Here is a 552,294-nt window from a genome sequence, read left to right on the forward strand (position 1 = left end):
ATATATCCAAGTCTGTTAAAAAATACTAACAGACACTTCCCAGAATGTTGGGGAAAAAATATACCCAATTAACTAAAAATGGTAGAAATAGAGAGGAAAGACATTTCTGTTGTCATACTCACCTGTTAAAAAGCAAAATACTGTGCTAGTTATAAACTATGTTTTTCTGATAACAACTAATAGATTTGAACAAACTTTTCACTAAGGACAAATGTGAAATATGCATTAGTGTTGGAGGAAAAAATACTTTTTTTTTGCTCTTCAATATTGAAGAAATGGAAACATTAAAAATAATTATTGCAATAAGTCTAAAATCACTAACTGAGCTCTGATTTAATTATAACTGACCTCACATTGATCATATGAATGAAACATTTTTTAAAAGACAATGTGTATCCTATTTCATTTTCAGATTTTTCATCCATTCACAATTTATCGTTGTGTATGGTATAAGCGAATGATCAAGTGTGAGACAGGAATCTATCAAAGTCCTAGAGAAGAACATAGGTAATAATTTCTTTGACATTGACTAAAACAACTTCTTTCAAGATATGTCTCCAAAGACAAGGGAAACAAAAGCGAAAAATGAACTTTTGGGACTACATCACAATCAAAAGCTTCTGCACAGCAAAGGAAACAGTCAGCAAAACAAAGAGGCAGCCCAAAGGCTGGGAGAAGATACTTGCAAATGACACTACAGATAAAGGGCTGATATTCAAGATCTTCAAAGAACTTCCCAAGCTCAACATCCAAAAAAACAAATAATCAAGTCGAATAATGGGCAGAAGACGTGAACAGACACTTCTGCAGAGAGGACGTACAAATGGCGAACAAACACTTGAAAAAATGTTCATCATCACTAGCCATCAGGGATATTAAAATTAAAAGCATATTGAGATACCACCTTACACCAGTTAGAATGGCCAAAATCAACAAGACAGTAAACATCAAGTCTTGGAGAGGATGTGGAGAAAGGAGAACCCTCTTACACTGTTGGTAGGAATTCAAGTTTGTGAAACTACTTTGGAAAACAGTGTGGAGGTTCCTCAAAAAATTAAAAATAGAGCTACCCTATGACCCTGCAATTGCACTACTAGGTATTTACCCCAAAGACAAATATGAAGTGAAAAGAAGGGCTATATGCACCCCAATGTTCATAGCAGCAATGTCCACAATAACGAGAATGTAGGAAGAGCTGAGATACCCTTCAGCAGATGAATAGTCAATGAAGATGTGGTCCATATACACAATGGAAAATTATTTAGCCATCAGAAAGGATGAATACCCAACTTTTACATCAACTTGGTTAGGATGGGAGGCGATTAGGCTAAGTGAAATAAGACAAGCAGGGAAAGTCAATGATCATATGGTTTCACTTATTTGTGGGACATAAGGAACAGCATGGAGGACATTAGATGGGAAAAATGAAGTGGGAGAAATTGAAGTGGAAGACGAACCATGAGAGACTGTGGAGTCCAGGAAACAAACAGAAAGTCTTAGAAGGGAAGGGAATGGGGAAATGGGTGAGCCTGTTGATGGGTATTAAGGAGGATATGGATTGCATAAATTACTGTGTGTTATATGCAAACAATGAATCATGGAATATACATCAAAAACTAATGATGTACTGTATGGTGATTAACAACATAATTTTAAAAAAAGATCATGTGTTTTCTCCTTTTTCTACTGGTTTGATATGAAAAAAATTTCCATTTATAATTCAGAAAATTAAGTGTGTCTAGGAGAAAAATGTGTAACATATAATTGTAGGTATACTACAATAGAAGGAAATAAAATTCATATATTTTTTTATAAAATACAGTATTGAAAAAACACAAATTTTTATAATAATTAATTTCCTGTGAGAAGGATGTAGCCATAAAATACATATTACCAAAATAAAGTTCACTGTAATAAGAAAATCAAAAACCCAAAGTGCACTGTGATAAAAAGATCAAAGGGCACAACTCCTTCTCCTCCATTAAATTATCTATTTTATGACCATTGTATTTAATGAAAATTTACCTCCAGAAACTTAAACAAGTTCTTACAGTGACGACCACATTCTAGGCCATAAGATATACCTTTAAAAATGTAAATCACACACACACACACACACACACACACACACACACAAATACAATGCCTGTTCTCAAAAACCATGGAATTAAAATTGAAACCAATAACAGAAGAATGTAAATCATGAATATTTAAATATGGAACAGCATACTGCTAAATAATGCATAGTTCAATGAAAAAATCTCGGGACAAATTTTAAAACATTTCAACTAAATGAAAATGAAAATACAACTTATCAAAATTTGTGGCATGAAGTAAAAGTACCGCTTAAAAGAAAATTTATAGCACTGAATGCGTATATTAGAAAAGAGGAAAAGTTAAAGTTAATAATCTAAATTCCCTGGGCTCCTGAGTGGCTCGTTAAGCATCTTCACTCAGCTCAGTTTATAACCCCAGGTCATGGGATCAAGCCCGCATCAGAGTCCCTGCTCAGTGAGAAGCCTACTTTCCATCTCCTACTCCCCCTGCTGTGTTCCCTCTCTCACTGTGTCTCTCTATCAAATAAATGTTTTTTTTCATTTTATTTTATTAATTTATTTTATTCTATTTTAGTGTATGTTTTCCTGTGTTCCAAAATTCATTGTTTATGCACCACACCCAGTGCTCCATGCAATACATACCCTCCATAGTACCCACTACCAGGCTCACCCAACATCCCATTTCCCCTCCAAAACCTTCAGTTTGTTTCTCAGAGTCCACAGTTTCTCATGGTTCATTTCTCCCTCCCATATCCCCCAACTCACTTCTCCTTTCCATCTCCCAGTGTCTTCCATGTTATTCCTTATGCTCCACAAGTAGGTCAATCCATATGAAAATTGACTCACTCTGCTTAAGTCATTTCACTCAGTTGCCCCCAATGAGATACAGAAGTGTATAATCCTAGACCTCAGGCTGATTTCATGGGTTTTCAGAGTGTTCTGGTAGATAATTAGCTCACTTTAGGAGACCAGATAAAACAGGGTCTCCAACTTTTCTGCCATCTTGCACCCCTCCTAAAATCTTTAAAAATAATAATGATCTAAATTGCCAACTTAGGAAACTAGAAAAAGAAGAGCATATTAATTCAAAAGTAAGTAGAAGAACAGAAATAATAAAAATTAAAAAATGAAATTGAAATTGAAATTAATAGAAAAAAATCAACAAAACAAATACTATATTCATTTTTTTAAGTTGTCATTTTCTTGGCTTCAAGGTTAGCCTCAGAACACAAAAGAATACAAAAGAAGAAGCATTAAATAAAGAAGAATATAGGAAAGTATAAATTTAAATTATATCTTTTCCTACAAATGTTTTGTTGTGACAAATAATATATAAATTTATTTTCTATGTTATGAAAAAATACATTTGGATTCAACCAGATTAAATTCATTTTTAGGATTTTGTTAGTCACTTTGAGCAATGGGGAGGAGGTGCATGCTATTTGTTTGGAAATAAAATGTGTTCTATTATTACAGCATCAACACTCAAGTAAATGATGACAAGCCTAAGTAAATTGTTTGAAACGTCATGAGCCTTTCTTTCTTTTTCAAGACCACTAATAGCAAATTTAAGAAAAACAGTCAAAACAAGATAAATCTGTGAAGGCAAATAGCTAACTAAAAGTCAAGTAACATAGGCAAAACAGTAATCAAAACATAAATAAAAGTGATCAGAAATCAATACAATCATTTAACCACTGGAGATGTGCAATGTTATATAACTCTATACATCTTTGTAATATAAAAAAAAATACTGATTGAAATAAAATTAAACACTTGAAATATTTTTTATATTTCAGGTCACATTATGAAGTTACCTTCCTCTTAAGGAAAAAAAGAAATCTACATTTAAAATATTTTCCACACGAGGGGTGCCTGGGTGGCTCAGTGGGTTAAAGCCTCTGCCTTCGGCTCAAGTCATGATCCCAGGGTCCTGGGATCAAGCCCTGCATTGATCTCTCTGCTCAGCGGGGATCCTGCCTCCCTTCCTCTCTCTCTGCCTGATTCTCTGCCTACTTGTGATCTCTCTCTGTTAAATAAATAAATAAAATATTAAAAAATTTTTTCCACACAAAATTATTTCAAGGAATAAATGTACTTTAAAATGATAACAATATATTCAGTGAGTTATTTTTGCAAGTTGTTGAAGTAAAGTAAAATATCTGGTATTGTGAAATGAAAATAGTTTCCAGTGGAGGAGAAAAAAAGAGAGTCCTCATTAAGGCTTTTTATAAAATAGTGTTGTCCTTTTTTTATTATTTTATCTTGTCCTCAGAAAAGTGAAATGAACAGTTTTTCTAGAGTAACAGGTGTCTAATGTACAATGTACACAGTGAAAGAGCCAGAGATTTTTTATCTCTGAAGGCCATGCTCATAGCATTAAAGCATGAATAACTTTGGATCCTAGCCTATCTTATATTTTAAGCAGTACATAATACATTCATGCACAATGTTGGCATGAATAAACTTCTTTGCACTATCTGGGACTTACCTGGGTGAAGTCCCAGAGTTCATCAGGTCATTTATATTTACAAAGATACTAGCTTGATTGTGAGACTGTACATGTGGGAATCACATGTTATAATAGAGATCAGTTTCCATCAAGTTTCTTTGTCAACTAAAGCATGTTTCATCTCTTTCTGAACTGTGGAGATTAGACATGTAGGAGGAAGGTTACAGTTTTTGACTTAAGAATGTATGCAAAAGATAACTATTATTTCATATCCAGAATAGTCTAAGGCTTCCTACCCACCTCCATAAGTTCTAAGGCAATCTTTATTTAGACAAGTCTGTAAATGTCCAAATACCAGCTATAATTTTCAATGTAAAGGCTCATTCATCCTAAGTAGGAGATGACTATATATGTGTTTGTGGCATCTTCAAAAGATTTCTCATGGAGGGAGGGAGACAAGATGATGGAGAAGCAGGAGGTGCTCTTTCAACCTGTCCCCTAAAGTGAGCTGATTATCTACCAAAGAGCTCTGTTCACCCATGAAATCAGCATGAGATTAAAATTATATACTTCTAGATGTCTATGGGGGTAGAAGACACCAGTGGACAGGTAAAGCAGAGTGGGAACATCGGACTGATATCGGAAGATAAACAAAAGGGGGAGGGAATCACCAGAAGCAACCCAATGGAAAGTAATACTCCAATATGAGAGTGCACTGTGATTGGGGACCAGTGTTATCTTGGAGTCTGGTTGAAAGTGCTCAAAAAGAGCAAAAGATCTTAAGGGGAAATTGGTGAAATTGGGCAGTTAGGGACAGGGATTTAAGCCCAGGGACCCAGGATGGCCACCCCTGTGCTGAACCAGAGAGTGCAGTGAAGAAACCAGGTCTTGGTCCCTGAACAGCCAGCACACCTGAGTCTATGTTGGCGGCATGCATGAGGGAGTCTGGTGTGGACACCAGCCAGCACTCTCTTGAACCACAGCCTTTTGCATTCTGCAGATGTGCTGCATGACTGGGGTCTGAATCACGCTCCACAACCACCCTTGAGAGAGGTCTGTGCAGGCGCTAGATGGTGCTCTCTAGGGCAGGGAGATTCTGAACACTCCCAGCCCAGGCCCACATTAAAATCTCAGTGTGCTTTATCTGATATGTCGTTTGCAAATATCTTCTCCCATTCTGTCAGTTGTCTTTTGATTTTGTTAACTGTTTCCTTTGCTGTGCAAAAGCTTTTGATCTTGATGAAATCCCAATAGTTCATTTTTTCCCTTGCTTCTCTTGCCTTTTGCGTTGTTCCTAGGAAGATGTAAGTGGGTAGGAGAAGAATAAATGAAACAAGATGGGATTGGGAGGGAGACAAACCATAAGTGACTCTTAATCTCACAAAACAAACTGAGGGTTGCTGGAGGGGGAGGGGGTTTGGGAAAAGGGGGTGGGATTATGGACACTGGGGAGGGTATGTGCTTTGGTGAGTGCTGTGAAGTGTGTAAACCTGGTGATTCACAGACCTGTACCCCTGGGGATAAAAATATATGTTTATAAAAAATAAAAAATTAATTAAAAAAAAAATCTCAGTGTTCTATCTCTGGCTGGGAACTCTCTGGCGGTCTGGACCTGCTCAAACAGCCATGGCAGAAACAGCCACTGGAAACCAGCTCTGGACTAGTATTTCTCTTGTTATTGGGCACTAGTGGGAGATCCCGTGACCTCAGAGACCATGACCGGGGACATGCTCTGCCAGCAGCAGAGGGGGAGTTTATGTACTCTGGCGCACCCAGAGGGTAACAGACTGAGGCTTCTCTCTGAAATGGAGGTCTGGGTGCAGTTTGCTTTCCTCTAAACCTCCAAAGAACAGTCAAAAAGCTGCCAAGGGGAGAAAAAACAAACAACAACAACAAAGACCTCCAGGAACAAAAGCCTGAAAAACCTGTTTCCTCAGAGCCCAGCCCCTTGATGGGTGTATGAGGAACCATGAGTCTCTAGCAAGACTGCCTAAAAAAACACACAGCAGGCCCCTCCCCCAGAAAACCAGCCAAAAAACAAACAAACAAACAAGAGGACAACCACTACTACTTTAAAGATGCAACTTTTATTTTTTATTTTTAATTCATTCCCACTATTCCAGTTCTTTTCATTTTTTATATAAGTTTTAACCTATTTACCATCAATATAAGATGTTCAGTTTATCAAATTCCATAATAACCTTTTAACCTGAACTTTTTTGATACATACACCTGTGCTTTTCTTTTGCTTTTCTATTTTTTTATTTTTTATCTTATTATTATTTTTTAAATATTCATATAGAGATAAGCTTCAAGGCAATCCCCTTTCCCCAATCAATGCTATCCCTATATGTAAACCAGTTTTTTTTGTAAGCTTTTTTTTAAAGATTTTGTTTATCTTATTTGAAAGAGAGAGAGAGATCACAAGTAGGCAGAGAGGCAGGCAGAGACAGAGGGGGGAAGCAGGCTCCCTGCTGAGCATAGAGCCCCATGTGGGGCTCAATCCCAGGACACTGAGATCATGACCTGAGCCAAAGACAGCAGCCTAATCCACTGAGCCAACCAGCTGCCCCTGTAAACCAGTTTTAATCCCCCTTTATCTCAGGAAAGTTGAGTCATTTAACAAAGATAACAAGATACATCCAGGAAGAATCAAAATAAACTTCTTCTCCCACACTGAGTATTTATAACCACCCTCTCATCTCTTTCTTCTGTTAGTGTTTCTGTGTATTTGTTTTTGTTCTGGTAGTATATAAATCTTATACTTGGGGTTCATATTGGCTGGGTTTTTTTTTTTTTTTTTTTCCCCTTGTCATTGACTTTTGTCAGTCTTTTTCTTTTTCCATTTTTGTTTGTATACTTTATAAATCTTACCTTTGGGTCCTATTTGGGCTGGGTCTTCTCTTTTTTCTTTTCTTTTCTTTTTTTTTTTTTTTCCTGTCTCTCTCTTTCTCTCTTTTTTCTTTTCTTTTTTTTTTTTTTTCTCTTTGGTGAGGACTCTCCATTGCTCAGAAGCTTTCCAGAGTGCATCTTGCCTGCACCATGGTTGATACATTCAGCTACACATACCTTCAGCCATCTCTTACCAAAATGAATAGGAGGAATGCCCAATAGAGGAAAAATTCAGAGACTGGGCCCTCTCCATCAGAGCTATTGGATATGGACACTATGTCAGAAAGGGAATTCAGAATAACAATTAGCCAGGCAATAGCTAGGTTAGAGAAAGGCTTTAATGACAAAATGGAATTGATTAGGGAAGAAGTGAAGGCCACCAGGGATGATGTTAACAATGCTCTCAATGAGTTCCAATCTAATCTAAATTCTCTAACAGCTAGGGTAACTGAGGCAGAAGATAGGATTAGTGATCTGGAGGAAAAACTGATATAGAAAAAGGATCGGAGGAAGCCTGTAACAGCCTGAAGCTGTTTCAAAAGATAGAAACCGAAGGAAAACTTGCAGCTTATTTTTATAAAGCCAGCATTATCCTGATCTCCAAACCAGACAAAAACTCCATCAAAAAGGAGAATTTCACACCAATATCCCTGACAAATATGGTTGCCAAGATTCTCAACAAGATCCTAGCTAATCGGATCCAACAGTACATTAAAAAAAATTATCCACCATAACCAGGTGGGATTCATCCCTAGGTTGTAAGGGTGGTTCAACATTTTCAAATCCATCAATGTGATAGAACAAATCAATAAAAAGAGAGAGAAGAACCACATGGTCCTTTCAATTGATGCAGAAAAAGCATTTGACAAAAACCAGCATCCATCCTTGATTAAAACGCTTCAAAGTATAGGTATAGAGGGAAAATTCCTCAACTTCATAAAATCTATCTATGAAAAACCACAGTAAATATCATCCTCAATGGGAAACAGCTGAAAGCCTTCCCTTTGAAATCAGGAACATGACAAGGATACCCACTCTTACCACTCTTGTTCAACATAGTATGAGGAAGTGGTGATGCAGCATGGGGGCTTAAGTGGGTAGGATAAGAATAAATGAAACAAGATGGGATTGGGAGGGAGACAAACCATAAGCGACTCTTAATCTCACAAAACAAACTGAGGGTTGCTGGGGGGGGGGGGGTTGGGAGAAGGGGGTGGGATTATGGACATTGGGGAGGGTATGTGCTTTGGTGAGTGCTGTGAAGTGTGTAAACCTGGTGATTCACAGACCTGTACCCCTAGGGATAAAAATATATGTTTATAAAAAATAAAAAATTAAAAAAAAAAAAAAGAAGTCCTAGCAACAGCAATCAGACAACAAAAAGAAATAAAAGGTAATCAAATTGGGAAAGAAGAAGTCAAACTCTCTCTCTTCACACAGGACATGGTATTTTATGTGGAAAACACAAAGACTCCACCCCCAAACTACTAGAACTCATACAGCAATTCAGTAATGTGGCAGAATACAAAATCAATGTACAGAAATCAGTTGCTTTCTTATGCACCAACAATGAAAATATAGAAAGGGAACTTAGAGAATTGATTCCATTTACTATAGCACCAAGAACCATAAGATACCTGGGAATAAAACTAACCAAAGAGGTAAAGGACTTGTACTCAAGGAACTACAGAACATTCATGAGAGAAATTGAAGAAGATGCAAAAAGATGGAAGACCATTCCATGCTCATGGATCAGAAGAAGAAATATTGTTAAAATGCCTATACTGCCTACAGCTATACTTTCAATCTCATTCAGATCAAAATTCAACTGGCATTTTTCAAAGAGCTGGAGCAAACAATCCTAAAATTTGTATGGAATCAGGAGAGAACCCGAATTGCTAAGGAAATGTTGAAAAAGAAAAACAAAACTGAGGGCATCACATTGCCTGATTTCAAGCTTTACTACAAAGCTGTGATCACCAAGATAGCATGGTCCTGGCATAGAAACAGACACATAGACCAGTGGAACAGAGTAAAGAGCCCAGATATGGACCCTCAACTCTGTAGTCAAATATTCTTCGACAAATCAGGAAAAAATATACAGTGCAAAAAAGAGAGTCTCTTCAATAAATGGTGCTGGGAAAATTGGACAGCTATGTGTAGAAGAATGAAACTCAACCATTCTCTTACACTATACGCAAATATAAACTCAAAATAGATAATAGACCTCAATGTGAGGCAGGAATCCATCAGAATCATAGAGGATAACATAGGCAGTAACCTCTTTAACATCAGTCACAGGAATTTCTTTCAAGATATGTCTTCAAAGGCAAAGGAAACAAAAGCAAAAATGAATTTTTTTTTTTACTTCATCATGATCAAAAGCTTCTGCACAGCAAAGGAAACAGTCAGCAAAACAAAGAGGCAAGCCACAGAATGGGAGAAGATATTCACAAATGACAATACAAACAAAGGGCTGATCTCCAGGGTCTATAAAGAACTCCTTAAACTTAACACACACAAACCAGATATTCATGTCAAAAATGGGCAGAAGATATGAAAGGACACTTCTCCAAAGAAGACATACAAATGGCTAACAGACACATGAAAAAATGTTCATCATCACTAGCCATCAGGGAAATTAAAATCAAAACCACACTGAGATACCACCTTACACCAGTTAGAATGACCAAAATTAACAAGACAGTTAACAATGTGTGTTGGAGAGGATGTGGAGAAAGGGACACCCTCTTACACTGTTGGTGGGAATGCAAGTTTGTGCAGCCACTTTGGAAAACAGTGTGGATATTCCTCAAGAAATTAAAAATAGAGCTACCCTATGACCCTGCAATTGCACTACTGGGTATCAACCCCAAAGATAAAGATGTAGTGAAAAGAAGGGCCACCTGTACCCCAGTGTTCAAAGCAGCAATGGGCCACAGTCACCAAACTGTGCAAAAAACCAAGATGCCCTTCAATGGTTGAATGGATAAGGAAGATGTGGTCCATATACACTATGGAGTATTATGCCTCCATCAGGAAGGATTAATACCCAACTTCTGTATCAACATGGATGGGATTAGAAGAGATTATGCTGAGTGAAATAAGTCAAGCAGAGAGAGTCAATTATCATATGGTTTCACTTATTTGTGGAGCATAAGAAGTAACACGGAGGACACGGGGAGATGGAGAGAAGGGAGTTGGGGGAAATTGGAGGGGGAGATGAACCATGAAAGACTATGGACTCTGAAAAATAATCTGAGGGTTTTGGAGAGAGGGAATTAGAGGTTGGGTGAGGCTGGTGGTGGGTGTTATGGAAGGCACATATTGCATGGAACACTGGCTGGGTGTTACATAAGCAATGAATTCTGAAGCAATGAAAAGAAATTTAAAATAATGAATAAAAAAATTCAAACAATGCAAAAGTAAGTGAAGGAATCTGGCCAACTAGTTGATATTGTGTTGTTATTAAAGAAAAAAGGGGGGGGCGCCTGGGTGGCTCAGTGGGTTAAGGCTGCTGCCTTCAGCTCGGGTCATGATCTTGGCGTCCTGGGATCGAGCCCAACATTGGGCTTCCTGCTCAGCAGGGAGCCTGCTTCCTCCTCTCTCTGCCTGCCTCTGTGCCTACTTGTGATCTCTGCCTGTCAGATAAATAAATAAAATCTTTAAAGAAAAAACAAAAGATTTTTCATGGACAGGTGTTCCTGTCTTGCTGACTCTATTTATTTATCCTTTCTCTTTACCCCTAATCATTACCTAAATCTTGCTTATGGAAGTTTCACTAAAATAAACATTTAGCTAAACAATTAAATATAGTCAAACCATCCATTGCTGCTTCCAAGGTAACTCAAGGGCTTGAAAAATATTACATCTCCTTCATATGTGCTAAATTCAGAAAACAGAGGGTAGATTTTATTTTTTTAATTTCATAAGATACTGTTAAAAAACACAAACATTTTTGGGCATTAAATTTTTGTGTCCTTTTTTTAAGGAATTTTGTTTATTGTGTTATGTTAGCCACCATACAGTACATCATTAATTTTTGATGTAGTATTCCATGATTCGTTGTTTGCATGTAATACCAAGCATTCCATGTAATCCATGCCCTCCTTAATACCCATCAATGAGCTCACCCATTCTCCCATTCCCTTCCCTTCTAAGACTCTCCATTTGTTTCCTGGACTCCACAGTCAGTCTCTCATGGTTCATCTCCCACTTCGATTTCTCCCATTTCATTTTTCCCATCTAATGTTGTTCCTTATGTCCCACAAATAAGTGAAACCATATGATCATTGACTTTCCCTGCTTGTCTTATTTCACTTAGCCTAATCGCCTCCCATCCTAACCAAGTTGATGCAAAAGTTGGGTATTCATCCTTTCTGATGGCTAAATAATTTTCCATTGTGTATATGGACCACATCTTCATTGACTATTCATCTGCTGAAGGGTATCTCAGCTCTTCCTACATTCTCGTTATTGTGGACATTGCTGCTATGAACATTGGGGTGCATATAGCCCTTCTTTTCACTTCATATTTGTCTTTGGGGTAAATACCTAGTAGTGCAATTGCAGGGTCATAGGGTAGCTCTATTTTTAATTTTTTGAGGAACCTCCACACTGTTTTCCAAAGTAGTTTCACAAACTTGAATTCCTACCAACAGTGTAAGAGGGTTCTCCTTTCTCCACATCCTCTCCAAGACTTGATGTTTACTGTCTTGTTGATTTTGGCCATTCTAACTGGTGTAAGGTGGTATCTCAATATGCTTTTAATTTTAATATCCCTGATGGCTAGTGATGATGAACATTTTTTCAAGTGTTTGTTCGCCATTTGTACGTCCTCTCTGCAGAAGTGTCTGTTCACATCTTCTGCCCATTATTCGACTTGATTATTTGTTTTTTTGGATGTTGAGCTTGGGAAGTTCTTTGAAGATCTTGAATATCAGCCCTTTATCTGTAGTGTCATTTGCAAGTATCTTTTCCCAGTCTGTGGGTTGCTTCTTTGTTTTGTTGACTGTTTCCTTTGCTGTGCAGAAGCTTTTGATTGTGATGTAGTCCCAAAAGTTCATTTTTTGCTTTTGTTTCCCTAGTCTTTAGAGATGTGTCTTGAAAGAAGTTGCTATGGCCAATGTCAAAAATTGGGGGATTTTGATGAATTCCTATCTCACATTGAGTTCTTTCATCCATTTAGAGTTTATCTTTGTTTATGGTGTAAGCGAATGGTCCAGTTTCATTCTTCTAAATATAGCTGTCCAACTTTCCCAGCACTATTTATTGAAGAGACTGTCTTTATTCCATTGGATACTTTTTCTGGTTTTGCTGAAGATTAGTTGAACATAGAGTTGAGAGTCCATATCTGTGCTGTCTATTCTGTGCCATTGGTCTATAATTCTGTTTTTGTTCCACCATGCTGTCTTGGTGAGCACAGCTTTGTAATACAGCTTGAAATCAGGCAATGTGATGCCCCAGATTTGTTTTTCTTTTTCATCATTTCCTTGGCAATTCAGGGTCTTTTCTCGTTCCATACTAATTTTAAGATTGTTTGTTCCAGCATTTTGAAAAATTCTATTGGTGTTTTGACTGGGATGACATTGAAAGTATAGATATCTCTGGGCAGCATAGTCATTTTAACGATGTTTAGTCTTCTGATCCATGAGATTGGAATGTTTTTCCATCATTTTTTGTCTTCTTCAATTTCTTTTGTGAGTGTTTTGCAGTTCCTAGAGTATAGATCGTTTACCTCTTTGGTTAGGTTTATTCTAAGGTATCTTATAGTCTTTGGTGCTATTGTAAATGGCATTGATTCTTTGATTTCTCTTTCTACAGTTTCAGAGTTAGTGTATAAGAAAGCAACTGACTTCTGTACATTGATTTTGTATCCTGCCACATTATTGAATTGCTGTATGGGTTCTAAATAGTTTGGGAGTGCACACTTTTGGGTTTTCCATATAGAATATCTTGTCATCTGCGAAGAGAGAGTTTGACTTCTTCTTTACCAATTTAATTATATTTTATTTCTTTTTGTTGTCTGATTGTTGTTGCTAGGACTTCTAGTACTATGGTGAATAAGAGTTGGCATTGTTGTCATGTTCCTGGTCTCAATGGGAAGGCTGTCAGCTTTTCCTCACTGAGAGTGGTATTCACTGTTGTTTTTCATAGATAGATTTTATAAAGTTGAATAATGTTGCCTCTATCTCTATACTCTGAATAGTTTTATTCAGAAAAGGATGCTGTATTTTGTCAAATCTTTTTTCTGCATTAATTGCAAGGACCATGTGGTTCTTGTCACACACACACACACACACACACACACACACACACACACATATATATATATATATATATATACACACACACACACATACATATATATACACATGAATATGAATATACATATATATATGTATATTAATTCTATCACATTGATGGATTTGCGAATGCTGAACCACCCTTGCATCCCATGGATAAATCCCATCTGGTCATGATGGATAATCCTTTTAATGTACTATTGGATCCTATTAGCTAGGACCTTGTTGAGAATTTTGGCATCTTTATTCCTCAGGGATATCGGTCTAAAATTCTCCTTTTTGATGGAATCTTTGCCTGCTTTTGGTATCAAGGTAATGCTGGCCTCATAGAAAGAGTTTGGAAGTTTTCCTTCTGTTACTATCTTTTGAAACAGCTTCAGGAGAATAGGTATTATTTCTTCTTTGAATGTTTAGTAGAATTCCCCAGGGATCCATCTTTGACTCATGCTTTTTGAAAGCTTCAATCTTGTTACTAGTTATTGGTCTATTTAGGTTGCTGATTTCTTCCTGTTTCAGTCACTGCTTCAATCTTGTTACTAGTTATTGGTCTATTTAGGTTGCTGATTTCTTCCTGTTTCAGTCTTGGAAGTTTATAGGTTTCCAGGAATGCATCTATATCTTCTGGTTGCTTAACTTAATGGCATATAATTGTTGATAATAATTTCTGATGATTGTATCTATTTCCTTGGTGTTACTCATGATCTCCCCATTTCATTCATAATTTTATTAATTTGGGTCCTTTTCCTCTCTCTCTCTCTTTTTTGATAAGTATGGCCAGTGGTTTATTGATCTTATTAATTCTTTCAAAGAACCAACCTCTAGTTTCATTAATGTGTTCTACTGTATTTCTAATTTCTAATTCAATGATCTCTGCTCTAATCTTAATTACTTCCCTTCTTGAGCATGTGGTAAATTTAGTTTGTTGTTGATTCTCCAGATCTTTAAGGTGTAAAGATATCTTGTGCATTCAGGATTTTTGTTGTTGTTGTTGTTGTTGAGGCTTGAATGACTATGTATTTTCCCCTTAGAACCGCCTTTGCCATATCCCATAGGTTTTGGATTGATGTGTTTTCATTCTCATTGGTTTCAATGAATTGTTTAAGCTCTTCTATGATTTCTAATTGACCCATTCTTTTTTTTTTTTTTAAAGATTTTATTTATTTGACAGAGAGAGATCACAAGTAGGCAGAGAGGCAGGCAGAGAGAGAGAGAGAGAGGAGGAAGCAGGCTCCCTGCTGAGCAGAGAGCCCGATGCGGGACTCAATCCCAGGACTCTGAGATCATGACCTGAGCCGAAGGCAGCAGCTTAACCCACTGAGCCACCCAGGCACCCTAATTGACCCATTCTTAAGCAGGATGATCTTTAGCTTCCAAGTGTTTGAATTTCTTCAAACTTTTTCTTGTGATTGTGTTCCAATTTCACAGCATTGTGGTCTGAGAATATGCACAGAATAATATCAGTCCTTTGGTATTTGGTTGAGACCTGATTTATGAGCCAGTGTGTGGTCTATTCTGGAGAAAGTTCCATCCATGCTCAAAAAGAATGAATATTCTACTGTTTTAGGGTGGAATGTTCTCTATATATCTATGAGGTCCATTTGATCCATTGTGTCATTCAAGACTCTTATTTCTTCATTGATTTTCTGCTTAGTTGATCTGTTTATTGCTGAGACTGGAATGTTAAAGTCTCATATAATTAACTATTATTATCAATATGTCTCTTTATTTTGGCTAACAGTTGGCTTATGTAGTTGGCTCCTCCCATGTTAGTGGAGCATGAAGTTATGCACCATGTTGGTGCATAGATATTTTTAATTGCTGGATCTTCTTGGTGGATAGACCCTTTGAAAATGATATAGTGTCCTTCTGTATCTCTAACTACAGACTTTAGCTTAAAATCTAATTTGTCTGGTATGAGAATTGCTACTCCATCTTTCTTTTGAGGTCCATTGGCATGAAAGTTAGTTCTCCAACCCTTCAATTTCACTCTAGATGTATATTTAGATTCAAAATGAGTCTCTTATAGATGGCATATGGATGGGTCCTGTCCTATCTAATCTGCATCCCTGTGCTGTTTTATATGAGCATTTAGACCATTCACATTGAGAGTGATTATTGACAGATAATAATTTATTGTCATTATGTTGCCTGTAAAGTCCTTGTTCCTATGAATTGTTTCTGTATATCTCTTTTCTGTATCACTCTTGGTGTCCCCCTTAATATTTTTTGGAAGACTGACTTAGTGGTCCCATATTCTTTCAGTCTTTGCCAGTGCTGGAATCTTTCTATCTCTCCATCTATTCTGTATGACAGCCTTGAAAGATACAGAATTCTTGGCTGCATGGTCTTTTCACTTAGTGCCCTGAATATGTCTTGCTACCCTTTTCTGGCTTGCCAGGTCTCTGTGGACAGGTAGGACATTACTCTGATATTCCTCGCTCTCTGTGTAAGGAATCTCTTCCCCCCAACTGCCCTTAAAGTTGTTTCCTTGGTTTTAAGATTAGTGAGTTTTACTATTACATGCCTGCAGGTTGACCTGCCCTCATTGATTTTTTTTGGGACAATGTCCTCTCTGCCTCTAAGTTACCATTACTTGTTTTATTTCCCAGATTAAGGAATTGTTCAGCTACTATTCGGTCAAACATATCTTCTAGTCCTCTCTTTCTCTCTCTCCACTCCCTCAGGGAGCCTAGAAATTCCAACATTGGAAAGTTTCATGGCATCATTTATTTCTCTAATTCTGTTTTCTTGGATTTTAAGCTGTTTGATCCAGGCCTCCTCCTGCTCCTTCTTTATCAGTTTGTCTTCAAGATCACTAATTAATTCATCTGCCTCATTTAGCCTAATTGTTATAGTATCTAGATTAGATTGTATCTCATTGACAGCATTTTTAAGTTCTGCCAGATCTGCTCTCATTTCTTCCCTTAACGAATCTATGTTGCCATTATGGTTTTCTCCAGTTTGATAATTGTCTTCATAACTGCTACCCTAAAGTCTATTTCTAACATCTTGCTTAGATGCTACCCATTAGATCTGCTGGAGAGGCCATTGTCTCTGGGTCTTTTCTTTGTTGGGAATTCCTCCTCCTTGTCATTCTGTTGAGTTGTGTTTGAGGAGATGTATAGCTGAAAATATCAACCACTATCCAGGCAAGGTGTGAACCCTGGGAGTTTCAGAGCAATCAGAAGTCACCATCAAAAAGAAAGAAGAAGAAGAAGATGAAGAAGAAGAAGAAGAAGAAGAAGAAGAAGAGGAGGAGCCCAGCCAAAATGAGCCCCAAGAGTAAGATTTATAAAGTACAAAACCAAAAGCAAATAAAAAGACTGATAATAGAAAAGAAAAAAAAAGAAGAAGAAAAGAAAAGAAAAAATAAAAGGGAGGGGGAGGACAAGAAGGTAGTTATAATCCCTCAATGTGGGTGAGGAAACATATTTCAGTTCTTCCTAGGTGTATCTTGTTATCTATGTTAGAGAACTCAATTTTCCAGAGATACAGGGAAATTAAAACTGGCATATATATATTTGAATAGAAAAAAAAACTACATTGAAGCTTATATCTATTTTTCTATCTATCTAGGTAGATAGATAAAGAAAACAAGTATATGTATGAAAAAGTTCAGATTAAGAAGTTGTTATGAAATGTTGTACTAAATATCTTGTTGAAATGGTAAGTAAAAAAAAAAAAAGAAGAAGAAGAAGAATCATGAGAAAGAATTAAAAAAAGTAAATGAGAGAGAGAGAAAACTTGTATCTAAGAAATATGCAGGCTGTGAGGCAATACCAGGAGCTTAATATACTGCTCTCCCCTGGCGTTGGGGTTTTACAGTTTTATGGAGACCCTGTGGTTGTTGTTCTTTTATTATTTCAGTTTGTCCTCAGGGGGAGGGGCCTGTTACATTGTTTTTCAGTCAATCCTGCTTGGGTGGAGTTGCTCTGCCCCTTTTCAAGGGGCTGGGATCCAAGGAAAGCAGCTTTGGGGGCTTTTGTTCTCTGGAGGCTTTTTGTGCCTTTTCAGAGGGTCACAGCAAAGGAAATTGTTTGCACTCAGACCTCTGCCTCAGAGACAAGCCACAGTCTGCTCCTCTCTGAGTGGTCCAGAACACACAGACTCCCCCTCTGCACACTCTGTTGAATACTGCAGCCTCCAACAGGCAGTGTACACCCCCAGCAACTGTCTTAGTGGTTAGTCGAGGCCTCTGCTTTTCTTTGTACCCCCATGCCACCAAAACTGCAAGCAATATTGGTCCAGGTAAGCCCAGTCCTGGTGACTGCCATTCCCAGGACCACTGACTCATGTCCACACTGGGTCCTCTGAGCCCCAGCAGCAGTGGAGAAAGCTGTGGTGGTGTTGCAGTGGCTGTAGTGTTGGCGGCAGCCACCAGCTGCAGGGACTGGTGACTCAAGTCCACGCTGGGTCCTCTCAGGCATGGACAGGCAGTGACTCTGGTTGGTCCCAGAACCATGGGCTTACATCCATGCCTTTGGCCATCTGGTCCCAACAATTGTCCCTTGAGTCTCTCAAGTTCTGTTTGAATACGTTATCAGGGCCTTCCTTTCTCCCAGCCACCAGTCTCCAAGCTATTGCTGGTTCCCAAACACAAGGCACTTTTGCATTGGGGTATTACTTTCCAGTGGTTAGCTTCTGGTGGCTCCCTCCCACTTCTGTTTATCCTCCAATACCGGTTTGGACATTCCCAGTCTGCTTTACCTCTCCATTGATGTTTTCTGCCCCCGTAGAGATCCAGAAGTGTATAATCTTACATCTCAGGCTGGTTTCATGGGTGTTCAGATTGCTCCTGTAAATATCCAGCTCAGTTCAGGGAACCGGGTCTCCTACTCCTCTGCCATCTTGCCCCTTCCCCTATATTTTGTGTTTCAAATCTGTGGGGAACTGAAAGCTATTCAGGATGTGGTGTTAGAAAAAAGAGGCTAATCCTCTGGAGAAAAAAAAAAATGTTGCATTTTTACTTCACTCCCTACTCTAAAAGAAGTTTCAAATGAATAAAAATTTTAACATAATAAAAAAGAAACACAAAGTAATAGAAAACAAATTCTCTTATTCTCTACTTTTAAAAATTCCAAAAATAAGTGGAAAATGCATCTAAGTATATTTCAAAACTCAGAAGTTATAATGAGAAGTGATAATAAATACATAAAAATATAACTGACCTTCTTTGTTCAAAACATCCTATACAAAAAAGATTAAAAGACAAATTGACTAGTAGGCTCTCTCTTTGCTTAGAGGACCCCCTTTCAATATTTCCTGTAGAGCTGGTTTGGTGTTTGCAAATTGTGAAGTGTGTAAACCTGGTGATTCACAGACCTGTACCCCTGGGGATAAAAATATATGTTTATAAAAAATAAAAAATTAAAAAAAAATTAAACCAGTAAAAAACAAAAAAAAAGACAAATTGACAACATTTTGGCAATTCATATCAAAATTTAGTGTCTGAAGTTAACAAAATTTCCTACAAATCAATAAGAGAACAATGACCCAATAAAAGAATGGGAAAAGACATGAACTGACATCACCACCCTCCCCCCAAAAAATGGCTCTTAAGAAATAACATGCTCAAAATCACTCATCCTAAGAGGTATGAACATTAAAGTTGCCAGATCCTGTTTTGCCCCCGGGCAATAAAATAATTGGATCACACTGTGATGGAAAGTGTTCCGGAAATAGTCCTTCTCATATGTGCAGTTGGGTAGGAAACTGGTAACAGTTTGGGGAACAGCAGTCTGGATTATGTATTAAAATTAAAACTTGAATGTTTGTTGACCTAGCAATCACACCCACAGGTTTGTGTGTGTGTGTGTTTTAATATATGTATAATTGCATACATTCAAATGATATATATTCACTGCAGTTTTGGCTATAGTAGCATAAAATTTGAACTACAATTTTGTTATTTTAGAACTAGTTAAGTAACTTATTATGTTCACATAAAAAAGAATATTGTACAACCATTTAAAAGAAAAGCAGAGTCTTTCATGATTTGTCTTCCTCTCTGCTTCCGTTTTCCCTCCCTTCCCCTGTGGTCCTCTGCGATATTCCTTATGTTCCACAAATGAGTGAAACCATGGTAATTGACTTTCTCTGCTTTCCTTATTTCACTTAGCATAATGCCCTCCAGTTCCATCCATGTCGATGCAAATGGTGGCTATTCATCCTTTCTGATGGTTGCATAATATCCCATTGCATATATGAAACACATCTTCTTTACCCATTCATCTGTAGAAGGACATCTGGGCTCTTCCACATTTTGGCTATTGTGGACATTGCTGCTATGAACATTGGTGTGTGTGTGTGTGTGTGCCCCTTCTTTTCACTACATCTGTATCTGTGGGGTAAATACCTAGTAGTGCAATTCCTGGGTCATAGGATAGCACTATTTTTAACATCTTGAGGAATCTCCATACTGTTTTCCAGGAAACAAGTTGAGGGTTACAGAAGGGAGGGCGGTGGGGGATGAGATAACCCAGTGATGGGTATTAAGGAGGGCACATGTTGTGATGAACAAGGGGGGATTATACATGACTAACAAATCATTGGAATATTACATCAAAAACTAATGATGTAATATATGTTGACTAACTGTACATCATAAAATATTTTTTTAAAATAAAACTGCAAAAAAAAAAATAAAGGTACATAGTATGACAGGACCTCCAATGGAAAAAAAGCAAGGAGTAAAATAGTTTGTATGATATGCACCATACATATATGTTATCATTACTAAATTTGGGGGGAGAGGGTACTAGATCTGCTGAAAGCCTCCCCACCCCCACGACTCACACACATACACCAGGCTTTATTTCTAGAGTCTTGTCCTCCATACCACTACTAAACTTCATGAGGTATTCACTTTGGTAATCTGCTTGGTATAGAAGAAATAATCAGAATCAGAAGCTCTGTATGCAGATCTCAACTTTGATATTTATAGAGCATGTAATTCTGGATGGGTACCATAACCTTTCTTAGTCTTAGTTTACCTCAAGTATAAAGCAAAGTAAAATTTTATTTTCATGAAAGATAGTGTGTCACGACAAATCATGGGCTGTGGGGCCACAGACTTAAGACTAAGTTTTTGTCTGTTATTTCTTGGCTTGGTGTCCTCAGCACTGACGCTCAGAAGGGTTAAATGATTTGGTCAGAGACAGAAGATTGTTACAGGTAGAAAAGACCAGATCTGTTGACTGATTAATTTTAATAATCTATTCACATCAGAGTACATTTTCAAACAGAATTTCCTTGTTAGCAATACAAAAAGATACATAAATTCTCTTAAGTTGTTCTTGATTGGCATAAACTTTGTAGCTTTTATTATATAATTTTTAAAATTATTAAATACCTTGGAGCTTTACAGTGTGTTGACTTCAAATTTCTTATTAACCTAGTAGTGTAATTCCTGGGTCATAGAGTAGAACTATCTTTAACATCTTGAGGAATCTTGATGCCTTAAAGCAGTAAAAGCTGAAACATGGCATCATGCATTTTTATAATACATCTTTTCCTTCCCCTTTAAATGAAAGTACCATTTAACAAAATAATTTGGAAATAAAAATGTAGGGGGATCTGGGTGGCACAGTCAGTTAAGCATCTGCCTTCGGCAAAGGTCAGATCTCAGGGTCCTAGGATCGATCTCCACATCAGGCTCTCTGCTCAGAGAGGTGTTGGCTTCTCATTCTCCCTCTTCCCCTGCTTATGCTCTATCTTGCTCGCTTGCTCTCAACCAAATAAGTAAAATCTTTAAAAAAGAAAAGAAAAGAAAAGAAAATATATAGTATTTAATTTTGTCTTGGATTCTTGTGGGAGAGTATATTTAGAGGTAAGCTTCAGAACAGGAAAAAATAAATGGCACAACATGGACTGGAAACTAGTAATTTGAATATGTGTGCACATGTGTATATTAGTTTTGGTTAAGAGCCTATGTTCTTTTCTATGCATTTAATTTCAACATGTTTTTGGAATATTTAAAATAACTTTAATATTTACTTTCCTCAAATTAAAACAGTACAGCAAATACTGTATAATAAACATAATCTTTAGGAATGACTGTGTCTGAGAATATCAGCAATTCACAGTCCCTTTGGCTAAGACACTCTATGTGAATTCATACAAATGACTTCTTGAAGAGTTCACATTTTTAATATCAATGTAATGCATCCACTATTAAATCCAAGTTCAAGACTACCAAATTTTGTTGCTTAAATTTTCCCTTTTGGTTATAACATTTGTTCCTATTCCCCTCACAATTAATAAGTTTATCAGAGTGATCTTGTGCTTCATTCTTATTATCCAAAAGATATGTTTTCACATACATAAATAATGGTCAGAAATCAAAGTTAGGTTATGGAAGGTCATCTAAACAAATAGAAGAAACTAAAGACAATAGATGGCAGGATCCTATGACCATAATTACTAAACACAAAATGAAAAAAAGTTTGAAAGCCTTATTGATACACATAAAAACATAATTCAATACAATTGTTGGAGATTAGAGTAGCAAAAAAAAGTCTTAGAAAATATATTTGTAGTGAACTATATAGAAGGATTTTTTTTTTTTTTTTTTTAGATAAAAGGTGATTTCAGTAAGACTCTGAAATGAAATAAACATCACTCCAGGATAGTCAAGAGACATTTACTTATAAAAAAAGCAAACAAATACATGCCTTACTTCCAAACTTTATCCAGAATTTAAAAACTTATATTTGAAAACCTTTCAAGATACACTGAGCATTTCTGGTCACTGAGTTAGATAGAATATGTCCTTAGGCACTGAACCTATGCAACAATTGGTAATAAAGCATAGATCAAGAATATCTATGTCATGGATAAAATATGTTTCATTCTTATTTTTATTCAATATGCAAATATAAATAAAGCCACAAATTACAGTTTTGTTAGCAGTGTATTCTGATTTTGGTATAGGCTTGCTGGTCAAAGATCTGAATTTGAAGATACTTAATAGTACTATCTACCCTCTAGTACCTATTCAATTCACACCTAGAATAAACTTGTCTTTAATATCTTAAATGCTTGTGGAGTATAGGAATTACATAATTTTAAGAAATAACAGAGCAGTATACTTAGCATTCTGTAATACTGACAAAACTCCTAAATTTCTTCAAATGAAAGATAAAATTTACTCTGATTGAGAGTTATAAAAATGTTCTGTATAGCATACTTTAGTTCCTTTGCCAAAATTGCAGGGACTGTCATATGTTTTCCAATACTAGAATAACGTCAGGTTAGTCACTGGATGTTATGTCTTTCAGTATTATGTCTTCAAAGGTAAACTTCAGCTCAGTACTGAAAGAAGGGCAAGTAGAATGGGTACATTTTACTGTATGTAAATTATACTCTAAATGAAATTGAATTTTAAAAGTTTATTGGTGATGTAACATGGGGGCTTAAGTGGGTAGAGGAAGAATCAATGAAACAAGATGGAATTGGGAGGGAGACAAACCATAAGTGACTCTTAATCTCACAAAACAAACTGAGGGTTGCTGGGGGGAGGGGGGTTGGAAGAAGGGGGTGGGGTTATGGACATTGGGGAAGGTATGTGCTTTGGTGAGTGCTGTGAAGTGTGTAAACCTGGTGATTCACAGACCTGTACCCTTGGGGATAAAAATATATGTTTATAAAAAAAAATAAAATTAAAAAAAATTTTAAAAAGCTTATTGAAACTACAGAAACACTGTGAATAAGAAACTAAGGTTCACCCATATTTGGTGGCCAAAGTCATCAGCTCCTCAGATTCAACTATGATGACTTTTAGCAGTATGTTCTCATCAAGCTCATCCAAAACTAATTCTGTTTCAGAGTTTACCAAGCTTGTGTTTTCACAAAATTGTCTGTGCAACTGTTAAACGTAGAGATTCCATGCCCCCGCCCAAACCCAAGACCTACTAAATCTCTATGTTTAACATCTGTACCATGTGATTCTTAAAATGAGCATATTTGAACAACAGGGCTTTAGTTTCCCCAGCCTCTCTTCCCAGTCATTTTGCTACTTAGGTTTCCATGTGAAATTCTTCCCGCTCAAATTTCTATTATCCTTTGAATTGTCCAAAGTTTTATGGACTTCTGCTTTCTATTATTCTTTGAACTGTCCAAAGTTTTATGGACCTCTGCTTTCTAGAACTCCAAATATGGCAGCATGCTTTGATGACATCCTAATCCAGGATTCAAAAGAAAAAAAAGTACAAGAAAAGACTACAGATCTTCTAATTTGGTTCAGTATATCAGGCAATGGAGTGTAAGAAAATAAAAATATGGCATTCATACTTCCAATGTCACCTTCCTAGGTAGGCATAACATAACAATAACACTAATATTCTTACCTTCCAATTTATGGTGCACTTTGCTTATAAACAAAGAAAACGTTTCAAGTATTTTGAAAGTGATTAAATATCTTTGAAACAAAACAAAGAAAGGCCACTACCAAATAAACAGCGCTATGTAATTTCATTACCTATTGGGAAAAGCAAATTTACTAATTTAAAAAAGTAATTTTAGGATCCCAAGGAGTTACTGATTTCTGAATTCAAAGGAATGCATTGTAATACCTACTTGTTTTTGTTATTAGCACTTAGGTTAAATGTACAGTGAATATAGCTTTCATTGAATAAAGTGACCTCAGCAATCTAACTAATTATTTTGTTTTCTTCATGAATTCCAAATTATTGAATCTTTTCAGTAATTGAAAGTTGTCAAACTGAGTACAATGATGACAAATACCAAAAACTTCTGATACCCAGAATAGACATTACAGAGAAACAGTCTCTTGACTTGTTATAGCAAGGCTTATTTATGTTTTACTAAAACAGAGGTCCTTAAAGAAGCCACAGAGGAGTCATTTGGAATACTGATCAAAAATAGACTCCTGGACCCCGCCCCAGAAGTAATCGTTATAAATCTTAAAAGCAGTGGCCCAAGAATCTGCATTTCAACTAGATTCTTAGGCAATTCATATGCTGAAACCATTTGGGGAATCATTAGGTTTTGTGACCCTAAACCTGATCGATATAGGTTTCTTTCACATTCACTGAGTTACAGAAACAGTATCATGGCTCAGAAGCACAGATAAGTCTGTATGACAGTGTTATGTTGACTATCTATAAAAGGATTTCTCCCAAAGTAAATAAATAATAAGAAAATTATTAGAAAAACCTTCCACAGAACCAACTAACATTGATTTTTAGCTACTCTTTTAGAGAATTTACTAAGGCCACAATCTGAAAGAAGCAATGCGTTTTCTTTAAATGCTACAACTGCTAAAGCACAGTCACTTGTTTGAGTCAATTGCTAAAGTGTGTGTGTGTTTCCTCCTTCCTTCCCTCCAACCATCCTCAGAAGAAGTTTTTTCAAGAGTATTTCCTGGCTGGCAAAAATGGGTTGGTAGTAAATGTAAGAACGGTGGTTTAAATTTTAAAATTCTAATATTGTAACAAATACTGCCACAAATAGAGAAGAAACTAGGAAAGAGAACAAAAAATTCAGAAGTAACAATACATTGTTTTGTTGAAATCTTTTTATTATTTCTGTTTATACATAATGTTTCCTGCTTACCATCCTTTTTTCTCTTTCTCCTCTTTTCCTGACTCCTGACTTTTTATCCCAGCCTACACACTTTCCTCATTTTTATAGTTCCTAATCTATATGTAACATGATCACTTGATTTTCAGGTGAACAGTTTATCAAGTTTTTACAGTATGTGCTTGGAATATTTTGGAGGACAAGATATGACAAAAAATTGACCCCATTTAATAACAAGTCACATTGTAACAGCATGTTTTAAATTGATCCTTGCCCAGTACATAAATCTTGTGATAATCGCTCATAAAAATGATTAGATAACACACACAATTATAAGTCAGCTTCTCCCCACATGCACACAGGGCACATGCATTAATTAAACCAAAAAGATCTGGAAAATAAAATACATTGGATATATAAATCTACACATCAAACTTACCAAAGGAAAGATAAATATTATATTCGTTTCATTTATTGAATTTTTTCTGGTCTTTAAAAAAAAAAAAAAACTTTTGAGAATGGCTGATAATCAGCACTGGTTTAGGTAGAAATTGATGCCCTATGAAGCCATTTACTGAAGAGCACCTTGATAGCCTTGAAAGAGTCAATGCCTCTCATAAAGAGAGGTTACAAGGAGGCACAGAGAAGGTCTAACAGAATATTTATGCAGTGTCATTTTAAAATAGGCTAAATAACTTATAGCTATGGCTCCTTTTCTTTCACATTTTGAAAACAAAATACTTTTAAAACTGAATAATCATTTTAGCAATGTGAATCCTTCAGAGATAGCAACAACAACAAAAAAACCTTGAAGAGATGCAATTAAAATTATGACAAAGCACTAATTAAAAATTGAGCACATGTTCCAATATGAATGCTCCTACATATCTGAGATACAGTTCTGGAAAAATTTTCATATTGAACCTGCCATAGCTTAGACAACATCATTTGATGAAATTACATAGACCTTTCATTATCATGCTTATTTTATTTATTTTTAAATCTTGGATAATAGCTTTTAGCTCCATGTTTAATTCACGTTATTAACATTATAAAATCACTCTCCCATTGACAATGGTTTTAGTCTCCAGTTTTTTTTTTCTTTTTCCAGCATAACAGTATTACTTGTTTTTGCACCACACCCAGTGCTTCATGCAATCCGTGCCCTCTCTAATACCCACCACCTGGTTCCCCCAACCTCCCAACCCCTGCCACTTCAGACCCCTCAGATTGTTTTTCAGAGTCCATAGTCTCTCATGGTTCACCTCCCCTTCCAATTTCCCCCAACTCCCTTCTCCTCTTTAATTCCCCTTGCCCTCCATGCTATTTGTTATGCTCCACAAATAAGTGAAACCATATGATAACTGACTCTCTCTGCTTGACTTATATTTTAGAAGTTTCCCTTCAGTCTCAGAAAATATATACACATGTATATTATAAGTGGTAGGTATGTATGTGTGTGTGTAACAGGTTACAGATATATTGCAAGCAGATAAAGTAATCATATAGGTATGTGAAAAATGTAGTAGGCATATACGTATGTAAATAAGTATGTAGTTGAGATGTGGTTTGTACATGTGCAGATGTGTCAGCGGGGATTATATTAGATTATAATACTCAGATTATAATACTAAAATACGAATTATACTCCATATCTTAGTGTAATATAGGTTCTCAATAAGGACATAATGAGTGAACCATGTTTCAAAATTTAGCATTAAACTTCAATGGTAAAATCTTATATTTTCTTGAAAATAAATTATTTGAGTTCAACAAAGTTGGTATTTCAGCCATTTTAAATATAAACTTTTCCTTTGAATCCTATTCTAAGGCTTTACTATTTTCTTGGCATGAATTTTTGCATTTTTTATACTCTACACTGAAAATTTACTAGTGCTTAACAGCTCCTTGCAAATTTTACTCTCCATTGATTAAAATAGATATCTTCCTGTCATATATTATTATCTTAATATTAGGTTCAATATATTTACCTTTAGCTCCAGTTTAAAACAATGTGATGTGGACTCTGAGAAACAAACTGAGGGTTTGGAGGGGAGAGGGGTCGGGGTTTGGGTGAGCCTGATGGTGGGTATTAAGGAGGGCATGTATTGCATGGAGCATTGGGTGTGATGCATAAATAATGAATCTTGGAACACTGAAAAAATAAAATAAAGTTTAAATTAAAAGAAAAGAAATATGTGCATTAAAATATAAAATAAAGCCTAAATGTATTTTCAATCCACTGCACAATAAGGACCATCTACTACCTATTATATAATCTAAGTTATAATACATCATAATAGGACTTTCCTTGCTTCTAACTTCAAGGCAATCTACCATGAACAATCATACTTCAGACTGTCCTTTAAACGTTCTTTTTCACAGGATGTTATAAACAGACCATATGCAAAATTCTCACCCAGGTAAGTTTTTTAATTTTAGTGTGTGCAATGCCAAAATGATATAGAATGATAAATTTTGGGGCACCTGGGTAGTTCAGTTGGTTAAGTAAGCTTAACCAAGCTTGATTTCCAGCTCAGATCATGATCTCAGGTTTGTGGGATCAAGCCCAGTGTAGGCTTCGTGTTGGGCATGCAGGCTGTTTAAGACTCACTCTCTGCCCCTCCCCTGTCCCCACTTGCATTCCCTCTTTCTCATACTCCAAAAAAAAAAAAAAAGAAAAGAAAAAGTTATTTGTTTATTTGAAAAATAAAAAATAAAAACCATGCTCCCAGATATTGCTCTAGGAACTAAAAATAACAAATAAGACATATATGATCATCCATGTTCTAATGAAATTAGTCTATTCTATTAATAAGAATATGACATTATTTATATAATGATACAACACTTTTTTGCATATCCCATCTTGAGATAAAGGTATTTAAATTAACAAAAACATTCACAGAATTGACCTGGAATGAAATGGCTGTAAGTATATTATTAAGTATATACTAATTATACTAACTACAAAGTAAGATATAACTAAGAGATCTTCTAGCTTTATAATTTTATGTGTCAGTGATTCTACATGATCTCAAGTTTCTGCCCTCAGAACCTGTACGCCAGGCTACTGATCAATAGTGACCTCATCATTTACCCTCCTGCCATCAAACTATGATTACTATCTTTGCAAAATACCAAGGAATATTATAAATCTCTCTGAACAACTGCATTTGCACTTCCCAGTTTCACATCTCTCACTTCTACTATTTCAAACCCTCACAGTGTCTCCCTTTTAATGCTAATAAACTTCCAAGTTCCTCAATACTGTTCAACTACTGGAAAAATGGGAACTCTGGGAGAATCCCACTGATTGCCTTCTCTGTGATGCGTGTAAACATGAAACAGTGAAGTTGGCTGGAGAAATTCACCTCCCCATACTGGATCAGGTCTGACACATCACCGTTTTGCATGCTGCTTACAAACTCTAGAGTGCCCCAAGTCACAATCGCTACCACTCCCCAAAGCCATAGTCAGAAGCATGGGAGTAATTCCATCATCTCCAACTTTAACTGAGTCCTTAAGGACACCTCACTATCCTTCTATTTCTCAAATGAGCGTTCTCACTCAACCTCTACTTAAGCCTAAGAGCAACGGAAAAACATTGCATGGTATCAGAAAGGGGGAGCATTATAATCAAATTTCCATTTTAGAAAACTCTCTAAATGCACAGAAAGAAAAACTAAGAGAATGTAAAAACTGAGGCTATTGCAGTAATTCACGCAAAGGGTATTAGCTTGAATCTAGACAGCGACAGTACCCATGAATAAAATAGCCAGATCTGAAATAGGATACAAAATCCTCTGCTGTGACCTAAGACTGAAGCTAATATGGCTACAGAATTATTTTCTTTTCCCTTAAGAAAGTTACCCTCTCATGGGATGTCACGGAAATTTATTAAAAAGTAAACTAATAGTGTGCGCGCACGCGCGCACACACACACACACACACACACATCTACCTTAGAAAGTAAATAGTGCTTCTAATAAAGAAAGTCAGTCAGTCAAGGGGCATTCATCACAAGGGCAGGAATAGGTCTTGTACAATAAAATATCCTTAACAAACGCAGCCTCCTTCGGAAAATATGATTTGTGCAACACCTTGAAGGCAGTGACCTAATGAACCACATACGTATCTAAAGCGAATCCCCCAGAAAGAGGGACACGAGACCACGCAGAAGCTATGCAGGCCCAGCCTTGGGGCTGCAGAAACAACCGCAGCAGGCCAACAGCGTGGAGGGACTGTCTGCATGGCCACTCCGTTTTCAGTGCTTGGTCCCTACTGCCCGTGCCCTTGCCACAGAGGCTGCGGGGGCAGAGCTGTGGTGGGTCAGAACTAGTAGAGCCAGCACCAGCCTGCTGGGAGTGACCCCCGACCATTGACCTCCATTGACCTCCATCCGGGTACCAGGGCCGGCATTTCCCACCCCTGGGCCTGGGCTGCTTCCAGTGGCTTCAGGGCATCTCTCTCTTCAATCCGAGGAGCAGCGATGGGGTGAGTGGGTGCCAGAAGATGTGGAGAGCCGTGGCTAGCCGAGTTGGAGATGGACTTGGGATCTGGGCAGGGACCCTGTGTTGCTGATGGAGCGGAGGTGGGAAGGGGAGGCATATGATTTGGGCTCCTCAGAATGTAGTCTCGCTTGAAGAGGAAGCAGGTGCGTCCTGAGCCGATCGAGTGAGAGGAATTCAGAGGGGAAATGGGGGCCTGGTCTTGCTGTGCTTTGTAGACTGACTATTAAAGGATTTTGGCTTTATGTGGAGACAAATAGAAGTTGCTGCACTTGTGAGCAGAGAAGCCACAGAATCCAAACTTGTGCTTAATAAGGATCTCTGTTTTTTGTGAGGAGAATAAATGATAGGGTATCGATTATAGAAGTAGGGACATTTATTGAAAGAATTAAATAGCACTGATGCGTCCCGGTTGGCGCAATTGGTTAAGCCTCCTGTTCATGGTTTCAGCTCAAGTCGTGAACTCAGGGTCCAGGGATGAGACCCCCTGGGGCTCCACATTCAGCGGGGAGGCTTCTTGGGATTCTCTCGCCCTCTTCCTCTGCCCCTCTCACTCCTTCTCTCTCTCTCTCTCAAATAAACGAATAAATCTTAAATAAATAAATAAATAAAATGGAATGCTGGTGACTTGACCCAGAATAGCAGTAATGAAGGTGATAAAAAGTGGATTCTGGAACTAGATATTTCTATTTATATATCGTGTTGGCCTGTTACAAATAAAGCTGGTGTAAGTATTCATATACATGTTTCTTGTGAGCGATGTCTCTCTCTGAGAAGAATAGCCAGGAGTGCAGTTACTGAGTAGTATGGTAGTTGTATGTTTAGTTTTATAAAAACTGCACTTTTTGGAAGTAGCTGTATCATTTTACATTCCTATCAGCAATGTATAAGTAATGTCACTTTTTTTTTAAATTTTAAGCATTCTCATAAGTAATATCTCATTATGGTTTCAATTATCATATCCCAAATGATGTTGAACATGCTTGTGTTTATTTGGCATCTGTATAGACTTAACAGTGAAAGGTCTCTTCTTAAAAAAAAAAAAAAGCTCTTCTTTCTCTTGCCAATTTTCTAACTGGTTTTTTTTTTTCTTTATTGTTGATTTTTGAGACTTCTTTATACATTCTGAATACTTGTGCTTTGTTGGATGTGTCATATGCAAATATTTTCTCCCATCCTGTACCTTGTTTTTCTATCCTCTTAACAGGATCTTTTGCAGAGCAAAAGTTTTTAATGTTAATACGCAGCTCATCAGTTTTTCTTTTTATGAATGGTGCTTTAAGTGTCAAATCTAAGACCTAATTGCCTAGCCCTACATCCTGAGGCTTTCTTCTATTTTTTTCCCTAAAATACATAAATTTAAGTCTATGATTCACTTTAAGTTAACCTTTGTGTACAGTGTAAGAATCCCCCCCACCCCTTATGTATGTCCAATTGCTCCAGGACCATTTGTGAGGAAGGGTTTTTCAAAACTCATTTGGGCATATTTATGTGGTTTATAACTGTGTCCTTTATTCTAACCCACTCATCTATTCCATCAGTACCACACTTACTCAAGCTGTATAACAAGTTTTAAAGTATATATTAAATATATATCTTAAAATTGGTAGACTGATTGTTCCCACCCTAATTTTTTTTTATAAAATTAGTTCATGTTTTCTAGTTCCTTTTTATTTCCATATGAATTTTAGAATAATCTTCTGTGTATCTACAAAAAAAAAAAATCCTGATGGGGTTTTGATGGGAATTACATTAAAACTGTTATATATATAAAAAAAACTGTTATTTATCAATTTAGGGAGATTGATCTTCTTTTCCTAGATTCTTGAAATTAGACATAGATTATTGATTTGTGACTTTTACTTTTTAACATGTGCACTTACTGCTGTAATTTTCCCCCAACATTGGTTTAAGTGTGTCTCACAAATTTAATATGCTGTATTTGTATCTCATTCAGCACAATGTATTTTTTTTTTATTTCTTTTGAGACTTTTTGCTTGACCCATGGATTATTTAGAATTGTGTGTTTTAATTGCTAAGGATTTGAAGACTTTCCTCTTGTCTTTATGTTACTGATTCCTGGTTTTACTCCATCGTGGTTAAAGAATATACTCTGTATCTCTTCAGGGTATGTTTGTTTATTTGTTTGTTTGTTTTTAATTTGTTTTATTGCCCTAAATATGATCTATCTTGGCATTTATTGTGTGGAATATGAAGAGAATGTGTATTATGCTGCTGTTGGGTGGAGTGTTCTGTACATTTTAATTAGATCTTGTTGGTTGATCTTATTGAAATTTTCTGTATTTTTGCTGATTTTCTGTCTAGTTGTTCTATCAATTGTTAAGAGAAAACTATTGAAATCTCTAATTAGTTTTGGATTTGTATATTTCTTCTTTGAGTTTTATCTATTTTTGCTTCACATGTTTTGCAGCTTTGTTTTTTTTTAATTAATTAATTTATTTTCAGAAAAACAGTATTCATTATTTTTTCACCACACCCAGTGCTCCATGCAATCCGTGCCCTCTATAATACCTCCACCAGAAAGGACGAATACCCAACTTTTGTAGCAACATGGACAGGACTGGAAGAGATTATGCTGAGTGAAATAAGTCAAGCAGAGAGAACCAATTATCATATGGTTTCACTTATTTGTGGAGCATAACAAATATCATGGCAGCTTTGTTTTTTGATGTAAACTTATTTAAGATTGCTTGTCTTCTGGGCGCCTGGGTGGCTCAGTGGGTTAAGCCGCTGCCTTCGGCTCAGGTCATGATCTCAGGGTCCTGGGATCGAGTCCCGCATCGGGCTATCTGCTCAGCAGGGAGCGTGCTTCCTCCTCTCTCTCTCTGCCTGCCTCTCTGCCTACTTGTAATCTCTATCTGTCAAATAAATAAATAAAATCTTAAAAAAAAAAAAAAGATTGCTTGTCTTCTTGGTATTTGATACTTTTCTTATTATTATATAATGTCCTTCTCTGTCTCTGGTAACTGTCTTTTCTCTGAAGTTTATATAATTTAGCACTCACTTAGCCACTCCTGCTTTCCTTTGATTAATGTTTGTATGATGTATATTTTCACCCTTATACTTTCAACTTGCCTGTGTTGTCATACATAAAATTAGTATCCTGTAGACAACAAGTAGTTGAGCCATGGTTTTTAATCCAGTCTACCAATCTCTGTCTTGTAATTGCTGTATTAAGACCACTTATATCATTTATATAAAAAATAATTAATGATGATATGCTAAGACTTACATCTGCCCTTTCCCATTTATGTTCTTTTTACTTTCTTTGTTTTTAAGTGTATCTTTGTATGTTTGTTTTTTTTTTTATAATTGGTTGCTTGAGGCATCACATTAAATATGCATAATTATTATCACAGTAAACTAGGGTCATCATTTTATCTGTTCCTGTGAAATACAGAAAACTCATTTCCTTTTATATCCCTTTGTTTCTCCCATTAATAATTGTTTTTAATATCTCCTTTACATGTGTTTGGAATCACAATAGGCAGTGTTATAATTTTTGCTTTAATCATCAAATGTAAATTAGAAAACTCAGGATGAGAAGGAAAACCTGGGGCATTTACCCAGTAAGATATGATCCACTGAAATGCATATAGCTGAGTACAAAGTTACCTATGTAGCCTTAACTTTGTTACTCATTAGCATTATCTCAGACAGCTCACATTTTCTCTACTTCCTCAATTGTAAAATAATACTTTACCAAGTCTATTTTATGTATCCATTTCAGTTTTAGGGCTTTATGATTTTATGATGCAGATAAACTTATTAGTACGTTAGTTATTTGTGATAAAACACCAAGAGTCAAAGTCCATCACTAAAAGAATGATAGCCAATTATATTTACCATACTGCTTCATGTTTTACTACACCTGCACTTGACAATTCCTGAGTTCTCTGCTACAAACATTCACAACTCACATGCACAGTTGCCTCTTTTTTTTAATTTATTTTTTATTATTTTTTTGATTTTTTATTGACATATAATATATTTTTATCCCCAGGGGTACAGGTCTGTGAATCACCAGGTTTACACACTTCACAGCACTCACCAAAACACATACCCTCCCCAGTGTCCGTAAGCCCACCCCCCTTCTCCCAACCCCCCGGCCCCCCAGCAACCCTCAGTTTGTTTTGTGAGATTAAGAGTCACTTATGGTTTGTCTCCCTCCCAATCCCATCTTGTTTCATGGTGGCTTAAGGGGACACAGTTGCCTCTTTGACCTTATTATCACTTGAAACTGATCTATTCCCATGACATTAATCTCAGAATAGTCACTGCTACTCCTCTAATTCCACCATTCATTATCCCCAGTTCGACAGAGTTCACATTTTCCTTTTTCATATTGTTAAGGCCCATGATTCTAAACACAATAGAAAAATCACCTAATTACTAATGAATCCCCATAATGTTAAGTAAACAATTTCTGAGAGAAACCCTCAATTGTGTTAATCAACTCTTTTATTTGTCCACAGTCAAATGTCAGTCCACCATCAGACCTGTAAACATGGTCACATTTTTTTTAAAGATTTTATTTATTCATTTGATAGACAGAGATCACAGGTAGGCAGAGAGGCAGGCAGAGAGAGAGGGGGAAGCAGGCTCCCCGCTAAGCGGAGAACCCAATGCAGGGCTCCATCCCAGGACCCTGGGATCATGACCTGAGCTGAAAGCAGAGGCTTTAACCCACTAAGCCAGGCACCCCACATGGTCACATTTTTAATAATTAATGAAGAAAAGTCTTCTTTCTTTTCAGCTTCCACTCCTTACCATGAAACTTCTTAATAGACTGTCATTCAATGCTTGTGTTTCTTATACGTTACTATAAAGTTTTTGTTTGGGATATATGCTCACATCCCTTCCCTGAAATTTAAAACTTCAAAGGTCAAATACTCGATGCCTTATAAATACTAAATTGGAGGATACTGTCTTTCTTCACAAGGCCTTAGCATTTTCAACCACTAGGTGCTCCTCAGTTATAGGATTTCCTTTTTCTAAGAAGCATTGCATTTTTATCTCCAGAGTTCTAATTTTTTTTTTCCCCCTGATTGCACCTAACATCTCTGTGTGTGCTGGGGGTGGGAGTGGGTAATGTCATTAGGTAAGAGACTTGAATAATTATTTCTATGCTGATCACTGCCAAATTCTTAGCTCTGACCAGGTTTCTAGAACTATATATTTTAACTGCATAATTAATTTTCACACACAAATGTCCTACAGGCCTTTCAAATACAACACACCCAATCTGTAGTTCCTTTCCCTAGTTAGCTGTTTCTCCTGTAATTACTTTTCTCTGTAACCTTCCACCCACCCAGTTATTTTTTAATTTTCCCGTTCTTCACTACAAATTATTTTCCCAAAAATCCTTTAAATATACCATCTTAATATGTCAAATCCCATTCCATGTCCATTCCCATCCTGGGCGGCGGGGGGGGGGGGGGGGACAAAAACAACAAAACAAAGCAAAACACACACACACACATACAAGCAAACAAAAAGGAAAATGAACTAAAAACTAAGGTATCCTTAGAAATATGAAGATAGTCATGATTAATTGTGTTAGAGAAGTTAGGTAAGAAGAATAGGGTTCAAGGAGATATTAATAAATTGTCCAGTGCTGTGGAGAGGAAAAATAAGTTAAAGACAGTGTATTTGTACTGGTTTTGAGAATGAGGCTATTAGTCACATTTAGAGATGGGTGGCAGATTAACAAGTAAAAGCAATGAGTGTTGACTATTCTATTTGTGGCTTTTGGATCATGATCATAAGGATGAGAGAGCAGGACATGGAATTAAGACCACACCTGATAAATTCAGTTCCAAACAGTAGGAGAAAACATCTACCAAGATAGGCAAAAAGGAGGTAAACATTTATATCAATAAGAGTTAATAAATAAATTTAAAAATGAAAAATAAAATAAAATTAAAAAGAGTTAATAAATAAAAATTACTAATAGCTTCCATTTTTAGTGCTTGCTTTGTGCCAGGCCCAGTGCTTTACTTATACTTTGTCAATTAATAAGTTTTACAAAAATCCTATGTGGTAGGCTTTATTATTTATTGGAACAAAACCTTGCCTAAAGTTTCCTAAGTAGTAAAACAGAAAATAACACTGAGTTGCTTTTGTCTTCCATTATAAACAGCTTCACGTTGGAGGTAATGTACATTGTCCCGTAATAACATAACAAAAAGTTTTAAAACTCCTGACTTGAAAGTTATGATATACACAGGTAAACTACAAATGGAAAATAATTATTTATAAAGAACACTTTTTTAAAACATTTATTTATTTGTTTGTTTGTTTGTTTTAAGAGAGAGAGTGAGTTGGGGCAGTGAGAGGGGCAGAGGGCAAGAGAGAGTATTAAGCAGACTCCCCACTGAAGGCAGAACCTGACATCTGGCTTGATTTCAGGACCCTGAAATCAGGACCTGAGCCAAAACCAAAAGTCCAGTGTTAACCTACTGAGCCACCCCGGCACCCCAGAGCACTTTCTAAATGTGAAATCAGGAGTTAGGTTTTAGGAACAGAATATCCTGAATTTGACACAATGTACTTTTAGGATGCTTCAAAATGTTAGGATTAACATTTTGTCAGGGGCGGGACTAGGGGTAGGTAAATAAAAGAGACCTAATGCAAAATTTAATAAAGCATTTTTAGGTTCATGCAAGTGCAGGGTCAGCATTCAGTTTGGAGGCTGGATGCTTCCTTAGGTTTTGTGTCATATGCACTTTGCTTGCCTCACCCCAGTCTTGGCCCTGCCATTTGGTAAATTTAATAATATGCTTTTAAAATCTTACAAAATGTATTGCAGCATAGAAATTAGAAACAACAGCTAAGGCAGAAGAATGTTATATGCTCATAGACTGTAAGATTGTATTATTTCATCATCAAGCTGTATGTAGTATAATTCAATTTAAAATATTAATTAGCCAAGGTGAGAATGATTAAACAATTCAGAGTATATAGTGTATGATATAATTTATAGCCATTAAAGGTATATTTAAGGGGCGTCTGGGTGGCTCAGTGGGTTAAGCCGCTGCCTTCGGCTCAGGTCATGATCTCAGGGTCCTGGGATCGAGTCCTGCATCGGGCTCTCTGCTCAGCGGAGAGCCTGCTTCCCTCTCTCTCTCTCTGCCTGCCTCTCCATCTACTTGTGATTTCTCTCTGTCAAATAAATAAATAAAATCTTAAAAAAAAAAAAAAGATTTGAGCAACAAAGTATAGTACTGGATTATGACAAAAAGTATAAAATATATATCCTTGATTCTATACTGATATAAATAAATGTTGAATACCTTAATAAATGGTCAAGGGCAAATCTTCTGTGAAGAAGAATTTAGAACAAATTATGTAGAAACTTTATCTTAAAGGAGTGGGAATATAACTCCTTACTCCTTAACCATAAGCTGCATAGAGTGCATGATACAGAAAGGGGAAATAAAAGGTTATAGAGGAGAGACCTGACAGTAGTGGATGGTGAGAACCAGGTGATCAAAAGCAACATCAGCAATCATAAATCATGTTAGTTGTACCCTTGATATGATTAGATGAACATAGGACTTTATTTCTGTGAACTTCTTCCCAAAATTCCATTAAAAAATTACATCCCACTTAACAAATATAAGCAAATTTTACTTTCTATAATTAGTAAAAATATTAATAACAATAATTGAAATCTAAATAAGAACTTAGAGTGCATTATAGACTTTGTGTCTCTTCTCCAAATTTATATGTTGAAGCCCTAATCCCTAGTGTGTTGGTATTTAGAAATGGAGGCTTTGGGAGGTAGTTGGGTTTAGACGAGGTCATGAGTATAGTTTTTATAATGGTATTATTGTCTTTATAAGCAGGGGAAGAGAGAGATGAAGTCTTTATCTCTTCACCATGTGAGGACATGCTGAGAGGGCAGCCAGCCATCTGAGGGCTAGGAAGAGGACCTTCACTAGGAAGTAAAACTGCTTAGTACCTTGATCATAGACTTTTCAGCCTTCAGAACTCTGAGAAATAAATGCTGTTTGAGTCATTCAATATATGGTATTTTGTTATACTGTTAGCTATTTTGTTAGTTAGCAACCCAAGCTAGCTAAGACAGAATGATTATAGTGCTTCAGATATGGTTCTAAGCATTATACATATATTTTGTATTATAATAAAATGATTCATTCAATATTTACAGGGTTCTTATGAGGCAGACTTTATTATGATTCTGTTATGATCCTCTGCCTAGAGTCTTACAGAAGCTGTTGATCTGTCTTTTGAACTCAGGCATCTGATCTCAGAGTCTGTGTGCTTAACAACTCTGCAATGCTGTTTCTCGACTATTTCTATCTATAACATGTCAGAAAAAAATAATGGTAATCATACATTTGTGTGTGTGTGTGTGTGTGTGTGTGTGTATGGGTGAGAGAGAGAGAGAGCACTCTGAATCTGCTATATATCTAGGACAAAGAATAGAATGCACCTGAAAAATCATTTTGAAACTTTTGCTGGTTGGTAAAAAACAGAATTACTATTTGCCAGTAGGAACAAAAATATTCCAGTGGTCTTGCAAACTCTATCATTGCTTTATTCTCTAAATCCAAAGATGGCCATCAAAGTGCTCTTTCCAGTGAATTCATGCTACCTCCTTTAGTAGGGAAAAGCTAACTACATTATACTTCTTTTGAAGATGGAATTCAGTTCATCTATAATGGATCTTTGTTATTCACAGATTCTATATATGAGTTCACCTGTTCACTAAAATTTACTTGTAAATCCAAAAATAATTTTTGAGGCATCTTCTGGAGGTAATTGCTGGACATGTGCAACACAGCTAAAAATGTACGTATTTCCAGTTGAGGTCAAATACTGCAACACTGCCTGGGTTCAGTTCCCATTGAGAGATGACCAGAGGATGGAATAGTAGGTAGCAGTACAGTATAATGCAGGAAGCTCCAGCTCTGGTGCCAGTTGGATTGGATTTAGATCCCAACACTCACCTGTTAATGAGGCAGTCTCAAGCAATCCTTGAAGATTTCTGAACCTCGTTTTCTCTTTTGTAAAATTAAGAAATTAGAATCTACCAGAATGAGCTGTTTTTAGAATTTATTATTGTTTATATGAGATATGTGTGTGTGAAGTATGCATGTATGTACAATGCATATACATTTCTGTGTATTTCCCCTAGGAGCAAAGTTCAATATTTACTAACTCAGTGTTCTTTCAATCTTTATAGAACATAACTACTTGGAATAACAAGAAAAGACTGTAATTTTGAATGTCTTGCATGCCAGAAAGTCTGCTAAATATTAAGATGTTCATAATCTCTAATGACAGAGAGTTTATAATCAAGTGGAAAAGTTAATATTTTTAGCTTGAGATTTTTTTCTTTTAATCTGAAGTCAAAGGAGATAGAACCCAGCCCTATCTAGGACTTCTGAACCTTACATAAGGACATTCTTTTTCTGATTCATCTGACTGCTTCCTTACTAGTAAGATGAGGTGTGGAAGCAGGCTAATCAATAATTCTAATTTTATAATCAACCTATTTTTACTATTCTTAATCTAGTTGCCAAAGAAAGCCTTTAGAATGTGTCCTTCCTTTCTGTTTTATGACTTCCAAAATATCCATAGCCCATAGTTAGTGACGGTGTGCCTTGTACTTTTATTGATCTCGGGCACTAACTAAAATAACTTATTTTCTTATGACCAGGTGCCTATGATTATTATATTAGCGATGCCTCTTTCTTACTTAATATACTTGTACTTCTGTTTTTGGTATGAAATAACACAAACATCTAAGTTAATTTTCCTATTATTTTTAATCTCAGTAGATAATATTGAAATGTCAAGAGAGCCACTACAGTCTTGTTAGTGAGTTTAAGTGGCTTTTAATTAGTTTTAGTGCTAATTTTTTTAATGAATTGATACTTTATGACTACTCTACTCTTAAAATTATGTCAATTTCTACTCCCTGAAATGGAAACAAGAGCATTAAGTTCAGATAACATATTTTTGAGTAAGGTACACAGTTGCATCCCAAAAAAGATTAAGATATGATGTAAGTTTAACAGAATTAATCTATCATGAGTGCAGATAAGAAAAATTTACAAATTGAGACAGAAAGTATGGTATAAGTCAGCTCTAGTCCTTCTCTTATTCACAAAAACACTACCCAATTCTAAACTCCTGTCATTTCAGTATATCTCTTTTGAAATTATCAGTTATGTCATCCCCTTTAGGCCAAATTTTAAACACTTTTCCAATTCACTTTAGTCTAATCTCAATAGTAGAATCTCTTTTGTATTGACTAAGGAAAGCTCTTCCTGTCTAGTTCTATCCCAGAAACCTCCAAACCTTAGTCTAGTCTCTCCAAATTGGTGGAATTGGCTGAAACAAACCAATATCCCCAGCTAGTTTCAGAATCTATTCCACTGTCCATTCCCTCAACATTTGCCCATCTTCTTTGCCCAGCATCATTTCTTAAGTCTTTTTCAGTTATTCAGACTCTTCTCAGAATGATTTACTTGTCAGATAGATAGGTCCTAAAATTGAGAGACAGGCAACTATTGGAACAAGGTCCACTTAACAGTATCACTATCAACAGAAGCAACAGGTAAAGACCTTCAGGTTTCTGCTATAGAATTCTTATCTATCCATCAGGGGCCAGGAATGGCTTGAGTAAACTTAACAAAACCTGTTAGAGACATTAAACTACCTCTTGAGTATTAACTTCTCACAAGGCGTCGCTAGAGTCATGAAAATGATACTCATGAAAGTTAGGGACACCAGCCAGGTATTTACATACGATCACAGCGTTGGTCACGTGTATATCCTTTTATAGTACTTTTAGTTCAGGCTCATTACAGCACTAACATTTCTTCAAAACTTCTTTATAGCTTTTCTTATGTCTACATCCTCAACATATACTTACAAGGAAACAGAATTTTTGATAAAGTTCACGTGTCCAACCTTTCATATGACCTTGAAAAACAAACTGATTTTATAATCACACACTCTTGTATTCTTTGCAGTAGTAAAAGTGCCATACATTTTACAGCCAATGGAAGTAAATTATCCCACCAAAATGTAAATTTCCTGGGAATATTATTCAAGTCTACTTTTTTTTTTTTTTTACTTTATCCCTACCTATGTAAGTTCTGAAAGTTAAAAGTATACATTGATGAAAAGCAAGGAAGAGAAAGACAGAAACAGACTTCTTTAAAACAAACAAACAAACAAAAAAAAAAAAAAAAAAAAAAAACTTTAGGGAGAATTTGACCTGTTAAGAATAACACATACAATCTTGAACAACCTAATAACTTTTTAAAATCTCCTTTCCTGGGCCTTCTTCTCATTCCTGAGGTTTGGCTCAAGCAGAAATCATTAGCTATTGGTTAGTGGGATAATACAAAATCTGCATATTCCCTGTCAACCCCGAGCCATTCTTTTTTAATCCATTTTGTTTGCCATAATAAAATGCTATAGCTTATAAGCTATAGCAGAAAAAAAAAAATATATATATATATATGTGTGTGTGTGTGTGTGTGTGTGTGTGTGTGTGTGTATTTATTTATTTATTTATTTATTACAGCTCTGAAAGCTGGGATGTTCAGCACTAACATTTCAGCTCCCACTTTCTGCTTCATGGACCAGTCTTCTCACTGTGTCCTCACATAGAGAAAGGGACAGAGGAGTTTACTGCGGTCTCTTTTTTGAGGGCATTAATCACATTCATGAGGGCTCTGCCTTCATGACCTAATCAACTCCAAAGGCCCCAACTGCTAATACCATCATCACATTGGGCATTAGCCATTAACGTATTGAGTTTCTGGGGGACATGAACAATCAGTCTATAACACAGTCACAAAAATAAGGCCATCCCACAGGCTTAACAGCAACCCCATCAATATGAACCCTTAAAACCCAGCCTTCACAGATATACCACACTCTTAATTAGTACAAATCAAGGGGCACCTGGATGGCTCAGTCAGCTAAGCAGGTTATACATCTGACTTGAGCTCAGGTCCAGGGTCCTGGGATTGAGCCCTGCCTCCACCCCACCTCAGCCCTAACCTCCAATCCTGGTCCCAGTAGTTTGCTTCTCCCTCACTTTCTCTCTCTGCCCCTCGCCCCAGCTGGTGATCTCTCTCTCTCACACATACATAGATACATACATACATATATACATACATACATACATACATACATGCACATCTTTTTTAGAAAGAGTACAAAGCTAGAGTGAATCACTTTTATACATTTTTGGACTCTTTAGTTATGCTAGATAGCAATGGTTTATATGTTTTTATCCAGATATTTCTTAGAAATAAAAATGTGCTGATTTTTTTTTTTTACTTGTACACAAGTGATCATAGATTTTATTCATAGCAACCAAAATCTAACGACAATTCAAATACCCATCACCAGGTAAATAGATAAGAAATAAAGGTATACAATAAAATATTACTCAGCAATGAAGAAGAATGAACCACTGAACCACAGATGCATTTAACGATGTGGATGAATCTTAAAATAATCATACGAGGTGAAAAAAATTAGAGATTGGAAAACACATATTTTAAGATTCAGGAGAGGCAAAACTAATCCCTAGTAATAGAAATCAGAAACAGGGATTCTTTGGGATGCTGATTTAAAATTTCTTTTTTTATATACCCAGGCCATTATTAAGCCATTGTTAACAAATTTCCTGAATAAATATTAGGCACTTATATATAAATGGATGTTTCCACTTCAAGTGTGTGAATAACATACTAACATGTTCAATGATGAAGTACATTTGAAAAATAATTTATTATCATTTCTCCCCCTTAGAACGATCATTTAGTTGAAAAAAAAAAGAATGATATCCATTACCTTATTGTTTTAAAATTATATCTAAAATCTTCCCTTATGCAGTTGTTTTGTGATCATCTCATATGTATTTCAATCTTAAAATAAATAAAACATATGTTTTAAAAGAACTCATTATTTCATCTCACCTTTTCTAAACCATAATACTTTATAAATGGCTGGTTTTTAGAGTGATAAAAGATTGCTTTAAGAAGCCACATCATTGATGTTCTTCTGTAGTAAGGCTAAGTAATTAATGTTAATTCCTTAAAAATTTTGATTTAAAAAATTTTTATTTGAAAGTTTGGGACATTTCATATCATAAAAAGATTAATAAATGTAAACAGTTAATGTAAAGGGTTAATTGTATAAAAAATTTTTGTCAGAATTACATTTGTAATTTTCTTCCTCCAATGGGACATCAATGAACATAAATCTTAAGCAGTATATTTAGCTTTCCCATTAATCTCTGAAACCACATTTCAAATGATAGGAGAATTTTGTGAAGCTGCATACTGAATATGACCTCCTGAATATAGAACTAATTATGGTTTTTCTGAGGAAGGCAAAAACATTACTTGTTGCTGTATCACTGAAATGGGAAAAGGTCCTCAGTATATTTTGGTCTTTGTTTTTGTAGGTCCAGGCAGTATCTTTCTCTTCTGTAGTACCTAATTTTGCCATAGATTTTTCTATAAAGAGAGAATTCGTTGCTACTTAGTTTTTGTTTGGGGGGGGGCAGGTGAATGGATTGCTAACTGGGAGAGGACCTTGTGTTTTTAGTGAAGCAGGGGCTGGCTCCAGCTTCAGTTGTAGTGAGAGTAGACTGTTCCCAGGAATTTCCTTTCTGAAGGCCTCTGCACATAGGTTCAAGGATTATGCTTTGACCTCATAATCTTGATCAAAGCACCTTAATTCTTAATTACTAGAAGCATTTAGACATGTTAATATTTGTTTGGCATTTATTTAATCATTCTTTAATCAGTAAATTTGTCTCTAGGTCTTTTTACTTTCGCTGAATTAAAATTCGTCCTATTCTGAGTCTTGGTAAATCTGATCTCTCTGTTGTGTTATTTATAGCAGTTTCAGGAGGTAAGAAATTTTTATCACATTTCAAGGTCACTTTATGTGGTCAACTGAAGTTCTTACATCATTTTTTATATTTGCTATAATTGGTTTATTCTTATTAGTCAGTTGATTGCTTAGCCTTCTGTTTTCTGCCAAATATATTTACTTTACACACATAGACACACACACACACACACACACCCCTGCCAGATATCCTGTCACACTTTTTTATACTAGTTTCTTCTTTTCAGTCCCATTCTAATTAATTCATCAATATGGTTTTAACCAAAACTCTAAACCAATGTTTGCTTAGTTGTATAACAGTTTCTTACAGTGCTGATTTAAAATTTGTTTCTATACATTACTGGTAACACATGCTATTCCAATCCAATTTAAACTGCTCAAGATGTTTTCCTGTTACCAAATCATTATTTTGTGCTTTGCTAGAAAAATCTTGACTTGATAGCCTTGCTTTTATAATTCATTATTTCAATAGCTGCTGCTTGTGATGACCTGTCCAGAATATATGTATAAGAATAATGTGTACTGAACATTTCTTCCTGTGTACTGAACATGTGTACAATACTGTGTACTGAGCCATTCTTTTATTTCCATCATAATATTCCTTCTGTTTCTTCTGATGCAGTTTTTATTTTTGAAATCTTAAATTTCTCCATTACATAAGTATTCCATAAATATTGCCCAGAATCTTTCAAAGGAAGTGAGCATCATTCAATTGTTATTGTATAGTTAAATTGTTATTGTATAGTTAAACAGTAATAAGCCCAAAACCACAAATACCTTGTCTGATGTGAACTTTCCCAAGAAGACTTCATTTTAATGTGAAATAATATCTATGGTTAAACAGGAGTGCTAACTTTTCATGTCCCTAAATCACTTTGCTAATTGTGTTCTGGTGTTATTAATTCCATTTGCCAAAATAAAACTTTAAAAGGTTAAATAAATTACCATGTTTCACAAAGTTAATCTCTGTACTTCATCTTTCTTCCTTCTTGTATAACTAAGCCTGTCTGCCAAAAGAATGTGTCCTGTGAAAACAGTGGCAGGATAGATTTTCAAACAGAAAATCTTCCTTATTAAGTCATATATACCTTTATGAAAAGAATTCACCCTCATTTATCTCCAGATTTTGCTTCCTTCACCCTGCCTTCTCTCTTCCTATGAATGATTATTACAGTGATTTGAACATAGCAGTTTATTATACTTACGGCACTATTACTACAGTTACAAAGCATTATATTGTGCCATGAACTGTGCTAAGCAGCAGTGTTTAATAAATTCCTATCTGATTTCCATAAATTGATGGTTATTACTATTCTCATTTTTCAATAATGGAAATTAATGCTTTAAAAAATGTAAAATTATTTCCCCAAATAGATTTAATACCAGGCATTCTAGCCACAGAGCCCATCTCCCCCTCAACACACTCAAGTCCACAGTCTCCTGCCTCCCTTGGCCAGTGTCTAACAGGTATTACTTGTATGATGCTGTATTTGTGTCCAGTCCTTAATATCTTTGATGCACATAGTGCTTTATTTTATTTTATTTTAAATTATTTTTATTAACATATAATGTATTATTTGCCCTGGGGGTACAGGTCTGTGAATCATCAGGCTTATGCATTTCACAACACTCACCATAGCACATACTCTTCCCAATGTCCATCACCCAACAACCCTATCCCTAACCCCCTCTCCCCCCAGCAACCCTCAGTTTGTTTTGTGAGGGATTAAGAGTCTCTTATGGTCTGTCTACCTCCCGATCCCATCTTGTTTCATTTTTCCCTTCCCAGCCCTCTGCCCTGCCTCTCAAATTCCTCATATCAGAGAGATCATATGATAATTGTCTTTCTCTGATTGACTTAATTTGCTCAGCATAAATCCTCTAGTTCCATCCAAGTCATTGCAAATGGCAAGATTTCATTTCTTTTGATGGCTGCATGGTTTCCACTGTATTTATCCATTCATTTGTTGATGGATATCTAGGTTCTTTCCATTTGTTGGCTATTGTGGACATTGCTGCTATAAACATTTGGGTGCCCATGCCCCTACAGATCACTATATTTGTATCTTTAGGGTAAATACACAGTAGCGTGATTGCTGGGTCCTAGGGTAGCTCTATTTTCAACTTTTTGAGGAACCTCCATACTGTTTTCCAGAGTGGCTGTGCCAGCTTCACGTAGTGTTTTAAATGAAGCTGACCAGAAGCACAATGTACTGCTTCTGGTGCATAAGACAGAACAACAGTGCTTGTGACAAGCAGTTTTTTCAGACCATTCTCCAGTTATACTCAATCTTGTTTCATTTCCATTGGTTTGGATACCTAGCTCTTTGCTGCATTTGTCATTAGTTTCTGTTTTATGTACTTGAAATCTCTTCTAGACTTTATTTTTTATATTTTACTAGAATCAAGATTCTTACCTATATTAGATTGTGCTCTTGCCTTTGATTTCCATTGTAGCCTTGAGTGGGTTGCATTCTTCAAAATCCTATCTTCTGATTTATCCATTTGTTCCACCAGGGGAAAGGTAATTTAGATTTAAAGACTGACTCATATAAACTAAAATGACAAGGGATTAATGTATAAACCAGAATGTCATTATTTAAAGTGAAAACTGTGTTATAGAAATCAGGATAGTTACATCTGTTTCCAGTGGCTTTTCTTTCGGGGGGGGGGGGACAAGTAAAGAAAAAATTGAAAAGAGAATATTATTTTGTGAGTATAGAATCAAGGCAAGGGTAGAGCACTTAGCACTGTGCTAAGCACTGAGTAAATCAGTGGAAATACCACATTAACAAAGCAGACATGGTTTCTATCTTCAGTGAATTTATAATTTACTGATGGAGTCAGCTATTAAAGAGGTAATCTCACAAATAACTAATTACAACTGTCTTCATTACTCTGAAGAAAAACTAAGTTGGTTATGATGGCAGAACAGAAGACCTCGTTTTCTGTGGGAAGTTAGAGAAGTCTTCCTTGTGGAAGAGATTTTTTTAAGCGAGGGCTTAAAGGATTAATAGGATGGACCCAGCAAAGTAGAAGAAGCAATGGGGACATGGAACAAAGTCCTCAGATGGAAAATAATTAGGAAATTTAAAGTAATTAATATAAAGTGAATATAGCTGGAGCTTAGTGAATGAGGAAAAGAGTTGATATTAACAATAAGGATGCAGAGGTGAAGATTTGTGAGGTAGAGATCTTGTAGGGTATTCCTAAATATATTACAGATTTTGGGCTTAGGGAATTTTTTAAGGGTTTTTTTTTATAATATTTTTTTTAATTTATTATTTTTTATAAACATATATTTTTATCCCCAGGGATACAGGTCTGTGAATCACCAGGTTTACACACTTCACAGCACTCACCAAAGCACATACCCTCTCCAATGTCCATAATCCCACCCCCTTCTCCCAACCCCCCTCCCCCCAGCAACCCTCAGTTTGTTTTGTGAGATTAAGAGTCACTTATGGTTTGTCTCCCTCCCAATCCCATCTTGTTTCATTGATTCTTCTCCTACCCACTTAAGCCCCCATGTTGCATCACCACTTCCTCATATCAGGGAGATCATATGATAGTTGTCTTTCTCTGCTTGACTTATTTCGCTAAGCATGATATGCTCTAGTTCCATCCATGTTGTCGCAAATGGCAAGATTTCATTTCTTTTGATGGCTGCATAGTATTCCATTGTGTATATATACCACACTTCTTGATCCATTCATCTGTTGATGGACAACTAGGTTCTATCCATAGTTTGGCTATTGTGGACATTGGTGCTATAAACATTCGGGTGCACGTGCCCCTTTGGATCACTACGTTTGTATCTTTAGCGTAAATACCCAATAGTGCAATTGCTGGGTCATAGGGCAGTTCTATTTTCAACATTTTGAGGAACCTCCATGCTGTTTTCCAGAGTGGCTGCACCAGCTTGCATTCCCACCAACAGTGTAAGAGGGTTCCTCTTTCTCCCCATCCTCGCCAGCATCTGTCATTTCCTGACTTGTTGAATTTAGCCATTCTGACTGGTGTGAGGTGATATTTCATTGTGGTTTTGATTTGTATTTCCCTGATGCCGAGTGATATGGAGCACTTTTTCATGTGTCTGTTGGCCATCTGGATGTCTTCTTTGCAGAAATGTCTGTTCATGTCTTCTGCCCACTTCTTCATTGGATTATTTATTCCTTGGGTGTTGAGTTTGCTAAGTTCTTTATAGATTCAGGACACTAGTCCTTTATCTGATATGTCGTTTGCAAATATCTTCTCCCATTGTGTCAGTTGTCTTTTGATTTTGTTAACTGTTTCCTTTGCTGTGCAAAAGCTTTTGATCTTGATGAAATCCCAATAGTTCATTTTTGCCCTTGCTTCCCTTGCCTTTGGCGTTGTTCCTAGGAAGATGTTGCTGTGGCTGAGGTCGAAGAGGTTGCTGCCCATGTTCTCCTCAAGGATTTTGATGGATTCCTTTCGCACATTGAGGTCCTTCATCCATTTTGAGTCTATTTTCGTGTGTGGCGTAAGGAAATGGTCCAATTTCATTTTTCTGCATGTGGCTGTCCAATTTTCTCAGCACCATTTATTGAAGAGGCTGTCTTTTTTCCATTGGACATTCTTTCCTGCTTTGTCGAAGATTAGTTGACTGTAGAGTGGAGGGTCTATTTCTGGGCTCTCTATTCTGTTCCATTGATCTATGTGTCTGTTTTTGTGCCAGTACCATGCTGTCTTGATGATGACAGCTTTGTAATAGAGCTTGAAGTCCGGAATTGTGATGCCACCAACGTTGGCTTTCTTTTTCAATATTCATTTGGCTATTCGAGGTCTTTTCTGGTTCCATATAAATTTTAGGATTATTTGTTCCATTTCTTTGAAAAAGAAGGATGGTACTTTGATAGGAATTGCATTAAATGTGTAGATTGCTTTAGGTAACATAGACATTTTCACAATATTTATTCTTCCAATCCAGGAGCATGGAACATTTTTCCATTTCTTTGTGTCTTCCTCAATTTCTTTCATGAGTACTTTATAGTTTTCTGAGTATAGATTCTGTGCCTCTTTGGTTAGGTTTATTCCTAGGTATCTTATGATTTTGGGTGCAATTGTAAATGGGATTGACTCCTTAATTTCTCTTTCTTCTGTCTTGCTGTTGGTGTAGAGAAATGCAACTGATTTCTGTGCATTGATTTTATATCCTGACACTTTACTGAATTCCTGTATAAGTTCTAGCAGTTTTGGAGTGGAGTCCTTTGGGTTTTCCACATATAGTATCATATCATCTGCAAAGAGTGATAATTTGACTTCTTCTTTGCCGATTTGAATGCCTTTAATTTCCTTTTGTTGTCTGATTGCTGAGACTAGGACCTCTAGTACTATGTTGAATGGCAGTGGTGATAATGGACATCCCTGCTGTGTTCCTGACCTTAGCAGAAAAGCTTTCAGTTTTTCTCCATTGAGAATGATATTTGCGGTGGATTTTTCATAGATGGCTTTGATGATATTGAGGTATATGCCCTCTGTCCCTACACTTTGAAGAGTTTTGATCAGGAAGGGATGTTGTACTTTGTCAAATGCATTTTCAGCATCTATTGAGAGTATCATATGGTTCTTGTTCTTTCTTTTATTGATGTGTTGTATCACATTGACTGATTTGCGGATGTTGAACCAACCTTGCAGCCCTGGAATAAATCCCACTTTGTCGTGGTGAATAATCCTTTTAATGTACTGTTGAATCCTATTCGCTAGTATTTTGTTGAGTATTTTCGCATCTGTGTTCATCAAGGATATTGGGCTATAGCTCTCTTTATTGATGGGATCCTTGTCTGGTTTTGGAATCAAGGTGATGCTGGCCACATAAAATGAGTTTGGAAGTTTTCCTTCCATTTCTATTTTTTGGAACAGTTCCAGGAGAATAGGAATTAGTTCTTTTTTAAATGTTTGGTACGGGCGCCTGGGTGGCTCAGTGGGTTAAGCCGCTGCCTTCAGCTCAGGTCATGATCTCAGGGTCCTGGGATCGAGTCCTGCATCGGGCTCTCTGCTCAGCAGGGAGCCTGCTTCTCTCTCTCTCTCTCTCTCTCTGCCAGCCTCTCTACCTACCTGTGATCTCTCTCTCTCAAATAAATAAATAAAATCTTAAAAAGAAAAAAAATGTTTGGTAGAATTCTCCAGGGAAGCCATCTGGCCCTGGGCTTTTGTTTGTTTGGAGATTTTTAATGAATGTTTCAATCTCCTTACTTGTTTTGGGTCTGTTCAGGCTTTCATTTTCTTCCTGGTTCAGTTGTGGTAGTTTATATGTTTCTAGGAATGCATCCATTTCTTCCAGATTGTCAATTTTATTGGCGTAGAGTTGCTCATAGTATGTTCTTATAATAGTTTGTATTTCTTTGGTGTTAGTTGTGATCTCTCCTCTTTCATTCATGATTTTATTTATTTGGGTCCTTTCTCTTTTCTTTTGATAAGTCGGGTCAGGGGTTTATCAATTTTATTAATTCTTTCAAAGAACCAGCTCCTAGTTTCGTTGATTTGTTCTATTTTTTGTTTTCTATTTCATTGATTTCTGCTCTGATCTTTATGATTTCTCTTCTCCTGCTGGGCTTAGGGTTTCTTTCTTGTTCTTTCTCCAGCTCCTTTAGGTGTAGGGTTAGGTTGTGTACCTGAGACCTTTCTTGTTTCTTGAGAAAGGCTTGTACCGCTATATATTTTCCTCTCAGGACTGCCTTTGTTGTGTCCCACAGATTTTGAACCCTTGTATTTTCATTATCATTTGTTTCCATGATGCTTTTCAATTCTTCTTTAATTTCCCGGTTGACCCATTCATTCTTTAGAAGGATGCTATTTGGTCTCCATGTATTTGGGTTCTTTTCAAACTTCCTTTTGTGGTTGAGTTCTAGCCTTAGAACATTGTGGTCTGAAAATATGCAGGGAATGATCCCAATCTTTTGATACTGGTTGAGTCCTGATTGAGGACCAAGGATGTGATCTATTCTGGAGAATGTTCCATGTGCACTAGAGAAGAATGTGTATTCTGTTGCTTTGGGATGAAATGTTCTGAATATATCTGTGATGTCCATCTTGTCCAGTGTGTCATTTAAGGCCTTTATTTCCTTGCTGATCTTTTGCTTGGATGATCTGTCCATTTCAGTGAGGGGAGTGTTAAAGTCCCCTAGTATTATTGTATTATTGTTGATGTGTTTCTTTGATTTTGTTATTAATTGGTTTATATAGTTGGCTGCTCCCACGTTGGGGGCATAGATATTTAAAATTGTTAAATCTTCTTGTTGGACAGACCCTTTGAGTATGATATAGTGTCCTTCCTCATCTCTTATTATAGTCTTTGGCTTAAAATCTAATTGATCTGATATAAGAATTGCCACTCCTGCTTTCTTCTGATGTCCATTAGCATGGTAAATTCTTTTCCACCCCCTCACTTTAAATCTGGAGGTGTCTTCGGGATTAAAATGAGTTTCTTGGAGGCAACATATAAATGGGTTTTGCTTTTTTATCCATTCTGATACCCTGTGTCTTTTGACAGGGGCATTTAGCCCATTCACATTCAGGGTAACTATTGAGAGATATGAATTTAGTGCCATTGTATTGCCTGTAAGGTGACTGTTACTGTATATGGTCTCTGTTCCTTTCTGATCTACCACTTGTAGGCTCTCTCTTTGCTTAGAGGACCCCTTTCAATATTTCCTGTAGAGCTGGTTTGGTGTTTGCAAATTCTTTCAGTTTTTGTTTGTCCTGGAAGCTTTTAATCTCTCCTTCTATTTTCAATGATAGCCTAGCTGGATATAGTATTCTTGGCTGCATGCTTTGCTCTGAAAATATCATGCCAGCTCTTTCTGGCCTGCCAGGTCTCTGTGGATAAGTCAGCTGCCAATCTAATATTTTTACCATTGTATGTTACAGACTTCTTTTCCCAGGCTGCTTTCAGGATTTTCTCTTTGTCACTGAGACTTGTAAATTTTACTATTAGGTGACAGGGTGTGGGCCTATTCTTATTGATTTTGAGGGGCATTCTCTGAACCTCCTGAATTTTGATGCTCGTTCTCTTTGCCATATTGGGGAAATTCTCCCCAATAATTCTCTCCAGTATACCTTCTGCTCCCCTCTCTCTCTCTTCTTCTTCTGGAATCCCAATTATTCTAATGTTGTTTCGTCTTATGGTGTCACTTATCTCTTGAATTCTCCCCTCGTGGTCCAGTAGCTGTTTGTCCCTCTTTTGCTCAGCTTCTTTATTCTCTGTCATTTGGTCTTCTATATCACTAATACTTTCTTCTGCCTCATTTATCCTAGCAGTGAGAGCCTCCATTTTTTTTTTAAAGATTTTATTTTTTTATTCGACAGAGGCAGAACACAAGTAGTCAGAGAGGCAGGCAGAGAGAGAGGAGGAAGCAGGCTCCCTGCTGAGCAGAGAGCCCGATGCGGGACTCGATTCCAGGACCCTGAGATCATGAACTGAGCCGAAGGCAGCGGCTTAACCCACTGAGCCACCCAGGCGCCCGAGAGCCTCCATTTTTGATTGCACCTCATTAATAGCTTTTTTGATTTCAACTTGCTTAGATTTTAGTTCTTTTATTTCTCCAGAAAGGGCTTTTATATCTCTCGAGAGGGTTTCTCTAATATCTTCCATGCCTTTTTTGAGCCCGGTAGAACCTTGAGAATTGTCATTCTGAACTCTAGATCTGACATATTACCAATGTCTGTATTGATTAGGTCCCTAGCCTTCAGTACTGCCTCTTGTTCTTTTTTTTTTTTTTGCGTTGAATTTTTCCGTCTTGTCATTTTGTCCAGATAAGAGTATATGAAGGAACAAGTAAAATACTAAAAGGGTGACAATAACCCCAGGAAAATATGCTTTAATGAAATTAAAAGAGATCCCAAATCGTAAGGGGGGAGAAAGGGTATAAAAAGAGGTTCAAAAAGGAATAAAGATAAAAAAAGAAAGAAAAAAAAAAAGAAAAGAATTTAAAGAAAAAGAAAACAAATAAGAAAAATATAAAAAAGAAAATATATATATATTAGATTAACTAGTTAAAAAACGTTAAAAAAGAAAAAGATAAAAGTTAAAAAAAAAATTTTACCAGAAGGAGAGAAAAAAAAACAAAAAATGAAAAAGAAAAAAAATTAAATTAACTGCAAGACTAAAAAAAATCACAGGGAAAAAGCCATGAGTTTTGTGCTTTGCTTTCTCCTCCTCTGGAATTCTGCTGCTCTCCTTGGTATTGAAACCACACTCCTTGGTAGGTGAACTTCGTCTCGGCTGGATTTCTTGTTGATCTTCTGGGGGAGGGGCCTGTTATAGTGATTCTCAAGTGTCTTTGCCCCAGGCGGAATTACACCGCCTTTACCAGGGGGCCAGGGTGAGTAATCCACTTGGGTTTGCTTTCAGGAGCTTTTGTTCCCTGTGCGCTTTCCGTAGAGTTCTGGAGGACGGGAATACAAATGGCGGCCTCCTGGTCTCTGGCCTGGAGGAGCCGATAGCCCAGGGCCCCACTCCTCAGTGTGCCCTCAGAGAACAGCGCCCAGTTACTCCCGTCTGCCTGACCTCCGGCCGGGCTCAGAGCTCACCTAGCCTGCGACCGGTTCAAGGTAACACCGAGCTGCGAGCTTACTGTCGGCTCTGTCTCTGTAGCCGGCTTTCCTGTTCCAATACCCGCAAGGTCTGCGACACTCAGACACCCCCGATCCTTCTGTGACCCTGCGGGACCTGAGGCCACGCTGACCCCGCATGGGCTTCGCCCCGGTGTAGCCTCTGGAGTGATGTCCCTCAGCGGAACAGACTTTTAAAAGTCCTGATTTTGTGCGGCGTTGCTCCGCTGCTTGCCGGGAGCCGGCCCCGCCCCCCGGGGTCTATCTTCCTGTCGCTTTGGATTCACGTCTCCGCCGGTCCTACCTTTCAGAAAGTGGTTGTTTTTCTGTTTCCAGAATTGCTGTTCTTCTCTTCCATCTGCGGATGTATTTTCAGGTGTTTGCAATCTTTAGATAAGCTATGTAGCTGATCTCCAGCTAGCTGAAGTAGTCTCAGCCTGCTACTTCTCCGCCATCTTCTTAAGGGTTTTTAAGCAGGAAAGAAACTGATTAGAATTGCTTTTAAAATTATTAATTTTGCTGCTGTCATAAAGGCGTTTAATGGGTTTAGTATCAAAAGTGAATATGGTTAGAATAACTATTGGTATAGTTCAGGAATAAATTATAATGGCTTAACAAATAGTTTCTTAGAGATGGAGAGAAGTAATTCCAGAAATATTTGGGATATAAAATCAATAAGCTCTCTTATTCCTGTCATGGATTCCTGATACTATACTTAAATCATTCTGACCAAATCTGATTATATAAGAAACTCCTCAACAGAGATATCTGTATAAGATGTTCTGCAGACGGCTAATATTTTCCGTTATGAACTTCATGAAGTATTATGCTTACGATTTTTATTTTAAAGGCCTCTAAGTTCTTAAGAGCAGAATATTGCTGACTTTGCAGATTTATTGAAGAAGTCAGTATTTTTTTATTGAAATTATTAGAGTATGTGCAGAGTTGGGAGAGCTGTGATAGCAACCTGGAAGACTCTGGAAAAAACTGCCAACTGTACAATCACCGTAATCTCAGCCAGTGTCTCATAGCAGCATGAGTAGTAGGTCTTTTCCTACATGGAAACAGTGATTATTAATCAGTGCAGAGATAAAGATGGAAGTACCACCAAATTCAAGGAGCTGGAGTCTATTTTCATAAAATGTGGTTAGATGAATATTTTAAACCATGATGATATGAGATTCTTTTTTCTTGCAAAAGAAGTGCGTAATGATTTCAGATGCAGTTGTTTGAACAAGTCAGCGTTTTTCCAAATCAAGAATGCTTTTTTAAAAATTGCAATAGTTTGAATAATTATAACTATGCCATTAAGGGATTCAGCAGCTAAGGACTTTTAAGTGTAGAATTGTGGTTAATCTTTTCCTTCAAATAATTTACAGACTTTGCTGTTCTATAAACTTAATAGTTGATTTAAGCTAATAGAGACTGAAACTGAAATGAGCTGTGAACAGAGAGCTAAAACTATGCTCTTTGGCTTTCCAAGAAGGTTTTGTTTGAGGCTGACTTGGAAAGGACATCAGATTAGATACCACATGACTGACTAACAGTAATCTTAACTTCTTCTTCATTGCTGTTGTCTGTTCTGTCTATATCAATAGTTTTTAATACCTTAAAATAACCTCACATGTGTAAGTCACATCTCCCAAAAGTAGTCTGTCATTTCCTTGAGATCATACAGTTTTGTATTTATGATAGCTTGCCTTCAAGCAGTGGATGCACAACAACTCTATGCAAAATACAGTACCAAAAGTTCTTGTCAATATTTCACCAGCTTTTCAACAAGTAACTTTGCATCATTCCTAGGACATACCTAAAAGTCACAATTTAAAAATCATTTAAGAGACATCATGTTACATTGTTCATTCATAAATTCCTGCCCCTCTGTTGCCCGTGTTACAGCGGGTTTAAATTTTAAAGTGATAGAATTCAATTCTTCACAAAAATGTGGGTGGGGAGGGTTACTGGAACAGAAACAGGACTATATAACTGAGAAGAATTAAGCACTAGTATAATAAACAACAGTGTTAAAGTCATTCAAAAATAAGCCTTAAAAATTTTTCTTTTACTTTAAGGAGGAAGCCTGTAGAAACTTACCAGAGAACTTTTGAAGATATTTTTAAATGGCACATACATTATTGAAGGCTCTTCTCCTATCTCAATTCTAACAATATTTAAATTATGAAAACAGTTTATTCTCCACTCAGCACTGTGGTGTCTATGTCTACATTTCAAAAGCAAAGCAAAAAATTGAGACTGTTACTTCAAAGAATACCAGAACAATTAATAACTCTGTGGATAAAAAGGAAGTGAGAATGTTTTTAAACATGTACTTTCTCATCCTTCATATACCTATGCGAGATCAATCTCTATTGGCCTTTCATCTATCCCCAAGGGCTATAGTTAAAGGACAAAATCTACTAATGAGAAACATGGCCTGCATTCTACCATGTTAGTTCTGAGTGAAAACATCATAATTTTCGTAATAGCTTTCCCTTGTTTGTGAATGCTTTAAGGCCTATATATGATTTTCTAATACTTAAAATGCACATACATCCAGAAATAAAATACAAGCATATATAATAAACAAAAGATATGCATGAGGCCCCATAGAAGAGAGTAAAATATAGGACCATAAACAAGCAAGTGAAGTCAGTTTCAGTATTTTCTGTACTATTAACACTGAAAAATCTGAGTCTCAGAACCTACATCAATACAATAAAATAATTCTAGGTAATGTGTATAATGCCCAGTGATGCAAGCACTGGAAAAATATAACCAGTTATAAAAGATTATTCATAGATATGAAGAAGTGTGCTCATTTATTTTACTTCCTTCTACTAATTTACATGTACCCACTTCCCATCTAATGAATGGTAGAATCGCTCTAAATTTTTAATATTTTAATGTATATACAGCTAATTTCCTGTTTACGTGTACATCAGCGCATTCAGTCTGCCCATTTGTTCCTCACTGATGTTCAAAGCACATGTAGAATGAACCCACCACAAGATTAAATATAAAGTATAAAATTCATCAGAGTGGCTTAAAAATCAGAGGGCCTCATAATTGACATATAGGCTAGATACATGTTGACTCTTGTAAAATTAGGTAATTGGCAAAGTGTGGGTCATCTGGCTATTGCACAACACAAAGAAATTATTGTTTAGCACTATGAATAGATACTGTCCTTTCTCACTTGCGGATGCCTGACTTTTTTTGCTCAACCAGAATTAACTTCTGTTATGTCACTCTGGATGAAACTTATGATAGGATCTAAAATATTTTACCATCCTGCATAGGAAGTTAAGGGCAATCTCTCATGTTTGGCATGTTAGTCTCACTCTCTAACTTGAAAGGAATGGTTTAAGATGAATAGAGGTAAGGTACATCGTAATTGAACTTTTACAACCTCCTTGGACCTTTTTCAGCATTGTAATCTACTAAATACTTCTATCAAACAAACGTGACTCCTTTTGCTAAATTTTCCAGTCTCTTCCTCAAGATATCCATTCTTACTACTCTGAAGAGAACTAGTTAGGAATGGATTGAACACAGGAAATGATGTTGCTTATAGGATTTTTGGCATCAGATTTCAATATTACACCCAAAATTGAACCAGAAAGAAATTGACAATCTGAATAGACCAATATCTAGTAACGAGATTGAAGCAGTGATCAAAAATCTCCCAAAAAACAAGAGCCCAGGACCTGACGGATTCCCTGGGGAATTCTACCAAACTTTCAAAGAAGAAATAACACCTATTCTCCTGAAGCTATTTCAAAAAATTGAAGCAGAAGGAAAACTTCCAGACTCTCTGTGAAGCCAGCATTACTCTGATCCCCAAACCAGGCAAAGACCCTACAAAAAAGGAGAATTTCAGACCAATATCACTGATGAATATGGATGCTAAGATTCTTAACAAGATCCTAGCAAACAGGATCCAACAGTACATTAAAAAGATTATCAACCATGACCAGGTGGGATTCATTCCTGGGCTACAAGGATGGTTCAACATTCACAAATCAATCAATGTGACAGAACAAATTAATAAGAGAAGAACCACATGGTCCTCTCAATTGACACAGAAAAAGCATTTGACAAAATCCAGCATCTGTTCCTGATTAAAACGCTTCAAAGTATAGGGATAGAGGGAACATTCCTGAACTTCATCAAATCTATCAATGAAAGACCCACAGCAAATATCATCCTCAATGATGATATCATTGAAAAAGCTCGCAGCCTTCCCATTGAGATCAGGAACACGACAAGGATGCCCTCTCTCACCACTCTTGTTCAACATAGTATTAGAAGTCCTAGCAACAGCAATCAGACAACAAAGAGAAATAAAAGGTATCCAAATTGGTAAAGAAGAAGTCAAACTCGCTCTCTTTGCAGATGACATGATCCTTTATATGGAAAACCCAAAAGACTCCGCCCCCAAACTACTAGAACTCATACAATTCAGCAACGTAACAGGATACAAAGTCAATGTACAGAAATCAGTGGCTTTCTTATACACTAATAATGAAAATAAAGAAAGGGAAATTAGAGAATTGATTCCATTTACTATAGCACCAAGAACCATAAGATACCTGGGAATAAACCTAACCAAAGAGGTAAAGGATCTGTACTCGAGGAACTACAGAATACTCATGAAAGAAATTGAAGAAGACACAAAAAGATGGAAGACCATTCCATGCTCTTGGATTAGAAGAATAAACATTGTTAAAATGTCTATACTGCCTAGAGCAATCTATATTTTTAATGCTATTCCGATCAAAATTCCACTGGTATTCTTCAAAGAGCTGGAGCAAATAATCCTAAAATTTGTATGTAATCAGTAGAGACCCCGAATCACTAAGGAAATGTTGAAAAACAAAAATAAAACGGGGGGGGGGGCATCATGTTACCTGATTTCAAGCTTTACTACAAAGCTGTGATCACCAAGACAGCATGGTACTGGCATAAAAACAGACACATAGACCAGTGGAACAGAGTAGAGAGCCCAGATATGGACCCTCAACTCTATGGTCAAATAATCTTCGACAAAACAGGAAAAAATATATAGTGGAAAAAAGACAATCTCTTCAATAAATGGTGCTGGGAAAACTGGGCAGCTATATGTAGAAGAATGAAACTCCACCATTCTCTTACACTGTACACAAAGATAAACTCAAAATGGATAAAAGACCTCAATGTGAGACAGGAATCCATCAGAATCCTAGAGAACATAGGCAGTAATCTCTTCGATATCAGGCACAGCAACTTCTTTCAAGATTATGTTTCCAAAGGCAAAGGAAACAAAAGCGTTTGGGACTTCATCAAAATCAAAAGCTTCTGCACAGCAAAGGAAACAGTCAAAAAAAAAAAAAAAAAAAAACCAAAGAGACAACCCAAGGAATGGGAGAAGATATTTGCAAATGACAGTACAGATAAAAGGTTGATATTCAGGATCTATAAAGAACTCCTCAAACTCAACACACACAAAACAGAGAATCATATCAAAAAATGGGCAGAAGATATGAACAGACACTTCTCCAATGAAGACATACAAATGGCTATCAGATACATGAAAAAATGTTCATCATCCCTAGCCATCAGGGAGATTCAAATTAAAACAACATTGAGATATCACCTTACACCAGTTAGAATAGCCAAAATTAGCAAGACAGGAAACAACATGTGTTGGAGGGGATGTGGAGAAAGGGGAACCCTCTTACACTGTTGGTGGGAATGCAAGTTGGTGCAGTCTCTTTGGAGAACAGTGTGGAAATTCCTCAAGAAATTACAAATAGAACTCCCCTATGACCCTGCAATTGCACTCCTGGATATTTACCCCAAAGATACAGATGTCGTGAAAAGAAGGGCCATCTGTACCCCAATGTTTATAGTAGCAATGGCCACGGTCGCCAAACTGTGGAAGGAACCAAGATGCCCTTCAATGGACAAATGGATAAGAAAGATGTGGTCCATATACACTATGGAGTATTATGCCTCCATCAGAAAGGAAGAATACCCAACTTTTGTAGCAACATGGACGGGACTGGAAGATTATGCTGAGTGAAATAAGTCAAGCAAAGAGAGTCAATTATCATATGGTTTCACTTATTTGGGGAGCATAACAAATAGCATGTAGGACATGGGGAGTTAGAGAGGAGAAGGGAGTTGGGGGAAATTGGAAGGGGAGGTGAACCATGAGAGACTATGGACTCTGAAAAACAATCTGAGGGTTTTGAAGGGGCAGGGCATGGGAGGTCAGGGTACCAGGTGGTGGGTATTATAGAGGGCACGGATTGCATGGAACACTGGGTGTGGTGCAAAAATAATGAATACTGTTATGCTGAAAATAAATTAAAAAAAAAAAGAGTTCATTATTACACAGATGTAGTTTTTCCACTGATAAGTATCTTGATATTCAAAATTACCTATTCTCCCCTCTACTGGGATACATTTCAAACTGCTTGGTATGCATTTAAGCCTTTCTTACTGTGGCCCCAGTTTGCCTTATTAGTATCTTCAGCCATCCCTTCCACTAATGTCTTACATTTTAACATTCCATACCCTCTTATACCTGTGTGGCTTTGCCCAAATTTTATATTACCCTATCAACTTGGTACCTTACAGTGGAGACCTTTGCACTATAGAGTCTCTATTTAGTACCTAATCAGGGTAAAGAAGAATGTGAATGTTATCCACACATCCTTCTGAAGCCCCAAACAAGGCTTGACATTTCCAACTTACACTCTGGTTTGATAGGTCTCTGAAAAAACTCCATAGTGAAAGTGTGGATCCAAACATGAATGCTTCTCTCACTGACATCTTCATAAAAGTTTCTTCGCAACCTGAAACAATATTGAAATTCCTTCCTGATGATAATGATTGCAGTGATAATGATGATGATGGTGATGATGATGATGATGAACATCATGTAGTGGACATGATCTATTGAATACTTCCTGTGTAGTGGCCATTGATCTAAATGTTTTACATGCATTATTAATAATACTTGCATCTGAAAAAGTCTAAAATGAAACTCGTGATTTTCCTTCTAAACACGTTCTCTCCCCTCTTCTAGTCATCCTGTCTCAATACAAGTCACCACCATCCACTCAGTTCTTCAAACCAGAAACCACAGATCATTCTTAATTCTTTTCCTTTTCTTCATGACTCACACCTATTCTGTAATCCTTAGCCTGTTGTTCCTAGCTTCAGCATATGTTTCGCATCTACTCCCCTGTGTCTTCACTGTTACCAGCTAATTCAGGTCATCATTATCTTTAGGATGGAATTTGGAAAATAATAATAATAATAAAAGTGGCACTACTACATGCAACGTGATATCCTGGGTTAGATCCTGGAACAGAAAAGGGACATTAGTGAAAAAACAAAAACAAAAACTGCTGGAACCTAAATAAAGTCTGTAGTTTAGCTAATAATATTATACCAATATCGGTTTCTTAGTTTTGACATACACCATCACTATGTGAAATGTAAACATTAAGGGAGCCTGAGTGAAGGATGTACAAAAAGTCTCTTTACTATTTATCTGTGCAACTCTTCTGAACATCTAAACTGTCACAAACAAAATTAAAAAAAAAAAAATGTTTTCCTAGCTGCCATCCTGGTCTCCTTCAGTCCATTCTTCTCAGCTGCTGGAGTGATCTTTTAGTAAGATAAATGTGACCATTAAAAGAATTTAGGCATCTCAGAGAGATTGAAACACCCTGTCAAAGATTATATAGGTATTAATGGCTAAACAGGAATTCTCACCCAGCTCTGATGGGTTCGGTGTGTCTTAAGCACTGTATTACTGGGTTTTCTATGTGATGAATTCAGCACTTAACAAAAAGAAGTTGGTGTCTTCCAGCTTTGTACATATCCCATCCATGGTTTAAGATTGGTCTGATTCAAAATCCTGAGAAATCTCTGCCAATACCAACTAAACTGAGAGGCCAGAAGAGTGAGAAAAAGTCCTTTATGTTTTCAACTTCAGTACATTTTCAAAGATTTGAGATAAGGCAGGGTCCAAGATTTTAAGGTATGAGAAAAGATCTTTCTTTGAGTTTTTTTGCAGTAGTCACAACTGCCTTCACTGTAATGGCTTACAGGGATGGACATTCAAAAGGATGCACCAGTAGAACAGTCACTGGCATAGCTTCCAAATTCTGAATATGGAGCCTCATTCTTCCCTTTCTTATAATGCAATAGGTAGATCATGAAGACGTCCTTCTAACAGTTAGCGTCATCCCATATTCTACAGTATAGTGGAGAACAGAAACTATTTAAAACCTTCAACAACTTTCAAGCTATATTATCACAGCCTATTATCTTAGTATTACTACCCAAAAGAAGCTCCAGTATCTCAAGTCCTGTTTTCACAGGGGAAAGACATTCAGCAGTGAGACCTGTTATCTCTGGTTATCTATCTCTTTTGACTTAGCTTTCTATTAAACCATAGTAGCTTTAGTGGACAAAGTTGGACAAAGGGTGAGATTACAAGCTCTAGTAGTCTTTTCTTACCCAGCCATTACTTCATCTGATAACAGCAGGAGGCAGAGGAAGTCTAAATCCCTATAGCACTTATTTAACAAAGATTTGTATTTCTTGGATTTAGATTTTTATGTTTTTCATTTGTTTTAGACACTTATGTCTTTTAAGATGAGAACATAACCATATTGAAGTAATATTGACTCAGAGCAGAATATACATACCACAGTGATAGATCCTTAACTATTTAAAACAAATCTGATCATATCACAATATTGAAACTATAAACAGTCAGAAAGGTACATTTCAGTAGCAGTGCAAAAATTTTTATGTTTCCTAGATATCAGCATTTTATAAAGCTTCAATAAAACTTATAGTTTGTGAGCATTTTTAAGGCATGGGAAAGCTTTTCCTGGGGGTTATTAATCATGATATCTGCCCTCAGTCCAAGATCATGTTTCTACACAGTTGGTTATTCAGAAAAATTCAAGTTTAAATGTTTACTAACTTTTACAGTGAGTCAAGATATGAAACTCCATCCATGTCTCATGTTAATAGCTTTTATAAGTTGTGTATTAACTTTTTAAATATCATTATAGCATTTTTACTAATGGATAATAGTAATGTGATATTGGTACACATATCTATACATATATGAATATTTAACTTTACAATCCCAATACATTAAATAGTCCTGAAATTAATATTTTTATATCTTAATTTTATGTAAGTCTACTTTGTGTTTGAACAATTTATTATCTCTACATCCCTGACTCTATTGACTAGCAAGATATTCTTATGTTACATCTTCCAAGACATACTAGACTCCATGCCATTTATTTGCTTTGACAGCAGTTTGAAATTCTTCAATCCTTTTGCACAACTTCTAAAATACTTGAATTATAGTTTAAATGCATTAAAAGATGTAAATACGTTTAGAATCATTTTTTTCTGTAATGGAATTAGAGTTCAAATGCAAGTATGTTTCAAGGACAACATAAAATGTCAACAACAATATACAATTTTAACAAAAGTTAAACATCCAGGAGAGCTAAGATGTAGCACCACAGTGGCAAGGTTTAGATACCTAAAAAGGACTGAATTTTCATATCAATATCCATAGCTTTAATGAAAATACATTAAGTAGATGCTTACAGTTTATAAAAAACTTATGTCTGTATTGCCTTAAATGTTTCTTACTGGGCTAAATATGCCATCAGTTAAACTCTTATCGGTGACTTTATTGTATCCTTCAGTAAGATAGAGGAGAATATGATTATAGTAACATTTCAAAATTCAAACTTTAATAAAAACATGGATGATTTTTCTTCTCTTGTTAAAGTCTCTCATCACCTAAGTGAAATGTGGTTAACTATGCATTAAAATTTTGATCTTTCAAGAGAGAAATAATATCTTGTGTATTCATATGATCATCCATGCAACTCTTTACTGATCATCTAATTTTACCTCATGTTTGTCCATAAGATCGGAGTCTAAAATATGGGATTAGAATTAGTCATGTCCTGTCACTTGAAGTGTGAAATCTTATACATTTGGCTAGCATAGAAGAGATAAAAATATTGCTCATCTCTCTGAGGGAAGGTGGTACATCTAATACCTGTATGTATGTCTTGTTTTATTTAATACTCTTGGCTGGATTAACATTCAAATAGAATTTTCATTAAAGTGGTAGAACTCTCACTCACTTAAGCAATTACAACATAGAGAAAATCAACCAAGCCTACTAAATTATTGCTCTTATTTGTAAACATTTAAGCAGCTGAGCATAAGCTTCATTAATACTGCGTCTGCACATACTACTGGGTATGCTTCTTTTTCTGCTTTGGCCACTCATGAGCAAGATAAAACAAAATTTTGTATCTCCTCCTTTTCTGTTTTCTTCCTTGCTTCCTTCATTCTTTTCTTTCTTTCTTGTTATTTTTCCTCAGAGACATAGTCATAGTAAACATTTTCCTCAATTTAAGTTCCTTAAGGGCAGTATGTATATTATCAATACAGAAATCCAAGGAAAGTAAAAAAAAGTTACCTTTCTCATCCTGTCACATTTCTTGCCACTCTGAACTCCTCCATCTCTTTTCATCATTTCTCTCAGCTTTTGCAAGAAGTCATAGGCTATACATATTTTAAAACTCCATTCATTAAGTCAACAAATATTTACCTACTATCTAGTATTACTAATACTATTCCTATTTCTAATAGGAAGAAAGGTAGTAGTAATATGGCTATTCTAGAAACAAGATAGGATCCATAAAACTCGGAATTTTGATTGGAGCATATTCTCCATAGCTGTGCAAAAATATGGTCCTAGACAATAAAAGACCTTGAAGACAGTCTATGTTCTCAAGTGCCTACAATGTAATTGAAAAGCCAGGTTCTTGGCACTGACAGGCAAAGTGACTGAAGGACACTTAGGGTAAAATATCCCAGCACATCCAAATCAGCATAAACAGTGTGCATAAGTATTTGAGAAAATATTCAGAATATAGTTACTGTATCAACTAAAGGCTTACTGGATGAAGGAGATTTGAAACTTAATTTTGATGCAATGAGAGGTACATATTTTTAGCAAATAAAACAGTAACCCCAGTAATTGTACAAACATAGGAATTAGAAACTGCATATACTACAAGGTGCAACATATTTACTTGATTAACTAAAGATATTTGCTGAGAACAGTAATTTGCAAAGTGATGGTTGTTGAATGGGCATGTCAAAATTACATCAGAAGTTTTTTTTTTTTTTTTTGACTACACATTGTCTTCCTTCTCTCTTCATTTTGTGTTTGCAACATCTCTTTCCATTATTTTGTGATGCCCCTTGCAGTAGGAGTGAAAGCAGAGCTGTGCTTCTTGCAGTTTAACATAGGCAGAGAATAGGTTTTCAGAAAATTCTTCCAGAATCAGTATCTCTACCCTCCCCTTTTTAAGACACAATGATTTATAGAAATGCTAACTTATTTTTTTGAAATGGAGTGGGAGTAGTGAATATGTTTATCTTAGAACTAAGTAGCCATTAACATGAGATGAGAAGTGATTTATTGTCTAATTCAAGCGTGGTTCATTTAACAAATAAAACGTTAGCAGCCAGATTTTATATATTGTTCAGCATTCCATACTATCTCCTACAGCATTTTGAACCTTAAATTTAAATATTTTTAAAAATTTAATCTGTAAGAGGAACCTAGGTGGCTCAGTCAGTTGAGTGTCCAATTCTTGATTTCTGCTCAGGTCGTGATTTCAGAGTTGCAGAATCCGGTCCCTTGGGCTCTCACTCAACTGGGCAGAGAGTCTGCTGTAAATTCTCTCTCACTCTCCCTCTGCTCCCCCCATTAGCTCACACACATATGCTATCTTTCTCTCTTTCTCTCTCTAAAATAAATAAGTAAATCTTTAACATATTATATATTATGCAGTTATGCAGTAACATATTATGCAAACTGTCACTTATTTGATAAACATGTTAGTAAATAGTCCCTAAATATATTCGTGTGTGTGTGTATCCTAGCTATACCCTACATTATCTCCAGAATCACTTTAGCATTGTTTCAGCTATCAGTTATCCACATTTATAAAGAGAGAAGGGTATATGATCCAAATTAAAGAGCAATTTCAGTATCATTTATGCTAGTAAAAGAAAGTTATGTTAAAATGGCCCCAAAATATCTAAGGGATAGCAAAGACTTCTTATTTATATAGGAAGAACTACTGATTTAAAAAAAAAATGATAAAGAAGACTTAGTAATTCCCCTTACACCTTACACAGCTACCCTATGAATTAAGCTGAATGTTTTCATATGCATTGTCACCTCAGTTTATCCTTGTGATTTCTGTTGCATTAAATTTTTTTTTCATGGGTGCCTGGGTGGCTCAGTGGGTTAAGCCTTTGCCTTTGGCTCAGGTCATGATCCCAGGGTCCTGGAATCAAGTTCCGCATCAGGCTCTCTGCTTGGCAGGGAGCCTGCTTCCTCCTCTCTCTCTGCCTGCCTCTCTGCCTACTCGTGATCTCTCTCTGTCAAATAAATAAATAAAATCTTAAAAAAAAAAAAAAGAAAGAATTAGTTTTCATTACAGCTGGTTTAGTTACTTTAACATTAAGGTTTGATTCCATGTTCAATGGTTATGTTAACAGATGACAGTTGAAGTGGCTTAGAATCATGTTGAAAGATACAGTGGAAATATGAAAGATACATATCCCTACTATGGAATATAAACACTTCCAAAGATAGTGTTAGTGAAAGTTAACGTGAAAGTTAATGTGAAAGTCTTGTTTAAATATCCTCCATCAAGCCTTTATCAGATGGCCTTCAGAAAAGAAGAATATTTTAATTTTTTCCCTTTCTTTTTCATTATCTTTGTTGAGGAAGGTTTTCTGAGGGCAACATGAGTGACTCAGGGGTCTAATTATTCCACAGATGACTTACACCTGTTAGTCTTTTCTGTGCCCACCTCCCTTCTATTGCCAGCTAGACAAGTAAAGCATCTGATGAACTGTTCATTAAAAACAGAGGAACAGATTCCACTTTTGAACCCAAATTAGGTGAAGAAGAGCACAAGTAGGGAAAAAAAATCCCAATTCAATTTAATACATATAAAATGTCCAATTTAGATAGAATTTAAGATTTTCTTTTTTTTGTCCAATTACAGTATATGGTAAATAGTTTACACATTGACAGATTTTTTTTGGTTATAAAGTTAGTTACCACAGAACAACAACAACAAAAAGACATTTTAATATAAATAATTTTACCAGACTTCTTTGGGGGAAAAAAAAGCCCTAGAATTTCTGAATAGTCAGAAAGTCTATACTATAAATAAGAAAAAAACACTGAAAATGTGTGGGTTCCAGTGATAGGAAGTGGTCTTAATACAAATATTTTACATTTGTATCTTAATTTCAGTTAAACTGGTATTTTGAAAGCCATGGCAAAGAGAGTACTTTGAAAAGAAGGAAAATTAAGATTTTGAGATTTTATAGATAGGTTCCATATTTTTAAAGCATTTGCTGATTCTCTCCTGATTTCTAGAAGTGGTTCTAGTTTTACTGTTAGGTTCTGACTTTTTCACCAGGCTTATAAATGATTTCACAATGAAGAGATATGTTGAATTATTTTCTCAGCCTAGGTACAAAGATAAGTGAATTGGACATTTTGTCATTGGGTGCAAGGACTCTCATCCATTCCTGATCTTGCGTTGGCACCTAATTTGAGCTCAATAAATGTGCCGTTAGTCACAAGAGTAACTTGGTACTGAGTCAGAAACAGAAGGAGAAGCAGAGCTGTCAGGAACAGTGAAAGGAATAGGGCCAGGAAGAAGAGAACTTCTTTCTGTTCCTCCACACGATCAGATGACATCTTTGTTTCAGCATCTTTCAGGGCTAACTTTTCCTCCCCAAACTTAGGAAAGTTATTCTCTTCTTTTAAATGCTACCAAAAACGATTATATGGTCTTCTATCATCCTATAAGCCTAAAAAATGTGTCAATAGTACACAAGCCCTATATTCATATAGAATACAGTATTGGTAATGTGATACCTGTCATCATCAAGAGAACAATCTGCTAATTATTACAATTGAATTTAAATAAATTATTTAGGTTTATTTTTACTGGTGATCCTATTTTTTCATGAATATTATTTGGTTTTGATACAATTAAATACACTGCAAACTATCAATTCACTGTACTAATAAACAAGTAGATGAACTGAATATACTAATGAAACATTATGTATGCTGGTCCTTTTTGTCACTAGGTGGTAATGAGGAAAGTCTCCTTTTTACTAATGTTCATCTCTGTTTTAATGTTTAAACATATCGTAGAGGTTGGGCCAACCATAAATTTATTATAATGCCTTCTTAGAGCAAATATTATCAGAATTGAAGATTCTACCCAAACTATTCCCTCTTCACAACTGATAACTCCTGGTATATACCTGCTTTCCTGATGCGAGAAGTCATTGCCTTCAATTTAGGTGTCATAAAAGTATATTAGAAATGGTTATCTATTTTTATTATTATTACTTTTATACATTTTCAATAAAGGAAGATATTTAGAAGAAATAAATAGGATGATGAATGTCTTAAACAGGACCTTTACTTCTCTTACATTTACTTTTAAGACTTCACTTTTCTATATACCTAGATGAATTACAAAGATCCTGTCAAATTAATAAAGCTACCGAAATTATTTTCATCTATAAAATTGATTCTAGAGATAGAAAAATGAAAAAGGAACACTTGTCATGTGACTTGTGTTGCATATTTATAAGAAATCAGTTGTTTTTTTTATGGTTGAAGACTTAAATCACAGTTTGAAATGTATCCCCTATGACTTAAATAATAAAAGGAAACAAATTGAAAGATAAAAGAATTTTAAATTCAGAAATATTAATTACAGTGTTACTTTTTACATGTGAATATTTCCAAAGTGAAGACTCATATAATTTCATCCATCTTCACTTGGCCATGGCTAGACAGAAGCAAGGAAAATAAATGCATAAAACTTAATTGTTATACATGTGAGAAAAAGTGCATAATTTACATGTAAATATAATTCAGCATATATAAACTATATACATGTATATACAGTGTATATACATATATAATAGTTCTACACACACACATATACACATGATTGCCCAATTACACATGTGTTATTGCTCCTATTACTTTTAAAAGGCATATAGATATTAAACCAGACTTTTATAGGGTAAAATTAGTGATAGTTATTTATAATCTGTTCACCTGAATTTTCAGTTGAGGATTTTGAGCTAAGTATAAATTATAATTATCTATGTTCAGATTAAACTAGCTCAACTCACTTAATTCAAAATGGAGTGTTTTTTATTATCATTTCTTTTCATATTATCTTGACTTGTTACAGTCCTATGTCTCATATTTTGTAAAGCATTTCATTAATGTTTCTTTTGTCGTAGCCATTTTACAACATTAATTGGCTCAGACAACATAATTGCACAAGGATAGGACAGTATGAACAATGGATTTACACTAAATGAATCAAAATAATAAGTTGCAATAGTTAAAGAAATTCCTTATGTTTTTTATGTTCTACAATTGCACTACCAAATTTCATAGTGCTAGACACAGATTTCTCTCAGATATCAAGGCTTTAAAACTAACATTCCTAGTTGAGGGGAAAAAATAATTTTAAGCTCAGTCATTAAACTTTCCTTATAATCTCTCTCTGAACATTTTCATCCATACATATACATATATATATATATATACATACATACATATATATATGTATATATGTATACATATATACATGCATACATATACATATATATATGTATATGTATACCTATATATGTATTTAGTATTTTGTAATTGGAAGAATAATGTAGCTTTTTAAATAAAAACATAAATGCATCCACATAAATAATACTGTATATGATCAATAATACATTAAAACTGTTACTGTGTCAAACTAATATTTCACTTATAACTATTTTCCACTCACCATCTTTATAGTTAAAGAGACATTGCATTTTATTATTTTCAAATATTATTACTATAATTTGTAGTAAGTAGCAATGAATAATAACAAATTTCTGTCAGATCTGGGTCTGCTTCAGTCAACTTGGCCATCACTATGAGGTGAATTAGCGATCTTTTTCTCAAAAATAATTTTTATCACAACAAAAACATGGAACAAATCCTAATCATAGAAATTATAGTAATACCCTTGGTACTTTCTGAAAACCTATCTGGTATTATAAATTAAAGCTAACTTGAGTAATTCCAATGCACAGCTAAAATAAGTAGCCTAGCCAAAGGGGTAGAAAACTCCATGGAAGCAAAAATTTATCTCCTTGCATACAAAATTCCATTCTCGTATAAATTTATTTTCACTAAATAAAATTTATTCCTTATTCAAGAGTAAAATTACTACCTATATTTAAGACAAGACAGTTTTACTTTCTGTATTTAATAAATAAAATATAAACATAATGATCAGGTTATATTATAATTTGATATGATTTATGGACACACATTTTTCAAATGTCAAAAGCACCAGGATCATTAGGGATTGTACTTTAACTTGATTTGTATAATATGCCATGTTATGAATGTGTGCGTGGTTATTAAGGAGATGATGATAACTGTCAGAAGTATCTAGCTTTGCATTTTGGATTTTTATTATGAACATGCTTTCTACCACTCACCAGAGTATTTTATTGAGGAGGAATGGGGACACAATAAATCCCTAGTTTAGAGGGACTCTGTAGATCAGATTTTAAAACACTTAAAGGTGTTTAAAACACTGACTTTCTGTGCTTAAAAAAAAAAAAAAGACTTCACTTGTGAAGAAGGGATGGATGATTAGAAGGAATAAACAAAGTGAGATAACTAGGGAATAGCTAACTTATGGGATAGTAAAAAGAGAATAAACCGGAAAAGGAGAATGACACCTATTTAATTGTAGATCTGATCCTCTTGTGTAAGAAAAGCTACATTTCAATATTGTATGTAGAGAAATAGTGAATTAGGTTTTTCTTCATCTGAAGTAATTCCAATGTACTTTAAACAACAGAAGACAGAAAATTTAGGTACAATGTGCCAAATGTAAGACGGCCCTGAATAGTTACATTTTTTATTGATACATGTGTGTTTTTTATTTTATGCATACTCACGGTGATACCCATTTATAATTAAGAGATATATAAATATGTTCTAGACATTCATGGTTTTTTTTAAGTACAATGCCTTTATTTTTATATCAGTAACAGCTTTAGAAGCTGCAAGTTTTTTTATGAAAAAAAAAGTGATGTAAGGCATTGGTGACTTGTGGTGAATTACATTCAACATATAATTTCTACTACGGGCAGCTTGAGAAAACTAATAGAACACTGGCCTCACTGCACAATTCTGCAGCTACAGGGTCTGTCAATCTCTGGAGCTCTGCTGCCCTCTACTGGCGAAATGAGATAAGTGCCTGCCTTAAAGCTCCGGTTTCTTTGTATCAGTTTAGTTTCCTCCACAAGCAAGATACTGGCACCTTAAAAATCCAATTTTCTTTGGTTTCGCTCACATGTAAATGGATTATAACTTGGATTATTGTCAGATTAACTTTAAACATTATTTTAATATCATACAGAAAGAAAAACTCATTCAGCATCTTCTGTCTTAGTTCAAGCTGACTGGGGCCAGTTATAGTTAGATGGTTGGAAATAAAAAACAACAGTACTTAAATATAACAATGACAACTTGTACAGATAGCAGGACTCGGACAGTCAAATCGGCTCCAAGGCCTTGGAGTTTGATTGGTGTGTGTGTGCGCGTGTGTAATTTTACTACGTTTTTAAAAAAGAATAGCAATTTCACTTTCCTTTTTCTTTATGTCATTTACTGTCTTAAGGTGCATGGGTCCTTGATTCCTTTATTATCTCCTCTATATAATCTTCTACTTCTTAGAAACCTACTTCTTTATTTTCTCCCAATCACAACCTGCCTAGGAAAACTGGTGCATCGCTGGGTTTTTGAATTTGAAAGTCATAATCCAAGAGAAAAAACTCAACTACATAAATCAGATTTTTTTTAAGTCCCAGTTGTATCCTGGTATGTGATGGGGTGGTGGGTTATAAGATTTATCAACATCACAGTGCATCAAACTTGTTAATAAACTAGCTCTCTGTATAACAAGTAAAAGAAAGATTTTTTTTTTTTTTTAAATGGGAGCACGAAAGGCATGGCATAGCTGGAGTTTAAGGTTCAAGCTTGGTATCCTCTATATAATGTATTATGTTTTTCAAAAACTTTTTATTAGGAAAGCTATACCAGACGCATAATCACTATACAATGATTAAACATTACCTTTACAATTTATAATCACTGAAATTACAGAATAAATATATGCACATTTCTTTTGAATCTTTGTGTGTGAGAGAGAAAACATTAAAAGTGCTTCCTACAAAGCTGTTAGTGATATATACCCAGTTGCTTTTTTATTTTTTAATATTTTATATATATATATATATATATATATAAGAAAGTGCAGATGTTCTCCAAAAAATCTTGGCATCAGGATGAAGTGTCACAAAGAGGATGCTCATCCCTAGGTGTGCCTCCAGCTGTTAAACCACCAGGCTTCCGCTTCAGTAGGATCCAACCCAGAATATGACTTTTCCCACGGTGCTAGGAGAGAGCTGTACACTAGGGGTGAAGGGAAGATGAAGCTATGAAGAGTAGAGGAATGGATCAAACCCAAAATAATTAGATCGGGTTGAAAAGGAATAGGGAACCTGTGTTTGTGTGCGCATGCACGCACACACGTGTACATTTGTGTGTGTGTGTTCCTACACCAGAAGGAAAAGGCTGCAGGTTTAGGGACCTAACTGTGTGCAGGGATTTGTGATTAGCGTGTAGGTATGTGTGTGACAGAAAAAAGAGTGGGTGAGAACATTCGAGCAAGACCCGCCCCCTCCCTCCCCATCTTGCAGTTTCCAGGCATGCAGCAAACTGCATTGTTAATACATGTACAGAATCTGTGCCATGATGGGAAGAGGAAAGAACGCCACAAATATCAATTTGCTTTCCCCCCTCCCTGTCAAACAAAACTACAAATTAAAAAATATATATACTGAAAATAAAAAGACACATTGAGTTTTACTTAATTAGGATCAATACAACGATCCCCAATATACCTTATACATGGCACAGTCAAAGTCTCAAGTTTCAGTATAAAAAAATAATGATAACATTTGCTGGCAAAAGTCTGCGAAGGCACTTCATTGATTAATGATCTGAGTATGGCCCTTCCTCCAAATCACATCTGAGAGGGGAGAGCATACATCTGTATTTTCTAGTTATCATGCGGTTTCAGTGCTGTTCAGGGCAGGGAAGTTTGTGAGAATGGAGTTATTGGGACAAGTGTAAAGGGAGCAAGGAATTTATTTCTTTTATTTTCCTTTTCTTTTGGAAAAAAAAAAAAGCACTAATTTATTTTTCTTTTACTGTTAGAACCTATATGTTGTCTTCTCCAGGACTTCGAGGTAATCCGGCTTGGTTTGAAGTTTGGCCCTTAACTCGAGGTAATCACTTTTTTGGGTTTGGTGGTCTGTGAAGCCCTTTCCAGCCGAGAAGAGAAGGGTTTCTTTGAGCCTGGCGTCCTGCTGTAAGTCTGGGTACTGCATGCCAGGAGGGTGGACGTGCAGTTCCTTTAATTTGGGCACAGTGCCATAGAGACAATCCACGAATCCCACTGTGCAGGGGGCTGGTTGTGGCCTCTCTCGGTCTAGTAGCATACTGCTACCACCACAGCCTCCCCCAGGAGGAAACAGCACCACCCCGCCATTCTTCTCATGGTGGCGGAACCCAGCCAAGTCTCCCCCGGTTCCTGCAACTACCCCTGAAACTCCACCAACTGCTGGATGGTGAGGGTGATGGTGATTCACCGTCACTATGGTGTTGAGCTGGGAGCTGGACACTGCCAGGGCCCACTCCTTTTCTTTTTCCAGCAAGGTCCGGTAGTTGCTGTGGTTCTCCTTGGGTGTCTCAGCAAACTGCTCACTTCCTAGGAGAACCTCACCTATTCCTGGTGGTTGTGTCCCAGAACCCCCTCGTTCTGCGTTCCCTGCCTCCTGGACTGATGAAACAGCCGCCTCCTCCTCCTCTCGAGGCTTATAGATGGGGTTGTTGCACATCTGGGTAACTGGGTGGGGGATGTACTCATAAACGTGGCCCACAGGAGGAGCCTTCTCTGGGGAGGAAAGAGTGGGTCTGCCACCACCTCCACTTCCACCTCCACCACCTCCACCGTCCTCAAAAAGCCGGTGGCATTGCATCTGGATGCCAGTAAGGTCCACACCTTCTTGCCTCTTGCTTCTAAAGGGCAGCTTCTTCCGGCGCCGTCGGAGCACATAGGCAAAGAGGCCTGCAGCAACAAAGACTGCAGAAAAAAAAAGAACCAGCAGGCTGAGAATCAACACAGAAAGTGGCACAGGGCCCCCAGGGGGCGAGAACTCATAAGGTGATGCACTCGTTGGCCCCCCAGCAAGGTGAGAATCTCCAGACTGGGCTGGGGATGCTCCAGCTGGTGGGATGTGCAGCATCTCTGGGCAGAGAACTTCCAGCTCAATCGTGCGTACATCACGATGGGTGAGGTTCTCAGGGCTCCTGCAAAGCACATCACCCACTACACTGACTGAACTGATGGTTTCAATCCACTGTTTGAAGGGGACCAGATCACAGGTACAGTCCCAAGGATTCTCATTGAGGTCTATCTGGACAATGGCGTTCAAGTGTTCTAGGACACCAGCCACAGGAAGGTAGAGGAAGTAGTTCTTCCTCAGGTTAAGCCGGGCCAGGGATGTGCCTGCAAATGCATCTGTTGGCAGGGTCCTCAGCAAGTTATTGTTGAGGAATAGCAGCTTCAAGTTGGGCATGAGGCTGAAGGCTGCAGGCTGAATTTCTCGGATGACATTGAACTCAAAGTACAAGTAATGCAAACTCTGTAGGCCTCGGAACATGCCTGGTGTCAGCTTCTCGATATCGTTGCCATTGAGAAAGAGGCTCTTTAGGTTGGGCAGGTTGATGAAGGCTCCATCCTGGACATAAGAAATACGATTGTTCCCCAAATGCAAGAGATCCAGGGAGGAGAAATTCCAAAAATCAGAACGGTATATTTTCTGAATCAGATTGCTACTCAGGTAAAGTTTCTTGGCATTCAGTGGCCTTGGAAGAAGTTCAGAAATGTTATTAAATCCTCGCTCTTTGCAGTTGACAGTCAAGCCAAGGTCATTGATGTGTAAATTACATGTACACCCAGTAGGACATATAATGGGAATGGGTGGTCTGGTCTGGTAAGGAGCAATAGGAGGTTGATTTGGACCGGGGTACAAAGCTTGGGATGTGGAAGGTGGCCTTGGTGTTCGGGGCTGTTTTGTGGGCTTCGGCTGTTTATTTGAGGACTTATATTCAACAGAAGAAGCAGTAAAATGGACAGAAGACAACATTGAGGAAGGCTTAGTTGGCCATGCGTTCTCCTTGCTTGATGACAAGTGGGGAATCCCCAAACTAGCCTCCACCTCAGAGTCGGACAACAGGGGACAGAGTTCCGTCTTCCTGATTTCTCGCAGGTCCTTTCCATGGAAGTGGAAAGGGGTCTCACAGGTGATGTCTCCCACCAGGGCGGTGTAAGGAATGCGTTCCAGCCAACTCTTCAATTGCACTATCTCACATGTACAGTTCCAGGGATTTTCTTCTAGCTGGAGCTCCATCAGGCTTCTGCCAATGTGGTCTAACATTCCTCGGTAAAAAAGAACCTTTAACCTGTTTCCACGTAGGTCCAAATGGGTTAAGGAGACAGCCTTAAATAAATTGGTTGGAAGCATGGGAATGAGATTATCATTTAAAATCAGAACCCTCAATTTACTTAGGTTCCGAAATGCCCCACTCTCAATACGTTTAATGACATTGTAATCTGCCTGCAGATATTCCAGACTTTCCAAGCCAAGGAAGGTGTCATTTCTGAAGATGTCTAGTTTGTTTTCATGTAGATATAACCTCTTTAAAATCTTAAGACCATTGAAAGCTCCTGATTGAATGTCCTGCAATGCATTGTTCCCAAGGTTAATGGACACAGCGTTGTTCAAATGAAGAAAACTGTTGGTGTACAATTTCCTCATTGAATTCCTTTGCAGATACAGTTTAAAAGGTCTTGACCAGAACTCAGTAATCTGACTAATATTTGTAAATCCTTTACTGTCACAATGTATATGAAAGAGGCTTTCTTTAACTTCACAGTAGCATGGATCAAAACAGGGCTCATCTATTTCCTCTGAGTCCTCTATCAGGGGAATCGGGGTAGTCCATCCTAGAGCAATTGTGCTTAGAAGAATTATCCACAACATCCTCCCTCTGTGAAGCATCTCAGCTATGGAAGGTTTCATCATTCGTAGTTGCTTACAAAACTGCAACAGAAATAAAGATGCAGATTTTTAGCCTTTACTCATATGCACTATTCTAATTTACTCCTACATTTGGAGCTTTTTTATGAGTGAAACAAAGTTTAGCAGTTGTTGAATTGACACTCAAAATGATCTGTCAATATGCTTAATATGTCTTGTATTTAAACTTGGGTGACTGAAATATTGTGCCATGCAATGACATTTTTCTGAACCAAGACATACTTGGTAAAGGGCATATCATACGGACACAAGCAGCCTTCATTGCATCTTACGGCAATCAAAGGACTGGTATACAGTGATGTCTTTTAGATATAGGCATATTCAGTGAAATGGCAGTAATTTGGCCATTTCACCTGTTTGTCTGCTAAAACTTACATTGATATCAGAGGAGCCCATTACAGATCTGATTGGAATTCTGGTGGGAATTTTCTTTAACTATAGGTTTCTACTCATAAAAAGACATAGCATACCAAAAAGTTATTAGTTTAGAGTGTAATGAAGTCTGAACCCATTGCTCTATATCAGATGATATATGAGATGCTTGGTATCTCAGGAAAACTTAAGATTTTGCTTAAGAGATGATCACAATATACTTAATTATAGTGTATGCTCAGTATCACACTATACCTCCACCCTCTTTTTCCCAAGCACAGATTTTTAACATCTCCTTTAATTAATAATTTCTACATAGGTGTATCATTTGGCTATTTAAACCCTTTGGAAAGATTAGCCTTTCTACAAAAGGAGCCCATGCAGTTGTTAGAGTTAAAGATAATGATAGCTTAAGGATGCTGAACCTGGGAGTGTCTGTATCAAAACACTTGCAGAGCTTAGTTTGGAATGTGTGTCTGTGCCTTCAAGATCAACTGAGGAACCCTGTAAAAAGCTGGAATGGCAGGTGGCTGGTTAGAAGAGAGTTGGGTAGTTAAAGGCAAGAAAAGGGTGGAAACCTTGATTCTTACCTGCTGATAAATAATCTATCACATGACTTACATTTCAAAGAAAGACATCATTCTTTTCTAATCAGAAGAAACAAATACTGTGCACTATTGTAATAATACAGAACCTTCTTCTATGGCTCTCTTTCCTTGCTTTATATCATCAGTATATGAAAATGAATACATAAGTAAATTATATTAATGCAGTTTTATTAGATTGCCCTTTCTAAGTCACTGAAATATCAATCAAAATTGAATAATTATTTTTAATCAATAAAAATAAACCAGAATTTTTAGCGTATGCTTTCTCTCCTCACGTAAGATACATACATTAAGGAAATATTTTGCGAAGCCTCTGAAAACAATATGATATAATTTATAAGGAAAGTGAAAAGAATAAATCTTCACATTCAACTTGCATATAATGTACACAGCTGTAAGGATAAGAAGACCCATGAGAATGCAAAGAGAAATCCGCCTCGGGCATGCAATACTCAATTTTTAGAAACAATTAAATGAAAAAAAAGAGAGAGAGAGAGAGACAGAAGGCAGATGAAGCTACATTGCAGTATCAGTTAGTCTTCCCTGCCTCCCTTATAAAATATTAAAATCTACTTAAGTTCTTTCTTCATCATTTTTTAAATGTTTTTCTTGTTTCTGAGGTCCCTGAGATTTAGGTAAGAAAGGCGCCAGATGTCTTTGACTTACCTATTTTGCAGGAGATTTTTTTTTTTTTAAAGTATTGAACATTGGAAGAAAAAAAAAAAAAAAGCTTGAGTTTAAGGATTCTCTCCCTCTCCCTCCCTTCCTTTTGCTGAAGCTGAAGCAAAGGGGGATAGAGGGGGTGGGTGGGGGAGACGAAGAGAAAAAATAAAAGCAGCAAGCTTGAGACGTGCTGGGAATGCAATGGGCCTTTCAATGGGCTTCTTTAGGATGCAGAACTGCCGCTTGGCACACTCAATAGAGGAGGGAGGAGAAGGGGCTGCAGCAGGCTTCCAGCTTCGCCGCCGCTGCCGCTGCCGCTGCCGCTGCTGTGGCTGCTCTCTCTGGGTACCAGAAGCACATCATTGGGCACTGGGAGGAAGGGCGGGAGGGAGGCAAAGAGGAAGCCAGGCTCAATCCCAGTGCAGAATCTCGGACTTCTCTTGAGCTGGCTTTTTTTTTTTTTTTTTTTTTAAATGTGTGCTGTAACCCTGGATCCGGCTTTCCACGTCACGAAAATGAGCTCCAAGAAGGGAACGCGCTTAGCTTGGGGTCGGGAGCGAGCACTAGGAAGCCCTGACTGTACAGTGTGTGTGTGTGTGTGTGTGTGTGTGTGTGTGTGTGTGTGTGTGTGTGTGTGTGTGTGTTTAAGGGATGAGAAAAGAAGTGGAGGGGTCCAGATAACAAACTGTCAAAATGAGAAACAGTGAAGCAGAGGCCAACCTAAGGAAAGCATTCCTTTGGTGGGGAAGGTAGAGGATGGAGGACTGTGGACATTTTTTCTTTTCTTTTTATTATAATTATTTTTAACTCTCAAGGAAATCATCTCCTGTTTTGCTTCTCTAGTTTCCAAAGCTCCTGTCCCTAGTGCAGACTGGTTGTAAAGTAAGATTATCCTTCAGAATTATCCTTTCCATAGCATAGACACTCCTCTCCAAAGACGGGGATAAAGGGTAATTCAGATCCCCGAAGGAGAAGAGCTGGATCTAGCTGATTCTGCTTAGGAGTCCCGAGTAAGAGCTCAGGCAGCCTGAGTGACTTGGACCGAGTTTCTCCTGCATTTTGCTTCGATCTCTTTGCACCAGGAATCCTTTTGTTGTGCTGCAGCTCAAAGCCTTCGATTTCCCCTGGATTCAACAGCCATGTGTTTGCTTCCACCTTTTTAAAAACAGAGACAGGCCAACGCAGACCGCTTGGTAACAATGGCACATTTCACTTTCTTCTACCGGAAAGACCTCATGGGGATAGGGGGCAGCATTTCAGGGTTTGGATTTTTTTCCTCGACCCTCCCCAACCCCGTTTTTTTGGTCCAAATATTTCTCCGTGATATTTGGGGGAAGAGGAAGATAGGGGGTGGTGAGGGTGGGGGTGATTGAGCGAAGACGTTGCAGTGAAGAGGGGCCACCAGATCACAGTTCACAGGAACCCTCTAAGAAGGCTCGACTATAGAACTGGCGGTGCTACAGTGCTACCTACTTAGGAGGATAGGCAGCTTAGCGGGGAAACTGGAGAGAGGCAAGTGTGTAGCAAAGGAGTCTAGTTAGCGGGGACTGTATGGCATAGATTGCCCTTCGCCTCCCCCTCCCCGCACGCCACTCCACACTAATCCTGTAACCAACTCCTGGGGAAGGGAGGGACTTTCTGGTCGCTAAGAACTGGACCGAACCTCAACTGCCCAAGGACTCAAAGTTAGCGGATAGAGATGGCTTTCCCTTAAAGCACTTTTTACAAAATCAAATTTTAAAGGGGGGAAAAAAAACCCACTTATCAGTTTTGTACCAGAATGGTACATTATATATACAATATATATGTCACTCAATGGAACATAAACGTTCCGTAAGAGTCAGTCATAGAAGATTTGCATCACATTTTGCATTTTAAATGACCGCACAAGTGTCCTCCGCTCCCGAGTAGCTAAGATTAGAAACAGCAATCACAGTCTTAGTAAGCAGGAAGGCAAGCTTCTCTAACACTCTACACCCTTAATGTTCCAGACCCACCCTATTTCTCAGGTCGCAACTGAGCCGACCATCACCGATAGCCTGAACTCAGAACCTGAACAATCCCGTCTCCTTCACCAACTGCCAAGCTACCCCCTCCCCCGCCACACACACCACCTTTGGTACCCAACGTGCAAAGGCGGCGACTGTTTCACGGATCATATCGGAACCCATGATGCGATGGAATTGATGGGTAACCGGGATGCTTCTCTGAGCTTCCCGTGACGGTAAATGACCATCACTGCAATCGTCCTCTGTTCTCTTCTTAACTACATCCCCTCAAGTTCTTGATCTGATCCATGTCCTAAAGGCTATCTCACCCCTTTTCATTTATCTCAGTATAGCGTGTCTAAGTGATAGGAAGAGCTCCAAAAGTTAGGGGATGGAGGGCCCTGAAGCCCCGGTTTCGCCCGCTTCCTGCTGGGAGCGCCCGGCATCATTTGTCCACGGGGAGGACAAGAAGCCCTTTCTCCCCCACAGTGCCCCCTTCCTCTCTCCCCCACCCCTTTGCCCGATCTCCGAGCCCACTAATCTCTCCATATCTAGGATTAAATATTCCAATATGGAAGCAAAGCGATCACCCCCCCCCCCAGAACAAATAATTAAAATGCTGCATCATTCATTTTCTGAAGAGGTTTGAGCCTTCCACAGATCCCAATCTGCTGTCTCCAGGCGAAACGCACAATGGGTATGTTTAGAAATGGAAAATGATTAAAACCTCAAGCCGTTTTCCTTCTTTTACAGAACGAGTGAGCGACCCACTGGGGGAGGGGCCCTTCGCTCCGACACTTGGCCTGTTTGTTGGAGTTACTTACATTTTCCTCCCCTAGAAAAGGGGTCCAAGGGTATGTTAGTCTCCAGTACCATTCCTTCTACCATTGTCCTTAACAACTAAATGAACCGTTCAATAATGCAACAAACGCCTAGCACCTGTGAACGTACAGAAGAGCCAAACTCTGTACGCTCTACAGTGCACATCCTACCAGCGAGAAATACTGGTTTCAATTAGGCAAAGTAGGAAAGGATGGCGGCGAGTACCTATCGGTGCAGAGCGCTCTAGATCTCCGAGATCTGCTCCGAGGGGCTGCCCAGCGGGAGGTGCAAACTCTCTGGGAGGCTGAATTGTATCCAACATGCCGTAGCCTTGCAGTTTCTCTTCTTCATGCCACCAACTTTCAGTAAGGCCACCAAATCACGCTTGTAATCCTTTTAAGTGTTTCCACCTTTGAGACTTGAAGGGAAATGGTCGCTGCATACCAATGGGAAAGCCAGGCGCTCACCTAGCTTGACGCCGCCAGTGACAGAGAGCTCCGGACCACAGTTCTATATACCTTCGATGGTAGGCAGGCAGAGGTGTCCTAGGACTGGGTTCTTGGACTTAAAATCTCGGTGCTCTGGATTCACTGTCGAGCTTCGCTGTCCTGAGAGTCCTGGCTCCGTCTCTGGGTTTTTGTTTTTTGTTGTTTTTTGTTTTGTTTTGTTTTTTGGGTTTTTCTCCCTCTCTCTCTCTCTCTTCCTTGCTTCCTGAAAGGTTGTCACTCAGTGCAATCCCTGCCCAAGGCCTCCTTCGATCAGAGGAGATGGGACTAGCCCTTACCATCTCCGGGTTTCTTTGCTCTTGACCCTTTAGGCAGGTGGGAGTGGGGGTGGGTGGTGTGTAGATGAGAGAAGGGGGTGGGGAGGAGAGGGAAGGAGGCAGGAAGGGGGCGACTAGATCCCAGATCCCAGCATTGGCCAGACGGTGAAGCGGGGAGGGGGGGTGAGGGGGGCGGGGGAGGCGGGGGTAGAGAGAAAAAAAGAGGATACAAATACAACAGTATGGCTGTACACACCAAATTCGACTTGGATTTGGGAGATCTCAGGCAAAGCACGAAGGTGAAGAGATCTTGTTGGCAGAGAGTGAGCCCCCAGACAGCTCACCATTCAAGCACCCTCACTTCTCCAGCGCGAGAGGATGGGGGAGCGGGGAGGGGGACCGCGGAACGTTTCAGGCCAAGGAGACGCTCGCGGCGGCGGCATCTTTTAAGACTGACCTGCTTTAAAAGTGCCACTTTAATGGCCTAGGAAATAACTGAAATCGGATTACACGTTACTTACCAACGTCTGCACCCAAACTGGGAGGTCCAGATCGGGTTTTAGGAGGCAGTATACGAAACGCCGGGCTGGAACCCTAATGCAAATCCATCAGCTGCTGCCCCCAAATCGCGCACGCAGGCAGCGGCGCTCGGGAGCCCCCAGATCAGCCCATCGCCGGAGCCTCCGCCAGCTTGTGTCCCCTCCCCCCCCGCACCCCCAGCCCCTCCTCCGCGCCAACTGTGTAAATCAGCCGCCGCAGTCCTCTCGCCGCGCATCGCAGGCAAATCCCTGCTTAGGAAGCAAGGAAGCAAGTGATCTCTCTCTCTCCCTCTTTCTTTCTCTCTTTCTCTCGCATTCTCTCTCTCTCCTCTCAATCTCTCTCATCTCATTCTGTCGCTCATCTCATCCCCGCCTCCCCCCAACATCGGTCACAATCTGGCAGCTCTACAAAGAGAAGCCCTGTAAAATTGAGTGGCAGGAAGTCAGCGTTCTGTATCTGTGGATTGACTTTAACTTTTATTTGCAAATGAGAGGTGGCCGTTTGGAAAATTACAGGCCAGGCCCGAGGGGTTTGGGCGGGGTCATCAAATTAAGAGCATTTGAGCTGTATTGATGGGCGGTATCCCTAAACGCCTCCTAGAAGCGGTTTTCAAGTGATTTACAGTGCCCCCCCCCCCCCACACACACACCCCGCTTCATGATACATAGGTGACATTTTGGCAGTACACAGATTTCCTCATCTGTTTACACTGCCAAGAGGGAGGAAAATAAAACTAGAGTGAGGAGAGGTGTGAGGGGCATTTGCTGGAGAGATGTTGGATACCATTTCGTGACAAATTAAATGAGGACACTTGAGCAATTATTGCACCTATGTGAAAGAATTATTACAACATTATATACCTACTGGAGGCGACCATTACCCCCATTGCAGTCATACTAATGCAGTCATTTACTGCTCCATTCAATCTGCAGTGTAAACCAACGCAGTTCTTTTTAATAGATCCCTTTCATTAGCGACTGCGTTGTGGAGAGGGCAATCTTCCACTAACTTCCAAACTGAATAAGAAGTAGTCCCAGGAATCATCTTTGTATCTCTTGCCATTCCTAACTGAAGTGAATGGAATAAATTGTCCAAGGCAAGCAAAGTTGTGTAGGTAGTATAATGTAGACCTAAACTGACCTCAACCCTATTTGCAAAAGCTCTCAAAGGAGCTAACTCAACCCTTACAAAGAATACTTTTTTTATATATGAAATGTTTTGAGAAACAGGCCTGGAGCTATGATTTTAGCCTATATTTAATGGATTTTTCGGTATACTTTGTTACACCATTGTTACTCTACGTTATATACATATTACACCACAAGACTAGTGTCTGTATTACCTTCATTAAAAGAGAGAAGATGGAACTGGTCATTGTGAAAAACAGGGAACTGTGGGATTCCTTTGGATTTTGTATATAGATTAGCCAAATTCCATATGACAACTGTGTTGGTTGTGCATAAAGTGAATTTAGATTGCTTTTTAAAATAATATTTCAATTTGTTCTTCACAATAGTCTTCTTTAAGATTATTTAGATTAATAGAATATCTACAGGAATCTAGAAAGTGGTGTAACCAATATGATTTCAAAACATATGCTTTTATTTATTTTTCATTTCTTTTCTTTTTTAATTTTATTTATTTATTTGTCAGAGAGAGAAAGCAAAGGGAACAGCTGGCTCCCTGCTGAGCAAGGAGTCCAATGCAAACTCCATCCCAGGATCCTGGAATCATGACCTGAAGTGGTAGGAGATACTTAGCTGACTGAGCCACCTATGCATCCCTTATTTTTTTTTTTTAAACATCTTATTTATCTATTTTTAGAGAGAGATGGAGTGTGAGGTTGGTGAGGTGGTGGGGGAGCAGAGGGAGAGAGAGAATCTCAAGCAAAGTCTGTGCAGAGTCAGAAGCAGGGCTCCATCTCACAACCCTGAGATCATGACCCCTGCCAAAATAAAAAATCAGTTGCTTAACCTACTGAGCCACCCAGGCACCCCCCTATACTTTAAATATTGTTTTCCAGATCTGGCACACATTTCAAACCTTCCTCAGTATTTTCTCAGATAATAAATGCTTCTATGTGAAGCATAAGTGGAGATATGGATAAGGAGAGAATGTTTGTCTTGGGTTTTTCACTTACAAGTTCTCCAAATTGAGTTTAAAAAGATAAATTCAAGAAAGTTTGTGGAAAAGGTCCATCCCTATAACAAATCAGTCTGATTTAGGAGAGCCTGAGCTACATCAGTAGGCTGATGAGTCATAGAGATGTTTCTGGCCTTTTCAGGTGGTTGCTCAATTCGAGGAGAATCACTCCTGAGTACACCAGATTCTACGTGGGCAAGTGTGAAATCACACACATGCCCCTGAGCCTCAAGGCTGGAGGATATTAGAGTAACCCTGGAAGAAATCAGGCAACGTCATTCTTAAAATAGCTGAATCTCTTTAACCTTTTGGAGGTTTTTTCATTTTATTTGATTTTCAAGGTTATTTCTTGATAAGAGAACTCTGAATGTGTTAATATATTTACTCTGAGCAGATTTTGTTATAGACTGATGGTCTGGGGAGCTACAGAAGATTGAACAGCTGGGATGGGTTGCTAATGTTAAAACTGAGTACTTCCAACATAAATATTTCAGGTCAGACAAAAATGCTGTGGGGTAAGCGTGGCGAACCTTTGAGCTATTCTTTGTTATGACTTTTTAGTGCATTCCACAGAAGTATTTATGTACATACCCATAGTTTTATTTTAATCAAATAATTTATATTTCAAAAAAAAAGAGCTGTCATTAAAGAACTGTGTTCTTTATTGATGGTGCATAATGGATAAAAGGAAAACATAGAAATAACATACACAATGTAATTAAATATGTTTATATTGCTGATATATATCATATCTATCTATCTATCTATATGTATATAAATTTGGTTCCAAGGACAGCAGTATTTTTCAATTTCCTTTTAATTATTCTGTTGTTTTCAGAGATAGAGAGAGATAGTAGTATTAAAGTGAAAAAAAAGTAGACATATTTTTCTTATCTAGCATATATTTTACTCACTCTGATTTAAATAAAATAAATATATCTTTGAAAGATGTAATTCTAAATAAGGTAGTACTAGAGAGTTTGTTTTATAATGGAGCATTCATCCAAGAAAACTCTAAACTCTGCAGTAATTTTTGATTACATGCAGCATATCTAAGTCACCTATATATTGCATTCATCTGCTTTTACACAGGCATTCATGAAGCCTCTCTCTCTATTTCTCTCGTTTTTTTGTGTTTTTATTTATTTATTTTTTTTTTGGCACACACTATTCCAAATAATTTTCAGGTTGACAAACTACATGCTTGATAATTTCAAAAAGCTAATCATATCTTCATTTAGGCAACTTTTGATACCACCTTTGAAACAATTGAAAATGTAATTACTTACACAATATAATTTTGTAAATGAAAATTTTGTGTACCAAACATTAAGCTAAACAAAAACATGATAAAACAGAAATTAAGTGTTAGCATATATTGAAAGAATTCAAAAGATTGAACAATTCAGACTGAAGGTTACATACTTACATAAGTGTTTATTTGTGTATATCTTCCTATAACTCCATAGAAGAAACATGTTTGAAAGGTTTTTATTTGTAGAAGCTCATGTTTGTAGAAGTACATGTTTGTAGAAGTTCCAAAGCCATTGGTAACTATGTTTTTTCAAAAGCATCTTGTAAAACATAGTGAATCAACATATTTATAAGTGATACCTGCATTACAACTATTCAATTAGACATTGATCTTTTCCATTTTGTTTTACTAAAATATTTAGAAGCACTTTGTAAGCTTCCACCTAATGAAGACTTAGGTTATCTTTGAAGTAAACATGTATTTTAATCTCAAAGATTAAGTGAACTATTTTAGAACTCTCAGAATTTATCTAGTATGAACAAAGTTTCCAAATTTTAATTTGTAGTTTGGATTAAGCCTAGAAGTTATTGTTTCCTTTATAAGAGATTTTCTAAAATTATTTGAAATTAATAGATTGTAGATATTAAGACTAAAACTACTGAGAAAGGGGCACCTGGATGGCTCAGTAGGTTAAAGCCTCTGCCTTCGGCTCAGGTCACAGTCTCAGGGTTCTGGGATCCAGCCTCACATCGGACTCCCTGCTCAGTGGGGAGCCTGCTTCCCCTTCTCTCCCTGCCTGCCTCTCTGACGACTTGTAATCTCTATCAAATAAATAAATAAAATCTTAAAAAAAATACTGAGGAAAAAATCTTCAAAGATCAAGATAAGGGGAAATTAATAAATTTATTTGTTGAAATAAATTAAACTGTTGAATAATACATCAGAAAATGAATAGTTATTATATGTAGTGGAAAGAGGTAAATCACATAAGTTTTAGCAGTGAAGGAAATTTTTCTTTTTTAATATATGATAAAGAGAATTAGAATGATTTTATAACATCATAGAATCTCAGAATTAAGAGGAACATGAAAGGTTATCAAGTCCAACCAATTATGATATATCCAAATCCCTGTTTTACTATCCTTTGCCAAATTGTTATATAGACAATGGCTTAATATTGCCTGTGATGTGGAGCTTGGTGCATTTCAGGGCAGCTGATTTTGTTTTGGGACAAATCTAATTGGTAGAACAAATTTTAAGCAAACTTAAACAAATGTTTTATTTCCCGGTAAGTAGTCTTAGTTACTCCCTTGAGGATATGTTTAAAATTCTAAGGTAATGAACTTTCTACTTATTTGAGTTAGGTTTATATTCATGCAGAGAAACTCACCTGTTGGGTAGAAATGTAGAACTAATCTTCAAGAGATGAACAAGGGCTAGAGAAAGAGTCACTTAATTAGAAGGTAATTGAAACTATAGAATTTGTGGTAACTGCTAAAGTGACAAAATGTTAAAGGGCATGATAATGCTTAAAATATTTTAACTAGGTTTCATGTTAATCCTCTTGGAACCATATTTGATTTTCTGTATGTGTCCTCTTAGTCTACTAATTTAAAATTTACTACAGCATCATAGAGGAATAGTATCGGCATCAACTAATAAGGCCAGCAAGCCTAATTAAGTCAAAGGCCAGCAAGCCGTATAAGTCAAATCAAATTTCCTCTGGTCTTTGAATTTTTCAAAACTATTTGAGAACATGAATATGAAATAACTTTTTAAATGAGGCTGATTTCAGTATAAAGCCTGATGAAAAATTTGTTTCCACCAACTATGGGACAAGATAAAAGGCTTTATATGATTGTGTGCTGGAAACCACAGATAATGGAAATATTATGTACAACTTTGCATTTTAAGAATAGAGCAAAAGTGTTATGAAACACTGAATATATATCTGAATGTTAACAATTCTTAAAGTGACTTAAATCCAAAAAAATAAAGTTTCTCTGGATTTGGCTGCCTCCCCTGTATCACTCTGCTGAGTTACTTAGGCATTTAGCTCTTTTTAGCATTTATGTTCTATCTAAATCTCCTTTCACATTTCTATGTTGTTAATTAATGTTTAGTGGTTTCCTTATCTGTAACTTTGTCTTTTGCGTATTAAAATCGTGTGTGTGTGCGCACACGTGTGTTTTTTTACATTTAGGCATTTAAAGGCAAATATATGTTTCTATGGATGCTAATTTCTTTCCATTCATAGCCAACAAAATATTCTTCTTTAACAAATGAATGGTCTGAATTTTATTTTCTTTAACGGTAGTGTTTTTCAGAATTTTGTGAATGGGAAATGTTTATCACAAATGTTATTTTTAACAAATAGTTTAAATAAAAAGAATAAAATAATTTAATAAACCTATGTGGCACAATTAAGACACCATTCATCCACCATTTTTTTAACAATGGCAAAATTATAAAATACTGTAGAACCTACAATGTTATTAATTTACCTATTCCAAAAAATATAAATTATCTTATAGAAATGTGACCAAAAATATAAATTAAAGACAAAGAATATTTGACTATTTGGGGTTGTATTTCAATGTATTTTAATGACCTTAAAATTTTAAAGGGATAGGCTGACCTAAAACTAGTTTGTTTGTTTGTTTTTAATTTCTTGTACTCGTTAGATTTATTCATTAAAAGGGTAGTAGCAAAATGTCTCATGTTGTTAAAACAGTGAGGGAGTGTTTGCTAATTTCCCTTCCCTGCCCATTTTGGAAGACTTTATGGTTGATTTTGTAATATTTCACTGGAAATGCCATAAAAATGTAGCCAAAAAGTATTTCCACATATAAAAATTATACATACGCATGCATATCTCTGTATGTGTGCGAGTTGGGAAGATAGAAAATTAAAAATTAATGGATTCTTTATAAACTCTTTTGAATTGTTTTGTCTAAAATTGTTTTGTCTGGGGCGCCTGGGTGGCTCAGTGGGTTAAGCCGCTGCCTTCGGCTCAGGTTATGATCTCAGAGTCCTGGGATCGAGTCCTGCATAGGGCTCTCTGCTCAGCAGGGAGCCTGCTTCCTCCTCTCTGCCTGCCTCTCTGCCTGCTTGTGATCTCTCTCTGTCAAATAAATAAATAAAATCTTTAAATAAATAAATAAATACATAAATACATAAATAAATAAATAAAATTGTTTTGTCTCAGGGTGCCTGGGTGGCTCAGTGGGTTAAGCCTCTGCTTTTGGCTCAGGTCATGGTCTCAGGTCTTGGATTTAGCCCTGCATCAGGCTCTTTGTTCAGAGGGGAGCCTGCTTTCCCCTCTTTCTCTCTGCCTGTCTCTCTGCCTACTTGTGATCTCTGTCTGTCAAATAAATAAATAAAATTTTTCAAATAAATAAATAAATAAATAAATGAAATCGTTTTGTCTCTAAAAGGGGAAGCATACTTAGTTTCAAAGACTCATAGAATAACAAAATAGTTTCCATAAGATAACTTATGGATATAATTCACAAAAATTGAATTATATTTACTTAATTGATATTGGATGAGAATATTCATTAAGTTAGAGACTCTTGAAACATTTATGTCACAGAGCATCAGATAGATAATCTTTGGGAACTGACCTTTTTGTATGGGTTTAAGCCAGTGTCCTGGAAAAATAATTCTGTTCAACAATTTAACAGCCTGACATCAACTCCCCAATGTGCAAGCACTTTCTACGATTTATAAAAAAGGTAACATGTTTTTAAAATTCTACTACCTTTTAGCTCTTATGCCAAAATATATAAAAAGCCAACATCCCCAAGACTTGAATATATTTAACATTCATTAGAGTCTTTGACAATCTGGTTTAAGGAAAGGGGGGGGTGGGTTGTTTAAAAAAAAAAAAAAAAAGGAAAAGAAAAGAGTTTGCAGTGTTATCTCATGGAAATTCAAGGACTGAAACAAGTACAGCCAGACCTCATGGGGAACATAATCGGAAATTAGGCCACATTTTGTATCTCTCAGGGTCCACATGGTCTCCCTGTCACCTCCCTCACTTCCCATCTGCTCTCTACAGCAGCAAGAATGATTCTTAAAAATGTAAGGCTGGTATTATCTTTTAGTAACCCTCTAGTGGCTTCCCATCTTTCTGGGTAAAAGCTAGTGTTCTGTCTGACCCTGTGTAATCTTGCTGCTTGCTCCATAGCTGCCTTCACACCCTACGGCTTGCTTTCTTGCTCCCACTCTATAGCAACCATATCCCCCCCTCTTGCTATTTCCTTGACTCACCAAGCACACACCTATTTCAGAGCCTTTTCATCTACTGTGCACTCTGTCCAGTATACCCTTTCCACAGTTAGAGCAGGGCTGATTGGCATCTTCACTGCATAATCAAGTATGCGTCCCTGACCTTGCTACCCCAAGCAGCAGTTCCCCCGTTACTTTTAAACTTCATGGCCTGCTTTATTTTTATTCCCATGGTTTCTCTCCTAATGAAATATAATTTATATGCTTAGGCACTTTTACCGTCTATCTCGCACTACAGGAATAAGTTTCATAAGAACAAGCACTTTGTTTTATTCATTGCAGTATTCCTGGCACCTAGAACAGTGGCCCGTACATAATAGGAACTCCATACAAATGTATTAGAGGAATTGAATGAATGAATGTTCTCTCTAATCTCTACTTCTTTTTGAGTCTGCACCATTTTTTCCCCTTGTGCTAAGCTGCTTTCTCTGCACCGGCTAGCTCTCAGCTCATAATTGCTACATAGTCTTTCAGCTGCAGTATTCTCCACCAACTGGCAAGTTCTCTCTTTCACTTGAGTTCAAATTCCTGAAAATATAAATGGACAGGCTTATTTTTTTTTTTCCAGTAAGGCCACATAGACCGTAAGTTTCTGGCCAGTCTCTGGATGTATTCTTTTGGGTCAGGTATATGTTCATGGTCTAATAAGGCTGAGCCAGTTCACAGCATGGATGATTAAGTGTGAGGAGCTGTGGACAGGCAGCCAGGCAACACAAACACGTCTGGTACACAAAGCCACTGCCTCCAGATGGGCACCTGTGCTGTCCTTTGTCCCAACTCCTGCTCACGAGTCTGAGTCTGACATTACTCCTCAGTTCAGGGCATCAAACTTCTGCCTCCATGTCCTTCCTGACGCAATGACTTTGTTCTTGTTTGTTTGTTTGTTACATATCTTTGTTAGATAGAACTATGCATCTACAAAACGTCTATAATATATCCGTATCTCTTTTTTGATCCTAAAGGCAACAAAATTCCCTGGCACTCTTATTCACCCCAGGCTGTTCCATGAATGTGAACTAAAGCTTTTGAATGGTAAGCAAGAAATCCCATGTGGCTGTTAGAGATCCTATTGTGGACACACCCTAAGGTGACCCCCAGTGTGTCACATCCTTGAATAATCTCATTTTCATAGTTCAGTGTGGATGGAAGCTGTGACTTCTTTATCCACTAGAAAGTGGCAAAGTTTAAAGGATTTTGCAGATGCAATTAGAATCCCAAATCAGTGATTTTGAGTTAATTGGAAGGGAGATTATTCTGATCAGCTTGACTTAATCAGGTGAATGTCCTTAAAAGGGAGATAGTACCCTCCCTAAAATGAAGACACATTCTCTTACCTATCTTCAAGAATCCAAAGAAATGAATTCTTCCTACAACCTGGTTAAATTTGGAAACACATTCTTCCCCAACCATGTCTCCAGATAAGAACACAGACCAGTGGTTTGGGGATTCACATGCTGCTAGCTGGACTGCACCTTCTGGGCAGCCAAGCAGACTTAGCTCTTGTCTGGGCCACTGCCATTAATCTGCAGCATGGGTGGTGACAAGAGCAGGAGGGTGCCAGCAATAAAGCAGGGAATAGATGCTTGGTGAGGCCTCAGTTTCAACAGCGCTTTCTCAGCCATGGCCCCAATCAAGTTGGGGATGCCATCCCTTCACTGGTGGCTATTGAAGGGGAGCCTGGGAACAAGGTGAACCTGGCAGAGCTGTTCAAAGGCACAGAGTGCTGTTTGGAAAGCCCAGGGCCTTTAGTCCAGGCTGTTCCAAGACCCACTTGTCAGGGTTTGTGGAGCAGGCTGAGGCTCTGAGGGCCAAGGGGGTTCAGGTGGTAGTATGTCTGAGTATTGATGATGCTTTTGTGACTAAACTGTGGGAACCAGTTCGCAATTCAGGAGGCAAGGTTATCCTCTTGGCTGACTCTACTGGGACCTTTGGGAAGGAAACCGATTTGTTACTAGATGATTCATTGGTGGTGTCTTTGGAAATCGCCAGCTCAAGAGGTTCTCCATAGTGGTAGAGGATGGCATAGTGAAGTCTCTGAATGTGGAGCCAGAGGGTATGGGTCTCACCTGAAGCCTGGCTCCCAACATCATGCTGCAGCTCTGAAGCCCGGGGCCCAGACATACTACTTCCACCCTTTTCTATTTCACCTGCCCATCCCTGGATGGGGGGCCCCAGGCCAACTTCAACAGGAACCACCCAATGGGAACCTTGACCAAATTTCTGCAAGAAATATTTCTGGTTTACATTTTAAAAAAAGAAAAAAATAAATAAAAAAGGAAAGAAAGAGAGAGAGAAAAAGAAAGAAAGGAAGGAAAAAGATCACAGCCCAATTGTTACCTAGATTGTAGACTTGTGAGACTGAGCTTACCTAAGCTATGCCTGAACTGCTGACCTACAGGAAGTGTGAGATAGTAAATATGCTTTGTTTACTCCACGAAGATAGTGGTAATTTGTTAACTAGCAATAGAACGCAAACATAGATCCTTGATCCTAGTTTACAGTAACAGAAAAGTACTTAGAATCTCCATGTTATTTTAGTTCCTTAAGACTCATGTGGGATTTTTTTGCTTTCTTTGAGTTTTATATGTTAAATTGTGGGATAGAAAGAATTTACTTTACTTCCTTATTCACTTCCAAGTATACTTTTTGGGGGGATTTACTCTAAAAAAAATTTTTTTTTTCTCTTGTCTCTGTGTCTTAAGCCTGACTTTAGACCTTCTTTCAGAGGACAACATCTGGCCATCATGCTTTCCCTCCTGCCCTAGCCACATCATTTCTTTTGCATGTAGCATCAACCCCTGTCATTTTCAGCTTTTTATTCTGATGGAGTGTAGACACAGTCTCTTTGGCTGTGAAATTTACTCTATACCTCTCATTTAAAGTCTCACTTTCTTTTCTTGTTTTTGCATGCAAATAGTTATTTTATTTTTTATTAAAATCATTCTATAAATTCTGGAGAGTTTTTACTTAAAGAATGATTTTGTAAGGTCAAAACATTTATGGTGGGAAAAATTATCCCCTGATTTATCTGTTTGTTACATCTAAATGCTCATATGCCACATTTTACTTTGTAAAAGTTGGACATATCTGTGTTTGGTCAGTCAGCGTTTAATACCTTATTATTTGTAAATTCTCAAATGCTACTTATTCTGCTTGTAATCTCAAACTGTATATTTGAATATGTTGCCTTTCTAAGATGTTCTATAAACCATAACCACTGTGCAGCATATAAGTCATATAATTTAAATCAGTTAACTAATATATTTTCATATTTCGGAGTGCTAGGAGTTGAAGGTATAGAGACATAGACATAAAAAATTAAAATTCTTTTTAATCCATTCACCACATAATTTTTAGAGACTTTACAAGCTCACAAAAATTATAGTTTGAATATTTGGTACATACTATCTCTATTTAAAGAAAAATCTTAATTTTTTTAGAAAATATTTAATGGTATATGTTTGAAAAGTTAATATATTTACTTATCAAACACATGAAAATAAACAACTGAGATGAAATATTGATGGAATTTTTTTTCTATGTTTATCCTGCCAGATTCTCAAACACTGATTTGAAATTAAAGTGATTAAGAATTTTTGTTTCCCAAAAGGGCCCCTACTTAGAATATAATCAAGCTCTGGTCCACGGTTGCCTGGAAAAATAAACAATTACTATGGATGGGTCCCTTATTAAATAGTGTCAAAGTCAAATTTTAATTTTAATGGACAGATGAAATTCCAAATCTTTCTGCATGGTGGAAGATAGCAATCACGTTCATTTTGATCTGTAGGGAATAACGAAACATTCAGTAATCACATTTCTAAATGCATATCACAGTAGATAAGCCTTTAAGTGCTCTTTTCAATTAATTAATTAAGCTTATATCTCATTCAGGTATACAAATTATCCTCTTTAAGGGAAAGAAGCTTAGGGAGATATTTAGAAGGAAATTAATTCAAGGAGCTTTTGTTGAAATATTTAAGTCCTATAAACAACTTATCAAATGAACTATAACCGAAGCTATTTTTCTTGTTATCATACTCAAGTCAGTGTAACGCACTGATAAAGAACACACTACACATTTCCAGAGGTACGGTTTGTAATTCTTTAAAGTAGCAGAGCATGTTTAACACACTTGCATTGTGTTAGTTCAGAGGCATAGATTTCTCTTTCGGAATGCTGCCTTTTTATTATATATCAAAATCCCAGAAATTCCTGATAGTATCCAGTGTTAATTATTTTCCTCTGAGATGAGTCAAAAAACAAGAATAATTTGCCATCTCTTGTTATTCATCTGTCAATGAGATCACAGTTTTTACTTTATTGTGAAGTATGAAAGAAATAGAGCATTCCTCGGCAATAAAATGAGGCTTTCTTGCATCTTTGTCTTTAAAAATATATATGCATAGGAAAATGTAAATAAAACAGTGTGCTTATTTAACAAAGAATTTGCTGACATTCTTGTTCCACCTACTTGTTCTAAGTTTGCTGCAGCTGCCTCGAGGCGCCTCCAGATGGCGCCCTAGCGCCCGTTCTCTCCGCCCAGCGGCCGACCGGTTGCCTGCTGGTGGGGAGAATGAGCTTGGAGCAGCGGGGCTTAACCCAGCGAGGCTCAGAGGTGGGTTGCTGAAGGACTCGGGGAGGCAGCTGCAACAGGGCATCACTCACTGTCCAAGTATTTCCATTTCTGAGCGCAAAAGGAAGAACTTAAGCGGGCGGCAGTTGGAGTGTAAATTGCTTTGTAGTATTTAAAAGCAGCACGGATCGTGGGCAGCTGAGCTGGTACGTGCGAGAGAAACTACTGAATTGGAATTGTGCTGGGTAGGAACCCGTCTCATCATTCTTTGTGTACCAAACGTTCTGTGTCCTGAATTGTGCCTATGTGTATACACTCATTTCATTTTCACTTGGATCATGGGGGTTTGAGGTCACAATCTTTCATTTTCCAACATGATGTAATAAAAGCTTTGCAGAACCTTGTCTATTGACAGAAATATGATCAGACTAATGGTGTAAAGAAACACATGATAATAGCACCAAAAATACTTTTATGTTTCTTTGTTAGAGGAGAAAAAAAGAAGAAAGTAAACCTAAACCATTTTATTATGTGGTTTTACCAGATATGACTTTAAAAAGACAATAGAAAACAATATATGTTTAACTACAGTGGACTAGATATTAAATCACTTTTACCTACCTGTAAGTATAGACATAAACGTACCTGTAAAATATGAACGATTTTCATATCTGTGTACTAGAAAAAAATACTGGGTAGCTACGAAAATCGTAATGATGAAAAATACATATCTTGTGTGTGTACATTTTGTATGATCTAATATGCAATGTGAACATGTGTTATGTATGTGTTGACAGTAACATATATATGTCACCTACATGCAGAATTATTGCACAGTTATATAAATGCCTGTGTTGCATATGGGTGGACTTTCACATCTTCACACACAATAGTTCTATCTAGATTATTAAGTGTGAAGATCATCTATTGTTAAAAAAATATATGAATTTAAAGAATGTTTAATTCTTTGAATTGTTTCAATGTTACCTTTTAAATTCCCCAAGTTTCATTCAGTTGTGGGCTTAGTTTGTGCTTTTAAAATCTGAGGGAAGTTTGATTCTAATATTTGAACATAAAATTATGGCTATAGTGATTATGTGGAAATAGAATTCATAGATATATAAATCTAGATCCCCTGGATTTGAGGTTACTATTGCTGGAATGCACAAGAGCTCTGAAAACAAGGGAGTTCTAACTGGGAGCTTGTATTAGAAACTAGTCAGTCGACTGAGAGACCCAAAAGTTCAGAACTACATTGGAAATTACAGAGGTTGGGGCTTTACTAATAGTATTATTACTCTAAACTAATGTCAAGCTACTTATAAACTTGTATGTATTCCTTTGTGGCAGATTTATACATGAATCAGGTACTGAATTTTATGTTCTGCCATTGCACACAGCAAATATAACACAATTCGACTTAAGAAATATGAACTGAGACCTTAATGTTTAAGATAGTATGCCAAGTAAATCCTGAGATACCAAGAAAAGTTAGAAACAGTCCCTGCCCTCAAAAAGTTGCCAGTCAAATGACTAGGATGGGCATTTTTATTAACATGAGTATATAGTAAAATACAAATCAAAATAAGTGATATTAGAGAGGTGTAAGACAAAGGTTAGCATTTAAGTGGAGGGAGAAATCTGACTTAGGGATTTTGTATTACAAGGTACTCCTCTCAAGGGATGGGTGGAAAGATGAATTTTGGTGAGTGAAGATAACGTTCAGTCAGGAATTTAGTGTGTGTTGGGAGTCAGTAGGAAATAATATTATTCAGGTGTGTGTGTGTGGTGGCATGGAGGGGGCCGTATTAGAGATGGCCTTGAACATCAGGCTCAAGATTTTGGCTTTTCACCATTATGTCATACCCAGTGCCACTAACAATATAGGCACTTCTAAAAGAGATATTGAGTGTGGTACATAATAACAAGAGCCAGTATGAGGCTTTACAATAACTTTATGATCTCCTTATTGAATATCTACCATATTAAAATATAAGTTCTAAGACATGAAAATCTTTTTTTTATTTTTATATCCACAGGACCTAGAAATTTCTTGGAAAGTGTTTATCTACTGTATGAATGAATGAATGAATGGTAAAATGGGGATAAGACCAGTATTCTATATTATTTACACTTAGTTTTCCTACTACTTATCAATGATTAACATCCTCAAAATTTACCAGTTCTTTGGTTCTTGCCGATTCCCCTTATGGCTCAGGTAACGGAAAGCAAGTTCCCTAGAATAACCACTACTGATATTTAATTTTACTCTGTTTTTAACCTCTTACATGAATAGTCATCTCTTCACATTTTTAAAGGGATTACTAAGATAATTATAAACTGTGTAAGTATTCAGGGAGAATTCACCAGCTTGTTTTTGTATCTCTACAGTAGAAATATAGTGGGTATACAACACATATTAAGCAAATAAATTCAGGGAAACAGTTGATGAGTTTGAGGAATGTCTTTGCACCCTGTAGTATGTATTTACCTTCATATGTGAATGCCTCCAGTATTTGGTAGTCTGCAACTTAATACAGGTCAAACTCTCTAGAGCCTCTTTATGTTTTTGCAGTGTGCAAAATTATCACTTAGAAGATTATTAGCTCTTTGCTCCCATAATTTTAGGGGGCGCCGAAGTAGCATGTTTGGGGTCCCAGCCCCTATACACAGAGGTAGTCCTTTTCTCTATCCCTGGATAATATCTATAGCTTTTATGGGCAGTGACCAGCACATGTTAAGAAACCAGTGAAACAATGGGCGCCTGGGTGGCTCAGTGGGTTGAGCCGCTGCCTTCGGCTCAGGTCATGATCTCAGGGTTCTGGGATCGAGTCCCTCATCGGGCTCTCTGCTCAGCAGGGAGCCTGTTTCCTCTGCCTACTTGTGATCTCTCTCTGTCAAATAAATAAATAAAATCTTTAAAAAAAAAAAAGAAACCAGTGAAACAAATTTTTTTTTTGTCACTTCAAAAGATGTTCCTAAATGAAAATAAGTAGACATTTTAAAAGAACTTATAAATGCGGTTCCCTCACCCAAATTATAAGTCAACTATAGTGTCATACAAATGAAAAAGCCAAATAAACAGTGTCCTTGAACCAACAACATTAAAAAGCAAACCAATACCTGGAGGCTCCCCTTTATCCCAAGAGAGACCTTTCTTCTGTGAGGATGACTTATAGATCGTAATTTACTTTTATATGATTCATTTAAAAATGGGTAGAATTTCCCAGTTTAAAAATATGTGTTGATGGGGTTTATATGTTAAACCGGGGACGCAGGATTTGATTCACTTTGAGCTAACGAGCACAAAGTCAGGTGTTTTCTATCATCGGTGTCATTATGGCAAATCTTCACACCAGTCCTGGGCCCCATCCTGTTGGACATGCTATTAATGCTTTATTTTTAGCCTATGCGAGAGGAGATGGTAATATACAGTGAACCAGAATTTTTACTTTATTCTAAGCCTATGGCGTGGCCTGGAGACTAATGGATTAGGGGAAGCATATCTTGTTCTAATAAAGCTGGGTATTCAGTTTCAGAGAAATGTACTGCAGTCTGTACTGCAGGATTTTCCCCCTAGTGGTTGACTTAAAGCTGTTGTGTTTGTTAATAACAATTGAAATAGATTCTCCTTCATTTAGAGGAGCTAGTTTGGCAAGATTCTTTAATAAGTTTTTAAAAAACTTGTTTAAGGATAGCATGCAAGTTCCTTTAAATGATCATTTTGGAAGACACAAATACAGTGCCTTGGAAAACATACTGGGGGCTTTTTTCTTTATTCTTTGGAAGGTGAGGCTTTCAAAAATACACAAGTACAAAATATACACAGTAATGAAAATATTCTACTACTGGATTCCATATTATACTCCTTTTTCATAGCATAGAGAAAAGTTTTCTTCCTCTGATGCATGATGTCACTACTTTCTATAGTCAGTGTCACTGAGTCAGTTTAACATGATTTCTTTTGCCTTTCCAACCAAACTGTAAACTCCTTAAAGGAAAGAAACCTTTCCCATGCTTCTTTTAAATCTCCCTATTAAAGTAAACGTACTGCCAGCTACAAACACCACTAAAGTTTGGTTTTTGACAATTGAATAAAGATTAAATTCTTATTTTTTTCCCTCTCACAAATTCAAATAAGTAGATTCAGACATACAGCATTGACTTCTAAGGGGCGAAATGGAAGTCCTTCTAAAAGCTCTTTGTACTGAAAAGGACATGCCACAGCAGAAAGGGAAAGTTTCTTCTCTTTAAATCAAGTGTTTGATGAGATTTTTAAAAATAATATTTGAAATACAGAGATATTTATAAAAGCACAAACCTCGCCTTCACTCGACAAAGCTATTTACATCTGGAAAAGATACCTTCTGGCATACCTGTGTCTCTAGGGCATTGTGTAACTGCAGGTGGAATGTTCCAAAGTCAGAACTGCTGAAAGTTAGGGCAAATCAGAAGTGTCCCTAGCAGCAAGAATTAACTTTAAGGAACCTTAAGACACTGATATGCATTGAAGTTGTTCCTGGAAAAAAAAAATCATTTTTTTAATAATGAGTACATTTATGAGCACACAATAACCTGCTACCAAGATGAATAAAAATGAGAGTTTGTAGCAGCAAACTTCGATGTTAGCATGTGCTAGAGGAAATAAAGGATGTGTAGCTGTATTGTTAACAGGAGTGAAGAACGTTTCTTGTATCTCTGGACCAAAGGCTAACAGAAGAGCTTTTGGTTACTAAGATGTATTCTTCTCTGGTCTCGGGCTCATTAACGATGGGAGTAGGAGGGAGAGGGTATAAAGCGGCAGCTGCAGCTGTGGGCTCTCAGATCATTTGTCACCTGGCATGAAGTTAGTGTTGGCAGGTCCAGAGTTCCAGCACAGAACACCAGCGAGCGAATGCCAACTGATTGCTGTTCCTCACCAGCTTACTGGCTAACTCTCACTCATTCTTCCGATCTCTGCCGAAGTGTTGCTTCCTCCAGGTAGCTTTGCTTGACCCCTCCAGATACACTTAGCACCTTTTTCTCTGCCATTACAGTCTCATATTCTCATCCTTGCCACTGTACTTACCGCTTGAAGATGACCTGCCGGGTCCTTCACTAGACGGAAGGCAACAGCTGAGTCTTGTCCAATACTGCTCTGTTTCTGTGTCTGGCTTACAATAGGTTTGTGACTGTATATGTGTATTGTCTGTTGCGTGATGATTTCAAGGATACGTAGTGGCTTTGGTGTCAGTGAAAGTTGCATTTGACTCTTGGCACACATCAGATGAAAGGTAACTTAAACTCTGAGGTCTCAGTGTCCTCACCAACTGTCTGAGCCGATTATATACCTGTTCCTTAAACATGGTTGTTAAGGTTAAAAGTAATAACTGTTGTTATTATTATTACTATTGTACTATGAATATCTTCTCAGGGGTTTTCTAAAGCTCAACTGAGTTAATCTTCAAAAATAAAAATGCTTTATCAAATCAGTACTATTATCATTCTATTAAATATACAGGAAATAGAAGCACAGAAAGGTCAAGTTATTTGCCCAAGGCCACAGAGGGAAGAATAATTAAAATGGAAGACCTAGAATAGTGCCCGGGAGAAAGCAGACTTGTACTAAATGTCGGGATAGGGACACTGCAGTTTTCTTTGGGAAAGGCTGATTTCTGTGTAAGTGAGAAACTACCCCACACAGTTAAGAACAGTTTGTTCCCTGATTTTAGAGCCTTCTGCGGCAGAGACTGTATTTGTAGAATTCTCATGGAAGGCAAATATGGTCAGAGAGAGATCTAAAATGCGTATAATCTGAGAGGATCTTTTTCTTTGAACATTTTACAGTGTTGGGTGTAACAGAAATTAAAGAAACCCTTGTAAGAAACGTATTCTCATTATACTCTCAAGGCAAAAAGAAGCGGATGATAGCATTGCCTCATTTTGCTCACTTTACAGCCTGTTTTGTTTTGTTTTATTTATATATTTCATTTATATGATGTTTGCCTTTCTCATTATAAAAAGTACACACAATTTTATAGCAAATGGGTAAAATCCAAACTAACTACAAAGAAAATAACAAATGTAACATAATTATGCAAGCCAGGTAGGACTGTTATTTATACTTTGGCATATTTCCTTTCTTTCTTTGGACATAATTGCACGTATGTACGTTCATACATATGCCTCTGTATACACGTTTGATCATGGAATTATGTAATAAATATAATTTCATGTCCTATTGTGTGTCTTTTATTTTATTATGTTAATAGCAGTTTTTTAAAAAATATAATTTTTAGTGCTTGCATATTATACTGTGTGGCTATATCCTAATTTTATTTAATAATATTGCTTTTATTTAATATTCTCCTCATTTTGGGAATTCTTCTCTTATTTCCATTTTAAACAGGTTTGATATGGTCCTTTACATTACAGATCAACCTCCTGAATGATCATATTTAGATAAATGATTAACATCTAATAGTAAGGTTTGTTAAAAGGTAGGACTGTGTTCCTACTCAGAAGTAAACAGGCCAAAAGAAGCATTTTAAAATAGATTCAGTCTTAGGAAATAATAAGGAAAAAATAGAATTGCAGATGGAAATGGATTAATATCTCTTGAGTGACAATGATATGCTATGACCTACAAAGGTCAGCATTAGAATCACCATTTTTCTGTAATTAATTGGGGCTCAGAGAGGTTGAATGGCAAGATCAGGCTGCATTAGTGGCCCTCCTGGGATTCAAATGTAAGTTTCACTTCTGGGTCCTTTGTCTTTTCATCCCAACATATAGTCTACACAGTATGTTGGCAGTGCTCATAGCTCTACCTAATACTTAATTTCTTTGAGCCTCAGTATCCTCTTGTGTAAAATAGAAACAGTAATTCTCACTGCTTGGGGTTTTTGTAACAATTAATTTAAATACTATAGAGAGACTGAGATCCTAAGAAATATACCCTAGGACTCAATTTTAGATAGCTATGTCATAAAGTACAATCTCAAGCTGATAAAGCTTCGGAGTCCCTTAGGAGTTTCGGTACCGGCAGAAGGCTTGTTAGTCCAAAGTCCCAGACACAAACCTAGGAGATTCAGATTCAGAGTCTGAGGAGGGTCACTGTCTTGGCTTTTAACAAGTTCCCTTGGTGATTTTGATGATATATTAAATGGCAACCAAAGATATAGGCAACTAGAAAAAAATAGGCTGAAGGGAGGTTGAAAGGTTTAAGATGAGACATAGGAATTTGTCAGTCAGTGGATACTGGCTGAGGATAGACTGAGGCCTCCCCGGGGAGAGAGCTCGGTTGGAAACTGTCAGAATGTAAAAACACCTTGGGGCATGAAGCCTTCCTTTCCCCCAAGCCATTTGAAATATGAAATACATGAGGGGCCCTCGAATTCAAAAGCAAAAATAATACTGAGTTGACTGCAACAGAAGTGGCCGACAGTAAAGGTTTACGGACATAGCTAAAACGTGGTTTGAAGTAAGTTGAGTATGAAAGTAAATGCGCTGGAACCTTGATGCCTGTATATCATAATCACCAGTCCACTACCTAAACTAAGAAATCTCATTTGAGGTTTTGATTTAACTTTTTATAAGTGTGATATCTTAGGATTAGTTCGTACCTTCTCTGTATTTCTATTGAAATTTTCCAGCCTTTTATACAGGATAACAGTTGATTAAATTGATTTTGACTACAACTTAGGAGCCTCATTCAAAGAGAATTCTTAAGAAGTGCTTTCTGAGTTAATTACTTTTCGATTCATGTATTCATTATTTTTGTTACTTGACAGAAACATTTTGTAACTTTAAAAAAGTTCTCTATGAAAAACATATACCACTAGCACTTTAAAATGGTACCAAAGGTTTTAGGACGTGTGGGTTTTTGTTGCCATTGTTGTTTTTGTATTGTGGGTATTTAATGTGATTTTCTAAAGAAAATATTTCTAGTATTTCACACCAATGTTCTCTAAAACTATGTGTAATTTTTTTTTCTTTTTGGTCAGATCTTAGTAAGCTGCCTGAAATTAATTTCTTTGAAATTATTATTGAAGGTATTTTAAATTATTATTGAAGTTTATGAAATCCCTTGCTGTATCTTCAGCTACGGAAAAATTTTCAGTTGTGTCACCTAATTTCATCAATTTGTTACTGAGTAATAAACTTAAAGGAAGCCGGATACATGACTGATAGGAAATGTGGCATTCCTAGTTTATTGATAAGCTTTTTCTGGTTAAATATAACCTATAAGTTCTCTATAATTGTAATTTTACTTGGCCCTAAACTACAATCTTAAAATCTTAGAGGGCTAAAGCAGAGCTTGAGAAGTGATTGCTTCTGGATGAGATGAGAATCTTTACAAATTCAAAGCACTTTCAGAGAAGCCACTTCATACCTTCCCTGGTGAATCTGTTGCCGTAAGGAGTTACCTGTATCGTGAAATTCTTAGTTAAATCCTTTCCAAAATCTCTCCTGCTATATAAGCCCACATCTTCTCCCTTGATCTTAGTGAAGATGGAACATCTAATCACTGTCCTTTTAACACAGGTCATTAGATATCAGAAGGATATAATCGAAATCTTCCTCAGCAAATATTGCCGAAAGGTCACCTACGTAGATGTAAGCCTAATGATTTCCTTCTGCAGAGGTTCTGGAGTAGAATGTTGCATGCTTTACATTCAGAAAGATACAAGAACTGCTTTTCCAGGCCGCTTTGAAAGCTAGAGAATCACTTTCCTTGGTTTTGGTTTTATCTAAATTATTTCTTAGCTATCATTTCTTGAGTTTCTCCACTTGCCTTCTCATCTTCTGCTCTTGACTAGCCACACTGAGAAACAAATGGTGGCTGAATCCTAAAAAGAGCACTTTACAGTATGACTTCACAGATTCATGATTATGTATGTAAATTTCAGAGACGCCTGTCATCACTGCTTTTGAGGCATGTAGTATTCATATGCAGAGCTTTGTGCCAACATTAAGTGGGCTTATAAATAATGCAAAAGAGTAAAACTTGCCCTTGAGGCACGTGTGTAATGGTAACAATAACATTATTACCCACTTGCTGTGTATTGAATCCTGATAACAATCCCGATGGTGGTGGTGGGGGTGCGGGGAATTGGGGGAGACAGGATTGTCTGACTAAATGATTGTTGGGCAGAAAAATTTTTCTCCTATTCTTCTAAGTTCTTTGGGTGGTCCAATATTAAATTGACAAAAAACAGATTGGTTGGAGAAAACAAATTTAATTTTGTAGGCACAGAAACCCCATAAAAAATACGAGACCTGAAGGCAGTCAGGCAATTGAGGCTTATATGTCATCCTGAGCTAACAAATGGGATAGGGACTGGGGTTCCAAAGGGGAGGAGGACAATTCTTAGGGAGGTGAGAAGAGCAGGTGTTTGATAATCAGATGTTTGCCCTGGCGTACAGGTAAATCAGAGGAAAGAATGATCTCTGGTAATAGTTCTCTTTCTGGGCCAGACCCCCATCTAGATTATTTTAGGTAGTTAAGGGATAGGTAAGAGTTTTTAAGTCAGCTGGGTCTTGATTACCTTCAATTCAAAATAATCCACGTGACAAAGTATATTATTTTGGGGTGGCATATTCTGTTCTCCTTCATAATCACACTGATCGTTTCACTTGGTTCCCAAGTAATGGCTTTTTGTCTAGATAAAGGCCTGTTCTGTCTTTTGGCTTAGAAACTTAACCTGGTATCTTCATTGCTTTGATATCATTTTCAGTCATTTCACCATAGTTTTGTACCACCCAAAATTTCCATGTTTTTTTTCCCCCCCCCTCATTCTTCTCATTTTGTAACCCTCTATTCTGGTATGTTTATGAATTTTTCAATTTGGTAAGTTTAATAGGATCTCACTAATTGCCACTTTTTACACATAATCTTCTAATGTCTGTCTACCTCCCACTCAAATGGAGCTTATTATATAGATACCTCACATAAAGGAAATTAGATGCGCTACAGACTGACTTTGTCAAATTTAAACCCATTTATTAAAATTGAGTACAATTCAGGGGCATCTGAGTGGCTCAGTCGTTGTGCGTCTGCCTTTGGCTCAGGTCATGATCCCAGGGCCCTGGGATCTAGTCCCTCAGCAGGCTCCCTGCTTAGCGAGAGGCCAGCTTCTCCCTCTCCCCCTCTCCCTGCTTGTGTTCCCTCTCTCACTGTGCTTCCCTCTGTCAAACAAACAAACAAACAAACAAAAAAATAAATAAATCTTTTAAAAAATTGAGTATAATTCGGGATGCCCGTGTGGCTCAGTCGGTTAGCAGCAGCTGCCTTTGGCTCTGGCCATGATCCCCGGGGTCCTGGGATCCAAGTCCTGTGTCAGGCTCCTTGCTCAGTGGAGAGCCTGCTTCTCCCTCTCCCTCTGCCTGCCACTCCCACTGTTTGTGCTCTCTCTCTCTCTCCCTGAGGAATAAATAAATAAAATCTAAAAAAAAAAAAAAGATTGAGTACAATTCATTGCGATGAATTATCCCGACATAGGCTTATGATTTCATAAGTCAATTTCAGAGATATTTTTCATATCTACCATTACATTTTTTAGAATACATCTTTTTTAGCTTTGCTGATATATTTTCAGAGGGCTCCACCATGCCATGTTGAAATGTTTCTGAAAAATAAAAGTGGAGAGTCACCTTAGCCTTTGTTAGCATTGCAAGACTGGACAAATGACAGTGGCCAAGGATGTAATGTATTGAGTTTGAGACACATGAGAAATTTTATCCGTAAGAAAAGGATACTGTTTTTCTGTTTTAATTTACATAGCATAGAGAAGAATATGAAAAATCTAGGTTTGTATAATTATTAGAATAGACATCAGAAAATGATGCTTTACAAATTACTCTGCTATATTTTTAGCTTTCATTTACTGCTGATAAGTAAACTTCAGAGCTTGAGAAATTACTCTCTTTAATTTTGTCTAAAGCTCTACTTAAACAAATCAATTACTAATTTGCATTTTATTATAAAAAGTATTGCTGTAGAGGAGATTTCCTGTATTGCAGGTAGGGAGTGAAGTATTCCATAATTGTTGTTGTGCAATGGTTTTTTATGATCTGATAACAAGCTATATCAAAACTAATTTATTACAAATATAAACGTGAAATGCAGGAGACTAATAGAAATAAAAGAATTTCAGCCAATAAAACTCCAGGGAATATGCTTTCTTTCAAAAAACTGCAGTGATGACACAGTTATCTTAATTGATGTCTGGAGTTTTAATTTGATAAAGTAGTCTATTTACTTACAACTGAAAATGTCAGCAATGTATGCATGAAGGCTCATTTTCAGGTATTAAATTTGAATAGAATATATCAAGTTATATTGCTAAGAGCAAGAATAAGGCCCAGAAAATAGAAGGGTCTTTAACTCTCTGCCCTATTTTTGTTTTATTTTGTTTTGTTTTTATTTCTATACTACACCCTCCCCTGTCTTCTCTGCTTTCTTGCTCCATCCCACACCTGGAACATCTTGCAGTAATGAGATTCCTGAAGTAAGAACTCCAGTAAGATGAGAACACTGTAAAATAAGGCGGTGGTGGTGGGTTAGAGGAAGCAGCTGAAAGAGTTTGCTTGTATTCCAAAATACATGCATCTGCACCTGCAAGAAGACTTTTGCCATCACAGTCAACTCTTTATTATGTAGAGAGCTCTCTGCTTTGTGGAGACTTGGCTGTCACCCCAGACTTGCTTCCCTGGAACACCTAACTTTGCTCTTGGCTGTCAGCAGCATGGTCTCCTCAGGAAGGGATCAGCTTCAACGGAGGAGGAGACTGTTTGAGTGCATGTGTAGACAGTATGAATGAGTCCAAATTCCAAACGCAAAGATAAAGGGTTTGGGTATGCCCCAAAACATGCATCTTTTTCTACCTTGTTAATAAAGAGATTGGGAGATTTGTGTACTTGTAATGTATTTCAGTGCAGTGTGTACTCACATATATTTCATGAGGTCTCTGCCTTAGCTTCATATTTAACATTTACCCATCCGAATGTCCAGTCATTTCACTCTGGCTGCATGAATTTGCATGCAGTCAAATATTTGTTTTCCTTTTAGTGCCACCTCAGAAAACTGTTACATTTTTAACCTTCCCTGAAGTTTTAATACTGCATAAAAAGAAAATGCAACATACCTAATGATCCTCTCATTCATCCGGGGGAGAATGTAACGTACTGGCATTTTGGATTTCCAATCTCTGCAAGTATTTATTTGTAAAATCCAAATATTTAAAAAAATCACAAAGCAAACCATAAATAGCTGCTAATGTCTTTCTTTTGGCTACCAAAATATAAATATAATATAATAAATATAAAACAGCCATAATTACTATGATTGAGAAGAGATCATTTTACATTTCCTGTACTTGTTACATTCTCTCGAGGAATTTTGCCTCAGATTAAAGCCTCACCAGAAACAAGTTAATAGATGTTCATGTAAAGATGGCAATATAATGGACTATATTTAACAAAAACACTGCTATCTCTTTCATTTATATGTCAAAAGCATTAAAGATGTGGAATCTCAATATTTAAAAGGACATTGAAAGTATTACAATCCAGCATCCAAGGGGAGGTGGTAGTGAATGCAATGAAACTGTTGAGAGATTTCGGGGACAGATCGTTTACCATCTTTCACATCAATTCAAAGTTGGAACTTTTATTCACTGGACACTGGAGGCTTACGTGTGGTTTTTGCATGGGATAATAAGACTAAATTGTTTTTATGTTATAGAGTGGTAATCCTGGTAACAATGTGAAAGATGAGCTGGAAAAATAAATAAATAAATAAATAAATAAAATCTTGTGGGAAGAAAATGTGGCTGAGACTGAACTAAGGCAGTAGCGGTGGAAGGATGGGAAAGAGATTTAGAAGGGCATTTTTTTTTAAAGATTTTTTTTTTTTTTTTTGACAGAGAGAGACACAGCGAGAGAGAATACAAGCAGGGGGAGTGGGAGAGGGAGAAGCCAGCTTCTCGTGGAGCAAGAAGCCCAATGTAGGTCTCTATCCCAGGGCCCTGGGATCATGACCTGAGCCAAAGGCAGATGCTTAACCAACTGAGCCACTCAGGTGCCCCTAGAAAGGCATTTTAGAAGTAGACTAATAGGCAAAAGGAAGTGAGAAGTTAAAGATGAGTCCAAGATTTCTAGCTCATGTGATTGGGTAGCTAATTGTATGATTAATCATAATAGGGAATAGCAACTAAGTTATTGAGAGGAGACTTTGGACTTTAAGGGGAAAGCAGAATAGTGAAGTGGAGATAATGAATTTGGAATTGGTCAAGCTGTTTGTTACCTATTGGGTGTAAATGTGGAGCCGTAATTGTTAACTTCAGTGCTATAGACTGTACTGTAGACACTTTGGGCTGCATTATTCTTTGTTGTGGCGGGGATGCCTTGTACATAATAGAATGCCTAGCAATATCTCTGGCCTCTACCCACTGGATGCAAATAGTACCCATCTCAGTTGTGTCAACCAAAAATATCTCCAGACTCTTCCAAGTGTTTTCTGAAGGAGGGACAAATCGCCCCAGTTGAGAACCACTGATACAAAGAAGGTGGTACAATTGTGTGTCTAGAATTTAAGATATATATGAGACTTGAAGTCAGTATGTAAAATCATCAATGGTAGCGATTTAAATAATGTGCATAGATGAGATTGTGTAGAAGAACATAGATGATTATATATTTACCTCATTTTTCCATGAACAAAGACTGAAAATTCCTAAACTCATGAGGTAGATTCTGTTTTTAAATACTTTCAAATGTTTTATATTATTATTGTTGTTATATGTTGTCAAATATTGAGCCAAATTCCTTGTATTGGGACAAAATTAATCTTTTTGTAACTATAAGTGATATTGTGATACTGTGATATATAAGATTTCTCATATATACTTGGTCTTCATCTACAGTTCCTGGCTCACAGTTCCCAAAACCCTTGGACTTTCCTCAGCATAAGAGCAATGAGGCATTTTTTGCTATAATATTTGGTTTCTTGTCCTCTGCTCATGAGAAACACTTTAGAACCATGAGGTGAAATGGGTGTCTTGTTATTCATAACAAGCCCTTTCCACCACAACTGGGTTTACAATAGTGAGGTGACTTTTGGAAAGCACCTGAGAATGAGGGCTGGTTGCCGGCAGAACCAGCTGGGAACAGAATGTTGGAGCTTTGAATCCCGGGCCCTAATTCTGTGAGAGAGGAGAGGGGCTTGAGGATGACTCAATTACCAAGAGCCAGTAAGTTAAGCAATTATGCCTATGTAATGGAGACTCCATAAAATTCAAAAGGAGGAGGTTTGGAGAGCTTCTAGGTTGAGGAACCAGAACACTTACAATACTACCATGCCAGTCTCCAAGGTCCACAAAGACAGAAGGTACTTTGTTCAGAACCTCACCTTATGTATCTCTTCATCTGGATGCTGAGTCATATCCATTAATACTTTTTGTAATAAATGAGTAATGTAGTGAGTTCTATGAGCTGTTCTGGTAAATTAATGGAACCCAAGGTCAAGGTGGTAGGAACCTCTCAATTATAGCCAGTCTGTCAGAAGTGTAGTTAACAACCTGTACTTGTGATTCAGATCCTGAATTGGAGAGGGTTTTTGGAACCTTTAGTTTGTAGCTGGTTGGGTCAAAAGCACAGGTGATCTGGGCTTGTGATTGGCATCTGAAATGGTGGGTGGTCTCATAGAACTGAGCTCTTAACCTGTGGAATCTGATGCTCTCACCAGGTATATGATGTCAAAATTGAGGTGAATTGTAGAACAACCAACTGATGTCTCTAGAACTGCTTACTTGTGTGGAAGACTCCTCTACACGTTGGAATTGATACCAGAACCTAAGGGACACTAAGTCTACTGGGACAAATTATTTTTCTTAAATTCTTCTACATATTTTAATACAGTTATTGAATTAATTCCTAGAATTCACGATTATCTCCTGGCTAAAGAGCCTTTAATACTTTTTACTTTCTTTTATATGCAATATTTTGAAACTTTTTGCAACATGAGTACTCTCTATTAAATGGCAACCATTTGAATATCCTCCTTAAGCTATAGAGCATAGAACTGAACAAACTCCATGTTTGACCTGTCCAATTTTGAGAAAAACTATCAGTTTCCTGATTTTTGTCATTTTTATTAAAATATTTCAAAATTATATTAGCTCTTTTTTGTCAGCTACATTGTTTCTTTTGTTTTTATTTTGTATGCACTTTCTGATAATCAGATTTTGTATCATATACCACTGATTTTTTTTGTTTGTTTCTAACTCAAACATGAAAATTTATATCCATCTTTTCAAAAATACACTCTTTTTCCATTTAGCCCATCATTTCAACCTGTCTGATCTTTTTGGATTATGATTTCATCCTTCAACATGTTTATTGTTTCTCACAGTTTTATGCCATCTGCACAGTTGATCAGCATACCCCACAGACACAGTGATCTAAGTTATTAATAAAAATGTGAGTGGATTAAGTCCAGAGTTAATGGGATTACATAGTGCTATGGGTTTTCTTTTCAGTGCTTTTATAGCTATTTTTTACTTAAAGGTCTTTTTTTTTTTTTTTTAAAGATTTTCTTTATTTGACAGAGAGAGATATCACAAGTAGGGAGAGAGGTAGGCAGAGAGAGGGGGGAAGCAGGCTCCTTGCTGAACAGATAGCCTGATGCAGGGCTCGATCCTAGGACCCTGAGATCATGACCTGAGCAGAAGGCAGAGGCTTAACCCACTGAGCCATCCAGGTGCCCCTACTTAAAGGTCTTTTTACTTTCATGGAGTACTATAGAAATGAGACTCATGTTAATAGACATTATGTTCAATCTTTCCCAGACAAAACTTCCAAACATAATTTTTCTACAAGAAATGGTAAGGTAGATTATGTTCCATTTATAGAATGAGACGGAATATTGTTATGGGGGAAAATGATTGTATTAATTGATAAAACAATGTTAAATGATAGAGGCAGAATACAAATTTAAATACAAAATATGACATCACTATTTATAAATAGTTGTGGATATAAATGTAGACCTAGTTCTAGGTGTGGATGTAGAGAATACCGGAATCTTTTTTTTTTTTTAAAGATTTTATTTATTTGACAGAGAGAGATCACAAGTAGGCAGAGAGGCAGGCATAGAGAGAGAGAGGAGGAAGCAAGCTCCCTGCTGAGCAGAGAGCCCGATGCGGGCCTCGATCCCAGGACCCTGGGATCATGACCTGAGTGGAAGGCAGAGGCTTAACCCACTGAGCCACCCAGGCACCCAGAATACCGGAATCTTAATGATAGTTGCCTTTAAAGTGGTAATTATGATTGGTGTTTTTTTTAGTATTTTATAGTCTCAAATGTTATATGTAATGATTTTGTCACCTTTACATTCAGGAAGTAAAGATTAAAATATACTTCTATATTTTATAAGTATGAATTAACAAAAATAAAAACAGAATCTGGAAGAAAATACATTTATCTCTGACTACCAGACTTTGAGACAAAGACCTTATCTTTTTTTTTTTTTTTTTTTTTAAGATTTATTTATTTGTTAGAGAGAAAGAGTGCACACAAGCAGGGTGAGTGGCAGGCAGAGGGAGAAATGGACTTCCCGCTGAGTGAGGAGCCCAGAGTCAGGCTCAATCCCAAGACCTTGAGATCATGACCAGAGCCAAAAGCAGACACTTAATCGACTGAGACACCCAAGTGTCCCAAAGACCTTATTAGTAATAGGAGAAACTGTTTTCTTTTTTTTTTTATTTAAATTCATTTAATTAACATATAATATATTATTTGCTTCAGGGGTACACGTCTGTGATTCATCAGTCTTATATAATACCCAGTGATCATTACAACCCATACCCTCTCCAAAGTCCATCACCCAGTTGCCTCATCCAAGAGAAACATTTCTAAGGAAACCACAGGTTTTCAGTAGTCTGGAAGAGTAACAAAAGCTGGAGTTGCATCAGATTTCCCATCACCTGCACTCTGCCACTCAATAGTGGCAGAGTGTGGTTGGATGCTTTAAGAGGTGTGGTTGGATGCATTAGGAGAAGCTGTTAGATGCAGAAATTTATCTGCTTGTCTTTCTTAACAGAGTTGTTATAACGATTAAATGAGATGATAAGTGAGAAAATTTGTACAAAGTAAGGTTAAAAGTCCTATTCAAGGGTAAGTTATTGATTAAAAGACTTTCAGTTGTAGTTACTTTAATTTGAGTGAGTATCATGCATTATAAATACATAATGGGAATATTTGACTCTTCTTCAGGGTAAATTCCTTGAAGTCAGAGACCACATCCTATTAATCTACGTATCTTCTAACACCTAACACATTCATTACCTTACACCTTACACATGGATAGAGAATAAATTGCATGCTGGCAATATTTGCAAGATAGTAATGATTGTTTTTAATTAAGAGAAATGGAATAATAGTATTATTGTAAATTATCGAGTACTAACCCTGTTATTCTGCCATCTTGGTGAAGCAGATGATCCATCAGTATTATTGCTGAGTGATATATACCATTTGACTTCCTCCTCTTCACTCCCTAATTTTAGGCACTCACTGAGATTTTATGCTTGGTCCTGTTCTCTTTTTATATCTTTATCATTTTTATTGTATCCATTTATGTGCTTTAATATGTCTTCTCAGCACTGATGACTCTTCAATCAGCCTTGACTTTTTCCAGTTCTACATTTCTGACCCTTAGTCAACCATCTCTTCTGGTTATCTGCTTACCTACTCAGATTCAGCACCCACAACCTACTACTAACCTACTCAGATACCAGATCCACAGTCCTGCACTGATCATCCACATTCCAAATACACATACAATATACTCATTCCTTTAGGTGTCTTTTAAGGACACTAATCTTCCCAGTCACCTATGCTAGGATTTGTATTCTCTCTGGTCCACTTTCTCTGTTTTTTATCTTCATCATAAGCAAAAAGTTTTCAAATCTTGATGATTTCACTTTTAGTGATATCTCTAGAATCCATCTTCTTTCTTATTTAGTTCTAAAACCAAGTTCAGGTCTTTGTCATCAATTATTTGACCATCACAATACCCTCTTCTAGCTGTCAAATGAGAATAACTCTTATTTCTCCCCAGTTCAAAATCCTAGAGTTGACTATTCTTTTACCTGCTGATTTTAAATATATTATTAAAGTCCCATTAATATCATTTGAGAGGAATAGGCTTGGGGAAAATATTAATTTATTTCTTGAAGATAATCTAGGCTTTTAACCTTGTGTAGTATGTTACATATTATTATTCTGTTGTTCCACCCAAAACTGATGTTTGCCTTCCTTTTCCATATATTACCCCTTGAGTATTATACATACTGAAAGCAGGAAATGGGTGTTCACATGTGGGAACTGGGATTGAGATTTCAAATGTTAGGCACAAAATGGAAGACCCATACCCACCACGAAGAATAAAGAGCTTACTGAGCTTTAACCCTCAGGTAGTATCAGGGAATCTTTTGAATGGTGTAAAATGGCTGCAAGCCTTGGCTTCTTTGTCTATGGTTCTGCTCAGGATGGCACTAAGGAAAGCCAGTTAAGTCTGCCTTACATTTATTTTACCTTCTTACTGCCTTTCTTGACTTTCATTAAATAGAAATATTGAGTAAAGTGAGATGAGAATAGAAACATTTAATGGAATAAGGAAATCTTAAAGATAGTCTAGGAAGAGGGAAAGGATGCTCTTTTTTAGAGAAGTGTTGCTTGAAACTTCTATTCAGAGCAGTATGTTGGGTGGCTTATTGAGAAATGGTGACTCAAGGGCAGTTTGAATAGAGAAGATTTAATCTGGTCAAAATGGGGTGAAAAAAACTTAATGCCAAGTTATAAAGAAGGTTATGATACAGCAGATTAGCAGGAAATAGTTTTGCACTTGATCCAAAGACACTAATTTCAGATCACATGTCAGTCACATTTAAAGGAGAAAAAGCAGTTTGTGGATATGAAAATGGTTTTTCCATTATTAGGTATGCCCAAAGAAAATGTTGACAGAAGAATGTTTTTGTTCTTTGTAATGAAGCCTGTAGACTTTCAGATAAAATTTGGGGATAAATATTTGAATCCAAATTACTATCTTTAAAAGCCCAAAGTGCTAATACTATTAAACCATTTATGTATGCGTTTCTAATTGTTTAAAAGAAAAAAGTAGGCTGAATAATATATTAAATGTAAAAGCATATTTTCTTCTTAAATAATAAATGGAATTACCAAATACATTTTTTTAATTTGGGAGATGAGGGAGATAGATGATGCTAACCATTTGGTATCTTATTGTTGCAAATGAAAACCTATATAATAAATGTTTCTCCAAAGCAGATATTTGTGTGGTACATGATTATAAACATTCCATTTAAGAGTTGCCTTTGGGATTTTTCTAGACTTTTACCCCATTTAGTGGAAATCCCAGATTCCAGGAACTGGAGATTTGGACTATGCTATATTCTAGTGATCTAGTCTCAATTTTCTCACTGGGTTCCCATCTTACCAATTCTTTTTTAGATGCTTCCCCTTGCTTAAAACACCATTGTCTCTCAGCTACATAGTGCCTATGTGCATCCTCATTTTTAAGCTGTTACCTCCTTTTTCCTTCATTTGACTCATTCTCTAATTCTTTTCTTATCTTATGCCTCAGTAATTATAGCATCTTTAGTTCTGCCAAAACGGGCAAGTGTATCATTATGTTTAAAGTGCAAAGCAGTATGAAACCAAGAAGATCATGGGTTGTTTTTACTTTGGTACAAATTCTTCTGGTTGCATTATGGTTCTATGAAACAAAGGAAATGGCACTGAAAATGCATTAAAACTCACCTTAGATTTAAGTTAACTTTCTTAGGTTGGGGACAAAATTCACAGCTTATTGATTGGGCTTTCTGAAATGATAAAACAAAGTAAAGAAAATCCTGAAAAGAGTGACTAACAGGGACAATAAAAAAATTTTAGTTGATGAAATGAAAAGTAATAGACTAATTTTAGAAAATTAACAGATAATGAAAGCATGCATTTTAATCTTTTTTAAACTTTGCTATCTTCCTTTTGTCTTTAATCTTAGATTTTTTAATTTACTTGCTATCACATTCTGTTAAGTCTTTATAGCTCATTGCTTTATGGTCAGGTTGTTTGATGCTTTCAACTTCTACTTTTCATCTTCACTTTTCTTAATTTCATGCATTCTCTTTCCTTCCCACTCCTCTGTAGACCACTGCTCTCATGAAAGGTCAGCGCCTTGCACAGTCAGGACTGATCTTCATATGTCACTTGCATTTAAGACAGCACATTGGGTTATAAACAGTGTGAGAAAGGACCGCAGAGACCATTTAGTTGAAGCATTTATTTTACAGATGAGGAACCCCAAACCTAGAGAGACTAAGTGACCTAATCAAGGTCTCTTAACAAGTTAGTGACTGTGGCAAAGTAGAATTCCTGTACCCTAATTCCTAATTCAATGCAGTTATATGATTAAGATTACAGGAATGAGTCTTTGGTAATGCTGGGGAGAAGTTAACATTTCAATGCTTATTGTGTACCAAGTGTTTGCTGAATATTAATTGTCTTTCATAGTTGCCCTCATTTAATCCTCACAGCAATCCTATGAGGTCAGGGTGTTACTATTCCCATTTTAGAGATGGGAGATGGGTCAGATAATAAATAACTTGACTAATATGACAGAGTCATAGACTTAGAGAAACTATATAAATATTAGTAAGAAAAAAAACCATCTAGTCCTCTTGGATAAAGGCTGCTTGCGGAAGGCCAAGACACTGAGTTATTCCTTATCTGCTCAGGGATAGGAAGGAGAAAGAAAAGGATAAACAGTACTGGACTGACTGAATCCCAGTGTGTGCCTCTGTCTCTGCAGGGATCAGATGTGTGTTTTGCAGCCTGAGGATGTTTCTGTTCTCCCATACTGTCTTATTATCTTAAAAGCACCTAATTCATGCCTCTTGTACAGTGCATGTACATTTTCATTTATTTATTTTATTTTTTAAGATTTTATTTATTTATTTGACAGACAGAGATCACAAGTAGGCAGAGAGAGAAGAGAAAGCAGGCTCCCTGCAGAGCAGAGAGCCTGATGTGGGGCTCGATCCCAGGACCCTAGGATCATGATCTGAGCTGAAGGCAGAGGTTTTAACCCACTGAGCCACCAAGGCATCCCTGTATATTTTCATTTAAAATAGATATTAAGTGTCACTGTATGCTGGAGTTCATTATATAGTGGTGGACAAAACACATAATTACCAGAACATTAAGAGCAAGGGGAAAAGTCCAACCACTACTCTCCCATTTATAAAAAAAAAAAGCATTATTTTTTCTGCATTGCCACCTGATTCCCCATCATCTAGTACTACAAAGTCAACCTTTGTCACTGTAGTCCTCATCTATTACTCTTCAACAAACTTTTACTGTGTTACATACTGCCAAATCAACCCAGTATAGCAAAATGTCATATAATCATTTCAAACTTTATCCCATTCATTTATTGGTCTATTAATTCTACAAACATTCACTGAATATCTATTATAACTGAGAGAATTACCTGAATCAAGGACATAAAAGGAAAAAGGCACAATTCTTGTCTTTAAATTCCACTGACAAAGAATCATAAATAAATATATTAATTAAGGCTAATTAAGAAAATAGATTCTTAAATATTATTTTGATACTATTAGTATAAAATAGTACTACTGCCCACTTACTATATACTAAGCATTTTATATATAATTATATAATGATGTTTTTCATTGTCATGTATTTTATCATGTACCCACGACTGTGTTTTACATATGCTATTTCAGTAAGTCCTGTCAGAAAGGAATACTAGTTCCATTTTATATGAGAGGAAGCTGAGGCTCATGTAGTTAAATGATCACCTATAGTTGCATAGCAGGTAAGCAGCAGAGATGAGAACTGACAAGAGAAATCCAAAATCCTTTGTTTTTTTTCTGTTTCATCATGGCATGTCTCTGGTGTTGTTGAAGCAAATCTCAGATTTTAATTAATTTTGCTTGGAGTATTTGGGGATGATTTCAGTAGAGGTCATATGTCAACTAGGTCTGAAAGCTAGGTAAGAATTCTGGATGTAAGAATGTGTATTTCAACCCAACAAAGATATAAAGACTATAGTGTAAGATTTTATTGATCAGTAGCTTCAGGGACTTCTGTAGTATATGTTACCCAAGTATTTGGGTCTTACGTTGCTATAGCCAATGGAAATAGATCAATGGACTTGGAATTCACAAAATTTCCCTTTTTCCAAAGGGAAAAAAACATTTAAATTTACATTTTAAATTCAAGTATAGTAACATACAGTATTATATTAGTTTCAGATGTGCAATATAATGATTCCAGAATTCTATATGAGTGAAATCATGGGGTATTTGTCCTCCTCTGATTTATTTCACTTGGGATTATACCCTCTAGACCCATTCATATTGTTGCGGATGGCAAGATTTCATTCTTTTTTATGGATGGATAATATTTTATTATATATATATATATCTTCTTTATACCTTCATCTATCAATTGGCACTTGGATTGTTTCCTTAACTTGGTTATTATAAAGAATAAGTAAACACAGAAGTATGTATATCTTTTCAAATTAATGTTTTTGTTTTCTTTGGATAAACACCCACTAGTGGAGTTACTGGATCATTTGGTAGTTCTATTTTTAATTTTTTGAGGAACCTCCATACCGTTTTCCACAGAGGCTGCATAAACTTACATTCCTACCAGCAGTTCACAGAAGTTCCTTTTTTGCCCCATATCCTTGCCAGCACTTGTTATTTGTGTCTTTGATTTTAGCCATTCTGACATGTGAGAGTGATATCTCATTGTGGCTTTTATATTCATTATCTTGATGATAGTGATGGTGAACATCTTTTCATACGTCTGTTGGCCATCTGTATGTCTTCTGTGGAAAAATACCTATTCATGTCCTCTGTCCACTTTTTAATTGTATTATTTGGGTTGGTGGTGTCAAGTTGTGTGAGCTTTTTTGGTATATTTTGGACATTTCACCCCGTATCATATATGTCATTTGCAAATATCTTCTCCTATTTGGTGGGATGTCTTTTTGTTTTGTTGATGGTTTCTTTCACTGTGCAAAAGTTTTTATTTTGGTGTAATCCCAATAGTTTTTTTTTTTTTTTAATTTTGCTTTTGTCCTCCTTGCCAAAGGAGACAGATATAGAAAAATGTTTTTATGGCTGGTGTCAAAGAGATTACTGCCTGTTTTCTTCTAGAAATTTTATGGTGTCAGGTCTCACATTTAGGTCTTTAAAACATTTTGAGTTTATTTTTTGTGTACGGTGTAAGACAGTGGTTTGGTTTCATTCTTTTGCATGTAGCTGTCCCATTTTCACAATACTATTTGTTGAAGAGATGGTCTTCCCATTGTATAGTCTTTCCTCCTTTGTCATATTGACCATATTGACCATATGATGTTGTAATTGACCATATAATCATGGGTTTATTTCTGTGCTCTTCCAATCTATGTGACACATGATCTATGTGTCTATTTTGTGCCAGCACCATACTATTTTGATCACTACAGCTTTGTAGTACATATTGAAATCTGGAATTGTGATACCTTCAGTTTTGTTCTTCTTTCATCAAGGTAGCCTTAGCTACTTGGGATCTCTGGTGGTTCCATACAAGTGTTAGAATTATTTGTTCAAGCTTTGTGAAAAATGGTGTTGGCATTTTGATAGAGATTGAATTAAATCTGTAGATTGTTTTAGGTAATGCAAATATTTTAACAATATTTATTTTCCTGCTCCATGAACATGGAACATCTTTCCATTTGTTTGTGTCATCTTCTATTGCTTTCAACAATATCTTATAGCCTTCAGAGTACAGGTCTCTCATCTTCTTGGTTAAGTTTATTTCTAGGTTTTTTAATGATTTTTGGTGTAATTGTAAATGACATTGCTTTTGTAATTTCTCTTTCTATTACTTTATTATTTCTGTTTAGAAATGCAACAGATTTCTTCACATTGATTTTATATAATGTGATTTTACTTAATTCATTTGTCTGTTCTAGTATTTTCTTTTTGGTTGAGTCTTTAGGGTTTTCTATACATAGCATTATGTCATCTTCAAATAGTGATGGTTTTTATTCTTCCTTTCCTATTTGGATACCTCTTATTTCTTTTTCTTGTCTGATTGCTATGGCTAGGGATTCTAGTACCAAATTGAATACAAGTGGTGAGAGTGCACATTTTTATCTTGTTTCTGATCTCAGAGGGAAAACTCTCAGTTTTTCACCATTAAATGTGATGTTAGCTATGGGTTTTTTATATATGGCCTTTACTATATTGAGGTATGTCTGCTTTAAACGTACTTTGTTGGGAAGTAAGTTTCAAGTAAGTTTAAAGCAGACATACCTTTAAATGGATGTACTTTCTCAAAAAAATTTTTTTTTGCCTCTATTGAAATGATTATATAGTTTTTATCCTTTCTTTTGTTAAAGTGATATATGATGTTAATTGATTTGTAAATGTTGAACAGCACATACACCCCTGGAATAAATCCCACTTGATTATAGTGAATGATTTTGTTAATGTATTCTTGGACTTGGTTTGCCAATATTTTGTTGAGAATTTCTGCATCTATGTTCATCAGAAATTTTGAACTGTAGTTTTTTTTTGTGTGTGTGTGTGTGTCTTTACCTGGTTTTGATATCAGGATAATACTGGCCTCATAGACTTAATTTGAAAGCTTTCTTTACTCTTTATTTTTTTATTTTTTTGGAAGAGCTTGAGAAGGATAGATATTAATTGTCTTTTAATGCTTGGTTTAAGCTGTGAAGCAGTCTGGTTCTGGACTTTTGTTTGTTCAGTGTTGTTTTGGTTGTTGTTGTTTAAATTGCTGATTCCGTTTCATTGTTAGTAATTGATCTGTTCAAATTTGCTTTTTCTTCCTGAATTAGTTTTGGGAGGTTATATGTTTCTAGGAATTTATCTATTTCTTATAGGTTGTCCAATTTGTTGACATATAATTTTCTCATAATCTTTGTATAACTATGGTGAGGATTATTATTTCTCCTTTTCATTTCTCTCTCCCTCTGTGTCTCTCTTTTTCTCTTTCTCTTTGATGAGTTTGGCTAAATGTTAACCAGTTTTGTTGCTCTTTTAAAAGAACCAGCTTCTGGTATTATTGATCTGTTCTACTGTTATTTTAATCTTTATTTCACTCATTTCTACCTTTTATTATTTCCTTCCTTTTACTGGCTTTGACCTTTGTTTTTTCTTTTATTCCTAGCTCCTTTAGGTGTGAGATTAGGTGCTATTTGAGGTATTTGCTATTTCTGAGGTAGCCCTGTATTGCTATACTTTTACTCTTAGAATAGCTTTTGCTGCATCCAAAAGATTTTGGACCATTATATTTTCATTTTCATTTGTATCCATGTATTTTTTAATTTCTTTTTTGGTTTCTTGTTGACCCATTTATTGTTTAGTAGCATTATTTATTTAACCTCCATGTATTTGTGTTCTTTCCAGAATTTTTTCTTGTGGTTGATCTCTAGTTTCATGCCACTGTGGTCAGAAAAGATGCCTGATATGATTTTTCTAGAGAATATTCCATGTGTAATACTTAAAAAGTGCATAATTTGCTATTTTGGAATGGAATGTTCTGAATATATCTGTTAGATCCACTTGGTCCCATGTATCATTCAAATCCTCTGTTTCCCTATTGATTTTCTGTCTGGAGGATCTATCCATTGATGCAGGTGGAGTATTAAAGCCCCCTATTGTTACTCTGTTACTATCAATTTCATTCTTTATGGCTATTAATTTTTGCTCTATATATTTGAATGCTTCTATATTGGTGCCTAAATATTTATAATAGTTATATATTCTTATTGAAAAAAAATCACCATTCTGTAATATTTTTGGAAATTATCTGTGCATACATTGTTTCATAATGGAACTATAAATTTTTGGAAAACAAAGTCCAAGTTATTTATTTCTATCATGGGTTTTAGTATAATAACCTAGTAAAGATTTATTAAATAAAAAAATTGACTGGATTATAGAACTAAGAAATTGTTTGATCTGGCTATCCACCAAATAATAAAAATACTACTACTACTAATATTTTAAAAATGCTAATATGGATTCTGAGGCTGATGATTTACTCTTTTGAAATATGCTAATGAGGCCAATAGTGGGGATTTAATCTTGTCAGCTTTTTCTTTCTTTCATGGACACAGGCATTGACCCAAACCATTTTTATACTTTCAACAAGGACCCTGTGAAAGAAAGTGGATCAGTTACTGCAAATCCATCAACATTCTTAAAAGAAAATAAAATACATGCTTTCCTGGTAGGGGTTCAGAAAATGTCATCTTTGCTTTGGAAAGTCAGTATTTTTATGGTTGACCTCACAAATTATGTTACATATAAATTCAACTTTTCTTGTAACTTTCTTATTCTTTCTTGTCCTACCGTATAAGGAAATAGCTTTTAATATAAATACAAAGGGGCACCTGGGTGGTTCAGTGGGTTAAAGCCTCTGCCTTTGGCTCAGGTCATGATCCTGGGATTGAACCCTGCATTGGGCCCCACATTGGGTTCTCTGCTCAGCAGGGAGCCTGCTCCCCAACCTTCTGCCTGCCTCCTCTACCTACTTGTGGTCTCTGTCTGTCAAATAAATAAATAAAATCTTTTAAAAAGAAATAATATAAATAAGAAAACATATACCAAGGAATATTAGGAAGATTTCTTTGTTTTAAATCTTCTTACTAGCAGTAAGGCTTATCTTCTGCTTTTTACCTTGAAACACTAGACAAGGAACCTGTTATTTTATATACAGTGATTTATTTATATAGAACATGAAGAAAATTTTAATTACTATGGTCTTTGAAGTAATTTCAAGCCAAAATAAAAAAATCCAAACCTAAAAACTAGACTTGTGTTTTGGTATACTGGGGAAAGACCAGAGAGATGTACATTTTTATGCCAAAAAAATTTTGTAGTAGTATTAGAATTGAAGGACAAGGCTTAATACTAATTTTGAAAATGTCATTCAGTATAAAATCCAATTTCTAAAAGTATTTTCCATTTTAATGTAGATACAAGATATGTTTTAATAAGCACATTCTATTCCTTATAATGGCTTATAATACTAATTTTATAGAGTAGGTACTGAATAATGGGACATGCAGATTAGCTCTTTAACACTTATTATTGTGGTGTATAATTATGTAGGAATAAAGAGTATACAAAATATTCTAAAGATGTTATCAAATTTGCTAAGCTTTCTCACAGTAAAGAAAATAGATAACAAACCTGTTTAGGACAGGAATTTAAAAATATTAAGTGATTAGAAAATAATTACTGTTTATATATATAAAATCAAATACTAAATGGTGTGATAAAAATTACTTGTGGCCAAAACTGAGAGAGGGAGAGATAATGCTTATAGGAAAAATTGGCTTACTCACAGATAAGGGATGAAATGGATGATAACATATAAATGAGAAGACCTGAATTCTAAGTTCATCCTCTACTTACATGTTATGTGACGGTGAACAAATTACTTAACTTTCTTAGGCCACTAATGGAGATGACACTTATTCTGTATACTTTGCAAAATTTTGTGAAAAAAAATTATAATAGAAATAATATAAAAGAGTTATTTGCAGATAGAATATAATATTAAAATAGAAGGGAATACTTTTTCCTTTTATACTACATTGACACTTAGAATTTGCTTATAATTAAGTATAACTACTCTTTTTACATGAATTTCAGAAAAATCTATAGATTAATTTGTCACATTAACACATTGTTCCTATATTAAAAAAAGATTTAGAATTCATATTTGTTTTGTTTTCTAGTCTTATAAGGAGTTTTTTATAATTTGTCTCAATATCAATGTTATAAATTTAGAAATTTAGGGATACATTCAATCATAAAGAGAAATTTTGAAATATTTTTGAGAAGTATGTTTATTTGTGATGTTGAAAAATCATTTGAAATGGTCATTTGAATTAGTATAAATTTTGTTGACTTCAACTTAAAGTCGAAGCTCTTAGAGTCTTGTGATATTTTTATTGAATTTGTATTATTCTGATGTTTTTAAAGTAGGGGACACATGGGGATTTCAGACCTTATACAGGCAACTGAATGTTCAATTAAACACTCCACTCTTTCTTTCTTACCTCAGTTTATGTTGAGGCATAAAGAAAGAAAGAAACAAACAAACAAACAAAAATAGTGCTGCAATGTTATGGCCAAAAACTTGTGACAAACTCTTGAGAAGGATAAGGAAGAGACAAGAAAGTGATATAAGGAGAGAATTTTTGAAGACGATTCCTTTGGAAAGAATTAGGGTTATGAATTCACCTTCCTATTAAGTTTCAAAGAGAAAAAAATCCTGCTTAACCATAAGCCAAATAATAAGGATTTCAGTGAGATTTCTTTGAGAGCTTGATGTGTGTCCTTGGTAATTGTGAAGTGGGCTTAGTGGTCTGGTATTTTATGCAGGACCAAGAAATATACTAGTGTCAATGGAATAAACCATTTTGTCTTATTTTATCTATTTATTTTGTGTGGAAAGAACCTATACTTGTTTTTCATGAGTTAATGTGCCATAATGTTGTACAATGTCCTCCCAGGAAGCAGACTCTGGGACACAGATTAACTAGTTTATGAAAAATGTTTTAGTGATTACAATGGGGATCATCACTGTGGAAGGGAGGGCTAAGTGAGAAGTTGAGCTGCAAAGCTGAATGGCTCTTTAGAGTTTACCTGAGTTGGAACAAATAGGGAGGTCTTTTATATCCATGTGTTATTCAGCCTGTGGATACTAAATGCCCAAGGAAGTAAGTGTGACCACAGGTGAGATATTCCCAAAGAGGGATAATAGCTGAGATTAGCCGTCCTTCTAAGTGGGGGATTAAGTCCTTCTTTTCTCAGGGAGAATCTGGTCAGTGCATCACAGTGTCCATTACAAATCCCAAGTTCCACGTGAGGAACCCACAGAGTGAATTTCAGCCCAGAATCTTCTGCTTTCCAATGTAAAGAGACTCTGGCAGTAAGTGTAGTGGGGTGTGTCACTGGGGCACAAGCTAAAGTTGAATTTGAAGTAACCAGCTGAAGGAAGAGCACTGCCTCTGCCAAGGAAATTATATCACGATGCCTAAAAAGGGATTTTCTTAAGCAACACTGTCCATTAAAAATACAATATGAACCACATATGTAATTTTAAAATTTCTATAGCCATATTTTAGGAAATGGAAAAGAAAGAAGGGAAATTATTTTTTAACATTTAATAATTTAAATTATTTCCCATTTTCCTAATTTAAGATTTAATGTGATATTTAGTACATTTTTATTCAGCATCATAGTCAAAATGGGAAAAAAATAAGTCAATGAGATTCTTCTTTTTTAGTAGGTTCCACACCCAATGTGGTGCTTGAACTTAACAACCTAGAGATCAAGAGTTGCATACTCTACCAACTCAGCCCACCAGGCACCCCAATGAGATTCTTTACGTTCTTTTTTATACCAAGCCTCAGAAATCAGAATGTATTTTACTCTTATATTAACCACATTCCAAGTGCTCAGTAGCTTCAAATTGCACCAATACCATATTGGACAGTTCAACTCTAGAGAACCTACAGAAATACCCCTTGAAAGAAAAAATCAGTTTTAAATTTCTGCCAGACCTAGAGATTGCCAATCCATTACATGATAGTGACAATCAAATCACAATGATTTTATATCTCTTACCTCTCCCCACTCCTACCCTGAAAGTATCAGAAATATTAGCACCCCCAACATGGGAGCACCCAAATATTAAGAATTAATAACAAACATAAAGGAACTAATTGATAATAGTAGAGGACTTTAACATCCTACTTACTTCATAGATCATCTAAGCAGAAAGGCAAAAAGCAAACAATGACTTTGAATGATGCACTGAACCAGATAGACTTAACAGATATATTCAGAACATGTTATCTACAAGCAGCAGAATACACATTCTTTTCATGAGCACATGAGACATTCTCCACAATGATCACATACTAGATCATAAATCAGGCTCAACAAGAACAAAAATACTGAGATCATACTATTCATACCTTTAGACCACAACACTATGAAACTTAAAGTCAACCATAAGAAAAAATTGGAAAGACCACAAATACATAGAGATAAAGAACATCCTACTAAAGGATGAATAGGTCAATCAGGAAATTAAAAGAGAAATAAAAATACATAGAAACAAATGAAAATGGAAAGACTATGATCCAAAACCTTTGGAATGAAGCAAGGGCAGTCCTAAAGGCCTACCTCAAGAAGTAAGAACAATTTCAAATATACAGCCTAACCTTACACCTAAAGAAGCTAGAAAAAGAGCAACAAATGGAACCTAAAGGTAGCAGAAGAAGGGAAATAATGAAGATTAGAGCAGAAATAGATGATACAAAACAAACAAACAAAAAACCATAGAACAGATCAATGAAACCAGGAGTTGGTCTTTGAAAGAATTAATAAAACTGAGAAACCTCTCGCACAACTTATCAAAAAGAAAAGAAAAAGGACCCAGATAAATAAAATCATGGATGAGAGAGGAGATATCACAACCAATAACACAGAAATACAACCAGTTGTAATAGAATATTATGAAACATTATATGCCAACAAATTGGAAAACCTGAAATAGATGGATAAATTCCTAGATACATATAAGTTATGAAGACTGAAACAGGAAGAAATAGAAAACTTGAACAGGTGGATAACCAGTAAAGAAATTGAATCAGGAATCAAAAATCTCCCAACAGTGAAAAGTCTAGGGCCAGATGGCCTCCTAGGGGATTTCTACCAGACATTTAAAGAATAGTTGATACCTATTCTTAAAATGGTCCAAAAAATAGAAATGGAAGGGAAACTTCCAAACTCTTTCTATGAAACCAGCATTGCCTTGATTCCAAAGCCAGACAAAGACCTCACTAAAAAATGAGAACTAAAGGCCAATATCCCTGATGAAAATGAATGGAAAAATTCTCAACAAAGTACTAGCAAATTGAATCCAACAGTATATTTTGTTATATATATTCAAGTAAAAGGGACACCTGGGTGGTTCAGTCAGTTAAGCATCTGCTTTGGGCTCAGGTCATGTTATTACCAGGGTCCTGGGATCCAGTCCCACATCAGGCTTCTTACTCAGTGGGGAGCCTGTTTCTCCCTCTACCTGTCTTTCCCCCTGGTTGTGTACTCTCTTTGACAAATAAATGAATAAAATCTTTATATATATATATATATACACACACACATACACTTTTTTTTTCTTAGATTTTATTTATTTATTTGACAGAGAGAGATCACAAGTAGGCAGAGAGGCAGGCAGAGAGAGGGGAGGAAGCAGGCTCCCTGCTGAGCAGAGAACCTGATGCAGGACTTGATCCCAGGACCCTGAGATCATGACCCGAGCCGAAGGCAGTGGCTTAACCCACTGAGCCACCCAGGCGCCCCACACATACACTTTTCAAGTAAAAATATATTGGAAAATATTTTTAAATATACTTTATACATAAATGTGTATTGATATATTAAATATTCACCTATATATATTTGGTATTATATCTCATCAATCTACATCAACATATAAAATATATTTGGAGCACCTGGGTAGCTCAGACATTTAAGTGTTTACCTTCAGCTTAGGTCATCAACCCAGGATCCTGGGATCGAGCTCCACATCAGGCTCCCTCCCTCTCAGTAGGGAGATGCTTCTCTTTCTCTCTCTGCAGCTCCCCTTCTTTGTGCTCTTTCTCTCTCTCTGTCAAATTAAAAAAAATTAAGAAAATAAAATGAAATAAGATATGTTTGAATATATACTATAATATAAATAATACGTATTTTCTTATTTTAATGCAGAGACCAAACATTGACACTGAAAAAGCAATCCCTTATTATTCTCTCTAGTCCAGTCTATCACAAAAGTGACTCAATCAGAGAACCCACTTCCATTTTGCCTCCTTCAAATTTATTTTTTAAATTAAGAAAAGAAAATGTTTTGAAGTAGAAAACTTAAGGAGTGCCTCGGTGACTCAGTGAGTTGGGTATTTGACTAAATTTCAGCTCAGGTCATGATCTCCAGCCCTGAGATCAATCTCCACTTCAGACTCCACACTTAGCGCTGAGTGTAGAGTCTATTTAAGATTAGAGAATCTTCTAATCTTAGAGAATCCTCTCCTTCTGCCCCTCCCCCTACTTGCACATGTGTGGGCTCTCTAAATAAACAAATAAATAGATAGATAAATAAATAAATAAAGTGGAAAACTTAGATTCTTAAATACGTATTCTTAGATTCTTAATACCATGTGATTGTCCCTTAAGTTCAATGTGATTATCCCTTAAAATAAAAAATTCTTAACTTTAACAAAAAGCCATCATAACCCTGAATATTCTTATTGCCATCTATGTCTCCAGGTTTATCATGAATCAAGCTTTCCTTTTGTCCGTATATTCCAGCCATGATAATTTTCTTTAATTTCCTTAAATGTACTCCACTCCCTTTTACAATATCAGATTTTCACATGTGCTATTTCCCCATATAGTTAATATACTAGTCAATGTCTGTGTTTTCTTTTGCTTTCCAATAAGGCATTTCTTTTGTATGAAAATGTAATTTCTGAACCTATAGAACAAGCTGGATTCAATAACCAAGTGTGCTTATAATATTTTGTTATAGTTTTTTTTATTTACCAATTTGCCATAGAGATTATAATCTTCATGAGGACAGAGGCCAAAATATCTTGATAAGATATAGATCTTGTGCACTTACAATGTAAAATGTGTTTATTAAATTAATTAAGAGATAGATTTTAAGTGGTTTTATTTTTGTTTCTCCCATCATATCCGTTACAAATGCTCTCATATGATTATGTGATAATAAATGTACATATGTATTTATTTAATGTATTATTTAATATATTCATTAATTAATAATACATTGATTAAACAGTACATTAAAAGAACCAGTGATCAAGTGGGATTTATTCCTGGGTTGCAAGGGTGGTTTAATATTCACAAATCAATCAAAGTGATAAACCACATTAATAAAAGAAAGGATAAGAACCATATGATCCTCTCAGTATATGCAGAAGAAGCAGTAAACATCCATTCTTGATTAAAAACCCTCAACAAAGTAGGGATAGAGGGGACATATATCAACATCATAAAGGCCATATAATAAAATTCCACAACTAATATCATCCTCATTGGGGAAAATCTGAGAGTTTTTCCTCTAATTAGGGTCGGGAACAAGATAGGGATGGCCACTCTCACCACTGTTATTTAACATAGTACTGAAGTCTTAGCTTCAGCAGTCAACAACAAAAAGAAGTAAAAGGTATCTAAATCATCAAGGAAAAGTTTAAACTTTCACAATTTGAAGACAACATAATACTCTATATAGGAAACTTAGAGGATTCCACCAAAAATTGCTAAAATTTTACACAAATTCAGTAAAGTCACAGGATACGAAATCAACATACAGAAATCTGTTGCATTTTTATATACCAATAATGAAGCAGCAGAAAGAGAAATCAAGGAATTGATCCAATTTACAACTGCACAAGAACCCATTAGATACCTAGGAATAAACCTAACCAAAAAGGTAAAAGATCTGTACTTTAAAAACCATAAAACACTTATGAAAGAAATTGAAGATGACACAAGGAAATGGAAAAATGTTCCATGCTTATGGGTTGGAAGAATAAATATTGTTAAAATGTCTGTACCACCCAAAGCAATCTACATATTTAATGAAATCCCTATTAATAAACCACTAGTGTTTTTCACAGAGCTAACACAAACCTAAAATTTCTAAGCAACCACAAAAGACCCCAAATAGCCAAAGGAATCTTGAAGAAGAAAAGCAAAGCGGGAGGCATTACAATTCTGGACTTCAAGCTGTATTACAAAGCTGTAATCATCAAGACAGTTTGGTACTGACATAAAAGCAGACACATAGATCAGTGAAACAAAAGAGAAAACCCAGGAATGGACCCTCAACAACACAATCAACTAATCTTCAACAAAGCAAGAAAGAATACCCACTGGAAAAGAGACAGTATCTTCAACAAATGGTTTTGGGAATACTGGACAGCATCATGCAAAAGAATGAAATTGGCTACTCTCTTAGACCGTACACAAAAATAATTTCAAAATGGATGAAAGACCTATACGTGAGAAAGGAAACCATCAAAATCCTAGAGAAGAGCACAGGTAGTAACCTCTTTGACTTTGGCAGTAGCAGCTCTTACTAGAGACATCTCCACAGGCAAGGGAAACAAATAAAAATGAACTATTGGAACTTCATTGAAATAAAAAGCTTCTGCACAGCAAAGGAAGCAGTCAGCATAACTAAAAGCCAACCAATGGAATGGGAGAAGGTGTTTGCAAACTACATATCTGATAAAAGATTAGTATTCTAAATCTATAAAGAACTTATCAAACTCAACACCCCCACCCCCAAAAAAAATAGTCTAGTGAAGAAATGGGCAGAAGACTTGAATAGACATTTTTCTAAGGAAGACATAAACATGGCTAGCAGACACATGAGAAGATGCTCAACACCATCAGGGAGATATAAATCAAAACTACAATGAGATACCACCTGATGCCTGTCAGAATGGCTAAAATTAACAACACAGGAAACAACAGATGTTGGTGAGGATGCAGAGAAAGGGGACCCCTCTGAAACTGTTAGTGGGAATGCAAACTGGTACAGACACTCTGAAAAACAGTATGAAGGATCTTCAAAAAGTTAAAAATAGAACTAAATACCCTACATACCAGCAACTGGACTACTGGATATTTACTCAAAGGGTACAAAAATACTGATTCAAAGGAACATGTTGTACCCCAGTGTTTATAGCAGCTTTACCAATGACAGCCTAATTATGAAAAGAGTCCAGATGTCCACTGACTGATGAATAGATAATAAGTTGTGGTATATATGTAATGGAATATTACTTAGCCATTAAAAAGAATGAAATCTTGTCATTTGCAATGGCATGGACAGCACTAGAGAGTATTATGCCAAGCAAAATAATTCAGTCAGAGAAAGATAAATACCATGTGATTTCATTCATATGTAGAATTTAATAAACAAAACAAATAAGCATAGTGTACAAAAAAGAGAAAGGCAAACCATAAGAGAGACTTCTACTTATAGATAACAAACTGAGGGTTTCTGGAGGGTAGGTGACAGGGGAATGGGTTAAATGGATGAAGGCATTTGAGATGAGCACTATGTTGTATGTAAGTCATGAATCACTAAATTCTATACCTGAAACTAATATTACATCAAATGTTAACTAACTGAGGTTTAAATAAAAACATATACATATTTAAATAAAAACATATATATATTTCATGCTATCATATATATATGTGTGTGTGTGTATATATATATACACACATACATAGGAGCCTGCTTCTCCCTCACCCTCTGTCTGCTGCTCTGCCTGCTGGTGCTCCCTTTCTGTCAATAAAAATAAATCTTAAAAAAAAAAAAAAAAAGGTGGTCAATATGGCTGAAAGAAATGGAATGTTTAGAACATTGTGAAGTGAAACCAGAAACAGATTTTAAAATGATCAGTATTTGTTTCAACAGTTATATTGAAATATAATTGACTTTCAATCAACTACACACTTACGTAAAGTATACAATTTATTAAGTTTTAACATAAGCACATACCCATGAAACTATCACTACAATCAAAATGATAAAAATATCCATCACTCTTAAAAGTTGTCTCATGTTTCTTTGGTGTCTCTCTTTTCTACCTCTCCCTTCCTTATTGGTCCCAGGTAACTACTCTTTTGCTTTTTGTCACTTTAAATTAGTTTGTATTTTCTAGAGTTTTATATAAATGGTGTCACACACTGTTTTAGACTAGTCTTTTTCACTCAATATGACTATTTTGAAATTTTTCCATGTTGCATTTATTAACAATTTATTCCTTTTTATTGATAAGTAAGTATTCCATTATGGGGATATATCACATTTTGTTTACTCATTCACCTATTCATAGATATTTGGATTTTTTCCATTTTGGGGCTATTACAAATAAAGATGCTCTGAACATTCATATACAAGACACTGCCTTGACATATTTACTTTCTCTTGGGAAAATATCTAAGAATGGAAGGGCTCAATCATATGGAAATTGCATGTTTGACATTTTAGAAAATCACCAAACTCTTTTCTAAAGTATTTGTCCCGGGGCGCCTGGGTGGCTCAGTGGGTTAAAGCCTCTGCCTTCGGCTCAGGTCATGATCCCAGGGTCCTGGGATCGAGCCCCGCATCGGGCTCTCTGCTCAGCAGGGAGCCTGCTTCCTCCTCTCTCTCTGCCTGCCTCTCTGCCTACTTGTGATCTCTGTCTGTCAAATAAATAAATAAAATCTTAAAAAAAAAAGTATTTGTGCCAATTTACATTCCCAATGTAAATTCTAAATTTCTAAAGTATTTGTGCCAATTTACATTGCACATTAGAGTGTGCAAATTCTAGTTGCTCCACCTCTTTCATAACACCAGTTATTATTGATCTTTTTCTTTTTCTTTTTTTTTTTTATGTTCAGTTAGCCACTGAATACATCATTAGTTTTTTTTTGTTTGTTTGTTTGTTTTGTTTTTTTTTTTAAAGATTTTATTTATTTATTTGACAGAGAGAGATTACAAGTAGACAGAGAGGCAGGCAGAGAGAGAGGAGGAAGCAGGCTCCCTGCTGAGCAGAGAGCCTGATGCGGGACTCGATCCCAGGACCCTGAGATCATGACCTGAGCCAAAGGCAGCAGCTGAACCCACTGAGCCACCCAGGCGCCCCACATCATTAGTTTTTAATGTAGTATTTAATGATTCAATTTGTGTATAACATTCAGTGCTCATCACAACATGTGCCCTTCCCATTATCAGTCTTTTAAATGTTATCTATTATAGGGGCACCTTGGTGGCTCATCAGGTTAAGCATCTGACTTTGGCTTAGGTGCTGATCTCAGGGTCCTGGGATGGAGCCCCACATAGAACACTCTGTAGGACTCTGCACTTATCAGGGAGTCTCCTTGACCCTCTGTCCCTCCTCTTGCTTGTGCTCTCTCTCTCTTTCTTTCTGTGTGTCTCTCTCAAATAAATAAAATCTTAAATAAATAAGGAAATAAATTTTAAAATAAATATATAAATAAGTATATGTTATTCTAATAAGCTTATAGTAGTATCTTATTGTTTTAGCTTTCATTTCCCTAATGACAAATGTTCTTGAGCATCTTCCCATGAATGTAGCCTCTATTCATATATCTTCTTTGTCATATTGCTTTTCATCACTTTGTTAGCCATCAGCATATCTTGTCTTGGTAAGATATCTGTGCAATCTCTTGCCCATTTCTTTTTGAATTGAGTCATTTGTTTTCTTACTGGGTTTTGAGAGTTCTTTATGTTTTCTAGACACTAAACCTTTTTCAGATATATGATTTAAAAATATTGTCTCTCTCTATAGCTCATCTTTTCACTCTTTTAACAGTGTCTCTTGGAGAGCAGCCATTTTTTAATTGTGATAGAGTTCAAATTATATTTCATTTTGATATTTGATATCATTTTGATATTGATCCTGGTTTTTATATTATATCTAAGAAATCTTTGCTTAACTCAAAGTCACAATGATTTTTGTTTTTGTTTTTTTTCTAAAAATTCTACAGTCTTACTTTTATATTTAAATCATGATCCACTTTGAGTAAATATTTGTATATGGTATTAATATTAATTGAAGCTGATTTTTTCTCTCACCTCATTTGTTCCTATCTCTCAGATTATTACTGTCCTTCATTGCCTGGTGCTCAGTATCTTAAAAGCCATCATTTTATATATTTTCCCAGTTGTTTGTTTGTTTCAAGTAGGAAGGTAAATTTTTTTTTTTTTTTTTAGGAAGGTAAATTTTGATTCTATTGACTCCATGTTGGCCAGAAGCAACTGTCATGAAGTTCACTTTTAGTTAATGAACTTAAACTGCATTTTGTGACGTAGGGTGACTTTCTGTATTTAAAAGTGAGCTGAAAACTTTGAGAACCTGCAAGAATTTTTATTCAAAGATAGGAGAAGGAACATCCCACTAAAGAAATTTAATGAGGTAGTAGAAGACAAGGTAAATATGTGCCCTCAATCCTCTATGTTACGTGTAGGAGTTATGTAGTATTTAAAACTAGGTCACTTACTGTTTACATACTTTTACAAGCAGTTGATATTTGAGGTAATGATTAATTAATGTTTGAAAATAAGATGTTTCCCATCATGATTCTCATAACTGGTGGAAATCTTAAAAACCCCTCTTTTTATATCTGAGAAGTCTCAAGAATTCTTCTAGCTACTCATGCCAACACTGGGGAAGCTAGAAACATGTTCTAATATTTTAATACAATCAAAATTGACATTTACTTCTTTGAAAATATATAATGATAAAGAATATCCAATTGCTGGTTTCAAATGGCATTTCAAATTTCAATTTATTATGACTGCCTATTCTTCCTGAATTTCTCCTACTTCTCAACCCATTTATTTTCATTAGTTGAGTCTTCTTCACACTTTGTTGATTTACCCCCATATTCAAATCCAAGATTTACATCTATTTCTAAAAAGACCATTTTGAAAGAAATCCACTTTATCCGTGTCAGTCATAAGATTAACCTACTTTTATTCATTCAACTCATCAACAAATTATGAGAAAAGTGAGAGGCTAGATCCCCTTGGTTCATAGGGCCCAAGATGAATTTGATGAATATATGTTAGTGTCGGGCACTGATATCAAGGGATAGTCCACATTATTGTACTTAAAATCAACTTTCTCTCTCTCTTTTTTTTAATCATTTGACAGTCTCTGAGAAGTTTTCAGGTCAACTAGGGGTCTTTCTGGTTGACCTACATACTAAATTGAAAGAAAGTTCTGAGTTGAAATTTAGCATGCAAAGTTTTGTGCCCTGGAAAATATGTTTCTAGAGTTGTCTCACTATGTAAATTTTCTTTGGGACAAATAAGGAGATCACAGAGAGTAACTTTCAAAGTCTTGACTTCCCATGGAAGGATGAATGAGTACCTTTTGTTTAGGATTAGGATGAATATTTAGATAGGGAAGCCTTGTCATCCTATATAGAGGTGGGCACAAGTCATGCATGTGCCTTAAAGAAAACATGCCTATGTAGATTGTCATATAAATGAGGCTGGTGCTCCTCCTTGGGGGGAGATTTTAATATTATAATGAGGTAAAGGTAATTGTTGGTCATTCCAGAGATCACTTCACTGTCTGTGCAGGGCCAGTTAGGGGTTAAGCTAAACTGGTCTGAGTGGGTTGGGACACCTGGGTGGCTCAGTCAGTTAGCATCTGCCTTGGGCTCAGGTCATGACCTCGGGGTCCTGGGTTAGAGCCCCATGTCATGCTCTCTGCTCAGCGGGAAGTCTGCTTCTTCTCATTTTCCCTTTGTGCTCTCCCTACCCTCTCTCTCAAATGAACAAATGAATGGATCAAGAAGATGTGGTATATATACACAATGGAATACTATGCAGCCATCAAAAGAAATGAAATCTTGCCATTTGCGACAACATGGATGGAACTAGAGCGTATCATGCTTAGCGAAATAAGTCAAGCAGAGAAAGACAACTATCATATGATCTCCCTGATATGAGGAAGTGGTGATGCAACATGGGGGCTTAGTGGGTAGGAGAAGAATAAATGAAACAAGATGGGATTGGGAGGGAGACAAACCATAAGTGACTCTTAATCTCACAAAACAAACTGAGGGTTGCTGGGGGGAGGGGGTTTGGGAGAAGGGGGTGGGATTATGGACATTGGGGAGGGTATGTGCTTTGGTGAGTGCTGTGAAGTGTGTAAACCTGGTGATTCACAGACCTGTACCCCTGGGGATAAAAATATATGTTTATAAAAAATAAAAAATTAAAAAAAAAAGAAAAGAAAAAGAATGCAGAATCTTGGGCCCTACTTCAGACTTCTTGAATTAAAATCTGCATTGTAACAAAATCACCAGATGATTCCTGTGCACATTAAAGTGTGAGAAGCTCTAGTTTAAAAGCCATAACCTTAATCTCTGGGAAACAGATTCCTTCAGTGATATGTAAGATGTTACACTTTTCTTATGACTTTCTCCTTTTCCACTTATGTCCAGTGAATTTCTTCTGTGTTTAGAATATCATTTCATCCTTTAAGTACTACCGATTCAGGCAAAATTTCAAATTAGGTATAGTTTGTGTTTTTATTTTTTTTACTCTTGTTCCCCACCCTTTCTCCATACTAGCATGATATTTAAAATTCCCAGTCTCAGTTCATGTTACTCCTCATTACTTGCAATGGTTCAGTCACACTGGCCTCCTTTTCATAGTTAAAAAACACCAGATTTTCTTGACTCTGGACCTTTGGCTGTCCTCTTCTCTCTGCTTACAATACTCTGTCACCTGCCTCTGAATGAGTCAAATCAAGCCCTTGTCCTATCTCAGCTCTAATACCCTGCACTATCAGTGTCCTTCTATGTAAACTAGAAACTCTTTAAGTATCAACTTTATCAAATTCATAGCTGATATCTCACCTCTGATTTCCATCACCCCAAATAGTATTTGCTATGGAATTAAGTACTTTATAATATTTGCTAAATAAATAAATGAATAAATCCCAATTTCTGTATGTTCTTTTTATTCAGTCAGTAATTAACTAAACATATACTAAACACATATTATGTTTGAATCATTTTCATAAATGCTAGTTATAAAGATGAAGAAATTCAGTCTCAGCTTCCAAGACATTCATGATCTAGAGAAGAAAGATGTATAATTGACATATTATAACATGAATAGATTTTTATAGGAGAGGAGGCCATCATAGACTGAGAAACATGTACAACGGCTGGTATGAAAGAACCTGTTTTGTTGTAGAAATGATGACATTCAATGTATTTTAAGCATGGCTTTACCCACTTTGACTTATTCTAATAACAGAAGAAGAGCTCTGGTTGTAAATACAGCTTGGAAAGATAAGAAAAGGCACCAACTTACACATTACTAGAAGGACTTCCTTGGAAACATTTTAGATAATGAAACTCAAAATTGAATGGGCATATAAGTAATCTAGGAATTTTGTTAAATGGTGAGAGATTGCTCAAGCATAGTTTGTGAGATTGTTTCAGATCTTTGGAGATTCCTGGACTCTTCCACTCACCCCACCTGAATATAGATAAAACAAAATGAGCAAACAAGCAAAAAGCCATACAACCAAACAAAAAATGAATTTAAAAAGCCACTGTAAAAGAAAAAAAAATTGCCAAACAATTAAGAATATGATTTTATTCTGGCTCTTAAAAAAAGGAGAATGTTTCTCAACGAGGAGGGTCTCAAAGAAGACAACTAGGGGTTTCATAAAACAATGATGTGACTGAGGAAGGGTGGAGGTGGGTTTTACCTTAGAGTTATGTGTGGGAAGGGTGGTCTTTTGCAGTTTCTCTGAACACAAATGAGTGGGAGGATGTCTTAACCTTTTTTGTTTTCCAAGCATAGGTCTCAAGCAAAGGTCAACATTGTCACCACAATTCTATTTTCTTTGAAGGACCCACATGAGTGAAATTTAATCTAATTTTTTTTCAACTCTGTCAAAATGTATGTTACTGGTATACACATTTCAGTTAAAGCATTATTAGGAAGACAAATCAGAATACACAAATCCAGATCAAGTTGAGAATGAATCAAAACATCAACTGTAACTATGAGACTTTATACTTTAGAATATAAAATCTTGTTAAACCAAAATAAGCCTTTAATTTTTAGACTATTAGGCAGTTTAAAACAGTGAATAATTATAATAGTATGGTGAACATTTTTTGATTCAAAATTAACTCTTGCAATCCTCTGAAATCATGCATTGCCTAATTAAGGCATTATGTAAGTCTGACCCTGTGTCTGATATTGTATTTAATAGGACCAAAAGGGGGAATAGCATTTGCATATGGTTGGTGCTCCATAACTATTTGCGAATAGAGACTATAACGATTTACAATTTAACTCAAATAATATTACTAGATATTTATATTCTTTCGAGTTGCATTTAAATTAATATCTGAAATCTATTTCTTAGGGATGAGTAGGCATATGCATTTAGAAAGGACTAAATCAATGGTTCTTTTTTTTTTAAAAAAAGATTTTATTTATTTATTTGACAGAGAGAGAGATCACAAGTAGGCAGTAGGCAGAGAGGCAGGCAGAGAGAGAGAGGAGGAAGCAGGCTTCCCACTGAGCAGAGAGCCCGATGCGGGGCTCGATCCCAGGACCCTGGGATCATGACCTGAGCCGAAGGCAGAGGCTTAACCCACTGAGCCACCCAGGCGCCCCTAAATCAATGGTTCTTAACGGGGGCAATTTTGCTCTCCAGGGGACATTTGGCAATATCTGGAAACATTCTTGGTTGTTACTATACAACTTGGGAATGCTACTGGCATCTAGTGGGTAGAGACTAGAGATACTGCTAAGTATCTTGCAATATACAGAGCAGCCTCTCAAAATAAATAGTTATTTGGTCCAATATATTGATAGTTATTTGGTCCAAAGGTTGTGATCTTTTGGACTAAGTTTTATATGGATGGAATGAATATGTACTCATGAGTGTAGATACCTAGATGTGTGTATCAATGTGTGTATTTGTGATTCTCTGGAAAAATTTTCTTTACTTTCCTTCCTTTTACTGGGTAAAAAAGTTATGATATTGTTTGCCAATTATTTTCTAATGAAGTAAATATTCCCTAGTTGTAACTAGAATAGACAAAGAAATGACTTTTATTCTGCTATTAGATCCTCAGTCCCAAATAACAACAAAAAGTGATGATAGAAAAAGCTGACACAGTACAAAGTTAAATCCTAAAATTCTAGAACATTATTATGTTTGAGTCTTTGACCCTCTGTCAGTTTTGAAGGACTCAAAGAAAAGAAAAAAGTACTTTGAAAGTTATGTCTTTAAAATATTTCTCAGAAAAATTTTTTTCCCTTGGCACATTTGAGTGAGAGAGGTTTTTTTCTTCTCTTTCTTAATTTAGAGATTCATAAACATAGACATGTAACTACCTGAAGGGAACATTCCAACATAAATCGGGGGATGGGTGTGATACTAAATATCTACCATAGGAAGTGATCAAAGAAGGGAAGTCAAAGAAAATGTAGTCAGTGAAGTTGGAGGCAGCCAAAAGAAAAATTAGAATGGTTAGATTCCAATATCTGACATATTTTGGATTATAACAAGAGAGATTTCAAAAGTTGTAGTCACCCACATCAGAGCATTTGTAAAGACAAAACATGCAAAGCAAAGCTACTGGATGTTGTCAATTATCTGAGACTTAAGCAAGAACAAAGAGAAAAGATGACAATATGGGGAAATAATTGCTAGTATGTGTGCATATATACATGTATAAGTTGATTTATTTAGTCCTTTCTGAATTATAATTTATAAGACATATTGACATTTGGAATTCATAAATCATCTCTGCATCCAGGCAGTTTTTTTCTAAATTAAAATGTCCTTCCTCCACGTATTTTTTTAATTTCTGTTTTTATTTCTTTTCTTTCCCCCCCCTCCCAGCCATATTGTGCTTAACTCTTTTTACAAATATTTGGACTGTGTACAGTTACTGTAAGATTCATCCTTTCATGGGACTTCAACTTTTTGTATAACTGGTTTTAACAAAGATAAGGTTGTTAGATTGACTTAATAAATCTAATAAAATAAATCACTTTACCATCTCCCACTAAATTAATCTACTTAATTAATCTTCTTAATTCTATACCCATCTTCCCACTTAGCATTAATACCCCATCTGTAAAACCTGAGGTCTACCTAAACATAGAATTACAGACCTAGTAAGTTGATAAACGAATACAGAAATCTTTATGGGGACTGTGGAAAATTCAAGTTTGAGACCTATAAGGAATGAATATTACATTTTGTAACTCTGGCTTTAATTCTCATGTATCATGAAGGGTTGCTTCCTACTGTTGCTAAATATTCCAGTTTTTATGAAGAAGAAGGAGGAGGAGGAGTAGGAGAGGGGAAGGAGAGGAGGAAAATAAAAAGAAATTCACATTTTATTCTTTTTTTCCCCACATCATTATTTATTTATTATTTATTATTTATTTAATTTTTTTGGAGAGAGACCAAGTGAGGGAACAAATGTACTGGAGGAGTTAAGAGTAGAGGTGGAGAGAGAGAGACTCTTAAACAGACTTCATGCTCAGCCTGGACCCTGATGTGGGGCTCCATTTCAAGCCTAAGATCATGAGCTGAAATCAAGAGTCAGATGCTAAAACAACTGAGCCACTCAGGGGCCCCAAGAAATTCACATTTTAAATGAAACCCCCCAAATAAAAATCTTTTTCTCTATCTCTCTCTCCTCTTCTCTCTCCATCTCTGTCTCTGTCAGTCTGTCTCTCTCTTTTTTTTTTTTTTGTTCTTTCCTTTTTATGTTTTCTTTTTGAGTATAGTACATCATACAAATCAGGGAACACCAGTTAGAAACTTCTGGCCCAGATGGTCAACTATTCCATATTTCTCAAAAAGGGTACAAAGAATACATTAACATTATATTAGAACTCTATGAGAAATTTATTTAAATAGTTGGTACTGGGGGTTGATATGCCCCAAATAGGATTTTTATTAAAGAACCAGAATGTGGTTCTAAGAAACTGTCAAGCCAAGCAAAGAAATCTTGCATAGAGTCCCAAAATAGTATTAAAGACTGAGGCAGAGACTTGTGAGATTTTTATCTATAGAAATTGTACTTCAATTTATCAGCTATGGACTTGGGGAAGGATTTAGATAAGATATTTGAGGCAATTAGTATGTAGAAATATTGGCCCTTCATTGCTATTTTCTAAGTACTGAACTCTTTAAATTTCTAAATATATTTTTCTACTTTTTGCATGGAGATGGCAGATAAACTTACCAGTTAGTAAGCCAATTCCATAGACCTAAACTGGGCATTTATATAATAGGTTTGCTGTAGAGGTGGTGGTACAGCTTGATTATATTACTGTAATATAATTACTGTAATATAATTCTTGATACTGAACTGGAGATCATTCTAGGTCAGTGAAGGTGGGTGGTATGGGAAGGATCCAGACATCATTAATTTTTTATCTCTTTAGCGGAGTAGAGAGAACTATCTAAATGATACTGACTAGAACTCTTCATTAAGGCAGTGGTTATAAGAATCTGAAAAACCATTAATTAATTAACCATAAGGTTAATTAATCCAATCATTCATTTAACAAACATGTATTAAGAGCTTACATGTACTAAATACCTTGCTTGAGGCGAGGGGTGATATGCAAAGATGAATGAAACATTTTTTGCCCCTCAACTATATGGCATCCAATCATGGAGGTTACCCTAAATGGGTAAATAGAGTGTTTAAAATTGCTTTGCTAGAAATATGCCTTTGTAAAAGGAAAAAAGCCAACTTGAGCTGGAACTTGATTCAGTTTTAGGAGAAAAAAAAAATTACACAGGAATTATCTCTAGAGTGAACCTGAACAATGAATAGGTATTTTCAGCCAAAACAGAATGGGATATTGGAACGGATAGAGTCAACATGTGAGAACAATTTGTCCACCTTAGATCAATTGAAGACTGTCAGTCTGAACATAATCAAAGGTTGATTTTACTCATTAAAATTTAGTACAATAAACACTGTTGAGATTTTTGTTTTCATTAATGTTATCAAATAATTTATTTTAAAATTTTTGTTACACTTGTCAGAGTAGTTTTCAGACTTCAGTGTACATCATAATCATCTGGAAGGCTTGTTGAAACACAGATTTGCTGCCCCCTCCCCCAGTTTCTGATTTGATAGGCCAATAATTTGTATTTTGAACAAGTCCCAGGTAAAGCTGCTGCTCTAGGGATTCAGGGAAAACACTTTGTAAAACACTGTTTTCCTATAAAGAATAGATTTTCAGGTGATCTAGTCAGAGCTTAGGTGAAGACTTTTTTAGTAAACAATTTCATATTTCTGAACCTCTCCACTTGTAAAATAAAAAAGTTGGATTGCACAAAATCAATGACAAAGAAATACAGGCATCGCAGATAGGATAATGATGAGAATCCTTTCAAATTGAAAATATTCTTTAAAAGAGGGTGAGTGTCTATGAGAAAAGGGCAAAGAAGTCTAGCAAAATATTATACCTTTACTCTGACCCAAGCGGTTCAGGTCAATCCTAAATTTTAATACCTAGCCAGTAAAACAAAAGCCCAGCCAGACCCACTATCCTTGGATGGTAGTTTAGAGATCATAGTTCCTCCCTTTGTTATCAATCATATCCTCTCAGAACTGCCAGCTACTTTTTAGTTTCTCAAATTCAGGTCTTGCTTTTCCTGAAAGGAGCTCTCATATTTAAATGTGTTGATATGTATTTCTTCATCTTATAATATTTTCACTGAGATCTTCGTTTTCTACAGGGGTTTTCATCTCTTAGCTACTGGCTGACCCACCTTTTAATGCAATGTTTCTAAATTCTCAAGCAGTCCTAGCATTCTATGGTCCATATACAAACTTGGTAGTAGGTGAACTCAAGTGTCTTTAGACTTCAGAGCATATAATGATGGTTGGGCCAGTGGAGGGAGCTGTTTGCTTGAGAATCACTGACCTTGTTGGTATATAGCAGACAGAAGCACAAGTTTACTGCTTAGTGAAAAGCCTAGTGCTCAATATTTATTGCTCTGAGTTAGTATTTTCACTGAGTTGAACTGCTTATGTTGCTTTGAATTTGGAGAGAAAATCACATAATACAAAGGGCTGTACCCACAGAGGCCTTCGTGACTAAGTGGAAGGTGGATAGGAGCTGGACTTGAGAAGAAATGACCTGTACGATGTGATGTCATTTGCTAAGTGATGTGAACTGCTCCTTATCAAATGAGTTTGAGGGTGCTCAGTCCTAATTCAAATAAGCTACAAACTATGTTTCATAAGAAAAGTACAAAATAGTCCTGCTACCTTAGTGTATATTTATCTTTAAAGATAAAGATAAATTTTCATTGGAATGTCAGAGTTAATTACTTATTTTAATAAAATGTGTAGATTTAAATTGGTTTAATATAGTATTGGATTTTAGGACTGATAAATAAGGCTACTAATCTGAAGAAGACCAGGTGTGTGAATAAAAAAGAATATTTATCGATGGTGGGTAAAAATCAAAATGTGATGCTTCCATAGTATGATATTTACTTTTAAATTCAAAAGGTTGAGTTTTCTGTATGGGTATACCTTATTTATGCTTTTTTTAATGTGTATACCTATCATGCTTATTTATGTCAATGATATAGTTCATGATCATTGAGAATATCAGATAACTGGTAATTTTAAGTTTCCTCTTTACTGAATACTTAATGAGATTACTAGCAATTATTAATACACAGCTTAGTTTATAAGATATTCAATAGTTTCTAATTCCTCTAACTTATATAAACTTTTAACATAGTTAACTTTTCATTAAAATGACAGCTCAAAAAATGAAAAATAAAAATAGACTGGTAGTCAGGAGACCCTAGGTTCTTGAGATAGCTTCTATTCTTCTAGCAGTTGTGAATTTATAAAAATTAATCTCACTGGGCTTCAGTCTTATAATTTTAAATTATAAGGTTCAACTTCTATGCCCTTCTAGCTTCCTTAATTTTAATTTTTTCAAATGATTTTTGCTTAAAGTTAGATCACTTGGCATACCAAAGTAAATTGAAAAATAGCATATTTTAAATCACATTGGTTCATAAACACATGTATATGTGAAAAATATTCTAAATTTAATGTTATATAGTTTAAATTGCACATATTTTGATATAATTTTTGATCACTTAGTTATTGGAGGCTATTAGTTTTATTTTTATAAAAATATTTTGTTTAGTTACTAAAATTACTTTTTTCTCTTTATTTTCCTACAGTGTACTATTATAATATTTACAATCCATAAAAAAACTGAAATCCCCAAGGAAAAAATACAGTTTAGTTAGAATTTTTAAAGGTTAAAGAAAAGTCAGTGAACAGTCAGTTTAGGTTTATACAAGAGGATGTCAAAGAACTTTATGCATCACATAGTCATAAATTTCATTTTTCAGAGTGAAAGCTTTAAATGTGGTCATGATAAAAATATGGATAGAAACTGAAATATTAACCATTATCAAAGCTGATACTGGGTTTTAGAAATCCTACTAATGCCTCTAAAGTATTATTATACCTCTCTTATTTAGACTGAGAGCCTTGTGAATTGCTTTTCAGTTTAATCTAGTAGATTAAGCTTTATGAATCCTTTGGTTGAGATTTTCTATTGATAGCTGTTGTTTCTCTGTGATAAAAAAAAAAAAAATCAAGTTTAAAAGGCTTTGCAGGCAATCTGTTTGGTTTTGCAAGGCTCTCTCTCTCTCTCTCTCTTTTTTTTACCCAAAGATATTATTTATGTATTTGACAGAGAGAGACACAGCAAGAGAGGGAACACAAGCAGGTGGAGTGAGAGAGGGAGAAGCAGACTTCTCACCAAGCAGAGAGCCCGATGCGGGGCTCTAACCCAGGACCCTGGGATCTTGACCTGAGCTGAAGACAGATGCTTAAGCAACTGAGCCACCCCGGCACCCAAGCTCCCTCTCCCAAAAGAAGGGAAATACAACCTACAACTTGCCTTTCTTGCCAAGGGTGTTATTACTTAAATAATATACAAATTTGGGTTTCAGTTGCATTTCAGGCAGTCAGAGATGTTACTAAAATTTTATCTTGCATGCAGGTAAATGTGTAGGTTCTGTTTGTGTTTATAATCCTCAGGAAGCATTAACATGATTTCCATAAAGTCAGATTTATAAGAAAATAATGGAGAATTACGGTAATAGCCTTTATTCATTATCATCTTATTTTATATGAAAGACTGAAAATATAAGTTGGCTTTCACAACTTCGTTCTTCTGTGTTGTGTAGTCCCCTTTTTAAAATATGTAAATATTTTGGATTTAGGAGTAGAGCCCGCTAAATTCTTGTGTAAAGACATTTCTATATCTGTTTGCCATCTATTAATCTTATATGGTTCTTAACAATAAATTCAGAAACAATTCTTAAAACTTCACCTTAGATGCAGCATGTATCCAGTTTTATTGTGTCCTCTGATGGCCTGATATCACTAATGAGAGCCTGAATGTCATAAGGCAATGAGGATTGCCCATCAGTTGTAGAGCTTAGTCAACTGTGTAATGAAGTCTTGTGTGTTTGCTTTCTTTTGTAAAGTACTTCGTGAATCTCAGCACATTTTCAGCAGCTTAGTGATAGTGCTCATTTCATCACTTCTTCTAAATTCTCCTGCATCATTTTACTAACCGAACTTTATTATATAAACTAACCGTACTAACTGAACTTTATTTCATTTTGTATACCTACTAAGGCAGTGACAAAGTAATTGGTAGTAGTGCGGTTAACAGGCATTAAAACAGGGTAATAACTACTACAAGAAGAAGCACCAAAAATGATAAGAAATTGAAAACTCTTTACCATATAGTAGTGGAAAAACAATTACCATATTTCTGACACATTTTTAAAAGATTTTAAGACTAAAGTAAAAAAGCAAGTACATGCTTAGTATTAAAAAAATAAATAAATTTGGGTACATAAATAAAAGAATTATAGAATAAAATGTAGAAGTCTCCGTTTGATGTATCTCTCCCATTCCTGTATTTAATAGTCTAATTTGTATCCTTCCAGCTTTTTTACCATGTGGGCTCAGAGTCAGACTTAATTTGAACTAAAGAAGAAAAAAGCAAGATTTCATGTAATACATCAAAATCTAAATAAGCATCACATAAATGTATAATTACAATGTATTTTGTGATTTTCATTTTATATAAATGAGATCATACTTTTTTTTTTTTAAATCTAAAATGTTCCTTATGATAAACACAAACACACCATATTTTATTTCACCATTTTTCATTGATGGACTTTTAGTATTTTTCAGTTTTGGTTATTACCAAGTATGCCTTGACTGACATACATTGTCAATATATATATTGAAATATTTTTCTAAGATTCCCTTCAGGGACAAAGAATATGCAAATTTAAAATTGTCCCTCAAAAAATGTATTCCAATATATACTAAAATACTAGTCCCATTTCTCTAGGATTTCCATTTTTAATAAAATTGCCAATATGCCAGTTGAAATATTTATTTTAAACTTGGTTAATTATCCTAGAATTTCATATTATTTTTATTTACTTATCATCTGTGGATGATATAACGTGACAATATAATATTACATATATCAGGAATAGGTGCTAAATTTGATCAAGTACTTATTTGGAGGCAGGAGATCTTTGAGTGCCTTTTCAATTTATCTGAACTTTTTATTTTATTCAGGTGTTTTTACATTTTTGTCAAATTTGGTGCCTAAGATATAATAAGAATTTGTCTGATAATGTAAAATTCCGAGATTATTACTAAAGTTATACAGAGCTTTCTCTAACATTTAAAAATATATAGTTAGAATTATGTTCTTTCTCTATCTCTAGTGTAGTTTATAGTAGTATTTTTTAATTTTAATAAAACTAAAAAAAATTGTTCTTTCCTCCTGATATTTCTTAAAGCCCACATTTGATTTTATTGCTTGAATTTATTATTATTGTCAAATTAAGACCACTGTTCTTCATCTTTATTAATTTATTCTTTTCACTTTCTCTATGCTGTTTTTCTCCCTAGTTTTCTGAGATAAAAATTACTTCTTATCGATTTCAACCTATATTTTCATGAAAAATATTTAGGACTATCCATTGACTAGATTCATAGATTTTTGAGATGTATTATTTTTATTGTCTTTTAGTTTTAAATAGTCTCTAATTTGTGTTCTGATTTCTTCTTTAACCATTAAAAATATTCTAAAATTTTGCAAGCTTATTATTCTTTGGGTTTTTGTTTTTTGTTTTTTGTTTTTTTTTTTTGGTTAATTTTATTAACACACTAACATATATTTCTTCATTTTGAGTTGTGTTTTATTCTAGTTCAGTTACAGTCTCGGTATCATTTCTGTTTTTTTGTCTGTGGGATAGTTTGAGATTATCTTTACAGCTTAATGCATGTTCTTTTTTGGGTAAAGTTAGCATAACTGTTTGAAAAAAGATCTATATTTCCTTGTATTAAGGTATAATATATAATGCTCACACAAATTAAGCTTTTTTTTAAACACTCAAATTTTTATATAACTCTGTTTTGTTCTGAAAGTCATCTATTTATGTATTAGCTTCCAATATAGTTTAAAAATAAAATTTGATTTATGGATATTTTTTCCTTCATAAAATTATACACATTGAAAATATATTTTCAGATGTATCTTATGGCAAAAGTGAATGAATGTTACCTGTTATATATTTTTTGGTAATGTCTACCTTTCATTAAGATAAGCTAATTTTTTCTATTGAATGGTTTTACTTTGAATTTTATTTTTTTAGTATACTTGTGATTGTATTTTTTAACACTCTAATTTAAATACTTATATACAGTATCTCACCAATCACCATTCTTTATGTTTTTCAGTTCAACAAACATTAGTTCCTAATACATGTATGCACATATATACATACACAAAACATTTGAAATACAGAGGACTTTCTACCTGAAAAAGCTTACAATCTACTCTTAATATTTTGCTGAGTATTCATCACATATGTCTTCACAAAAAAATTATTTTGTTGCCACTATTTCTAACAATTGTGAATAATAATTTTAGTAAACATATTTCTAAGAATTTGCTGAAACTGTTTGAGGAATGTCTTATAACTATATTATTAGCTATTAGTCAGCAATCTTGGCTGAAAGCATTAAAAAAACAGAATGTAGGTATTGTAAAACAAAGTAAATTTACTGAAAGTGTATGGAATAGCTCAAAAAAAAAAAATAATCACCTAACAGAAAATGAGAATGGATAAAGAAAGTTAGGTATTACCTAGCCCTGTAACCAAAATTATTTCAGCAAAGTGTTTCCTACTGCCAATACATCATCAGATGCTACAGCTTGCACTACTGCTACTAGCTATACTAGACTCTGGATTTGGCCTGTGATGTCACTGCTACTTCTGTCCCTGGATACCACTGCCATCTTTTGCCACCACAGTGAAACCTCCACTCTCTGCATAAGAACATCTGAGTCTTGTACTTAGATCACTTGCTCATGCCCTAGCAATAAAGAAAGCCTGGAAGGAATTTCTTTGTCTTTATCTGGGCTTTGGGGCTTCTAGAGTTAGAGATCAGTCTTTTCCTGCAACTATAACACAGAGTTAATTATGTTGTGATATAGAAAGATAGATAGTTCATATTCAAGGTAACAAAAGGGATAATAACAAGAAAAAGACAAATATGTCCTATTGTACAGAAGAGATTAAAGGGATTGGTGAGTTAAGATCTGTTGATTTTGAGAAGTTTAAGTAGCCAACCTTGGTTCATAAAAATTTAAGTTATAAGTAACTACAGAAACCATGTAATTTAGCTGCTTTTTTTTTTTCTATAAGAAAACTGAGTCTAAGTAGTTAAGTGAATTTTCCATAGAAAAGTAGCATGTTGCTCTTTAATTTCATACATTTAGCAGATAGTTAATGAACACCTAATATGTATTAGACATAATTCCTATTGCTGGGGAGATAGTAAATAATAATGATAATGATAATAATAATAATGATAATAGTAATTACAAGAACAATAAAAATAGAAGGAGGTGAAAAATACATTTCTTGTCTTATATATTTTATATTCTGATGAGAGGAGACTAATAAAAAAAGGTAATTGGATTAGAAAGCATATTTTCAGTAAGTGATAATTTATGTAATGGAAAGTGACTGGGAAATGACTGGGAATGAAAGTCAGAAAAAGAAATCAGGTTACACTGAGGAAATGACTTTAAGATTGAAACTTGAATAAAGAGGCAGCTTGAAAATATCTGAGGTTTAGGGGCATCCCAAGTACAGGAACCATCATATTCAAAGTCCTAATGCATGAATAAACTTGGTGTGTTTGAGGTGCACAAAGAAAGCTTGTATCTTTGCAGCATAGGGGAACAAGGAGAACAGTGGCCTAAAGTGAGATTACAGAGACAAAATTGAAAATCTAGCCCACTTAGTACATTACAGGTCAAGATTGCAGATAAGCATTCAAATATTGGTATGATTATTACTTCTTTATATGTTTTTTTCGTAAAAATTTGCAATTTTCTTTTTTATCTTTTAATTCGGTATTCAAAATTTTCACATTTATGTTTTTTTGGGGTTGTTCTCTTTATTTTTCTTTTGTCACTTGATGGTACTTTTCAATTTAAAAACTTATCTTTCTTAGATTCATGGTTTTTTTTTTTATATTATTTATGTGATTATTTTCCCCCTCCATCCTATCTGTTTTTATGTTCTAGAGTACCTTATCAATGAATGTTATGGAGATTTGGATATATACATCAAATCATTTAGTAATTCTTTTTTTTTTTTTTAAGATTTTGTTTATTCATTTGTCAGAGAGAGAGAGAGCACAAGCAGAGCAAACAGCAGGCAGAAGGAGAAGCAGGCTCCCCGCTGAGCAGAGAGTCCGATGTGAGACTTGATCCCAGCATTCTGGGATCATGACTTGAGCTAAAGGTAGATGCTTAACCCTGAGCCACCCAGGCATCCCTAATTTCTGTTTTAGAATAATCCTCTTGCTTGTTCTTCCACTCCATTTATTTGATGCATAACTCTGTCCCATTTTCTCTTTAGTGTGTGTATTGTGAATCAAGTTTTGTTATTTTGTTTTGTTTTGTTTTGCATGCAGGAAGATCAATTAACCACTTTGAGCTAGCACTGGATTTAAAAAAATATCCCACTTTTCTTTTTTATTTTCTATTATAAAGTTTTATCATATTTCTTAAGTTTTATTCATTTAATATCTTATTCATTTAATGATTTCTTTATTTTATATTAAAGTTTATGTTCATGTTATACTTATTTTAATATTGAAATACAAAGTTAATCTAAAATAAAAATTCTTTTTAATATATTTACTTGTTTACTTATTTCATTTATTCACTCTAAGTGTATTTACTTATTTTCTTATTTTAATACTTTAGTCTTTTTCTTCTATTAACTTTATTTCTTTCATTGACTTTATTTCCTTGGACCTGGTTAGTTCTTACTTTTTATTTTCTTTTTCTAAATTTATTTATATTTTTATTTACTTATTTTTTAATGTTTTATTTATTTATTAGAGAGAGAGAGAGACAGCAAGAGAGGGAACACAAGTGAGGGGAGTGTGAGAGGGATAAGCAGGCTTTCTGCTGAGCAGGGAGTCCAAGGCGGGGCTCAATTTCAGGGCCCTGGGATGACAACCTGAGCCAAAAAGCAGACACTTACCCAGAGACCCCATAGTTCTTCCTTTTTATGGCTGATGGTGATGTTTGTTGTTTCTATTTTGGCAAAAACTCGTTTTAGTGTTTGTTTTTTTCCTGAAATGTTTGATGTCTCAAGATTTTACATTCCTTTTAAAGATAAGGGTTTAATTTGAACCGTATTGGTAGCTGATAGCTAGAGTATATATATATTTTTAAGCGTAATGGAAACCAAAAACTTTATTTTATTTTTTTTAAAAGATTTTATTTATTTATTTGACAGAGACCACAAGTAGGCAGAGAGGCAGGCAGAGAGAGAAGGGGGAGCAGGCTCCCTGCCGAGCATAGAGCCCAATGTGGGGCTCAATCCCAGGACCCGAGATCATGACCTGAGCTGAAGGCAGAGGCTTTAACCCATGAGCCACCCTGACTTTCAAGTATATATTCTAAAAACTATCATGAACAGGGAGAATGCCTATGGATGAACTTAGATTATGATTCCTAGAGACTTAGTTGCAGTGGTTGAGGAATGGTTAAACTACAGGTTAAGTTTAAGGGAATCTAAGTAGCTCATTTCCTATAAATAAGAGTCCACATCCCGTGGAATACTTGGGACCACTGTCCTGTATCTCTCTTCTCATTAATCACTGAAAATATTCAGCACCAGAACTTACTAATTTAACTTAGGCTTTGTAATTCAGGAAACCCTTATTCTGCTTTCTCTAAGACTTTAAAAAGCACTTCAATTGCTCATTAAAATTGATTTAATCACACGATTGAATTTTCCCCATTGATTTAATCATATGATTTAATTTTTTAAACTAGAATTTTGAGCAAGTGTAAAAGAAGAAGAAGTGCATTTTCAACATGCAACATCTCAACAATTTATTTTCCATCCTTCCTCAAGAAGTTCCTAAAACATCTGTTCTACCAAAACAATAGATGAAGCCAAAAAAGAGGAAGCCGTAAATGTGGTGCAGGGAGCAGAGTTTTACTTAAAAATATTATATGTCATTTAACTTTATAAATTAACAACTCTCACTATTTTATGTATATTAAATCACTGATCCTCAAAACACCCCTGAGAAGTAGAATTTGAACTCAGTTACAATTGACTTCAAAGTTGGTGTTTGTAAAGCCTGCAATATGCAACCTCTCTCTATGCAGTTTTGGAAGAAAATTCTCAGAATTACAGTGATGGGATGTTTGAGGCCACAGCTATACTGTGAAGATTTTGAAAGCTATATGCCTCTCTAGGTCCATTGGGAGCTAGAGGAGAAAATAATAGAATATATGCTGTTTCATCTCACAGAGTACTGAATCCACTATTTTACTTGAATTAAAGAAGGGTATAAAGAGAAAATATAGTTGAGGGACTATTACATGATGTGAGAAGATAATTTATAAAGGACCAGTGAAAACTTAAAGCATGTAAAAAATAATAATTACAAGCTCCATGAAAAAGAGACTTTGTCCAAAAAGAAAAACAAAATTTAAGTAGAGTGCACTGTCTGAAGGATGATAATATTTAACTATTCATAATGACAGCAGCAAATGTTGATTTAATGTCAGTGTGGCATGGGGCACTTGGGTGGCTCACTTGGTTAAGCATCGGACTCTAGGTTTCAGCCCAGGTTGTAATCTCAGGATGGTGGTATCCTGACCCCAATCAGGCTACATGCTCAGCCAAGTCCGTTTGTCTGTCTCCATTCCCCTGTGCATCTCCCCCCACATCCTCCTGTGCACTCTCCCTCTCACTCTCTCTCCCTGAAATAAACAGATAAATAAAATATTTTAAAAATTAATGTGGCATAATTGCATTGGGATTATAAAATAAGTGAGTATGCAAACTGAATCATTATTTATCCTAATAGAAGAACGTCAGTCTATAAAATGATAAATTTTGAGTTGGTGGAATTTGCATGTAATTTCAAAATAAATGCCATCATTTAATTTTAGGTATAGTTTATACTTAATATTTGCTACAAATATCATCTGTTTATTCAATCATTTTTCTTGTAGGAAGCTTGCTCTCATAGAGGGGCTCATTAAGATCAGCATTCCGTTCACAACAGCTCGTAGCTTATTGACCTAAAAGTCACTTTGGTTGCAAATAAAATTTTTAGCTCACATTTTCTTTCCTTGAATTCCATAAATGTATTATTCTATTGTTTTCTGGCATGTTAAATTTGAAAAATCTGATAGCAACCGCATTGTCTTTAAATCACTTGGTATTTATGTCCTTAAGGAAAAAAAAAAGTGCTTATTTTTTAGTCCATTGTCTTTACCAGTATACATCTTATTTTGGCTCTTCTGGGTCAACTTTCTCAAGTAAGTCATCTGTTATTTTAATACATTGTTTCAAGTCTTCTTTTATTTCAGAAAAATGTTTCTGAAATTTTAGTTTTTGATGTTTGTTACACACCATTGCTTTGATTTTATTTGCCTCTGTTTCTGAATATCTTTTAAGTAGTTTGTATCTATTTATTCTCTTCTTTTTGATTAAAACAATTTCTTCCTTTCCATCTCCTACTTCTTTTAAGAGGAGGTGTAAAACTTCTAATTTAGTTTCTATTTCTAAAATAGTTTCTTTTTTCTTCTAATTATTTCTTAAATTATGTAAGATCTTCTGCAATTTTGTCTCTCCAATCACATCATGTTTTTTCTTAATTCTAAAGTTTGTTTTCTATCATTTTATTAAATTTCTGTAGTTTGTTTTGAAATGCAAAGTCAGTTTTTTAAATTTTTGGATGTGTCTTATTTACTATAACTAAGTCACTCTGCTCTTATTTTTATTTCATTTATAACATATTTGCTTAGGTACAAATGAAATTAGTTTTTATTTCTATACTCTTAAGAGATACATCAAGATAGCCTTCCTAACTTCATAGCTCTAGGATTTCTGTTACTTTTATGGATGTTAAAAAATTATATAGCCATGCATTTTTGAAATCTGTTAGCTCTCTTTTTCTTTCCCAATTCTATCTGAATCTTCTCAATGTAGATTCTATATCCTTCAGTTTCTCACAATGTAGGATTTTTCTGGAAAGGACATCTGGTTAATGGGTTGCAAGGGTCCATAAGGCCCAGCCTCTTCTGCCACAGACTTTAGACAGTGTCCTTCCATTCGCCTTTGACCTGGAAGGTGCACAACCCTTACCTAGTTTTGGCTGTTGCGTACTGATTAGCTGCACAAGTTTTTAAGGAATATCATTAATTCATAGGTGATGTGAAGTGCTTAAGCTCTCAGCTCTATCCATATTCCCTTTGCCAATCCCCTGCTTCCATTCTTATAATTGCTGGTACCTTGTAGATCTCGTTTTATTTATTTATTTTTGTTTGGTTTTATGTTATGTTTGTATGATTTATAACAACCTTATTGAGGTATAATCCATTTAACATAAAATTCACATTTTAAAATGTTTATTTCAGTAGTTTTTAATGTATTCATGGAGCTGCAAATCTACAATTACGTAATATTAGAAAATTATCATCACCTCAAAAAGAAACCCATTAGCAGTCATTTCACATTCCCCGTTACTGCCAGGCCTTGGCAATCACAAATCTATCTGATCCATAGATTTGCCTATTCTGGATATTTCATAAAAATGGAATTTAAAAAAGTGTGTATGTTTGTATCTGGGTTTTTTCATTTAGCATAATATTTTCAAGGCTCATCCATATTGTACCATTTTATATTGCTGAATAATATTCTATCATGTGAATATACCACATTTTGTTTATCCATTCATCAGATGAACATTTGGGTTTTGTTTTGTTTTTTGTTTTTTAAGATTTTATTTATTTATTTGACAGAGGAGAGCACAAGCAGCGGGAGCCGCAGGCAGAAGGAGAGGGAGAAGCAGGCTCACCAGATGCAGGGCTTGAGTCCGGGATCCTGGGATCATGACCTGAGCTGAAGGCAGACGCTTAATGACTGAGCCACCCAGGTGCCCCGAACATTTGGGTGGTTTTATCCAAATCAAATTCTACGTAGAGAATTTTATTACTTCTCTATATTTATATTTTCACTGTAGCAAATTCTCAGTCACCCTATCAACTTTTATTTTACCTAAAGGAAGACTATTTAAATCTATTTAAATATGTAAACTTAGAGAAAAAATGTAAATATAAATGAAAGTAAAAATGAAAAAGTAAAATTTAAATATATTTCAAAAAGTTATAATTTAGAAACCATAGATGGTTACAAGTCTCTAGTTTGAGTGGGCTATATGGTGAAGTTGAGAGTGTTCTGTCAATAGAAATCGTCAGTTATTGGATGATAAGCTAATAGAAATATCATAAAGAGGTTTCCTCCATTGTTCTAGAAGTTACACTAAATGATCATCAAGATCACATCCAGTTCTTTGTTTCTATGACATTGTGTATACCAGAAATTATGGAAAAGTTTTAAATAATTAGTAACATTTTAAGTTGTCAGTTTTTATGTAGAATTAAATTTTTTGGTGGAGCTATCTATTCACATAAAATATGGGCATTTCTATTATCTCACAAAGTAATCATCCTTTAAGAAAATCTGAGCTCTTTTGCAAAATCTCTTACTAAAAATGACATGCCTTTGTAGTAAAATTAAGGCTAGGCAAGGCCACTCAGAATCAGTAAAACTTTGTAATTGGAACATAAAAACAAATGACAGTCCTTATAAATATACTGCTGCAGTAAAAAGATATATGAAATTCCTAATACGTATGAATATTGCAGTATGTTATAGGATTTACTTACAAAAAGAAATGAAAGTCAGCTCTGAAAGGATGAATAAGAAAGGTTTCAGTTAGGTTGCTTTGTTATAAAAACAAAAATAAAAATTACAAGATGTATTAGTTTCCTGAGGATGCCATAACAGATTACTACAAACTGAGTGGCTTAGAACAACAAACATTTATTTTCTCACAATTTTGGTGGTCATAGATCTAAATCAAGGTGTCAGCAGGGCAAGTCTTCCTCCCAGGAACCTCTAGAGGGAAATTCTGTTGTTTGCCTCTTTCAGTTTGTGGTTGCAGTATTCCAGCCCTGCCTTTACTTTCGGACGGCCCTGTGCTCTGTCCTCTTCTGTCCGAAATTTCACTGTGCCTTCCTCTTATAAGGGACATCATTGGAGGTAGGGACCATCCAGGATGATATCTTTATCTCAAAATTCTTCTTCTTCTTCTTCTTTTTTTTTTTTTTCTTCCAGAGAGAGTGCGTGTGCCTGTGTGCGACAGGGGAGGGGGGAGGTCAGAGGGAGCGGGAGAGAGAGAATCTTAAGTAGGCTTCCTGCTGAGTGTGGGGCCCAGCACTGGACTGGCTGATCTCACAGTCCTGAGATCATGTCCTGAGCCTAAATCATGAGTTGGATGTTTAAAGGACTGAGCCACAGAGGCGCCCCTCAAGATTTAATTACATCTGCAAAGACCCTTTTCCCATACAAGACAATATTCATAGGTTCCAAGAAGTAGTACATGGACATATCTTTTCATAGCTACCATTTCACCCAGTACACAAGTATTATATAATAATTATTTTCCAAGCCAGAAGAATTTTCCAACATGATCTAATAGGTTGATTGTGGGTTCAGTGGCTACCACATAAAATAACGTATTCTTTCATGGCGTACTGGACTCAGCAGTTATTAGGCACAAAGCACTCAAGTGTTAGGGAATATCATGTATGAATCAATGCAATTTCCACATTATATTGACACTATTCTCCTATTTAGGAATTGTAAATGACTAATCCATTCTATAGAAAATATACATTATAGCAGAAAGACTCTTTCAGAATAAGCCAAAACTCAAATAAAATTAGCTGAAAACTCTGATCTGGTTCTAAAACTGCAAGTTCCTGGCAGTTTTGGATTTTTTAGGAAAGCAAAATTATGTTAGCTATTGAGAAAAACTAACAATGGCATTTTTCAATTCATTTAGCTGGAATAAAGTGAGTGTTTACAGCAGGGAAAAATGATATTTTATCATATAAACTAAAAATTATGAGTATAAAATAAAACCTTATTCCTAAAGACAATATTTTTGGAACCATTTGAGTAGGCATATAAACACAGATATATTGAGAATAGTTCACTTAAATACATGTATATATTATAAATTGTATTATATACTTATATATTAGGCATATATTATATAATTGTGTATATATATATATATATATAAATCTATAGAAAACTTAATGACTCTTTAATTTTCAAAGTTCACAATGAGGTACTAAAATTTACTTTTCTAGCTTTTTTTTTTTTAACCCTTAGATGGTAATTGTCAGCTTTGGAACATGCTGAGTTGTAGTATTTACATTAATACTTTTGTTGACTCAGGCCAAAATAGAATAAGGTCTACTGTTATGTCTTTGGGGACTAAGAAGGAAATCTTTTAAAATTTTATTTCTGTCAGGTGTTATTTTATTTATTTTTATTTTTTTATTTCTGTCAGGTATTATTTTAAAGAGAATGTAAAATACCTTACAAGTTACAAATTATATTTAGAAGAGTCTCTGAAGGATTTGATTACCTTATTGAAACCCTGTTCTGATTTCAGTGAAATCATCTTGAAATACACAAATACTTTACAGAGTCTTTCTTATGTTGGAATAAAAATAAAGATATTTTGAGACATGACCATGATAGAGTGGCATTGCCTGATATTTGCATCAACAAATTGACAGTAAAAAAAATACTTTTTTCCTTAATCAGTAGCTTTTAGCATTCATAATCTCTCTTAGTTGCACAATTGTGCTAAATAATGTTCCATGATTATGAAAATGAAGACATTTCTAGCACGGTGGGACACCTGGCTGGCTGAGTTGGGAAAGCATGTGACTTTTGATCTAGGGGTTGTGAGTTCAAGCCCTACTTTGGGTATAAAGTTTACTTAAAAAAATATATATATATGTATATTTATAGAACAGAAAGATATAAACTCTGGATTCATGAAAGGATGTATGTTTTGAATGTATAGTGTAAATATTCCCTTGCAGAAGTAAAGGTGGACTTGCTTTTGAAAAAGACTGTCAGTATTTATTTTTTGTAATATCATTGTAATGACATTATTTTTAAGACTATGAACTTTCAAATGCATACTCTATATACTTCAAAGAAGGTAGGGAATATTTCCAGTATTAAAGAGTGACATACTTCTTCAGAATGCAGAGGAAATGTGAGGAGTAAAAGCATTTAGAAACAATAATTTTGAAAATCATTTTTTCAGCCAATATGAATGTGTTAGGTTTTACGTAGTGAAGTACTGTTTCCCAGGAATGTTGAGCGTCCACATTCTTGCATCCTATTGTTATCCAATTTGTAATCCTTAAGGTACTCAGAAATACTCAGAAAATTTTTTAAAAAGATTTTATTTATTTATTTGACAGAGAGAAAATACAAGTAAGCAGAGAGGCAGGCAGAGAGCGGGGGTTGGGGAGACAGGCTCCCTGCTGAGCAGAGAGCCCGATGTGGGTCTCAATCCCAGGACCCTGAGATCATGACCTGAGTCAAAGGCAGAGGCCCAACCCACTGAGCCACCCAGGCGCCCCTATTATTATTTTTTTAGTTAGGCTCCATGCCCAGTTTGGAGCCTAGCACAGGGCTTAAACTCATGACCCTGAGATCAAGACCTGAGCTGAGACCAAGAGTTGGAGACTTAACAGGACTGACCCATGCAGGTGGCCCAGAATAAACAGGTTTTTTACAGGTATTGCACTTTCTGGCTGAAAATTTTGTCAATGTTTAACAATTCATATAAATCTTAATTTGAATAATGTAAATCTAGAGGTTATATCCAGATAGTGTGATAACAATTCTTTACATGATAAGTAGGTGGACACTGAATGATAGACTTGTGAATAGTTCTACTTTTACAAAAATAATTATTTAAGTAATATTTTCATAAAATAAAACACTAAAATTTTAAAATGTCTGATATTCACTAATTATATTTCTTTTTATTTTACTAGAAAATCTTGCATATTTTTGAATAATAAATATATGAACATATTTTTATTTTTTCCATTTAATTTTAATTACATATTGCATTAAAGTATATTGAATTTTTACATACTTGGGAATAATTACATTTTTTATTTTTTTAGATCATTGTGTTAAAATCTTTATTATTATCACCAATTAGTGATTTTGCTGAAAATAAAGGCAAGAAAAATGTTTTATGAAATAGATATGTAATTATTCATGAAATAGTAACATTATATATAATATATACATATACATATTTTAGTATATGCATATACTAAAAATATTGTGCGTGAGTGTACATATGTATTTATACATCCTAACATTAGTAGCTTAGCAGCTTATCCACACAGCATCCTGACATGTGTAGTGATAACTACAGTTATTTATCTTTGCTGTGATACTAACATAATCCTCTGAAAATGATTTCTTGATGCGTATTTTTTTTTTGCTGTTGGCATTAGAAAGATATACCTGCTAAAGTAAGAGGATAGAACATATATTATTTTGCAGTTTATTTATTTACATATTAAGATGTATGAGTGTGTGCCTGCCTTTGTATTCATGTATCCTGTTGATGTCAAGGACAGACCAGATTTGTTCTTGTAGGAGATCACAGTTTAGTTGAGGAGAAAGATACACAAAACTGACATAAGCAAGTACCCATGAAGGACTCTAATGGCATGTTCCAAAATGCCAGGTAGGCCCGTCATGACAAGAAAATAAATTAAAATGACAATGTATATATGCTCATTAATGCATTTCTGACATTATAAAAATGTTTTTTGTGGGACATTTGACAAATATGGGAAGGTATAAAATTTAAAATTTTATAAACAAAAATATTCACAATGATATCTAGAGAAAACTACTATTAATATTTTAGCTATAGTTTTTAGTCTTATTTAGGTGTGATTATTTTCTATGTACAAAATTTTAAAATATTGACTAGATTTGTATGTATGAAAACAAAATTTTCACTTTAAAAAAGAGTGTACATTAAAAATATGAAAAAGCCTCTAGAATTTTGCTAGTCTTAAATAATATTTTTGGTATACTTCTTTTGTACTGTTCTTGTACATGCATGCATATTTATATGTTGATATATTTATATGTTACATAGTTATTGAAGGAACATCACTGTCTGAGATTCAGGAGCACATGAAAAGGGAACTAAATGCTAAATAACAGATATCACATCCTAGTGATTTATTTTTATTTTCAATCAAAATAAAGGCAACATAATGGATAAAATAATTCAATATGAGTTTTAATTATCAAGAAAAATCATTAATTAAGTTTGTTGGCTATTACAATTGCTTTTATGCTGCTCCAAACAAACTAATAACATGAATGAGGCAAACAAAACTTTGTTTAATAATTCACTGAGCCTAGGAGCACAACTGTGTAGTTTGGATATTATTAGCAAGTGCCTGAAGAAAGAGAAAAACATCGTTTCATGTTTTAGGCTTCTATCGGGAGAAAGTCTCCATCGGCAGCCTTGATGAAGGATGTGTGCTCAAGAGGTATTTCCTTGTACAGGGAAAAAAGCAAAAAGAAGCAACTTAAGGTAGTATTACAGGATTAAACCTTACAGTTTAGGCTGCAGAATTAATTTTTGACCCTAGGATCTAAATAGAATAAAAGTAGTGTTAATTTGTTAATATCACGATTCTTTTTTTATTTTTAAATTTTGAATTGTCACCTCCTGATTTTTTTGGAGTTAGATTCAATACATTTTTATTTTGCATTTAAGAAGACTTTTAGGGCCATTATTCTGAGCCCATATATATCTGAGAATGTCTGTTAGTTTTCTGTATGAATGGGAATTCACTTGCAGATATATAAAATTTCTGATTTTTAACATTTTCTTTAAACTCCTGTCAGATTACTTCATTGTTTTCTGCAAAGGAGGAATCTGAAGTTAACTTGTTATTTCCTTTTCTATTTATAAATTTCAAATTTATCTATCTTTATAAATCAAAAATTTACGAGGTTCTGTATGGTGTCTCTTTTTATAATGATCTTTTTTCCTTAGAATGTAGTAATAGTTTGCATCTGAATTCTCAGTTCTTTTTAATCTAAAGAGTTGTTTTTTTTTTTTTTTAAAGATTTTATTTGTTTATTTGACAGACAGAGATCACAAGTAGAGAGGCAGGCAGAGAGAGAGGAAGCAGGCTCCCTGCTGAGCAGAGAGCCCGATGCGGGACTCTATCCCAGGACCCTGGGATCATGACCCGAGCCGAAGGCAGCGGCTCAACCCACTGAGCCACCCAGGTGCCCCTAAAGAGTTGTTTTATTTGTTTGTTTGTGTGCTTTTTTTTTAGAGTTTATTTATTTGACAGATAGACATCACAAGTAGGCAGAGAGGCAGGCAGAAAGAGAGAGTTGGGGAAGCAGGCTCCCTGCTAAGCAGAAAGCCTAATGACACCGACTCTGACGGCGGTGCTCGATTCCAGGACCTTGAGATCATGACCTGAGCCAAAGGCAGAGGCTTAACCCACTGAGCCACTCAGGCACCCCTAAAGAGTTTTCATGATGAACTTAAATGCTGTAGATTCTGCTTCAGTTTATTTCATTTCCTTTTTAGAAACATCTTCCATGTTCTCTACCCCTTTTCCTTGCTCCAGGCCACAGAAGATGCAAATTTTTGTGTGATTTTCTACTTAATTTTTCAATTCCTCATAGGATCTACTTTCTTTTTCTTTGGCCATTTATGCTTGCTCTCTCATTACAGGGATTGATTTTGACTCCTTGAGACGGTTCTACTTTGTCTTTCCTGACCCAGAACGTATGTTTCATCTTATTCTCCCCTAATTCCCACTGGTATACAGTTCTGCCGGTCTGTGGTTTCACTTTCCACAGTTTCAGTATCTGAGTTCATCTCAGTATCTGAGTTCATACTCGGTTCAAAAGCAGATGATCCTCTTTCTCATGTATCATTGGAAGATCCCTAGTAGCTTAATGCCATGTCATAGTGCCCACGTCATTCACCTCACTTCATCTCATCATGTAGGATTTTATCTTCTCACATCATCACAAAAGGGTGATTACAATGCAGTATGAGATTGAGAAAGAAGGACCACATTCATAAAACTTTAATTACCGTATATTATTAAAATTGTCCCTTTTTTGTTATTATTATTGCTGCTCTCTTACTGGGTCTAATTTATAAATTAACTTCTCATAGGTATGTACTTACAGGAAAAATATAGTAGAAGGTTCAGTGCTATCTGGGGTTTCAGGCATCCCCTGGGGATCTTGGAACTTATCCCCCACAGATAAGGGGAGACTACTATTTTTAAATTAGATACTTCCCTCTCACTTTCAATTCCTAAAAGGAAATCAAACTGTTTTTACAGTAGCTTAAACATGCTTCAATATATATTCTGAAAAGATTTTAAAGAATACCAAAAATAATGATAAAATAATGAGAGCATCTTCCAACAAAATCAAGGTATCAAATATATCTTATGATTTAATTTTATTGACATTAATCAGATGTTTCCTAATGTCTTCTTCTCTGTTGTTTGTTATGTTGCATATTGTACTTAAAAAAAAAAAACGTTAGATATCATTCTGTTTATCTCCTTCATTTAGAATTACTGAGGCTAGAGAGATTAAGATACTTACCTCTATCTCTCTCAGGTAGTTAGTAGAGGATATGAAACTTCTGTCCCCCGTTCAAGGACTTCTGTCTTACAACATATTTCATCCAGGGTGAAAAATGTTTGACAGGTATATCATTTTTAAAGTCATTGCTTTCCCTTGATTTCCAATTATTTTAGCTTATCTTCTAAGAAAACCAGGTAGAGTATTCTAACAGCAAGGCAGTAGCAAATATCTGTGGTCCTCATTTAGCTGGATAGCTGTATGTCATAGGACTGGACTTTCATTGGCAAATATTTAATCATCTGTCAGTTTCTTGTTGGTGACTTTGAGCTAATCAATATCCAATCATGCATTTATGCCATCTGTATTCAGTTCAGCTCCAACCATGGACCTGATTCTATTTAGATTGGCTTTGGAATCTATTCTACTCTGCACTCCTGTTATCACTGTTGTGTATTTCTTATTACTGTAGTTTTTTTGAATTCTCCTTGTATTCCTTTCATGCTGTCTTCTTCAATGCTGATTCAAGATGGCTTTAAAAATAATAGTAATGATTGATCATACCCCATAGCAAAATCCTAGTTTCAGAGATGTAAATCACCAATTAAATTTGGGACTACATAATTGAAAAGACCCATACAGACCTTCTAAACCCAGGGCTGTAGAGACAAAATCGAACTCTGGGTATCTCTGAGATTCTTTGAGGGATACTGAGAGGTCAAAACTAATTTATTAATAGTTTTAAGGTTTTATTTCCTTCTTACTTTCAATCGTGTGAGTCTTCAGTTGGGTCTTTATAGGGGCTTACTGACCAAATGCCAAAGACGTGTTGAGCTGCCTTCTACTAAGACATAAAGAGAATTGCAAAAGTGCATAATGATGGGGTGCCTGGGTAGCTCAGTGGGTTAAAGCCTCTGCCTTCAGCTCAGGTCATGATCCCAGGGTCCTGGGATCGAGCCCCGAATCGGGCTTTCTGCTCAGAGGTGAGCCTGCTTCCCTTCTTCTTTCTCTGCCTGCCTCTCTGACGACTCGTGATCTCTGTCTGTCAAATAAATAATAAGTTTTTAAAAAATACATAATGATGTGCTTCTCAGTATTTTATGTTATATAGAGCATAATTTTGTTTTGTTCTTAGAAGTGTTTTTATATTAACATGCAATGAGTTCATTTTTGTTATTTTAAAATGAATTCATAAATATATTAATTTTTTTTGTGTGTAGAAGTTATCACCCACTTTAAGCCCTGAATTTGATTTCGGACTTTAACATTTACAAGTTGTACTATTTACAGCAAGTTAATTAACCATGCTGAGCCTTCAGACTTTAAATACAGGACTAAAATAGGATCAACTAAACATTAAATAAATGCTATTTATTATTAATAAGTAAGATTCAGGATATTTATGTTGCCTTTTTCTTTAGAAGTTGTGAAAACATTTTGTAAATGATAAAGTTTTATAAGAATATTTCAGCTGAGGGACGCGTGGGTGGCTCAGTCAGTTAAGTGTCTGCGTTTGGCACAAGTCCTGATACCAGGCTCCTGGAATCCAGTCCTTAATCAAGCTCCTTGCTCACCGGGGAGCCTGCTTCTCCTTCTGCCTGCCACTCCCCATGCTTGTGCTCTCTTTCTCCTGTCTCTCTCTGTCTGACAAATAAATAAAAACTAAAAAAAAAAAAAAAAAAATATTTTAGCTGTCATTAGCATTCAAGTCTGTAGATGCCCCAAACTCAATCCAATGACATAATTTCCAGAAATCAAAATTCCCGGTGCTATTTTAAATTGCCCACTCTTTATGTGCTTAGAAATAGTACTGCTTTATCTCATGGGTCTGCATGCTCTACATTTGGATCTAGAGTTATGAAAAACTATATGTCTATCAACATTTTAAACATAATGTTATTTTTTAAATTGAAGATCTGCTCATCACAGAAAGGTTCAAATAAGCAAAGTAATGAAATATTTGTTCTTAGCATGAAATATTTAATATAATTCTCCATACTTTCTATAAAGATTTCCCGGTTAAATGTTATTTTAAGACTTCAGATCATAAAGTCTCAATTAGGTGTGATTTTCTTTAATGACTGTAACTTCTCTGAATCTCTCTTTAAAGAGAGGGGTGTATCCTGGGGTGTCAACCTGCAGCAACTAATTGCAGTTAACAAAGTGATTAGAAGATGTGCTCTATTTAAAATCAGGAATCCTGAATACATAATTCAAGAGAATTCCTCTTAATAGAGAAGATAAAATGTAGAAAAATATTTTACACTTCCAGGGGTGAGGATCTTTTTCTTGAGGATAGCTTCTGTGTCAGAGCTACTCTGTACATATGGCAAAAGGATTTAGGTTTTAGCTAAAAAAAAAGAAATGAAATTTTAAGAATGACTAACAATTTTGTGTGTTCACAAGCTTTGAGTAAAAGGTTCAAAAAAAAAAAGGTTCATATAAAGACACTATATGCTTTTAATTTTTCACCAAATTAGAGTATATCCATTGTATTTCTCACATTGGTAAAGATAGAGGTGATCTATGCCCATTTTGTTGTTCTATTACATTTTGTACGGTGGCATGCTCTTGCCTGATGGCTGTTAGGAACAGATCAAATCTAGATGGGCAAAGGGCAAATTGGTTGACATTGGATTTAAACCCCTAATCCTATCACTAACTATGCGATGCTCTAATAAATTTAAGCTGTGGCAGCCTGAAGCACACATTATCCACAGAAATTTAAGGCAAGCAAATGTATATGAAACAAATCTGATTTTTAACTCTTCTATGGTGTGGCTATACAGAGATATAAATAAATAAAGTAACTACTTTATTTTTGCTATATCTAATCTGTGAATACTTCTCTTGAATCCTAATGTTTGAACAATGTGTGTGGGTGGTAAAGGGAGAGAGGAGTGACTATTCAAATTATTCTGTCAAGAACAATCCAATTACTTAAAGTGTTGTTCAGTGTTTGTTTATTTTGTGATAAAATTTTTCATTCTCTCAAATTATCTCCTCATCCCTTAAACCACTGTCATCCTATATGAACGTGAAGGTCTTTGTATCTTTGTAAATTAGAGGATAAAGGGACTTTGTTTTGGTCTTTGGGTTTGTGAACCTACTGGTATCCAGGGCAATGACATTTTTCTACATGTTCAGGACAAATCCTGCAGGTGAATTTGTATTCTATTTTTCTGGTTTGGGTACTGAAAATCTCTCAATCACCTCCCATTGCTGACTCACCTTCTTCTCAACACTATTGACTCCAACCACCACTATCAGACCATACATAGTTTGATAGATGCCATCTCACCACATCATGATAGATGCTATGGTGGGTTCTCTGGCCCTCAGTTTACTTCAATCCATATAAATAGTAAAATCAAATAATCTGATTAAACTGTAAAATCAAATAAATCTGATAAAACTAAAATGTAAACCTTTTCTGTCCTTGGTAACACTTTCCTCTAGATTATTTGTGAAATGCCCTGAAAAGTCACCTCCTGTCAGTGGTTGAAATAGGTAGTCAGGGGAGAAATTCCTTTTGTTGTTGCTCTTTTCAGCAAAGCATTTCTTTTTCTTTCTATAATTTTTTTCCAGGATTAAAATGGAGTGACCTTTACTTTTACTTTTTCTAAGTCATAACCCCCTTCTTTCTCAGTTGAGCTATGATTTAACAGTGGGATATAGAAGGAGAAATGTTTGAGAATGACTCTGCAAGCCTGTTTTTGGTGTATTACATTAAAACTTAAAAACTCCGGTAAATTTTCTTTTAAGATTGGCATGAAGGAGGGCACTTGATGTAATGAGCACTGAGTATTATATGCAACTGATGAATCACTAAACTTTACCTCTGAAACTAATAATACACTATATTAATTAATTGAATTTAAATAAATTTTAAGAAGATTGTATCTAGGCTTGCAAATTCGATGCGCATGTATAAATGTACTTAAAAAAAAAAACACAAACAGCAGAAAGACAAGTCTGTAATGTCTTAAGATATTCAACATCTGGATGGTGACATAATAAGTCACTGTATTTACACTATATACTTTTCTTTATTTCCCATATTTTCCATTACTTTTATGATCATAAAAATAAGTACTAAATATCCCTTTTATTCTTAGAAATACCACAAAAAGGGGTGCCTGCGTGGTTCAGTGGGTTGAGCCTCTGTCTTCGGCTCAGATCATGATCTCAGAGTCCTCCGATCGAGTCCCGCCCGTATCAGGCTGTCTGCTCAGCAGGGAGCCTGCTTCCCCCTCCTTTCTCTGCCTGCCTCTCTGCCTACTTGTGATCTCTCTCTGTGTGTCAAACAAACAAACAAACAAACAAATAAATAAATAAATAAATAAAATCTTTAAAAAGACCCACAAAAATGACTTTTCCCAGACATCATTTCCCTATCCCTGCCAGATAACATAGCATAGAAAATGAAACAAAGCAGATGAGATGTGATAGGATTATTTGGTCATAGTTGAGAACTTCTTTAGGATAAAACTAACTTAGGGACACCTGGGTGGCTCAGTTGGTTAAGCAGCTGCCTTCGGCTCAGGTCATGATCCCAGCGTCCTGGGATCGAGTCCCACATCGGCTCCTTGCTCGTCAGGGAGCCTGCTTCTCCCTCTGCCTCTGCCTGCCATTCTGTCTGCCTGTGCTCGCTCTCTCTCTCTCTGATAAATAAATAAAAAATCTTTAAAAAACATAAAAAAGGATAAAACTAACTTATAATTCATTATATATATATTTATATTTATATGTATATATATATATCTTATAATTATGATGAAATTTTAAGCAAAAAATGTGTGATTTTCTTTCTTTCCCCAACTTGATAACATCTGGTTGAAGTACATCAGTTAGCTTGCCTTATATAATAGTGAGATTGCTTATGTAAAGAAGACATAAGAAACTTATTTAAGTGTACCAAAAAAGGATAAACTTTAATCAGAACAAAGAGATTTTTCAAAAGGCAGCATCTTTCTAAAATCCCTATTTAATCTCTAAAATAAAAGGGATGGGCAAATCACCTCTGAGGTCCCTTACTACCACAGTAGTCTCTGATAGCATGAAATCCGACTCCCTAATGAAGGATAATGTTGCACTGAATTAGGCCAAAGAGATTTACTGATAGGAAATATGAGAAAACCCTATTAATCAGCAAAGGAAAGGGGCCCAGGACTGGCTTATGACTTTTTTTTTTTTCCAGAATAACAAAAACAAAGTAGACTACATTTGAGTTTAAATAATGATGTTAAAATAACATCAGCATGTGAAACCAAAATTTTCAGTATTTCTTTTTTTTTTTATGTTTTTTTTTTAAATATAATTTTTTATTTTTTATAAACATATATTTTTATCCCCAGGGGTACAGGTCTGTGAATCACCAGGTTTACATACTTCACAGCACTCACCAAAGCACATACCCTCCCCAATGTCCATAATCCCACCCCCTTCTCCCAAACCCCCTCCCCCCAGCAACCCTCAGTTTGTTTTGTGAGATTAAGAGTCACTTATGGTTTGTCTCCCTCCCAATTCTAACATTAAATTACACATTTAAATAAGATATAATTTTGATTATACTCATGGAATTATTTTTTAAATATAATTAGTGCTAGAAGCAAAATATTTTATTCTTTTATTTATTTATTTTTTTGGTATCTCTTATGGCATTCCTTAGGGTCAACCAGATGGGGCTTGATAAGTTAATTAATTGCAGTGACACTTCATTTATCAGGAAGCTCCTTTTCAGGCTGATTTACCTGTCTAAAACCCCATAAAAATTTGGAATTTTACCCCACAGCTACTTAAAATTTACATCACACACACATTAAAAAAAGCTTAAAATCAAAGTGAGATAATAAAAACATGAAAAGAGATAGCAGGCTGATAAGGAAGGGAAAGATAACTATGAAAAACACAAGAGCAGGGGCGCCTGGGTGGCTCAGTGGATTAAGCCGCTGCCTTAGGCTCAGGTCATGATCTTGGTGTCCTGGGATCGAGCCCCGCATCGGGCTCTTTGCTCAGCGGGAGCCTGCTTCTCTCTCTCTCTGCCTGACTCTCTGCCTACTTGTGATTTCTCTCTCTGTCAAATAAATAAATAAAATCTTAAAAAAAAAAAAAAAAGAAAAACACAAGAGCAAAAAAGCTTAGTGATTGAAGATCACTTAATCCAAGAGTATCATTCTTATATACCTGCTTAAGTGCTAAAAGAGGCATCCTCATGTTAACTCTCACTGCAATAGTTATGGTTCATAATTATGCTAATTATTTTTTTTAAATGGTGAAGATTATAGTATTTGTATCAAGGTTTCATCAAAGATTATTGAAGAAATAAAACTTTGGCTCTAAAAATGGATGTATTTCAATTTTCTGGGAAATATACTTTTTAAAAATGAGTTCACTTCATTATAACAAATTATAAATAAATATAATTTTTTTAAGTATCTTCTTTTTATTCTTCTTTTAGTGGAACACTATTTTCCATAGTGTCAGCTAACATTGGGTTGAAATCTTGCTTTTGTATTTTAAATTCATTATTCTTTCTTTACTTATGTTTTAAAGAGCAGAAGATATTAAGATTCTGAGACCATTCCTTTGGACAGTGTTCGTATTGTGAGCTACAAGATCATTTTTAAAACTCTGCTATTTATAACTTCTTACTAGACTCTAGCTACTATGGGTGTATAATTCAAAAGTGATTGATGTAGAAGTAATGGCTAGTTTACTGTAGTTATACATTTTATATGTATCCTAAATAAGCAAAAAATTATAATCTTTAAGCATTAAAGGGTTCTGTTTAATCCTTTTTCCCCTTTTTGTGGAGAACTATTAGGAGCCCATCTGGGGGCTGAAAAGGGGCAGGAGCGCTTTTCTAGGAAATTGCATGAAGATGAACGGTAGATCCTGAGATCATTTCTTTGTATCCTGCAGACGTTTAAAGCAGACACAGTCAACAGTAAATGATAGTTAGATAAAGGCTAGGAAACAAAGAATAGAGCTAAACATGGACAGTGAAACTAACAAATTAAGCAGTTACCGAGAAAGTAAATGGGAAAAATGTCTGAGAAATGTCCAAAATAGACACTGAAAACTGTTTGAGGGGCATTCATGGGGTAGTTGGTCTGTTTGTGCTAAATATGTATAAAAGGGCTGAGATAGGGTGAAAAGTTTCTTCTGAGACCTGTACTTCTGAGTACAGGATATATTTGAATAAAAACTTATGCAATATAAGTTTTAGAACTTTTACTTTGTGCACACTTTTGTAATATCTGTGAAAATGATTCTGATATGTAATATAGTTATATAATATAATAATCCCTGGTATTAATAATAAAAATATATTAATGATGTCTTCAAACAACTCTTTCCTGGGTATTATTACTATAAGGCAGTTTGTCACTTCAAAATTAAAAAGACAAATCCTAATTGTTGCAGTAAGGACCCATCTAATACTGGTTACATTAATTATAGGTACCATTTCTTTATAATCTAGCAAATGCAGCAATACATTTAAAAAGAGACTATTTTAATTACACAAATTACATTTTTAAAAAAATTTTTAATTTAATTTTTTTTCAGTGTTCCAAAATTCATTGTTTATGCACCACACACAATGCTCCGTGCAATACGTGTCCTCCATAATACCCTCCACCAGGTTAAACCCACCTCTTACCCCCTCCTCTCCAAAACCTTCAGTTTGTTTCTCAGAGTCTCTCATGGTTTGTCTCCCCCTCCAATATAAATTACTTTTAATCAAAGGATTGCACCCCTTCATATAGAATAATGATTCTCTTCATTTTTTAAAACATGTATAAGTTTTTATCAGTTTTTTAACTTAAATTCCCAAACTTAAATTTTATACAGACTGTCAAATTAGTATTAAATTAGCTATTGCTGGGGCCGGTTCAGAATTTTCTTCTAATATCACCATTTCCTAGGAATTAGCAATTCATAGTTCTTTTGATTTAACTATTTTTAATTCTTTGTATAACTAGACTATAAACTCTATGAAGGCAAGGGCAATGTTTAAAAATTTACCACATCACTCAGTGTTTAGTATGTAATAGATAGTCATTATATCAGTGACTAAAAGAATGAATGAATTAGTGGATTTTCCCCTTCTTTCCCAGTTATTTTGGCTGAAACATATAATCTTCCTACTCATTGTCAATTCTACTCCTGACTGTTTCCTAAAAGTTAATATAAATTCAAAAATAATGTCTGTCCATCTTTCTGTCTGTACTCCAACTTGGGGTTTCTTGTCTTTATTTCCAGTCTGATGATGGCACTTTCTGCTGCCCTTATTCTCCCATGTTAAACCTTGGCACTTGGTCCACAACCCCATCCCCTCTCTCCCATTATTTCCTCACACAACAGAGTAGATTACTCCATTAAAAAAAAAAAAATTAAACGAAGGTTAGAGACCTTTGTCACTGACTCTAAGTTGAGTAACTACTTGAAGTTGAGTAAATAGTATTGTGCAACTATGTGAGGACTGTCAGTGAGTAGCATCAGTTGAGTAGAAAACTTAATATTGTGGCTTAGACATCTCTCCCTTAAAGTTCAAAGAACGTTTCTCTGGTGAGCTTAGATACACCATAGCAGAATCTGAAATCTGAATCTGAAATGCAACCTCATTTTACCTCAGCCCAGATATCTAACTTACCCAGCAGCTTCTTGAAGAAATTGTACCAGGGACCAGAATTACTTTCCACAAAGCATTCCAGATACTGTCAAGGGAGCATTTGACATTCATCTAATAGTTGCTGAGGCTGCTTTTGAAGAAATTTTAGACTCCAGTACAAATTGATGCTAATATTTGAGTTTTGGTAATCCTTCTCCAGGTACGGATGGCTTTATGGTTATCATAAAAATTGAGGTGTGTGGAGATTGAAGCATTTTTAAATAAAATGCAAGTTAGTTTTTGTTTTTCTTTCTTTTATTTACTTTCTTCAAAGGCATAACTAACAGGCTCTAAAATAAACAAGATGAGCTACACAATTTTTTGATTAAATCTTTATGTATATTGTTGTGCTCTTTGTGTCTCTGTTGTGTCTGAACTCTACAATTTAAAGTCTAGAATCAACTAAATTCTGGAATATATTCCTATGAAGTATCTACCTGTCACGCACTCTCAACTATGGCATAGTTTTTTGTACAAGGGATTGCTAAAAAGAATAGGAATATAAGAATTTGGTGTTAATGTTGCTTACCTGATACTCATTCGTTATCCTCTGGCATGCACCCAGCCCAATTTGAAGCCTATGATTACTATGTGGACAGCCTCGGCCCCTGTTGTCACTGGCTTCCCTCTTGGCCTTCTCTTGCCTTTAGCTTTAAAACAACACATCCTAGTCACAACATGTATTCCCTCTCTTTTCCTGAGAATGAATTATTACCATACTATAAGAATAAACTACTATTTTTGAGTATTTACTGTGTAGGGCTTGCACCATACTGAGAACTTCAAAAGAATATTAGTTAATATTTATTTAATGTTCACTAATTTCTGATACTGTCCTAAGGCCTTTCTTTTACCTACATTATCACATTTAACCTTCCTAAAACTCTGTAATGCATATATTGTTAGCCCTGAATATTATGAAGGACCAGAGTATAAATAACTCGGCAAAAGTAGAGAAGCTTTAAAATAGTTGAATTTGATATTTACACTTAGGTTTCTCTGATAGCAAGAACCAGAACACTGTCTCTCAAAACTGATGGTTAGTACTACCTTCTTTATAGTGTGGCAGTTAGGCCCAGAAGCCATCCCAGGAGGCATTTTCTGATAGATAAAAGGATGTTAGCTTGGGGCCATCTGAGCACAACTTCTCTCTCCCTCAGTGAATTTCAGGTAGCCACACTTCTGTTCAGTCTTTGGCTTTCTCTAGCTCCTTATTTTTTATACTAAAGGATTTTCGACTTCAGGGTCATAACAAATTAATTACTCATCTCAAAATTACTTACAATCTCTTTCCTGATAACTAGAGTTACTTTACAATTTCCTTTATTCTTGGTTACAACATACATCTTTCATATATCAAAAATATCATACTTCTCAACTAAAAATAATAGTACAGTTCTTATTGTCTTGACAAGATTCTTTGCTGACTAAACTTTAGTCAGGCTCTTTCCTGAAGCTTCTTCTAGGTCCATCTGTGTACTTTCTTATAAAATCTAGTTTTTGCAAGACTCCTGGGAAGTCAGTTTAAGCAGAACAGCCCGCTGTCTCGCCTTCAGTGTCTGATCAGGTTCCTCATTTTCTATCATCCCCTAGGTGCTATCCAATCATCATGGCCGGTCTTCAGCAATAACCTTTTTTAGGTCAGTTTAGCCAGAATCTGCTTATCCTTGACTTTTCCTTTTAGTAATTTTCCATCAACTGACCCTCACCATATTTATAAATTCCCACTTGTCTGTGTTGTGTTCAGAATTGAGCCCAATCTCTCTCTTCCACTGTAAAAATCCCATTACAGTGATGATCCCTATAACGTATTGCAAGGGTCTTGAATAAAGTCTGCCTTACTTACCATCTCTAATAAGTGTCATTGATTTTTATTTTCCTTAACAGTGTAATTAAATCCAGTTATAGAGTATTGAGGAACATTTTGATAATGTTTTCTCACCTTCCTCCTTCTTCTTCCTCTTCATTGCCATTAATACATTAAGATACTGTCTAATTTGAACACTTCCCATTTTTTCTTTTCCCAATTTCTTAACTAACTATTCATAGAAATCTCTAGTTTAATTCTTCTTTCTCTCTGCTTTTTGAGTATATGTTAAGAATATATGTTCTATACCTATCTTAAAGTTAGTTATTTTTATTTTTTCATGAACTATCCTTTTGAAATCTTTATGAAACAATTATGTCCTGTTACATTCAATTAAAGTACTGGTTTTCTGATTTTCACTTTGGTAGTAGTTTGTACAGAGTCATTCACTTACACTTTGAAGGACTTCAGAGTAGGTGGGAAATTATGTAAATTGGAAAATGAAGTGTTTGACCAAAATTTTCACACTCTATTGCTCTTAATCTTAGCAGGAGAAAACAGAACATTGATTTATTTCAGGAAAACATATACTTGTTAAAATAGATACTAGGATAAATTTGAATAACTAATACTTATAGAAAAGAGGATGATGTTGACTCACTGCTGTTTCAGTAGATGAACAAATTTCTGTATTTCAAAAGGTAGCAATATAAATTGGCTTTTCTGTAATTTGTATTTTCTTTATTCCTGTAGACTATTCGTTTTCTTTGATTCATGACATTAATACTGAGAGAGAACAAAATTGCCACCTTAAAATATGCCATCTTGGCGTATTGATTTTTTTGAATTAAAAATGCTTAAGAAACAGCCAGTGCAAGAAAGACACTGTGACCTCCTTTGTTCCTCTGAAAGCAGAAAATAAATCTCCCATGTGAAGGTATCCTCTCTCTACCAGGAGAGTAAAAGGCTTTATCCCTCGAGATGGGAAATTCAAAGCCGAGAAGGCTGTATGAACGAGCTTTGTTAGTACTTCTTTACTACTTTACTTTGAAATTTGATTTTGTTTTTAATGTTGATAAAACTGCAGTTTCCTCAAATGAAATATTTTCTGGATCTGTTAAACAATGGCCACTTACTGTTCTCTTATAACACCAAATCCTTTACTTCTTTGTAAGCAGGTATAAACAATGTGTTATTCTGGATCTTATCTTGTTCAATCCACTCTCAAATCATACTCTTACTGGTCACTCTGCACTTAGGTGAGTGAGTTTTTTCTTTCTTTTTCTTTTTTAGCTGTCATAAGTTTTTTGTTATTGCTGCATTTATTTATTTATTTACTTACTTACTTCTTTTTGCCCCAGGGGTACAAATCTGTGAATCTTTGGTCTTACACAATTTTCACAGCACTCACCATAACACATACCCTACCCAGTGTCCATAGTTATTGCTGTTTTTAATGTGTGATTGCATTTGTACATTGGAATGGGTCCTTTGGACTTAGAAATGTACCAAGGAATGAGGAGGAATGAGCCCTAAGTAGGAGATCTTCTTAGTATGTGAGAGTCATTCGTGTCAGCTTTCTTAATTATCAGAACTCAGTGATTAATAAGAATTTAATAAATATTTGTAGAATGAGTAAAGAAGATTATCTTTCCCCTGAATGAGTTGAATGTCATGGGAGAGATGAATTGCAAGACAGGCTGAAAGCAGAGCCCCATTAGCCTTTGTTATGAACCCCTCTATCCTTCTACCTTACCTCTGTGCTGAAATTTAATCAAATAGATCTTTCTCTTTCCATTCACAGCCTTTTCGTAAGAGATGTAACAGTTTTATTTGTTGCTTTGCTTATTTTGTGTTGCCATCCCTAGTAGGGTATAATCTCTAGGTGAGCCAAGAGCCAAGATTTGAATAAATCTACCTCATTCAAATTTTCAGCTTAATGGATGTGAAAAAGAACCACTTAGTTAAAATGTATTGATGAATGACTTAGCTCCTGCATGGGTCCATTTTGATTCTGCTGGAAAAAAGGAAAGGGAACACTGGAAAATACTTTTCTTATCTGGTACATCTCTCTGATCTGCATCAAACTTGCCATAAAACCACATTGGTCATCATTTTGTATTGTGTTTTCAATGACAGTTGCTCTCAATAAATTAGATAATTGTTTTCCAAGATAGTATTTAACTAAATATGTAGTTGCTACTAGCATTTATAATGGCCACTCTGGAGCTGCTGAAAATTAGTTGCCTAAAAAACCATTTGGACCTCAGAAATTTTATTTGGGAAATTTTGCATGCAAGTCTAGATTCTTATTATACTTCCCAGCAATTTAAGTATTCCTAAACTGAAGGACCCTAACTTTTTCATCCTCGTTGAAAGTTTGAGAGGAGACTGTATGATAAAGGGACTTAGTCTGATTCTCACTGGCAAAAAAGAAGAGTATCACAGTTGAGAGAAATGATTAACTGGGGTCCATGATTAATTAGGGTTTCTATAAAGATTGGAGATTGCCTCTATTACTTGCAACATCTGCTAGTGGTATAGGGTGCCCAGCAGAAATGCAAAAATGAGAATAATGGGTGGAGAACAGCAAAGGCAAATGGAAATTTCATATTGTCCAAATGGCACTGCTTTATAAGCATCAGGTGTCTTTTGAAAGATTTCAGCCATAGAAACACACAAAAAAGCTGACACTTGTGTTTACCCCATCCTTGACTGGGCTGTAATTCAGGAGTCTTTCAGGCCAGACTTCTTCCCAGGTTTAGGGTTACTGACAGGGTTAAATTCTCATAATCCTTCCCTGGGGCTTTGTAACTGCTCTTTTCTTAGGCTGTGCCGTTTGCCATGCCATTTTTCTTTTTGGAGTCACTTCCCCTCTCTTCACTTGGCAAACTGTGCTTTTGAGTGCCATCTTAAATGCTACAGCTACTGTAGGCTGCTCCTGAATCTTGTACAGAGGTAGATACCCCGAAGCATTAAATGTATACTTCTGTCATAGTAAGCATCACTTATACTGCAACTCATCTGTTTATATGCCAGTCTTCACCACCAGCCAGAGAACTCTCATAAATTTTCACTGGCAACTACTTTATCTTTATAAAGCTGGCTTATTTGGTGATCCTCATTCAAACTTTTGTCAAATGAAGAAATTAACTTGAGAGGCCAGCCCCTCCTAAAATAAAGAGCCTAGCCATATTGGAAGGCTTCTTTGAGAAACAGTGGTCTAGAATATTCAAACCAAATTAAATAATAAAGTATTAAAGATAAAAAAAAATCTTTCAGCAATCATGGGGAATACACAATTCTAGAAATAGGAGTACAAAACAGGTTTAAAACAATTACCTACTGGTTTTAAAGTTTTTTCAGAGAATTTTAGGTAGAAACACTGAATGATACTTTTAAGACTTTACTGAATATCCTAGTAACGAGGTGGTAAGAAAAGAGATTTATGGTGTTTGTAAATCAGTGAAAAATGTGTAAAGAGCATAATGTTTACAGGGGAGAAGACAAAGGATAAGACAAAAGGGCAAGGAACTGGGGAAAGGTAAAGATCACCAGACTGGGAAGAGACAGTAACTCAAGGCTTCAGTTTCCACGGAAGTAATGGCTACTAATAGATTTTCCAGAATTAGTATCAAGATTTTCCAGAATTAGCAGAATACAAAGTAAATGTGGATTAATTGGTTAACTAGGGAGATAATATAGATCACTAAATGCAGAGGGATGACATCAGAAATCTGAGTACCAGCAATATTTTTGGAATAGTAAAAAAAAAGCTATTTCCTACACAGACCTATTTCTGTAGAGTGGATTGATAAGTTGATGACCTTATTTATTTATTTACTTATTTATTTTCATTTATTTCATACTATTTATCTGGTTGTGCCTGGGATGGCATTGTAGAGTATGCTTGTGTGTCACACTAGCAAATTAAGGCATTGTCATCATCATCATTTGAAATTTGCTTCGATCTGCCTAGACCCAACAGATCCTATTTTTCCCCCTTGAGTTACACTGGTAACGTAAACCATTTCCTGGCTGAGTCTAAAGCAAAATAACTAAAAGAATTGAAAAATTCCCAGGTTCTAAATCACATACAAGAGTTATTGGCAGATTGTGTCCAGGAGTAATTCTGAAAAGCCCATAGTTGCCAATTTTAAACTCTAATACTAAACTTTTAATACTTCAGGGTATTGATTAAGCTGTGCTTTCACGCAGTACGTCCTAGGATAAATATGTGCATTTACACATGATTTGTTATTCTAGAACATTTTGAATTTGGTTAGCAAGAATATTAACATATCATTAATTCACTTCTTAATTGAGAACTAAAAAAATTCTTAAAATAAGTTTTTCTGTTTGTGGCGATTCTACTCAGTTAATGAAATTCTAGAATATGAACTTTGAGAGGTTATTGATTAAATTGTGCATATATTTATGTGGATATGTCAGAATCCACTATTCAAAATAATTTTATTATAATAGTAATAGTTAATAGGACATATTTTCATAGTTGGACTTTTTCTTTCTTTTTTTTTTTTAGAATTCCAGAAGATTTAAAATATTCAAAATTAGTGATAAGTTTGGATTTTATTAGACATAGGCTCCATAGAGTCAGGAAGATAAATCTATAATGAAGACTTTGATGAAAACCTATATAAAATCTGAACACTATTTTTGTACGTAATATAACATGAAAGAAAACAATACAACATGAATTACTGCAGCACTACAGAGAGAAAACAAAAAGTTATATACTGAGAGTCAATATATTTTTCTTATGCAAACAGGAAATGTAACCTTGTAACTCTGCTAAAAGCAAATGTTTCCATGTGTATGCAACAATTCTGCTTCATTCTGTTGCAGTTACTTATGAGGTAACTTGTTCTTTTACATGCTTCATGGTATAATATGTATAGCAGCTAAAGCACTATAATATGATGTGACAGAAAATACACAGAAAAATCTATTCACTTATGTGTCTCTGATGCTTACTTTCAGTTGAAATCAGAACTTTGAGTTAGAAATAGAGTTGACAGTTGGAGATAATGGTAATGTTGCAGTCTCCAGGTTTCTGTACCTTTGGAACAATTTTTTTTCCCCTAATAAAATATCTGTATACTTTTTTCTCTTTAATATTAATGCACTTTGAGGAACTTGCTTTCACGTATATATTTCCTGGTAAATGACATTTCCTTTTACACAAGGTGCAATTTTTGACATAGTTGAAATGTTATGCTGTTGACTTATGAAAGTTCAATTTACCAGCTTTATAATTCTGTAATGTTAAATATGTTACTGATTAGGTCACAGAATCTGACACTGGGGCTCATAGGGTAGCCTGTGGTGCTGTGTCATTCAAGGATGTCTAAATGTATTTTTAAAGAAATGTAGTTTATTTCAGTGAATTTAATCTTAGTGCTTTTTACTTAAGAGAGATATTTTAAGGGGATTAAAACAGAAATATTTTGTATTTTTATATGAGAATTATGTTTAATGAAAGAGAAAGAATATTCGTGGCATCTTTGTTTTAACATACTAATCTTAATAACTGAAGTGATAAAGATAAGTTTTTACATTGCTATTAATCCTGGGGCACTTTCTTATCCAGCAGTGTCAACAAAAACAACAAGTAAATCCAGTGTTAATGAAGTGAAAATGATGATAACCCTATCTCAAAATAGGAACAATGTGGTAATATAGTGAGGTGTGGTGGTGGTTTCTTTAGCATATGCCTCAGGGACACATTTCTACTAAATTGTATCCCTGCTAGCCATAAGCTTGGGACTGATAAGAGCCACATACGGGCATTAGGAGAACCTTTGTTCCATTAACTCAAGTAAAGGAAAGCTCACTACTTCACGAATTCTCAATTTTCTTGACAACTACATTAGCAGAATATAGTACTGAAATGTGTCAGATGTACCTGAATCAGAGATCTCCAAAATTAACTTTAAACACCAGCAAAATCATCATCATCATTGTCATCATGATTTCAATTGAGTTCATTCAAATTTTGTGAGAAACACAAAAATATTATAAATCGTATTTTGGGGGGATGGACAAATCTGTAATCAATACTTTTAATACTTTATTGGAAGTCATTGTGTCACTTACACCCTGTTGTACTAATAGAAGTTAACATTTTTTTTTTTATGAAGGTAAAAGATCTAACAATATAAATAAGAAATGACACCTTTTACCTGAAGGTAAAAGATCTAACAATATAAATAAGAAATAACACACTGGGTGGCTCAGTGTGTTAAAGCCTCTGCCTTCAGCTCCAGTCATGATCCCAGGGTCCTGGGATCAAGGCTCGCATCTGGCTCTCTGCTCAGCGGGGAGCCTGCTTCCTCCTCTCTCTCTCTCTGTCTGCATCGCTGCCTACTTGTGATCTCTGTCTGTCAAATAAATAAATAAATAAATAAATAAAATCTTAAAAAAAAAAAAAAGAAATGACACCTTTCATTTTGAGAGAGGGAATGAATAATGCTTCTCACTCCACTACTCCACCCTAACTTATAGCTGTTAAAATTTATTTAGTAGCATCACTAGTGCATGTTCCATCTGTTATGAGACAAGCATGCTTTGAAGTCCTAGGCTTTGCATCACCTACTCTCTCATGCCTGTACCTTCATAAAACCAGATGGAGAGTAGTATTTGCTAATTTATCATTTCAATAAAAAAGTTTAAAAAGTAGTATTTGCTAATTTATCATTTCAATAAGAAAGTTATTTGTATATTTCTGTAGATAAAAAGGACAAGTTTGTGATAGACTATGGAACTGTAAAAACAAATGAGATACAATATTGTGTTGAAAATATTTACTCATAATTTCATAAATTCTATATGTTGTATCCTGCTTTAGGTCATTAGACTCTGAGGTAGATAGATGACTGACAGTCATATTAGATAAAAGCTGATCAGGTTGGCCTCAGTTTTCTAGTGAAGTAAAGACAAGTAATAAGAGAAAGACAAAAATATCATAAATCATATTTTAGGGGATGGAAAAATCTTTGATCAGTAGTTTTAAGCCTACTGAAGATGAGTTACAAGTAAAGAAGAAAATTATTTCATGTCTGGGGCCTGACAGTTCTTAGGGAGACCAATAATTCTCTAAGGGAAAGAACTTAACCAGCTTTTTCAACACTATTTTTTAATTTACCATTTATCCCAATTATAACAAACATTGGCTATTTAATGCATTTATTTATACATTATTTTAGTATTTATTGCAGGCTAATTATGTGGCTGACACTTACTTAGGTGCTTTCCGAGGTACCCAGTTTTTTCCCTCAAGAATCTTAGAATGTAGAGGGGAAAAAAAAGGACAAGAGCACAAAGAGTTATAGTAATAGCAATATGTGATAATAGCTGTATATATTACACACAAGCATATACATGCAGTAGGCATTTTAAATCTTTTAAACACATAAATATATTGTAATAATAGTTTAATATTCACAATATTTAAATGTCCTATACATTTTAACTTTGAAGTCGTGTAGCAACTCATTTTTCTCTTCTGCAAAAAGAAGTCATAAAAATAAGACCTAACTCATAGAATTATCTTGAGATTAAATAGAAGTTCATGTTACAGTACCTGTTCAATAAACATCAATTATCATTGAAGATTTCTAATAGATCAGTTTCTAATTTTTTAAATGTAGTTCTCATTCTTATGTCTTCTACAGATTTTAGTTAAAATTGTATGTAAAATTTTTGTCTCTTAATCCCACATTTCAATTCTCTTTCACCATCCGTTCAGCCATACTTTGCATATACACACCAAAAATATCCTTGTTTTCTTTATCGGCATAATAGGCAGTGAAGAGTATAAGGAAAAGAGGAAGTAATATTAGAAATGATGAAAAATAGTCCCTGTCCTCAGGAAGGCAGAATTCTGCAGTAAAAACACAATATATCCTAGAGATTAAAAAACAGGTTTCTACCAACTAGGAGAGCAGTTTTGGGTAAGTCACATCATTATGAACCTGACTTTCTTCTACTGCAAAAATAAGATGTGTGTAAAAATAAGAGGCATGTTATGATTCTAGAATCCTACAATGGATACCTGGAATGAACAAATATATTATAAAGATTTAAGGAAAATTTGCCAAACAACTGAAAGGAAGCATATTTAAATTGTAGAAGCAAATGAGTTTATGCTTAATCTTTCATAAAATTTCACATTTTAAAAGAGAAAAAATACAAGAGACTAAAATGGTCTTCTTTCCAAATATGAATGCATTCATTCTGCAGATGAATTATAATTTTGTAACAGCTCTGCTATCTCATCTACTCTGGGTTCAAAGCCATATTCTGGTTCTCTTTAGAGAACATGCTATTTTGGGATTTATCCCAGCTAATAATCAATGCAGGGCCCTGTGGCAAAAACTCAACACAGATGCATAGATGGATGCTGATCTCATGATATCCGCAGAACCACTACTTCTGGTTTAGCTACTAATAAATGAATATTTGCGTAGTTTAACACACAGGGGCTGGAAACAAGTAGGGGCGATGGCCCCAAGAGGTGTCAGGAACGATAAATGCTAAAAACCTGGAAGTGTGGTTGTTGATGGTCTGTGAGAGTGTTACAGCACAGTAAGTCCCAGAAACTGACAGCTAGATATCAAAGTAAGAAAGATTACTTCTAGATTTTTATGTAACAGGAGGGGGAAAAAAGCTTTCGCACAGGAACTATAGAAGTATATAAACAGTCTGTTATGAGAAAGTCATTTTCAAAGGCTATAGGGATTTGTGGGTTTGTGAGTGAGAACTGTTAATGCACTTTCATGATAGATTTTATATACCAGAGAAGATGACCCTAGCTGAACATTGCTCTGAAATCAAGAATTTATAAATGTATTATCTTCTTTTGTATTACCTAATTTTTCTCACTAAATAAATCTTCTTTTTAGATATTTGCTCGTAAGAGCCTGGAAGACAGAGACCCATGCTCTTTTCTTTTTTATCATTTTGCAAGCTAGGAAATGCCCAGCAGAGTAATTAGTACATGATAGGCCCACAATAATAAAGGTTTATGTTAAAAATCCCCTCAAACACATTTATACACCGTTTTTCTTTTTTCTTTTTTTTTTTTTAAGTTTTTATTTATTTATTTGACAGACAGAGATCACAAGTAGGCAGAGAGGCAGGCAGAGAGAGAGGAGGAAGCAGGCTCCCCACTGAGCAGAGAGCCCGATGCAGGACTCGATCCCAGGACCCTGAGATCATGACCTGAGCCGAAGGCAGCGGCTTAACCCACTGAGCCACCCAGGCGCCCTATACACCGTTTTTCTTACAACAATCTTGCAATGAAAATAAAACAGATATTATCCATGTTTTACATAAGAAAAAAAAAATGAAGAAATTCTACAGATTTTTAAATTACTTATTCCTCCTAAATTATAGTACTTAGATCCTGTTCTTCTCTTTTTAAACTTAAAGCTTTGGCTCTCCTATCACCTTGATTTTTCCCCATTTCAGCATGCATGGTAACTTATACTCAGAAACCCTAAATAGTTTCTTCTGTGTGACATTACTAACAAGGAGGTTAGCCAGAATGCAAGCCCGCAGCTAAGTGAAAATTATATTATCATGAGGTTGGGAGTGAGACTATATTTAAAATAAAAGTATATCCTACAGAACACATTAAATGGAAATATAGATTGTCTCTGAGAGCCTGCCCAAAGAGATGCCTGGCTTAATTTATGCCAGTTTCTTTTGGCATTAAAAAAAAAAGAAAAAAAAAAGTAATTGTAGAAGGGGAATATTAGAGAATTGGGGGAAATTAGTGTGAGGAAGACTTGACAGCCTGAGAATAAATGTTCTTTCAGTAACAATAGCAAAGACATAGTTAAAAATCAGATTACATGTACTAGACTGAGAAATAAACTAGCTTCTGAGAGACGGGAACAGGTTACTTTTTTCCTCAATAGGTATCATGTCCTCATTTGTAGAATGTATACAGCAGTGTGAAATTTCTTTTTGTACTAAGTGGAAAGGTTAGAACAGTTTTAGATATATTTAACCTTTAGTGTATTGACTCCATAGAGTTTAAATAAGTCATTTGGAAATCTTTTTTTGCTATACCTAAAATAATCTTCCAATAGTTGAGATAACCTTAATGATAGTAGACTTAACTTTATGTAACTATTTCCTCCTGGATAGTGGCTATTTCAAGCTATGTTCTCTAGGAGTGTCACTTTTCAGGCAAAGCTCCAAATACATGAATATTGCTTTGGGCCCAGAAAGTAAGCTAAAATTTCCTGGATACTCTTGAATTTAGTTATATATTTGTTTCTCTCATAAGAGAGTGAATCTCTGTAATAACTCTAAATAAGAAGTTTATTACTGAAGCATAAAGTGTGAGAAAAAAATAAACAAAACTGGATGTTATGGGATTTCATTTCTAGCTCTAATGATATGCAATATTACAAGAGATATCACAGCTTGCCTAAATCTTTACTCTTGATAAATCTTCCCTTTACTTACTGTACCCCCACTTAGGCATTCTTGCCACCTCTCTAGAATTCTGGAGCCTTTCTGTATTTCAATGTCCTTGGTTCCCTTTGTTCTGTGTTTATCAGATTTATTACGATGTTAGGAACATAAACGACAATTTAATTATGAAATTCTTATGAAAATGTTAAATCTATCTTCCCTATACAAACCTAATTGATATGTTTCCCTTCCAATGAAAGCTAGCAATTAGTAAGAGTATTGGTGGAATAATTCATACTAAGATCTTTATCGTTTTTCCTAAGTGAATGTATAATGTGTAGGTCAGTACTTGCACTTAAGCAGGGTATTTTTGCCTAAACCCCAACTAATACTGAAATTCATATATTAGCACGTATTGTGCTTTGATAGGGGGAGCTTTCACATATTAGCATACATTCTAAGCATTTTTCAGGCACAGTGTCTTGGGTAATCACCTACTCCACTCTCCCTATAAAGCCAACCCTTCCTCTAGCTCCAAGATGTCCATTAGAGAGCCCAGCTGCTGTCGGCTTACCAGGCATGCAGCCAGGTGGCTATGAGCCTGAAGGTTCCAGTGCCAGAATGTCACAGGATCCTCTCAAAGTTATTTGGTTAAGTGCAGGCTAAGATTGCCCATAATATCTGCTTTCTTCTCTCTATAGAATATGTCATAAGAATAAATGAGATAATTTAGGCATTTTGAGATACTAGGAAGACAGTGCATTCTAGTTATTCGGGTTATTATTGTTTTTAGTATTATTGGTAAATGCTACATTGAAATTGGCATGAAGGTAAGGTCTGACACTTTCCTATTACTGTATTTGAATATAAAGCTTCTGTAAAATTGGTTGCAGTTTTGCTTCAGGTTACCAAGATATGGTGGGATCTCTCATTTTATTGAATTCCAAGTTGTGAAATACCTTCCCTATCTAAGTCTGCTTGTAATGTACACAATTCACTTTGTAAATAAACAGCATTTTTCATCGTTGACATATTGTAATTTCCCATAGAAATGTAGGCTAAATTGATGAATTTATTAGAAGGTAGATAATAAGGTGATGCTCATTTATTTCCAGGGATGAATATTGCACGAATGCCTAGTTCTTTCTTTCTTTATTGTTTTCATGCTGTGTCAAACAATGAAGAAACCCCAAATACCAAAAGGGGGGAAAATAGGCAAATAGCTTGTGAATTAGAGGGAAAAAGAAAGAAAGAAAGAAAAACTTGCTACAGAAAAGACTATTACTTTAAATTCAATCTTCTCTTTTTTTATGCATGAACAGAGGGCAGATTCTTTTCTGCTTTGAGACATTCCCACATCCCTGTTTTCTCAGATTAACACTTCTACTTTCCCAATTGCCTAAATCCTACAGAGAGACACTAGTTAATGCTGCTCAACTTCAGAGCATATATGCAGGCTCTAAATAGCAGGAGGTCTGAGACAGTACTTTAGCCACATGACAGGCCAACATTTTTTCCCTTTAATCATCTCCCTCTTCATTTTCATTGGATCATTTGTATCTGACAGGGAACAGCCTGCCTCGTAGAACAGGAATGTCCTTATTTATCCCTGAACTAGACTCTACCAGAAGCAGAACTTCCTCTTCAAGCACAAGGTAGGGATTTTGTGTCACATTTGACGTTTCTGGATTGACAAAAGGTAGAAGTTTTACTCCCAGGGTGCTTGGGTGGCTCAGTTGGTTAAGCGTCAGCCTTTGGCTCAGGTCATGATCTCAGGTCCTGGGATCAAGCCCCACACAAGGCTCCCTCCTCAGGGAGAGCCTGCTTCTCCCTCTCTCTCTGCAGCTCACTCTGTTTATGCTCTCTCCCTCACTTGCTCTCTCAAATAAGTAAATAAGTGAATTTGGGGGAAAAAAAAAGAAGTTTTCCTTTCTTCCTAATTTTTTTCCCCTGTGAAGAAATGGGTTGAGTTCCTTATTTGAAATGTCAGTATGTTATAAAAGTATTGTAACCCACCAAAATGTTTTAGACAAAATTCATATAATAGAACAAAAACATAATAAAGGTCCTGATGTAATCCTTCTATAGGATAAATTTCTTTTAATTCAAATGTATATATCAAATGATACTCCCTTAAATATTAGAAACTGATATGCATTATCTTTATGAATAGTTATCATGAGAATACCATTTTCATGCCTGTATTGTAATAGCACTATCAATATAATGTATTCATATCATTACTACTGGAAATGTTAATTCAAATCTGTAATACTTTACCAGAAAATATAAAAAGGATGCCAAAATCTGTTTTAAGAAAGTGAACCTAAGACCAGAGATATTTGTAGTTTATATTTCCAAATAGTTAGCAAAAAAAAAAAGAGAGAGAGAGAGAGAGAACATTATATATTTTGTTAAAGACATGACTACTTTAACATTGTGTGGGTAATTTATTATTATAAGAAATGGAATTTATTTCCCTCTATGCTTGAGATATTTCTTGGCAGGAGATTACTCACCTAGGAAACTATCAATTCTCTCAGACTACTACACTCTCTTGTAGTACAAGGCTCCCCAGACTTTAGGACTTTTTCTTTTTCTTATAAATTACTGATTATGAATAGATGCTCATGGTAATATTTCTGAACCCAGGAAAGGGTGGTAAGGGAAGAGGAAGTAAAAGATATCTTGTATGTTCCTTTGTATTAGAAATGACTGCATTCTGAAGAGAAGGACTTTGAGGGTAATTTTTCTCCAAGACTCCTTTATAGTATTGAGGGTTGCAGTAGTTGCTGATCTGTGGTCAAAATTTATAAACTCTTATTAAAGCTTATTATCAAGGGATCTCTAATTCAGCAAATTTATTTTCTGAACAGTGGATCCATTGATATTAGAACAGAAACACATAAATAAATCCTTTTATTTGAATATTTATATTTATACAGCAATATTTTCATCTGTAACTGGACACTGACCCAAATATAGTGAAATATATATATTTTTAAGTAAGAACAGTGTTTTTAAAGAAATCTTCAATGATTATAAGGCCACTTCTATGACAATGTATACTTTTTTCCTCAAAAATCTAGGGAGAGACTTTCACATTTTTTTCTGTATGAATGATGTCCCTAGTGTATGCATTCAGTGGAACTAAACAAAGTTGTCTCTCCCACCACATGGAGCCCAGGGTTCTTGTAGATAAAAGAAAGAATGGAAAGTATGGGTAAAATACATGATTTTCACCATTGGGTGTGTGTGTGTGTGTGTGTATGTAAAAAAAATATATAATTAATTTATATACTTAGTAAGGAATTCATTGCTATAAATTAAAAAAAAAAACAAGTAGAAAACAACTAAATGCTAAATACATTCAAGAGAACAAGATGTGAAGACTTGAGTAAACAATGGTGTCCTTGAAGGAGATGATGCAAAGAAAGATATGTAGTATGAATTGGTAAGGAATATTCCAGAAAGAAAGAACATTAAGAAGGCAGTTGTATAAGAAAGAAAGACTATGTGCAGAGGGAATGGTGAAAATACTGGCTTGATTGTAGTTGTGTGTACATTAGAGAATAAGTGCTTATCCAACCTTGGACTGTATTGTTCAAGGACTTGGACTGTAAATCAGATCATGGCAAGTCCTGAAAGCAAGACAGAAAAGTTTGCACTTGATGTAGTGAGCAATGGAATGCTATTGCAGATTACTGACTCAGAACAGCAACAAGGCTTCTGGAAACCAGTGGTAAAAATAGAAACTTTTAAGAAAAAAGATTCCGGAAAGGCAACCAGATTTCATACGTTGATAGCATGGAGATATAATGTATATATATCATGTCTTAAAGGGTTTTGCCATGCTAGAAAACCAAAGAGCACCAACAGAGAATGAAAATCAAAAGTTTTCCCGCCCTCTTTGATTTGTTGACAATTGAAGGACTCCTTAATGTGCTCATAGTAAGAATGAAAGGGGATGTTGAAAGCCTGGTGCAAATGTTAAAGAGGGAATGGGAAGAACTGGGGACTAGGTTTCCAGAGACAGTGGAAACTGATGAGTTTAAACTGAAAGATTCACAGCAAATATCATCCTCAATGGGAAAAAGCTTGCAGCCTTCCTGTTGAGATCAGGAACACGACAAGGATGCCCACTCTCACCACTCTTGTTCAACATAGTATTAGAAGTTCTAGCAACAGCAATCAGACAACAAAGAGAAATAAAAGGTATCCAAATTGGCAATGAAGAAGTCAAACTCTCTCTCTTTGCAGATGACATGATTCTTTATATGGAAAACCCAAAAGACTCCACCCCCAAACTACTAGAACTCATACAGCAATTCAGCAATGTGGCAGGATACAAAATCAATGTACAGAAATCAGTGGCTTTCTTATACACTAACAATGAAAATACAGAAAGGGAAATTAGAGAATGGATTCCATTTACTATAGCACCAAGAACATAAGATACCTAGGAATAAACCTAACCAAAGAGGTAAAGGACCTGTATTCGAGGAACTGTAGAACACTCATGAAAGAAAATGAAGAAGACACAAAAAGATGGAACACCATTCCATGCTCTTGGATAGGAAGAATAAACATTGTTAAAATGTCTAAACTATCGATGGGAAGAAACCGAGTAAAAATGAGAAAATAGACTTAGGAACAATGCTCTCTGGGAGTCTGTTAAAAATAAATTTCTATTTATAATGATTACTGACTTTTTTTTAATATTCCAATGATTTATTTACATGAAGATTACTGACTTTTTAATGATAACCCAGAACACTAGAACATCTTGAATTGCTTTCTAAATCTTCAGTGATTAAGTTATGCTCAGATTGGTCTTCTTGGATATCAGTGTATACTAATCCTATAAGAATAGGTAAGCCACATATACATATATGAAAACTATGTAGCAACCAGAATATATGATTATTGAAACCCCTTTTCCTAATGAGAATGAATAATAGTTTGCTTATTATTGTTGATGCCAAATTAGCATTATAAATTTTATAATTCACCATAATTCTGAAGTTTATTTTTTAATTTTTTAAAATCTTTTTGCTATCGAAGCAATATTTGAAATTTAAACTAACTTTTAAAATTATTTTGTGATACAACACACTTGCAGGAACATCTTATTCTTTTATAATACATTTTGAAATTTAAAAAATAAAATCAGTATTTGATGGACTTTAGAAAGAAATTCAAATGTCACTGGCTTATATTTTTTCTATGTTTGAGTTCTAACTTTTATGCCATTAAGACTATGTTATTCCTAATGTGAATAATGAAATCTAATTTTTCTTTCTTTAGGAACAAGGCTAATGTAAGGCCAGGGTTAAGCTATTATCATATTTATTTCTTATGTTAAATTCATTTAAGAGGAATTTATTATTTATTAATAGAGGATGAATGCTTCTCTAAAAAATCTGATTTCTATAGGAAAAACATGATGTGTGCAAATATTTATAATATGCAAGAGTAATTTATCTTAATAATTAAGAGGCCTTTATTTAATTAGATGAACTTTGTTGTTAACCAATATAAACAGGATCTTAGTTCATGAATTGCTGATGTTCCAATTTTGCAATGATTTTTCATAATTTTTCATGATATGTTTTTGATTCTTACATAAACGAAAATTAGAAAGAAAGCAAGTTCAGAAGCAGTGAAAATGACTCTTTCAGAATGAGGACTAAACTAGCATCTATCCATTAGTGAGTGTTTTCTTTATGCCAAGCATCATGATAAGTTCTTTACAAATAGGATTTGATTTTCTAACACCTATGATATGCATATTTATATTTTATACATATGTAATATTTTAAGTTTATGTAATGTTTTACCCATTTAATTTGACAAAAAAATAACTTAGGGAAGGCATAATAAATGCTCCTAGTTCCCACAGTTACTAAATATCAGAGCCAGTCTCAAATCCAGGTATGAGTGATTTTCATAACCATGACTTTAACCACTTTTCTGTATTGCTTTTTGATATATGGTTCAGAATGAGGAAATCAGTTGCCTAAGAGGGTACTTTCAATGGTCACCTGGTATTTTCAACCAGAGAGACAACAAACCAAGCAAGAACATAAAAACTGTATTGAATCATGGAAATTTAAAGCTGGGGACACAATTTTGAGTTCATGTAATTCAGACCCTCTAATTAAGAAAACTCAGACTCAAAATGTCCAAATGGCATTACAGACAAATCACATCGAATATTTATCAGCTGTTTTTATAATCTAACTCTGTGGTAAAAGCCTAAAATGTCATGAGACCAGCCCCTTACTGCATTAAAGACATGATGGAGGAGGGGAGATTATGTCAGGAACACAAAGCTGAAGATTCCAGGATCTAGTTGCCAAGTTCTTCTCTACAGCTTTTTAAGGAAGAAAAAGAAACCTGTTTGTAAAAATAATTAGGCAAAATTTAATTTCGAATTTAGAAAATCTTTATCGAACATCTTCAACGTGCCAGACCTTATGTTAGGTACTTTCACATTTATTATTTTGGTTAACCCTTGCCATCGCATGTGGAGCTATTAACATATACAGTTACATAGGATTGATATTGATAAACCTTGTTGACAAGCATATTCATTTTATACTCAGCCACCAAGTCCACATACTCACAGTTAGAAATTATTTATTAAATCTTAATAGAAGTCTGCTGTGAATAGTAAGGCTTTGCCAAACAAAATTGCTTTAGTTAAATATGGCTTGTGTATATCTAAGTAATTCTTAAGCCGTCAGGTTGTTTATATTACTATGCAAGTTTTTATATCCCACAATGTCATGCTATAACTTCTGAGTGATGTATGGGAAGTTCAAGAATGATTTTGATTTCACATAACTTTTTCATGGTGATGTCATAACTTAATTGCCGAAAAAGAGGAGACAACTATATATGCAGATCTTTTTCAACTTAAAATGGGGTTATATCAGGATAAACCCCACGGTTAGTTGAAAATATCATAAGTCAAAAATACTTTTAATACACCTAAATCGCAGAACATCATACCTTACCTAGCCAACCTCAAACACGCTCAGACAGTTACGTTAGCCTACAGTTGGGAAAAGTTACCTTTCACAAAGCCTATTTTATTATGTAGTGTTAAATATATCACATGATTTATTGAACACTGTGCTAATTTATTGAATACAGAATGGTTGTAAGTATCTTGGTTGTTTACCCTCGTGATTGTGTGGCTGAATTGGGAGTTGGGGTCACTCCTGCTGTCTGTCCATCATCAGCAAAGAGTCTTTCTAAAATATCACTAGCCTGGGGAAAGATCACAATTCAAAATCCGAAGTATGGTTTCTACTGGAATGTGCATCTGTTTTGCGCCATAACAAAAAAGGAAAAATTATAAATCCAAACACAATTTATCAGGGACTATCTGTAGTTATTAGAAACAAAAATGTTAAATAAATGTATACATGAGTCAGAATCAAAGTTTCTAGACCATTGTTTCTTTCCCACATAGTAGTCCTCAGGCAACCTGCATCATAATTACCTGAGCTGCTACTGAATATGCAGATTCCTAGGTCCACCTCAGACCAACTGATGCAGAATATCTGAGGGTTTGACACATGAATCTGCATTTTTAACAAACCTTCTGTGTAATTTCCATGCACACTAGAGTTTAGAAGCCTTGTTCTGTATTTATTCTAACATGTTCCCATACTGCCACAGAGGGGGGTTAAAATTAGCAGCTCCTTAAGATTTTCCCTTGTTTATTTCTGCTGTAGTATCATGTGGGAGATTACATCTCATATGGACTAGGAAGGAATTTGTCTTGATAGGAAAACTTCTTATTATTGGAAGTGATTATGTTCTTTTTTCGAAAACTGTATGAATGCCTACATGTTTGTGTATGTGTATGTCAAATAAGGAGGAAAAACAGAATGCTTCCCTCACCCTCACATGAAGAAAACCTTTGTACAACACAATTATGTAAATAACTTCAAGAAGGGATGTCACATTTGTCTGCATTTGTACTCATTTTTGATTCCCCTATTTACACAATCCATCTTAGTGAATAAAGGACGTCTTGTTCTCTTATGTAATGTGGTTTTTGAATTGTAGTCATGGAAATCATCTTAAAAGGCCATCTTGTCCTTCCCTTGACCTCCAAGCCTCATATATTTGAAATTCTATTTTTAAAAGATTTCCACAATTGCAATGTTCTGAAATCCCTTGGGGACCCATTTAGTGTTGAGCAGCTTTTTCATTATCAAAAGCTCCTTTCTTTCTTCCCTTGTTTTGCTATTAAAATTCATTTTCCTCTTATGTTTTCAACAAAAATGAAAAGAGCCAGTCACCATAATCTATGGAATAACCCTTCATTGAAGACTATTAATAATGGTCTTTCAACCAGCTCTTCTTTAGCCTAAATAATGTAAAGCTTTTTAACCCTTTTTGGAATTCTCATTTTCTAGCCCTTCAATTATTTCTCTTCCTCTACCCTGAATTCTTCATCCTTCTTAAGTTCTGAAGTGTGAAACTAGACACAGTAGGATCTCACCAGTGCTGAATATAATAGGATTACCTTCCTGTTCTTATTTACTCTACTCCTATTTATGCACCCTGTAGAACTCTGAGAGGTTCCGATAAGATATAAATGGGTGTCCTGATGCTCATGGTCTTGAATAATTTCATAGCACTTTTCATAAAGATATGGATGTTATTTCCAGGAACCTGGGTAGTTTGTATCATAGGTAATTACTTTCTGCCTATCTGTAGCATTCTAAGTTTCAATTAGATGAATTATTCTTCACTTCTACCGGTAAAGCCATTATTGCAAAAACTTGTTTGAGCAGAGCAGAACAGCTCTGCATTTTAACAGAGGGAGAAAGGACCACTTTATATCCAATCTGTAAAGAAGCTAGCATTTCCTTAAAAGTATGAAGTACAGTGATACAGAGTCCTGCTTTCCCATCCTAATGTGCACTGTCCAACATGCTCTCTATATTTTTCTTTTAAATCCTTATCATGCTTCGCTGTCCTAAGTCCTGACAGGAAAATCTACCTTGAGAATAGCTTTTATTCACCAATTTCAGGGAAATCTTAAGTCAAAGATATTTAAAATAGAACATGAAATCAACATAGCTGTAAATCAGATTTACACTTCTTTCATCAGTTTATCTAAAAATGTAGAGGACTCAGACTTTTGTTTTTGCCTTTTTGTTGGTGTTGTCTAGTTCCATATTGGAAATGGTCAATTAAATTACATATTCATTGTTCCATAAAAATATATTGACTTCTTACCATGGCAGTGCATGCAGTTAGTTTATCTGTTGTCGGAAGGTCTAAAGCAATAAGCACAGTGGTTTTTTATGTACTCTTTCCCTAATTTTCTATTGAAATAGGATTTCTTTTTGCCTTTTCTTTTTTAAAAAGTTGTTTTTGGTGTCATCCCATTTTGATTTCACTCCAAGACTTTTCTTCACACAGTTCACAGTCTCTTATATATAGATGAAGACCAGAGGACCTAGCCACCCAGGTGGTGGTGTTGTTTAGAAGGATGACTTCAGGAGCACATTTTTATCATCTCATTCCTCAATTCTTCCCCTACTTGTACTTGGTTAAATTCTTTTCATTCTCAGATGGGCTTATGGGAATTTAGGGAAGTTTTACAAAGGCAGGGAATGTTTTTGAACTCTATCTTAAAACACAGATGTTATCTTTATTCCCATGCATTTAATAGAACCTACTGCCTATATGATAAAATCTACACTCTTTTGTATGCTATGTCAAAATATGCCCATTTCAATTTCTCTGTCCTCTTCCAAACTGCTATTTTCTAGCTTATGCCTGCTATTTCCATTTTGCTCTTAAATGTATCCTGATGTGAATGGATATTATATAATTATTCTTCTATTAAGATGCAGCTCAGGGTGCCCGGGTGGCTCAGTGGGTTAAGCCTCTGCCTTCAGTTCAGGTCATCATGTCAGGGTCCTGGGATCTAGGCCCGCATCCAGCTCTCTGTTCAGCAAGCGGGGAGCCTGCTTCCCTATCTCTCTCTCTGCCTGTTTGCCTACTTGTGAACTCTCTTTCTCTGTCAGATAAATAAATAAAATCTTAAAAAAAAAAAAGAATAAAGAAGTAACAAAACTGAAAAAAAGAAAGATGAAGCTCATACATTTAATACATTTAAAAAGCTTCTCTAACTTCCATTAGTCAAACTTTGTTTCCTTCTTTATGTTCCTATGGCAGTTTAAAAAAAAATGAGAGGAGTAAGAGTACACTTATCATGATGACCACTGAAAAATACTGTAGAGAATTGTTGAATCACTCTATTGTACACCTGAAACTAATACAGCACTGTATGTTAACTACACTGTAATTAAAAACTTTTTAAAAATCTTTGCTATAATATTTAATATTTTTATTAACAATTTTTGTTTAATTATCTGCTCTTTGCTTTAGAAAATGTGCCTTTTGATGCCAGGACTATTTATAATCATTCATTCGTTCAATTGTTCAATAAATATTTTATTTAGATGTACTAGAAGTCAGTCACTGTCATGTGATATAATGCTGATGAAGAAATAAGGGCTATGTTTTCATGTTGCCTTAATTCTTTTTTTTTTTTTTAATTTTTTGAGAGGAGGAGACAGCAATTGGACAAATAAATAAGTTTATTTCAGGCTGTGAAAGAAAGTAATAATATAATTAAAAAGCATTCAAATTTGGCCCTAAATTGGGGCGCCTGGGTGGCTCAGTGGGTTAAAGCCTCTGCCTTCGGCTCAGGTCATGATCCCAGGGTCTTGGGATCGAGCCCCGCATTGGGCTCTCTGCTCAGCAGGGAGCCTGCTTCCTCCTCTCTCTCTGCCTGCTGCTCTGCCTACTTGTGATCTCTGTCTGTCAAATAAATAAATAAAATATTTTAAAAAATGTCATTCATTTTAAAAAAAAAATTGGCCCTAAATTAAGGAAACTATTCAGCAAAAGCGTATCTGAGGATGTGATCATTAAGTTAGAACCAAAATAATGAGAATGGGTTAGCTATGTGAATCTCTGGGAGAAGAGAGTTTCAGACAGATGTAGAGTATGTGCTGAGGCCCAAAGAGCAGGAATGAGCTTGGTGGTTTGAAGAACTGAAAGAGGGCTATTGTGAACAAAACACGGTAAAGGTGGAAGGAAATTATCAGAAGTAACATAGGAGATGTAGTCAAAACCATACAAACTGTTCTTTATAGAAGTTCTTCAGCAAATTTATTAAGGGACTTGTAATTAGAATTGATATAAATTTAATATTTTTGTGTGAAATGAAGGCCATAGGATGAAAATAAAATAGAGTAATAGATTTAGATCTCTAACCTTTACATATTTGAATCCAATAATGGCCAAAGTACTATTATATGTACTAATATAATAATAATATATTTCTAACATCAGAGAAAATGTACAAAATACATCTGATGGTATTATACATAATATTATTATACAGACTAACCATTCATGCTTCTTTTGTGACCTAAAATAATTTGTAAAGAAGAAAATAAAAAGACTTTTTATGTTAAAGGAAGAGATGCTTTAAAGATACGGAAACAAATTGGGTAATTTGTGAATATAATTCTTTCTATAGATATATTCAAATGAATTTAACTATAATCTTTTAAAAAATAGGAACTTTATCTGTTTTTCAATCTAATATTTACTCGGTGTCTTCTACACTGATACTTAATTAAACAAAAATAGATATCCTAATTTGTATTTTAAAAGTTCACCTTTGCTTAGACAATTCAAAATGATTTTTAAAAACCTAAAAGATTGAAGTATAAGTTTTTGTTTATTAGCTTCTTTATACCAATGTTAAATAATTTCTACAATTTTTCTATAAAATGGGTTTGGATCAACTCCAAAATAATTTTTTGTGTGTGTTTTTTCTTTCTTTTTTTTTTTTTTTAAAGATTTTATTTATTTATTTAAGAGAGAGACAGTAAGAGAGAGCATGAGCGAGGAAAAGGTCAGAGGGAGAAGCAGACTCTCCATGGAGCTGGGAGCCTGATGTGGGACTCGATCCCGGAACTCCAGGATCATGACCTGAGCCGAAGGCAGTCATCCAACCAACTGAGCCACCCAGGCGTCCCGGTTTTTTCTTTTATAATAAATAATCATTGCAGGTGGCCTATCATAATTAAGAAGAAGAAAAAATCACGAAATAATTTTCTAAAGACAGAAAAATTCAAAATTACAAGTTTTTCTTCATGAGGCATGAGGCAGATGGTGGAGATCATGGTGGTTCTTGACGAGTAGGAGTAGGAACATCTCTACATTGTACTGTGGACAAGTGTCAGCCAACAAGTACATGTTTAGTGTAAAATTTGATGAACCTAACATTCTACTTTTATAGGGAAGTATTTGTGCACAAATAATCCCCATTTCAAGATTCTCTAATGATGTCTGATCCATATTAAATGCTGGGAATTCCCTGCAATATTTCATTCGACTTGTCAACCAGATTTATTCATAAATGAGAATAAATGAGCATGTCAGCGTAAGTTATTGTGGTAATTTGTGAAACTGTTAATGAGATATTTTCAGAACTCATAAAAGGGAAGAACTATGTCATTAAATTACTGCACAATAATTTTATTTTGATATAGTAAGTGAGCCGATATTTTATCAAAAATGACACCCTGATGCATCATTGGACTGAAGATGGACAATTAAATGTTTCTGTGAAAGAGGTCTGATGTTATTTAGACTTAGCTAAGACTTACAAAGGAATGTGGAATTTAAAAAAACAAAGGTGATTATTTTAAATTAATTAGTATTTTTTGAACTTTTTAGAAAGTAATTCATGAATATTAGGAAATAAATAAAAAAGAATTACCTACATTTATAAAAAACATACACAGACATTTTACAGTGTAACAAGTTATGTGGTATTCTTAAAAATAGACCCAAACATTAGCTATTTACAGGATCAAAGGATAAACAAGTCTTACTAGTGAGTCCGCAGGGACAGTTAGTTAATTGTGGGTATTAAATGTGAGCTCTGCTGTGCTGTGAGGAAAGGAGGAAAAGGACATGGACCCCAAAGAATGAAGACTAAGTGAGTTTATCTTAATTTGGACAATGTTTAAAATAAATTGTGTAAGCAGAAAAGGAAGAGTGATGATGTTGGCAGATACCACAGGACATTCTACCAGGAGAGGGAAATGTGCTATTGGAATGGAAAACATTGCCTCTTTGAGTGAAGAGGAAGCACTTATGGCTTACTAGAAGAGGGAGCACCTGTGGCTTACTAGACACTGGTATAGGCAGTGTAGGCTTTGTAAAAACAACAACAACAACAACAAACAAACAAACAGTTCATTGAGTGTGCACTGTTCAGTTCTGTAGTATCATTTCTATGGGATCCAGAGAGCCAGTATAATTTTTGTAGTGCCTTTAGGAACATTAATTAAAGACCAGATCATCAAGGATCTGCACACCTCAAAGGCAGTACACAAAATATATACAGCCTCTGAATACAAGAACCTAGTATCAAAACAGGAAAACATGCATGTAGATAGGTCTTCATGATACCTCATTATAAGTATAACTCGTAAATATTCTTCACTTCTAGCTGTGGTTTCATTTTGTTTCCCTTAATGTATCTGGCGGATGACCATCTTTCTAAAATCTCTCCTACCTGAGGCTTTTATTTAACTCAGTAAGAAATCATTACTGGCTCTCTTCCCTAAATAAAAGCAAGGTGAAACCCATAAGGCTTGAGGCAGACTAATCTTAAACCTGACGGGTATAATCATCATTGATCTCATAAGAAAATATCTGCTGGGTGCTTATCGAGCATAGGGCCTTAGGTAAGAAACTGGGAATGCACTTAGGGGTTCCCTGCCCCGTAGAGCCTATAATTTCTGTATTGAAATAGGAGAAACACATAAAAAGAAAAAAAAAGTATTGAACTGAGTGCATTAAAAAGTGCCATAATTCTTTAGGAAGGCCACAGACATAGTGGTATTTGATAGTTAAGGCATTGTGAAGAGGGATATTCAGTCGGGACATAAAGCAAAGGCAATAATAACTTTAGAATGTTTTACAGTTGTGCAAAAATGTGTATGTGTCATTTAATTTGCTTGTTATAATTACCATGACCATTATTATGTGTTCATTTTTTAAGCTACTGTACCTTAAGGAATTTTATAGTAGAATTGGGAGTCAAATTTATGCATTGTTTTATTGCTCATTCTATTTGTGATACAGTATTATTTAGTAGAGGGCTTAGATCATTGGGTAGACTTTTTCTGGGAAAGTTCATTATTAAAATCATGGAGATAGTATAATGGTAAACAGCCTGGGACCTGGTGTTCAGATCCTGGCTTTATTCCATTATATCTGTGTAACTGCTGAAAAATTCTTTCATCTATAAAAAATTCCATTTCATCTATTAGTCATGAAAATAATATTAGGTTCTCATAGTGTTTGGAGTTTTAGGACCTTCTACACACTTAAAAATCATTGTGCACCCTAAGAAAATTTTCATGTGCATTTATAGCTGTTAATATTTACCATATAAGGATTTTAAAACACTTCTGTATAAATTAAAATTGTAGTAATAAACCCATTGCAAATTAAAATAAAGAACATTTTATAGGAAAAATACTATTTTTCATCCAAAAAAATAAATAACATTTTTGTAGGAAAAATACTATTTTTCATCCAAAAATTTTTAGTGAAAAGAGTGACATTATTACACTGTCACATTTTTTTTCAAATTTTTATCATTTGCATCTATGAAATAAAGCTGCATTATCATATCTTCTGCATGCAATTTGTTGTGTTATATTGTTTTTGTAGAAGTAATATGAAGAAAAATTGGTCTTATACAAATATGTAGTTGGAAAATGGGGGAGTATTTTCAAAGCTTTTTATATAATTATGGATATTCTTCTTTAATACTATACTAAAACTGGGTAAATGATCATTTCTTAAATATTCATTAGAATGTGGAATCTGAAGCTGTATCAATGAATATTTTAAACTCTGATACATTGATGTCCTTTGATCTATGATGCAATTAAAAAAAAGATTTATATTTATTTGAGAAGTGGGGTGGGGGCAGAGGCAGAGGGAGAAACAGACTCCTTGCTGAGCAGGGAGTCCAAAGGAGGGTTCAGTCCCAGGACCCTGAGAACATGACTGAGCCAAAGGAGGATGCTTAACTGACTGAGCCACCCGGGTGCCCCGATCTCTGAAGTACTTTGAACTGATCTTGTATTGATGCATAATTTTATAGCATCATGCATTGGTTACTTAAAAACTGTTGGTTAACTTAATTATGCTGATCTTCCACATGTTGGCACATTTCATTATACAATATCAGAAAAACTACATTCATTAATGTCACCACCAGTCACATTAGAAAAGTCTTTAATTATTGGGAATATCTTAAGCTTATGACAGTGGATGCAAGCTTTTTATATTTCTTATTTTTGTTTGAAATCTTGAATTTTGTTATTAAAAATGCTAATTGTTTTCCTTGACATATAAACTCACGTTCATTTTTGAGAAAATTTCCTCCAAGAAAATCTGAATAATGTAATTTTTCAGTTGCTCTTACAAGCAAAAATGGTTTTCCATGTAAAAAATATCTAGTACTACTCTCAAATTGTAACTCAATTGAACGACTGATTTTTCTAGAGATGACCACTGTACTTTCAATCTGCAGAGGAAATGCTTATATTTTCCATTTTATCACATGGAAGAGTTAAAAAAAAGTATTCAAGGGTTGTGATTCAATAATATTAATAATTTTAATGTTTCATAGATATTTGTAGGTGAATTTTTTTTTAAAGACTTTATTTATTTGACAGACAGAGATCACAAGTAGGCAGAGAGGCAGGCAGAGGAGGTGGGAAGCAGACTCCCTGCTGAGCAGAGAGCCAGATGTGGAGCTGGATCCCAGGACCCCAAGATCACGACCTGAGCTGAAGGCAGAGGCTTTAACCCACTGAGCCACCCAGGTGCCCCTATTTGTAGGTGAATTTTTTTTTTTTTAACTCTATGGTGGTAAAAGGTACAGTGATAATAATACAGTTTGGTACTCCTATCTTAATTTGTGTTGAGACACTAGCAGTTTTCTCCACCATTGGTTTTGCACCTTCAGTGAACATCTTAACATTACAAAAGCAAACATCTAAGCAAACATCTTAACATTACAAAAAAAATTTTGACATACAAATTAACATTACATAACATTAACATTACAAATTAGTTATTGACCACAGGGACCCCTGTCTTAGGTGTCTTAGGGACTTCAGGATCCTTGATCACACTTTGATAACCACTGTATGAGGCATTCATTATTATTACTTTTAAAAAGAAAGATTTTGTACAAGGTCTGTGCAAACAATTAGTAAAATGGGCAGATTCATGTAGGAAATACAGCTGAAGAAGTAAGAAATTATAGAGTTCTGTTGTCAAAGGGATCTGTGTTAAAAAAATAGGACAAGACCTAACATTTTACTTGTTTTTTTAGGCTATAATAGGATGTACCCTTGCAGCATAGAGGAATGATTCTATCCAAAAAAAATGTACAACTGTTCAATGAATATAAGCCATATAATTAAGTAGTTTGTAGATATGAGTTTTTCACTGTTGTTCAAGTGTGTTACATTTATGTGTCTAGTTTTGTCAGACTAGATGTGAATGTCATTACAGGATATCTTCCATGGCAGCCAGTCCAAGAGAAAAGGTAATTATTTATACTTACTGAACAATTATTGATTACCATGCAAGCCATATTTATAGCCAAACTCTGTGTGTGCTTCAGTATCATAGACCCAGGAAGGGTGACTTTGTGCTTAATAGATATAATTTTGAAAGTTATATCTAGGTGTCATTTCTTTACATGCTTCTAAGAGAAGTATTGTTCTATCCCTTCTAGGTGATCTCTCACAGTTATATTTATCTGGAAAGGAAAATTCATTAAAGTAATCATATCCATTAAGTTCATTGTACTGGAACCACCATTAAAATTTAGAATTAACTTATTTATGTAGAACTTTGTATTTTACAGGAAACTTTTTAATGTATTATCCTCTCATTCAATATTCTTAAGAGTCCTTTGAAATTTACAAAAAAAAAAAAAAAAAGGAATCCTGTGAAATCTGAGGTCATTTCCTCAACTGACTGTCCTTTTTAAATGACCCCAGGCCACAGAGCTGAGCGTTGAGAAATAAGCCTCTAAACTCGATCTGATTTTTGTTTAGTCTTAAAACAAATACACCATAGTTACCTACATTTTAGATGAAAAATATATAATTTATCACACTACTCTATACAATAATAATGTTAAAACCTTCCCTAAAATATACTTTGTAATTGGACACAGTCAAACGACATTGTACTAGTACAGAAAAATGCTTGCAGCTCAGCCTCTGTTTGCCAGCAGAGGTTGCTCTTAGGTTAGTGATTACCTTGAGATTACAGTGGATATCAAGAATATTAAGCAGCTGAATGGAAGCTACATTATGATGTAATTAGGCAGAAGTTAGATTTAAATTGAATAATAACCACTTGAGTGACTCACACATGTGTTAATCCCTGCATCATCAGAAATTATGCTCTTTACAAAGATATCTCTGCAGCAGAGCAGAAAGTGACATTCTTGAAATGAAAACAGTTTATGGCTTGCCAGGAGCTAAGAGCTGCTAATTTGGAAAAGCAGAAAAAATCTGAGGCTTATCAGAATGGATTTATAAAATCATACACTTATTCTTACCATAGCATTTCTTTGGTTTGCTTAAAAAAAAGTGCAAATCAGTCCACATCTGTTTCAACCAATGTAAAAATAAAAGTAATTGCACATGTAGGAAAAACATATTTGTTATAAATATTTTTAATTAAAAAATATTTACTTGCTTGCTAATAAGCAGAATGGATAAAATGAAGCAATGTTATAAGATAGACCATTTTATTTTTTTAATAGTTTCATGGGTATGCAATGTTCATTTCCCAAAGAATGATTAAGTTTGAATTCTCTTGTAGTAATTCAGTTATATAAAATTAATTAAACCAAATACTTTTTTTTTAAAGATTTTATTTATTTATTTGACAGACAGGGATCACAAGTAGGCAGAGACACAGGCAGAGAGGAGGAAGCAGGCCCCCTGCCGAGCAGAGAGCCCAATGTGGGGCTCGATCCCAGGACCCTGAGATCATGACCTGAGCCGAAGGCAGAGGCTAACCCACTGAGCCACCCAGGCGCCCCAAACCAAATACTTTTAAAATGGTATTTTTTTTATTAATTAAATTTATTTATTTTCAGCATAACAGTATTCATTATTTTTGCACCACACCCAGTGCTCCATGCAATCTGTGCCCTCTATAATACCCACCACCTGGTACCCCAACCTCCCACCCCCCCACCACTTCATTCCCCTCAGATTATTTTTCAGAGTCCATAGTCTCTCATGGTTCACCTCCCCTTCCAATTTCCCCCAAATCCCTTCTCCTCTCCAACTCCCCATGTCCTCCATGATATTTGTTATGCTCCACAAGTAAGTGAAACCATATGATAATTGACTCTCTCTGCTTGACTTATTTCACTCAGCATAATCTCTTCCAGTCCCATCCATGTTGCTACAAAAGTTGGATATTCATCCTTTCTGATGGAGGCATAATATTAAAAGCATTTTATTTTAGAAGGTTTAGAATATCAGATAACATTATGAAATAGAGCTTTTATCTTCATTGTTAGAGATTTGAAGCTTTGGAAAAAAACTTCCTATAGTAATTTTCTTTTTTTGTAAATACGCATTTGAAACCAATAAGTATTTTAATGATTTTATTTATTTAAGAGGGAGAGAACTAGCAAAGAGGGACAGAAGGAGAGAGAATGAGAAAAGCAGACTCCCTGCTGAGCAGGAAACCTGACCAGGGACTCTGTCCCAGGACCCTGGGATCATGAACTGAGCTGAATGCAGATGCTTAACTGACTGAGCCACCCAGGTGCTCCCAAAAATAATTTTATATTAGACAGGTAATAGTAGAATTTTGCTACTAAGATATTCTATGAAAATGTGGATAAGTAAGTTATTTTCAATTTCTTCACAAAAGAGTTTTAATTCTATATTTGTTATTTTAGAATTTTATTGTTGTATTTATGTGGCTGTGATAGGGAGAAATTTTGATTATGCCATTCTCAGCACTGTTGGACCAAATGGCAGACCTGACAATAATGGACAATATCAGACATTAACTAGAAGCCATAGTCCCAGTATTGCCTTACTAGTAGAAATAGGAATAATAATACAAAATAAAAACTGGAATCAACTATATTAAACTTTATGATTATCTGCTTGTGTACCTTGCAAAAGAGGAAATATACCCTTAGAAAAGTTTGCTTATTTATTTAGTCAAGCTACCAAAACTATTGAGCTTTTTAGGTATATTGGCAAGAACAAGTTATTTTTGCCCAAAAACTGATGGCATAGTTGAGATTCACAACACTCTGTTCAACTCTAAACACTCTGTGGCCAACTCACTTTGTTGGGAAATCATGGGTCTCCAACAGGAATTTGCTTTGGTTCAAAAACATCTGACTTCTGAATCTGCACACAAATCCTATTATTGCTATTATGATCACAGCACTACTGCTTTAAACATATGTCTACTACTTTGCTATATATGTTGTTATTAAAGATATAAATAAAATGGAAATCTACTTATTTTTATGGCTCTAATAAAGAGTAATTAGTTTAGAATCTAAAATGTTTGAAAAAAGTACATCTATTTTTCTACAAGTATTAGTTCAAAACAAAAATTTTAATCCTGAAGTTTTAAATTAATTTCATGTAAATTCAGTTAACTATAGATCTGAACACAATAAATGTGATTTTTCTTTAATTCAAATTCAACTTTTTGAAAACTGTCCTTTGGTAAACTGAATGAAAGTTTTCTTCAATTTTTTTAAGTGATTTACATAACTATCTTATAACATTTCATATCCTTAATATATAAAAATATTTTTCGATAAGGCATTAATATTTTAATCTTGACATCAAAATGAATGTTTTTCCATTAGGAAAAATAATGATATAATTTATTCTCAGAGTGTCTCTGCACTCTCATTTTTCTTTAGTGAAGAAAACAATATCACAAATAATTTGAAAGAGATTTTAGATCAAAATTGGCTTTTTTGCCAAGAAAAGAAAATATACTATTTAAATTTTATTTTCCTGATGTGCCTTCAGAATACACATAAAGATATTCACATATTCAAAAATATATAATTTTAATCTAAGAGCCCAAGAAACTTTCATGTTAATAAGAGACACTTTGAATAATATACCTTGATTTCAGACATGTGACTTGTGTCTATTGAAATGAAGCATTAGTTTTGGTCACATTCAAATGCTATTAGAAATATACATGGTGTTTGGATCCATCAGAGCTGACAGTTGGTTGTGTTATCCTGGTTCATTGTGAGGTTGAGTAATATAGCGTAAACTTGAGCCTATAGCTAAACTTCTTCCATTGAATGAACAGACTTAGCTGTATGCTCTAGGATTACGTCCAGGTCTTCAGACAGCACTCAGTCCTTAAAAGCCATCTCAAAATAAAAGTGGGCTTCCGGATCGGGCTCCTCAATCTAGTCTCAAAAAAATTAAGCACTACAATCTCTTCAGTTATTCTATAAAGTATGTACATCTAAACAATATGACTAGATCAGCTTTCTACTGTCTTTTGTGCAGTATTTTATTGAACCATTCACTAGTGAGAATTTTTTTTTTTTATATAAAGGAAAGAAAGAGAAAAAAAAGAGGGAGACAGAGACAGAGGGAAAATAAGTTATTAGATTTAAAACTTAAATAGCTTGGGGAGCTTAGCACTTTCCAGATGGAGATCTGTAATACTCACAGTTCCGTTAATGTATTCTGGTACAGAAGTTAGCAAATAGATATGCAATTGATATTTGTTGAATAAACCAATAATTGAATAACGTAGAATATTGATCTTCCAAACTCTTATGGAGTGTTTCTCATATTTTTTTAAATACACAATGAATAGTGCATTTATGTGCTAATCAATTTTCTAAGCATTTTATAAAAATTAACTTATTTTATCCTCTCCAAAATTTTGTTACATAGGTAACAGTATTATTTCTCTTTTACTTGACTGGCCTTTAAGGATAATGGAAGAATTTAAATAAAAATGTATACATGAATGTAGTTTAAAAAAAACTACAACGCAAACTATTACGCAACGGAGGCAAGAATTTCCCAGCCATCTTCCGAAGAATACAGGATCCCACCCTCCGGCCAGTGACCCCCAATCCCACCCCTCTTGGCCACTGACAGCCTACCTTGCCTTAGCTTGATCACAGGACCTTCCTAGCCGAGACTGGCAGGGCCAAGAGGGAACAGTTTTTCAAAGAAGTTGGGAGAACTTCCCAAGCCAGAAGCCTGAGATTCACAACTGACCTCCCATCTTCTTGCCTGTCTACCACCAACAGAAAGCAAAAGAAGCTAACTGGGAAGGTCAAAAGACCTTGGAACAGAAGGGATGTTTGGAAAGGTGTGGGGTCTTGCCCTTCCTTAGCACTCCCTTCTTCTTATCATAAAGGAACTCCGTTCCTTTATGATAAGGAAACTGGGTTGCAGTGAGATCGGTTAACCTGCCCAAGATCAAATCTAGACAGATGATGTGCTCTTAATCATACAATTAATTCTGCTTTACATAAATGATCTTGAACTATCTGCTGTCACATTTTTATCAGAAGTCCAGCTGAGATGTGAGATTAAGTGCCTGTGTGTGTGAGTGTGGCACACACCCGAGCTGTGGTGGGAAATGGGGTGGTATTTGATGCATATGCCCCCATCCATATTTCAATACCAGTGTTCCTCACCTTTTCTCCCTCTAGCTTAACTGAAGTATACGCTGTATTTCATGGATTAGATAGTGCATAGCAGAGATAATACTTTTTTTTTAAGATTTTATTTATTTATTTAACAGAGATCACAAGTAGGCAGAGAGAGAGGAGGAAGCAGGCTCCCTGCTGAGTAGAGAGCCTGATGCAGGGGCTCAATCCAGGACCCTGAGATCAGAGATAATACTTTCTCAATAAGCATTTTACTCTCCTGGATGAGAGTAGATGTAGTTAGTAGTTGATTCCCCCATATCAGGTTCTTTCCAGATAAACATACCTCCTTTTTCTTTCTCCATTCCAATGCAAATCCATTTTCTATATTCTAAAACATATTCTTGAATCAAATCACATATTTGGATAGCATTCTGAATTATAATAACTCTGCACTACCTCCTCATATTGAAATATTGACAGATATTTTAAAAAACAATTATGTAAAAGTCAGTATTACATTTATTACAAGGAGGTTGTTGGGGATGCATTCCTACATGATTTAGCATCACCTAAAGAGAGATGTTTCAGTCGTAAGTGCCAACAAATCTATTGCTTTTCTCAAATAATTGATGTTTATATTTTGTAAATAATGCAAACTGTGAAGCAGATCATATTCTGTGTTTTGCTTTGACTACTATGGTGTGATATTTAAAATTTTCAACCTTTTTTAAAATAGCTTCATAAGGCTGATGGCCTGTACATGTCCGGTCTTGCTTTTACTTGATCTATATCTACATTTTCCCTCAGTCCTTAATTTTCAGTGATTGAATTGCAGGCATTTGAAAGGTAACCTTAATTTTTTAATGATGTAAAATAAACATATACAAAGGGTATATAAATAAATATATACAAAGGGTAAGGAAAAGAATAAATATAGTAACCAAAGCAGTCAGTCAATGTCAGCAAACTGGAACTAGAATAATGCTTTAATAGGCACATGAGGGAGTCCAAAAACAGACAATAAGCGACTGAATGTCTAAGTTAGCAGTGAGAGAGTCAGCTTCAGAATGTCTGTCAGTCTGCTCCTGAAAAACTAGAATATGGGGCAATTACTAAGACAAACATTTAGGTGTGTAATGGCACACCTAAATGTGTGAATATGGGGCAATTACTAAGACAAACATTTAGGTGTGTAATGGCACACCTAAATGTGTGAATATGGGGCAATTACTAAGACAAACATTTAGGTGTGTAATGGCACCCAGGTTTAAGAGCTAGCACATAAACTAACAGAAGGTCTAGATCGGAAACTGAGGAATTGTTGTTGATTTCTCTCTCACCTTTAACCTTTACTTTTAAGTCCATCAAGTCTAGTTGACTATGTCTGGAAAATCTTTTCATGTGATTTTTGTTATGTCCATTTCCTATGGCCCCAAACTCATCTGGAATTCTGCTATGACCTTATATTTAGTCTTTCTCTTTTGTCTTGCCTAATAGCATCTTCATATTTCAGTGAGAGTTATCTTAAAAAAAAAAAAGGCCAAATATATGTCTCTGCCATGCTGCATCCCTTTGTGTTTCCCAATTTCCATCAGGATAAAATCTGAGGGCCGATTTGACCACTTGTTTTCTACTCCCTGCCAAATCTCACAGACTCTTACTTATTTCATACCACTTTCTCTTGTTCCATATGAGTCAGCTACATTTACCTGCCTCAGATTTCTAGAATGAGTTATTTCTTTCTTGCCTTAGGGTTATAGCATGTAGTGCTTTTTGTCCTTTTCCTCCTTTTTTCTGGTCCCTCTCTCTGCACTCTCCTTCTTTCCTTTCCTTTCTGCCTCCCTGCCTGCCTTTCTTCCTTCCTTCCTTCTTTCCTTCCCTCCCCCGCTTTTTGTACTAATTCATGAAATAAGATCAGGACTCCATTCCTTGATTGGTTCAATGAATGATGCAACCTGTTGATTTTATTTTGCCATGTGCCTTTTATTTGAACTTGAAAATACAACCTCAGAAACACCAAAAGATACACAATATAAAATAAGAGATCGGGCTGTTTACAAAAAGAACCTGAGGCTGTGAACTCATTGCAGCTTGATGCAAACTCTAAATGTATAATACAGCTTGTAGGAGAGAAGATTTGGCAGAATAGAAATGAAAATCTTGGTTTAGCTTTTCATAAAATTTATTTTCAATTAAAAATTGATCTACTTAGTCTATGTGATGACTACTAAAACTGCCACTTCTGAATAGTCAAAGCAATCTTAAAAAAGAAAAACAAAGCTGGAGCCATCACAATTCCAGACTCCAAGCTGTAGTCATCAAGACAGCATGGTACTGGCATAAAAACAGATACATTGATCAATGGAATAGAATAGAAAACCCAGAAATGGACTATAATTATATGGTTAATCTTCGACAAAATAGGAAAGAATATCCAATAGGAAAAAGACAGTCTCTTCAAAAAATGGTGTTTGGAAAACTAGACAGCAACATACAAAAGAATGAAACCGGACCACTTTCTTACAAAAAAACAAAAATAAATTCAAAATGGGTGACAGACCTAAATGTGAGACAAGAAACCATCAAAATCCTGGAAGAAAACACACGTAGTAACCTCTTTGATTTTGGCCATAGCAAATTCTAACCAGATACATCTCTGGAAACAAGGAAAACAAAAGTAAAAACTATTGGAAATTCATTAAGATAAAAATCTTCTGCACAGCAAAGGGAGCAATCAATAACACTAAAAGGCAGCCTATGGGATGGAAGAAGATATTTGCAAATGGCATATCTGATAATGGATCTAAAATCTATAAAGAACTTATAGTACCCAACACCAAAAAAATGAATATCCAATTAAAAATGGACAGAAGACATGCATAGATATTTTTCCAATGGAGACATCCAAGATATCCAAGATAGCCAACAGACATATGAAAAGCTGCTCAACATCACTTATCACCAGGGAAATAAATATCAAAACCACAGTGAGAGAACTCCTGACACCTGTCAGAATGGCTAAAACCAACAGCAACAGAAACAACAGATATTGGTGAGGATGCGGAGAAAGGGGAACCCTCTTATACTGTTGGTGAGAATGGGAACTGGTATAGCCACTCTGGAAAAGAGTATGGAAGTTCCTCAAAAATTTATAAAGGTTTTTTTTTTTTTTTTGTAGATTTTATTTATTTATTTGAAAGACAGAGATCACAAGTAGTCAGAGAGGAAGGGAAGCAGGCTCCGCGCTGAGCAGAGAGCCCGATGTGGGGCTCGATCCCAAGACCCTGGGATCATGACCTGAGCCAAAGGCAGAGGCTTTAACCCACTGAGCCACTCAGGTGCCCCAAGTTCCTCAAAAATTTAAAAACAGAAATACCCTGTGACCCAGCAGTTGCCCAACTATTTACCCAAAAGATAAAAAAACTACTGATTCTAAGGAGCACATGTACCCCAAAATTTATAACAGCATTATCATCAATATCAAATTATGGAAAGAACTCAGATATTCATCAACTGATAAATGGATAAAGAAGAAGTGATATAAATATATCATATATATATAAACATATCTATATAGATATATAGATATATATCTGTATATAATGGAATATTACTCAGCCATAAGAAAGAATGAAATCTTGCCATTTGCAATGACATGGTTGGAGCTGGAGGGTATTATGTTAAATGAAACACGAGTAGGTCAAAAAAGGACAAATACTATATGATTTCACTCATATATGGTATTTAAGAAACAAAACAAATAAACATAGGTGAAAGGGAATAAAAAGAGGGAAGCAAACTGTAAGAGACTCTGGACTATAGAGAACAAACTGAGGGCTAATGGAGGGAAGGTTGGGAGGGGGGTGGGCTAAATGGGTGATGGTTACTAAGTAAGGAAATTGTATGAGCACTCAGTGTTTTGTGTAAGTGATGAATCACTAAATTTTACTCCTAAAACCAATATTACACTGTATGTTAACTATAATTTAAATAAAAAATTGAAAAAAATTAAAGATAAAATTGATACAATAAAAAATACTAAGGAAAAAATAAAAGTACCACTCTATTTATATATATATATATAAATACTTTAATTTATAATTCATAAAATAATATAGTTTATATAACATATATAAAATATAAATATATATGTATATGTATATACACACTAGATGTTTGCCATCATGGAAACAAAGTCAGCATAGATAGCATTGAAACTTGGTTTTGGTTGTTTTTTTTTTTGTTTGTTTTTTGTTTTGTTTTTTCAAAAAGAAAAATTATTTTTTTAGTTTTATTTTTTTTTTTTTGCAGTGTTCCAAGATTTATTGTTTATGTACAACACCCAGTGCTCCATGCAATATGTACCCTCCTTAATACCGACCACCAGGTTCACCCATCCCCCTACCCTCCTCTTCTCTAAAACCCTCAGATTGTTTCACAGAGCCCATGGTCTTTCATGGTTTATCTCCACCTCTGATTTGCCCAATTCACTTTTCCGATCCTTCTCCTAATGTCCTCCCTGTTATTTCTTATATTCTGCAAGTAAGTAAAACCATATGATAGTTGACTTTCTCTGCTTGATTCATCTCACTCAGCATAATCTCCTCTAGTCCCATCCATGTTGATGTAGAAGTTGGGTATTTATCCTTCTTGATGGCTTAATAATAGACCATTGCATATATGGAGCACATCTTCTTTATCCACTTGTTTATTGAAGGTCATCTCAGCTCTTTCCACAGTTTGGCAATTGTGGCCATTGCTGCTATGAATATTGGGGTACAGATGGCCCTTCTTTTCACTACATCTGTATATTTGGGGTAAATACCCTGTAGTGCAATTGCAGGGTCACAGGGTAGCTCTATTTTTAATTTCTTAAGGAATCTCCACACTGTTTTCCAAAGTGGCTGTACCAATTTGCATTCCCACCAACAGTGTAAGAGGATTCCCCTTTCTCTACATCCTTTTCAGCATTTGTTGTTTCCTGCCTTGTTAATCTTTGCCATTCTAACTGGTGTAAGGTGGTTTTGATCTGAAGTTCCCTGATGGCCAATGATGATGAACGTTTTTTCATGTATTTGTTAGCCATTTGTATGTCTTCTTTGGAGAAGTGTCTGTCCATGTCTTTTGCCCATTTTTTGACGTGATTATCTGTTTGATGTGTGTTGAGTTTGAGGAGTTCTTTACAGATCTTGGATATCGGCCCTAGGTCTCTTGTGTCATTTGCCAATATCTTCTCACATTCCATGGGTTGCCTCTTTGTTTTGTTGACCATTTCCTTTGCTGTGCAGAAGGTTTTTATCTTGATGAAGTCCCAAAAGTTCATTTCCGCTTTTGTTTCCTTTGCCTTTGGAGACGTGTCTTGAAAGAAGTTGCTGTGGCCCATGTTGAAGAGGTTGCTGCCTATGTTCTCCTCTAGGATTTTAATGGATTCAGTGTCACGTTGAGGACTTTGATCCATTTTGAGCTTATCTTTGTGTACGGGATAAGGAAATGGTCAAGTTTCATTCTTCTATATGTAGCTGTCCAATTTTCCCAACATCATTTATTGAAGAGACTGTCTTTTCTCTCACTGTATATTTTTTCCTGCTTTGTCGAAGATTATTTGGCCATAGAGTTTCAGGTTCATATCTGGGTTCTCTACTCTGTTCCATTGGTCTATGTGTCTGTTTTTGTGCCAGTACCAGGCTGTCTAGGTGATCATAGCTTTGTAAAGCTTGAAACGTGATGCCCCCAGCTGTTTTTTCTTCTTTAACATTTACTTAGTGATTCGGGGTCTTTTCTGGTTCCATACAAAGTTTAGGATTGTTTGTTCCAGCACTGAAAAATACCTCTAGTTATTTTGATCAGGATGACATTGAAAGTATAGATTGCTCTAGGCAGCGCAGACATTTTAATAATGTTTATTCCTATACATGAGCATAGAATTCTCTTCCATCTTTTTGTGTCTTCTTCAATTTCTTTCTTGATTATTCTGTAGTATAGATCCTTTACCTCTTTGGTTAGGTCTATTCCAAGATAAAAATATCTTGATAAAAAGATAAAAAAACAAACAAACATAAGATATTATGGCTTTTGGTGCTATTGCAAATGGAATCAATTCTTTAATTGCCCTTTCTACAGTTTCATTGTTAGTGTATAAGAAAGCAACTGATTTATGTGCTTTGACTTTGTATCCTGCCTTTCAATAGCATTGAAATTTGAAATACTAATTATTATTATAATATACAGTTTAAAGTTTTTACATTATTTACTATGTGCAATATTAAATCTTGAGATTTATACCAACATTTTTGAGACTGTGCTTTGGCCCTCTTCAAAGAATAAGAGGAAGGGACTGATGTCACCATTTAACTTCAGAATAAAATTATTTATGCCTTTAGTGTTGATTGGATATTTACATAATGAGATTACAAGAAAATATAAAGTAATATTTATTTAATTTTAATTATACTTACATAGTTATTTATTATTATTTATAGTTTGTTTTATATAATTGCTATAATAACATTATTATTATTTATAATTATTACTTATAGTTTGTTATTTGTTCTTGCTTTGCTACCCAGAACAGTCTAAGTAATAGGAGAGGCAAATTTTATATTGCCAATTTTATATGTGTGTGTGTGTGTGTGTGTATTCCAGTAATATAAATTTATAAATTTATAAATTTAATATTAATACATATATATGTATATACATACATATTATTGGATGTAGCATATATATATATATATATATATATATATATATATATATTAGTTATTTGGAATACCTAGAATTTGTATTATTGGAATCAGAAATGAAACCCAGTTACATGCTATTATCTTTTGTAACAATTGTTTTGGCATATATCTTTTTGCAATGAGTAACCTTCTACATAAGTTACTCGATGATTCTGAATGTAACTTATACTTCCCTTTATGATTCTGAATCCTATATCTCTCCTCTTTTCTAAAGGAAGTATCTTCATATATATATATTTCAAAATGTATTCTTTGCCACATTCTTTGAGGTTCATTGCTATAATTATTTCTTTCACTGGTAGCAGTAGTTATTTATTCTTACTCTTTTATTCCTAAATATGCTTGTATCTCTTTCTAAATTAACACTTTTCTTAGTTTCTATACTATCTTGTAACTATTATTCAATATCTACCTTCCTCATTAAATGCTAAATATCCCCCTAGATATCATCCAATAGGTCTCATGTCTCTTCCAAACAATTCAGAAGGTCTTTTCTATTCTCCTTCCTTTGTATCTCCTCTGCTTGCCTTTATGTTGAATTTTGAATGTTAGTAACAGAACCTGGAAGTAGCTATTTTTACAAATGCAGTTTACTCTTTACAACAGTACAACCTCCAAAATCAAAGAATTTCATTAAAAAGTATAAGCAAAAAAAAAAAAAAAGTATAAGCAGAATGTGGATAAAAGCTATCACTAAATTCTCCTATATCCTCTAACTGATTTGAAAATAGCACAAATTGCTGGTGTCTGGATGGCTCAGTTGGTTAAGTGACTGCCTTTGGCTCAGGTCATGATCCCAGAGTCCTGGGATCGAGTCCCTCATCAGGCTCCCAGCTCCATTGTGAGTCTGCTTTTCACTCTGATCTTCCCCCCTCTCATGTTCTCTCTCTCTCAAATAAATAAGTAAAATATTAAAAAATAAAAAGAAAAAAGAAAATAGTATAAATTATACATTGTGAGGATTGGGGAAGTCAGGGTACAAAGACTATAAGCTTTCAATGTGTAGAAGAAAAGTTGACATTTCTTATTGTTTGAAGCCTTGTTTTAATAACATTAAAAGATGTCTGAAATAAATATAGAGATTACATTGAATTTACATGGAAACTTTTTCCTCTTTCGCATTTAATATTATTATTATACCCCCTCTTTTTGATGTTAAGGTGTTTTTACCACTCTGTCCTCAGTTTCCTGCAGTTTTGATTTGAGAATAGAGTTTTTGGCAGCCTATTAACTTGTTCTTTCATTCCTTGGAGAAGGATTATATGCCTATTCCATGGAATTCATATTCCAATTTAGTTATGACCCTGACATGTGCAGAGAATCCTAGAGAATAGGTATTCCAAGGTGGTACTATAGGAAAAACAAAAAAATAACAGTTGGAAAGCTAGGATGGAAGGCTTTTTAAATTAAGTTCTAGATACAAGAAATGAGATATTCAATACCAATATTTTGAAAGATGTTGGAGATATATTACAAAAACTCAGATGAGAAGTCAAAGATAAGTATATTTTAGCATTATAAATCTATAGCCATTAATTAGGATTAAATCAACAAGAGAAGAAATGTAGAGAAAAAACAACACTTTTTCTTTGAGTTTCACATTTGGGAGGTTAGTGAGGAGAGAATGTATAATTAAGGGTCAGAAAGATAATGACTCTCTAGGTAAAAGGAATTCTAAAAACACATAGTTAAGCAAAAAGATCTTTTTCAAAAATGAAGAGTTGGTCAGTGATAACAAATACTATAATTGGATTTATGAGAATTAAAACCTACTAAACATCTGCCTTCGGCTCCAGTCATGATCTAAGGGTCCAGGGATAGAGCCCCAATTTGGGCTTTCCTCTCAGCAGCAAGTCTGCTTTCCCCCCTCCCTCTTCCTCTGTGATCTCTTTTGCATTCTCAAATAAGAAAATAAAATCTATATTTAAAAAATTAAAACCTAAAAGGGCACAATTGACTGGTTAATAGAAAAGTAACTTGAGATTTAAAGTACATGTACATATACTTGTAGGTGAATAAGCCAAATGGAGATTAAAAGGAAGAGATTATAATAAAATGAAAGTAGCTGGCACAAAACACTAAATTGAGAATTTTACACAGAAAATTTCCTATTTTTGCCTTCCAGTGCTGAGTATCTCATCAGCCCCCTCACCTGAATTTGGTCCACCCAGTACTTTTCTTTTCTTGTCTTTTTCTTGTTACATTTCAAGAGTGTATCTGAGTAGTGAATTCGGTTTGTGTAGAGCATAAAGCTCATTTTGAGGAATAATGTAAAATTGTAAAAATACAGGTGATCAGTTCAGGAGAATTTTAAGTGATGGACTCATGAATTGAGACTATTTGGCAAATGATGTGCTGTCAACAAAACAAACAATGTAGTAGTGCTTTTTTTTTTTTTTCAAAAAACTAACATGGAAATAATATATGAAAGACAAATAAGAGCAGAATCAAACTAATTAAGAGGTTTCTGCACCAGTGAAGTCAACATATCACACCAGTCCCTCATTTTTTAATGCTGGTGGCAGCAGTACTAAAAAGAGGTGAGACAGGATGAAAATATATATCCTGTGCAAGATTTTAAAGAACTTGACAACTGATGTGAGGGCAAATGAAACAATGATCTAAACATTAAGACTGGTTGACTATATTAACTAAATAAAAGACAGGTGACCAAGGTGATGAATTAGATTTTTTGTCTTGATAGGGTTTGTAGTGGAATATTCTGGTAGACCTCAGCTTGAGGGAATATACATTGGCAAGGAGGGGGCTAAGTGTATGGTAAGACAAGCATTTTATTTTTTTTTAAGATTTATTTTTATTTGAGGGGCTGGGGAGGGGCAGAAGGAGAGGGAGAGAAGCAGATGCTTTACTGAGCACAGAGCCCCATGTGGTACTCACTGGGGAGGGGCTAGATCTCAAGACCCCGAGATCATGAACCCAAAATCAAGAGTCAAATGCTCAACCAGCTGGGCCACTGAGGTGCCCCAAGTCAAGCATTTTATTTTTTAACTTTTTAAAAAGATTTTATTTATTTGAGAGAGAAAGAAAGTGCAGAAGCAGGGACAGGAGCAAAGGGAGAAGGAGAAGCAGACTCCCTACCGAGCAGGGAGTCTGATGTGGGGCTTGATCCCAGGACCCTGAGATCATGACCTGAGCCAAAGGCAGATGCTTAACTGACTAAACCACCCAGGCACACTAAGGCAAGCATTTTAAAATACAGATGTGGGGACTGAAATTCAGAAAAGAGATTTCTCTGAGACCTCTTTCTCTGAGACCAAATGATAGAGTAAGAGATAAATATGATAAAAGTAATTTGTTGAGTTTGGGAGGATATTATCTGAGGAAGTTCATGCTGGGAGTTGCTATTAAAGTATGTGTGATTTGGGGATTTAAAAAGATATGGGGATGTGCAAATTTTGGTATTGCTTTCTTGGGAATATGTTAGGGGATGAAAAGAAATGTGTGAATTAAATAATGTTTTGCAATGGTGAGTTCCCAGTAAAAGATGAATACCATGCCTTTTTTAAGGAGAATTTGGCTTCATGCATTTAAATCTTTAACCAACAATAATTCATGACCTGGAAGCAGAGAAAAGGCAATAAACTCTAGGGATGGATGTAGTAACGGAGACAAAAGTCATGATGAGTTCTAGTGAATTATAATTAGAGATCAAAGAACTGAATAAATTGGCAGGGTTGGGTGAGAGGAATTCATACTGGGAATAAAAATAAAGTTCAGTGAACCTGAAAGAAAGAAAAGGTAAATGGTTTATAATAATGGAAAGTAACCACCTAATTTGAGATTTTGAAGATAGAGAGGTGTTGTGTGATATTCTTGCCAGTGAGAGTATGATGTGGGGCTTGAAGAACATAATAGATGTCAAGGAAAGAAGTTACTAGGTAGAAGATAGATTGACAACAGGAAAAATAAGATTGAAAAGATGATAGTAGACGGAAACATGATAAAAATGATGCAGATGCTCATTTTGTTTTAGCTGTAGGAGTCACATTTCTGTGGGATTCTAGTGTTTAGTGGATGGGAAGGTTACAAAATCTCTAGAAGGATCACAACAGCTTGACCTGAATTTGAGGCCTCAGAGAGAGGCTGAGCTTTCAAAATTGCAAGCACACAAATTTGCAAGGAGTATTACAGGCTTAAATAGGATGAAGCAGACAGGATGAATGTGAAGGATTATTCTTTTTGTATTTTGGGAATTCACCTTTTCCATCTCCATCCGCTTTAGTAATATGTCTCCTAAATGATATTGGAAGATGAGTCTAAAAAAATCATTTTACATTCCTTGTTTTCTTGTTTTAAGTATGTCTGTGTGTACAGTCAAGCCAACTTGCACATATTTATTGAAAAAGGATAAATTTTTAAATTTAGAAATATAAGACATTTATATGCATGTATGTATTTATTCAATAATAATTTACCACCTAATTATTTCTTCTGCATTCATCTCCATCTACTTCTTTAAATATACTCTGAATTTTTAATTTCACTATTTTCTGTTCCCAGACATTTCTTTTGTGTAACCCTGAGCAGGATCAACCTGGTTGATCTAAATCTAAAAGGTTGAAATCATAAATGCCATTTATGAAAGGTATTTTCCTATTCTTTTCTGAATTTTTCATCCAAACACGTGTGATGTTTCCCTCTCTTGATCCCCATTAGCACATTTCAGTATTTTTTATGCTTAACATATCCTTCATTTTTTATACTTACAATTTCCTGATTTTTGTGTACATTTCTTCATTGCATACTAAATTGCAAACTTACTTATCTTGTATTCTCTGAAGTGCTTGGCATGGTATTTTATAAATAATAAGTTCTTGTATTTGTTTATTTGTTTGAAGATTTGTCATTATACTGACTATAGTTTTTCATTTGAGCTTATGTCTCCTTTTCATTTATTCAATATGTCAATCTTTCAGATTATACTATATATTCTGAATCTATTAATATAATTCACATTCTTTATATGTCTCCTAGCTCGGGGAATGAGGTTTTTAAATGCACTAAAGGTAGTCTTTTTTCTTGATGATAGTTACATTAATTCACTGATGAATTTACCTTTAAATTTGTCTACTTATGGTGATACTTGATAAAAAGAATTGCAGTAACACTGGTAGTAATTACAGTTTGCTTCCCAGAATCTGGAATACCACTCTTTTAAATTATCTAAAAGACCTTTGTGTCTCTTTCAACAAATAGAAATATTTTGTAAATCACAAACATCTAAAATTAGTTCATAGAATGTTTGAAAAGAAAAATGTGTTCTTATTAAACATTTGCAATATATTATGTACTGAAATTTTAAAAAGATAGTAAAGAGGGGTCCTGTAATAAAGTAGTTACTGGAAAATACTGCAATAAAGAGACTATTTTCACCTAAAAATGTAATTCTGGAAGAAAAATTTAGCAATAATTTATATCATTGTAATATAATCCTGAAAACAATTCCTGGACCTAAATGCCAAGAAAAATAAAAGGAAACATTAATATTTGAGATTATTAAAACAAAATAAATGCATGCATTTGATATATCACTATGTCATCTATGTCAAGTTAAACATAGAGCAATTTACTTATGTGATATTAGACTAACTTTATTTTATGTAATTTACTTTTGCATACTTTCTCAAACCTAACTAGTTTGGAGGTCTCTTTCATGGAGCCTTATATTTTGTAATTAAGAAAATATAAGGCCCCCAAAAAAGGAGATTGGTTTTGTTACCAATCTTCATTTTTCAAATGAGGAGAACTAAGCATCCCTGGGTAAGATATATTACAGGTTAAGATTTCCAGGAAGCAGACTCTGAGACAAAATTTAGGGTGCAAGTTGTATATTAGAAATGGTTCCCCAAATTGACATTTGTGAAAGAGAGAAAAAAGAAGAAAAATCAGGCAAAAAAAGAGGTTCAGCTTTGATGCAGGCCGGACAGTCTCAGCAGACCTCACAGGGATCTCTAGAGTAAAACTGACCTTGTTCAGAATTGTCCAGGTTGGGCTGAAGGTAAAATAGCTCCATGTTTATAGCCCTGCCTCCAACAGTTAATTCATGTGGCCTCCAGGAAAGGTGTGACCTTGTGAGAAGTGGGTCTGCAGCTCAAACATCCTTTAAGTGCTAACAGCTACAGACTTTCTGCCAACAGTACTTCCTATATCGGGGCAGCAAATCCCTCCTTGACAGTGTATTTGGGCAGAGCCTCTCTATGTCCATGACAAGATTACTTGACCAAGATCCCAAATTACTGGAAGAACCTAGATTAAAACTAATCATATTTATATCCAAAGCCTCTGTTCTTAACCACTATGCTACAAATACCTTGTCTTCTCTTCTCCAGGTCCTAAAACCCACCCCATAGACTGAAAGCTTTTACCCTCAGTCTAACTGTTGCTCCTATTGACAGTACCCTAGCACATCTTTCACTTTCCTTGCCTGAGCATGTCTCAGGACTGTAGAAAGTTAATTATTCATAGATTCAAGAGACCACCCAATGGGCTTCTTTGAACTTTGGGTTTAAGAGAACTGGGGTGTGTGTGTGTGTGTGTGTGTGTGTGTGTACACATATTAAATATTTATTAAGTGCCTACTATTTTCTAGCAACTTGAAAACCCTGGTTTGCAAATAGAATGAAGAAGAACAGAATGGTATTGATTCACAGAGCATTTTCATTTCATTGGTTCTTTAAACTGATCACAATTCTCTAGTTTCTAGGAAACTGAATATGTCAGACCACAGATTTTATGCTTACCCACTTCTATTCTCAGAATCATTTGTTCTCCCTGGCACCCACCCACATTGTCAGACCATACATCTGGGCTCTCTATCTCAAGTTGGGTTTCTTTCCCAGTCTTTTTCTGCCACAGTAATTGAGAGTCATTGTTTTTTTCCTGCAGTTCTGCTGGTGTGATTCATCAACTGTAGGACCTACTGCCTTTCCCACAGGACTCACAAATGTTTGTGTAAATAAAATCCTCATTGGTCATGGTGCCTTATGAGTACTGGACTTGACAAGAGTTTTGGTGTGTTCTATTCTTAGGAAACCACTCTGAGATCACAGATACATGGATATGGAGAAATGAATGTGGTAAAACATTATAATGTTATTTATAAGACAGATGGAAATATAGAAATATAAGACAGAAATATAAGACTGGTCTTTATTGTGTTGCCAATTGGTTACTTGGAAATTTTCAATTATAATTTTAGAAATTTCAAAATGAATGGTAAATATTGTAGAAGTGATGCCAGAAGAAAGTGGCCTTGCTGTCTTTCACTGATACTTTCCTTCACCTTGGTGCATCTATCATCCATGGAGCCTAGCTATTCAGCTTACAGACTTAGAACCCAAATGTGTCAATAACCCTAGAGGCATTCTCCTTTTATGAGAGTTACTCTGCTGGGTAACACACCATTTTCAAACGAGCTTCTGTTTTCTCTTCACTGCTATATATCCTTTATAAGGTGAAAGATAGAAACTTCATTTTTCCAATCTTTTTATTGGTAGGGGTGGACATGTTAAAGAGCTCTGGCCAATGTCTGCTAAGGAATGTCTAGGAAAGCTTCTCTTCCCTTTTAAAATATCAAAATATTAGGGACATCTATCCTTCATCTTAATTCTTGCTTTGAATACTAACATGATTCCTTGAGCTGAGGTTAACAATCTTGTGATCATGAGGAGTCTGGGAGTCTGGTCCTAGCATTTGCAAGCCTAAAACTAACAGCAGCAGCTGGCTATCTACACTTTTCTGGTTATGAGAAAAAAATTAACTCCTATGTTGTAAGCCACTGTTGATCTGGTATTCTGTTACCTTTCGATGAAAATTTTCTTATTATAAGCAATTGTGTATGAATTCAAAATGGTACTTTATAAATTTATAACAAGAAATACTTATCAAACCTATCAAAATACTTATTTCAACATACTGAGCTATATCCTTATAAGTAGGAAAACTGAATTAATAACTGCCTGGAAAGTATGGATTCTGAACAAATGGATTGCACTAGAAGAAAAGAATGTCTAATGACAACAGATTCAGATAACCTGGCCCACCACTGACATAGTAAGTATAGCATTGTCGTGTGAGGATTAAATGAAAGCTAATATAAAGAATTTAGAATACTTCCTAGAATGTAGTAAGGCTCAATGATTTTAGATTTATTTCATGTCTAGCTAATTTTCTTTCTTAAAACCAAATGCTTTCTCTATGTATTTTAATGTATTTGGTCAAGATAGAATCAGGTCTTGCAACCTCAGATCCTTTCTGCTTTTTAAAGATGGTTTGTACACCTTTGCTCTGACTAATTATGCATTCATATGATTAAAAATCTAATGTCTAGAGAGGAATGTTTTCTTTTTCATCACAACTATTTTTACATTTAAAATATGGACAAATATACTCACTTTTGAGAAAAAATGAAAAATTAACCACTCATACTCATAAACAGATACATTCTCTAAAAACATTTGGTTTGATCCAGTATAAACTGTGTTTCATGAAGTCAGGAGGCCGGAGCTTATATTCAGGTCATTCAGAAGTTCTTCTGAGTAGAAAAGGAACTGTGGAAACTCACTATTCAGTCTGTTGCAAAGTGCTCCCTGCCCAGCATTCTTTCCCTGCTGTCTAGTACTGCTTAGGTATTGTGAGATTATCCTCTGTCAACTCATGAGGTTTCTGAGAACTTTTAAAAATATCCCACAAAACTTTTAAATGAAATAATGAGGCCAGTTAAGAATTTTGAGGGGCCTCCAAAGGAAAAATCTCTGTGAAAGGTGTCACAAATTGAGCCAAAAGGGTTTTCAGCTGCATTGTGAAAAAACTAACAGATTACCAACCTCATGCTTCAAATTAATGAAAGCTCATTCAGGAAAATAGGTGACAATCTGCCAAGACTGCATACAGAATGGAACTGCAACCTTATTGAATGTCACAAAGATTTCACATTTAAAAATGTAAAATTTTAATTGGAGAAGACAGAATAATGCAGGTAATGGCTGATAGATAATGCTATCTGAGATTCCATTGGATATTAAAGGTGAGGTTCTTTTGTTTAATTGTAAAAATTACATTCACCTTTTTAGATAAACAGTCTATTTACTCTTCATATTAATGTTGAATGAAAATAATGACACAACTGATTTTTTTTTTGCAATACACCAGGTCTTTAAATCATTTTTAAAGCCCTTTTAAAATCCTTTAGGGGTGCCTGCGTGGCTCAGGTTAAGCATCGGGCTTTGGCTCAGGTCATGATCTCCTGGTACTGGGACTGAGCCCCATTTTGGGCTTCCTGCTCAGCAGAGAGTCTGCTTCTGGCTCTCTCATGTGCTCTCTCAAATTAATAAATACAATCTTTAAAAGAAGAAATACAATCATTTAAATTTTTGAAATCCTTTTCAGACAAGTGAATTATCCCACTGAAAAATGGAATGATTTTATAATTGTGAGGGAAATATCTCAGTATTACACATGTCTTTGTGGTAACTCCATTGTTTTAAATTTAAGGTAAGGATCCTGTTGAGTCCATATCTGAGGGCTGTTATCTTTGGTGAGAGATACTGAGCATGTATAAAGATGGTGATGATAATCATTATAGAAGTTTTTGTTGCAATAATGCAATAGCTATTGATACTTTATCACTTCTTTGATCCAGAAAATAAACAAAGTAATTAATATGTTTTTAAAAATATTAAGTAATAATTGGAGTGATTTTTTAATATGCATTGTCTAGATGAAATATTGAAGGTTAATATGGTTAAATTACTGAGTATAATTTAGGCAGTAAACTAATTTGAATTTAGATCTTGTGTTTTCCAAAATACGTTTTTTGAACATACATAACAATATACTTTATTATGTATATGTTACGAATGAGCAATTAAGTGCATGACAGGTTTTTAAAACTTTACTTTTTCATCTTAATTATAGAAATTGCAGTTAAAATTATAATGAAAAATACTGATTTCATTAGCTGATTTCATATTACTGAAACTTGAATATATGTTAGAAGTATCTTATATTTTCCAGAGTAAAGTATATTTCATCTTACAATTTCCTTCTCAGATTTTCTCTCTACTTTTTATTCATGCTCTTCAGGACCATCTAAATATCAACTAGTGTGAAGTGCTTTGAAACACTCTCTGTCATTTATCCTTCTCAACCTTGAGAAATAACTTTTTTAATCTCCATTTTATAGGGATTTATAAATACTTTTCAGAATTTAATTATCTATCTAAGTGAATACTCCACCATAACTTCCTGTAGCAGAAATGATAGAAATGTTAGAATTTAGAAGTCTGACCTTAGAGAGCATTGGGGAAGATACGGACAGATTTTCAAGTTACCATCTCTCTCTCTCTCTCCTTGTGATTCATTTGCTAAACTAATTACCACAAATTGTAGAATTTTCACCATTGTCATGTTCCATTTCCAAAACCAATATATGTATTGCTTAGGATAGGTTAGAGTATGCTGAAGAATCAAATAAAACTCAATATACCAATGGCTTAATACTTTAAATATTTATTCTCACTGAGGCTTTTTCTGTCATGGCAAGTATCTCTGGTGGTGTCTCTCCTCTAAGCATTGACTCATGGATTTAACCTGTTTCCATCTTTTAGTCATGCTCTTGAAGGAACATGGCTTCCAAGGCCACCATGGTGGAAGAGTGGACCATAAGGATTGGTGGGGTATTCTAAATGGTGAGAACAGTGTGTTTTTTATAGCTCTTCTGTGTGTATTATATCAGCAGTCACATGAGCAACATAATTGCAGGGGCGACCAGGAAATCTAGAGGAGCACTATTCTATAAGAATAGTTTCTTGTTGACTACCTGATTGAACTTCAAAATCTGACGAATTCCATGAAGAACTGAACTATTAAGATAACTGGAACAATTTTGGACCAGAAATGTCTGAGACCCATTCCATGACACTTCACTGTCAAAATACAAAATATTTGACACAATATGTCCAAGTACACAATAATTATTAATAATAATTTGTGCAGGGACACGTGGGTGGCTCAGTAGGTTAAGCATCTCCTTTGGCTCAGGTCATGTTCCTAGGGTCATTGGATTGAGTTCTGCATCGGGCTCTCTGCTCAGTGGGAAGCCTGCTTCTCCCTCTGCCTGCTGCTCCACCATGCTCTTTTTCTCTTGACAGATAAATAAATAAAATCTTTAAAAATAATAATAATCTGTGCCACTTAGCCACAATTATAAGATTAACCCATACTAAACTAGTTCTATAAAATTATCATTTTATGCTCAGAAGAGAGGGTTCAAGGAAATATATAGTAAAACAGGTATTTAGAAAGTTGGGGGAGCTGGGCTATCAGTCCAGATCTAATTGTGATCTAATCTGACACATCATGTAACTTCTCCATGTATCAATATCCTTGTGTATAAATATCCTGTGTACAAAATATTTGTACAAGGATATTGTGTACAATCCTTTATAATTTTGCATAAAATTATAAAGGTTACTGATAATGATCTCTAGATGCTCTTCTAGAGCCTAGAGTTCTATGGCTTCAGCTATTCCAGAGGATACTACAGCAATGATCACAGGCATAAACTCCAATGTCAGAATTCCTGGATTTTCATCCTGGCCTAGTATTTATTGGCACTGTGAATTAAACAAAGCTTCTATGTATTTCAGTTTTCACATCCAGAAAATGCTGCCTCACATATCTCTTCAGAGCATTAAGTGATTTAATACATGTAAATTAAAATGCTTAGAACATTATATTTAGTACATTTTAGCTATTATTTTCATCTGAGAAAACCTGTGAAAGAAAACTTGGTAATTTGTCAGAAGTCACACAACTATTTGGGAGCAAAGTTAGAATATAATCATTGATTTTAGCTCTTTCCATTTCTACTAGTCAACACTATAACTAAAAGTTCTAAATATTCCTATAAAATCATTGCTTCATAAATGGTTTCTTCTATACAAGATACTGAAAATGAAAATATAATCATTTCCATCTATAGGAAAATGCTTACAAGTTTTCCTGCAAAATGTACTTGTAATGGGAAAAAATGTTGAAAGCTTTAGCAACTTATTGAATACTTAGCAACTGCAGCAACTTATTTCAAATTATTTTAAAAATGAGATTTAAAATGTGAAATACCCATTTCTATACATGATTGCCTATTGCACAATTACAGAGACCAGATAATAAGATATTTTCTGATTGTGAACATTTCTTTGATTATTAAAAAAAAACTCAGTGTTTTAGAAATATTTATTTCACTTGGTTAACTAATTTAAGATGTTATTAGTAACATCTTGTCATATTTTAAAATAAGAATGAATACAGCATTTATTTTACAGAACTTAAAGAGGAAAACGTTTATTTAGTGACAGTTCCTTATCACATGTTCAAGTTTAATTTTCACAGCCATACTCAAGGAAGGGTATTATTATCCTCTGGTTCAGATGAGGCAACGAGGCTCACACAGCTTGTGTGTGGCAGGTCCAGGATTTATTCAATCCCAGATGTCAAATACTGAGTTTATTCTGCTGAACATCAGCATCTCACTTGCTGTCCAAAATAACTGGGGGTTCAGTTGAATTAAAAGAGACACTCTTTTTTCAGATGAATTTGAAAGAGTGTCAGGTCTGGAGTTAGAGAACCTGGCTTTAAGGCTTAGATTTTTCTGTAACTTCCTTCCAATCTGCCTGAAAATTACCAAGAATATAATGATTATTCTTCAAACAAGAGTATATCAGTAGAGGGGCTCCTGGGTGGCTCAATTGGTTAAGCAGTTGCCTTCTGCTCAGGTCATGATTCCAGGGTCCTGGGATTGAGGCCTGCATCAGGCTCCCTGCTCAGCAGAGAGTCTGCTTCTCTCTCTCCCTCTGCCTGTCTCTCTACTTACTTGTGCTCTCTATCTCTCTGTCAAATAAATAAATAAAATCTTTTTTTAAAAAGTGTATCAATAGCTATATTTGCAAATTGTAAAATGGCATGTAAGGAATATTATTACTATTATTATTATTTTAGGTAGAAATAACTTAAATATGAATTTTATCCATGCAAACATTTGACATAATAAATTTTCCTCAAGATGATCGAAGTTATGATTTAATTGTTAAATTCCATAGCTTCTTTATTATAATTAGTCTGCAATTTCTCTGTGGCATCTGACCTTTACTAACTTATTTATTTATTATTTTTTGGAGGGTGGGAAGGGATAGAGGAAGGAGGTGGAGAGATGGGATAACTGTAGGATAGACATTAAGGAGGACACAGGATGTAGTGAACACTGGGTGTGAACTAGTGAAAACTAACCTCTACCTCTGAAATAATAATGCATTATATGTTATTTAATTGGCTTTGTTTAAAAAAAATTCTCTTCTAGGTAGTCTCTGAGTATTATTCATTCCAACTCTACGGAGATTCGAAACACCCCCAGCCTCGCCGCCCTTTCCGTTCTTTCATTCATTGTCTTGGTTGGGAACCTCATGGATTCTGGTCAGATTTCCCACAGTTGGGAAATCATTTCCCCTTCTAAATGGCCCTGTACTACCCAAGTGTTCAGGCCACAAACAGCATCATTAACTTGGTTTGTCTTCTTAAAATATTAATCTTAATTTAAATGTAATTTGTCCCCCCAATACATCATAATATCTAAAAGGCCCTCTCATAAACTAGAGTCATATTTAAAAAGTAGAATCCTGTGTAGACAGACTTGGTTAGCACCTCACGCACAATTAACTAGTTGTGTGTAAACTTAAGGTATTTATTTCTTTGAAGTACAGAATCTCCGTCTTTAAATGTAATAATAAAACATGTGAGAATTAGAGAAAATATATGCAAAACACGATCCCAGTGTTGGGAACACAGGGGGTGTTCAATAAATGGTAACCAAGATCTGTCTAACACATCCCTTCCCCTCTAACCCAGTAATTTAAGCATCAATAAAACTGGGATTTTTCAGCATTTTTCAAATATGTCTAGTCCTTTACTTGTTCATGTAGTTCCTTTACCTGAAATATCTTTTTCTACCTTGGTTTCTAAATAAATTTCTCCTCATCTACTGAGATTATGTTGTGTGTGTGTGTGTGTGTCAGAGAGAAAGAGAGAGAGAGAGAGAGAGAGAGAGAATCATCCTGTGACATTTAGGCAGCATGTGTTTTCCTCTTATTGTATAGTTATTTGTCACTTGAATAAATCACTTTGGTAAGGAGGCATTCTGCCTCATCTCTCCAGCACCTGGATTACTCCTATATGCAGTTAATATTTGCTAAATAAATGCTATATAATCTTTCTAAAAATGCCTACATAGTAGAATTTTCCAAATTTAATTGTAACTTGTTTTTTCTCATAGTCTTTTTTCAAAATCTAGTTTTTTACCTCTATTTTCTGCTTTTTCAAAAATTTTTCCCTAAACCTTTTACCACATTAGAAAGTTCCTCAAAAATATTACAAGTTTAAGAGAAACTTCATTTATTTTAAAATAACAAAATAGCAGAAAAAATAGAAAATAGTTACATCAAATGTTCAATTACATCAAATGTAAAAGTTTTATGGTATAAAGAATACAGGCTTTAAAGATGATCTGCTTAGGACTTTTCTTAAATAGATCTGTGCTTCTCAGTAAACTTATGAAACCTCTTTATTTCAGTTACTTGAATGGGATTAAATACCTATGTTTGAGATAAGCATGAAGATTAAATGCAAAGTAAATATGTAAAATTACTCAACAGTAGTTGGAATAGAGTAGGCATTCAATAATTGTCAAATCTCGTCCATATCCTTACCACTTCTATTCAAATGGAAGCATTTCCTTCACATTTATACAAGTCAGATTCATATAAAATTTCAAATAAATAGGCAAAGAATAAGAAGAGCCAATTTGAAGAAAATGCATTAATAAATATAAATATATAATCATTTTCTGTAAAAACTAAAAATACAAATTGAAGTAACCTTGAGAATGCATTTTATATTCATTAAAGTAGCAATTTTTAAGCATATAACAACTAATTCTAGAATGGTTTCAGTAAACCTTGTGTACTAATTTAGTACCATTAACACTACAAATGTATATAACCCTCTCATAAAGTTCATTATACTTACATGTAATAAGACCTGTAACAATGGCATTTAGCTGGGTATATTTCTATATATATCATATATATGTATATATTCTATTCTCATTAAATAATTTAAAAGAAATTGAAGGCTATAAACACTTAAGTTGTTTATTGTGGCATTACCAAGACTGGAAAAACTTGCTGGAAGCAGCCAGAATGTTAGAATGTCTAAATGCATAATTCTGCCATGACTTAATATATAGGAATATTACTTGAGCATTAAAAGCAAAACACAAATTTTGCATAGTCCAGTGCTGTTCAAATAAAATATTGTGTGAACTACAAATGTACTTTTAAATTTTTCTAGTAGTCACCTTATAAAAGTTTAAAAAAAAAGGTAAAATTAATTTTGGTAATATATTTTATTTAACTAAAATATCCAGAATATTATTTCAATCTATAGTTAATATAAAAGCCTTATCAATTAAAGTTTTCCCATTCTTTGTTTGCCACAATTGAAGGTATGTTTGTTTGCCACTAAGTCTTTGAAATCTGTTGCAAATTTTATTTTTACAACGTATTTCAATTTGGACTAACCACTTTTCCAATCTCAATAGCCGCATGTGGCAGACTGCTACCATTTTGACAGATTGTGAGCAGATATTAAAGACAAATAGAAATATTGGTGTCTTTTTTTTTAAATTTTTTATTTTTTATAAACATATATTTTTATCCCCAGGGGTTTATTGTTAATAGCATATACACTGTTATTTCAATTCCTAAGATGAAGCTTATTTATGGTTTTGTATGCAAAAATATAAAAAAAGTTAGGAGAGTGAGATTAGGGCTCTTTTTATATAAATTTAAATATTCTCATACTTTTACAGTTTTTCTTTTAATGAGAAAATCTTGAGCCTTCAGACCAGTGCTTAATTTGCAAACTACAGATACTCTGACTATATACCTTCATAGAAAATGATGGTGAGCTTCAATTTGTAATATGTTCACATTTTAACCCCTGTTTCTGTGGAATTAATAAATCTTTCCAATTCACAGCTGTTTGGTATGCAAAATAGTCTGAACATTTTCATAGAGAGTAACAAATAAATGACCTTTCTGGATTAAGTCAGTCTGGCAGCCTACTATTTTTCACAGTTCCAACAGTCTATATTTGGTTGATCCTATGAGTTAGTGAAATAAGAAAATGTATTTAGAACCTTATTAATAAGAAAAAATAGCTAGCATTGTGCCTTACACATATTGAACACAAAATGCATACAGATTGAATTTAACTAATCTGATGTTTCTATCAATAGAATTATAGATGAATTTGTTGAAAGCTTTTTCTTGGTGGGATTTCCTTTTTCTTCATCTATTCTACTGGATGCATCCTAAGGGGAAAAAACCAGAAACATGGACAACAAAAGTCTTAGAATTTGTGTTAGACCTGGAAGTGAGCAGAGTTTTTTTATGTAGCCATTTTCTACCCAGGCATTTCTAAATGAGTGAAATACATCAAGATTTTTGCTTTCATTTTTTTACAACCTTATTAAGGTATACTTGACATGTAGGAAGATGTTCATATTTAATGTATACAACTCGATGTGTTTAGGCATAAATGTACATCTAAGAAACTATCACCACCATAAGGCCATGGACATATCCGCCCTCCCAAACTTTCCTCCTTTCCCCTTTCTTACTTTTATTGTTTGTGCCTGTATGGGTGTGTGTGTGTGTGTGTGTGTGTGTGTGTAGAATACAATGTAGCTTCTACTCTCTCTTCAACAAAAAAATACAGTATTGTCAGTTTTAGGCAAACCATATAATAGATCTCCAAAATTTATTTATCTTGAATAACTGAAACACTGTGCCTTTTGATAGTCATCTCATTTTCTCCTCCCATTGCCCCTAAGAACCAAAATCTACTCTCGGTTTCTGAGTTTGACTACTTTAGACTCTACATATAAGTGATATCATATAGCACTTGTCTTTTGGGGTGTGGTTTATTTCAATTTCATGATGTCCTACAGGTCCATCCACATTGTTGCAAATGACAGATTTCCTTCTCTTTTTTTTTTTTCAGATTTCCTTTTATAATACTAAGTGATATCCCATATAAATATATAAATTTAAATCCATGTAAATATAAACATATCTATATGTAAATCCATGTAAATATAAACATATCTATATCTCTCTATATATCAATTAAAAGATGGATTACATTTTTTTCTCTTCATTCATAAGTTGTTTCCATGCCTTGGCTTAAGTTAAGTTGTTTTGATGTCTTGGCTATTATGAATAATGCTGCAATGAACATGGGAGTGTGCTTCAAGATTCTCTTGAAGATCAAGAATCTATTCAAGATTCTGATTTTAGTTCTTTGCATAAATACTCAAAAATGAAATTGTTATATCATATTTATGTTTATAAACTTCTGTATTATTTTTCCATAATGGTTGCAATGATTTACGTTTCCTCACATCCTCACCAATACTTACCAATTTTTTTTTTAATAGTGGCTATTCCAAAAGATGTGAGGTAATATCTCATTGTAGTTTCAAATTGTATTTCTCTGGTGGTTACTAACATTGAAAATCTTTTCCTACATTTGTTGGCTATTTTCATGGTTGTTTTTTTTGTTTTTGTTTTTGTTTTTGTTTTTACATGTTTATTCAGATTCTTTACCCATTTTTCAGTCAGGTTTTTGTTTTTATTTTCCCCCAAAGATGTGTGATTTTCATATATATTAGATATTAACCTATTATAAGGTAATATGGTTTGCAAATATGTTTTCCCATTATATAGTTTGCCTTTTATTTTGTTGATAGTTTCCTTGGCTGTGCAGAAATTTTTTGGTTTGGTGTAATCCCATTTTATTTTTGCTTTTGTTGGTGGGATTTAGTGTTATAGCCAAAAAATTGCCAAGACCAATCTCAAGGAGCTGTTTCTCTATTTTCTTCTAAAAGTTTCACAGTTTCAGGTCTTACATTTAAGTCTTTAATCCACTGGAGTTGTTTTTTGTGTATGGTAGATATGGGTCCACTTTCATTCATTTGCATGTTAATGTCCAGTTTTCTCACAAAAGTTATTGAAGAGACTATACTTTCCCCTTTTGTATTTATGGATCTCCTGTGAAAATTCAATTGGCTATTTATTTGTGATTTTTTTGAGGTCTCCATTTTGTTCCATAAGTCTATGTCTATTTTTATGCCAGTACAATCCTGTTTGGATTATAATCTATTTTGTAATATAATTTGAAATCAAGAAATGTGATGTGTCTAGCTCTGTTCTTTCTCAAGATTGCTATGGCTATTCAGGGTCTTTTGAATTTTAAAACTGTTTTTCTATTTCTTTGAAAAATGCCTTTGGAATTTTGATAGGAACTGAATAATCTATAGATCCCTTTCAATAGTATGGATATTGTAGCAATATTAATATTTTCAGTCCATAAACACGAGATGTCTTTCCATTTATCTGTGTCTTCTTCAAAGTCCTTCATCAATGGTTTGTAATTTCTAATGTACAGATATCTCACTTCCTCAGTTAAATTTATTATTAAATATTTTATGCTTTTGATGCTACTGTAAATGGGATTGTCTTCTTAATTTGTTTTTTTGAAATTTGTTGTCAGTGCAAAGCAATGTGACTGATTTTTGTATGTTGATTCTGTATCCTACAAATTTGTGGAACTTGTTTATTAGTTATAACAGTTTCCTAGAGTAGTCTTTAAGATTTTCTATCTATATAAAACTATGGCATCTGTAAACTGATAATTTTGCATCTTAATTTCCAATGTAGATAACTATTTATTTTTCTTGTCTAATTACTTTGCCTAGGACTTTGAGTACTTTGAATACTTTGAGTATGCTGAAGAGGAGTGGCAAGTGTGTGTATCCTTATTCTGTTTATGATCTTAGAGGAAAATCATCTGCTTTTCCCTGTTGATTATGATGTTAGCTGTGGACTTTTAGTATATGGTTGTTACTATGTCGAGTTATATCCCTTCTATAGCAAACTTGCTGAGAGTTTTTACAAAGAACAAGTGTTGAATTTTGTCATATGTCCTGCATCTACAGAGTTAATCATAAGATTTTTAACCTTCATTCTGTTAATGCAATGTACCACATTTATTGATTTACAAATGATGAATCATCCTTGGATCTCAGGGATAAATCCCTTTTGATCAAGGTTTATGATCTTGTTACTGTGCTGATAATTTCAACTTGCCAGCATTGTTGAGGATTTTTGGATATCTATCAATAATATTATCTTGTAATATTCTTTTATTTCCTTTTCTTCTTTTCTTTTCTTCTCTTGACTGGCTTTGGTATCAGGATAATGCTGGTCTTGTAAAATGAGTTTAGGAGTGTTCTCTCCTTTCCTCCCTATTGCAAACTACCCCAGATAATGGAGGCATTCTATTTCCCTCCATGTACTGGGTGAGAAAAGACAAGATTGGTGTGTTCATGTGTGATGACACAATATAGCTTCTACCCTCTTTTAAATATTAACTACAGTATTATTAGTTATGGGCACTATGCTATATAGTAGAATTGTACCTTCTGCTCAGGGTCCTATGAGGCTGCGGAAGCCAGGCACTCACTTAGCATTCACTTTCCCCTGTGGTAGAAATAATTGGTCAAAGAGGTCTCTCTTGCCATTGATCTGTGCCACATTCAGTGAGGGGTGACAGAAATAAATTGAAACTTTTTTTTCTTATCTTCTTCCTGCATCTATTCTTGGATGTTTGCTCTAATGAAGTGTTTGAATCTCTCAAATGGACCCCTGGAGTCCCATAAACTTATTCTTTTCTATGGGTATCAGTGTTTCTGTTGAAGGTTAAATTGTCCTATTCCATTATCTTGCTGACATCACTCTGACCTTTTCTATACCTTTCATGTTATATTAATGATTATTTATATTTAAAATATTTATTTAAGCTCTAATATGATTCTTACTCTGACTACATTTTCACATAATATTATTATTTTTATTTTTTCTAAACCAGTTTCAAGCTGCTTGAGGACAGGACCATTGTTTATTATTTCTCACAATGTTAAATAACCTTCGATGTTGCTATGCCTAATAAAATCTTTAAAATGTGCAAATCTGATTCAGTTTATAAACACTAAATTAAATGTAGATAGGATTTAAAAAGATAAGCACAAAGATTAAATTTATGTTTTCTTTCTAGATAATAATGGTGTAATATAGTGAATAATTATGCATTTCATTAAAGAGGGGAAAATTGGTAAGAGTGAAATGATGGAGGTGATGCAATGGTGTGTCCTTTGAAAATGTTGATAAAATTTAACAAAAGGGGTTTTTTGTTGTTTTTTTGTTTTGTTTTAGTTTTTTTTTTTCTCTTTATACAACTCTGTGCAGAAAAATCTTTTCATCACAGCACCTAATTATCAAATGAGCTATGCCTTCAGACCAAGTCTGATCAGTTATTGATGATACTGGATCCCCTTTCCATCAACCTACTACAATGATTCGGATCTTTTCACTCTCCATTTTATTACTTTTCCTCTACTATGCTACTTTTCACCACCACTGTGTTAGGTCATTGTTCAAAAGAATGATTACCACTGAAGTTTTCTAATCTAAAGCTGATTTAAGCTGTAAATAAGAGTCTGCTACAATTTGTAAACACTCCTTGGTTCCAGAAATCCATTCTTCATTTGCAAATCCCCAAAGCTATGGCTGCACCGTCTATCATCATCTATAGTGTGCAAAGCCAGAATGTGATTACACATATTTTATAAAATGGGAACTGCTGACTACCCAACCCACTAGTTATTTCCTAGTAAAAGCATATTAGTATGATACACATATAGCACCATAATGTATACCATTATGTATCTAGTAATTAATTTCTTAATGACTTACTAAATATTTATGATCTTTTTTCTTATGACAAAATCTTCAGTTTCCCTATGAGCTATCCTAATTTAGGCAGTATTCAAATAGAATCACTTCATTATGCTTGTTTTTTCTGTTGTCTTGGGAACAATGTAATAACACTAGTAGAGTGTTTTCTTCAGAAATGAAAAAGAAAACATTCTGAAGATGTGTGAGCTGTTTAAAGTTCAAATCTGGAGGAGAATATAATCAATTGGGAGTATTATATCAGTGTACTAAGTGATAGAAAGATAGACAAATACATAGATATACAGATATGTAGATGGATATTTTTATGCTGGTGAATTTCATTATTGTGGATTTACTGGATTTCTCTTAAATTATTTTAACTGCTGAAATAAATTTTCAGATTGGAATGTATTGATTATTGTATGCTTTGCAATAGTAGCAGCATTTCAAAAGAAGTCCTTAAATGCCTGAGGCAATGAAGCTTCTATTCTAATAGATCTCTTAACATAAAGTTTTGCTTAGTGCACAACCTGGATAACTGCTGCATTTCCTTGCCTAGATCAGTATTCATGATGTTTCAGTTTTGTTCTCAGAATATCAAGTGTTATGCCTTAATATAAATGGTAATTCTTTATAGAATAAGGGGGCATAGAATATTGCAGCTGTACTTCTTCAGTGTCATATGACATCAGATCTTTGCCCCCTTTGATTGAGAACCTGATTGCAAGATCTGATTTTGGCCTGATCTGACAGTTTGGTTCTTTGGTTTTCCCCAGAATTGTGACCTATAAATTCTCAGAGGATACTGAAGCTTCCTGAAAATGCCCGCTTCTCAAGACACAGGTAATTTAAAAACATAATTTATAAACTAAAAATACCAAAATATAGGTCTCTCCCAGGGTTTGGTCCTAAGTAATCCCTTCTTTCCTGTCAACTTTACCCCTCTAGGTGATCTATCCAGTCCCATAACTTCTAATGTTATCTATAGCAAACACTCTCCAATCTTTAAATATATATATATATAATATATATATATATATAATCTCCCCTCTTATCATCAAATCTATATATATTAGTGTTTATTTGATTCCTTCACTGGGGTCTCAAAACATAATTTCCTCTCATCTTCCTGTTGTCCTCATCTTCCTCCTCCAGTCTTTCTCATATCAATAAATAGCATCACATCCACTCTGTTGATTATACTAACCTAGGAATTATCATTAATTGTCTTTCTCTCAGCTCCCATAGCATACTCATCAGCAAATCCTGTTGTTTCTTTCCAAAATACATCTCATTTACATTGCTACTGCCCTACTCCAAGATATCTTTGCTCATCTGAGCTAATGCAATAGTCTATTTAATGGTTTGTCTGGTTCTACTTTTGCTCCCTAATTAGCCATTCTCCACACAGCAGACAGTGTGATCTTTTAAAATCCATGGTACCCTTCTGCTTAAAATCCTCCAATGGCTTTTCATTGCACTTAGAATAAAATCCAAGCTCCATACAAGACTCTACATGATATGGTCACTGCCTCTCTCTCACCAGTCTTATTGCTTATCTCTCGCTCCTCCTCATTGACTTTGCTCTAACCGCACTAGGATACTCTAAGTTCCAGGAAAACGCCAACTTATTTCCACTCTTGAAGCTTTGCGTATGTTTTTCCCTTTGGAGCTCTCTGCCCTCTGAGTTTCACACTGGGCTTTCTGTTTTCATTCAGGTCTCAACCCAAATATCATCTTCTCAGAGAGATCTGAAAATCAATCTAAATAACTACCTTAGTTCCTCAGTTTCATCCACTGTTTTATTCTGTGCATAGCAGTCATCATTGACTGAATTATCTAACTTGTATATTAAATTTTTCTCCCCTATTTGGAACTGTAAACTTTCTATACTTTTATCACTCTATCTCCCATGCTTAGAAGAATAATTGCAGTATATTAGGTATGTATCCTGGGAGGGTAGGGACACATGAGAGAGAAAAGGCAAAGAAACAGAGATAGTTTATGTACAATATGATATTGAAGTGCTTGACATGTAACCCACATTCTCCCTAAATTGGTTTGGGTAAATACTGATTTATAGGATTCTTGGATGCAAGAGATTCTTTGGACAAATTAGTTTGGAAGAATTCATTAGAGACTTATAAATTTTATTTGTCTATTATTCTATAAAATTTTACAGTTAAAATCTTATTTAATCATGTCTGATCAAATGAATCCTAAAGTTAATTGGCCCTAGAAAATATTTTTCTCCCCTTTTGACATATTGACCTTTGGAATTGCTGATCTAAATCAACACTGTCCCACTTAGAAGAGAATTAAGGTAACAGTAGGGTAATATCTTCTTTTTTAAGTTGTTTGAAATAAAACCTCAATGAGAAGGAAAGATATATTTGTTTTTGAAAATTTTGTAGGAATTAAAAATGGTTACACTGAGAGAAGAGACAAAAATATACTGAAGAGAAAATTTGGTAAATAGCAGTTAAGTGAGATTAGAAATCCATAAAATAACAATAGCAAAAATTAAAAAGGAAAAAATGGATACTTTAAAATACTTTCAGATTTAGAAGAATAATATTGGAAAAAATTGAACAGAATGTAGTCAGATTTCTAAAAAGTATAAATATCAGACTTGTTCTTTATAAAGTCTATAAAAGATAGGATGACATAAACATGAATATCCTGGTTATAGTTAGGGAAAGTGATGTAAAACCAGACGTTTGAAGTTAAATCGAGAGAGATTAGGGAGATTAAATTGAGAGGAATAAGTCTGTGAAATTTATAATTAACCACAATGTGGAGGGATAGTTCTTAACAGCTGCTCTTTAAAAAATCCTGTTTTTAGCTACATAAAATTTTACCAACATGGCTGTAGTGCTTTGAACTTTCATCATATACTTATACTTTGCTTTAAAGCTTCTCAAGAGCAAATATGAAAGTTTGTCATAGATAGGAGATGTATTATAACTCCCAAATGAAAAAATAAATAAATAAAACAAAAAACAACAACAAAAAAAACAACTGTGTATTTGAATTCCCAAGCCTCTGTATACCTTGCCACAGAATCACTGTTGTATTTTTAAACCTCATTCCTGGAAACACTGCAGATGTCAGATCAATTTAGAAGCCAAAGAATACCTTTGGGAATGACATGGCAGCAACTGAAATAGTGTTTGGCCAAATTAAGAATGTATGCCAAGGATGCCAAAAATCACAGTAATCTGGCAGGTAGGGAGCTATTATTTAACTGTATGATCATTACTGGTTTCTCTACTGAAAAACTGTTGACTTTTTATGCAGTGAAATGGAGCCCATGATTTAGAGAGGGTATCTCTCTGTTTTGATGTTAGTAGTAGCTGGTTGGGGATTATACCCAATCAAAAAATGGAATTTCTCAAGGAAAGTACTTGGGGGGAGAAACTTTTAACAAATTATATTTCATTATAAATGAAGCAATATCAATTTAGAGATTTTTTGTTATAGGCTCTTAATATTCAGAATGCTATTCATATTCTACACTACTTATATATTTCTTTCTTTCTAGTATAAACAAACTGGCCTGATCTTAGTTTGTTGCAAAACATTTCAGTTTTAAATTTTTATTCAGTAAGACCACTAATAAGATTGTTATGTTTTCTTAAAGATTTTATTTATTTATTTGACAGAAAGAGATCACAAGTAGGCAGAGAGGCAGGCAGAGAGAGAGGAGGAAGCAGGCTCCCTGCTGAGCAGAAAGCAGGATGCCCGGGCTCGTTCCCAGGATCCTAAAATCACGACCTGAGCCAAAAGCAGAAGCTTAACCCCCTGAGCCACCCAGGTGCCCCAAGGTTGTTATTTTTAAATAACTTGTTCTGTATATTCATTGTTCATGGATCTCTGCTCTCTCATCTGCATCTTATGGTCATGATCTCCTGCTGTTTGGAAAGAACTTAACTTTCATAATTCCTTCCATAATTCCAATCCCAAATTGGCGAAAATTGCCCATTTGCCTTGAAATGCAGTAAGTGTTCTTAAATTTAGGAGAGTCGATGATACGTACAAATAGCTTCTTTCTCTGGACCCACATTATTGTCCTCCTAATGGATAATGCTCAATGATAAAATTATTTTAAAGAGGGAATATCTGCTATCTTCAAAATGGTGGGCTTTTTCTCTTTCCTCCTCCAAGGAAGAAAGCGATACTAAAGACTACCTCAAAATTATAAATGTATATCCTCAAAAATTCTTATTAGGAAATTAATTTCATTTCTGTAACATTCAAATGTAATCAAATAGTCTCATTAATCACATCCATATGTAGTGGAAAGAATATTAAATTTGACTTGTGTATGTGACCTGCCTCTTCCAGGGAGAGTGTATTTGGTCAAGTCACTTCTAAACGTACTTCTTTGGTTAATGACATGAGTGTAATAGTATCTAATAGTCCCTAACCTAACTATGCAATAGTGTTATTTGTAAAGAATTACAAAGAATTATTACTATTATAATCTTTGTCATCCTAATCATCACCTATTTATGTCATTATGATTAGTATCAAATTTAATGGAGTCCATGAAAGATTTCAGAACTTCCACATACACAGATATAAATCTGAACCCACCATTTATGGAACAAAAGGCAAAATTTAGAATTAATATACAACCAAATAACAAATATAAGTTTGACTATTTTTTATGTTTTCTATCCTTGATCCTGTCAAAATTTCTAAATTGTTGTCTGAACAAATAAGAGACAGAAAATATAAATTAGAAAATATAAGTGTTTAATTCAAGTAAAAGAAATTACTAAGTGCTTCTTAGCTGTTTCATGTCCAAATTGAAATCACAGAAGACACTTTGGGCAACCACAAATAAATTGATGATACTACATTTATGCACAAATTTAACCCCTCACATTATGTTCTAAGTGATGTGGTTATATCAGTTATAGAAAATGACACAGAAATTACATTTGCTAGAGTTCTTATAAAAGAATGACACAAAATAAATTATAATATAACTTGAGTTAGTTTTGATATGCAAAACTTTATGCCCTTTATGTCATGTATGCTGGACAATGATAATCTAATGGAAAATTAGATTAATTAAATAATCCAGAAATTCTTTAATTAAATACACAAATTCAAGCGTTCTTGACAGACTGAATAATCAGCACTGTTGAGGGCAAACTTCCATATCTAAGAAGAAAAACAAAGAATCCTGGCAAATAAATCTGTCTGAATCCTTTATCATTCTTTATCGGTTTAGTTTTTGCATTGTGTCTTTTCTGAGTTTTGCATTGGTTTTATGTGTTTTTGTATAACCATAAGAAATACATAACATGCTAAAATATAAATAACTGAGCTTGAATAGTCTGTAAGTAGGGTAATCATTCATTTATCCAGCCAGCCAGCCAGCCAGCCATCCACTGAGGAAACAAAGATATCTGAGTATCTATTTTTAACTGGCATTGTAAATACAAAACTAAATGTCACCACTTGGCTAGCTTAAAAATAATGATTAAAATCTGGCATGGTAAGTGCTGATACACACATGCACGTGCACACACACACACACACACACACACACGCTCAGCATACATAGTGTTGGACAAAGAAAAGTATAATTTCAAATCTGCAACATAGACAAGGAAGGCTTTACAGAGGAAAAGTCACTTGAACTAGGTTTCAAAGCCTGCCAAGGATTTTTAAGTGCTTAAGACTGAATCGTTCACTTCAGGAGAGAGAAAAAAAGGTGTGCAATGGCAGAGGAGTAGCATGCAGTTTGAGTTGAATGAGGTGGGGCCAGTTATATGATAATGACAAAGGCAGAAACTAAACCACTGAATACTTTGTAATTTCATCAAAGGAATTTGGAGTTTAGGCTGTGGCTAATATTGTACCCCTGCTGCTAAGAGATCATTTGAATAATGAAATATGATTTTCTGTTTTGAAAATTCCTGTAAGCACAGTAAGTCTAATGAATTGAAAGTGTGTAGAGGCAAAGGCATAAATTAGGAGGTCACCACATAGTTTCATAAGACATAATGAGGACCTAAATTAAGCCAATAAAGTGAAAATAAGAAAATGTGGTGAAACAGTTTGCAGACTGGTTGGAGTCGGTGCTGTAGGCTGGTGCCTTACCTCCCGGGACTCTTCCCAGCCGTCTGTCCAGCTTGCCCATGATGTCAGTAGACCTCAGCAAATGGTTCTAGCCCTTGAGCCTGCCGGAAGTGGATGAGTAGCGGCAGCATCTGTTGCAGCTCAGATACACCAGGGCGGAGGTGGACAAGCTGGGCACATTGCTGACCCAGCCTAGGTTAAGAACTGTCCCACCAGTGTTGCATGGCATATCCTTGAACTGGGTGGACTCCACACTTGGTCATGACATATCCAGAAGCACCCAGCAGAAAGGACCCCAAATGCAGGGAATGGCACCCTTTTGGGGGGTCAACATGCAAGACAATGACATCAGCAGTGCACAGTCTTCTACCATTTTGGTGGCTCTGAGCCTCCCATGGCGATAGGCCTTCACTGCTACATCTGGCTGGTTTAAGAGCAGAATTGGTCACTGAAGTGACTGATTCCCAGCAATCAATCTGGAGACCACTGTGGCAAATTCAAAGGGGCACCTTTCCACATAAATCACGACCTCGGGCCACCGGTGGCCAGCACATGTTGACAGGCTGAATGAGATGACTGTGTCCCCAAACACTGTGAGCAGCTGTCTAGGAAGTAGGGGAATGCTAGGAGACAGAAACCATCCTGGAGGTTTCCAGCTGTGATCTCAAGTTCAATGATGCATGTTCCCAGTTCCCATTTTCACAGGTGAGGCCTGAATAATAAGGTAGTGGTTTAGGGTGACTTTTCCTTCTGCCTATCCTATATAATTCTAGATGGTCACACCCTGGTTTACATTTTGATTAAATCTGAACTCCATTTTGGGAGATATTTTGGTACTAGGATGGGGTCATCAAAATGTAAAAAGAATAACAACCCAAAATTTAAAGAAGAAAAAATGGAGATAATAAACCAGGTCTATAGTAATAGAGCAGAGCATTAACTAATCTTTAAGAGAGGTTTAAAAAAAGAGAGAGAGAGATTCATTGCCTCTGCTTTTTGAGCCTGTGTCCAAAATTGTGCAAGATGGCATTTCAAGGGCATGTTTTCATGGCCGTGTCTCTCACCAAGACAGAAGCTGGCCTGTCCACTAGACACCAGTGTAGTACATCTCAGACTTGTTAGTGGGGGCAGTGTCCCACTCTGGCTCCTTTAAAGAATAGTACTGGAGAAAGCAATAAGGAGAGTCACTTTGTGGTTAAGGCCAGGCTGTCTCCCTGAGGTGCAATACTGAGTGAGAGGCTCTCAGAAATCCCAGCTGCACCTTTTAGTTAAACTGGTTACTCTTTGTCTTTGTAAGTAAATGGATCTAGAGTTGTTGAATGTTGTGTTACTTCTGCTGTTTTCTTATAGCTGAATAGAAATTAAAAAAAAAATTGTGTTCATGAAAAAAGGAAGGAATGAAGGAAGGAAAAAGAAAGGAAGGAAGGTAGAAAATGTGGAAAAATTTGGTAGGGATATAGTGATCTCTTGCATGTGAGGTCAGGCTCCTGAGAGAGAAGGAAGATCTGCCAGATGGCTCTATGATTTCAATTCTGAATAAGAAGACTGTGTAATTTTTTTTAGTCCAAATCAGAAAACTTATGAAAATGAAAGAGGGTTCTAAAATAAGCAAACCTTTGGGGCGCCTGGGTGGCTCAGTCGGTTAAGCGACTGCCTTTGGCTCAGGTCATGATCTTGGGATTGAGTACTTTATTGGGCTCCCTGCTCAGCAGGGAGCCTGCTTCTCCCTGTCCCTTTGTCCCCAGTCATGGTTTCTCTCTCGCTCACTCTGTCAAATAAATAAATAAAAATCTTTAAAAATAAATTAATTAATTAAATAAATAAACTTATAATGTATATATTAAAGCAAAACAAAACATTAAAAAATTACATAAGTACAATTATTATCTTTGGTTTACATTAATATACTTTAATCAGATTCTAAGCAGTATCTGTCTCTCAAACTATGTCACAATTGAATGTATTTTTTAATGTGTCCAGATGATTTTTTAAGTAAAATTGCTTGCAGTGTTTTTCAAAGTTGTATTTTATGGTTAATAAATTTGAAGTACTTGACTGCTTCTATTGTTAAAGTCCTATAGGCCAGAAATATTTTTAATTGAGAAAAGTCTTCTGTATTTTTCCTAAGGTACATTTAAACTCAGACTTAATTCTGCTAAATAAAAGATCTTCATTCTGTTTTTTATTGAAATACATAAAAATTTTAGCTCAAGTATTTTTACCAGCACTGTTTTTTTTTCTTTATTCAAAGTTTTTTTCTTTATTCAAATGTTTCTTTATTCAAACGTTTTTCAACAAGTATTTTCATGTAACAAAATTCACCAAATAAGATGACTCTATAAGGGGAAGAGGAGCAGGAGGGCAGAGAAGTAGGAGACTGTTTCAACCGGTTCCCTGAAGTGAGCTAAATATCTACCAGAACAATCCCCCTCGGCCTGCAGCTTTCCACTGCTTGTACCACCACTTGGGCTGGGCGCACCCCTGCCTGCCCCTGAGAGAGCCTGGTGTGGGCACCAGCCAGTTGTCTCTGAACCTGCAGCCTTCCATGACCTGCACCACTGCCGGCTCATGGACATGGACCCCAAACAGCAGTCCCAACAGCTGCTAGTATTGGGCTCCCCCAGACCAATATCGCCTTCAGTTTTAGTAGCACAGGAATGCAGAGACAAGCAGAGGGCCTCGGGTGACCACTGAGACGGTGTCTGGGAGTGCACACCACCTGTGGGAGGTTGTGGTGTTCAGCGGAATTTGCAGACGGTAAGACTGTATGTTCTGGATCATCCAGCGGGGAGCAGACTGAGGCTTCTCTCTGAGGCCAAGGACTGGGTGTGGACAATTTAATTTTTACTTTACTTTTTGCACTAACCCTCTGAAAAGCTGCAAAAAGCCACCCAAGAACAAAAACCTGCAGAGAATAAAAACCTGAAAAATCTGTTTCCACAGAGCCCACCCCCTTGCTAGTACGGAGGACAACTCAGCCCAAGCAAGACTGACAGAAAAACAATGCAGGAGGCCCCTTCCCCAGAAGACAAGCACAAACAACAACAGGACAATAACAACAGGGTTCCCATAAAACTGTAAAACCCCAACATCAGGGGAAAACAATATATTAAAACCCTGGTATTGCCCCCAAAACCTGCATATTTCATAGATACAACTTTTTTTAATTAGTTCTCATGATTCTTCTTTTATTTTTTTAACCTACTCACCATTACAACTAGATATTTAATACAACATATTACATAATAACTTTTTACAATTGATCTTAATTAATTAATTTATTTATTTATTATTTGACAGAGAAAGTGAGGAGGAGCAGAGAAGGAGAGAGAATGAGACTCCCGCTGAGCAGGGAGCCTGATGCGACACTTAATCCAAGGACCCTGGAATCATGACCTGAGCCAAAGGCATATGCTTAACCATCTGAGACACTCAGGTGCCCACATAACTTTTTAACTTGAGCTTTTTTTATACATATACCTGGGTTTGTTTTTCTTTCTTTCTTTCTTTTTTTTTTAAATATATAGATAGATAGATAGATACAAGCTTCAAGGTAATCCTTTTTCCCTATTCAATACTATGCCTATATATAAGCCAGTTTTAATTTCCCTATATCTCTGGAAAGTTGAGTCCTTTAACAAAGATAATAAGATATACCCAAGTACTGAAATAACCTTCCTCGCTCACATCAAGAGTTTATAACCACCTTCCCATTGTACTCTTCTGTCAGTGTTTCCGTGTATTTGTTTCTGGTTTTGTACTATATAAATCTTATTCCTGGGATTCATTTTGACTGGGTTTTTCTTTCTTTCCTTCTTTTTTTTCCTTTCTTGTCTTTTACTTTTGTCCATCTTTTTGTTTGTTCATTTTTGGTTTGTGTACCTTATCTTAGTTTTGGGACTCATTATGGCTATTTTTTTTTTCTTTTTTTCCCCTCTCTTTTTCTTTCTTTTTGGTGGTGACTCTTGATTGCTCCAGAACTTTCCATGGGGCACTTTGACTGGATGGTGGTTAATATATTCAGCTATCCATCCCTTCAACCACCTCTCACCAAAATGACTAGGAGGAGGAACACCCAACAGAGAAAAAATTCAGATACAGCAACCTCTGGCACAGAACTATTGGATATGGTCATAAACAATATGTTGGAAATGGAATTCAGGGTAAAACTTGTCCAGGTAATGGCTAGGTTGGAGAAGACCATTGGTGGCAAAAAAGAATCTCTAAGGTCAAAAGTGAGAGCTGGCCTGGCAGAAGTAAAAAAAAAAAAAAAAAAAAAAAGCTATTAATGAGATCCAATCTAATCAAAATACTCTATCACCTAGGGTAACTGAGGCAGAAGATCAAATTAGTGATTGAGAAGGCAAACAGATAGAAAAACAGGATAAGGAAAAGGCCTGGAACAAACAATTAGAAGCCATGGAAACAGAATTAGGGAGATAAATGATACCATGGAACATTCCGAAGTCAGAATTATTGGGATCCCTGAGGGAGAGAGAAGACTAAAAGATATAGTTGAACAAATACTGGATGAAAGTTTCCCTAATCTGGGGAATGGAACAGTGTTCATGCCCTAGAGGCAGAAAGGACACCCCCAAGATCGACTGTTTAGAAAGACATCTAGACCCTTATTGTGAAATTCAGGAATCATAATTTCAGACAAGGTGTCTCAAGGGGCAGCTAAGGAGAAGAGATTCCTTATGTACAGAGTAAGGACCATCAGAAAAATGTCAGACCTGTCCACAGAAACCTGACAAGTCAGAAAGGGTGGACAAGACATATTCAGAGCACTAAGTGAGAAGAACATGCAGCCAAGAATACTTTATCCAAACATTCAGCTCACATTTAGAATGGATGGAGAAATCAAGAGTTTCCAAGTCCAGCAAGGTTTAAAAGATTATGTGACCACCAAGCTAGCACTACAAGAAATACTAAGTGAGGTTCTATAAAAGAAGAAAGAACCCAAGAGTGACATAGAACAGGAAGTTACAGAGATAATGTATAGAATCAAGAACTTCACAGGCAACATGATTTCAATAAAAACTTATCTCTCAATAATCACTCTCAATGTGAATGACATAAATGCAACCATAAAAAGGCACAGAGTTACAGACTGGATAAAACAACAGAACCTCTTCATATGCTGTCTACAAGAGATACATTTTGAACCTAAAGATATATCCAGAGTGAAAGTGAAGGAATGAAGAAACATCTTCCATGCAAATGGACCTCAAAACAAAGCTGGGGTAGTGATTCTCATATCAGATAAATTAGATTTTAAGCTAAAGACTTTAAGCAGAGATACAGGAGAACACTACATCATCCTTAAAGGGTCTATCCACCAAGAAGATCTAACAATTGTAAATATTTATGCCTCCAATGTGGAAGCAGCAACTACATAAACCAAATGTTTTTAAAAACATTAAAAAGTTGTATTGATATGAATACATTCATTGTTGGGGATCTGAACACATCACTCTCAACAATAGATCACTTAAGCAGAAAATCAACAAAGAAATAAGAGTTTTGAATGACACATTGAACCAGAAGGACCTCATAGATATACACAGAACATTCCGCCCTAAAACAACAGAATACTCATTCTTCTCAAGTGCACATGGAACTTTCTCCAGAATAGACCACATACTGGATCACAAATCATGGCTCAACTGATACCAAAATATTGATATTATTCCCTGCACATTCTCAGACCACAATGGTTTGAAAGTGGAACTTAATCACAAGAAAAACTTTGGAAGGAATTCAAACACATGGAAGCAAAAGACCATCCTGTTCAAGAATGTTTGGATCAACCAGGAAATCAAAGAAGAACTTAAACAATCCATGGAAACCAATGAGAATGAAGACACATTGGTCCAAAACCTATGGAATACAGCAAAGGCAGTCCTAAGGAGGAAATACATAGCCATCCAAGCCTCACTCAAAAAAAACTGAAAAATCCTGAATACACCAGCTCTCTTTTCACCTTATAGAACTTGAAAATCAACAACAAATTAAACCAACTCCACACACAAGAAGGGAAATAATTAAGCTTAGAACAGAGATCAATGAGTTAGAAACTAGAGATACAGTAGAACACATCAACGAAACCAGAAGCTGATTCTTTGAAACAATCGATAAGATCGATAAACCACTGGACAAACTAATCCAAAAGAAAAGAGAGAGGATTCAGATTAATAAAATTATGAATTAAAGGGGAGAGATCACAACCTATACCAAAAAAATAGAAACAATCATCAGAAATTATTATCAACAGTTATATGCTAATCGTTAAGCAACCTAGAAGGAATGGATACATTCCTGGAAACCTATTAACTTCCAAGACTGAAACAGGAAGAAACTAACAACCTGAATAGACAAATATCTAGTAACAAGATTGAAGAAGTGATCAAAACCTCCAAAAAAACAAGAGTCCAGGATCTGATGGATTCCCTGGGGAATTCTACCAAATATTCAAAGAAGAAATAATACCTATTCTCCTGAAGCTGTTTCCAAAAAATAGAAACAGAGGGAAGACTTCCACACTCTTTCTATGAAGTCAGCATTACCTTGATCCCCAAACCAGGCAAAGAACCCACCAAAAAGGAGATTTTCAGACCAATGTCCCTGATGAATATGGGTGCCAAGATTCTCAACAAGATCCTAGCTAATAGGATCCAACAGTGCATTAAAAAGATTATCCGCGGGCGCCTGAGTGGCTCAGTGGGCTAAGCCGCTGCCTTCGGCTCAGGTCATGATCTCGGGGTCCTGGGATCGAGTCCCGCATCAGGCTCTCTGCTCAGCAGGAGTCTGCTTCCTCCTCTCTCTCTCTGCCTGCCTCTTTGCCTACTCATGATCTCTCTCTGTCAAATAAATAAATAAAAATCTTTAAATTAAAAAAAAAAAAAAGAATCTCAGGCCCTGAGTTTCCTTTGCCTTGGGATTTAAAAAAAAAAAAAAAAAAAAAGATTATCCGCCATGACCAAGTGGGATTTATCCCTGGGATGCAAATGTGGTTCAACTTTTGCAAATCAATCAATGTGATAGAACAAATCAAAAAGAGAGAGAAGAACCACATAGTCTTCTCAATTGATGCAGAAAAGGCATTTGACAAGATACAGCATTCTTTCCTAATTAAAATGCTTCAAAATATAAGGAAAGATGGAACATTCTTCAGCTTCATAAAATCGTCTATGAAAAGCCCACAGTGAATATCATTCTCAATGGGGAAAAACTGACAGCCTTCCCACTGAGATCAGGAACATGACAAGGATGTCTACTCTTGCTATTGTTGTTCAACATAGTACTAGAAGTCCTAGCAACAGCAATCAGACAACAAAAAGAAATAAAAGTTATTCAAATTGGTAAAGAAGAAGTCAAACTCTCTCTCTTCCCAGATGACATGACACTTTACATGGAAAATCCAAAAGACTCCACCCCAAACTAATAGAACTCATACAGCAATTCAGTAATGTGGCAGGATACAAAATCAATGTACAGAATCAGTTGCTTTCTTATACACTAGCAATGAAAATATAGAAAGGGAAATTAGAGAATCAATTGCATTTACTATAGTACCAAAAACCACAAGATACCTTGGAATAAACCTAACCAAAGAGGTAAAGGATCTGTACTTGAGAATAACAGAACACTCAAGAAAGAAATTGAAGACAAAAAACGATGGAAGAGAATTCCATGCTCATGGATCAGAAGAATAAACATTGTTAAAATGTCTATAACTGCCTTGAGCAATCTATACTTTTAATGACATCCTGATCAAAATTCCACTGGCATTCTTCAGAGTGCTGGAACAAAGAACCCTAAAATTTGTATGGAACCAGCAAAGACCCCAGATCACTGAGGAAATGTTCAAAAAGAAAAACAGAGCTGGGGGCATCATGTTGTTTGATTTCAAGCTTTACTACAAAGCTGTGATCACCAAGACAGCCTGGTACTGGCACAAAAACAGACACATAGACCAGTGGAACAGAGTAGATAGTCCAGATATGGACCCTCAACTCCATGGTCAAATAATCTTTGACAAAGCAGGAAAAAATATCTAGTGGAAAAAGTATCTTCAGTAAATGGTGCTGGGAAAATTGGACAGCTACATATAGAGGAATAAAACTCGACCATTCTCTTACACCATACACAAAGATAAACTCAAATGGATAAAAGACCTCAAAGTGAGGCAGGAATCTATCAAAATCCTGGAGGAGAGCATAGGCAGTAACCTCTTCAACATCAGCCATAGCAACTTCTTTCAAGACACATCTCCAAAAGCAAATAAATCAAAAGCAAAATGAACTTTTGGGACTTCATCAACATCAAAAGTTTCTGCACAGTAAAGAAACAGTTAACCAAACAAAGAGGCAACCCATGGAATAGGAGAAGATATTCTCAAAATGAAACTACAGACAAAGGGCTGATATCCAAGATCTATAAAGAACTCCTCAAACTCAACACACACAAAACAGATAATCCTATCAAAAAATGGGCAGAAGATATGAACAGACACTTCTCCAATGAAGACATGCAAATGGCTAACAGACACATGAAAAAATGTTCATCATCACTAGCCATCAGGGAGATTCAAATCAAAACCACATTGAAATAACTCCTTACACCAGTTAGAATGGCCAAAATCAACAGGGCAGGAAACAAGTGTTGGAGAGGATGTGGAGAAACGGGAACCCTCTTATACTGTTGGTGGGAATGCAAGTTGGTGCAGCTACTTTGGAAAACAGTGTGGAGATTCCTCAAAAAATTAAAAATAGAGCTACCCTATGACCTTGCAATTGCACTACTGGGTATTTACCGCAAAGATACAGATGTAGTGAAAAGAAGGGCCAATGTACCCCAGGGATCATGGCAGCAATGTCCACAATAGCCAAACTGTGGAAAGAGCCTAGATATCCTTCGACAGATGAATAGATATAGATGATATGGTCCATATGTACAATGGAATATTACTAAGCCTTCAGAAAGGATGAATACACAACTTTTACATCAACATGGATGGGACTAGAAGAGATTATGCTGAGTGAAATAAGTCAAGCAGAGAAAGTCAATTATCATATGGTTTCACTTACTTGTGGAGTATAAGGAATAACATGGAGGACATTAGGAGAAAGAAAGGAAAAGCAAATTGGGGGAAATCAGGGGGAAGGCAAAGCATGAGAGACTATGGACTCTGAGAAACAAACTGAGGGTTTTGGAAGGGAGAGGGGTGAGGAGGATGGGTGAGCCTGGTGGTGGGTATTAGGGAGACACATATTGCATGGGAACTGGGTGTGGTGCATAATCAATGACTCTTGGAACACTGAAAAAAAATAAAGATGTTAAAATTTTAAAAATTTTTAAAAAGATGTCTATAATTCTTTTCAATATCTCATCAAACTTAGTCGCTGCTATAAACAAAGGCTGTCTCAATTTCATTCCATCCTATTACAGAATATTAATTTATTCAGTTAAAAAAGAACCTTTAAAAGTTTTTCTCAGATACAAGTTATTGTGTAGCTCAAGTGTAGATTTTCAGAAATAAATTATGTACCGTTTGAGCTCTCACCACCTGATTTTTTTAGATTTTTTAAATTTCTGTGTGAAAAATTTTATTCCTTCTATTTCCAAGTATTGTTTCAATTTTCTGAGAGTGTTGAAGTTAACATTTTTAAAAAAAGATTTCCAAGAAAAGAGTGAAAGTTAACCAAAATTTAGAAAACTCTTTCACAATGCAGTTCAGTACTATTGTACTTAGATTGATTTACAAGGTTGCTTTAAAAACTGAAACATCTATATAAATTTCTTGATGGTGGGAAACAAAGAGAAAGTATCAAAACCTCCGTGTAAGTGGCTTTTGTGTATTACAGAAGTTCTGGTTTATGACTTGCATATTAGACTGGCAATATACTAAAATTGTTAGGAGATAATTATTAAGTTTGTGTGTACAAAACAAATTCCAAATATATTCTCTCTGTGTACATTTTTAATTCAGAAAGAATATTGCTTTTATTATAACTTCATGATCTACAAATATTTATATTTTATCTCTGTAAAAGCTTATCATTTTAGTCTTTAAGGTTGAAGTTTTAACTATTTTAGAATTATAATCACAATATATCTTAGATGTTTCACCATAAAATAATTAATTTCCAAAGCTTTAGAGGGACACCTGGGTGGCTCAGTTGGTTGAGCATCAGCCTTCGGCTTGGGTCATGATCCCAGGGTCCTGGGTTTGGGTCCCAGGTCAGGCTCCCTGCTTGGCAGGAAGCCTGCTGCTGCCTCTCTCACTTCCCATGCTTGTGTTCCCTCTCTCACTCTCTATGCCAAATAAAAAAATAAATCTTAAAAAAAAAAAAAAAACTTTAGAGTCCATTGATTAGATGAAAATATAACTATTATTGGAATTAAACTTACTTTCTATTTAAAATAACTTGAGAAAATTTAAACCATGTATCATTTAACCCTTTGCAAAGTTCTTCTTTGGAAAATAGAGCTAACCCATGAACAGTTGTTGCTATACTTTTTGTATATGCATAAGAAAAATTGAGTTCGAAAAAGTGAAATTAACTTAGAATAGTCATTTAATCTAAATGGAAACACATATTTCACAGCATGATATATATAAACCCACTTTCTGTATTAAATCAAGATCTACTGGCATGATTTTCTTTTTAAAATTTTAAACTAAATGCTATTGTTTCCCCCTGAAGATTTGGTTTTCCTGTGACATGTGATATCATAGCTCCACATAAAGTAGATAAAGTTACAAATATTCTGTGCAATTCACAGCAACATTTACTAATAGATTTCATACTAAATATCTATTTCTTAGATTTTAAAATTTTTGCCTCTGCTGCTAAAAGTTTATTGTAAAATGAACATTCCAGTAATCAGTGAAAAATTATTTATAAATATTCAGCATAAAATATGTTATCCTAGATATGGGTCACTGGTTCATTTACTCATCAAGGGAAGAAAGAGATAGTTTGAAGTAGGATGAGGAGTTCAACTTGGGCATGGCTAGTTGCTGATGACTGTGGTACATACAATTGGCAATAACCAGGAAATATTAGTGAATATTGCTTTGAAGTACAAGAGCATTGTGAAAGAAATACGAATTTGGAAGTTTTCAGCATATGGGTGAAACCACATGAGATGAAAGATTAAGTAAGACATTTTCAGCACTGACACTTGTTGAGCAGTTTCTGGGAGGTCTTTGGACATTGACAACAAAGGAGAGAATGTAATGTTATTAATTTATTCAAAATGACTTGTGTATGGGTTTCTTGTAGCTGCTGTAACAAATTACCACAAATTTGGTGGTTTAAAACACATGAAGTCTATTTTCTCACAGTTCTGGATGCCAGAAGTCCACAAAAAGTATTACCCGGCCTGAAGCAAGGTGTGTGCATGGACGCATTCCCTCTGGAGGCTCTGGAGGAGAATTTGTTCTTTGCGTTTTTCAGCTTCTAGGGGCTGCCAACATTCCTTGGCATATGGCCACATTATTCCCATCACTGCTTTTTTTATAATATTGTCTATCTTTCTTCCTCTATGGTAAAATATCCCTCTGTTCCCTTATAAGTTTACATGTCTTTACATTTAAAGCCCATTCAGATAATCCAGGATAATCTCCCCATCTCAAGATTTTTAATTTAATCACATCTATGAAGCCCTTTTTACCATGAGAGATAACTGCTGTTCTATGGATTAGGATGTGGATATTTTGGGGAGCAGGAGGCTAATATTAGCTTACCATAACTTGTATCTATCTGATCACCATCAGTGTTGAGTTTTTCATCCTCTCTCTATTACCACTCCTGAATTTGGAAGACTTAATACAAAAAAAAAAAAGTATTAATGTCTCATAATTTTTTATTACTTTAAATGACATTTTGGATATTTTGTATTAAATAAAATATGTTATTGAAAGAATTTTATTTAAAACATTTTTTTCAATATGACTACCAAAAAATTTAAAAGTGCATTGCAATTCTATTAACATTGCATTTCTATTAGCACTGGTATAGAATGTGTATGAGTTTCAGTCTCTTCATCTTACAGAGAAATTGCTGTTTCCTACAAATAAGTAGTTAAAATTCTTGAAAGCTGTGCACTATGTTAATTAAATGCTCAATTTTATTCTATGGATGTACTTTGCTCTATTGTAATCCATATTCATTCAAACTATTTATTGCCGCTTTTCTCCATTTCACAGCAACAAATCAAAAGGACTTCATGTGAAATTATTGACTACTCTATGCCTCTCAGCCTCAAATAACCCCTAATTCTATGCACCTGGGAGCCAAAGCAAATCATAAGGAGCCACGCACACTGCTCTGATGAAGCATCTCTGGAATGAAGTCTCACATGGTGAGTGCCAGACTGACTGGCAGTCTCTTAGAACTGAGAGGAAATAAGGTAATTTTTAAGAGTTTGTTAATTTCCTTCAAAAGACGTTGTAGTCTAAAGGGTGAAGGGGGGTGAGGAAATAAGTGGAAAATGTTTTTAATGGGGATGGATCCAAGGGGAACTTGTAGGAACAAAAGAGTCTTCCAGGAAAGAAGGTTGTGATTTGATAGGACACTGTATATGGGCCTGAGGGAAGAGGTGAAAAAGAGTGACCAGAGGAGAAAATCTAGAAGATTCTAAGCAGTGAAGTCTGGTGATAGGGAGAAGAAAGGACACTACTATTTACCAAGCTTCTACTGTTAACCAGGTACTTTCATATATGTTATACAAATACACTTATAATATTTGGTTTTGCAGGCAAAAATTTGAGGTGCGTAGACAAGAAATGATTTTCCGAAGGTCACACAACTAATAAGTATCAAGGGCAAGTTTAGGATCTGTTAATTAGTGGGTTGATATTATTTAGAGTATTAAAGCTACACTAAAAGGTGAATCTGTGAGTGTGGAAAACATGGCAAATGACTTGAGAAAATTTGGGAAATTTCAATGATAGTAATCTATGTGTGATTGAAGTGGGGAAGGAGAAGTGGTAGGCTAGGGAAGTATTTGTACCTGGAACTGTTTGTAGCAGCTGTGGAAACACATCACATCCAAAGGGCTCAGAAGAAATGGAATATTGGTTGGCCTTTTAACTAGTTTAGTTTTTAACTTGACCAGCTCGCCGGCATTACGCTATATTTGTAATAAGCATAGACCTTTGGATTTTTATATAAGTACCTATAAGAAATATAAGCATATTTAAACTTCAGCCTCCCAGAGACCTGAAAAAAACATAGTCAAAAGGCTAGTTCAAGTTTTATTTTACCTGTAAAAATGAAAGCATTGAAAGAACTACTCCAGCTCATAATGATGTGATTTAAAGGTACCATGACACCACATCAGCTTGCAGAATTAATTCCCAATCGTATACTTCCCAACTTATACTCATCTCCTTTGAAATCCTTTCATTTTCATTTCACCCAGAACCATTATAGACTTAACACCTTTTCTTCAAATATTAGCATTTCCCTCATTTCAGTGGACTCTTCCATCCTGTAGTTCTGAGATATATTATTTTATTGATGACCTTCCCTGACATACTACTGACCTCTCATCACTTAAACACCAATCTATATGTAGATATGACAGAGTATCTCCTGAAGGTGAGGGGGAGAAGATCCTACACACTACAAACATGGCTCACTATAAATTTATAAAAACCAAATAGAACTTTACTTCTTGCTACTCTTTGGCAGCCTCCTTTTATTAATGACAGTGTTTTCCCTATTCTGATTCCCCATTATCTTTCTTTACTTCTAGCTGTTGGTCTTGCATATCATTTAGCCAAAACAAGACACTTATCTTCAGCTCCCTCATTTGTATGGATCGTTGCCTTGACATATAGAGCTTTTCATTCTTCCATGAGATCTGATGAAAAGAAATCACTTTAAAGCAAATATCTTTAACTAAGCTCTATTTCAAATTCCTCTTTGTTTTCCTAAAAAATGTGTCATCATTTACTTTTCTCCTGTTATCTTTAATTTTTCCTTTTCTTTTTTTTTAAAGATATTCTTTTTTTTAAATTTTTAATTCTTTATAAACATATATTTTTATCCTCAGGGGTACAGGTCTGTGAATCACCAGCTTTACACACTTCACAGCACTCACCAAAGCACATACCCTCCCCAATGTCCATAATCCCACCCCCTTCTCCCAACCCCCCTCCTCCCAGCAACCCTCAGTTTGTTTTGTGAGATTAAGAGTCACTTATGGTTTGTCTCCCTCCCAATTCCATCTTGTTTCATTGATTCTTCTTCTACCCACTTAAGCCCCCATGTTGCATCACCACTTCCTCATATCAGGGAGATCATATGGTAGTTGTCTTTCTCTGCTTGACTTATTTCACTAAGCATGATACGCTCTAGTTCCATCCACGTTGTTGCAAATGGCAAGATTTCATTTCTTTTGATGGCTGCATAGTATTCCGTTGTGCATATATACCACATCTTCTTGATCCATTTATCTGTTGATGGACATCTAGGTTCTTTCCATAGTTTGGCTATTGTGGACATTGCTGCTATAAACATTCGGGTGCACGTGCCCCTTTGGATCACTACGTTTGTATCTTTAGGGTAAATGCACAGTAGTGCAATTGCTGGGTCATAGGGCAGTTCTATTTTCAACATTTTGAGGAACCTCCATGCTGTTTTCCAGAGTGGTTGCACCAGCTTGCATTCCCACCAACAGTGTAGGAGGGTTCCCCTTTCTCCGCATCCTCGCCAGCATCTGTCATTTCCAGACTTGTTGATTTTAGCCATTCTGACTGGTGTGAGGTGATATCTCATTGTGGTTTTGATTTGTATTTCCCTGATGCCGAGTGATATGGAGCACTTTTTCATGTGTCTGTTGGCCATCTGGATGTCTTCTTTGCAGAAATGTCTGTTCATGTCTTCTGCCCATTTCTTGATTGGATTATTTGTTCTTTGGGTGTTGAGTTTGCTAAGTTCTTTATAGATTTTGGACACTAGTCCTTTATCTGATATGTCGTTTGCAAATATCTTCTCCCATTCTGTCAGTTGTCTTTTGATTTTGTTAACTGTTTCATTTGCTGTGCAAAAGCTTTTGATCTTGATGAAATCCCAATAGTTCATTTTTGCCCTTGCTTCCCTTGCGTTTTGCGTTGTTCCTAGGAAGATGTTGCTGTGGCAGAGGTCGAAGAGGTTGCTGCCCGTGTTCTCCTCAAGGATTTTGATGGATTCCTTTCACACATTGAGGTCCTTCATCCATTTTGAGTCTATTTTCGTGTGTGTTGTAAGGAAATGGTCCAATTTTATTTTTCTGCATGTGGCTGTCCAATTTTCCCAGCACCATTTATTGAAGAGGCTGTCTTTTTTCCATTGGACATTCTTTCCTGCTTTGTCGAAAATTAGTTGACCATAGAGTTGAGGGTCTATTTCTGGGCTCTCTATTCTGTTCCATTGATCTATGTGTCTGTTTTTGTGCCAGGACCATACTGTCTTGATAATGACAGCTTTGTAATAGAGCTTGAAGTCCGGAATTGTGATGCCACCAACTTTGGCTTTCTTTTTCAATATCCCTTTGGCTATTCGAGGTCTTTTCTGGTTCCATATAAATTTTAGGATAATTTGTTCCATTTCTTTGAAAAAGATAGATGGTACTTTGATAGAAATTGCATTAAATGTGTAGATTGCTTTAGGTAGCATAGACATTTTCACAATATTTATTCTTCCAATCCAGGAGCATGGAATGTTCAGAGATTTCTAATAGGAAATTATTAAACACACTGCATTTGCTGAGAAATGGAGCTCCATAGTTGTTGATACGTAGACTGTATGGAAAAAAAGAAAAAGAGTAAAAAGAAAGGAAGGAAGGAAGGGAGAAAGAAAAGGAGGAGAGAAAGGGAGAGAGAAAAGAGAAAGAGAGGGAGAGAAAAGAGCGAAAGAAGGAAGGACAGAAGGGAGAAAGGAAGGAAAAAGAGAGAGAAAGGGAAAGAAAGAGAGAGAAAGAAAGAAAGAAAGAAAGAAAGAAAAAGAAAAGAAAAAAATAGCAATGAAAGAAAAGCAGACCTAGGGCCTTAATGTTGGAAAACAGCTTTCTATGCAGTCAGATAATTGAATTTCTGTGAGGATGTAAACTGAGTTCACAGTTTAAAATTTCCTGAGGCAGATTTAGAGAATGGAGAGGAGGAGGAAACTAAATAAAAAAATAAATAAAATAAATAAATAAATAAATAAATAAATAAGTAAAGATCTTAATAGAACAAAATTAAGTACCTAGTATTGCCTTCTATAATTTTGGGTTTTTTTTTTTAAGGAAATAGACTTGAATAAGGAAAAACAGGTATACATGTTGTTTTAAGACTAGTGAGAAGAAAAATAATAAGTCAGAGACTAACACTGTATATGTAAGCCATAAACCAAGATTTATAGATAGAACTGGAAGTATGAGACCTCACAGTTTTGCTTAAAGCCACCTCTATTCATTTGCATCCATGTACCAGGCAAATAAGAATAATGTAGTATTTCCTGTCTTTTATAACTCCATTGTTGCACAATTTTGTAGGAACTATTTCATAATTTTGATAGGAAATATAACATATTTTTGTGTTCAATAAGAAAATTAGACTTACAACATCTCTTTTGTTCATTAAAAATAATAGTAGCCAACACTTGTTGAGCTTTCACTATGCGTCAGACACTATGTTAAGTCCTAAATCATGTTTCATTTTATTTTCACAGAAATTTTATGAGATAATACAAATGTAATACACATTTTCCAGATTAGGACACAAAGGCTTAATTGATGAGGGTCATACAAGTATGAGTGGCAGAGCTAGAAACTGAACCTAGGAATCTAATCACAGAGCTATTATAAAATAAAACCCTAAATAATATTAAGTCATATAAAATCCAACTCCCAATATTAGTAATATAAAATTACTAGTTACATTAAGAATATTTGTACATACGATCACTCCAGCTTTACAATCTTTTATCCATGGATCTAATAATTGCATTTACAAAATATATCTTTGTTTACATTAGTAAGTGATATATTAGTAATAATTTGCATTTTTATTGATGACTCAGGGCTCTGACAATCATCTAAATTTTGATCATTTAAAATAATGGAAGAGATATAGTTCATTGGATTAAATCCAAATATGAAAGGTCATATCTTCTATGTAGATCTCATGAATAAATCCAGAACCCCATGACCTTTCAACAGCCTTCTTGATTGTAAATGCAGGTACTAATAAGCAATGTGAAATGAGTATCTCTGTGAAGTACATTAAGACTGAGACAGCTGCCTTCTCAGGCTTGCCTAAGTCACAATACTTGGTAATTCCAAAATATAGAGTGGTTGATTATTAAAATATAATTCTACATTTAAAAAAATTGTTTGGAGATTTTGGAAGAAAAAAGGACTATTGGAGAATAAGGAATATATTAAAGGTGAGGCAGTTTACCAGGATGATAAATTTTTAACAGAGGAGAGGGGCAGGAGATTGTACCAGGAAGTAAATTTGCATATTGCTCCAGACGAAATGCTTGAAAAGAAAGTAGATAGTGAAAAGATAGTTTTGGGGGTGCCTGGGTGGCTCCGTGGGTTAAGCCGTTTCCTTCGGCTCGGGTCATGATCTCAGGGTCCTGGGATCGAGTTCCACATCGGGCTCTCTGCTCAGCGGGGAGCCTGCTTCCTCCTCTCTCTCAAAAAAAGAAAAGATAGTTTTGTTGGTTCATTTATGTTTTACTAATTTTGATATGCCAGCTGGAGGAATATGTGTTCCCATTAACCTCTGGTCCCTTGCTGCTGTTTGTAAACCCTGCAGATGGCCTTATGGCTAAGATTGCTTCTGATCATCTGAGATTGGGGGAAAAGGGCCTTGGTAGTCCCTTTGAGGTTATTATTCAATTTCAAAAAGAAACCTTAAGAAAACCTTACTTGATTTTTTATTTCCATTTCTTTTTACTTTGGTAAAATATATAAACATAAAATTTATCATCTTAATTATTTCTAACTGTATAGTTCATTGGTATTAAATATTTTTACAATGTTGCATAACCATCACCACCATCCAGTCTATCCGCAGAACTATTTTAACTTGAAAACTGAAACTATACTCACAAAATAACTCCTCATTCCTCCTCCTTGCCCCTGGCAACCACCATGTTACTTTCTGTTTCTATGGTTCTGCCTACTTCAGAGACTTTATATAAGTTGAAATGTGTTTTCAGTGTTTACCTGTAGGTGACTGGCTTATTTCATAACCATAATGTCCTCAGGTTTCATCTATGCTGTAGCTTATTTCAGAATATCCTTTTTTTCTAATGTTAAATTCTATTTTATCATATGTATATACTATATTTTGCTTATCTGTTCATTTGTCAATGGACACTGGGGTTGCTTCCACATTTTCCCTATTATGAATAATGTTGCTATAAACATGACTACCAATATCTCTTTAAGACCCTGCTTTCAATTCTTCTGGGTAGATAACCAAAAATAGAATTACTAGGTCATGTTCATTTTTAATTTTTTGAAGAACCACCATACTGTTTTCCACAGTGGCTTTACAAATTTTACATTCTTATCAACAGTGCACAGAGGTTCCAACTTCACATCATTGTCAATACATCTTTTCTTTCTTTTCTTCTCCTTCTTCTTTTCTTTTTTTTTTCTTTTTCTTTTTTTTTTTTCCTGATAGTAGCTATCTTAATGGGTCTGAGGTGGTATCTCATTATAGTTTTGATTTGCATTTCCCTAATTATTAGTGATTTAAATATCTTTTCATATGCTTATTGGACATTTGTTGTATTTCTTCTTTGGAGAATTAGGTATGTCCTTTGTCAGTTTTTTTTTTTTTTTTAATTGGCTTGTTGGTTTTCTGTTGTTGACTTTTAGCAATTTTCTACATGTTCTGTATATTAATTTCTTATCAGATATGTAGTTTGCAAATATTTTCTCTAATTTTGTGGTTTTCATTTTTATTGTTGGTAGTGTCTTCTGTTGTGTATTTTTAATTACAGTTTTAAATAAAGTACACTTTATTTTTTTCATGTTTTGCCTATACCTTTGGTGTAAGAAACTATTACCAAATCCAATGTCATGCAGCTTTTCTCCTGTGTTTTTTTTTTCTAGGAGTTTTATAGTTTTTCACTTTATATTCATGTATTTGATCCATTTTGAGTTACTTTTTGCATATGGTATTAAATAAGGGTTGTACTTCATTCTCTTGTATGTGGCTATTTAGTTCCCCCAACACTATTTGTTGGAATAGTCTGTATTTTCCCCATTGAATGGTTTTGGCACCTTGTTAAAAATCTTTGGGCCATATATGTGAAGGTTTACTTCTGGCATTCTTTATTCTATTCCATTGCCTTTATGCTAATATCACACTGTTTTGACCACTGCAGCTTTGTTTTAAGTTTTCCTATCAGGAAGTGAGTTCTTCAAGTTTGGTTTTCATTTTCAGAATTGTTTTGGTTATTGAGTCCCTGTAGATTCCATATGAATTTTAGAATGGGTTTTTCTATTTCTTCACAAAATGTCATTGGGATTTTGATAGAAATTACATGGATCTGTAGTTTGCTTTACATGATATTGGCATTGTTAAGAACATGGAGTCTTCCAATTCATAAACCTAAGTTGTGATTCCATTTATTTATGTCTTCTTTAATTTTTTTTGCAGTGTTTTTGTACTTTTCATTTTAGAGATCTCTTATCTTCTTGCTTAAGTTAGTTTCTAAATATTTTATTCTTTTCAATGTTATTAGGAATGGAATTGTTTTCGTAATTTCCTTTTCAGATTGTTTTTTAACATATAGAAATGAAACTGATTTTTGTGTGTTGACTTTATACTCTGCTATAATATCTATATACTGCTGAACTCATTCATTAGTTCTAATAGCTTGTGTGTGTGTGTGTGTAACCTTTTGGATTTTCTACATATAAGATCATATCATCTGAGAACAAAGAACATTTTACTTCTTTCTTTTCATGTTGGATGCCTTTTGTTTTTTTTCTTATAAAATTGTTCTCTCTAGAAAGACCAGTATTATGTGGAATAGAAGTACCAAAATGGGCATCCTTGCCTTGTTGCTGATCTTTGATGAAAATCTTTCAGTGTTTCAAAATCAAGTAGGAGGTTCACTGGGTTTTTTTGTATATGGCCTCCATTATACTGAAGAAGTTTACTTCTGTTCCTAAAGTGTGGAGTGTTTTTATCATGTATTTGAATTCTGTCAAATGTTTTTTCTGCATCAAAAATTGAGATGATCATGTCATTTTTTTCTCTCCTTCTGTTAATAATATATTATATTGCTTGATTTTCATATGTTAAAACAAATTTGCATTTCAGCAATAAACCCCATTTGGCCATATTATACAATCCATGTAATGTGCTGCTGAGTTTGGTTTGCTAGTACTTACTTGAAGATTTTTTTTTTTTTAAGATTTTATTTATTTATTTATTTTTAGACAGAGAGAGAGCCACACAAGTGGGGTAAGGTACAGAAGGGAAGGATGAGGAAGGAGGAAAGAATCTCAAGCAGACTCTATGCTGAGCCTTCGTGGGACTCAGTGGCATGACCCTGAGACCCTGAGACAAAACCGAAAGTCAGACACTTAACCAGCTGAGCCACCCAGGCGCCTCTATTGAAAACTTTTAATCTGTGCTTATAAGGGTTGTTGGTCTGTAGTTTTCCTTTCTTGTGGTGTCTTTGTCTGGCTTTAGTGTCAGGCTAATGCTTACCTTATGGAATAAGTTAGGAAGTGTTCCCTCCTCTTTAATTTTCAGGAAATGTTAAAAATTGGTATTAATTTTCTAAATGTTGGTAAAGTTCATCAGTGAACTTATCACATCCTGGAGGGTTTTTTTTGTTTTGATTTTTTTTTTGTCAGGAGATTTAAATGGTCAATTCAGATTTCCTATTTATTTGTGATTTATTCTTGGTAGATTTTGTGTTTCTAGAAATTTGTCCATTTTATCTAAGTTATCCAATTTGTTGGTATACAATTGTTCATGGTACTAATATTTTTTTTTATTTCTGTAGAATTGGTAATAATGTCCCACATTCATTTCTGATATTATAATTTGAATGATTTCTTTCTTTCTCTCTCTCTCTCTTTCTCTCTCTCTTTCTCTCTCTAATCCACCTAAGAAAAATTTGGGCAATTTTTTTTGGTCTTTTCAAAAACAAACTTTTGGTTCCATTGATTCTTCACTATTGTTTTTCTATACTTTATTTTGTTTATCCTTGTTCTGATCTTTATAATTATCTTCTTGCTATTAGCTTTGTGTTTAGTTTGTCATTTCTTTTGTAGCCCTTAAGCTATAAAGGTTTGAGATCTTTCTTTTCTTATACAGTATATTTTTTATTTATTAATATCAGCTTTATTGGGGCGTAATTCACATAAAAATTGTAAGATACTTAAAGTGTACATTGTGGTGATTTGATGTATATAGTTATCAAATATTGTGTGTCCATATATTATGTATGGTGTATATATATGGCATATATATAATATACTAGTGTATATATATATATATATTATATATATATAGGAAAGATTTTCCCATTTAGTTAATGAATTTAGTTACAACCATCACTATTTATTTACTTACTTATCTATTTATTTTTGGTGAGAATATTTAAGTTCACTTTCTTACCAAATATCAATTATATAATATTGTTTAATCAATCGTAGTCACCACATTTTACATTAGAGCTTCAGACATTATTCACATTATAGATGAAAATTTTTATGCTTGTAGCAACGTCTCCCTTTCATGCAACCAGACAGAAGATAAGTAGGAAATAGAAGACTTACAACAATACATTAAACCAACTGGATCTAATAGACAAATACAGAATACTCTACTCAACAATAATAGAATACACATTCTTCTCAATGGTGCATTTTCTAGAAGAGACCATATGTTAGGCTGTAGATTAAGTATAAATAGTTTTTAAAAGGCAAATATTATAAAAAGTAACTGTGATCACACAGGATGATGTTAAAAATCAACAGTAGAATTAAAACTAGAAGTTTCACAAATTTGTGGAAATTAAAAACCTCCCACTCTTATACTATTAGTGGAGCAACAAAGAAATCAAAAGAAAAGTTAGAAATTACTTGGGGTAAGTAAAAAGGAAACAAAACATACCAAAACTTATGAAACACAGTAAAATCAATGCTAAGGGAAAAATTTACAGCTATAAACACTTACAGTTTTTGTCCTTATTTCTTGCATTACAGTCTTATCTCGTTTTCAGTTTTTTTGTTTGTTTTAGTGGTCTTATTTAGCAAAATATTAATTTTTTTCTTATTTTGTTTTGAGTATATTTTATAGCTAATCCCTGTATGGCTACCATGGAGGAATACCCTTAACATCTTAAAGTTATAATACACTAAGTTGAATTTATTTATACCAGCTTATCTTCAATAACATTCAAAACACAGATCTTATAGCTTTTCCCACAACCCTTTTATTTATTTAATTTTTTAAAGATTTTTTTTTTATTTATGTGACAGACAGAAATCACAAGTAGGCACAAAGACAGGCAGAGAGAGGAGGAAGCAGGCTCCCCACTGAGTAGAGAGCCCGATGCGGGGCTCAATCCCAGGACCCTGAAATCATGACCTAAGCTGAAGGCAGAGGCTTAACCCACTGAGCCACCCAGGCATCCCATCCCACAACCCTTTTACTTGCTGATGTCACAAAATTATATTATGTCCCTTAAATAAACTAATAATTTTAAATACATTAGTCTTTTAAGTTAATGTAGAAAATAAAACGTGTTACAAACTGAAGTTTTAGCAATAATAGTTTTTTTTTTTAAGATTTTATTTATTTATTTGTCATTTGTCAGAGAGAGAGAGAAAGCTAGAGGGAGCACAAGCAGGGGAAGTGACAGGCAGAAGGAGAAGCAGCCTCCCACTGAGCAAGGAGCCCAATGCAAGATTCAATCCCAGGGCCCTGGGATCATGACCTGAGCCAAAGGCAGATGCTTAGCCTACCCAGCCACCCTTGTGTCCCAACAACACAAGCTTTTAGTGTAATAATTGTTACTTTTCATTTTGTTTTGTTTGCATTAGTCTCTCACAATATGTATCCAAAAATGAAGTTAGAAAGCATTGTTAACAATTTTATTAGCTTTTATGATTCTAATGTATTTGTGCTTATTAATATCTTCATTTCTCCATACTACTTAAAGTTGCTGCCTAGTGTCCTTTCATTTTACCCTTCAGGGCAAGTCTGGTGATAATGAACTCCCTCAGCTTTTGTGTGTCTAGGAATATCTTAATTTCTTCTTCACTCTTGTAGGACAGTTTGCCAGGTATAGGATATTTTTGGTTTACAGTTTTTCCTATTAGCACTCAAATATAATAGCCCACTGGCTTTTTTTTTTTTTAACTTTTTATTTTTTATAAACATATATTTTTATCCCCAGGGGTACAGGTCTGTGAATCACCAGGTTTACACACTTCACAGCACTCACCAAAGCACATACCCTCCCCAATGTCCATAATCCCACCCCCTTCTCCCAAACCCCCTCCCCCCAGCAACCCTCAGTTTGTTTTGTGAGATTAAGAGAACTGACAGAATGGGAGAAGATATTTGCAAACGACATATCAGATAAAGGACTAGTGTCCAGAATCTATAAAGAACTTAGCAAACTCAACACCCAAAGAACAAATAATCCAATCAAGAAATGGGCAGAGGACATGAACAGACATTTCTGCAAAGAAGACATCCAGATAGCCAACAGACACATGAAAAAGTGCTCCATATCACTCGGCATCAGGGAAATACAAATCAAAACCACAATGAGATATCACCTCACACCAGTCAGAATGGCTAAAATCAACAAGTCAGGAAATGACAGATGCTGGCGAGGATGTGGAGAAAGGGGAACCCTCCTACACTGTTGGTGGGAATGCAAGCTGGTGCAGCCACTCTGGAAAACAGCATGGAGGTTCCTCAGAATGTTGAAAATAGAACAGCCCACTGGCTTCTTTCCTCTAAAGTTTCTCATGAGAAATCTGCTCATATTTGGGCTAACCCATATAGGATGAGTCACTTCATTCTTGTTGCCTTCAGGATTTTCTCTCCATCTTTGGAAAATTTGGTCATAATGCATCTTGATATGGGCTTGCTTTTAGTTTGTCTTAGAGCTTCTTAGCTTCTTAAATATTTTGATTCATATGTTCTATCAACTCTAAGAAGTTTTCAGCCATTATTTCTTCCAATATTTTGTGTGACCCTTTCTCTTTTCTTTTTAAGGACTCTACAACTCTGATCACATGATCATATCCCATAGGTCACTTAAGCTCTGTGTACTTTTTATCAATTATTTTTTCTTCTCTTCCTCAGACTGAATAATTTCTATACACTTTTCTTTAAGTTCACTAATTCTTTTTTCTGCTTGCCCAAATCTATCTATGAATCCATTTAAGGAATTTTTAATTTCAGTCATTTTATTGTTCAGCTCTGTAATTTCTTTTTGGCTCCTTTTTTTTTTTTTTTTTTTTTTAGCTTTTCTATGTGTTGATATTTCTACTTGTTCATATATCATTTTCTTGACTTTCTGTACATCTTACCTTATTCTTTCAACATCTTTAATATAATTGTTTCAAAGTTTTTGACTAGTAGATCTGCCATCAAGTCTTTCTCAGGGGTAGTTTCTGTTATTTATGCTTTTCCTTTGAATGAACAAGACTTTTCCATTTCTATGCATGCCATATTATTTCTTGTTGTAGAAAACAGGAATTTTAATCTAATAATGCAGTAACTCTAGAAATCTGATTCTCTTCTTTCCCCAGAATTTGCTAGGTTTGTTTGTTTGTTGTTTGTTTGTTTGTTTTATTACCATAGGCTGTGTCTGTAGTAAGAATCACCTTGAGGTGGAAACATAAAGTCTTCTAAGGTCTTTACTGACCCTGTGTCTTTCCCAGATCATGCATAATCACTTTCTAATTTTCCCCATGTATGCAGTTGCTTTTGCATATCCTAATCCTTATGTCTGACCTCCAAAAGGAGAAAACTAAAGGAGAAAAAAAATATCCACTAGCCCTTTAGGTCCCTTGGAAGTCACTTTAGCCTGAGGTGAAGGGTCTTGCAAGATGTGGGGAAGTACAAGAATGACTACATGCCTCTTTGTCTGTATCTCTGAGACTAAAAGCAAACATAACCAATATTTGTAAGACAGGTTTGTTTTATTCCCACACTAGCTTCTGCAAGCTGTGTATAGGTTGCTCCAGCAACACCCGAACAACTTCCTGCCGTGGGGCTTGGGATGGGCATCCATAGCCGCTACTGTGCAAAAAGCTGAAATTTACTGAAATTAACCAATTTGACATCTAAGCCTTTCCCTGAATGTTGCAAGCCCTCAATAGACTCTAGAGTTCCAAAATTAATTATATTAGAAAGATTCTTCTAGTGTCATTTTTGTCTAGATATGAAGAAAGATTCTTGGTGCTTGCTGCTCTCTCAACTCAGAATCCTCTTTGTTTGACATTTTAGAGTAGCTGCAGACTTAGTTCAGCTACCATAGCAAAGAGAATATTTTATATATTTAATAATAATTCAAGTATGATAATTATATGTATATTATATGTTGAGGAATATGCATCATATTAATAAATTTTTCAATCTAATTTACTTAAAAGCCATACTTCTTTTCTTAATAGTACAGGAAATTGTGCATTTTTCTAGTTAATAAAAAAAAAAAAAAGAGGGCCGCCTGGGTGGCTCAGTGGGTTAAGCTTCTGCCTTCAGCTCAGGTCATGATCTCAGGGTCCTGGGATTGAGCCCCACATCGGGCTCTCTGCTCAGCAGTGAGCCTGCTTCCCCCTCTCTCTGCCTGCCTCTCTACCTACTTGTGATCTCTCTCTCTCTGTCACATAAATAAATAAAATCTTTAAAAAAAAAAGAAAAAGGAAAAAAAAGAAAACATATGTAATGGAGGAAATGTTGGGTATGAATTTCTAGCCTAAAATTTGATATTTTTCCTATAAAATATCATCAACTAATCACTAACGTTGGATTAACATAGAGGAAGAAGCATTTAGACATTTGACAATTGTCTCTTTTAATCCAGATATTTAGTTAGATCAAGCATAATCACTTCCCTCAACGTTGTTCCTTCTGTCATTTTTCTGCTGAAACAGAATGCTGTCATTTATCCTAATGTGCTTACAAGGTTTTATCCTAAGTCAGAAGCAATGACAGTCAGCCTGTTATTATATTGACAAGTTCACAACTTGCAAAATGCAGAAGACATTTTAAAGAAACATTTATTTTTCTATGTTTTAAAGATTTACTTCTTTATTTTAGAGAGAGAGAGAGCACAGAGGGAAGGGGCAGAGGGAGAGGGAGACAGAGAGAATCTTAAGCAGACGCTGTTCTAAGCATGGGGCCGGATGTGGGGCTGAATCTCAGGACCCTGTGATCACAACCTGAGCCAAAATGAAGAGTTGGACACTCAGGCAACTGTGTCACCCAGGTGCCCTGGACCATTTATTTTTCATTCATTCGTCATCCATTGAAATCCTAACACTTATGAAGTGACTATTACATATAAGGTAGTGCTCAAAGTATCATAGATGTAGAAGAGATCAAGACATAGTATCTGCCTTCAAGAAACGTCTAGACCAGTAATAGTAAGAATTAGATTTGACTACCAAAAAAAAAAAAAAGTTTATCAAAATATCATTGGTTTTCTGTTAAGCATCATTATAAGGCACAAAAAGGATAAAAATAAAAGATTGTTAGCTTTATCTATAGAGTCAGGAAAGACTTCACAGAGGAAATGACACAATGTCTTATAAGATAGCCTCACTGGTAAATTAACAAGCAGCTGAAAAGCTACCCTTCTAAATAGAGAGACTAGAGTACAAAGGCAAAAAATCAAATCACCTAGCATGGAGAACTGAAAACCACTTGGTGTGACCAGAGTATAGGTTATGTGGGAAATCAAGGCAAATACAATGAAGGCATAGCCCAAGCAATGGCAAAGTTTATATAACAAGCTAATGTGTCTGGGTTTATTAAATGAAAGATTTTGTACATGGAAACACAATAAACATATTTGAAGAAAACAGAAAACACCAGATTATTATAGCCCTTCAAGGACTGTGAAATGCATATATGTGAGGGTTAGAGAAATGTGTCATAGAGTCAGATTATAATATTATTTACAACCTGAGGACTTGGGATGGCCATTTTTTTTCTTCCAGGTCATCTTTCAGCACTTGTCTTGTAGGTAACAGATGTCTGACCCTCCTTTGGTTATGGTTTTTTTGGATGGCTTTTTCTACTAGAGATGCTTGTTTCTAGTAAAAGAAAAAGCTCTTATTTTGGCTTTTACGAGTAGCCATACATTTAGCAATTGTTAAGACTTAGTTGTTCTTCTTTGTAAAATGAGAACATCTCAGTGTATTGAATTGGCTATTTTAAACTAGAAGTTGCTTCTCTATCTTTTTTAAACATATATTTATGGTTCATTTCTAAAAACAAAAAACAAAGTGGAATATAGCTGTCATAATATTAAAAAATCTGAATTGGAAAAAAATGTGGTCTTAAGCCTTACTTTTCCCCTTAGTAAGTCCTTTCTCCATAGGTGCTGACTTTCTTTTCCTATTCCCCAATATTTAAATGCATATGATAATGTATGGTGAGTTTTATCGGCATTCTCATTTTTATTTATGAACTAATGTTATTTATTAATTCACTACCTTTATGGGTGCTATCATGATGTCTTTTCTACCATATTTTCCCAAAGCATATTATTAAAGCAAAATGACTGCCAATATAGACTATTTCAAATCTGAGTAGTTTAGTATAAAAACATTTCTTTTTCTCTTTCTGTATTAATTTTCATGTTTACAGTGGTCTCTTTACATATATAATTGACGTTTTAAAATATTTAATAAGATAATCTACTTATTAGTGTCCCTATTTTTCATAAACTCATTCCTTCTTGCCTTTGGTTTCCAACTGTGGTCTGAGCTCATGGGTCTTCTATAATCTTGGTTCATTGTTTGGCTTTTTTCCCTGATGGGATCCATTATTTCCTGAATCCTATATCTTGATTTGATTCATTAATTGATTAGTTGATCAAAAACTCTCTTGTTGGGGCACCTGGGTGGCTTAGTGGGTTAAAGCCTCTGCCTTTGGCTCAGGTCATGATCTCAAGGTCCTGGGATGGAGCCCCACATTGGGCTCTCTGCTCAGCAGGAGCCTGCTTCCCTTCCTTTCTCTCTGCCTGCCTCTCTGCCGACTTATGATCTCTGTCAAATAAATAAATAAATAAGATCTTAAAACAACAACAACAACAAAAACAACAAAAAACCTCTCTTGTTTCTTCAGAGCATTTCTTTAAGTACACACGTTAGAAAAGGTACATAAGAGGATATTATCATGGGTCCTTATGTGGCTGATTATGTTTTATGTTTTTATTATATGTTATATCTGTTGATTTAAATTTCATTTGGCTATTGAAAATTATTTTTTCCCTCATAGCGTTGGTAGATTTTAATCATGTGGCTAGTGAAAATATGATGCGTTCTGGTGCTCACTTCTTTGTTTTGACATATTTTTCTCTCAAAGACTTTAAGCTCCTCTCATTATTTCTGGTATTTTGAATCATAATGGCATGCCTTGATGTATTATGTAAACTTTCAAACCAGATACTTATGAAGTTCTTAGACAGTTAATTCTGTTATTTCTTTGACAATGTTCTTCACTTTCCATCTTTTGTTCCTTTTCAGAACTTCATTTAGCCAGGCATTGGGCCTCCTGGATCTGTCTTCTAGGTCTCTTTTCTCTCATTTATTTTTTTTTACTATGAAATATGTAATACATAAATTGAAAAATATATCTATACAGTTTAAATCATAATAACAAATGAATATTTTTGTACCAATCTCCCAGGTTAAGAAGAAATAAAACATTGCAGGTAATTTGGGTGTTTGTGATCTTTTACTTAAGAATTATGTGCACTCTAGGTTGTAGCAGTTTGCTTCTATTTATAGTTAAAGGTTTCCTTTTTTTTTTCTTTCTTCTTTGTTTTGTTTTGTTAAGTGGATATTCTCTTGGAAAGATACTGTTTTATCCTTTGCCATGTTAACATGGTTAACTACTTTTCTAATATTAAAACAAGACAATATTCATAGGAGAAATATAACATGGTCTTTTTTTATATATTGTCCTTTGTTTTAGTAAATATTTCATATAGGATTCTTGCCTCAGTATTTATCAGTGAGATAAAGTTCCTTTCTCCTACTATGTTTATGTTTGGAAATAAATTAAGGAGTAATCCGTCTTAGCCAATTCTCTGAGAATGTTAATGTAATACTCTGAGGTAGTTTTATATTTGTCAATTTAGTTAAGCTGGAACTGTGCTTCTCAGAACTCTCTTCCCTTTCTAGTTCCATGAAAGACCAAGCCTGAGAGACATTTGTGTGGACTGTAACAAAAGATGAAGTAGCAGTTATCATTCTCTGAAAGTTGGTACAGAGTACTAGGTACCATTGTAGCTCGCACATATTTTGCTGGTTCACTTGTTCATCTCGTTGGTCTCTTAGCTCTTCCAGCTTCTGTCCTTGGTCCTCCTTCAGCTTCTTTGACTCCTGAACCAGATGTGTATGAACGAAGGGCACTAGCTCCTTCTGTAGGAAATTGAGGGTGGTGAAAGCTAGACATGGATTCTACCTTGTCCTTGTGTATTCTAGCTTGTCCTCATGGACTCCAGTTGATCCTTGTTCTTCTCTGCTTTGTTTCCAGCTGTTATCTTCCAAATTTCCACGCATGTTGATTTTTAATGATGTTAGGCCCATCAGAAGATGCAGAGGTAACAAATTTCTATAAACCTATATATAAATTTTTTAATTGACTTTATTTTTAGAAAAGTTTTAGGTTCACAGAAAAATATCTGTAGACATTTTGATGCTCTCCCATTTCCACAGACATTTTTAGGTTCTCCTGCAATTGTTTTAGAGCTGATTCCATAGTCTGCTCCATGAGCTTGCACCCTATGCAGTCATTTAATGCCCGACACTTAGAAGAGTGTTCTGCCTAATTGCTGGCATTTTGAAATTCTTAATAATTTGATCTTTCAATGAGTGTTGTGTAAATAAAGGCTGATGGGACAATAGAGCATGAGCTGGGTGCTTGGTCCTTGGTTAACATGTGAACCTGGCATTCTGAGAGGAGTTCTTGGCAGTTCATTCCCTGGACCCTGGGTTATGACTGCTGATGTCTTCTGGACCCAATAGTCTACTGGGCACAATTGCAAGAAGGATTGAGGTTGGCATTGAGAAGGCAACAAGTCACAGGGCTGGATCCAGGTGACTGTTGGGGTTCTGCACTCAGCCACAGGTGTTTCTTTTGCCCAAAGCAGAATAACTTTAAGTAGGAAATAAAAACATCACAACAGATATAAAAAGAGATTAAGGAAAACAGAATTTCTCCCCTTGCTTCTTAAATGGAGGTTCTATATTTTCATTTTGTACTGGATCTTCCAAATTATGTGGTTGGTCTTATCTAATTCCTCTAATTAATCCTTTATTCTCTCTCACCCTTGTTTGTTCTGATTAAACCCTAACTTACCTGATTAAATCTTAACTGGCATAAAGTAGAATGAGCTATTTTTTGAATGCTGATAGAACTTGTTTGTAATATATTTGGGTTTGTGTCTTCATGGTAGTAAGACATTTAGCTAATTACATTTTTAATGGTTATGATTATTCAAGATTTTTATTTCTTCTCTTTAGTATTGATATAGTATTTTTTAAGGACTTTTTAGTTTCATCAAACTTTTTAGATGTATTGGTATAAATAAACTTGTTCTTGTTCTGGAAATTTTCCTAGCTGATTAATCTTTGTAGCATCTGTGGTTTTTGTCCCCTGTGTCTTCTCTGTTTTGTTTAACTTAATCTTGCTAATGATTTGTCTGCTTAGCAGTCTTTTCAAAGAAACTTCCTATTATATGTTTACTTTCTATTTTGTTAATTTCTGTTCTTATATTATCTTTTTGTTTTTACATTCTTTGAATTTATTCTGCTGTTTTTCTAATTTCTTAAGTTGGAAAACTGTAACTTTGAGACATTTTTATAACTACTGTAAGAATATAAGAAGTAGACAACTTTAGGGGCACCTGGGTGGCTCAGTGCGTTAAGCCTCTGCCTTTGGCTCAGGTCATGATTTCAAGGTCCTGGGGTAGAGCCCCGCATCGGGTTCTCTGCTCAGCAGGGAGCCTGCTTCCCCCTCTCTCTCTGCCTGCCTCTCTGCCGACTTGTGACCTCTCTCCCTCTCTGTCAAATAAATAAATAAAATCTTAAAAAAAAAAAGAATTAGATGACTTTAAATACATTTTAAAATCCAATATATTTGAGTATATTTACATAAAATAAGATTCACCCACCTGAATTATAAAGTTTGGTATTTTTTCACAAATGTGTGCACCCATATAATCATTACTTCAATCTAGATGGACAGTATTTTCATCACCCCAGTTATTACATGCTTCTTGTACTCAGCACTTTCCCCAGCCCTAGGTAACCACTAATCTACTTTCCATTATTAGTTAATTAGTTCATTTTACTATTCCAAGTCAAAAATTTTACAAGTGTAAACATATAGAATGTATTTTGAGGGGTATAGTTGTGAAAACTTGCTCAATCATTCTAACACATGCACAAACTTGGAAATACAAAGGAATTAACATTCCACAGGATAAAAAACTAGTCTTGAACAATAGGGATAGCAGGGATAAGTAAATACTTCCCTTTGCCATTTCTGGGATAGATAAATCTTAAACACATTCTATTTGATCCCTCAGAGAATCCTCAATGGAATTGAGCCTAGGTATCTACCTCAAGGATCATCCTGGGATTGAGTTTCCCTCTTTGTCTATTTCATTATTCCTACTTCCCTACTTTTAATTCCTTGGAAATCCTTTTCCAAAGTAAACTATTTCATGCAAACCCTTATCTCAGGCTTTCCTTTTGGGTACAAATCATGCTAAGAAAATGTGTATCAATGGAATATCACACAAGTAAATGAGAAAAAAAAAATGTCCAAAACACCTAGAGAGTCTATTCACCACATAGATGTTCTGCAAATGCACTGCCAAATATTTGCAAAGAAAATATTGTGTATGATGTACCAAGTATGTCCTTTAAGTCAACTTTGTTAATTTTGCCATTCAAATTCAGATTGTCCATATCAGTGTGTCACAGCAGTATGTTAATACCCTATTTTATAAATATGTAGGAGAAATATGTATGTTAGTGGGCACAGTTATGGCAGAGCGCTGTTGTCATTTTGTCAATGAGGGATTCTAGGGATTCTAAATGTTCTTGCAATGCCCAAGAGAGTGCCCAACAATAAACAAGTGTGCCATATATTAGAGTAAGCAATTAGTTAGACTTTAACAGGATCCTTGGAAGCCAGCAAATGGAAAATCATGGTCAGTGATGGGGAAGTCAGAGGCCCATCCTGACAGCACTCCAAAACAAAGCCACAAGAAGCCAGATCCAACCAACCAGACAGGTGCAAGACAAAGAAGGTCAGAGATTTTGACCAAGGGAGAAAAGGCACAAAACCCTCCTCCCAAAGAAATCACCTTTCCGAGTAATAAGTATTCTACCCCCTAGTTAACAACTATCAGTTAAAGATAGAGACCCATATCCCATGAGGCACAGCTCTCTCCGAGCTCACTCATTCTCATGTCTTAAGAGTGTGCTCTCACTTTAATAAACTTTTCACTTGCACTACTCAAACACTGGTCTGGTCCATTATTGAATTCTTTCTTAGGAGGAGACCAGGAGCCTCTGGTGGCATCCAGGAATAGGCTGAGCAGAATCCTCAGGGCTAGGAATCTCCCCAGTTCACCCAGTAATACATATGCAGCATGAGTGAACCTAGATCATAATTTTCTTATGCATATACTAAATATTTTATCAGTGTTTTATATTATACTGAGTTTTCCAAGTATACAAATGAAGATAAAGCCAACACTAAGGAGAGAGAGTAGGTAGTCAGAAACAACTTGGTTAACTCATTCAGGACTGAAACAACTGATTCACAAATTGCTCTCATTTGTACACCTGGTTACATACACTGATACTGGTTAAGCCCATTTGAATTTTTTTTTCAATATTCAGTCAGAAGCAACCTAAAAATTTGGCACAAAGATTTTTATAAGAGTACCTACATTATGCTGTAATTTTTAACATGAATGATATCCCATTAAATAACTTGTTAGTAAAATGTTTAAAAAATATTCTTGCATTTATTTTGAACCTAGGCTCCTTAATAAAATTTCCAAAGTATAACCAATTTTCTTTTATTTTCTAATTGTAAATTATATACTCACTGATAATTATTCACCATTTTGAAAAACTGTATACTTTGAGTATTGCACTTATCAAATGCTTATTCAGCATTAAGATTATGGCATTATTATTTTTAAATTTTTTTCTAATTTAAAACTTATCAATGTGTTTCGAGACTAGGTCTTATATGATCAGGTTGATGAATCTTTTTTTTTAAAGATTTTATTTATTAATTTGACAGAGAGAGATCACAAGTAGGCAGAGACGCAGGCAGAGAGGGGGGGGAAGCAGGCTCCCTGCTGAGCAGAAAGCCCGATGCGGGGCTTGATCCCAGGACCCTGGGATCATGACCTGAGCCAAAGGCAGAGGCTTAACCCACTGAGCCACCCAGGTGCCCCTGATTAATCTTTTAATGTATTATATAATTCACCTGATAGCTTTATATTGCTATTTTTAAAATCTCTTTTAATCAAAAGTTATGATTTTTCTTCTTTTATTATACTTGTAATATCTGGTAATGGATTAAATTGATTTCTATCCTTTTCTATACCACAGAAACTTTAAGTAACGTGAATTTTCAAAATTGCAGCAGAATGGTATACTTTATAATTCACAAAGTATCCATTCTCTCATAATTTTATTCTATATCTGTTTCTTAAATTTATTTCATTTTCTCATTTACTTCTAACTATAATTGCTGAAGTATTATGCTATTATGTCTTACTTTAAAGACCCTATTCTTGAATATATTTACTAGTCTGTTTTTAATATGTTTTTGTCCCTTCTCCAATTATTTCATTATGTATACACAGAATGTAGTTCATATTATATGTACTTTAAGCATCATTCTTAATTAGTATATATTTCTATAAATAGAACATATGTTCTTTGCTTATCTTGAATTATTTATACTATTTCTTTTTTTATTAAGATTTTATTTCTTTATTTGAGAGAGAGAGAGAATGGGGGGAGGAGCAAATGGAGAGGAACAAGCAGACTTCCTGCTGAGCAGGGAGCCCAAGAAAGAACCCAGGCTGGATCCCAAGACCCTTGGGATCATGACCTGAGCCAAAGGCAGACTCAACCAATTGAGCCACTCAAATCCCTCTTATTTATACTATTTCTAAATTTCCTCTTTTTTTGCTCTTATATGACACTGTGATAAATACCATTATAAATATTTTCTTATGAATTTCTCTGATTACTTAGTGGGACTAAACTCCTTTAAGAAAATTTGCTAGGGTAAATTCTGTCTCTGTCTTTCTGTCTCGTTATCTCTAGTTCATCTATCTCTTTCCAGCTTTGTCATACATTGCTAAATTAATTCCTTCTTAGAAAGTTGGCACAATATCCTTTATTTTATATTCATAAATTTGCTTTTGAAATCTATGGATATGGATTTTGATAATATTTGATCTTTTTCCAACTATCACTCTATTAAAAATACACACGGGATCAAGTAACTCTATTTATTTTTGTAGTTTAGAAAATTATTGGAAAAAAAGATACTTAGTTTTAGAATTCTCTTAATGAGAAAACATAGTAGATATGAAAATAGTACATTTCCATGAAGATTTTGGTGCTATCCACAAAAGAAATTAATTTAATTGATTTAACACTTAGTTGTTAACTTGGAGCTCTTAAGTTTTCTCTATCATAGGACTTTTACTCTATTATATAAATAGGGGAAGGGAAGCTTATCTAGAGTTGTTAATGCTGTTGCTGAGATAAGTAAAGGACTGTCAGTGGGGAAAAGCAGAATGAGGCTATTCTCTGTGCATTAATAACCTCTCCCCTTCCGACGTTCAGCTTCTTTTCTTGTCAAATTCTCTGCACACTCCAAGGACACTCTAACAGTAGAAAAGCACATTTCAACATAATTTAGAATAACAAAACAACTCTCTTAGCCTGTCCTGACATAGGCCTTCAGTTTTGTGTATTGAAACGATTGCTTAGAATGAGAAGATATAATTCTGTATTATAAAACCCTCAATTGTTTATATTACTTGTAGTCTGAAGGGATGGGAAGATATGAGCTATTGGCTTTGGGGTTAGAAATGCCAAATGTTCAAATTTCTGTCTGTCACTTCATTAGTTTAGTGACATTGGGAAAGCTAGCCAATATTCCTAAGCCTCAGGATGGTTTAATGGTTAATGAAATTTTATATAAATTTGTTTTAAACTATCATCATTTATTATTCATGTAAGTATATTCTCACTGTTCAGTTGATGTGTGTGTGATGTGTTTGTGTTTGCACACATAAATTAATAGGTTCAAAAAGCATAAGCGTATGCATTAGACATTTTTCTGAAAGATGGGACTTTTGGAAGGGAAACTTAAAATCAAATTTCAGATCTACCATCCATTAGCTACATAACCTTGGATAAGTTACTTAATTGTTCTTTCGTTTTATGCACCTCCCTTCTTCTTTACCTCTACTGGCCAGTTGAAGTTCCTTGGGCAAAGTGAGTTTTATTCCTGGCACAGATTCTTTATCTCTTCCAGACCCTTTATTATACCCTAGCTAACCATCTCATTATGCACACTGCTAAGGTCAGAGAAAGGATATCAAACAGCAAAAACTTCCTTTTGTCTTTCAATGTCATTTACTACACATGCAGTATATCTTTAACATTTATACTAAAACGCCACTTACTTAAATTTCTTTCTTTGGTCTGTCAATATTAGCATAAAGACTATGAAATTTTTAAAAAATTGTGTACCAGTATGCCTAGAACATATGTCAAACTATTCCAACAAAGCACTGGATGAACCAATCCCCAAGACACATCTGTACTGAATCAAGAACTCCCTGGGGCTATGAATATTTAGTTTTGTTTCAATAGTTTGTATCTTTTTTTCCCCTCTCATAATCTTTACTTGGGGAAAATGTGCATTGAATTCACAGTCTTCCCAACATGATAGCAGAAATAAAATTTATAACCAGCATATCACGAATGCACATTTACATTAATGTAAATATTATAAATATGGCATGCACATGCCTGACAGATGTTTGCCTATGTGATTATTTAGAATTATATTTTCCATGGATTCTCTTTAATGTCTATTAACAGAAAGACACCTATCTGTATTAGGTTTATTCATTTCTTTAAGGAAAATATATCTACTTGACATTTACTTAAATGTGAAAAAGTATATTTGACCTTGCTTGAAGAGGGCTCCTTAGATCCTCCTGTAATCTTCAGTTCAGGATGGGTCCATGAATTATTATTGCATGTTTTATTTTTTTTTATTTATTTATTTTTTTTTTTACTGTAACAACTTAATCTGCCAAATAAAAATAAACATAGCTTTCGGGATTTTTGTTTTGTTTTGGTGTTTGGGTTTTTTTGTTTTGTTTGTTCACTTTTTTACCAAGTGCTGGCTGCATCAACATTGCAGAAATAGGCCACAATTGTTAAAATATAAACCTTCAAACTAAGTTACCAGCATCAGAGAAGAATAAAAAGAAATATTTAGTGATTTTGTTAACTTATAGAGACCACAGTATTTTTTTTAATGTTTCAAGTTTTTATTTAAATTCTAGTCAGTTAACATATAGTGTAATATTAGTTTCAAGAGTGGAATTTAGGGCGCCTGGGTGGCTCGGTGGGTTAAGCCGCTGCCTTCGGCTCGGGTCATGATCTCGGGGTCCTGGGATCGAGTCCCGCATCGGGCTCTCTGCTCAGCAGGGAGCCTGCTTCCTCCTCTCTCTCTCTCTGCCTGCCTCTCTACCTACTTGTGATCTCTCTCTGTCAAATAAAATCTTAAAAAAAAAAAAAAAAAAGAGTGGAATTTAGTGATGTACCACTGACATATAACACCCAATGCTCATCACAATAAGTGCCCTCCTTAATACCCATCACCCATTTAGCCCATCCTCCTGCCCACCTTCCCTTCAGCAACCCTTAGTTTGTTCTCTATAGTTAAGAGTTTCTCTTATGGTTTGCCTCCCTCTCTCTTTTTGTCTTTTTCTTTCTCCTATATTCATCTGTTTTGTTTCTTAAATTCCACATATGAGTGAAATCATGTATTTGTCTCTCTAACTGACTTATTTCATTTTGTGTAATATATTCTACCTCTTTCCACCTTGTTGCAAATGGCAAGATTTCATTCTTTTTATGGCTGAGTAATATTCCATTATATGTCTATACCACATTTATCCATTCATCAGTCGATGGACATGTGGGCTCTTTCTAAATTTTGCTGTTGTTGATAATGCTACAATAAGCATCAAGGTGCATGTGCACTTTCAAATCAGTATTTTTGTATCCTTTGGGTAAATACCCAGTAGTGCAATTAATGAGATATAGGGTATTTCTATTTTTCACTTTTTGAGGAACCTCCCAACTGTTTTCAAGAGTGACTGCACCAGTTTGCATTCTTACCAACACAACATTCTCACCACCAACAAAGAGGGTTCCCTGTTCTCCACATCCTCACCAACATCTGTTGTTTCCTATGTTGTTAATTTAAGCTATTCTGGCAGGTGTCAGGTGGTGGTATCTCATTGTGGTTTTGATTTGTAATGAATGATATTAAGCATCTTTTCATGTGTGAGTTAGCCATGTGTCTTCTTTGGGAAAATGTCTATTCATTTCTTCTGCCCATCTCTTCACTGGATTGTTTATTTTGGGGATGTTGTTTGATAAATTCTTTATAGATTTTGAATACTAACCCTTTTCCAGATATGCCATTTGCAGATATCTTCTCCCATTCTGTCAGTTGCTTTTTAGTTTTGCTGGTTGTTTCCTTCTCTGTGCAGAAGCTTTTTATCTTGATGAAGTCCCAGTTGTTCATTTTTCCTTTTGTTTTCCCTGTTTCCAGAGATATATCTAGTAAGAAGTTGTTGTGGCCAAAGTCAAAGAGGTTGCTGCCTGTGTTCTCCCCTAGGATTTTGTTGATTTCCCATCTCAACATTTAGATCTTTAATCTATTTTGAATTTATCTTTGTGTATGGTGTAAGAAAGTGATCTGGTTTCATTCTTCTCCATGTTGCTATCCAGTGTTCCCAATAACATTTGTTGAAGAGACTGTTTGTTTTCCATTAGATATTCTTTCCTGCTTTGTCAAAGATTAGTTGATCATATAGCTGTGGGTCTATTTCTGAGCTTTCTATTCGGTTTCATTGATCTATGTGTCTGTTTTGGTGCCAGTACCATATTGTCTTGGTGACTACAGCTTTATAATATAGTCTGAAGTCCTGCATTGTAATGCCTCCAACTTTGCTTTTCTTTTTCAAGATTGCTTTGGCTATGTGGGGTAAAGGGTCCATAGACTTTTCTTCTATTTTATTATTAAAGATTTTATTTATTTGAGAGAGAAAAAGAGAGCACAAGTGGGGGGTGTGGAGAGGCAGAAAGAGAAGGAGAACAGACTTCCCACTGAGCAAGGAGCCCAACACGGGGCTTGATCCCAGGCATGACCTGAACCAAAGACAGGTGCTTAACTGACAGCCATGCAGACACCCTGGGATCATAGATCTTTAAATGTGGAAATATTTCAGTGGAAATATGCACAAGCTAATTTCAGAGTTAAGACTAAAGTATAAGGGGATGCCTTGGTGGCTCAGTTGGTTAAGCAGCTGCCTTCTGCTCAGGTCATGATCCCAGCGTCCTGGGATTGAGTCCCACATTGGGCTCCTTGCTCCACGGGGAGCCTGCTTCTCCCTCTGCCTCTGCTGCCACTCTGCCTGCCTGTGCGTGCTCGCTCTCTCTCTCTCTCTCTCTGGCAAATAAATAAATAAAATATTAAAAAAAAAAAAGACTAAAGTATCAGTTTAATGGCTTTGGCATTAAGAGAACCTGACCCCTATTCTAATAGTAATAATAACAGTGATAAATCACAATAATTTTAATATTAATTAGTATTTACTATTACCATAGTTAGCATTTGCTAAACATTTAAAACTATCCAGGCAATATGCTAAGCGCTTTGCCTTAAGAATTTTATTTGATTTCACATACATCCCCAATGTGAAAAACACTACTGTTACCCTCCTTTGCCAGTGAGGAAATAAGTTCAAAGAAATTAAAGAAAATATACCAATACTTTCTCGGCTCATAAACTCCAGATCTGGGACTCAAAATCAAGTTGTTTGACTCTACAATGTACCTTCTTAACTACAGTGCCCTATTATTCTGAAAATAGTCAACTTCTTAGGACCTTCATTTATTTACCTGTAAAATGAGAATAATCAATAACAATCTCTAGCCCCTTTGTAAAATCTATAATAAGTATCATAATGCAAATGAACATTTAAAGAGAAAAACTTTGATTCTTTTTGTTCTCTGTGACAGCACAGTGTTTGTAGCCTCAGTATACCACTATACCCTATGTCTTTCTTCAATTAATGTTTATGAAGTTAAGAAATCACTTTATACATATAAAGAACACTAAATGTACAAAGTAGTCTTCTCTTTTAATTCCATTTCTCTCATTTATTGTTTCATAATAATATTTTTTCATTTCATTCCAGCTATTTATTTTTACATTTTTCTTATTTTTATTTTTATTTTTTGGTAATAGGTTTTATAGCTTATTATTTATTCTGTTGTTAACTGCCATAAAATTATATTAGGCATTCCATTATTGATCATTATTCATTAATTTCCTACTCATTTTTAACATTATAGCCAATTATCTTCCTTTTCTCAAATTGCTTAATTTTGTATAATAAAATCCCCTTTTCCTGTGGTTCAGACAATCCATGACCAGGTTTTTGGCGTCAAAAATCACTCAAATAGTAACTGAAATTTCAAGGTGTTTTAACAAAATTTGATTCAATTTAGCTGAATTAATGAACAAAAGGAGCATAAATCTTCATACTTCTTTATGTACTCAGGTTAGTCTTAGCATAGTAACTCTGAGATTGTCCAAAAAATGTAGATCTTACTAGTGGCATTGAAAGTGATTATTTTAATTTCTTAACTGAAGAATTATTAACACACAAATTGTACTAGCTTCAGGTAAACACACAGTGTTTCAGTATTCATATATATTATGAATGGTAACAATAATAAGTCTTGTTACCATCTGTCACCATATAGAATTGTTTGAATATTACTGACGATATTCCCAATGCTGTATTACAGACACAGATATTACATCTCTGTGTCTTACTTATTTTATAACTGGGAAGATTGTACCTCTTAATTCCCTCTGTCTAATTCATGTATTCTCCCTACTCACTTCCTCTCACAGCCACCAATTTGCTCTCTGTGTCTATGATTCTTGTTTCTGTTTTGTTTGTTAGTTTGCTTTTTAGATGTCATATCTAAAATGAAATCACGTGATATTTGTCTTTCTCTGTCTTATGTTACTTGGCATAATACCCTCAAGTTCCATCTATGTTGTTGCAAATGTTAAGATTTCATTTTTTTAAATGGTTGAATAATAGTCCATTGTGTATGCATGCGTGTGTAAATATAGATATGAAATATATTACTTTAATTTTGAAAAAAAATCAAGGGAGTCCCTATATAAGGTTTTTAAAGTAGTTGTTTTTGCTTTTGTTTTTTTTTAACTTTTCCTTTGTCCTTGGTTGATATAATAGCCCCATCCCTATGGGACTTAGAAATATGAATTACTAGGTAAGGGATTAAAATCTAGGAGATACATTTTACAAAACACTTTGAAATAATCCAGACAAAGATTAATGAAAACAATATGTAACTATACTACACATATGGACCAGGTCTTATGCCTTGTGTACTACATGGTAAATCTCTTTTTTGTTGTTTCTAGGGTAGCAAGCAGTAAACTTTATTTCTTAAGAATATAAAAAATAAATTGGAGTTTTTATTTCCCAACAGTTAAATAGTCAAACTAGGCCAAACTAAAATGGGAAGAGCTTTAGTAAAGAGAACTTATTTCAAGTCTGGGATTTATTTTCCCTGATCACAGTTAAATAATGTTAGTTTTATGGGAAATAAAAACAATGCTAGTACACTCCTGTGTCTTTAGGGTTCCTTTTTCATTATTATTTTCAACAACTGTGGTAGAAAACACCTTTCAGAAATAAAATGTATCCTCAGTTTATTATTCCCTCTTTATTATTGAACATAAATACATTATTTAAAATATTACACATAAACACTCAATAGCTAGAGTGTTAATGTACTTTATTTTTGTTATAATGTATTTTTATTAAAAAAGATCACCAAAGATAAATATAAATCCATAGGTAAATTAATGTCATCCTAATATACCATTACCATTTTCTGAACTCACCTAACATAACTTGTCATTACATTTAAATATGCTTAAAGCATCAATTATAATTTTTGAATAATATTTTATTAGTAGTGTATGTTAAAATATGATTGAATGCAAATTGCACATAATCAAGTCGATTATAATGAAAATAATGACTTCACTTGGGGTGAATTTTCACTGGAATGGGTTAATTCATTGCGAACATTATTATCTCATTTATAAAATAAAGTCTATTGGCCAAAATAGTTAAAATTATCAAATAATAAAATTACCAAAGAAAAACTGAAAATGTTTTTTAGTTTATAATACATCAAATATTTTATATTAGTTCCATCTCCACTGTCAAAAAGCTTTTGAGGTGACATAATTTTAAAATATATACAAGATAATTTTAAGAATCAATTTTTTAAAGTGGAGAAATAATTTATAAAAGATAGTTGAAATATATCATTTAAACCCTCAATATACTAGAGGCAATTTGAAAACAAATGAGATAATGTATTCAAATCTCTCCCTCTATGTTATGTCATAATAAATATAGATAATTTCATAGAGAATTCACAAGCCTCTTTTTTAAGAAATATAATTTTTTGATATAAATTCTGCACTGCCCACTTTTCCAACTTATTTTCTATCACTGGGAGTTTTACGATTATGAGAATGGAATTGAATAAGTTTAGGAACTACACTTAAAGAGAATACTCGAGGGGCACCTGGGTGGCTGTTAGTTAAATGTCTGACTCTTGATTTCAGCTCTGGCCATGATCTCAGGATTGTGAGATCAAGCTCTGAGTCAGGCTCCATGCCTAGTATGGAGCCTGCTTAAGATTCTCTCTTTCTCTCCCTCTTCCTGCCCTGCTCTCTCTCTCCCCCTCTCCCTATCTCCAAAAAAGAAAGAAAGAAACAAATAAAGAAACAAACAAACAAACAAACAAACAAAGAGCGAGCTTGAGTTTAGAGTACCTGAGGTATACGTGTTGAATACATAACTATATATCAAAAGAAAAGGGGAAAATATTCAGGTATGTATTCAGCAGGAAGGGGCTGTGTTCCACAGTGCCTATCCCTGTGAGAGACTGGCAAGAGTGGAACACAGATGGTAAAAGGATAGTTGAAAGAAATAGAGACATTTGGACATCAATGACATCAATGCTGGACAACTTAGAGTGACAAATTTAAAACAAGGAAAAAGGAAAAGAAAAAGTCCTTTGGGCTTCTGCAGCTACCTAAAAGGTACTGGAATCCTGGCATGTGGAGAAATTGATTTTTACTGGGAACAAAAAGAGATGTCTTTCAAGAGTAAGAGAAAACAAAACACAAATTGTGAGAAAACATTTGCAAAACACATATCTGATATAGGGCTGTTGTCTAAAGGATACAAAGAAGCCTTAAAACTGAACAATAAGAAAAGGAACAACCCAATTTAAAAATTAGGCAGAAGATTTAAATAGACACCTCACCAAAGAAGACAAACATATGGCACATAAGTGTATATTATTAAAATAATGAAATGAAAACGATGAAATATCACCACACAATTGTTGGAATGGCTAAAACCATGAACACTCACAACACTAAATGCTGATGAGGATGTGGAGCAACAGGAGCTCTTATTCATTGCTGGTGGGTTGCAAAATGGTACATCCATTTTGGAAGAAAGTTTGGCAGTCACTTACAAAACTAAACATACACTTACTGTATGATTTGGCAGTCGTGCTCTTTGGTATTTACCCAGATGAATTGAAGAGTTATGTCTACACAAAAACCTGCACACAGATATTTGTAGCAGTTTTATTCATAATTTCCAAAACTTGGAAGCAAACAAGATGTCCCTTAGTTGGTGAATGGATTAAATATTTCATTATCTACTTGTACCACAGTTTATGATACACTGTTATCAAGCCATGTATAAACACTGAAGAAACTTAAATGTATATTACTGAGTAAAAAAAGTCAATCTTAAAAGAAGCAAACATGATTCTAACTATATGATATTCTGGAAAAGGTGAAACTAATAAAGACAGTAAAAAGATCAGTGGTTGCCAGATTTGGAGAGAGGAGAGGATGATTAAGCAAGGCACTGAGGCTTTTTAATGCAGTGGAACTTATCTTTATGGTAATTATAATAGTGGGTGGTATGAGGGAGCTCTGTACTTTCCACACAGTTTTGCTGGGGAGAGAGGAAAAGAGGGGAGGATGAGAGAAGAAAGGAGGAGAGGGGCGAGGGGCAAGATGGAAGTAGTGAGAAAAGGGGGGTTGGGGGCAGAGAGCAAGTTCTCTGGCAGCTTTTAGAAAGAAAAACCAACCAGTGAAGGCAAGAGAAAAAGAAATCAGAATAGACCAAACGACCCAGAAGTGATAAAAAAAATTTGCTTTTTTTTTTTTTTCCCTTCTTGAGTCAGGTTGGATATAGACACTCCTATTAAACTAGGAAATATGAATTAACATCCAAGTGCTTGTTTCCTGAGAATTAATTAGAATAGCCAGCAGAGTTCCTGATGGACAGACACATGCAACCAAGGGAAGCCATACATCATCACCTGAGTTATGAGAAAGGAATCCTACCCTACACACAGAAGAAGAGATGGAAAGGAGTCAGTGTTGGGCTATAGATGTAAATGAGCACTGGCTATCACTGATTGACATTTTATCTCCTTTTATGGAATACTGTGATGATCTGACTCAGTGAAAGATGACAGGAGAAAAGGTTCTCACATGCATACTCAATGTTTTGTTCCTTCCCATTGTCACCAAGGAAACTTACTTTCATCTACTCCAGCTTTTCTATATTTCATTTCTTTTCTCTACCACCAGGAACTCTTGTCAGTTTGCCCCACCATAGAGAGGACTAGAGAGGGCTGGAGAGCTTATCTTTACTTGATTAGTTCTGAGCCATGTCTACATCAGAGTAAAAGCTGGACTTTCAGTAGAGGTGAAAGTGGGAGAAAATCACTGCCGCCATCATCATAATTAGATAAAGGGGAAAAAGGCTAGACAGACTAGCTAGAGTCTGCACAAGGCAGACTGGGAAAATATTCTTTTGAGGTTACTTTGAAGGAAGAGAAAAATTTGTGGAGGCTCTCTTCTGTTGATGAGCACAAGAAAAAAAAAATAAGACAAGGGAATTTATATGACATGTTGCCCTACATTTAAAAACATTACTCAGGGCTCCTTGGTGGCTCAGTCATTAAGCATCTGCCTTCAACTCAGGTATGATCCCAGTGTCGTGGAATCGAGCCCTGCGTCTGGCTCCCTGCTCTGCAGGAAGCCTGCTTCTCCCTCTTCCACTCCCCCTGCTTGTGTTGTCTCTTGCTATGTCTCTCTTTGTCAAATAAATAAATAAAACATTTTTAAAAAATAAAAATAAACAAAAATAAAAGCAACTCTATTGATGTTTTCTTTAGAAATTGCATTAAAGAGGGGTGCCTGGGTGGTTCAGTTGGTTAAGTGTCCAACTCATGATTTCTACTCAGGTCATGATCTCAAGGTTCTGGGATTGAGCTGTGCATCAGTCTCTGTGCTCAGCAGGGAGTTTACTTGAGGATTCTGTCTCTCACTCTCTCTCTGACCCTCCCCCTGCTTATGCACTCATGAGTGCTTTCTCTCTCTCTTTCTCTCTAAAATAAAATAAACAAATCTTTTTAAAAAAATGCATTAAAGGGCACCTGGGTGGCTCAGTGGATTAAGCCGCTGCCTTCGGCTCAGGTCATGATCTCAGGGTCCTGGGATCGAGTCCCGCATCGGGCTCTCTGCTCAGCGGGGAGCCTGCTTCCTCCTCTCTCTCTCTCTGCCTGCCTCTCTGCCTACTTGTATTCTCTCTCTGTCAAATAAATAAATAAATATTTAAAAAAAAAAAAAAAAAAAAGCATTAAAGAGAGGCACCTGGATGGCTCACTTGGTTAGGCTTCTGACTCTTGATCTCAGTTCAGGTCTTCATCTCAGGGTCATGAGTTCAAGCCCCATGATGGGCTCCACACTTGGTATGGATCCTACTTTAAAAAAAAAAAAAAAAAAGAATGCATTAAAAATCTAAATTGCTTTCAATCATATTTTGATTACCAAATTTTTGTGTTCTTGTTTCATATTTTTGTTGTAATTGTAGTAATAATCATCATAATGTATTATACTGTATTATATAACTATTATTATTTTGAAAATACTGTATGCCAGGAGTTACCTACAAACTAATAGGAGTTAAATACAAATTGAAAATTAAAAGTGTTAAAATCTCATAGAGTTAATTTTTCCAATATTATGTGATACCTGAGTTTGCTCTTAAATCTAACCTTGGGTCTCAACTCACATTTTGAAGTTACTGGCAAAAAGGAACTTAGAGTATTAATAAACTTAAATATGGCATAGGTATAAATTCATGGAAGCTAAATTCACTTATTGAGAACAAATTTTATAATGTGAGTCAACTCTTCTTTTTAATGATGTAATTCAAATTTCTAAAAGCAGTATACAGTAGCATTCAACAATCTGTGGAAAAGATTAAGGCTCAAATATTAAAGCAACAAAATAGACAGTCATGAGGGTTGATATATTTCAACTTTACCAAGTTTTCCTTTTAATCTCTTAGTAATTGATAGTGCTATTTGACATATCTTACTATCTACCAGCTCCATCAAAAATAGACAAGACTGGTAATATGAATGGAAATCACTATTTCTTGTGGATTGTATTTGACATGATATACTATAGTTTTTTGAATATCCAGTTTTATATATCTCTGCTGAGAAATGGAAATCTTTATTTTGTCTTTTTTATCTGATTTATAACATTATTGAATTTAGAAATTGCACTCAATCCAATATGATTCCTCATCTGTCTTTCAATTTAAAAAAAACAACCCAAACAATCTCAAAGACTGTTTAAAAAAAAAAAAGAAGAAGAAAGTAAGATTTAACCCTCCACATCATATTGGAAAAAATGGAAAACCTTTTATTTATGAAAATATCAGCCGGCCAGGGAAAATCATGATCCAGGGTACTGGTTTGATAGACAATAATGTCTAGTTTAGTATTAATATTTTGGTTTTAGTTATGACACCTTAATATTATAAAAAATTTCACATGAAACAATCATAAACCTTCCTCTGTTACCATTTATTGAAGTGAAAGTATGTCAGTTGTGTTGTTCGGCTGCTTCCATCTTTAAGGTATTCTGTGACAGAATACCTTGCTCAAAGCCTGTTCCAAGGACCAACTATATAAATCATTTGTTAAAGAAAAATCCTCAATCCTATCTCTAGTCCTACTGAAATAGAATCTTCAGGGCTTGGGATTCAGAATCTACATTTTTAAAAAGTACCTTCTGAATGAGATGTCAAGTCTTCGTTTCAGAATAGATCTATATCCCATAGAAATTTTTACCTTAACGTTCTAAGTAACTTGAATTAAGAGTTAAGAATATTGTATTTAACAATAGCAGGTAACTCACAATTAATAGGTAGAAGTAAATTATAAGTTAAATTCATTTTGAAATAACACTGTCTTAATATTTTAAGCAATGTAACAAAATATTAATCAATTCAGAAATATTTTGTTTATGGTAATTGGAAAGCTAGTTAAAAATTAATAAATATTAAATATAACCTATGATATTAAATTTTGATATTTAATAAAATTTAATGTTAGAGTGACATTATATACTCCAGAAGAAGTTTGTGCTTAGTGTTCTCTCCATAAGATTTATGTCAAATAATTATTTTTCAAAAATAGAGTTTATAAGAAATTATGGATTGGAGGGATCCACTGGTCCAAAACCTCCACTTTAATGATGAGGAAAGAGGTAGCAGAGCTAGGATCAGCGCTTGGCCCTTCAGGGCATTTTTTTGTTACCTGACCCGTCATTCTGACTTTTTATATGTGTACCTTTCAAACCAGGAAGAGGATGGTAGTTAAGAACATAGACTTTGAAGTCAGAGAGATCTAGACCTGAACATTAATCTGTTTTTTTAACTTTAGAGAAATCACTTAACTCCCTGTGTCTCAGTTCCTTACCAGTTTACGGGAGAATATTTACATGTATTTATATTTGTAAATGTTTTTATTTTGAATTTAATATTTTAAGGGTAATGCATTCAGTGTGTTAAAAATCAAAGCACTGTAAAAAGCTATACTGTAAAAAGTACCCCTATGAATCTCCCTTCCCTTATCTGTAGATAACTGCACTTATTTGTTTGTGTGTGTGTATATATATCTAGCTTTTCATTATTCATCTATTATCAAGTATAAATTAATATATATTATTTTCCCAAATATATTAATGGTGACTACTCACAACTTTATACATTCTTTGTTTTAATTTAATGTAATATCTTGGAGGTCACTCCATGTCAAAATAGAGGTTGTCTTCATTTCTTTTTTACACCACAATCATAATAGTCAACATTTTTGTGGTAATTAGCATGCAGGAGTTATTATTTTAAATGTCTTACATATAGTAAGACATATGTATTAGCATATTCTTCAGAAACACCCTAGGAAATGTGCATTTATTTAATACCCATTTATAGATATAGAAGACATATTTATGAAATTTGAGGCAAATCTTACAAACATCAGGGGGTAAAATAGGGATTCAAAACTCTAAGTCTTACAATTTGGTTTCTGAAACTGCAGTATAATACATCTCAGCTTCATTATATCCCATTCTGTAGATGAATCATAATTTATTTATCCAGTACTCCACTATTGTAAAATTGTGTTGTTTCCAAACTTTCTTTTTATTACAACTAATGCTGCAGTAAAAATCTTGAACAGAAAAGTATATGCGACTATATCTATAAGAAAAATTCATAGAAATCAGATTACTGAGTGAAGATGTAAATGCCTTTGTAATTTTGATAGATGCTGCCAAATTACTCTCTTTAGTGATTTTTAATGTGTAGTTCCACCAGCGATGTATTAGAGTTTTATTTCCCGATAGCACTGCTAACAGAGTATGTTGCCAAATATTTAGATTTTATTCCCAAATAGGACAAAAATGCTGTCACAATAGAGTTCATGTTAATTTTTCTTATTAGAAATTAGATTGAGCATCTTTCCATTTTCTCAAGACTAATATGTATTTTCCTTTCTGTTCATAATCTTTATTCATTTTCAAAAATTGTACTGTTAGTTTTTTTTTTCTTATAAATAGCTAAGAATTCTTTTCATAAATTCAGGAGATTGATTCTTTGAATGCAATGTGATCTGAACATTTTTTTCAACTTTTCATTTTGAAAAATAGACTTTATTTTTTTAAACAGTTTTAGATTACAGAAAAACTGAGAAGCTATTACAGAGTTCTTGGATGTCTTGCATTCAATTTCCCTTACTAATATCATACATCAATTTGGCACATTTATTATATTTAATAAACTAATATTAATACATTATTAACTAAAGGCCATATATTCCTCAGATTTCCTTAGTTATGACCTAAGAAGTTTTCTGTTTGTTTTGTCTTTGTTTCTCTTTTTCAGGATCCTATACAAGCTACCATATTACATTTAGTCATGAGGTCTCCTTAGGCTCTGTCTTCATTCAGGCTGCTATAAATTCATACCATAGAGTGGTGCTTAGCCAATATACATTTATTTCTCATAGTTCTGGAGATTAGAAGCCCAAGATGAGGGTGCCAGTATAGTGGGGTTCTTGGTGAGAGCCCTATTCCTGGTCATATTCCTACACAGGCTTGGTATGTGCAGTCAGAGACAGAGAGCTCCTCTCTCTTCCTGTTTTTTAAGGGTGTTTATCCCATCATGGGCTCCACCCTCATGACTACATCTAAAATTACTTACTTCCCAAAGGTCCCATCACTAAATATCATCACATCATGGATTAATTCTCCAACATGTGAATTTTGGAGGACATAGACTATAGCAGGTTTTCTTGAGAATGAAAGTTTGTCAGATTTTTCTTGATTTTGATGAACTTGTCAATTTTCAGGAGTAGTATTCACATACTTTATAGGATGCCATTTCATTGGCATTTTTCTGATTTTTTTTAAATTATTAGATTGAAGTTACGAGTTTTTAGAGGAAAACCATGGATGTAAAGTACCGTTTTCATCATAACAAATCAACATATCATTACCGTCACATGATTTATTATTGTTGATGTTGACTTTGGTTACCTGGCCCAAGGTAGTGTATATAGGTTTTTTTTTTTTTTTTTTTTTTTTTTTTTTTTTTTAACTTTTTATTTTTTATAAACATATATTTTTATCCCCAGGGGTACAGGTCTGTGTTGGGATTAATATTTTATTTATTTATTTGACAGAGATCACAAGAAGGCAAAGAGGCAGGCAGAGAGAGAGAAGAGTAAGCAGGCTCCCTGCTAAGCAGAGAGCCCGTTCCGGTGCTCGATCCCAGGATCCTGGGATCATGACCAGAGCTGAAGGCAGAGGCTTTAACCCACTGAGCCACCCAGGTGTCCCGTGTCTATAGGTTTTTCCAATATAAAGTAACTCTCTAACTCCATTGCCTTTCCATACGATTTCACTTGACAAAAGCTACTATTCCTAACCCATACTTAAGCATGGGGAGTTACAGTACACCCACTCAGGGGGAGGAGTATCTGTATAAATTACTTAGAATTGCTCTTCATGAGAGATGTATTTATTATCTTCCCTTTATTTATTCATTTATTTATATCATAGGGTTTTCATCGTTCTTTTTGTTTTGTTTTGTTTTGTTTGTACTTGGATTAACCGAATACTATTTTATACATTTTGTTGTGCAGGAAAGTTTTGTCCATTAGGGATTCTTTTGGTTGACTCCTGCATTTTGTTTTTGTTTTTGTTTTTTTTTAAATTTTTTTATAAAAATATAATGTATTATTAGCTCCAGGGGTACAGTCTGTGAATCGCCAGGTTTACACACATCACAGCACTCACCATAGCATATACCCTCCCCAATATCCATAACCCCATCACCCTCTCCCTATCCCACTCCTTCCAGCAACTCTCAGATTGTTTTGTGAGATTAAGAGTCTCTTATATTTGGCTCCCTCCTGATCCCATCTTGTTTCATTTATTCTTTTCCTACCCCCAACTCCCCCACATTGCATCTCCACTTCCTCATATCAGGGAAATCATATGATAGTTGTCTTTCTCCCATTGACTTATTTCACTAAGCATAATACCCTCTAGTTCCATCCACATCATTGCAAATGGCAAGATTTCATTTCTTTTGATGACTGCATAGTATTCCACTGTATATATATATACCACTTTTTCTTTATCCACTCATCTGTTGATGGAAATCTGGGTTCTTTCCATAATTTGACTATTGTGGACATTGCTGCTGTAAATATTCGGGTGCACATGCCCCTTGAGATCACCACATTTGTATCTTTAGGGTAAATACACAGTAGTGCAATTGCTGGGTCATAAGATAGCTCTATTTTCAACTTTTTGAGGAAACTCCATGTTGTTTTCCAGAGTGGCTGCACCAGCTTGCATTCCCACCAACAGTGTAAGAGGGTTCCCCTTTCTCTGCATCCTCACCAGCATCTGTCATTTCCTGACTTGTTAATTTTAGCCATTCTGACTGGTGTGAGGTAGTATCTAATTGTGGTTTTGATTTGTATTTCCCTGATGCCAAGTGATGTGGAGCACTTTTTCATGTGTCTGTTGGCTATCTGGATGTCTTCTTTTCAGAAATGTCTGTTCATGTCCTCTGCCCATTTCTTGATTGGATTATTTGTTCTTTGGGTGTTGCATTTGCTAAGCTATAGATTTTGGATACTAGCCCTTTATCTGATATGTTATTTCAAATATCTTCTCCCATTCTGCCAGTTGTCTTTTGGTTTTGTTAACTGTTTCCTTTGCTGCACAAAAGCTTTTGATCTTGATGAAATCCCAATAGTTCATTTTTGCCCTTCCTTCCCTTGCCTTTGGTGATGTTCCTAGGAAGAAGTTGCTGCGGCTGAGGTCAAAGACATTGCTGCCTTTGTTCTCCTCAAGGATTTTGATGGAATCCTCTCTTACACTGAGGTCCTTCATCCATTTTGAGTATATTTTCATGTGTGGTGTAAGGAAATGGTCCAATTTCATTTTTCTGCATGTGGCTATCCAATTTTCTCAACACCATTTGTTGAAGAAGCTGTCTTTTTTCCATTGGACATTCTTTCCTGCTTTACTGAGGATTAGTTGACCATAGAGTTGAGGGAATATTTCTAGGCTCTCTATTCTGTCCCATTGATCTATGTGTCTGTTTTTGTGCCAGTACCATACAGTCTTGATGATGACAACTTTGTAATAGAGCTTGAAGTCCAGAATTGTGATGCCACCAACTTTGGCTTTCTTTTTCAATATTCCTTTGGCTATCCGAGGCCTTTTCTGGTTCCATATAAATTTTAGGATTATTTGTTCCATTTCTTTGAAAAAAAAATGGATGGGATTTTGATAGGGATTACATTAAATATGTAGATTGCCTAAGGTTGCATAGACATTTTCACAATATTGGTTCTTCCAATCCATGAGCATGGAACATTTTTCCATTTCTTTGTGTCTTCCTCCATTTCTTTCATGAGTAATTTATAGTTTTCTGAATATAGATTATTTGTCTCTTTGGTTGCATTTATTCCTAGGTATTTTATAGTTTTGGGGGCAATTGTAAATGGGATTGACTCAATTTCTCTTTCTTCTGTTTTGTTGTTGGTGTAAAGCAATGCAATTGATTTCCATGCATTGATTATATACCCTGATACTTTACTGAATTCCTGTGCAAGTTCTAGCAGTTTTGGAGTGGAATCTTTTGGATTTTCCACATATAGTACCATATCATCTGCAAAGAGTGATAGTTTGACTTCTTTGCTGATTTGGATGCCTTTAATTTCCTTTTGTTGTCTGAGTTCTGAGGCTAGGACCTCTAGTATTATGTTGAATAGCAGTGATGATAATGGACATCCCTGCCGTGTTCCTGACCTTAGCAGAAAGCTTTCAGTTTTTCTCCATTGAGAATTATATTTGCAGTGGGTTTTTCAAAGATGGCTTTGATAATATTGATGTATGTGCCCTCTAGTCCTACACTTTGAAGAGTTTCGATAAGGAAAATGTGCTGTACTTTGTCAAATGCTTTCTCAGCATCTACTGAGAGTATCATATGGTTCTTGTTCTTTCTTTTATTAATGTATTATATCACATTGATTGATTTGTCGATGTTGAACCAACCTTGCAGCCCTGGAATAAATCCCACTTGGTCGTGATGAATAATCCTCTTAATAAACCATTGGATCCTATTGGCTAGTATTTTGGTGAGAATTTTCGCATCTGTGTTCATAAAGGATATTGGTCTGTAATTCTCTTTTATGATTGGAGCCTTGTCTGGTTTTGGGATCAAGGTGATGCTGACCTCATAAAATGAGGTTGGAAGTTTTCCTTCAGTTTCTAATTTTGGAATAGTTTCAGGAGAATAGGAATTAATTCCTCTTTAAATGTTTGGTAGAATTCCCCTGGGAAGCTGTCTGGCCCTGGGCTTTTGTTTGTTTGGAGATTTTTGATGACTGTTTCAATCTCCTTACTGGTTATGGGTCTATTCAGGTTTTCTATTTCTTCCTGGTTCAGTTGTGGTAGTTTGTATGTCTCTAGGAATGCATCCATTTCTTACAGATTTTCAAATTTGTTGGCATAGAGTTGCTCATACTATGTTCTTATAATTGCTTATATTTATTGGTGTTGGTTGTGATCTCTCCTCTTTCATTCATGATTTTACTTATTTGGGTCCTTTCTCTTTTCTTTTTGATAAATCTGGCCATGGGCTTATCAATCTTATTAATTCTTCCAAAGAAGCAGCTCCTAGTTTTGTTGATTTGTTCTATTGGTTGTTTTTGGTTTCTATTTTATTTATTTCTGCTCTGATCTTTATATTTCTCTTCTCCTGCTGGGTTTAGGCTTTCTTTGTTGTTCTTTCTCCAACACCTTTAGGTGTAGGGTTAGGTTGTGTATTTGAGACCTTTCTTGTTTCTCATGAAAGGCTTGTATCACTATATATTTTTCTCTCAGGACTGCCTTTACTGTGTCCCACAGATTTTGAACCATTGTGTTTTCATTATCATTTGTTTCCCTGAATTTTTTCAATTCTTCATTAATTTTCTAGTTGACCCATTCATTCTTTAGAAGGACGCTGTTTAGTCTCCATGTATTTGGGTTCCTTCCAAATTTCCTTTTGTGGTTTAGTTCTAAATTCAGACCATTGTGGTCTGAAAATATGCAGAGAATGATCCCAATCTTTTGATACTGGTGGAGACCTGATTTATGACCCCGGATGTGATCTATTCTGGAAAATGTTCTATGCACACTAGAGAAGAATGTGTATCCTGTTGCTTTGGGATGGGATGTTCTGAAAATATCTGTGATGTCCATCTGGTCCAGTGTGTCATTTAAGGCCTTTATTTCTTTGTTGATCTTTTGCTTGGATGATCTGTCCATTTCGGTGAGGGGAGTGTTAAAGTCCCCTGCTATTATTGTATTATTGTCAATGTGTTTCTTTGATTTTGTTATTAATTGGTTTATATAGTTGGCTGCTCCCATATTAGGAGCATAGATATTTAAAATTATTAGATCTTCTTGTTGGGCAGACCCTTTGAGCATTATATAGTGTCCTTCCTCATCTCTTATTATAATCTTTGGCTTAAAATCTAATTGACCTGATATAAGAATTGCCACCCCAACTTTCTTCTGATGTCCATTAGCAAGGTAAATTGTTTTCCACCCCCTCACTTTAAATCTGGAGGTGTCTTCTGGTCTAAAATGAGTTTCTTGTAGGCAGCATATTGATGGATTTTGTTTTTTTTATCCATTCTGATACCTTGTGTCGTTTGATTAGGGCTTTTAGCCCATTAACATTCAGGGTAACTATTGAAAGATATGAATTTAGTGCCATTGTATTGCCTGTAAGGTGGCTGTTACTGTATTTTGTTTCTGTTCCTTTCTGATCTACTGCTTTTAGGGTCTCTCTTTGCTTAGAGGACCCCTTTCAATATTTTCTGTAGAGCTGGTTTGGTATTTGCCAATTCTTTCAGTTTTTTATTATCCTGGAAGCTTTTTATCTCTCCTTCTATTTTCTTCTTCTTTTTTTTTAATGCTTTATTTATTTATTTGACAGAGATCACAAGTAGGCAGAAAGGCAGACAGAGAGAGAAGAGGAAGTAGACTCCCCGAGAGCAGAGAGTCTGATGTGGAGCTCGAACCCAGGATCCCGGGACCATGACATGAGCCGAAGGCAGAGGCTTTAACCCACTCAGCCACCCAGGTACCCCTCTCCTTCTATTTTCAATGGTAGCCTAGCTGGATATAGTATTCTTGGCTGCATGTTTTTCTTGTTTAGTGCTCTGAATATATCATGCCAGTTCTTTCTGGCTTGCCAGGGCTCTGTGGATAAGTCCTCTGCCAATCTAATATTTTTACCATTGTATGTTCAGACTTCTTTTCCTGGGCTGCTTTCAGGATTTTCTCTTTGTTCCTAAGAATTGCAAATTCTACTATTAGGTGACCTAATAGTAGGGTGTGGACCTATTCTTATTGATTTTGAGGGTGGTTCTCTATACCTCCTGGATTTTGATGCTTGTTCCCTTTGCCATATTTGGGAAATTCTTTACAATAATTCTCTCCAATTTAACTTCTTCTTCCCTCTCTTTCTTCTTCTTCTGGAATCCCAATTATTCTAATGTTGTTTCATCTTATGGTATCACTTATCTCTCAAATTCTCCCCTCCTTGTCCAGTAGTTGTTTGTCTCTCTTTTGCTCAGCTTCTTTGTTCTCTGTCATTTGGTCTTCTATATCACTAATTCTTTCTTCTGCCTCATTTTCCTAGCAGTAAGAGCTTCCATTTTTTATTGCACCTCATTAATAGCTTTTTTTATTTCAACTTGGTTAGATTTTAGTAATTTTATTTCTCCAGAAAGGGCTTTTATTTCTACTGACAGGGTTTCTCTAATATCTTCCATACTTTATTCGAGCCCAGTGATAACCTTGAGAATCATCATTCTGAACTCTAGATCTGACATATTACCAATGTCCATATTGATTAGGTCCCTAGCCTTTGGTATTGCCTCTTGTTCTTTTTTTTTTTTTTTTTTGGGGGGGGGGTGAGTTTTTCTGCCTTGTCATTTTGTCCAGATAAGAATATATGAAGGAGCAAATAAAATACTAAAAGGGTGGCAAAGACCCCAGGAAAATGTGTGTTAACCAAATCAGAAGAGATTCCAAATTGTGGTGGGGGAGAAAGGGGATAAAAAGAAGTTCAGAAAAAAAAAATTTAAAAAAATAAAGAAAAAAAATATATATATATTAGACTGGTGACTAGAACAAGGTCACCCACTTAATTTTGGGAGTATTTTGGTCTCTAAGAAGAAACTACTTCCCAAAATTTTAAGAGTTTCATACTCTATCGACTGAGCTAGCTGGGCCCTAACCTCCCAAAATTTTAAAGAATGAAAAGCATATATAAGGATAAACACAATGAAGGGATGGAATATGCCTTTAAAGATGAAAAAAAAAACTTTTTTTAATTCCTAAAAAAGGAGTTGATAAAGTTAAGTTGGTTGGGAGAATAAAGAAAAAGTAAGTGGAGAGAATTTACTCTGGCTGGAGACTAGAACAAACCTGGAGCTAGATTTAGATTTTGATCTATTACAAGTTGTACCCCAATTTAAAAAAAAAAAAACCCTATGTGTATACAAAAAATAAAGTTAGATACAATGAAGGATAAAATATGACTATAATAATGAAGGTTCAAAAAAGATTATTATTTTTTTTTATGAAAGTTATTGTTAAGATAAACCAGTAAAGAACATTAAAAGAGGAAAGGGTAAAAGTTAAAAAAATTTAGCAGAAGAAAAAAAAATAAAATTAAAAACAAATTAATTAACTGCAAGACTAAAGAATCATAGGCATAAAGCCATGAATTCCATGCTTTGCTTTCTCCCCCTCTGGAATTCTGCTTTTCTACTTGGTAAGTGAACTTGGTCTTGGCTGGATTTCCTGTTGATCTTCAGGGGGAGGGGCCTGCGGTAGTGATTCTCAAGTATCCTTGCCCCAGGTGGAATTGCACCTCCCTTACTAGGGGCCAGGCTAAATAATACCTCGGGTTCACTTTCGGGAGCTTTTGTTCCCTGAACACTTTCCTTAGAGTTCCAGAGGACGGGAATGAAAATGGCAGCCTTCCAAGCTCTGGCCCAGAGGAGCCAAGAGCTTGGGGCCCAATCCTCAGTGCACCGTCAGAGAAAAGTGCTCAATCACTCCCGTCTCCCTGGCCTCCCTCGGTGCTCCAAGCTCACCCAGCCTGTGACCAAGCGTCTCTGTCTCTGGCATACAGCTCCACCTGGGGTCTCCGAACCCCACAGATCCCTGAGCTCTTCCAGGAGGGGTCTCCCTGCATCTTGTGGGGACCCCACTCACAGAGCAGAGGCCCGTGCCATGGATTAGGGTTCAAGGTAACCCCGAGTTGAGAGCTCACTCCTCTGCTCTGTCTCTTTAGCTGGCTTCCCCACTCTAATACCTGCAAGCTCAGTGACACTCAGACACCCCTGATCCTTCTGTGACCCCACAGGACCTGGGGCCATGCTGACCCGATGTGCGCTTCACTGCGGTTTAGCCTCTGGAACGATGTTCCTTGGTGGAGCAGACTTTTAAAAATCCTGATTTTGTGCTCCATTGTTCTGCCGCTTGCCGAGAGCCAGCCCCTCCCTCTGTGGTCTATCTTCCCATTGCTTTGGATTCACTTCTCCGCCAGTCCTACCTTTCAGAAAGTGGTCGATTTTCTAGAATTTCTAGAATTGTTGCTCTTCTTCTCTTTGATCTCCTGTTAGATTTGTAGGTGTTTGCAATGGTTTGATAAGCTATCTAGCTGATCTCCTGCTACCTGATGTTGTCTCAGCCTAACCTATTTCTTCACTATCTTGACTCCTCCCCCTTAATATTGACTCCTGCGTTTTTTTGAAATAACTCCATCAATGTCTGTTTTTTCTTTTTTGAGTACTTCCTCACTTTCCAGCAATACAAGATGCTCTAAGGCTTATCTTGTATATTTATAGTCCCAGGCCTAGAATTAACCATTTCTTCAGAGTCTTGCTTCCTTCTCTTATAGAATAACGTTGGAAACCAAGGTCTGGTCACTATGTGTGCTTTTGCTAAGGTGATATTATTGTCTTCAGGCCTTCGCAGGAGATAGAATAAGAAAATATTTGCATCCATATTAATTAATCATGAGTTCATGCAGGTGTCTCCAACTCTAATCCATCACCACATGGATCATTCTAGCCCTATTCCCTTGATTAATGATAAATTCCCACTCTAATAGTGAAATGTTTGGCTACCACAATCTGTCATCCATTTACTCTATTATTCAATTCCAATATATGTATAGAAGTATCAAAAATGGTCCATAAGAACTAAAGTACATTGCTTATGTATAATTCTTTTGCATTTAGTTGTGTAGACTCATTTCCAGAGTTACTTAAGTCAACACCTTTTTCCTCATCTCCTTTAGGGAAGTTGTTTTACACATTTGTAATACAATAGATCCTCTTGTCCTTGTCGGTCTTCTTTCCTGGGACTCCCCAACCTTCCAAATGATTTTGCTTTTAATTTGCATACAGTAAGATTCACCTTTGTGTTTTAAAGTTTGATGGGTTTTGACAAATATGCAATTTTATACTCAACATTACAGTATTATACAAAATATCATTGAAAAATTTTATCACCAAAAAACTTCATGAACTTCACCTGTTTATTCTTCTCCCTGGAATTCCTAGAAACCACTGGTCTTTTTACTTCTATATAATTTTGCATTTTCCAGAAGGTTATATAATTGATATCATAGAGCATATAGCTCTTTTAGACTGGCTTCTTTACTTCACAATACTCATTTAAAGTCTATCCATGTTTTTCCATAGCCTGGTGGCTCACTTCTGTTTCATTGCTGAGTAATGTTCCATTGTATGGATCCATCCAGTCTGTTTAACTGTTCACCTATTGAAGGACATCTTGGTTAGTTTGTTTATGGTGATTATGAATAAAGTTGTTATAAAAATTTGTGTAGAGGTTTTCATGTAGACATAACTTTTCAGAAAATTTGTGTAAATACCTAGGAGAATGATTGCTCAGTCATACAGCAAGTGTTTTGTGAGAAAATGCCAAACCATCTTCCAAACCATCTTCCAAAACAACTGCATCATTTTGTGTCATCAGCAATGGAAGGAGTAGCTCCAAAAACTTGCTAGTATTTGGCATTGTCAATTTATTAGTAGTAGTAGTATTTTTTTTTTTATTTTAGACATTCTAGTAAGTGTGTAGTTTAATATGGCTGTTGTTGTAATTTGAAATTCCTTAGTCATAAATGATATTGAACACCCTTTCATGATTGTCATTGCTATATCTTTTTTGGGGAAATGTCTGTTTAACTCTTTTGCCCATTTTTAAAATTAGGGTGTTTTCTTATTATTGAGCTTTAAGAGTTCTTCATATATTTGGATAACATTATCAGATATTGTTCTGCAGATATTTTCTCAGTTGATGGCTTTTCTTTTCATTTCTGTAAGATTCTCTTACAGAGCAGTTTTTAATTTCATTAAAGTCTAATTTATCAGTTTTGTGTTTGTGGACCATATTTGCTATGTTGTAATTAAAAACCCATCACCAAACACAAGGTTACCTAGATTTTTTCGTGTTTTCTTCTAAAAGGTGTATCATTTTGCATTTTATATTTATGTCTGTAATCATTTTGAGTTGATTCAATTTTTAGTGTTTCCTTTTGATTCTTTCTTAGCATTTCCATTTCCTTATTTACATTACCCATTTGTTCTTGTATGTTGCCAACTCTCCATTTTAGCCCTTAACATATTAATCATAATTTTTTTAAGATTATATTTATTTATTTGACATAGAGAGAGAGATCACAAGTAGGCAGAGGAAGGCAAAGAGAGAGGAGGAAGCAGACTCCCTGCTGAGCGGAGAGCATGATGTGTGGCTCCATCCCAGGACCCTGAGATCATGACCTGAGCCAAAGGCAGAGGCTTTAACCCACTGAGCCACCCAGGCGTCCCAATCATAATCTTTTAAATTCTGAGTCTGGGGGCACGTGGGTGCCTTTGTCCGTTAAGCATCTGCCTTCAGCTCAGGTCATGATCCTTGGGTCCTGGGATATATCCTTATGATAGACATCCTGTTCAGTGGGAAGTCTGCTTCTCCCTCTCCCTCTGACCTTTACCCTTGCTCATGCTCTCGCATGCACTCTCTCTCTCAAATGAATTTAAAAAAAAAAGTCTTTAAAAACATATCCTGTCTGACAATCCCTAAATCTATGTCCTATCTGATTTTTTTTTTCCCCTTCAGACTGCATTTTTTCTTGTCTTTTTGCATTTCTTGCAATATTTTGTTGAAAAAGAGACGTGATGCAATGAGTAACAGGAACTAAGCTAATTGGGCCTTTCCTGTAAAGTAGCATGTTAATCTGGCTAGAGGTTGGGCTGTTTTTTAATGTTCACTGTGGTTATAGTTGCCAGAAGCTTCAAATTCCTTTAGTATCTTTGTTTTTGTCTCTCCCATTGTTTTGAGGTTTCCAAAAGAAATTCTTCTTAAATGTAATCTGGCTTTGTAGCTCTTTCAGTTGTAATCCACTGTTGATACAAAAAAAGTTTGGCAGAGAGGAAGCATTTTATGGTATTAGAACTAATCCATCTTTTCCTGGGTCTGTATCAATGGACTGTGACCTTTGCAGCATTTCTTGATCTTTTCTCTCCCTTAGGTGAGACAAGAAGTCTAAAGGGGCTGGAGTGGAGTAAATGCCCTGCCCTCAGCTGAGCGAGATAAGGCTCTACTAAAGTCTTTTCCCTGAAGAAAAGGACTTAGTTATGGATATATTTTAATGTTTTGCTTCCATTCCTGCAGGAAACCTGAGCGATTTTTTTTTTTTTTTGGCTTTTTCTTTCATAATCTTATGGAGTTCTGGAGATAAAATACACAAAAGCATAAGGGTCTTCCTAAAACTGTTCCACACCCCCCCCCCCCAGGAAATTTCTTGCACTCATACTAGTCCACCCTCAGCCTTCAACAATTTGTTAAATTATTTGTTTTCCTGTTAGTTTATGACTCCAACCACTTCTCTTCCATGAAATCTATCATTAGCTGTTATTCTTTATATTTACTTGCCTCACCAGAGCTCTGGGTGGCAATTAGTAAGCAGCCTCTTTCTTTTATGGGTCCAAACATAGTCATCAATGTTGTTTGTTTCACTTTTTTCTTAATTATAAGGATGGCTGTCCAGTGGGCATGTCTGTATTAGCTAGGTGGTCACTGTGGCCCTTTCTATGTTCCATTGGTCAAGCCTGTTTGCCTAAAAGTGGCCTCTACAATAAGGTCATTGAGAGCCATATTGAAGGTGGCCTATGACATCCTTCTTCAATTGTCATCTTCAGAATATAATTGTTTTTGCTGGTTTAATTCATTGTATGAAATTTGCATTCAGTTTATTCAGATTTGTGTATGTTTGGTGACTAATATTAAATTTTAAAATTAACTAAGAAAGAGTTGACATTCCACGAAGTTGAGTGGTATACAAAAATATGACTTCCAGTTTGTTCAAATGTACATTTATGCTTTCCATGTTTTAATATTTTCTTAATGGAAGTTATCTGTATATCTTGTTCAGTTTGTTTTAGGTATTTTATCTGTTTCTGTGGCTATTTTAATAGGTTTGTATCTCCCAGTTTACCTTTTGATAATGATTTTGGGTGATAAGATGGCTTCTGATTTCTACATATTTTGTTCTTTTGTAATTTATCACATTTTTTTTTTTTTTTTGTTATTTATAGTAGTTGAGCTTATTCTCTGGTACATTCCAAGCATAGTTTAGCATATGCAAATAATGAGAGTATTTTGTCTCTATTTGGGTTTTTATAACTTTAATATCTTTCTCTCCTTTAATTTTTTGGCTAATATCCCCAGTTTAGTGCTCATCTGTAGCAATGCTTATGAGTGTCCCTTGCATTGTATGAAACCCTGCCTTTGTGGCTGACATGATGTTAAAAATGTACCTACTGATTCCTATTTTATTCACTATTTTTAGCAAGAATAGCTTTGAATTTTGTCCAGTTTCTTTGTACCATTTATGGAGATGATGATATGATTTTTCTCTTTATATCTGTCAATCTGATTAATTCCTTTAATAGACTTCATAATACTGAACTGATCTTGCTTTATAGAAATAAACTGCACTTAATTATGATAATAAACCTTAGAGTGTGCAACTGAATAATAGTTGGGAATTTTGCATTGATATTTATAAGTGAAATTGATCTGTCATTTTATTTTTGTGGACTCTGAAAATTTTCACTTAGTATTTTATCTTTCCAAGCAAAATTTAAAAATTGTTATGGATCTTTAATTATCAGTTTGTTTTTTGGTTAGTGGTTTTTGTACCTTAATAACTTTTTTTGCCTATTTTAAACTTGCAAAGATATTCCACTATTCCTATTTCTAAAAGCCTTATAGCTTTAGTTTTAACATGTAGTGTGTATTCCATCTCAAATTAAGTTTTGTATAAACTACAGTACATGTTGATATGAAATAATAAGATATATAATATTTATATTGTATATATAGTATATACAATACATTTACATATATACAATATATATAGTATATATATATATACATATACAATATACATATATTGTATACATACAATATATAATATATATAAATATTATATATCTTATTATACATTATATATTATATAGATAGTATGTATAAGTCTTCTAATTTTGTTCTGTTTTCCCAAGATTGTTTTAGCCATCCTAGATCCTTTCCGTTTCTATGTAAATTTTAGAATCAGCTGGTCTTTTATTACCAAAAAAAAAAAAAAAAAAACCCACCAAAAAAACAGCCTATTATGATTTAGAGGAGTGAGACTGCATTGACTCTGTGGGTCAACCTGGGGAAAATTAACATTTGGATAATACTGAGTCTTTAAATCTATAAGGATGGTATATCTGTTCATGTATTTAGGTCTTCCTTAATTATGCTCAGCAATGCTCATAGTTTTCATTGTTGAATCTTTGTCCAACTTCCATTATATTCATTCCTAACTTTCTTTTGTTAATGGCTTTGATGCTAATAAATGGTATTTTTAAAATGCTTATATTCCAATTTTGTGTTAACATACAAAAAATGTAATTTGGTTTTTAATATTGACCTTGTATCCTTAGACTTTGCTAAAAATTCACTAAATTATTTAAATACCTTAAGATTTTCTATGTATAAGTCAAATCACTTCTGAATAAAAAGATTTGCTTCTTCCCAATTTTTTTACATTTTTTTTTTTTAACTTGTTGCTTTGGTTGGGAACTCAAGTACAATGTGGAATAGAAACAAAGAGAGTGAATATTTGGTCTTCTTTCCAATATTTTAGAGAAGTATAAAATATTTTATCAGTAACTATTATGTTAGCTATAGATTTGTCAGCGCTATCTTCATAGATTAATTTTAAAAAATTCTTTTTATTTATTTATTTTTTTTAAAGATTTTATTTATTTATTTGACAGAGAGAGATCACAAGTAAGCAGAGAGGCAGGCAGAGAGAGAGAGGAGGAAGCAGGCTCCCTGCTGAGCAGAGAGCCCGATGTGGGACTCGATCCCAGGACCCTGAGATCATGACCTGAGCCGAAGGCAGTGGCTCAACCCACCGAGCCACCCAGGCACCCTAATTTTAAAAAATTCTTAATTTTTAAAGAATTAATGTAAAATTTTGTCAGATGACTTTTCTGCTATTTAGATCATCATATAATTTTTTAACTTTTATTCTGATAATGTGATGAATTGTGCTAGTTGTTTTTCAAGTTCTAAACCAATGTTTGATCCCTCCACTAATCTCTGTATTCCCATAATGATGTATTTATTTAGTTTATTCCCATGATGACGTATTATTATTTATTGCTGGATATGATTTACTAACATTTTGTTGAGGATTTTTACCCAAATGTTTATGAGACATATTGATACATAGTGTTTCCTTGTGGAAATATCCTTGCTAGATTTTGATATCTGAGTTAGCCTGGTCTCAAAAAAACAACTGGAAAATAGTCCTTTCTCTATTTCTGAAGGAATTTGTGTAAATGGATTTTAATTTCTCCTTATATGTTTGATAAAATCCATCAATCAAGTCACCTTGGCCTAGAGTTTACTTTTGGAAAGTTTTTTTTTTTTTTTTTTTAAGATTTATTTATTTGTTTGACAAAGAGAGAGAGATCACAAGTAGGCAGAGAGGCAGGCAGAGAGAGTGGGAAGCAGGCTTCCTGCTGAGCAGAGACCCTGATGTGGGCCTCAAACCTAGAACCCTGAGACCATGATCTGAGCCAAAGGCAGAGGCTTAACCCACTGAGCCACCCAGGCATCCCTTAGAAAGATTTTTAATTATTTTTTCAATATCTTCAGCATGTATAAAGATTTCAAATTTTCTCTTTTTCTCTCCCTTGTGTTGGTTTTCAATTGTATTTTCCAACATATCTGTCCATTTTCTTTACATTCTTGAATTTATTCGAAAAAGTTTATATAATGTCTCCTTATTCTTCCTTCAGTATGTGTAGAATGTTACCCCTGTCCATTCTGATATTGGCAAATCTCTCCTTTTCCTCCCTCTCACTATTTCCTCCCCCTCTCTCTTCTCCCACTCCCTCCTATTCTTCCTCCCCTTTCTTTTTCAGTTTTTTTTTTACTTACTTTCCAGTTTTTTTCAATGGATACAATTATACAATGTTTATTTTCTCTATGATTTGTTTTCTATTGCACTGACTTTTACTTTATTCCTGATTTTGTATGTCCTGTCATGTGTCTTCATTACTATTCTGTAGAGCATAAATTCAAATTTACTTCTTGTCTTTTTAAATTTATTTTTATTTAAAAGTACATTGCAGAAATCATTCCCATTTGGGGATTTCTTTCTTGTTTTTCTTGATTTCTAATTTAATTCTTTTTTTTTTTAATTTTTATTTATTTGTTTGACAGACAGACCACAAGTAGGCAGAGAGGCAGGCAGATAGAGAGAGAGGAGGAAGCAGGCTCCCCGCCGAGCGGGAAGTCCGATGCGGGGCTCGATCCCAGGACCCTGGGACCATGACCTGAGCCGAAGGCAGCGGCTTTAACCCACTGAGCTACCCAGGTGCCCCTCTAATTTAATTCTGTTGTGATCAGAGAACATACTTTGTATATTTCAGAACTATGAAATTTATTGAGATAAATTTTATGGCTCACTATATGGTTGCTCTTTGTGGATTTTTTTTTTTTTTTAAGAAGAAAGATTTTATTTATTTATTTATTTAGAGAGAGAGAGAGAGAGGATGCAAGTATGGTGAGGAGAAGATGGGGAGGGAGGAAGAGAGAAGAAGAGAAAGAGGGACAGAATCTCTACACAACTCCTAGTTGAGGACAGAGCCCCATGCAGGGCTTGATCTCAGAACCCTGAGATCATGATCTGAGCAGAAACCAAGAGACAAATGCTTAACTGACTGAGCCATCCAGGCACCCCTCTTTGTGAGTGTTCTATCTTGCACTTGAAAATAGTATGTATTCTCCTGCTGTTGGGTAGGACATTTTATATAAACTGTCCTTATAACACTTAAGTAAAGTGGTTTGATGGTTTTTAATCACATTTTCAATATCTTTATTGATTTTTTTGGTCTTTGTTATCTACTGAAAGAGGGATGGATGTTAAAAATATCCAAGATTATTGGGGCACCTCTTGGTTTCAACTCAGATCATGATCAAGTTTTGATCTCATGAGTCCCAGCATTGGGCTCTGTGCTTAGTGGGAGGCTGCCTGAAAGATTCTCTGCCTCTGCCCTCCCAAATAAATAAATAAACCTTTAAAAAATATCTTAAATTATAGATTTGTTTCTGCCTTTAGTTCGGTCTTAGTTCAATTTTTGCTGAGTATATATTAAAGTTCTGTAATTAAGAGTTAAATATTCAGGATTGTTATTTATTCTTGGTGAATTGAACTTTTATTATTATGCAAAGGACTCTTCTCCGTTAATAATCTTTTCCTTTGAGTCTACTTTGTTTTATTATAACCAAACTAGGATATTTATGCTTATTGCTTACATAATATATCTCTTTTGCATATCCTTTTATTCTCTATTATCTAAGTTTTAATATTATTAGTCATATCTTATAAACCATATATAGTTGTGTCTTACTTTTTAATCTAGCCTGTCAGTCTCTGTCTTTTCGAGGTTTAGGCCTCTAAATTTAATGTAATTATTGATATGGATGAGGTTGAATTTACCCTCTAGTTGTTTTATACTCGTCTCATTTTTTTTTCCTTTTCTTATTTATGGACTTAATTGAGCTAAGTGCAGGTCTTTTAGTATTTCATTCTATCTACTCTACTGACTTGAGTTATTGGTATTTTTCTATCAATTAAAAACATGCATCTTTAACTGATCACAATCTACTTTGAATTGCTTATTATATACTTACATGTATAATGCAAGAATAATACAAAATGAGTAATTTTGTTTTCCTTCCCTGCACACCAGCCCTTCCAATCTAAAATGCGTGTGCGCGCGCGTGCACACACACACACACACACACACACCCTTTGTTTTGGCCAAAAAGACAACATATTGAGAAGTCAGTGTGGAACCCAAAGCATTGAATGGGAGCTGTGTGGCTTGGAATAAAGAAGTAAAAGCCTTGGTTTCCTCAGGAGGCTACTGCACAGGCAACAACTGCAAGCAACTTATGGAAATAACTTTTCCTGAGCAAGCAAACAAAATGAACTTTGTCAAAGAAAAGCAATATATTTTATAATTAAAACTTTCTTATTACTGTCAGAAATACTGTCAGAAGATAATATATTTGCCTCAGGAGATTTTTTTTAATTATTATTTTTAAAATTGTGAATATCTTAAATATATAGTAAAGCCAAAAAAATTAAAAGCATGAGGTTATAGTTATTACTGTGCCCATCACTTGGATTTAACACATAGTAAGATTTTTATTATATTTATTTCTGATTGCTTTTCTTTTTTACAAAAATAAAACATTAGATGTTTATTAAAGTCTGAACTTCTCCACCCTATTCTTTTCTCTCTCTTCTCACACATATATTCTTTCTAATAATTAGAGTACATCTTTCTGGACCATGGTCAAGAAAGAAAAAAAAGGAAAGTATGTCCTGTACTTATCTATAGTATCTAATTTGGTAATAGCGTGGTTCAAATAGTTTACATCTTAATTTTTCAGAGTATTTAGTCAATTCCTAAGACACACATTAAAATTTTCACTATGTTTTTGGATTGCAAATTTCTTCTAATTTTGTTCAGTGTTTCAAATATTTAAGTTTGTTCTATAAGACCATAGGAGATTATGCTAGATGCATCTTAATTTTCCTTTTTCTGTTACATGGTAACCTATCTTCAGATTTGAAATAGGGGAAAGTTTTTTGTTTAACCTTATTGTAAGGGCTTATTTAGCCAGAGCAGCTCCATCTTGGTTGAATAGCCATTTTGTTGTTTATTCAACAAAAAAATTCACCCTGCCCCCTACCCCCTCCACCCAGGAGAACTTACTTAAAAGCAAGTCTGGGAAACCAGACTGCTCTGGTCGACCAGTCCCTGATAACAGAGCCCAAATACAAGGCCGGGTCAGGTCAGGTGGAGATAACAGCCCGAATGCAGGGATGAGTTGGGCCAGGTGGAGACATCCAATCAGTGCAGCGTGCATACTGTCTCCCTAAGTACCAAGCAGTGTGGGCCCCACCTTTTGGGTGCCAATTCTGACCAAGGTGATAGGCTAGGGGTGAATTGTAATTCAATAGGCCACCCATGTATGACCTAGCATGACTGTGCAGCTTTCTCTGTGTGTTACAATCTCATTGGTCACCTGTGTGTGGCTGGGCTCAACCACATGGCCTTTGCTCTATAAAAGTTAGTCTGTGAGGCTGGGAGGGGTTGCCCTCTCTGTAAGTGGCAGGCCCAAACGGTCGGTTTGATTCTCGATTCTTGGCATGAAATAAAGCTTTGTTTTACCTTCGCTTTCTATCAGTCTTGCTCTTTTGACCACTGACCTCTCAGTTATCTCTAACTTAAACATGTTTTTTGTTTGTTTGTTTGTTTTTAAGAATTTGTTTATTTATTTGAGAGAAAGAACAAGTGGGGCAGGAAGGGGTTAGATGGAGAGAGAGAGACAGACTCTTAGCTGAGCAGGGAGCCTGACACAGGACTCAAGCCCAGGATACTGGAATCATGACCTGAGCCCAAGGCAGACACTTAACCAACTGAGCCATCCAGCCCCAAGTTAGAGATGTTATTTAATATCTCTGCATTGCAGTTTGATTATATATAAATGGGGGTAATTTTATGATCTTTTAGTAAAATTGAAGATTAAATGAGTCCAGTTTAGTTGTAGTTTAAGAATTTAAGAATTAAATGAGTTGATACACATAACGTATTCAGAAAAGTGCTTGGCTTGTGATAAGTACTAATATCTATTAGGATGATGCGATGCTGTCCCTTTTTTATGGTGTTAGAGTTCAGGCCACAGTCTCTAGGACCAAGAATATTATAACAGATGTCAGTGGTCCCTCATTACAAAGTAAGGTGCCAACTCCTCTATATAGGGCATAGTAAGAGTTTGACCTTTTAGCTAACTTTTGATCTTTCCTCACCTTGCACTTATATAAAGGAAAGGAAGTTGTAAAGGCCTACTGGGAATGTCTTTATAAATTTATCAGGGTAGCTTAACTTCTAATCCTGGAGGACCTAAAACAACAGTTAGTAAAACAAGAATAAATCAAAACAAGACAATAAAGAAAAAAAAATCACCCAAGTTTCCACATCACAGATTATTTGATCGAAGATAGGTTAAAGTTGGCAGAAGTAGGAAGCTTTAATTATGTGAAAATTTGGAGGTTTTAAATTGGACAGAAATTTTCACTAAGTGACTGAAAAACCAATGGAAAAATCCTCATTCTGGAGGCAGAAGGAAAAGTCCACAAATAAATATTCAGGAAAAGTAGTTCAAAAAAATGAAGTTGCTTTTCTTCACCTTTGACTGAATCCACTTATCAATAAACCACTGATTACTCTACATATGGCCTTAGGTACACAGTCAATTTGTTTAAATATGTCCTGGAAAAATAGGACCGATTCTTATTGAACTTACACAAATAATTATATTATTTGTAAAGTAATGAGACTCATTTAAACTATGTACTTCTGAAATCTGAGGAGACAGAGTTCAGATACCATTTAGAAATGGTTCATTTCCATTTACAAGAGTATGGTCTATTAAATTGAAGGTTAGACATAAATAAATAAAGTGACTGGGCCTTTTTATATATACATAAGAGAATATAAATTAATATAATTCTAACAGTATTTCAAACAAATAACCACAATAAAATTCTCTTTGTCTATTTATTTAGTCCTATATTAATTCTTGTTTTATTGAATCTTGGGTTAGAAGTGAACTTTCATGGATGATGTTCACTTCCAGAGTGACAAAGGTCCAGCTGATTCAGTCCATCAGTATAGTTTGAAAGTTTTCTAAGCATTGTGAGCTTAAAACAGTTTACCAACAGTATATTCTTTGAACTGTTGAAGTAACAATAGTTCAGAAAATCTGGTATAATCTTTTTTATGAGGTGCTGAAACTATCTTTATTGACGACACTAATGCTACTTTGCAACTTAGGAATAGCAGAGGCTTCTGGCAAATATCAGGAAGGAGAAACCTATTTGTTAATGAGACTTTTAATTTATTATTATAACCAATACTATCAGAATGGAGAAAAGTAAAATTCTCTATTAGGATAAAGTAAATAACTATTTTATAAGAGTTTGATCAATATTTTAAATGAATGACAAGAATATTTTATGGATAGTGAGGACATTAGCAAAACTTCAGGGCCTTCTCAAAAAGAATACAATTTCTGAAATATTAACATTAAAAAAAGTTTTCCTATAAACTTAGGGAAAAGTTTATTTAGGATACATGGGAGTATATCTTCTGCTTTGATAATCTTCCCATGCAGTTCTTACAATGGTACTGAGCTAATAAAGATTTAATGGAGCCTGCTAAAAAACCAATCATTATAGAACTCACCCCTTTTTTATAAGGGAAATAACAATTTTTTGTTATTTTCCTGGGGTCCTCTGGGAAAATTGACTTGTTTTAGCTGTAAAAGAAAACAGGAGGGTGTGTGGCTCAGTGGGTTAAGACTCTGCCTTAGGTTCAGGTCATGATCTCAGGGTCCTGGGATTGAAGCAGGCATCAGGCTCTCTGCTCAGCAGGGAGCCTGTTTCCCCCTCTTTCTCTGCCTGCCTCTCTGTCTACTTGTGATCTCTCTCTGTGTCAAATAAATAGATAAGATCTTAAAAAAAAAAAAAAGAAAACAGGAAATTTTATTTATAGCTTCTAACATAGGATCTCATCTTGGGAAAGCAAAATTAAAAGAATTGTCAAATGATATGAGGTCATTTAATAAAGTTAAGATCTAAAATGCCTGAGACTATACTTGTTTATGTATTTAATTGAAGTGATGAAATTTTTAAAATAAACACAGATGAATGTTACAATATTATAAGGAACTCTAGTCTGTCACAAAGGAGAAATCTTTATTAGTTGTGTGTGTGTGTCTGTGTTTATTATCTTTATTTTAAGTAATTAAATATATGGTAAAGTTAACATGAAATAGAGAAAGAAAATTATTCTAGAGAGGCCTAAAACCTCATGTCTACATGGGTAAATTACACAGAACGTAAAGAGTAATTTTTACCATTCTATGTTAATAACTCTGAGACTAATTTGTCATTTTAACAGAGATTAAGTCAGATATGTTATTTGGGAGTAAAGACTATAAGCTTTTTCCCCACTTATGAATAAACGCATCAAAGCAGGGCAATCTTTGGCAAAATTTTAACGCATTTCAGTGCTTCTTTTCAGACCTTAACACGTGCAGATATTTTAAACCAACACATAGAAATTCTTCTTCTGCAAACTCTGACCTTTTACAGCCATTCCAGTTTTGTGTTTACTGTCGCCTTTCACATTCTAAATTGCAGACAATTTAAGATGAAAGTACTCTCTTTTTATCTTGATGAACTAAAACACCATTCCATTATCTTGTCTACACATTCATGTCACTGTCATCATTGTCCCTAGTGTGGTTTCAACCATCCGCAGTAATTACAACTTTTAACCAAAGTAACTAATTTCTATTTCACACAGCAAAGTGAGAATCTGATAATTGAGATTGTTCATATATAAGCATTTTGCTAGACCATTAATGCTGACTCGATGAAGTAATACAGGTCAATTGACACCATTTTAAAGTTGCAAACATGAACTCATTCATTATCATAACCCAAAGATAGAGAATATAAAATTTTATATATATTTTGTAGTATATAAAAATAAGAAAAAAGTGTGTAATTTTAAAATAATTCCTAATCAGTAGTTCAGTATTTAAACATACTCTGAAATTAAGATCCCAATAATTATCCATGGTTTTAAGTTGCCTAAGAATCTTGAAATTTATGGTTAGTCTGAGGTAGTACGAATATAATTAATTACAAAAATGTTTATCATAATTATGATTCAATTTAGGTGAATACAGATATACTTTTTATTATCTTAAACTTTATGTAGGAATAGTATCAATTTATTTAATCAATAACCTAACATAAGTTTAGAAAGTTCTGATAAACTAGTTTGTTCATGAAAAAACAAATCCACATCTTTCAAAAATAAAACAAATATTTACATTATATCCCTAGTAATAAACTCAAGCCAAGACATAGAGATATTTATGTTTTTAAAGTATTAAATGAGCCTGATTTGTCCAAAGACTCACTTTAACTGCATGAATTTGGATTTTAAAATGTTTCTGAGATAGCAGTTTCCCTAAAAAGATTTTTTTCTTAAGATGTCCTTTCTGACATCCTTAAGATATTAGAAGCTCACTTTCCTTATTTTCTGTGAATTCTAGCAATATTAGACTTATGTAGAAGTGTATCTATGTATAAAACATTTAAAACAGGGGTACCTAGGTGGCTCAGTGGGTTAAAGCCCCTACCTTTGGCTCAGGTCAGGTCATGATCCCAGGGTCCTGGGATGGAGCCCCGCATCCGGGCTCTCTGCTCAGCAGGGAGCTTGCTTCCTCTTCTCTGCCTGCCTCTCTGCCTACTTGTGATATCTGTCTGTCAAATAAATAAATAAAATCTTTAAAAAATAAACATATAAAACAGAGTAGAACTACTTTAAGAAACATAATCATACAATTTATTAATTCCTTTTGGTGGTAGGAAAAGATGTCATTCTCATACCAGGAAAGGTAAAAGCTTTTCTGAATTACAGGGAGCTTATGGGTTTAGTTCTGCAACATCAGTCACAGGTAAAAGGTAAACCATAAACAAAAGCTACCAGTTAAGATATCAAAAAGCTATTTCCCTTTCCAGTGGATACAGAGATTTGAGTTCATAAGCAGATAACAACAACAACAAAATAAGACTAGCAAAACATTGTCATTTCTCATCGAACAGAAAATAGATCACATAATCCATCTGACAAGAGGCGTTCAGGTGGTCAAACCATATAATCAAATTCCCGATTACATCAATGAGAACAACTTTATCAGCTCTGAAAGTTGGACACAAAAGCACTATGGGGGGAAGAATTGAAAAGCACCCCTAGAGCATCAGGAAATATAAAGTTCTGGGTTTCACTCTGAGAGTCAAAAAAGACTTCCCTGGCCTTTAACAGCTCATGAGGTATACTTTCTGGGAGCAGTTTTTCTTGACATCATCAAGAGATATTTATGGGCATCAAGAGATCCTTGGGCATCTCAGTAAATGACTTCTATAATTGTTCAATTTGAAGCTAAAATTTTTAGGCAATGAGCATATGACTGCTGGGTTTGACTGAAACTGGTTAATGCCCATAACCTTAAGCTTTGGGGAGATATTTAACAGAAAAAAATCATTTGCATTTCTACCAGGACCCCTTAGAATTGTAAAAAAGCCCCGTCAATAGAAAGTCTGGAAAGTCAAGCCTAGCACTGCACGCAGAACACAGTAATCTCCATGGTCTATCTGTCTTGTCTATCTCCATATTTATGTGATTTTCTTCACCAGGATCTTTCTATTTCAGATTGTTCCTTTTCCATTATTCATTTTCTTGTTTATCTTAATCTCACTGTGGGTAGCAATTAGACTTTTTATCTTTGTACTCTTGGTGTCACCTATTTTCATTTTAACCCTCACATTACTTTTATTAATTTTTTTTTTCTCCAGTATCCAATTATCTTTGATTCTTCATTCACACTGATGGGTAAAATGTATTGATTTGTATAGGGGACAAGCAATTTTTATTGTGATGTTAGGAGTTATCTTCTTAATAGAGTTATTTTTGCTTGGGATGGTGATTTTATGTCTATGTAGGTGAATTGCACACTTTTGTAATCAGGGTTTCCTATAGAATAAATGGACTGCAAAAGGGTAATTAAGGTACTGACACTCACCATTTCCAAATTAAACGTAATTTGTAAGATGGTATTCTTTAATGCCATTCTCACTTGGATGTATCACTTCCTTGTTTTAGGATTTTCTTCTTCTTCTTCTTCTTCTACTGATCAAGTAACTCAGTTCTTTTTTTTTTTTTTTCCAAGATTTTATTTATTTGCTTGAGAGGGAAAGAGAGAGAATGAGCAGGAGGAGGAAGAGGAAGAAGCAGACCCCCACTGAGCAAAGCCCCAGGTAGGGCTCAATCCAGGACCCTGAGATTATGACCTGAGCTGAAGGCAGATGCTTAACCAACTGGGCCACCCAGGAGCTCCTAAGCAGTTTAGTTCTGTTCTGTTTTTCATTCTTGTCTGTGAGCTCTAACCAGGAGTCCTCCAAAGATGGAGTCCTCCTTCTACAAGTTTGGTTTTAAGGCAAAAAGTCCACTTCCTTTTGGTGGTTGAGGAAGGGAACAGGGCCAAAACCCACCTTCATAAGCTATTCTGAGTGCTATTATTCCTCAGCCGCCCGCTATGTGTATTTGTTGATTCTGAGGTTGTAGCATCCCCAGAATTCTCTTAGAACTAATAGTACATTACTTGTTTTTCTTAGGCTAAGATTTTACTATCATGATTTCTCTACCATCCAAATATATATGTCTTTTATCTGTCAGGTCCTTTAATGGTAATTCTTCTTTTCCCAGTGCTATTGTGGTTTCATTATTTTTTAACTTATTATTTTTATATCTTTTTTTCATTTAAATTAAATGTAGGAGAGTAGGAAACATTTGTGCTTAGTCTGTACTTTCAACCAGAATTTTAATCTGTTATAACCTAACACTTATTTTATTTTGACTAAGCTATAAGAATTATATAGAAATAAACTTATTAAATGTATAGTTGAATAATAGAATCACATATTTTATAATAACATATCATTTTCATTGCATGCAAATCTTTAAAATATGATGTGTTAACAGTGTCGGGAGGAAAATGCTTCTCTCTCTCTATTTAGGTCCAGTGCTTGGGGTCTGCAAATTAACTGTCAATAAGGAGATAAACAGGAGAAAAGACAAAGTTTATTCAAACTTGTATGTGGTAGTTGCTCAGTGTTAAGTAACTTACTGAATATCTAGAAAGAAAGATTTATATATCAAAACTAACAAAAATGGAGAGGAGGAATTAGGGCTTCAATGGGAAGACATAGAAGGTTAGATAATCTGTCTGTGGGCTAAAATCACAGGACACTCCCTCTGAGGGAAGGTAATGACAAGTGCGTTTTCAAGAGGCTCTGCTTTAGTGAGGTAAAGAAGTTCAGATTAAGATTTCTTTCTGCATCTTTTGTAGCTTGAATGTTTTCCCTTTACAATGATTTTATGCCAACTTCTAGAGTTCAAGTGAGTCTACACATTTTTGCCATTTGAAACTTCTCTAGAAGTTACACATGAGTGCACATATGTATGCACGCACACACGCACACACTCACACACGCTGATTGGTGTAGAGAGCTAAGCTATACTGACTGGTGTAGAGAGAAAGATTTAGGTTGAAAATCATGAGGTAAGGAATCTGCAAAGAGGAAAACAAGCATTGATTAAAATGAGGATGAATAAGCAGAATAGGAGAAATCCAAGGAACCTGTCTCACATCACACTGAACAAGTCTCTCAGTCCTGGGAAAAGGTAGATCAGTCTAGTTTAATGTTTGTGTCTCATTTAAGCAGGTGGTGATGCAGGTGGGAGCGTGGCGCACATAAATATTGGGCTTCTATATGCTGGGAACAATCAAGCATCGCCTCATGAAGTCCATCTTAGTTCCTTAAAACTGTCTAGTTACATCTGATTCTGTGCACATCATTCTCAAATATGACATTCCAGTTAAAGCCTTGATAATCTGATCAGTTTTCCCAAGTGTGCCCTGTTACAAGGAGAACAGATTCTCACTGAATTTATGCAAATAACTATATTGCCATGTAAGAATACTTAATGAGAGTTTCTAAATTCAAGAGGGATTGGGCAGGGAGAAAAGATAAATGTTTTGTTTCTGTTTACAAAAGTATGATCTACTAAATTTCTGTAAGTTATGGATAGCTTAAGATGAAAGAAAAAAGGAGTTCCTTAAATCTGAAAAATGGAACATGAAAAAAATCAAATCTGTTTCCCAAAAAAAGTTCATGAAAAATTACAATGGTCATTTATTACTTCATTTAATTCTGTGTAATTCTTTTTTTTTTAAGATTTTATTTATTTATTTGACAGAGAGAGATCACAAGTAGGCAGAGAGGCAGGAAGAGAGAGAGGAGGGGAAGCAGGCCCCCTGCTGAGCAGAGAGCCCAATGCGGCACTGCATCCCAGACCCCTGAGATCATGACCTGAGCCGAAGGCAGTGGCTTACCCACTGAGCCACCCAGGCGCCCGTGTGTAATTAATTCTTGTACCACTTGATCTTGAATTAGTAATTTCATAAACCCATCAGCTTTCCCCAGCAAAGTTTTAGAAATCCTTATTCAGTCCAGGGTAGGATTTAAGAGTTATTAATGCTATCAGAATCCTCTACTGCAGAGTACATGTCTTAGTCCTTTCCATGGGTCTCTGAGATAGTCAGTCCCTTTTGTTGAAGATGAAGCCTTCTGACTTACAGTTGATTGCAAAGCTTTTAGGAAGGTATCAGAGTAAAACAATAACTACCTGTGGATAAGAAGAGAATTAGAATAGATGTGGCTGAAGATCAGAATAAAGTTTATTAGAAAAAATGTAGTTGACAAGGAAATTTAGTTGTTTCTATGACATATGTTTTCAATAAGTGGAATTATGAATGATAACCTTAGACCATTGTTTTCTACTATCACACAAAACAGCATTAACAGCATATTGTAGACAGTAAAGATATTGAAGAATTTCTAGAAATTTTATGTAATTCCTGAAAAATTATATTGATAATGTCTACACATACGAATAAAATACAACCTAGGGAAGGTTAAGCATCTCTTCTATTTTGACAATGCTTTTCATGCCAGTCAACATATAAGTAAACCTTATTATATATTAATATTATTTAGAAAAACAAATACCATTGCCTTTCCTGGGGCTGTAGACACAGATGGCAAATCATGAGACTTCTTGGCCTCCATAACTCCATTAGCCAATTCCTTACAATAAATCTGATAGATACATACAGAATTACATACAGAGGTACAGATAGATATTTTCTATTCATTCTGTTTCCTCTGGAGAACACTGACTAATACACTTTTCATAGAATTTTTTTTCCTTCACCCTTACTATTTATAGTATATACCATATATATATATATATATATATATATATATAATTTTTTTATTTTTTTATTTTTTATAAACATATAATATATTTTTATCCCCAGGGGTACAGGTCTGTGAATTGCCAGGTTTACACACTTCACAGCACTCACCATAGCACATACCCTCCCCAATGTCCATAACCCCACCCCTGTCTCCCAACCCCCCTCCCCCCCAGCAACCCTCAGTTTGTTTTGTGAAATTAAGAGTCACTTATGGGGGCGCCTGGATAGCTCAGTGGGTTAAGCCGCTGCCTTTGGCTCAGGTCATGATCTCGGGGTCCTGGGATAGAGTCCTGCATCGAGCTCTCTGCTCAGCAGGGAGCCTGCTTCCCTCTCTCTCTGCCTGCCTCTTGTGATTTCTCTCTGTCAAATAAATAAATAAATAAAATCTTTAAAAAAAAAAAAAAAGAGTCACTTATGGTTTGTCTCCCTCCCAATCCCAGACAACTATCATATGATCTCCTTGATATGAGGAATTGGAGATGCAACATGGGGGGTTAAGGGGGTAGGAGAAGAATATATATAATTTTTTAACCATTAGTAACCCTTATTTTACAGAGAAAACTAGAAAGTAAACAATTATGAATCACTTGTCATATACCAACATTCTTATATTAGCAAATTTTATGAAAATATCATTTTACAATTTCTAGAAGCATATGCTTCTTCATGGTATATTTTTTCAATGTGAGGGAGTATGTTTAGTAACTGAGTCAAAAAGCCTTAATCTCTCTGTCAGAAGAAGTCATATATATATATATATATATATATATATATATATATATATATAAACTTATGTTTAGTAACTAATATTTCAGTATTTTATCTCATTTAGAAATATCCAGGTATTTATTATTACTTAATTTAGAATAACTCTGAGGTTTAAGTTAGCAAAAAATTTTGGAAACTACTTTAAGGCAGACATATAAAACAAAATTATTGTTGAAATAGTTTGTGAGAACAATGACTCAATTTGATTACATTAAGAAATGCGAGTTTTATACATTTTTTAAGATTTTATTTATTTATTTGACAAAGAGAGTGAGAGAGCACACACACAGGGAGGAGCAGTTAAAGGAGAGGGAGAAGCAGGGTCCCTGTGTGGAGCTCATCTCAGGACCCCAGTTTCACGACCTGAGCCAAAGGCAGATGCTTAACCTTCTGAGCCATCCAGCACCCCTGTGAGTTATATATTCTTAACCATTTAGTAGATATAATATAAGCTTCTTTGACTTATAAGCCCATAGTATTACAGTATTATCTTTGATGCTGACAATTCTGAAGACACGCCTATTGTATAAAACCAACAATATTGGGAGTGCCTTTGTGGCTCAGTCAGTTAAGTGTCTGACTCTTGGTTTCCACTTGGGTCATGGTCTTGGGGTCCTGGAATGGAGCCTCACCTTGAGTTCTGTGCTTAGTTTGGGATTCTCTCCCTCCCTCTCCCTCTGTTCCTCCCCCCTTGTGATGAGGGAGCATGAGGCTGGCTGAAGACAAAGCAAAAGCTGGCGCCTTGCACCCCCCTCTCCACCCGTTCCCCTCTGTAATATGTGTAGCATTCCTCAGGGACCCTTGACTGCTATAGATGATAAACAAATAGTTAACTTGCAGAGATCACAATCCTGCAAGACAGAAATCTCCCTTGCTCTACAAATGTCCTGGAGATCTACAAACAGGGAGGTTGCCTTATCAATAGCACAAATTTCCAGAGGCAAATAACTCTCCTTTCCTCAAGCCCTAATGTCTTCCTCCCCATCATAAAGGAAACTGGAGGAGGCTGGGGTAGAAGGGAATGTAAATAATAGCAGGATCATAACACCCCACCAAGAATCTTCCAACTATCTTGATGTTAATGGCTGGCCTAAAGACGACATTGATGTGAAATAAGTCAAGCAGAGAGAGTTGATTATCATATGATTTCACTTATTTGTGGAGCATAACAAATAGCATGGAGGACATGGGGAGATAGAGAGAAGGGAGTTGGGGGAAATTGGAAGGGGAGGTGAACCATGAGAGACTATGGACTCTGAAAAACAATCTGAGGGTTTTGAAGGGGAGGGGGGTGAGAGGTCGGGGTACCAGGTGGTGGGTATTATAGAGGGCACAGATTGCATGGAGCACTAGGTGTGGTGTAAAAATAATTAATACTGTTACGCTGAAAAAAAAAAAAATGACATGCATCAAGCCACAAGGGCAAGGCCTCCTCCTGGCACCTTGTAGCCCCTCTTTAACATATGAAAACTCTGTTGAAACCTCCCTTCCCCCAACTGCAAGGTATATAACCTGCCTTCCCTCAGGACCCGGGGCAGCAGCTTTTCCTGCCCACGGGTCCTGTCCCCATGCTTTAATAAACCACCATTTTGCACCAAAGATGTCTCAAGAATTCCTTCTTGGTCATCGGTTCCCGACCTCAGCCCACCGAACCTCACCTAGGTTCTAGAACTTCATCACTTGTAAAATAAATGAATGAATCTTTAAAAAACAACAATACTGAACTACTCTTATTCACCAAAGTCTTATTGAAGTCACATGAATTTTAAAAACATTTAGATCAGTTCCTATATTTCTGAGAGTTTCAGAAATATTTAGTTTATATAAGATTTGAGCTCTTTTATTAACTTAGCAATACCATCTGAAGATAGGAAAATATCACATACACATAACATATATACATACAATAGACAAATGCAAGTGAAGATCTTTATGGTTTTCATTATAAAATTTTAGCAATGTGTCAGGCATAAATACAGTAGTACACAATTCACTAGTTTATATGTGAATTAGTTTTCATCTTTGCCCACTATATTTTTATCCGAATTGTTTCTGGCAGATGGAACACATTATTCCTGGCTCAATATGAGGGTTAGAGCTTTCCATCAATATTTGTGGAGAGTTTTAAAATTTTCTTTTGCCATATTATGTAATCTTACCAAGGCTGTGGACTAAATTTTGTTCCCAGTTATCTCTTTTATTCTCTCTTTTCTTTTCTTTCCTTTTTCTTTTTCTGAGTCCCCTTAGCCCCTCAGGAGTATCGGGGGTACTAAAGATCCAGGACCTAGAGAAAGTTGAGGATTGGAATAGGAAGGTGTGCTTGGGACTATAACCTAGCTTCAGAGGATATACTCCTTTTAAATGTGAGCTGAACCAATATATTGTATTTTTATGGCTTAAGCATAGATACAAAAGATATCCCCAAGCAAGGCATAGACTCTTCTGCCTCCATACCCAAAAATTACCAAGGAGAAAGAAAGCAAGGACTGTTACTTTTACAGGAGGTAAGTGAAGTCAACAAGAATGATCTTAAGTACCAGAGTACTTAAGGGTTGAGACCCTTTTTTAGACTCAAGCGAAATTCCTGAGAATTGTCAGCAAGATGCTACCAGGAAATGGGGTGTCCGGGTTGCCACATTTTTGCCTGGCTATCAATTCTTGGGATCCCACTCTGACCTGCAATCACAGATCTTATGTCTCTCCCAACCCCACCTCCGGCAGGCAGAAAACCAAAGAACACTCTCTCTGGATCCAAACCAAATACTTAGGACACAAAATGAAGATTTAAAGAAAACTTCATCCAGTTTAATGGGGATCCATAAACGCACCAGCCTGCAAGGCAGGCTTCAACAACAGGTTTATAAGTAATACCTAAACTTCTGTTCCACCCCAGAATTCTCCTCCTTAAGACAAACACAAAAGGTAGAAACAAGAAACAACGATATGTATGAAAAGTCACAATAGCCAAAGAACTAGTTCTAGCCCAGGGTTTCGTGCTGTAAATCTGAATTTTGAGAAATACGTTTCAGAACAGAAGAGTCTCTTACTGCAAGCAGAGGTTCAGGAGTCTGATTAGTAAAAACAGTTTATCTTTGCTGACTTGGTCAGAGACCCAGAGAGCTCAGTTGCAATCTCTGGAGCGGGCAGGTAGTCCCAACCATCCTATCTTAGTCAACAGAACTGTTGGGAGGACAAATTTTTCTCTCTAAATTGGGTCCGTTAATGGAGCCTGTAAATTAACTGACAGTAAATAGATTAACAGGAGAAAAGAAAAGTTTATTTACACTTGCACTTGGTGCTTTGCTCAATTCTGAGTAACTCACTGAATAGCCAGAGCTAAAGCTTTTTATGTCAAACTTAACAAAAGAGAGGAGGGTTTAGGGTATCAATGGGAAGATGTGAAAGGTTCTATTGGGCTTTTTTAATGCTAATGTCTCTGTGCCAGCTGAATTCACAGGAAACTCGCTCGGAGGAGGGTTAATGGCAGCTGTATTTTCAGGAGACTCTGCTTTAGTCAGATAAAAGGAGTTCAGATAAGATTTCTTTTTGTACCCTCTGTAGTCAAATGTTTTCACTTTATAATAATCTTTGTACTAACTCTGGAGTCCAAGTAAGTCCCCACAGATGATTTATATAACATTTCAGAAAATTTTAATTAGGTTGGATTGAATTTAAACAACAGAAACAAAAGCCTATAAATTCTGGGGATAGAGATGAAAATTGAAAACTAATTGTTCAGGACATACACAGATAGAATTAGTAAATTATTAGAAATATACAAATACATTCTAGGAATATTTCCTCCAGTGCTCTTTTTCTCAGTTTATCTGAAAATATGGAATAGTGATAATTATAAATGTACTGAATGCCAGCTAGTTCTAATTAGCAACAATGGGAATAGTGATATTTAATTTCTTTTTTCTAGATTTTATTTATTTGACAGAGAGAGAGAGAGAGATCACAAGTAGGCAGAGAGGCAGGCAGAGAGAGAGGGGGAAGCAGGCTCACTGAGCAGAGACTGATGTGGGGCTGAATCTCAGGACCCTGAGGTCATGACCTGAGCCAAAGGCAGACTCTTAACCCACTGAGCACCCAGGCACCCCGATATTTTAATTTTTTAAGGCATGATTTAAAAGCATGTTTTACAAGAAAATTCACAAAATTTAAATAAAGGTTAATTCTTACGAAGAGAGTGATGACCATAATTAGAACTTGAGTTTAACTTTTGCTGCTTGTATTCTGTTACGAATAAAACACTTGGCAGAATATCTGGACGTTTCTTGTTTTTTAAATTTTATTATTGCTACTACTGTTATAATAATGTACCATAATTATACTTCTCTAAAATTACCATTATTTTCCAAGAGTCTAAATCTAAGAGCCAAGAAAATGTTAAAGTATACTTAAACATTATATAAGACAGGTTACCATGGGTAATGAAAGTAACAATAATCAAATCCATATGTATCAGCTGAGTTTTATTTCAAGTACTGAGAAAACAATCATAAATGATGTAGCAAACAAAGGCAGAAGAAAAATTATTAAATTTCCTTAATACGTAGGGCAGAATGACTTTCCTTTAGGGACTCAACTCCCTCGATGTTGACACTTTGCTAATGACAAAAGGCAATCTTAGACCCCCAGGATCCTTTAAGTTTACTTTAACATATAAAAATTCCTTTAGAAATTTCCTTTATCTCTAAACCCCCAAGATAAGTGTTGGCAATCATCCCCCAAGTATACGGCCCACAAATATACATCTGAAGGGTCTCATGTCTTAAGATTTTATTGGACAGTAATAAATGACCTTTTCCCAAAACAGCTAGCCCTCTCAAGGTCCTAAAAACCTTGCTTCCAAATTTCTTAGATTTACACTATCCCTACCCCCTTCTGAATTTGAAAGTATATAATGAGCCACTCCTCATGACCTTGGTGCAGCTCCTTCTGCCCAGGGGTCCCATCCCTGTGTTTTCTTTCATAAAACCACCTTTTTGCACCAAAGATGTCTCAAGAAATCTTTTTTGGCAGTCAGCTTGAACCCTAACATCTACATCAATAATCTGTCTTTTGAAATGGTATATTTCTGCTTGTTTCATGATTGTGTTAAAATAGGGAAAACAGCCTCCCTATTAATGTATTACACTTCAATCTACACTTTCTTTTACTTTTTTTTTCAGACTTGTACTTCTAAAATTGAAGGTTTGCTGCATGAAAACGCAAAGCTGACTGGCACCAATTCTCTTTAAGAGGGAGAACAGTTGAAAAAAAAATAAAAAGGAGAAAGCGGTGGGAAGGATGAGGATAGTGGAGTGATGTCAGGAAAAATAAAATGCTCATTTTACTCAAGAGCATATGAAAGCAAAAGTGGTGGATAAAGGATGAAGAGGAATTGGGAACATTTGATAGTTTGATGGAAACTGAAAGAATTTTAATGATAAAGGAAATGTGACTTTTTTCTGTTTCTATTCATCTTCACCTGGTGTTTTCTCTGTGGTTACCTTGTCTTGCATCTTTAAAGGGAAATTGAGCCTTATCACTGTCCTTCACTCTCCTCTGTGTCTTTAGAACTTTCAGAGGCATTTGTTGTCACTGACAGACATATTATTGTCTTTCTTATCAGACACTTTGGTAACGTTCTTTTAAATTCAGTCTCTACATCTATATCTTCCTTTTGTCTTCTCTTTGTAATAACTTACTGAATAACATCTCTTTCCCTTCCTTTCATTCCTTTCCTTTCCTTCCTTGTTTCACTGACTCCTAGTCATTCTGACATTTTTGCAGTTTTGTGCCACAAATACCACTGACTTACATATGTCTCTCTTCCTTGTCACACTTCTTAGAAATTTTGTTGCTGGAAAAAAGATCACCTCTCCTGATTGCTTATCATTGGCTACCAAACCACCTTAGTAACTATTTAAAAGTGATTTTGCCACATTTTTTAAGATAATATTAAGAGAATTTTCAGATAAAAGGTAAAATTGACTGTGGGGTCTGCTCTTACCAGCTTGATTTCCTCATGTGCTATTTAGCATTTAGCTGGGCATTGGAAGTTGTTATTGTGGGAATCCCACGTGCTAGTGGTTTGTGTACATTTGCGGGAACCCTTGTTTTCAAGTTTAAGTGCAAGAATTCCTGAATAAAAGGCCAAACTCCTATTGCTGTTTTAGATTAGCTTTTAAACTATTTCTTATACACTACTTATTTCTCAGCAAATCACTTACTTTGGTTATTGTGTTTGAATTTATCTTTAGTATGTTTTTAGATGTTAAAAAACAAAATTTGACTATGTAAATTTGAAGCGCTGATTGGCTTTATTCAGTGATTCATGAATTGGGGCATGATGCCATCTAATGGGTAGAAAGGAGCCCCAAGACACATATGAAATGGGCGACTTTTATAGGCAGAAATGGGGCAGGAAAAAGAACTTACTAGTAAGAGAAAAGAAAGGGTTGTTTGAGGCGAGGTCCTTTTCCTTCTGGGGTGAGAGTGGGACTGTGTCAAACAGATTACCTCAGTGGTGCAGACCAGGAAATTCCAAATTGACTGTGAAGAGGAAAATTACCCAGAGCAGGCCCAGGCCAGCAGTAGATAATACCTAAAAAGAACAAGAGATAACCAGATGATGGCCTCCACCCCCTACCCCCCCCCACCTGCGCCCCGCAGAGATAAACAGCACTTTCTGCTTCTGTAAACAGATTTCCAACCACAAGCTCCCCTTCCACTGACCACTGTTCCTTTCCTAAAGCAACACCTACCCAGTTTAAACCCACCTACCTGCAGTCAGCATAGCCCTTAGGACCCTGACCCCCAGCACTCCCCTATAAAAGCTCTGTAACCCCACTCCCCAGGCCCAGATTTTCAAGTGTGAGCTGGTCTGTGTCCACAAAGGTAATATAAACCCGAGTTCTTTCACTTCCCCAAGTCTCCCTTGATTTCTCACAGGTCTGTAATTGTCCCTCAGAACAATGTATTACTTAAAATATAACTTACAAGAAATTGTACCAGTCATCTAAGCATGCTTAAATAAAACCTTAAGCAAACAAACAAACAAAAAAAAAAACCTAAAACATTTACTAGCAACAAGCCTCTGGGGGAAAGCAAGATATACGTCCTTGAAGCCAAGCAGCTGTGAATGCCTGCCCCACTCAAGGTGGAACACTGCCTGCTTTTATCTGTTGTCTCCCCTTCTCCAGAGACCACCTGTGGCTAATTAGATGATCTCTTTGAATGTACTTGCTCAACTATAAATTCTGTGCCGCTAGACCAGGCATATCCTGCCTTTCTTCTTGCTTATCTATAAAACATAAAATCATTGTATAACTCATATTCCTTCTTGTTTATCTACAAGGCATATGGTTAATATACAGTCTTCTTCAGCTCCTTTGTTAACTACTGTCTAATATCTAATAAACACAGGACCTAGGATTTGTTGGGGCGACAGTTTTCTCTGCTGTCACCCTCTGCTCCCTTTCTCTTGCAGCTGACTTATTTGTGCCTCATTTCCCATGTGCTGTCAGGAGGCGGAAGGGTCTGATTATTTTCCACAAAAAGTGGCTAAAAGATTACATTCCTGCAATCAAGGCTTTGTTTGATGTTGTGGAGTCAAGTGACTCCATTTGGAGCTTGTTGTTTCTTTCCCCCACCCTTCTTTCCTTCCTTCCCTCTTACTTTCTTTTTCTCTCTCTTTCTTTAACATGGGTAACTTAAATTCTCCGCTGCCCAAGGAAAACTGACTTAGTATTAAAATATTTCATTTATCAAAACATTTACATTAAACTCTCTATATATTCCAAATTCTGGTATCTTTTTAAAATCCCATAGCCTTTTTTAATCTCACAACTATTTTCTTCAAGAATTGATCTACCTATTTTTTAAAAAGAGCAATTTTTTTTCAAATATTTAATACCTCAAATAATATTGTTAGATCGGTAGCCCTGGGAATGCAGGAGGAACAATAAAATGGCCGCGGGACTGCCATCTTCCCCCTACCCAGGACTTTCCCACTAGAAGGACATCTGTCAAGGACACCTCACCTTGAGTAAACTAAAACTTATTCGAGAAAGGGAAACCCTGCCACTTGGGACTTTCCAACCCCCAGTCTCTAATCTTACCAAATATAGTTATGAGCCCCTGCCCTGCCTTGGCCCAGCAAAAGCTCACTCAACCCTTTCCAGGCAGGACTTGCCCTACTCTCCTCTCCTGAGTCATGGAATAGGGAAGTTTCAAAAGAACTTTCAAATGCTAAAGAGGACCCACCTACAAGGTATAGGAGGCCTGGCCATTGTCAACTTAAGGTGGCTTTCCCCTCTAACAACATATTAACATTAAGACATTTGGAGATTCCTTGAAGAAGGTCACACCTGTCCAACCCAGAAGTGGGGGTTGGGTGGAGGTTGCAGGGTGTCTGCTTATGCTTTGTCTTCAGCCAGCCTTCTGCTCCCTCACCAGGATGATAGCACCATCCATTTTATGTGGATCAGTTCCGCTTTATACTTGTTTTTCTACTGTAACTATTAATATCCCCTTTCATTCCCAAATGTGCCCTGGGGCAATTAAATTACATGCTTCTACTTACATTTAAGTGTATTTATGAGAGAGAATAAAGATAATGTCCAGCTTACTTCACTTTTTAACTTTCCTGAACACTGAACTAACTGGTTTCCTATATGGATATGACCAGTTTCTACCTCAAAAAACTACTTTGGTTTATAAAAGCTAATGCTAAAATTTTTGTGTCATTGACTTGCTTAGGGTATTGCTTCCTCTGTATTACATGATTAGATAAACTACTCTTCACGGAGAATACTACTGAAATAGAAAGGGAAAAAGGTGTTAAAATTATATACGGGATGTTTGCTTATTTCTGAGCCATTACCAGTGTAGCTTCTTATTGTCATCATTAATGAAACTGATGCAGGAGAGCAAGGTTCTCATCTCTTGGATTTGAAGAACAAATTTCGGCGATAATGAAGAGTAAGTAAAGTGATAGAAGTTAATTAAGTGAAGATACAGAAAAAGTTCTCAAGAGTGAGAGGGGTCCCAACAAGGTTGCCAAGGAGGACCTTTAGGGTTGGTCTTTTATAGAAAGCTAACCAGGGAACTTAAATCCTTTTAACATCTCATTTGATATCATCATGAAGCAAAGACTAGTGGTTAACACCTTCAATGGCTTACTTCCTTTTTAGAGTCTGGTTGTTCTTTGTTGGTCACAGGTGCTTATAATAGAAAAAGACACCCACCTCCACACCTAGGGCGGGATGGTCTGTTTTATTCTCTTATCACTGGTTTTCCAACACCTCCACATTTTTAGGATTTCTGTAAGTCTGATCACATAGCCCCCCTATCTATCTCTCTTTACCTAGCTCCACCTGTCCCTTACTCAAAATCATGTGTAAGAAAGTCAATTGTAACTTATAAAATATCATAAAACAGAAAGCAACAATACTATTACAGTTGTATACTGAGTATGTCCAACTCTCTGTCTTCTGGATATATAATAGAATTGCCCTTCATTGCTCCTTGGAAGACAAACAAATGGCCAAAATAGAAAATTTATAATCCAGTCCATGATTTTCCACTTTCCCTTTCCATGAAAGCTGGACTTTCGATTGAGCTTTAGTTACTTGATTTTGAGAGAAAAGAACCTAGCTCTCCCTCTTCAGGCTATGAGATATCTGAGGGGAAACCCTTCTGTTCCATACGGAGCATGAGCAAGAAATCAATTTTTGTTATATTACGCCACTAAGATTTTAATGTACTTTGTTACCATAACATAACCTAGCCTAACCTAGCCTTTATCAACTGTGACATAACCCTCTTAAGTAGCCCTTATCTGCTCTCTTTAAAAAAACAATTACACTGTTTGCTTTCAGAGCCTTATACCATTTCCCAACCCTTCCCAGAGCTTTGGCTGTCTACTCAAGTGTGTTTTGACCACATGGTCTGCAAACCCTTTGTGAGGAAAAAAAAAAGTCATAATTTGAGAGAGCTGGAAGATATTTTAGGGATTATGTAGTTCAACTCCACCATTTAGATAGATCATTTGGAAAAGCATAATTTGAGTAGTCACTGGCAGTCACTTTTGTGAACTCAGCAAAGCTACCTGATCTTTCTCACTTTACTTCCTTTAACTATACAAATGCAGATAATCAATTGTCCCAGTTGGGTTTGTTTAAAAAATTGAGTGAGTACATTTAAATAAACCAATCAAATATCCGTGGTCACAGGATATCCACATATCTCTTTGTTCTTTACAAATCTTACCAGGTTAGACAGGTAAAAGAGTTAAAATATTTATAGTTTGACAATTTTATTTTTATATACATTACCTCTTTCCTATAAACTTCACAACCAACTTGTTATTCAGACAGAGCAATCATTATTACTTCTATTTCACAGTAGTCCATTGAAACCCAGAAACACTATGGTCATCCTGTTAGTAAATAGCAAACCTAGAGCTCAAACCAATAGCCTCTAATTGAACATCACATTGCTTTTCTGCCGCCTTGAAGCATAAACTTGGTGCAATGGACTATCTAGTCAGAGCTTTTCCACTGCAAATAACCTTTGTAGAAGTGGGTATTTCTGATTTTCTCAATGCTCAATCCACAATAACAGTTGACATAGTATTGAAATTCATGTTTTAGGGTATATTCTTTGAAGAAAAAAAAGATCAAAATAAACTCCTAAGTAATAAAGAATTTGTCTGGCCTTTCCTTCCCAATTCCTAGGAGAGTTCTTTAAATCCTAGCAATTTCCTTAGTGATAAGACTATGTTTGTTTTTCATGGTAAGGAGGTGACTAATGGAGGACCCTTAGATAGTTTATGCTGAGATGACTCAGGATAGGGTGTGGCCATGGTAGCAAGACTAGTCACTTAAAAGGTTGAGTGTTTTAAGCCATATGATATCTACCAAATCTCTGAGTAAGCAAAGGGTGGCTGGAGATTGTGTTTATCATTATAGCCAATGATGCCTGTGTAATGAAACCACTGTAAAGACTGGGAACTAAAGCTCAGTCATAGGAGCTTCCCTATTTGGCTCACACATGGATATGCCAGGAGAGTGACATGTCCTGATTCCATGGGGGGAAGGACAATGGAAGCTTGTTAGTAGCCTATGCATTCTTTTCTTTCTTTCTTTCTTTCTTTCTTTCTTTCTTTCTTTCTTTCTTTCTTTTTTTTTTTTTGCATTTCTTTTTGTATTCTTTTACTATAATAAACCTCTAATCTTAAGTATAGCCCTTTCCTGAGTTCTGTGAGTCATTCTAGTGAGTTATTGAATCTGGTGGTGGGGGCAGGTAGTGGAGCCCCCTGAACTTGTAGTCAGCTGGTCAGAAGAATGAGAGGTTGGGACCCTTGAACCTGAAGCTGGCATCTGAATTAAGGGCACTCTTTTGTGAAGTTTAGCCCAACTCTGGGTAGTTGGTATCAGAAATTATTTCATAAACATACTTCGACACTTGAAAACAAGAAAAAATACATGTACATACATAGATATATATAAAATGCAGAACATATCTTTTTATTATTCTTTTCACTCATAGGTAAAGATAAATGTCCTTTGGAATTACCTTATTTTTTAAGGTTTTGTTACATCATTTTTACATGAAAAAATCAAGGTTATTTCTAAATGTTAGATTTTTGTCTTGATTTAAAAAAAAATGTTTGTAGGACTAATTGATATAGGACTCAATGTTCTTTAATGAATTATTTTATTTAGTTTATGAGAACATAGTTTCCAAAATGTAATACATACTTAACTGAAAAAAAAAAAATGTGACCGAAAGTGAACATTTTTCTACCTGGGACATGAACACATGACTGTTTCATTATCTTTCTGCATGTGTGAAATATTTTCTTAAGTATATCTACATTTTGATAATAATTTTTTTTTCCATTCACTGGCAATGCTAATTAAGTCAGTCATTAGAATAATTGAACAGTACAAAATCAGAAGACCACAGACATTTGCAAAGGTTGTAAATCAGGACTTTCTTTCCACCTGTGGAGAGGGGGTGGTAAGCAGCTTACCATTGCATAGAGGTCTTTTTCAGTCTCCTGGACAATACAAATACAAGTTCTATCAGAAACACATTTTCTTAATAATTTGCTCTGCAGAATTGGTATCTCACTGAATGCAGTGTTTTGTTGCCTGCATTATTGCTGATTGTCGATCTCACCATACATTCTGCACAGTCATTATTCACCAACTTCATAATGAGAGAAAGGCTGCCATTCACAAAGTTCTCAGTTGGTAAAACACTTTATTTTTGTAATACTTCAAAATGTTAAAATTTGTTTTCTGATGAATTCACCTAATGTTTCCTACTTTACACCAATAATCTTAATAACATTTGAATATATACAATGTTAAAGGGGAGCCAGGGTGGCTCAGTTGTTTAAGTGACTGTCTTTGGCTCAGGTCATAATCCCAGGGTCCTAGGATGGAGCTCATATCCAGCTCCTTGCTCAGTGGGAGCCTGCTTCTCCCTCTCCCTCTACCTGATACTCTGTCTGCTTGTGCTATTGGTCAAATATTTTTTTTTTAAATGCAATGTTAAATTCATGACAACTGTTCATCTTGAGTGTACATCAGTATTAGCAGTAAATTTTCCTTTTGATGTCAAAATATGCCTAATTTATAAAAAAATTATTTTTAGTTACCATTTATTGAATATCAACTTTATGCCAGGCAATGTACTATATATTTTCTTTTTTTCATATTTCTATTTACCTATTCCTTTCTCAAAATCTTTGTCAGGGAGGTAGGATCTGTATATTTCCTGCACTGGAATGTAAGACTTACCAGGGAAGGAGCATTGTCTACTTCTTCAAAAATATATCTAAGGAACTTAAAACAATGCTGACAACATAGTCTACACTCAATAAGTACTAATTGAATAAATAAGTGGTTTTTACTGTTGTATAAACTAAAATTGAAATTTGATTTTTTCATCATCACAACTTCTAAGCCTAAGGCAATAATTAGAATGTGTGCTTTTCCTAGTGACGCAACAATCATGTATTCTCTGAGAACTCTGTTTGTCATCCTTTTCCTTATGTGGATTTGATAAGATTTATGACAGTCAGAAACAACAAAGGCATTATACTGTGGAATCCTACAAGGTAATATTCCACAGTAATATTTGTCTATTTTGTTCCATGATGTATCTAAAGGTCCTAGAACAGGAACTAATACATAGTTGGCACTCAGATCAATAAATAAATTTGTTGAATAAGCTAATTTTATTTTCTATGTATATGCTTAGGTTATTTAAAGTACCTCAAAGTGAAAACCACTATTTTTTTTTAATTTTAGTACATTTTTATCTTTTATTTTTTTTTTATTTTAAAGTACTATAGACTCATAAAGTGTTACAAAAATACTACAGAGAAGTTCTGTCATTGTGTAATGATAGCACATTCTCAAAACTAGGAAATTGACATTGTCACAATACAATTAACTAGACTACAGACCTTTCTGGGACTTCACCAGCTTCTGAATGCACTCATCTTTTTGTAGGTCTTTGTCTATAATTTGGTGACATTTTACCACACGTATAAATAAATATTGCAGTCAAGACTCAGAATTGTCTCCTTACCAAAAAGAAATGCCTAAGGGCCACCCTTTATAGTCATACCCTCCTTTTTCCATTACCAATGATAACTACGATCTGTTGTCCACCTTTATAGTCATTTCAAGAATGTTATATAAGCAGAATTAGGTAATTTTCTGAGATTGGCTTTTCTTCATTCAGCATGACGCCCTTAAAATCCAACCACATTGTGTGCATCAGTAATTCCTCCTTTCTTAGTGCTGAATACTATTCCATTGTATAGATGTGCCAACAATGTAATATTTAACCATTTACCTGTTGAAGGACATATGGATTGTTTTGAATTTGGGGTTACTACAAACTATGAAAATTAAATAATTTAGCTAGTACTAAATATTTTAATGAGCTAAAACTATTATGAATGTTCATATTAGATTATTGTGTGGGGGTACCTGGGTGGCTCAGTTAGTTAAGCATTCAACTCTTGATCTCAGCTCAGGGCATGAGTTCAAGCCTCATATTGATCTCCAAGCAGACACAGAGCCTACTAAGAAAAACAACAACAACAAAAAAAATCGCTGTGTGAACATACATATTTGTTTCCCTAGGATAATATGCCCGGGAATGTGATTGCTGAGTTATGTGATATAAGTGTATGTTTAAGATATATATGTGTATATATACATAAATATATGTTTAACATATACACATGTATGTATACACACATCATTTACATGTATACTATACACACATATATATACACATGCATATACATATATACACAAATTTATAGTATTATATATGTATCATCACATTCCTGGTCATTTTATACATATACATATACAATGTTATATATAACATACACAATATTATATATAAACACACAATATTATATTAATTTCAAGTATAAAACATATTCTATATATTCTATATCAGCATATATATTCTATATCAGCAATTCTATATCAGATATATATTCTATATCAGCAATTCTATATATTGCTCAATGCGCACCAAAATAAGTATAGCCATCTATCACCGTACAATATAATTATAGTCGTATTGACTATAATCCCTATGTTGTACTTTTCATCTCCTTGACTTATTTATTCTATAACTGGAAATCTCTACCTCTTAAGCCTTTTTATCTATTTTGTCCATCCCCCCATCCACTTCTCTTCTGGCAACCACGGTTTATTCTCTGTATTTAGGAGTCTATTTGTTTTTTTTGTTTTATTTTTCAGATTCTTCATATAAATAAAATTATATGGTATCTTTCTCTGACTTGTTTTATGTAGCATAATATCCTCCAGATCTATTCATGTTTTTGCAAATGGCAGGATATCTCTCTTTTTTAAGGCTAATATTCCATTGTGTGTGTGTGTGTGTATACACTATATCTTCCTTATCTACTTGTCTATCATGACACTTGCGTAGCTTCCATACTTGGCTATTTTAAATAATGCTGCAACAAACGTGAGCAGGTGCATAAATCTTTTCAAATTAGTATTTTCATTTTCCTTAGGTAAATGTCCACTGGTGTAATTACTAGACTATATGGCATTTTTATTTTTTATTTTTCAAGGAACTTCCATACTGCTTTCCACAGTGGTTGCACCAATTTAAATTCCCACCAAGGAGCATGTAGGTACTTTTTCTCCATATCTTTGCCAATATTTGTTTCTTGTATTTTTTATTTTAATCATTCTGAGAGATGCAAGGTGATACCTAGTTGTAGTTTTTATTTGCATTTCTCTGATGATTAGTGAAGTTGAGCAGTTTTTCATGTATTTGTTGGCCATCTGTATGTCTTTAGAAAAATCTCTAGTCAGGTCCTCTGCCCTTTTATTAATCAGATTTTTTGTTTTTTTGATGTGAAGTTGTCTAAGTTCTTTATATATTTTGGATGTTAACCCCTTATTAGACATATCAGTCTAATAAACTTTTCAGTTCACTAAACTGAAAGCCACAATTTAAATAAGGTATTTTTTTTACATTATACCATATTTTATAATATTTTTCAGTACTATTTTCTGTATTTCATTTGATCCAACAATAATTCTAAAGATGCATAAAGCAAGTATTATCTTTTCAACATATACATGCTAAATGTCCAAGGTCAAGTGAATTTTCTGAAAATTATATAATTAACTGAGAAGCTGTGATTACATATTTGTCTTCTGCCTATTTTTTAAAAATAAAATAGGGTTTTTAAGGCATCAGAATTTATTATCATTTAAGAAATTTTCATGTTCAAATAATTATTTAAGAGTCATAAATACCATATACCACATTTCATGAAAGTAATGTCTAAATAATAGTATATTGTGTGGAATACCCAATTCTTTGAGGCAAATATGTACTGAAAGAATAAACTTCATGGCTTTTTGCCTTGCCTAGTGTTAAAACTACCTGAGAACAAATCCTGTGTACTGGTTTATTAAATTAGTTCTTTGAATCAAAGGGATTCCAGTATTAATTATAAAACTTGTAGCTATACTACTAATTAATTAATTAATCCTTAATTAATCAATTTTAGTTTTTTAGTGTAAAACTAGAAATTATTACTCAATATATTTATTACCCAAAATATGATAACCAAAATTCTTGCTCTTGTAAATAGATATTAGTTGAAAATAATGTCCTGGGTGCATTGTTGGTAATGCTTGGTTAAATTTTTATTGTTTATTCTTCATTTAGTTTTAGTTTAGTTTTGTTTTTTAAGATTTTAATTATTTATTTGACAGACAGAGAGAGAGAGCACAACCAGGGGGAGCAGCAGGCAGAGGAATAGGGAGAAGCAGAATCCCCGTGGAGCAGGGAGACCAGTGTGGGACTCAATCTCAGGACCCTGGGATCATGACCTGATCCAGAGGCAGATGCTTAACCAACTGAGCTACCCAGGTGCCCCAGTTTTTCATTTAGTTTTGATTTGCTTTGTTTTAAATGTAAAACAGTTTAGATTAATTAATATGTCAGTGTATAATGTGATTTTCTAGAAGTGGAAGTATATTAAGCAGTATTTTTCCAATCTATATGAACCTGAAAAAAATGTTTCTCTTTTATAGGACTTCTTGTGGGATTTATTGTACTGCGGATCACACTTTGAGATATACTAGACTAGAATGTTTAGCTAACTTATGAACTGACAGTCTCACTAGTTTCTATAATACTGTACACGGTTCCTTCACTGTCTTTACTTTTATTTTATTGTGGTAAGAATACAACATGGTATCTACTCTCTTAGCAAATTTTTGTGTGTAATACAACATTGTTAACTATAGGAACAACATTATACAGTAGATCTCTAGAATGATTTCACCTTGCATAATTTAAATTTTATGTCCATTGATTTGCAACTCTCCATTTCCCCATCTACCAGGTCCTGGTGACCACCATTCCACTCTTCAATTCTAGGAATTTGACTATTTTAGATACTTCATATAAATGGAAACATTCAATATTTTTTCTGTTACTGGCTTACTTTACTATGTATAATGTCCTCCAGGTTTATCCATGTTGTCATATACTGCAAGATTTCTGTCATTTTTAAAGTTGAACAATATTCCATTCTATGTATACACCACATTTTCTTTATCAGTTCATCTGTTGATGGGCATTTATGTTGTTTCCACATTTTGACTATTTCGAAGGAACATTGAAGTGCTAATATTTGTTCAAGATACTGAATTCATTCTGTTTGAATAAATACTGAGACATGAGGTTGCTAGATATTATGATAGTTCTATTTTTAATTTTTGAGGAATCAGTATACTGTTTTTTGTAGTGACTGAAACATTGTTCATTTCTGACCAACAGTGTGGGAGGGTTCCAATTCTTCTAAATTCTATCCAGCACTTTTTTTTTCTCCCTCACTCCTTCCTTCCTTCCTTCTTTCCTCTTTCTTTCTTCTTTACAATAGCTATCTTAACATCAGGAAAATCATTGTGATTTTAATTTGGCTTTATATTTCTCTGATGGTTAATGATGTTATCTTTTTACATACCTGCTGGCCATTTGTATATCTTTGGAGAAATGTCTATTTCAAGTATTTAGCCCACTTTAAAGTCAAGCTATTTCATTTTTTTTGCTGCTGAGTTATATGATTTCCTTATATATTTGAGATATTAACCCTTATCTGATATGTGATTTGCAAAAATTTTCTCCCACTCTGTGTGTTGCCTTTTCACTCTGTTGATTATTTCCTTTGCTGAACAGTAGATTTTTTAGTTTGATGTACTCTTTCTTCCAATTTTTTTTTTTCTTTTGTTGCCCATGGTTTTGGTATCATATTGATGAAATAATTGCAAAGACCAATCTCATGAAGTTTTTCTCAGTGTTTCCTTCTAGGAGTTCTATAGTTTTAGGTCTTATGTTTAAGTCTTTAAACCATTTTGAGTTTATGTTTGTGTATGGTGTAAGGTAGGGGTCAATTTCATTCTTCTGTGTGTGGATATCTAGTTTCTATAACACTATTTGTTGATGAGACAATCATTTCCCGATGTATGTTCCTGATACCCTTGTTGAAGGTCAGTTGACCTTGGATGTGTGGATTTATTTTGGGGCTTTTTTGTTCTATTGCTTTATATATCTGTCTTTATGCCAGTGCCATGCTATTTTAATAGGAAGTATGATGCCTCCAGCTTTGTTCTTTTCAAGATTGTTTTGGCTACTAAGGGTCTATTCTGGTTCTATATGAATTTTTGTATTTTTTTAAATTTTTGTAAAAACTGTTACTGGGAATTTGATAGGAATTGTACTGAATCTGTAGGCTGCTTTGGGTAGTATGGACATTTTAATAACAAGTCTTCCAATCCACGAATACATGATGTCTTTCCATTCATTTTTATCTTCTTTAATTTCTTTCATCATTTTTTTTCAATCATTTAACCATTCACCTCCTTTGTTAAGTTTGTTCCTAAGTATTTTATTCTTTTTGGTCCTATTGTAAATGGGTTATTTTCCTTAATTTCCTTTTCAGATAGTTCAAAATTAGTCTATAGAAATGCAACTGGTTTTTGTATATTGACTTTGTATTCAGCAACTTTACAAAATTTGTTTATTGTGTTTGACAGTGTGTGTGTGTGTGTGTGTGTGTGTGTGTGTAATCTTTAGTGTTTTCTTTATGTAAGACCATGTGATATGAAAACAGGGAAATTTTACTTCTTCCTTTCTGATTTGTATGCTTCTTATCTCTATTTCTTGCCTAATTGTTCTGGCTAGACTTCCAGGACTATGTTGAAAAGAAATAATGAAAGCAAGCATCTTTACCTTGATCCCAGTCAAGGGACTCTTGTGGATGATATTTGCTGTGTGGCTTTTATCTATGCCATTATTATGTTGAGATAATTTCCTTTTATTTGTAGTTTGTTGGGAGTTTTTATTATGAAAGGGTACTGTGTTTTCTGCATCTTTTGAGATGATCGTGTGATTTTTATCCATTCCATTTATGTGGCATATCATACGAATTGACTTTCATATGTTGAGCCATCCTTGTGTCCCAGGGATAAATCTTACTTAGTTATATTGCATGATTCTTTTAATGTGCTGTTGAATGTGGTTTGTTAGTATTGTGTTGACTTTGGTACCAGGGAAATGTTGGCCTCATAAAATAAGTTTGAAAGCGTTGCTCTTTCCACTCTGAAGGGACATGGTTGTGGAATGTTAAATAACTAAGGAGATTACTAGGAAAAAAAGGTACTTCAGCAAAATGAAAAAAATGAAACAAAGCAAATGATATTGGATATGAGAGGCAGCATGAACTAACCATGGCATAGGAGAAGATCGGAGATGATAAAGATCTGTTGACTTTAGACTTGGAAGATTCTTCTTTAAATGGCAATGTTTAGTCAGATTATATTATATTATATTATATCATATTATATTAAACTTTCCCTAGTCATCCAACCCCTAGTCTTAGATTTTAAGGACTGTTTAATGGTCTTCTACTTTTAGAAAATCTATAAATAAAGCATAGAAGGGAACTATAGCTACAAAATAGTGCATCAATACTAGATATTAGGGTTGCCCTAGGTAGCTCGATTAGTTAAGCATCCTGTGCTTGGTTTCAGCTCAGGTCATGATTTTATGGGCTATGGGATCAAGCCCCATGTTATTAATCTCCCCATTCAGTGTGGAGTCTGCTTGAAAAATTCTCTCCCTCTACCCTTCCTTCCCTTCACACATGCTTGCCCTCTCTAAAATAAATAAATAAATCTTTAAAACATACTAGATATTAATTTGTATAAGTAATTGACATACTTTAGTGAACATTAATTTGTTTTCTTATATTTCATAATTAAGGTTTATAAATACAAAAATTGAGAGATGAAGATTGGGTGAGAAGTTGGAAAAAGTGTCAATATTCCATCTACATTCTCAGTTTTCCCTCAAGGTTCCCCTGAAGACTGCAAAGTTACTGTTAATGTCTGCTTCTCTAAAAGCTGACCTGCTATGGGAAATTTTATGTTTGTGATTTATTGAGGAGGTGTTCTTAGGAGAAATCAGTAGGGGAATGAGAGAGGCAGTTTAGGAAAAGAGAAGGAACTATATAAGATGTGGCTTCATAGTCTAGGTTCTCTAATCCCCTAGGAGCTTTGGGGAATAAATGTCAAAATAGTCTGTCATCACTTGGGTTTAGGAAGCAGGACTTTTGTACACCTTGAACCCCCCAACTTATCATCAACTGTGACTTGCAAGGCAGAGGGAGGAGTGGGGTGCCCTGGTTCAGTCCTAGTTATTTTTAGGAAGGTGAATGTGATGGCTTATGGGTATTTCAACTTGACTGAGCCACAGGGTCCCAGACATTTGGTTAAACATTATTCTGGATCTTTGTGCGTCAGATTAACATTTGAACCAATAGACTAAAGCAGATTGCCCTCCTCATCACAGGCGAGCTTCACCCAATCAGCGGAATGTCTGAATAGAACAATAAGACTCACCTTTCCATGAGTAAGGAGGAGCTATTTTATTATGGCTTCCTTCCAGCAGGGATATTCAGTTTTTTCCTACCTTCAGACTTCAACTGAAACATTGATTCTTCCTGGATCTCCAGCCTGCTAGTCCTCAAACTAAACTACATTATTGGCGTTCCTGGTTCTCTGGTCTTCAGACTTGGACTGGAACTATACCATCAGCATTCTTGGATCTTCAACTTGCCAACCTCAAGTCTTGGGAGTTGTTAGCCTCCATAACTGCTTGAGCTGATTCCTTATAAAATCTTAGTATGTATGTGTCTCCCTCTTTCATTTTCTCTCTCTCTCTCTCTTTCTTATTTATTCTGTTTCTCTATAGAACCCTAGCTAATACAGTGAGAGATGGATACTACAACCCAAGTGAAATCCTCCAGAAAATGTCAGTCAATGTGAGGCCTCAGCAGTAACATCCTTGGGAAGTAGTAAAAGCAATTTCAAGGGATTTGGGTAGGACAACATTTGCTACATTTTTATATTTAGGTTCTCATTTATATATTCTAAGAAACTGCCTACATACAAATAGCAACTCCATCTAGTCTTTCTTTCCCAATAATATTTCAGTCATTTGTTGTGAAGGTTGCTGTATATGCACTAAATTTTAACTCATCTTATGGTAAACACGGTTTCCAGTGAGTTTTAGATCCATATTTAGTCCATAATGTATTCTAAAACAAGTTTCAGGATTCTAAATTGATGTAATTTTTATGCAGGTTCCTATGTTTTACTTTCAACAGAGCTATTCCTTATGGCAAATTACTTCAGTGTTCTTTTTGGAGATTCAGGTCTCCAAAACTTTCAGAAAAATATAAGAATATCACAGATAACCTAAAAGATGATCAGTCTATTATTTGAAGCTAAATACTTAGCAAAAATTGGGGTACTTGGTTATTTAGTACTGAGATTACAAGACCTCCCTTTGAAAATGATAAAATAAAAAAATACGACCATAAACCTTTAGGACTAAAAGTTTCTTAGAGGTCATCTTGTTCAATACACTGTTTCTCCATAAAGTAAACTGAGGAAGAGAATATGAAATCAACAGAGGAATAGAGGATATATATGAGATACTTTTTTTTAAAAAAAGATTTTATTTATTTATTTGACAGATCGAGATTACAAGTAGGCAGAGAAGCAGGCAGAGAGAGAGGAAGGGAAGCAGGCCTCCCGCTGAGCAGAGAGCCCAATGTGGGACTCGATCTCAGGACCGTGAGATCATGACCCAAGCTGAAGGCAGCGGCTTAACCCACTGAGCCACCCAGGCGCCCCAAAATACTTTTTTTTTTTAAAGATTTTATTTATTTATTTGACAGAGAGAGAGATCACAAGTAGGCAGTAGGCAGAGAGGCAGGCAGAGAGAGAGAGGAGGAAGCAGGCTTCCCGCTGAGCAGAGAGCCTGATGCAGGGCTCGATCCCAGGACCCTGGGATCATGACCTGAGCCAAAGGCAGAAGCTTAACCCACTGAGCCACCCAGGCGCCCCTATATGAGATACTTTTTAACTTTACATTTTTAACACATTAATCTGCAATTAGTTTTGATTGGAACTCAGTATAAAGTTATTTATATACAATACATTTTTAATGTTGAAATCTTATTGCTCATGGATCTAAATTCAATTCAAGAAATGCCCTAGAAGAAATTTTCTAGTAAATGTTTTATTAAAAGGAATGTATCCTTTATAGAGAACAAACTATTATGAATAAGATATAGCCATGATTTTTATTTATTACAAATCTTTGAAGAAAATAATAATAATGAAGGCAACAACAGCAATGTCAATACTATGCCTATAGTAACATATGTTTTATTAACACAGGCATATTAAACATATTGAGATAGGGAGGGAGACAAACCATAAGAGACTCAATCTCACAAAACAGACTGAGGGCTGCTGGAGGGTGGAGGGATAGGGATAGGGTGGCTAGGTTATGGACATTGGGTATGTGCTATGGTGAGTGCTGTGAAGTGGGTAAGCCTGATGATTCACAGACCTGTACCCCTGGGGCTAATAATAAATTATATGTTAATAGAACAAACAAATAAATAAATAATAAACAAATAAGTACATATGTTTAATCCCCAAACAATCCAACAAGGTCAGTATTTTTATTACCCCATTTCGCATACGAGGAAACTGTGAAACTTGATGTCCTAGTCACTCTGGATTCCATAATTGACTTCTCAACCATTATATTCTTCTGTAGAGCAAATATACTTTGAACACCTAACTACTTACTATTTAAAACAGCTCAACACACATTTAAACTATTTTCATGCACATTTGCCAGAGAATTATGAAAGTATGAATACCATTTCGCTACTTTTCTTGTTTTGTTGTGAACATAAAACAGTGGATGGTTATTAGATGCAATTTGTGATCAAGTAGAAAATCATGTATTTCAAAGCAACTCTGGATAAAGTTTGTTAGGAATGCAGTTTGGTATTTAAATATGAAGATGATGATATTGATCTACTGTCAAAGAACATATTGGTGGGGTTGATTTTGCAGTATGAGGGATTCCAGAGGCTATAATAATCATTCTTGGAAGAATGCACACTGTCACAGAAGTCAGAGGGCCTAGGGTTTAATTTCTGCTTTGTAAGTAGCTATTTGGCTTTAGCCAAATCACTTTATGAGAATCATTTTCCTGTCCTTTAAAGTGGGGAAGTTGGGGTTTTGACCTAGATCAATTTGAAGGTTCCCTCTAGGTCTCTTTAAACATCCTATGATTCTATGACCTAAGCCTCATTAGTGGTGTGCTAATAGTCAAAATTAGGCCCAAATGAAATACATTAGGTTGCTTTTTATATGGGACAGATACTGTTGGATTTGAAATACCGATTTTTAATTTCTATTTTGAGATTCTCTTCTCCCTGCTCTGTGTTCTTCCAGAAACCTTTGTTCTTAGAAAAGAACTGAAGTGCAAAGAGTGAATAGAGATAGGTCTTTTATTTAACAAGCTAAATTACAAAGATTTAATAAAAAATTAAATGCCTGAATTTCAAAAACAAACCTTAACTCAACCAGTCTATCAATTGTTCCTTCTCTAAACTGAAATAATAAATACAATACATTATCATACCTTATCCATGTAGACAAGTTATGTAATATGTAAGAGAGAAGAATGACTTTGGACCTGCCCTCAGGAAAAGATGCCCTTACTGGGCATTCTTCACTGATCCTTGAACAGTGTGCCTGAGCAGTTGGAAGCAGACTGGAGCAATTGGAAAACACTGCATTAGTAGGAGGTAAGGGATGTATCTGCAACAGCTGAAGCAAAATGAACTTTTCTGCCGAGAAAAGCAGCTTAGTTACAACCCTCTGAGCTTAGACGTCAATCCATCCACAAGCAGGACAAGTGTGGGTGATATATGGAAAGGATATTTTAAAATCTGCTTGAGTTTGCCAATCTGGAGAGTCGCCCAGGAAAGAGAAGCTCAGAAAAATCACGATGGAAACAAGCAAATTTTATTATATTTATGCAGAACTTGAGAGACACAGAAACTAATTGGATAGACTCCCATTGCTAAGCAGATGAAGATTTCATCATTAATGATTACTATGACAGAAAACTCTTTTAACTGTTTTTCTTTAATATCTGCAACAATTAAATAAGCATATGTATTAGCTTTGTATATATCATGATGGAAAAGATACTTTGCTCACATGTCCCTATAAAGCTAACCCTCTTCTCTTATAGCTTGCTGAGTCTTAAATCAGTTTTCAAATATGGCTATGTTGTCAAATAGAAGTGTGTTATGAACATTTCTTTCTGAAGTCAGAAGCATTTCATTTTGAATGCATAAGAAAATCGCAAATGCCAAGTGCTTTGTTCTTTTAAAATAAAGGTGTGTTTAACATCTTGAATTATGCAAAATATTTGTGGCACTAAATAATAATGCACCTTTTCTTTAATATAAATGGAATGTTTTGTCAGAAAAGTATAACATCCTGCATTTAAAAATAATATTAATGCTCATTGGCTGTGTGCATTATTGTCTTTTGCAGACATCAGCTGAATCACTATGATTTATTCCAAATGAGATATTTTTAATGAAAATGTATCACATAGAGAAGCTAAATCATTTCCAGTAATATTGTAACAGCTTCAAAAGGAGACACTGTGGTGTTAAAGAGAAGCATATGATTCTTGGTGTCAGTGCCAGAGAACTATAGTTTTAATGTGTTGAATCAGTACAAGTGATGACATGAATGATTAGATTTTTACAATAGCAATTTAATTTGAAAGAAGCAGACATTCTTACTCAGGGACTTAGCTAAATTTTCATAATAAAGTTAAAAGAATTAAAATTTGCTAGGTTTTCAGATAACTGCTTTTTTTAATAAATACAAACTTTAGGATATACTGATTAATGCTATAGGCTATAAAATAGTTTTGAGTTAGTGGAAGTACTTTAGATGGAGAGGTAATCATATTTACTTTTGCAAAAGTATGTAATATTTAGCTATTGAGATGTCATCTTAAACCTTATTCACTAAGGTTGTTAAATTCTAGCATCTTGAGTTGCAGTGTTGTTTTAAGACAAGTTGATAAAAATGGTAGGTTATATATATATATATATATATATATATATATATATATATATATTTATATATGATTGAGAAATTTTAAAAAATGGAATCCAAGCAAGCAGAACCAATGTTGGAGATCTTATGGGAATATGTGTGGCCACCTCACACAGACACTTCTGTGGTGCCAGCAAACATGAACTCCTGGATCCATGTCCTACTCTTCATGCAGGGCTCTTTCATGGGCTAGTGTATGCTCTCAGCATGTGGAGGTCAAGCCATCACACATCTTATCAGCCAGCTGAGAGCAAGGTCTCAGGGTAAGCATGGAGGTACAGGTGGATGGGAAGAGAAGGATTGAGGAAAAGGGCAGCCCTGAATAGGAAGTGAGAAAGAGGCAAAGACAAGAGATTTGTTGTGGTTTTGCTCTAGGCTGACCCTGATTTAAGGCATTGGAAAAAAAAAAATGGAATCCATAATACACAAAATAGGATAAAATTCACCAAAGATTTAATTGGCTTGTGCTCTTTGCATACATCAGTATTGATGCACTCAATTTAAAAGACCAGCAATAACACCATGAATCCAACTATCATAGATCATTGCTAATCAGATAGCAGTTGTTATTGAACATTCACAATGAAGCTATTGTTTTAGGTCAGATAGTGATACAGTATGGTATAAATTCTGATCCAGCTAGGAGAAATTGAAAAAAAGCTACATTCAAAATAAAAGTGATATTTAAGAAAAGGACTCGCTGGTAAAATGTTAGATAGTAACTTCTTTTACTATCACTTGGCATCCTTAAACCACCTCTGAATTTAATATACTAAGTGTACTTTGAAAATATAGTTTCTACTTTATCCTTTTTACAATGAGTTGCATAGGACATGATTTCCTTTGGTAGAAATGTATTTTCCAGATTTTGCCATTAGGAATAGGTCTGTTGTAGAGAATATATTATTTAATTTTGGTAGTTCTAATTCAAACTATAATTGAATAATTGTGTAAGTAGTTGTTGAATGGCTGCATCCCTGAGATGATATACTCTGTGAAGACTGTGGTGTTGTCTGCCTTGTGAATGACAGCTCCAGCCCCTAGTTAGGGCCTTAACACAGTAGGCAATCACTCAATAAGAAATTGCTCATTAATTGAAGGATGACATGGATTCACAACTAGTAACTAGGAAAGAGGAGAATTCAAGCCTAAACTGCTAACTCCATGCTTAGTGCTTTAGGGACTATTTTGAATTTGTAAATGACAGGTTGCAAGCATTAAATTCACAGATATATTTCTTAGTGAATAAGCTATGTGTATAGTGAGTAGCTTGACCAAATTACTTGATCTGTTCTTGTGTGATGATTTCATGGTTTGCTTTTTATGGAAATGCCTTTAAGTTACAGTTTATATTGCATATCATGATTCCAGACAGTTCATGGCTAGAGCCACTGATTCAGTTCTCAGAAGGAAAATTAGATTTTCCAGGGAAACTTTCTTTTCCCACAGAGTTTGTAATTCCAACTCTAGTGAAAAATGCCTATCTTGTCTGAAGGAAAAATTCTGCACTGAATGTGAGCTAACATCAACCCTTTCCCATCTCCAGCCCTGAATCATCAGTTAATTAGTTGATCCACCATGAATGAGTTAGTTATCTTAAGTATTTTCTAAACTCCTTCCTGGCTCAGAAATTATATTAAATTAATAGTATTCAAAAAAATCAATAGTATTCAAATTATGTACAGATTATCTTTTTAAATACTGAAAACAATTTTATGAAATAGATACTAACTTCCCAATTTGAGATGAGGAAAATGAGTCACAAAGGGAATTCAAACCTAGGTTCTGCAGTAAAATAAAGATGATAATAAGTATATGCTCATAGTGGTTTATGAGTATCAAATATGGTAGAAAATATTGCTGTGATTAATATGATTTATAAGCTAAAAAGTAGTGTTTACATAACAAGGCTGTCTTAGAATAATCGTTTCCCAAAGATGTTCATGTCCTAATTCTTACAACCTAAGAACTTATGAAGTTGCGCAGTAAAAAGGGGTTTTTGCCCATATGATTAAGGTTACAGACCATGGAATAGGGAGACTATCCTGGTTTGCCCAGGTGGGCCCAATCTAATCACTTAAGTCCTGAAAAGCAAGAACTTTTTCCTGACAAAGTCCAGGTATATAGATAGACCAAGAGATAGGACAAAAGAAGAGGCATGAGAATGATTCTCTCTGCTGTTACTGATGTTAAAGAGGGAAGAAGGGGGCTATGAGTCAAGAAAGGCAAGTGACCTCCAGAAGCTTGGAATGGCCCGCAGGCGACAAACAGCGAAGAAACTGATACCTTAATTCTATAACCGAATGGAACTGAATTCTGCTAACAACCTGAATGAGCAAGTGAAAGGAATCTACTCTAGAGCCCAAGAGAGCTCTCACCTATAAAACTGTGAAGTAATAAATTTGTATAGTGTTTAAAGCCACTGGATATGTGATTGTAGATAGCTAATACAAGGCTAGAACAAACTCGGTAGTTCATGGAGCAGTGTCTGATTGGAACACTGACGAGCATTTGTATAAAGCCAGAGAGTCAATCCAGGCCCTGGAAATACTAATAGGATGGTGATCCAGTTTCATAGTCACAAAGTACAAAGTTTATAATTATCTATTCTTGCACAGTCTGTTATCAATCATCAGCTGTGCTGTGGGGTTACAGAGCCAGCACCCAGTTCATACAGGCCACCAATACTCTATTATTTATGTCTTGATTCTTATTATAACCAGCTTCATGTACTTGACCTTTCTGTGCTCTGGATCTTGCTGTATTCTGTTCCTGTCATTCATTCTTTTATTTTTATTTTTATTTTTATTTTTGCTTCCTTGAACCAAGGTTCAAGGTATTCTTAACAAGGTATTCTTAGCTGTCACTTTAGATATGACATAATCTGCGCCTGACCATGACTTCGATTTTGCTGCTGCAGAATACTGCTTCTGTCCTATGCTAGAGCCCTTAATATAAGACTCTTACCTTGACCTCTGAGACTGGATACTAGTTTAGAAAGATCTCTATGCTTAATATCAGGAGACAAAGTACAGAGCAGGAATAAACAGTGAGAATAGTATATAGCAAAATTCAGAGAGAAAGGGCATGAAATGCAAAATAAGGCCTGAATCAGAAAACACTGAAATTAGTCGGGCTAGCAACACTGGGCAGTTAAACTGTTAGTGCTTCTATTCTTCTGTATTTAAAATTTGGATAATAACAGCAGTTCATAGATAATTTACAGTACTGAATAAAGCTCTTATAATGGTCTGTGTCACATAGTAAATGTTTTATAAATGACCGTTTTTATTGACATAGGATATAAATGCCAGCATACTTATTTATAAAGAAAGCATACTGAGGGAGGGGGGAAAAGGAGGTATTTCTTCTTCAATTTTTCTGTTTACATTGAACTGTTGTCTTTGTGAAAACAGTATTTTGACTTAGGAACACACCTGGTCATCAACATTTATTTAATAAACTAAATATTAATACTCACTTAATTTTCAACTATCATAAAGTCGGCCCGTTATGAATGAGACTGTTTGATAGAAAAATCAGTAATCTAAAAAGCTTTGTTTTTCAAAGTTTGGTCTGGGGGAGTGTGTTTGAATACAGCATCTCAGATCCCACCTGATAATTAGAACTTGAATTTTAATAAGATCCCCAGATGACTCATGGGTATCCTAAGGTTTTGGAAGCACTGTTCTAAAGCACAAACAATAAAAATTCAAAAGGTAGCCAAATTAAAATTGTAAACTACTTAAAGTTATCACAACAAGAAAACTCTTCTTATGCCTTTACCATTTTGTTTCGTCATTTGTAAAATGAGGTTGCTATACTACCTATTTCTTGAAATTAATGAAAAGATTTAAGGGCCTGTATCATTACTAATTAGATAATACATGTAAAGCTCTCTGTAAAGTGCCTGGCCAATATTCAAATGTATCAAATGTAAATATGATCAATATTCTTATTTATCAGCTCATTTCTCTACATAAGACTTCCTCTTTAATTGTCCAACAATCCTATTTAAATAACATCCATATAATAACTTGGGTATGCTATACAAGTAATCAATTGAAATGATGGCCACGGTAAATCAAGAGGAGAATCAACCCTATTTTTGTTCTTCTTATAGCTACAGCAAGGGAATATGATAAGAAAAAAGGGTACTAACTTACCCAATTCAAATGACTAATATTTACTGATTTTTTAAAATGTTTTTATTTATTTATTTATTTGACAGAGAGAGAGAGATCACAAGTAGGCAGAGAGGCAGGCAGAGAGAGAGGGAAGCAGGCTCCCCGCTGAGCAGAGAGCCCGATTCGGGGCTCAATCCCAGGATGCTGGGATCATGACCTGAGCCGAAGGCAGAGGCTTTAGCCCACTGAGCCACCCAGGTGCCCCATATTTACTGAATTTTTTAATAGATTAATTAATTGACTGTGAAAAAAATTTATCTCCAGTTATTTGGGCCTATAGAAAATTACTGTAGTCTGTGAGAAGGAAGCCACATATAACATCTAAAATGAGAAAAGACAGAGATTAAGATGTGTGGATTTTTATATCTCCTACAGAAGCATAAGTATAAAATAGAAGAAAGAGACCTTGCTTAGAAGCCAGTAAAACCTGTACCCCTGGGGATAAAAATATATGTTTATAAAAAATAAAAATTATATTAAAAAGAAGCCAGTAAAACCTGGGCTTAAAATCTGACTGTTCGTCTTACTTACTTCATGACATTTGGCAAATCAATGAATTGCTCTGAAGTTTATTTCCTCACTATAAATATCTACCTTAAAGGACTGTGGTTCTTGTTAAATGTGAATACCTTTTCTATGTTGTCTGGAACATAATAGGCATAAAATAAAGGCTATATTTTGTCTTTTTGATTTTTAGATATATAAATATGATAAGGTAAATGACAGGATTATATCTCTAAATATTAAAATGCGTTTTCTATATATTTTCCTCACCCCCTTCATAATATTTTCCAAGGCGATTTTATTCCCTCCCAATACGTTTGTAGATAAGTAGAAACAAAGACTTACATTTAAGTATGTGACAGAAAGATTCAACTATATGCTTACAGAACAGCCTAAGACAAGATAAGAATGGACCTATGTATAGGAGAAAATAAGGAGTGGCTGGGAAAAGAGGAAAAAGGGACTCTAGACATTGAAAGAAAAAGAGGAAATAGTATCTTTCTTTTCAAGAGCTAGAGCCACAAGCAAAAGAGGCTGAGCATCATCTATCCAGTATGGACTATTTATCAATCCATCACCTAGGGACTAAACTCTAACAGCCCTGGTCTACTGAGTAGATTTTAAACATGGCTTGAAAGACTAAGTATATTGGTGACCAAGATGGAATTGAACACAGCCAGAAGTGATTTTTCTATGAGCCATAATAAGGCTATATACATTGCTAAGGATAATCCCTGTCTAGTTATTGACTCAACAACTGCAGAAATACATACTAGGTATCTTGAAAAGGATAATGATTAAGGTTATACCATCACATGATTCTGATACTTGAATATGAAAAATCTCAGATTTTTTAGTTCATGAATTTTAGTGACTACTTGAACTTTAGGTAGTCACAGAAAAACTAGGAAATTATTAATAAATATTACGTAGTATTTCAAATGTGTGTATCAATACAGATTATTACAAAAAATGTTTACTGATAGGGGCGCCTGGGTGGCTCAGTGGGTTAAGCCGCTGCCTTCGGCTCAGGTCATGATCTCAGAGTCCTGAGATCGAGTCCCGAATCGGGCTCTCTGCTCAGCAGGGAGCCTGCTTCCCTCTCTCTCTCTCTGCCTGCCTCTCCATCTACTTGTGATTTCTCTCTGTCAAATAAATAAATAAAATCTTTAAAAAAAATGTTTACTGATACATTTAGACATATGACTACAATAGTTTTAGTGTATGCAATATATGTTAAAATTTCCTTTGGGCACCTGGGTGGCTGTTAAGCATCCAACTCTTGATCTTAGCAAAGGTCTTGATCTCAGGGTCATGAGTTCAAGCCCCATGCTGGGCTCTACACTTAGCATGCAGCCTACTTAAAAAAGATTTGGGGCACCTGGGTGGCTCAGTGGATTAAAGCCTCTGCCTTTGGCTCAGGTCATGATCTCAGGGTCTCTCTGTGTCTCTGCCTGCCTCTCTGCCTACTGGTGATTTCTGTCTGTCAAATAAATAAATAAATAATCTTAAAAAAAAAAAGTTCTTTACTGTGCAGTTGTTACATTGACAGTTTAGGTCTGAAGGCCTAATAAAGCAAAGAGATACAACTTTACATTGAAATTTAGTTGAATTTTTATATGTATCTTTGTCAATAGGGTAAAAGCAGTCACCTTAAAGTAGCTCCTGAGTTATCTGATGAAAATTCTTTTAATTTTATCAAATACATTCAGTTTTGCAAGACTTATTGAACACTTATCACGTACTATTCAATGTGCCAAGATGATAACAATGATACACTTTTATAAGTGTTGTGTTTAATATTATAGGAAGATACATAAAAAAATTACAAGAGCAAATTCTATAAAAATGAATGATTCTGTGCTCATGTATTATAATGTTTTTCAAAAAATTAACTCAGGCTTTTTCTACTCTGAAGAAATTTTTTTTTCATATATTAGAAATGCATAACCTGAAAATTATAAAGATTTATAAAGAGCCTTTGTCTTGATGTTATTCTTCAGAGAGTTTTAAACTGATTACTCACATTTACAGTTTTGGTTATAACAGCTTGGGTAATTTGAACTTATTTTCACATTTGAAGACAACTTTAAAAAGTTGGATGAAGTTAAAAACAAATTGCTTAAAAGCACGTAGCACTAACAAGGCTCTGAAAAGTTACAAGGTCAAGATTTGAAAAGTAGAAATCTAAAGAAGGCTGGTGTTTGTCGACACTCTCCCTGGAGGAGTATTGGCTTATTCTGAAAGACGCAGCTCAATGTTTTAGAATCTAAGCAGTCATGTTGAAACTCTCTCAAGGCTAGAGGGAAAACTTTGGTGAGCAACATGTAGTTTGCTCTTCCATAAATTGATGCTTAATTTCTCTCAAACTTGAAACTGAATTAAAGTAACACCAGGTTCCTGGTACCTCTAGCTGTATTTGAGTTTAAGCAACCCATTTTGTTATATTCAGGGAGATAATTGATAAGATTAAACTTTTTAGAAGACTGCAAGAAAAAAATTTTAATAATTAAATGATTATTCCAGAACTTAAAAAAAAAATTTAGAAATTTAATAGATTGGTTCACTAATATAATAGACATACCAAGGAAATTAGTGAACTTGAAATAGCTTAGAAGGAAATTTCCATAATAAACTTAAGAGAAACAAAATGTGTAAAACACAGAAGTGTATTTAAGAGACAAACAGGACAAAGTGAGATGATCAAATACGTACATAACTGAATTGTCAGGGATAGAGAAAATGAGGCAGAAGCACTATCTGAAAGATACAATTCTCAATAATTTTCCAAAAACTGATCACAACATATAATAAACCACAGAGAACTTATGGATGCCAGAGAAAACAAGTGAAAAGATAATCAGTCCTAGATAACATTCAATAAAATTTCTGAAAAATGAGATAGGGAGAGAGTGAGAGCACTTGAAAGAATGTATATCAGAAACTGTAAACACTAACAAACCAAGAGGATATCATGAAAAATTTTACTCTAAATTTAAACAAGGTGGGGGTACCTGGGTGCCTTAGTTGGTTAAGCATCCAACTCTTGATTTTGGTTCAGATCATGATCTCGAATCAAGAGACTGAGCCTTGTGTCTGTGCACTGAGTAGGGAGTCTGCTTGAGATTCTCTCACTCTCTCTTCCTCTGACTCTCCCTCTAGTCATGTGCTCCCCCCCCAAAAAATAAATAAATCTAAAATTCAAACAAAATGGACAGATCTAGAAAAATATAACAATGGAATATTATTCAGCCTTTAAAGGGAAAACTTGCCATTTGCAAAATTTGATAAACTTGGAGAATGTTATTCTAAATGGAATGAACTAGACAATGTAAAAAAAAAATACTGCATGATCTCACTATTATGGAGAAGGTAAAAATATTGAATACATGGAAGCAGAGAGTAGAGCAGTAGTTACAGAGGAGGGAAGGTGGGGAAAATGGGGAGATTTATCTCAAAGAGTACAAAGTAGCAGTTACATAAGATGAGTAAGTCTAGAGACCTAAAGTGCAGCCTGATGATTATAGTTCATAATACTGTATTGAATACTGGAAATTTGCTAAAAAAAGGAAATTTTAGGGACTCTCATCACATATATGTAAAAATGGTAATATGTGAGATGTCTGTATATTAGTTAGCTTGAAAATAGTTATCATTTTCTGTGTATATGTATATCAAATTATGTTGTACATCTTAAATATATATTTTTTATTAAATTAAATTTAAAAAAAAATACTTTATTCTATTTGGGACATAGTAAGTATAAAGGTTTTATTAACTATGCTGGGTCAAATATTACTTTGTCTAGAAACTTGTAAATATATGAAATTGTAATCCGTCCAAAATATCACTAAAACTGCTATGGAATTTCCCAACAATGGAATTTTTATGTTTAAAACCAAAACCTTACTAATACAAATAGATAAATGTTTAACATGTGAAATTCATACTTTAATTTGAAACAAAGAATTTTGAAATTATAATTTTTGATCACATTACTAAAATAGATTTCATTGGGAAAAAATGTCTCCAGAAAAGTGAAAATAGTGATATAAGAAAAGTCATCATTTGAATAATACAGAATAGCCAGACTACAATGGAAATATTTTCTGTTAGCTAAAGACTTGGCAAAATTACAATTAATAAAAATAATTGGAATGGAAAAAAAATGTATCTACATGCAAAATACAAATGGTCAAATAAGATATCTTTCAAAAGAAAGTATTTTTAATGTATAAAATATAACAAATACTTAGGAAGTAAATTAGTCAAACCCAGTTGTGATAGTTAATTTTGAGAACCCTGACTAACATGTCACTTGGGAACTCAGATAGCTTGAAGTATTACTGAAAGATAAATGAATATATACTCTTTTAATAGTTTGGAAGACTGCACATGGTAAAGGTGTCAAATTCCCCATGTAATTTCATCTAGATAAATTACAGTCTGGGGCACCTGGGTGGCTCAGTGGGTTAAGCCTCTGTCTTCTGCTCAGGTTATGATCTCAGGGTCCTGGGATTGAGCCCCTCATTGGGCTCTGCTCAGTGTGGATCCTGCTTCCCCCTCTATCTCTGCCTGCTGCTGCTCTGCCTGCTTGTGACCTCTCTCTGTGTGTCAAAAAACAAAACAAAACAAAACAAAAAAACTTGAAAAGAAAAACCCTACAATCTGAATGAAAATTCCAATGGACATTGTTGTGAAAATTGACAAGCTGATCCTAAAATCATAGAGAAATGCCACGGACTGAGATTAGAAAAGACATCTTGATGAATTAAAACATTATTGGAGGACTTTTAGCAACTCTTCTTATAGAAGTACAGTAAGGATATATGGTATTAAGGCAAAGTTAGAGATAAGAATCAGTGAAATAGGATAGAAAGACCGTACTCATGGACACTTGATTTATGATATTACTAAAGAGTAGTAGAGGAAGGGCAATCTCTTTTATAAGTCAAATGGTTATCAAGTTGATAAAAATAATTAATTAAACCTGATCCCTATATGATAGTATCATAGTATAATATTTGTATATTTATATATAATAATTCATTTATTGTTTCTATCACCATATCCCCAAATCATTACATACAAGAGAGATGGCCAGAAAGTAATGGAACAAAATTTCTTCTTGATATTTGGAGAAAGAAATATTTATTAAATAGTCTTTCATAAATTATCATATTTTAATCCATCAGAATGGGTAAAATTTATAAAATATGATGCAAAGTATTAGTGGAGATATGGATCATCAGGAACTATCAAATGCTCCTGGGGGGAGAGTTGCAAACATTTTGGAAAACAACTCAGCATCATCTACTAGTGTTGTAGATCTGCATATCAACAATTTCACTCCTGGGTATAAAGTAAGAGAAAGGCATGCACAGAAAGGCTATGAAAATATTCGTAGCTGCTCTCATATAACAGAACCAATGTAGCGATGAAAATCAATGAAATATGCCTACAAAAAAAGTATGAATCTTAAGTAAACAAATTAAATACCAAAGAATATATACTATATTACTCCATTTATTTAAAACAATCTGAAACTGGCAAATTTAAACTAAAATATCAAACCTCAGGGTAGTGGTTACTTTTGTGGAAAAGGGAAGTGCTAAAGGCAGAGAAGATACATAAATGGACTCACCTAGTTGTGGTCTATTTCTTGATCAGGATGATTGTTACATAGATTTCCTTTGATGATTTGTTACACTATGGCATTTTTCTGTGCGTGATACTTTATAATGCAGGCCATTTAAAATCCTTATTGTTTATACTAGAACTATTTTAAAATAAATATTCTGGTTACAAAGATTGAGAAGCCTACACATTAAGGTATTATGCTTGTTTGTATCTGTAGAAGTCTATAGTAAGGATGTCATGTATGTCCTTGTGCCAGCGAGAAAAGACTAAACCACCCAGCTGGCAGAACCTTCACTCTTTCAGGCCAACAGAGGGTGTTTAGAAAATTACCTTTTGAAATGAATTAAATCAGCCAAATAGATATATGTGGAGCCTTATATGCCAAATGTTGGTGATAAAGCTGCCCCAACATTTAGGATTAGATAATGGACACTGACTTGTTTGAAAAATTGAGTGTCATTTGCAAAAAAAACAAAAACAAAAACAAAAACAAAAAAACAAAAAACAAGGAAAACAGGGACATTATAAAAACATAATTATGATCACTTTATTAAAAAAAATGTGTATGAGGTTTGGAGTGAATCCTCTATCCCTTTTATGAACTCTTCTTGGCAGAGGACATCTACTATTACATAACTATGTGAATGTTATATTGAAAACAAGTTCCTCAGAAAAAATGTAAAATCTGTTGCTTTGATCAGGAACTGGGTGCTATAGTAGAATATATGAAGTCTGGGTGCTATAGTTGGATATATGAAGCCTCTGTAGATTTATTGTTTTCTTGCCAATTAAATTAGCAGCCTGTGTCTAACCCTGTGAACATTCTACTGATTTCTTCTGTTATATCTTTAACACTGACTGGAGTTTGATTAAGGTTTGAGCAATGATCTGGTTAGAGTAACTGACCACAAGGATCTACAATGAAGGTAACTATGCACTGGTCTCCTAACTGAAGTAAACACAAAGTTTATGCATTTAGAAGGTAAAAATTAACCAAACAATCAAACAAATATTTGTTTAGAATTTTTATTTCTTTGCCTATTATTTAAAAATAAATTGTTTTTTTTTTTTAAATTTATTTTTTATTTTCAGCATAACAGTATTCATTATTTTTCACCACACCCAGTGCTCCATGCAATTCGTGCCCTTTATAATACCCACCACCTAGTACCCCAACCTCCCACCCCCCACCCCTTCAAAACCCTCAGATTGTTTTTCAGAGTCCATAGTCTCTCATGGTTCACCTCCCCTTCCAATTTCCCCCAACTCCCTTCTCCTCTCTAACTCCCCATGTCCTCCATGCTATTTGTTATGCTCCACAAATAAGTGAAACCATATGATAATTGACTCTCTCTGCTTGACTTATTTCACTCAGCATAATAATCTCTTACCCTAAAGATACAAAAATAAATTGTTTTTAATTTAAAAAATCTTTAACTTGTTCTAGGGAGAATTTATTTTTTCTATCATAAAATATATATAAACCAACACTAGTATGATTTATTATTTAATATTACATATTAGGATATAATTTTACCTCAGATATTATGGAAAATGAAATAATGAAGACATAGAGTTACAGGCCAGGATTCCAGATGTTTAGGTGTGTAATCAAGTATTCAAGAATTCAGTAAATGCTAACAAGACTTTCTTGAAGCCACATATAAAGAATATTTTTCAAGGAATTCTAACAGATTTTTAGAATCTTTATCACAACGATTGATCAAGGCAGGGAGGGTTGTCAATCTCACCCAGAGAAGTCCAAAATATCAGGGAAAAAAACTTGTAGCAATGCTGGTATTACCAAGAGTTTAAACCACTGCAGTTACCCCCAGATGATGTACCTAAGTAAGGAAAACAAAGCCAAAAATAAAAATGGATGAAAATTTTCCTGTAGTGATTATTTGAGAAAGTGATCATTATACTTCTAGACTGTAAAAAAGCAAAGCAATTTTAGACTTTTAAAAATTACAAAGACAAACAAACACTTTCCTTCCAGAGACATATTGCCTTACCTTACACCAAAATCTTCGGAATAAGAATATATTTAATTGTGTGAATGAGAACTACAGAACCAGAAGAGAAAATAACTAGTATCACAATTTGCAGACATCTTTGTTGTTCATGGAGTGTTGAAAATTGATTTTTTTTTCAAATACTTTGTTCTTCTAGTCCTTTGGTGTACTGACATGCACTTAGGCTTCAATAGTAATTAATTATATGAACCTGATTTTGGTTAATACCTTTTCCTGAAACTGAAGGAGGCTATATGTCCTTGAGCAATGGATAAATTTCCATCACTTTCTGAATTTGCTCCCACCACCATCACTTTTGGTTGCTATGTGGCTTGCCTTAATTAACTCATTTGTTCCAAAAAAGAAACAAGATTTGACTATGGAGATGGAGTGATATTTTGAGGAACACTCCAAGAAGTTGACTGACAAAAAACATATACAAATAGGGGAATTCCAGAAGTTGTATAATCTAGGAAATTAGGATACTTGGGACAACTGATCGAGTGTGGATCACCCTGGCTTTTAAATAGGTAGATCTCAACCTCTATGTATCTGTGGTATTATTTTTTGGAGTAAGAGTTGTAGTAGGTGGTAAAGGTGGTTTATCACTTCTAAGAAAGATAGAAGCAAAAGGAAACTGGAACTAATGGTTCATTTGTTCTTATACTAAAAGCTTTCTATTTACCTACCTGCAATCACGTACTAATCGGTTTCTATAAATGCATGTTTTTTCAGTTTTCAGTTGGGTCAGATATTCTGTTAGCAAACAGTACAGAAATTAGTTTCTTTAGTTTTGTTATATTTTGTTTTATTGTGGTAAAAAAACACATTACAAAATGTCTCATCTTAACCATTTTTAAGCGTATGGTGTTAACTGTATGCACATTGTTATGCAACAGATCTCTAGAACTTTTTCATCTTGCAGAATTGAAGCTCTCTATTCATGGTGCAACTTGCTCTTCCCACCTCCCATCTGGCCCTGGCAACTTTAATTCTATATTCCGTTTCTAAGAGTCTGACTATGTTAGATACCTCATATATGTGGAATTATGCAGTATTTTTTTTTTATGACTGGCTTATTTCATCGAGCATAATGTCCTCAAATTTCATCCATCTTTTAAAATATGACAGAATTTTCCTCCTTTTTAATGCTGAATAATATTCTTTTGTATGCATATGTCATACTTTTTATCCATTAATTCATTGATAAATATTTATTTGCTTCTGCCTCTTGGCTAGTGTGAATAATGCTGCAGTGAACACAGTGTGCAATGTTTTTTGAAATGAGTTTTCTCTTGCTAATTATGTACTTTTTAAAGTAAGTCCATCATGTTAGGACATTGTTTTTGATTCAGTAAAATACTTCAGTGAAATAATGTAGGGGATAGACAAGTAAGAAGATCCAGTTATTTAAATTTTAGTAGAAAAACAGATTATCAGGTAATGCTATAGTCAAGGAAACAAAATTATATAAAAGATGAAAGCATAGATAATGTAAGACAAGGTTTGGGATTTAGGCTTGGATTGAAAGAGAAAAATGATCTTCCTCTGAAACTTGGGGCAAAGAAGTGCAGTTGAGTATAAAAGTAAATATTTTTAAATAAAGGACTTTATGTCTAAAGTTCTCTATTTTCTTTGTGAAATAGAAGGCTTAATTATCTGTTTAAAATAAGGGTCACAGACTGTTGAGGAACATAAGAGAAAAAAAGCAAATCTTCACTGAGCAGAATTGGAGAGGGAGGAGTCAAGAGACAGTTAAATATTTTTCAAGCAATTTTATCACCCCTTTGAAGTTAGAGACTGTGTGTGTGTGTGTGTGTGTGTGTGGTGTGTTTGCAGTGATAGTGACCTATATGATTTTTCTCCAAAGTTTCTCAGTCAACTTGCTGTTGGAAGTCTTGACTATTCCAAAATTGATTTTTTTCCATTTTTATTCATTTAAAAGTGTACCAAGTGAATACTATTAGTCAAGAATTACAATTTGCACAGGGCATGAATAGCAAAAAAAGGTAGTACCTATGTTTATCAGTTAGGGTTCAACCAGAGAAGCAGAACCAGTAGGAAAGATTACAACTACAATTCAACTTCTTGGGCATAGGTTGAAGCTTTTGTCATACGGGAATTTCTTCTCTTTCAGGGAAACCTCAGACCTTCTTTAAAGGCCTTCCACCTGATTCAGCCAAACTCACCTAATTTATCTAGGATAATCTCCCTTATTTAAATTCAAGGGATTAGGAATTGCTTCAGAGCAACACCTAGATTCCTGTTTAATTGAATCACTAGGGACTGTAGCCTCGCCAAGCTGACATACAAAAAAGCCATTATATCACTCGTTTATTTCCTAGTTCAGAGTAAGATTGTTAGATAGACGTTAGTATTAAAGTATTGCATGTGGCCATTGAACACAAACCATGGACATCAGGAAAGGAGGGGTCTGTCCTGCTTAGGAGCTAGCTAGGAGAGTTTGGAAAGGAAGTGCAGACAGAGGAAGCTGCCACACAGCATCTCATTCAGAGAGCAACAAATAATTCAACACATTTTAATTGTGACATGTGAGATGGGAAGAGATGAGGGAGTCAGTAAGAGCTGAAGTCATATCATAAAGAACAATATATACTACAATAAGACCTTTGGTTATTATCTTGAAAGTTATGCAAAGCATTCTGGGTTGTTAACTGGTATAATGCACTTGAATTATCTATCACAATGCTCATTATAGATTATATCCTCCCTGGAACAGGTATTTTCTTTATAAATGATTTTAGAAACAAATTTTACATAATCAAATTAGCAGCACCTTGGAGAAAAGAAAAGAAATTTGGACACAAATGAGGCCATGGAATTTATTATAATATCTCCAGTTTGAAATGATGGAGGAGTTTAAACATTATGAGCATATAGAACACAAAAGGAATTGTGAATGATTGTTTGTGGAGGTGAAAGAAACAAGATGATAATTATATCCTGATTTCTCGCTAAGTTCAGTAGGTAGATAACTGTACCACTCATCAAGATAAGGGTATATTGGGCCGCCTGGGTGGCTCAGTGGGTTAAAGCCTCTGCCTTCAGCTCAGGTCATGATCTCAGGGTCCTGGGATCGAGTCCCGCATCAGGCTCTCTGCTTCGCAGGGAGCCTGCTTCCTCCTCTCTCTGCCTTCCTCTCTGCCTACTTCTGATCTGTCTCTGTCAAAGGAATAAATAAAATCTTTAAAAAAAAAAAAAGATAAGGGTATAGCAGGAGGAAAATTGAAGGGTTGGGGAGAGGTAGATGAGATGATGAGTTTAGCATTGGACATGTGGAATTCCAAATGTCAGGAATAGTCAGTTGAATATTTGAGTTTGAAGCTCAGAAAGGAGATCAGATGTGAAAACATAGATCAGTAGTTCTTAAATGCTAATGTGCATAAAAGTGCTAGATCTTGTTAAAATGGATTTTCAGAGTCATATTCCCTAAATCCCTGAATCTAGAGACCCATGTCCAAGAATTGAAAAGCATTTCATGGACTAGTTTGAGTCATGCTTATGCAAATTTTACAGAAGATATCAACATATAGAATTATAACATTGTTGAAACCGTGGGAATTGGGTGAATTCAGCTAGACAGAGTAGGAAATGATGAATTAAGAATAGAACCTTGAAGAAGAGGATTGAACAGACTGGCTGAAAGCTAATCCCTGAATGGCAACTGAGAATGGTGGGTAAGAGAAAGTTGTGAGGAACATCAGGAGCATGGGAAGGAGAGACTTCCAAGAATGAAAAATTCAAAACCAGTGCCAAATGAGCCAAAACAGTCAAGAATATTCACCTATTGAGTGTCATTTGATTTACCAACAAGTTTCTCAGAGAGCCAGTTTTCAATTAAGGCAAAGTAATGAAGATAGTATTTGAAGAGGGCAATTTATTCATTCATTCAACAATTATTTACTGAATTCCTCTGAGTTGGCTTCTAAGTACTGGAATTGTAACAGAGAACAAGACAGAAAAGAATCTACATCTTAACTTGGGAGATTTGAAAAAAAATCAATAAATATTTAGTAGCCTAAATTGTGAGAGGTGTTATAGAAAATAATAAAGCAGCAAAAATATAGTGCCAAGAGAAGGAGGGGTACTATTTCATGTAGGATAATTAGGGGAACATCTCTGGTAAGGTGACATTTGAACAACGAGCCAAAGGAAGTATAAAAACAAGTCAGATATCTGCATAAAGAATATTACAGGAAAAAGAAACAGCAAAGATCTTATGTTGTGTGCATGTGTGGAATGTTTCAGTATCAGCAAGGAGACAAGTATGGGGAAGAAGGAGAGCAGTAGAAGGAAAGAATAGAGTAGACAGTAGATTTCTTAAACATGTAAGGTCTTGTAGGCCTTTGCAAGTTACTAACTTTTATTCTGAATGAGATAGGTTGACATTGGGGAGTTTTGGAAATGGGAATAAAATTATATGACTTTCGTCTTTTTTTTTTAAAGATTTTATTTACTTATCTGACAGAGAGAGATCACAAGCAGATGGAGAGGCAGGCAGAGAGAGAGATAGAGGGTAGCAGGCTCCCCGCTGAGCAGAGAGCCCGATGTGGGACTCCATCCCAGGAACCTGAGACCATGACCTGAGCCGAAGGCAGCACTTAACCCACTGAGCCACCCAGGTGCCCCGATGACTTTTGTCTTAATGGTATTACTCTGGCTATGGGTTAAGAAAAGACTATAAGTGGGGCGCCTGGGTGGCTCAGTGGGTTAAGCCGCTGCCTTCGGCTCAGGTCATGATCTCAGGGTCCTGGGATCGAGTCCCGCATCGGGCTCTCTGCTGAGAGGAGAGCCCGCTTCCCTCTCTCTCTCTCTCTGGCTGCCTCTCCGACTACTTGTGATTTCTCTCTGTCAAATTAATAAATAAAAAAAAAATATTAAAAAAAAAAAAAAAAGAAAAGAAAAGACTATAAGTAAGAAGAGTAAATAAAAGGAGCCCAGCCTGAAGCTACTATAATAATTCAATTTAGAAATGGTGGTTGGGCCCAGGATATTGCAGTGGAAGCAGCAAAAAGTGACTAGAATTGTTTTATATACTGGATACAGCACTAACTGTATTCACTGGTGAATTTGAATAAAGGTTATAAAAGAAAATCTTCAAGAATAATTCCAAATATATAGGCCTAAACAACTGAAATGATTGATTGATTATTTACTTAAATAATGGGGAAGAAGATGATGGAAGATGTAGCTTGGTCAGCAGTTATCCAGGATGGGGGTTCTTCTGGTGTTCAGGAAGACATACCATGTTTGAGGTGTTTGCTTATACATAGAAGTAGTAGTGTTGAAAACAAAATTATATATATGAGTGTAGGGTTCAGGGAAGAGATTGAGCTGGAGATATCAGTTTGGGAGCCATCATCATATAAAGAATGTGAGTCTAGAACAGATCAGCTAGAAAGTTAGTGAAAGAGGTAAAGAAAAGAGCCTTGGGCCACTCCAGTATTTACAGATCATAGTGTTGAAAAGGGAAGCAGAAAAGGAGCTAAAAAGATAAGGGTGGAGATATAAGGAGAAGACCTTGATCTACTGGGCCATTTCTATTAGCATACAAATGTTTGGTATTTCTTCCATTAAAAACCTACACTCATTCCTCATTTTCCTCCATCTTTCACCACAACTTTTTCCCCATCCCTGTAAGCGATATTTTTTGAAAGAATAGTTTTATCTCAATATTTCCATATTTCTCTTCCAATTCTCTATTGAAATCATTCCAGTCAGGCTTTTGTTCCCATAAACCAGCACAGATGTTCTCTTCAAGATCACCAGTGGCATCCTTCATTGCTAAAAATCAATGGTCAGTTTTCAGTTCTCATTTAACTTAGTGCATCGGACACAATTGCTTTCTCTTTCTTTCTTTCTTTTTTGTTTTTTGTTTTTTTTTTTGAAGTGCTGGCTGTCCTTGGCCCCCTGTCCACTCAACCTACACAACTGACTAAACCTTTACTTGGTTTCCAGAACATCACTCATTCCCCTCCTACTTCTCTGATAACTCCTTTTCAGTCTCATTTGCTGATTCTTCTTAATTTTCTTTTCTTTTTTTTTTAAATAAAGATTTTTAAAATTTATTTATTTGACAGAGATCACAAGTAGGCAGAGAGGCAGGCGGGGGGGGGGCAGCAGATACCCTGCTGAGCAGAACACTAGATGCGGGGTTCAATCCCAGAACCCTGAGATCATGACCCGAGCTGAAGGCTGAGGCCTAACCCGCTGAGCCACCCGGGTGCCCCCCTCTTCATTTTCTTGATACATATGTTCAATAACACAGAATTTAGGCTTTGGAGTCCATTTTAATATATGCATGCTCCCTTATAGATCCAGTTTCGCAGATCTCTCTACTAATGGCTCAAAAATGTCCTTCCTGGACATTTTCTTTGGATTATAGAATTCTTTACGGAACTGCCTAAGTTCATGACTTTTATTCCAAGTGGATCCTCCCTCAGTCTTCCATATCTCAGTAAGTGACAGCTCCATTCTTCTGGTACTCCATCAAAAACCCATACATCATACTAGACTCTTTTTCCTTCACAGCCTCTACCTGATACATTAGCAACTCACAAAATATCTTAAAATCAGGCTGTTCTTCTGTTCAACATTCTCTAATGGTTTCCCTTCCATTCTGAATGGAAATTAAAATCTTTAAATCATCTTACCTAAACCTATAAGATCTAGCTTCCTACTATTTCTCTGATATTTTCTCCTTGCTCTCATTTACTCAACCAACTTTTTTCACCTTCTTGCTCTTTATTAAATATGTAAAGCATGCTCTTGAATTAGGGCCTGCTGCTCTAGAAAGTTCTTCCTTCAGATTTCGACATGAGATAGCTCCTTTTTTCAGAACTTTACTCAAATATCTTCTTAGTGAGATCCTACCTGGCCACCCTATCTAAAATTGCCTGCATTATTTTTCTCTTTAGTAAGCTGATACATCATGTGTTTTACTTAATACTTCTTACTACATTTTTTAAAATCCAAACTAGAAGATAAGTTTCATATCTCCTAGAACTTTAACAGTACATGACGTGTAGAGTCAATAAGTAGTAGCTGAAAGGGGTGCCTGGGTAAGTCAGTTGGTTGAACATCCAACCTTGATTTTGGCTCAGGTCATAATCTCAGGGTGGTGAGGCGGAGCCCCAGTGTGGGCTCTGCACTCAGTGTGGAGTCTGCTGGATATTCTTTCTCTCTTTCCTCTGTCCTTCCCCTAACCCCGTGCTCTCTCTCTCTCCCCTAAAATAAATAAATAAATATTTAAAAAAATAGTTGTTGAAAAATGAATAATGAACTGGACCTGCTTTGCATTATCAGCATCTTCCTCTTTTCTAGATCATTCCCATCAGCATATAAATGTGATTTTAATATTCTCATCTTAAAAAAATCTCTCATCTTAAATCTCTGACTTCCCCTAATTATCACCCAGTTTTCTGGTCCTTTAATAGTAAAGCTTAACCTAAAATAATTTCTTTATAGTTGCTATTTTCTCTTCCTAACATCTCTTCTATTCTATATCTTGCTCAAATAATTCTTCCAATTACACCTGTCCCCTTGCGTCTGATGACTTTTTTGTTGCCAAAAGAACGTTCACATCTTTGTTCCCTTTATATTCACCTCTAAAGAGTTCCCTTCTTACCATGCAGTTCCATATCAAAAGTACTTCCCTAGATAAATTTTCCTGACTAATTAAAATATTAGCCCCTCATTCTATTACCCAGGTTTGTTTATTTTTCCTATTACTATATTTTATTTTATTTTTTCTTTATGATACTTATATCGTTGGCTTCTGATTTGTTGTTGTTGTTGTTCTTGCCTCTCTAGAATGAACATTATCCTTATCTGTACCATTTTACTAGAGCCTAAACATGGCACATGGTAGATACTCAATAAATTAGATAAATTTTCTACTTCAACTCTAATATCATATTTAATTGAGGAGTGGAATAAGAACTCACTTTTTGGAACATGGGTTTGATTGGCAACCTCCAAGATGACCCCCAATGATCCCCATCTCCTGGTGTTTGTGCTCTGTGTAGTTCCCTTTGCTTGAGGGTGGCTGATTTATTGACTTGCTTCTAATGAATAGGATAAGGTAAAAGTGAAGAGTTGACACTTCTGAGGTTAGGTTACGAACAGACTATGACTTCTGTTTTCCATGTCTTCTATTGCACATTCACTCACTTGCTCTGAGGGAATCCAGCTGCCATGTGTGAGAAGCCAGTATGGCCTAGAATTGATATTTTCAGCCAACAAACATTGATGAGATTAGCTAATAAATTGCATCATACTTATTTTTAATATTTTTATTGAAGTATAATTGACATACAATATCCTGTTAGTTCCAGGTGTACATCATAATAATCTGATATGTTTTATACATTACAAACTGATCCCTGTGACAGCCCTAGTAACAGTCTGTCACATACAAGATTAATTAGCAAAGCACTTTAGCAAAAACTAAGGAAAAATCATATCTTGTATAATGCAGTTTTTCTATAATGCAGAGTTCTGATTGTGGTATGTAATTCTGATTCACAAAGATATATTATCATGGGATCTGAGCTAATTGTAGTTTTTGATTTCTAGTCAGAAGAGTTGAGATGCTTCAATTGGTCTTCCAATGTTCATATAAACCTTATATTTATGTAGGAAAGTAAGCAGTTTGATTATATTTTGCCAAGATCACTGTTTGAAAAGTTAGCTTTCTGAAAGTATTAATAGTGTGTATATTTCAAGAGTGCTAAATTACAAGAACAAAAATTATATGACTTGTCAGTTCATTATGCTAGGAAAATTTGAAGGGTGAATTAGATTTTACAAAACATATTGAATGCAATATATATATATATATACATATATATATATATACACACATATATATATACACAACATAGTTTTAAGATACTTCAAATATATTAAGAGGAAAAAAATCATTTTAATCTTCTGTCTCTGAAATGCAATTTTATTCTTAGGCTGGTTCAGCAGAGTAGAAATAATTTTGACATTTGTAGTTTCTAGATGTAGCTGAATATAAGAATAAAAGTCCTTGTGAAAAATTTGTGTCTATGAATTTAAAAGTTTATGTTGAACAGTTTGAAAGTATGAGCACTACTTTTACAACTGAAAAAAAAAAAAAGGCAGACATTTGGAACTGAACTGAAAGACTGAATCAACAGAATAGGAAACCTCTGTTCATATGACTAATAAATACCAGTCTGTGATATTACTCTTAAAAAAGAAATCACATCACGCAATCTAACAAACTTCCATGTCTAGGGTCAATGGCAATGAAGAGAGGGTTATTAGTGTGCTGGCAGTGGTCATTTTAAGGCTGACAAAATTTTAACATATGCCCCTTTTCAGCAACTTTTCAAGGGGCAACTCCTATAAATGTCAAATATAAATGGTTTATATTTAAAATAGAAGTTTTGATAGTGATAGTTATTCAGGTATCTTGATTTTAAAAAATTATATAAACTTTTATTGTGAAATGTGTAAGTTGGTTTCATGGTTATGTCAGATATTAACATTCATAGTAGAGTATATCTATTCAGTTGAGGATTGCATTGTAATTGATGCTATATAATAAACTTTTGACTCAATCATTCTTTAGGACTAATGGCCAGAAAGGTTATGCCTACGGGTATAAATTTAAGACACTCAATTACTAGTGTGAGAATCTTAGGATAAGCATAGTAGAACAAATGCAAATATCAATTTTGTTAATGTGAATTAGTTATTGTAAGTTAACTGATGTTAAGAACATACTAAAGTTTAAAAAATTAAAAATATAACCAAAGAAGAAATAATGTTCATTTATTTCTCTTATGGACTTTAATGTACTTAGAACTTATTCTGATGATAGTGATGAAAATTTTACATATTTTCAGTATTAGGATATATCTAGAAGTTAACAATACAATCCATTATGAAATGTAGTAAGTGCATGGAGTGGTTATAGGATGAAAATGTAACTTAATGTAGCATATATATTATGTTTCACAATTGATGCTTTGTTTATAATTGTATTTGCTTTTAAAGTACTTCTGACTTTTCTTTCTTTGTAATTGTTGGTGTTGTTGATGCTGGGGTACAATTTTCTGCAGATCTGAGTTAAATTCACCATTTGGGAATAGAATGTTGCTTAGAAAGATTAAAGCAACCCTTTGAGCCAGTGAGAGATACTTTAATGTTCTTAAGACAAAATATTTTAAAAGATGAAAGGTTTATATAAAGTAAAATTGTGTCTATAGTTAGGATAGAGAAGAACTGTGCTTCCAGGGATTGCTGCATAAACTTTAGTTGAAAAGGAATTTCCCTGTGGTTTAGCGTTATTAAATTGTATGAGTTATGGAGCTTCCACATTTTGTTTGGAGTCATCCATCACTGGTCTTGTCACATATGGAGTTTGATGATACTGTGAACCAAGTGGCGTAGTGTGTTCCTTGGGCCTGCTTTTTACACTATGGAACTCATTGAGGATCAGATTATACTTACAGAGGATCCTAAATACAAAAATAACAATTTTAAAGCATTGCTTTTAAAGACAGGGTTTATGTATGAGGTTTTTTTTCTTTCTTTTTTTTTTTGTATCCCTTAATTATGTGAAATATTGTCCTATTTGAACTGCCACTAATTTCAAGGGTGAGTCCATTTATTCTGAAGATTTACTTTAATAATTTCTTATAACCCTCACTGATTGAACCCAGAATATTCAATGGAAAATATTTAATCTAGGATTTTATGACATTGGACTGAACCACTAATTACTGAATACAGTATGCAGTATGCACTAAATAATACAATTTAGAAAAAGCAAGATAAATATAGATAATACATCAGAATTCTATCAGAATTTGCTACCTATCTATAATTGCCTCACAGAGTAGTAAAGACCTCCATCTGGCTTCTACAGTGCTCCTCTCTCACTCTCTGCCTGCCTCTCTGGCTACTTGTGATCTCACTTTCTGTCAAATAAATAAATAAATAAAATCTTTAAAAAAAAACAAAAAAACAAAAAAACATCATAGGGGGGGCGCCTGGGTGGCTCAGTGGGTTAAGCCTCTGCCTCTGGCTCAGGTCATGATCTCAGGGTCCTGGGATCAAGCCCTGCATCGGGCTCTCTGCTCAGCAGGGAGCCTGCTTCCGCTTCTCTCTCTGCCTGCCTCTCTGCCTTCTTGTGATTTCTCTCTCTCTATCTCTCTTTCTCTTTCTGTCAAATAAATAAATAAATAAATAAAATCTTAAAAAAAAAAAAATCACGGGGCACCTGGTGGCTCAGTGGGTTAATGCCTCTGCCTTTGGCTCCGGTCATGATTTCAGAGTCCTGGATCAAGCCCTGCATCCGGCTCTCTGCTCAGCAGGAAGCCTGGTTCCCCCTCTCTCTGCCTGCCTCTCTGCCTACTTGTGATCTCTGTCTGTCAAATAAATAAAATCTTGAAAAAAAATCACAAATAACATTTCATTATATAATTATTTCTGTGTTCATATTTATGAAACAAGTATTTATTTTTCAAAATCCGAGACAATCAACAATGGATATAGAGTTTCAGTTTTTAGGGGCCCCTTATATAAATCTCATCCTTAACTGCATCCTCATAAACATACATTCAGTACAGAGTTCCCCCAGTTTGTTGAGTTTACCAGAAGGTTCAACTATTAGAGATAACTTTAGTTGTGTTTTGATAGAATGTTTCTAGAAAATTGCCATATTTATAGATCATTTTGCCAGATGTAGGGATACCTGTATAAGGTGATCATTTCTATTTTGGTCTGAAAATTGTGCTTATGTGGTTGGCATTTTCTGATGCTGCTGTATCAATCCTTAATGCACAGTCTTATAATAGTTTCGTGTTTTTTTTTTTTTTTGACTAGTGTCCAAAATCTATAAAGAACTTAGCAAACTCAACACTCATAATAGTTTTTATCCCTCAGGTTTGAGATGTCTTGCTGTTGTCCTCTGATCTGGTGACAGCAACTATATAGTATTCCTTTGCATAAGAATACAATTGTATAATAGGTTTTGTTGAAATTTTTTGCATATATGTGTCTTACAAACTTTATTATTTACATTTTCTTTCTTCATAATCTGTTTCCATAAAGCAATTTTGTTACAATTGAAATCACTATTGCAATTATCACTATTTTGAATCATAATTTATCCTGCAGCTACAAAATATGTAAAATATGTAACACATGATTATTCATTCACAAATTAATATAAACATTATAGCATTTTATCTACTACCAGATTAGTAATTAACTACCAGAGTGACTACAAGCAAGGCACTTCATTCTGCTTTGTGTTTTCTGGACCCCTCTTCCAGTCAGCTTTTCAAGAGTGTGCATTTCTCTGCAATGCTGCCCTATCAAATATGTGAAATATTTTTCTTGGAGAGCATTTATAAATGGAAATATCTAAATTAGTTTTTCTCATCATTATATTTTAATTACTATAAAAAACTATAATATACCAAAAAATCCATTAAATGCTTTCCAATTCTATATTTTAGCAACCAAGTAAGAATGTGTATCATAATATTGTTTCTTCTATTATATTTTCTATCTCCTATTGTTATTATATTAAAACTTTTAGTTGTTTGCTATATTTGTATTAATTCTACTCTTAATAGACAATTCAGAGGAACAGCCACACACAAATACAGAAACAAAACTTCTGAAATCTAAATAAAATATGTAGTTTATCTTTTTTTAAAAATTTTTTATTTTTTATAAACATATATTTTTATCCCCAGGGGTACAGGTCTGTGAATCACCAGGTTTACACACTTTACAGCACTCACCAAAGCACATACCCTCCCCAATGTTCATAATACCACCCCCTTCTCCCAAACCCCCCCCCCCCAGCAACCCTCAGTTTGTTTTGTGAGATTAAGAGTCACTTATGGTTTGTCTCCCTCCCAATCTCATCTTGTTTCATGTATTCTTCTCCTACCCACATAAGCCCCCATGTTGCATCACCACTTCCTCATATCAGGGAGATCATTTGATAGTTGTCTTTCTCTGCTTGACTTATTTCACTAAGCATGATACGCTCTAGTTCCATCCATGTTGTTGCAAATGGCAAGATTTCATTTCATTTGATGGCTGCATAGTATTCCGTTGTGCATATATACCACATCTTCTTGATCCATTCATCTGTTGATGGACATCTAGGTTCTTTCCATAGTTTGGCTATTGTGGACATTGCTGCTATAAACATTCGGGTGCATGTGCCCCTTTGGATAACTACATTTGTATCTTTAGGGTAAATACCCAATAGTGCAATTGCTGGGTCATAGGGCAGTTCTATTTTCAACATTTTGAGGAACCTCCATGCTGTTTTCCAGAGTGGCTGCACCAGCTTGCATTCCCACCAACAGTGTAGGAGGGTTCCCCTTTCTCCGCATCCTCGCCAGCATCTGTCATTTCCTGACTTGTTGATTTTAGCCATTCAGACTGGTGTGAGGTGATATCTCATTGTGGTTTTATTTTTATTTATTTATTTATTTTTTTTTTTAAAGATTTTATTTATTTATTTGAGAGAGAGACAGTGAGAGAGAACATGAGCGAGGAGAAGGTCAGAGAGAGAAGCAGACTCCCCGTGGAGCTGGGAGCCCAATGCGGGACTCGATCCCAGGACTCCGGGATCATGACCTGAGCCGAAGGCAGTCATCCAACCAACTGAGCCACCCAGGCGTCCCTCATTAAGTTTTAATTTGTATTTCCCTAATGTCGAGCGATATGGAGCACTTTTTCATGTGTCTGTTGGCCATCTGGATGTCTTCTTTGCAGAAATGTCTGTTCAGGTCCTCTGCCCATATCTTGATTGGATTATTTGTTCTTTGGGTGTTGAGTTTGCTAAGTTCTTTATAGATTCTGGACACTAGTCCTTTATCTGATATGTCATTTGCAAATATCTTCTCCCATTCTGTCAGTTGTCTTTTGTTTTTTTTTTATAAACATATATTTTATCCCCAGGGGTACAGGTCTGTGAATCACCAGGTTTACACACTTCACAGCACTCACCAAAACACATACCCTCCCCAATGTCCATAATACCACCCCCTTCTCCCAAACCCCCTCCCCCCAGCAACCCTCAGTTTGTTTTGTGAGATTAAGAGTCACTTATGGTTTGTCTCCCTCCCAATCTCATCTTGTTTCATTTATTCTTCTCGTACCCACTTAAGCCCCCATGTTGCATCACCACTTCCTCATATAAGGGAGATCATATGATAGTTGTCTTTCTCTGCTTGACTTATTTCGCTAAGCATGGTACGCTCTAGTTCCATCCATGTTGTCGCAAATGGCAAGATTTCATTTCTTTTGATGGCTGCATAGTATTCCATTGTGTATATATACCACATCTTCTTGATCCATTCATCTGTTGATGGACATCTAGGTTCTTTCCATAGTTTGGCTATTGTGGACATTGCTGCTATAAACATTTGAGTACACGTGCCCCTTTGGATCACTACGTTTGTATCTTTAGGGTAAATACCCAATAGTGCAATTGCTGGGTCATAGGGCAGTTCTATTTTCAACATTTTGAGGAACCTCCATGCTGTTTTCCAAAGAGGTTGCACCAGCTTGCATTCCCACCAACAGTGTAGGAGGGTTCCCCTTTCTCCGCATCCTCGCCAGCATCTGTCATTTCCTGACTTGTTGATTTTAGCCATTCTGACTGGTGTGAGGTGATATCGCATTGTGGTTTTGATTTGTATTTCCCTGATGCCGAGTGATAGGGAGCACTTTTTCATGTGTCTGTTGGCCATCTGGATGTCTTCTTTGCAGAAATGTCTGTTCATGTCCTCTGCCCATTTCTTGATTGGATTATTTGTTCTTTGGGTGTTGAGTTTGCTAAGTTCTTTATAGATTCTGGACACTAGTCCTTTATCTGATATGTCGTTTGCAAATATCTTCTCCCATTCTGTCAGTTGTCTTTTGATTTTGTTAACTGTTTCCTTTGCTGTGCAAAAGCTTTTGATCTTGATGAAATCCCAATAGTTCATTTTTGCCCTTGCTTCCCTTGCCTTTTGCGTTGTTCCTAGGAAGATGTTGCTGCGGCAGAGGTCGAAGAGGTTGCTGCCTGTGTTCTCCTCCAGGATTTTGATGGATTCCTTTCGCACATTGAGGTCCTTCATCCATTTTGAGTCTATTTTTGTGTGTGGTGTAAGGAAATGGTCCAATTTCATTTTTCTGCATGTGGCTGTCCAATTTTCCCAGCAACATTTATTAAAGAGGCTGTCTTTTTTCCATTGGACATTCTTTCCTGCTTTGTCGAAGATTAGTTGACCATAGAGTTGAGAGTCTATTTCTGGGCTCTCTATTCTGTTCCATTGATCTATGGGTCTGTTTTTGTGCCAGTACCATGCTGTCTTGATGATGACAGCTTTGTAATAGAGATTGAAGTCCGGGATTGTGATGCCACCAACGTTGGCTTTCTTTTTCAATATCCCTTTAGCTATTCGAGGTCTTTTCTGGTTCCATATAAATTTTAGAATTATTTGTTCCATTTCTTTGAAAAAGTTGGATGGTACTTTGATAGGAATTGCATTAAATGTGTAGATTGCTTTAGGTAACATAGACATTTTCACAATATTTATTCTTCCAATCCAGGAGCATGGAACATTTTTCCATTTCTTTGTGTCTTCCTCAATTTCTTTCATGAGTACTTTATAGTTTTCTGAGTATAGATTCTGTGTCTCTTTGGTTAGGTTTATTCCTAGGTATCTTATGGTTTTCGGTGCAATTGTAAATGGGATTGACTCCTTAATTTCCCTTTCTTCTGTCTTGCTGTTGGTGTAGAGAAATGCAACTGATTTCTGTGCATTGATTTTATATCCTGACACTTTACTGAATTCCTGTATAAGTTCTAGCAGTTTTGGAGTGGAGTCTTTTGGGTTTTCCACATATAGTATCATATCATCTGCGAAGAGTGATAATTTGACTTCTTCTTTGCCGATTTGGATGCCTTTAATTTCCTTTTGTCGTCTGATTGCTGAGGCTAGGACCTCTAGTACTATGTTGAATAGCAGTGGTGATAATGGGCATCCCTGCCGTGTTCCTGACCTTAGCGGAAAAGCTTTCAGTTTTTCTCCATTGAGAATGATATTTGTGGTGGGTTTTTCATAGATGGCTTTGATGATATTGAGGTATGTGCCCTCTATCCCTACACTTTGAAGAGTTTTGATCAGGAAGGGATGCTGTACTTTGTCAAATGCTTTTTCAGCATCTATTGAGAGTATCATATGGTTCTTGTTCTTTCTTTTATTGATGTGTTGTATCACATTGATTGATTTGCGGATGTTGAACCAACCTTGCAGCCCTGGAATAAATCCCACTTGGTCGTGGTGAATAATCTTTTTAATGTACTGTTGAATCCTATTGGCTAGTATTTTGTTGAGTATTTTCGCATCTGTGTTCATCAAGGATATTGGTCTATAGCTCTCTTTTTTGGTGGGATCCTTGCCTGGTTTTGGGATCAAGGTGATGCTGGCCTCATAAAATGAGTTTGGAAGTTTTCCTTCCATTTCTATTTTTTGGAACAGTTTCAGGAGAATAGGAATTAGTTCTTCTTTAAATGTTTGGTAGAATTCCCCCGGGAAGCCGTCTGGCCATGGGCTTTTGTTTGTTTGGAGATTTTTAATGACTGTTTCAATCTCCGTACTGGTTATGGGTCTGTTCAGGCTTTCTATTTCTTCCTGGTTCAGTTGTGGTAGTTTCTAGGAATGCATCCATTTCTTCCAGATTGTCAAATTTATTGCCGTAGAGTTGCTCATAGTATGTTCTTATAATAATTTGTATTTCTTTGGTGTTAGTTGTGATCTCTCCTCTTTCATTCATGATTTTATTTATTTGGGTCCTTCTCTTTTCTTTTTGATAAGTCTGGCCAGGGGTTTATCAATTTTATTAATTCTTTCAAAGAACCAGCTCCTACTTTCTTTGATTTGTTCTATTGTTTTTTTGGTTTCTATTTCATTGATTTCTGCTCTGATCTTTATGATTTCTCTTCTCCTGCTAGGCTTAGGGTTTCTTTCTTGTTCTTTTTCCAGCTCCTTTAGGTGTAGGGTTAGATTGTGTACCTGAGACCTTTCTTGTTTCTTGAGAAAGGCTTGTACCGCTATATATTTTCCTCTCAGGACTGCCTTTGTTGTGTCCCACAGATTTTGAACCGTTGTATTTTCATTATCATTTGTTTCCATGATTTTTTTCAATTCTTCTTTAATTTCCCAGTTGACCCATTCATTCTTTAGAAGGATGTTGTTTAGTCTCCATGTATTTTGGTTCTTTTCAAACTTCCTTTTGTGGTTGAGTTCTAGCTTTAGAGCATTGTGGTCTGAAAATATGCAGGAATGATCCCAATCTTTTGATACCGGTTGAGTCCTGATTTAGGACCGAGGATGTGATCTATTCTGGAATTTACAAGTCTCAGTGACAAAGAGAAAATCCTGAAAGCAGCCCGGGAAAAGAAGTCTGTAACATACAATGGTAAAAATATTAGATTGGCAGCTGACTTATCCACAGAGACCTGGCAGGCCAGATAGAGCTGGCATGATATTTTCAGAGCACTAAATGAGAAAAACATGCAGCCCAGAATACTATATCCAGCTAGGCTATCATTGAAAATAGAAGGAGAGATTAAAAGCTTCCAGGACAAACAACAACTGAAAGAATTTGCAAACACCAAACCAGCTCTACAGGAAATCTTGAAAGGGGTCCTCTAAGCAAAGAGAGATCCTACAAGTGGTAGATCAGAAAGGAATAGAGACCATATACAGTAACAGCCACCTTACAGGCAATACAATGGCCCTAAATTCATATCTCTCAATAGTTACCCTGAATGTTAATGGGCTAAATGCCCCTGTCAAAAGACACAGGGTATCAGAATGGATAAAAAAACAAAACCCATCTATATGTTGCCTCCAAGAAACACATTTTAAGCTGGAAGACACCTCCAGATTTAAAGTGAGGGGGTGGAAAAGAATTTACCATGCTAATGGACATCAGAAGAAAGCAGGAGTGGCAATCCTTATATCCGATCAATTAGATTTTAAGCCAAAAACTATAATAAGAGATGAGGAAGGACACTATATCATACTCAAAGGGTCTGTCCAACAAGAAGATTTAACAATTTTAAATATCTATGCCCCCAACGTGGGAGCAGCCAACTATATAAACCAATTAATAACAAAATCAAAGAAACACATCAACAATAATACAATAATAGTAGGGGACTTTAACACTCCCCTCACTGAAATGGACAGATCATCCAAGCAAAAGATCAGCAAGGAAATAAAGGCCTTAAACGACACACTGGACCAGATGGACATCACAGATATATTCAGAACATTTCATCCCAAAGCAACAGAATACACATTCTTCTCTAGTGCACTTGGTTTTTTTTTAACTGTTTCATTTGCTGTGCAAAAGTTTTTGATATGGTCAACTAATCTTCAACTAATGTCCAATGGAAAAAAGACACTCTCTTCAATAAATGGTGTTGGGAAAATTGGACAGCCACATGCAGAAAAATGAAATTGGACCATTTCCTTACACCACACACGAAAATAGACTCAAAATGGATGAAGGACCTCAATGTGAGAAAGGAATCCATCAAAATCCTTGAGGAGAATACAGGCAGCAACCTCTTCGACCTCAGCCGCAGCAACATCTTCCTAGGAACATCACCAAAGGCAAGGGAAGCAAGGGCAAAAATGAACTATTGGGATTTTATCAAGATGAGTTTTATAATCTTAAATATAATCTTAAATATAACCATTATAATCTTAAATATAAATTTTATAATCTTAAATACAAATCTTAAAGATTTTATAAATTTTAAATGTATTTAAAATCTAAATATAATCTTTAAATAAATTTTAAATCTATAATCTTAAAAGTTTATAAATTTTATAGTCTTGCAATTGTAATGGGATGGATCAAGACCTTAATAGTCATCTGAATTCATAGATGTGTGCTGACAATTTTAGATATTTATATGTTTGCTGTTATAAAGTATCACTTTATTTTTTCTAATTTAAAGATCAGCTACTAATTTATAAATAAAATTGTTTAAGATCTGTTGAGCTTTATATCACAAAAAGTAGCTTCTGTTGTATAATAAATAGAATATACTTCCCCCCAAATAATCACAATCTGCCCTTTCAATGCAAAAGTGAAATTTTAATGAGTGCAAAAGTAAGTGGTTTCTGTGTTATATGCATTTTTGGAATTTAACGTTTGGACAGTTTTCTGGTCACCATGGAATTTACTGGAAAAAATGTAAGCTTGTTACCTATACAAAACAAAACAGAACAAAACAAAACTGACATATATTTCAATTTAAAGCAAACAAACCTTGCCATCCAGAATTTTCAACTTGTTTAAAAATCATTCAAAAGAAAACGTAAAGTAGGTTTTGGGAAAGTATTTCTTAAAAATACTTAAAAAGAACAGCTGATTAAAATCATGGTGGATGAAAAGCCAAATTTCCAAAGATATTTGTATGGCTGTTGTTTGAGATTTAAAAATTGGTAGCATGTTTCTTTAAAGTTTTCCCTTCTAAGAAGCTCTAAAACAGATTTTGTTCATTTTCTGGGTTTAAAAAATAATCACTTAGAAATTCCTAAAGGAATGTCAGGAAGAAATTAAGAAAAATTAATACCTCCATATATCTTAGATATATAGTTTCTGCTTACATTCTAATTCATTATAATCATAATATATTTTAAGAATCTTTTTAAATTTATATTTTGCTTTTTAAAATTTAATTTAATTTTATTTATTTTCAGTGTTCCAGAATTCATAGTTTATGCATCACACCCAGTGCTCCATGCAATACATGCTCTCCATAATACCCACCAACAGGCTCACCCAACCCCTCAACCTCTCCCCTCCAAAACCCTCAGTTTGTTTTTCAGAGTTCTCATGGTTTCTCATGATTTGTGTCTCCCTCCAATTTCCCCCAACTTACTTCTCCTCTCCATCTCCCAATGTCCTCCATGTTATTCCTTATGCTCTACAAGTAAGTGAAACCATATGATAATGGACTCTCTGCTTGACTTATTTCACTCAGCATAATCTCTTCCAGTCCCATCCATGTTGATACAAAAGTTGGGTATTCATCCTTTCTGATGGAGGCAAATACTCCATTGTATATGGACAATATCTTCTTTACCCATTTGTCTGTTGAAGGGTTCTTTCCACAGTTTCGCAACTGTGGCCATTGCTGCTATGAACATTGGGGTACAGAGGGCCTTCTTTTCACTACATCAGACAACAAAAAGAAATAAAAGGTATTCAAATTGATAATGAAGAAGTCAAATTCTCTCTTTGTAGATGACATTATACTTTATATGGAAAACCCAAAAGACTCCATCCCAAACTACTAGAACTTATACAACAACTCAGTAATGTGATAGGATACAAAATCAATGTACAGAAATCAGTTGCTTTCTTATACATTAACAATGTATATACAGAAAGAGAAATTACAGAAAGAGAAATTAGAGAATCGATTCCATTTACTATAGCACTAAGAACCGTAAGATACCTGGGAATAAACCTCACCAAAGAAGTAAAGGATCTGTACTTGAGGAACTACAGAACACTTATGAAGGAAATTGAAGAAGACACAAAAAGATGGAAGAGAATCCCATGCTCATGGATCAGAATAAACATTGTTAAAATGACTATACTGTCTAGAGCCATCTATACTTTCAATGCCATCCTGATCAAAATTACACTGGAATTCTTCAAAGTTCTGGAACAAAGAATTCTAAAATTTGTATGAAACCAGCAAAGACCCCAAATCACCGAGGAAATAAATGTTCAAAAAGAAAAACAGAGCTGTGGTTATCATGTTGCCTGATTTCAAGCTTTACTACAAAGCTATGATCACCAAGACATCATGGTACTGGCTCAAAAAACAGACACATAGACCAGTGGAATAGAGTAGAGAGTCCAGATACAGACCCTCAACTCAATGGTCAAATAATCTTTGACAAAGCAGGAAAAAATATATAGTGGAAAAAAGACAGTCTCTTCAATAAATGGTGCTGGGAAAATTGGACAGCTACATATAGAAGAATGAAACTCAACTATTCTCTTAAACCATACACAAAGATAAACTTGAAATGGATAAAAGACCTCAACATGATGCAAGAATCTATCAAAATCCTGGAGGAGAGCATAGGCAGTAACCTCTTCGACATCGGGCACAGCAACTTCTTTCAAGATATGTCTCCAAAGGCAAAGGAAACAAAAGCAAAAATGAACTTTGGGGACTTCATCAACATCAGAAGCTTCTGCAAAGCAAAGCAAACAATCAACAAAACAAAGAGGCAACCCATGGAATGGAAGAAGATATTCTCAAAATGACACTACAGACAAAGGGCTGATATCCAAAATCTATAAAGAACTTCTGAAACTCAACACCCTAAAACCAGATAATCACATGAAAAAATGGGCAGAAGACATGAAGACACTTCTCCAAAATAGACATTCAAATGGCTTACAGAGACATGAGAGCATGTGGAAAAAAGGAAACCCTCGTACACTGTTGGTGGGAATGCAGATTGGTATCGCCACTTTGGAAAACAGTGTGGAGATTCCTTAAGAAATTAAAAATAGAGCTTCCCTATATTTTGTTTGAAATATGTATGTTAGACATCACTTTGGTGCTATTAGACTTATCATTTACTACTAGTTTATGTTACTTTTATATAGGCATACCTCAGAGATACTACAAGTTCAGTTCCAGACCACTGCAATAAAGCAAATATGGCAATAGAACAAGTCAAATGATTTTTTTGGATTCTCAGTGCATATAAAAGGTACAATTAAACTCTCTGTAGTCTGTTGAGTGTGCAATAATAGCATTATGTCTAGAAGCTGTACATACTTTATTTGAAAAATATTTTATTGCTAAAAAATGCTAATCATCTGAGCTTTCAGTGAGTCATAATCACTGATCACAGATCACCATAAAAATATAATAACAATGAAAAAGTTTGAAATATTCCAAGAATTATCAAAATGTGGCACAGAGACACAAAGTGAGCAAATGTTATTAGAAAAATGGCACCAAGAAACTTGTTCTACCAATGGTTGCCACAAGCCTTCAATTTAAAAAGGAAGGAAGGAAGGAGAAAAGAAAAGAAAGAAAGGAAAAGAGAAAGAAAATTTATGATGCACAATAAAGCAAAGTGCAATAAAAAGAGGTATGCTTATATTTATAAACTACACTGTTATAAAATTGTATATTATTTTACAAATCCTCCAATATGCATAGTGCCAGGCTAATATAAAGAATAAATTAACATTAAATTATCTAGCTTCTGGCTGAGATCCATGTGCAAAGTAATTAAATAGAACTGCATCCTCCTCCAACAGTCCTGAGATGTGGGCATAAATTAGACAAATACAAGATATTAGGAAAAGAATTAGAATAAAAACGAGAGCTATTTATATTGCTCCAATATTCTCAATTCTCAATTTTGCATGTACTTTTATTCCTTGTAAGCTCTTCTGGGGTTCTCTATACTGTTGAAATAAGCTGTAGCTGCGTTTGTTTTTTAGGGAGTTAAAAAAAAAAAGTAGATAATTCAAATAGGATTGTTTCACTGCACCTGACAGAATGTCTATGTTTAAGAAGAGGATTTTAGACAAGGACTTTCTTCTAGAATTGGGCAGGAATCTGTCTCATTTGTTGTGGATGCCTATTATAGTCTTTATCTCCCTGTTATAAAACACTGACACTCTTTTTAGCTTGGCGACTTTCTCCCCTATTTGTATTTAGTTTCAGTAATTGTGCTCATCTCTACTTGTAAAGCAAATCTCATTTGATTACTAGACCAAATCAGCCTATTTGTGTACAGAACCACAAGGGACTAGAGTTTAATCCCTTGAGTATTTAAGGTTCTTGTGAGTCAGGAGCACAGCTAAAGTGAATTGATGATCAGAGGCACCAATTCCTAAAATTATGGGTATTGCTGACAGACTCTTTGTTCTACCGAGAGCTTGTAGACACATTGTTTTTCTTCAGTAATCTCCAAGAGGGACTGAGAGTGAACACAACTCAAAATGCCAGTAAAATCATTTTAACCATTAGCAAGAGCGCATTATTGGTCTCATATTAATTTTTTTAAAAATCTAAATTTAAACAAGCAGTGATCAGCTGCAGTTTCTACTCACTTTGCTTATTTTGAAATAAAAAGAGCATGAATTGTCTCTATGGCTATCTTTACTGCATAGTCTCATTTGTGTGCTTTTGATTTTTATTTCTCAGATTCTCTAGCTATTATCAAAAGAGGGGAAAAATGTCTTTCTAGCTAATTTTCAGTTTTAATTCCAGTTTTTGTAATGTACTTGGATTTTTTTGTAATTCTGTATTCATATTTACTTAACCTTCTTCTTCTTGACTTGGTGAGGAATCAGGACTGATGATGACCCAATAGAAAGAGCATGGTAGCAAGTTGACATTTACTATACATGTGAAAGGGGAAAGTAAACACTGGCTACAAAATCCAATAGAGTCAAGCAAGAATAGGGAATTAAGAGGCAAAAATCAGGCTTTTAGGAGACTTATGGGTGGTTAGGGTTAAAGTAGATGAAAAAAAGGTAACTTGGAGGCATTCCATCAGCTTTGAGGTAAGTGCATGTGAATTCTTTGTATGCCATGTCCACAGTCAATGGGGTTTGGCAAAATGAGACTAGTTCAGGGACACTTGATGTTTATTTTCAACAGGTTTGTATAATACTCTAGAGAATTTTTTTAAAGATCTCAAGCTGGAGGTCAAAAATGGCTGCTTTTGTTTTTATTTTTTTAATGATATGCAATCATTAATATAGGCTAATAAATAACAGGCTGTTACTATTTCAACTATTTCCCAGAAGTATGTACAGGTGTTTACTGACAGTGCTACCTCTTTTTCACAGATAAGTGAATCACAGTAGCTTAGTACAATTCCAGATCCTCTTCTGTTCTCTGCAGATAGATTTGCTGTGTCATTGCTAGGTAGATATGAAGACAGCCTCCTGCCCCTTGCATTTTAAGATTTGTGGGCTTTTTCTTTTTACCTCCTGGTAACTAATATCTGAGGGAAGTGATAACTGTGATCTCTTAATGCTATAGGGGCTGCAACCTCCTCTTGCCATACTGCCTAGAATTCAGTATGTATATGGTCCCCACTTTGAATTCCTGAATCCAAGTCCCAGTTCTGAATCTCCTGACCTAGATCTTCCTAGGTCTTTGCATTTGGCTAGTAATTAGAATTTTTCAGATTTATGCCAGTTGAACTTTAGGACTGTCAGCTGCTTTTGCAGGAGTCTCAGCTTGTCTGATTTCATACAGTATTAATCAGGACTATGGCAATGACAAATGGCCAAATTCCAAAATAAATTAGCATAAACAAAATTAAAGGGGAAATAGTGGTTTCTCATATTGTTGTTAGCTTGAAATAGCTTAATGTATTTTAAATAGTTAAGAGAGTACTGGGTATAAACAAAGTAATATCACCATTATAAAAAATGAAACTCTCTGTATTGACACCTTGCCTTTATTGCCCTCACTAAGCATATATTATGGGTCTGCTGTGGGCTCTCAGGACTTTATAGGAGAAAAAGAGAGAGAGAGGAAGCAAACTTTTCTGATTTTATGAGACTTGCAACCTAATGATGAAAATCAAACATTTGCATAGTCACACAGAAAGCACAAGATTAATTACAAAGTCATATTGTATAAAATATATATTGTATGAGGTCGAAATATAAAGTATTAAAAATATGAATTTACTCTTTTCTTAAATGTAGAGCATAATAATTTAGAGCAAAAATATTTCTTAAAATGTTGAAAGTTTCATTGTTTTATAAAATACAAGACATCTTTATCACTATTAAAATGTAGCCTAAACGTCCCATTTCAAAAGAAGAAACTTAAGATCAAAACTGAGAGACTATGGACTCTGAAAAACAATCTGAGGATTTTGAAGGGGTGGGGGGTGGGAGTTTGGGGTACTAGGTGGTGGGTATTATAAAGGGCACGAATTGCATGGAGCACTGGGTGTGGTGAAAAATAATGAATACTGTTATGCTGAAAATAAAAAATAAATTTAAAAAAATAAATAAATAAATAAAATTTCTAGACCAAAAAAAAAAAAAAAAAAAAAAAACTGAGTTGTCAACACTAACTAAATCAGTAGCAGGCTGAAGACCAAAATCTAATTTGTCTAACTCCCAAATAGTATTCCTTCAGCTAAAATCTTGCAGAAACTCAGGAACTAAAGAGTTAGTAGAGGGAAGATGAGTTAAATGGAAGAAAAAATGGAGTTTTATTTCAGGTCATTAAAAAGAGAGACATGATTAAGATGAAGGAACAATGTATGATTTCACCTATGATGGTTTTTACCTTAATTTTAAACGAAAAAGTACATGAATAAAAAATGGTGTTGCTAATTTCTTGGGCTGGATTTTCTTCCACTGCATTCACAAAACCATACGTTGTTATCACTGAACTCATAAATAGTGGGTCTTTATTTATATCCTCTATCTTCCCTCAGGAAGGTTATGCATAGAGTCTATTGTCCAATAAAATTCTAATTCCTTTAGCTATACTCTGAACTTCTGATTTGTACCTCTATGAGGTATCTCCAAACTTTTCTTCATTTCCACTTCTTCCTAGTGCAAGCTGCTCTCATAACTCTTCTAAACTATAGAAATAACTTCCTTAATAGTCTCCCTTTGTCCAGTGTTAACACACAATAGCCTATCTTTATAGTAATAGCCAGAGTGATCTTTTTCAGCCAAAATCAGATCACATTACATTTTGCTTTTCTTTTTATTATTATGATTTTTTTTTTTTTTTTTTCCGAGAAGGAGAACATGACTTGGGTGGGGAGAGCAGAGGGAGAGAGAGAATCCCAGCAGGCTCTACACCCAGCACGGAGCCTCATGTGGGGCTCTATTTCATGATCCTGAGATCATGAGCTGAAATCAAGATCTGATGCTTAACCAACTTAGCCACCCAGGCACTACCCCCCCCCCCCACATTTTGCTCTTCTAATGTGACTTGATATTTCTGCCACTTAAATGTGAGAATCTATGTCCCCTCTCTTAAAATTGGATGGCCCTGTGATTCCACTGGAAGTGACACTATAGGTGAATAAGTCAAATGAAACTATGCCTGTTTCTCTTTGGACACTTGCTTTTGAAACCAGTCCTCATGCCTGAATAAGCCAAAGCAGCCTATGGAGAGGCCCGTATGGAGAGGAACAGAGGTACCTCCTAGGGTCAGCTAAGTTTCTAACCAACTGTCATTTACTAATTTGCCAACTATGTGAGTGAATCATCTTGATATCTAGAATGGAAATGGACTGTCCCACAGAGATTATAGAATTATGAACAAAGGAAATTAGTCTTGTTTTAAATCACAAAGTTTGGGGATATATTTTTATTTGTCTTTTAATACTATAATAGAAAATTAACACAGATTTTGGTACCTAAAAGAGGGATGCTGCTGTAAAAACCCGAAAGCATGTAGCACTGACTTTGGGACAGGCCATATGAGGAAGCAGGAATCCTTGGCAAAACGTTAGAAAAAGTCTAAAGAGTATTGAGGAATGTGTTTCTGATAGCTCAAAGGAAAATGTCATTGGAAGATGTTTATAGTAATGGAAATTCTGGCTACAGTATTACCTGAAGTAAATGGAAGATAGGAAATGTTCCAATGAGTTCAATGATCAAGCTAAAGGAGTTTTCAGGCAGACTATTAAAAGTGTCATCTGGATTTTATTCATTGTCTATGATATAATGTGAGTAGAGAGGAATGAGCTAAAAATGAACTCTTAAATATAAAAGATCCAGAACTTTCTTAGTTTCAAAATAAATCCTGTTTCTCTTCCCAAATCTCTCTTGGTGGCAAACAGTGCTCATATTAAGGACTAGTTTAAGGAGAAGATCAAACATACTATTATTAAGATCTTAGATCTGAGGTAGTTCCTCATAGAGACTTTCAAATAGACAAAAGCCCTCCTAAGTATAACAGTACTGTAATTTATAGTCCTGTCCATTTTATAGTAAGGCTTATAAGGATCATAAGGATGTTATTCCACAGCAGTGCATGGTGAGTTCAAGGAAGAGAATGGCTTATCTGGAAAAGACTGATGGTTAATTTATGGTTATAGTGTTTTGTCTGGTGGAGTGAATTATAAATCAATGTACAGAAAGCATAACAATATTGTTTAAGGAATTGTATTAGCTTGTGATAAAAGGTTTAAAAAAAGTACAACTGAAGAAGGGCCTTAAACCTTCAAGCATTTAAAAACGGGAAATATGCTTAAGAAGGCTTAGGGGAAAAGGAAGGTAGATTCAGAGTGAAGGACCAAGAACCACTGAATTGACCCAAGAGCCATGAAGTCTAATTTCCAGAAAGTAGGTATACTCTAATCAAGGAACTAGCAACATATGCCTGGCTGGATTTCAGAATTGATATAGATCAGTGACTACTGTGTTCCTTCCATTTCCCTGCTATTTTCTGCTATCATAGTTATCCAGTGACTGTCCTACCATATTATTTTGAGTATTTGGAGACAGAAAAATGATCTCTCTAGGTCAAATGTGTCACATGTCATCACATCATAAGAGGGAGTGCTCAAAGAGCTGTATTTGAGGAACTGCACAAAAAGAATATCACTTATACCTAGACTGATATGGATGTAAGATTCTTGACTTTGAACCGATATAATTATAGAATGAGACTTTTCAGTCATGGGAAAGGAAATGAACATATTTTGCATGTAGAAGGGATATACATTATTGTAGCCTGAAGACAAAATGTGGCAGATTTCATTTTTCAAAGATGATTGTAACAAGAGCCGCTTTCTTACTTTTTCTTCTTACAATGTGATTTTGATACTCTTCTTATCAAGAGCTATGCCTTTTTCTCGAATCTGGGCAAGATTGTGAAAACGAATGCTATATGACTTTTGAGTATAGGTCATGAAATGTGATACATCTTTCTAGATTCCTGGAATGTTTGCTCCTAAAACCTAGCCACTGTGTTTGCATAGTCCTAGGAGAACTCAGAGAGCCAGGTGAAGAAAAGCCAAGGCCCCTAGTCTACAGTCCTGACTGTAGTGTATAGTCCTGACTGATAGTACCAACTCAGCAATTATGTGAGGAACCCTCTTGACTCTTTCAGCCAACCCCTTGTTGGATCTCTTGCAACTAATGCTAATATTGCATGGAAGACTGCAGATTTGTGAGCAAAATATATTAGTGTTTTTGTTTAAGTCACTAAGTTTTAGAGGGCTTTGTTATACAGGTTGGACAACTGATACATTATATAGAATAAAATCAAACTCCTACCCTGTTCTGTGAGACCCTATATTATCTAGTTTCTCTCTATTCTCCAACCTCACATCATACTATTCTTGTAATTCAGGTTGAAGTTTATGGATTACCAAGATCTCCAGCCCATTTACTTAGTCATTTTTCTCATGACATCTGTATTTATCAATTCCCTATCTGTCTATCTATCCATCTATCTATCTTCTATCGGTCATCTTACCCTACGCATTATTAGAACGATTTCTGTGAAAACAGAGACATTGTTCTTATTTTCTTCTCTCTCTGAATTACTTGAAACAGTGCTTGGTACATAGTAGGTACTCCACAAATACTTGTTGAGTGAACAAACTTATGGAAGTAAATATTAATTCATTTTATATCATAGAGCAAAATAGAAGTCCAAGATTTAATATAACATATATTTCCTAGAAAAAAAATGATGTTTTCTTTTTTAAAATTAAATCTGTCAAATTAACTTAGAAGAATGTTCACAATCTTGTGATATTGTGAAAAATAAGTTGATTTCTGTACTACCTGCATTGTCTCTGTAAGTTCCTCCACATTAATAAATATTAACAATAAAATTTTCAGATAAAAGCACATACTTAGTTACTTGATTTTTTTTCCTTTTTTTTTTTTTTTTTAAAGATTTTATTTATTTTGACAGACAGAAATCACAGGGAGGCAGAGAGGCAGAGAGAGAGGAAAGGAAGCAGGCTCCTGCTGAGCAGAGAGCCCGATGCGGGGCTCGATCCCCGGACCCTGGGATCATGACCTGAGCCGAAGGTAGAGGCTTTAAACCACTGAGCCACCCAGGTGCCCCAGTTACTTGATTTTTTTCTTATTGATATTAATCTTTCACTTCTTGTAAAACAAACAAAAATATTCTGAAATTTTCATTTTTAAATATTATGTTAGGAGTTTAGTGTTCAACTGTTTAAAAGTTGTTTTCCAGAGAGGAAAACATGTATAGATGATAGTGAATAAAACAGAAGGACTCTGATTTTCAGGAATTCAGAATGTGCATCCCTGGCATAATAGTGCTATAGCTTTCCATCTAACCAAAGTTTAAAACAGAAAAATGATTTTAATGCATTTACTTGAAATTTGCTTCTTCGCACTGTGAAGCCTGAATAACCGAGTGCACAAATATAGTTAGAGTAATCCTTCTTAACAAGAATTAGCCACCTCTGTGGACTCTCAAAATAATAAGAGGAATTACCCTAGTGATATTTTTCCCTGTGAGGGGCCAGTAGTATGACGTCTCATTGGTGCCTAATTTTAAAAGAATCAGAGGATCTGCTTATATCGTAATATGACGTTTTCAGTTTTCCTCAATTTTTCTTGGGATTTCCTTCAGATACAACCTACAGAGAACAGCATACCAGGCCCTTCAAGTTTGAGAAGTAGGAAGAACAAGTCACAGGCTTAGGCCAGAAGACAATCTTCCACTTTGATCATCCATGTCCTTGTTCTGTACCCCATATTGTTGCTCTTCCATAGAATCTCTTGGGATTAGTAAATAGTTGGTAGACTCTAATCTGCTCTTATTTCTTGCTCATTTTCTTACTCCTTTGATAAAAGGCTGAACTGTCAATAGATTTTATAGTCATGTCTTACTCTACTAGCCTAATCATAATGTGATTCTACATAAGCACAAACACAGCAACAGTTATCATTACTTAATTCTGATTCCTAACTCACTGCAAATAAGCCATCCCACACTTTTACTAATCAATTTCCAATGCACGTAAATAATAGCATATGTTTATCTTATCATAGTGCCCAACTCTCTTTGAGGAGCAAGAAGATTATATTCACTTGTGCTTATTTTACAGTTTCACACAATGTCTTGTTAATTTCCGTGTTGTTTCCTTAAGCTATTGTGTATAGTCCTTTTTCCCTATCACCTACTTCCCACTGTTGATTCCGTATCTTTTTCTTCAGACTCCTGCTTGGCCTTCTTCCTGTGTTAGTGAGAACTCCTCTGGTGATCTAGCTCCCGCCACTTTCCCTACTCTCAGATAGTCTCGGCATCTTCCATCATTCTCCACATATATTATTTGGTTTATGCCATACTATATTTGTAAAATACATAAAAGATTGGTAGTATTCTTATTTTATAGATGATGAAACTGAAGTACAGAAGATAAATGACTCCCCAGAGGCCATGATTTGTGGGCCTTGTAGTGGGTTTAATGGGAGGAAAGCAGAGGTGAAATGCCAGAATAGAGAAGTTAGAGAGAGCAGAGATGAGTGATAGAAACCCAAGAAAGAGAGAGTTAAATAGTCCAGGGCATAAAATGACCTGAGGAACAGTACATATAAAGAGAAGGAAGACCTTAAAATTGATGACACTTCTGTCCTGATAACTTCAAGGTACATTTCAATTTGAAATCTCTATCACCTCATTGCATGGGGATGGATGAAAAAAACATATACAGAGCATTTATCTTTTCCTGAAGCTTCTCAAACTCATAAAATTTCTAAGATATTGAGAGAAAAAATACTACAAGCATGTTTAGTTTTTTTTTATCAGTTATTGCCATTTCTCTTTTTCTCTTAAGTACATTTTATAAATTTGATTTCATGTATTATTTAATCTTATCTACCTAACATGATATTGTTCAACTGACACAATCTGTTTATTAAATATGCATCACACACAATTTAGTGGATTAAAATTATGCATTTGATACTTTACATATTTGTAGGAAAAAGTGACTTCGGTAGAATCACCTCCATAAAAACCATATCCCTACTATTATTACCTGCATGATAATGCCATTAACAGTGGACTTAGGGATGATACTACTCCATTTGAGTAAAATTTATCAGTTCCTTTGTTAGAAGTTTAGGTCTCTCTCCAGTCACTTCTTTTATATTTATGGAGCCAATGTGAAGAGCCACAGAATTTTTTCTCCTTATCTTTCCTCTCCTTTCCTTTCTTCTCCTTCCCCCCCTTTTCCTTCCTTCCTTCCTTCCTTCCTTCCTTCCTTCCTTCCTTCCTTCCTTCTTTCCTTTCTTTCAAGATTTTATTTATTTTAGGGAGAGAGCGTGTGTGTGCAGGGGAAGGGAGAGGGACAAGCAGACTCAGTGCTAAGTGTAGATCCTGACTTGTGTCTCATACCCTTGGGGTTCATAATCTCATTACCCTAAGATTATTACCTAAGCCCAAATCAAGAGCTGGATGCTTAACTGACTGAGATACCCAGATGCCCTGAACTACAGTTTCTATGTGATGCAAATTAAGGGGTGCTCCTGACATTCCAAAGTGCACAAACTGCAAAAATATATCTAATGATTCTGCATTGGTTCCATACAGCAGAGTTCCTGTTGGATCTTTAGCAGGATAAATGCTAATTACTACAAAGAGAAAAATAAACCTATACCTGCTAAGACACAGAAGAGTTATTTGAGGAGTGTCTTCAGTGTTATAGACAAGATAATGAGGCAAGCTGTGTTATAAATGTTAGAAACTTGAAAATGAATAGTACAGTTTGAAGCCCACTCTCATAGAGCTAATATTCTTCTTCTTCTTCTTCTTGTTTTTAAATTTCTTTTCAGCGTAACAGAATTCATTGTTTTTGCACCACACCCAGTGCTCTATGCAATACGTGCCCTCCTTAATACCCACCACCTGGCTCCCCCAACTTCCTACCCTCCTCCCCTTCAAAACCCTCAGATTGTTTTTCAGAGTCCATAGTCTCTCATGGTCCACCTCCCCTTCCAATTTCCTTCAACTCCCTCCTCCTCTCCATTTCCCCTTGTCCTCCATGCTATTTGTTATGCTCTACAAATAAGTGAAACCATATGATAATTGACTCTCTCTGCTTGACTTATTTCACTCACATAATCTCTTCCAGTCCAGTCCATGTTGCTACAAAAGTTGGGTATTCATCCTTTCTGATGGAGGCATACTACTCCATAGTGTATATGGACCACATCTTCCTTATCCATTCGTCCATTGAAGGGCATCCTGGTTCTTTCCGCAGTTTGGCGATGGTGGCCATTGCTGCTATAAACATTGGGGTACAGATAGTCCTTCTTTTCACTACATCTGTATCTTTCAGGTAAATACCCAGTAGTGCAATTGCAGGGTCATAGGGATAGAGCTTACATTCTTTTATGGGGAGGAACATAAAATAATAGAAATAGGACAAAACACTGGGGAGTAATAAATCCTTTATGAAGGAAAATAGAGCAGGATAACAGGATAGACAGAAAAGGATGCTCTTTTAGAAAAAAATTCTCTTAGGAGTGGAAATATAAGAAGATATATTAGAAGTCTATTAGAAGATACACACACACACACACACACATACAGAAATCTGAATGAAGTGATTAAGTTTGTTTGCCATGCAAATATGCAGAAGGAGAGTATTTTGGGGTGGAGAAATAGCAAGTAAAAATGCCGAGATAAGAGTGTGTTCAGATTACTTAAGGAATATCAAGGGAATCAACGTGACTAGGATGAAATAGGCAACTAGTAGAATGGAAGGAAATGGAGACACAGAGAAACTAGAGATAAGGCCAAGCAGTGACTTAAAGCAATAATAGGAAGTGAGGAAGACATTGTAAGTGTGATGGAAAATCACTGAAAGCTTTTGAGTAGAAGAGTAACATTATCTGACTTACCACTTAGAAATATTCTTGCTGCTGTGTGAATAGAAGAGATGGAAGGCATTAAGCAATAGAGTGAGTAAGAAGGCTACAGAAGCTGGCCATGTTAGAAATGATGATGCCTTCAATAGGTTACTGGTGGTGGTGGTAGAGTTGGTGAGAGGAGTGAAAATAAGAACATATGCTAAGGTAGCTCTGATTACCTTTGGTTTGATTATACTCACTGAGGGCTTAGATACGAGGTTTCAGAAATCAAGAAGGATGAAGTGGGATTGCAGTGCTTTAATCCCAGACAACTAGGTAAGAGGTAGCACCATTTTCTTTCACAGGAAGTACTGGAAGACAACAATGCTTGAAAGCAGAAAAATAATAGGAATCCAGACATTGTGTTTGGAGATATTGAATTGAGATGCCCAAATTAGAGGTTATTGTGGTTTGTATTTGGCTAGTTGAACTGTTCTGGAATTGTGTTTCCCCAGATTCCATTCTCAGAATTGCTCTAGAAGGGTCATAAAAAACATTTTGCATTAGATTTGGAAAGCATAAGTTAAGCGGCAGCCATATTATTTTTATTCTTAGAAGGATAATGCAGGGAATGAGGTACTTTTGCAGGGCACACATTTGGTCACTGATCTGCTGACTCACCTTGCTGGTTTGAGGCAGCAGCCAGCTTTCAGAAAGTTAAGAAGTATAGAAAAGAAAATGAATATCTAGTACTGATGATATATTGTTTGTTGTTTGTTTTATAATGGACAGATGGATAGTGGAAATGAAGCATATTATTAAAAAATGTGATGAGGAATTTAAGTCATAATTAAAGAATGGTCTGGCTAGAAAGGATAACAAATACCTTTATGCAAAGCTGTCATTGGTCTTAACAGCCTGGCAGCCTTAGAGCTGGAAGCACCTTTAAGAGGCCACAGAGTAAAATCTGCCACAGTTTTGCTGGGTCTGTTAAAAATAGACCCAGGTCAGACACATGCCATCCATCAGAATTAAATGGATCACTCAGCACCTGCTTCCTGTACCTGTCTTCAGTTATTCCATGTGCTTTCCCAGATACTGACAGGTCCTTGGCCCTTGCTTTTAGGTATAACAGTGATCTCTGCCCAAGGATTGGGTAATAATCCCTGGAACAAGATATGCAAACCAGGCATATATTTATCATCTCAGGATTGAGCTTCCGTTACTAATGATAGCTATTTTGTACTAAGTCCTCATTCTATGCCAAGCTCTTTCAAAACACATTCCATATTTTATCTCATTTGATCCTGGCAACAGTGGTATAAGACAAGTTCTGGTATTACCCCCATTCTGCATTTAAATAAATTTAGTTGTAAAGAAATTAAGAAAAAAAGGTCCGACAGTGACTGGCTGAATAGTAAGGACTTGATCAAGTGCCACCTGACTGTAATGATTGAACTCACTATATTAAATTGCTCTCATGGGCTTCTCAAGGAGAAGTTTGGGGCCAGCTTCTTTCCTAGAGAGACCTCTGGGAATATATGACTGGTTGCTTTGAAATTGAACTCTGAGTGGCCCCTAGATTCTTTGAAACCTTAAAGGAGGGAGATCCTGTAATAACTCCTGTGTAGTTTCAAAGGAAATAGCTAGATTCTATTTTGAAATAAAGGTGACTTATACATCTCTGTGACAGAACTTTTATTCTAGAAAAATCATTCAAATGAACCATATAACTCGATAAATGAAAAAGTAGACTCCCATATTAGAAAAGGTATTCTGGATTCTCTATTATAGCAGTAAAAAATGTTCTGTGTAATAACGGAAAATACGGTCACTGTGATACTTCTCTGAAGACTGACATTTTCTGGAGTTTTTGTTGTTTCTGCTGTTGTTAATAGGGCAAGACTTGACTGTTCTGGCAAACAACAGCTTGTCCTGTGGAGAATTCTGAGGACTCGCTGATGGAAAATTAGAAGCTGAATACCAAAAGGCAAAGAAGCTGTTTTCGAGGGAGTCCTTCTGGGACACTGGGTGTAAGCCATGGTGAGCTGGTGGCAAAGGTGGTATATGGAGCGGGAAGAGCCATAGCTGGAAGAAAAAGGCAAAAGGTATATTGACCAGGAGTATGTAGCCATGAAAAGCATGTATGTACTGAAAAACATAGCTATAAATCATATAAAGCAAAACGTTAGAAATAGAACTTCATGAAATAATAGATTTCAGCCTTTCTAGTAAATAAGTGATACAGATTTCCCCCCCATATAGTCATACAGTATGTTAGCTTGAAAATCAACAAAATGCAAGCAAAATTGATATAAGTTGTAGTACTAGAAGATAATAAAACAAAAATAGAAGTTAAAAGCAGAATGGTCAAAATTAATGTTTTGAAAATAAAAAAATATACTTTTTTCTATTATTTGTATTAAAAAGGAAATCACAACTGAAATTATAGATTGTTTAGAAATGAACCTCACTACATATCAAATCATATGTTAGAATCATACTCAAATTTTATAGCATTAAATACTTTTTAAAAAGTCTGATAATAACTAAAATTTACATTCCCTTCCAGAATCCAGCAAAACAACAAAATAAACTAAGAAAAAAAAATGGGAACCAAAACAAGTGTAATGTGTTGTCATTATATTAAATAAAACCGAATCTAAGCCTACTTTTTTGTTTCCTCTGTTAAACAATATAGAGCACAAGCAAAAATAAGTCAGTCACTTGCTCTAGGAAATACTTGCTCTTAAAAGATAAGACTGTGAACTAACTAAAATAGCTTTTCAATGGAGACTAATACCTTGTCCAACAATACTCATTTTAAGACCCCCACTTCACGGTGGCCATCAATCCAAAATTATTATTTCTTAAACCCTGCCAAATTCCAGCCAGTTTCCCTCCGGGAAAAACTTGCTTTAAAATCCCAGTCCAGGAACTAAAATCTAATAAACATATCTCTTTCCTTCTTACTTTTCCTTTCTGAGACACTACACTAGTATTCTGTTAAGGTAGTATTCGTTACTGCAGTAGGTCTAATAAACTAGCTTTCCTTGGCTGATGATATTTCTGGAGGCGTTTTAGAAAGTTAACATTCAATGGAGGAAGAAAAAGAAAATATATAATTAAAAAAATAAACAAGGTGGAAGTGACAAACCTTTCTCATAGAATTTTTCAAATAATATATGGAGACACCCTTCAGGAAGTGGGGCTTAATTCTTGTCCCGTCCTTATATCTCCTCCATTAAAGATGTGCTAGACTTGCTGATATCTTTCAAAGAAGTATATAAGAAAAGGGAAAAATGGTAAATTTACAGTGGAGGAATTTTAACCAAATGATGAAAGTTAATATCACCAGTGATGCCAGGTAGACATCATTACCCCCATGATATATGATAAAAAGAGTACTTTCTTTTGTGTTATTCTGTCCCCAAGCCCAGAACCAATCATGAGAATAGAAGACATATCTATATTTGGTATGTTCAACAGGATACCTGCCCAGTATGCTTCAAGGCTTTCGAGGTCATGAAAATTAGGAAAGACAGAGAAAGTCTCGCAGATCAGAGGATCCTGTAGAAATAGAACAGTTTCAAATCTGTGAATTTAAATGAGTGAATCCCTGTAAAAATACCAACAGCATTTTTCACAGATTTAGAACCAACAATCCTAAAATTTATGTGGAACTGCAAAGGACCCTGAATAGCCAAAGCAATTTTGAAGAAAAGCAAAGCTGGAGGTACCACAATTCCAGACTTCAAATTACATTACATTGCTGTGTTATCAAAACAATATGGTACCAGCACAAAGATTGACCCACAGATCAATGGAACAGAATAGAAAACCTAGAAATTAATTCACAATTATATGGTCAGTTAATCCTCAACAAAACAGGAAAGAATATCCAAAAGGAAAAAGACATTCTCTTCAACAGATAGTATTGGGAAAACTGGTCAGCTACTTGCAAAAGAATGAAACTGGACCACTTTCTTTCACCATACAAAAAAATAAATTCAAATGATTAAAGACCTGAATGTGAGACCTGAAATCATAAAAGTCCTAGAAAAAAAACACAAGCAGAAAATGTCTCTGACATCAGCCATAGCAACAGTTTTCTAGATAAGTATCCCAAAGCAAAGGAAATAAAAGCAAAAATAAACTATTGAGATAATGTCAAAATAAAAAGCTTCTGCAGAGCAAAAGTAATAATCAACAAAACTAAAAGGTAATCTACAGAATGGGAGAAGATATTTGCAAATTACTTATTTGATAAAGGGTTAATATCCAAAAATTATAAAGAGCTTATATAATTCAAAACCCAAAAAACACAAATAATCTAATTAAAAAGGAGCAGAAGACATGAACAGACATTTCTCCAAAGAAGGTGTCCAGATAGCGAACAGACACATGAAAGGATGCTCAACTTCACTTATCATCAGGGAAATGCATTCAAAACTACAATGAGAACTCACCTCACATCTGTCAGAATGACTAAAATCAAACACATAAGAAACAACATGTGTTGGCAAGGATGTGGAGAAAAAGGAACCCTCTTGCACTATTTTGGGAATGCAAACTGGTGTACTCACTGTGGAAAACAGTATGGAGGGGCCCTCAAAAAGTTAATAATAGAGCTACCTATGATCCAGTAATCATACTACTGGGTATTTACCTCAAAATTACAAAAACACTAATTCAAAGGGATATGTGCACCCCTTTGTTTATAGCAGCATTGTTTACAATAGGCAAGGTATGGAAGAAAGCTCAGATGACGTGGTATATATAATAATATTATCTAGCCATAAAAAAGAATAAAATCTTGCCATTTGCAATGACATGGGTAGAGCTAGACAGTATATGCTAAGTGAAATAGGTCAGTCAGAGAAAGACAAATACCATATGTTTTCATTCATACGTGGAGTTTAAGAAATAAAACAAACAAGCAAAGGGAAAAAAGAGAGAGAATTGCATAAACAAAACAAACAAACAAACCAAAAACAAACCAAAAACAAAACAGACTCCTAATTATAGAGAATAGACTGATGGCTACCAGAAGGGAGGTAGGTGACTGGAAGGGTGAAATAGATGATAGGGATCAAGGAGGGCACGTGTGATGAACACCTGGTGTTATATGGAATTATTGAATCACTATATTATATCCTGAAACTAATATGACACTGTATGTGATATACTAGAATTAAAATTTGAAAAAGGAAAAAAGAATAATAATAACACTGATATATTATTTAAAAAGAAACAGAATAGTTTCATGCAATAGGGTAGTCTGGTTTGAATCCTGGAACAAGAATAAGACAATAAAAGAACTGATGAACTCCAAATAAGTCTGGAGTTTAGTTATAGCAATGTTCAAATAAAAGTATTGAAATAAAAGACAAGTTCCTTGATTAAAAAAAAAAAAGCGTCCAATAATTCTCATTAAAATCAGAGAAAAAGGGGTGCGTGGGTGGCTCAGTGGGTTAAGCCTCTGCCTTTAGCTCAGATCATGATCTCAGGGTTCTAGGATCAAGCCCCGCATTGGGCTCTCTGCTCAGCAGGGAGCCTGCTTCCCCCCTATCTTTCTGCCTGCCTCTTTGCCTACTTGTGATCTCTTTCTCTGTCAAATAAATAAATAAAATCTTAAAAAAAAAAAAAAAACAAAGAGAGAGAGAGAGAGAGAGAGAGAGAAATCAATTGCTGCTTGTAAAAAACATCACCAAAAGTCAGAATTGATTTTGAAATGACAGAGTTTGGAACTTTATTCTATGTATTGGAAATTTAAATGAAAATTTTAAATTTCCTTAAAAATTATCTAAAATACCAGAACTCAATCAATTATGTTTTAAAGATAATGTAATCAGTAACGAGATATAGATGAAGGGGAATAAAAACCTACCATCAGTAAAGGATAGGTTATATGATTTCTACATAGGAAATAGAAGACATTCAAATAAACTATTAGAACTAGTTGGAGTACTAACACGTATCTATAGGTTTTTTTTTTGTGGGTTTTGTGTGTGTGACACTCAGTAAAACAGTATTAGGAGAAAAAAGTCCAATTAATGAAAAAACAACTACAAAAATATGTGGAAATATTCTAAATATTGAAATGCTTAAGATTTTTGTGAAAAATAAAAGCCTTTATTAAATAACTAAAGTAAAATATGCACAAATTCAAGGTTACCAGATATATGCCAAATGAATCTGTATATCCAATACAACTCTAATCACAGTCATAAACAATGAACACTGAAATTGATTAACTATTTCCAGAATTTATCGGGAAGAGTGAATGTGTAAGGAAAACCATGAGCATATTGAAATGATTTACTCAGAGTGGTGGGATGTCTCTGGTAGATAACAAACATGCTATACAGTTATATTAATTAAAACAGAGGAAGAGTCTTATTTATGTATAACTACAGCCATGTTTAGTCGCTAAGTGGCAAAATTCACAGTAAAAAGTATGATATAATTAGAAAGTTACCATTTCCTGTAAAGGACAAAGAAATGGAATAAAATTTAAAAAGTAGGCTAAGCATCAAAATTTCAAAGGGCAGTAGTAATAGCTCTTTGATATTGGTGGAAATTACTTGCATTTTTGTCTATTTTGCAAACAAAGTAGAACATGTTGTACGTTACCAAACACAACAAATTAAGTTTGCTATGAAATTGATTAAATTGTAATAACACATTTTATGCATTGGATTTCTTCAAAGCATTAGGATTTTCTTATATTACATAGATGTATCATGAGTAGAAAAATTACTATTTGTTAAAATAATTGAATTATCAGCTTTTCATAACATCTAGTCTAAAATTTATTTTAAAAAATTATGCACTCCTTTAGTGATTTGTGTATTGCTTTTCAATTAATAGCTTTCAGTTGGCAAGAATGGTCAGTACCTGATATGTTACATTTATTCTTTCTCAAGGTAATCATTGTTCAAAAGATATGAAATGTGCGTTCCAGAACCCAGGATTCTTTGATACATCTATGCTGACATGGGAAAGCTGGTTCACTCCCATTACTAAAATATGCTACTTTACCATGTTTTTTCTTCCAAGAAAAGTAGCCACAGTCATAAAAACATAGCCTTGAAATTCTGTGAACATTTATACTTAAGAAAGTAAATGAAATTCTGTCTTTTGGGATAGTGATTATTTCTTTTTAAATATTTAATAAGCTGGGTTAATGTATACCTCTGTGAGTCTGTTTGTTTGAGCTGTACTAAGCTTATCTTTTTTGATTCAGGTAGATTTTGTTTAAATTCTTTAAATGCTAAACTCTTTCTAAGTTAAAGTAGGAAAGAACTGGAAACTTTTATGTGGTTTTTCAGGGTTTTGTTTGTTTGGATACTATGCCAGTGGTACTAGTTTCCCTTTTAGGTTCCCCTTTTAAGAGGCTGGGCTCATAGTAATTTATTCTTGAAATATTTTATTAATAACATATCCCGAGTCCACTCAGGCAGTCCAGAGGTCAATAAATTACAACTCATAAACTTAGTCTGGCCCACTGCCTATTTTTGTAAATAAAGTTTTATTGGGACATATTGGCTGTTATTTGCATATTGTTTGTGATTTCTTTTTTGCTGTAACAGTTAAGTTGAGTAGCTGCAACAAAGATTTTGTGGACTGCAAAGCCTAAAATATTGATTATCTGGACCTTTACAGAAAACATTTGCTCACTCCTGATCTTAATTAATTAATTAATTGTGTCTGCCCAGTCACTGTATAAATACCTAGAAACCATAGGCAGTACATGTAGATTACAGTGGCATTCCTTAAACTTGAATGTAAATGATCTTTTTCAGCCATGAAAAATATTTTCTTAGGCCATGAATAATGGTTTAAATTACTTTTTAAAAAAACTTTTTAAATTTTTATTTTTTTAACAATTTTATTTATTTATCTGACTGACAGAGCACAAGCAGGAGGAGTGGCAGGCAGAGGGAGAAGTAGGCTCCCTGCTGAGCAAGGAGCTTGACATGGGACTCGATTCTAGGATCCGGGTATCACGACCTGAGCCGAAGGCAAACGCTTAACCAACTGAGCCACCCAAATAAGATATGCTTATCTGAATAAGCATAAAACTAAGTATAAATATATCATTATATATTTTTTGTTATACATATTACTGAACGAAGAGGAAAATTAAATTATTCTATTTGAGAACTTATAGATTAACAGAATATGTTTGCACACTTTCATTCTGATTAAGAAATACTGACTGACCCATACCATGGTGAAAATATTTCAAAAGAAAGGAAGTACAAGTTATTGGTAATTCAAAAAAGCACAGATGGAAGATACTATAATGTTACTTAGTGGTGGAGCAGCTTTTATTTCAGATGTCCAAAATTTGAGCAGAGAATCAAAAACAAGTCTATTTCAACAAAATCCACTCTTCTATAAGCAACCTAACAAATTTAATAAAAAAGAACATTAATAGTCAATTCTGCATCATACAGAATTATGAGGGAATTGAACAGAATATGGAAGATATGTTTCCTGTACTGTAAGCCAACCTAAAAATTATACAAAAATTACTACATTAAATGGCTATGTAGTACAGGATTTCACATCTATATATGAATAACTGCCAAAACACCTGGCAAAAATAATCAATACTTTAAAAGTTCTGAAGGAGTTTGATTAATTAGAAGAAATGAAATAATGTAAAGGAATTTGCTATAGCAAAAATTCTTATAATAATAAGCCATAGTAAAATTCCAATTTCTACAATGCCAAATCCATGTACAAAAAAAATTGGTCAAATTATTATATTTCATCAAGAATGGGTCATTATAAAATTTTAACTTACACTAAGACATATTTTGATGCTCCTTAACATCTTTAGAGATGCTTAATATAGATAATTATTTATAAGATCATAGAATTTTATTTTGTTTAATTTTTGTTTTATTTATTTATTTTTAAATTATATTTATTTATTTGACAAAGAGAGACACAACAAGAGAGGGAACACAAGCAGGGGGAACAGGAGAGGGAAGAGCAAGCCTCCTGCCAAGGTGGAAGCCCATGGATCATAGGATTCCAGCTTGATCCCAGGATCCCAAGTTCATGACCTGAGCTGAAGGCAGATGCTTAATGACTGAGCCACCCAGGTGCCCCAAGATTATAGAATTTTAAAATAATTAGGAAATTATGATTCTTCTAAATGATGCATTTCTGATTTGAACATGTTCCAGGTACCAACAATCTCTACTTTTTAACTAACTGTTCTAGAATAAGCCATAGAATTTTTGTCTGACATGAGGATGACTAAAAATGATGATTTGGACTCAATTCTAGGTTACTTTTATTTTCTTCGAAAGTAGCAAATAAACAGAGTGGTGAATGTAAATAAGATAAGAAGGTAGATGGATATGATGACATACTTTGCCTCTCGCAACTCATAAAGGTGCTTCAGAGTCTGGTGGTCTTGGTTAACCACCAGATATGAGATTTTGCTGAGTCAGAGTAGAGATCTATGGTCTCACTGCCTTTTATGTCCCCAACAATCATGTTAGTACCCAGAAGCAAATTACATTATCCTAAAAGATAGTAATGCCATTATTCAAGAAGTTGCATTCTCCAACCCTTTAAGATTTATTTATTTATTTTGGGAGAGAGAAAGGGAGAACAAGGCACGGGGAGGGCAAGAGGGAGAAAGATAATAAGAATCTTCAAGCAGACTCCCCACTGAGTATGGAGATTGACACAGAGTTCTATCTCAATACCCTTAGACCATGACTTGAGCCAGCTGGATGTTAAACGACTGAGACTCCTGAGCACCCCTAGGACATTCACTTTTATGCACAGTTAGGCATAGCCAGGCCTATTGTACCAAGAATACTAGGCTTCCCGGATTACCAGTACATGAAAAATTTACTTATGAAACAAAGGGAAAATGCAGGTGCAAAGAATAAGGATAATGAATAAGAATAACAATGATACATTTTTAAATAAAGAGACTCCTAACATTTTGACAAAAATTATGCTTTTGATTATCCTATCAAAGATTACTCTGCAAGTGTTAATGACTTTGAAGTTTTCTTAATAGTCCATATAATAGACTCTGGAAATTTAGTAAGCAAATAAATTTTGTTATCACAAATGCAGTAATGACCACATTCATATCAATAAATGATATATGAACTCTATCTGATAGGGGAGCCTCTTTTGGATTTCCCCTTCCTTTCAGAATAGACTGTGGCACATTATAAAATAGATTCCCTTTAGTTCATGACTTGTTCAGTTGCAAATTCATGTAAACTACAGGACCAGTTTGGCACCTGCTGTGATCATGAGTCTACTGCTGTTTCTCTAATCAGAAAACATTCCTATTAGATAAACCATCTGGCTTGAAAAGCATCCCCTTTGCATTCAAAATGGTGTTGTTAGAATTCAGCCAAAGTATATTTTAAAAGGAAAGATGTGTCAGCAAGACTAGTCTATTTACTAATGGAATAGCCCTCTATTAAAATACCATTTGTGGAATAAAAACCGTAGAATGAAAATATCGCACAACATGAATATGTTCTAGTTACATGTGAAAATGCGGGTGGTGGCAACTTTTCCCTAAGGCCATCCACTGAAATCTGTCGAAATTTAGTCAGTCATCATCTGGTCAGAGCCAGCTAAATTGCATGTTATACTGATTGCAATTATTTTCATTGAAGTGTGACGTATGAACATTGCTTCTTTACCTTTGGGAACTACGTTACTATTTGGTTTTCAACTGAATTATATATTCCTGTGGATATGAATCATTTTTATTTATGTTCCCATTCTTTAGGTCATATGTATTTTATATAATTTAGTCAAATAATAACAATATAATTCTCCTTTGGAAACAATTCATAGGGACCTAAAATATCTAATCTTAATATTTTGAGTGAATTTGGGCCACTACTAACAGGAAAAATAAAATATTGCAAATGAGACTCTTAAAGTTAATTTAAAGCTTAATAATATGCCAACAGAAGTGCTGTTCTTTGATTTTTTTTCCAATTAATGTATTTTTAAAAATTTATTGTATGCATTGGTAAGATGTTCTTAGTTTTATTTCAAAGAACAGAGACCTGGTTTCTGCCTTCAAGCAGCTTACATGTATTTGAAGAAGAAAAACTAAGATATAAAGTAACTGCCTAGTCATGAGAGAGTGCCTGTGGATTTTTGAGATTCAGTTGAAAATATAAAGATCAGAAAAGGAAAAATCAGAATGGTGGGAGTAGAATTTAGAATATTTTTGGTGCTCAAGTTGGTGATGGAAGGCTAGAAGGCAAAAAGGCAAGACAACTTGGAGGGAACCCAAATGGAAGAGAAAAAATGTAGACTACAGGTAGAGTGATCTTTTGTACAGCATGCAGTGGGATTTGCATTTGGACATGTCAAACTTAAGGTATTCATAGCCATTTAGAGTCCTTGAATATGAGTCAAATAATTTAGTATTTGTCCACATGAGTCAGTAATTTCATTTTGTGCTTTTATTTTCTCAATTGGACTGTAAGCTCCTTGCCCGCAGGGCATAGGTTATATTCGGAACACATAATAACTTATGATGCCTTGAACACTGTGGCATTCACATGGTATTTTTCCAAAGAATGAATGTTTGAATGGGAACATAATAAATACTAGTTGTGTGTATGTGTGTGTGTGTGTATGTGTGTGTGTGTGAGAGAGAGAGATTAAAAGCCCCTCTGTCATTTTCTGCTAAAGATCTAACAACTTTTTATATTGACAATGTCTGAAGGGAGTATGATGTAACTTTATTACATTAATGTAAAGATATGATTATTGCTAAAATGAAAGAAATTGTAAGGATGAAATTGAAAGATCCCTGAGAATTACCTTTTTCATCCTATCTTGTTATCATTTCCTCTTTCTGCTGGCTTTAAATTCACACCATTAAAATCACTCTTTTGGAAACTACAACAGATGTGAAATCATTGTCTCCAGAAGGCTACCAAGTACATGCTATGTATTTTTGGAACTGTTATGTATTATCTGGATCTAGAAATAGGTGCTGGAATATATTGCCATCACACTATTAATGGGGACATTTTCATCAGATTTAGTTAGGTACCGACTTTGAAAGCAGAGTAGTCTTTTGCTTTGAAAGAAAATGATAAAGTACAGTTAAATTTTAGTAGGCAGGAAAAAAGTTATTAATTCTAGGCCTTAGGAGGAAGCACCATAACTAACTAAGCATAAGGAGAGGCAAACTGTCAAAACAGGTCTACCTGTATATGCAGTGTGTGTGTGTATGTGTGGGTTGGTGTGTGTACATAGACACTAGTGTGTGTTATGTAAAAGTTCTGTCACTTATAAATTATCTAGAAAGTACAAAAATAATTAATGAAATAATAACTAATGCATTTATATTAATACATAATTATTTTAAATAATATATTTTGTCTCAATATAAGAATACCTTAAGAGCTGGTATTCAATAAAATTAGTCAGTGGGTGCCTGGGTGGATCAGTCTGCATCTGACTCTTGATCTTAGCTCAGGTTTATTTAATTTTTTTTAAGATTTTATTTATTTATTTGAGAGAGAGACCATGAGAGGGGGGAGGGTCAGAGAGAAAAGTAGACTTGCACACTGAGCAGGGAGCTCGACGCTGATCATGACCTGAGCTTCAAGCAGTCACTTAATCAACCAAGCCACCCAATGACCCCTCAGCTCGGGTTTTGATCACAGCATTTTGAGTTCAAGCTCCGTGTCATGGAGCCTACTTTAAAAAAAAAAGTTAGCCAAAATCCTAATGCCAATTAGATATATCTCTTAATAAAACTGGCATAAGCCACTTGTGGTTTATTTACATATGTCAGGTACTATGCCAAGTGTTTATATTCATATTTTACATTTTTTTATAAAACATTATATTTATTTATTTGAGAGAGAGCATGAGTAGAGGGAGAGGCACAGAGGTAGAAACAGACTCTCCACTGAGCAAGGAGCCCAATCAAGTCTCAGTCCCAGGACTTGGAGATCATGACCCGAGCTGAAAGCAGACGCTTACTAACTGAGCCACCCGGGACCCCTGATTTTATAATTTGTTTTTAATTTATAATCATATTTATAAATTATTTATAATTAATTTATTTTACTCAAGTATAAAATTTATTTTGTACTCCAGTGGTTTTTTATAGATGAGGAAACTGTCACAGAGAAGAGGGGGAGCCTCTGTGATGTCATACAATGGGGCATACAAATTTAATCACCCTGTATCCCAGATGTTATGAAGGCAAGTCTAGAAGCAAAGGAGGAAGAGAGTGACTTGTAGGGTTGTTTCTGTTGTTATGGTTGATGTTTTCCAGATCTAGTGGACTTCTTACTATTTAATAAAATACAATCAGTAAAGTTGCTGGAGTGAGAAGCAAGTGTTGCCAAGCGTTAAAGGCAAGATTTCTTAAAAGTGACCCGTAAACCCGGAAGTGTGGACCTCACTCACAGCATACACATCAGTGTCAGTAGAGTTTCAGGGCCTTATTAAATACTCACAAGAACGTAACATTGGATTCTTCTGATCTCACCAAAAAGAAATGGACAAAATGTAAAAGTGTTAATGAATGAGCAATCAAAATAAATCAAAATAAATACATAAATCAAGATTTATGTATTTATTTGAGAGGGAGAGAGCCAGCGGGAGAGAAGCAGAGGAAGTAGGAGAAGGAGAGAGAATCTGAAGCAGATTCCTCGCTGAGCATGGAGCCCACTATGAGTCTCAATCTCATGACTGCAAGATCATGACCTGAGCTGAAACCAAGAGTCAGACGTTGTGTATTTGTGTGTGTGCGTGTGTGTATTTTTCTTTCTTTCTTTCTTTATTTTTAAAGATTTTATTTATTCATTTGACAGGTAGAGATCACAAGTAGGCAGACAGAGAGAAAGGAGGAAGCAGGCTCCTTGCCAAACAGAGAGCCTAATGTGGGGCTCGGTCCCAGGACCCCAGGATCATGACCCGAGCCGAAGGCAGAGGCTTTAACCCACTGAGCCACACAGGCACCCCTGTATTTGTATTTTTAAATCATTGTGGATTTCTGTGCAATCCCAAGCAGAATAGTATAGTGGTTAACATCATGGTCTCTTGTATAAGTACTTGATTTTGAATTCTACATCTGTCAATTTCTAGCTGTGACCTAGGATAAGCTACTCAACCTCTTTGTGCCTCAGTTTTCTCATCAAGGTTCAGTTTCACGGTTACATGAGTTAAGTACTTAAACATTTAGAGTTGTGCCTGACACACAGTGAGCATTAAATATTGTTAGTCACTATTATTTTGGTTTTTATGTAGGTACTCTTAGGTGAGATAGAAGAATACATTGATTATTTTAAGTCACTGACTCTTACCTGTGAAAAAGTGACATCAAAGAGGTGACATATCAAAAGAAGAAGGAAGAAAGGATTTTTCTCTATCTAAACCTTCCTGAAAATTCTGGTAAGTCCTATCCTTCCCCACCTCTACCCTGCCCCATGCCTTGAGCCCTATCCTAAATCTAGCTGAGAATCATATGTTCTAATGAGAGATCTTACAGGACCTTCTGGAAAATGTGAATGGTATGGAGACAGAAGAAGATTAGAATCATTGATATAAGTAGGGTTGGATCATATAAACTTAGCTGCCCAAATAATAGCTTTTTTCATTCAGGTTTTTTACTTGTTTTATTAAACAAGCATTGAACCTTGCTGTGATATGTAATCCTCAATAGTGAGTGTAATATCCATTTTAAGTGTCTTCAGCATGAATCTCCAAGTGAGAAGCTGCTGTTACATAGCAGCTCTGGGATTGGAAAATGTGTCTTTTGAAGGAAGGAATATTATCTCTTTGTTGGCAAGAGTTTTATACAACTGATTGCCGCCTTGTCTTTGTAAAAATAATGAACATACATGTTTTAAAATATGATAGATGAGAGAAATAAATTACCAAAAGCTTGTAAGGAGCATAATCTCCTGTAAGAGAAGTAAGGTGCCATGAAATGACAATTATAGTATGACTTTGTGATCACTCTTTTCACTTAGAGAAAAATATTTTTTGCATTATCACAAAAGAAAACTGTGAATATGTTTACACATGCATGGTTGATATCATAGTTTAGTATTTAGTTTGGAAGAGATTTTTATTAGTATCTGTTGTTGGTTAAATTGTTTCCCAGAAAGGTAAGGTGAAGTTCTAACCCCTCGTACTTGTGAATGTGACCTTATTTAAAAATAGGGCTTTTGCAGATGTGGTCAATTCAAGATATGGTCATAGTGGGTTAAGCTGTCCACTAAATCCAATGAGTAGTGTTTCTTATATGCAGCAACATGTTTGGACACAGACACACACACAAAAGGAAGATGGCCATGAGAAGTAGAGGCAGAAATTGAAATGATGCAGCTATAGCCAAAGATGCCAAGGATTGCCCACAACCATCACAAGCTATGTAGAGGCAAGAAAAGATTCTTTCCTGGAACCTTCAGAGACAACATGATCTGGCTGACATCTGGATTTCAGATTTTTTTAGTCTCCAAAACTGTTGGAGAATGAGTTTCTTTTGCCTTAAGCCATCGGTTGGTGAAGATTAGTGGTTGCAACCCTAGGAAACTAACAATGGTTTGCATCATCCTTGACACTTCAACGACAATGGCCTTCTTTCAAATCCTCAAACACACGAAGTATTGACCTGGCTTGAGGTGTACAGGCTGTTCACTTTACCTAGAATGCTTCCTAAGGTACCTCCATGTCTTGCTTTTGCTTTTCATTAAGGAATTGCACAGACCAGAGACCTTCCCTGAGGACCTTAATGAGAGCAGCCATTTACTCTCTACCACATCAGCTTAATTTAATTCCCACATAAGAATTATATTGGATATTTTTTCTTTTCTTTTCTGTGTGGGTTTAGTTATTTTTTGTTCATATACCATTAAAATATAAATTATAGTGGTGCCTTCGTGGCTTAGTCATTAAGAGTCTGTCTTTGGCTCAGGTCATAATCCCAGAGTCCTGGGATTGAGCCCCAAATCTGTGCTGAGCAGGGAGCCTGCTTCTCTCTCTCCCTCTGCCTGCCTCTCCCGCTACTTGTGCTCAATCTCCCTCTGTTAAATAAATAAATAAAATCTTTAAAAATGAATATAAATTATATGAGAACAATTTTATGTATTTGTTTAGTAACCAGAATAGAATCTGTAGGACATAGGCATTCAATAAACCATGAATGAATGAAGTCATAAGTTTTTACCTCTTGAATAGAATATTTTGATGTCATAGGACAAGGCCTTGAAATACATTGTTTCAGTTTGTAAACAGCTATTCTACACATCTGCCATGACATTTGTGGTATTTTATTTTTTCAGTTAGTAAAAATGAGCTTGCAAAAAATTCTTTCATAGATATTCTTTTACATCTGAATGACTAGCAGATATTGCTACTATATCAGGGCTAAAAAGTACTTTTTCACTGTGTGGTTACTCTTAATTTTTCCAAGTTAGCTACTGACAGGAAAATAAGCTTTTAGTAAGTTTTCCTTCTTTTAGCCAACAAATTCCTAGAGGCAGAGGTCGATATATTCTGCAGTGTTTACTTGTCAAGAAAATAGAATATAATCTGATTTGCTCTTTCTCAATAATCTTAATGTAGTCAGGCATAATGCATGAATATGGAATAATGTGCTTATGAAGGAAGATGATGGGTTGGATGGAACTGAGAACTTCTCTGATTTCTTCTCCAGGCGATGTTTTTCATAAATATTTCCAACACAAATGACCTCCTCTATTTGACAATTTTGGGTGAATTCTCGACTATAATTTTATACAGTATGATATTAACAACCTCCCTAAAATGTTGTGAGCTTTTTAGATGCTCTTTAGACTTTAAATGACCAATACAAGTTTTTGTTGTTATCTTTGATATTCATCTTAATTTGTTTTGGGATTGTTTTATTATTTATTTATTTACTTATTTAAATATTTTATTTATTCATTTGACAGAGAGATAGAGAGAGAACACAAGTAGGCAGAGTGGCAAGCAGAGGGAGAGGAAGAAGCAGGCTCCCCACTGAGCAGGAAACCAAATGTGGGGCTTGATCCTAGGACCTTTAGATCATGACCTCAGCCAAAGGCAACTACTTAGCTAACTGAGCCACCCAGGCACCCCGGGATTGTTTTTAAAACAATTAGTTCAGATTTGCAATAACCTAGAGATTTGTATCTTGTTTTGTCATGTTGCAAGTTTGATTTATGTGCATTAATTATGTTTGTTATGTCTTTTAAATGATAGCTTGAGATCGTTCTCCAACATTTTTCTTTTTAAAAAATGTTATTTTTTTCTAATTAAAAAATGGGCAGAAGACATGAACAGATCTTTCTCCAAAGAAGGTATCCAGGGAGCCAAAAGACACATGAAAAGATGCTCAACATCAGTCATCATCAGGAAAATGTAAATCAAAAGTACAATGAGATATCCTCTCACACCTTATCAGAATGGCTAAAATAAAAAGCACAAGAGAAAAGGGAACCCTCTTGTACTATTGGCAGGAATGCAAACTGGCACAGTGACTATGAAAAACAGTATGGAGGTTCCTCTAAAAAATTAAAAATAGGGGCACCAGAATGGCTCAGTCACTAAGCATCTGCCTTTGGCTCAGGTCATGATCCTGGGGTCCTGGGATGGAGCCCTGCCTCAGGCTCCCTGTTCAGCAGGAGCCTTGCATCTCCCTCTACCGCTCCCCCTGCTTGCATTTCCTCTCTCATGGTCTCTCTCTCTGTCAAATAAGTAAATAAGTAAGTAAGTAAGTAAATAAATAAATAAATAAATAAAATCTTTTAAAAAATTAAAACCAGTCATTGTAGAGCCCTCAATTCTTCCTGCTCTGCTCAGATCTGGCTGATTGCCTTCTCATCATTAGCTTACAGCTCAAATATCCCATCTACAGAAATACCAGTCTCCAACTTCTTGTCTAAACTCTTTTCCTTCACTGCCATTTTCTGTAACAGACAACTCTTCACCCTATTCATTTTAAGCAACACCCTGAGTTTTTAGACCCACCTTGGATAGCCACATGTTTCAGAGGATGTGGACTCCAGCCCCACTAATCTAAATCTGATGGATTAAAATCTTTACAAGTCAAACTCAATGGTTTTCAACCAGGACAGAATCCTGCACACAAAAATGTTAATATTCTTGTTCTGAGGTTAAAAACCATTTTTGTAAATCAGTTATGGTATTTTGAGTATATTTTGAGTGATTCGGTGTAACAATGGGCATAGGTTGAATTCGCTAAATGAGAAATGAAAGAAAAATTATTTATGAGAATCTGAGAAATGTTCTTTGTCTTAAAAGAGGGATGAAAGAAGATCTAACTTCTCAAGAATCAGCTAGGTATTGTTGTATAAGATTGTGAACTATGGTACTGTTGCAACTATCTTATGTTTAGGGAGGTAAAAGCCTGAGGGGGGGGGGGGAACAACTCAGGATGACAGAGAAAAAAGACAGACAGAATCAGAATCTAAATGGCATTAAGTTAGGTAACTCTTGCACCACATGAAATCTAATTTTTGTTTGTTCTGTTTTTTTGTTTTGTTTTGTTTTAATGTGAGGTAACAAATCTCACTTTTACTTAAGCCATTTAAAGATTTAAAGTTGGGTCTCATGTTAATTGCCTACCAAAGTATCTTAATTGATATGTTTTCTAGTTCATTACCCTGACCAGTTATCTTAATGCAGGCAATAAAATCTGAAATTACTTTGTTTATTTATGCATTTCCTTTTTTTTGTCTTTATTTTCCTGCATTTAAAAAAAAAAAAAGAACATTGTTTTATGTTCATTTCTGACCCAATGCCTGGAATTTGTTTGGCATATTGAATGAATATGTAAAAATATATGATGAATACATTCAATATATCAAATATATTTCCTAAATGTCTAAAGGTAAGCTTCTCTGTGCTCATTTACTATCATAGCTTTAGTTTCAGCTTTTTCCAGGAATGCTTTAATACTCTCTATTAAAATATATTTTTCCACAATTCATACTCTATCAATTAATCTTCCACATTGCTATTAAGGTAGAAAAGATCTTATCTGCTTAAAATCTGTCTATGGTGCTCTATTACCTACCAAGGCAAATTAATACTCTATTGTATGTAGACATCAGACCTCTACTTATTTACCCAGCCTGTCTGCCTCTAGCTGTACTACAGTCACAGCTAAGATCTCAGATCTCTTCCGACAACAAACCAGTTGTAGAAGGCAGAATTCCAAGATGGTTCATAAGATTTCTACTTCCTGGTATGCACATTTTGTGTAATACTTCCCTCTAACTCAATCAGGTGAGCTCTTTGGAAAGAGGACATAGGGGTCAGAGGTGGAAGAATCTAGAGACAGTCAGCCAAATCAGATGTCTTCCTGACCACATGAGACTTCGGTTCTGTCACCACAAGTGTTTGAGTTCAGCCAACAACCTGAATAACTTGAAAGCAGACCTAAAACTCCAGAGAACCCCAGCCAGGCTGACATTTTGACTGGTGCTTTGTGAGACACTAAGCAGATAATTCACCCAAGACATACCCAGAACTCTGACCTATGCAACTATGACATATAATAAGGGTGTTGTTGTTTTGAGCTGCTAAATTTGTGGTCATTTATTGTGCAACAATAGAACATTAATACATCATGCTTGCTTAATTTTCTTTACCTTTCACTCATTGTTCTCTCTAATTTCAGTTCATGTCTGCCTGGTAGGTACCTAACTTATATCCTTCAAGATCCAATGTACCCATTGCTTCATTTAGAAATCCTCCAGCAAAATCCTTCTGCAAAACACCTTTCTCCTAACTCCAGCTTGTTTTGCCATGCCTCATTTACCCCCTCACTGGTTTTCATTGTTCTAACATTTCCTCTCTCACAGGTCTATTATATTAGAAAAGTAGTGTTCTCATTTTGAACTGAAGCTATGACCTCCTGTCTTGGCAAGACCAATGCCATACTGGAATGAGGTTATCAGGAATCTTCTGATAAAATCATACCCTAGATATGCTGAAGATATTTGATTGATTCAACAGCAATACCTCAAGTTTTTGTGAGGGTGTGATATCAGTGTTACTGTCACTCAGATTTCTCCCAACACGAACCCTCAGCAGACTAATGACTGACTGAGCCCACAGATGACAGTGGACATACAAGGTAACATCAAAATTTTAGGAACTGACTTGTGATTGACAAAGCATAATAACATCTTTGTTGCTTTCAATTCTTCTCTTTGAAATTATTCTAAGACAATGAGAATTACAAGAAAGAGATGAGAAATACAGCTCCATCTTTGATGACAATAAAACTATCTGTAACCCTAAAAATATATGAAAAATGCTTGGCCACCAAATTCAATGGCAATAATAATAGAATGCAAGAAAATGCTGAAAAAAGAAATCTACAGCTGCACCATCAGTTAATGCTGGCATAGAGAATGTTCCAATGCAGGTGGTCATCCCAAGGAGTAAAATATTACTAACAATTGTGTTTTTTCAATGATTTGATGGGCTGTGGCAACTTCTCTAGATTTTGTTTATCATCACAGAGAAATAAAGAGAGGAGGTGGAAGAAGCACACAAATATGGCAAATGTACAGAAAGCCATCTGCCAGGGATACCAGATAAAGGAAAGCCTTTCAGCTGTAAGCAGTCCTGCAACTGCTGATTTATTTCAGCTGGGAGAAGTAAAAGCTAAATAATCCCTCTCTGTCTCTGTATATTTCTCTCTATGTGTGTGCATATGTGCACATGTGTTTGTGTAAATCATAATCACACACACACATAAGCTCAAAACCTTGTGTCATAATAAATTTCTCTATGGACTGGGGAAAAATCCTGGTAATCTATCACCTTATTACTCTAATACCACATAAGCCATCTCCTATCAAGAGTTGGTGTTATAGACAGAATTCACTTTATGCACAGGTAATTAATATTTTTAAAATATTCTACTAAGCATCTACAAATATTTCTACAAGTTAAAAATTAAGGAATATACAAAAATGCAAGCGGCAAATTAGGAAGACAGAAAAATGTCACCTTGGGGGAGATACAAGATTTTTAACACACTGTGTGAAAATACACAATTTAAAGTAGGAGTTCGAAGAAGAGAAATGAAAGAATGAGGAAGACATTGGATATAGGCATACATACATACATACATACATACACCAATCTCCAGAGCTCAAGAGACAAGAAAAAGAGAGAATGAAATCTTCAGAGAAAGGAAATCTTTGCAGAAAACATCTAAGAGAAATAAATAGAGTCTGCTGGAAACATAGTGGATAGTCAGATTGGGACTGAAGATCAAAATGGAATTTAAAAGAGAATGAAAAGAATTAAAGGAATTAGCACTGGTTGACAAATAAAAAACCCAAAGCATATCCAAAATAGATATAATTGGTATACTTGAATAATAAAACTGAAAGGAAATAAGAATTTCAATATATAAATAAAAGATATCTAGAATTATATATATAAAAAAAAAAGCCTTGTAGACTGACCAGAAAAGCTTTAATGCATACACTAAATAAGAAAACTATGTCAAGGTAAAACTGCAACAATGTGTATTATACTTCCTGGAGTTCAAAGTTAAAAGAATAACCTTTCAGGCTTTGAGGACAAAGATGTCTAGAGTGGGTAAAGAACAGAAGACTTCACATATCCCCAGCTCTTTTCAATTTCTCTGCCTTTCTCTCTTGCCTTTTTTTTTTTTAATTTTATTTATTTACTTGACAGAAAACACACAAGCAGGGAGAACAGTGGGCAGAGGGAGAGGAAGAAGCTGGCTCTTCACAGAATAGGTAACTCAATACTGGGCTCAATGCCAGGGCTCCAGGATCATGACCTGAGCCAAAGACAGGTAGGTACTTAACTGACTGAGCCATCCAGGCTCTTTTCAATTTCTCAAGCAAAGAAAACCTGAGTCTTCTTTACTCAGTCAAAATTTCATTCCTGATAGACAATTTCCAACACACAAGAGTTCTGAGAAAAAAAATTCTAGATGGCAAATTGACCAATATAGTAGTAAACATAGACACTAAGGCAAAAGATTGGCAATGATCACTGGGCTCATTTAATTGCAGGACTAAAGCTAATCCAATTGTGGAAATTATATGTATAAATAGACAATCATAAACCATCACTTTTATCAAGAAGTAAATGGAAGAGAAGGGAGAAGTATTAAAATAATTTAAAAGCACCAAAGAGACCAATAGCAACACAAAAAAAGAGCAAGAATATGGTATTAATATCATATTAATTCAAGACAAAAGCACTATAATAGCAAGGATTTCAATTCATAAAAGTTTCACAGTCACATAGAACAATGCATGAATAAACACAAAACCCAAACTCATGAAATAAAAACTATAAGGAAATTTTCAGTAACATTTTGGGAGTTAGATTTTTAATTAATTTTTCTCTTTTGCTGGTGGCATTTCAAGTAGACCAAAAATAAATACAGCTATGGAAGTCCAAAATTATGTAATATATAAAGTGTATCTAGTTGATATAGATCTTCAGAAATAGACCTCAGATCTTTACAGAGAATTATTTTCCTAGGAAATTGAGGTTCCATAATCAAAGGTTCTCACTAAGTACCCAAAAATGTAGGTATGGTATATTATCAGTTACATGTGCATTATACAGGGATATTCAAATCACAGTTTCCAGAAGAGTTTGAAGGATGCAGGAAATTATAAAGTCTTACTTGAGAATTTAGGGAGGAAATATTTCTGAAAGACCTGATAACATCCTCACTTTGAGAAGGCAGTATCTTTAGCAACCTGCTCTTCTGACAAAATGTACTGCTCCTTGTAGACATGAGTAGATAAATTGCCTCCTTTGTTGGCGTTTCTTGGTCAATCCTGCTGCTTTGTCTTTACAAAAACTATGCAATTATGTGTTTTTGAGTTTAATTCCATATAATTGAAAGGATAACACCAAACACCAACTAGAGTTCATATCAATAGCTCAAAGATGACTGATTCAATATTAAGACTCAATAAGCACAATTTACTATAGCTATAGAGAAAAGATTATAACTATTGATACTGAAAACTAATTTGATCAAAGTCTACATTCATACTAGATAAGATTGCTAATGGACTGAGGGTTGTTGGAGGGAAGGGGGATGAGGAGATGGAGTAACTGGGTGATGGACATTAAGGAGGGCACATGATGTGATGAGCACTGGGTATTATATAAGACTCATGAATCACTGACCTCTATCTATGAAACAAATAATACATTATATGTTAATTAACTGATAATAAATTCAAAATAAAAAAAGGAAAAAATAAAACAGAAAAGGCATTTTAAAATGACATAATTTAAATCTCCATCATGGTAATATAATAGTATATATTTTTTTAAAAATTGCTAAGGGATATAGTTTTTTTAAAGGATTTTATGTATTTATGTATTTATTTATTTATTTGCCAGAGACAGATAGCAAAGCAGAGGCGTGGCAGGCAGAGGGAGAAGGAAGCTTTCTGCTAAGCAAGGAACCTGATGTGGGACTTAATTCCAGGACCCTGGGATCATGACCTGAGCCAAAGGCAATTAACTGACTGAGTCACCCAGGCGTCCCATATACTTTCTTAATATGTTATATAGATAAAGGCATTTCCTCCTAATATGTGTATATAAATGTTGATATATATGTAATATATATAAACATATCTATATGTGCATACATATATCTTATGCAAAAAAGGATTTGTATTAAAGTTGAGAATAAGAAAATTGACTACTATCACTTATATTTAATATTTTTGTGAATGTACTAGTTATTGGAATTTATATGAGAAAGCAAGTATAAAAATTGGAAGGGAAGAGACAAAGTTGAAATTGTTTATAATAATATAGTAGAAAAGCTCAAAAGAACCACATAAAAAATTATCACAAGCAATAAGAGATTTCAGTAAGGTGGCTAGTGCTAAATCAATATACCAAAATTATATATACATCATATACATTACATTGTAAAATGCTTGTGAGGAAAGATGATGGAGAAATATTTTATTTACAATAGCCACACAATCATACCTGTGAATAATCTAAACAAGAAATACAGCAGCTTTTTATGAAGAGATATTCATAAAGTTACCAAAGGATCCAAAATGAGACTTGAGTTTTTAGAAAGGAATGCCTTGTTGTTGGATAGACAGACTTAATATTAGAAGAATCTCAACAAATCTTAAAAACAATGCACAAGTGGTGAATCCTGCAGTGTACCGATAGGCTATTCTTCATTAGTGCTAGACAAACTGACTCTAAAATTCATGTGGATAAATTATCTTTAAAATCAGCTAGGAAATTTTTGAGAAGAAACTAATCATGTGGACTTGAATACCTAATGATACTCAAGCATATTATGAAACATTATAAATCTTAATAATTAAAGTAATAAAGTACTGATTCAAAAATAGAATTAACAACAAATAAAAAAGGGTCCAGAAACAAATGCAAATATGTATGGGTATTTACTACATGATAGAAATGTCATTTTATATCAGTCAAGAAAAGGTAGATTAATAATGGGGCTGGGCAATTGGTTAGGCACATTAAAAAAATAAACTTCTATACCAACCTCATTTCTTTTTTTTTTTTTTTACTTTTAATTTTTAATTTTTTATATTTTATATAAACATATCCAACCTCATTTCTTATACCATAATTTCAATTGAAGCAAATAAATTAAGACTATGAAAGAAGAGAAGAAAGAGGAGAGGAAGAGGAAGAAAAAAACGTATAAAATCATTAGAAGAAATTTGTTTTTCCTAAAAAAAAAAAAATTATTTTTGAAATGGGAAAGACCTCTATAAATATTAAATAAAAATCACAACAACTGATACCACCTGTATCAATATAATTAATTGTTAGGCTTGAAAACTAAGACCACATGTATTAACATAATTTAACTGTTCCATGAAATTCTCACTTAAGAAGATAAGACTAAATATCAATAAATAATCAATAAATCAAATAAACTAAAAATCAATAAATTCACTGTTTGCTTTTGGAAACTCTTGCGAATCAGTTCATCTGGACAAACAGTTTACTCACCTAGTTGAGCAGCTTACATAGTGGGACAATAATGTTCTCACCAAGACCTACTACAATAATACCCTTGCTTTGCTGTATATCATTATGAACTTTGCCCAATTCTGACCAGTGCTCCTCCTTGAAAAATACAACTTATTTCTTTCATGAGTACTTTATAGTTTTCTGAGTATAGATTCTGTGTCTCTTTGGTTAGGTTTATTCCTAGGTATCTTATGGTTTTGGATGCAATTGTAAATGGGATTGACTCCTTAATATCTCTTTCTTCTGTCTTGCTGTTGGTGTAGAGAAATGCAACTGATTTCTGTGCATTGATTTTATATCCTGACACTTTATTGAATTTCTGTATAAGTTCTAGCAGTTTTGGAGTGGAGTCTTTTGGGTTTTCCACATATAGTATCATATCATCTGCGAAGAGTGATAATTTGACTTCTTCTTTGCTGATTTGGATGCCTTTAATTTCCTTTTGTTGAATGTTTATAGCAGCAATGTCCACAATAGCCAAACTATGGAAAGAACCTAGATGTCCATCAACAGATGAATGGATCAAGAAGATGTGGTATATATACACAATGGAATACTATGCAGCCATCAAAAGAAATGAAATCTTGTCATTTGCGACAACATGGATGGAACTAGAGCGAATCATGCTTAGCGAAATAAGTCAAGCAGAGAAAGACAACTATCATATGATCTCCCTGATATGAGGAAGTGGTGATGCAACATGGAGGCTTAAGTGGGTAGGAGAAGAATCAATGAAACAAGATGGGATTGGGAGGGAGACAAACCATAAGTGACTCTTAATCTCACAAAACAAACTGAGGGTTGCTGGGGGGAGGGGGTTTGGGAGAAGGGGGTGGGATTATGGACATTGGGGAGGGTATGTGCTTTGGTGAGTGCTGTGAAGTGTGTAAACCTGGTGATTCACAGACCTGTACCCCTGGGGATAAAAATATATGTTTATAAAAAATAAAAATTAAAAAAAAAATACAACTTATTTGAATATAGACCAAAATACCCTCTGAATACCATTTCCTGACAGCTCCTTTTGAAAGGCCACCAAGTTTTCTCAGGGTCATGTTTTCCTTTGCTATGGCAAGTTTATTAAATTTAGGTTTACTTGATCAAGAAGTTTTTCTGGTAGTCCAATATGGACAATCGATGACCAAAAGCCATTTAAAAACCTGAAATGGAAAACAATGGGCAAAATTCAAAGGAAACTGGTAAAGTGGGGCAATGTTTTGGATACTCGTCATAGACAAAATGCTATTTACCTAAATACTGAAGCCCTAACAAACTGATGAGTAAAAAAAAAAAGAATTGGAAAGGGTTACATACGTAAAAGAAGTTCACATTCAATGAAAAAAGCTTTAAAATACATGAAAATAAGCTCAACATAAATTATATTACCATAAATGCATATTAAAACTATAAGGAAATTCTATTTTTCACTTTTCAGATTGGCGAAGATTACAAAGTCATGTAGCTGTGGGAAGACAATATTGTTGCAGCTTCTATGGAGTGCAACATGGCAATATTTATTATGATTTTAAATGCATATGGGCTTTGACCGAGGAATTCTACTTCTAGGAATCTGTCTTCCTGTTATATATATTTTTTTAAAGATTTTATTTATTTATTTGACACAGAAAGAGAGCACAAGCAGGGGGAGCAGCAGGCAGAGGGAGAAGCAGACTCCCCGCTGAGCAGGAAGCCCAATGCGGGAATGGATCCCAGGACCCTAGGACCATGACCTGAGCAGAAGGCACTCCTTTAACCAACTGAGCCACCCAGGCGCCCCCAGATATATTCCTATAAGTGGAAAAATATATATGTATGAGATTACTCATTTTGGCTATTTCTGGAAATAACAAATGATTAAAACCTTTAAAATATCCATTATATGGTACATGCAATAAAAAGTGACATATTTGAAGATAGCTATTATAAATAGTAAGATATGTCCTAACGTCCAAAGTATGTTAAATTAAAAAATGATTACACAGGAGTATGACTTTTATGCAGTGATTTTAGCAAGAAAGTACATCAATAGTTATTCAAAAGATCTGTGTAAAAGCTGTTGTTACTGAAGTTAACTAAATGGTTTGGAGACAGAAGTAGCTTCCCCCGCAAACTCTTTTGAACCCTTTGTCTGAAAATATGCATTTATCATTAACCATCCCTTCATCCTAATGAATTAGCAAAAGGGAACTTTTTCAGTAAAAACTCTGTAAGAGATTATAACATTGACTAGTTTCACTTTGAAACTTTAATGGAGTATAATAAATTTAAAGGGAACAAGAGATCTTTTTTTCTACTTCTGCATGGTGGACAGAGGGCACAGGCACACTGAGAGTGCAGAGAAGGGAGGCTACTCCCATCGAGCACATTTGCAGCAGAGTGTCAGTGCCCAGGTGGAGACTGATGAATTCATGGGGCTGAGTGCACTGGTAGGCATCCAAAAAATTTATCCATGGATCCCAGAAAAGAGAGATCTCAGCAGGAGAATGGTAAGAAGGTGAATTCACCTTTATGCTATCAAGATTGTTTATGAATGGATGGAATTCCTCAACCCTACCTAGGGTAACCCCTGAAACTGGGGAGACATGGCAGGAGACTGGAGGTTTTGTAAAAGCAAGATTAAGTATAGTGTTAAGGCTTGTGTTACTTGAGCATCAATTTGGTTTGGGGATAGAGTGTCATGGTAGGGCACATAGAGTAACAAATTATAATTATTTTCAAGTAATTTTTAACAATAGAAAAATGTATGTCAGAATTATCTAGGAGCTCATGCTTGTGGCCAAGTCCTCAGATATCAGGACATTTTAAAACAATTAATAAAAAATGTCTCCTACATATACCACATCTTCTTTATCCAAAAAAAAAAAAAATGTCTCCTATAGTCAAAAGAAGCACATGATAAACTTAAGGATATTATTGTTTCTAAACCAAATGTTCAAGATTGAGTTCCACACAAGTTGTTTCTGAATAACTCCCCTTCACTGAAGAAGGAATGGTTAGTAGTAGGAGTTATAGGAAACAAACAGATGGTATTTAAATATTTCATCAGTTTCCCACTCCCGCCTACTTATTCAACTTTATTTTACTTTTATCTTCACTATTCTACCAACACCAATGCTCCTTGCTTCAGTCATACTATTCTTCCAAGTCCTTGTTCAAAGTCATTTTGCCCTAGGAGTGTGGCTGCCAGTAGCCTCTGGAGCCTTTCCTCCCAGTAAGCTCTGTTCACTGGAGATCCAGAACAAGCAGCTGGAGGAGTGTCTACAAAGCTGCCCAATACCACAGGAGCAGCACATTCCTCCACTGTCCCTTTGCACCACAAGTCTGCATAATATTAGGGCTTAAAACAAACAGTACCCTAGGAAGATTATTAGTTTGGAAAATCAAACAATAAACAACGTGAAATTAATTAATTCCCTATCAGGTAAACACTATGTTAACATTGAAGCATAACGTGAAGAATTAGATGAAGTGATAATTTTAGCCTATAGTCAATTTTGTTTTTCTAAATTACTTCAGTGTTTATTGCCTCTACCACTCTTCAAATTAAAGGCAAACAAGTGCTTTTAATTTTTTTGTTGTTTTGTATTTGCTCGATTTATATTTGTGGCTTATTTCACATGCCAGTTTTCTGTGGAAAACCTTTTGAACTAATAAGATTAAATTTTTCTTTTAAGCATATTGTATTGAAAAAAATGCTTTTATGCAGAAAGTATACAGAGAATAATACTTCTTATTGGTAAATTCTGACCTAATTCTTTATTAAATGGTCTCCATTCATCATAGACACTACATGAACTGGATCTGTGTCCTGATTTGAAACACATATCCTCTGAACTTGGGTGAAAGTGTTCTCCAAAATGCATCACCTGGAACCTCAGAATGTGTCCTTATTTAGAAATGAGAAGGCCATGGGAAGATATACTGACAAGAAAGTCATGTGAACACAGAGGCAGAGATTGGCGATAGATGTATAAGACAAGGAACACAAGCAACCACCACATGCAAGGACAGAAGCATGAGACAGTTTTTGTCTTACAGTCTTCAATTCGGACTTCTGTTGTCCAGAACTGTGAAAGTATCAATTTCTGTTTTAAATGAACTGATTTGGGGTCCTTTGTTACAACAGCTCTAACAGAATAAGACAGATTTTGGTCCCAGAGAGTTGGGTACTGCTGTAACGAAATACCTAAAACTATGGAAGTGGCTTTGGATTTGGATATGGGTAGGGGAACCTCTAGAAAAAGCCTATGTTATCTTGAAGAGAAGATTGGTAGAAATATGGATGTTAAATGTGGTTCTGATAAAGGAGCAGGTGAAAGTGAAGACAATGGTAGAGAAAGTTTCTATCATCTTAGAGAATATATGAACAGAATGCTCAACAGAAAGAATGCCATTTGCGAGAACATGGATGGAACTAGAAGGTATTATGCTTAGCGAAATAAGTCAATTGGAGAAAGACAACTATCATATGATCTCCCTGATAGGAGGAAGTGGAGATGCAATGTGGGGGGGGGGATTGGGGTGTAGGAAAAGAAAAAAATGAAACAAGATGGGATTGGGAGGGAGACAAATTATAAGTGACTTTTAATCTCACAAAACAAATTGAGGGTTGCTGGGGGAGAGGGGTCCAGAGACGGGGGTGGGGTTATGGACATTGGGGAGGGTATGTGCTATGGTGAGTGCTGTGAAGTGTGTAAACCTGGCCATTCACAGACCTGTATCCCTGGGGATAAAAATACATTATATGTTTATTAAAAAATTAAAAAAAAAAAGAATGGCAGTTGATGTATGGTTATTAGAGATGCTTTAGTGAGTTTTCTGAAGGAAATAAGAGACATGTTAGTGGACCCTGGAGGAAAGGTGATTCTTGATTCTTGTTATTAAGTGGAAGAAAGCTTATTTGAATTGTGTTCTAGTGTTGGGTGGAAAGTAGAAATTGTGGGTGATGACCTTGGATATGTAGCTGAGGAGATTTCTAAGCAAAGTATGTAAAGTGTGGCTTGATTTCTCCTCATTGTATATTGTACAATGCAAGGGGAGAGAGATGAATTGAGAAACAAACTATAAACAAAAAGGAACCAGAGTTTGATTTGGAAAATCCTCAGCTATTCATATTATAAAAAGCATAAAGCTTTCACTGGAGAGAACTTGAAGACTGAACAACATTTTGGCGAAGAAATTAGGTGTGTGACTCATGGATCCAGTGGACACTCTCAGTACAAGTTAGGAATAGAGATGGGATTACCCAGAAAGAACCTGTAGAAAATTGCCCAAGAAAAGAACCTGTGGAATAACCCATGGAAAATCCTGCTAATTGTGTGCATCCTTTTGATGTACATGGAAGATGGACAGGATTTTTGGAATTTTATTAATTTTTTTATCAACAGAAATACTAATAACGTGGACTGAAAGGGACAGAAGGAAGAATGACTCTGAGTGTGGCCCAGAGACCATGCCAGTGGGAGACTTTGACAGGCCCAGAGAGTAAAATGTCCAGTCACAGAGGATTATTCTCAGGCCTTAAAACTTAATGGAACTTCCCCTGCTGAGTTGTGAACTTGCTTTGCACCAGTGAACACTTTATTCCTTCCATGTTCTTCCTTTCAGAATAAGAATATCTGTTGTAGACTTTCCCACCTTATTTTGGAAGCAGACAACTTGTCTTCCAGTTCTACATGTCCACAGCCAAGGAAGAATTTTACCCTAGGATAGATCATACTCAGAGTCTCAACCATACTTGACACCAAATGATGGGATGTAGTGTTAATACAGGAATGGATTAAGAATTTCGGGGATGTTGGGGTGGGATGAATGTCTTACATGTGGGATAGATGTGAATTTGGGGGAGACAGAGATCATACTACATGTGGTTGAGTAGTATCTGCCTCTAAAATTCACATCTACCTGGAACCTAAGAATGTGACCATATTTGGAGATAGGATTTTTGCAGATGTAATTGGTTAACATAAAATGATGCCATATAGGATAGGGTAGGCTCTAAATCCAATAACTGGAGTATTTACAAAAAGGTCGTGTGAAGGTAGAGGCAGAGATTGGAGTGGTACATCTAGAAACAAAGAACACCAAGGATTGCCAGTAACCACCAGAAACTAGAAGAGAAGCATGAGACAGTTTCTCTGTCATCAGGACTTCCAGAAGGCATCAACCTTATCAACACCTTGAATTAACACTTCTAGCATCCGTTAACTATGAAAGAATGAATTTCTGTTGTCTTAAGCCATTCAGCCTGAGATACTCTGTTATGGCATCCCCAGGAAACTGTCATACGCTCTAAAAGAACATATGCCATATGTGCATTTGTTTATATTCAATTTAATTTTATTGTAATGCTAAAATTTTTGCCTCTGCTGACTACCATTATTGAGAGCAACTAACATTTATTGAACATTTCTGAATTTCCAGGCAGTATGCATTAATGATCTTCACAACTACTATGAAACAGGCATTATCCCTAGTTTACAGATTAGGACATTCTAATCTGTATGGAGGGCTTATAGGATTAAGTAGGAGAATCAATATTTAAACATTTTATTTATGTTTATTAATCATGTTTTATGATTAATATCTATTTAGCTCCCATGTTTATAATCTACCTATTAATTTATAAGGAGAAAAAATGAATCATGCTAACATATAACAAGATTTTAACTCACACAAAACAAGGAAAAGAGCACTCAACCTTTATCAGTGTGCAGTCTATATGTATTTAATTTTCCTCTCCAACCCTGCAAGATGTTGCCCAATGTGTCATCCATCAGGATGAGCTTACAAATTCACTTAGAAGTGCGAGCACATTCAAGTGTGCCATATAGTCAATTCCTTTTTCAATGAACCTTCTCTCTGACACCACAAAGCTTTTATGTTTAAGCGAGTCTAATGACAATACCATTACATCAGGTATTGACCAAAACTTGCAAATAGAAGAGCGATAAGGAGGTTCTCCTAAACATGTTATTACAAAGTGGAAGCAGTTGAACACATGCGTTACTCTCTTTTAAGTAGAATTTGCCTTTTGCTCTATATTAGTTCATACTTATGAACTTTAATGACACTGATTTATAGCAGAGTAATTCTTATGTTTTAAAAAGTGTCTCTATGAATCAATGAAACAAGATGGGATTGGGAGGGAGACAAGCCATAAGCGACTCTTAATCTCACAAAACAAACTGAGAGTTGCTGGGGGGAGGGGGTTTGGCAGAAGGGAGGTGGGGTTATGGACATTGGGGGGTGCTGTGAAGTGTGTAAACCTGGCGATTCACAGACCTGTACCCCTGGGGATAAAAATATATGTTTATAAAAAATAAAAAATTAAGAAAAAAAAAGTGTCTCTATTATAATGATGCTACCAACTATAGTGCTGTGACAAGTCATTAAAAGTAAAATAGGAATGTTTGGGTTAAGAAGGAGGATCGTGTGGCTTATTTCAAGTTTCAGCAGCATCCAGCACCAGAATGCAGACCTGCTAAGTATGGTAGGGGAACAAAGGACTGGAAAGGCTTCTGAGGGAGAACTTATTTTAAAGAAGAAGAATCCTCTATTAATAAAACTTCAGCTCTAAAATGGGAGATGTTTTAGTTTGTTAAGGCTTCCATAACAAAGTAACCCAAGTTGGGTGGCTTAGTGCAACAGAAATTTATTTTCTCAGACTTTTGGAGGTTGAAAATTTCAGATCACTATGCCAGCAAGGTTGACTTCTTCTAAGACCTCTCTCCTTGGCTTGTGAACAGCCATCTTCTTCCTGTATCTTCACATGGCCTTCTATCTGTATGTGTCTGTGTCCGGATTTCCTACAAGGACATCCGTCATATTGGGATAAGGCCAACCCTAGTGACCTCATTTTACCTTAAGCCTTTAAATAGTCACATCTGAAGTACTTGGGGTTAGAACTTCAACATATAAATTTTGGGGAGATACAATGTGACTCACAATAGGAGAGATGATTCTAAGTACTATACTGTACTTGTCAAAACATTAGTCCCTGACCCAGATGCCCATAGATTTATGTGTAATTCTCTGAAGGGTTTGAGAGATGAAGATTATAAAACACTGTAATAGCCCTGTGACAAAACATAACAGCAAAAGTGAGTGAAGCATTCCTTACTTCATCATTGACCATAGTGCCTGTGGAAAATGCACTGGGTTCAGAATGTTAGAAATGCTGAAGGAATAAAAATTTCCACTGACTTTAGCAAGACTTAGCTTTCAATTTTCCTCCCATAACTATTGCTAAATCCGGTTAGTTAATGAATGTCTGATAAACCATGGATTTAGTACTGTGGGCCCTGTGTCATGTTCTATGATTAACACAACTTCAATTTTTCATACTTTTTAAGAATTCATTCAGTGAAAGTTCTCTGAAAAAAACTGGATTTTACTTGACCATCCTCAATTTTTTTTTTTTTTTTTTTTTTTTTTTTGTAAAATATTTAAGCATCTTGCTATCCACAAAACCATCACGGCTGTTTCTATATTTCAATAAAAGGCTTAAGCTAATGGCTCTTTTTTTCTTCTTCCACAAAGAACCACATTGGCTCCATTTCATGAGGTCTCCATTTCAGCAGGGCTGCAAGTTTCTGGCAAAGGAAGAAGCAGCAATAATGTCCACAAAAAAGTGCTAGCGGCAGCAAAAGAGATTGGTAAATGTGATGCCAGTGCCTGATGGAGACAGTTCAGCCATGGGAACAGAGTGTGAGTCAAAGTGCCTTCCTACAGTTTTCAAACAGAGTGGTCCTGGCAATAGACATTCCTCTGTGAAACTGAATCTGGAGAAGAGAAAGAGGGTAGAATCCATGTGGTTGGTTATAGGCTTCATCAGTGAGTATATATAGAGTAAACTTTGGGAATAAAGGTATGTTTTAGGATACTTTAATAGGGACTGAAATTTCACTGACAGCAAGATGAGGAGACGTTGATATAAAAAGGCTATTATTACTAATATGACCTAGGGCAGCAACTTTGTATGATTACTATGAATGATGCTTTCTAGAGCTGTTTTTCTAGGGGTACCATTCTGCCAAAATTCTGCCATATTCTATATTCTATATTCTGCCATATTACATATTCATAGTATATTCCACAGGTATGGTTCTATCTGGAACTGTCAGTGCAACTGCTCATGTCTGTGAAATATGACCTAATTTTAAGTACTAATTTGGGTTGCCCTTAAGAAACACCTTATAGAGGTGCCTGGGTGGCTCAGTGGGTTAAAGTCTCTGCCTTTGGCTCAGTTTGTGATCTGGGGTCCTGCGACTGAGCCCTGCATTGGGCTCTCTGTTCAACAGGGAGCCTTCTCCCCCACCCCCTGCCTGCCTCTCTGCCTACTTATGATCTCTGTCAAATAAATAATTTTTTTTTTTTTTTTTTAAAGAAACACCAGGCGCCTGGGTGGCTCAGTGGGTTAAGCCGCAGCCTTCCGCTAGGGTCATGATCTCAGGGTCCTGGGATCGAGTCCCGCATTGGGCTCTCTGCTCAGCAGGGAGCCTGCTTCCCTCTATCTCTCTCTGCCTGCTTTTCCGTCTACTTGTGATCTCTCTCTGTCAAATAAATAAATAAAATCTTAAGAAAGAAAGAAAGAAAGAAAGAAAGAAAGAAAGAAAGAAAGAAAGAAAGAAAGACCTTAGATGTACATGTCAATTTTTCTAGTTTACAATATATTTTCACATGTATAATTACATTTTTATCTTTTTAACCTTCATAAACTCTATTAGGTAAACATATAATTTATATCTAATGGGAAAGAAATTCAGGAATTATTTTGCTATTTCTATGATAATATATTGCAATAGCATAATTTCTATACCATTGTAAGTGCTCAATAAATATCTGATAACCATGGAATTACTCATGCATAATATAAACCTATGAAAAATATAAGTTCAAATGGAGATTTCATTATGATAAAGTAGATGTTTTAGATCTTCACGTATGTGATAACTGTATTCATTGTCAGCCACACAAATAAGAAGAGTGGAGAGCACCTGTGTTTTTCAATTTCATGAAGATAAAAAAGATCCCCAGTGTTTCCAAATGGCACCAAAGGGCAAGTAAATGACATTGTACTTTTTTTTCTAGTCGGACTGATAAGAGAGATAGAATTAGAAAATAGCTTTCCCATTTAAGATTAAAATCCATTCATTCATTTAACAAATATGTATTGAACATATGAATATGTTTACTATGTTCAAAGGTTGTTCTTTATACCGATGAGTTGTCATTGAAAAAAAGATCCCTGCATCTAGAGGCTTTAGATTCTGTATTTAAATGCTTCCTCTTAGGGTTTGCATTATAGTGATTTAACTTTGGAAGTCATCATGTAGTTACCTATTTAATTTTATAGTTAAAGATAATATATGAGTCATTCTTGTCTTCTTACAAATAGCAGAATTCCAACTTGAACTAACTCTAAAGGAAAAAAAAAAAAAGAATTTATTGGATAAACATGCCTGAATACATGAACTCATGTTGAATCGAGAGGTCTCTGTCTTTCCCAGTATTTTTTTCTATTTTCTCTTGCATTGGCCTTGTTTGCTACAGGGCTGTCTACACAGGGACTTCTACACCTCCAGGCTTACATTATACCAGTTTAGCAATCCCAGGGAAAGGACATCTCTCTTCAAAAGAAAGTCTCAGGAATTAACAGTTGCTGGTCATAATTGGTCTCTAAGTACTTTATGGATAAATCACTGACATCCAGGCAATGGTTTCAACTCTTATGCCAATGGAGGGACTTATCTCATTTGGATAACATAAACTCCTAAAAGATTGAAAAAATGGTGTTTTGTTATCAAAAAAGTGGAATTTAATGATGCATATTGAAATTAAGTGACTTTACAGTGAAATTAAGTGACTTTGGAAACAGCCAAATTGGGTCTTAGATTTCTGAGTCCTAGGCCAGAATTTTTCAATTGTATTTCACTGTCAGTTTTTATTATGGAGAGTAAATAAGATCATGAGCTTAATTGTTCTTTGAAAAAGTAATAATGTGCTGAATAAATAGCTATTATACATAATCCTTAGGCAATAATCTTGAAAGTTCCAGATGTCCTGATTTAATTTGTACATTTAAAGTTTATTCAATCTGAGTGAATGTATTAATAAAGTTATTTGAAAAATATGCTATGATTAGTGGATTTTTTATTCAATAGGTTTTGACAAAGACTACTTGAAGATGATAATAATCTTCTGGATTAAGAGAATAAAAAGTTTTCTCTAAAGTAAAGACTGAGAAGTGTTTGGGCACTGTTTCCTTTCCAGTGGGTCTGCAGGGCTCTCCCATAAAGCTCTTTAAAATGACTCTTTAGGGGCGCCTGGGTGGCTCAGTGGGTTAAAGCCTCTGCCTTCGGCTCAGGTCATGATCCCAGAGTCCTGGGATCGAGCCCCGCATCGGGCTCTCTGCTCCGCAGAGAGCCTGCTTCTTCCTCTCTCTCTCTGCCTGCCTCTCTGCCTACTTGTAATCTCTGCCTGTCAAATAAATAAATAAATAAAATAAATAAAATAAAATGACTCTTTACATGGTCCCTTCATTCAATTCCTGCCAGACTGAGTACTATCGAACTTCACCATGATCAACTCCTTGGTTTGGAAGCTCTCTTCTCAATTCTCTGACCTACTTTTCTCCTAGGGGAAAGCATTAATCTTTTATTGCTTCCCCAAGAAGAACCATATATCTTATCTTTTCTAAAAAAAACATTTTCTTCTTATCTGGCAAGAGACATATATGGCCTAGTAAACTCAGATTTAGAAACATCACAAACCAAAAACCAGTTCTTCTTTCCTTGAGGAAAAGAAAAAGCTTAATTTTAAAAATTTGTAAAAGTGAAAAGAAATTCTGCGTTCCTTTCTTTTAACATAACAAAAGAAAGAGAAAATACAGTTGTGTTCTCGTATTAAGACAGTTTGAATCATTTATAATAATAAGCATATGTTGTAATTTCTTGAAAATGTAAGTAATTTTTCCACTATAAATTAAGAGATTTTGAAGAAATCTCTTGGAAGTTTAACTTTCTTAACATAAACATGTCCCTTACAAAATATTTACATAATCCAAATTCATTAATCTAAAGGGAGTATTTACTTGAAAAACTGGTCTTACTATAATTAAACTTCAGCAAGCCAGGACTTGGATGAAGTATGTAATGGAATTCTAAATATTTAGAATAGAAAGTGACGTTAGAAATTGTGAGGTCTCTCCAAAACATTTTATAGGTCAAGAAACTATTCAGAATAATGGTTTCTTTAAGTATAAATATCAATCATCAGTTTTCAAGTACAAATATCAATTTTCAAGTACACTATACTATATATACTCTTCAAGTTTGTTTCAAGAATATAACAATTACCTGTTGATTATTTTATTTGGTAGTATGTTGAACTTTTTCCTATAAATTATTTGAGATAAAATCACTTCCTAAAAAGTGCATATTGCATATGATGAAAAACTTCAGTGTTCCAGAAATTGTTTCCTTCATTATTTTCCAAGAAATCATCCCACAGCCACACCATTTATGAGAAACAACCACATAAACTCTATATTCCATGAAAGCTGGAGGAGTGAAAACTCAAAATCCAAAATGAGTGGAAAGAATGTCCATAGAAGTGGCTATTTGTCAGGGAAGTCATGCAAACAAAGGGAAGTAGTTAAAATATATCTAGCAGAGGGGTGCCTGGGTGGCTCAGTGGGTTAAGCCTCTGCCTTCTGCTCGGGTCATGATCTCAGGGTCCTGGGATCGAGCCCCGCATCGGGCTCTCTGCTCAGCGAGGAGCCTGCTTCCCTCTCTCTTTCTCTCTGCCTCTCTGCCTGCTTGTGATCTCTCTGTCAAATAAATAAAATCTTTAAAAAATATATATATATACCTAGCAAATAACGCCACACCTGAGGCCCAAGAGTCCAGCAAAAAGTTTTTCTTTGAAGAAAAAGCAAAATACTCAGCTAAGGTGCAAAAACTGAATACTTCACTGCTACAACAGGATCAAGAGGGAATTGGATGAAAGCAGATGACACAGGAATAAATGAGAAATTATATCTGCAACTATAATCACAGGAAACCCTTTGCTCTGTGAGAATAAGAAGAAAAATATTTATTGCTTGATGGGGTAGGGGAAGTACTAAACTGTTTCCTATTATCACTGGCAAAGAATAGGGTAAAAAAAACCTCAAAATTAAGAATCCTGGATTATAGGGGCACCTGGGTGGCTCAGTTGATTAAGTGGTCAACTCTTGGTTTCAGCTAAAGTCTTGATTTCAGGGTCATGAAGTTGACCCCCATGTTGGAGTCAGCTTCAGATTCTCTGTCCAACTCGCATGCGTGCCAGATATCTATCTATCTATCTATCTATCTGATCTATCTCAAACAAACAAACAAACAAATCTTTTAAAAAAATCCTGGATAAGGGCGCCTGGGTGGCTCAGTGGGTTAAGCCGCTGCCTTTGGCTCAGGTCATGATCTCAGGGTCTTGGGATCGAGTCCTGCATCGGGCTCTCTGCTCGGTGGGGAGCCTGCTTCCTCCTCTCTCTCTCTGCCTGCCTCTCTGCCTACTTGTGATCTCTCTGTCAAATAAATAAACAAAATCTTTAAAAAAAAAATCCTGGATCATAGGAAAATCTCTAGTTAGCCTGAAGCACATCCTTACACCAACAGAAATATAAACTTGCTGCAAAGAAGGAATTCCACCAGACAAGAGGGGAGAGAGAATAAGATAGCATCACCAATGGGTGGACAAAACATAGTAGCCTAAATATTTCTTCTTGGATTTTAATAACTAAATAATAATGATCACCATTCAGTAATAGTGACCCCCACTTCTGAAGATCCTCCTCGCTGACAAGTTTTTAAGCAGAGTGTTGAAGGTGTGGCCTGGTTTCTCCCTACTGCTTATAGTCATGCAAACAAAGGGAAGTATGCTTGCTTATAGTAAAATGCAAGCTGAAAGAGATACGCTGAAGGAAATATAAAGTGAAGATTTGGGAAATTCTACCCATATTGCAAAAAATAGAAAGCATATTCTGGAGACAATATCAAAGATGTGGCTGGAAAATCCTGTGTTAAGAAAAATCATGGGTGACTTTGAAAAACAGTGTGAAGATTTCTCAAAAAAATTAAAAATATAACTTCCCTATGACCCTGCAATTACACTGGGTATTTACCCCAAAGATATTGATGTAGTGAAAAGAAGGGTCATCAGTATCCCAATGTTTATAGCAGCAATGGCCACAGTAACCAAACTGTGGAAAGAGCCAAGATGCCCTTCAATGGACAAATGGAGAAGGAAGATATGGTCCATATATACAATGGAGTATTATGCCACCATCAGAAAGAATGAATACCCAACTTTTATATCAGCATGGATGGGACTGGAAGAGATTATGCTGAGTGAAATAAGTGAAGCAGAGAGAGTCAATTATTATATGATTTCATTTACTTGTGAAACATAAGGAATAACACAGAGGAAGGACATTGGGAGGTGGAGAGGAAAAGTGAGTTGGGGGAAATTGGAGGGGGAGAAAAAGCATGAGAGACTGTGGACTCTGAGAAACAAACTGAGGGTTTGGGAAGGGAGGGGGATGCAGGGTTGGGTAAGCCTGGTGGTTGGTATTATAGAAGGCACATATTGCATGGAGTACTGGGTGTGGTGCATAAACAATGAATTTTTGGAACACTGAAAAGAAATAAAATAGAATGAAAAAAAAATGGATAGAACAGAATGGGTGGTTAGAGAAATTCTAAGCAAAAGAAGGACTCAGTATACCATTGCTAAGTTGAAGATGCAAGGAGTTGGAAGAATAGCCTTTAGGACTTGAAAATGACCTGTCACCATCAGCCAGAAAGAACATGGAGACCACAGTCTTACACCCATGAGGAACTGAATTCTGCCAATAAGAATGTATTTGTAAGCAGATTTTTCCCCAGAGTCTTCAGATAAGAACCCAGTCAAGCTGACTTTTTAAAAAAAGATTATTTATTTATTTATTTATTTGAGATATATATAGAGAGTGACAGAGGGAACACAAGCAGGGGGAGTTGAAGAGGGAGAAGCATGCCCCTCACCAGGCAGAGAGCCTGGGGGTGGGCCTTGATCCCAGGATGGTGGGATTATGACCGGAGCTGAAGTCAGATGCTTAACAAGGTGCCACCAAGGTGCCTTCAAGCTGAAATTTTTTAACAACATATTAATTATTCAATCAGCATATATGAGGAACATAAGAAAATATTAAGAACATCAAAATTTAGTATGGGACAACAAAAAAATTTAAAAAACACAATAGAAGCACTCATGGATATGCAAACATAAATTAGGTTTTTAAAAATCCTTAATATTACTATGTTTGCCATGTTTAAGAAAATAGATAAACATACAATATAAATATAATAAAAAGACAAACTGGAGAATTTTATTAGAAAACCATAGACAAAATCAGTTAAAATTCTAGACTTGAGAACTAAAATATGTCAAATCAGAAACTGTTGTTATTTTGGTTTAATAGCAAACTACAAACAGAAAACAAATTTAAGAATTGACAAAAAAATAATAGAAAATATACAAACTGAAGCACAGATAAGTGAACTCAAAGGGAAAATTTAAAGCATTAGATTAAGGTGGAATAAAGTGAAAAGTCTTAACACAATTTTAGTTAGAAAATCAGAAAGACAAAAACAAGAGAATGGGACAGAAATAAAAGTTAATGAGCTTATGTTTTTTAAAAATTTTAACAAATCCATATTCAAAAATCTATGAAACCCTTAGCAAGATAAATATAAAGAATAATAAATCTAGCCATATCTTAAGACTGCTAAAAATCAAACCAGAGGCAAAACTTTTTATCTCAATTTTATTGAGGTGTAATTGACAAATAAAATTTGCATGTATCTTAGCTATACAAAGTAGTGATTTGATATTTGTATACATTGTGAAATGTTACCACAATCAAGCTAGTCATCAAACCTGTCACTTTATATTGTGTGTGTGTGTGTGTTTCAAGAATATTTAAGTCTACTCTCCTAGCAAATTTCAGGTATACCATACAATATTATTAGCTATAGTCACTCTGCTGTACACTAAATACTTAGAATTTGTTCATGTTATAACTGGAAGTTTGTACCATTTGGCCAACATTTTCCCATTTCTTCCACCCACCAGACCCTGGCAACCACCATTCTACTCTCTGTTTCTATGTGTTTGACTTTCTTGGAGTCTACACATCAATGAGATAATATAGTATTTGCCTTTCTATATCTGACTTATTTCACTTAGCATAATGTTCTCTGGTGTCATATGTTTTGTCACAAGTGACAAGATTTCCATCTTTTTATGGCAGAAGAACATTCCATTAAAAAAAATACACACACACACACACACACACACGTATATATATCTGTATACATATACGTATATGTATATATATACCACATTTTCTTTGCTCATTCATCCATCAACGAACACAGGTTGTTTTCCTCTCTTGGCTATTGTAAATAATGCTGCAATAAACATAGGAGTGCAGGTATGTCTTCAAGGTACAGATTTCATTTCCTTTGCATATAAAATCTAGAAGTGGGATTGCTAGATCATATGGTAGTTCTATTTTTAATCTTTTGAGAAACTTTTATAATGTTTTCCATGATGGCTGTACCAATTTACATTTTCACCAACAGTGTACCAGGGCTCCTTTTTCTCTATATCCTTCCCACACTTGTTATCTTTTGTCTTTTTTATAATAGCCCTTTCTCACAGGTATGGTGCTGTCTCATTGTGATTTTGATCTGTATTTCCCTCATAATTAATGATGTTGATTAGTGATAGTATTGGTTCTAGTGATGGGCTTCTGTTTCCAGTAAGCTGTCATTTTCTATATGCTTCTCTCACCAGTTTTAGGGGGCAACAGTTTGTCCTGTAACCTCAGTTCTCTGACAGATTTAAGAAACTTTGTCATTTTTCAATTTCTTTAGCTTTTTTCTTATCTTAAGGAAAGAAATGATGGCTTCTAAGTTCTTTATTCATCATAGCTAACTTTGAAAGTCTTCGTCTCTATTTTTGAAGGATATCTTTGTTGACTATATAATTTTGCATTAGAATTTTGTATCATTTTCCTTCAATCCTTTAAAGAGATTTAGGTTATTGTGTAGTTTTTGAACATTTTTACTGAAAAATAGGTGTTAGTTTTTCTTTTGAGGGTGATGTATCTTCTATCTGTATTTGAGATTTAGTCTCTGGCAAATCCACCAACCTCAATCTAACTGCATCTCCTGTAGCAGTCCTGTGACCCAGCAGCAGCCCTGCTTAGCCATGGTCCAGGGAATGATCTTGCATGTTCAGAAACCCAGCAGTAGGCACACCCATTCAGACCCCTAGAATCAATAACATGGGAATGTTTTCCTGAAATTGAGGAATCGCAGGAGGTTCAGTGTGGAGTAGCTAGAGAATTAAATACTCCAGAGGTCTCAGCCTTCTATATCTTTTGCCTCCAGAAACCCTACTAGATTCTCATTCTTAAGAATGCAGAAAACCTTCATGCCTCCAAGAAGGGGTGGAAAGAAACCATTTTGAAATAAGGATACTCTAGTATTCTTTCCTTCATTATATTCCTGTAACAAAGAGGAGACCTCAAAGAGAATACTTTCCTGAAGTATTATCTGGCATGAGGAAGGGCATCCCCTGTAGCCTTCTTGTCTTACCTAAGGGAGGATGAGAAAGCAAAGAAACATTTGGGAAAATCACACCTCAAGGACACTTAAAGGCCAATGTCTAATAATAGATTTAGAGATTCATTGCTTCCCCCAACATCTATATTCACATCAGTGGAGCATCTGTGCTATAATAGATGATTAAATCCAAAAATACCTGCAAACCTTAGACCTTATTTAAGAAGTCACTAGAGAAATCTAAAGATAATAGAGGAGACAAACACAAATAAACCAGAGGAGATTTTAGTCTCTGACATAGCTACCTCAAACAATAAACACAGCCTAACTTCTAGACAGATAAATAAAACCTCACATAAAAAGCCTATTTACCTCAGTTCCTTTTACCTGGAACATCATACCAGCTTTAAACAAAAAAAAAATTATAAGGCATACTAAAAGGCAAAAAGGCAAAACAAAACAAAACAAAACAAAACAAAAAACCAAACTAGACAAAACAAAACCCACCACTGTTTGAAGATACAGAACGGTATTAAAATCCCACATATGGCAAAGATTTTAAAGTTACTCCATCTGGAATTTAAAATAACTATGATTAACATCTAAGATCTCTAATGGAAAAAGCGGACTGTATGCAAGAATAAATGGCTAACATAAGCAGAGAGATGAAAACTTTATAAAAGAATAAAAAAAAATTTAGAAATCAAAAAACTAAAGCAAAAGTATAAAATGTAAAATTGTAAAATTTCTGGAAGATAACATAGGAAAACTCTAGGTGACCTTGAGTTTGGCAGAACTTATTTTATTTTTTTTATTTATTTGAGAGAGAGAGAGAACAAGAGGGAGTAGGAGAAGGGGGAGAGGGAGAAGCAGGGTCCCTTCACACTACCTCAGAAGTTAGTGAGTGAACACTAAAAGAGACACATTATATTAGTGTGGTTAATGTTAAACAATGAATCAAACCCCAAAGCAGTAGTATCAACATTTATTTATTTCTTGAGGACTCAGCTTCATCATTAGTAGAGTAACTCCAAGGAAAACACTACCGTTTCTCTAAAAACAATTCTTATAAATAATATTTAATTCGGTCTTATGTTCCCAGGACATATCCATTAGAACCAGGAGCCACTGAAAATTCAGAAATTGGGTAAAACTCGATTAAAATAACCCCTGCAGCATTTGTATGTGCTTCAAAGACATTACCCTTAATTACTTTGCTAGCTAATACCCTTATATATAGGTTTGAAGATATGACTTCAGCACTATTAATGCTATAGTTACTGTCTTAGAGAATTTGATATTTTCTGCCTGACACACTATCATCTTTGTCTAGCTGGCTTTTAAATTTTGATTAATTTATAAAAACCTATAATGAACACAACGTAAAATTCAGATTCTACACTAAGAAAACCCGTACTGGTAGCTATATTGATCATTTATAGGATATTACCCTAAAGCTTTGCAGCCTAAACCAACAAATGTTCATTAAATTACAGTTCTCTGTGGGTCAAGTATCTGAATGTGTCTTATCCAAGCGCTACTGGCTCAGAATCTAACACAAGGTTGTTCTCAAGCTGTCAACTGTGTCTATGATATCTGAAAGATCCATCACAGGGAGGGAGTTCTGCCTCCAAGCTCACTCCTGTAGTTGTTGGGAGAACTCAATCCCTCACTCAATAGGTTTATCTACAGGGTTGTCATATAATATGGTGGCCGACTTTCTTTTTTTTTTTTTTTTAAGATTTTATTTATTTATTTGACAGACAGATCACAAGTAGGCAGAGAGGAAGGCAGAGAGAGAGGAGGAAGCAGGCTCCCCGCTGAGCAGAGAGCCCCATGCGGGGCTCGATCCCAGGATCCTGAGTTCAAGACCTGAGCCAAAGGTGGAAGGTTTAACCCACTGAGCCACCCAGACACCCCGTTGGTGGCCGACTTTCTTAAGGGTAAACAATCCAAGAGAAAATGTGAAAGACTATGTCTAAGACAGAAATCACACCTTTTTATAAGCTACTCTCAGAAGTGACATTCCAGCACTTCTACTGCATTTTATTTAATACAAGTGATACAGTTAAGCCTACATACAAGAAGAACTTACACAGGATATGGATACTAGGAAGCAAAGATTATTGGGGACCATCTTAGAAACTCTTTACCCTAGTGCTTGCCATATCCTCTTTGATGAGACTTAAAATAACAACATACTAGGTTACACTGGGAGATTGTGGATATCCTAATTGAACAAAATAAGAATATGAACATTATAAACTCTTTTAAATATTATAACAAAGTTTACTCAAGGGTTTATAGAGGCAAGTAAAAATTATTTCTGTTAATCTTTAAGAAATAGAAGTCAAAATGAGAGGCTCTGGAGTCAGGCTATAAGAAAATGTTCTATATTTTAAAAGTATGCAATGAATATAGAAGTTTCCTAGAAGCAAGACACTGAAAAGCATGATGCTTTTCACCCTTTCAGTGCTTCTCAAAATCTTAAAAGAATGCAGGAATAATAATAGGGATCACAAGGAAACCATCATGAGTTCTCTAAAAAGAAGCAGAGAAATCTGCCTCTTCTCTTCTCCCTCACCTCCTCACCCCAACCCCTTCTTCTTTTTCTTCTTCCTAAGATGATTTAATATGCAATTAATAATAGTATTGTTATTAGTTCTACTACTGATTAAAAATATACCAATGACATTGATTAATTACTCATAATCTCTCGGACTCTAATGAAGTGAAAAAGTTTGCTCTCATCAGCTACTCAGTTAAATACTTTTTATTAATAAATATTAGGAGTCCAAAATTAAATTTTCAGGTGATGCAGAGTTATGTTACAATAGAAAAATCAGCTATAAAATGTTAAATGGATAAAATGTTAAACAATGAACCAAATCAAAAGTGGGTATTAATAGAAGTGAAAACAAGATTTTTTAAAACTAGCAATTTTATCACAGGAATGTGGCTAAAAAGCTTTATGAAAAATATATTTTGGTAAGCCAGGCTCTCCATGAAAAAAAAAAAAAAGAAAGAAAATTATTAAGATAGTTTCATTGAATTAAAAATTAGACACCAGGAAGCACTGCTGTTGCAGGTTGTAGAAGAACCTGCCTTCCCTAATATTGCTGCAGAGAATGAGTGAGATGTCCTGCCCCTGGAGAAGAAATCCAGATGTGAGGGCTGAGAAAGGCACTGATCCTTGATCCAGATCAATGTTTCTCAAAGTTTTCGATCTTGAGATTCCTTCACTCTTAGAAATCACTAAGGATGCCAAAAAGCTTTTGTTTTCAAAGATTACATCTACTGATATTTTATTCTAAGAATTTTTTAAAAATTATAATTTCATTTAAAAAGAACAATAATAAACCTACCATATGTTAACATGGAGGAACATTTTAAATGAAAAATAACCATTTTTCCAAAACAGGAGAAAAATTAAAGGGAATATTGATATTATTTCATAGTTTTGCAAATCAGCTTAATATCTGGGTTAATAGAAAACACCTGGATTCTCAATATTTTCTCAATCTGTTGCTGAGCACGTTATTTTGGTTTAAATATATGAGGAAAATCCATGTATGTTGTAGAAAAATGAAGAGTATTTTAATAGCATTTTTATATAATTAAGAATTTTTTTCTTTGTTATTATGCCAAAACTAGACAAGTGGTACTTTCTTAAAGGTTAATTGTAACATGGATACTAAAACCACATCTTTGAGCTCTATTACACTAAAATCCATTGGTCCACCCTGTATTTTGAATGTATCCTTTTATGCAAGGATTAATCATTTTGAAGATGTTGTTTCATTGAGTTATGCAGATCTGCCAGTAATGACATATTTCTTTTCAAAAATACTAAAAGTTAAATCATTCATTTTTGTCACTCCTAATCTCATCAGAAAAGTCTCTGTGTTGGGAAGCCATCAAGCTCATGATGATAGTTGTCTGTTTCCCAAATTTCTAATATTTTACTTAAAAGCTCAAATTTTATCATTAGCCATTAGTTCAGTTGTTGTCTTTGAAAGGGTAGATTTGCTTAATTCATATTAAAGAAAACATTTGTTGGGTATTGGAGACTAAACAAATATACTTCGGTCTTTCTATAGCTCTTTTAAGTAAAATGGCTTCACACACACACACACAGACACACACACACACAGGCTAGATCAGCTCACAACTCAAACAACTGTACAATTGCTTCTCTTCCAGATGACCATAATGATTCAAATTTCTTGAAAAGACTCTATGCATACTTTCTATTTCATCATATAGAATATTGAAAAAATATTGCTAGGTGGCTGATATTTAATATGCTTTTTACTGCTTAAAGTTATTCTTAAATTGTATTTTCTTTCTCTCTCTCTCTCCTTTTTTTTTTTTTTTTCTTTGTACTTCAGGTTTGTTGCTGTGAAGATTTTAATGATTTCTAGCACTGTTAGGTGCCATGACTTTGACTAATGCTTAAGAACCTGGAGCTTTATGTGTCATTGCTTTTAAACTGTTTGCCATCACATCAAAAAAGGCCAATAGCATCTTAGTATCATTAGGAAAATTGTCTTATCATCCTGGATGCCCCTGGAACAGTAATGAGGTCACCTAGATGTCTATAGACTATACTTTGAGAAGTGTTAATTATTATTTTAAAATTACGAAGACTTGAAGACTAATGATGTGATTGTCCTACTAGATAGAGTACTTTTTATTACAGTAGTCAGTGACGAAGTGCAGACCATCAGCCTGCAAATTCGGATTTTCACAAAACAAATGTAACACATCATATTGGTTCAACTTAATTTTTTATGTTTTGGGAGTGATCATGGAATTAGTGCCAATTCAGGACTGTTGTAAGCCTGGAATTCTTGCTTGAAGAATTGAGGAATGTTGTGCAAGTATCTTAACTCTATAATGATTTGAATGTGTACTTTATCTTCGTTATATCATTCAAGGGGGAACAAGCAAGTATGATTTAGACCAAGCTACTTATCTTAAACATGTTTTTCAACTTTTATTAAGGTTTTCTGCAATTTGTGGTAGAGAATAAATTTGTAGATGTAATCTCTAGAGCCATAATTATATTTTCATTAGTTTTGGTCTTTATTCTGATTTAGAGGGCTCTGAGGAGACCACCAAAATTGTTCAGTATGCTTAACTCCCATGAGAGGAGATTCTATCCTGTTGACTGAAATGTAAATTAATTCACTGGAGCAATGGGGTGTTCACCTGTAGTACAATGCATCTACATCTGCATTATAATATAAACCCTTTTTATTAATGGATAATAAGAAATGAGAATTTACTTTTTCTCATCTTTTGTTTCATGTATTTGTCTTGATTCTTTTTGATTTGACACATTTGAAATTAATAGCTATATACTTAAAGCTATTATTTTATGTGTTTTTTTTTTTTTTTTTTTGTTAGTTCACCTACTTATACCCAACCAGCATTTTTATGTTTACATGTCCTTTTTAAAATTTAGGAGGGAACACTATTAACCATCTATTAAATATGGAGTAGAAAAGCTTACGAGTATCCAAAATCATCTCATAAGAGAATACATGAAATAAATGACTAGAATTTTCCACAGAGAAAACTAAAGGGAAACATCAGAATTTTATTTAAAAATATTGAAATATTTGAGATTTTGTGCTATTACAGAGATCATATATGAAGCCAATAGTGGGAATTAAAAGATATAGTTTGGGCTTTTCTAGAAATCATTATAGAAAATATTTTCTAGAAAATATTATAGTAATGAATGTATGTGGAAAAAAAATTGTAACCAAACTACTTTCTATGTGCTTTATGTATTAACTGATTTAATTCTCACAAGTCTAGAAGTTAAGTATTTTTTTTTAATCTCTGATTTTTAAATGAGGACATTGAGATACAGAAGGATTTACTAATTTCCCAAGATCAAATAGCCATAGACATAGTGGAGCCTGACTTCAGGTCAGGCAGTCTGATCTCAGAAGTCTTTAAGCTTAACCTTCATGTTCTTTTTTTAAGGAAAAATTGCCTGGAAGTGACAATGAAACAGTAAGAGAATACTAACAAGGTTATCTCCTTGTCCAGGGATACATAAAGTATGGGAGAACGAACATCCTATTTCCCTTAAGAAAGCTTCAGGGAGAAAAGAAAAACAGTCAGGTCTTAGCCTCAGGAAAGGACCAGAAAGGAGAATTCTGTGAAGACTGTCAGGTTAAAGCAGGATCTCTTTATAATGAACGGGAGGTTTAGAGATCACTGTTGAGGTGGTTGAGAGGAGGCCCAGGCCAGCATGTAAAATACCAGTTGTGTAAAATTGACAAGGCTGTGAAGCATGGTACTATTAACTGGCCTTGTAGTATCAGGTAGAGTGGAGATCTGCTGACACCTAGCAGTGTACAGCACTTGCTTAGGATTCTAAGAATTTTTTTTTAGCAACTTACTGTCTTTTATTTTTTTTTTCCCATAATCCCATCCCCTTCTCCCAAACCCCCTCCCCCCAGCAACCCTCAGTTTGCTTTGTGAGATGAAGAGTCACTTATGGTTTGTCTCCCAATTTTTGAAGAGCTGGGTTGTTGACCCTGAAAGTTTCCTCCTCTGATGACTGGAGAACACCCCTCTTGGATAAATCAATGCCTAGTACATAGTTGTATGTTCTATTTCTAGTGGCTTGTTTGTTTGTTTATTTAGTTTTATTATGTTTCTCTTTTAAAGTCCTGCATTGCTGTATTTCTTTTTTAATTATATGGAAAATTAAATAAAGATAATATATAAAGATAATATAATGACAAGGATATAATTACTACACATATGTCTACTATTCAAAAGTTAAAAAAAGTTTTATATTTACTTCAGATTATTTTCTTGTTTCAAAGAAATAATAAATTACAGATGAAGTTGTAATCCTCTATGTTTTCTTTACTTATCTCATTTTCTTTTCTTCACATCTCTAGAGGAAACCACTGTTGGGTGTTTTTTTTTTTTTTTTTTTTTTTTGAGCACACACTCTGTTTTTACATTAACTCTATATAAAGGTACTACACACTTCATTTAAAAAGCACTAAATTGTTCATTAAAATTTCTGCATATTTTATGTGTACTTTTACTTTATATCAAATAAAAAATTAATTAGATAAGTACTATAATAAATTGTGGTTAAAATTGTTAAATTAAATGGAAAAGCTCTAGGAAGAAAATCCTTATTGAAAGTCCTCAAAGAAGTTTTGAATAAATGAAGGAATATTCATGTTTGTGAATAATCATTTGATAATAATTATCAAAATATTAATGCCCAATATTGAAAATATCAAACTTTCCCCAATTAAAATATAGTGATAATATAATTATAATCAAAATCCCAATAGCTTTTTTGAAGGCAGAATCTTGGTAAAGTGATTCTAAAATTCTTACAAAAATGTAAAATTTATATCATGATTGCACAATACAGTTCTAAAAATAGAAAACATATTGAAGGCAGTGAGATGTCCTTATAACAATCATTGATAATGATAATTTTTCACTGTGCTAAACTGTCAGTTGTATTTCAAAGCAATACATGGCAACTTGTTGAAAAAAATCAGTGAGGAAAGGTGTACTATTTAATAAACTGCATTGAAGTAAGTCTTCTGTAAGAAAAAAAGGAATAGATCCCTTTCTCATATTAGGCATAAAATAAATTTCAATTGGGATAAATTCCTAAAATGATATACAGATATTTACTAGTGTTGAAATAATATAGATATCTTAGAACATTTAGCATAAAAAACTGGTATCTAGACAAGATACAAAATAGAAAGCAGAAGGAAAAATAATTGATTATATAAAATATTAAACATTTTTATCACAAAATAACTTTTGCAAATATAAATAAAAGGAAAGATTAGAATAAGCTATTTTCCACAGATCTAATAGAGAAAATATTAGTGTCAATCACATTAACAATAATAAAAAAAAATAAGGAAATAGATAAGAATATGTATAGATATTTCAAAGAAAATAAAATACAAATGTCTAATCAACATATGAAGAGCTGTCTAACTCAGGAGTGATCAGACAGACGCAAATTATAGCAGCAAGATACAATTTTACACTCATAAGATGGGAAAAAATGTTAAAGATCTAACAATATGAACTATTTATGAATATATAAAGAAGTAGAAAACCTTAAGCACCGTTGATTATAATATAAGTCATAACAACAACTTTGGAAAGCAACTGACAACTTTTAACAGGTTGAGAATAAGCATACTCTCTATACTCAGGTGATTTTACTTGTATACAATCTAGAGAAATTCCTCACTTGTATACAGGAAGAATGCTCTAACAATATTATTTCCTGCTTTCTTGGTACTATTTTACTGGGGCACAAGTGCTTAGTACCATATAAGTTTTGATAGAATCAAGATTACTGGTATTGGTATCTGAAATTAAAACCCCGTGGGCCCAGATCCATTGCCCATCTCTGCTGTGTGTATCTTTAAAATGTACAATGTATGTATCTTTAAAATGTTTAAGCTATTGCTGGCTCTGAAAAAAGAATGAATTTATATACAGTGCTATTTTAGTTTTTTTTAAAGATTTTTATTTATTTTATTTGACAGAGATCACAAGTAGGCAGAGAGGCAGGCAGAGAGAAGGGAAAGCAAGCTCCCCGCCAAGCAGAGAGCCCGATGCAGAGCTCAATCCCAGGACCCTGAGACCACGACCTAAACTTAGGCAGAGGTTTAACACACTGCGTCACCCAGACATCCCTATACAGTGCTATTTTAAATGGATATTCAAGCAATCAAATTTCACTTTATTTTAATGAAATAAGCACTCTCTAAAATATTTGCTCTTTAGAACAGAAAGAGCCCTTGTCATAGTGAGACTTAACAAATAGCATTTATTCAGAGATTACAGGAAATATGTTGGACATTATTTCTTTGTATGAATTATGAGTGACTTTGATTCCATGTTACAGAAACCTTGATTAATATTAGTTTAAGCAGGCAGACATTTTGTTATGTGATACCAAGGAGTCCAGAGATAGCTAGTTTGTAAGACTAATGTAATGGGTGAATAGTCATGGACAGCATATCTCCAAACTTCTTATATTTTTCTTCTGCTTTTCCCCTTGTCATAAAATGATCCTTTCAATCAACATTTTGGGAAGGAAATAGGATAATGGGCAGAAGGCAAAAGGGAGCAATGCCAATTGGTTATTTCTCATTTTATCAGGAAACCAAAAGTTTTCCTGGAAACCCTACCCAGTTTATTTCTGCCTGGAACTCATTGGTCTAACTGGATTATATGGCTGGGCAAAGGGAAACATATCACCAGGACTAGGCTACACCAAGGATAACCATCTCTTGGATATATCCTCATGATTAAGAGATCTCCAATATAAACTGAACAAAGTAGAATTTTCATGTAAAAGACAAGAGGAGAGTGAACAGTGCCAAGTGCATACCTTTTCCTCTGTGCCCTGTAACTTTCACACCTTATACCACAGTGATTTATCTGCTTGACTCTTTGCTCTAGGTGTTTGCAAATTTGCTGAAACAAACTATATATTAATTTTTATGGACCTAGTATTTAGAACAGTTCCTCTCCCCCAAATAGTACTAATTCAAACATACCTTTTATTAATGAATGTATTGATGATAAAGAAATAATTCTTAGATCGAATACATGTTCAACCAGGTGGTATCTAAGTTTTCTTTCAACTCTAAATTCCCTTTACTCTTGCAAGATTATTTTATTTTCAAGATTATAAATAAAATTCTGATGAAAAAAAAAACATTATTTCCATGCATTTTGATTTTCCTAACTTCGGATCCAGAGGAACCTAAAGCAAATATTTATAAACAATGAGTTCTGAAAGCATTGAGATTGCTAATCAGGCCATTTCCGAAATGACTATGTATTTGGTATCATGTCTTCTTTGCAAATAACAACAACAACAACAACAACAACAACAACAAAAAGATTGCCTGTCACTTTTATTCTTTGGAACCATACATACTGGTAACCTATGTATAGAGCACTTGTCCTTTCTTTATTAAGAAAAAAGTCTGTAAATATTGCTGCAAGTTATTAATTCATAAGGGATCTCTTTTTGTGCTTAACATTGTGTGCATCATACATAGTAAATAAAGCAAGAGTAGACAATTTATAAATGGAGGGAGACATATAATTATCAAATTATTATTCAAAAAAAGACAAAATTAAAATGATAAAAAATATACAATCTATGGTGAAGAGTAAAGGAAAAATGAGACCACAGAAAGATCTCCAAGGTTATTAGCCTTCTTGAAAATCACTGTTAATTTATGATCCTACTTTTAAAGTGAGGGTATCTTTGAATAACTGTAGAAAAATAAACTTAATAATAAGCTTTTTTCATTAAGCTAGACTATTCTTTTAAATTGTTTTATTTATTCTGGGGTTTGTGCAACTTTTCTGCCTATTGCAGATTAAATGTAAAATTGTGATTTTGCAAAGAAAGCAGTTTTCTTGGGAGACATCTGGGTGGCTCAGTCAGTTAAGCATCTGCCTTAGGCTCAGGTCATGATCCCAGGGTACTGGGATGGAGCCCCACATTGTACTCCTTGCTCAGCAGGGAATCTGCTCCTCCCTCTGCTTACCACTCCTCCTCCTTGGGCTCTCTCTGGCAAATAAATAAAATCTATATATTAAAAACAAAACAAAACAAAAACCAACCAACCAACCACAATTTCCTTGGAGCACCTAAAAATCCACAGTGTAGATCCACAGTTACCCCCAAAGTGGGCTTCATTTCCTACATTATTTCTATATTTCTCCCAAAGTCATTTCAAATTAAAAAAAAAAAAAATTCTTAGCATGGGCATTTGACATTTTCTCAATGTAAAATATGAATTAAATAATCTTTATAAAAACTTTGCCCATCTAATCAATAACAGTGAAGTTACCATGCAAATGACACTTTGAGACAAGTTACCCAGTTTTCTAGTGCAGTAATTTTCAAAGAGTTGCTTCTAGACCAGCAGCATAACATCACCTGGAAACCTGTCAGAAATGCAAATTATTTCCTTGCCTCTCCCGAACATACTGACTTAGAACCTCTGGGAGTGAGGCCCCGGATCCTGTGTTTTAATATGCCTTCTAGATGACTCTGATGCAAGTTAAATTTTGTTAAGTACTGCCATTTATGTTGTATGCGTAGAAATGTTGGAATCTTACTTGATATTGATAACATCCCAGGGAAATAACCTGGCTTATAATATGGCTTTGTCATATAGGATTATTTCTTTCTATCTTGTAGGATCAATTACAGTTCTTAACCAGAGTAGAATTTTGTGCTTATCTTATAATTTTGGAGTGAACTAAAGTAGAAACGTCAACATTAGATGACAAAGGAAATACGTTTTTAAAAAAGTGCTATGATTCTTCTCCTACCCACTTAAGCCCCCATGTTGCATCACCGTACCCCTGGGGATAAAAATATATGTTTATAAAAAATAAAAAATTAAAAAAAAAAGAAAGAAAAAGTGCTATGATAATAAATCCCAGAGGAAGAGACATTTTGATGACTTATAAAATGTATGAGCTTTTACTGTAAGGTATCAGGTTAAGGGTTTTGAATAATATGGAAATTTTCCATCATGTAATTTTAAGCTTATTATTTAGTGTCTACCCTTTCTGCCTAACTTGTTGCCTCTGAATATGGCGGTGGGGGCTGGGGGTGGGAAACAGTCCCTAGGAACCCATGTTAATAAAGGCTAGTGCTGTTAGGCAATTTATTGATGTCTTTAATTAAAATAATCTGTAATGTTTTTGGAATATTGCCTCAGAGAGTTGATATTCTGTTTTGGACTATGCTACTAGTCCAAAGAAAAGAAAAGTCTTTTCTTGCAGGAAAGGACTATGCTATTATTTTCTTTCAGGAAATTTACCAGTACTTGAAGAAGTCTAATCTGATTTGAAACTTGCCTTTTTTTTTTTTTTTTTTTGAAAGAGAGAGATGGAAAGAGTGTGTGAGCAGGCAGGGGCAGAGAGGGGCAGAGGGAGAGGGAGATGGAAAATATTAAGCAGGCTCCATACCCAGCTCTCTGCCTGACCAGGACTCCCTTGAGAACATGACCTGGTCAAAATCAAGGGTCCAACACTTAACTGACTGAGACACCGAGGAGCCCTGGGACTCGCTATTTTTTAAATTATGTTTTGGCAAAATGTTTTCATAATTAACTGAATCTTCTTATAAATTACTCAGAATTCTAGGATGTACTGCTTATAAATATTTGAATTCCTAACCTACTTTAAAAAGTTCTAAATGTTACTTTGTAATTTCCAACCAGAAGAATGATTGCAATTAGTTCTGCTGTTACCATAATAGTGGCAATCCCACCCAACTGGATTCCTTCTAGTAAAATAAATAACTTCAGGTAATAATTTTCCTCATAATTAAATAAACAAATATAATTAAGTAATAAACAAAAATTAATCACACAAAGAACATGGAATCCAATTAAATCTCTGAATGAAGTAATAATGAAAGTCTAGACTATGGCAATATAGTACAAAGCATATAAGATTTTGAAAACTCTTAAGACTATTGTAAAATAACCCACGGAAAAGGCACCATCTTTAAATGTTTAAACGGTAGATTAGAAGAGTGAGATAGAGAAGAGAGGGAAAGAGGTGAGGTGTAAAAAAGGAGGAGACTATAAAGCAAAATTTAAAATGTGAATGGACTTTTGAATATAATAGTATCAAATAGAGAATCTAAATTGTATAAATCAATCCATTTATCAAGAAAAATAACTTCAAGCTACAGTAAAAAGAGTGTCTTAGTATATATGCCAATGCCAGAATTGTCTATGTCCTGCAGGATTTAAGAGGGGAAGTTAAGGGCTCACAATACAGGCATTGTCAGAAGCAGAATGTTCTTTGTAGTGAGTGATTATACATCAGATGTTCTAAATTTATCTAGAAGTAGCATTGGCATTGACTTAATTGTCACTGAAAAATATGCTTTTACTAAAGGAAAAACAAAAACCGAAAAGAAAAAAATGTTAAGCTTTTCTCAGAGAGGACAAATGAACTCATGTACAATAAATGTGTTACTAAGGTGATGTAGTTATTCAAAAATTCTTTAAGAGATCATTTGTTTAGGTTCTTAACCAACTGAGCCACCCAGGCGTCTCATTTGTTTAGGTTCTTAATGTAAAAATAGACTTTTCATATATGTCTGACTTAAAAGAAATCTATTCCAAACTCTAGAATAATTGTATGAGACCTTAAACAACAATGCTATAAAGTATATCATGTCCATACAATACTTTGTACAAAGAAATGCCCCCAATTATCATTTGTTGAATAGAAATAAAAAAAATAACAGTACGTTTATAAAATGCATTTATATAAATAAAATGTCACTAAGTATATCAATAGGTCTTTCCTTAGAATGAACACATCTAAAAGGTAAAGAAAAATCTCAGAAAAGAGATCACAAGCAGCTAGATCCCTGTGGTGTGTGTTTGTGTGTGAGAGCACACATGTAGGTATGTATGGCAAATCTTGTTAAAGTCATCTGCATGAGTTCAGGAACATTTATTTTCTGTCAAGAACCATATGTAACAGCCCAAGGGTGTTGTAAGGGTAAATAGAAATCAGAAAAAAGAAAAAAATTCCCTGGAACCAAAAGGGAAAGATTCTTTTTCCCACCCCCTTTCTTTCAGAGCATTTCATTAAAAAATTTATAATTGCAAATTCTTTCTCTGTCCCTCGGAGATGTATATAATCTTTCTGAAACCTAAATAAGCCTCTTGTCAGCTTTACAAACCAGAAATGTCTTTCACAAGGTCCTGGGAGCCATCTCTTTGAAATATAATCAGCCCCTATCTCTCAGTTTCTGTGGGAGGGTAGAAGCTCAACTCCTTGCTCCAAAATTACCTCCTGCCATAATGATATGAGTTTATTTTCCCTTGGATAAAGCCAGTTAGGTAACACAGATCATCATCCCATTTATAGCTGAATTTAGGATGAATTATGCATGACAAATGGTGCTGTTAATTCTTCTTACTTGAGGACTAGTGATTGTTTATCTTGAAAACATGTATGCAATGGGTTGTCTCTGCTTAGCTATATAAAGGGTGAGATTTCTTTTAACTTGACAGTATCTTAGTTGATTGCCTATGATGCAGATTGCATTTACTTTAATGCTTATTAAAAAAAAATGCTTTCTTTCTCTTACCTTTGTGGAGCATTTTTCTGCAGTTAGGAAGAAATTTTTTATTTCCTCAACAGTGTGTAACAGAGCACTTGACATGCAAGTACTTAATAATTGGCTAAAGATATTTTATTAATGCAAACAAAGCAACTCAGCCAATATTTAAAGAACGCATTTCTTTCTTCTGCACAACAAAACTGTATTTATGTTTTTCTGGTAAATATTAACTTTTTATCTCTTCACTTAATATCAGATTCAACTCAATCTCAAGGGGGAAAAACAAAGCAGCAGTATATGGGGGAACTTCTGTTCAGGATAAGGTGCTTACAGGAAAAAAAGTGATGGAAACAAAAGTACCATTGAGACTGTGGACCACTGAGGAAATGCCTAAAGAGTAATGGAAAAGTTGGTAAATAAAGCAGCAATGGTTTAGAACCATTAGGTACAACAAACAGATTATTCATGATACTGGAATTTTTAAAACTTATTCTTCAAGAAAGAAACTCATAAATGTAAAATAAGGGCATAGGGGGCCAAAGGATAATGGAATAGTAAAATAAATAGTGCAAGTAAAAATAGGACAAAATGAATAAGTTGAGTAGGAACCTTTATAAGGACACTGAACTTGTGTTAAAAAAAAGGAAAACACGTGTAGATGGTTGCATAGCTAAACAGAATTATATATGTTATAGATTATATAATGGTTCAGATTATATCAATAAAAATCAGTATTCACAAATTATACATTCTATGAATTTTCTTACACTTATTTAATACATTGATTCAAGGCACAGGAAAAGCTAATTGTGAAAAAATATGAAATATGAAAAGAATGAAATACATTTAACAAATTTTTTTGAGTACCTGCAGAAGGTGAAGTATTACAGAAGATAAAAATATAATCTCTACTTTCAAGTGTATTAGGCTATATAAAATAGGCATTAGCTAGATATTCATTCAAAATTTATTTATTGCTTATACTAGAAAAAGAAACCATTGTGAGCTGTAGCCATCATGTGTAATTTTGGAAAATTTTAACAGCAGCGCAACTAAAAGCATAACTCAGCAATGCATTTACTAACAAAAGCATAGTCACTAACAAGAATAATAGTCAAGCAAAAAAACTGTAAGTGGACATCTAGCTTTGAACAAATCTACTCCTTTATGAACTCTTAAAGATGAGTCACTAGAAATGTACAGTAAAGATTTATAAATTGTGGTAACTTAAATAGATTATTAATAAGCTAATATTAACAAATATTTTTTTGCTTCAATTGTTAAAATATTTCATCTGTAGCTATTCCTTCTTCAATTATATTTAATAAATCAACCTCCAACTAGGAGACTAAACCATGGTATTAAAGAATCTTGACCCTGTTTTCTTTAAAAAGGCATAAGCTGGGACTCCTGGGTGGCTCAGAGGGTTACACATCTGCCTTTGGCTCAGGTCATGATCCCGGGTTCTGAGATGGAGTCCTGCATTGGGCTCCTTGCTCAGTGGGGAGTCTGCTTCTCCCTCTGCCTCCGTCTGCTGCTCCTCTTGTGCTCTCTATCTCTCTCTCTCTGACAAATGAATAAATAAAACATTTAAAAATAAATAAATGAGAATAAACGGCATATGTGGTGTTGAAGGTACATACATTCAAGGAACATGTAATGTTTTCCTGAATGGAAAGGGGGAGGGCATTACAGACAGTTGTGAAAAGAGGTTATTCGAGTTTTGTAAGTAAGATACAAAATATGTGGAGTTTTCTACTTTACAAAGTATGCGGTATCCATATCTCCTAGGGTAAAATGAATCTTGTGCTTCCATCATATTAGGTAATTACAGGAAATAATGTACAATATTCTAATGCATTAAATAAATAAATTTCCATCTCCCTTCCCTAGGCTGTATTATGCTTGAGGACAGAGACCATGCTGATGCCATTTCTGAATAAATCCATTAAATAATGAAGGAATAATAATTAATACTATACCAGATATTTGAAAATCAAATCTGATGTTATAGCTATTGATTAACATGTTACAGAATACTTACTGGCTTTCAAACAATTAATTTATGCCTGCTATCCCTGAAGCATTTAATTAATTGTCCCCATCCTCCCCACTCATTCCTTCACTTGGTCATAACTATGTATTGAGCATGGCAAGTATGTACTTACAAAAACATGATCAAAAATATTTCCACAGAATATATTGATCATTGTAATCAGAGTTCTTTCCACTGAGCAGAATATTTACTCCAAGGGGACATGAATCTTCAACAAATGTGGAAGGAGTAGAAAGGTACACTAGCTAGTGCCAGATCCAAAAAAGAACAACAGAGGAAGTTGAAAAACTCAGCTTTATATATTTTTTTTTCTTAGCATTCAGGTTTTGAGAAACTATACTCTTTGCTTCAGAAAATTCTTGAATCTCATAAGTCATTATAGAATATAAAGTTTGAAAGTGATTAATCTGCTCTACTTTTTCTTTTAGTTCACCTCATCATTTGCCTTTCCAAATTAACTTCTTAGCAAGAAAGCCATGACAGACATTGGAAATTTCCAGAGAGGAATAAACTAAAATCCAGGTCAAATGGAAAAAAAAAAAAAAATTAACCAGGATCCCATAATAACATTTCTGAAGAAACAAATTAAGAGAGAAGCTGTTTTCTCAGCTGAAATAAATGATTTCTTTCAAGTTTATTTTACGTATGGATCAAATTCTATCATTTTTTTTGAATGATTTTATTTATTTATTTGACAGAGAGACACAGTGAAGAGAGGGAACACAAACGGGGAGTCGGAGAGGGAGAACCACATGCAGGGCTTGATTCTGGGACCCTGGGATCATGACCTGAGCTGAAGGCTGATGCTTAACGAGTGAGCCATCCAGGCACCCCAAATTCTATCAGTTGTTATGCTAGGAGAGAGATGTTACAGATTTATTCTGAAAACTACACATTCTAAGAGGTTTGTTTCCTTCTATGGAAAAAGGAGGAAGATTGTAGATACAGGAATTTCTACATGAAAATCAAGGTTTCATCACTTTCTGCTTGTTTGAACTAGATGATTAACTTTCCCAAAGGTCAGTTAGTCAATGGAAAATAAATGGGAATATAATGATATATTTTCTGAAATTGTAAGAGAAATTAAATCAGGTAGTATTTATAATATAGTAAGCATAGAACAAACACATGGTAGCTGCTCAATGAATACAAATTCTCTAATCTGGAGACTTAATTAATGACACAATGTGGAGACTGTGTCATTAATTCATATACTGTTTCATTTGTAAATCAAAAACCCAACTTGTTCATTTAACTGGCATCTATAGAATACATACCCAAGAAAGTAAATTAATAATAGTAGTATATGACGGTGATACAAAAGCATCTTTGGAATTGTTCGGAATTGTTTGGAATCCATGCCTTAAGAATGTTATTGAAAACTGTTAAATAGTTATTATTTTTCAGGGATTACTAAAAGGAATAAAACAAATATATAAGTAGAAAACAAAATATTGTATTGTTCATTTAAAAAAATAATTTTCTGAGATTTTCCTAAAGGTGATTTTGGAATTATAATTTTATTTATTTATTTTTTAAAATATTTTATTTATTTGGAGGAGAGAGAGAGAGCATGAGCTGAGAGGAGGGGTAGAGGGAAAGGGAGAAGCACACTCCCTGCTGAGTAGGGCACCTGACACAGAGCTGTATTCCAGGACCCTAAGATCATGACCTGAGCCAAAGGAAGACTTTTAACCAACTGAGCCAACCAGGCACCTCTGGAGTTATCATTTTAACAAGAGTAACTATAAAAGAAACTCTGTTTTTTTAAACCAATGTTGAGTGAAAAAGTTTATATTCATATCTAGTCCAATAGTATGCCTTATGCCTGATCATTTATCTCTGTGATGTCACTTAAATGAAACTATAAAGTTATATTTCCTAAATCTATGAAGGTATCATCAAGGTAATATCAATCTACATATTTCATGCATGTGCTGCCAGAGCACTCGACCCACAAAAATTCTCCCATGACTTGTTGAGATAAAATTATTCTCATCGTGGGATGCTTGGGTGGCTCAGTTGGTTAAATGACCACCTTTGGCTCAGGTCACGATCCTGGAGTCCCAGGATCAAGTGCCACATCAGGTCCCTGCTCAGCGGAGAGTGTGCTTCTTCCCCTGGCCCTCCCCACTTTCTTGCTTTCTCTATCTCTCTCAAATAAGCAAAATCTTTTAAAAAATTATTTTCATCTCTAGTCTCCAAGAGATCTACAAAGTCTCTGGTTACTCTATAATTACTTTCTTGAAGAAATATAACAAAGGATTAAGGAGTGTACTTATTTGTCAGTTACATACAACACTGTGAAATTAATCTTCCAATATGTGAAGAAAAGAATCCTTCAGTATTTGGACACCTGGGTGGCACAGTCAGTTAAGCACCCAACTCTTGGTTTCACCTCAGGTCATGATCTCAGGAAATTGGGATGGAGCCCCAAGTGAGGCTCTGATCTCAGTGTGGATTCAGCCTCTCCCTCTACCTCTGCCCCTCTGGGTTGTGATCTCTCTTTAAAATAAATAAATTTTAAAAAAAAATATATATATATATATCCTTTAGTATTTTTATATCTTTATTAAAGTATTTTAATTCAAAAATTCTTGAGCAATTATTTTGTGAATCACTCAATCACATTCTCCTATCCCCCATCAAATGAGCGAAACACCTACTTCCCCATAGTCTCATGGCAGTCTTTGCACTGTACATAAATTTTAACTATTGACTAGTGATTATGGAACCAGAACAGAAAGAATCCTCAGCACTTAATCAACTTGATTTCTATATCTACAACATTTAGCCAAGATTTTTGTGGGTGTAAAGAAGATAATGTGCTGCAGCTGAGATCTGAGTTGTCTTTTATCTATATATCATGACAAATGCTTAAATTTTTATTTTTTCTCATGAATCCATTTCTGCATGCTGTCCCTGTACCTCTTATAACAGTCACCTATTTTAAAATGAGTACTCAGTGTACTTTTGACATAATTGAGCAGCAGTCTGATGGGAATGATTTTCTGTGCTGGTTAATGATATGATCACATGGGATTATTTTAAATTGGGTGAAAACAAAGTCTGCAAATTCAGATTTTAGTCCTCTATGTTCCCCTCCATCTCTTTTTGCACTTTTTAATATATAAAACCAATCAATGGCCATTATTATAAATGTATTTTATTAAACTTTACTGAAGTAGTCAACTTTTTTTTTTATTTTCCCTCTTCTTAAAACAAGATTTATTTATTTATTTTATGCTGAGTGTGAAGCCTAATGTGGGACTTGATCTCACAATCCTGAGATCACTACCTGAGCTGAAACCAAAAGCAGGGTGCTTAACCAATTGTGCCACCCAGGTGCCCCACTATTTTCCCCCCTTTAAACAAACAAACAAACGAAAAAACATAAAAGAAAAAAAATATGAATTTAGATGGTCTGGGAAAACAAACAAACAAAAAAGTGATTTAAACAGTATGGTCCATTTTTTCTTTCTTTTTTAAATCTTAAGTGAAAGTAACCCACAATGACTCACAATTAATTATTAATCCTGGATGATAAATTAATTTTATTATGTTCTGCACCTTTCTCTGTTTTTTAAACTCAAAAAAACTAGTAGTCACAGATCTTGTTTTATCAGTTAAATTCTAGAACAGTTGATGTTGCTCTTTAGGTTTTTAATTTTTTTTTTTTTTTAGGTTTTTAATTTTTAAGGTATTTCAAGATCAACACACATGGCATGTTTGTTCCTTTTGATTTTCCAAAGACCAGGATGTTTCTCTTAATAACATTTTGAAAAAATAATCTTTCAATATGTTTATATCGAACCACCTAAGACACTATGAGATGACTTGCTGTGACAAAAATCATGATTCACACTAAGCCTCGAATCTTTTTTTTTTTTTTTTTTTTAAATCACAAGTAGATGGAGAGGCAGGCAGAGAGAGAGAGAGAGAGGGAAGCAGGCTCCCTGCCGAGCAGAGAGCCCGATGCGGGACTCGATCCCAGGACCCTGAGATCATGACCTGAGCCAAAGGCAGCGGCTTAACCCACTGAGCCACCCAGGCACCCCATAAGCCTTGAATCTTTATACTCCTTTAATTAGGAAAAAATCATATTTTAAAGAAACTCTGAACTATCTCATTCATATATTTGTATGTGATAAAATAGACACACTTAAAAAAAATTCACTTGCTGTCAGTAGACTGAAGACACAGGCACAGTGCTGCTATAATTTTGGCTGTATGAATTTAGCTAAGTCTTTTAAGAGCTTAATTTTTTTGTTTTTGATTTTTGTTTTTTTGTTTTTGATTTTTGGGTTTTTTTTTTTTTTTTCCCCAGATACAAAACAATGGGGATATAATTGTTTTTGAGGTCACTTCCAAAATGATTATTCTGTATTTCTATAACTTATACTTTTTTTAAAAAGATTTTATTTATTTATTTGACAGAGAGACAGAGATCACAATAGACAGAAAGGTAGGCAGAGAGAGAGAGAGAGAGGGTGAAACAGTCTCCCCGCTGAGCAGAGACTCCAATGTGAAGCTCGATCCCAGGACCCTGGGATCATGACCTGAGCTGAAGGCAGAGGCTTTAGCCTACTTAGTCACCCAGGCGCCCCTATAACTTATACCTTTAAAAATTATTTTTAAATAAATCAGTTTCTATCTCGTAATAATCATGGCAAGATTTATATAATCTCCTTTAGCTCGAGGTTCCTAAATATTTTTCTTAATGATTTCCAGATTTCTGAGATATTTTATCATTAGATTAGGATGCTTTCCCTCTCTGGGCTGAACAGCTTTTTAACTTCTTTTTTTTTTTATCACATTAAGATGCAGATTTGAATGGTTAAAGAAAATGGTTTTACATTTCTTTTAAGCCATATGCATTAAATTCTCAAATAACTCAAATATATCCTGAGGTCCTTTGACTTAAACTCAAGGTGACTTTTTAAGTCCCTACCAATTAAAGCTCAAACAATTTAAAGGTATCAAGACATCTTTAGACCAGATTTGGCATTGTTTGTAGTCACTGAAGACAAATGATAGAGGTTTGCTTTTAGGACATTGGTGGACATCTACAGGAAATTTCTGGGCTATAGCTCTTGCAAAGGGAAAGGTGTCCTAATCATTTCTCCCCTAGCATTTCCTAGTTTCTGATTTGTGTGGTAAAATTATAATGTCCACTCATAATATAATTATATTAAACCCCTGACCAAGGAAAAGACTAATTATGGCTAAAGATCTCTCTAAATAGGAGAGGAAATCATATAGTTAAATTAGAATTGGAATAAGTTATCCATTCATTCCCAGTGCAAACAATTAAGATATTTTACATGATTTAAGTTAAGATTTTGCACATTATGGATTTAATCTACCCTGATTGAAAATGTTTTATTACATTATTATTTTTTTTCTCATTGTGAAGGAAAATCAGCAAATGGCTGAAATTAATAGAACTTCTTGTCTTATTTCTGGTGGTCCTGAGGATACGCTATCACATCTTATCACAAATTTATTGATCTTTTCCAGGCTCTATTTATGCTATGGCAAAGATTCTTATAGTCACAGAACAAAGGGGTAAGATGCAAAAGAAATTGCTGAAAATATGAAAAATATGAAAAAGTTTTAAAAAATTATTGGGGGCAATAAGTTGTAAAAGTGACACTCAGCAAAGCAAATTAGGGGAAGGAAATTATGAAAAATTCAAAGAAATAAAAATGACAGAAAAGAATATAATTGCTATGGATGACAAAAATATAGAGATCCAGATTTAAGTAATAATAGTTCCTAAAGGAGGCAAGCCCCAATGCACATGAATGTACATGACACATTAACGAAACACAAATAATAAAGATTATTTGCTAACTGAAGTGAAATCAAAATCAAATCAAATCTAAGTAAAAAATAAAAGAAAGAAATAAAAAATTCCCTGATATTAGGAAAAAGAAAGTCATCCAAAGACCAAAATTCTGACAAAACTGACAAAAATAAACTTATAAAAGTCAGATTCTTTTTCTTTTCTTTTTTTTTTTTTTTTTTATTAAAAATAGCCTCTGGCCATTTGGATTGCTCAGTCAGTCATCTGTATTTTATTCAGGTCATGATCTCAGGGTTCTGGTGTCAGGCTCCTTGTTCAGCAGGGAATCTGCTTCTCCCTCTCCCTTTCCCTTTGCCCTTATCCCCTACTTGTACTCTGTCTCTCTCTCTCCCTTTTCTCTATCAAATGGGTAAATAAAATCTTTTAAAAAAATAGCCTCTAAGCAGCTAAGAAAAAAAATGCAGCTTAATTACTGAGACAAAAATCATCTAAATGTCTAGATTAAGACAAAACAAAAGACTTAAATACCAGAAAACTAATATAGAAAATTTGATAGTAAGTATGAAAATTTCCAAAAGTTTATATGGTATCACTTCATGTTAAAGAGTACATGAAAAAGATAATCAGCTATTTGAAGTTTTAAAAATATGAGCATGTATATGACTTCCTAAAATGATATTCTTTAAAGATATAATTAAAATTATTCAAAATTTGGGGACCTGTCTCAGTCTGTTATGTGCTTGACTCTTGATTTTGGCTCAGGTCATAACCTCAGGGTTAGGAGCTTAAGCCCAAAGTCGGGCTCCACACTGGGCAGGGAGCCTGCTTGGGGTTCTCTCTCTCCCTCTCTCTCTGCCCTTCCCCTGCTCACTGACATGGTCTCCCTCTCTCTCTCTAAGAAAAAAAAAAAAAAAAAAAAAAAGTTCAAAATTGAGGAAGCCAGAAGTCAAACATCTGAAGATAGATGTTCATTCTTAAGGATTAAGTCAATATCTTACATTTTCTTTTTTCAATATATCTGCCATTCTCCTCTGATAGCTGGAGTCTATTCACTTTCCCTTGAAGCAAACACATCTTTGTGATGGTCACAACTGTTCCAAGTTGAATTGTGCTTCTTTGCCCCACTCCAAACCCCTAAAAAGGATCCTAAAGTCTGAACCTCCAGTATTTCAGAACCTTATTTGAAACAGAATCACTGTGGATGTAACTGGTTAAGATGAGATCATACTAGAGTGATGTGGGCCCCTAATCCAATGTGACTGGTGTCCTTGTAAGAAGATGGTCATGTGATAGCAGAGACACACAGGGAAAATGCCATTGAGGAAAGAGGGTTGAAGAGATACATCTGTAAGTCAAGGAACATCAAAGAGTGTGAGAATACCAACAAAAGCTAGAAAGAGGCAAAGAAGGATTCAGGTTTCAGAGAAAGAATGTCATTGCTAACACCTTGATTTGGGACTTCTGGCTTCCAGAACTGTGAGACAACAAATTTTTCTCATTTTAAGATACCCAGTTTATGGTAGTTTAATATGGGAACCCTAGGAACTGGTATAATTGCCATCAAATTACGGTAGGAGTGATGCCATATGCCTATTCAGGTAGAAAAAACAGACTATAGATTGTCTACCTGGATCTCTCTCTTATGAAAAGTGTCTAAAGAACCTGAGCTGACACATAAAAAGTTTAGGACCCTAAATCCAGCACGCTAAGGAGGCCATGTCCGGTTTTGTTGTTGTTGTTGTTGTTGTTTGTTTTATTCAGCTTAAAAAAGAAGGAAATCCTGCCATATGTAATGATATAGATGACCCTTGAGAACTTAATGCTAAGTGAATATTCATTTATTCCAACACCTTTTAGTGAAGAGACTACCCACTCCCGATTGTGTATTCTTACATGAGGTATCTAAATTAGTCAAACTCATAGAATCAGAGAATAGAATGATGGTTGCCAGGGTCTGAGGGAAAGGGATCATGAAATCTCAATTATGCGAGATGATTAAGTTCTAGAGACATACTGTACAACATGGTATCTACAGTTACTAATATATTGTGCACATAAAAAATGTTAAGAGAGTAGATCTCATGTTACATGTATTTAACATAAAAGACTGGGGAGTATAGGAAATGTTTTGGAGGTGACGGATATTTATCACTTCATTATTACAGTTTCACATATGTATGCATATAACAAAATTTATAAAATTGTATACATTAAATATGTACAGTTCTTTTTGCATATTATTATACTATAATGGAACTGTTTTCTTTAAGAAAAAAATGTTCCAGTTTTACAATTGCATGAGATTTTTCACCATTTTTTAGGTAGAAATTGTGGGCAGATGAGTGGTCACTTCCTTGGAAGCATGACTAGAGTCTATTTTTCTGGCTAAAAGATGGGCAACATATTATCTATCAAATGCTTAGCAGTTTTAAGAGAAATTTATATATTTAATTTATTTGTCTTTTTTAGGGAGAGAGCATGAATGGTGGGGTTGGGGCAGAAAGAGAGTGTGAGAAAGAAACTTAAGCAGACTCCATGCTCAGCACCAAACCTGACATGGGGCTCAATCTCACGGCCCAGAGATCACGACCGGAGCTGAAATCAAGATTCGGACACTTAACTGACTGAGCCACCCAAGCACCCCATTTAACAGAAATTTAAAAGCCGAATCTAAAATTTTTGTGGAAATATAAAGAGTCAAGATGATCTTAATGAAGAACAAAGCTGAAGAATTTGAACAGATATCACACCTTTCTATAATCCTACAGCAACTGTGAGTGTGATATTGATGTACAAAGAGACAAATGGATGAATGGAACATGAACTGAAAGTCAGGCCCATACGAGACCATAGGTGGTCATAGATACCATAATGTCACAACATAGTAAACTGGCTACATCAGAATTGCAGTGGAGTAGAATGGTCTTTTAATAAATGATACTGTATTATTTGGACATCAGTTTAGAACAAAATAAATTTTAATTCTATTTCATCCTATATAACATATTAATTCCTAATAAATTACACTTCTAAATAAGGAAGTTAAAACAAAAGATGTCCTTGAAGAAAACAAATGACAATATCTACAGTAGACAAATTACATCTACTGGGACATGAAAAATACTAATCATAGAGGAAGAAAAATCATAAATTGAATTGCATTAAAATTACACATTTCTGGTCATCAAAAACCACTATTTAGAAAGCGGAAGGGTAAGCCACACACTAGCAGAAGATATTTGTCATAAGTATATACAACAATTAATTTGTATCCAGCATATATACAATTCTCATATATTTGTAAGGATGAGATGGTCAAACCAATTAAAAAAAAATTGGCAGAAGTTTTAAATGTGCACTTCACAAAAGAAGATATCCAAATATCTGTTCAGCTTATGAAAAGCACTCCATTTATTTACTGACAGGAAACTGCAAAAGAAAAACATAACCTAACATTTCATACCTCCCTGAAGTGCTAATTAGGCTACAATCCAAATGTGTAACAACTGTGACCCTTACATACTTTTGAGAGAATAAATTGGCACAACCACTCTGGAAAACTAACATATCTACTAAGGCATGTGTGTTGACCCAGTAATTCCACCCCTATGTGCATACCCAACAGATTTGTATATGGTTACCATAAGTCATGTACCAGAATGTTTATAACAATAAATAATCAACTCAAACATCAATCAATGATGAAATGGATTAACTATTTCTGGTCTATCCTGTTGAATCCTATAAGGCAGTGGTTCTCCTACAGAGGCAATTTGATTTTCGGGGTACTGACAATGTCTAGAGACATTTTCAGTGGTCACACATAAGGGAGTCCTTATGTGTGACATCTGGTTAGATCTCAAGGTGATGTTAAATAATTTGCCTTTCTCAGGACATTCTTCCCTAACAAAGTATTCTCTGGTCCAAAATGTGAAACGTTCAAGATTGAAAACCCTGCTATGGAACTATTAAGTAAACAATACATAAACACACAGACAAAGGAAATGAGACACAGAGGAGTTTTATACTGACTGATACCATTTACAAAAACTTCAAGATCAAAATAATGAAATATATCATTATGCTAGAGCTCAGGGTTCTTTTTGATAGGGGACAATGATTAGAAGGGGCAGAAGAGGAGTCAATGAAAATAGTAATTGTTCTAACCAGCATGGGTTTTGGTTACATCTTTTTCCTTTGGAAAATTAATTTAGCTGTACATTTTTATTTCTGTAGTTTTTTTTTTCTATATTTTTTGCTGAAAATTTTAATAAAAAGTTGATTAGATATTCTTCCTCGTAACACCCTTCTGGGTACTACTCCATCAATGATAAAGGTATTTCAGATTCAATAGATCTTGTTCCTAAGGAACTATAAAGAATATAAATTCTTTTCACTTTTTTGGCCAAGTGATTCAGCTCTCTCTAATCACTACACCCAAGCTTAGCTTCATATCAACTTTTCCATATCAGAGGGAAGGACCATCTCTTCATTTAGCATTACAAAAGGTTAGACTTAGGGATTTTTTTTAAAGGATACTCACTTTGTTTTTATAAGGTAATTATGCTTTGACATAGTAATTTGGAGATTTTCGGATGTGTTAGATATATAAATCAAGAACCATCCACTTTCAAATATGTATAACATGGATTTTTAAACTTTGCTGAACAAATCTAGTCAAAGCAAAATACAATTATTTCTGGGAAGTGGCAGATGTTTAAATAATTATTATTTTATCCCAGAATATAGATATAGACTTAATCATACTTGATATGGTAGAAATTGGAGCCAAAAAAATCATCTGTTCATGTTCATATAGTCTGAAATCTATTTTATTTCAAATACAGGACAAAAAATATAACAATATAACCCTTAGTCTCAGGCCAAAGAAAAATACTACACATTTAGAAAAGTTATCTTTAGGTAATCATTAATTTAGGTCAGAAAGTAAGTCTTCTACATGACTTTAAGGCAAAATATATATATATATGATATGATGTTTTTAAAAACTTATGAAGATTAAGAGAGCAAAATTGATCATATTTTACAGTAAAATTTAGGTATCATTTTATAAGACCAGCACTACCTTGTGTAATACCATGGCATTTTTATTATTTAACAAGTAAAACCCAATCTCTGATTTTTTATGTTCACCTCGCTAACACTGGCCAATATCCTCATACCTCGTTGTCTTTTTGAAGTGACACTTGGAGAACCTCCAATGGCAAACCAATTCAACCTGTTAATAAACCAAGAACCAGGTTGCCTTTCACTTCAGGTAAAGAAGGAAAGAAATACACTATCAACTGTGTAGATATAAACCCATCCTAGCTAACCTTATTTGGGTCTTCTATGTAGTCTAGAAATTCCTTTGTTTGACTTAGCTCCCTCTCCTTTTCTTAGTCCCATCTCTTAAATATCAGATTCTACCATGATTCTTAAACTCTGGAGAGGGCTTCATTGTGTACTTCTTTATAACAAGGATTGTCAAATGTGCTCTTCTCCACAATTCAAGTATTAAACCTGAACACTTACCTATAATTTCACTCATCTTGCTCTTTTTATAACTCTCCTCTAAAGTAGAATAGAAATAGGTTTTCTAACTCTAAAGGTAATCCTTCCATGGGCCACCAACACTGAGTACCTTCTGCTCCTAAGGGACCTCACTATTTCCTGTATAGCCCCTGTATCTTCAAGTTCTCTCTCTGTTACATTCTTCTTGTAAATGTTTCCAAATACTTATATCCCTGATAGTCACCATTTTGTTTGGTCTCATCTTTCCCTTCCAGTGTCTGTTCTAGCCGTCTCCAACCACCTCAAAATGTTTACTCCCTTTGAGTCCTTACACTGGCATTTATACCACAGTTCACTGTTTTTCAGCTTCCGTTAGTCTTTTCTCCTGAAACTTGTATTATGATATAACAAATATCTTTATTTTGGGAATACAATGGACGCTTTTTAATTCTATCAAATCCCTGGTGCATTTTACTTCTATCCTTCTTTCTTGAAATACACTTAACAGACCTTCTGTATCACCAAACATCCAGAGTTCTTCTCTTTCTATGTCACTGTAGTTTGTCAGGTTTCTTGTAGAATACCCTTTTGTTTCTCATCTCTTAGTATTTTAGAAATTATGCATCCTCTCATGACCTAATTTCCACCAGTTCTGATGATTCTTTCATCTAGATAGCCACATATCATTTCTTTGATGAGCTTCCGACTTATATCCCACTGAATACTAAACATCACATTTAGCTCAGGACCAACATGATTAAAACTGCTAACAGTTTGTCCCTTCTTCTCGTATACATCCTGTCCTAGAAAATATCCTTATCATCTAGGCTGCTGTCAAAGAAATTCAGCACCAACCTTGTGTTTCTCTTTCCCTCACTTTGTGCAACAGAAATTCCTGAATTTCTGTTGATCTTACTTGATACTTATATTTTAAAACCTTCCACTTATCTCCATTTTCTCTGATACATAGTTAAGTCTTATAACAATATTCTCTCCCTGTGGTGACTTAAAAATTTCTTAACTAACATTTTTTCTTGTTTTTAGGCCTATTCTTTCTCTATATTGACTCAGAGTAATTTTTCCAATGCACTAAATATGTTATGACACTCCTTAGCTTAATACTCATAAATAACTTTCTACCAGTATTAAGAGTAAGTTCAAACTTCTTAATAAAACTGAAAAGTTATGCAACCAATTTAGTATATTGCTAATGAGAAGTCGTAAACTGTAGGAAAGTGTGATTCCAAAGAGAATCCAAAGAACACACTTGGGGGCACCTGGGTAGCTCAGTGGGTTAAGCCTCTGCCTTTGGCCCAGGTCATGATCCCAGGGTGCTGGGATCAAGCCCCGCGCCAGGCTCTCTGCTCAGTGGGGAGCCTGCTTCCCTTCCTCTCTCTGCCTGCCTCTCTGCCTACTTGTGATCTGTCTGTCAAATAAATAAATAAAAATCTTTAAAAAAAAAAAAAAAAAAAAAAAGAACACACTTGGTAGCAGTTACCTGAAAAAAAATCTTACCAAGTTGGAATTCTTCAATTAAACCAATAATAAGGTGTGTGTATGTGTGTGTATTTGTACATCAGAGAATCATAGCCCAAGGTGATAATCAACTCTAAATATGAGAGAGTAAATGGAGCTAGAGGCCAAAACCACAGCTGTATTTATAGCAGTGAGACTAGTGACATGGGGGCACCTGGGTGGCTCAGTCCTTAAGCATCTGCTTTGGCTCAGGTCATGATCTCAAGGTCCTGGGATGGAGTCCTATGCCGGGCTCCCTCCGTCCCTTCCCCCACCCCCTCCAGCTTGTGCTCTCTCTCTCCCTCTCTCTCAAATAAATAAATAAAATCTTAAAAAATAAAAAAAAAAAACACTAGTGACCTTTAAAGGAGGAATAAGTATAATTTGTTTACTATATAGACTAGAGTGATTATTATAGCCTGTAAATAATAATTAATGACACAAAATTTTGAACAGAGATCTATTGAAAGATATTTGCTTTTTCTAAAAGCAAAGGAATAAACATTATATAACCCATATTTTCCTGCTCTTACAGATTCTTGAATAGTACAGAGTTTAAAATATAGCAAGCGTCACGTGGAAAACGAAATTATTAAATTCACCAAGGTCGATTTCTCAAAATGAGAGTCCGAGTTTCTTCTCAAGTGCGAGGGTGACCAAATTGGTTTGATAATTGGTGAGAGAGAAGTCAATCAGCTTTTATCAGAAAAAAACCTCTGTGGAGATATCATTCCTCATAGAGGTGTAAAGAAGGAAGGCACATGGCTGACCTCACTATTCAGATCAGAAGGAAGGGGTTTCTAAAAAGTTTGGTCGCTATCTTTTATGTGTTGCAATATATACTGAGAAAGGGTGCACGCTGACCTGTCTCATTGCTAATATAGAAATGGTGTTGAGACTGAACAGAGATGGATTGTTTGAATGGTCAAAAGAATGGCAGAGAACGTCCAAGAATTAGCCCACTTCAGTTTCCACCTCAGAGAGGTAAAAAGACAGACCCATTCAAGTCCATAGCCCCCTAAATATGGAAAACTCTCTATGCAGAAAAACATTCATTTTAACATTTAAAAAAAAAATATGTAAGAGATAGTTCTTATGTGTCTTGGATGAACAGGCCTACAGATTCTTGATTGCTGTTCCTGTCCTCCTTCTTAGGAAGTAGCAACACCATTCATTCACTTGGTTAAAATCAAAACATTAAGGTAATTTTTTACTTTTCCTCTTACATTCTTCTAGTCCATCAGCAGAGCTGGTCAGTTTTAACATTAAATAGATTATAAACCTGATTGTTTCTCTCCGTTTCCCCACAAATATACTATCAGATCACCCTGATCTCTTTCTGTTGCATATGGAACATAGTCTATGCTCAGTGAAGAACTATTGTTTTTCTTGAAGAATTGCTTGAAACACATGTATGCATGTATTCATAGAAAGAGTATGTGAAGATACGTCCACTTAATTTTAGTAAAAAAATAGTTGAAAGAACCCTAGAATACTATAGAACCATTAAAGAACCAAAAATTAATTCAAAGCCCATTGTTTAATGAACTCATTCAGCATGAGTTTAATTGTATAATTTCCCTCTCTCCACAACTCTTCTCTTCAAGAAACTTTACTTATCCTTCATGGTTAATTCAAAATAGTCTCTTCTTTAGGAAGTTTCTCTCCTTTTTCCAAAGAAGTGCCATTTCGCACTCCCTAAGTCTCCATGCATACATTCCAGCTCTCTCTCTCTCTGTGGAGCTTAAAACAGTTTTTTTCCTGACATTTGAGTTATTGTTTTGAAAAGGTTTCTTTCCCCTATCAGATTGTAAATTCCGTGAAGATGTCTCCTTTTAAATATTAAGACACAGGAGCTTAGGTTATTGTTACATTAGAATTCCCTCCTTACACATCCCCTGGTGAGTTAATGTGATTATAATAGAACTTTTTAAAACAAAACAATCATAGGACACATATATAGCATGTATCATATTTTAATACCCTATTTAGCCTTCTTTGGTAAACATTTTACATAAGTGAATGACAAGATACACACATGAATGAAAGAATTAAAAATTCAATAAAGAGTGAACCATTTCTAGCTGGGTGAACTATAAAACAGTAAAATAGGAAGTTTATATTTTATACTGATGCATTTTACATTTTTATATATCTGTAAACAGAAATGTGAGATTAAGCTTCATATACTAATACTGGTAATGATTTATTACCAGGGCATGCTATAATTGGTTTGTTTAAAGAAGCCACATTATAATCACATTAACTCACTTCAGGGTGTTTGATGTAACAATACCATACCCTGCTGTTTCTTATTACTTAAATGGAGTTGCAATTTGGTTTTCCTGCTGACTATTCAATTGTATTTCCTAGACAAAGACAAATAGTAACTTACATCAAATTATTCTTGTTTATCTAAGGAGAACATTGATCAATACCATGTGATCTGAGGCCAGGTACCTCTTTGTCCCTAATCACACTGCATTTAAACAAAAGCAAAGATATCTGGCATTTTCAAATATTGGTTCAGTTCAGTTTAGCACATATTGGACATATCTGATGTGCTGTACTATCCATGCTGTTATATGAGACATTAGTATAGAATCTAGTTTGGCAGCATAATATTTGCCTAATGCTTTGCATATTAGGTAAGATGCTTTCATTACTGCATTTAATGCTCAAGAGATATCGTAATCATTAGGAATAACAACTACTTAAGTAGGTAGAACAGATAGTATTAATCACAATATATAGGGTTAGACACTAAATTCTAGACATCTGGGATTCTATCAGTGATGTCTCAACAATTAACTGTGCATTTTGCACTAGAGAATTTTTATGCTCCAAAGTTAAAACATGTTTGATCTCCTGGTCATCTCAACACCTAAGTCAAGTTCTACATGTGAATAAAATGCCCAACACCCTATCTTAACCCCGTAATTTTTTTGACCATAACTTAATGTCATACACTAAATCTTGTTATCACTCTGAATGGCAGAACCTCTGAATTCAAAAGTTTGAAACTGTATGTATACACAATATCTTTCCTTATGAGTCTCTCATGCTGTTAATTCTATTCTGGCTCATACCCTATACTATCCCTAACCTTCAGCCATCTCTTGGCTTCCTTTGTTTTTTGAAAGATGATGCCACACAGTAACTCACTTTAATTACTCTCAGGCCAAAAGCACGAATCCCGTTTCCCTCTTGCATTGTCACATGCAACACCTTACAATATCCTTCTGCACAATAGCCCCAGACATCTCAGTGTAAGGGGGAACAATGTGGGTTGATTCATTTCAAAATCATAATCTGGATCTTCATTTGGACCTCATTGTTGCCATATGCATTTCATCATAAACCTAGGGACACTCCTCTCAGTATTTATTTCAAACCCACCATTACTACCAGGTTTCCTCTTCTTCCCCTTATACGCTTGATATCTTGGTGATTTAATTTCCAGCAGAACAGGGAGGCCAACACTTGAGCTCTTTCTTACTTCTCAAGCCCCATGCCTGCAGGTTTATTTTCATTCCCAATCAGTCTTATTGATATTTTTTTCACATTTAAGTAAATGGTTTCTCTCTACCTTGTTGAAAATGTTTTCACTTACCAGTTGATTTTATTCTCTTGTGTTTTCTAGAAAATTTTGTCTCATCTATTATCCCTCCTAACCTACATCTTCAAACTCACCTTCCATATTTCATGTTTTCATATCAAATTTTCATATTTTCAAGGACATTCATTGTAAAACAAACAAACAAACCCCAAACAATAAAAACAGAAGAAGCTTCTTCCACTTTTAACCTGTGCTTTCCCCCCCATCTTTCTTCTTTACTCTCCTTTTATAATCTCTTCTTCCCTTCTCCATTCCACTGCCCCTTGGAAACAGGTAGTCATCCAAAAATGTTTCTGTAAAAAAGCTTCAGTTCTATGTCTTTCTATATTGTCTCTCATTTCATTGTGGTTGTGATTAGTGCCATTCACTGACTATTGTCAGTTCTTTCTCCTGCTAATATGGCAGGATTGCACTTCCTTGCCTCCTTAAACTTAGGTGTGTTGTGCCTTGCCATTGAAATGCATATCAGAGCTGCCAGTGCCTTCCTACCCCCTAGGATCCCTTCCCTTTTTAGTGCACAAAGACTCAAGTGTTTTCGCTGCCAACATCCAGATCTGTGGCTCACTTTGGGCCTCTGGAGCCCCCAAAGCCTGGAATTTTATATCACCACAATGGAAACCCTAAAATAGTAACTGACAGGGAGCAGTGTATAATAACGCAGGTTCTGAGAAGCCGGTCAGGACAATTTCAGATTTGACTTGCCCAGTTTCCAGAACTACCTTGATGATGGAGCGAAAATTTCAGGACACTTTGTTTAACACTGCAACATTTTTGGGCTTCCTTTCCTTTCAGTCCCACTTCCCCGCTCTCTTCCTGGTTTTAACTGTGAACTTTTACCCCTTATATTAGTCTCATTTGAGCCCTTAGCTCAGAGGCTATTTCTGGGGAAAACAAACTAAAATAAAATATGTGTGGAGTTGACATGTGTCATATTTAGGCTTAAATTGCTCATGTGTGATTTGCCACCTACTTTCTTCCTCTACCCTGAAAACTGGCAATGTTCCAGATAGTGACAGCTCTGTTGGCTTAGGGCCTAGAACGAGGAAAATGTGGAGCAGAGCCTACAGTTAACTCATGATGAACGTGTAGCGTGAGAGAAAAATGAAACTTTAGTGTTTAAAGCTGCTGAGTTATCCCATTATTTGTCACTAGAGCATAAGCTAGTCCATCCTTATGTTATGGGCATGAGTTCACATCCCTCTCGTATCAATTTATATATTATCAGGATGGATCAAGATATGCTATTGTGATAAAATTCCAAAATCCCAATGGCTTATGATGAAAATGATTCACTTTTCCTTTATTCAGGCTTCCTTACTGCTGGACCCATCCAGATGAAGGAGCACACCATGAAACTTGCTGTTTGCTGTGCTGATGGGAAGGATCCCTGGATGTGTTTACAATGACATAGTCAATCCAAAAGGGATGCATGTGACTTCCCCTCACAACTCATTGGCCAAAACTAGTCAGATGGTAACAAGGGAATCAGGAAGTGCAATTTCATCATGATCCTGGGGGACTGAGAGGTGGAAACAACCAGAGAACAGAATTAATGATTAGTACAGTTTTCAATTCATGACATTTGGCTTCCATCCACACTACTTCCCAGATTTGTTATCACCAATGACAAGTTAACACTTTTTCATTTTATATTTCTTGAGCTTTCTGTAGCACTTTAAATTGTTGAACAGTTTATTTTTTATTGAATTCTATGCATTTTTTTTTGCTACTTGTTTCATTAAGGATTCTTTTTATTACAAGTAATAAAAAAATCAGAGTAGTTTAAAGTATGAGATGGACTATTTCTGTTCAAGCAAGAGAAAAGACTGAGATGAATCTGAAAATTCTCCTACTACTAAATGCCTAGAAACAGTAAAAACAATAACAAAAACTACATTTTTTCCCAAATGGATAATTGAGTCAAAAGAGGAAAGTAAAACACAAAATATTTTTGTGAATTTAGTGTAGGAGTATTTCCTTAGACAAAATACAAAAAGGAGAAACTATAAAAGGAGCAATGCCATAAATTGAACACACTAAAATGTAAACATTTTGTGTTAATTGACATGAAAAATTTAAAAAAATAAGACAAGTCATATATCTCTCAACCATAGATTGGATAACATGTTTGTATCAAGAATGCATAGAAAGCCCCAATAACTAATAAGAAAAAGACAAAAAAGAACCAATTAGAAAAGAGACAAAGTATATAAATAAGCCTCAACTAATGGAATCTGTACAGCAAAACATAAATAAAAGAGTGAACTGAATATGTACAACCTCATGTGTAATAAGGGAGGTGTAAATTATCACCATAACAAAATGTGATTTTTTAGCCATCAAAATGGAAAAATGTAGTTAAATCCAATAAACTCAAGTAGTAGTAAAACAGGAACTCATACACTTTGCCAACAAGATGGCAAATTAACATCTCTTTTGGGAAGGGAATTTTGTAGTATCTAACGAATAAGTTGCATATTCTCTATACCCCAGTAATCCCAGGTCTAGAGAGACTCTCACATATATGCACAGGGGCCATTTAGAAAAATGTCGTTTGCAACACTATTTGTATTAAATTAACTGTGGAAAAAAAACCTAAATATACTTTAGTAAATGACTGCATAAATTAACTATGGCTTATTCATATAATGAAATATTAGATAACAAGTAAATTATATGAACTAGATTACTCAGCATCAATGTCAACATGGCTATAACTTATAAATATAGTGTGGAGGGGGAATATCAAATGGATCTATTTAAAACAACCCAATATGTATTATTTGTGAATCATTAATTTGAAATAAAAGTATAATTACTTGTCTATAAATAATTACAAACTTTAGAGTAGTGGTTACCTTTGAGGCTGGGATGGATGGAGTGCATCAAGAAGTGTGTTTGGCAGCCTCTAAGATGGTCCCTTGATGATTTTCCCCTAATATTCATGCTGTTGTATGATCAGCCTCCTTTTGCATGGATGGACCTAGTAACTCACTTTAAATAAATCAGATATGGCAAAAGCAGTGGACTATCAGTTCCAATTAATAATCAGAGACAGGATAACTTCCATCTTGAGTTTTCTCTCTTGTTTGAGGAAACCAGCTAGCATGCTGTAAGCTGTCCTGTGTAGGGGCCCATATGACAAGGAGCTGAGGGAGGCCCTTGGCCAACAGCCAGTGTAGAACTGAGGGTCTCATTCAAAAACCTATGAGAAATTGAATCCTGACAATAAAAGATGCGTGATCGCTGAAGCAGATCCTTCCCTAGTCAAGCAATCAAATGAGATTGAAGTCCTGGTTGACTTCTTGATTACAAGCTTGTGAGACACCTTAAAGCAGAACTACCTGGCCAAGGTTAATCTAGATTCCTGCCCCAAGGAAACCATAAAATAGTAATTACCTATTACCTATTATTTTAAACTGTTAATGGGTTCAGGGTAGTTAAATATCAAAGATAACAAACACAGGAGGGACAGAGAAATAATTGAAAATGTCTGGCAGTCTGGCAAAAACAGCAGATTTCCACGGGGCTCTTGTTCCATTTTTCTGTCCTCAGCCTGACTTTGCCATATTCTGTGATTTTATCCTCATGCTGGTGTCTAGAGGGCTATGGCAGCAACATGCCTTAATTTCAGTCATATCTAACCAGTACTGTCCAGATAATCTAAAAGAAGCCACATTTATAACTTAAAAATTTCTAGACACTATGCTTAAAAAGCAAATAGAATCAGGCAAAATTCACTTTAATAATATATTTTATTTAACCCAATATATTCAAAATATTCTTATTCCAGCATATAATCCACAAAACAAATTACTGAGATATTTTACATTACCTTTTTCAGCTAAATCTTAGAAATCAATTGGTATTGGTGTAAGGACCTATTTTATATTTCTAATTTAGCCAGAGGCTTCCATTGAAGTTAAACAATAACTTTGTTGTTTAACCCTTAAACTGTCCTTGCTCCCCTTCCCCCAAGGGACTTACAAACAAGTCCCAGGAGCCAGCTCCAGGTGTGGAGGCCAAGATAAACAAGGCTGTACCCACCTCAAGTCTAGCCCTGACATAATTACAGCCATCTTGGCAAAGCAAAAGCTGGCACCTTGCACTGTAAGAGTGGGTTAGCATAAGAATGGCCATCCTGAAGGCCAGGAAGACATTTTACTGAACGTCCCTAACCAGCCCACAGGGCGCACTTAACTTGAGATAAGAGAAAGTAGCTAAAACCTAAGAAACAACTTAATCATATACCACCAGGGCAGTTAGGCGATGGTGCCACAGGGACCAGATGTTAAAGAAATCTAATAGTTAACTTGCAGAGATCACAATCCTGCAAGACAGGAGTCTCCCTTGGTTTGCAAATGTCCTGGTGATTTACAACAAAAAGGCTATCTCTTCAAAGGCCCAATTTCCAGAGACTAGTGGCTCAGTTCCTCAAGGCCTAAGGTCGCCCTCCCCACCATAAAACTGAAGGAGGCTGAGGCAGAAGGAAATGTAAATAAAGTTAAATTTCTTCTAAACCTAAATCTCAATTAACTGCCAGGATGGCTCCAGGGTGACGCCGGGGTGGCAAAAGTTTAAACAAAGTTAAACTGTCAAAGTGGGGCGCAAGATATGTATGTAGCTATGAAGACGTGCCTTGAAAATGCTATATAAGCCCTTGGCTTTGAGTGCTTGGGGTCCTTGTTGAAACCCACTGCGCTGGGCGAATACTTGGGCCCCAGGTAGCTGGAAATAAACCTTGCTGTGTGACTTGCATTATTGAGAGTGTTCTCTGTCTAACTGAGGGGTAGTCCACTCCATACCCTAACATTGGCTATCTTGATTTGGACACTAAATTTTCATCAGAAATATTTGATGTATAATGTATAAAATATACAGTTGAGAAAGTTGATTTATATTTTAAAGTTTTTTTTAAAAAATATATATTTGAAAGTTTTCCAATAATGAAATGGAGTATCAGTTTTAAATTTAAATTTAAGTTAATTAAGTAAAATTAAAAACTCCATTTCTTAGTTGTACTAGTGACATTTTAATAGCCACATGTGGCCAGTGGCTACCATATTGGACAGCCTGGTTCTAGAGGATATTTCTCATGAGACAGAAATTTTCTTTTCCTCCACCTACCCATCATTTCCCTTTGTAATATTTTGGCAATTTGAGTTTTATATCCTTTTCTAAACCAATCCCTATAAAGGGGATGATATTCCACTTTAGATATGTTGATCTTAACTTTCTTTGTAGATTATATTTATCTGGAAAGTTGTATGTATGTATGTATGTATGTATGTATTTTTTTAAAAAAGTTGTTTCTAAAAAAGTACCTGTGTCTTATTCTCAAATTCAGAAGTTCTGATAGATTTAATTGGTACTTAGTCCTAAATACTTTTTTTTTTTTTAAAGCTTTCAAGGGAAGGGTAATTAAATATATAGGGGCCTCCAGGTGGCTTAGTTTGTTGAGTGTCTGACTCATGGTTTCAGCTCAGGTCATGATCTCAGGGTCTCTGTACTCAGCAGGGAGTGTTCTTAAGATTTTCTCTCTCCCATATTTATAGAAGGTCCTATGTTCCTATTTACCCAGTGAAACATAATCTCTGCCGGGCACTGGTGGTTCAGTGGGTTAAGCATCTGCCTTCAGCTCAGGTCATGATCCTAGAGTCCTGGGATGAAGCCCCACATTGGGCTTGCGGCTCAGCAAGGAGTCTGCTTCTCCCCCATCCTCTGCCCCTTCTCCTTCTTGTGTGCTTTCTCTCTCTCTCAAATAAATACATGAAAGTCTTTTTATGTATTTATTTATTTATTTTTAAATATTTTATTTATTTATCTGACAGACAGAGATCACAAGTAGGCAGAGAGGCAGGCGGTGGTGGTGGGGGGGGGGAAGCAGGCTCCCTGCTGAGCAGAGCCCGATTCGGGGTTCAATCCAGGACCCTGGGATCATGACCTGGGCCTAAGGCAGAGGCTTTAACCCACTTAACCACCCAGGCATCCCCATAAAAATCTTCTTAAGAAAAACATAATCCCTGGGACAAACCCTGGGTATTGCTATTTGAAAATAACAAAACAAAATATATTCCACATAACGCTAATGTAAAATCAAGGAAGGGAATAAATGACTGCTTAAAATCAAAACTTAGTGCTCAAGACTATACTTGGGAGAGATTCTTCTGACAACACAAGGGCTTCATGGGGAGGAAAGATGATTACTACAGAAGGTACTATTCTGCTAGGAAGGAGAAATATAGTCTGTGTAGATATCCGACTTTGTCCACTCTACTTTCTGGGTTTTCTGTCTGCTGCTGAGATCTATCTTTGGTGTTCATTGCCGCTGTTACTGTGCATTGCTCTTAGTATCACCTTGAATGATGGTGTTCCTCTGGGTTCTTTTTGCTACCAGCTTCTTTTATAATGAACTGCACATTTGCTTTGTTTCTCTCTTCCCTATCTTAGGTTTTGGCAACCAGCTGTACTTGATGACTTCTGGCTCCAACCAGATTAATCCATAACATTTCTCTGCCTCTTACATTTCAGATGATGACTGGAAAATGCTTCTGTTTCATTGTATCTTGACTGCCAAACTTACTTGTTTTTATCATATGAACTTACACTCAGATATTAATGCATTGATTTTTATTGTTTGTGCTGTAGCAGTTACTATATGTTGAGCAATATAATTTATATACAACAGTGTTGGTATAATTCTCAGCTATGCAAAGAATTATTTCTTTGGTTTGCTTTGTTAAAATTCACAGCTATAAAATGTACTCCTGACCACACTAGTTCTTTAGCAAGCCATTTGGGGGTTCCCTGGGTGAAATCTAAAACTATCCCTGTATGTGGAGGAGGAGAGAAACCAAAGAAAAAGGCAGATCATTCTAGGTTGGTAGATGGCATGTTTAATAAGCAAGGGAACCTACATACAAGACTTGTCTTAGGCAGCCACAAGATGAGTAGATCTCTGCACCCACCTGCCAAATCTTAGTTTATATAGAGGATTTAATTGCATTCAGTCACATATACCATATAGATGGCCTCAGCACCATATCACTATCTCAAGGCTATGTTCTTGGGGCAGCTTCTGGGAGTGAGGAAGGCAAGAACAATGCACACTCCAAAGATAGAGGGGATGACGAACCTCCAATGGCCAGGGTGCTGCTCATGGGTCAACTAGGGGTTAAGTCCTCTCAATGATCTCTTTCAACACTTCACCCCTGATGACTTACATGCGCCCCTCTTCCACAGTTTGCCCTGACCGGTCAGCAAGGGGTTTCACTGGCATAGAGGCGGCTTCTTTGGCGGCAGTCTGGCTGCATTGGATGCAGATGTCATAGCAACAAAACAGGTACATGCAAGAGAAAACACAGGTTAAAACAATGATTCCCAAAATCAGTGACAACTTTTTCCACCAAGAGCCCCACAATTCAAACCACTGATTTATTAAATCCCCTAGGCTGGAGGTCGGATCACTCAAGGTATTCACTTGTATTTTCATGTAATTTAATAAAGATGATAACCTTAGCAGACTCATCAGGTACAAACATACAGCATTCTATTTGGATAATGGCACAGGTGACTCCTTGAAAAGCAGTAATAATGTCCAAGGCCATCTTATTTTAGAAGATAGCTTTTTGTATTATATTTATTTCAGTGTTCTGAAATTAAATACTTTTGTCACTAGCATTCAAAGCTGGCTGGATGAATTTAGTAAAGGATTCTATGTGTGCTATAATGTCCTCAAGGCCAATGGAGGGAACAATAACAGCAGTCAAATGGTTGTACATGTCCACCTGACCTTGAAGAGGGAGATCGGCAGTTTTAGGAGATTGACTTAGTTGTTGGTTGGGGGAAGCAGCACTGTCAGGCATGTGGAGACAGACTGGGGGCAGGATATGCCAGATCAAAATCCGTACCTTCTCCCCTCTTTTAATGGTGTGTGTTCTTTTATAACTGTAATGCATTTCAACAAGTCCAGCTTGCAGCAGGATAGTGGGATCCTAGTGGAGACTGATTGTTCAGGAGTATGAAGTAACTCACCACCAATCCCAGAGGGACATACCATTGCAAATTCCAGTAGATAATTCCTTTCCTAGACATGATGGGGCCTGATGTTCTCAGTAGCATGGCACATTAATCTGCCAGAAGAGTCAAGCCAATGGCTGTTTCCCACAACTTCTATACCTTTATAGTACTGGGTGGCTTGGTAGGCATCCCTGGTCTGGCATATGGGGCAACAGGCCCTACGGGTTGATCACTGAAATGTATTAAAGCCTAGGACAATACTTTAGTCCATCCAACCAAGGAAGTTTTAACAGTTAATAACTTAATTTGCTGCTTCAATGTTCCAGTTTTCTTTTCTACCAACCCTGCTGCTACAGGGGAGATGGACCCTCTATTTATTTATTTATTCATTTATTTATTTAAATTTTTATTAACATATAATGTATTATTAGTCCCAGGGGTATAGGTCTGTGAATCGCCAGGTTTACACACTTCACAGCACTCACCATAGCACATACCCTCCACAATGCCCATAACTCAATCACCTTCTCCTTTCCCCTCTCCCCCCAGACCCTCTATTTAATGCCATGCTCTTTTGCTAAGTTCTGCAGTTGAACGTAAATGTCTCCCCACCACTCCACATCTTGACTCCACAAAGGTCCAATCTTGATCATCCACCCTTTGACTTCCCATTGTCCAGACTTCTTACTGTCTTTAGAATGGCCCAACTGTCAGTACAAAGGGTTAAGAGCCAGGAGTCAGGAGTTACCACAAGGTGAATGGCTTTGAGCTTGGCCCATTGGCTGCTGAGGTTTATCTCTTACTGAGAGGCTGTACATCGAGGAGCTCTGCATACACTACACTTTCAGGAACTGTTGCTCTGCCAGGGTATTTTGAGTTTCTGCTCCCTTCCTGAACTGATGCCAGAATCCCAGGGGCATTCTCCCCTTCTCTCATTTCTGCCACAGAGCTCAACCCATACCTTCTGGATTGTTGTTGTATCTAACTCAAGTTGTCACCCTGCTTAGGAGATGCCCAGAGCTTTAATTTGTTTCAATAGTATTTTTGCCTTCTCAAAGGCGGTTTGCTGTTCTGATCCTTAGTCCCACAAGTGCCTTTTCTTTACCAGGGGATGCAGGCATTGTACTGGGTGAGGAACAAAAGCCCTCCAAATCCCCAAATCCCTACAAAATCTTACATCTTTTTTACATTGTTATGGTGCTGATAAGCTCACACCTTATTAATCACTGCTTCTGGGATGCCACGAGTCTTACCTGAACAAATGACTTCTGAAAACCTGTGGTGGTTGCCTGGGCCTTGAATATTTTGTGGGCCCATCCTCTTCCTTGCAGATGTTCCAGCAAAGACGTCAGAGTGTCCTGCCATGGGGGTGAGTCTTCACATGCTAACATTATATCGTCAATGTAATGGCTTGTTTTTCTGATGTGGGGAAGGGGAACAGGGACAAGTCTCAGGCTACCACCCCATGATTTGTGGAAGGGCTGTGCAGGTAGTACTTTGGGAAGCAGAGGACAAACAGTTTTTGGCTTGAAAGATCCTTCTGACACTTCACACTGGAGATTCTACCTGAAGAATATAAGGTTTTCACTTGAAAGACCCATTGTTGCCCCTCCCCTGTGAAGGCAAATTGATCGTGTGTCTCAGTGGCCAGGGGTATTCGGAAAAAGGTTAAAACCAGCACCGCATGGTCCACTCCTAGGACCATTACTAAGGTATCTAGTGGCAGTGTTGGGCAGTCTCAGAAACAGGGGAACTGCCTTGCTTAGTTTTCAGTAGTTCCCCATCACCTGCCATGAGCCATCTGGCTCTTTAACTGGCCCTGTGAGGCTGTTGAAGCCCTGTGGGCAGACTGTGTAATACCCACTTGGTACAGTTCTTGGTACAGTTTCTCCTATCTCCTTATTCACCCTGGGAAATGTATATTGTTTGAAAGTAACTACTCTAAGGCGTGGTAGACTTATGGGTTCCCAGTTGGTGTTTCCCCTTAGCACTGATTTGATTCCTCTAGTCCAGAGGTGGAATTCACTGGTAGAGTTTAAACTTGTAGAACATCAATGCCCAATCTCTTCTCTGGAACTGGAGACATGAAAACCTTATATTCTTCAGGTAGAATCTCCAGTGTGAAGTGTCAGAAGGATCTTTCAGGCCAAAAAATGTTTGTCCTCTGTAACCATTAATGGTGTCAAAGCAGCCAGAAAACTTCTGAGGCTTACCATGTATTAGAGTATATTAGGCTCCAGTATCGACCAGAGTCACTGGAGGACCAGTGACTCGTGAGCTCCACCTGAGGCCTCTGATCATCTGCAGTGGCCCTCTGTTGGAGGTGATCTTGGCCTGCACCCAGATACAAATGTGTATCCTCAAATAAGAAGTGTATTCCTGCTGGAGCAGGTGGGGCATCAGGGAGGGTTGGGGCAGATGGGGCAGGTCTGAAGTGTTCAGATTTTGAGGCATTTCACAGACTGATCAACACAGTATTGGGTTATTTGTCTGTCTGTTCAGTGGGTTCCTGAAGCAGTGAGGTCAAACCACATTTGCTGTCAGGTGATTTTTGCTGGTTCCTTTATACCCAGTTTGGCTTTTTGAGAAACTTCTCTGTCTCAGGTCTTTTCCATAGCCTAGACCCATCCTCAGGATTTGTCAGATTCTACCAGATCAACAATGGATTGCTCAGCATCATGAATATTTTTTCCCACAACTCAATTTAGAATGGATTTCACTGTCCTCTACCAGATCATGGAGGTGGATTAGAGAATCTTAGATTTTATTTCTGCAGTGAATGTGGTCTGACAGGGCCTTCAAAGACAGGGCCTTGTATCATTCCCAGTTCCCTAAGAATTTGCTGCACCTCCTCTATAGGTTTCCAGGGTTCCTCATGCCCAGGGAGGCCATGTCCTTGGGTCAAGCCTTCCTGCAAGCTAGAATAATACAGTCTATAAGGGAATCAGTACTTCAAAGATAGCTAACCTCTTTCTACCATGCAAGCATTGCTAAAGGGCAGAGTGTGTGGTAATTTGCTCATTTTCTCTGCCTCCTGCCTAGTCAGAGAAATGTGTATCCTCTCATATCCCATAGTTGCACTAACCATACCTTGATACTTTCCCTGGCTTTTGGCTGGAATTGACAGCTGCATTCATAAACTCCATGGTTATATATTCGCTCATCATGACCATGTCCTAGAATAGGAACTGCCCCCTGGCTGGGATTGCTCTTGCTGTATTTTTGTTTTCCTTTTTATTAGTGATTGCCTCACGCCAAGCTTTTTGTCTCTTTCTTTGTCAATCACCACAACATCTGCTTCTCCACTCTCATCACTTTCCTAGGATTTTCTTTGCGGCAGTGTGCTGTGTTCAGTTCCTCAAGCAAGCCCATTGAAGCTAACAGTGTTTTCAGGATATCCGTGTACTCCCAAGGTGGTCCACAATCACCTGACATAGGGACCACTTCTTCTCCTGTAGAGGTCACCAACCAATGCAGGATTTCTCTCTTGGATGTCTCTTTGCCAAGTCCCATTTTCCAGTCTCTGGCTGGTGAGCCAATTGTTGCCCCCGCTCCTCGTTGGGAGCTTTCAGGGTGAAGGAGAACAGGAAAAGACCAAAGAAAGACAGGTTGGTAGATGGCAAGTTTTGTAAGCACCCAAACTTTTGTATCATGCTTGTCTTCAGTGGTTGCAAGAAAACTAGATTTCCATATCTGCTTGCTAAGTTTTGAAAATTCAAATAGAGGCCTTACCTGGGTTCTATCTTGTATAACATTTAGGTGATCTCAACACCACATCACTATCTCAAGAGTACATCCTTGGGGCAGCTTCTGAGAACAGGAAAGGAAGGTAAAAAATGTCTTCTAAGGGCAAAGGAGGGGTGAGGAGCTTCTGATTGTGGGGTTCAGCTCATGGGTCACCCAGGCTCATGTCTTCTTGTTCTTCCCCAGCACTAGCGCAAATAACTGCAATGAAAACTGCTTACATGATAAATATAAAAGGGCAATGCTGAAAATGTCTGAAGTTTCAGGAAAGGCGGGATTTTTGCTTTTAATCTGTTGGAATCTAGTTTTTCTTATTCCAGAGTTACTGGTGAGGCTGCTAATGCCAAGAACCCTGGCTTTGCTATGTTTGTTGCTTCTCCTTTGGCCTCTCTAATAATTTCTAGCTAGCTGGAAGGACTTTCAAGAAATTTGTTAGAGAAAAAAAAATATCTGTTATTTTGGAGGAACAGACAGAAAATTTACACATAATTATGTGAGAATGATTTGAAACCATGTAAATTTTGCAGAAGGGAAATATTTATTTCTTGAGTCAATAAGTTATTTGGAGAAATATTCCATTCTGCAAGATCATATCAACAGTTAAAAAATAACAGAAGTAAAACCATTCATCAGTTGGCTGATTAGTAAAAGTTTATTGCATACACACCAAATATGCAGTTTGTAAACCAGGAAGGAGCACTCAAACCAAAATATGAAATGAAGGTCAGGGGAATATTGTCATAAAGCAGCTGATATAGTGAGAAAGCAATGACTATGTATTCTTCAGAGTGATTGGTTATAATAGAATTTTCTTAAATAATAGGGAATTGGTCAGCGGTTATCTCATTTCAACCTTGGGAAACAGTTCAAGTTCTGCTTGTGATTTCCAGAAGCATAAACAAGAAATGACCCAAATCGGTCTTGCAAAATAAATTAAATAAAGCTTTGTTTATATGACTAAATAGGTTTTGCCTGCCCAGAAAATTTTTAAGGGTCATCTCCATTTTTTTTTTAATTTTAAAGATTTTATTTATTTGGGATAGAGAAAGAGAGAATGAACAGGGGAAGAGAATGAAGGAAGGAAGAGAATGAAGCAGGGGAAGGACAGAGGGAGAAGGAGAAGCAGGCTCCCCACTGAGCAGGCAGCCCAATGTAAAGAGGAGCATGAACCCAGCATGATCTGATCTAATGGCAGGCTCTTAACTGGCTGAGTCACCCAGGCGCCCAGTCTCCATGTGGTTTTGAACAATAATTCTGTCTTAAAACTGTTTACATTCCCTTATTCATTAATTTTACTTCTAGGATCCTGTCCTAATGAAATAAAAATTCAGTGAAACTATACCCAAAAGATATTACTCAGAATAGTCATTATATTGAAGCATTAGAAAATATTTGGCATTTCCTTCCATAAAGATTATTTAAGTAAGATGGATCACTAGAAAAAAATTTAAACTTATGTTTACAAAACAAAGTTGGAAGGAGAGCTTGGTAAAAGGGCACAGCCTTTCAGCTCTAAGACGAGTAAAATCCGAGGACAAAATGTAAAAGGTGGTGATAACACTTTATTGTATAATTAGAATTTGCTAAGAGCTAGACTTTAAGTGTTCTTACTAAAAACAAAAAACAAAACAAAACAAGGTTAAATATGTAAAGTGATGGATATGAAACTTAACTAGTGGTGGGGAGAAGTCCTAGCTCAATGTTATACATGTATCAAATCACCATGATGCGAAGTATCCTATAATTTTATATGTCAGTTATATCTTCATAAAAAAAACAAAAGAAATTATAGCACTTAACCAAACCTGTCGATGAGAATTTAGTCACCAGAATTGACCCCCACATGTGCTATTGTAAAGAGTGTACATGCTAGTGATGCCACATAGGAGCAGATACAATGGTGTCAACATCACCACTTCTGATGTGCCTTTTCAGACACTTTCTCACCCTCTACAATTCTTACCTTAATAATTAGCAAAGATTTATTGATTATTTACTGTGCGAAAGCCGCTGTGCATATGTTCTGGGGTTACAAAGTTGAAGGAAATAAATAGTTACACTGAGAAAACCAGAGTAATAATTATAATAACTAATATTTATTGAAGTCAGATACATGATTTATGTTAAAAACATTATCTCATTTAATCCTCACAACCATTTCAATTTTCAAAAGACAAAAAAAGCACTTAGAAAAATTAGAAAATAAGAATAAACATAAATATTGTCAAACATGTGGGCTGTTACTTTTATCCACTGCTAGCAGAGATGCAAAATGGCATAATCCATTTAGAAAAAGGTTGGCAGTAATTAAAAGTGAGATCATAAATCTATCAAATGTCCCATTCATTCAAAACTTAGGTATTTATAATAGGAAAAAGAAACACAAAGACTTATGCAAATGGTTATAATACCTTTATTTATTATAGCTCTCAATTGGAAATAATCCAATTATTCATTTAAGAAAATTATAAAATATGCAAAAGATGAATTAACACAAAAATGTTAAACTTTAAAAAAGAATTTTAAGGGCACCTGGGTGGCTCTGTTGGTTAAACGTTTGACTCTGGATATCAGCTCAGGTCATGATCTCAGAATCATGAGATTGAGCCCCACATTGGGCTTCATGCTTGGTGTGGAGCCTGCTTAAGATTCTCTCACTCCCTCTCCTCTGCCCCTCCCCCTTCTTCTCAGGGCCCGTATGTGCCCACTCTCACGCTCTCTCTTAAAAAAACTTGCAGGGGTGCCTGTGTGGCTCAGTGGGTTAAAGCCTCTGCCTTTGGCTCAGGTCATGATCCCAGGGTCCTGGGATCAAGCCCTGCATCGGGCTCTCTGCTCAGCGGGGAGCCTCCTTCCTCCTCTCTCTCTGCCTGCTTCTCTGCCTACTTGTGATCTCCATCTGTCAAATAAATAAATAAAATCTTCAAAAAAATTGTTTTGTTTTGTTTTTAATAAGGGAAGACTTTTGTTCTATTATTGAGAAAGATTTTATTTTATTTATTTATTTATTTTTTTAATCTGTGTGAAAGTACACCCTGTTTGATTGGCTCCAAGACTCCAGTCAGCTCTAGGGTTTAAAGAAGTTGTGACTCATCCAGAATCTCCACCACAATCTGTGATCATTATTTTGGAGTATAAGAAGAGAGGACAAAAGATGGGGCTGGGTGAAGAAGGTGGACTTGCTTCTTCTGGCAGTGTCTACTGAAGTGATCCTATTTCTTTTGAATTACCTTTCACCTCATGCAATGCATGTTATGTTATGGAGCAACCAGTTATAATAGGATACATAAAACCACACCAAAAATGTAATTCAAAGAAGGATAATTGGTTAATGGCCAATATTTCAGGCTATACATACATATATTTTCTTTGAGAAATGTTGACAACAGAAGAGAGAAGGAAGCTTGTAGATCAGGTTTGATGGAGATACGTATTGAACTGTACAGAGAGCTATCTCTGTCTCTATCTCTATCATCTATAGATAGATATATCTCTGTTTATCTATCTGTCTATCTATCTATCTTCTCTGTATATCTGTCTGAACACATGATTCTTCTTAGGGTAACTGAGTGAATCAAGATTGCAAAAATAGATGAGCACCACACTGTGGAAAGCCCTAAATTTAAATACATGAATATAGAAATATCATTGAAAGATTAGAACTATTGAAAAAGAATTTTAGGAATATATACCTAGAATCTTATGTTTGATTGTTAGAGTGGAATCTTATGTTAGCAGTGATAATGGAATAAAAAAAGAATAAAATCAGAAGCTCTAGTCAATTAATTGTTAAAGAAAGCTTGAAAATTAGAAAAATAAAGTCTCCAAGATTTCCTGCTTGTGCTATTGCTATATTCAGATGGAGTAAATTCAGGAAGAAGTAGTTTTGGAGCAAAATGTTGATATGTAGTTACTGCATTAAGAGTTTTTATAGGACTTTTGGGGGAGTTCTATTAGTAATTTCTTGGACAACAGAATAAGAGAAAAGTTTATCATCTTAATAATGGTAGTTGTTAAAAGTCAAATAACCAGACTAAAATCAGTCAAAGGCTAGCATTTTCTAGAACAAATACACAGTCTAATTTGAGTACATATATATTTGTCATTTGCATATTTTCTGATTTCTGATGCATATTATTTTCTTTATTATAATTTCAAACATACAAAAAGTATTATATTTTTTGAGAGATAAAAATGCTACAAAAAGCAACTATTTGAAGTCAAATAGTAAAGTTGTTCTTAAGTCTTATATAATATTTATAAATATGTTTATCTAATAATTTATTAACAATAAGAATAAGGTAATATTTTCAAACTGAAATATTTCAGATAAATAATAACTATTATTTAAAATATATCTTAATTAAAGATAAATATTAAATATTTAGAATATACAGGGTTCAACTGCAGTTCTGAAGACTCTTCTCATACTTGTGGTTGAGCTATCTGTAGATTTAATATCATTAATTGTAATAGATGGCAATATTTATCTAATTATGTCAGTCTGCCTCAATTCATTACCAAATATGAAGCCTACTAAAAATTTTCTAGGATCCAGTCCAATTAAGGAGAGGGAAGAATGATTAAGGGCAGAAAAATTCTGTATTCTCTAATATGAGGAGTTTCCTGTGGTTCTGTTCTTCCCATGAAGCAGGATTCAGGGAATTCAATAGTTTTAATGTATTAGACTTTGGGAAATATTAGCTCTTTTATTTCTGAATAATGCAGAAGTAAGAAGTCATTTCATATTAAAATAAGTGCTTTTTACTTATTCTATTTATATCAATATTTCAATTTCATAGAATCAGAGTTTTAGTTCTCTTGAATTATATTCTAAGTGCATAATAAATATGTACATTGTTTTATATGTTTTCATTACTACAGATTTTGTAATTGTATTATTCAAAAGTCTATTTACAATGAGCCAAAATGTTAAATGCATGTTTATAATTTTTTTAATAAGAAAAAGAAATAATACAAAACAAACTCCTAATAAGACAGAAAACAATGCCTGGTCTTCAGGTATCGATCTGTGTTAAGCACATTCATCTCTTTTTTCCTACTCATTTCTAAATCTATATAGAATATTCTGTCTTCTTCCTCTCAGGGCCTGGGTAGTCTGTAGAAGTGTAAACTTTGTAGGTCACCAAATTAATTATTATTATTTTTTTTTACATTCCTGAGGACATGATCTATCTCATTGTGGATTGTCCTCAAATAACATGAAGTTCCGACTTGATGTGTAATTTTAGGAGTTATATGTTGTAATCTATTTCCCCTCTATAGTATTGTAAGGAACATATTCCTTAAGTATATTTGAGCAAAACAACAATGCAAACAGGATTTTAACAACATTAAAAATAATATGTTAATGATAATTTTGGAAATAAAATGTGGCCATTTCCAATAGTCTGATTTAACAAACAGATAATGTTCTCTGTGAACACTAAGCTTATTCTTAATGTTTTATAGGTACTAAATCCTTATAACAATACTATCCATATTTTAGAGACAAAATTAAGACACAGAGGTAATTTTCTCAAAATTACCCATCTAGTGTTTGCTGAGGCCAAAATTTAAACCCAGGAAGGCTGAGTACAGATCTCCTATGCTATTATTGTCTTTCCCATGAAGGACCATTCATTCTTCTTCATTTACTATTTATTTATTTATTTGTTTGTTTGTTTGTTTGTTTTAAAGATTTTATTTATTTATTTGACAGAGAGATCACAAGTTAGCAGAGCAGCAGGCAGAGAGAGGGGGGGGGTAAGCAGGCTCCCCACTGAGCAGAGAGCTTGATGCAGGGCTAGATCCCAGGACTCTGAGATCATGACCTGAGCCGAATGGAAGAGACTTAACCTACTGAGCCACCCAGGCGCCCCATTCTTCTTCATTTAGTACTTTCATCTAAATTAACAGGTGTTTGCTAAGGAAAAACATTCCACTGCTTCAATACAACTCACACAGAATAATTCTGTGATCAGAAGTGTGAGTTTTAGTTTTACACATTTATCAGGCAATTCTGTGGCTTTGGCTGTGTGTCCTATAATTGTCAATTCTGACAATTTGTACGTGGCTTCTAGTATATCCAGTGATATAAATTTCCCTCTAATTATTGCTTTCACTGAGTCCTACAAATATTGATACTGTGCCTTTTGACTTTTATTTTAGTTAAAATCCTTTCTAGTGTCCTTTTTATTAATTCCTTGATGGAAGTGTTATTTCAGTGTATGCTATTTATTTCTCAAATGTTTATGGATTTTCCATATATATTACTGTTATTGTTCACATTCTATTATAGTTAGAGACTGCATTTGTATGAATTGATCCTTTTTAAATTAACTGAAACAGAATGACCCAGAATATCCTCTATTTTGGTAAATGCTTTGTGCACTTGAACAGAATGTGGGCACTGCTGTTTTTACAAGGAATGTTCTGTGAAGTTCAGTTAGATGAAATTAGTTGAAATATTATTCAGGTTTTCTATATCCCTACTGATATTCAGTCTATTTTTCTTATCCATTATTGAGAGAGATTTTGTAATATTTGATGATGACTAGAAATTTGTCTATTTTCTTTCTTTTTTTTTTTTTTTAGTTTTGCTTCACATGTTTTGAAACTGACTTATTAAATGCATGAATGTTGAAGATTGCTATGTGATGTTGACAAGTAGGACACTTCATTTATACCAAATGACCTTTTTTTATGTCTCTTAGTAGCCATTCCACTGAAATATATTTCATTAATATTAATAAAGCTACAACTTACTTCTGATATGGTTTATCTTTTTAAATTTTTTCTACTTTCATCTGTGTCTTTATTTGTAAATTGAATTTCTTTTTACTTTGTTTTTAAGATTTATTTATTTATTTATTTATTTATTTGACAGAGAGAGATCACAAGCAGGCAGAGGCAGGCAGAGAGAGAGGAGGAAGCAGGCTCCCCGCTGAGCAGAGAGCCCGATGCGGGGTTCGATCCCAGGACCCTGAGACCATGACTCCAGCCTAAGGCAGCGGCTTAACTCACTGAGCCACCCAGGAGCCCCTACTTTTTTTTTTTTTTTTTAATAGGCTCTCTGCTCAGTGTGGATCTCCATGTGGGGCTTTTATTCATGACCCTGAGATCAAGACCTGAGCTGAGATCAAGAGTCAGATGTATAACTGACTGAGCCACCCAATCAAGAGTCAGATGTATAACTGACTGAGTCACCCGTATAAACCAAATTTCTTATAAGTAGAATATAATTGCACCTTATTTTTAAATCCAGTCTGACAACATATGCCTTTAATTACGTGCTTAGAGAATTAATAATTCCTATGATTATTTGTATTTTTGTGTAAATCTAGAGTAGGTCTACTTTATTTTTAGGAACATATTCCAAGACTCTCAGTGGATGCCAGAAACCACTTTGTTTACCTCAAAACCCTGTATCCATGTCTCCACTAAGCATATGCAATATCTTCACTAGCTTCTTGAATATACGGAATATAGTTAGAGTAATGATTAAAAGCTTTATATACTAACTTTATTATCTATGTAATTTCTGGATTGGTGTGGATTTTTCTCCTAATTATGGAATTTATTTTCCTGCTTTTTTTCATTCTTGGTAATTTTTGATTGGATATCAAATATTTTAAATATTAAATTGTTAAGAGTTATAAATTTTTGTATACCTATAAGTTTTCTTTAGCTTTGTTTTTAGATAAGGCTAAATTGGAAAGTTTTCATCCTTTTGTGTCTTGCTTTAAAATTTTGCTAGACAGGATTAGAGTGGAATCTGGCTGGAGTAAATTTTTCACACTTCTGTGGCAAGACCTGTGTTTTCTACCTGGTGCCCACAAATTATTAAGTTTTCCATCTAGATTGTAGGAACAGGCACTATGGTTGGACCTGTGTAAGCATTAAGACTGTTCTCCCTAAGCCTTTCATGGATTTCCTTTATTGGTATCCTCAATGGTATGCACTTAATTCATACACGAGTCAGTGCTCAGCCAAATGCCAGAGAGGGTCCCCCATAGATCTCTGGAAAATTTTCTCTGGCAGCTCCCTGTTTTCTGGTACTCTTTCCCATGAACTTTTTGAAAGTTCATGGGAAAGACTACCTTGGTCTTCCTGGGCTCCCAGCTTCCTCTTCTTAACTCAGAGACACCACCAAGCTCTGCCTGGATTGTCCCTACCTGAACACAGTCTGGAAACGGTCCCAAGGCAATAAGAATTGAGCATGTGTTGTACTCATTTTTATTTCTCATTTCCCAGGAGTCTTTTGATGCCCAGTGTCTTGTGTCCCAAAACCATTGTTTCATATATTTTGTCTTTGTATATGTGTTTTAAAGCTTGTTTCGGAGAGGAGCACAAGTTCAATCCTTTTGATCCCATCCTTGGTGGAGGCAGAAGTCGCACAGTGTGGTTTTCGTGAATCAAAATACAGAGAAAAACCAAGAACAAAAGGCTGTTTATATTGTTAAGAGGCTTTAAAGTAGGGATATTGCATTATTTAAATAAATTCTGTCAATCTAGCTTATACCCGTATATATATCTATGAATTTGGTTCAGAAAAGTACTTATCTTTAAAGCTGTTGTAGCAATGCTTTTCATAAAGCTTTGATCACAGCCCTACATTGTCTTACAGTTTAACCTTCAACCTTTTTATCTTTCCACTCTTACATTAATTCCTGAACTTCAACTTTGGTGTGATTGGGTTCCAATGCATCTTTCCAACATAAACCATGATGTACTATGTACACTTATTTTTTTCTCTCTTCCAGTAGTCTTTATTCTACTGTTTCCTCACCCTTCTTGTTTGTTATGAATTATTTTTGTTCAAAAGAAATTGAGGAAGACACAAAGAAATGGAAAAATGCTCCATGCTCATGGATTGGAAGAACAAATATTGTCAAAATGTCTAGGTTACCTAAAGTGATCTACACATTTAATGCAATCCCTATGAAAATCCCATCCATTTTTTCAAAGAAATGGAACAAACAATCCTAAAATTTATATGGAACCAGAAAAGATCTTGAATAGCCAAAGGAATATTGAAAAAGAAAGCCAAAGTTGGTGGCAGCACAATTCCAGACTTCAAGCTCTATTATAAAGTTGTCATCATCAAGACTGTATGGTACTGGCACAAAAACAGACACATAGATCAATGGAACAGAATAGAGAGCCCAGAAATAGACCCTCAATTCTATGGTCAACTAATCTTTGACAAAGCAGAAAAGACTCTCCAATGGGAAAAAGTCTCTTCAACAAATGGTGTTGGGAAAATTGGACAGCCACATGCAGGAAAATGAAACTGGATCATTTCCTTACACCACACACAAAAATAGACTCAAAATGGATGAAGGACCTCAATGTGAGAAAGGAATCCATTAAAATCCTTGAGGAGAACACAGGCAGCAACCTCTTTGACCTCAGCCACAGCAACTTCTTCCTAGGAACATCTTCAAAGGCAAGTGAAGCAATGGCAAAAATGAACTATTGGAACATCATCAAGATCAAAAGCTTTTGCACAGCAAAGGAAACAGTTAAAAAAACCAAAAGACAACTGACAGAATGGGAGAAGATATTTGCAAACAACATATCAGATAAAGGGCTACTATCCAAAATCTATAAAGAGCTTAGCAAACTCAACACCCAAAGAACAAATAATCCAATCAAGAAATGGACAGAGGACATGAATAGACATTTCTTTTTTTTTTAAAGATTTTATTTATTTATTTATTTGACAGAGAGAGAGAGAGAGAGAGAGAGATCACAAGTAGGCAGAGAGGCAGGCAGAGAGAGGAGGGAAAAGCAGGCTCCCTGCTGTGCAGAGAGCCCGATGCGAGGCTTGATCCCAAGACCCTGGGATCATGACCTGAGCCGAAGGCAGAGGCTTAACACACTGAGCCACCCAGGCGCCCCTGAATAGACATTTCTGCAAAGAAGACATCCAGATGGCCAACAGACACATGAAAAAGTTCTCCACATCACTCAGCATCAGGGAAACACAAATCAAAACCACAATAGGATACCACCTCACACCACCTCTGAACTCCAGTCAGAATGGCTAAAATTAACAAGTCAGGAAATGACAGATGCTGGCGAGGATGTGGAGAAAGGGAAACCTTCTTATACTGTTGGTGGGAATGCAAGCTGTTGCAACCACTCTGGAAAACAGCATGGAGGTTCCTCAAAAAATTGAAAATAGAGCTACCTTATGACCCAGCAATTGCACTACTGGGTATTTACCCTAAAGATACAAATGTCATGATCCGAAGGGGCACGTGCACCTGAATGTTTATAGCAGCAATGTCCACAATAGCCAAACTACGGAAAGAACCTAGATGTCCATCAATAGATGAATTCATAAAGAAGTGGTATATATATATACAATGGAATACTATGCAGCCATCAAAAGAAATGAAATCTTGCCATTTGCAACGACATGGATGGAACTAGAGCGTATCATGCTTAGCAAAATAAGTCAAGCAGAGAAAGACAACTATCATATGATCTCCCTGATATGAGGAAGTGGTGATGCAACATGGGAGCTTAAGTGGGTAAGAGAAGAATCAATGAAACAAGGTGGGATTGGGAGGGAGACAAGCCATAAGTGACTCTTAATCTCACAAAACAAACTGAGGGTTGCTGGGGGGAGGGGGGAGGGAGAGGGTGGTGGGGTTATGGACATTGGGGAGGGTATGTGCTATGGTGAGTGCTGTGAAGTGTGTAAACCTGGCGATTCACAGACCTGTACCCCTGGGGCTAATAATACATTATGTGTTTATAAAAAATTTTTTAAAAATTATTTTAAAAAAAAGTCATTTTTGTTTAGTCACTAACTCACAGAAGCACAAAAAAAAAAAAAAAAAGGAGAAGAAAGATCAATATTTCTTATCTGGAAATGTTGACCAATCACCAATTTTCAGAACAAAAGCTAAATAGTTTTGAGAAAGAGAACACCTGCCTAGTTAGCTGAACCAGTTTGATAAACCCCAGCAAGTCACAAGGCAGAAGAGATCGATGTTAGTTTGCCTTTACTTTCTGGTTGATGTAATTCATGTGAATTATCATCATGTGAAGGCTAAGTATTTCTGAATCCTAATAATAACAATCCTTATTATTATTCTGAGGCCTTATTATTTCTGAAATAACTAATTTATAAATAGGTTCATTTAAACATTGTAGGAATTTGGAGAGTATTTTGCTTGGCCTCTGTTGGGTTAGATTTTTTGAAATTTTCCTTCAAAGAAGAATTCCCTCTAAAAACAAAAACAAAACAAAACAAAAAAACAGATACCAGAAATTAATTTGGGATTATCACCCAGAACTAGCATAGATTGAATTAAATAAAAACATACATATTGAATATGGTTAGCAACCAGAAAAGTCAGATTTATGGTTACTTCAGAGGAGCAAGGGTATCATTAAAGATGAGATTGAAAGGTAAGTGTTGTTGTTTTTTTTTAATATTTGACTTATACTTATTTATTTGAGAGAGAAAGAGCAAGTAAGAGAGAGCATGACAGGGTGGGAGGTCAGAAGGAGAAGCAGACTTCCTGTGGAGCTGGGGCCTGATGCGGGACTCGATCCTGGAACTCCAGGATCATGACCTGAGCCGAAGGCAGTCACCGCCACCCACGCGCCCCAAAATTATGTTTAAAATCAATCAAAAAACAATATGGTTATATATACTAAAAACAAAAAGATGTGAATGAGGCCAGAAATTCCTGATAATACTTATTATATGTATGTGTCAAACACCTGTGATTCATTTGATCAAGTGTTGAACTTTGTGGCACTTGAGTGAAAAGTAAAAATATTTGTAGAAAATATTATAAAATCTACAAAAGCCCTGAACTACTAAGTGAGGTTAACAATAGATATAGTACATAAGATTAACATATTAACCTTAATTAATATCAATATTAATTAATTAATATTGATTAATAAAATTAATTAATTAATATTAGTTAATAAAAGTTAATTATATATCTGTATATTATCAATGAACAAGCAGAAGTTGATATTTAAAAATCAGTGTCATTTATCCAAAAAATGAACAACTTAAGGATAAATCTGACAAAAGATATGTAGAATCTGTACAATGAAAATTATAATACACAATATAGATGAATTAGAGAAAGCCTAAATTAAGAGAAAGAATAACTGTTGACTACTGTTAAGATATCAGTTATTTCCAAATTAATGCATATATTTAATGTAATGTCAATCAAAATCCCAGCAAGACTTCCTTATAGAAATTGGGAAACTGATTCAAAAGTACATCTGGAAAAACAAAGAATAGCCAAAGCAACTTTCATTTTTAAAAAGAACAAAACTGAAGAATTAGCATGAATTTATTTTGAGAATTATTATAATGCTACCATAATCAAAACAGTGTGGTGTTAGCATTAAGATAGACAAAAAAAAAAAAAAAAAAAAAAAAAAAGATAGACAAATAGATCAATGGATCACCGTAGAATCCAGAAATACACTCACACATATATAGACAACTGATTTTTTTTTAAATGGGGAATATAAGAGCCTGTCTTTCTACCAAACAATAAAATGGAAAGGACCAAACAACAACAACACTCCCAAGAAACAAACAAACAAACAAACAAAAACAAAAATGATGAATAGGAAAATCTGTGGAGAAATGATAATTTTTCCAAAATATGGTACTGGAACAACTGGATATTCGTATGCAAAAGATAAACTTTAATCTGTATCCCACTGTCACACCATATGCAAACATATCAAAATGGATCATAGACTTAAATGTAAAAAAAAAAAAAAAAACTATAAAATTTCTAGAAGTAAACATAAGAGAAAACCTGTGGGACCTTGGGTTAGATAAAGATTTCTCAGATATGATACCAAAACATGATCTATAAAGGGAAAAAAAAATCAGACTTCAACAAAAGTAAAAAAAATATCAGCTCTTTAGAAGACATTATTATTAATTTTTAAAAAGATTTTATTTATTTATTTGAGAGAGAGTATGAGTGAATAGACATGAGCAGGAAGGACAGCCAGAGGGAGAAGACTTCCTGTAGAGCAGTGAGCCCAATGAGGGGCTCAATCCCAAGACCCTGAGATCATGACCTGAGTTGAAAGGCAGATGCTTAAAGAAATTAGCCATCCAGGAACCCCTAGAAGACATTGTTAAGAAGTGAAAAGATCACCCATAGGCTGGGAAAAACTATTCACAAAGCATGTATCTGCTAAAGAACTAGGATTCAGAATACACACACACACACACACACACACATCTTACAAAGATCTAAAACTCTATAATAAGATAACAATCTAATTAAGAAATGCACAAAAGATTTGAACAGATATACAGCCACAGATTTATGGTGGCCTATAAGCACTTGGAAAGATGCTGAATATCATTAGTCATTAAACAAACAAACAAACAAAAAACCCCACTAAAGCTTAATTATTTACCACTACTCACTTTATAGGTGGTTAAAATTAAGAAGTGGCCATACCAAAGACTGGCAAAGATAAGTAACTGAAACTCATATATGGTGGTGGAAATGCAAGATGGTATATATAGCTACTTTGGAAAATAGTTTAATACTTTTTTAAATAGTCCATGCTAGACCCAACATATGTTCGAGCCATTATACTCCAAAGTCATGACCTAATAGGAAAAAAAAAAGTATGCCTATACAGAGATCTGTGCATGGGTATTCACAGCAGGTTTTTTTTTTGTTTGTTTTGTTTTGTTTTGTTTTGTTTTTTGTACTACTCCCAAACTGAAAAGAATTTGAATGGCTACTAACAAGTAAATGAATAAGAAATTCTGATATCTCTATATCCTGAAATACGTTACAGGAATAAAAGAAAGCAACTATTGCATATGAATCTCAAAATTTACTATGAGTCTCAAAATAATCATGTTGCATCAAATATGCAATATCAAAAAATATACTGTGAGATCCCTTTTATATAAAATTCTAGGAAAATGCATAATGACAGAAAGCAGATGAATAATTGATTTTGGATGTTGGGGGATAGGAGGAAGAATTATAAATGCTCATAAAGAGACTTCTGGGAATGATGGGCATGTTCACTATCTCAATTGTAGTCATTTTGCAGCTGTATGCATAAGTTAAAGCCTGTCAAATTGTACACTTCAGATGTGAGCAGTTAACTGTGTATCAATTATAGCTCAATAAAGCTGTTGAATATCTTTTTTAAATCTTGTGATTTGCAAGAGCTTACAGAGTGACTAGATACAATTCCATACACTGGAGTTAAGAAAAGCTAACATGACATAATGATATGATGAAGTCAAAGGTAAGATTAATATAGAAATCTTTACCATAAAGTTCTATAATATTTCTCAAGGTGAGTATATCTACTATGAAAGAAATGAACACGATCAGCTAAACGATTCTCATTGCAGGTATGATCACCATAAATCCGTTAAGATAAATTCAACTTTTCCTGCTAGCATGTTTTTCAAGAATTAATTTCTATAATGTCAAAAGATTTTATGTAATGTGTTATACTGTCAATAATAGCTTAATTGCTATAAAAATATATAATGTAATATAAAAAGTATATATTCAGTATGTTCTTTTTTTATGATTTTTATTTATTTATTTGAGAGGGAGAGTGAGAGAGAGAAAGCATGAGAGGGGAGAAGGTCAGAGGGACAAGCAGACTCCCCATGGAGCTGGGAGCCCGATGCAGGACTCCATCCCGGGACTCTGGGATCATGACCCAAGCCGAAGGCAGTTGCTTAACCAACTGAGCCACCCAGGCACCCTCAGTATGTTCTTATAATATCATTTAGTACAGGTTAGAGACATCATCAATTCCACAGAGGCCATTTTACAATGAACAAAGGGATACAATGTACATGTTTTACATCTACACTGAGATGGGGTGGGGGTGAGAAGCTTCAAGGAGTGCATAACTTGACTTGTTCGGGGAACAATTTTAGTACATTATTACTTGAAATAAATCTTGCAATAATAATTAGACATCATATAAATTGAGGTTGTAAGAGATCGTATAAATTAATTCAATAAAATTGCTTCCAACAAAAATTTAAAGACATGTAACTTTGCCAAGTTGCCAAGATAAAGACTTTGCAAAAATACTTATAGGTAATGAAATAAGGTGATTTTACTAGAGTTTTCCTAATTATAAGTTAATTAAATGACTATCTGTCATTTGTATATACAAAATAAAAATTTTGTTTTTATTTTTATATTGTCTTTATTATTTCTTGCTACAACTAGGTAATTACTAAATTGTGCCAATTTTTATTATTTTTATTCCAAAACCACATTATACTTAGAGGACTATTTCTCTTCTTTTCTTTTCTTTTTTTTTTTTTTAAGATTTGTTTATCCATTTTTTTAGAAGGAAAGAGAGAGGGCATGAGCAGGAGGGTAGAGGAAGAGGAAGGGAGGGAGAGAGAATCTCAAGCAGACTCTGACTTGAGTGTGGAGCCCAACACAGCGCTTGATTTTACGACCCTGAGATCATGACTTGAGCAGAAACAAAGAGTTGGATGCTTAACCAACTGCACCATCCAGGTGTCCCAAGACTATTTTTTTTTTTTTTAATTGTTGAGGACTTCCAATCCATTCTACTAAACTTGTGGTTTATGGACAAAGAAATGTGTGTTTTTATAGGAGAATAAAACAAACAAACCATTTCTATTGGTTTAGTTCAGCATTAATATACAAATGTCTCTGGATCAACACCAGATCATCTATAAAGAACTTATGTAATTTAGATTTAAAGATCCACATGGTCAAATAGTGAGAAAAAAGTAATTAAAGTTGTAAACTGTATGTTTGTTCTCAACACATATATTTAGCAGTGATCAATAGTATAAGTAAGGTAAATTGTTGATGATCCTGCCTGAAGCCTGCAGATTCTCATATAAAACACTGACCGTCCTGCATACTTTCCTTTCTACTAGCTAATTAGTTTTGTACTTTAAGAGGAAGTAGCAAATATATATTTAAATTTTAATATTGATGCAACTTTTACTCATGGTTTAATTTCAAAGAAGATCTGAAATACAAAATCTATTTATGAGGTATTTATGAGGTATGACCCATTTATGAGGTATTCTCATGAAAATTAATTGAGATACTCAAGTTTTTCTGCTTCTTAAAGTTGGGATAGTTTGTGTGTTATAAAGGTGAATATAATATGTGAGACAATGTTATGACTCCCCCAAGAGGTCAAGATACCTATTGTGACAGTCACATGAGGGTTTCTGTGGAGGATCATCATGTTGATACAATTTGCCAAAGACCTCTCCAGGACATGATCTATACTTTGCTCTGGGCCTCTGAGGAAACCTCACAATGCTTACCCCAACAACAGGGAGATTAAGTGGAATCTTTCTTCCTTTTTCAATCTGGTTCTTGGCTTTTAACCAAGCAGATATTAATGTGGTGCTTATAATTTACATAGCATCCCAGGATCTCAGATTTTATATTATGGATTCTTAAAACTTCACCAGCATAAATGAAACATTGAATAGCTATTTAAAGTTTGTTAAATCATCTTTGTCTGAAGTCATCTTTGCTTTGAATCAAATGCTTTAGATTCATTCACTTGTTTCTCTCTGGAGACACATACATATATTTAGTTCGTTGTGTATGAAGTTGTTTACCATAAAATGTTATTTCTACACCGAATTTCCCATTTAACTTCAATGCTGTTTTATTTAAAGGGAGGAATTTTAATTTATTTACTTAAAATAGATCAAATTACAAAGTTTTCTATTCACTGCTTAATCTCATTTAAAACTTCTTAAATATTTTTTAATTACACTATTACATAGTTTGTGAATAAATTCACCACCAGTACTGCCTGCAGATAACGAGTTAATATAGGAATGGAAAGTCCCACTGTGCTGGGATACTGTGACATTTTAATGCCAACCCAAATATATTGGCCGTGCTGACCTTCAGGGTTCTTGCAGCATATGGAAAACTTGCAAATTTCCAGCACTGTGCCTAACCTAATAAAGACAGATTCAAAGAACAAAAGAAATAAAGAAGCCAGTCTATTTTCCAATCCATATGAATTTTTTTATTCAAATCAATTTGACCAGAACTAGCAATAGCATTGACTCTTAATTAACTTTGAAAAACAATTTCTGTGAAGAAAATTTAAAAAACAGAAACAAACAAAAAAGAGGGTTACAAAGAAATCATATGTTGCTCCCACAAAGGAAAATAATTCACATTTTTAAACTTATATTTTAGCCATGCTACCAAGATGAAGAAGTTGTTTTGTTCCTGATTTCCAGAGGAAAAAAGTTAGAACATTTTAGATCATGTTTTAGACCATGATAGCACAATCTAAATTATTTCTTTCACCCACAAGAATTAAAATTTTATTGTTGAATGATCATCAAATATGTGAACTGTTACATATTAAGACATTTTTCACTAATTGGTTTATATATACACTTTATGTCCTCGACTTGATTATAAATTCTTCACAGGAAAGTGTTCACTTCTCTTATAATTTTATAACTTCAGACCCCATCTCCCTGATTGAAGCACAAATACCTCCTAACTGTTCCCATCTGTTGTCTTTTTTGCTCCACGTTACATCAAAGCAGTTTTCCTAAAGTTGAGTTCTGATCCCATCACTTCAGTCTTCTGGGCGGAATAGGGAAGGCCCAAGGGCCCTCCCCTAACTCAGAGCATAGCCTTCATGCCATTTCCCTACAGATAGACATAGGCAAAGAATCAATACAGTGGAAATTCACCTAAATTCACAGATTCCTTGACAAATCTGTCACCTGTTTGAAGTGACCAAGCAGATAATTAGTCACACACAGAGAATTAGTGCAGTAAGTACTTCAAGGAGCCAGTAGATGCATTTTGGATACTAGGAACTTTAGAGCAAATTTCCCTCAATTGTGTCTCATTGTATCAGCGTGTGTAGTATCATATGAAGGGGAACGTGAGATTTTTCCACAGTTAGAGGATTCTTGTAATTGATGTCTCTGTGGCTATGTAGCAGAGTTTGTAAGAGTGCTTAGGACCCACAGTGAACTAGGACGGTACGCTTTAAAGGAGACTCTCGACAGTCTTCTCAAAAAATGTAAAATACTTTCAATTATCTAATGGGTGATGGCTGACTCTTTCTCCCCATTTTAAAAGTTTTATATGCCTTGCACCGTAACTCTAAACATGTGTTATGATTAGTCAAACTGAAGAACTAGTGCTCCTGATACAGTCTCTGATATTTGCTATCACCACATATTGATACATACTGTGTACATGAACTTTGGTACAACTCTCGATGTGCACATATTTGCTTATGACTCTGGGACAGTTTTTCCCAAACAGGGTACTGGAAAAATGAAGCACCATTGTGTGTCTGTTTGTTTGTTTTCAGTTCTCCCAAGGAAGGTACATAGTTAGTGTCATTCCAGATGCAGAAAAGATGAGTTAATTTATTTTACACAATGGATGCCTCAGGCATTAAGGAAATTCTGTTATGGAAACTCAGTTGAGAAGGTCTGTTTTGAAACCAAATTAAATCCAACTTGAGCACCAATTTTCAAAATTAGAAAATAAGTTCAAGGCCAGCTACTTTGACCCCTTTTTTGGTCTACACAAGAGGGTGGAGACACTATGGTTTACCAGTGCTGTCACTGCCACTGCAGTTTTCTCTGTGGTCCTGCATACTGCTGTCAAAATGTGTGGTGCTGAGGCTCCATCTGAAGCGAGTTTTTATTTTTTTAATTGCACTACAAACACTAAACTTTTAAAATGGGGGAAAAGAGTCAGCCATCACAAATTTTTAAGTGCACTGTACAGTATTGTTAACTACAGGCACAATGTTGTACAGATGATCTCTAGAACTTTTCTGTCTTGTGCAACTGAATCTAGACCTATCTCCTCCGCTTTACAGCCTCTGGAAATCATTACTCCATTCTCTGTTTCTATGAGTTTGACTCTTTTAGATACCTCGTATAAATGCAATCATGCAGTATTTATTTCTTAGAAATAACTCAATTAAAAATGGCAGACTTCAGTATACACATCTCCAAAGAAGACATACAAATATCCAAAAGCAGGGAAAGGTGCTCAAGATCACTGTTAATCAGGGAAATGAAAATCAAAGCCACAAAGAAATACCACCTCACACCTATTAGGATGGCTATTATTAAGGAAGAAAAAAGGTAACAAATGTTGGCCAATATGGTGATAAATTAGAACCTTTGTGCACTGTTGATGGGGATGTAAAATGCAACCACTATAGAAAACAACATGAAGGTACCTCAAAAAGTTAAAAACAGAACTACAATGCGATGAGGCAATCTCACTTCTGAGTACATGATCAAAAGAATTGAAATGAGGATATCAATGACATTTCTGTCCTCCAATACTCATTGCAGCATTATTGACAATAGCCTAGATATGGAAACCATTGAAATGTCCATCAAGAGGTTAAATGGATAAGGAAAATGTAGTATATACTTACAACAGTATATTATTCCACTTAAAAAAGAAGGGAATCCTACCCTATGTGAAACATGGATGAACCTGGAGGATATTATGTTAAGCCAAAAAAGCTGGTTATGAAGTGGGTTTTAATTCCTGACATTTTAGGACAAGCTAGTGTGTTATGCAGGCTTCTTAGCTGCCTCTTGCTGAGTTCAGCTACAAGTGTTTCTTCCCTCCCCGCTCAAACCAAGGGTCTTTTCTGACCATTCACCAAAGGAATGTCACATTTATCTCCTTGAAGATCTTTCTTAGAAGTGCTCCGTTCCATGATCCTCTGATACACAAACACCTTGAAACCTTCGTCCTTGTTGGGCAGTAAAACGTTTCCTTTCTTCTCTTCTAGGGTTTTTGGTTGGTCTAATACATTGACATAGGACAGTCAACAGGAGAAAAACAAATTTAATTATGTGTGTATAGGAGTTTATGGAAATGAGATTCAAAGAAGTGACCGAAGCAAGCAGCTTTTATATCTTCTAGACAAAGAAACAATAAACCTGTGAAGAACTGGCAAAACGGAGAAGTTTGGGTGTGGGCTGGTAAATTAGTGAAGAAGTAACAAGGTTTGCTTACCCAGAATTCTCAGCCTTAAATTCCCTATCTCTCGTGGTAAGAGGGAGAGTACCTTTCATATAGGAGGTTTATATACTGCTTTTAGGGGGATTGGTCTGCCCTGAACCTCCCATAGGATTCAATACCAAAGAAAAGGCATGTTTCTTTCTCATTCATCAAAAAAGCCTTACTTCCCTCCTCATATCCAAATGTCTGATGATTTCTTCCTTTTATGAACTTTAAAATCAGTAGGCCTATTTAAGAACTGCCTTCAGGATCTCGCACTAGGTTTTCACAATTTATCCCTTTTGGCTCTGAATCAAAAAAGCTGCTTCCTCCCATGGTGGGGTATGAAGTCTTTTCAGCTTGGGTAAATGCATGCTAAAGGGTAAAGCTCTCCTTATTCCATCTATGGGTTTGCATACAGCAAGAATGCTCAAACACTTCGTATTGAACAAATACATAAGAGATTGTAAAATACTTGATGATACCTAAAATAGAGTTCAGAGCTGAACTATTCCTTTAATCCACCAAGCTGGCCCTAGGTGCATGCTGAGGATTAACGCATTGAAAGCAGCTTATTTTTCACTTAAGTTCAGAAATTCTGCTTGATCCCCTTTGATTTTAACTTCATCAGTTAACACGAAACATGTTGCTCATTAGTTAGTCGTTGTTTTCATTTCACTCTGAATTTATGAAGCTTGGCTCCATTTACCATGCTATCATTTATAATAGTTTAGAAAACACTTCTGGTATCCTAGGTTTCTTTGGTAAGCAGCCTTCCTGGAGTGATTAATTTGGGGCACGATTTCTTTCTGGCATTCACTCTTAGGCTGTTCTATCCCCAGATTTATTCTTAACCTTCAAACTGTTAAAAATCATTGGGTGATATTTGTTTGATATAGTTCTCTGTTCATTTGACTTCAATTCTTTCAGTGTCCTTTGCTTTTTGAAACAACAGATATATATATATTTTAAAAATTCAGTCTGGTAGTCTTTGACTGGATAGTTTATTAATTTTATTGTGACATTTTTAAACATCTTTGGACTTGTTTCTACCATATATTTTTTCTATTTTTTCTTCTTTTGTTGCTTTCTTCTTTCAATCTTGCTGTCCTTTTTTGTTCCGATTTTCGAACTATTATTTTCTGTTCATTACATTTTTTCCTTTTTTTAGAGTATGTTCTTCACATTTCTAATTTTAATAATGACTTTAATAGTCATATTAACTTAATAGAGTCTGAGGTTAATCAGCATCTTTAACTTCTGTTCAAATAATAAAAATATAAATTTAATAACATATAATACACAATGAATAAAATAATTATGATTGCCATACAACTATTCTTTTGTCACTGTTCAGTATTACAGTTCTGTTCTGTTTTCAAGACAGCAACCAGATATTGTTAACATCCATTTATACTGTAAATATCAGCTCAGTTTCACTCCTATTATTTATAATATTTGTAGTCACCTTTCATTCTTAAATTTTCACTGTTTCAACTGAGAACAGTATTCCTTAGAATTCTCTTTTATTGTATTTTATTGTATTGTCTTTGGTGGTATAGTCAGTTTGTTCTTCTAAGATGGGCTTTTAGTTCATCCTATTTCTTGAAATATAATTTCACTATTGTCTTAGATTGAGTTGGCCAAGAAACAAATTTTGATACACAGATAAGCATGTGGTGGAGTTAGTACAAATTCTGAGATTAACACTAGTGGAAGGGAAGGAAAGAAAGTAGAATTGGGGAATGGGAGAAGTAAAATGTAAGTGGAAGCTTACCGGAAGTTCTGATGTTGGAATGTCCCTTCAGAGGTATTTTCAATTAGGCCAGGGTACCAAGCGTTTGAATCTGGGCATTGATTAGTTATTAGCTGTGGTCTGCATGAGGAAGAAGCTGTGACCTCAGTAAAGCGGCTTTTGCTAGCTCAGAGTAGCCCAAAGAGTCTTCCAGACATTCTCAGGAGGTAGTGTAATAAATCCTTTATTCTGGAAGAGGGATCTTAGCAATTTATTTCAGTGACCCTTCACGACTATGCATAGAATTTCGCATTGACGGTTATTTTCTATCACTGTGTAAGACACGTGACAGCTTTTTTTTTTTTTTTTTTTTTTTTGGAATCCTAGAAAAATGAATCCATTGTATTCTGCCTTCTGTTGTTGCTGTTGAGAAAAGAGTTATCAGTCTAATTGCTTTATTCTAGATGATTTACTGTCCAATTCTGGTTACATTTAAAATCCCTCTCTCTTTCTCTCAGAGCAGCTTTCTTTTTCATGTCTGTGTTCTGCAGATGAAGTGACTGATTCAGCAGCAAATTAAAGACTGAACTCAGCTCAGTTCTTCCAAAGACAGCACAGTTTTCTGGGCACTACTGCACACTGCCCTCACAGAGGCAGGCAGTGAAAGAGCTACCTCCCGCCATTTTGTATCAGGGTGCTTTCTCTTGTACATAAAGAGACGCCTCTCAAATTGACCTAGGTCACAGGAATTTTATTGAGCCTCATAATTACGGCCCTGACTCCATTGCTTTGGGATTCTCTGGATTTCAGTATTGGTTTTATCACTGGATAACTTCTCTGATGGTTGCAGCAGGGCTATTTCAGCAACTCAGGAAACATACTTCCACATCTATATCTAGGAAAAGGAGAAGCTGTGACTTTCACAAATTACCATGGCTTCGCTGGCAAAAGTCTCTCCACATTTTATTGGCTGAAAGTGGCTTAACTCAGTGTACATATAAACCAGAGACGGGCAAGAAGAATGAATAGACTAATCAAGTCACACTACTGAGTAGAACAGTCAACTTTCAAAATTTCATTGCTGCTACATGATGCACGATGCATGAAATGGGGCTTGAAATGTCTATTTCAATAAGCACAACGGGCTTCTACAGCATGAAGCAGGCATTCCTTGGCTGGTGTGCAGTGTCTGATTCTGCTGTAAATATGGGGACTTCTTGGTAAAAGTGACATTTTCTATAGCTCAGAAGTCTTTAACCTTGAAGTCATTTCCAAAGGCAGACGTTTCCTTCTACTGACTACTGTCATATTTGACCTAGGATTCATTAAGTAATTTTTTTTTTTTTTTAGTCAGACTCCCTGAGACGCTGCCAGATCTTCTGGACTCATGTTAATCACACCAAGAATTGTTTCCCTGTCCTATTTGTGAAGAAATAAATCTCACTTTCCAAATCAGGATTAAAGCAATTTAGGAAGTATCCATGCAATTAAATTCAACAAATATTTACTAAGTAACTTCTGAGTCTAAAACACATTGCTTTAACACTTGCTAATGACTTGGATATTGCTTTTGCATGGTGTTAATATATTTATATGTGCTTGTTGCACTGGCTGATTGCTTGCTCAGTAAATAGTTTCTTTCTTTCTTTGATACCTGTTTGTGTGCCTGTTGGAAAATAGGCAATATATTGAAAATATATTGGAAATAAATATTGGAAATATAGAATTCTATATTTCAATCTAAATGTAATCAGGCTTAGAAAACACTCTTCCTCCTCAATGATGTCCTTCACATAGTATTCTTCCTTTGACAAAAACGCTGAAATCTTACTGAGTATACAGAAATGTAGCATTAGAGTGATTGAATGTAACTTTAAGAAATGGGTTTCAGGTTGGGAATCACCCACTAAAATTTGTCCTTTACCTATTTCTTGTCACAATTTTAACATTTCTGCATGTACTCTTCAAGCTTGGTCTAGTCTTTGTGTGTCAATATCAATAGTATTTCCTTTTAAAAATAACCTAGAACCTGGGGGACTCAGTCAGTTGAATGATGGACACTTGATTTTGTCTCAGTCATGATCTCAGGGAGATGAGATCAAGCCCCACATTGAGCCCCTATTCGGGTTCCACTTTCCGTTCGGAGTCTGCTTGTCCCTCTTGCTCTGTTTCTTCTCCCCCATGAATTAAATAAATAAAAATGTAAAAGTAACTTGGACCTTTTTTTTTCTTCCCGAGGCAGGTGAGATAGTACGTTTTTGTACGTTATATAACAACCCTTGCTGCTCTTTTCTCTGCCATTTAGCCTAGGCCTGACTTGGTATTTTATAAAAGAAAAGGATTGGGATTTGATTTAGGATTCTCCAATTTCAAACATTACTGAAAATAGAGATCTATAAGCCTTCTTTGAGGAAATGTCCAAACCAACATAATTCTGTTTTGTGGGGGGAGGATGTTTTATGCATTTTTTTAAATTTTTGCCCAAATATCCCTGAATATTGTTCAGCTTTTTAGAACAATAATCAATGATGCCATCAAAACATTTAAATCCTAACAAGTTAAATATATATTTTTTGCCATTTTTGTTTTTAAAGATTTTATTTATTTATTTATTTGGCAGAGAGAGACCAGTGAGAGAAGGAACACCAGCAGGGGGAATGAGAGAAGTAGAACAGGCTTCCTGTGGAGCAGAGTGTCCAATATGGGACTTCATTCCAGATGCCTAGGATCATGACCTGAACTGAGGGCAGATACTTAATGACTGAGCCACCCAGGCAGCCCAATTTTTTCACAGTTTTGTCTTAGAATCTCTATAAAGCATAAAAACAATATATAATGGACTAAGAAATAAATGAAACATTTTATAATCTTGGAAGATTTTCTATGGTATAAAAGAAGAGAATTTTCCCACTCTTTTCAAAGTTAATTTATATTTCATAGGTCTAAAGAGAAAAAGAAAACTTGAAACACTAATGAAAATTTAAAAAGTCCAGGATGATAGTGTATTTTATCAGTCTAGAGTTGCCCTGCTATGATTTTAAAGACATTATTTTCTTATTTTGTCTTTAATTGCATAGAAGTTGATTTGGCATTTGAATTTTAATAAATAAACCAGCTTCATAAGAAATAATTTTAACAAATATGATTTAAAATGTCAGCTCCATTATAAGTTTAGATATTATCCTGAGGAATATGAAATAAATTCTTATAGCACAAATGAGAGTAACAAATGATCTTCACTTACTGTGAGCAAGGTATTGTAGTAGGTTCTATAAAGAGATTACCTAGTTAAATCCTCTCCACATGCTCATGAGGCAAGTATAATAATTCCTATGTAACATTATTTAGATATATTCATCTTCTTAGGAAACATATATCTTTCTATATGGACACATGCATTGTTGAGTTAATAATATGGTCAGGGGTGTGGTAGCAAATAAGACTCTCCCCCCATGGTCATGCTAGAGGATAATACATTTTCAATGCATTGGTGACCTCTGGGCTTGACTGATTACTGTACTGTACTGGAGTAGATACTAAGAACTAATTTTTAATAATCCATTTATGGAATGCATTTAGTGTCTGTAGGAGACAAATGACTTACAGAGAAAAGACCTTTTTTAAAAAAAATTTTTTAAAGATTTTATTTATTATTTGACACAGAGAGAGAGAGATCACAAGTAGGCAGAGAGGCAGGCAGAGAGAGAGGGGAAGCAGGCTCCCCACTGAGCAGAGAGCCTGATGCAGGTTTTGATCCCAGGACCCTGAGATCATGACCTGAGCTGAAGGCAGAGGTTTAACCCACTGAGCCACCAGGTGCCCCACAGAGAAAAGATGTTAAGGGAGAAGAAGCAAGCCATGAAAGAGGTAATTTGAGTAACCATCTTTTTTGTGGTGCGTGGTATGAACCCTGGTCACATATTCCATAGTATTGTCAGCAAACTCTGCAGTCCTCGTTAGTGCACGTTGGAGTGGGAACCATTTGGTGGGTAGACTAATAATAATAACAGCTGGTACTTAGTGAATTCTTATTCTCAGGCAAATATATGGTCACGCTTATTCCCCCCAAACAATATTTTAACAGTGCTATTGTTACTTCCCTTTAGATAAGGAAACTGATTCTTTGAGTGGTTTATCATGTACCTAAGACCATTGAGTCGATACGTGGTAGAGTAGGGATTTTAACCCATGCCCTATGACTCCTGAGATGACATTCTTAATTAGTGGGCAATCCTACTATTATGAGACCTAGCTAAAAATACAGTCTGTTGGGTCGCCTGGGTGGCTTAGTTAAGCCTCTGCCTTCGGCTCAGGTCATGACCTCAGGGTCCTGGGATCAAGCCCTGAATCAAGCTCTCTGCTTGGCGGAGAGCCTGCTTTCCCCTCCCTCTCTCTGCCTGCTGCTCTGCCTACTTGTGATCTCTATCTCTCTGTCAAATAAATAAAGAAAATTAAAAAAATATATATATGATCTGTTCATACAATGTTGTCAAGACTGATACCTATTTTTTTTTCTTTTTACAGATGTTGAAACTGAAGCTTACCAAGGCAAAATAACTAGCACAAGATTGCTTAGCTAATGCAAAGAAGGATCAGTGTTTAATTCATATCTAATTCAAATGCCCTGAAGGGTTCCACTCATCATATTTTAAATAAACATGTTCAATCTTTCTCAATGAGACAACAGTTTTACTCTCTTTAAAAAGTGTTCTTTGTACTTTTGGTTTGGTTGATTTGATCAGAGTTAATTTATAATAGTTCCTTTGGTAATGAGTCTAACTTAATTTTTTATATTGGATTGTTAACAGTTTTAAAACCCCCCTCCCACTCCCCTTTCTTTCCTGCCCCAGAACCAGGCAAACTGATAGAAAGCTGAGCTGCTACCTCTTCTGGCCCCTGAAAGAAGATCAAACCAGGCAACTGAGGTCAGCACACATGAGAACTTTCATCAAGCTAACAGCCCATGCCTACCATAAAAGCCCGGCTGTTCTCCTGTCCCAGCTTTCTAAAGTCAATCTCTGACCAGCTTGAGAACCAGCATGACTCTCTGCAGCCAGCCTCTTAATGTTAGTAAATGAAACTTTTCATATCTTTTGGTATTTGTGGTGTCATAGGAATCAAAATTTAGATGAGGACCCATCTTGTCTCAACAGAATGTCTACAACACTTTCTATCTATCTATCTATCTATCTATCTCAGGGAGGAAAGGAATTTGCTGGAAGGATATTTGGTGTTTCCTAATATAAATGGAAGGCTGAAAACCAGGCTCAGGAAATTGGGCAACAACCAAGAGCATGCAGGTAGCAGGAAAAAGAGCCAGTATCATGCCTCAGGGACAGTCTGGTTAGGATATTACTGCTCGCCCTAATGCCACTGAGTACTTATCATTGTCTGCATTGCTGAACTCTGACATCACTACTGCTAGTACTGCCTGAAAATGTTTCCATACACCAATATCATTTGGTCACCATTTCGAGACTCAAACCTGGAGTTGTGAGCATTTAATTATTAGATGTATTCACACTATGTGTCTACACTGTAGCCAGCCACAAAGCATAGACTTAATAATATCTTCCATTAAGACATGAGCAATTGAGGATAACCTCAAAGTAGAAATGTTGTTCTGAGTCTACATGACGAATATGCATGTATCACTGCATTAGATCTTTTACACTGTGGTCTTTGATGCAGTTACACTATTCTTAAGTGATTATGATTTCTTGCCTGAAATCCTTTGTCCACTTGGCTTCATGAGGTTTTTCTATTAGAGTTAACCACCTTTTTACTTTTGTTTCTTCAAACATTTTTTTCTATTGATTTTTCTCTCCTTTCTATCCCTAATAAAGACACGTCAAGTTCTCTTTCTCTTTCTTCCTATGGTCTAATAGAAATTGCACTCATCTTCTAAACCTCAACTCTTCCCTATATGGATGGATCTGAGTCTGCGTCTACAACTCAGGTATCTTCTTATTTAATCAGTCTTCCATTTCTGTTTCCTTTCTGGATATTTACATCCAGACTTTCCCCTGTAGAGAAAAGTGAAAATGACCTGCACTTCATCACCTTCTCCCAATCCAGCTCTTCCTTAAGATGGACCTGCCTCTGTAAGCTGCCTTGTCGTCTAATCATCCCACTGTCACCATTGAGCATGCTACTTTCTCATAGTTTATGTCACCGAAGATTGTCAAATGCTCCACAAACCTTTCTCCAAGTTACTATAAGTAGATTAATGCATATGAGAACATATAAAACAAATTAGACTATTTGGGTCTAGCTGAAGATAATATTGACCAAGAGCTTTATTGAATAACCATGTGTTTATATCTTCACAGTTTTTTAATGAAATGAATTATTTGAGAGGAAATATACAATCTCAATTTGGAAAATAAATTAGTCAAAAGAGAATTTCAGGGGTTAACCCTAGAAATATAACTCAGGGGAAGTAAACCTCACTGTTTTGCTTGTATTGGAAATAGCTGTAATACTTTGATTTCCTTTATAATATTAATTTACTGCATCAGATGCCTCTTCTATGCTACTTTCTATTTTTTCTGCTTTACCTGTTTCTGGCATTTTGGGCCTCTGTTCCTGGCTTTGCTGCTGCTGTTCATTAATTGATTCTGGGTGGTCTTCAAAAAGTGTCACACCAGTGAAACATGCTTCACCCTCTGCCCATATCCCACAGCTTCTTCTCCTTGCCCTGTGGCTTACCTGTCAATGCTTGACTGTGAGATGTCAGGAGATATCTGATTCTCAGTGCCTATAACTTGGAAGTGGGGGGAAATTAAAGTTCCATAAATTTACTTCTGACAATAGAATACCAGACTGGAGGATAAATAATCCTCTCTTGGTTCCCAATTATCATTATAAGTAGTGGTCTTTGTATTTCCTTAGATGACAGTCTAAGATCTTGAGACCAAGCAAGCAATGCATGTAATAAGTGGTAACTAACTCAGCAATATATTCTTACGCTGGCTTTTCCTTCTTTTCTTGCCTCACCCCCTTTCTCCGCTAACTCTAGATATATAAATTTGCTCCCTAAGAGAGTAAAAATTCTTCAGACTTTTCTTTTTGGGAAAACTAATACAGGTGTGGTGTCTCTTCCACAAATACATTAAGAAGTTTATTTAGAAGAAGCTGGGCTTAGAGAACAAAATCCTCTGTTGATGCCAAGGCCTAGATTGGGGTGGGAGATAGGGAGGTAGGGAAAAGTTGTTTCAGGTAGAAGAAGTATCTTTCTTCTTTCCTTCTTTCTTTCTTCCTTCCTTCTTTCTTTTTTTTTAAAGATTTTATTATTTATTTATTTATTTATTTATTTATGGACAGAGAGAGAGGACATAAGCCAGAGGAGTGAGAGAGGGAGAAGAAGGCCTCTCACTGAGCAGGGAGCCTGATGTGGAGATCCTTCCCAAGACTCTGGGAACATGACCTGAGTGAAGGCAGACATTTAATGACCTTGGCGTCCCCAGGGAGAAAAAGTTTCTAAGCATACTAGTTATGATAGAAATTATGTACCTATGTTGATTAACTATAGTTAAAAATGCAGTATTACTTAGCCATCAGAAAGGATGATGAATTTACATCAGTATAGGTGGAACTATACGGTATTACGCTAAGCAAAATAAGTCAATCAGAAAAAGACAATTATCATATGGTTTCATTCATATGTGGAATATAAGAAACACACTAGAGGGGAAGACCATAGGGGAAGGGGGAAATACTAAATCAGAAGTCATCGCAGAGGGAGAAAAACTATGAAAAACTCTTAACTCCAGGAAACAAACTGAGGGTTTCTGGAGAAGAGGTACATGGGGGGCTTGGTGTAACTGGGTGATGGACATTAAGAAGGGTAGGTGATGTGGTGAGCAGTGGGCATTATACACAACTGATAAATTATTGAACACTACATCTGAAACTAATGATGTACTATAAGTTGGCTAATTGAATTTAAATAAATAATAAAAAAATAAAAATAAATAAAAGGAGATTAATCTCCTGGTCCTTCTAAAGTTGTAAATGTATATGGAGGCTTTGTTTTCTAGGCCCCAAATAGTCCATATTTACATTACATTGTAAAGAAGCATCAAATTTGATAATTTCAATGACTAGGAGTAATGGCCAACTCCAGAGCTGAAGCCAGATCTCCCTTTTAGAGTAAATCTTCAAAGTATCAAACACATCATGAACATAGATCACCACAATAAGAAAGAGAATCAGTGCCAATAAGTTTGCAGAAATCATTATCCAGTAAGTTTGCATAGTGTGACTTAGCCTTGATTTATCTTCTTGATGATCTGTGATATTATTATTATTATTTTTAAAGCTTTTATTTTATTTGACAGAGAAACAGGCAGAGAGAGGGAGAAGCAGGCTCCCTTCTGAGCAGGGAGCCCAATGCAGGGCTCGATCCCAGGACCCTGAGATCATGACCTGAGCGGAAGGCAGAGGCTTTAACCCACTGAGCCACCCAGGTGCCCCAATCTGTGATATTATTGAGATTTTAAACATCATCCATCCTATTACCAATGATCTTTTGAAATGTTCCAGGACTGCTTGCTTGCACTGGTTAGTGAGAAAACATACCTAAATGAACTTAATGAAAAATTTAGGCTTTGAAACCCAAGTTTTTTCTTATTTTACAGTCAAAAAACATTTGTCATAGTAAAATCTTAACACTTGTAAATTCGTACTTAGATGAAAAAGTATTTTAGTATCTTAGTTTCCAAAATTGTACATGGCAAACTCTATAAAACCTTTATATTGATAATATGGGATTGAATTGCTTTACAAGAATACATTTTCTTCTTTCAAGTAAGAAAAAAAAAAACAAAAAACAGAAACAAAAACACCAAAAATAACCCTCCTAAAAAAAAAACCTTATGCAGAAACCAATCCATTCTTTCAGTCATTTTGAAATTAATTCTTTAAATTAATTTTCATATTAAAAGTATAAGATTAAATTTACTCTGAAAGGAAAGTATCAAGTAAATCGGTTATAGAGTAGTTTCTCAAGAAAAAAGAAATTCTATGTTTCTAAATTTCTGACACATCTTAATATTAAGTTTTCTTGAGACACTATTTGGTTCAGCAGAGACCTATGTCAATTATCTTTCAGTCATACAAAAATGAGCATATAATATTAGGGGAATGTATGGTAAATTTGACGCACTTAGTAAGTAAAAATTATTGGACAGAATATGAGAAGCATTAATACTAAAAGCAAAAATGATAAATTATATTTCATCAACATTGATAAGATTTTCTTACTAAAAGACAACTTAAAAGATAATCCATACACTGTAAAACATATTCAGAATATATGGATTGCAAAAAACATTAATATCCAGAATATATACATATTTCTATGAATAAACAATAAAAAGATGGATAACCCAGTTAAAAAAAAATGGCAGAAAACTTGATGAAATACTTTGCAAATGGTAAGAGAACGGCCAATAATTATATGAAAGATGATCAACAACTTTAGTCCTTGAAGATATGCAAAATAAAGCAACAATGAGATAACTATTGTTACCTCTAGGAAGGCTAACCAAAGGGGAAAAATGATTCTATCAGGCACATGAGCCAACTAAAACTCTCAAGTATTGCTGATGGATGTTGGATTAGTTTGCTAGGGCTGTTTTAACAAAGTACTACAATGTGGATTTCTCAAGAGATCTATTGTTTCACAACTGCAGACTAAAGGTGTGAAGTCAAAGTATTGGCAGGACTTGTTCCTTCTGAGGGCTGTGGGGAAGGATCTCTTCCAGGCCTCTGTTTGGCTTGTAGATGACTGTCTTCATGTTTATTTAATATTCTCCCTCTCTGTAGATGTTTCCAAATTCCTCCTTTTTATAAGGGTACTAGTCATAGTAGATTAGAAGCCACCTTAATGACCCTATTTCTAGAGAAGTCCCCCTTCTGAGGTAATGAGGATTAGGACTCAACTATGAATTTTGGAGGTACACAATTCAATCCACAACAGGCATGAAAATGGTATAATCACTCTGTAGAACTGTTTGTAGTTAAATACTTCTCTATGCTACAGTCCAATAATTTCACACTTAGATAAAATGAATGAACTAAATGCAGTAACATGGATCATTGCAAAAACATGATGTTAAGTTCAGAAGCGAGGGACAAAAGTGTTTAATTTATGGGATAAGAACAGACAAAATTAATCTATCATATTAGAAATTAGAAAGTGGTTTCCCCATAAGTGAGGGAAGGAAAATGACTAGAAAAGGCAAAGGGAAAATTGTGAGGTGATGAAAATATTCTTGTTTTGAATAGTGATCACCCAGTTATACAATAGTCAGACACATATACACACACTAAATTGTATACAGACATATATGCACAGACTCATATAAATACATATTAATACATGGTTGCTTAAAACTAGAACTGACACTTCTAACTCCATGTTGCTTAAATTCAAACATATAAGAAAAATATTAGGTTTAAAAAGGCAAATCATGGTTGACATTTGTCTTAAGTTTGTTTTATAATAAAATTCTATACTAAGAAAATAACCAGTGAATTTTAATAAAAGTGGAGTTCAAAATTGTGTAACAATGGGAATTCATAGATCTACTTAAAACTGTAGCATTCATGATCCTTCCTTTGGAAAAAAAAATTGATTTAGCGATTGCTGTAGGTAACTTAAAATTTAATATTCAGGAAAGTAAATATAGTTCCTTCAGACTTCACAAACTTTAAGTTCAACATAGTTTTTGATTTCTATATTAAGATTCTTATATAAGGACATTGTGGGTTATAATGTGGGCACAGATAGCCCCATATTCTTGTTGGCTAAATGCAACAAAGATTATTTCTCTCTTCTTCCTCTGTATGTCTAAGAGGGCTTTAAGGAATTTTTCCAATTCACCACCAAAGAGAAAGTGAGACTGCAGTGTCTCTGGAAATTAAATTCTCCAGTCAGAAAGTGAGGTACATGGCTTCAACCTATAGATCATCTGCCAGGATTTGTTATATGACCCTGTTTGTCCCACCTCTAGGTAAGAGGGTGTATATCCATTTTCCCATGGCATGAAAGGTGATGAGGATCAAATATTGGTGAACAGAGTTAACATATTTCATATTTAGGTAAAAGGCAGATTCTCTGGGCTCTTAAAATCATATAAGTTTCTTTCTAAACTAGTAAAAAAGAAGAAATATATTTGGCTATGTACTTAGAAAGTCCTCCATCTTCTGAATTAGCAAATAATTTATCAACAAGTGTTTAGGAGCTAAAATGGTTTAGATAATGCCTCCTTTTTTAGTTACTTATTTTTATTTATTTATTTGTTTGACAGAGATCACAAGAAGGCAGAGAGGCAGGCAGAGAGAGGTGGGGGAAGCAGGCACCCCGCTTAGCAGAGAGCCCGATGTGGGGCTCGATCCCAGGACCCTGGGATCATGACCTGAGCTGAAGACAGAGGCTTTAACCCACTGAGCCACCCAGGTGCCCCAGTAGTTACTTATTTTTTAAAGTAATCCTAACATGAGATTTGAACTCAGGATCCTAATTTTAAGAGCCACATGCTCTATCAACTGAACCAGCCAGGTACCCCTAGATAATGCCACTAAAACATCAACTGTTCACAACTAGAAGACAAAATTTAAAAGAACAAAATAAATAGAGTATGCAATGTGCAATATCCTTTCTTGGCTTATTTGAAGTTCCTCAATTCTTCAAGTGTCTAATTATCACTGTTTCTGAAAAATGTATTTGATAAATTGCAAAGGTTTCTTGAAAATGCTCCTGATCAAATGTTTAAAAAATATGTATTGTAGAACACTAACTTTGACTGAAAGAAGAGAAAGGGAAAAAATTCAAAACCTCACTACTCCAGCCATTATAGTGGTTTCACTTTTTCTATCATTACATATCAGCCTGTATCCATTTGCAGATAATTTTTACATATTAAACACAGGATAGATACAATTAATGCCTTTTGTTCATTGATTAGTGTACTATAAGCATTTTCAATGCATTTTGCTCTATATTTAAGCAGGATATCATGAAAAGTTCTATAAATCCATTAAAAAATAAATTATCTTTGGCAAAGATGGCTAGTTTTCTACCAAATGCCATCTCTTCTTCTTAGGAGCTTAAAAAAAATACATAACTATGTAAGCAAAATATCCAGGTAAGGATTATATCTTCCAGTTTCCCTTGAAACTAAAGGCTAATACGTTTTTACCAGTAAGAGCTAAGAAAATCTTTTCTTATGGTATTTCTGGGAATGATCCTTAGCAGGATGATAGGATTTTTTTGTTTGTTTCTTTTTTTTTTTTTTTAAAAGATTTTATTTATTAATTTAACAGAGAGAAATCACAAGTAGATGGAGAGGCAGGCAGAGAGAGAGAGAGAGGGAAGCAGGCTCTCTGCTGAGCAGAGAGCCCGATTCGGGACTCGATCCCAGAACTCTGAGATCATGACCTTAGCCGAAGGCAGTGGCTTAACCAACTGAGCCACCCAGGCGCCCAGGATGATAGGTTCTTTATTTATTCCTTTGCTCATCTGTAATTTAAACATGATGGCCCAGTTTGAGAAAATCACTCTGGAGTATCAAGCTCGAATGAACCTTAGGTTTTGGAAGAGAAGGCCTGGATTCAAAGGTCTCAAGAGATAAACAGCTAACTTGTCCGTCCATTATTTATTTTGTTTGATTTCATTTTAGTTTTATTTTGTTACATGTTGTTGAACCTAAAACTGCTAAATACAGGTCCAGAATTCCCTAGTAAAAGTCATCCTGACACTTTTTAAATTCCTAGAAATGCTTATGTTAAAAGAGATTCTAGTAGTACAAAAGGTAAAAAAAACTAACATTAAAAGTATTCACTTTCCATTTTTTTCTCCAAAATAGCATCTGTTATAAGTTTTGTTCATTTTTCCAAATAAATATTTATTTACCAGTGTAGACAAGATCTATACATAGATGGATACCTATATAAGTACATTCTGTGTTAGTTATTGTAGTAGTTTTTATCTATGTAGATAGTGGTGTAGATACAGATACATATCCAGATTTTTCCAAATTAGCAATGTTAGGCAATATTTACATGTTATGAAGGCTAAAGAGTAGCTAATTTTTACTTCAGCTCACCCTCTTTCTTAACCTCCTTGATCTCATTTTTATTTTTCTAATGTTCTTTCTGAAACAGTACATGACTACTTAAACTATTTCTTAATTTTTCAAATTTATTCAATATTTGTTAATTTTCCATCAACTATATTGAGAAGATTGATAGATTTTCATTATCTGCTGTTTCCCACTCTGCTTCCCAATTTTTGTTTGTTGTTATTATGGCATATATATTATATGTTATTACTATATATGATATATATATAGTATGACATTTAATTTCTGTAGTCACATTTTAGACAGTTTTATATATGAGTGATTTAATACTGGTCATTACTCTTTTATCAGGATTTATCATTTTTATTTTGACATGCCTAGTTGCCTGCTAGTTACATCTAAAATGGCTTTTATGTTTGGAAATGTTTTCCTCCTTCTTTTATAGTTAAATACATTTGGAAGAGGTACACAACTCTTGGGCCTTCATAAATTTACAGTCATTGCTCTACTGTCTTCTGGGATTTACTATGGGTCATCACGCTCTGGAAAACATTGAAGAATGACTTCCCTTATTTCTCCCTCTAAATGTTTGAGGAACTCTTTATCCTTGAAATTCAATTATTTGTCTCAGCACAGATGACTTTGAATCAATTTCCTAGGGTGTGTCCTTTCCATTTCAGAAAATTCAGTTCTTTCTCAATTGCAGGAAAATTCCCACAATTTTGTTGTCATTTTTTGCCAATACCTGTATGTCATGGGCATCGTTTTTCTTTAAACTGGGTCAGCTTTTTCTATCACTTAATGACAATTCTAAAATATATAATGATATTGGTTGTTGGTAAAGAAACTGTTCATATTCTATGAGAAATTTGACTTCAGAGATGCCTGGTGGCTCAGTCGGTTAAGCGTCTATCTTCAGCTCCGATCATAATCCTAAACTCCTGGGATTGAGTCCTGCATCAGGCTTCTTGCTCAGCAGAAGCCTGCTTCTCCCTCTGCCTGATGCTATCTCTGCTTGTGCACTCTTTATCTCTGACAAATAAATAATAAAATCTTTAAAAAAAAAAAGTAAAAAAAAAAAAAAAAAGAAATATGACTTCATTTTCTCCACAGTTCAAGAAGATTATTAGGTGAACAAAGACTAAACCTAAACAATTTGCTCTCAATTTTTTTCCTCAGGGTTGAGAAAAGTGACACAGGTCATTCTTGGGAAATTTTGTATATGGATCATGCCCTTATTATACCTTTACATCTAGTAGATAATTTGGTTGGATATGTAATTCCAGATGGAAGTTATTTTCCCTCAGAGTTTGAAGGCTTTCCTTCATTTTCTTTTAGCTTCTAGTGTTGCTGTTGAAAAGTTCTATAGATAAAATTACTGCTTCTCCATGAAAGCTTTCAGAATGGTTTCTTTAGTCTGTGTATTCTAAAATTTCAGGGTGATAAGTAAGGAAATTGATAGTTTTAATTTTCCTAGGCAATCAGTAATCCTTCACAGTCAGGTGATTCATGTCTCTCACTTCTTATGACATTTTAAAACTATTTGTTTCATATTTTTTTCTCCTCTGTTTTAGTTTATCTTTTTGGAACTCCTGTTATTTGAATTTGGAACATCTAAAATAAAAATTCTTTAAAACTATGATCCTTACTTTCTTAATTTTCAATTTCTTTTGCTCTGTGTTTTAGAAGATTCTGCAACTTTACTTTTTGTTCATTTATACTATAAAATTATGATTTCTCAGAGCTTTTTGTTGTTGTTCTTCTGGCTTTATATGGCATCTTATTCTCTTACAAATGTAATACTTTTACTGATAGAAAATATTTGACCCATCATAGAGAAGAAAGCTCTAGACTTCTAATAGCATAAAGTAAGAGAAATTACCTGGCAGTGAAAATAAGGGGAGAGTCTTTATGGTCTAACTATTTCTTAAACACGCTTTCATATTACCTTGGTTTAGTTTAGTCTCACTCTCATCCTCTGTTACTTAGAGATACCAGATGCTAACAATCCCCACGGCTTTAGGTCTCTGTAGTATAAACTGGGTTGCTTTATTTTAACACCATGGCTTTAGAATTGAGCTTTAGGATTTGGCTTCCTAGTGTACGTTAAGTCACCATTCATAAATCTGTCTCCAGTTCCTAAAGTTGTTTTGATATTTCCTCTTCTGTTCACTGTGTCCTTTTAGGTGCTTTAATTTAACAAAAACAAGAAAAGTTAAACCCTATTTTCTGCCATTTTAACAGACTTTTGAGGATGGAACAAATATACACACCTGACATCACTATCTTCTTTAACTAGACAGCGTTGCATTCATGTTATTTATGTTTTAATGTAAATATGTAATTGTTTGGTTGAAATATGATTTTTAAAAGTGGTTTAAAATATTCTAATCTAGATTAAGAAATATCCCTCATAATCTTTAAATATTTCCAAATGATGCAACAATACCTCATGGGGACAAAAATAACCAGGGTCATTATTTCTCTTGTCTACACAAAGTTTATGAAAAGCTTAAGAAAATAGGCTCTCAGTTGATTTCTATATGTTTGGGTTTTTGCTCTCCCTCTCCTCTTCCCGCTCTATCCTTCCTCTTTTGAACTCTGCATTTGTTCTTTACCAGATATGTATTTTGGCATCTGAATGTGAGCACATGTAGAATGAAGAAAGAAAGAAGGAACTGAATGTTATGGATTTGAAACTTCTCGATAAAACACAGCTGCTCATGTTGGAGGACATTTTATTGAAAACATAAATTCTTGCAAGTGGCACCTGGAGTCCCATAGTTTTCAAGCTGACAAGACTGTACTGTGAACATTCTAACTAAATATTTAACAACTGTGGTAAATGTCAATTATATAAATGGTGAAATTATATACTGTAGATTTATATAGCATCAATTGAGCTCACAGTCCAGAAAAAACCCACATAAATAATTACTTGTGGAATTTGTGATTTTTTTTACATGGACTGTTCTAGATAACTCTTACTACACATGACTGCAAACCACTGTGCTCCCTCAGAAAATAATTAATACAAATGAAATCAAAACTGACAATATGACACTGAAGAAGATAAGAATGAAATTATAATTTCTGACCACAAAACATTATAGATATGACACTAGTTTCTCCCTGCAACCCACCTGTTCCACTCCCCTGTTTTCCTTCCCTCTCCAAATTAAAAGGGCCAGAGTACCTGTGTTTTATGATGGTAACTAGATGAAAATTAAAATTATCAGTTGAAATTCTGAGTGTTTACATATATTTGGATATTTTTTTGTTGAGTGCACCTAATCTATAGCTTTTAAATTTCTTCTTAAAGTTTTTGATTTTCATCTGGGTATTGTCTAAAACATCTCATTAATTTATTTGGAAGTTAATCATTCAACTATTTTGTTTTTCTAATAACTATAAACAACATAGCCTAGGTTTATCATCAATATTAATAATACTTCCTTAGGGCCCAGGCTCTTAATGGATATAACTAGGGGCATATTGTCTGAGGATATATTGGATTGGAGGTGAGGTCTTTTGCAAACTATAAATTTATTCACCCTCCAAGACTGATATATTCCTAGAAATATGTAGTCTCTTTTTCCCAGTCTCCTAATCTCCCAGCACTGCACTAAAAATCAATTGTATACTAGAAAAGTATCCTATGTCAGGGGGAAAAAAAAAGAAAGAAAAAAAGGTTACCTGTTGTTTGAAGTTCAATATTATATTGAAATGATTAACTTCAATCCTGCATCTGTTATTAGGCATACAACATGAAATCTATGTTCATATCATTAGATTATTTAGACAAAATTACTGATTGTCAGAAATATAGGGTCAATGATGAGAACATCACACATTTTCAATTTTTGACAGTACAAAAACTGTTTTGAATAATTGTATTTTTAAGTCATTAACTGAAGAATTTTAGGCTTTGCACATTTATGTAATTGTATCTTTAAAAATATGTAGAAGTTAAAGATAGTGGAACATAATGAAAGAAATCTCAGAACTGCAAACAAAATATTTAAAGGTAAGATAAAATTGTTAGTCTACACAACAATTTACTACTCAGAAAAAAAAAATACTTCTCAGAACATCCCTTTTGCATTATAGTTATTTTCCTCATATTGCTAATCAAATACATGACTAAGTTAAAACAATGGATGATGAGTTAGGAGAGCTAGTATCCAATCATGGTCTTGCTTTTGGTCCAGGCACAATGCTAAACCGCTTAATAAAATGAGATTCTGTGCCAAGACTTGAATTTCAAACTTTTCCAGTTTTAAAAAGCTGTGGATAAGTAAAAAATAAATTATCTGATCTAATCATTTTCATTTTCTTGATTTCAGTCTTCATGCGGTATACCTCAGTTTTTTTAAATCACTAGCAATATTAGTAATAATGCCTTTCTCAGAAGGTTGACTGGAAAATGAGTTATTATAATGAGCTAATGAAAGTAAAAAATTAAAATAATGCCTGGTCCCTGGAAAGCACTCAGTAAATTGGAGCTAATATTGTTTTTGACTAAATATCAGGTTTTAAAGATTTTTTAATTTCGTAAAATTTTAAAGATATTATATTTTATTATCTAGCAAGTCTGCTTTAAGATTTTAAATTAGACTAAAAAAATGTAGCTTTTAACAATAATAGTAAATTTAACTCTAACTTGTAAATTGTTAATATAATCTTACATCTAGTATTAAGATGTTATCCATTTCATTTATTCAGTAATATCGGTTTTTTATTCTTCATTTTGCCCCGTATTTAGAATTTGTTTACTCCAAATATAATAGCTTTACTAAAGTGAGTTTTGCTTTTTTTTTTTTTTAACTTCTTAACATTCCTTTGAGGTGGCTATAGAACATTCACAGACACTTTATTTATGTAAAATTATCTTTGATGGCCCCTTAGATGGCTCAGTTGGTTGAGGCTCAGGTCATGAACCCAGGGTCATGAGATCAAGCCCCACATCTTGTTCCAGGCTCAGCAGAGGGCAGTCAGGGGAGAGGGTTTGCTGACTAGTCTCTCCCTCTTCTTCTCTGTCTGCCCCTCACCTCCGCTTTCTCTCTCTCTAAAATAAATAAATAAACCTTAAAAAGCAAAAAAAAAAAAAAAAAAATTCTCTTACTGATTTTTAATATTTCCCACAGTGTGATCTCACAGTATTTTCATGTTGCTTTTATCCGCTTATATTAGCATCTGCTTTCCCCAGTTTTTCAAAGCTGTATCCTTCAAAAAAATTCAGTCATATCTAATTTTCTAATGTACTTTTGACCAGATTATGAAGTGGTACATATTAATACCTCAGAGACCAATGTGAGGGGTCAGGCCACAAAAAAACTGTAACTACCTTATCAATAATGAGATTTTTGTAACCAAGAAACTTTTAAATCTCAGTTTTCTCTAAACCAGTGATCTTCAAAAATATTATACACATCTTCATATATTTGTAAACTGGGATCTAAAAAGTTTTCATCACAAGTTTAAGTAATATAAAAGAGTAATTTCCTACATTATGTAAATATTGTCATTAAAACTATGAAGCCACTTTTGCAAATGTATTCATTGGAATCGAAGTACTTTATTTATTTGAAGTTCTTTATATGACTTGTCCTACTTTGTCTATACCAGACATTCTGCTACCAAGTCTTTGAACGCTCCCTGTAGTTTGTTGACCTTAAGACTTAGACACCCTGGCACAATGTGTCATAGTAAGATTAGAAATTAATGAGGTACGGATAGACCGCTGTGAAAGGAAAGGTTGCTAAGGAAAATGGGTTGGTTACCTCCACCAAATGTCTTCTAAGGCAAGTACATTTTTAGAGTTATATGTGTGTTTAAGATTTGAAATTTGACTCTCTTAAAACCATCCATGTCCACATATATATTAGAAAATCTTTGAGAGCCTCACTGTTATTTTAAACTGGAGATCAGTAATGTTGGTGTATATAGGAGCCAGGCAGTGAACACAAGTGCATTAATTCTTCATGGATTATTAACTGTATTAACAAATGAAATAGGTGAATTCAAGAGGAAGTGCGCTAAAAGACTAACTCGTTATGTTTGCCATTCAGGAATATAAACCCAGTTTTGCGATTGAGATTTTCAAAGTTAGAACTTCTTTTTTGTTTGTTTGTTCATTTGTTTGTATTGTTTTGTTTTTTCCCTTCGTGTTATTGAATATTCTAATTTCTAAAGGTTGGGAATTCATTTAATATTTGCTTAAAACACCAAATAGGCTAAACAAAACATACCTTCAGGCAAAACCTCTTGTCTGATCTTATTCTTACTCTTTATGTTCTCTGTTTATATTTTGATTTTACAGGCTTGTCTTGCTAGGGAAGATTTATTGGTTTATTCTTGACATTGTTCTCTGAAGTTGAAGTAGTGTCTACTTTCTCTTCACCTGACTTGAGGTCTACACATGAATGGACAGATCATTTGGGATAATGCGTTATTAGGCATTTGTCTTAAGGGTAACCTGCTGGGTGAGCTGCTCTTTTACTTTCTGCCACATATTAAGTTGGAACATTTGTTTCTCTTTAATGTCACACAGAGACTTTCAAAATAATGTCTAAATTTGTTTTGACTTTGCAAAGGTGCATTCAGCCATCCAGTGGCTTGCAAATGGTTCAGCTTCTATAAGTACATTCTTTCTTAGTACACTCCATCAGAATGCCTCCTTCCTTTTTTTCTATTTCCAGCTGGTCTTGTTGCTGGGGACACCAAAATCTATCTCCTAAGAAGCACCCATTTAAAGATTTCTTCACGTTTCTCTTCTCTGTGTCCTATGCATGTACTTTTACAGTCCACTATGTACTTACCATTTTGTAGTGAATTGATTTGAAATTCTTACATTGTTACTATTGTCAACACTGTATTCATTCCCCCTTTACAAGCCTACTTTATTCTTTCTTTCCCTTTCTTTCTTCCTTTCCTTTTCTTTCTTTTTCTTTCTTTCTTTCCCTTCTCTCTTTCTTACTTCTCTCTTTCTTCTTTCTTTCCTAAATACTTCATTGTAATTCAAACTCTGTTCTCTGAAAATCCTACAATATCACTTAGTTCATACTACAAAACCAGTTACGCTGTCTTGAATTATTATTACCTAATACTTTTTGTATCTTTTCACAAATTATATTTTAAACTCCTCAAAAGCCAATTAGTTAATTCAACTCTAGCAAATTGCTTTAGAAATGACTATTTACTGGCCTACAATAAACGGTCAATGAAAGTCTATTGTTGAGTTCACCCTGGCATCACAAAGATGCTAAAGGAATAAGCATTTTAAATTTGTGTTGTATTTTATAAAATATATTTTATATTTATATTTAAATAACATATTTGTTTTAGAACTTATTGCCTTATAAAATTAGTTCAATGCATGAATTTTGTGAAAGTAATTAGAATTAAATTTATGATTAATTAATTTTAAATTATTTTTCTGTTTTTTGTAGTAAATGTTTTCTTCCAACTTTTCTTCAAATTATGTTGGATTCTGTATGCTCTTTTCAATCACAACATTTGGATACTTTAAATCACATCCTAAAAGTCATTTAGCAACTTAGGAGAAATGAAAAAAGCGCTCATTACTCAAGGGAGAGAAGAGCTATGAAATGGTCAAAAAAGAATAAAATAGTAATCTTTAAATCTCCAATATTCATGAATTCTATAGAATTCTCTTTTAAGGAAGAAAGCTTTTACACACACAAACACACACACACAAAAGTGTATCAGAAAAGTAAACTTTGGTTCCTTCAGTGTTATGTAGAGATAAGTTTCAGTATGTTTTTGAATAAATTCAATCTAATCTGTTTCCTTATATTACCACTTCCTTCTTTTTTGACTATCAAGTATCTTTCTGGGCTGTCACTAGTCTCTTAGTTTCATTCTTATCACTGAGATTTTTTTTTTTTTATTATTTTGTACTCTCATAGAAAATTGACAGGAAAAAAAATTTAATGCATATTGAGGAACAGTGATGACTGACATCATCTTTAAACTTGTTTTACATTTAATTTACATTTATAAACAAACCTTTGCCTACTCCAACTTTAGCATTCTTTCAGCTTCACAGCAAAGAGAGCTCTCTGAACTAACACATGAAAATTGATCTACTTGTGTATTTGTGCTTTAGTTAAATTCATAATTATGGAGTGGAATTATGATATCTGATGGAGAAAACTATTTGGATGCATACAATCTTGTGGAGGTAATTAGAATCAGAAATTCTTTGAGCCACAAGAAAGATGCCTTAAGGATGTCCTTTGCCTTTACAACTTCTACACAGAATTGCAATAAACTCATCAATTATGTATGTTTATGATGACATTAGCATTCCTATCCAGTATAAACGGCAGACTCAATATCTAGGTTCTACTAGCTAGCTTTAGTATTCCCAATAGGATTCATTTCTCAATGTATAATTTAATGTTTGATTTAATGCCTGTTAGGTAAATACAGTATTAAGTATAAAATAGATTTCACTATTAATATCTGAATACTTTTAGACTCATATTGTCTTCCACTCAAATTGTTCTCTCCTGTATACTTACACTTGATATGGTAATCTGCTAATGACAAAGATTTTGATCAGTTTATTTCTGGTGCCAATCTTCACGTTTTCTTTAATGAAACAAGTTTTATGTTGCAGAAAAATATTTCCCATATGAAAGCTTACTCAGGCATGTGCTTCATCCGCACATCAATGGTTCCTGTGGTTTAAATTGAAAGCACAGATTTTTGGAAAATGAAATACAAGCTTATGCCATAAAGAAGTTGAATAGCTGGACCATAATGGATCAGTAATGAGTCATTAGTGACTAAGGTGAGGGAAATATTGCTATAAAGCACTAAAAGACTTTGCAGCACACGCAACATTCAGCAAGAACCAAATGCCAATGGAAATCCAGGTGCCAAGGTTTCCTGCGAGTTTACAAACTACTCAGAAGAACACAAACAATTTGTATCTTATAGTAGAGAAAAAAACCTAGTGCTTAAATCCCCCATTCTCATTAAGCTTAAGTCACTTAGGTGGAAGAGAACACAGTTAAGAAAACTGTGCAGCATACTGATTATGCGTAGCTGTTTCTAAGGCCAGCATAGAATCATATTGTAAAACAGTTGCCATAGTGCTCCTTATTTCTTTCAAACAGGTTCTCTTTTCCAAAAGGTTAAACAGAAACCTTACACTCTCTGATAGGGGTATGCATGTCTAATTCTTAGAGGCAGTTAGTATGCTCAGGAAATACTTGTTAAAACAAGAGTAGCCTTAAAACTAATTCCAACCAGGATAACAAGAGTTCTGCTTGGTTAGAAAGGATGTTAACTGTGGAACTGGCACAGAATTCCGGAGGTCCTGCTGAAGCCAACAGTAGCTTTCACTTTGGACGGTAGAAATGTCTGAGAGATTAGAGAGAATGTGGCAGAAGAGACAGCCCGGGAAGCAGAGAGACATGAGTGCCTAGAGGAGCAGCTATCCAGGAAGTATTTCATTATTTTAAAAAGTATTGGCTATCATGACAGATGAATGACACATTATCAAAGAAAGACAAATGCCATCTGATTTCACTTAGATGTAGTACCTAAAAAGGAAAAACAAATGAACAAACAAAAAACAGATTCTTAAATGCAGAGAACAAACAGGTGGTTGCTAGAGGGGAGGTGGGTGCAGGGATGGGTGAAATAGGTGAAGGGGATTAAAAGGTACAAAATTCCAGTTATAAATAAGTCATAGAGACAAAATGCACAGCATAGAGAATATAGTCATTAATATTATAATAATGCATGGTGAGAGATGATGGCTGCACTTATCATGGGGAGCATTTAATAATATACAGAAATTGTTGAATCAGTATACTGTGCACCAAAAACTAACATAACATTGTGTGCCAACTCAGTTAAATAATGAACTAAATATCAACCCTGAACTAATGAATGAAAGATATCTTCAACAAGACTGCCCATCAGATAATTTTCCAGTGCTGATTTACCACATGATATTGCCAGTAGATGCCCTCATGAGGCTTGCTTATTTGTTTGTTTATTTATTTTAAGTAGGCTCCATGCCCAATGTAGGCCTTGAACTCATGACCCTGAAATCAAGAATTGCATGCTGCACCAACTGCACCACCCAAATGCCTCTGATGTTTTTTGTTTCAGACATTTCCTGTTCCCTTCACAGAATAGATCATAAAGTCTGAGTCAAGTCAGGTGACGTTTTACCGAGCTAGCAAGTAGCCGGGAAGCACATTATGTATTTGCCATTCCCAGGACTTATTACACTACCTCTGCTGGAGAATAAAAGGCCCTCTCACAGAACGTGGTGTAAGAGCTCCTAGTCCAAGTGAAACCATAGGAGTGGAGGAATGCTCAGGTATAGGGGGGAGAGAGGGGAGAAAGTGGATCCTTGAAAACTCTGTCTTTTCTTAATTCTAAAAAATAAAACCTGAGGCATATTACCCATTGAATGAAATATATTTAAACAAGGCTTACTTATGGCAGGTTGTTCAGGGGAAATAGATGCTCTGGACAGAGAGGCTCACTAGTGGATGAAGGTGAGCCATAACTGAGTTTACTAGAGAGTTCTGTGAAGTCTGCTGCAGAGCCAGCCTGCCCCAGTGGGAACTCTTACCACACCCTTCAGCAGGTGTGAGACATGAAGCACCTAACCTTTCTGAGCCTCCGTTGCCATGAAAATTTTGTGAGATGACTTATATTTAAAGTTTGGCACAATGGCTGGCAAAAAAGAACTACTGAAAATGTTAGTCCTTACTATTGCTGTTTTTATATAAGGAAAATGTAAAGAAAAAGTCTCCATAGCCTTAGCAGCTGCCAAAGAGCTTTCTGTAGATTGGATATGAGATAAATGTTTGCCAGATGTGTGGCCAATGAGTGATGATAACATGAAAGCAATTTTTGTCTTGTCTCATTTCTGTTTTTAGTATGATTTTCCACTGACAACAAAATATCCATTAGAATCAGGGTCAAATGATTTAATTTTTCCCCCTTTCATTCTATAATTATAGAGTTATTTATGTAATAGTCTGGAAGATAGTTTCAAAACTGTGGCAGACTACAAATTATAATAATTTTATGAATGATCAATTCTAAATTTACTTCATTTTATATAGGTGTACCTATAAAGCATATAAGTTAAAATGCAATGTAGTATAACAGGATGCTATAGTCAGACAGAGTGTAAGTAAACTAGAGACTTCATGATAGCATAAAGTAATATTTAGTATTTGTTAACATGCTATGCAAATAAGAGCCATGGGATACCATAAAATATAAGATGTGATCTCAGACCTAAAGTGCACCACTCTAAGTTACCAGATAAGACATTCTTATTTATTTAGTCATTTGTGTATGCATTCATCCAATTAATCTTTTTTTCACCCAATTAATCTTTTAATTAATGAAAACATTCACCAGGTGCTTGCAGTGTGCCATGCATGCTTGGCCCTGAAGTACCATAACCACAAAATGATCTTCTTGCTTTCAGTCTTGTGGAGAAGATAGAGATGTAAATAGCTAATTAAAATGGAATGTGGTAAATATTATAAAAATGAGATGGAAACATGAAATAATGTCATAGATTATAAAGACAAATTGAACGCAACTGACAATGAATATGGTGGGTTCGTAGAGGAGAAAAAGTTAAGGCCCTAAGAGATGTTTCTGAGGCTTAACCAATACATTATTGAAATTATATTAAAATAATTGCAGGTCAGCAGGAAACAGATAATCTTACTGGAGGAAATGGATCTAAAATAGATTTTAAAGAGTAGAAGGGCAGACCACTTGATAATTTTCAATCAGTTGTTTTATGTTCAACAATGCACTTTGACTATCCACTTGTCAACTGAGCTATGCACGTCCTTGATTGACTTTGTGCCCTGAATCATCAGATCTCTGGAGGAAGGGCATTCAGTGCAATTTGAATGAACTTTATATTGTCTAGAAGGCTTTACTGGGATCTGGTCCTTAATACTGGTCTTCTCCTCTCTGTTTAAATGCTGTCAGGGTCACTCACTTTCTGCCTCTTTTATGTGTATATTTAGAAAGTGTCTCTCTTCTGGGCCTACTTATTTCTCCTAGTTTTTTCTATAGTTGCATAGACTATTTGATACTCTTTTCATTAGATAGTCCCTCAAAAAAATAAAATATCACTACTGTTCTGGTCAAAGTCCTCTCTTCTATATGCCAAGCCTCCACAACCTCTTCGGTTCTACCTACACTACACAGTGTCTAGGTCTTTGACCATTTGGAGAAGATAAATAAAGGTACAAGGAATATTTTTTCTTCAGGAGCAGGGATGGATTTAAAACTTTTTAATTTTTTTTTAAGATTTTATTTATTTATTTGAGAGAGAGCGAGACAGAGAGCATGAGTGGATAGAGGGACAGAGAGAAAGGGAGAAGCAGAATCCCTGCTGAGCAGGAAGCTCAATGTGGGACTTGACCCCAGGACCCTGGGATCATGACCTGCGCTGAAGGCAGACGCTTAACTGACTGAGCCACCCAAACGCCCCAAGTTTCAGACTCTTGATAAGACCTTGGGTATCTGTCCACCTTTGCTGTTGATTCTCTTTAGAATTAGGAGTCTGTAGTGCCACTTTTTCCCCAGCTTCTTTCTTATTCCCCCTGTTTTTCATATTCCCTGTCATAGTTCTCCATTCCCTGTTATTCTTATTTGGTCTTTTTAGATAAATTGCCAGTCTTTTCTTGTTGTGGTTATGATTTTTTATTTTTTATTTTATGATATTTTATTTTTGACCATAGTAGTTGGATTATCAGGAAGAATGAAGTTAAAACTCAGCTGCGTCTCTGCTATTAACTCTCTTCACCTCTATTTCTTTTCTTTTCTTTTTTTTTTTTTTTGTAAAATTAGGAGTCTTGAGTAGATAAATTCTCAAATCTGCCTTAGCTCTAAAATTTTGATTCCATGTGTCTGTTTTCTTACTGAAATAATTGTGGACATCAGAAGTAATTAATCTCCTTGCTGACTGTTCAATATCTTCTGATACTGTAAATAAATACAATATCAATATTATGCAACAACAATAATGGTAAAACAACAACAGTAAAGATAATTCATAGCTGAAACAATTATTTTGATCTTTATTCCTGGTTGGGATTTAGTAAAGCGTATGTAATTTGTAGCAGCAGGAGAAAGCAGTAGAGGGAGGAGGAAAGCCAGCATGACCTTGTAAGGAGGAGCACAGAAATTATTCTCACATGAAAGAGAAAAATAAAGACCAATAAACATCACTTAATAGAGTAACATACACCAAACTAAAGAAAGGAGGACCACTGGTGAATAATGGACAGTGTTACTATTTCATGCCATTCTTTATTCTGTCCATGACATGAATGTAGCCCTTATAAATTGCTTTCTAAAGCTGAAAGTGTTTTTCTTTGAAAAAAGATTCATCATCATGATTCTGATTCTATCTACTGAAATGAGTGGAATCAATTGCATACCCTGTAATAATGCTGAATAAAAATTACCTTTTTGAGACCATAACCTTTTCCAAACGGCATAATAATTGAACTACTATCTTGTTACATGGCAACTGAATCATAAGAAATTGAATTGAGAATTCAAGTGAATTGAGAATTTAAGAGAAATTGAATAAGAATCTTCTATTCCATATGGAACCTCAAAATCTTGCAGGGATACAATGAATAATCTTAATATCCACAGCTTCATCTTCCTTACTTCGAGCAGGTCACAATATCTCAGTTGTGCACAACCTTGGGAGTTAAATGTAGTGATGTTATTTGGCAATTTTAAAAAATCATCTGGGCATCTGGATGACTCCGTCAGTTAAGTGTCTGACTTTTGAATTCAACTCAGGTCATGATCTCAGGGTTGTGAGATTGAGCCCCACATGGGACTCTGTGCCTAACGGGGATCCTGCTTGGAATTCTCTCTCCCTCCATCTCTCCTGCTGCCCTTCCTCTCCCCTTTCCTTCACAAAATAAAGATAAATAATTAAATAAATAATGATTGATTATGTATTTCTGCTAAGAATTTTTATATAAAAAATTACAAATGGGGAGCCTGGGTGGCCCGGTGGGTTAAGCCGCTGCCTTTGGCTCAGGTCAAGATCTCAGGGTCCTGGGATCGAGCCCCACATTGGGCTCTCTGCTCAGCAAGGAGCCTTCTTCCTCCTCTCTCTCTGCCTGCCTCTCTGCCTGCTTGTGATCTCTCTCTGTCAAATAAATAAATAAAATCTTTTAAAAAAAGATTACAAATATATAAAAGATTATAAATATAAGCATATGCTGCCTAAACCTGTGATACATAGATATTTACATACTTATATATACATATTAATCTATTATATGAATATCTATGAAATATATTTGTACATAGGTATCCATAATAAAAGCAACTTTATGTAATGTCCAGTACTTTTCTAAGTACTTCACACAGTAATTCATTTCATCTTTAAATTTCATAATAAGGGTGCTTGGCTGGCTTAGTCAGTAGAGCATATGACTCTTAATCTTAGGGTCATAAGTTCAAGCCCTATGTTGGGTGTGGAGCCTACATAAATTAAAACAAATGTTTTTAATTTAAAAAAATAAATAAAATATATAATAAGTCTATGGAGTATTATAATCAATATTTTGTTGATGAGAAATAGGAGAAATTAAGAAGTGAAGTGATCTGGCCAGAGTCACACAGTAAAATTATGGAGGAAGCAGTTTGACTCCAGAGTCATTATTGTCATGTTGTTGCTTATTTCTATATGGATATGGACACATGGATTTACGGAATAAATCTATATACTGAATATCACCTCCTATTGACTATTAACTACTATGAAATTGGTAGGGTAACCAAACCTAAAGTTGGCTTAGAAACACAAAGAAATTGAAACAGAGTCGAGTGCTAACCATTACACCATGGAACCCGCTCCTAGAAATAGAATCAGTAACCAAAATTTTCTCAACAAACAGAAGTGCAGGGCCAAATGTCTTCCCAGGGGAATTCTACCAAACATTTAAAGAAGAGTTAATACCTATTCTTCTCAAACAGAAATGAAAGGAATACTTCCAAACTCATTCTTTTTTTTTTTTTTTAAAGATTTTATTTATTTATTTGTCAGAGAGAGAGGGAGCGCGAGCGAGCACAGGCAGACAGAGTGAAAGGCAGAGTCAGAGGGAGAAGCAGGCTCCCTGCGGAGCAAGGATCCCGATGTGGGACTCTATCCCAGGACGCTGGGATCATGACCTGAGCTGAAGGCAGCTGCTTAACCAACTGAGCCACCCAGGCATCCCCAAACTCATTCTATGAGGCCAGCATTACCGTATTTCCAAAACCAGCTAAAGACTTGAATAAAAAAGGAGAATTACAATATCTCTGATGAACATGGATACAAAAACTCTCAACAAAATACTAGGAAATTGAATCCAACATTACCTTAAAAGAATCATTCACCACCACAGTAAGTGGAATTTATTCTTGGGTTGAAAGGGCAGTTTCATATTTGCAAATCAATCAATGTGATATACCACATTAGTACAAGAAAGGATACAAATCGCATGATCTTCTCAGCAAAGGCAGAAAAAGCATTTGACAAAGCACAGCATCCCTTCTTGATAAAAACCCTCAATAAACTAGGGAAAGGGAACATACATCAACATCAAAAACGCCGTATAGGAAAGATCCCAGCTAATATCACCCTACTTGGGGAAAAACTGAAAACTTCTCCTCTAAGGTCAAGAACAAGACAGGGATGTCCACTCCCACCATAGTTATTTAATATACTACTGAAGTCCTGGCTTCAGCAATCAGAAAACAGAAAGATATAAAAGGCATCCACATAGGTAAGGAAGAAGTCAAACTTTCACTATTCACAAACAACATGATATTTTATGTAGAAAACCAGAAAGACTCCACCAAAAAACTATTACAACTAATATATGAATTGAGCAGAGTCATAGGGTACAATACAGAACAACTGAGGAAACCATAGCTATTGGCAAGAATGTGGAGAAAGGAGAAACCTCTTAACACTGTTGGCGGGAATGTGAACTTCTTCCTTGAATGTTTAAAAATAGAGCCCAGTACTGGGTAATATATGGAAGTGATGAGTCACTAAATTCTGATCTGAGACTAATACTACACTGTTATTATGTTATTATATTAACTAGCTGGAATTTAAAATTGTGAAATTAAGTAAAAATAAAAATTAAAAAAATAAAAATAAAATCATTTTACCTTAACTAAAACATAAGTATATCTGTTTATTGGAAGAAAAAAGGAAAATGGGAAAATAGTGAAGGCAACTAGTTCCCACCAAAATATAAAATTTGGAGTTGAAAACTAAAAATTAATCCTATCCTATTTTCTTCTCATATTCATTACCCCTTTGCTGTACTTAATGTGTGGACGGAAGGAAGGAAGGTTTTGTTACCAAGGAGTTTTTCAATTTAAATATGAGGCATATCTAGGAGTCCAGTGGACGATGAACTAAAACTCGTAATTCTCCTAAGTTGTATTCAGTCATTTCATCTTCTTAGGAGGCGGTGGAAATTATGAGCGGAAATCAGTGGGAAGAGTCACATCATTCAAACCTAGGTAAGGAGAGTAGATAATGAAGTGTCCTATCCTGTCAGTGCAAACAGAAATAGGGATTAAGATCCTTTCTCTGTTATAAATACACCAGGTGCGTGCCAAATTCCAGTTTTGTTATGCAAAAATAGTTTATCTCCAATTAATTATTTTATTACCTTAACTTTTTGTCTCTCAGGGTCCCAGAAAAAAAATGGCTAACTGCTAGTGAAAATTCAAATATCCAGAAATACCCTGGTGTGAGCCACTTCTATGCTGTTCTAGTTCAGCAGATACTGGGAATACAGTTCAGACCAATTAAAAATATAACCTCAGGCAGTGAGGGCCAAGAATCACTTTAAGCAATTACAATTTGCACATTGTGCATTCCCACTTTCCTTAGATGTTGTAACCCTATTTTAGCAGCTAGGATGCCAACTTAAGGAATTTGGGATTACTGTGACAGACAACAGAAGAGTCTGAAAGAAATGGTTATACTTTGCTACCTGCATAGCCTAGGTGACATTGCAGAATCTCAACCCTGCTTATCTCTTTCATCCCATGCTCTTCTCCTGCTTCTTTATTCTTGTCCAACCACATTCTTTCTCAAAGCATCAAGTGTACCAAACACAAATCCTTCAGAGATTTTACACATATTAGTCCTAATGCCTAAAACACACTTTACCCTACTCCTTACCTGACCCGTTGCAGGAAGAGAGTTTTATTATGTCAACTTAGCTAAGTGGGAGTCACAATTCCCAGAATTTTCTTCCCTGCACAGTCCCAAATTAGAAGCAAACACAAAAGGGTGCTTGGGTGGCTCGGTCAGTTAAGTGACTGCTTTTGCCTCAGGTCATGATCCAAGGGTCCTGGGATGGAGTTCTGGGTCAGGCTCCCTGTTCAGCAGGGGGCCTGCTTCTTCCTCTGTCTGCTACTCCCCCTGCTTATGCTCTCTCTCTGTCAAGTAAATAAATAAAATCTTAAAAAAAGTAAAAAAAAAAAAAAGAAGCAAACACAGATATTTGGCATGAGAACCGAAAGGCAAAAGAGGAGCGACAGATAGATACATTTTTCACACTGAAACTGTTGGTGCAAGGGAGCTGTGTGCAGGTGCCGCTGGAGTTCACACAGGCTTTTTCTTTTAGACTGGCTCACCTTGTTGGCATGGGGCAGCAGTGGGGCCTAAACTCCTACCAGATCCTCCTTTGGCTTCCTCAACTCTTCTACCAGGTGCATGCTTAGGTCCACGACAAGGGTTCTGGCTTTTCCTGTATGTACTTGAATCACTGAGGTCGGTAGCTTAGAGGAGGTGAGAAGCTGGTGGGACTTTCCGGCCATCCTCATCTGTTACAGTTGGTGCTTCACACCCATCAACACTTCCCAACGCGCTGCACGGCCTACGGCAGCCGCCGGCTCCACACGCGCAGCTGAGAGCCTCACTCAGCTTTATCAGCTCCCACCTCACGTGGACTCAAATCTCCATAAGAAATCCCTTATTTTTCCCTCCCAGTGATTCTGTTTCTTCCACTGAATCCCAAAAGATCCAGGTTCTGTTCTTTCTCAGGCTTCAGCCTAAACAGCCCTCCTCAAGGTACTTTCTTAGTCAACATTATCCAGAATGTGCCTCTCTCTCCTCAGCCCTCTCATTATGCTCCAGTTCATCCTCTCCCTTCTTTCTCTCCTAACACGTATCATCATTTATGCTGATTTCTTTAAGCTCACTCGCTGTTTGCCTCTCTCCCCCAGGACTCTGTAGACTCTAAGAGAGAAGTTGTGGCTGTCCTCTTTTTCACTTCATCTCCAAGATCTGTGAGGGTGTCTGGCATACGGTGAACGCTTACTGATTATTTTTGTCCATGTGAATGAATGATAAATGAATGGACAGATACTTTCTAGAAAGGTAGCTTTGAGGACCATGTTAACAAAGAATTTGAGCTTGGTGACTGGACGATCCGAAAGGGGATTACAGGAAGGGATAAAGACAGGGAGGAAAAATGAAGAGGAAACATGAGACACGGACAAAAGATGAAAGAGGACACTTTGACTCTTTGGTGGAGAAAAGGGTGGTGAAAGAGAAGGCAGAATCAGGATGAGAGAGTCCTAATTCCACTAAACAAACAGAATCACTCGGAGTGATATGTAAGGGATTTCTGAGAGAGTTGAGCACACACATATGAGGTGGGAACTGGTAAGACCACTGGAAGGCTCCCATCTGCATGTGTGAAGCTGGAGGCTGCTGTCAGCCATGCAGGGAGCTGGGGAGAGCTGATGGGTGTGAAGGGAGGTAGAGAGCACCAGCTGGGACAGGTGAGGACAAACTGGAACTCACATCAGCTTCTCATTCCTCATTCTTCACGACCAGAAGGGGAGTGATGCTTCAACAGACTGAAGAGGAAGGGCGTGCTGTAGGGAGCAAGACACGGAGTTTGATGTTTTCAACTCAGACGGAAATTTTTGGTAAAATGAGAAAAGCCAGGATTGTATCAGACAGTGGTAGTTTTTTAGAGCCATGCCAGTGGTTAAGATTATCCAGGTAGACTGTGTAAGTGATTTAAGAAGAGATCTAAGGAATCCTTAAAGATTTACCACGCAGGAGGATAAATAAAACCATAAAGCGGAAGAGATCATAAGAGATTTTCCCTGCTCTGAGTAGGATGTGAAATTGTTTTAGATCGGCACACTGCAAACATGCAGAGCAGACGGAATCACACACTTCACTCCTCTGAACCAGCAGCCTCAGAACTCGACAAGCCGTCACCGGGAGGATTTGACATCCTCTGTCATCTTGCCTTTTTTCTCAGCTCTCCTCCCAGATACTCATTGTAATGTTCCAAACTCCCTTCAGTAAGATCAAACCTGAGTGGGGAAAAAAATGGCCTTGTCTGTATCAATACTTATCAAATGGGGACAATTTTGCCCCTGTGGGTACATTTGGCAATATTTGGAGATTTTTTTTTTAAAGATTTATTTATTTATTTCAGGGAGAGGGAGAGGAAGAAAGAACCTTTAAGCAGACTCTGCTCGGAGCTTGGAGCTCACGTTGGGGCTTGATCCCATGACTCTTCCGTTCACAACCTAACAGAAACCAAGAATCTGACATGCTTAATCCACTGTGGCACCCAGGCACCTCAGGCGATACTTTTTATTACTACAGGTATCTGGTGCATAGATCTCTGGATACAAGGCACAAACAGCAGTCATTGCCCCCAACAAAGGACTTGTCCATCCCCAAAATATCCATAGTACTTAGGTTGAGAATCATTAGCCTAGAGAGACTTTGCAAATTTCTGTTTTTAGAACATGATTTGTAAACATTCCACAGAATATTAAGAGTTTGTGTATATACATGCACATAAACAACTATGTAGTCCAACTGGTTGCCAAAATAAACTAAATGGGTTTATTTGCTTCAGTATTCTGCAGGCTTGACAGTATTAGTGAACATTTTAAGTCTTTAACTGCATGTCCTGTTTCCCAAACTTAATTGACCTGGGAGCCTGTTTCTTATAAAATATTTTAAGGAAATTAATGTTCTGCAAGAAAACTTTGGGAAGCACTATTTGGGAGTCTGGGAACAGAATATACTGTAAGGAATACAATCATATGGATATTGCCCCCTCAAATGTTTACTAAAAGATGAGTACATAGACCTGTGACTTAGGTTTAGGTCTATTTGGTCTATTTATTCAAGGCTAAGAAGCAATTAGCTGTGCAGGGTTTTAACTTGGAGTCTGGTTATTAAAAAGATTTTGATCTTGATAAATAAACACATAAGAATCTGTTAAAATTCAAAATACACTTATTTGTGCTATAAATTTCCACAGAAAATTAAAATAAGGAATAAGATAAAAATATAAACCAGATAAAAATTTTGTATTAAGTATAGCACTTACTTAAAAAAATAAATTAAGTAAACTATTTAAAATACAAAGGGCCAAGATTTTTACTCAAAAACAATACTCAAATGATGTAGAATAAAAAAAAAAATACTTAAAATTACACACCTTGCATGTAATAACTTGGCATGTCCATGAACATATGTCAAGTTCAATCACTAGACAAAATCACTGACCACTTTTCAATGTATTTTAGATTCATTCTGAAATCAGTGAAAATAAAGAGAATATACTGTTATTGTGGTACCATGTTTTTGTACTACTTTCTTAGAGCAAGCATCTTATATGTGAGTGATAAAATATTTTAGACCTTAATTTTACTTGGAAAAATAGTGTTGGGCTGTTAACTGGCAGATATATTAGTAAATGTGGATATTTTTAAATTTGTATCAAGTTTTGATTATTCTAGAATTTTATGGTATAAATCTTAAGGAAGAAAAAAAAATCTGGAAAGAATCCAAGGAGTGCAGTCATGAGTGATGATAATATTAAATGGCCTGGAAAATAAGATATATAAAGAAGGCTAAAAAAATAAAAAATGTGGTTGGCTTATAAAAGAGAATCCTGAGGAATGAGTTACTAAAAATTCTATTTGAACCAGAAACAGAACATATAAAAGTGTTCTTAAATTGTTCCAAGAAAAAAGGTTAAACATAAAGATGAACTGTGTTGTTATACCCTTGAATCATTTCTGAGCTTGGTGCTTTTATAGCATTTTGAGGGCAAGAGTCTAAACTCCTAAGCATGTTGAATTATATTTAGTGCTACTGGGATAAAAGAAAGTGGTATTTCTTTTTATGTCTATATAAAAATGTTATTTATTTTATCTCTGTGCACACTGTTCTATGATTTTTATATATGTTTTTCTAAATGTATATTGTAAAAAGTTGTTAAATGAAGAATACAAGCAGGAACGGCAGAAGGAAAGTATATCAAAAGATTTTACCAGAATAGTAGAGAGTGTTTGCATGTAGGGTACCATTCATGGAGAAAGTATTATATTCCAGGTCCAGGCACTCAGTTTTTTAGGCTCTAAAACTTTATTTTTTATATAGAAGAAATAGTTACCTTTTTAACAGACTAAAATTAGCAAAAATAAGAAGACTAATACATAAGCTCCTACTACCAACCTATTTGACAATGGGACATGTACCTGTCACATTTATAAGAATTCATGTTGACCTCATCACACATTCTTTCTTTATAACTAGGGTATGTGCAGAACAAAACTATACTGTTGTTCAGTGAATAGAAAATTATTATAAAGTGAATTAGTGCACTAAGCAGATAGGCTGGTTTGTACTATGGTCACATGCTAAACCCTAAAATCTCAGAGTTTAATTTAAAGAGGGTTAATATCTCTTGGATATGTGGAAGTATAAATATTGACTCTCAAATATTCACTTTAAAGTGATATACACCATTCTGGCTTTCAAACAATTAACCAAAATTAATTAAATTGCCTACTAGGAAAAGGGCTGAGAAATGTGGAAATGCATACAGATATTTGGTGAGTTGCAAATGACTTTTTCCTGGTTAGACCAATTAATTATTTAATAGCATGGGATAAAATAGGCTGTTTTAATAATCTCTATTTAATGTAACTTATCAATAATTCAAACAGCTTAAAAAGGGGGCTAATTCTTCCTTTTCTAAAAAGCTCTGGAGTAGACATTGTTTACACTTTACTCCCAAATTTTACTTTTTCTATGGGTTAATATCTGAGTATCCTATATTCAACTGGCATAATACATTTAATACATTTACATTTTAAAAGAGTTTATAATGAAGTCAGCTAACTGTACAGTCATTCTGTTTTTTTAAGGTAACTTAACATACCTATGATTATATCCATTAGATATGAATTTTATTTTTTAACTGGATGAGAGAGTGAAATTGTAGACAGATAAAAATGAATTATAAATTTATTAAATATTCTAATTGCAATTTCAATTAATTGATTACTATTTTGCTAAGGAAAATGCAGAATTTGAAATAAAATATTTATACATTTTATTGTCTTTTATAAAGATTGAGTCATTTCAATTAAATAGATTAATTCAATCTTTAAAAACATTTTTTTAGAAAACTTAAATCTCCAAGCAAACTGGTCAAATAAATTCACTTGTTTTTTTCAAAGTACAACATATAAATCTACTATTTTCTAGATAATGTGATTTATATTTTGTTAAAGAAATACTTGTAAATTTCACAAAATATTGTCTTGTAATATAAAATAACTAACATTCATCCAAATTTTCATCAGAAGAGAAGCCATTAAATCTTATCATGGTTTATCCATAGAGTTGAGTATAGTAAAGTATTTGGAAAAAATGATGTATATGAATTGTAAAACAGGAAATTAAATAATCGAACATATAATATGATCCACTTTTATTTGGGGATCAAATAAATTAACATGACATGCGTTAAAAGATGAACAAACAAAAAAATCTGGTGCAATTGTTATCAAACTCTGTATCTTGTGGATGTAGTTTATTAACATAACCTATAATGTTTAAAGTTTATATGAAAAATATACATATTTTTATAATCAGAAAAATTAATCAAGCTATATTTGAATAGACAACTGCATAATTATCGGTTACTAATTAATTAATTAGCCTATTACTGCAAAACAAATTAACCCCAAATTTAGTAGCTTAAACAACATTTATTATCTCTCAGTTTTTATGGGTCAGGAATCTGGGAGCCTCTTAGCTGGTTGGTTTGGGCTCAAGGTTGCTTGTGAAGTTACAAACTACACTGGGATTGCAGTCGCCTCTAAAGGTTTGATTTGGAGGAGATCTACTTTCGAGGTCGCTCGTGATTGTTGACGAGCTTAATTTCACTAGCTGTTGGCCAAAGATTTTGGTTTCTTGCCTCATGGGCCTCTACACGCCTCTACATTGTATATGCATAATAGCAACTGACCTTTTCCAGAGCCATCTAGAGAGAGGGCATACTAAAGTGGGAGCTGGAGACTTTTATAACTTAAACTTGGAAGTGATATACCATCATTTCTGCTGTATTCTGTTGGTAATAATGTGCTGTATTATATTCAATTATTGTAATGACTTATGGAATGTATTAAGGTAGACAGACAGGGAGGCGATACACAAGGGTATGAATAACAGGGGTCATTGGGTGCCATCGTAGAGACTTCCTATCCCCTCTTTGTCCGGTGTTCTTTATCTCCATAATACATAATACTCTCCATAATACTCAACTTTTTATAATCTGAATGTACATTGGTTTATTTGTACTGTGCCCTTTTACTAGAATATGGATGACATGACAGTAGGAGCTTTATCTTTTGTCTGTCACTAATGTCTACAATAATACCTTGCTCACAAGTGCTCAATAAACATGGTTTGAAGGATTGAATGAAGGAAGGATTAGTAAATCTATATAGAACGTTTTGTGGAGTTGGTTAGTAGCGTGAATTTTAAAATTTTTATTTAGTAGAGTTCATGTTTTCATCTTTTTATTTAATTACTTATTATTTTACTCAAAAGCACATATTTTAATAAGAGCTTATATTTAGCATAAGTCATCTCAGAAGATTTTGTCTGTTCTTTTGAGGGAATTGAAAAAAAAAGATTGGAAAAATCTATTCAATTCATGTTTACATATAGAAAAATAAGATAATGCATGTCATATTGGAACGATATCAATAGATTATATTGTTGATAAAAATAGAGAATACACACACATACCCATCACTTCTTTATATAAAAATTTTTGGAAAAAACATTCGGTATACTTGCAGTTATAGTTCAAAAGTTGTTTTTGACAGCACAGAATAAAACTGTCTTCATATTTATTGGACCATGCATTTTCAGCCAAAGAGCAATTATATTTCTTAATATCACTAAGCACATTATAATGCTGAAAAGAAATACTGGTGAAAATTGTAATTTAAATTACAGTGAAAAACTCTGAAAACTCAGCATTATTAAAAAACTGCTGAAAATACAAAATCTAAGTAGGTGACTAAACACCTGGCTTAAGGGAAGAGTAGAATAATGGACTAAATAAAGAAGACATGAGTGCTAAGAATTTAATTCTTCAAAGAATAGACTCTGAAATTATTCCAAACATTTTTGGAGAAATAAATTGGTGTCTATTGGGAAGAATGTGTTGTATCCAGGTCTACTAAAGAGTAGATATGCTCCAGCTGGATAAACTGGCCTGGGTTTTTTCTATTTGGTCATTGTCCATCCCTGCTGTACTGCTTCTAAAGCATTTGAGTATTATATCTGATATTATCTACAGTTTATATTTATTTTGGGGGTTGATTTGAGCATTTTTTGATTTACATATTTGATTGACTGATATATTTGAACTTTTTCTTGCATATTTTACCAGTCCTTTAAATTAAAGACTCAAGCAGTATCACTATTTCTTTTTTATTTTTTTAAAAGATGTTATTTATTTATTTGACACAGAGAGGGAGAGTACAAGCAGGGGGATAAGCAAAGAAAGACTAGAAGCAGGCTCCCTAGCGGGCAGGGAGCCAGACGTGGGACTTGATCCCAGGATCCTGGGATCATGACCAGAGCCAAAGGCAGTTGCCCAACCAACTGAGCCACCCAGGGGCCCTCACTATTTCTTTTCTGAAAATTTTAATTAATTAAAAATTATATACATTGTAATCAAGGTTTCTTTACTTCTACATATCTCACAACCTTATCAAGACCTGTCAAGAGTCAACTGCCACAAGATGCTTGTTAATTGCGGGAATAATTCAGCTTCTCAGTCCCACAATGCCTCATTCTGTTTTACTTCTATCTCCCATGTCTCTGGACAGTTTTATGATGACCTTCCTAACTACTGATCCTATATATCACCCACCAATGTGGGCATAAATGAAGGCTTAGCATTTAGTCTTTCTTTTCTTCAAACTTTTGTTTTCCTTCAAATCTTTTCTTAGCATACAACTTTCACTCAAATGTTCATCATTCACTGAAATACCCAATTGCCTTTCCTTTATGTTTACTTCATTTTAACACTTTTATTTCTTGAAATATGACCCAATTCAGTAACTACAACAAAATAATGAATTATCCCTTCATATAGCAGCAGTCTTATGCTGGTCAGTGGGATACCCCAATGAACAGAATACAATATCTGAACTTTGGAGATCACAGAAACTTTGATAACAGAGGAGCAAAATAATGTATTGACTATTCAGAAGTTTAAGTACTATAAGTAAGGCAAGAGAACAGAGAAGTTCTTAACTCTGTTTCATAATGTCAGAGACCCTCCTGGATGAGGTAATATGTAAATTAAATTTAAAATTGGAATAAGAAATTCCCAGATGGAAAAGGGAGTAGAATTAAGAAAAGCATATACCGTAGTGGCTTTATTAGCCAACCTTCTTTTAACTAACTGGATTAACTGTCTCTCTCTGAGCATCATGTCACAGCCCCGAATGGTGGAGCCTGTCTGTGTCCTCTCCTCCCATCCGTTGGGTTGCTTGCTTACCACATGCTCCATTTATTCTTAAAATTGGTATGTCAGAGGGGCACCTGGGTGGTTCAGTGGGTTAAGCCGCTGCCTTTGGCTTAGGTCATGATCTCAGGGTCCTGGGATTGAGTCCCGCATCGGGCTCTCTGCTCAGCAGGAAGCCTGCTTCCCTCTCTCTCACTCTCTGCCTGCCTCTCTGCCTACTTGTGATCTCTGTCAAATAAATAAATAAAATCTTAAAAAAAATTGGTATGTCAGATAATTTTTATTATAGTTGTATAATTAATGAAATATTACATACACAGATGAAGCAGAACAAAATGAAAGGCATTTATGTACAACCTTCTTTAAATATTTAGGAAAGGATGAAGGTGAGTCTCTGAATACATTGCTATCAATATTGATGAAAAATGGTAAAAGAGATGGTGAAAATTTAAAGTTCTGTCTCTAGACAGAATCCATTTCCTCGTCTCTTCCAGCTTCCGGAGACAGCCCACATTTCTTGGTTTGTTTCCCCTTCAATCTTTAAAACCAGCAATGGCCATGGAGCCTCTCTCACAGTGCATTGGTCTCATTCAGCTTTCCCCATGTATCCCTTTCTCTGACTGTCAGTCTCTTGGCTTCCTCTTTCACTTATGATTTCCCTTGAAATTACATTGTGCCACCCAAATAATCCAGCATAATCTCTCCATCTCTTCACTTAAGCACATCCACAAGGCCCTTTTCACCACGTGAGGTAGCATATTCACAAGTGTCAGGGATTGGGATGTGAACTCCATTGTGAGATTACTCTTCTGTGTACCACGAGATATAATAAGCATTTGGTGCTGTGGGGTCTGCTGCAGCAGAACAGTGACCACTAATTCCATATTGACCATCATCAATTTCCACCCTAAATGGAATATAGTCTCAGATACCCTCCTTTAGAAGGAAAAAAAAATGTGAAATATCTTCCTCTAGGAGAAGGAAGAAGAAAATGTGAAAAACAGCTATTTGATACACACAACAAATATGCTTCTTTTTCATGGTCTTAAAGTTCTATCAGTGTGTTCATGTGAATTATGGAAGTTTTAGAAAAAGTAGTCCAGGATCCATTCTTGAAGCAGAGGCAAAAACTGTATTGAGTATTAAAAGAGGAATTGGAATTTGGTAAAGAATAGGAAATGAGGGCGCCTGGGTGGCTTAATGGGTTAAAGCCTCTGCTTTCGGCTCAGGTCATGGTCTCAGGGTCCTGGGATCGAGCCCCGCATCGGGCTTCCTGCTCAGCAGGGAGCCTGCTTCCTCCTCTCTCTCTCTCTGCCTGCCTCTCTGCCTACTTGTGATCTGTCTGTCAAATAAATAAAATCTTTAAAAAAAAAAAAGAATAGGAAATGAATGTATATTGGAAAAACAGCAAGTATAATGCAGAGATTCACATACATAAGGAACCTCTGCCAAAACAAAGGTAATGCATATTAGGAAGAGAAGAAATATAAAATTGAGAAAGTAGGCAGAATTCAAGTCATGAAAGAGGTTGTGTTGTATACTGAGAAGTTTTACTTTGTCACATGAACCAAGTGAACACTATTGGCACTTTAGAATGATTGCTCCAAATCCTGTCTGAAGGAAAACTCTAAAATTTCAACTTGAATACTCAGGAATATTACAGGGTCAAGAAGCAGAATAGAGATGATTATATTGATACTTCAAACTTATTGCTGCTAAATATTATATTTTCCTTCAAAAACATACACACACATATATATGATGATAACACCTTTCTATGTCTTCCTTTTAAAAACCTGTAAAACATTTCCATTTTACTTTCGTCACCATAATATTAATCCAGATTCTAAAGACCCAAATTATCTCTCTATTTAGATGCTATCCACTAGAATTTATTCTGATAAAAACCAGGTTCTACTGCCTCCCTGCCCAAAAACATGATTAAATAATTACCTTATAATTTGAAAGAAATACTGAGGTCATAATTTTGAGGTCAAATATATTCATGGATAACCCCCTATCCACCTTTTTATTTACTTACATGTTTGGATAAATCTTCAGTTTCAGAAGAAACAGACCCTTCCCAATAAACCAAATTCACTATATTCCTACTTTTATGACTTTCCTTATTGTCAAACTTTACTTAATGTATTAATTTATTCATCTAGTCAACAAAATAGCAGTATCTAATGGATAACACTTTACTCTTTGCTACAGACACTGATATATGATAAAACATAATACTATATATATGATATAGTATCAATATACTATGATATACATAAAAACTTATGTATATCAAACTATATATATATATATATATATATTCCCTAGTGACAAGCTCCTCAGCAAAGGAGGTAGAGAGATACCTACATGTCTTTTAATCTCTTATTATATATATATATATATATTTCAAATGGTAAAGTGTAAGGCATATTAACTGTTAAATGAAAGTGACTTGTAGAGAGAAAGTATAAAAAAAAAAAAAGCTTCAACCAAAGGAACAAGTTACTGAGGTTATAATATACTATAGATTCTGGAGAATAGATGAAGAAAGAAGAAATTAAATTTTGGATAGAATAAAGGACTTTTTACCACAGATATCCATCAATCATTAATATGCAAATATTTATTAAGGATTTTCTATTCTCAAGGCTCAAATATATGACACTCTTTCTGTTCTTGTGGAAATTATAGCTCTTTATTAGATGAGGCAGATGTTAATAAAATCATAAACATGTAACATTGCAATTACAAAAGAGTAAGATCTATGAAGATAAAGCACACAGTACCATGAGAGGGTAAAGACCTATTATTGGAGACCAGAGAAGGATTCCCTGAAGAAATTAAACTGTGATATGAAGGAATAATAACAAATAAACACATAGAGGAGGGGAAAGTGCATCTCTGACAGAGAAAGAAACATGTAAAAGGCTTGGAGTGAAGGTTGAAGTTCTGTTAAGACCAGTGTGATAGAACATAGAACTAAAAATAATATAACACTATGAGGGTTTATTCAATCTTTTTATTAAAAAATTGAAGCTTTTTGAGTAAGCATTTTAACTTGATTAGACTTGCTTTGTGAACCAATTGCCTTAGTAGAAATGGGCAAGAGTGGAGGCAGAGTGACAAGTTAATGGAATTGCATTGCAGTAACCCTGATAGGAGATGATAGTACCTTGTTTTGAGGAGGACAATGTGGAGATTAAGCAAAAAGGATGGGTTCTGGAGATCTGTAGGAGAGAAGATCACTGGAATTGCCAATTGATATAGAGAATGAGAGAAAGTTGAAGTATAAATAATGATTTCTAGTTTTCTGTCTTGAGAAAGTGAATATATGCTAATACTATTCTGAGTTGAGTACCACTAAAGAAAATCAGGTTTTCGGGGGAAGGATAAGGAGTTACTATTCATTTAAAGATGAAAATTGATTTCCTCTGAATTATGAAGCTTTTCTGATTCCTGGGATGAGATGGTGGGAGTACTCAAGTCTGAGGCAACAGGAGATTCGTAGTGGCTTGGAATAGGGGATGTGAAGTGCCTATTTTTCCACTTCCAAATGGACTTTACACTAAAACATGGTGGAAAGATTTCACTCAAAATGATACTTAGGAATGTGGATTTACGCAGCGATAAACATGGAGGCATAGGGCTTTTTCTATCTTTTGGTTCAACAGTATGGATTTGGAAGTGTAAGCAGATTATGAATTGTTGAAACAGCTAAACAAATTTGGAAATTTTGGTCCAAATGTAAAATGCTAGATTTGAACTTCCACATTGCCATTAAGGTAATCTTTTTTTTTTTTTTTTTTTTTTTAATTTATTTTTTATTTTCAGCATAACAGTATTCATTATTTTTCACCACACCCAGTGCTCCATGCAATTCGTGCCCTTTATAATACCCACCACCTAGTACCCCAACCTCCCACCCCCCACCCAATACCCAACTTTTGTAGCAACATGGATGGGACTGGAAGAGATTATTATGCTGAGTGAAATAAGTCAAGCAGAGAGAGTCAATTATCATATGGTTTCACTTATTTGTGGAGCATAACAAATAGCATGGAGGACATGGGGAGTTAGAGAGGAGAAGGGAGTTGGGGGAAATTGGAAGGGGAGGTGAACCATGAGAGACTATGGACTCTGAAAATAATCTTTTTTTTTATAGTTTATTTTTATTATTGTTTTATTTTTTTTATAACTTTTTATTTTTTATAAACATATATTTTTATCCCCAGGGGTACAGGTCTGTGAATCACCAGGTTTACACACTTCACAGCACTCACCATAGCACATACCCTCCCCAATGTCCACAATCCCACCCCCTTCTCCCAAACCCCCTCCCCCCAGCAACCCTCAGTTTGTTTTGTGAGATTAAGAGTCACTTATGGTTTGTCTCCCTCCCAATCCCATCTTGTTTCATTTATTCTTCTCCTACCCACATAAGCCCCCATGTTGCATCACCACTTCCTCATATCAGGGAGATCATATGATAGTTGTCTTTCTCTGCTTGACTTATTTCGCTAAGCATGATATGCTCTAGTTCCATCCATGTTGTCGCAAATGGCAAGATTTCATTTCTTTTGATGGCTGCATAGTATTCCATTGTGTATATATACCACATCTTCTTGATCCATTCATCTGTTGATGGACATCTAGGTTCTTTCCATAGTTTGGCTATTGTGGACATTGCTGCTATAAACATTCGGGTGCACGTGCCCCTTTGGATCACTACGTTTGTATCTTTAGGGTAAATACCCAATAGTGCAATTGCTGGGTCATAGGGCAGTTCTGTTTTCAACATTTTGAGGAACCTCCATGCTGTTTTCCAGAGTGGCTGCACCAGCTTGCATTCCCACCAACAGTGTAGGAGGGTTCCCCTTTCTCCGCATCCTTGCCAGCATCTATCCAGATGGCCAACAGACACATGAAAAAGTGCTCCATATCACTCGGCATCAGGGAAATACAAATCAAAACCACAATGAGATATCACCTTACACCAGTCAGAATGGCCATTAAGGTAATCTTAAGGTTTGATTGTTGGCTGTAGATGGAAGTGACCTGTACCTATTTACTGATATTGTCTGTCTTTTTCCAGTTGTGCAACATTAGTTAAGTCACTTAAATTCTTGGCAATTGTATTCCCTACTGATCAGATGGGGTTAATAACAACAGCCCTTTCACAGGCTAGCTTGTGTTTTAAATTAATTAATAAGTAAAATGGATAGCAAATATAAAAAATGTGGTGAATTCCCCACAGATGCTGTTTTTATTATTTATAATACATGGATCTCTTTTTTATCTCTGTATTTACTCTCTGATATATCTTGAATTCAGAAAACTATGATTCCTGGCACTTAGCAGAAGAAAATAATACAACCAATTTTAATACATATTTCTTTTGTAAATCTTTCTCTGAGGGATAAGAGAATAGTAATACTGTACTTGTCAACAAATTAGTAGCAGTTTCTCAGTTGGACTGGAATTCTAATGACTACAAATAACAAAATTATTGTTTACTTGTTAGAAGCACTTCTTTTGTATTTTTCCATATATATCCATTATGGTCTCATGACTCTGCTAGTTTCCTCTTATTATTTTAATTACAATTATTATTACAAATTTGTTGTCACTTGACATTTTCAGTATCAAAAATTTCTTTTAAAAGCAAGTCACAGACTGGAATTAAGTAGCCTCTCCTCACAGAAACATGAACTTCTGTAAATAAAAGGAATACCACAGCTGAACTACTTACGACTTCTAAATTACCTGCTTCGTGTATACTTATATAATCATTATAAGATACTTGTAAGCTAGGCAGTAAGCTGAGGAAACCATGGCTGGAGACAAAAGGCATATATTTGGTATTCTGTGGCTACTAAGTCGTGGGCACAGCATTCAAATCCAAGTGTCTCTCCGGTTTTACATATGATTTTATCGTTACTAGATTTGTCTTTATCTCAAGAAGAAATTGAGCTATCCGTAATGGAGGCTGGGAAAAATTTAAATAAGAGAAAATTTATTTCATTTTACAAATTATCTTCTAGTAGCATTCAGGTATCATCAAACATTTTTTAGGAAAATAAAATGCTCTATGTTGGAAATACATGACATATACATCCATAGACTCCCTAATAAATGCAGCAGAAATTAGGGAAGTTGCAAATGATGTTTTTAGAAGTGAACTAGTGACAGATCAGATTCCTGAAGACTAGAAAGTGGCTGTCATAACACACTTATCGGAAAGGCATTACGTGATGACAAGGACAGGAACAGAAAATTGGTTAGTTTAACATAAATTATAGGGGCACCCATGTCAGAAAACCAAGTACAGAGAATAAATGGTCACAAAGACATGCCCCACTCAAAATAAAAAGTAAAATTGCTTCTGTATTGCTTCAATAATTTATTTTGGTTATTCATTTTTAAACACAGCTTTCAGTCATTTTTGAGACAGACACTGACATTTATGTTTATACTAGTTTCCTACCTAAAACCATGCATTTGTTTCCAATTCATAAAATGTGGTAATGATATCAGTGTAATCTTCAAATTAATATATTAGAATGACTTTGTGCTTGTTCTTCTCATAAATATATTTGACCATCCACTTATCTAACAAGGAAATGCTAGAGGTATAAATTAATTATGGCTATCCATCCAACTATCCCAAACTCAATGGCTTAACATAAAAATTACTTATTCTCATGCCTTTGTGGATTCTCAGAGTTAGTAGATATAGATTATGCTTTGCTCTAAACTGTGGACCTGGTTAAGCTAAGCTCAACTGGGCCACAGGGTACCCAAGTATTGGTCAATATTATTCTGGGTGTCTGTAAGGATGTTTTCAGATAAGATTAATGTTTGAATTGACTGGGTAAAGTAGACAGTCTTCTCTAATATGAGTGGTTTTTATCCAATCATCTGGAAGTCTGAACAAAAAGCTCTCTGTTAGGTCAAAAGAAACTCCTCTCCTTGACTACCTTGAGAATATACTTGGGGACTCTCTTCTCAAGAAAACACACATTTTCTTAATGTCTAAACTCGGAACTGGCTCTCTGCTACTTTCATCTGGATCCTATTAGCCAGGCTAATCACATGTCTAAGCTTGAAATCAGCAGGGGAGAAAAGGATACCATGTTCATTATGTGGTCATGGCAAAGTGCTAGCGCACTTCTGCAAACTCTAAGCCAAGGGTGGCTGCTGGCCCAGCGAGACAGAAGAAATGACCTGAAGTTAGCAATCAAGACTTGGGTTTATTGGAAGAACTTCCATACAGTCAGTCCAGGAGCGGCAGACCAGACAAAGCATCTGCTGCTCTGGTCTATCTGCAGCAAACCTTTATAGTGTAGCATCTAGTCTAATAACTCTCTGTAGCTTTTTCCCTCCTTGCACAACAGGTGTTCCAAGGAGATCAAGGCCTGCCATCTGGACATTATTCATTACAAAGGAGATGCTCTGTGTTGGCGACCCCCAAAGTCCCTGACCTTGAACACGGAACAACATGTTTCTCTATATATCCTGCTTGATGGAATATAGAGGGAAGACAGGATCTGTATATTCTCAATATAGTGATTAACTAGGATGTTCAGGGTGTGTTTGCACAAACCAGCCATCCAGCACATCGTCTGTACAAGGGTGAAGATTTGGGGCCATTTATTCATTATACCTCAGTAGAGGTCACGTGAGGATCCTCAGGAGCTTCGATTTAAGATCTTTTTGTTGGTTACTTTACTAATGAAGATAATAAAACTGATCACCTGTGGAGTACATTTTCTTTACATAAAATTTAAGGATCAGACATACAATTTAGGAAATTACACTGTAAATGTCATTTCTCTCCAGGATTAGAAGCCACTGTAGAAATTCCCCTGATAAAAACATAACTGTAAAATTAATAGATATTAGCTGCTTTTGAGGATTAGAATTACTTACATTTGGTTTTGGTTTTAGTAGACACGGTAATTAGACCTAGAAAATTAAATTTTGCACTGACTTTTACTCACTTCAAAACTTCAAAATGCTCCAATATGAAAGATAAAGATGAGAGAGAGAGAAAATGAGAGGGTGATTTTTTTTCAAAAACTATAGCTTATATTCTCAAAAGGAACATAAATATTGCATATGAAAACAAAGATCATAATATTACAATAAATCACAATAAAAAAAGAACCTGTAGAGAATAAGAAAGAGATCTTAGGAGTTAGAGTATTATGGAGAAATATAAAATTCAAGGTAACATAGGGAAAATAATTTGAGCAAAGTTTCTGGAAAGTAGAGCAGTGACAAAAAAGAGACGTAAAGTAGAAAGTTAGAAAAATTAAAGCATTGACCCAGAATGTCCAATATCCAATTTACAGAAGATAGGAACATAGAAAACAGAAAAGAAGTCATTGTTTAATGAATTATAAGACTATTGCCTTTCTTCTCTCCCAAATCCCCAGCCTAAAGAATGGGAATTTTATCAAACTTTTAAAATAGTAACATCTGATGCTATTTAAAATGATTCACAATGTAGAAAATGAAAGAAATATATTTTGAATATATTTATTTAAAAAAACCCACATATGGAGCGCCTGGGTGGCTCAGTGGTTTAAAGCCTCTGCCTTCAGCTCAGGTCATGATACCAGGGTCCTGGGATTGAGCCCCACATCTAGTTCTCCGCTCAGTGGGGAGCCTGCTTTTCCCCCACCCGCCTGCCCCTCTGCCTGCTTGTGATCTCTGACAAATAAACAAATAAAATCTTAAAAAAACAAAAACAAAAACACATAAACCTAACACTAACTGAAAAGAAAAACAAAAAAGGAAACCATTGATTTACAATTGGCATAATTATTATGAGCTAATTAGGCTGAATGTGTGGAAGAATAGAATGTTAAAAGGCTCTGAGGTGAACGGAAGAATGTACTATCATGTACTTTACATAAGAACAGTGTTCATGTAGCAAAGACAGTAAAGGTAGATAATCGATATGAAAGAAAAGTAAAAAGGAAAAGTACACAGAGGTTGGAAAAGGTCAAGTCGTCTGGGCTTATTGAGGAGGTAGTTGACATTAAGTACAGAAAGATGGCATTGGAGATTTTGAGCAACAGGAAGAAGTGGACAGCTGTGTCTAATTATGAAATATGTTTGATTATGATGATTTCCTCAATTTGCAATCTTAGAGAACACTTTTGGTGTCCAATCATGGGACACAGAGAAAACATGTACTTGCTCATGAATTTGATAATGAATCATGAGATTTGTGTTATATGTAGATCCAACAGGTGATGATCTAAGTTAGATAATGTACAGACAAATAGAAACTCCTTACCTAAAGTACATTACTTCATTTATTTATCAATATCTATAAGGTATGTAACAGGACACGCATATTAATGATTAGCTTCCTATTCCTCTGGTCCTCTATCCCAGTGTGGCTTAGCAGAGACAATACATTGTTCTCAACTTATACAAAACAGCAAAAAGACTATTAAAAAAGCCTTTAGACTATTTTTTCATGGTCACTTTTTAAAGTAAGTTTTTCAAACCCTTCTTTTAAAGATCTGATCTTATTTTCCAGGCTTATCCTCTGCCCTTTTATCCCTTATACAACAAGGTCTCTACCTACTGAGATACTGGTTTTTCTTTTTCTTTTTCTTTTTTTTTTTTAAGATTTTACTTATTTATTTGAGAGAGAAAGTGTGTGAGAGAGAATGAGCATGAGAAGTGGGAGAGTCAGAGGGAGAAGCAGACTCCCTGCCCAGAAGGGAGCCTTATATGGGACTCGATCTCGGGACTCCAGGATCTTGACCTGAGCTGAAGGCAGTTGCTTAACCAACCTAGTCACCCAGGCGTCCCCTGGTTTTTCTCCTTTACTAGAATTGCATGCCAATTATTCTTTATATACTGTTAATTGTCTGTAGTCAGAGGTGATAACATTTCTATCCTATGATTATTTTTGAAATATATACCCAGCATATTTTTTTGTCAGATACTATGCAATATACCAGGGACAAAAAGATATTAAAATATAGTTTTGTCTTGATTCTAGTAGTTCTGATCTATAGCACATGCTAAGTATACATTTCTTGACTGTCTGTTACTATGCACCAAATGAATAGTTTTTGAATGAATTTTAATTTGTTTGCTTTTTAATACTTAAAGTTTAATTTTAAGTAGATAAAAGTTTTTCCCAGACAAAAATTTATTAGATATCTTTCTTACCAAAAGATATCACTATCTATGATAATAGAATTTAGTGCCCATCACCTTCACCCCTAGTGTCATAATAACACTAAGTTACAGTACATGGCAAAAGAGACTTTGCAGATGTAATGAAGGTTACTAATCAGTTGACTTTAAGATAATAAGATGGTCTTGGATTATCTAGGTAGGCACAGTACAATCACATGAGACCTTCAAAGCAGAAAAGGAAGTCAGAGGGATGCAGATAAAGGATAAATCAGGGAAATTTGAAGCATAGAAGGCTTCCATCTGCTGTTGCTGGCTTGAATATGGAGGGGACCATGTGGAAAGCATAAGGAAATGAAGTCTGCCAATAGCTAGTCATCTTGGAAAAGGACCCGAAGCCCTAGATTGAATTGCAGACCTGCTGACACTCTAATTTCAGCCTCGTGATATACTGAGCAGAGAACCCACCTATGCTATGCTCGACTTTTGGCCTACGAACACTGTCAAGTAACAAATGAATGCAGTCATAAGCTGCTATATTTCTAATTTGTTGTGCAGTGATAGAACTCTAACACACTGAGTCAATGTTCATTACTATTGTGGTTTTAGTTACTAAAACTACACTTCAACATTAAGAAATTTACCAACATAGAAAAATGATACATTTAATTAAATAAATTTAACTGTATGCTTAATTTAAAGAATTATAATAATGACACTGTATTTATGATTAGTGGAAACATAATCAATATAAGGGCGGTATGCAATTTGAATCAGTTTCTAAAGAGGTTTTGTGGTGCAATAGAGAAAGCATGGGAACAGCAACCAAAGCAGCTGACTTCAAGCCCAATGCTAGCCATGTGACAGCAAGCAAATCTGTTCTGTTGTTTCCTTTGCAAGCTATGCTTCTCTTATTTCGAAGGGGTGTCATACTGGCTCTTATCTCCTCTCAAAGGGCTGTGGAATTCTAATGAGATAACAGGTATAAATGCACTTTATAAACTATAAAACATAATGTAAATGTGACACAATTATTAATAGATTGCTCCTAAATGAAATATTAATGTTTATATTTTCTCAGTTAATTCTGAATAGTTTCTATAATTCCACAGTAATTAGGTTTCATAAGTGATGTAGCTTCCTCAAAAAGGAAAATAGTGGATTGATGGATGTGTAGGTGGTTAGGTAGTTAAATTAAGAGCTATGTATTCAGATTTTTAAAAACATGGTTGTTCTAAGGAAGATTTAAAATGTATTTAGAAAATCCCTTTTTCCAAATAAATGTTTTTTTGAGGGTTGATATCATTGCTCAACTCATTAAATACCACTGTGCAATTTATATACTTTTTAAAAGCAAAGTTGCTCGAGTAGCAAATTCAAAGTGACAAGACTCCTTATATCGTATATGTGGCATTATTAATTTTGCTGCATCTCCAGAAGATGCTAAAAATAGTATGTCATTAAATTATCGATGTACACAGAGTTCTCTAAGGTCTAGGTATTCACAAGTAAAAGATGAAGGTATTAAAAAGCTCATTAATATAGATAATAGTGTGAGCAAAACAGATACTGCCTTAGGCAGTACAATTATTGGTCAATAACTGCTTTATCTGTTGTCTGTTATCATCTCTTTATTTTTACTTCACTTCACTTCACTTCTTATCTTTGATCTGGTAATTCTTGTTTTACACCTTGGGCCCTTTTGTTATTTTCTGGCAAGCAAACTGACCTAGTAAAGAGTCAACATATCAATCTACAGATAAGAGTTTTTGCTAAATCTTTATTAATACTGAATATGGAAGGTTCAAGATGATTTGTTTTTTTTCTTTTTCAGGGATTGTCAAGATCTGACTGTGATGTGCATTGGTATGCTTTTCTATATTCTGGTTGGACTTATTGAACTTTTATCTGTGGGTTCATAGTTTTCATCAAAGTAGGATATTCCTTGGCCATTATGCCTTCAAACATTTTTTCTTCCCCTTTCAAACCACATGCTCTTTGTGCTTCATTTTGTTACCATGTCTTCAAGCATACTGATCTATTCTTTTGCGGTATCTAACCTGCTGTTAATACCATCCACTCTATGGTTTGTTTGAAATATTGCTTTATACCTCTAAAAGTTCTGTGGTCTTAATTTTTTTTTTTACAAGTTTTTGTCCCATTGCTATTTTCTAATCCATTCCTTATTATATTCGTATTATTGTTTAGAGTCTTAGGTATTTGGGGCATATATATTGCAGCTATTTTAAGATACTTGTCTGGTAATTCCCTTATTTCTGTATCCCTTTCATTTGATTCATTTTTCTATTGCTAATAGATCATATTTTTGCATACCTAATAATTTTGTACTGGACCTGGACCCTATACCTTTTACGTTGTTGTGTGATACATTTTGTCTTATTTCACTCAAGAGGTTTGGACTTTTATGTGGCATACAGTTACTCATCGTCACTTTGATCCTTTGAGGGCAGCAATTATGCATGACGAGGGTGGGTTCAAAGAAGTAATCTACAGCTAATATAGCTCAACTTCTAGTGATACCCATATGTAAACTATTCCCAAGGCCCCATAAATTTACATGTATTTCTACTTCTGACATTGTTTTGAACTCAAGGATTTGTTTATATTGGTGTTACTCTGCCCTCACGGAATTTCACTCTTTTCACTCACAGATGGATAATAAGATAAATATTTCAGGAGGCCTCTCTGAGCTGTTGACTCCTCTCCAGTATTCTTCCCAGCACAGTTGAGCCTTCTTCGCCTCCTTTAACTCTGACTTCTGGCTCTTCATCTTACTGAGTTTGCTTGGCTTTCTTTGGTTTCTTTTTCCCTGGATGACAGCCCGGAAACTGCTTTCAGAAAATAACCTCCTTTAATCATCATGTTGGTTTATTTGTTTCCTTTCTCTCAGGGATGACAGTCCTTTGTTGGCTGTTGTCTAATGTATGAAACCTGTTGTTGTTATATATATATATGTATAGATATACCCAGGGTCATTCTCAAGGCAGTGCATTATTGGTAGAAGTGGAAATGTCCTTGAAGCTACGGGGAAAAAAAAAAAATCCTATCTCTTTTCACTGAAAGTGTCCAGAAATAACGATATATCATAGACATAAGGATATCTGGTACCTAGGTCTTTATTTTAAAATACAATTAATCATCAAAATGAACCAGAATTTTCATTTTATTTTAAATATAGAACAAAGTGGGGCACCTGGGTGGCTCAGTGGGTTAAGCCTCTGCCTTTGGCTCAGGTCATGGTCACAATGTCCTGGGATTGAGCCTGCTTTCCCCTCTTTCTCTGCCTGCCTCTCTGCCTTCTTGTGATCTCTCTTTCTCTGTCAAATGAATAAATACAACATTTTTAAAAAAAAATATGGGACAGAGAAAGTAAAAGTACGACCCTGGAAATTCTTGTTACATGAGAAGTAACAAAATTGCTACAGAACTGGTAAAGGTATGTCAAATTTGTATAGAAGCCTCGACAGCTCATATGGACATTTGGTGAACACTTCAGGAGTTCTAATGAAGCACAGATGGGCCAATGTTTTAGGAGAAAGGGTCTTCCTAAAAATAAAGAGCTAAGTTATAGGAATAATAGAATAAATACAGATACATCCCAACAAAAACCAAAATAATTCTTTCAAAGTATAAAGATGATCCACCAACAATTTAACTGTCATGTAGAAAAATTGAACACTCTTAATGAAGATAACAAAATCAAGATTCTCTACAACTTTTCATTTATAGTGTTTTATGTATAATTAAAACTTAATAGACATGTGAAGAAGCAGGAAAATGTGATCCATAATCAAAAGAAAAAACAAGTGAAGTAAAAGAATATTCAGATAGTGGATTTGTTGGATTTGGCAGACAAGGACTTCAAAATAACTATAGACATATGTCAAATAATTTACAGCAAATGATTAATAGAATGGTGAAGAGATAGGGGATTTCAGAGAAATCGGAAATCTCTTTAAAGCATACATAAAAGTTCAGAACCAGAAGGGTGTAATACTTTTAATAAAATTATTGGATGGGACTGATGGCAGATAGAGCACTGCAGAGAAAAGAATCATTATATGTGAAGACCAGCAAATAGAAACTAATCTGAAACATAAATTATCTAATATGAAACACAGACAGAAAAAAGGTTGAAAGAAATAAGCAGAGCCACAATGACCTAGGGTATAATAACAGGCAGTCTAAAATATATACAATTGGTATCCTAGAAGGAGGAGGGAAAGTGGTGGTGGGGGTTAGTGCCGTCCACAAAAGACTGTTTAAAACATCAACTCACACAGCCAAGAAGAATGAAAACCCCAAGGTGGATAAATACAGTGAAAACCATCCCAGATCACAACATAGCCCAACTACTTAATCTAAGATATAAAGAAATATCTTAAAAGCAACCAGCTTAAAAAAAAAAAAGAAAAAAGAAAAAGAAAAGAAAAGAGAGAGCAACATGTACAATGGAGACACAATGAACAGGACAATTAATTTATCAGCAGGAATAATGAAGGACGGAAGGCAATAAAATGACATATTGAAAGTGCTTTAAAAAAAACACACTTTTTCCTAGAATTTTACAGATAAGGAAAGTATCCTTCAAAAAGGAAGGTAAAGTAAAGACATGTTCAGATGAACAAAACTCAAGAGAATAGTTTGCTAACTGAGCATCACTGTAACAGCCACTGTGGGAAGTAAATCAGCCTGAGGAGGATTGAGTGGAAATAATTCTTGGATTATATGTAAAGAAGTATGATATTAATTCAAGGTGGATGAAATGTTAAGGAAGCAAATTGTACTCCTTAAAATAAGCACCATGAAACTAATTAAAAGAATTAATAATAAAATTCCATATAGGAGATAAAATGGAACACTAAAAACTGATTTTAAAGGATAGCAGCAGGGGGTTGGAAACTGGAGATTTGGGGGCTCCCAGCTCAGTGCTTTGCTTTTTTAAGGTGAACTGGATTCTTCCAACCTCACAGCAGAAAATAGGTGAATAGGAAGAAATAGGTGGCTTTTTACAATAATTGAGGAAGAAGATGGAAATTGGAATGCTGGGCAGGTAGGACTTAGAAAAAGTGCAAGAGCAGCTGTGAAATGATAGGGTTGAAGAATAGGATTATTACTTTTTTTTCCATTTTCCAGAAAATGGCTTTGTAGCATATAAAGATAGAAACCTCTGTGTAAACAGAATATTCAAGATCAGCTATGTTAGGCAATCATGTCTTAGCTACATTGCAGAAATTGAACTTCCTAAGAGGGGGTACTTTCATTGCAATTCTAAATGGGATATTAAATGCAATTCTAAATGGGATGTCTCCTTTGGAGACACTAACCTGGGATGCCAAATTTCACTCAAAGGTCCTTTTTTGTATTAGACGTGGTTGAGCTTCCCAAAGGCATTATTCACCTCAGTTTCTCAGGGATCAGGTAAGAGCCTGGAAAATTAATAAGAAACTGAGCTGCAATTTATTTCTCTGAAAAACTTTTAATAAAGGTGTCCACCCAGGCCCTCACCCAAACTTTGACTTAAGGGGATGGGAGCAACTGTCGCATGACCTTCCACATTTGGCAAGTTCTTTGTGAAACTGGAAGGAACCTCAAGGCCCTTATCCAGAATATAGCTAACGAGAGCTTTTCCACTAAAAGCTTGATGGGTCACTTTTCAGGAGATGGAAATATTGGGACCCAGAAACCTTCCACAGATTGGTGCTGGGGCTGGTTCAGTCCACAGGCTGCCTCTCCTGGGGGTTCACCTACCTGAATCCCCAGTCCAGAGGAGCCCCATGTATCTGTATCCGGGACCTCCCATCCCTATCTAGGTGATTTCATCACAGGTAAACCTGGTTCATTCCAAACCTTTAATCTGCTCAGGCTTCTCTTTCTCAGGATTATGTTGCAGGAAAGCAAGAAGAAATGCTGGCTTGTGAAGTCTGCCCCCTCACACACTCCCATTTAATGTCCACAGGATGGCTATATCTCAGGGATTCCCAGGACATGGCATTTAGTGGTCCTTTTCCTTGACGAATTTTGCAAATGACACTGAGCTGAACTTTTAAAATGAAAAGTAACAAAGTGATTTCCTAAAAAATAAGAAGAAAATTAAAAGAAGTCAGTAGGAATAATGGGACAAAGAACACATGATGAAAAATAGAAGACAAATAGCCAGAAAACAAATATATCAATATTTATGTTAAATATATGTGGACCAAATGTTCCAATGAAGAGTCAGAGATTGTCAAACTAGACAAATAAGCAAGACTCATGTATATGCAGTTTCCAAGAGATTAATTTTAAACACAGGAAAATTGAAAGTAAACATAACAGAAAAGATATGCTATGTGAACACAGAGCATAAAACAGCTGGTGTGACTATATTAATATCAGATAAAGGAGACTTCTGGACATGGGGTATTATCAGGAATAAGAAATCTTCATAATGGTAAAAGGGTCAATTTAACAAGAGGATTTAAAATATTAAACTCGTATGTACCTGCTAACAGATCTCCACAAAATATGAGGTACTAACTGTCCGGACAAAAGGGAAAGCTAGAAAAATTCATCATTATTGGTGGACATGTTGCATGATCTTATTTACATACAGTTTGAGCACATGAAATACTAAACTAATCAGAGAAAACTATCAATAAAGTTTTCTTTTCGTGGGGGTTTGACTGTAAAGAGCAAGAGGCATTTTCTCAGGATGATAAAAATACTTGTTTTCTTGATTGGGATGGTAGTTTTAAAGAAGAACACATTTGTTAAACTCCTCTAGCTATATGCTTAAATCTGTGTACTTTATTGTTTTTAAATTCTACCTCAACAAGACCTCAAAACAATGCCTGGTATTCTACCTAATGCCCTTTTGCCACTCACCACATTTAATGTTGGATATTCTATATATTTATATGTATTATTTTCCCTATTAGAATTAGAGTCGTGCCTGAGTTATTTGTTGACTTTTGCAATTTTGCAATACTTTGCCCAATTTAGATAATCATTCAGTATCAATAGAACAAATAAAAATGAACTATAGATATCAAATCCAACATTTTCCATAGGATTAACTTGATTGTGTGTTGTCGAGAAGGGGCTGACAAAGAACTCCCCATAGGCTACATTTGGGTCACCACTTGTTTTGTATGGTCCACAAGCTGAGAATCATATATACATGGTAAATGATAGGGAAAACATAAAAAGAAGAAAATTTGTGTGATGAGCAAAAAATTACATAAAAATCGAACATCAGAAACCATAAAGTTTTATTATAACACAGCAAAGTAAAAGGATGAGAAAAGATGCATCATGCATGGTAAAGCTGATAGGGTTTTCCTAGTATCTGAGAAAGTAGGCTTCACAGTGAGGGTTTTTGCCAGATATGAACAAGTAGAATTCAAAAAGGTAAAAACTAAAAGTATTGCAGGCACTGCTGAGCAAGAGCCGAAGAGTCTGGAGGACAGTGAGCCTACAGACTCTCCATAGCAAAACCTGTTGTAGAGCAATTGCAATAACAAATATTTCTTAATCATGAGCCATGCAAATAATCAGCTGTTTCACAAGATACAAAGTAACAGATGGGGTCATGCAACAGATTTAGTAAGAGGAGTATAAATGATTATGTCGGCTATAGGAGTAGATACAATTTGGAGGCTGTGAGATAAGGAGATAACTGGTTTCTGCCTACACAGTTTCAGCAGCTTTGCAAAGACGAGATTTATAAATACTTTATAAATTAAAGAAATTAACTACAGCATCACTAAACTGAAAGTACCACCTACACCACTAGCACAGTTTTCTATTAATAGTGAGTGAAGCATTAGCTGCCAAGGCCTTGGAATAAATTATTATGGAATTAGACCTTGCAGAGATGAGTTATTGCCTCTCATATGCACATTACTTGTAGCAAGAAAATACCATATTTGGAGTCAACCTCTTGTAGAGTCCAAAAGCTACACAGAGTTACAATGACATAAGAGCTAAGACTTACAACCTTATTAATGTTTTATAGAATGAGGTGGAGAAGATAAAATGGATAATAATTTAAATGAAGATGAGATGGGGCTTCAAGACTTTTTGGTCCTTTTCTGGTCTCTCAGCTATTTCTTTCTTTCTTTCTTTCTTTCTTTCTTCTTAAATTAACATATAATGTATTATTTGCTTCAGGGCTGCAGGTCTGTGAATCATTAGTGTTACACAATTCAGAGCACTCACCATAGCATGTACCCTCCCCAATGGCCATAACCCCACCACCCTATCCCTACCTCCCCACCCCTCAGTAACTCTCAGTTTGTTTTGTGAGATTAAAAGTCTCTTAGGGTTTGTCTTCCTCCATGGTCCCATCTTCTTTCATTATTTTCCTCCCAATCCCCCATGACTCCCCGCTCTGCCTCTCAAATTCCTCATAGCAGAGAGATCATATGATAATTGTCTTTCTCTGATTGACTTATTTCTGATTAGCACAATACCCTCTAGTTCCACCCATATCATTACAAATGGCAAGATTTCAGTTTTTGGATGGCTGTATAGTATTCTATTTTGTGTGTGTGTGTGTGTGTGTGTGTGTGTGTGTGTGTGTGTACCATATCTTCTTTATCCATTCATCTATGATGGGCATCTAGATTCTTTCCATGGTTTGGCTACTGTGGACATTGTTGCTATAATCATTTGGGTGCATGTGCCCCTTCAGATCAGTACATTTGTATCTTTAGGACAAATACCCAGTAGTGTGATTTCAGCTATTTCTAAGTACAAGGAGGCATTCCTTGTTCTAAGAAAAACTAATTATTCTATGGCACTACTCATTAAGGAGAGAAAAAATTCAGTATTCATAACATGGAATATTACAGTTAGAAAATGCTGAGGCCCACGTTTAATTGTGGTACATCTCTGCAACATGGGTGAAAAGTTTCAGATCAGGATCATCAGCCTGTAATTAACATAATGATTATAACTCTTACTACAAATAACAAACCTGGTGAGAATTGCTTATCAAAAAGGAGAATGTTTCAGTGGGATGGAATATCAGGGTAATTCACTGTTCATAAGGGCCTCATGTGGCCAAGCCTAATGAAAGAAACTGGAACCACCAAATGATCACTGTTAGGGCTCTCTCTCAGTTTTCATTTTGGGCTGTTTCCTTGTTCACTTGTGCTACTGATCAACCTTCTCTTGTAGCTGAAAATGGCTGCCATTAGCTCTTAAGTTTAGAATCTTCTTTTGAAGAGGGGTGCCATAATAGAGAGTAAATGTCTAATTTCTTGCTAAGGAACTTTTTGGCCCCGCTGGTGTTAGTAAGATACCACTCCTAGTCTGAGTACAGCAAGTCCTGTGGCCTTATGACTGCATTCAGAGAAAGTGGTCTTTGTTCTAGTCTGACCAGTACTCACTAGTCAAACCAGAAAATATAGTAATAAGGCAGAAATAAACAATGTATCATTTGTCTAAAGAATGGTCTCACCCTTAAAACAAAGACGCTTTCCCTGCCCTGGTTAGGACTTTATAGAATTGTTGAGGAGAAAAATGAAATTATGTATGTTAGTAACATTTGCAATTTGGGGGCCATCAATCCTATGAGCTTCTTTACTATATTTAAAGAATTGCTTTCTTTGTGGCTCTTGTTGGAAACTAAGCTCCTACACACACTATAGAAGTTAAATGTGCTGGATTCTCATATCCTAAGTCTCCTTAACATCTCAGGCATGAACATGGGATCCACGTGAGCTACACAGGGGCATTCACCAGGGGCTGCATATGGTGCGATGTATGTATGGTTGCCATGAGGAGGATTTTGTGTTGGCCCATGGCAGAACGCCGGCAGGGTTTGATGATCCTACTTGTTACTTTGACTCATGTTTCCTTTAGTTTCAAAGCCTGGCTCTTCCAGCCTGCTAGTACTTTTTTCTCTGCTCTTAATTGAAATATATAAAAGCAATAGATTTTCAATAAATTTCTTTTCTACTTAAACGCAAAAGATCTAGATCTACCTGAGTTGCTTTCTCTTGCTTGCAACTTACAACTCTCATCAATCGGGAAAGTACTCATAAAATACACCTCATTAATGCTGAATGTTTGATTTCCATGTTATTGAGAAAGTAGTAACAAGAAGATGAGCTTACCATGAGTCCATGTCCTTTTAAAATTGACATCTAGAAGTACTTTTCAGATTTCATTGAAAAGGCACTAAGGATTTATGCATTTAATCAGAAATCAGTTTCACCTCAAAAACAACAAGACCAAAAAAGCACTAAAACCAAATACTGAACTCTAATTACTGATATACATGTTGAAGTTTTTGTAGGAATATACTGA

At 35.1% G+C, this 552,294-nt stretch overlaps 1 protein-coding gene, 1 long non-coding RNA gene and 1 pseudogene across 16 annotated transcripts; 2 read left to right on the forward strand and 1 right to left on the reverse strand.

The window, feature by feature from the left end:
* Positions 1 to 69,180: 69,180 nt before the first annotated feature.
* On the reverse strand, positions 69,181 to 159,977 carry SLITRK3 (SLIT and NTRK like family member 3). Of its 10 annotated transcripts, XM_082687955.1 has the most exons (4): positions 159,754 to 159,977; positions 125,415 to 125,540; positions 113,556 to 113,617; positions 69,181 to 75,712 (listed from the first exon to the last, which is right to left on the reverse strand). In XM_082687955.1, the coding sequence occupies exon 4, from the start codon at positions 75,692 to 75,694 to the stop codon at positions 72,758 to 72,760; it is 2,937 nt and encodes a 978-aa protein (XP_082544081.1). In that variant the 5' UTR covers positions 75,695 to 75,712; positions 113,556 to 113,617; positions 125,415 to 125,540; positions 159,754 to 159,977; the 3' UTR covers positions 69,181 to 72,757. The 10 variants fall into 10 exon arrangements, 7 of the variants coding, with proteins under 7 accessions (XP_082544081.1, XP_082544082.1, XP_082544079.1 ...); XM_082687956.1 differs by lacking the exon at positions 125,415 to 125,540; XM_082687953.1 differs by lacking the exons at positions 113,556 to 113,617; positions 125,415 to 125,540; positions 159,754 to 159,977 and adding an exon at positions 81,447 to 81,614.
* LOC309841253 (peroxiredoxin-5, mitochondrial pseudogene) lies at positions 82,038 to 91,343 on the forward strand (annotated as a pseudogene). The gene is made up of 2 exons: positions 82,038 to 82,078; positions 90,754 to 91,343. The product of its transcript is annotated as a peroxiredoxin-5, mitochondrial pseudogene (transcript).
* Positions 93,340 to 388,243, forward strand: LOC309842978. Of its 5 annotated transcripts, XR_014299891.1 has the most exons (6): positions 157,602 to 157,690; positions 230,938 to 231,004; positions 239,561 to 239,696; positions 248,481 to 248,635; positions 385,691 to 385,900; positions 386,365 to 388,243. It is a non-coding gene; the product is annotated as an uncharacterized lncRNA (long non-coding RNA). The 5 variants fall into 5 exon arrangements; XR_014299888.1 differs by lacking the exon at positions 157,602 to 157,690 and adding an exon at positions 93,340 to 93,937 and having other exon boundaries at positions 385,691 to 388,243; XR_014299889.1 differs by having other exon boundaries at positions 156,419 to 157,646; positions 385,691 to 388,243.
* The last annotated feature ends 164,051 nt before the right edge of the window (positions 388,244 to 552,294 follow it).

Source organism: Mustela nivalis, assembly GCF_964662115.1.
Source record: "Mustela nivalis genome assembly, chromosome: 1".
NCBI lineage: Eukaryota > Metazoa > Chordata > Mammalia > Carnivora > Mustelidae > Mustela > Mustela nivalis.